At 43.4% G+C, this 576716-nt stretch overlaps 3 protein-coding genes and 2 long non-coding RNA genes across 9 annotated transcripts; 2 read left to right on the forward strand and 3 right to left on the reverse strand.

The window, feature by feature from the left end:
- Positions 1 to 70524: 70524 nt before the first annotated feature.
- Positions 70525 to 77416, reverse strand: LOC140908849 (uncharacterized). Its single transcript, XM_073336745.1, has 3 exons — positions 76705 to 77416; positions 76012 to 76117; positions 70525 to 70699 (listed from the first exon to the last, which is right to left on the reverse strand). Exons 1-3 carry the CDS (start codon positions 77285 to 77287, stop codon positions 70525 to 70527), a joined length of 864 nt encoding a protein of 287 aa, XP_073192846.1. The 5' UTR covers positions 77288 to 77416.
- Positions 77417 to 113403: 35987 nt separating this feature from the next.
- On the forward strand, positions 113404 to 146395 carry LOC140909641 (uncharacterized). Its single transcript, XR_012158307.1, has 3 exons — positions 113404 to 113478; positions 119995 to 120104; positions 145198 to 146395. It is a non-coding gene; the product is annotated as an uncharacterized lncRNA (long non-coding RNA).
- Positions 146396 to 187761: 41366 nt separating this feature from the next.
- On the reverse strand, positions 187762 to 200059 carry LOC140909640 (uncharacterized). 2 transcript variants are annotated; one of them, XR_012158306.1, is made up of 4 exons: positions 199883 to 200059; positions 190335 to 190506; positions 188318 to 188397; positions 187762 to 188231 (listed from the first exon to the last, which is right to left on the reverse strand). It is a non-coding gene; the product is annotated as an uncharacterized lncRNA (long non-coding RNA). The 2 variants fall into 2 exon arrangements; XR_012158305.1 differs by having other exon boundaries at positions 189327 to 190506.
- Positions 199267 to 402046, forward strand: PCSK2 (proprotein convertase subtilisin/kexin type 2). Of its 4 annotated transcripts, XM_073339426.1 has the most exons (14): positions 199267 to 200042; positions 235434 to 235538; positions 292797 to 292910; positions 296683 to 296791; positions 299680 to 299717; positions 341856 to 341932; positions 356299 to 356387; positions 360584 to 360759; positions 381223 to 381438; positions 383156 to 383256; positions 385063 to 385290; positions 391495 to 391702; positions 395012 to 395111; positions 396322 to 396373. In XM_073339426.1, the coding sequence occupies exons 1-13, from the start codon at positions 199863 to 199865 to the stop codon at positions 395105 to 395107; spliced, it is 1737 nt and encodes a 578-aa protein (XP_073195527.1). In that variant the 5' UTR covers positions 199267 to 199862; the 3' UTR covers positions 395108 to 395111; positions 396322 to 396373. The 4 variants fall into 4 exon arrangements, with proteins under 4 accessions (XP_073195527.1, XP_073195528.1, XP_073195529.1 ...); XM_073339427.1 differs by lacking the exon at positions 395012 to 395111 and having other exon boundaries at positions 396322 to 402046; XM_073339428.1 differs by lacking the exons at positions 395012 to 395111; positions 396322 to 396373 and adding an exon at positions 394933 to 394983 and having other exon boundaries at positions 199269 to 200042.
- BFSP1 (beaded filament structural protein 1) lies at positions 397926 to 443709 on the reverse strand. The gene is made up of 8 exons (XM_073339430.1): positions 443339 to 443709; positions 429663 to 429723; positions 412888 to 412983; positions 411507 to 411599; positions 410642 to 410749; positions 405648 to 405868; positions 400435 to 400520; positions 397926 to 398847 (listed from the first exon to the last, which is right to left on the reverse strand). Exons 1-8 carry the CDS (start codon positions 443707 to 443709, stop codon positions 397928 to 397930), a joined length of 1956 nt encoding a protein of 651 aa, XP_073195531.1. The 3' UTR covers positions 397926 to 397927.
- Between the last annotated feature and the right edge of the window lie 133007 nt (positions 443710 to 576716).

Here is a 576716-nt window from a genome sequence, read left to right on the forward strand (position 1 = left end):
ATAAGATGTAAAGTGGTGTTCAGATTCAATTTACAGCATAAGGTAAAGACCATTGTATGGTAGGATTTGCCTTTAAAATAGATATGTTACTAGTACGTGTGTTAATACGTAATACTTGACAGCCTGAGCATCTAACATCGGAACAGACTTGATGAATCCATTTAATAGGGGCTCTGCCTCTGGGCCGCCTCCACCCCTCGGTTGGTGGAATTTTATCCCAGCTGTTACAAGCCACCAGGAGAATGGTGTTCGCTGGAATGTCTTGTGGCATCCTTGCGACATGTCCGAAAAGCATAAGGCGTTGCTTGCGGCCCCACTAGTCTGTAGACCCAAATGACCATAAACATCTGCATTACAGATGAAGTCATTCCACTTTATACCCAATATACAACACTGACATTTTGCATGGAAAGCCTCCAACTTTATTTAGTCTGTATGGCATACTGTTCGTGTTTTGCAGCTGTACAACAATATGGGAAGTGTGCTTTGTCACACCTGTATACAAATGTCTAACCACATCTACTCTGAACTAGGTATTTCTAGAAGCCAAAAGAGGCTCAATATGAGCTGGGTGCTCTTGCAGGTTGTGTGTGTTTAAACTACCACCACAAAATGGCTGTTCTCTCTCTCCTGACAAAACTGACTCCTGACCACGTGCTAAAAAATTAAAGGCTAGATTGTCTGCTGCCTTGTGCCTAGAATAGTCAATTGCATCTCTGCATAGTGAGCATGCTGGACTGATTGTTAGTGTAAAATCCTGGCCCCATTAAAGTGAATGGCAAACTCCCATTGACTTCAATGGGGCCAGGATTTCACTCTCAGTCACTCTGTTCCTGAACTAAGGGCAAAGATGGGGTATGGAAGTAGGGGAAAGACATTGTTCGACTCTCCACATTCTGGGACTGCTCAGTGGTCTGCCTGTTCCCTGGTGCAAGTTATTGCAGCCCAGTTAACTTTTGCCCTTTCCCCACCCCCTTTCTCTTTTGCTGCACATTCTCTTTTGTGCTTCCTGGAGACCCAGCACAAAGCCAGACTATAGGTGCAATGCTAATGCTAGAGAAGATGTGAAGATGGCTTGTATTAAATCATCTTTATTCACCCTTAAAAAGTCTTGCTGTGATGCACCTATGAAAGTTCACACTTATTTCTAAGCATGCAACAGTTCATTATAAAAAATGAGCCACAGATGCTCAGCTGAGACTGCATTGCAGGAAAGTAGTTTTGACAAGGCTGTCCATAAAAGGAAAGGAAAGGTGATTGCCAGCCAGTTGAAATTCCAGCAGTGAAGGGAGACCCCAGAGTTTCCTGTTGCATGGCGTCCTCGATGTTTTCAGCTCACAGTAGCATGTGGCCTTGGCAGAAAAGTCACCGATACCCCACGAATCAGCAAAATGCTTGGGCTTTTGCACTCACACAGTAAGAAGCTACCTCACAAGCTCTGTGTTCAAGCTGTAGGGGAGTCTCTGTGGACATCTCTCTGTGAAATTTGTGTGTCATTCACTGAGCAGCAGCTGCATCCTCCTGGCTGAATGGGACAATTCTCCTTTCCTCTAAGGCCTTAAGAAACCCTTGCACAATTATGCAGAAAATGTACCAGCCCAGGCACAAAACCTACTTGCCTGCTCAGACCACGATGAATGTGGTTTTGAAGAAAATGGATATTTTACTGCCTTATCTAAAAATATGCGAGTTAAGTAGAATGTAACAAGACTGCATTAAAGGAGTATTAGACCATCTAGCAAGCTGCTGGGGGTTTTCTGATACAAGGATCCAGCAGAGCAGTTAAGCACATAATATTGCCAACCTCTAGCTGTTCAAAAATCAGGTCTGATCCCCAAAAATTATGAGAATAAAGAGCCCCTGAAAACTCTGTATTTCTGTTTTTGTTTTGTTTCTTTCACCTGTGGGGTGAATCTACCCACTGCCAGTTTGTGTGGGATCATCCAAATTCAGTCTTAAATATCCATACACACAAACCCTGGCCTCCTTATTCACTAACTACAGGGACACTTACCCTTTCCTGGACCTCCCTCTAAGATCCCCCCTTCCCCATAACCTCCTGTTCACCACCCACCCCTACATTCACTCAACCCTCCCACATTTCCTTCTCTCCTCCTCCTCCTCCTCTCAGTTTACTCTTGATCACATTCTCCCTCTTTGCAACACCTATTCCTTGCACAACCTCAATCTGCGTTCTGCACCCCTTGTCCCCTAACGCCTCATCTTTTCATGTCCTGTTCCCTAACATACTATCTGCCTGATGCACCTGGAGTCTCACTTCCAGAATCAGAATATTGTTAGAGGGCTTATTCCTTCACCCACTTACTTCCCTGGTCCTTCTCGCATGAACAGAGAGCAACAATACCCAAAGTCCAAAGGTGCAAACAATTCGATGTTTATTGGGGTGAACTTCCAGCAAGCATGATTCCAGTTTCCTTCCTTAGTATCCTCCTTCCCAGCTCTGACACCACAGAGCCTTACACCTGTGTCCCTGTTCCCATTCCTACCCTTAGCCAAACATGATTCCAACTTCCTTACTCCCATTCCCATTTCCCCCTTTAGCAAAACATGATTCCAATTTTCTTACCCCCATTCCCTGTTCCCATCTCCCCCTTTAGCAAAACATGATTCCAATTTTCTTACCCCCATTCCCTGTTCCCATCTCACACACCCACATGCCCACCCCCACCCATACCCACTCACTTCCTCATTGACTACAGATTATATAGTAAAACTTGAGTTCTGCTTAGCTATACCTTAACCAATCATTTTCCTGAAATTTAACTAACCAATCCTAACATATTGTAACATGATTATGTAACCAATTATATCCCACCACCTTAATTAGTTTACACCCAGCAAAATTAATTATACAGCAGACAGGAACAATCACAGAACCAGACAGAGATTATACAGACAAACAACAGCAAAGTGGGAACTATAATGACAAGACAATACAGAAGTGAGGATTTCACATCCCAGCTATTGATAAGTGAGTTCTTGCCAGACAGGATGCTATCAAACTAAGTTTCCTTTTACATTTTCTAGGCACTTCCCTTTCTCTGGAGGTGATAGGTACTATCAGGACAGGATTGTATTCCTAACAGCCGAATAGCACCTTATTTCAGTGTGACTAGTTTGGAATGTGAGGATGTGACTGTTCGCTTCCCAGCTTATGGCTGCCTCTGTCGCTTAGCCAAAGGCCTTAGCCTAAGAACAGGGCCTCAGACTGTCACAGTAAGAGAAGGACCTTACACCAGCAGACAGTGATTTTGATTCTTTCTTTTATACCTCTATCACTAGCCAAGTGATAAGAATACACCTAAATTCTTAGAGTATAGGCCTTTACAGACAGGCCTGAATATCTATATCCTAACAAATATTTTGAAAACACTTTTTTAAAAAACCCAAATATTGTGAGATTCATGATCAGATTAAGGTTGTGCCCCTTGTGTGTGTTCTCCATGAATGTTCAAATGATTGAGTTTCACCATACAAATGCTCATGGAGGATCAATTTTGCAAACCTGATTATTTACACACCTCTTGCCAGAAAAGATTCTCCTCCCACCAATACCACGTATGTCTAAGGAACATGCACTGAGGCGGCAACCAGGGTGCCAGGAATTTTAGTATCCCTTCCATTGACTGTTGTTCTGTCTGTGCATTTCACATCCTTTATTTCTGAATAGGGCCTCATACCTTATCCTGGAAGTCAGGTCTAGTGTCTTATTCCCCCCCCCCTCCCATTTTACAAATAAGTTAATTGAGAGGATGCACATCACAGCTGGCAGAGTGGGAATAGAACCCGGGCCCTTAGTATGGCAGTTATGATGTTGTTAAATATCCACAGGAATCTAAGACCTGGTCTACACTTAAAAGTTAGGTTGACATAGCTGTGACACTCACGGTATGAAAAATTCACATCCCAGAGCACCATAGCTACACCATCCTAATCCTCTGTGTAAGATAGGGCTAGCTTGATGGAAGAATTATTCCATCAGACAAGTACCTTCACTCAGATGTGGATCACCTACAGTGACGGGAAAAACCCTTCTCCTCATTGTAGGATGTGTCTACGCTATTGTGCTATAGTGGCATAGCTGCAATGCCAAAGCTCCGCCACTCTAGTGTAGACATGGCCTAAGATCAGCAAAATTTATATTCACTTGCAGACTAGGATTTCTATCTGTTCTGGAAAAGTGAGTGCAATAGTCCACTGCTCCACATGTTTGCCCCTTAGTTCTTCCATTTGATCTTGTTGCCATTTGCCATTGTGTTGAGACAGTCAGTGCCAAGGGAGCCGCATGCTCACTGAAACACTTTATTTCATCAATAGCTACTGAAAGAAAAGACGTGCATCTGTTTGTCTTTATAGGCATCTTTTTCTGTGCTGCAGTGAACATGCTGAACTGAGGCACATAGCTCTAAATGTGGTGTCAGAAACAGAAGTACCTGCACAGATCACTTTCATTGACCAAAACAAATAGATTGCAGAATAGTAGTGTCTGAAGACAGCATTTTACAACTGTAGGCCAATGTTGTTTACTGAGTGCTTAAAGTCATGCATTTAAAAATTGTTGAACGGTTAACATTTTACTTTTAATAGGTAGGGTAAATTAAGTGTGCAATGCTTGCTATTGGTTTGTTATCTAAGTGCTTAGCAGACAACTAAGACTGTCTGTTGTTGTAGAATGAAACGCTTTTCATTTGCTTTCAGGCTTTTATGAAAGCCCCTCAAGGTTGAGAATAGAGGATGAAGATTAATGATGCTGGTCACTGGTGCTTTATGAAAACCTCCCAAGAAAAGGGAATGCCTCTTAAGATTTTAGGATCTACAGACCAGAGCTGCCAGATGATAACCTGTTTGGCATGTTTTTTGATATGTCTGGCATTTTTTCCGTCACACCCTGGGTATGCTTCTAAAATAGGCTTCTCAACACTGCGCTGAGGAAAAGCTTACAGTGACCTGGCCAAGTATTAATTTAAATCTTCCTTTTATTAAAAGATAACAAGGGAGAGCAAATCAAATCAGTAAAAGTGACTGTGACAAAAGGTTCCTGGTGAATAATATCTTTTCCATAGCAGAACACACTCTAATCATACAACTTATTTAAAAGAGAAAGATAATGAGTCAGAAACTAAACATTTAGGAGGTGTGTTTGTTTGTGGAGTTGCAGGTGGAGATTTGAGAGCGGAGCCCTCTAAACCTCTTTGTTCTTTTTTACTCTTAACTATTATCATTACCCACCATCATGTCGATATACATTTAACAGCCATGTGAGAATGATGAGCTGCAGAAAGCAAGGCAGAAGGTTACTCTGCTGCTCTGACAGTCCAGTGCCAGGAGGTGTCAGTGCAGGGACTAATTATTCTAAGGACTCAAGGTCCTAGTCATGAGATTCCTATCTAGATTTGGGCTGCTGAAAATCTCCAGAGTAGTTCAGACCAAGTGCTCCAAAACTGACCCTTCTCTAGTAACCTTTCATCTGTTTATCTCTTTCTCCCCCTTCCCATGACGTTTGTGATGGTTCTATTCCAAGCAGCAGACATCCAACTTGCATCCCCTAATCATTCCCCAAATACGTTTGCTGATGACTGAATGGATTATTCTCTGTCTTGACTGACATCTCCCTCTTGTTACAGTATTTAACCCGCTAAAAAGAATTTGGCAGAAGGAAGGATTCTCTCTTGCCACGGATGCATCCTTGAAAAAGGGATGAAGACGATCAATAAGATACATGCCATCATGTGCCAGCAATGCCCCTCTGCCATGTACATTGGCCAAACCAGACAGTCTCTACGTAAAAGAATAAATGGACACAAATCTTACATCAGGAATCATAACATTCAAAAATCGGTAGGAGAACACTTCAGCCGCTCTGGCCACTCAGTAAAAGATTTGAGGGTGGCAATTTTGCAACAGAAAAGCTTCAAAAACAACTTCAAAACGACTCCAAAGAGAAACTGCTGAACTTGAATTAATATGCAAACTAGATACCATTAACCTGGGTTTGAATAGAGGCTGGGAGTGGCTGGGTCATTACACGTATTGACTCTATTTCCCTAAGTTAAGTGTCCTCACACCTTCTTGTCAACTGTCTAAATGGGCCATCCTGATTATCACTACAGAAGTTTTTTTCTTTTGCTGATAATAGCTCATCTTAACTATTAGCCTCTCACAGTTTGTATGGCAACTTCCAACTTATCTGTATGTATATATATATCTTCTTACTATATGTTCCATTCTATGCATCTGATGAAGTGGGCTGTAGCCCACAAAAGCTTATGCTCTAATAAATTTGTTAGTCTCTAAGGTGCCACAAGTACTCCTGTTCTTTTTAATAAGAAATTGGACTAGGATACTGCAAACCAGCATCTCCATCTCCAGCTTTCTGCTTACAACAACACAAAATCTTTATAAGATACTCTCAAATTCCAGCAAAACTCCATTCAGCTAAGTTGCTGAGGCCTGATTTCTCCACGGCCAGATATGTTGTATCTTCACTTCAAAGGCTTGCCATTTTGGGCTATTTTTTCTGACTTTTACATTGCTGCAAACCTAGTGTGGGATCTGAAAATCCAGCAAAGGGAGGAGGGGGTCTCTGATGGCCCCAACAAAGGATGAGGTTAGTCCCAGCAGATGCGGCAGGAGCTGAAACTGCCTGGAGATGATGTTTAGTAGATCATTGTAAATACATTACATAATGTCGGTGCCAGCACTGAGCCTTATGGGAGTCCATCCTTCTGGAATCTCCAGTTGCTCGTTTTGTGGCTCAGAGCCACCGGAAAAGTTGACCTCTGACAGCTCCAATTTTTTTCTTCTTTTGAAATTCATTCTCAGTATATGTAATAAGTGCTAACACTTGGACACACGTATTTTGATTTGATTGGAAACTGGCCTGATCACAACTCAAAAGTTGTTCTGTCATGGGTGTAATTCTCTGTAGGATCATTCACTCCAGGATTTTGTAGCTACAATTCAGGAGTGATATAAGGCAATAGGTAGCTGCTAAAGAGTGGTTTAATCTGGCTTTGGTAAAGCTATGGCAGAACGCTAAGGAGATATGTTTTGGTGAACACTGAATGTGTTTCATCTATTGAGATGTTATGAGGGCCATAGATTATATATAGGTCAGTGATCTTAGTGTAATTGTCCCCATTGCCTTTCTGTAGTTCCAATGTAGCCTGGGGGTAGTGGTCAGGCTAGGTATGGTAACCACTGTTTGGATGAGGATGGGGTAAAATTGGTTGGGGGGGGGATTTTCCAGGACCCTGCAGGTGGTTAATAGAGGGAAATTTCCAGCAGAAATGATCCAGCTGAGGTCAGGGGAGGATCCCTGGTTCCCGTAGGCAGACTGAAAAGTTACTGGTTGCTTATGGTCATGAAGAAGGTGGAGTTCCTTGAGGGAAACCCAGTTTGCAAGGTCTATCCCACTTTGATCAGCTTCTCTGTTGCCCCATGTGGTATGGTGGCTATTGACGTCTCCAGAATAGATGGCAGGATCCTGAAGTGATGGTAGAGCTGAAGCAGGCCATAATTAATTATGGATGTTGTAAACATTAGCCACTTTAAACTGACCAGTCCTTTCGATGCCACAGTAGTCAGATGTAGATGGTAGACTCTCCACATCAGCTATATTGGATATTACATATTTTTCATGAAGACTGTAATTTGAGGTTGAAACCAGAGATTATAAAACAACTGGTGATAAGGGCATTAACATGGGTTTCTTGAAGGCAGATAACATTGATGGTGTTAAAGAACAGAGCACTCTGTGGCTGTTTGGCCATCAACTTTCAACAGTAGCACCTTGAGGGAAAGGCCAGCATTTATTGCATTTTCTTGTCTTTGTCTATATCCACAGTAACTAGATTTAGTTTGCTGGTTTTAGTTTTGATTTCCCCCAAAGGGTAATCACAAGGTACACAATGAGAACATTGCCTCATTGTACCCTCTGTTTTGTGAAATGATGCGTAATAAACTGTTCCCATGTACACTACTATGCTAGCATTTGGGTTTTACTTCCAGAAGGTGTCTGGAAACTGTGCCCTTCATATACAGCTGCACAAACATAGGATGCATTTCAAACCTGAAAGTAAGCGACCCAGAACTGTGACCTTTGGCAGCTATCCTATGTTGTTGGCATGGGCCTGATCCAGTGCTCTTTGAAGTCAACAAACTCATTGACTTTGGTAGGCTTTCAATCAAGTCCTATGTTTCCAACTTAAGAGGGAAGCCACCTCTCCATTTCAGTGACTTGCATAAACAAACTGTAATTTAAATCTGCCTATCCTAAACTCTAGCCACATAAATTATTTTATTTATGAATATATTTCTCCAATGATTTTTCATTTTTCTATAACTCAGTCTAATCCGTGGTGATCCCTTGTGTGGGAGATTAGGGTTAGGACAGAAGGGAATATATAGATTGAAAGCGACTGGTTATAAATAATGCTGAAAGCTTTCTTCGTCATACAATCTACTGGAACATTATGGGCATCTGTTCTTCTGTAGCTCTCATATTTTTATTCTCCAAAGTGACTTGCAAGTTTTGATCATATGCAGTATGTTGTTTTTTCTTTCCTCAAATCTGAAGCACGTTATGATAATCAGATACTACTACAGAGGGGAAATTAGTTTTTCCATGTGGGTCATGGCAGCTGTTTCCTATATTTTTGTTTTCTGTACCCAAAATCTTTTCCCCGCTTACAGTGGTGTCAGACTGTGTCATTAACAATAAAAATAATATGAACATTTGCTTTTCTATTCTGAAATACAGATGCCTCTTACCTTTTTTTTCCAGTTCCAGATTGAATTTATTTAATAAGAGTTTCTGTTGTTCTCTAATGTTAAAATAAACTACCTTTGGCAAAGCAAACAGATACTGAACTGAGGTCTGTATGATTTGGTATTTCATCAAGTGTGGCTGCTAGGAGATAGCTGATGAATGTCTCATGTCCTGTTTTGAAAAATGTGTGTTTGCTCTCTTAATGGAGTGGGAGCGGAGATGGGTGCATATGGTAGAGAGCTGGGCTATTTTGTAGTTATTCAACTGTGGAGAAAATGTTCTTACGAAAAATGCTGATATGTGCATAACTATAATGAGTAATTGTGGCAGTTGACGAAAGAGGGAAAACAATCAAATATAATTGACAAGGCTGCAGATTTTTTCATAGGAAGTATTGCCTTGAAAGACCTCAGATAGTTATGATGAAGAGAACTGAAGTAATGGAAATGCAATGTAAGACAAATTCATGCAAGACCTATTGTTTTGTACCCAAAGTAGGTGTATTCTCCCTATTTTAATTACAGATAAAGACCCATGGCCTCAGCTGGTGTAAATCGGTGCAACGCCATTGATTTCAGGGGAACTACGCCAATTTGTGTCAGCTGAGGATCTGGCCTCAAATGAAGAGCACACGTGGTTTCAGAGCGATTTGGAACGTAGGAGCTCTCCTACCAGCGCCATTTGGGGGCCAACAAGGTATTCAAAATTTGGCTCTCTGTAAGTTTAAGAATAAATAATTGGTATTCATTTTGTACTTTGGAAGCTAGAAAGGTACTGTAAAGTTGTAAAGCATATTATAAAAACCAGTGGTGTTTTCATAAAATACAAGTTTGCTCATCACAAATTATTATTTTATAGTAAATCATATACCGGTCTGCTCTGTGCAATGACGGGAGATCCTCTAACTGAACTACTGAACAGGATGCTATGCATGTTGGTACCTTATATAAATGTATGTTGTTGTTACTGTTGCTTTCTTTCTTCCCCCTTCATTTCTATTTGCTATGCTCATGTCATGCCTGGTTTTAAATGAATCCCTCAGCCTGCAAACACATGCTCATGAATGAAACTTTACATGAGTAGTCTTCAGGGCAATGCTGCAGAATTCAGAAGCAAAGCATTATTGCAGCCCAGGGCTTCAATGGCACTAGTAACATGTACAGAGTTACTCCTGTGTGCAGAGGGTTGCAAGAGCAGGCCTTTAGATTGTAAACTTGCTCTCATTATCAGCATCATGTCAGGAAAACTTGCTCGAAGAAGGCTTCCCAAAAACATCTGAGCCCTGGCTACGCGAGCACTCACAACGTTGCAATGGCTTAGTACGTCCTGGTGCACAGGCAGATTTCTTTTTAAGCATAAACAAGGGCCCAAAGTGTCTTAAACAAGTCTGAGCCTGTATCCTGGCAGTATTGCTGATCTCCTCATTGCTATTTTCTTCCCAGTCACCCCAGACTGTATGTTTGCAGCTTTCAAGGCTCAGAAAAGAGTCCTCCACTGTTTTACCTTAACATCTAGCCCCCAGTCAGCCATCCACTAGCAGGATTTACTTGGAGTAAAACATTTCCGAATGTTCAGAGTCACTGGCAAAATCAATGGATCTCTCCCTGTCTTCCTCAGAAGCTTTAAACATTTCAGAAGCATGCAGCATGGATTGGTAGATTATATCACAGCTGCTCTCTCAAGGGCTTCTGTCCCTCTTCTGAATAGGAGGTCATCCGCCTGTGCTTTTCTCCGTTTTTATGTAGGGATGCTAGAGTTAATGCTAAAGTTAAAAATCCATTAAAAAGTGATTACTGTAGTAGTTCAGCACCCCCAGCACACCTGGAAAAAACACTGTTCCCAGTTCCACCCTCTCCCTAGCAGAATGCAATGAAATGCTGGAAGAAGCTGTATTAACTTGCACGCAGCCATGCCCTTAGAGAGCTGCCACTTCTGAAGGAGTATGCCTTGAGTTAGGGTTTCTTCCTAACATCTTTCTCACAGCCTTGACATTACCCTCTGACCATGAAGTCTCATGGACTCTCTGACTTATGGATTTTGGATGGAGGGCACTTGAGGCAGGGCAATAGCATTGGGACTGCTCCTTGCTCCCAAGCTAAGTGGAGCATAAAGCCCAATGTTAGCTCCCATCCCATTATGGGCTTTAAAAAACTGCTTTAGGCAGAAATTTTCAAAGGGCACATGGAGGCCTAATCCCAATCTGTACCTATGGAAACTTTCCCCATAGTGATGTTATGATCATGTGAACCACTGATGGATTTTCCTTAGATCCAAGGTGAGGTGCAGATAGTGTATGTGAAGAGAGAGAGACCTAATTAAATTATTTTCAGTTAACTTTCTAATTAGGGTTAGGTGATTCCTTTAGACTCAACCCTGTGCAAGGGGTGGTGCATGAGCCACAGATCTCCATAAGGAGCTCCAGGAGGCCTGGAACATACCCGTGCAACAATTCCTGCCTCTTATACCTAGGGGGAAAACCTATCCAGCTTGCCTATACCAGCAATAAATTATTATCTTCACCACCTGCACTCCCTCTTGTGTGGCCTCCCCTACTCAGGCTAGTGAGTAGGGGGTGCAGCTAACTCAGTCTGGGTACCCTGAGTAGGGGGATACTTGGGGTTCTTGAAGTCTATCACAATCCATCCATTAACAAGGAAGCCAATTAAACTAAAATATACAGAAATACGTCTAAGAATTTACACACATTTTACAAGCCTCATCTATGTGTATCCTGACAGCTAATTACACTAGAATTCACAGGAATGAGGATTTTCATAATAATTAGGGGATTAATTAAATTACAGACTGTCAGTGTAATGAAATGATCATGTCACTGCAACAGTAATGACCATCTTGTGGATTATTGCAATCATTTCAGCAGTACTGAATGTGATCTTTCTAACAGACGTTAAGGGAGTTCAATACATTCTGACTGGGTATCAAATTGTTCATTTACAACTAAATCCTGACTGTGAAAGGACAACCATGGGAGAGCAGAGGCTGATCCTGTGACATGCATGTCCTGCTAGTCTAGTGGGGTTACCTCACAGACAGCTAGCAATCATCAGAAAGTCAATGGCACCAAAGCTGTCCTTCAGCTCCTAATCAAGGTGAGTCACTTTGCCAAGCTTCTTCAGGATTATTGACAAGTGTGGTCAAGTGGAACCTTGGTTTGGATGGCCAAAGGAAGGCTCACTAAGAGCCTATCTAGCCTGCTTCATTATCTTTTGATAGTGTGAGATACAGAAACTATGGATTTATCAAGAGAATTGAGACTGTGTTGTTGCACAGGAAACTGATGAAAAACAGGGCAAATAGATCCAAGTGTAGAAATCCCCACTGGTGACATGACTGGAGGAATACATCCCAAAAAAAGGTGTTTTCCTCCCACACAGTTAGTAGGTACTAACACAGATGGATGTTTTGGTGTGTCTCAAGTTTTTAATAGATTCTCTCCAGTTTTGTCAAATCAGACACAGCTGTGTTGTTGTCTGACAGCACAGGAATACAGTGTAGTTGTAGCTGTGTCAATCCCAGGATATTTGAGACACAAGGTGGGTGAGGTAATATCTTTTATTGGACCAACTTCTGTTGGTGAGAGAGACAAGCTTTTGAGCCACATGGACTTCATGAATATGGCAGCTCCATGGAATGTGTAGTTTGTTTAGATTTCTCTTAATTGTGTGAGCAGCTCTTAGTTGTTCATAATGAGTGAGACTCAGACAGTCCTCACAGCTAATCCCCAGTTGTAACTTTGTCCCCTCCAGTTTGTTGAATTATATATGAAAAGTCAAAATAACCAATCAGAAAGAGATTTTCAAAGTCAATATGGACTCCCAAGGAAATGAATGTGTTGCTAAAGCTCCTGACCAGCTTTGAAAATCTCACTTTGATTATTTTTTTATGCAATGGATCCATTTCCAATATCCTGGAATAGTAACATACGTGACATCACATAATGTTAACTATCGTGTAATAGTGTGATTGAATTGTGTCTTCACAATTGTAGTGGGTCTGACATGTGGGAGCATATAGTCCAGAAGGCAGCAGAAAATCCACAATTGCTTGTCTTTGTTGTCAAACTAAAAACTTCCCTCCCCCAGTTCCAACCCCATACTTTTTCAACTTCATGTGGCTGTGGTTGGAATCAAGCTTGTGGGTTTAAATGTGATTTAGGAATTTTGTGTGTGCATTTGGGTTGGGTTGATGTTGAACATGAAAAGAGTTTGCTATGGTGATGAGGAGTCTGTGAGGGTGTTTGGCTGGGATGATGTTCGGCAACATGGATGAAGGCTGTCCTTCACTGGTGGTTACGTTGAATTTTGGCAATTATATTTGTGGAATTGGCACTTTAACAACTACAACTCTAAGCTAGCAAAGTTTTTGGTTTGTGGTTAGACAGTTTTTTTAAATTTCCCAGTTAATAAAATACAACAGACTTTTCTACAGTCTCACATGGCACAATACAACCAGAAAATTCAGGTTTCTTGGCAGGAATGTATATATAACAAAATTTAGACTCCTTCAGTTTCAAGAGACCTGATATCAACAGGATGGAGAAGCAAACTCTCTTAAGTCCCCTATCTTTGAGGATCAAGTTGAAGGGTGTTTAGCAGCTCTGTTTGCCTTTCTGATGAAGCCTTAATGTTGCTCCATTAACCTTTTTCCAAATGGTTGAACCTCCTTACTTAAAGAAACCAGAGTGCTTTGCTTGTCAAAGTATGTGAGAAGTGAGTCTTCTAAATCTGACAGTGTTGTTATGGCATCCTCAAAATTAGGACTGGTTTAAAAAGGAGTAAGGGAACTACAGGCCTCTAACCTCATCTGGAAGCAGACCCTGTCCCTGTCTCAATTTTCCCTTCTTGGGCTTCCTAATAATTTCACCCACATTGTCATGTGAAGCAAATACCCCTTTTTGGGGTCTGATTTATTAACTTTTAGCCCCATGGTTAGAGCACTTGCCTGGGATGTGGGAGGTTCGGTTGCCTGCTCTACTTGAGGTGCAGACAGAATTTGAACAGGTGGCTCTTACCCCTCAGCAGAGTGCTCTAACCACTAAGTTCTGGGATATTCTGGAGTGGGGTTCTCTTGTTGAAGTTGTTTCACTGTTCACAAATATTTAGTCACTGGACCAGAGAGAAGAGTGTGAAATGGTGGTTTATATTAAATATTTAATTATTTACACACAGTGGAACAGCTACACCAGGAGATACTCGTTGGCTCAGATGCTGCAGTCCTCAAGTTTATAAAACGCCTATGGCATTTCAACAAATGAGAATGGAAATTTTGTCTGTGAGAAGATTGCAGGACTCATGCAAAGGCAGAACTTGCTCCTAAAAATATCAGAACAATAGGATTATATGTAAAAGGTACAGTAATGCCTCACTTAATGTTGTAGTTATGTTCTTGAAAAATGCGACTTTAAGCGAAACGATGTTAAGCGAATCCAATTTCCCCATCAGAATTAACGTAAAGGGGGGGGGGGAGCATGGGTTCCAGGGAATTTTTTTTGCGCCAGACAAAAGACATTATATACATACACAGTTTTAAACAATTTTAAACAATTTTAAACTGCAGAAGACATTATATACACAGAGACCATGAAACAATACCTCCTCCCACCCCACTCTCCTGCTGGTAATAGCTTATCTAATGTGATAATCAAGTTGGGCCATTTCCAGCACAAATCCAGGTTTTCTCACCCTCCGCGCCCCCCCCCCCCCAAACTCACTCTCCTGCTGGTAATAGCCAATCCAAAGTGACCACTCTCTTTAAAATGTGTATGATAATCAAGGTGGGCCATTTCCAGCACAAATCCAGGTTTTCTCACCCCCCGACCCCCTTCCAAAAACCACACACACAAACTCACTCTCCTGCTGGTAATAGCTTATCCAAAGTGACCACTCTCCTCACAATGTGTATGAAAATCAAGGTGGGCCATTTCCAGCACAAATACAGGTCTTCTGCAGTTTCCACAGTATGCATCCGATGAAGTGAGCTGTAGCTCACGAAAGCTCATGCTCAAATAAATTGGTTAGTCTCTAAGGTGCCACAAGTCCTCCTTTTCTTTTTGCGAATACAGACTAACACAGCTGTTACTCTGAAAACAGTTTTAAGTGTTTTCTTGGGTAAGAATTGCATTTGTTTCAATTTGCCTGTACATTAATGTAGTTGCAGAGCAAGCATTTTGTTTTTTCAGCTCTTATTTGACTCTTCTTTCACTGGGCACTAGTTAGTCCACAACAAATTAACAGACAGGAAATAATTCCATTTACTTTTAAGAATTCCCTGCTAACCCTTAAAAGGAAAGCAAGCTAATTTTTCTCTTTTCTGGCTCTGTTTTCTTGTATGAATTTGGCGACAGGTCATTATGAGAGAGCGCATGTGTGCCCACACACACACAGACACACACAAAAGTATTATTCTGACTGACAGAATATGTTAAATGTTTGAAAGTCTCCAGATTATCTGCAGTTACACTGAACATAGGAACAATTCTTTATGGGAACTGCAATACCATAAGGTGAGTAGGAAGCAGCAAAATGGTGGAGATATTTTGACTGGAATATATTTTTATAGAAAGAGATTGTGTGTAATTTGTTTGATTCCATGAAAATCAATACATGCATTTTGGATTGGAACAGCTGATACTCCCCAAACAAGGAAATTTGACTTAGACTGCCAAATTGCTGAGCATTGTGGTCACAGTGGATCATTGTATACCAGTACTGCTAAATTTGGCAGTTTCACTTTATGCCAGCTCAGAGTTCCATCTACTAGCTGTGGAACCAGTATTTGGGAAGATGCCATAGATTCTTCTCACTGGCCTTTGGTGACTGTAGCTAGTTAACCCTATCTAATTCTCCTCTCTCTCCCAAGGGTAAAATACCCTTCATTCCCAGGGATGTGCAGGAAGCAGCTGTTAACTGCCACTCAAAAGGGAGATCCCAGTTAAGTGATCCATTTAAAGTGTATGGTTTATTTGAGAAATAGAGGAAGGAGAGAAAGTTTCCTTTTTTAAAAGCTTAATCATTATTAACATACATGAATCACCATACAAGTATTCGCAAAAAGAAAAGGAGTACTTGTGGCACCTTAGAGACTAACCAATTTATTTGAGCATAAGCTTTCGTGAGCTACAGCTCACTTCTCACGAAAGCTTATGCTCATATAAATTGGTTAGTCTCTAAGGTGCCACAAGTACTCCTTTTCTTTTTGCGAATACAGACTAACACGGCTGTTACTCTGAAACCATACAAGTATTGTCAAATCTTATTCATAACCTGTATTTGTTACCTTTAAAAGATTCAGTTGTGTTTGGTCAACCAATTTCATTAGTGGCATGAAAATTATTTATTCTTGTAAATGTGCCAATGGCAAACTGTGTTCCTATGGCTTTGGAAAGTTTAAATTAACAGAGGGCAGTAACTGATGGCTGTTTCCTTAAATGAGCAGTGCCTGTGTCTCCGTTCATAGTTGTTCCATGGAGCTATAAAACTTTCTCTTGTTTGCCTGAGTCAGTGTTCCTGCTCTTTCAGGCAAGGATTTCCTCTTATTATACAGTGAATTGAGCAAAGTTCTTTTCCTCCAGTCCACTCCCATCTGGGCATTTTGGTGTCCTATCTCCCCAGTTGTTAGTAAAGAAGTCAGATAGGCTGCTTTTTTTGCCCAGCCACACTGAGGAAGCCCAATCTCCTGAGTTTCCTATATCTGGGGATCCTAGCTAAGCTTCTGGAAGTTTTGTGTTTGTGAATTTTCCCATTTTTTGATTGAGCATCAACAATATAAGTCGTGATGGCAAATAGACTCTTACACAGATCATCACAGCAGGGCTTCCCCCTGTACTTTAGCAAGTCCATAGGAGATAGGAAGCTGCAGAATTATATCTGTCTGGCATATGGAAGTAGTTGACAATGGAGTGGGAGAGGGGAGGGATTTAAATCACACTGGAAAAATAAGGCGTTAAGGTTCTTTCTCAAAATATGAAATGTTTAAAATGTAATATGGCTAAAAGATCCAGCAGTTCCCTGTCCCCATTCATATAGCCATTCCCTTACCCCATCCAGCCCTGGGCATTCGTCTTCCAAGCATTGCCCTCGACCCATTCCTGTACTGTGGTCTCCAGCACCACCTTCAGTGCCTCTCTGTTCCCTGGCCATCGGCTGTCTCCCATGCATGCACCCCCCCTGCCACTGCTGTACAGCTTCCCTTCAGAGACAGGATATCACAGCTACTGGCCACGCCCTTTCCTAGCCATAGCCCATGTCCCTCCCATTTCACTCCTGCTATCTCCCCCTACCCTACACATTCCACACTCCTGCACCTTCTGATTTTCTCTCTTAGTGTTCCATCCATTCCTGAAGTCATTACAGAAGAGTTTATTTATAAATATAATCTTCAGTGTTGCTATGTATGTAGGCGACAGAGCTCTGTATGGACTTACCTGCTCTAGGGTTTAGTTGTACTGTGGCTCCAGCTGAGTGTTTGTCAGTTAATCAAGTTAAGTAGCACAACTGTTAATCTTTAGCGCAGACAGAACACGAACATTTGTTTCTGCTTGTGTTCACTTTGGTTGTATCAATTAAAATCTATGGGTCAGGCTACAGGGTCTCTATGTTAAGAGAACACATAGATGGTAATAAAGGTTACATGCCAAAAAAACCCCAAAAACAATCTTGCCTCCACAGAGTTTTAATATTCAGATTTCCACACCACAAGTCAGAAAATTTGGAGTCAATAGCAAGTCCCACCACACAGCTATAACTTTGCCCCCTGCACCAGATGTGTTACAATATGCTACATACAATTTGCCAAATCGTGCCATTTGTTCTGAACATACAGATCCCACTGAAGTTAAAAAATAAATGTCAGTGATAATTCCTTTGAATTACATTTTGCTGCATAATTGGCTGAATCCTATTTGGAATTGCTGTGTGTTGTAAGATCATGCAATGAAAGTGAATGCACACAGTGGAGCGGTCAGGGATATTAACCATAAGGCATTTTTTGGGAGTAAGGGAAGAACAAAATAACCCTTGCTGAAAGGACAAATGTTTCATATCTGTGAGAACATAATATTTTGTCTATATTTAACATGCATGGATACTGTTATACAAAAGGGGTCATGTTCATATTAGTAATAATACCTAGCTCTTTTCCTATGTCACTCTCAGTGCTTTTCAAAGGAGGACAGTATCCTTATCCCTATTTTACAGATGGGGAAACTGAGCCACAGAGAGGGGAAGTGACTTGCCTGAGGTCTCTGAGTCCCAGCCCAGGGTTCTAGCCACTAGGTCACACTAATAATTCTGATATAAAGTATATGCTATATGTGTTACACACATCACGGGCACCTTTGCTTCCCCCCATTTTGTGTCATCATTCCAGGCTGACCCGGCGGGCCCTCTTGCAGGCAGGTGAGCCCTTGCTTGATTTTTCTCTAAAGAGCAACCCCTTTTGGAGGTCCTCATTTATTATCAGAAAAACCAACAGAGAACATAAACAAAACTCTCACTCCAACATCTCAGTTAGGTGACTAGGTCATTTTTAGTCTATCTGTCCCCCATTTGAGTTCAGTGCTCACCACTGTCTAGGCTCTTCCCCACATGTTCTCTTGGTTCTGATCTCTGCCTCTGGTATTAAGCCTTTTGCCTCTACTGGAGTAAGATTCTTCTCTGGAGTCTGGGGAGGCCCATCCACCATGACTCTTCTCCAGGGACAGCAGATCTTTGCCAGGCTGGACACCGTCTGGAAGACTCTTGACTGAAACCAGGCCCTCTTGACTGCAGCCATCTCCCCTCTCTAGGAGCACCTCTTACAGGTTCCCAGAGAGCTCAGCACTCTAGGTCCCCTGGAGCAACTCTCCACTGGACCATCTTTCTCCCTCAGAAGTTTCCCTCTAATTGAGGTTGAATAACCTTTGTTAGGTCCAGTTGCTCATTTACTAATCAGTTACCTGGGGAAGCTAATTTCCCATAAGAACAGCCCTACAGGGTCAGACCAATGATCCATCTAGCCCACTATCCTGTCTTCCTACAGTGTCCAATGCCAGATGCTTCAAAGGGAATGAACAGAACAGGGCGATCATCAAGTGATCCATCCCCTGTCATCCAGTCCTAGCATTGTGCAGTCAGAGGCTTAGGGCCCAGAGTATGGGGTTGCATCCCTGACCATCTTGGCTAGTTGCCATTGATAACCAATCCTCCATGAATTTATCTAATTCTTTTTTTAATCCAGTTATAGTTGTGGATTGCACAACATCCCCTGGGAATAGGTTCCACAGGTTGATTGTGCAATGTGTGAAGCAGTACTTCTTTTTGTTTGTTTTAAGCCTGCGATCTATTAATTTCATTGGGTGATCCCTGGTTCTTGTGTTATGTGAAGGGGTAAATGACACTTCCTTATTCACTTTCTCTTCACCTTTCATGATTTTATAGACCCCTATAGACCCTCAGTCATCTCTTTTCTAAACTGAATAATCCCAGTCTTTTTAATCTCTACTAGTATGGAAAATCTTCCCTGGATGAAAACTGGGACAATTCGGCTTTCTTGTCATACAACCCATATCTGAAGTCTGAGCTGCCCCTGGATAAGTGATCAGAATTTCCACTGCCCCCTGGCCCCAGCCTGTCGAGTGTTCATCATCTCTTTAATGGCTCATTTTGTCTGAAAGATTCAATCATATCACTGGAGGCTCCATGCTGCCTTCCACCCACTTGTACAATCCCCACTGGTATGTGGTGGGGGGCACAGGGCAATGCGTGGCCTAAGTACTCATTTCACTGTGCTGTCAACATGCTCGGAACATTTTGGAGTGAAAGATACATGACAGGGACTATGGGGCAGCGGGAAGGAGGTAGCTTGTAGGGAAGAGTGAAATGAAAGCACTTTCATGAGGATTGTTGCCATGGTAACCACTTCCTTTTCTCTGTGTGTGCAGAATGTTGGACTCGACCTCTTATAAAGTGCAGCTCATCTCATAAATTTGTGTGTGTGAAGAGGGGGAAAGAAGTGCCTGGGAGACACTTAGGGCTAGATCCTCAGCCTCTGTAAGCTGGCATCACTGTAGTGGAACTATGCCAATTTACTCCAAGGGGTCTGCCCTGTAGTTTAATATTCTAAACAGCATTTTCATAACTTCTATAGGCCTTGAGGGGGAGCTGAGGACCATGGAGATTGGAAGGTTGTGCCTTTCATTTAACTTCTAAGATGATAGATAGTAAAACACTTCTGTCTCGTTACATTAGGAGGAAGGAAAGTGATGTTGGATTTAGGCCTGGGGGTCAGGGAATTGCGACTGTTAGGTTTCCAATCCTGACCCTACAACTGACATCCTCTTTCCTTGTCTCAGTTTACCCATCTGTAAAACAGGTACAATAACACAGGGTCAGTCATACCCCATGCTCTAAAGGAAGAGGAGACCTTCAGTCCACAGATCACACCCCTCCCAGCTGAAAGGAAATAGACCACCTCTGGGGCAGCTTCCAGCCACTTGCTCCTTACGTCTGGTCATCCTTTGGGAGTGAGCAGACCAGGGGAGGAATAGATGGACCAGGACACTTATTGCCCCTTCGGCATCCAGTGGACTTTCCAACTGAATGTTAATACAATCTCAGGCAAGGTTAGGTTTCAGAGTAACAGCCGTGTTAGTCTGTATTCGCAAAAAGAAAAGGAGTACTTGTGGCACCTTAGAGACTAACCAATTTATTTGAGCATGAGCTTTCGTGAGCTACAGCTCACTTCATCGGATGCATACCGTGGAAACTGCAGAAGACATTATATACACAAGGACCATGAAACAATACCTCCTCCCACCCCACTCTCCTGCTGGTAATAGCTTATCTAAAGTGATCATCAAGTTGGGCCATTTCCAGCACAAATCCAGGTTTTCTCACCCTCTGTCCCCCCAACACAAACTCACTCTCCTGCTGGTAATAGCCCATCCAAAGTGACCACTCTCTTTAAAATGTGTATGATAATCAAGGTGGGCCATTTCCAGCACAAATCCAGGTTTTCTCACCCCCCACCCCCCTCCAAAAACCACACACACAAACTCACTCTCCTGCTGGTAATAGCTTATCCAAAGTGACCTCTCCTCACAATGTGTATGACAACATAACTTCAAATCCAGACTCCAGTGAGAAACTGCTGAATTGGAATTCATTTGCAAATTGGATACTATTAATTTAGGCTTAAATAGAGACTGGGAGTGGCTAAGTCATTATGCAAGGTAGCCTATTTCCCCTTGTTTTTTTCTACCCCCTCTCCCCCCGACGTTCTGGTTAAACTTGGATTTATGCTGGAAATGGCCCACCTTGATTATCATTCACATTGTAAGGAGAATGGTCAGTTTGGATGAGCTATTGCCAGCAGGAGAGTGAGTTTGTGTGTGTGTGTGTGGGGGTGTGTGTGAGAAAACCTGGATTTATGCTGGAAATGGCCTGCCTTGATTGTCATGCACATTGTAGGGAGAGTGGTCACTTTGGATAAGCTATTACCAGCAGGAGAGTGAGTTTGTGTGTGTGGTTTTTGGAGGGGGGTGGGGGAGAGTGAGAAAACCTGGATTTGTGCTGGAAATGGCCCAACTTGATGATCACTTTAGATAAGCTATTGCCAGCAGGAGAGTGGGGTGGGAGGAGGTATTGTTTCATGGTCTCTGTGTATATAATGTCTTCTGCAGTTTCCACGGTATGCATCCGATGAAGTGAGCTGTAGCTCACGAAAGCTCATGCTCAAATAAATTGGTTAGTCTCTAAGGTGCCACAAGTACTCCTTTTCTTCAGGCAAGGTTAGTTTTCTATCGTGCTCCTTTCAGGTCAAGGAAATTCTGGGGCAGTTGCTACATAGGGAAGCCCTGATGGGGTTGTTGTGTGGAGCAGGCAGTGGGGGCACAGAGCCAACACAAAGGTACTTAGGCCTCTGTACAGATTGCCTCACCTCCTGCTGGTCTCAGAGATCTGCAAGGTTTGTGGCCCGCTCTGTGGGGGTGGCAAATTCCCACCCCCAGGCAGAACTGGTGGTAGGGGATAGATCTCTACACAAAGAACCCTTGTGTTCCATCTTGCTGCCTGCAGAAGGGGGTTATTGGGGCTACATTTCCTAGTTCAGGGGGTACTTGTTTGGTGTAACTAATTTATGCCTTTCAAGACCCTCAGTACAGTGTTGGTCATCAGATTTTCAGAAGAGCTCAGCTCACATTTAGATGACTAAATGGAAGTGGCCAGGTTTTGCCCTCAGTGGGAGCTGTGGAGTGCTCAGCACCTATGAACATCTGATCACTTGATTTAGGTGGTAAATGGGAGCTGAGCTCTTTTGAAACTCAGGTTCCCAAGGTGCAAAGTATTATTATATTACCCTTTGCAGCCCTGAAAGTGGAGAAAAAGCCCACAGATATTTATAATTGTCAATCACATTTTTTTAATCCTTGTTTTTGCTTTTTTTGGGTGGGATATCTCCCTTCATGTTAAATAAACAAGCATGCAGGGTGTATTTTTCTGCAAGCGCAGGACTTTGTATGCTATTTAAAGACTATCTTATTATTGTTACATAAACTTCTCCTGGTCAAGCACATCAGCGAGAAACTTGAAGTTGAACAACCCTAAGGGCTAAGAGGCCCGCTTGTGACAGCAACAGCTCTTCATTATTTTGCATTGCATGGTTGAAACTGACATTGTTGTGCCCAGAGACCATTTCTATTGGGTCCATTCCCTTATCCGTTTATTCCTTTTGCTCTCTCTCTCTCTCTCATGGTTTTAGCTTTGATGCCTTAGTGGTAGTACTGAACTGACCCCTGAAATTCCTGGCAAAGACTGATGAGCTTTTCCTGCTGCAGTTAATCTTTTCATTATCAATATACTTAAAAGCAGACTCAGTGTTTCAAAATGTCAGGTCCCTCTTCTCTCTCTCAGTTTCCCTAACACGCTACAAACTGTAACTGTAAATATTAATCAGACCACATAAATAATCCTGACATTTTGATCCACTCTCTGTCAGCCGCTCTGCCAAGCCCATTCCCTGGTGCCAAAACCAAGCCCTCTGCTGCTTTTATGGGGTTCTGAGCGGCTGGGGAATGGTAATTCTGATAAAAGTCATGGACTATGGTGCTGTGTGGAGTCATGCATATATCTTCCAACGTTCTGAAGCATAGTCTCTCTCATTTTTCTCTCATAACTCTTCTGTATGTAGCTATGATTATTCTGTTTGGGTGCTGCATGATTATATACAATGGGCCTGATTCTTTGCTCATTTACACCAGTGTAAATTAGGATTGGTATACAACTGGTTTAAGAAGCCAGTCAGGTCCCACTTGGCTGTCAGTCTGTGTGCTTAGGGGCAGTGCTGTGAGGAGATTCAAGATGGAGGATCTTACCAAATGTGAGCAAGACACTGCTTTCTCTTTCCTAGGACTATTGCATTTAGTTGTTCGTTGTTTGTGTGTTTTTCCTTACTCAAATATAAGTAAGAAAGACTAGAAAAAATATATGGAAAATAGAGAACTTTGTCCCACACAGCCCCCTTTTCTAACTCCCTTTCATTACTGCACCCTATTCATGTCAGAAATTGTCAGTCATAACTCACAGGGCCTGAGTTTTCTCTTTATTGCCAGCCCATGGCATCCACACAACACATATCAGGCCTCAAAAATCACAAGACTGTCTTAAAAATCATGAGATATAAAATAAGATAGGATTTTCTTTGCCTTCTATTTTTGAGCCTTTTGGGTGCACTCAGTTCACATTTTCAATCAGGAAGGCTAGAAACTTACATTTTTAAAAAGTGGAAGCTGAGATTCCAAGGTAACCACTTAACTCCAGTTGATGGGGCTTTACGAAAACCTGCAAACATTGCAAGATTTGTACATTGCAGAGCTAGCAATGCTGCTGGCATCTTGTGTCACCGTGTACACTTGTGAAAAGTAAGAGTAAAACACCGCTTGTCTGAATTAGTAGCATTTTACACTCCTTTTGGACTGGTGCAAGTAACTGTACAAGGTGCAAGCCAGTATCAGTTGGCCAGTAGGAGGTTTTGTATCTTTGAGCACCTATAGGAGAATTTAGAGGAAGGTGTCCCGTTACAGAAATTCTCTAAAACAATATACTTATCGCTAATATCCACTTTAGCCACAAACCTTTCAAAATAAAAGCCCACTTATGGTCAGAGACGTGCCTATGTAAAGATGACACTTTCTTCCTGACTAGAACTGCTTGCCATGAGTATTCCAAGTAGTATCTGCTGACTCTGCTACATTTTAGTCCTGTTGGCACTGTGGATCCAATAGAAGAGAGGGAGTAGGCACATGTCCTAGCTCATTCAGTATCAGAACTGTTATGTTCCAATTAAAAAAAAATCTTTATTACTGATAATGATGTTTGAGCCAAACCCAGATTGAATTACTGATCCCAGAGTGAGTTTGCAGAACTCTAAATAAGTAAAAAACCCTTAGCTCAGGAACTGAGCACACTGGAGCTGCAATCCATTGAGAAAAAACAGAGAGGCCCATCATACCCTTTTTACAGAATTATTTTTCAGAGCACAATATAATCACATTTTAAACCTATGCCTGCTTATAGGCGGAAAACAAAAGGCAAAACCTTCAGGGTAGTCAGTGCTCTACATAACAGAAAGAAAAACCCAGCTTTTTGAAACAAATATTGTTGTACTATAGTTTAAAAAATAAAGGTGCTCCCAAGGTGCTTAACTCAGGGAGAGAACTGACATGACAAGATACCTGGGAACTGCATGCTACCTAAAAAGGTAAGACAAAAAATAAAACAATATGGAGTAGTTTGAAATCCACTACTTGTCTCATAAAATGGTTTGTGAAAGAATAGCAAGAGGGAGCCAGTCATGCTTTGCAAAGCAATGCAGTAAAAGATCTATTTAAGAGCGTAGGGGAGTGTTAGTCTCTATAACCATTAAAAGACTTCACAGATATGTTACAGAGGAAAGGATTTTCTTTTAAAATGAGCCTAAATGCCAGATGAAGCATTTCCACTCAGGTGTTATAAAGGAAGAGACTCTATGGAAGCGTCTGCTCTTTGGTAGCTAAGATAGTTCGCAGCCTTGAGGTCAGATGGGACTTTCTAGTAGCATTGGACATTCAAATAGCCGCAGTCACCATAGGCGCCTTCCTCCAGCTCCAGATAGCAATAATATACCTTTCTTTTTTCTCTGATAATGACCTGGCTGTAATAATCTGTGCATTCATCACCTCAATGCATCGCTACTATAGTTCATTCAACCTTTGTCTAGTCAAAAAATACCAAAAACCCTACAGTTGGCACATAATACAGCAGCTGGTCTTCAGCGTGGGATGAAATGAAGAGAATATATTACATAGTGTTCTGCTACCTATCCTGAATCCTGATTCAGTGCTGGATCCAGTTCAAAGTTCAGGTATTGATCTGTAAATCCCTTAGTGGAATAGACCCATGGCAGCTAATGGCTCATCTCTACTTCTTTGACCTATGACTGCAACAACACAGCATGGTATGCTCCATCTGCCAGAATTCAGGTATAAGAGGGAGCTTCCAGAACAAGTCTCTGAACTGTAGACAAGGCTTTGTAACTGTAGACAAGGCTCTCTGGTTCAGGATATTAGGAAAAGTCCTGCTTACCCTCTCCATCTTCACAGCATGGTTGAAAACTCACTTCTTTAATAAAGCACTTCCCAAAGAATAAAGCAGAAGAGAACCTGGCAGCCTGCTCCAAAGAGTAAGCCACAATTCTAAATTCCTTCAAGCACAGTGGTAGATGGCACCAGGGTAGCTTCCCTGACAAGAGGGATATGGCAGAAGGGTGAAGTGGGGGACTCACAGTAATATCCCAGAATAAGACAAACACAAACAGGAAGTTGGTTTGCAGATTCACCATGGTTGTGTGTTCTTCTGACACAGTTTACTCAATCCCCTTGAAATCCAGACAAAGTGCGTTCCTAGTTCCAAGTGTTGTGCAACTCTTTGTCCAACACCTCACTGATGAGAGGAAAGGAGCTTCTATGCCCTACACACAGCAGTTGCAGTGTGTGTGGGCAGTGGGGACATGCAGGATCCAAAGAATCCTGCTTTTCTTCCCCACAACAGCAGTGGGAGTTCAGAAGAGGCACAAAGGACACTGCCTCCCTGCACCCTTCCTAGCAGCAGCTGGAGGTGAGTTAGGGGGTCCAAATGAACTAACCAACTGCACTCTCCCCGGTACAGCAGAAGTAGCAGTGAATGGGGAACACAGGTCTAGACTATCTGCTTCAGTATTCCTCTCCTGGGCCAACCCTGCTCTGTCCTTCCAGTGTTTCCTCTGAAGCTGCACCTCAGTCTCATTTAATAAAAGGTCTGAGAGATGCCTGTTGGTGGGAGACTGAGTCAGCTGGTGGTATAAGAACCTAGATGGAGTACCAAGCCCACCACTGTAGTCTCATAGCATTTTTCCTGTAGGCTGGGGCCAGGAAGAAAGGCAGCCTGCCTGTCTGTAGACCCAGCATCCCCTGGTGTGGAAGTATAACATTGTATAAGGGGACATGCTGGATACATTGTATATGAGAGGGCATGCCAAAACATGTTACAAAGTATCTGAGGGAGCACATGTAGGGACAGTTAGCTTTTGAATGGAGAAGCAATTAAGATAGAGCCAGCACGTCTAAGAAGCAGGCATCAGAATGGAAGGTGTGAAGGGCAATTAGTTAACTGGAAGCTGTTAAAGGAGATTGTTAAGGGTGGCAGGTAATTGAAGATACGTGACTGGTCTCAGGGATCTCGAAGGGTGGTGACTAAAATCTTTTTCTTCTTTTGTCTGTAACTTCTTTGTAACTTGTTCTCCAAAAACTGTATAAATTAAAAGACACAAGCCCCACTCGGGGGGCTCACTTCTAAATGTATTAGCAGAGCAGCTTTGCTAATAAAACAGAGTGGTCTGATAAATTGTGAGTCTGAGTCAAACTTTGACACTGGTGTCAGGGAAGACACTCTACAGAGAACTGGACTTGCAACCCCTCTGGCTGCATGAGATTCCAGCAGGGTCATGGGGAGTAATGAGGGTAAGCAAAGCAAGAGAGAGGGCAAATATGCAAGAGTTATGAAACTTGGCAGCTATGTACATTCAGACACAGATGAACCAGGACCAGCAACGTTGTTAAAGGGCTCTTGACCCTCATGCAGTGTTCGAGGTTCAGGTAGACCCCTGGCTTAGTAGGAACAGGTCCCACAGTACTTCCTACATCCTCTGGGAGCTAACATGGAGGGCAACATTTAAACCTTTGGGTTCCTTCTTATACGGAGGACTCTGCAACCAACCCATCAATTAAACGAGGCATGTGTATTTTGGCCCATTCACCATGGACACTTGGCAGCACTTGTGCAGATAACCTTTAAACATGTTTCTCACATGCAGCTCCACACTTCCTATTTGATCAGTGACCAAAAGCGAACAGATTGCTAAAAATCTAATCACCTCTTGGGTGTCTGACTGACATAACCCAACCCAGAAAATACTAGCATTCTTGTGAGGGGGAAACCCTAGTCTTATAAAATTTCCAGCCAGATTACTATCTGTCTAGGTACCTATCTGGCACCCATCATCATAGTATTGCAATCTTTGATATATTTATCCTCACAAACACCCCTGTGTGGAAGGACAGTAGCATTATCCCCATTTTACAGACCAGGAATTAAGGCACAGAGAGATTAAGTGCCTTACCCAAGATCACAAGGAAGCCTGTGGTGGAATAGCTAATTGAACCAAGGTTTCATAAGCTCCAGGTTAGCACCCTAACCACTCAACCATCCTTCCTCTTGTGAAGAACATGAATAGGTTTAGCTAGAAATACAGGGCTAGATCCTCAGATATGTTGATTTACACCAGCCAAGGATCTGGATCTTAGACTTTGTAGTGCTAATCTCAAGTATTCCAAACCATCAATCCTTTTGAGAGTTGTCTGTCACTAGTAAGTTCGCAAACATTTTGAAGCAAAGTGCTCATTTACATTTGCTTTAAAACCTTGCAAACTCCACTGACACTATGCACATTTAAAATTTTGTTTAAATGCACAAGTTTTACAGGAAAAATCTAGGTGTGTAGCAGACCTCCTACTACATACACATTATACATACTGCATAGCTCCCATGGGGCCCTATGTTTACCACCTCCTGACTAAGGAACCTGACTCCATTTAAATAAACAACCCTAGCCGCCCCCGCCTCCCAGATCACATCTCATTCTAGCCTTTATTCCTCATTGCTGTAGTAGGCCAGTCATTAGTAACCTCCTGGAGGGAGGGGAAGGACTATCTTTAATTACCATTCTGCTTCATATAGAGCATTTTTTTCAAGTGTTGTTAATGTTTCAGCAATAGTTTCCAACATTTCATTAGTTATTTGTGACCCTGTTCAGTTCCTTGCTGCTGGACCAAATTAATTAAACGCACATAAAGACATGAGGAAAATCTAATGACCAGAACAGGTTGATTAAAAAAAGATTTAGAGAATTCAGGGAATTGAGCAGAGCAGTTCTTAGCAACTGACATTTACAACAAGCCCCAATGCACAAAATGGAAGAGCTCTCCCAGCTCTTAGTTCAGTGTAGGTGTGAATGATGGAGGTGTGACAAATGTGAAATAATTTGGTCTGTTGGTATCACTACATGATTTATGTGAACTCATAAAATTTTCCTGGATTTAGGATTTAGATTAAAAAGCGGCAATGTGTATGTAAATGTAAAATGTAAAGCAGCATGTTCCTTTAATGGACATCATCTTATTTATGTGCTACCTATGGGAAGAATGTGAGATGGAATAATAATTGCCTAGTGCTTTTTATGACTAGATCAATAAGGAGATTGCTTATTTATTATGTATAGCATGTGTGCTGTTACTGTAGGAAATCAGTCAGAAAGCTAGTATTCTAAATGGATTCACAGCGGAGAGGATATGAAACTATAATCAGACTGTGAGAATTTAATTGTGGTGAAATGTGATAGGGGATCAGACAGGAACTTCAGTCACTGCTGCCGGAAGTTGGGTTAGATACTTTTGTTCTGGGAAAGAATAAAGCCTTGCAAGAGCTGCTATTAACATCAAGGTTTTCATTGTCTGGGCAGAGATAAGGATATTACATACAAGCGAAGCGGCAAAGGAGCAGAATAAGTTAGCTAGTGTGTTACTATTGTGCAGTACAGAGGGGTATATTTTAATAAAGGAAGTAGGAAGCGATCAAGGTGCTGTTTGTTGGTAATTGTGATGGATCGTGCAGTATTGGAAAACCAGTGCTGTAAAACACAATGTTGTAGAGGGGCTGGGAACTTGTTGATCAGGTGCTGGGGTCAGAACATGGGGCATTGTTTCCATTATTATTATTTGTATTACCGTAGCACCTAGAAGCCCTAGTCATGGACCAGGACCCCATTGTGCTAGTCATAGTAGAAACTCTGAACATTGTGAGTGATGCTGTGTCCAACCTTTGGTGAGCTGATTTAGGATGGACTTATCTGGCTGGAAAATCTTGTTGTGTGTAAGAGAAGCAGGGGGAAATAATTTTGTTCCTCAGAATTTGGTTCCTAGGGTGAGGGATTAAATGTTGATGGGCCAAAAAGGCTTCCAAGTTTGGGGACAAAAAAAGACAGCTGTATAGGCCAACCCCTTCCCCGAAGTCCCGAACCCAAATCTCCAGGGGGTGCAGGAGGGGTGCAGGGTGTGGCGGGGGCTCAGCACAGGGAATTGAGGTGCAGGAGGTGTGCAGGGTGTGGCAGGGAGCTCAGAGCAGGGAGTGCAGGAGGTGTGCAGGGTGCGGCAGGGGGCTCAGGGCAGGGAGTTGGGGTGTGGGGTGCAGGAGGGGTGAGGGGTGCGGCAGGGGGTCGGGGTGCAGGGTGTGGCAGGGAGCTCAGAGCAGGGAGTGCAGGAGGTGTGCAGGGTGCGGCAGGGGGCTCAGGGCAGGGAGTTGGGGTGTGGGGTGCAGGAGGGGTGAGGGGTGCGGCAGGGGGTCAGGGTGCAGGGTGTGGCAGGGGGCTCAGGGTAGGGAGTGCAGGAGGTGTGCAGGGTGCGGCAGGGGGCTCAGGGCAGGGGGTTGGAGTGTAGGAGAGGTGCGGGGTGCGGCAGGGGGCTCAGGGGAGGGGAGTTGGACTCCCTGCCTGCCTGCCTGCCCTGCCCCCTGGCCCTGTTCCACTCTGCTCCGGGAACCAGCGGGAACCACATCCCTGCTGCCCCTGGGAGAGGGGGGGCACAGGGCTCCATGTGCTGCTTTTGCCGATCCTCCAGGTACCTCCCCCAAAGCTTCCATTGGCCGTGGTTCCCCATTCCTGGCCAATGGGAGCTGCAGGGGGTGATGCCTGGAAGCAACGCCCCCCCCCCCAGGGATGTGGTGCCGGGAGCCCACCCCTGGCCTGGAGGTAGGTGTGTGTGTGTGGGGGGGGCATGGGGAGCTTGGCAGGATGCAGGAAATAGCCCGGCAGGATGCAGGAAATAGCCCTGCGGGCTGCGTGTTTGAGATCCCTGCATTAGGGTGTGCCTGGGCACACTTGGCACACTCCGTACGCACACCCTTGGCAGAGTGGCAAGCTGAAGGAGCCTGGGTGTAACTCCAGAGCTGTAACTGTGTGTATATAAAGTCTGCTGCAGTTTCCACGGTATGCATCCGATGAAGTGAGCTGTAGCTCACGAAAGCTCATGCTCAAATAAATTGGTTAGTCTCTAAGGTGCCACAAGTACTCCTTTTCTTTCTAGGCTTTTTAGTGACCTGGGTGACCAAGCCTATTTGTGCCCTCTGCTGGTTCTTTTTAGATGACATGAGTTAGGCTATTATAGAGTAATGACAATGCATTTATTTTTGCATATCGGTACGGTACGTAGACAATAAAAGCTACTGTAAGATTCTTTTAGGTGCCACATTAATTTTCACACAATCCTTTAACATCCCTATAGTATCCTCCTATATAACCTTTAAGCAAACTCATTGATAGGCACTGAAAAAAAACATGGATTGAAAATAATAGTAACATATATGGATCCTGCAATGACTTAATTCCATGAAAGATGTAAAATTGCATTTCTGTATATTAAAAAAGTGATACTGGTAGTTTTCCATCACCGCACAGTGAAACTGTGGCTAGAATAAACAGCCTCCTCTCTCAGTGACACATCAGAGAATAAAAGGGACTCAAGAGTAAACAAAGAATGAATTTATCACACAGGTGGATTATCTAGCAATTGAATTACCAACATAGCATCTGATTCTGTATCAGCAGAAGCCTGGTCTTTATATGAGGGAGACAGCCATTTTTTTGGAGGGTGTGGGAGGTCAGGAGAGATCATAAGATTTCTGTTTTTTACCTTTTGCATTGTAATTTTATTTTTCTTGATTATTATTTGCTTCCTGGTATAATATTATGATTGGTTTATACCTGATCATTTCTCCTGCTGAATCCTGCCAAGCAAATTATGATTATGTCCCTTTAAAGGTGAAGGATTGTAGCAGCATGGCTTGTTTGTTTAACGCCAGTGTGGGAAGTGTCATTCGGTTGGGGAAGCTATGTTGTGACAGCGGATTAAGAGGCATGATTCATCCTGCATCTTGGCAGGGATTAGACTAGGTGACCCTTGTGGTCCTGTTTAACCCGATGGTTTTATGACATATGGCTTCTGGCCAGGCGAGGCCCTCAGAGCTAAATGTGGAGACAGAAGAAAGTATGTGGCTGTGGTGATTGTGAAATCAGATGATGCTGTGCCTCAGTGTGAGATAGGGTGACCAGATGTCCTGATTTTTGTGTCTTTTTCTTATATAGGCTTCTATTACCCTCCCAATCCCCATCCTGATTTTTCACACTTGCTGTCTGGTCACCCTCGTGTGAGACAATGCCAGTACCATGGTTGTAGTGGCTACCTGGACATATCACCAAGGTGATGGCTTCAGTCTCATAGAGAAGGGTGTCAGGAACAGCCCAAAATGCTACAAGCACAGCTCACAGTGCACATGCTTCTTCACTAGTTCATATCTCACCAGCAGCACCAATCCTGATCTGCACCCAGTGCAGATTTCTCTATTGGTCTCCTCACCTGTACGGTAAATGGCCTGTATTTTTATCTATCTGGGCACAACTGAAAGTTGCCCCTAGCCCAGAATTAGAGGCCTTTTAACAGAAAAGCCAAGGTGTGTTCAGTAGATCTGACCGGACACTGTCAGGTCCCCTTTTCGACCAGACTTTCCAGTCGAAAACTGGCCACCTGGCCACCCTATGCCCAGTCCCCCTCCCCTTTGGCTTTCCAGGGGCTGAGGACTCTGCTTTTTGTGGGCTGTGTAAGCATACTGATGCTTTTTCAAACTACTTTAACTCCACCTCTACTCCTTAAGAAGGCCAGTGCTTGAACAACATAACCAGAGGGCGGTGCCCTGCACTCTGAGACAGGACCACTGTCCATTCCCTCCTCAAGAGGATGCTAGAGAGGGATAGCCTACTATGTTCACAAATACGTCTGTGGTATGGCATCCCTTGTTCTGGTACTTAAGTACTGCCATCTTAGTGCATCATAGATGCATTTAGGGATATCTGTACAGCCGTCATATTGTCTCGTGCAGCTGGAAGACATCAATGAAGATACTCAAGCCAAGGATCTGGTCGTATAAGTCGATGAACTTCTAGTGCACGGCTGTGGTGATTTACATCAGCTGAAGATCTATGCCTAGAATACGTGGTCACTATAACAAACGAAGAAACAAAAAACCACACGAAACCAAACCAAAACAAAAAATCACAGCAAAACAACACACACTTGGCTGTTTAAGTTTTGGACCACGTGAGAGAGAGAGAGGGAGAATTTGGCTGCATAAGTTAAAGGTTTTGCGATGACCCCATCATAGCTAGTGGACCTATTTTTTCCACTGGCTATTATTCCATTAACATGTTACCAAATGCTGCTCTGCAAACTGCAATGGGCCCATGTGCTCTAAAAATGATATCAAAGGACAATATATTATCTGTTGAAATATTTAAATTGGATTCTGCCAGTACAGCTAATTTAATACTGCTTTTTAATTTTTACATGTATTTATCTCAGCGGTGGATTTAGGCAGACAGCTTGCAGGGGTTTGAGCAAATTCAATTGTCTTTTCTTTCCTTCTACTGAGTGCCCTTTTGATTCAACAGAAAAGATGCCAGAAACTCCCCCTATATCAGTGGTCCCCAAACTGTGGGGCACACAGAGGAACATTTGGGGGTGTATGTGGCAGGGCCCGGGCCAGCTCTCCATGGGGGGGTGCGGAGGAGCATGACACTTCCAGCCCTGCTCTGTCCCCCAACTAGCTCCTTCCCCAACCTCACTCCTCCCCCAAAGACTCAAAAACTAACAGCAAAAAATTTAAGTACATCAGAATCAGGAAGGCTGCTAAACAATTGGTGGGGCCACTGGTCAGTCAAGGTGCTAAAGGAGTATTCAAGGAAGATAAGGCCATTGTGAAGAAACTAAATGAATTCTTTGCAGCTGTCTTCACTGCAGAGGATGGGAGGGAGATTCCCACACCTGACCCACTGTTTTCAGGTGACAAATGTGCAGAACTGTCCAGATTGAGGTGTCAGTAGAGGAGGTTTTGAAACAAATTGATAAATTAAACAGTAATAAGTCACCAGGACCAGATGGTATCCACCCAAGAATTCTGAAGGAACTCAAATAAGAAATTGCAGAACTAATAACTGTGGTATGTAACCTATCATTTAAATCAGCTTCTGTAGCAGATTATTGGAGGATAGCTAATTTGATGGCAATTTTTAGAAAGGCTCCAGAGGCAATCCTGGCAATTATAGGTCAATAAGTCTAAATTCAGGCAAATTGGTTGAAACTAAAGAACAGAATTATCAGACACATAGATGAACATGATTTGTTGCAAAGAGTTAACATGCCTTTTGTGAAGGGAAATCATGCCTCACCAATCTATTAGAATTCTTTTTTGGGGTCAACAAATATGTGGACTAGAGTGGTCCAGTGGATACAGATACAGTGTACTTAGACTTTCAGAAAGCCTGTCATAAATATAAAGGGAAGGGTAAACCCCTTGGAAATCCCTCCTGGCCAGGGGAAAGCTCCTCTCACCTGTAAAGGGTTAAGAAGCTAAAGGTAACCTTGCTGGCACCTGACCAAAATGACCGATGAGGAGACAAGATACTTTCAAAAGCTGGGAGGAGGGAGAGAAACAAAGGGTCTGTGTGTCTGTCTATATTCTGTCTTGGCCGGGGATAGACCAGGAATGGAGTCTTAGAACTTTTAGTAAGTAATCTAGCTAGGTACGTGTTAGATTATGATTTCTTTAAATGGCTGAGAAAAGAACTGTGCTGAATAGAATAACTATTTCTGTCTGTGTATCTTTTTTGTAACTTAAGGTTTTGCCTAGAGGGGTTCTCTGTGTTATGAATCTAATTACCCTGTCAGGTATCTACCACCCTGATTTCACAGGGGGGATTTCTTTATTTCTATTTACTTCTATTTTTATTAAAAGTCTTCTTGTAAGAAAACTGAATGCTTTTTCATTGTTCTCAGATCCAAGGGTTTGGGTCTGTGGTCACCTATGCAAATTGGTGAGGCTTTTTATCCAACATTTCCCAGGAAAGGGGGGTGCAAGTGTTGGGAGGATTGTTCATTGTTCTTAAGATCCAAGGGTCTGGGTCTGTAGTCACCGAGGCAAATTGGTGAGGCTTTTTACCAAACCTTGTCCAGGAAGTGCGGTGCAAGGTTTTGGGAAGTATTTTGGGGGGAAAGACGCGTCCAAACAGCTCTTCCCCAGTAACCAGTATTAGTTTGGTGGTGGTAGAGGCCAATCCAAGGACAAAGGGTGGAATATTTTGTACCTTGGGGAAGTTTTGACCTAAGCTGGTAAAGATAAGCTTAGGAGGTTTTTCATGCAGGTCCCCACATCTGTACCCTAGAGTTCAGAGTGGGGGAAGAACCTTGACAAAGCCTTTGACAAGGTCCCTCACCAAAGGCTCTTAAGCAAAATAAGCAGTCATGGGATAAGAGGGAAGGTCCTCTCATGGATCAGTAACTGTTTAAAAGATAGGAAACAAAGGCTAGAAATAAATGGTCAGTTTTCAGAATGGAGAGAGGTGAATAGTGGTGTCCCTCAGTGGTCTCTACTGGGCCCATTGCTGTTCAACATATGCATAAATGATCTGGAGAAAGAGGTAAACAGTGAGGTGGCAAAATTTGCAGACAATAAAAAAATTATTCAAGATAGTTAAGTCCAAATCAGACTGTGAAGAGTTACAAAGGGATCTCACAAAACTGGGTGATAAATGCAAAGTAATACACATTGGAAAACATAATCCCAACTTTACATACAAAATGATGGGTTCTAAATTCGCTGTTACCACTCAAGAAAGAGATCTTGGCATCATCATGGATAGTTTTCTGAAAACATCTGCTCAATGCAGCTGTCAAAAAAGCTAACAGAATGTTAGGAACCGTTAGGAAATGGATAGATAATAAGATGGAAAATATCATAATTCCACTATATAAATCCATGGTATGCTCACATCTTGAATACTGTATGCAGATTTGGTCACCCCATCTCAAAAAAGATATATTAAAATTGGAAAAGATGCAGAGAAGGGCAACAAAAATTATTAGGGGTATGGAACGGCTTCCATATGAGGAGAGATTAAAAGGACTGGGACTTTTCAGCTTGGAAAAGAGACGACTAAGAGGGGATATGAGAGAGGTCTATAAAATCTTGACAGGTGCGGATAAAGTGAAGAAGGAAATGTTATTTACTCCTTCACATAACATAATAACTAGGGGTCACCTAATGAAATTAATAGGCAGCAAGCTTAAAACAAACAAAAGGAAGTATTTCTTCACACAATGCATAGTCAACCTGTGGAACTAGTTGCCAAGGGATGTTGTGAAGGCCAAAAGTATAACAGGGTTCAAAAAAGAATTAGATACATTCATGGAGGATAGGTCCCTCAATGGCTATTAGCCAGGATGGACAGGGAAACAACACCATGCTCTGAGTGTCCCTAGCCTCTGATTGCCAGAAGCTGGGAGTGGACGACAGAGGATAGGTCACTTGATGATTGCCCCGTTCTGTTCATTCCCTCTGAAGCACCTGGCATTGGCCACTGTTGGAAGACAGGATGCTGGGCTACATGGACTAATGGTCCAACCCAGTATGGCCATTCTTATGTTCTTATAGGTGGGTGGCTGCCTACCTTCCCTGCTTCATGGACCATTCTGGGGTTTAGGTGGTAGACAACCACCCCCCCTCCCCGCCGCACATAGAGGGAGGCAGCAGTGTGCATGCCCAGAGGCAGAAACATAGGCACCTAGGGAACTTTTACTTAGAAAACTTAGATGCTGAGTGTGTTTAAGCACCTACAGGGTTAGGTGGCAGCAGAGCAGGGTTTTGTGGATCGCAGTGGTGCCTAAAATTGGGGATTTAGGCATCTAAATCTGGGGATTAGGTGCTCAAGTACCATCATGGATCTGGGCCCAGGTGCTTATAGGAGAGTTCTGTTTAATACTTCATAACAGTAACCCTTAAACCTGTAAAAGTGTTACAGTCCTAAGCCTCTAGGGTGTCAGAGAAAAATCTGGATTTTCTGTCATAATGAAACATACAATCAGGGAGACTGCAAACAGGACAAATATCTTCTTCATTTGTTCTCATTTTTCCTAATGCCAATCCTGGCTGCTTTAGCTAACGGGGATCTGAACCACCGTAGCAAAACTGAATTTTCCTGTGTATCTTCTATTTAACCTATAACATTTCCATTGATAGATCACAACAAATGACAGGTGTTCATCAAAAGGAAGTTTTGTGTATACACAATTAAACAATACATATATTTTAGACGGGTAAAAACAGCAATTGAGCCCACTTTAATTTATTTAATTATTCTTAAAGAAGGATTTCATCCCTCTCTTGCATCTTGTCGGTGCTAACATGAGAATCAGCACTACTCTGAGTGACTGATTGTCTTCAAGAAAGCACACAGCCAGTGCACTAAGGCTGAATCCCATTCCCACTGAAATCAATGGGCAGAAGACTCCTGCTGGCCTGGATTGAATCCTTATGGAACAACTTTACAAAAGAGAATACCAAGGTACTATTGAAGAACCAGGTTTCAGAGTAACAGCCGTGTTAGTCTGTATTCGCAAAAAGAAAAGGAGTACTTGTGGCACCTTAGAGACTAACCAATTTATTAGAGCATAAGCTTTCGTGAGCTACAGCTCACTTCATCAGATGCATATCGTGGAAACTGCAGCAGACTTTATATATACACAGAGAATATGAAACAATACCTCCTCCCACCCCACTGTCCTGCTGGTAATAGCTTATCTAAAGTGATCATCAGGTGGGCCATTTCCAGCACAAATCCAGGTTTTCTCACCCTCCACCCCCCCACACAAATTCACTCTCCTGCTGGTGATAGCCCATCCAAAGTGACAACTCTTTACACAATGTGCATGACAATCAAGTTGGGCTATTTCCTGCACAAATCCAGGTTTTCTCACATCCCCCCCACCCCCATACACACACAAACTCACTCTCCTGCTGGTAATAGCTCATCCAAACTGACCACTCTTCAAGTTTAAATCCAAGTTAAACCAGAACATCTGGGGGGGGGGGTAGGAAAAAACAAGAGGAAACAGGCTACCTTGCATAATGACTTAGCCACTCCAAGTCTCTATTTAAGCCTAAATTAATAGTATCCAATTTGCAAATGAATTCCAATTCAGCAGTTTCTCGCTGGAGTCTGGATTTGAAGTTTTTTTGTTTTAAGATAGCGACCTTCATGTCTGTGATTGCGTGACCAGAGAGATTGAAGTGTTCTCTGACTGGTTTATGAATGTTATAATTCTTTTCATCTGATTTGTGTCCATTTATTCTTTTACGTAGAGACTGTCCAGTTTGACCAATGTACATGGCAGAGGGGCATTGCTGGCACATGATGGCATATATCACATTGGTGGATGTGCAGGCGAACGAGCCTCTGATAGTGTGGCTGATGTTATTAGGCCCTGTGATGGTGTCCCCTGAATAGATATGTGGGCACAATTGGCAACGGGCTTTGTTGCAAGGATAAGTTCCTGGGTTAGTGGTTCTGTTGTGTGGTATGTGGTTGTTGGTGAGTATTTGCTTCAGGTTGCGGGGCTGTCTGTAGGCAAGGACTGGCCTGTCTCCCAAGATTTGTGAGAGTGTTGGGTCATCCTTTAGGATAGGTTGTAGATCCTTAATAATGCGTTGGAGGGGTTTTAGTTGGGGGCTGAAGGTGACGGCTAGTGGCGTTCTGTTATTTTCTTTGTTAGGCCTGTCCTGTAGTGGGTAACTTCTGGGAACTCTTCTGGCTCTATCAATCTGTTTCTTTACTTCTGCAGGTGGGTATTGTAGTTGTAAGAAAGCTTGACAGAGATCTTGTAGGTGTTTGTCTCTGTCTGAGGGGTTGGAGCAAATGCGGTTGTATCGCAGAGCTTGGCTGTAGACGATGGATCGTGTAGTGTGGTCAGGGTGAAAGCTGGAGGCATGCAGGTAGGAATAGCGGTCAGTAGGTTTCCGGCTCAGAACAGCTAAAAGTAGCAGTTCATATTCTATTCTCTCTCTTTTTAAGTGAATTTAGTCCCAGTGAAAGGTGCTGAATCGAAAATTCTGGAGAACAAAGTCCTCCATGTGTCCCCAGAACAGGCAGGGCAAAGTCAGTGAAAATCTCCCCATAGTGTCCTACCAATGTGCTTCAACTCTGACACAGAGGGACAACCTCTGAAGAGTGAGAGGGTGATTAAATCTCTTTGTCCAGTCAGACTTGGCTGTCTAATGGAGATTGCTAGCAAAAATGTCAATCGTGGTATTATTGTGGGTGAAGGTTGATTCTGAGCAGCAGCCACAACAAAGCGGACTGAGACAGACTAATTTTTCATCGCTCTCAGATAGCAGTAACTTTCAATCACTGGTGAAATAGGATGGATTCAAACCTGCAGCTTGAAGGTTTCACTGTTCTATTACAGCCTTCTGTGTCATTTAATCTACCCTGTATTTCTACAGCCTGGTTTTAATTGTTACCACAAATGGGATATCCTGATTAGTAATAGGAAGTAATTCCATGATCATGTAGTGAGGTGGTGTGGCCTCCCTCTGAGCCAGAATGGGAGGATCCACCCTTTGTGCCTAGGTGGGCGGACCCAGACTAACCTCACCCCTCCAACCAGAAGTGGATAGGCAGGACAGGAAGTATAAAAGGTGGAGCCTCTAGCTCAGTGGAGTTGGAGACAATGACGGAGACAGATATAGCCTGCTTGCTTCAGGCTGCTGAGCCCAGAGATGCCCTCCTCATGGAGGAACCTGTGTCTGCACGGGAGCTGCTGGGACTGCTGTTGGCCACCTAACCTGGGGAGATAGAAGGCATCCCTTTGATCCAGGTACCTCCCGAAGGGAGGGTAGGAAGTGCCCCGGGGAGCTCACTCCAGTCTGGGTCTTGTGCTGCCTGAAAAATGGTCAGTGTGTTGTGGCTGGATTCCCTGCTGACCCAGTGGTGGACCACTCTGCCACTGTTAGGGCCCTGGGCTGGGACCTGGTGGAGTTGGGTGGGCCCATGTCCCCCTAGCCTCTGCCACCCCCAGTGTAGGCCAGGAGTCTGGTGTTAGCCTACTGCCTGCCAGAGCTAGGATCACGGGCTACTTGCTAGCTCTGCCCTGCTTGAGGGCTGGAGTCCATAGACTGCTTGTTAGCTCTGCTGTGGCCTATGGGCCAGAGCCTAAGGACTCCTTGGTGGCCCTGCTACTGCCTAAGGGCCAGAGCTGGTAGGCTGTTTGCAGTTCAGCTGTTAGAACAGTTGGGATGCTAAGGCCTGGTCTGCTAATCCCCCCTGATACTAGTCAGTGATCCCGATGACTTAGTGAGGCGGTGTGGCCTCCCTCTGACCAAGAAGGGGAGGGTTGACCGCAACACCACTACAATCACAAGACAGAACTTCAAAAGTTCTGGCTTCTGTGGCCACAAGGAATATCCAGTAGAGGCCTAGTGAATTGCCTGTTCAGACCATTATGAACCATTAAGGCCATATGATTACAGAAGACAGGTTGAGTACACTGGGCCACAGCCATTCAGAGGCATTGAATGTACATAAAATCTTCAAAATCAACCGAAAACCCGAGAGGAAATCATTCGGTGTCAGGAATATGATATGGGAAGAATACGCTGAGACAGCCAAACACCTGTAAGTAGTTGAACTGAAGCACCCTGAGTCAGTGCATCTAAGGACTAATACTATTAGGAACTTCAGGGAAATAAAGAACTACAATAACTCAGCCTTGAAAGAACAATGGCACTTAGCAGCAATCTAAGTCCTTTATACTGAGCAGCATTTCTTCCAGTCAACATTGTGAATGGATAAAATTATGCTTTACAAGTTGTTCTATAGAGTGTTATCCATTTAAACAGATACCAACCTCCAGGTATTAGGTTGCTTTATTTCCACCTACATATAACTCATATAAATGAGGAAATCTTTTTTTTTTATCTCCTTCGAGGGAGAGCGCTGGTGCTTAATCAACTAGTTCTGTCCATGCTCTGGTACCGGCTCAACACCTTGGTCCCGGCCCCGGGTTTCCTGGCCAACCTCCGGACATCGATTCTGGAGTTCTTTTGGTCAGGACTGCACTGGGTCCCTCCAGGGGTTCTCCATCTACCCCTGGAGGAGGGAGGGCAGGGCCTGACGTGTCTGCACACTCAGGTCCATGTCTTCCGCCTGAAGGCCCTGCAGAGGCTCCTTTACGGTGCAGGTAGTCCGGCATGGAGCATACTGGTGCACGCCTTCCTGCACCGCTTCCGAGGGCTCCAATACGACCGGCAGCTCCTTTATCTCCATTCGAGAGGTCTTCCGTGAGACCTCTCTGGGCTGCCGGTCTTCTACCAGGACCTCCTCCGGACCTGGAAACTGTTTTCAACGACCAGGTCTGTGGCAGCCACCGAGGGGGCAGATCTCTTTGCGGAGTCTCTGCTTCACAATCCCCAGCTCCGTGTACAGGTGGCAGAGTCCCCCTCAGTGCGCCAGAGGTTGGTCCTGGCAGAAGTCACAAGAGTCGGAGACCTCCTGGACTACAACCGGGGAGACTGGCTGGATCCCCTGACGCTCGCTCAGTGCATGGGGCTCTCCAGACCTCGTACTCCCTGGTGCGTACTTAAGGAGGTGAAGGCCACTTTGCCGCCCACTGCTCAGGTTTACCTCGACCGGGTCCTGCACAAGGGCGCGCCCTGCCCACCCTCCACCCCAGGCCTACCGGACCTTTTCATTGGGCCCCTGCCCCGTGGACCCAACCGACCCCCTCACCCCTTCACCGTGAGCCGGCTGCAAGAGCTGCAGCCGGTCTGCTTCCAGACTGTGCCAAGGAAACATCTATACATGCTCATGCTCCGCACCCTTCATGCCCTCACCCTCATGTCCTGCCTCGATACAAAATGGCGGGACCTCCTGCCACCTTTGGAGGGTGAGGAGCCCTGGTGGGTCAGCCCATATTCCACCTTGGTCACGAGGCCCGCCGGGGATATCAGTTGGCAGCTCCTTCACAGAGCTGTGACCACGGGTGTGTACTTGGTGCAGTTCACCCCATCCCAGACACCTGCCCCTTTTGCGGCGTGAGGGAAACCCTGGCACACGCATATCTGGAGTGTGCCAGGCTGCAGCCCCTATTCCGGCTCCTCACAAATATTTTATTACGTTTTTGGTTGCACTTTCCCCCTCACCTTCTTATTTATGCACTCCCTATCCGTGGCCCCACAAAGTCATGGGATCTCCTGGTCAACCTTCTCCTTGCCCTAGCTAAAATGGCCATCTATAAAACCAGAGTGAGGAGGTTGGCCGATGGAGTCTGACTGTGGGGCCTATTTCCGATCCTTGGTCCGTTCACGTATCTGGGCAGAATTCCTCTGGGCAGCGTCCACTGACTCCCTTGACACCTTTGAGGAGCAGTGGGCACTGTCCGGGGTTCTCTGCTCAGTGTCCCCATCCAGTTCCCTTCGTTTGACCCTTTGACCACACTCCTGTCCCTGTTATTTCATTAGTTGTCCCCCGGATTTATTTGGTGTCCAGGTCCTGTGGATCCCTCTCTTAGGCTGGGGGGGGATCCTTTAGCAGCGGATGGGCTTTCCCCACCCACTTCCCGGATCCCAATAGGATTACTCTCCTATAGCCATCTGGCCCGACCCTGTCACAGTAGACATACCCTTAGGGTTAGATCCACAAAGGTGACTGAAGCTCTGCATTGCACTGCCAAAAGTGAGGCACCATGCTGTCCAATGGAGTCTTCAGCCCTGAGTTAAGTGCCCAGGCTCCCTATACAATGCATAGGGAGAGGTAGATGCCTAAGAATAGGATTCACAGGAGCCAGTGTGCTGAGGGTGAAGATACCCAAGCTAGCCAGTGGGAAGTGCTGCAGTTTCCACGGTATGCATCTGATGAAGTGAGCTGTAGCTCACGAAAGCTCATGCTCAGATAAATTGGTTAGTCTCTAAGGTGCCACAAGTCCCCCTTTTCTTTTTGAGGAGAGGGGTGTGACTTAGGTCCTGCCACTCAAATGGAGTTACCTGCCTAACTCCAGGCTGGAGAGAAGTCCCTCCCTCCAGTTGGGATTCATAGCCATGAATCCTCTCCTGGCATTAGGCACCTACATTGGGTCAGCCAGCCCTTTCTTATGAAAAACTGGAGGAGGAAGTGGTACCTCCCTAACAGCCCAAAGGTTAGAGCACTCACCTGTGAAATGGGAGACCTGGGTTCAAGTCTCTGCTCCAAAATCAGGCAGAGTTGGGATTTGAACCCATATTCAGGGGAGTGCTCTAGCCACAGGGATATTGCGGGCAGTGCCACCACAACAGTCATCTCTTGTGGGGGTAGGTGTGTTCTGAGAATACCCCCAGGCAAGAGAGGCAGAGGAAATGCCTGGTCGGTGAATCCTGTTGTGGCTTAAGAGTGAGTTAAGTGACAAGCTGCTCAGCAGTGTCAGGATTTAGGTGGCTTTGGACATGCCCACATGCAGAAATTAAGGTACATACAGGATTTGCTGGCAGAAATGTAGGTACCTATGGGATTTAGGCACATAAAAGATAGATGGCAACTGAGTGGTTGTGAATGCCAGTGGTGCCTAAATGTTGGATTTAGGCACCTAAAGGGGCAGTTAAATGCTGCAGTCCCCCTTGTGAGTCTAGTCCCTAGTGAACAGAACAGGCTGAAAAACAAAACAAAACTTCCACAAACATTTTGTGAAAATTTTGTTTAATTTTTGTTGTTGAAATTCAGAATTTTCATTGAAATTTCATTTTTTTTTGTTATCTTTGCTAGGGAATCATGTGTGAGCAGGACTTTCACAAGACAGTTAACTTTGTTAACCGAAAAGCATTTAAATATAAAAATTTAACATGATCATTTAATATTTAACAGCAAGGAATCTCTCTCACACACCCCTATCCCCACTCACCCCACCATCTGTACCTACTAGTAACTAAAAATCTGTGGAAGATGTTAAACAACAGTTACAAATAATAAACTGTGAAAGATCTTGTTTAATTGGACTTCTGCACATGTGGTTTACTAGCTCCTGCATCCCTCTAGCAAAAGCAAAAGCCTCTAGAGAAAATGAGAGGATTGCTCAAGCATTACCAAAGTGAACATGCAGGTATAATGATCTTAGCTCATTACTAGATTTCCAGTTTTGCTCAGAGTGAGTTCTCTGTATTCTATTATATGTAGTTTGAAAATCTTTTACTGAAAATTCCTAACAAAAAGATGTCAAAGAACATAATACAGAACGTTTGATTACATAGTCAGGGTCTTTCGGGGGCATAATAATGGTTTTTAAAGTCCTGACCCAAAGAACGTTGATGTCATGAGGCCTTAAACAACCAACCAAATTCTGCTTTTATTTATATCAGTGCAAGTTTCTTGTAACCAAGTGAATTTCATTGGTGCATCTTGGTACATAAACATAAATATGCAGGATGATAGAATATTATAAGCAAAAATAAAGAATAACTTAAGGTCAAAAAGGCTTGACTTTGCACTACTCAGGTGAATAAATGCTCCAGCATTGTGGTCCATGGTTCTAAATTTGATTCTGAACTTTCAGAGCATTTTTCTTCAAAAAGAGAGAATTTCTTATGTAGGATATAAAGAAAAATTTGGACAAAGCTAGTAAATCAGTTCCGTCTGGCCAATCAGTCTGAGCAAATTAATGACACAAGTGAGTAATGTAGATCTGTTTTATGTATAAAGAATATACAACCTCATCTAATTAGAAGCTAAATGTGAAATTACATTAAAAAAACCCCTCTGTTGAAAGATATTAAGGTTGTAAAATCATCCAACTCCTGCTTCTGTTCCCCCCCACCCCCCACTCCTATTCTCCTCCAACCAGCTGCTTCCCTTTCTTCCTCTACTCCCCACTCCCCCATTCCTATCCTCCCCCATTCCTGGCTCCTGGCCCTCTCTCTCCTTGTTCTTATTCCCCTTCCCTGTCTTTTGCCTCATCCCCCATACCCTGCATCTATTCCCTCTCCCTAGCCCTCCTTTCTCACCCCTATATATATATATATCAGGCAGCTGCCTCCTTTATCTCCATTCTGCCTGAGCACCAGCAGAAGGGGCTACTCCTGGGGGAATTCTGCATCAGAAAATTAAAAATTTTGCACACAGTATTTTAAAATTCTGCATATTTTCATTTGTGCATATAACAACAATATAATCACATCAGTTTCAATTATTTTGGTAATTTATTTCAAAATACCTGTCAGCAAGTATGTCTGTAACAATACAGACACCAGAAAAGATTTCCCCAGGCTTAGAGTGTTAAAGAAACCATGACAACCCAGTTCCTGTTTCTCTGTGATGCTTTTGTCGGGCACCTCAGTCTGGCTGTGTCACACGTGCCAGCTGTGTACATCTTGGGGGAAAACTCTGCCCCTCCTGTCTTTTAATTGATTCTCATTTTTTCACCCTGTCCCCAGAGGGTTATCATATAGAGGTCCCAAAAAAGCGGATACTGCCGGGAAAACTGGGAACTGGCAGAGCTATGGGGTGTGTGTGTGCTCAGTGGCAGATTTAGAGTTAGTGGGGCCCTGTGCTCAGCTTTATTTTTGGGGCCCCTCCTTGGGATCCAGCCAAGAAAAAGAACATTCTCTCTTATTTCCCCCCAACCCCCGTTTTTCATTCTTTTTTTCTTCTTCATCCTCCTCCTATAGGTAATAGGAAGTAAATGAAAATAAAGTGAGGTACCTTGATTGTTTTTGTAGTCTTATTTATTTTTCCACAGACCACTTGAAAATCACTGAGGGTCTCGGCAGAGCACTTTATGATCTTTCCAAATATTGTTTGTACTGTTAGCTAACTAACGTAAAGCACTTTGGATAAGAGCACTTTATAAAAAAAAATGTAAAAAAACATTGGGGTGCAGGGTCTGGCCAGGACTTAGGGTGCAGGAGAGGGCTCAGGGCTGGGGGTGCAGGGTCTAGAAGGAATTTAGGGTGCAGGAGCAGGCTGGGGGTTGGGGTGCAGGGTCTGGCCAGGAGTTAGGGTGCAGAAGGTGGCTCAAGGCTGGGGCAGGGGGTTAGGGTGTGGAGCACTTACCGGTGGCAGTTCCCGTTTGGTGTGAGGGGTGCAGGTGGGGATGTGGGGGTGGGTGGGTGCAGGAGTCAGGGTGGGCAGGGGGCTGGGGGTGTGGGATATTGCAGGAGTCAGGGAGGGCAGGGGGCTGGGGGTGTGTGAGGGGGTGCAGTAGTCATGGCTGGGAGTGTGTGAGGGGGTACAGGAGTCAGGGCTGGGGGTGTGGGCTGGGGTCATGGGGGTGCTCCCATCTCTCTGCCCCATCCCATCCCACCCCAGCCCTCTGCCTTGAGCAGCTCATGGCAGAGGATAGGGGAGGGTTATGTGTAGGGGGAGTGTGGGGTCCCCACATTTGCTCCGCCCTGCCCCGATTCCACCCCTTTACCCAAGGCCCTGCCCTCATCTCTTCTCTGCCACCTCCCCCAAGCGTGCTGCGGCCCAACTCCTCCACCTCTCTTCCAGAGCTACCTGAGTGCTGGCAAACAGCTGTTTGGCGGTGGGGAAGGGGTGGGAACATGGCATGCTCAGGGGAGGAGGTGGGGAAGAGGTGGGGGAGGGAAGAGCTTGGCTGCTGGTGGGAGTGGAGCCTGCAGCAGGAGCCACAGGAGCCAGCAGGACCAAGCTTCTGTCCCCACAGCTGCCCGGCCCTGGGGCCCCCTATCTTGGGGGGGCCCTTTGCTAGGGCACCCTGTGTTTTACTGTGCGCCTCTGGGGGTGCTGAAGGTGTGTGTGTTAGGAGGGGGTAATTGGGGGCTGCTTGAGGGGGCTGTGTGGGCCCCCTCAGCCCTAACACCTGCACCCTCTCTCCCACCAGAGCCCAGCCACAGGGCCAGACACCTGCACCTCTTCCCCCTCCAAGAGCTCAGCCATGAGACACCCCTTGTGGGGCCAGACCTGAACCCCCTCCCCTCCAGAGTCCAGAGATCCAGAGGGAGAAACGGCCTTATGCTGATGAGACCAGGCTTGTATGAAATTTCCTGTGGTGATTTCAGTGTTGGGCTGTGCAGGACTTACACAGCATAGGGTCTCCATCCCTATTGAGCTGCTCACTGTGGGACTGCAGTCCACACGCCACCTCCTTCCTTCAGGGCATGCTGGGAACTGCAGCTACTGGAAACCCTCCAGCTCCCCCTGCCCTCAGCAGTGTCCTCTCTTTGCAAGGTGGGAAGCTGGGCTCTGCTGGGTTCAGCAGCCTCTAGGGACAGCCAGCAGCTCTGCAGCCCCAATTCTGTGGGAAAAAATGAAATTCTGCACAGAACATTAATTCTGTGTAAATTCTGCATTGTGCAGTGCCTCCGAATTCCCTCAGGAGTAAGGGGCATTGAGAACATAGGCACCCACAATGGCCAAGACCAGCAACTGTAGGGGATGTCCTGCTGGAGCATACTCAGTACAGATGGACCCTTCCAAGAATTTAACTTGCCAAACTCTAACAAGTTTCTACTGAGCATGTATGAGCTGAAATTTTCAGAGACTCAAAGCTTGGTCAGTGTTTAGTGGATTTTCATGGGGATGGCAAAAGACAGAAAGGCCACTCTTCATAAATTGGTTAGTCTCTAAGGTGCCACAAGTACTCCTTTTCTTCAACGAAAGTGGTTCTAAATGAACAGTTGTATGAAAGATTTATATGGACAAAATGTATATTTCACTAAGCTCGTTCTTGGAAAGAGTTATTGTAGCTGAAAGTTTTTTTTTAAAACAAGAAATCAGTTCATGGCAGTTCATGTGACACCTGACACAGAAAATTTCAGCCTGAACCATTTAAGTTTGGAAAAGTGATAAGCAACCGAAAATAGGGTCCTATAATGAAAGTTGCCACACAACCTTTACTATAGGTTTCATTACTTAAAAGGAAAACAAAGGCAGTAAACAGCTCTCAGACAGAATAATGAAATAACAATGAGGAAATCTGAAATTTTAATAAATTAAACAGATGCCAGTAAAGGATTATCGGGACTTGGAAAGACTGATGTTTTGAATCCCTAGAATAGGTGACCATGGGAAAGGTAGAAGCTGCTATTATGTGTCATCATACCCATTGGGTTTCATCAGTCAATGAGAGTTTGTTGTGGTATGTGGTGTATTTCACTGGTTATGTGTATTGTCACTTGACACCCTTTTGGACTATTTGGTGGGTAGGATTCTGTGGAAGCTCAGGTAACTTTCTCTCTCCCGCATGTCCAGTTCAGTTAACCTCCTAACAGACTTGGTCATTATTTTTCTAATTTGTGTCTGGATTCTGAATTACTAATGCTGCAAATGTAACAGGCCTCATTACTTTCTTGGAAAAATGGTTACTGTACAACTTGTGATGCAGGCAAGACTTCAGAATTCAGAGGTAATACTTTCTACGAAGTTAAACTTATTGTCCATTTGTTTTGCATTCAGTCTTAGAACATTAATCATGAGGTTTAAATAGGAAGCCCTGACCAGAATTCACAGTGTTCCACCAGTCAGGCCCAGGAAAGCCCTCACTGATATAACTTCAGGTTTCATGATCTCTCCTGGTCATCTGGTAACAGCTAGGTGGGCACAGGGAGGTTACCGTTGACTAGGAACATTGTGGCTCCAGGGTCAAGTCCTGTGGGATCAGTTATGAAATTACTTCAAGACTAGATTTGGCCCCTTTACTGTTTGAAGAAAAATTAATTGCAGTGAACAGCTACATCCAATTATCTTTACCTGCCCTTATTTCTCCAGATCCGAATTCCTAGCTTGGGTATTTGCTAAAGCAAATAGCAGTGTGTTCTTAATATTGCACTCTCAGTAACCAGCTACAATGACCTTTAAATGTAATTTTATCATGTTAGAACCATTTTTAAAAAGTAAAATTATTTTACTTTGGCAGTTGACCTTATTGCTGAAATCCCTTTGAGCCATCTTATGGCTTCTTGTGCTGCACACATATGGTTAAACAAAAGAAATTTTAGCCCACCATCAGAAAAGTGCATGGCTGCTGTGTTTTTCTCCTTTGAAGTGTTGGCCTAGAGCAGTGGTGGGCAACCTGAGGCTCATGGGCCACACGTGGCCCATCAGGGTAATCCGCTGGTGGGTCGCCAGACTGTTTGTTTACATTTGCACAGCCGTCCACAGCTCCCAGTGGCTGCGGTTCGCTGTTCCTGGCCAAGGAGAGCTGTGGGAAGTGGCACAGGCCTGGCTGCAGAGAATGGTATCATAGGCCAATCTTTGGCAGGAGCTGATCTTTCTATACTGAAATGAGGAACAATAGATAGAATGGGGGTAAGTTATGATTTGGCTCATATGTTATGTTTTTCATCTGCCCTTTTTGTGTCTATGTCCTTTTGTTAAGATAATTATTTGTGGAAGAGGAAATGGAAAGACGATACTTGATCTGCTTTTCTCTCTCATATATTTTTTTCTTTACTAATTGCAGTGAAATCGGAGAAACTTTACAGAATCTGTAAGCTATCACCGCTGAATAGATCCCTGTATGTTTTTCAACAGCTAAATACTGCTCAGTCACTACCGATGCCTGTCATTCATTGGCTGTTCTTCAGTTATCCCAATTGGTCTGCATTGCGAATGATTGTGAAATTAATTTTAAAGCAAGCTACATTAGTCACATGCAAGTTATCTTTGGATAAATTCACCCTTACTTGCTAATGCCATAAAATGCTTTTTAATTAAAAAAATATATTTTTACACACACACACAAACTTATGGATTAAAATGTTCAGTTATGAAGCATTTTTTGTAAAGTGTTTTATTAAGGTAGCTAAACAACCTTTTTATTTTACACTCATTAAAAATGTAACCCAACATTTCCTGTGATTTTTAGTTAAGACTATCTTCCTTTATTTTATAGTCCACAGTCTATTTGATCAAAAATGTTGGTTTGTTGTTGGATTTTTTTTTAACATTAATTTGAACATGTAGAAAAAATGAAGCTCTTTAGAGCAGAGATAAAGTAAAAGCCTGAATGTACAAGAGGAGTTCATAGATTTCAAGGGTAGAAGGAACCATTATAATGATCTAGTCTGACCACACATATAACACAGGCCATTGAACTTTCCCAAAATAATTCCCCAGAACAGATCTTTTAGAAAAAACATCTAATCTTGATTTAAAAATTGTCAGGGATGGAGAATTCACCACAAACCTTGGTAAACCATTCTAATAGTTAATTACCCTCACTGTTAAACAGTTATGCCTTATTTCCAGTCTCAATTTGTCTAGCTTCCAGCCATCATGTTATACCTTTCTCTGCTAGACTGAAGAGCCAACTATTAAATGTTTGTTCCCCATGTAGATACTTATAGACTGTAATCAAGTCTTAATTTCTCTTTGTTAAACTGAGTAGATCAAGCTTGTTGAGGCTCACTTTTGTGGGGAGAGCTGACAGGTGTGTAGGAGCGCACAGTTCAGATGGAAACATCCCTTAGGGATGAATTTATTAAAGGGGGAACTAAATTTAATTAAATTTAACATCCTTGTTGGGGGAAAAAGGCCAAAGAAACTCACCATAGTACCATTTCAGTTAAAAAAAGGGGAACTACACACATACAAGAGGAAGTTAGTTCAATGGAAATTAAAACGAACAGTCACAAGGGTGAAGTGCTTGCAAACTGCATGGAGACTATTTAAAAACACCATAATAGGAGGTCAAACTAAATATATACCCTAAATAATAAAAACACAATAAGAGGACTAAACAAATGCCACCATGGCTAAACAGCAGAGTAAAAGAGGTGGTTAAAGGCAAAAAGGTATCCTTGAAAAATTGGAAGTCAAATCCTAGTGATGAAAATAGAAAGGAGCATAAATTCTGTAAAGTCATGTGTAAAAGTATAATAAGGATGGCCAAGAAAGAATTTGAAGAGCAGAAAAGAAAAAAAAAATGCTGTTTTTTTGTGTGTGTGTCAAGTACATCAGAAGCAGGAAGCCTGCCACTCAGTGGGGCCACAGGATAATCGAGGTGCTAAAGGAACACTCAAGGAAGATGAGGCTGTTGCAGAGAAACTAAATGAATTTTTTTTTTACATCTGTCTTCTCTGCAGAGGATATAGAGAAGATCCCCACACCCAAACCATTCTTTTTAGGTCACAAATCTGAGAGGTGTCCCAGATTGAGGTGTCATTAGAGGAGGTTTTGGAACAAACTGATAAATCAAATAGTAATAAGTCACCAGGACCAGATGGTATTCACCCAAGAATTCTGAAGGAACTCAAATGTAAAATTGCAGAACTACTAACTGTGGGATGTACCCTATTGTACGAGACAACTGGAGGGTAGCTAATGTAACAGCTATTTTTTCAAAAGATTACAGACCAGTAAGATTAACTTCAGGCAAATTAGTTGAAATTACAGTAAGGAGCAGAATGATCAAACAAATGGACAAAACATGATATGCTGGGAAAGAGTCAACACAGCTTTTGTAAAGGAAAATCATGCCTTACCAATCTATTAAAATTCTTTGATTGTGTCAACAAGCATGTGGACAAGGGTGATCCAGTCAATATAGTGTACTTGGACCTTCAGAAAGCAAAGTCTTACCAAAGGCTCTTAAGCAAACTAAGCAGTCAGGGATAAGAGGGAAGGGCCTTTCATGGATCAATAACTGGTTAAAAGATAGGAAACAAAGGGTAGGAATAAAATGGTCAGTTTTCACAATGGAGAGAAGTAGAACAGTTCCCCAAGTATCTGTACTGGGACCTGTGCTATTCAACATACTCATAAATGATCTAGAAAAGGGGGTGAACAGTTTGGAGGCAAAGTTTGCAGATAATATAAAATTACTCAAGAAAGTTAAGTCCAAAGCTGACTGTGAAAAGTTACAAAGTGATCTCATTAAACTGGGTGACTGGGCAAAAAAAAGGCAGATGAAATTCAGTGTAGATAAATGCAAAGTAATGTATATTGGAAAAAAATAATCCCAACTCTACATACAAAATGATAGGATCTAAATTAGCTGAGATAAGATCTTTGAGTCATCATGGATAGATCTTTGAAAACATCCGCTCAATATGTACTGGCAGTCAAAAAAGCTAACAGAATATTAGGAACCATTAGGAAAGGGTTAGATAATAAGACAGAAAATATCATAATGCCACTATATAAATCCATGGTACGCCCACATCTTGAATACTGCTGGCAGTTCTGGTTGCCTCATCTCAAAAAAGCTGTATTAGAATTGGAAAAGGTTCAGAGAAGAGCAATGAAAATCATTAGGGGAGATTAAAAAGAGTGGGACTGTTCAGTTTAGAAAAGAGCTGAGTAAGTGGGGCAAGATATGTTACAGGTCTATAAAATCATGAATGGTGTGGAGAAAAAGGTGATATTTGCCTCTTTACCTAACACAAGAATTTGGGGTCACTGATGATATTAATAGGCATCAGGTTCAAAACAAACAAAAGGAAGTACTTCTTCACACTGTGCACAGTCAGCCTGAGGAATTTGTTGCCAGGGGATATTGTGAAGGCCAAAAGTACAACCGGGTTAAAAAAAAAAGTTAGATAAGTTCATGGAGGACAGGTCCATCAGTGGCTGAGAGCGACAGAATCAAGAGCAAAATCCTAGACATGTCAACTGGTATCATTTGCACCCTTCTGGAATGTGTTTATGGGAATATCTAGTGTCTAGTACTTCTTAGGAATGTTTGTGTTTTTGCAACACTAGCCCTGTTCGTAACAAGTTCATGTTCCGGACAGTGAACTTGCAGACAGCTGTTTTGTAACAGGGTGTTGCAGGGCAGCTATACTCTGTCATCCCTGGAGGGGAGGAGAGGGTGGCATTATAGTCTGGCGGCTAAGTCCAAATAACCACTGTTTTCCTCAAGGTGGTATGACCTAATGGTCCGAGTCAATAGGATCACTCTTCAATACAGGACAGTAGAGTCCAGTGGCCAACATCCATGGACTTGTCCCTAGATTCAGGGCAGTATTGCCTAATGACCAGAGTCAATAGAACCACCTTTCAATGCAGGGAAGTATGGTTCAGTGGCTAGAGTCAGTAGGGTGCCCTTAGTTTCAGAGCAGTATGGCCTAGTGATCAGAGTCAATAGGGTTACCTATTGACCAGAGTCAATAGGGTCGGCTGCCACCTAGGGGTGGGTTGGCAGTTGGGTTAGGGGGACCCAGGCCCTCCCTACTTCACTGGGTCCCAGCCCAGGGCCCTATCAGCAGCAAGTGTGCCCACCACTGGGTCAGCGGGGATCCATCCAAAATACACTGACTTGGTTCCCAGTTCCACAACCGGATCAATGTCTGGTTCCCCTGGGCTACTTCCTACTGTTTTCCCACTCTGTAGTCCGCAGGTTCTCTGGGTCTCCAGGATAATTGGCAGATGAAGCTCCTGATGACTCCTCCTTGTTACTGTAGCATCTTGTTATGCTTGTTACTATAGCATCTGAAGGAAACTTTGTATTTAATATATTTGCATATTATATTAATGTTCTAGATTTCTAGCACAAGACAATATCCTGTCTTGATTTTTCTTTTCTTTTCTGGAATGTGTTCAGATGATTTGGAAAATATAGCAACCTTTACAGAACAAGCAGGTGGAAAATGTTTTTGTGCACTTTTAGTTAATGTCAAGTGTCGGGAGAATAAGAATCTGTCTAATTTTGCCAATTCCCCAAGTGACAAGAACATCTTGTTCTTCCTCTCAAAGTAATAGAGGTGGGGAATATCATACACTGGAGCATTTCTTTGCCAACCCAATGACCCCCACTGACAGTTCTTTTTTTCCAGAATAAGAGATGGGGCAAAACTACACTCTAATTCAAAACATGCTACAGCATCTTTAATATACACCATAAAATATTCTTACCCTGTTTTAAAACTGACGTTTTAGCTATGGGAACTATTTACCATATATCTAAAGAGAAGTCCCATAAATTTGACTGTTAAGAACATTTGTCCAAAATGCTCTTGGAGGTTGCTGACTCACTACAACTTCTGTTTCACATGTCACCTGTTAGGATAATGGGATTTTAAAAGTGGTATGGCACAGAATCATGTACCATTTGACTAGACGAGTTTGGACCACTCAAACCACTGACACTGATGGAGATAAACTACACAACCAAATAGCTTTAAATAGGCTTAATCTATATCCTCATTCCATCTGAAACAGCAGGTTCAAAGCTGTTGATGGCTTATTTTTTAAAGCTTGGTTTCAGAGTAGCAGCCGTGTTAGTCTGTATTTACAAAAAGAAAAGGAGTACTTGTGGCACCTTAGAGACTAACCAATTTATTTGAGCATAAGCTTTCATGAGCTACAGCTTACTTCATCAGATGCATTCAGTGGAAAATACAGTGAGGAGATTTATAAACACACAGAACATGAAAAAGTGGGTGTTATCATACACACTGTAAGGAGAGTGATCACTTAAAATGAGCTATTACCAGCAGGAGAATGGGGGGTGGAGGGGGCAAGAAAACCTTTTCTAGTGATAATCAAGGTGGGCCATTTCCAGCAATTAACAGGAACGTCTGAGGAACGGGGGGGGGGGGGAAATAAATGTGGGGAAATAGTTTTACTTTGTGAATGACACATCCACTACCAGTCTCTATTCAAGCCTAAGGGTATGTCTACACTACGAAATTAGGTCGAATTTATAGAAGTCGGTTTTTTTGAAATCGGTTTTATATATTCGAGTGTGTGTGTCCCCACAGAAAATGCTCTAAGTGCATTAAGTGCATTAACTCGGCGGAGCGCTTCCACAGTACCGAGGCAAGCGTCGACTTCTGGAGCGTTGCACTGTGGGTAGCTATCCCACAGTTCCCGCAGTCTCCGCTGCCCATTGGAATTCTGGGTTGATATCCCAATGCCTGATGGGGCTAAAACATTGTCGCGGGTGGTTCTGGGTACATATCGTCAGGACCCCGTTCCCACCCTCCCTCCCCCCGTGAAAGCAAGGGCAGACAATCATTTCGCGCCTTTTTTGTCTGCTGCCAGCCAAAGATGTAAAGGATCGATGGAGTGGGTCAGAACAAGAAATAGACCAGATTTGTTTTGGACTCATTTTCCTCCTCCCCTGTCTAGATCACACTGCAGTCAGTCACAGAGAAGGCGCAGCGAGGTTAATCTAGCCATGTATCAATCAGAGGCCAGGCTAACCTCCTTGTTCCAATAACAACGATAACTTTGGTGCACCATTTCTTATTGGAACCCTCCATGCAGTCCTGCCTGAAATACTCCTTGATGTACAGGCACACCCTTTGTTGATTTTAGCTCCCTGAAGCCAACCCTGTAAGCCGTGTCGTCAGTCGCCCCTCCCTCCGTCAGAGCAACGGCAGACAATCGTTCCGCGCCTTCTTTCTGTGCGGACGCCATACCAAGGCAAGCATGGAGGCCGCTGAGCTCATTTTGGCAATTAGGAGCACATCAACCACCACACGCATTATCCAGCAGTATATGCAGCACCAGAACATGGCAACGCGATACCGGGCGAGGAGGCGACGTCAGCGCGGTCCCGTGAGTGATCAGGACATGGACACAGATTTCTCTGAAAGCATGGGCCCTGCCAATGCATGCATCATGGTGCTAATGGGGCAGGTTCATGCTGTGGAACGCCGATTCTGGGCTCGGGAAACAAGCACAGACTGGTGGGACCGCATAGTGTTGCAGGTCTGGGACGATTCCCAGTGGCTGCGAAACTTTCGCATGCGTAAGGGCACTTTCATGGAACTTTGTGACTTGCTTTCCCCTGCCCTGAAGCGCATGAATACCAGGATGAGAGCAGCCCTCACAGTTGAGAAGCGAGTGGCGATAGCCCTGTGGAAGCTTGCAACGCCAGACAGCTACCGGTCAGTTGGGAATCAATTTGGAGTGGGCAAATCTACTGTGGGGGCTGCTGTGATGCAAGTAGCTCACGCAATCAAAGATCTGCTGATATCAAGGGTAGTGACCCTGGGAAATGTGCAGGTCATAGTGGATGGCTTTGCTGCAATGGGATTCCCTAACTGTGGTGGGGCTATAGACGGAACCCATATCCCTATCTTGGCACCAGAGCACCAAGCTGGCGAGTACATAAACCGCAAGGGGTACTTTTCGATAGTGCTGCAAGCTCTGGTGGATCACAAGGGACGTTTCACCAACATCAACGTGGGATGGCCGGGAAAGGTGCATGACGCTCGCATCTTCAGGAACTCTGGTCTGTTTCAAAAGCTGCAGGAAGGGACTTTCTTCCCAGACCAGAAAATAACTGTTGGGGATGTTGAAATGCCTATATGTATCCTTGGGGACCCAGCCTACCCCTTAATGCCATGGCTCATGAAGCCGTACACAGGCAGCCTGGACAGTAGTCAGGAGCTGTTCAACTACAGGCTGAGCAAGTGCAGAATGGTGGTAGAATGTGCATTTGGACGTTTAAAGGTGCGCTGGCACAGTTTACTGACTCGCTTAGACCTCAGCGAAACCAATATTCCCACTGTTATTACTGCTTGCTGTGTGCTCCACAATATCTGTGAGAGTAAGGGGGAGATGTTTATGGCGGGGTGGGAGATTGAGGCAAATCGCCTGGCTGCTGGTTACGCGCAGCCAGACACCAGGGCGGTTAGAAGAGCTCAGGAGGGCGCGGTACGCATCAGAGAAGCTTTGAAAACCAGTTTCATGACTGGCCAGGCTACAGTGTGAAAGTTCTGTTTGTTTCTCCTTGATGAAACCCCCCGCCCCTTGGTTCACTCTACTTCCCTGTAAGCTAACCACCCTCCTCTCCTCCCTTTAATCACCGCTTGCAGAGGCAATAAAGTCATTGTTGCTTCACAGTCATGCATTCGTTATTCATTCATCACACAAATAGGGGGATGACTACCAAGGTATCCCAGGAGGGGTGGTGGAGGAGGGAAGGAAAATGCCACACAGCACTTTAAGCACAGCACTTTAAAAGTTTACAACTTTAAAATTTATTGAATGACAGCCTTCTTTTTTTTGGGCAATCCTCTGTTGTGGAGTCGCTGGTTGGCCAGAGGCCCCCCCACCGCGTTCTTGGGCGTCTGGGTGTGGAGGCTATGGAACTTGGGGAGGAGGGCGGTTGGTTACAGAGGGGCAGCAGTGGCAGTCTGTGCTCCAGCTGCCTTTGCTGCAGCTCAACCATACACTGGAGCATTCTGGTTTGGTCCTGCAGCAGCCTCAGCATTGAATCCTGCCTCCTCTCATCACGCTGCCGCCACATTTGAGCTTCAGCCCTGTCTTCAGCCCGCCACTTACTCTCTTCAGCCCTCCACCTCTCCTCCCGGTCATTTTGTACTTTCCTGCACTCTGACATTATTTGCCTCCACGCATTCGTCTGTGCTCTGTCAGTGTGGGAGGACAGCATTAGCTCGGAGAACATTTCATCTCGAGTGCGTTTTTTTTTCTTTCTAAGCTTCACTAGCCTCTGGGAAGGAGAAGATCCTATGATCATTGAAACACATCCAGCTGGTGGAGAAAAAAAAAGGGACAGCGGTATTTAAAAAGACACATTTTATAAAACAGTTGCTACACTCTTTCAGGGTAAACCTTGCTGTTAACATTACATACATAGCACATGTGCTTTCGTTACAAGGTCGCATTTTGCCTCCTCCCACCGCGTGACTACCCCCTCAACCTTCCCCCCTCCCCGTGGCTAACAGCGGGGAACATTTCTGTTCAGCCACAGGCAAACAGCACAGCAGGAATGGGCTATACTGAGTGTCCCTGAAGAAAAGCACCGTATTTCAACCAGGTGACCATGAATTATATCTCACTTTCCTGAGGATAACACAGAGAGAGAAAGAACAGATTTTGGTTGAATGCCAGCAAACATACACTGCAATGCTTTGTTCTACAGTGATTCCCGAGTATGTGTTACTGGCCTGGAGTGATAAAAGTGTCCTACCATGAAGGACGAAATAAGGCTGCCCTCCCCAGAAACCTTTTGCAAAGGCTTTAGGACTACATCTAGGAGAACCGCAAATGCCAGGGCAAAGTAATCCTTTCACATGCTTGCTTTTAAACCATGTATAGCATTTTAAAAGGTACACTCACCAGAGGTCCCTTCTCCGCCTGCTGGGTCCAGGAGGCAGCCTTGGGTGGGTTCGGGGGGTACTGGCTCCAGGTCTAGGGTGAGAAACAGTTCCTGGCTGTCGGGAAAACCGGTTTCTCCGCTTGCTTGCTGTGAGCTATCTACAACCTCCTCCTCCTCATCATCTTCTTCGTCCCCAAAACCTGCTTCCGTATTGCCTCCATCTCCATTGAAGGAGTCAAACAACACGGCTGGGGTAGTGGTGGCTGAACCCCCTAAAATGGCATGCAGCTCATCATAGAAGCGGCATGTTTGGGGCTCTGACCCAGAGCGGCTGTTCGCCTCTCTGGTTTTCTGGTAGGCTTGCCTCAGCTCCTTCAGTTTCACGCGGCACTGCTTCGGGTCCCTGTTATGGCCTCTGTCCTTCATGCCCTGGGAGATTTTCACAAAGGTTTTGGCATTTCGAAAACTGGAACGGAGTTCTGATATCACAGATTCCTCTCCCCAAACAGCGATCAGATCCCGTACCTCCCGTTCGGTCCATGCTGGAGCTCTTTTGCGATTCTGGGACTCCATCATGGTCACCTGTGCTGATGAGCTCTGCATGGTCACCTGCAGCTTGCCACGCTGGCCAAACAGGAAATGAGATTCAAAAGTTCGCGGTTCTTTTCCTGTCTACCTGGCCAGTGCATCTGAGTTGAGAGTGCTGTCCAGAGCGGTCAGAATGGAGCACTCTGGGATAGCTCCCGGAGGCCAATACCATCGAATTGTGTCCACAGTACCCCAAATTCGAGCTGGGAACGTCGATTTAAGCGCTAATCCACTTGTCAGGGGTGGAGTAAGGAAATCGATTTTAAGAGCCCTTTAAGTCGAAATAAAGGGCTTCACTGTGTGGACGGGTGCAGGTTTAAATCGATTTAACGCTGCTAAATTCGACCTAAAGTCCTAGTGTAGACCAGGGCTAAGTTAATTGTATCCAGTTTGCAAATTAATTCCAATTCAGCAGTCTCTCGTTGGAGAAAGTCTTGAAGTCTTTTTGTTGTAATATTGCGACCTTTAGGTCTGTAATCAAGTGACCAGAGAGATTGAAGTGTTCTCCGACTGGTTTATGAAGGTTATAATTCTTGACATCTGATTTGTGTCCATTTATTCTTTTACGTAGAGACTGTCCAGTTTGACCAATGTACATGGCAGAGGGGCATTGCTGGCACATGATGGCATAAATCACATTGGTAGATGTGCAGGTGAACGAGCCTCTGATAGAGTAGCTGATGTGATTAGGCCCTATGATGGTGTCCCCTGAATAAATATGTGGACACAGTTGGCAATGGGCTTTGTTGCAAGGATAGATTCCTGGGTTAGTGGTTCTGTTGTGTGGTGTGTTGTTGCTGGTGAGTATTTGCTTCAGGGTGGGGGGGGGCTATCTGTAGGCAAGGACTGGCCTGTCTCCCAATATTTGTGAGAGTGATGGGTCGTCCTTCAGGATAGGTTGTAGATCCTTGATGATGCATTGGAGAGGGTTTAGTTGGGGGCTCAAGGTGATGGCTAGTGGCATTCTGTTATTATCTTTGTTGGGCCTGTCCTGTAGTAGGTGACTTCTGGGTACTCGTCTGGCTCTGTCAATCTGTTTCTTCACTTCAGCAGGTGGGTATTGTAGTCGTAAGAATGCTTGATAGAGATCTGGTAGGTGTTTGTCTCTCTCTGAGGGGTTGGAGCAAATGAGGTTGTATCGTAGAGCTTGGCTGTAGACGATGGATCGTGTGCCTAAAGCTTGTTTCTAAATAATTGGATTGTTTTTAATTCTGCTTTTGTGATTTGATGACTGTCATAGGAAAAAATACCAGTTATAAAGTAATTTCCATTTGATTTGCCCTCCACAAGTGTATTTGTGTGACTAGAGAATCATATACCTGGACATGTACTGGAGGACGCAGCAGGCTGCAGAACAGTGCTACTTACAAACACGGTACAGCAAATATAATGGTTGAATACTGCTAAGGGGCCTAGGAATCATGTTTTATTCCCGCCCTACCCCCTCAGATGTAATTCAACTGATAATTAGTCCCCCTGCTCTCATCCCCAAATTCTCTTTTAATGCTAAGGACAGATTGAAGTGCCAAACTTAAGGCTGGCCTTGATCACTGTGTCTGCTTTCCCCATAACTTGCTGGCCTTTGTGCTATTTAGCTAGATCCTCAGCTGGGATAAATCAGCATAACTCAGTGGAAGTAGCAACCCTAAGAGGCACAGCTCCAGAGGAGGTGGGGCAAAAAGACAGTTCTTAAGCCACCTTTGTGCTGGCCTGATCTGGGCTGCCTGCTGGCATGGGTCACACAGTCCAAAACCACTTTCAGGGTATAATGAACTCAAAATAGAAGTAGTTCCTTGCCCCTCTGAGCTAAATTCTTTCTCTAGAATTGAATCAGCAGGGCTCCTTCTGAACTCCTGTCACTGTCCCTGATTGTGGCCTGGCCCAGGCTCAGGCTGGTTCCTTTGGGGGTAGCCTAGGGAGCATCACACCTCTGGCTTCTGACAGGAACTATCTTTTTATTTTGGCCTGCTGGGCCTTGATTGGCTGTTGCTGGTTCCGAGCGCTTCTGGCTGCTGGAGGGCCAGATGTCACTGGCTCCCAAAATGGCTGCTCTTTTCCTCTCAGAGAGCTGTTTCCTGGGGTGTGGTGCGGCAGAGCAATAGGGGTTTCAGCTGAGGGCTGCGAAGGCCCGGCAGTTAGTACAGTGGTTTGTTTTTGATAAAACTTCTACTCGGAGATTAAATACAGGTGAAAGGATTGATTTTTCCCATTGCAGACTCTTGTGTAAATCAGAAGTATCTCCACTGAAGTCAGCTAAATTATTCCAGTGGGGAAGAATTGTGCTCAGACTTTGAACAATGTTTCTATTTCTTGTAAACCTTTCATTAATAGCACTTATCTAGAGGGAGAACAAGAAGTTTTTGCAGGATAAAGCACTGGTTTGTTTGTTTGTTTGTTTTTTTTAGATAGGAAATAGATTTTGATGTTGGTGGGACCATGATCTGATATTCTCTTTTGGGAATAAAAATTGGTTTTCCTGGGTATAACTCAGTCTGCTATGAGTCTTAGGAAACAATTTTTATCACTTGTGTCTGAAGTCAAGCTAATTAAAACAGATTTTAAATGGTTTTGTTCATGGAAATGCCAGAAAATGTATAATGTGGGAGTTGTTGTTGTTATTGTTATTATTATTATTATTATTATTTTTAAATCCTGATTAGGTGGCTGAATATTTGGACAGAAAAAGCAATAAGAAAGATACCTGTTTCAGTGATTCCTCTTTTACTGGTTTGAGATGTGAAAAACTGAATTGATGATTGATAATACTGGACAAGTTTTTTCATTTAGCGAATGGGGAACTTCTTATAATGCGATGTGTATTAGATTGATAGCTATATAGCACTTTATTCCTATTCTGATGACCCAGTTAGCTAAGAATAATTTTCTTTTTTATGCTTTCAGAATGTAGTGATTACTACTTTATCTATTTGTGTATTTTATATTTTATGGCCTTTGTTTGTCATACAAAATATTTCTAGGCGCTTCCAGTATTTCGGATGTATATGTAATAGGTATTTGGCTAATAATATAATACAAAATTAGGAGAGGCTGGCCGTACATTTGGAAAACTGCTCTTGGTTATCGAGCTTCCAGGGGATCTCTTTCACTTGCCAGGGCTAGGTGAATAATTGTGATTGCCACCTTCTTCCTCCCTGCACACCAGCCATGCAAGAACTAAAGGAAAGTGTTAAGTCAATATTATACATAAAAGTAGAGATAAAGATGGTAACAATGCCTATTATTACGGTTGCCTGATATTTCCCATCAAAATTGTTTTCAGCTGTTTATTACTTTGCCAAACATTAACTATTTGGGCTGAACATTTCCCATGCTGAGTATCTGCCTCAGGCTAAAGTCTTCTGGAAGAATTCAGCTAAAAAGGTTGTGCCATTTCCAAGAACAATGAAATCTTCCTAATGGAAAATAGCTGGTAGTTCCATGAGATCTCATTAAAAACTAGGAAATTAACTCCATGTCATCACTATGACTGCTTCTTCTAATTACTATAGTTCACAATTTATACTATCTCATTTAGTAGCATTTGTTGATAAAGGAAAAAAGTTACTTCACTTTTGACAAACTGGCTTAGGTGTTAGAATCTCAAATACACTCTTACCTTCTAAATTCCATATGGAATCACTAACACAAAATCTGCTTCACTTTCACAAGGTTATATGCACACATAGTTCCGGAGCAACACACAGCTCAGCATATGCAAATTGTACTTTTTAAAGTCTGTTTTGTTTAGAAGTTTAGCAATAAAGAGAACAAATAAAGAATGTAATGTTACTCATAATGGAGTCAGTCATTGATCAGAGCTTCATTAAGTGGGATTACTCACTATAATTTCTGCACCAGAGATCAGGGTGTCATGATTTGAATCTCTCTCTATTTTAGTTTAGCAAATTGAAAAAATAAATTGCTAGAGCAAAACATTAGAAAAAGTTTGATTCTAATGTTTTTTAAAGTGTTTACTTATAGGCAAAATTACTTTCCTCGCTTCGACTTTATTAACAATGGGAGACATACTGATTAAAATAATTTTTCAACAGAACACTTAAACAGAATTAAAGTAAATAAATACAAAGGATTCCAAGCTGCTTGTCAAAGGAAACCATTCCAATCCAGAATTTTGTGTTACAGTAATAAATAAAAAGAAACAGACTAGGTTCTCCTGTCATTTCCCAGCAATAGGTTTGCACATGTGTAACTGTGATAAGAAACGGACCCACTATCTATTTCATATATACTGAGGGTGAACAGATAGCAACTGTGGAAAAAATGGGACAGGGGGTGGGAGGTAATAGGCGCCTATATAAGAAAAAAGTCCCAAAAAACGAGACTGTCCCTATAAAAACATCTGGTCACCCTATGTATACCTGAGATTTTATCCCCCCCAGTAGTGCAGTCAACTCTGCAGTGAGCCCATACAGCGTACCACTGACTTTAGGGGACTCTGGGCTGCGTAGGGGTCTATTTGCACACAGCTGCTTGCAGAATCAAAACCTAAGATTACATCTGGGAGTGTTCTGCACAATGCAGAATTTGTGAAGAATTTCATGTTTCTCCTGCAGAATTGGGGCTGCGGAGTTGCTGGCTGCCAGTAGGGGCTGTTGGACTCTGCAGAGCCCAGCTCGCAGTCAGTGTCGTGCCCAGCCCAGTAGGGACAGAGGCTGCATGCTTTGGCTGCCGTCTTGATCCTCATTCTTCTGAATATGGGCGAGGGCATGGGAGACTCAGCTCTGGCAAAGTGTGAGGAAGGGCAGGGCCGCACCACATACCACATCCATGGTGGGACAATAAAGAAGCTGTGGGGGGAGTAAAGGTTGTGGGGTGGAGGTATGTGAGCTCAGAGGGAGAGGGTGTGGGTGTCTGGGCTCTGGGGGTGTCCTGTGGCTAGGCTCTGAGGGCATAGGCGCTGACTCTCTGGGTAAAAAATGAGTGGGTGCTTAGTACCCACCAGCAGCCAGCTTTCCCCTCCCACCCACTGCCTCCCATACTCTAGAGGCCCCGCCAATCAACTCCTCCCCATCCCTCCCAGTGCCTGCTGCAATCAGCTGGGAGAAGGGGTGGTGTGGGGGCGGGGCTTGGGGCAGAGTGGGTGCGGGAAGATGTGGGTAGGGACAGTGCCTGGGGTGGAGTTGGAGGTTGAGCACCCTCAAAGCCTGGAGGAAGCTGACGCCTGTGCTGGAGGAAGAGGGGTGTCGATGTCTGAGCTCTGGGGGTACCCTGCAGCTGGGTCTGGTGGGTGTGGGGTGAACCTGTCTGGGCTCGGAGGGTGTCCCACAGCTGGGCTCTGGGGGAGAGGGGTATGGGTGTCTGGGTTCTGGGGTGCCCTGTGGCTGGTATCTAGGCTCGGGAGGTACCCCGTGGCTGGGCTCTAGGGGGAGGGGTGCAGGTGTCTGGGCTCTGGGGGCCCCATGCAGTCCTTCCAGCACCTCCCAACAGGACCTGAGTTGTCACAGGGGTTTCTTTAACTCTGTATTATTGGAGGAATCTTTTTTTGTTGTTGTGTGTATTGCTGATATACTTGTTGATAGGTATTTTGAAACAAATTACCAAAATAATTGAAACTGGAGTGATTATATTGTGTTATTTTGACAAAATATGCAGGATTTTTAATTTTTTGGTGCAATATTTTTAATATTTTGGCGCAGAATTTCCCCCAAAATATAAGATGATAGAGCTCCTCCATGGATAATAAACACCCACCCCAATCCATGGGGTGGGTGTTTATTATCAAGAATAAAGAAGTCAAATTTACAAGCATGAGAATAGGAGTGAAGATTTTGGTTTAAAATACACTCCCTAATGTATGGAAACTTACCCAAGCCATCTAAAAGTCTTAGATCTGCAAAACTGTCTAGAAATGTTACAAAAAGTTGTTTTCAATTAGGCAAAGATTTGTAGAAGAAAACATAGTTGCTACGATTCTGTACCCATGCGAATTAGTGACCTGAAAGCTCTGTACAACTCAGTAGCATTGTACAGATGCAGGGTTTTCAGGAGTGAATTCGAAGGGTCGTATTCAACAACAGTCTTAATCATGGGCAGTGGGTATAATAGACCAGGGAGGCAGGCGCATGGCATTTTCCATTCTCTGGCCTGGGGCTAGTTCGGCGAGCCTGGTGGTGCGGCTGGGGCTGGGGTAGGCCGGCTGGGGCTGCTCGGGCCAGCCCAGGCATGGAGTTGGCTGGCTGGCCAGCATGGCTGGGGCTGGCATGGGGCTGAGGTTGGCCAGCTGGCTGGCATAGCTGGGGCTGCCTGGGCTGGCCTGGGGCTGCTCGAGGTGGCCCAAGGCTGGGGTTGGCCTGAGATGAGGCCTGGTCGGCTGGCGAGGCTGGGGCAGCTTGGGCCAGCACGGGGCTGGGATCAGCCAACTGGTGGGGCTGGGACTGTTCAGGCTGGCGTGGGGCTGGGGTCAGCCGGTCATTGTGGCTGGGGCTGCTCATGCTGGTCCGAGGCTGGGGCTGGCCTGAGGTGGGAGCTGGGTGGCCAGTGGGGCTGGGGCAGCTTGGGCCAGCATGGGGCTGGGATAGGCTGGCTGGCATGGCTGGGGCTACTCAGACTGACCTGGGGCTGGGGTCAGCCAGCTGGCATGGCTGGAGCTGCTGGGGCTGGGGTTGGTCGGCCAGCTGGCACAGCTGGGGCTTGGGTCAGCCAGCTGGAGCTGCTCGGACTGACCCAGGGCTGGGGCTGCTCAGGCTGGGGCTGGGGTCGGTTGGCTGCTCCTTGATATTAACATAGTGCTACTGAGTAAACTTGTAGACTTCGTTGTTCTGTACAAACCAAATGTTAACATCCCATGTATTACGTAATTCTATTAATATTTTTTAAATTATTAACAGGCCTCTCTGATTTAGGTATTTTGACATGAATCTAGAAAGTCTGTTATAATTATCTTTTCAATGATGTACTTATTTAATATGGTTATCATTAACTCCAGTGAAGAGCATTCAGAATTTATCTTTATTCATGGTTGGCTGGGGGACAGCTATATAATTGTATAACATTGTATGACTTTCTCTTTACTGTGAGGGGTTTTTTTAGGGTGATTAATCTCTCTCTGGTAGTGTTTCTCTATCCTTTTCCTCTAGCACTTTGGAACCAGTCCTGCAAATACTCACTCATCTTTCATTCTTCTTTCCTCAAAATGTGGCATATATTATAAATTTCTTAATATTTAAGCATGTAGATTTCTGGGTCTGAGCCCAGATAGTATTTTTGCTATAATGCAATATGTAGAATTCAGAGGTAAGTGAAATCTCCTACCTAATTTTTAGTGTTCTTTGGGTGGCACATTGGCCCAACTGGAGTGAGTGGCATATGGCCAGGATTTCAGGATTTGTAGTTTTCTTTGTATTACAGTAATGCTTAGAAACCCCAACCAAGATCAGAGCCCAGTGTGATTAGCACTGAGCATACACCTAAGATGCAATGTCTGCCCCAAAGAGTTTAAAACTGGATCCACAAAGGGACTTCAGTGCCCAAACCCCAGATATAGGTGCCTAAATCCCAATTTTAGGCACCACTGTGTTCCACAACCTCCCTCTGTAGGTGACTAAACTCATTCTCCACCTACATTTTTGTAGCAGAAGTTCCTTAGGCACCTAAGTTTCTGCCTCTGGACATGTACATTATTGCCTCAGGCAAGTGTCCAGATGCCTATCTCATGCCTAAGCCCCAGGGTGATCCTCAAATCAGGGGAAGATAGGCATTCTCTGCCTGTGCTTCCTGTGGGGCCTGATCCAGTAGGCATGCTCAGAGGCTGACACAAAACAGATGGGGGTGGAGGAAGACCTTTAGCCCAGTGGTTAGGGTACTCACCTGAGATGGGGGAGACCCTGATTTAATGCACCCCACACTTGATGAGGAGAAAGGATTTGAATAGAGGCCTCCCACCTCTCAGATGAATACCCTAGCCACTGGACTATGGAGCGAGTCTCACTCTTTCTCTGGCCCAATTAATATTTAATTAAAGTAGAACAGTTTCAACAAGAGGCATGGAGAAAGACCCACATCAGAATATGTCCTAGTTGCAACATCTAAGTCTGTTTATGAATCTGGGCCTTACAGTCTAAATAGACAAGACAGACAAAGTGGAGGGGAACCGGACTCTTTTCCTGTATGAGAAAACTGAAGCACAGAGAGATTGTTATCACTGGAGTCTATTGGGGGTCACAATTGTGAGTGCCAATATTAGGTCAGACTGTCCAAATTGGGCAAACACCCCCAAACTGGTGGTATAGTCTAGAGTTAGATTTAACCAAACCAGCAATGTATGTGTGCTCCTGAGTCACTTTACTAGCTCACTATAAAGCCACTGACAATCCCCTTAGCACTCCAGTCTCATTTACCACTGGACTGCTGTGATGAAAGATATTTAAACCAAAGATCACCACACATTTGGTTCTTCCAGCTCCACGGAGATAGTCACTTACCACTAGGTCAGGGTATACTCCAGGGCTCACCAAAGACAATGCTGTTAGCCAATTCTTTTAAGAAACTAACTCAAAGTTTATTATATGAGAAAAGAAATTAGAGTTATTCAGAGGTTTAAAGCAGGTAAATTACATTACAGACAAAGTTTGTAAATCCAAAATGTTAGCAGGGATGTTATATCTGCTTGTTTCTGTGAGTCTCTCTGGTTTTCCAGATTAGTCCAGGGGAACTCAGTCCTTTGTTCAAAATTTCCTTTGTTAGCGTTCATTGATCCAGAGATAGCATAGGAAAGAGGTAATCAGGAGCCTTTGTTTTTGCCTTTTATACTCTTCAACCCTTTTGCTGGAAAAATCCTGGCTGTGTTATGGAGTCAGGCCTCCATTGCTTACGTGCTGGGTTGCACAGCTCCAAAGTCTACATGCAAATCGCAAATCTTTGTCTGCCTCTTCTGTGTGGAATGTGATATACAAGGTGTCTATGGGACTGACAAGTAGCAGTGTTTGTTTATAGTTCTTTTATTATTCCTGAAGAGCTAACCTGTGGGCATTTCCCAGACTCACAACAGGTCTGAGTTACAACCACATACAAAATTCCGTAACTCCATGCACAATATTGATACACATATTATAAAAAGATAATAATACGCTGCAGTTATAACTTTTCCAATGGTACCGTGCAAGGCATACTTTGTACAAAATTTATCACACTTTTGGAAAAGTGGAGACCATAGTAGTATAGATGGCCACCTTCCCCATTATATAGTATTGCAAAAGTGATTTGCCCAAAGTCCCAAAGGGAGCCTCTGTGGCTAAGCCAGGAATTAAAACCGGGTTTCTAGAGTCCTAGTCCAGTGCTGTAGGCAGAAGACCATCCATCCTACTGGATAAATTCTATTATGTTTATTTATGTAAAGCTTAAGAGGTTGAGAAAGAAGAGGTGGAGCAAGCAATATCCAGAACTGCAATTTCCTATTTTCACTAATTAAAGACTTAGCTGGAAAGCACTTATAAATTTCGTATATTTTCATTGCCTTTAATTAAGCTTGCCTTCGCATTGACAGCCTGCACCAATTACTTTTCTCAAGAGTAGCTAGAAAAACTACCCTGTCACAACAAGTGTAGGTTTATAGCATCTATAGAACGCAACTAGCATGAACCACTTCAAATCAATCTGTTTATAGTGCCCTATCTACTTATCTAGTGCTTCAATTCTCCACATGTCAGCATGTAAATCTAAGTGCCTTATTAATAGAAAAATTATAGTAAAAAACTATGACAAATCTATAATCACCTCCACTTCCACCTCCACACAAATTACCCTCCTGTACTAATCATTTAGCTTTGTTTGAAACAATACCCTTAAATATGCCTGGAATGATCTTATTCTACCTTCAGCTTCTTAAAAATAGCCCCCTAAATAAGCATAACATAAGATGCAGCAAAGCAGGCATTCACTGCTAAATCCTTTGTAGTTTTCAGGTTTTTAACATTTACTGAACCTATATAACTTGGAGATATTCTAAGCAATACATCTTATAAATATACGCGTGTGTATTTATATACCCACATACACATATCTATATATGAAAGCTTTTCATTTATTCTGAGTTTACTATTTCTCCTTCTGCCTCTCTTGTGGGTAGCTATGGATTTTTTTGCAATGCTCAATGTCCAGTGATACAGTCCCGGTGCAAATGCATCCCCATAGACATAAACAGGCATGGTGCCTGCACAGGACTGGCAGAATTGAGCTGGTCAGCCTTAGATTTTGGAATTCTCCTGGGAATGGTGCAGCCCACTGAACCCAAGCAACCCCACAAACTGATGAGAAGAGGGGAGGACCAGGTCCTGCCCTTCAACCATTCCACTGGGGGCAATGTGTACTCCCAAGAGCATGGAGGAAGCAGTCTCAGAGCCCCCATATGTAAAGGGACTCAGACAATACATGATGCTGGAGGATAAAAGAAAGCTGCTTGTGCATCCCCCTCCCTGCGTTCTGTTACAGGGGCCAGCCGGAAACTGGCCTTTTGTCATACAATAGTGGTGCTACATCCATTTGGGCTAGGGCTGTAGGATACTTTAGTTTTCTCTTATGAAGAATAGACCCAGAGGGGAGGCACAGCACTAACAGCAATGGAGTCAGCATATTGCCAATCCCAAACCTTTAAAACTCGTGTGCCAGGCACCAAAATACCCCCATGAGACTGACTTAAAAATCATGAATATATATATATATATATAATTTTTTTTTGTTATTTGCCTTCTGTTTTTTGAGGCTTTAGGGTGCATTTGAGTAACATTTTCAAGCTTTTCTCCAGAACGACGAGGGCTAGAAACTCATTTGTTTTTTCTTTCCTTTTTTAAATGAAAGCTGAGATTCTCACCTAATTACATGTCTCCAAGAGCTGAGGCTTTAAGTAAAATATCAAATATCACAAGACTTGCAATAAAATCATGAAGAGTTGGCAATACTGATTCAGTAGCACATCCATAGTTTCATTTTACAGAACCTGCTGCATGTTGATTGTGGCCATCTCTCTCTCCCAATATTTTCTGTCTCTCATTATTAATCTTCTCTCCACCTCTGAAAATGGTATATGCTTCTCTGAGATTATCTGTTGCGTGGGAGGTTGGGGTCCCCTGCAGACCCTGCTTAAGATCCTTTATACTGTCTTTATTTCTCCCCCTCTGGCAGACACTTGAGGGTCCTTGGAGCCAACAAACAAACAAAAAGTCTTTCCCCGTATTTCTTCCCTTCTGGGAGAAGGGAGTCCATGGGAAAATAATGAGAAAAAGGGTGACCTGAAACTTAGGCAATCTTCCTGGGATCAGCCTGTTGGGTTTAGTCTAAATGGCGTCTACCGCCAGTCCCTCCTTGTGGGGTGTACTGCTCTGGGGCAGGGTCATGCAGATTCAGGAGCAGTGAGGCTTGTCACTGTCTCCCTCTCAGCAAGTCTGTCTTGGTTGTCTGAGGCAGGGCTGCCCTCTTCTTGGCAGGTTTTCTTAAATTCAGTAATGTGGATTTAGTTCTGGATTGATGGCTTGGAGATTAAAGACCTCTATTCTCACAACATGTTCAGCACAGGCCGTGGCAGCATGAACTTCCCAACACTCTCCTTCCACTTTGCCCTGCTATTTCAATCCTTGACTTCCCTTCTGAGACTGCCATAAATTTTTGGTTAGTGATTCTCGTGAAGTTGCTATATGCTCTCTGGGAATTGGTCTCAAACCACCAACTAACTTTACTCACCTAAGATCACTGAATAGCCACCAGGCTAATGACTTTTGATCACTACCAGCCTGACCTAGTTTTCAATTTAAAGGTTATCATTATTATTTATTAGTAGTATTATGCTAGTAGAATAATATAAGCCTCCAAATGAGTTGAGACCCCAAGTGCTAGGTGCTGTACATACTATTCAAAGCTGATGAAAAGAGCTGCAGAGAAGAAGCAATTTTGCAGCATTCGGCAACAAGTTTTTATGGTCCTGCAAAACCCAGGAGCTGTGCTCCATGCTTTTTGGTACTGTGTACTGGCACCATATCTATTTCCATATATACAGATATAGAATTGTCTTGTAATACATACACTATATTCACATAGTAAGAGACATTCCTTGCTCCAAAGAGCTTATTACTTAATTAGACAAAGGAAGTATTATTATCCTCATTTGACAAACGGGGAAATTAAGCACAGAGGTTAGTGACTTGCCCAAGATCCCACCATGATGTCTGTGGGCAGAGCTAGGAACTGAACTTTGTTTTCTTGAGTTCCAGTCCCGTATCTTAACTTCAGGACCACTCTTCCTCTTTAGCCCTGTAACTACTCCTTTGAACCTTCCAGCTGTCGTCTTGCACAATTTTTACTTCACGGTGCATTACTTAAGAGTCCTCATATTAAGAGAATGCAGATGCACTCCAGTAGAAACAAATTCTATGACAGATTGTTAACAAAGGGTTTGACATGAGTAAAAGATGATTTGTACCTAGTCAGAAGCTGTTTGGGGAATGCTACAAACCACCACTGTACCTTAAGAGATGACTTGTATTCTCTAATATCACCATAGGAGTTTCCTCTAAGAACTGAAATGATGCTCACGTTTCATTTACAAGCTAATCAGACCTGTAGCAGACAGTGTTTAAAAATGACATTTATTCAGATGTTTTGCTAAACAGCAGATGTGCTTTGCTCAAGCATGCAAATGTCAAGGAGCAGAGCACCTAGCAACCAGTTTGTAAGATATTTTCGGCACGCAGACAGGATTCTTGGCACATAATAACAGTGTCTCCTTATGCTCTAAAACAGAACCTTCCATCATTCCACTGAGTAGCTGGGTTGTGTTCATTAACCTTTTGTAAATTGTCCCATTAACAATGCACCTATGAAAAATTAATGATACAGCACATGATAAATTAGAAACCCTCCCATCAGTAATCATCCTAGTTAGCTCCTGTTCTCTGAAACATATGGCCAGTCCATAAGCTTTTTACATAGGGACACCTTATGTTTCATTAACCTTTAATAACAAATGCACCTTGTTTGTCCCTTAGATTTCTGTTCATTCCTCATATTTTGCCTTTATCAGGCCCTTTATCAATATGCTGAATTTTCTGGGAAGTCTGTCTGTTACAAATTTCCTTATCGAGATTTTTGTCCCTCATTCAACAGGGTCTGGGGGTTCCTTTGAAGGTATCATTAAAATAAAATCAGACTTGAAGGTGTTCAGTGCAGGACTGAGTTCCTTGGCACCTGATCATCTTCTCACTGAGGTCAGTGTGAACAAACCCAGACCACTGTGAAGTGGTGGCAGTGGGCTATTATTAAAGTTGCAAATAATTTCTTTATTAGGGCTGGGCAAATGGCTAGTCTTTGTCACCAGTCCAAACTGGCGTCAGTGCTGTAGTGATGTAAGAACCTAGATAGCAGGAAGAGCTCATGCTTCAGGACTCAGAGGCTGTTGCCAGTGAGTGGGTGGCAAGAGAAGGCTGACTGCATGGGTAAATGTTCTCCTCTGCTAACCACATTCCAAAGATGGACACCGGAGCACAGGTTGATCCGGGCTGGCATTGTCATGATATTTCTACACAAATGCCAGCACATGACAACACACTCCATACTTGCTAAATGCTAAGGCTAAAACACACATTTTGTGTCCATATCTATTACGTTTGTATAGTTTCCCTTTAGGAAAGTGGTTGTTTATCAGAAATTGTGATTTCTAGAAGTCACAAGTCCAGGATGGGCAGGAATGGTGTCCCTAGCCTCTGTTTGCCAGAAGCTGGGATTGGGTGACAGGACATGGATCACTTGATGATAACCTGTCTGTTCATTCCCTTTGGGGCACCTGCCATTGGCCACTGTCAGAGGACAGGATACTGGGCTTGATGGACCTTTGGTCTGACCCAGTATGGCTGTTCTTATGCTCTTACAACTGAGTACATGTTATGGACCTTTGGTAACTTGGCCCCAGATCCTTAAAGGTATTTAGGTTCCTAACTTCTGCTGAAATCAATTGGAATTAGGCAGTTAAATACCTTTGAGGGTCTGGGTCTTGCTGCTTAATAGAAAGTCTGTCTGATGCCAAGAACCCCCTTTATGCTGAGAACATGTTAGGCTAGAGTGGAGTGTCATACTCCAAGGACCTACTCATAGTATGACATAGTTCTGGTCTCCTTGTCTCAAAAAGGATATAACTAAATAGAAAAGGTTCAGAGAAAGGCATGAAAACACTTAAGATAGGGAAAGATAAAAAGATTAGGACTCTTTCATGAATGAGGGGATGAGCAAGGTACGTACAATGTGGAAGGGATATTAAACCTCCTATTTCAGGGTGTAAGTCAATCTCTAACTGTTTGAGACCATAGTGAGACCTAATGTGTATGGGGGGTGCAGGGGAGGCAGATTATCCCACATCTTCCTACTGTGGGGTTCTTATTCCTTCCTCTGAAGCATCTGGTGCTGACCAACACCAGAAACAAGACACTGGGCTAGATGGACCTTGGGTCTGATCCAGTCTGGCAATTCCTGTGTCCATAAACTAATTAAAGGTGTATCAAAGGTCATTTAGTAATCTCCCATTTGTCTCTCATAATTAAAGGAAGGGATATCCAATGGAGTTAAAAGGCAACACACAGCTGATAGAAGGAAATACTTTTTAACACAATGAACTATTAACAAAATAGAACTCATTAACAAAAGCTGTCTTTGAGAATCAGAGTTTAACTGGATTTTTTAAATGATTAGGCTTCTATATGAATAAAAAGAAGAGCAGCCACAGTGTCACCTACAAAGATATAAATTATTATTCTAAAAAATTAACTGGAGTGTTTCAAGCAAAAGGCAAGGAATACTAATACTTAGACTTCAGGGTCTAAGCCAATCAGTGACTAACAGGAAATTTCACACATTTGCATATTCTTGTATGAATACCAATTCCAGCTAATTCATGTGTAGTTGTACACCTTGGTCTGGAGCACCTGATACAGGCCTGTGATGGAGGCAAAATATTGGACTAGATGTTCCATCGGCAATTCCATGACCCAATAGGGAATTAATAACTATGTTCATAGAAATTTGTCATTGTAATGCTTAGTGAAAGATCATAAACAAAGATCCTTTCTCAACCCCAGTGCTAAGCACTGCTTCTCATTTATCTAGCTGATAAATGAATGTGAAAATCTTTGATTTTACCAAGCCGATATAAGAATAATATATGACAAGGCTTGTATCTTAGATGCCCTTTGAGAGGCTTGACGAGGATGTCCTGGGGTATTTATCAGGCTGTATCTTGCTTCAAATACATGTCCTAGTAACGTATATATGCCAAAGGAGAGGAAGAATGATTCAGTGGTTAGAGCACTAGTTTGAGATTTGATAGATTTTGGTTTAATTCCCTGCTCCAACACAGACATCCTGTGGCATGTTGGGCAAATCCACTTAGGGTATGTCTACACTACGAAATTAGGTCGAATTTATAGAAGTCGGTTTTTTTGAAATCGGTTTTATATATTCGAGTGTGTGTGTCCCCACAGAAAATGCTCTAAGTGCATTAAGTGCATTAACTCGGCGGAGCGCTTCCACAGTACCAAGGCAAGTGTCGACTTCCGGAGCGTTGCACTGTGGGTAGCTATCCCACAGTTCCCGCAGTCTCCGCTGCCCATTGGAATTCTGGGTTGATATTCCAATGCCTGATGGGGCTAAAACATTGTCGCGGGTGGTTCTGGGTACATATCGTCAGGACCCCGTTCCCACCCTCCCTCCCCCCGTGAAAACAAGGGCAGACAATCATTTCGCGCCTTTTTTGTCTGCTGCCAGCCAAAGATGTAAAGGATAGATGGAGTGGGTCAGAACAAGAAATAGACCAGATTTGTTTTGTACTCATTTTCCTCCTCCCCGTCTAGATCACACTGCAGTCAGTCACAGAGAAGGCGCAGCGAGGTTAATCTAGCCATGTATCAATCAGAGGCCAGGCTAACCTCCTTGTTCCAATAACAACGATAACTTTGGTGCACCATTTCTTATTGGAACCCTCCGTGCAGTCCTGCCTGAAATACTCCTTGATGTACAGGCACACCTTTTGTTGATTTTAGCTCCCTGAAGCCAACCCTGTAAGCCGTGTCGTCAGTCGCCCCTCCCTCCGTCAGAGCAACGGCAGACAATCGTTCCGCGCCTTTTTTCTGTGTGGACGCCATACCAAGGCAAGCATGGAGGCCGCTGAGCTCATTTTGGCAATTAGGAGCACATCAACCACCACACGCATTATCCAGCAGTATATGCAGCACCAGAACATGGCAACGCGATACCGGGCGAGGAGGCGACGTCAGCGCGGTCCCGTGAGTGATCAGGACATGGACACAGATTTCTCTGAAAGCATGGGCCCTGCCAATGCATGCATCATGGTGCTAATGGGGCAGGTTCATGCTGTGGAACGCCGATTCTGGGCTCGGGAAACAAGCACAGACTGGTGGGACCGCATAGTGTTGCAGGTCTGGGACGATTCCCAGTGGCTGCGAAACTTTCGCATGCGTAAGGGCACTTTCATGGAACTTTGTGACTTGCTTTCCCCTGCCCTGAAGCGCATGAATACCAGGATGAGAGCAGCCCTCACAGTTGAGAAGCGAGTGGCGATAGCCCTGTGGAAGCTTGCAACGCCAGACAGCTACCGGTCAGTTGGGAATCAATTTGGAGTGGGCAAATCTACTGTGGGGGCTGCTGTGATGCAAGTAGCTCACGCAATCAAAGATCTGCTGATATCAAGGGTAGTGACCCTGGGAAATGTGCAGGTCATAGTGGATGGCTTTGCTGCAATGGGATTCCCTAACTGTGGTGGGGCTATAGACGGAACCCATATCCCTATCTTGGCACCGGAGCACCAAGCCGGCGAGTACATAAACCGCAAGGGGTACTTTTCGATAGTGCTGCAAGCTCTGGTGGATCACAAGGGACGTTTCACCAACATCAACGTGGGATGGCCGGGAAAGGTGCATGATGCTCGCATCTTCAGGAACTCTGGTCTGTTTCAAAAGCTGCAGGAAGGGACTTTCTTCCCAAACCAGAAAATAACTGTTGGGGATGTTGAAATGCCTATATGTATCCTTGGGGACCCAGCCTACCCCTTAATGCCATGGCTCATGAAGCCGTACACAGGCAGCCTGGACAGTGGTCAGGAGCTGTTCAACTACAGGCTGAGCAAGTGCAGAATGGTGGTAGAATGTGCATTTGGACGTTTAAAGGCGCGCTGGCGCAGTTTACTGACTCGCTTAGACCTCAGCGAAACCAATATTCCCACTGTTATTACTGCTTGCTGTGTGCTCCACAATATCTGTGAGAGTAAGGGGGAGACGTTTATGGCGGGGTGGGAGGCTGAGGCAAATCGCCTAGCTGCTGGTTACGCGCAGCCAGACACCAGGGCGGTTAGAAGAGCTCAGGAGGGCGCGGTACGCATCAGAGAAGCTTTGAAAACCAGTTTCATGACTGGCCAGGCTACAGTGTGAAAGTTCTGTTTGTTTCTCCTTGATGAAACCCCCCGCCCCTTGGTTCACTCTACTTCCCTGTAAGCTAACCACCCTCCCCTCCTCCCTTTAATCACCGCTTGCAGAGGCAATAAAGTCATTGCTGCTTCACAGTCATGCATTCGTTATTCATTCATCACACAAATAGGGAGATGACTACCAAGGTATCCCAGGAGGGGTGGTGGAGGAGGGAAGGAAAATGCCACACAGCACTTTAAGCACAGCACTTTAAAAGTTTACAACTTTAAAATTTATTGAATGACAGCCTTCTTTTTTTTGGGCAATCCTCTGTTGTGGAGTGGCTGGTTGGCCGGAGGCCCCCCCACCGCGTTCTTGGGCGTCTGGGTGTGGAGGCTATGGAACTTGGGGAGGAGGGCGGTTGGTTACAGAGGGGCAGCAGTGGCAGTCTGTGCTCCAGCTGCCTTTGCTGCAGCTCAACCATACACTGGAGCATTCTGGTTTGGTCCTGCAGCAGCCTCAGCATTGAATCCTGCCTCCTCTCATCACGCTGCCGCCACATTTGAGCTTCAGCCCTGTCTTCAGCCCGCCACTTACTCTCTTCAGCCCGCCACTTACTCTCTTCAGCCCTCCACCTCTCCTCCCGGTCATTTTGTGCTTTCCTGCACTCTGACATTATTTGACTCCACGCATTCGTCTGTGCTCTGTCAGTGTGGGAGGACAGCATGAGCTCGGAGAACATGTCATCGTGAGTGCGTTTTTTTTTCTTTGTAAGCTTCACTAGCCTCTGGGAAGGAGAAGATCCTGTGATCATTGAAACACATGCAGCTGGTGGAGAAAAAAAAAGGGACAGCGGTATTTAAAAAGACACATTTTATAAAACAGTCGCTACACTCTTTCAGGGTAAACCTTGCTGTTAACATTACATACATAGCACATGTGCTTTCGTTACAAGGTCGCATTTTGCCTCCTCCCACCGCGTGACTACCCCCTCAACCTTCCCCCCTCCCTGTGGCTAACAGCGGCGAACATTTCTGTTCAGCCACAGGCAAACAGCCCAGCAGGAATGGGCTATACTGAGTGTCCCTGAAGAAAAGCACTCTATTTCAACCAGGTGACCATGAATGATATCTCACTCTCCTGAGGATAACACAGAGAGATAAAGAACGGATTTTGGTTGAATGCCAGGAAACATACACTGCAATGCTTTGTTCTACAGTGATTCCCGAGTATGTGTTACTGGCCTGGAGTGATAAAGTGTCCTACCATGAAGGACGAAATAAGGCTGCCCTCCCCAGAAACCTTTTGCAAAGGCTTTAGGACTACATCTAGGAGAACCGCAAATGCCAGGGCAAAGTAATCCTTTCACATGCTTGCTTTTAAACCATGTATAGCATTTTAAAAGGTACACTCACCAGAGGTCCCTTCTCCGCCTGCTGGGTCCAGGAGGCAGCCTTGGGTGGGTTCGGGGGGTACTGGCTCCAGGTCTAGGGTGAGAAACAGTTCCTGGCTGTCGGGAAAACCGGTTTCTCCGCTTGCTTGCTGTGAGCTATCTACAACCTCCTCCTCCTCCTCATCTTCTTCGTCCCCAAAACCTGCTTCCGTATTGCCTCCATCTCCATTGAAGGAGTCAAACAACACGGCTGGGGTAGTGGTGGCTGAACCCCCTAAAATGGCATGCAGCTCATCATAGAAGCGGCATGTTTGGGGCTCTGACCCAGAGCGGCTGTTCGCCTCTCTGGTTTTCTGGTAGGCTTGCCTCAGCTCCTTCAGTTTCACGCGGCACTGCTTCGGGTCCCTGTTATGGCCTCTGTCCTTCATGCCCTGGGAGATTTTCACAAAGGTTTTGGCATTTCGAAAACTGGAACGGAGTTCTGATAGCACGGATTCCTCTCCCCAAACAGCGATCAGATCCCGTACCTCCCGTTCGGTCCATGCTGGAGCTCTTTTGCGATTCTGGGACTCCATCATGGTCACCTGTGCTGATGAGCTCTGCATGGTCACCTGCAGCTTGCCACGCTGGCCAAACAGGAAATGAGATTCAAAAGTTCGCGGTTCTTTTCCTGTCTACCTGGCCAGTGCATCTGAGTTGAGAGTGCTGTCCAGAGCGGTCAGAATGGAGCACTCTGGGATAGCTCCTGGAGGCCAATACCATCGAATTGTGTCCACAGTACCCCGAATTCGAGCTGGGAACGTCGATTTAAGCGCTAATCCACTTGTCAGGGGTGGAGTAAGGAAATCGATTTTAAGAGCCCTTTAAGTCGAAATAAAGGGCTTCACTGTGTGGACGGGTGCAGGTTTAAATTGATTTAACGTTGCTAAATTCGACCTAAAGTCCTAGTGTAGACCAGGGCTTAGTCTCTCTGTGTCTCGCTTCCCCGTCTGTCAATCTGTTACGCTGCTGAGAGAACATATATTTAAAGGTCATAGGCTCTTGGATACTATGGTGATGGGGTCATATAAATACCATAGCTACATAATACCTTGTCTCACTTCATTGCACTTTATCCTGCAAGGTGTTGAGCACTGTGGCTCAGTTCAGGAGTGCGCTTCTTAAGCACCTGGGTAGCTTATTACTGGGCATGGCTTTAAGGATGTGAGCAGTTTCAGTGAAGTCAATGGGACTACTCATACTTAAGCGCTTTTCTACAGGATCGAGCTTTTAGTGAGTGTCAATGCAACGGAACAATCCTTTCCATTGAGTGAAATGCAATAATTTGAAAACTGTGAGAGCACGATACTTCTTACATCAGTTTAACTGGATGTGTAATGACTAAGTTGCATTGCTTGCCTGCTAAGAGTATAAAGTCCGTTGCTGCTTTCGTGAAGTCTTGCTATTTTAACTTAATCTTTTAGCAGGGGCTGTGAACAGATTGCAATTTCCTGCATCTTGGGAGAAGTAGGGAATTAGGTCTCTCTTTAAGGAAATCTGGCATTTAAAAAAATTTCTTTTTTCCAATTGAATCAACAGTTTGAAGGCTTTTACTCAGCATGAATTACGAAACACTGGAAGAGTTGTGAAATACTGACATTGCCACAAAAGAAAAAAGAAAGACTCACTTTCTGCTGTGCTGCAGTTACTTTTCTGCTTTTTCACAGATATATTGCTAGGAAGGAGGGTACATGTCTGGTAACATCAGACCTATTCAGTAATGCTGAAATATATATATATAGGGTCTGGTTCTCAGCTAGTGTAATTTAGCATAGCTCCTCTAAAACCAGCTATGTTGATTCCACCAGCTAAGGATGCTGGCCTATTGGTTACAACAATCTTCATCACTGCTCATTCAATTCAAACCTTGTTAGTTTTCATATGTATGGAGAGTACACCGGCCATGGCAAATGTCACGGGCTGCAGATCAGATTCATTTTTCAGATGATGTGTTTCATATCAGCTGAGTGTGTCTGAAGTATTTTTAATTTCCTTTTTGCATCAAGCCTGAGGGGACAAACAATGAGCAATTTCCTCAGACATAGTATCAGCAGAAAATTCATCTTGTTCTGAGCCAAATATGTGGTCTAGAGAGATGATGGTTTGATTCTCAGGCCTGCTACTCTGAAACAGAAATCAAAGTATGAAATAAGCTCCCAGTACTTAAAGATCCTTACTACCTTACAGTGCATATCATAGAAAACAGCTGCCTACCTATACCAAAATTTTCAAAGAATTCCCTTATCAGTTGTTTATCAAGAAATCTTTTACAAAGTACCTGATGTTCTGCAGTGATTGCCCAAATCTCTCTGTTTTTCTTATTAAACACAGATTTAAAAAGCAGGGAGAAGAATATTATTTTAAGAATTTTTGAGTCATTAGATTCAACTATTAATAGACCTACTTTATATCTAGTCCTAATTCCACCCCTTAATGTTTACAAAACCCCTTCTTTAACCGCTCTGGCTATCATTAACATACCCTGCTTTCTTGCAGTCCCTACTTCTCTTTTTCTGCAAGTCTTAACTGGTTGTGTATTCTTCCTGGCTGTGTCTCTGCCTCTCTTCCTTTCCGTTTTTTTAGTACAGTTCTTTGTAACCTCACATCTTTGAGCAGTCCCTCATGAAGACTCATTCACTGCCATGTATTCTTTGCCTTCCTCTTTTTCAGGAGATTGAAAGAGGTATGAGCCATAATTGTGGTATCTTGAACAGATACCCCAGGTTTCTCCTGGATTGCAGGATTTTATACAGCTGATCATGCTTTTCTTGCATGATTCTCAGTTCCACGGAATTTGCTTTTCTGAAGTTTCTTACCCTGTGCTGCTAGACTCTCAGAGCTTAATTCTGACCATGCTGAATGTAAGTAGCTTTTGGCAACTGGCACCACACTTACTTATTGTTCTCGCATTTTCAATCCATACTTTATTGAAGTGGGATCCTTGTGACAGATGCTCCCTGCCCTGCAGCTTGGATTGCACAGACAGGAATACTGCCAGGGAGCCAGAGTAGATCTTCAGAGGGGACACAGCCCATGCACTGGGTCAAGGATTCCATGCAGATGACCCCCAGGAGCTCTGAAAATGGGGTTTTGCAGGCCATGTGCCCACTATTTCTGGGGATGTGATGCGGGGGGCAGATTCAGTGAGAGAGGGACTGGCAGAGTTTCTTGACTTTACCAAGGATGGGAGTGATCTGGCCCTTCATTAATATTACTGTATTTATTATCTCTGCTTATTTGGAGACAATGCTATACAGGCTTTCATTGCTGGAGGCCTTCCACTGTTCTGTGGATCCAAAACCTGTACCGTGGCATCACTAATGCATCCACTTCTTGGTCTCCAGCATCAGCCTTCTCTCCTTGTTTGAACTTTGCACCAGAAGATCCTCTGTCTCCATCCCATCCTTATTTTCCCCCAGACCCCATAAGGTCCCTGAAGTGATTCTTGGTCATAGTGAATCTTCTTTTGCTGATCTCATTTTGCTTCATGTGGATTACAGTTAGTGACAGGCCTCCAGGTTTTTCTACGAGATCCATCACCCTTATTGTGATGTTATTTCCCTCGGCACCCATGAGATAGACTATGTACCACCCCAGTGTTATTGTCTGTTCCATAGATATCTTGGGCCAGGTCTCTTTCTATAGAATCACTGATCAGGATTACTTACCCCTTCCTTCTGGTGACTCCTCCTCAGTTCTTCTTTCTTTGTCACAGCTTGGGCTACTGTCCATCTTTGACTTGTTTTCAGTCTGCTTTTCATCTGCTTCCTCCATTAAGGGCAGAATATCTGTTGTTAGTTGACTAGGTTGAAAAACTCCATAGATGTCCTTTGCTTATCTTACTAGTCTGCCTACTTGCCAAATTCTTCTATTGTGCTCCTTCGTAACTATCCCACTGGGATCTCATCCTGTGACATTTCAGATGGTTCCTTGCTTTCTGTTTCATGCTCAGGTACATGGTGCGTAGATAGCATGATGAGGGACATGACATAAAAACCTACTTAGAAAGATATTTCCTTCAGAAAGGTGTAGGCCTAACTTGATGTGAGTAACTTGACATCAGTAAGACCTAATTTCTCAGTGGGCATGACTGGGAAGGTGAGTGGAAGTTTGAGTTGTAAATAGGCTGGAGGCAGTCTAGCTAAGATAAGCATGAACACCCTTGTAGGTACCAGAGACAGTTGACAAGATAATCCTGGAATGTAGAGATCAGGTTATACATGAAGAGCACATGAACAGAGCGTGCTGTGCAGGGATTTGTTCCTGAAAAGTAACCAAGCCAATCATGAAGCACACAGGGTCGTCCGTAGGCATACGCAGCTACACAGCTGCGTAGGGCATCTGAAAATTTGGGGCCCCACTGGGTCTTAGTGTCCACCCTTCTGGCTTTCCGATCCCTGTTCTGACCCTTCCTACAGGCTCCCACATCTGGCTGCTGCAGCCTGGTGAGTCTTCCTCGGGAGGGGATCTAGTAGTTAAAAGTGAGAAAATGTTCCAGCATGACAGACCTATTAGCACAACATTGAAACTGTTTAAAGAGCCATTCAAGGGGTAATGAAGCCATTTAACAGGCATTTGCCAAACCCTAGGTATATACGGTCAGTTTCTGAATTTACTGACAAAAACAGTTGTGCATTACTGTAATATTTACTCAGAACATGTGTCTACAGGACCTTAGTTTAAAATTTGCTTTATTAGCATTATTCATTATTCATTAGCGAGTTGGTGAAGATTATAAAATCACATCTCTAAAAAATCCTTACATAGATTTTTAGATGCACAATCATCTTTAGCCTTAAATGCTTGGATCTTCAGACATATAGTATTTTTAAATAAATCCTTCAGAAGACCACCTTTATCTAAAATACACATTTTAATTACTATAGCAAAAAAAAAACAAACTTGCTTGCAAAGTCTTCCTGTCCTTTCTGTCCATCCGTTTCTCCCTTCGCCCCACATTGAAGAGACTCCTTAAAGGGACAAAACCGCTTTCCTTCCAGATAGCTGGACAAAGAGTTTCCCTTTCATTACTTCTGACTATCTGATGAACAAGTTTTAAAGAGAACCCTCCAGCAAAATCAGTACCTTAGTAAGATATAAAATCCTTTGTTATGCCTAAAATCTTTGGAAACATATTTTTTAAAGATGGTGAAATTTCATAAACATGTCTATTGTTATGGAGATCACACAAAGTAAATTAGCGTTCCCTTTTTCTAAAAGCAATGGACATTGTTATGAACACACTAAACCTCTGTGACTGATTAATTTAAAATAATGTCTTTGTTTCAGTGAATTAAATATGTAGTCATCTGGAATGATTACTTTATGAAGGCTTAAGAGTACATTTAAAATGTAAAATCAGCTTAGAAATGCTGATTAAGAAAATGTAAAACAGAAAAGAGCTGCATCATGTATTCCATAATATTTAATGTTGTATTCAGCAGGACAGCTGACTCACTCTTACTACAAAGTTTTTGCAAATAAATGTCTGACAAACTTCAGGGCATATCAAAAAACCTGTGACTGACATTTTTTATTCCCAAGTTTAGTGCTTTTAATTAAGTTCCTTCTGCATGTCCATTCTGCGTGAGGGAGAGGGTACGGGGGTCCTGTGGGGAACTGTGACTCTCCGCCACCGTGAGGCGGACTAGGCATCTCATTATCCTTTGCTGTCTCGTCCCTCCCCACCCCCCGTCAGGCTGCGAGCTTGGACTGCCATCACAGAATTACATGGATTTAAACTTGCCTCCTTATTACCAGTGCTGGTCATAGGATCCCAGGTGTTCACCTAACACCTTTCCACAAAGTGTTCACGCAAAGAGAGAAACAGCCATACACACAGTTATTTTTAGTCACTCTGCAGTCTGTATTCTGAATGATCTGTTGTTTGTCACCCTATAAAAGTCATTCCCTTACGAACATAGGAACTGCCATATCAAATCACACCACTGGTCCATCTAATCATGTTTCCTATTGCTGACCGTGCCTGTATCAAGTGCTTTTGATGGATGGTGTAATGGACAATTATACAATGACAGATTCATGAGGAAGTTCCTTTCTAACCTGTCAGTAATGGTTGGCTTGTGTCTTAAACATTTTTTCCTAACTAGTGTAAATGTATATGATATTCTTACTGTTCCTATAGATGTTTAATCCACTTTTGAATCATATTACTTGGGCAAGAAGTTAACATCTTCTGGCAGCAAGTTCCATTGGCTAGTTATGCAATGTATAATATATATATTTCTTTGTAGCAGTTTTGCCTTTTAATTTTCAATGAGGGACCTTTGAGTTGTATTAAGAGGAGAGGTAAACAGGAGTATGTGATTGAATATTCAACTATTTTATATGCTATTCATGTCCCTTCTTAGTCATCTCCTTTCTAAACTAAATAGCCCTAATCTTTCTCAGCTCTCCACGTGTGGAGGTCTTTCCATGCCTCTAGTACTTTTTTCCCCCTTTTCTGAGTTTTTGTCGTATCCTTTTTGAGGTGGGATGTCCAAAGCTGACCACAGTTGTCAAAGCAAGAACATGCTATTGATTTTTGTAATGGTATTACAGTATTTGTAGTATTATTCTCTTTCTCCATCATAATACAGCCTAACATTTTGTTTGTTTTATTGTCTCTTCACTACGTTGTCCTCATTGATGCCTACAATAGGCTTTTTTCATGAATGGTTGCAGTTAATTTACAACCCATCAATATGTTCAAATTGCTCTTTCCAATCTGCAGCGGGGGTTAGAACTGAATGAGCATGGAGTCTGAACTAAAAGAACAGCAGTACTTGTGGCACCTTAGAGACTAACAAATTTATTAGAGCATAAGCTTTCGTGGGCTACAGCTCAATTCATCGGATGCATAGAATGGAACATATAGTATGAAGATATATATACATACAGAGAAGGTGGAAGTTGCCATACAAACTCTAAGAGGCTAATTAATTAAGATGAGCTATTATCAGCAGGGGAAAAAAACTTTTGTAGTGATAATCAAGATGGCCCATTTAGACAGCTGACAAGAAGGTGTGAGGATACTTAACATGGGGAAATAGATTCAATATGTGTAATGACCCAGCCACTCCCAGTCTCTATTCAAACCCAAGTTAATGGTATCTAGTTTGCATATTAATTCAAGCTCAGCAGTTTCTCATTGGAGTCTGTTTTTGAAGCTTTTCTGTTGCAAAATTGCCACCCTTAAGTCTTTTACTGAGTGGCCAGAGAGGTTGAAGTGTTCTCCTACTGGTTTTTGAATGTTATGAGTCCTGATGTCAGATTTGTGTCCATTTATTCTTTTGCGTAGACTGTCCGGTTTGGCCAATGTACAGCTATCGCCTTACTATTACAGGCGGTCCCTTCAGTTTATTACCAAGGAATACTTGTAGGGTAGGGTGGGACAAGCTTGTAATGCTACTGTGCCATGCTGTTCCTGTTCTGTGGTTAAATAGAGGAGTTCATTGGTCAGAGTGATGAATCTGGATCCTTTCATCAAGATTAAATTCACTTTAATAAAAAAAAAGAACTTGTTCTAAGTAGTGGTGCTTGGAATATTACCAAATTATTTAAGAATGTTGAATTATCACTTGTGAGCAATAATAGCCTCAATTTTCAAAGCCCCTATTGCAAGGGGCTTCTGACACTTAAAAAAATAAGCTATGTATTTTTTGGTTTCAGATCTATGCTTTTGTACCATCCCATTTCTCTCCAGAAAGAGAAGAGATTTTTTCCCCCCAGAAAGATTATTTTGCCTGGAAGAGGAGAAATTGGATGATTCTACGTTGGGTACCTAATTACTCAGGGATGTGTTCCAGATACCAAGTAGCTGACACACACCAGCTAGGGAGTAAAGTCAGCTAATGTCTCCATTCTACAGAGTTTCCTAGTTAATGGGAATGATCAATAGATTATAAGTAGCAGGCACAGAGATCAAAGTTGGTTACCTAGGAAATAAAAATAAATTCACAGTCTAAATTCTAACTTCAACAGCTAAGCAAGATCTGAATCAAACAGTCTCTCACCCTAGCAGATGGTACAAGCAGCTTACAGTTCCTCAATACACAGACTGGATCCCCTTCCAGCCTGGGACCAGTCTTCCTCAGTTCAAAGTTTTTGTCTTCCAGACATTCTTTCAGATGTTGAGATGTTGGGGGGGGGGAAAGGGGGGCCAAGTGATGATGTCACAGCCACTCTTTTATACTTTATTCCAGCTGCTAGACAGATCCTTGCTGTGACATGGGTTAATCCGCCCCCATGGCGTATGTGCCTTCTCCAAGAAGTCTCTGGGATAGTGGATTCCTTTCCTGATGGGCCATCACTGGCCAGACAGGCGTTGATGGGTGCGCCTTTGTCTCTACTGAACGGCCAGTTGTGGAGGTCTCCCAACCTCGTAACATGTTTCAGTAACACATAAAGCAATATTTCATATCTTCACAAACAATAGTAGTACATCCAATTCAACAGGATATTAATGTTCAATAGATCAAGACTTTTAAAATGATACCTCACAAGGTATGCTTTGTGCAAACCACATAATTATGTCAAAGTAGTGAATATGGGGGTTCCAGGGTGCTTACTTTGAGATGCAGAGTGTCACAGTACCCTATCGACATCCCATTATAAAGCAACATTTCATCTAAAAACCCATTACATAGTACAAAAATGTCTAACAAACTCTATTAGAACAAATGCAGAAAAGAAAGAAAAAAATCAAGGTGATTCAAAGGCAGGTGACAAAAATGATTTGAGGAATGAAAAAACTTCCATATAAAGAGAGTTTGAAAAGACCATTTAATTTAGAGAGGAAAAAGAAATCAGGGAGTTGTATAAAATAATGAATGGTATAGGGAAGGTAAATCAGGTGCTCCTATTTACCCTTTCTCATAATACAAGGACAAGAGAACTTTAAATGAACTTGAAAGGCAACAGATCTAAGATTGATAAACATTTTTTATGCAAGACATGCTTAGTTTGTGGCACTCATTGCCTTAGCAAGATTAAGAAGTGGACTGGAAGTGTATATAGATAATGAGACAGTTTACAATTATAGATTTTTTTTTATCTTTTTTTAAGTTTGGAAGGGATATACATCTTCATATCTCAGGGCACAGGTCATCCTCTGACTGAGGAGATTAGAAAGAAATTTCTCTTATGGAAAGATTATACCACAATCTCCCATTTTGGGGCTGTTTGTAAATCTTGTTATAAGGAAGTAGCAGCTTTTACAAATTTCACAAACAGAAAAATTTTACAGTGCTTCACCAGGAGGTTTATAGTTTAGTACTAAAACAAAACACTCTATGGATATTAAAATATAAACTGATCTCATGGATCAGTAACTGGTTAAAAGATAGGAAAAAAGGGTAGGAATAAATGGAGAGAGGTAAATAGTGGTGTCCCCCAGGGGTCTGTACTATTCAACATATTCATAAATGACATGGAAAAAGGAGTAAACAGTGAGGTGACAAAATTTGTAGACGATACAAAACCGCTCAAGGTAGTTGGGTCCAAAGCATACTATGAGGAGTTACAAAAGAATCTCCCAGAACTGCGTGACTGGGCAACAAAATGGCAGATGAAATTCAATGTTGATAAATGCAAAGTAAGGCAGATTGGAAAACATAATCCCAACTATATATATGTAACCCTTCTGCCCGTCAGAGTTGGCAGCAACAAAGGCCGTGTTCAATATCTAGGGGATCCATTCCAATAACACAATGCAAACCTGCTCGAGCCCCCACCCAGTGACCTGGGACAAATATATACCACCCCCGCTGGGCGCCTCCAAGAGGCAATACCTCCCCTCTCGCAAGCACATAGTCTGAGTGTAGCAAAAAGCCTTTTAATAACAGAGAGAAACAATGTGGCTTTATGTTGGGGAAACACCACCAACAGGATTCATAACACAACCCATGAGCAAAAAAACCCACCCCAAGCAAATTGGGGCATGCCCTTTTCCCTTTGGTTCTTGAGTCCAGCAACCCCAAATCACCCAAAGTCCCAAAAGTCCAATGACCCAAAAGTCTCTGTCCCTGGTCAGGGCAGCCCCAGAGTTCGAAAGTTTATCTGCGGAGCTTTACCTCCCAACCTGGGTGGAGATGGGACGGGGGTAAGAGGCACCTTACATGATCTGAAGCTGACCGCCCCACAGCTCCATAGGCCTTCGCTTCGCTCTGCTCCGCTAGCCGACCCACGAACTCCTTCGCTCAGTAGGGGAGCCTCAGTGCTGGTGCACCATTAGCCCAAAGTGAGCTCAGCAGCCTGTAACTAGACTCCTAATGGAATCAAAATTAGCTCTGATATTCCACAGTGGAGAGAGGAGGAAGTACAATTAGCATGTAAAGCCCTCACCAAGGGGCCCATGCCACCAAGTATTAATACTTGTTCCCAGCCTCTCTCCCATCACAGAGTTTTAAAACCCATGACCCTTGCCTAGCGAGTGCTACTTAGTTGATGGTGAATCCCTCCATTATAACAAAAGGCCTGTACAGTTCCAAGCACAGTTCCCATAATCAGGGTAAAAACAGTTTATTCTTCCTGCCCCAATAACAGAGACACTGGGGATCCCACAGCAGCCAAAGTGACCATTTGGGCAGCTATGGCCTCATTCTAGGCGGGGTGGGTGTGCCCATGGAAATGAGATCGGCCCCTGAAGTTCTTTTCCACAACTTGCCACACCTCACCACCAGATGTCAGGGTGGAGCTCATCCTGACACTGCTTACATATATAAAATGATGGGGTCTAAATTAGCTGTTACCACTCAAGAAAGATCTTGGAGTCATTGTGGATAGTTCTCTGAAAACATCCACTCAATGCACAGCGGCAGTTAAAAAAGCAAACAGAATGTTGGGAATCATTAAGAAAAGGATAGATAATAAGACAGAAAATATCATATTAGCTCTATATAAATCTATGGTATACCCACATCTTGAATACTGTATGCAGATGTGGTTGCACCATCTCAAAAAGAATATATTGGAATTGGAAAAGGTACAGAAAAGGGCAACAAAAAGAATTAGGGGCATGGAACAGCTTCCATATGAGGAGAGATTAATAAAACTGGGACTTTTCAGCTTGGAAAAGAGACGACTAAGGGGGGGATATGATAGAGGTCTATAAAATCATGACTGGTGTGGGGAAAGTAAATAAGGAAGTGTTATTTACTTCTTCTTATAGCACAAGAACTAGGGGCAACCAAACAAAATTAATAGGTAGCAGATTTAAAACAAACAAAAGGAAGTATTTTTTCATACAATGCACAGTCAACTTGTGGAACTCCTTGCTAGAGGATGTTGTGAAGGCCAAGACTATAACAGGGTTCAAAAAAGATCTAGATAAATTCATGGAGGATAGGTCTATGAGGATAGGTCAATGGCTATTAGCCAGCATAGGTGCCAACTTTCCCCTGTGGTGGTGGGTGCTCACACCCCCCGGCCCCGCCCTGCCTCCACTCCTGCCATGCCCCCATTCCAACCCCTTTCCCATAGTCCCTGTGCCACCTCCGCCCCCTCCCTGCCCCTATTGGACCCCTTCCCCAAATCTCCACCCTGGCTCTGCCTCTTCCCTGAGTGCTCCACGTTCCCCATCCTCCCCCTCCCTCCCAGCACTTGCTGCTGGGGAGCGCTGGGAGCTAGTGGGAGAAGCAGGACACGGCACGCTCAGGGGAGGAGGAGCAGAGGTGAGCTGGGGTGGGGGTGGGGGGGCGGGGAGCTGCCGGTGGGTGCAGAGCTTCAGGTCTAACCTGAAAAATAGCTCTGTGTGAGCTCAATAGCTCGTCTCTCTCACCAGCAGAAGTTGGTCCAATAAAAGATATTACCTCACCCACCTTGCCTCTCTAATATTCTGGGACCAGCATGGCTACAACAACACCATATATAAAAGAATTGGAAACTCATGGGACTCAGTTTTAATCAATGATTGGCTCAGTGAAGATCCATCTTGTAAATTTTGTCACACAAATGTCTTTTCTGCTCTTTGTTCTTTGTTTCTCATTGTTTTTGAATTCAGCTATTAGGCTTGCCAACCTCAGAGAACTCTTACAATCTTGTAACAATTCACTGCTGGAGGGCAGTGTTGCTTCAAGATCAAAACAGTTCAACCAAAGTCAGCTGCAAGACACATATCATTCTTTTGTATTAGCATCTTTTTGACTGGATTGCCTTTTTTTTTGTGTGCACAAATTCATCCTACCCAGAACTAATTATCCAAGCTTTTTGTGAAGTAGTCTAGCCAAGTTAAGAGAACAATTTGAAAAAAGGGTACATCTTTCAGCATATTACTGAGCTACAGTACACTGTAGCTGATAATCTAACACCCTTCATTAAAATATTTATAAATTCATACTTAACATTTATTTGTAACACTTAAAAAAGAACAATTCTTATCCATTTGCTGCTGCATCACAACTATAGACAGTTAAAAACATCTCATTGGAATATGGTTTTAAATTATTAAGAGGTGTTTCATTTTTATTTGAAATGCTAATAAGCTGTACTCACAAAGCAGAACACCACACAGTTGGAAACTATAGTAGGAATATCTTAATTTCTATTTCCAACAGAGTTTTAATAGAACAGCATTTTTCCTTGGCAATCAAGAGGCTGGGCCTAGGCCATAAAGAAAAAAATGACCAAAATCCTACCCATAAGTGATAGAGCAATGGAGAGGTGTAAACTTTGAATAGAACAGAGCTGGCCCTGCATTCAGACCAGAGCCATCCTGTGGATCCAGAGCACAGCAGGAAGTATGTGCAGAATATGCATAAGCGCACACTTCACAGCTGCTCCAGGAAAGAAAACAGTGTAGCTCTTGCAAGCACTTGCTGCACACAGCAGCGTACCTGCTGGGGCAGAAAGCATGACCGTATGCCTCATTTGGGTTTGGTAGACACAATAGCTTGACTCCCTCCTATTACACTCTGGAGTACAAGGTACCAGTAGCGCAGAGGTGCACTAAAGTCTCCTGGGACCCTGGGCCAGAGCAAGTGGGGGGATCCCCTGGTGCCAAAACCATGGCCCTACCCCACAGCTTCCACCCACAGCCCTGCCCCGTTCCATCCCTTCCGCCTATGGACCTGCCCACAGCCCTGACCCCGTTCCACCTGTGGCCCTTTTCCTCTCCTGTCCCATCCTTCCCCCCCACTGTTGCCCCGCCCCATTGTTTGCTTCTTTCTGCCCCCCCCCTGCAGCCCCAAGACCGGAGAAGCTATTCCCCCCCCCGGCCCTGGGACAAGAGGATAGGGGTGAGGTGAGAGATCCTCCAGTTCTGGGGCTGCAGCGGGGTCCAGGCGCTGGTGCTTCCTCCATCCCGCCTGCCCGGTGCTGCTGCCCGGGACCGTGGTTGGGGTGCTGCACCGCTGGGCCTGGGACTGGGGTTGGAGCACTGAGGCTTCCCCCGCCTCTCCCAGCACTGCTGTCGGGGACTGGGGTTGGGGCGCTGGGGCCTCCCTGATGCTGCCCCCCTGCCTGCCCAGTGCTGCTACCAGGGAGAAGGGTTGGGACGCTGGGCTGCCCCACTGTATACAGCAGGGCTCCAGGCTTCTGCTGCCCTGCGGCAGATTTCTGTTGGGGCTCCCATTTTTTCAGGGCCCCCCAACTGGCTGGAGCCCTGGGCATGGGCCCCGTGGGTCCATTGGATAATCCACCCCTTCCAGTAGTACTGGCCCTCCTGATGCTAGGGACTGGGAGGTGAGACATAGAAGTTACTTGTCCTCTTTCTTGTCTTTCCCATCTGGGCCAATCTCAGCATTTTCCCCAGGACAGCAAAACATTTTGCCACCAACCCCCTCCCTTCCTGACTCTTCTCCCATGATCACACCTCCCTCTGAATTAACATGAATGAGCAACAGAATCACCCTATGTAAAAATAGCCATTTGTCCCTGTTTACAGAGTCTGATGCTGTTGGGTCCAGAACACAGTGGTTTGCTCTGGGTTTTGTAATACCTGCAAACTGGCCAGCTGAAGAAAAGCTAATGTGCAGCTGAACTGGGGACATTGTGAGCAGACTAGGTGAATCCTCATGCACTGGAAGGAAGTACTCCTCATGTCTGTCATACGGTAATGTTGCCCTCCATGGAACCTTCCTGTGAGCTTGCCTGGAGCCAACCCTCCTCTGCACCTATATCCATGAAGAATCCAAGACTCTGGGCACTGCTGCATTGGTGCAATATACAGGCAGCTACTGACCCAGGCTGATAGCTGGTATCCATGCTACACTCCCCTTCCTGAGCCAGGGATGAGCATCACACTGTGTGAGGTGGGGAACAAGAGGTGGCAAGTGGATTGAGACTGGATGTAATGGAGAGGATGAGTGAGTGTGGCAGACAGAAAAACTATAGTGCTGCCAATTCGTTGCTGAATGAAAGCTGAGTGATTTACATTTCTAGATCTTCCCGGTTAGGTGTCAATGGCTGTAGGTTTGGAAACTCCACAAAAGCAGACTCAGCTTCTCTGTGTGCACATCCCCAGGGCAGGATCTGACCCTCCATGGGCTAAGTAATTATCCCTCTTCAAGAGTAGGACTGTGTTTCAGTGCTGGGAGTATTGAAAATGTCCACTATGACAGAATCATCTGAAGTTTGAGGTGCTCTTACCATACTTTCCATTAGGACTGATTAAAGGAGTAGGAAGTTACTGCCCAGTCTGGACAGTGTGAGCCATTGCAAATTAAACATGGAGGAGAGGCAGGAGAAAGGAGTGGAAGTCCAGGCAAGGCAGGTTCTAGTTCTTGTCCAGGTCCCTCCACACCTGTGATGAGGGCAGGGTGCTACTGAAACTGGTTGCTTAGATATGTGCATGTGGGGCTTCTGCATGAGCAGGGTGCTATTTAGTCTTCTGACTGACCCCAGTGGGCTTTTGATCAGGCTTGGAGGTAGAACAGGGAAATAGCTGCATCTCTTGTCATTGGAAATAATGTTAGTAGCATGGTCCAGTGTCAGTGACATTGGGAGGAGAATAGCATGGGTTAACAGTGGGTAGAAACAGTCAAGTAGTAGAACAGTGGCCCACCAGAGACAAAAGTCTAGAGGAAAGAAATATTTTATTTTTCGTGAGGAAAAAAGGATATATAATTTCTGTAACAAAGGAGCTATGCTTATTTACACCAGCTCAGGATCTAGCACTCAGTATCAAGAAACCTCTGAGTTTTTCTAACATGGATTATTTTTTCTCCATTGCACATTATCCACATAATCACATAATTTTCTCAGCCTTCATCCATCTCCTACCAACTCTCTTTATCTGGAATCTATAGGTTCTGCTGGAAATAACTAGCGATTCACAGATTCTAAGGCCAGAAGGGAGCACTATAATCACCTAGTCTGAGCGCCTGTATAAAACAGGCCATAGAACTTCCCTGAAATAATTTCTGTTTGAACTAGAGCATCTCTTTTAGAAAAACATCAAATCTTGATTTAAAAATTGCGATAACCTCTGACACTTCCTATATATTATTTCCCACAAATTTGGAAGTATTATAGTTGATTAGCTATTGTATATGAAGGAACAAAAGAGAATTTACTGTGTTATTAGTAGATGAAGGATTTGATTGTGTTTTTTATTTGTTTCTTGTTTGATTTCAAATATCTTTGAGCTTCAGTGCCACCATAATTTCAGAGCTGACACATTTAAGCAGCAAGAACTGTGGCAGGAAGTGTTGTTCATGCTGGTGACAACCAGATTAGACACTGCTAATTTGTTCAGTAATGACAGCACACTTCTGAGTCTGTCATACACAGTAGCACTTCTCTGATATCTGGAGCCCCTCATATTTCTTGCCTTTGTTTGATAACAAGAAGCTTTAATTTTCTCACTTCTACATATTCTACTTTGGTTTCTCGACTCTGGTGGCCTCATCTGAACCTTCGGAGGGACTCTTCTGACTGTGGAATTTGACTGGTTCTTCACATTTAATTTTCGTGTGGTATTTCTTCTACCACACTTCCTAGAGGAACCGTTCCAAATGTAAAGCCATTTACAGTTACAACTTAGAACTAGAAATTTGTTTGCATAACTGTGTTGCCTAATGTTTAAATTCTCCTAAATGTGTGTTTATATCACAAATTCCATACACCAATGCTTTTGGTGTAGGAGGTTGATTCCCCCCCCCCAATGGGATGCAATTATTTCTCTGATATCACTGGGTGATTTATTTTTCATTTACTTTTCTTTGCTACTGATTGTTTCTGTTTCCACTTGCCTCTGTTAATTTTCTAGTGACTTTAGCTGCATTGGAAAAGACCACATGCTCCTCTCCATGACACCAAAATGTCTCCAATGGAATTGCTCAGGTGAGACTACGGGGCCCTTACCTTTCAGTATGGTTCACTTCCCTTGAAGCCAGTGTAGTTTCATGGATCAAGTCAGGGATTATACATAATGGCAGAAACAGTCTTTGGTTAATACAGTACAGGGCATGAGATTCTTTCTTTATCATGTCCCTGAACTCAAATTTTCATCCTCCAGAGACATAAATGAACCTCTACCACATGACTAAGACTAGAAAAATAACTTAAAAAACATATCCCAGATAACTGAGATAGTTTTGCCTATATCTCTGTTGTAAATAAAAGATCCTTTTACTCAGATTTGTGTTTTATTGGCTTGAATTGTCTTGCTTAATTAAACATAATAAGACATTTGTTTTTCCTTTTTACTGCTGAAATCTTTTGAAGTGAAACTGCCAAAAGTTATTGAATTTGATCATTAACATGTTAAATGGCTCCAAAGAACCACTTAGAAAACAGCACTGAGTGTGGGTTCTGCTAGCTAGCAAGTCTTCAGCGTATTTCCTTTCCTGTGGATAATTAGCAGATGTGAATGTGTGGGGATGTCTGGCTGACACCTTTCTTGAGCAATACATTTTCACTCACAGATTTAAAAATGGGTCAGGGAGAAATATAAGGAAGGGCCTCAGTCAAACTTAGTATAATATATGATAATACTAAGGTACAGTAATTCAGTTCTCCATGCCTATTCATTCCTCTATTGCTCTGTTACTGTCAGTTAAGTTGCCATTTAGGAATTTTATATTGTCATGGTATATTTTTGTGATTTAGACAGGTATACACTGGAAACCAGACTCAGATCATTTTATGTAGACCCTCAGTTCCACACAGACCAATAAACTGGCACCATAATGTGGTGGATGGACTAAACCCAGACTGGGACAAGGTGGGAAAAGATTAATGAAGACAGGTGCTGAAGTATGCCCCATCCTCAACACCTGCCTATAATATCAATGGAATAAAAAGGGAAGAAACAGACTTCATACATGGCTGCCCTCACTCAGGGATCTTAGTCCTGAGGCAGAGAGGATCTAGGGCATGAGCAAAGCAGCTTTGGGTTAGGAACCCTAGGAGAAGAGACGCCAGAGGAAAAGGTTTGGATTGAATTTTATGATGTCTAATTGCTCATTATTTGATGATAAAATCAAACCCCAGGAACTGGCAATGAAATCTTTAAATGCATTTTGTACTAGCTAGATGTCAATAATGTTTTCGGGACTTGTGCAGCTCCTGATCAACCTGTTAATGTTTTCAGCAATTAAAAAGTGGAAGTCTGCACGGTAAAGGACAATATGATGCACAGGGTTTAATTCACACACCGGGTCAGTAACATATCACTTGATCAGAACTCAAATACATTAAAGCTAGATAACTTTTGACTGGAAATAAGGCACACATTTTTAACAGGTGAGTAGTTAACCACTGGAACAGTTTATTAAAGAATGTGGTAGATTCTTCATCACTTCAAGACTTTTTGAAACAAGGTTGAATGTTTCTAGATCAGCCTCAAGTTATTGGCCCTGATGCAGGAATTACTGAATGAAATTCTATGGTCTGTGCTATGCAGGAGGTCAGATTAGATGATCGTAATGCTCCTTTCTGGGCTGAAAACCTGTGGGTTTAAAGTCATAGAAGCAGACATAAATAAAATCTGAGAGTGATCTTTGTGACAGGATTCCCAGGGTACAACCTGGAACTGTGGGACCATTGAGCCCCCTTAACTCTCCAGCCTCGGCTGTCTCTCACAATGCTTTGCCAGTGACAAGCAGCACCCTCCAGGTGCTGTTATCACTCATCCACCAGCATGCAGAGGCACACCCAGCTAAGTTGCATGTATCCTCTCCAAGCTACTTATGAACTATATGTAGGGAAACACCAGCAAATCTCCCAAACCCCCAGTCTTGCACCCCAGAAATATACCATCTTGTACTGCTCAAGACCTTCTTTAGAACAGTGCAAATTTATTAATTAGTTCACCATGTCGTCAAAGGAAGGTGGACATGCACCAGCCTTTGTAACCTAAGCACATTTCCCAAGCACTGTAGACAAATTAACTGATAAGGATAAAACATTAAAATAAGTTTATTAACTACAGCGTGATAGATTTTAAGAGATTATAAGTGGTAGGCATAAAGGCTAGAGATAGTTACCATAAGAAAATAATGAATAAACATGCATTCTAAATTCTAAACTTTTAGACTAAGCAAGAGTTGGCTCAAACAGCTTTTCTCAACCCACTGAATGTTGCAGGTAGGTTACAGAGTTCTTAATACACAGGCTGACTTTCCTTCTCAGCCTGGGACCAGTGTCCTCAGTTCAAGTCTTTGTCTTCCCAGTGTTCTTGTTGCCTTCAGCTAGGCGGGGGAGGAGAGAGGTAATCACGTGATGCCACTGTCTATTATTTTGTATCTTTAGTCAATGTGCCTGGAAACTACTGGCCCAGACATGTCTTGGTGGGCCTTGCTGAGTCACAGAGTTGAGCAATGCCCACTTTGTGGTGCTTGCACAACTCTCTTACAGAATTGTAAATCTCTTGTTTACAACTCTCCTGCTGATCAATGGTCATTTAACAGCCGCCTAGGTGTGGGTCACCTCCTTTGTTGTCACTGGAGAACTAGCAGTGGGCAACTGCTAAACTTACAACATATTTCAATAGCAATCATACAGCAAAAATCTCATAACTTCATACTCACTAACAATATTCATATTTTCAATAGAACAATGGGATCATGATCTTTCATATGATATCTTATATGACATGCTTTGTATGAAATATCACAACTATATATGAATGATTAATATGGGGGTCACAGGGTGCTACTTTGAGGTACAGTGTGTCACAATGTTATTACAGGATTGTGGGGGATATACAGGGTTACGGTGCATTTTCCTTAACATTGTGATTGAAAGGTTACAAAGACAGGGTGAATTTTGCCCATTGTGCCATCATTATCACTGCTACTATTATTCAGGAGCACAATCAAACTGGCTGCAAGAGCAATCGGTTATGTTGTTCCTTATAATTTATATTTGCTGTGACTTCAGATCAGTCCTTTGTTTTCTTGCAATATTCCTTTCTGGTGGGGATTTTATTCTTTGCTTAACAATGCCAAACCTTTCTTTCCAGTATACATGTGGTGCCTATGTTACAATACTGTCACCACTTGTATAACAAGAGCGATTTTGGCTTTGTAACATGGCCTTGGGTTGTGTTTTTATTACTGCTGTGACAAAACTCTGTCCTTGCCTCTGTGGGTACCGCGTTTCCTGGTGGATTGAGATAGCCTCAGAGGCTCACTGTGACCCTCCACATAACCCTTCTCTCTCTAGAGACAAGGGTCACAGTCTACTGAGCGATTTTCATCATAAGCCAGTGAGGGAGGTGAGGAGAAGTTATCCTTCCTTGCACAGTCTCTGTTGTCTCTTGTCTCCCAGTCTCAGTGATTAATCAGGGGGCAAAGGTTGGGGGGGGGAGCCCGGGCCCTCCCTCTACTCCGGGTTCCAGACCAGGACCCTAATAGTATCAGCTATGGTAGCTGACCTTTTAGAAACATGACATTTACAATTCCCTGGGCTACTTCCCCCACAGCAACCCTCACTTTCTCAAGCTCCACTTCACCCTTACCTCAGGGCCTCCTTCCTTGTGCCTGATATGGTGTGTACTACTCAGTCTCTCCAACAGCACAACTTCCTCCCACAGCTCCTGACATGCACACCCACCTGACTAACTGGGAGGCTGTTAACTAGTTTCAGCCGGCCCCTGATTGGCTTCAGGTGTCCCAATCAACCTAGCATTCTCCCTGCCTTCTGGAAAGTTCTTAATTGGCCCCAGGTGTCTTAATTGACCTGGAGAGGCTGCCATTTCACTTAACCTGGTACCAGGGATTTGTTTAGTCTGGAGCTCATATATCTATCTCCCACTACTTTTCCATAGCCATCTGGTGTTGCCCCGTCACACTGCTCACTGGATTGTGGTACAATAAGTTATCGTCAACATGCTTACATTGTCTTCTGTCATCCTGTGTATTCACATCGGTAATGTTCTATCCAATATTATAGCTCAGTAACTGTCAAGGTTCCTTCCCCACTCTGAACTTTAGGGTACAGATGTGAGGGCCTGCATAAAAGACCCCCTAAACTTATTTTTACCAGCTGAGTTTAAAACTTCCCCAAGGCACAAAGTTTTTGCCCTTGGATTAGGTAAAATGCTGCCACCACCAACTGCTTTAACAAAGAACCAGGAAGAAGGACCACCTGGAGTTCCTATTTCCCCCAAATATCCCCCCAAACCATTACACCCCCTTTCCTGGGGAGGCTTGAGAATAAACAAGATGAGCACAAACCCTTTGGATTTTTAAGACCCAAAAAACCCAGTCTGATTTTTAAAAATCAGAACTTTATTAGAAGAACAAAAAAAGATAAGAGAACAACTTTGTAAGATCAGAATGGAAGATAATTTTACAGGCAGTCAGATTTAAAACATAGAGAATTCCTCTAGGCAAAACCTTAAGTTACAAAAAGACACAAAAACAGGAATACACATTTCCTCCAGCACAGCGAATTTACAAGCAAAAAACAAAAAAAACCTAATGCATTTTCTAGCTAGATTACTTACTAACTCTACAGGAGTTGGAGAGCTTGCATCCTTGATCTGTACCCGGCAAAGATATCACACAGACAGACAGACACAACCCCCGCCCCCCCCGCTCCAGATTTAAAAGTATCTTGTCCCCTCATTGGTCATTTTGGGTTAGGTGCCAGCGAGGTTACCTTAGCTTCTTAACCCTTTACAGGTGAAAGGATTTTGCCTCTGGCCAGGAGGCATTTTATAGCACTGTATACAAAAAGCTGGTGTGACACGGTTGGGCCAGATGGCTACAGGAGAGTAATAGAAGGCATTCCTGCACGTGGTGGGGTACTACCGACGATTTATTCCCCATTTTGCTATGAGAGCAAGTCCCCTGACAGACCTGATAAAAGCCTGGGGTCCAGACATGGTGAAGTGCACAGATGCCACAGAGAAAGTATTCATGGATCTACAGACAGCCCTCTGCAGTAACCCCTTGCTTATAGCCCCAGACTTGAACAAAGAATTCATTTTACCAACAGATGCATCTGAAGTAGGATTGGGAGCTGTGTTGTCGCAGGGGTCGGATGGTCGGAGATGAAGAACCCCCTAATCTTCTCCCTCAGCAGGAAACTCCTCCCGAGAGAGCAGAAGTATGCCGTGGTTGAAAGAGAGTGCCTAGCTGTGAAATGGGCCATGGAAACACTACGTTATTATCTTCTGGGACGACAGTTTACCCTTGTGACCGACCATGCACCCCTCCAGTGGATGCTGCGAAATAAAGAGAAGAATGCAAGGGTGACCAGATGGTTCCTGTCCCTAGAACCTTTCCAATTCACCATACAAAACCAGGCTGGAAGCCACCATGGCAATGCAGATGGCTTGTCACGAGTACATTGCTTGACATCCGAAGTTGCCCAACCCCATAGTGTTGAGCAAAGGGGGCAGGGATATGTGACAGGGTCAGGCCAGATGGCTACAGGAGAGTAATTTTTTTTTTGAAGCAGAAAAGAATTTTATTTGTGTAACACTTACAAAGAATCACCAAAAAGAATGAAGCAAAACTATTCAACAAAACAAAAGCAAACACAAGGTATAACACAGCAGCCTTCATGAGGGAGAAGTGTGCAGGCTAGCCTGGGCCTAGAGTGGGGGGGCTTCCTCAACACTCGTGGTCTTCCACCCTCCTGAGTTACCTGGTGGCCTAGAGCGGGGGGGCTTCCTCGACACTCATGGTCTTCCACCCCGTCGAGTTACCTAGTGCCATGCCCAGTGTCACCGATTATTCCTCTCCTGAGAATGCCCGACAAGATGGGCACGGCTGCGGGATGGGCGGTTTGGGGGTGGGGGGGACATACACCACGGGTGATAGGACCCCTACTAGGTGACAGTAATGATGGTATCCACAGCGGCAACAGCTGGGGCTGGGGTCTCTCGTTCTTCCCCTCAATCAAATGGTCAGATGGAGGGAACCGGATGGGGTCACAGAGAAGAGAACCTCCGACAGTGCCCACCGTTCCTCGAAGGCGTCAAGGGAGTCGGTGGACGCCGCCCAGAGGAACTCTGCCCGGATACATGAATGTACTGAGGATCGGAAAAAGGCCCCACAATCGCAGGACATTTCATGGGCCAACCTCCTCTCTCTGGTTTTATAAATGGCTGTTTTAGCCAAGGCTAGGAGGAGGTTGACCAGAAGATCCCACGACTTTGTGGGGCCACGGATGGGAAGTGTATAGATAAAAAGGTGAGGGGAGAAGTGAAGCCAGAAGCGTAATAGAATATTTGTGAGGAGCCGGAAAAGGGGCTGTAATCTGGCACACTCTAAATATACGTGCGCCAGGGTTTCCCTCACATTACAGAAAGGACAAGTGTCCGGGATGGGGGTAAACCGTGTCAGAAACACGCCCGTGCTCACAGCTCCGTGAAGGAGCCGCCAACTGATGTCCCCGACGGGCCTTGGGACCAAGGTGAAATACAGGCTGGCCCACCGAGGTTGCTCACCCTCCAAAGGTGGCAGGAGGTCCCGCCATTTTGTATCGGGGCGGGACACCAGGGTGTGGGCGTGAAGGGTGTGAAGTGTAAGTGTATATAAGTATTTCCGTGGTGCAATTTGAAAGCTAACCGGCTGCAGTTCGTGCAGCCGGCTTGCAGTGAAAGGGTGAGGGGTTTGTTTGGATCTACGGGGTAGGGGCCCAATTGAAAGATCCAGCGGGCCTGGGGTAGAGGGTGGGCGGGGTGCACCCTCGCTCAGGGCTCGGTTGAGATAAGCCCGAGCAGCGGGCGTCAAGGCGGCCTTCACCTGCTGAAATACACGCCGGGGGGTATGAGGTCTGGAGAGCCCCATGCGCTGAGCGAGCGTCAGGGGATCCAGCCAGTCTCCCCGGTCATAGTCCAGGAGGTCTCCGACTCTCGTGACTTCCGCCAGGACCAAACTTTGGCACACCGAGCAGGACTTCGCCACCTGCACACGGAGCTGGGGTTGTGTAGCAGGCGCTCCGCAAGGAGATCTGCTCCCACAGTGACCACCATGGACCTGGTTATTGAAAACCAGGTCCGGCGGAGGTCCTGGTAGAAGACCAGCAGCCCGGAGAGGTCTCGCGGAAAACCTCTCGGACAGAGATAAAAGAGCTGCCGGTCATATCAGAGCCCTTGGAAGCGGCGCAGGAAGGCGTGCGCCAGTATGCTGCACTGGAAACTACCTGCACTATAAAAGAGCCTCTGCAGGGCCTGGAGGTGGAAGACACGGACCTGAGTGTGCAGACACTTCAGGCACTGCCCTCCTTCCTTCACGGGTAGATGAAGAACCCCAACAGGGGCCCAATGCATTCCTGACCAAAAGAACTCTAGAATCAATGTCCAGAGGTGGGTCAGGAAATCCGGGGCCAGGACCAGGATGTTGAGCCGGTACCAGAGCGTGGACAGGACTAGTTGGTTAAGCACCAATGCTCTCCCTCGGAGGGAGAGACATCGGAGTAGCCTCATCCATTTCCGGAGCCGCTCTATCACCCCGCCTTCTAAATTTTGCCAGTTCTCCGGCGGAGAAGGGTGCGTGGCAGAAAAGTAAACGCCTAGGTAGAGAAGTGGACCCGCGCTCCACCGGATGGTCTGAAGCGTGGGTGGGAGGGAGCTCACCTGCCACCAGTCCCCCACCACCAAGCCAGAGCTCTTGACCCAGTTGACTCGGGCGGAGGAGGCTGCTGAATAGATGGCCTGGCAAGCCTCGACCCGCGCCAAGTCGCCCGGGTCCTGGACCACAAGGAGCATGTCATCGGCATACGCCAACAGGAGCAGCCGCAGCTCCAGCTCCTGCAGCACCAACCCTGTCAACCTCCTGTGGAGGAGACAGAGGAAGGGCTCAATCGCCAGAGCATACAGCTGGCCTGAGAGGGGGCACCCCTGCCGTACTCCTCGCCCGAAGCTGACCGGTTCGGTCAGGGTCCAGTTGAGCCTAACCAGACACTCCGCGAAAGCATACAGCACCTGGAGAAAACTCACAAACAGGTCTGAATCCAAATGCCTGCAGAGTGCCCAGGAGGTACCCATGGTCCACTCTATCGAACGCCTTCTCCTGATGAAGAGACAGGAGGGCGAACGACAGACCGTCTCTACGCCTGAGTTCCAAAAGGTCTCGGACTAGAAATAGGTTGTCAAAAATGCTGCGACACGGGACAGTATAGGTCTGGTCTGGGTGGATCATGTCTGCCATCACGGACCCTAGCTGCAGAGAGATTGCTTTCGCTATGATTTTGTAGTCCGAGCTAAGGAGCGAGATGGGACGCCAGTTTCGTAAATCGCGGAGGTCCCCCTTCAAGAACTCTGCCAGGGTGAGAGGCAGTTCTAGTCGGTCTCGGTCGCCCAAGCTGACCATGGGGAGTTCCTCCCAGAGCACCCTGCAAGCGCCAGGATCGGTCGGATCCGGGGAGAAAAGGCTTGTGTAGAAGTCACGGGCCCTCCCACACATCTCCACTGGATCCGTGAGGGGGATGCCGTCTTCTGCTAGAAGGCAGGTGACGTGTTTCTTGGCCCCCCTCATTTTCTCCAGGGCGTAGAAGAAACGGGAGCCGCAATCCATCTCCCGAAGGAGGCGGATGCGGGATTGAACAAAGGCACCTCGGGCCCGATGGTCCTCGAGGGCCCGGAGCTCCTCCCGCTTCTCCCGGCACGCTCCGCAGAGGGACGGGTCCTCGGGATCGGCGGCCAGGCGCCTCTCCATCTCTAAGACCTCCCGTTCCAACTGCTCTATCGCTACATTTCTCCATCGGCTGGTGCCCCAAGTGTAGTCACGGCAGAAGAGCTTGGCGCGCACCTTCCCGAGATCCCACCATCGTCGCGCCAAGGGAAAGGCATGCCGCTGCTCTCGCCAGGCCAGCCAAAACTCCCAGAAGGACATCACGAAGCCCTCATCCTCCAACAGGCTGTTATTAAAATGCCAATAGGCGGGCCCCGGCCTCTCTGCATGGAGGGAGGCTGTTATGATGGCTAGATGATGGTCAGAAAATGGGGCTGGCCGAATATTGGAGGAGTGGGCTTGTGAAAGATGGAAACGGGATAAATAAATACAGTCCAACCGAGAGTGGTGTGACCGATGGGCCTCCACCCGGACAAAGGTGAACGTGGAAGTGTCATCTGGGTGGTAGTCACGCCAGATGTCAACTAGGGAGTAATGTTCGACTATTCCTCGGAGAATGTTCGCAGCGGCCGGGCTCAGCTGGGCCCCTGAGTGGTCTTGTTCCTTGAGGGTGGTGTTAAAGTCCCCTCCCAGGACTAAGCACTCATGAGAATCTAGGGTGCTGAGGAAGTCGGACACCCGCTGATAGAATTGAGGCCGCTTTGGGCTCGTTGTCGGGGCATAGATGTTAATGAGGTTGACCACGAGCCCCTCCATACGGACTCGGAGATGCAGCAGGTGGCCCGGCACGGCCTCAGTGACCCCTAGCACCTCGGGCCATAGGTTGGGGGAGAACAGGGTCACCACTCCAGCTTGTCGAATCGTGAAGTGGCTAAAGTAGACCCCGTCCCCCCACTCCAGCCGCTAGCTGTCCTCGGCGGTCGGATCTGTATGGGTCTCCTGCAGGAAAACCACAGAGTACCCCCCTTCCTGAAGGTAAGAGAGCGCCTGGGACCTGCGGAGAGCCATCCTGCAGCCCCTGGTGTTCAAAGTTGCGATAATGAGAGGCGTCATGCAGAGGGCTGGGGGAGGTGGGGGTTCCTTGTTGGCGGGGGTGTTCGCGGCCCGGGTGGGTCACGCAACAATCCGTGACCCATCCCGTAAGTGAGTAAATCATCACAGAAGCTGCGGGCCCGCCTGTAGGCCACGGCACCGTGCCTTCCTTTCCCTCTACCCTTCTTTATAAGGGCCCTTGTGGCCTGGAGGAGTTGATCAAAGTCCCCCCATAGCTGGAGAGCCAGCTGTACCCTGTTGCGGGAGCCAAGGATGTCTTCTAAAAACTCCCACAATGCTTTTCGCATTTCATGGGGGGATGGGGTTGGGATTTCCTGGTTATTCCCTAGTGGGGCTCTTGGTGCAGCCTTGTGGTCCGCTGAGGCGGGCAGGCAGGGTGCGGACTACTGACGGGGTGTCTGACAGGCTAAAGTTATTAGGTCCATCTCAAGCCTTGGGGTAGAAGGGGACGGCGCAGGGAAAATTGCAGCTCCTAACGGGTCGCGGCAGGAAAATGCAAAGGCTGCTCCTTGGGGGGAATCTGCAAAAAACGGGAAAGAAATAACCCCAGGGTCAGCAATAGCATTGCAGGAAGAGGTGGATTGGGCAGGGACAGGGGTGGGGGCGGGGTCAGAGGCGAGGCTCTGGGCTTCGGGAGGCAAGCAGCTGAGAGGTGGTGCCTCCTGAACAGATTCGAGGGTTAAGGGGGTGGGGAGGGGGGGGGGGGCTCCCAGTGATGCTAGGCGTAGGCTCTGTAGTGGATTTGGCAGCCATGGCATCAGGTGGTGGACCACCTTCTGTAGGGTGCCTGCCCGGGAAGGCAGTTAGGGGGAGGGAGCATGGAGAAAGGGGGACTGGGGTAAGGTTGCCCAGATCGAGGCCAGCCGGCAGTAGGTCATTCTGTCCCTGGGTGACCGGGGTCAAACCTAGGGCCTCGATCTCCTCATACATGGAGGAGAGGTCGTCTTCTGCCACCCTGGGGGTCTCCCCTCTGGCGTCCGCCTCGACGGTCGCTTCGGGGTTCGCGGGGGGTTCGGGTGATATTCGGGCAGAAGGGGCTTCCTCAGGGGTCTCGGAACAGAGGGTCTCCTGTGGAGGGGAGATTCTACCTTCCAGTGCTATTTTGTCTTCCCCTCCCGACACCGGCGGATGGATCTCACTCGTGGGCACAGCAGAAGGCTCAGTGTCTGTGCCTCCCTTCCTGGTCTTCCGGGGGGGCCTCCGCATCGGATGGGTGCAGTGGAGCTCGAGCCTTCCACTTGCCTTGCTTTCCCTGGACTAGGGTCCAGCCCTCCATAGCATCGTCTGGGGGCTGGTTAGCAGGGGTCGTGTCGGGGGGCAGAGGCGATGGTTCAGGGGCTTGGGGGGGTAACGGTGAGGCAGCATGAGGGGGGGTGGTTCTCCTTGGGGCGGGCCCTCTCCTATACCCAGTAATATCTTTGCTGCACCCTTCTCCATAGGCTCTGCTGGATTGTTAACAGCAAGGGCGGGGCTCCCTCGCTCGTCTGGGCGTTGTAGGGGAGGTGTCTCTTGGGCCCGAGCAGGAGGAGAGGTGGTTTCAGGTACTGGGCAGCCAGGGGCGTCGGCAACGACGGAGCTGATGTCCTGCCGGGTCTCGGGTGCTCCTCCCTGCCGCGCCAAGGGGCAGTCTCTTTGGACATGCCCCGCTGATTGACAGAGGTAGCATGGGGCCTCTCCCATGGAGTAAAAGACCCGATAGCAGGCTCCCTGGTAGGGGACTAGGAAGGACTCCGGGAGGGCCTTTCCGTCACGCGCCACCGGTGGCGGTAGAAGCTGCACTTGCTGGCGGAACGAAAGGACATGACGGAGGGTGGGGTCCTTGCAGCCCAACGGGAGAGGGCTGATGACAGAAACGGGTTTCCCCAGGGTGGAGAGAGCGGGTAACAGGGTGGCATTGGGTAGAAAAGGAGGGACGGAGGTCAGGACTAGGCGGACGCCCAGGTCCTCTAGCGGTTCCAGGGGAACGAACACCCCCGCCACCACCAGGCCCTTCACCACCTCCTGGGTGGCAGCCTCCGATGCTAAGAAAAAGACGACCTTCCCGTACATTTTGGAGGCCGCCACAATAGCCGTGGGTCCTACCACCCTTGCCAACGCCTGCACATATGTGTCCACGTGGGGCGAGGTGGGCACCTGGAGGCAATGGACGCTGTGCTTCCTGGTCATGGTGGGGAAGGGGCCCCGGCTGCTATTGATGGTAGTGGAGGCGGTGGGTGGGCGAGATGACGAGGCGGCAGGTGGTGGGGGGGCTGCCACCGCCCGGGCATGCGCCCTGGGGGCCGGGGGAGGGACGCTCGCAGAGCTGGTGGAGGCAACAGCGGGGAGAGACGCCATGGTCGATGACGAGGCCACAGCGGTGGGGGTAGCTCCTGCCATGGAGGGCCTGGTGGTTGTAGCGGGGCCCTTTCCCTTCTTCACACCCTGGCCTTTCCGGCCAACTGGGGGGGCTCTCCTAGAATCTGGGGGGGCAGTAGGCGTAGCAGTGGCAGTAGTCGCCCTGGTGCCTCTGGCTGGCGATGCCCCAGCGGTGGCAGGTGTTTTGGCAGCAGTGGTGACGGGGGGAGGTTTGGGTGTTGGGCAGGGGGGTAGGTGGGAGGCAGCAGCTGAGGTTGTTAGAGGGGCCTCACCCCTCTCATTCACCGCCATTGTGAGCAGGGAGAGATGGGGAGGCACCTGAAGGAGGAGGTGGAAGCAGATTAACCACTTCTCCCTGTTGGGCTGCAGGCGGGGGGGGGGGGGGCAAATGGGTCGGACTGGACAGGGGGAGGAAACAGGAGTTGGGGTCAGGTAGTAGGGGCAAACTGTGGGGTGGGCAGTCCGGGGCCGGGACGGTTGTAATAGTGTTGGGGGGGGCACAGATGGATCGGGGGGCAGCTCCGTGCCACACCCCCTGTGCCCCTACAAACGCAGTTAAGACACAGTCAAACTCCCCCCACACAAGAGTACCGTTCAACAGTTACTCAGTCTTACGGCCCCCTCCACGATGATTTGTAGCTTCCCTGGGTGATGTCTCTGTCGGCTGTCTTCTCTCCCGGGCTTTGTGGAGCATTCCAAAAATGCCAAGCAGATAAGAAGAAAAAAAATAACTTGTCAGTTAATTATGGGTCCACAAACAAACAGCAAAACGGTTGGGTCTGGGGGCATCCACTCCCCTCCTCCGGAGGGCGGGTCGGCAGTCCTCCCCCCCTCCTCCGGGGGTTTCAGCTGAAGTAATAGCAGCGTCCGAGGGCAGGCGTGGTGGGGCTGGCAGCAAGCTGGCAGCCGACCAGCACTCGAACGGCAGGAAAAAAACAGCAAAAAACAAAACAAAACGAAGAAAAAGCATCTGGCCCGGTCGCCGGGGGCGGGGGGGGGGAACTGAAGCGGGGTCAAAAAGTAAGAAAAGCCCAGGCCAGAGGGCTTTAGGAGAGAATGGAAGCAGATAGCTGCCCAGGGAGTTGTAGCTGTCGCACAGCTGTTCCAGGAGGCACTCTAGACAGCTGCAATCCATAGGGCCCTGGGCTGGAACACGGAGTAGAGGGCAGGCCTGGTTCCCCCCCCCCCCAAAAATCTTCCCAACTCCTGGTCAGACATAGGAGGAGTCGACCTGGACTGTGGGTTCAGAAAAACAGCCAAGCTGAGGGCTGCCATGAAGCTCCAAGGTGAGCAAATCCGCCAAAAAGCGCAAGACCCACCAAGGTAGAGGAGGAACTTTGTCACAATGGTTACCTGTCCCTGTATATTTATGACAGTAACATACTCATCTTGTTCATAAGCAGGGAAAGGAGAGGAGAGGAGAGAGAGCTCAGTGGTTTGAGCATTGGCCTGCTAAATCCAGGGTTGTGAGTTCAATCCTTGAGAGGGCCATTTAGGGATCTGGGGCAAAAAAAATTGGGGATTGGTCCTGTTTTGAGCAGGGGGTTAGATTAGATGATCTCTTGAGGTCCCTTCCAACTCTGATATTCTATGATTCTATAAAATTGAATAATTCCTTTTAGGATTATTACACACAGTAGTTGCACTATTCTTAATATTTACTTTATTTATCCTGTTCCATCGTAAACTCAGACAGTATTTGCCTTGTGTGTCATTGCTTCTATTATTCACACTACTTTCCTTTTGTATTATTTGCTTTTCCTATTTCCAGTATTTGCCTTTTTAGTGTTTTTAGTATTATTTTTCACAATCTCTCTTTTCTTTACTGCTCCCCTGTGGCAGTCCATCTGCCTGCTTTTTAAGTCTGAAAATACCAGCCTGGCCTGAGAAGAGGAGAAAGCCTGTGCCATTCACTCAGCTGTGGAAAGGTACCAGCCCTTCTCCTGTGTCATTATTAAATTTTTTAAGTGAAAAATAGGGTTTTATTAGAACTGGGTGAATTTTTTCAGTCAGAACTATTTTGGGGAAAAAATGTAGATTTGGTGACATCAAAAGTTTTCACATAGATGTCAGGTTCACCAAATTCTTCCTGCCAACCCTCTCCCCCAAATAAAATTGTGAAAAAGTCAAAACATTCCATTTTGTCTTTCGGAAACAAAAAGTTGATTTTTTTTGTTCAAAATAATTTTTTGCTTGAAAATTTCCTTCACATTTATTGTTTTCAAAAATTGAAAAATGCTCAAAATCAAAACAAAAATTTTAGTTTGGGCCCAAATCATCTTTTGACTGTTTGCTATGCCAAAAATTTCAAAACTTTTCATTTGTGGTTCAACCTAAAATAAATCTTTCCCACATTTTTTGGAATTGCCAGGGAACCAAAAAAATCCATTTTTTTGCACTAGGTTTAATAAAAAAAAATTGTTTTCTGTCAAAAATATTAGGCTTTTTTTTAAAAAAAAAAACCCTGAAAGCCAAAATAAATACATAAACAAATAAATGAAATAAAAAATTGGGTTTCTGTTTGCAAAAAACTGAAAAATTTAATTTGATGAAATCCTGAAATGTTTTTGTGGAAATTCTTCTGTAAAAATGAAAACTTTTCTGTGGTGAGGAAAAACTCCCATTTCCCAAGGAGTTCTAGGCAATGCTGTGTTCACTTGGGGTGAAATTCCTCCTGCTGTGGATGGAGGGCATGTGCAGGCTCTCCACATCACCTAAGCCCCTCACCAATCCTGACCAGAGGGCTGGGAATGGAGTGGCCATAGTTTCTGGGGAAGTTTGCAGCACTTGTGTGCTGTGAAGGGGGATCCCTCAACAGCCCCAGATAGCCTGGGGTGATAGAGGTCTCCTGGATCCTCCCTTATGGGGCTTCAGTGACCAGCAATTCTCATATAGAGTTTGTGGAGGGACTGTGGCTGCTATAGAGGGGTTACACTGCAGCCCCACAGCCCATATGTGTACTGGAGAGTGAATGCCATCCCCCCAACCTGCTCAGCATTCACTGTAGAAAGCCTGTTTACTTGGGCTTTGAGCAGGGAGGAGTGACTTTCATAATCTGAGGAGGCCAGCACTGATCAATGAGCTGCCCTGCAAGGGCTCCAAGCATGCTTATTTTAGTGTGCAATTCTACTGCAAGCTGCTTCCAGTAACTCCAGTGTTGAGCTCCTGATGAGTCTGTGAGAGAACATCTTGTGAACTGCAGTAAACATCAGAGAACACCTGAGCCTCTTCCTGTCCATAGTGGGTCACATTCTGCTTCCTTTTAAGTCTAAGGGCCAATCCTCAACTGGTGTAAATCAGCACAAGTCCTTTGTCAATGGAGCTATATGTCTGTTCACATCAGCTGATGATCTGGCTGTAAGAGTTTTACCAGCATAATCAGGCACAGAGAGCAGCAAAGTACATGTTGAACCAACAGCCTCTCATACAAGACACTGGAGATGGGGAGGTATTGCAGTTCATAACCTAATATACATGCAAACCTTGGTTATACTGTTTGACTCTACACAATTTGATATAATTTTCACAAATACAACATTAGTAAAGCAACACTGCAGGGAATGACATTACTACAGCAGACGATCAGAATAGCTGGCACAATGCCAAACCTGGAAGGATTGTTAAAAACATGTTTATACCTTAGCTAGCAGATGAATGCAAAAGGTATAAAAACATCCATTGCTTGTAGGAGGCACTGTGCTCACCCCTTCATAGAAATCCTTACAACCTCTCTATGTGGCATTCATAAATATTCATCCCAGCAATATTTTTTCTAGGAATACTCTGCTGGTTTTTAATGTTTTGTTTACTTGGATATATTAATAGGAAAGATTGTTATGAAAGATGGGATGGTGATTTTTGCACTCCATATGAGCTTATGAAAGTATGCTAATGAGTGTGAATATAATGTAACTGGAATATGCTTCATGCAAAAGGTCTCTTGTAAGGTATCATTACAAAGCTTATAATCTACTGAGTGTTCATCCTATTTATATAATGTATCATTCTTGTATCTGAAACTAGAAATATGAAATATAACTCTGAGGTCCTATTGCAATTATGCAAAGTGTGGGCCATTAATGGTGGTTTGGAATCTTGATGGCTCCCATCAACTAGGACAATTGGTTGTAAATGGCTCTGTTTACTTGCAAGCCTTCCTGTGAGTCAGGCTGGGAAGAATGAAGGCTTGGGGTCTCACAGGACATATGGCCATGTCACCTGGTACTGGAATCCATCTTAAACCTGGGGCTTTTCCATTTAGAAGGAGGGATGGGAACTCAAAGAGACAAAAGATTCCCACCTTGTGCTAAAGCTATATAAGGGGGTGGAAAAGAACAAAGGGGGCTGCAGTCATGAGAAATCCCCTAGCTACCACCTGAGCTAGAACAAGGACTGTACCAGGGTATAGGATTGGGACCAGACTAGAAAGGAGTCTAGTCTGTCAAAGAAGCTTATTGGAACATCTCTGAGGGTGAGATTTACCTGCATTTAGTTTCTTACTGTACTAGGCTTAGACTTGCGTGTTTTTGTTTTATTTTGCTTGGTAATTTACTTTGTTCAGTCTGTTATTACTTGGAACCACTTAAATCCTACTTTTTATATTTAAAAAAATCACTTTTTATTTATTAATTAAACCAGAGCAAGTATTAATACCTGGAGGAGCAAACAGCTGTGCATACCTCTCTATCAGTGTTATAGAGGGCGAATAATTTGAGTTTACCCCGTATAAGCTTTATACAGAGTAAAATGGATTTATTTGGGGTTTGGATCTCATTGGGAACTGGGTATCTGGATGTTGGAGACAGGAGCACTTCTTAAGCTGTTTTCAGTTAAGCCTGCAGCTTTTGGGGGACATGGTTCAGCCCTAGGTCTGTATTTGTAGCAGGCTAGTGTGTCTGGCACAGCCAGGCAGGGTACTGAAGTCCCAAGCTGCCAGGGAAAACAGGCTTAGAGGTAGTCTCAGCACACCAGGTGGCAGTCCCAAGCAGGTTTCTGTGACCCAACCCGTCACAGGGACACATACATTATTTTGGCTTTTTGTTTGTTATAATACTATTGAAAAGCACCCGGGTACTTTCATGGTAGGCATGCAAAAGGATAAGCAATAATTAAATGTTATTGAATTCCGTATCACATGTTCTGCTCAAACTCTGCAAAAATAAAATCATTACTCTAAGACTAAGCTTGAGAAATTTAAGCCCCAAAGGAGAAATTTTGAGTTGCTGTATATATAATGTTCTAATTAGATGTGGGACAAAGATACTTGCCAAAGGAGACACAGGAAGTCTGTGGTAGAGCAGGAAATTGAACTCTGGTCCCAACTCTAAGATGAGCACCCTAACCATTGGACCATCCCTGCTTTCAGAACGCTGTCGTGGCACCTGTGGAATCCACATACCTGGGCTGTAAATCAGGATAATAGGCTTTTTTTGGGAGACTCTAGTATTTCTACTCCAAACAGATATTGAGCATACAGGTCAAATCTCTGCCTTGGTATTGTCACACTCCTGTTTTTGACTTCTGGCCAGATCCCCAAAGTGCAAAACTGCACACAATGGAAAATAATTGATGGGGAAGGGGAGTTCATACTAAGTTTCATCTTTCACTCAAGGTTTGGTGTGGGATCAAGTTCTGTTTGGGGTGGATCTTATTATAGTAGAAGCATTTTAATCACCCCAGTGGCTCATGAGCATATTGTGCTCCTCCCTATGGAGATACAATAGAATCATAGAATATCAGAGTTGGAAGGGACCTCTGGAGGTCATCTAGTCGAAACCCCCGCCCAGAGCAGGACCAATCCCAACTAAATCATCCCAGCCAGGGCTTTGTCAAGCCTGACCTTAAAAATTTCTAAGGAACAGGATTCCACCCCCCACCAGGTAACGTATTCCAGTGTTTCACCACCCTCCTAGTGAAAAAGTTTTTCCTAATATCCAACCTAAGTCTCCCCCACTGCAACTTGAGACCATTACTCCTTGTCCTGTCATCTGTTATCACTGAGAATAGTCTAGATCCATCCTCTTTGGATCCACCTTTCAGGTAGTTAAAAGCAGCTATCAAATCCCTCCTCATTCTTCTGTTCCGTAGACTAAACAATCCCAGTTCCCTCAGCCTCTCCTCATAAGTCATGTGTTCCAGACCCCTAATCATTTTTGTTGCCCTTCACTGGACTCTCTCCAATTTCTCCACATCCTTTTTGTAGTGTGGGGCCCAAAACTGGACACAGTACTCCAGACGAGGCCTCACCAATGTCGAATAGAGGGGAACGATCACGTCCCACGATCTGCTGGCAATGCCCCTACTTATACAGCCCAAAATGCCATTGGCCTTCTTGGCAACAAGGGCACACTGTTGACTCATATCCAGCTTCTCTTCCACTGTCATCCCTAGGTCCTTCTCTGCAGAACTGCTGCCTAGTCATTCGGTCCCTAGTCTGTAGCAGTCCAACAATAAAGTAGGCATACAAGGACAGAGCAGGGGAGAGGGCTTCTCCAGTCCTTGTGCCCCTGTGAGTGGGCCAGCCATGGCTCCGGTGCACAGGCACAGTGCATGGCTAGTAAAATTTAATTCTTACACTGACTCAGCTGCATACTTAATGTCGATGCTTCATATATGGGTTGAAGTGACTCTAACCCAGTTATTTTCAGAGCTCTGTGTGAAAAGACAAAAACCTGTATCTAAAAACCACATAAATGCTTTATACACTGTATTTGAATTTCCACTACTGTGCAACTTAACTTTATACTGTGCAAATACTCTATACACTATAACAGATGCTCCTCCTTTGTGGGAAAAAGAGAATAAACATTCCTCAGAACATCAGAGGAAGTCCTTGTGAAGCTGGCCATGTATTTTAAGATATTGTTTCGGTGTGGCAGAAAGCTGTTGGAGGTTTCTAACAATTTGCTGTTTTATTTTGTACTATTTCCTTCTGCCTATGTTGTCTGCCTTTATCAGAAGCATTTCCCCTGGTAAAGAGGTCAGATGTCATCTTACCATGGTGCCTGCCCAAGTGGTAATGAATGGGTGTTAACTACTAGGATGATACGAGCACATGGTGAAGAAACACAAGAGTGGATCCAAGGAAAACAGCAAACAGTAAATCAAGGTGATGTAGTCAGTGCCCAAGGCTGGTCATATCATTACAGTTGTTCCTCCAATAGTCTTATGAACGCTACAGAGAACCCAATCAAAAGTCCATCAGAAGTACACTGCATTTGCTAAATATTTTCCCTCTGTGGTCATCTGCGTTGTCTTTGTCCCTATATGAAGAAGGAGCAACATGGAGGAAAGAAGAACGCTGACTGAAGGTTGCTAACAGGGGAAGGGATACAGTTAATATTCAATTTACAATTGCATACAAATTTACTTTATAACTGGGGGGAGGTGAGGAGTTATACCTAAAATCCTAATGACTGTTAAAGGTGATTATGGCAACATCTCAGATATGTTCCTAATTAAGAAAAAGTTGCATATTTGCTTCAGATTACTCAATTCCAATTCCCACTGGCTTTTATTTGCAACCTTCATCAAGGGAGCAACCTTCATTAAGGAACAAACTTTTCTTTCCATCTTTGTGCCTATTTGAATTGTGGCTTGGTTCCCAGAGAGAGAGGTATCTAGAATACTGTGGAGGCAGACACTTAAAGAAAAGTTCAGTAAACATTTAGGACTGTGTTCGCAAAGCAAAACTTTCTGAAGGTTTTTTTTCCCTAAAATGACTTATTTTATTATAACTCAAGGCAGAGGGTCTGGTAGGGATTTGTCTTACTACCTCAGCAAGCCATTCTTCAAAGTTCCATGTACAGTTGCCCATATCCCAGGGTGACAGGGGCACTCCAGGGTAGAATGGAACTGTACTTGGAAAAAACTACAATATACAGTGATCATTTTGGGAATAAACGCAGAGCTGTATTCTTAAAGGTAGCACAGAGAGCAGTGTCACTGGGAAAACAATAGCCAGGGTCTAAGCTCAGCTAGGTATAAGAAGCAGCTCTCTGAACTCCATAGTAACCTGGTCCCAACATAGCCATAAATGTCATTCAATTCCTTCCTGAGGGCTCTGATCGAGCAATGCTTTGAGTAGCCCCATTGAAACCAGTGGGACTACTCAGATATTTAAAGTTAAGTATATGCTTAAAGTCTTGCTGAATCAAGGTGATGAAAAGAGCAGTAGTGAAATCAGCCATAGATCCAGATTGTGCACTGCTGGAGAAAGACTTTCACTAAGATTTGGCTCTGGACCACAGCTTCTGCTAAATATGCTTCATCTGTGTGGGCATTTAATTTAGAAGGAGAATCGGGAAGAGGATGGCAGAATCAGGGCTCTTACATTAGTAAGAGGCAGGAGAAATTGGACCATAAGCTATCTCAAGGTAGGGACTGTATCTTTCTACATGTTGCTACAGCACCCAGCACAATGGGGCTCTGAATTTGGTCTGGCATCTAAGCGTTACTGAAATTTAAATGATGCATTCAAATTAGCAATACATTTCAAGTGTGAATCCTAGGGGTGGATTGTGACTGGTGCTTGCCAGGGTATGCCAAGGACTGGGCGAGTGCAAGTAGTCTCATCCCATCACCTTGTATCCTGTACCCAAGATCTAGGTATTGGTGAAGTCCCTGTGCCTCGCAGAGCGCAGGGATTATTCACTCCTAGTGCCACCCCAAGCCAGCAAGGAGAGCCCAGAACACAGCCACTCTTTCCCAATGCCCTGACAAGGTACAGAGAAGGGAGTACACTGCACCATCCTAGGGTTGGTGATCTGTGCACATACCCTCCCTCCTTCCTAGAATTCCAGGGAGGGATTGTGCCCTTTTGGGCAGTGGTAAATTGAGCATCCTATTGACAGCACCATACCTGCTCTCTGGGGCCTGCACGGGTTACGTGTAGGAAATAGCAGAGAGGGGGCACCTGGCATAGCTTTCTCCAGAAAGGTCCCAGGGCAAATGCCTATAGTTTTAAACCCATAGGTTTAAATAGCCCAGACTTGTCAACTCTCAGAACATGCTGCAAGGGCCCACTTGCTTTGCGTGCCTTTGAGGAGAGATAAGGGATTGCAGCACAGGTCGATGTATTGGGGTGTTAATATTTCCTTTTGAGCTTCTGCCTGGAAGAATGGCTGAGCCAATTGAATTGTGGGGTAGGTTTGGTTTGGGTCTCAGAACCTGTGTAGGAGTGCTCTTTATTATTCTACATCTAAAGAAAATAATAAATAAATAAACTCTCCTGGAGCTTCCCTTGGGGCCCCTCTGCACTCTCCCAGTGCAGATCAGTGCCTTTGAAGTTGTTTTGTTTTGTTCCCCCCCAAATTTCAAATGCTAAAATTCAGCTTGATTTTGGATGCATGTTATATTCAAAGAATAATTAGGTGACTTGTAAAATTAGGGTTTTAATTTTCTTTTGTAAAAAAACCAAAACATATGTCTTTGTGTTTGTATGTCTTCCAAAATATTCCTTTATTGGACTAATATAGTAATTGAACATGACTATACACAGTATAAAACAGGGGTTCTCAAACTGGGGGTAGGGACCCCTGAGGGGGTCACGAGATTATTATGTGGGGGGTTGCGGGCTGTCAGCCTCCACCTCAAACCCGACTTTGGCACCAGCATTTATAATAGTGTTAAATATGTAAAGAAGTGTTTTTTAATTTAAAAGTGGGGTTGCACACAGAGGCTTGCTATGTGAATGGGGTCACCAGTATAAAAGTTTGAGAACCACTAGTATAGAACCTTAGCAGCAAGACAGCCTAGAAGGAAACAAACGGTGATCCCCTATTGCTAATGAAGTAACTGATAGCAGTGGTGGGTTGTCATCCTGTACTAGAAAGGGGATGGGACTCTTTCTCAGTGGATTTCACAGATATTTGCTGACAGCAGAGGAAAGGTGAGATTCAGGGATCTTGTAATCCATTCCAGGCTCTGGAGGGCAGTGTTCTCTAGAGGGCACAGACTCTTCTGCCTTTTCCCCTCTAGCATGGCCCTTTCTGACCCTTCCCCTCAAACCTGTCCCTCTCCCAGCCCTGTCTCTTTGCCACCCTGGCTCCACAACCCAGTCCCATTCTCCTCACGCATCCAGCCCCAGTCTCTACTCCTCAGGCTTCTCATTCCAGTTCTAGTCTCCCTGCACAACCAGTCTCTCCCAGCAAAACTTCTATTCTCCTTTGGTCCTTGCCCAGACCCAGTCTCTCTGCCCAATCAGTCTCAATCTCCCTTCTAAATTCCCAGTCCAAATTTCCATCTTCCCCTCCCTGGCAATCCCCAGTCCTTGTTTCTGTCACCCCCTGCCTTCCCCGACTCCTTGTTCCCATCGACTCTCCCACAGCTCCTGTCCCCTCTGTATTTGAATTGGGCAGCTTCCCCCTCCACTCTGCCTGGGCCAGTTTGGGTTTACTGTGAACACAGAAGAGAATGGCTCTATATTCTCAGTTCAGGTCTCTGGCTCTGGCCTGCAGCAGTCCAGAGATGTAATTGCCCTGGCAAGAGCATGCCCAATGTGGACAGAATCTTAGGGAGCTTAGCTGCTAAAATCTGAGAAGTCTGTACTGAGCATGTGCAATCTGTGATTTTTTTAAAGGCTTAGAACTTGATGGATTTTCACAAGGATGGCAAAAGGCACATCCCTGACACACGGGGCAGCCCCTGCCACATTTAAAGTCCCTGCTTGAAAGCATGGAGATGACACAGCTTTTCAAAGAAAAGGTCACCAGAATTTTTTAACATGGGCAAATCAGACTGAGTCAGACACCCAGAACGGATTAAAGTTTGGCAAAGTTATAAGCAACTGAAAACAGGGTCTTATAATGGGAAGTGTCAAATAACTTTTATAATAAGTGGTGCTACCAGCCCTATCTATAGAATTATATACATTTACTATATATAATAACACGGGAGAATAACAGCACTATTTCAGCTGTTGAAGCATTCTTGTGTTACCAAGTCAATTTATAACATTTTGTTAGTTTCGCTGTCGTATAAAAACTGTTGTTTTCATGGATTGTGTTTGGTACGTACAGTATGGTGCAAAGAATGCAGCACAAGAAATGGGAAGTTCATCTGTTATTTATTTTCTTGACTTGTTTCCTCTGGTCATAGGGGATTATTTCATACTGGTGCTTTCATGGTGTGTGGAGGTACAGGCTAGTGCACTAAGCTTTACTTTTGGAGGTTTCTATGTTATTTGCGTCAGCTTTCCAGTGGCAGGATTTCTTTTTCAAAATGAGTTTTCCCTTGTTGAGGTCATGAATTCTGACAGCAACTCAGGGATCTCAATGCGATTTGTTTGTTTGCTTTGGTTTTCTTGCATTATGTGACAAAGCTCTGTCCTTGTCTCCAGGGGTCCTGCGTTTCCTGGTGGATTTAGCTAGCCTCAAGGGCTCACTGTGACCCTCCACGTAGCCCTTCTCTCTCTAGAGGCAAGGGTCACAGCTTACTGAGCCATTTTCATCATAAGCCAAGAAGGGAGGTGAGGAGATGCAACCCTCCCTTGCACAGTCTCTGTTGTCTCCCAGTCTCAGTGATTAATCAGAGAAGGGAGCGGGGAGCCCGGGCCCAGCCTCTACTCCAGGCTCCAGCCCAGGGACCCTAATAGTAGCAGCTATGGTAGCTGACTTTTTGGAAATAGGGAGTGTACAATTCCCTGGGCCACTTCCCCACAGCAGCCCCCACTCAATATCTCCTTCACCATTACCTCAGGGCCTCCTTCCTTGCACCTGATATGGATTTGTACTGCTTAGTTCCTCCAACAACTCAGCTTCCTCCTACAGATCCTGACACATGCCTCACTGACTAACTGGGCGGCTTTTAACTAGTTCCAGCCAGCCCTTGATTGGTTTCAGGTGTCCCAATCAATCTAGCTATCTCCACTGCTTTCTAGAAGGGTCTTAATTGGCCCCAGGTGTCTTGATTAACCTGGAGCAACTGCCATTTGGTTACCATGGTACCAGGGATTTGTTTAGGCCGGGGCTAACATACCTGTTCCTCTCCACTTTACTATATCCATCTGGCCTTGCCCTGTCACAATTAGTAATTAAAAGTTGTACATTACTTTCTCATAGCAGTATACTGTTAGCAGCTGTATTGCAGGACTGGCATAGGGGACACCTGCCGTGCTGTTACTTGTTCTTTTAGAAAACCTTGGGCCAAATTCTGAAATCCCATTTTGCGCATACTAAGGCAAAACTCTTATTGTAGTCAATGGCAATTTTGCTTGAGTTTGGGAACGAAAAACTTGAGGTGAAGCCCTGTTAAAATTAATGGGAGTTTTGCTACAGGCTTCAATAGGTCCAGATTTCACCCTTCATGAATGGAACACTTATTTGTAGATTTAATTGTCATCAACATCGTAATTCAGGAACCATCTTTCTGTTATGTGTTTATACAGCGCTAAGCACAATGGGGTCTTTCTTCATCCATGACTTGGCTCCTAAGTGCTACTTAAATACAAATAAGAAATTATGTGACTCTTGTGGTAATGAATCATCCTGCATTTTCATAGTATGTTTTAAGTAAGTAACTCCTACACCACATTACAAACTTTACTGATTGCACAAAATGTTTTCGTATTCCTTTGCTCCCCACTGAAATGTATCCATCTCTGGGATACATGGACTACCCTTTAATGTCCCTCGCCAGCACTACCTGACACTCTAGGGCAGGAAGTGAGGAATTATGCTGTATCCAAATGAAATTATGGGGAAATTTAGGCAAGTAAGCATGTAATTATTCATGTTGAAATGTGGTTGGTGCATGTTATTAGAACCCCTACTCTGATGAGATGTACTCTGGGATTTTTGGAAGATAGTCGGGACCTTGGATTTGTGTCTCATCTGAAAGACAGCACTTCCAGATGTACAGATCCTCCCCACCCATTGGTTCAGTACTTATTGATGTAGGGTCCGATTCTGCAATCCTTACATACACACTGAATAGTGTTTACATCAGTAATCCCATTTAATTAAATCAACCTACTTGCAAGTACTTACTGTACTGACCAATGCGAATAAGGATGCTGAATCTAGCCCTTTGAGGGAAGAGTGTCACCTACTTAATTGCTAGCACTATGTCATGCAGCATCTTGTCCTTGCATTACATAATTTCATAGCACTGACTGTTTCACCAGAGACCTTTGTCCTTAATAGCAATGCACAATAGTGTGCAAACTGCTATTAATTTTAGCACTGCAACCTCCAGTTTTAAAGACAGAACCAGATCCTCAGCTGATTTCAGTTGAGCTATATCAGTTCATACCAGTTGAAATCCGGCTCCTAATAATTGATTCAGTAAGAAGGAATTTCAGGTATTGTTCCTGGGCAGTATTATTGTATGATTCTGCAGCTTAGAAGGCTTATTCCAAAGCATGTTACTTTGGATTGTTACCAAAAGGGTTGCCTTGGTAACAAAACCCAAAAACCTATACTTAATTTCAGAGGGCAGAAGAAGGTCATATGCCCAGTTGGTGGTGCTATACCTCAGGTACAAGCTGTGAAGGAAAGGTTAGTCTGGAGATTTTTTTTTTGGTTTATTTTTAAACGAAAAGAAAATTGAAGGCCATGTGAAAAGTAAATTACAGATTTCCCTGCTGAAAGTAACGGGTAAAACGAGGACACTGTCTTCCTCGGGAAATATAGGGAAACCAATTTGCCAAGGGATTAAATCTTTGTTGTCACAGGTGCAGTTATAAAATGGCTCACAATTAATTGTACAGGATTCTGGGCTATTAAGGCAAAGCATTGAGCACAGGGTACTGCAGAGTCACACTCCCCAGAGCTCAGTGTTGCGTGAAGCTCCAAAGAAGCTGTAGGCTGCACTCATCTCTGCAGCCAGCATGCTGTGCTGGGTGGTGTGGGCTGGTGGAGATGGATTCGTGAGTTTCTCAGGGGTATTCTTGACACTGATGAATGGGGTAAATGGGCATCACTCCAGTCACTTCAATGGAATCATGAGCTACAGACCAAGAGTTCAGTAGAAACAGGTTTGATTTTAAAAGCCTGCTCACAAATAGTTGCTCACGTGTGCACTAAGGTCCACAGAAGAATAAGTCACAGAAATTGGGCCAAACACTTAGCTGGTGTAATTAAAGTAGTCAACAGAGCTACACTGATGTGTAGCTGAGGATCTTGCATCAGTTCTGGTCATAGCCCATGTGTGAGCAGTTACCTGTGAGTATCCCATAGCAGGCTTTTACAATCAGACCTGTTTCTATTGACTGTAGAGGCTCAACAGAAAAACAGATTACAATACACAGCACACTAATGAGCTATTCCTAGGGGGGAGAGATGATTCTTGTTACAAGCCCAAACGTAGCAGGTAGCTTGGATCTAGTGGTGTGACTTAAGAGCAAGTAGTGGTGTTTATATTACAGCAGTGTAATGTTGTCTGCTGCCTGCTGCTGCTCTTAAACCAGCAAGAGAAGTGGCAGTGAAAAGTTTGGGGCAAGTATAACCAGGATGTGTTGCACAATGTAATCATATAGCATGCAGCCAGCGTGAACATGAGTGGGAGGGGAGTGCTGAGCCAAGCAACAGCAGCAAGAAAAGAAGCAGCTCTGCCAAGTTTCTGTCTGCACCAGCCAGCCATTTTCTTCAGCAAAATCACCCTATAGCTGCTGGCCTTTTATGTTCCATCCTGTATGCAGTGAAAAGGACTGGGTGAAGGAAGAGAAAGAGGTGCAGATGAACAATATGCTGAGCCCTCTGTATAGGACCCTGTCCTATATGTTCTGGCTAATACATTGACATTGCATTTGATATTGCCCTCTGGCTGTGGTGAATTACACTATGAATCATCTTTGCTTAACATGCTCTAAGTGACTTTCACGTAATATTTAGCCTGGATTTTTCATGTGGTTTTCTCATTTCTAGAGTTATCCTCCTCTTCCCTCCCTCCAGGGTATCCTCCCTCCCCAGTCCTTAGGATGTGCAGCTGAGAGGTGAACTCTTACAGAAAGAGAGAATCCAGAGGAGGACAACATAAACCAGGATGCATCAAAAACAGCTATGTAAGCAATAAATAAATAAATAATAATCTATGCTTAACAATGGCACCTAACTTTATAATGACCCCTAACCCCATCATCAGCAAGACCTTGGGCTAGCAGGATTTGATGCATCAGTGAAGAACATTTTTGTAAGCAGGAGTGTTTTGCTATGAAACTGACATTTTATGAGGGCGTTTTGTCCTCTGGGGCTGAAGAGTGAGATGAGAGATGTTTCTGATGAGGTATCATGCAAAGTCTACCCGGCTCCACTGCAGGTGGCTGTATATTCATTCTGCTAATGATGGCTCTTGGTTTTGCTTTCACATTTAAAATACGATACCCTGAACGAGCCATTTGGAAAATTCTGAGAGGTTCTGAGCTATAGTCAAAAGGGGGAGGGAGATGGTGATACAGTGTTGCTTTATCTTTCATCCATCATTTTGTAAGGAAGATGGAGATCAGCATCAGTGATAGCTCAAAGTAGGCCTATTTACAAAAAACATTTGGAGGGAGAAGCAGGGATCCCAAGAGAAGTTCTTGAGGTCCTGAATGTCAAGGGGAAAAGGGGGACCAGAATCCAGCCCTGTAGAGCCAGACATGAGTAGAGGGAGGATCAACTATTTCTAAGGCCATGTCCACACCACAAAGTTAAGTCGACTTAAGTTCCATTGACGTTCATCCAGCTCTAAAATTAAACCACCTCTAAAATTTCATGTCCACACAGTGCTCCTTGTGATGTCGCAGCATGTCCACAATAGGTGCTCTTGCATCAGTGGAGAGAACAGTGCACTGGGGAGAACAGTGCACTATTCCACTGTGCAACTCGCCACCATCTGGTGCTGGGCATTCTGGGAAGGATTCACAGTACCTCATGGGGGTGGACTCAGCATCCCATGATGCAGTTTTCTCTGTCCCATCATTCCATGGTGTTCCTAGTGCATTTCGCACTGCTTTTCAACAGACCCTGTAAACTGTGTGCCTACCATCTCTGTCAGAAAGCATGGATTCTGTACTGCTCTCCAGTATTGTGGTGAGCGTTATGAACACAACATGCCTGATCCCGCAGTATTTCATGAGCTGCAAATCTGATGATGACACCGTGGTGCCTGCCTTGCTGTGTGCCATTGACAGAAACAATTCAAGATTGCTATTGTCATTCATGGAGCAGCTGCACATGGTGGACCATTGGTTCTGGGCATGAGAAACAAGCACTGAGTAGTGGGATTGCATTGTTATGCAGGTCTGGGATGACGAGCAGCGGCTGCAGAACTTTTGGACGTGCAAAGCCACCTTCCTGGAACTGTGTGTGGAGCTTTCCCTGCCCTCCGGTGCAAGGACACCAAAATGAGAGCTGCCTTCTTGGTGGAGAAGTGAGTGGCGATCGCTGTTTGGAAGCCGGCAACACCAGACTGCTATTGATCAGTTGTGAATCATTTTGTAGTGGGGAAGTCCACCGTGGAGGTTGCAGTGATGCAAGGGACATTAATTGCCTCTTGCTACAAAAGACTGTGACTCTGGGCAATGTGCGTGAAATAGTGGATGGGTATGAGGCAATGGGAATCTCTAACTGCAGTGGGGCAATAGATAGCACGCATATCCCCATTTTGGTTCCAGACTATCTTGCGATGGAGTACATCAATAGAAATGGTTACTTTTCTATGGTATTGCAAGTGTTGGTGGATCATAGGGGTTGTTTCACTGACATCAACACATGCTGGTCAGGGAAAGTGCTACCACATGGATCTTCAGGAACACTGGTCTGTACAGAAAGCTGCAAGCAGGAACTTTCTTTCCAGACCAGAAGATTTCTGTTGGGGATGTTGAAATGCCAATAGTGATCCTGGGAGACCCAGCCTACCCCTTGCTCCATGGCTCATGAAGCCTTACACTGGCAACCTTGACTGCAGCAAGGAGCGCTTCAACAACAGGCTCAGCAGGTGCAGAATGACTGTTGAATGTACCTTTGGCCCCTTAAAGGGGCACTGGCATTGCCTCTTTGGCAGGTTAGACCTCAATGAGGAAAATATTCCCATGGTCATAGGAGATTGCTGTGCTCTGCATAACATTTGTGAAGTTAAGGGGGAAAAGCTCCTGCAGGGATGGAGCACTGAGGTCGATTTGGCTGCCTGCGGCTTTTGAGCAGCCAGATACCGGGGCTACTAGAGGGGCTCAACGGGGAACTATTCGAATCAGGGAGGCTTTAAAGGAGCATTTTGACATTGAGCCACAGTAAAGTGCCTTTCTGTAATGCATTGAGCCAGGTATTGTTTTCTTGCACCATAATATGAACTTTGTAATGATCGCTGTGTGTGCAGTAATTTAACAATGCAAATGCACCTATTGGGACCGTCTATGAATTTTAGCAGTAATCATTATATGTAAGAGACAAATAAAGACTCATTCACTTTCAAGAAGTACATTTTTATTCAATACCCATTGTGACAAAGCTCTGTCCTTGCCTCTGTGGGTCCCACGTTTCCTGGCGGATTTTGCTAGCCTCAGAGGCTCACTGTGACCCTCCACGTAACCCTTCTCTCTCTAGAGATAAGGGTCACAGTCTACTGAGCCATTTTCATCATAAGCCAGCAAGGGAGCTGAGGAGAAGTTATCCTTTCTTGCACAGTCTCTGTTGTCTCCCAGTCTCAATGATTAATCAGGGGGCAAAGGTTGGGAGGGGAGCCCGGGCCCACCCTCTGCTCCAGCCCAGGGACCCTAATAGTATCAGCTATGGTAACAGATCTTTTAGAAACATGACATGTACAATTCCCTGGGCTACTTCCCCCACAGCAGCCCTCACTTCCTCAAGCTCCACTTCACCCTTACCTCAGGGCCTCCTTCCTTGTGCCTGATATGATGTGTACTACTCAGTCTCTCCAACAGCACAACTTCGTCCCACAGCTCCTGACATGCACACCCACCTGACTGGCTGGGAGGCTTTTAACTAGTTTCAGCCGGCCCCTGATTGGCTTCAGGTGTCCCAATCAACCTAGCATTCTCCCTGCCTTCTGGAAAGTTCTTAATTGGCCCTCGGTGTCTGAATTGACCTGGAGCAGCTTCCATTTCACTTATCCTGGTACCAGGGATTTGTTTAGCCTGGAGCTAATACATCTATCTCCCACTACTTTTCTATAGCCACCTGGCCTTGCCCCGTCACACCATGCTAACATTTCTATCTTCTGGAAGAAATATGAAAATCGAGCACATTTGACAATGAGGCTCTCACAGCTGGGTGTATGCCCAGCTGTCATTGTGAAACATCTCCCTTGGGATGGAGTGCCTGGAGAACTGCGACAGCCCTGGAATATGTGAGGAATGTATTGGGAGAGCCTGGAAGGCAGTTCTGTATGGGCTGGAGGGGGAGGTGAGCACGGATGTGTTCCATCTGAAGTTCAGTCAGGGACCTCAACATGTCTGCTCCTTGAGCAGCTTTATCATCTGCTCCTGCCCATGTTTCCTATCCTGACTATCCATCCACAATTTTTTGGATAGCCTCTCTCCGTGCTCTCTACTTGCAATATGAAGCACCAGAGTATTGCTGCACCTCCCACAACACGTCTTCCTTACTGTTGTTTCGTTGTTTTATCAGCCTGAGCTGCTCAGCTGGTGTGCAGGAGGAGACCCTCAAGGGCACATTGGCAGATGCTAAACAAACAATAGACAGAGGCACTATTGTGATCCAAACAAGTTAGAAACACAACTTTCTCACTTTCCCTTGGCAGGCATACAGCACAGTGGGAGCCCCAGCCATGGTGAGTTTGGAGGGGTTTCAGTGGGGTATCACTGCACGCACATAGGGCTACTATTCTCAATACTGGCACTGTTTTCCACAGGTGGGGGTGATAGCAGCTGATATCTCGCTCCAGTGGGGAACCAAGGATGCAGCTTCTGCATGTGTGTGGCTGCAGATTGGGTCTGTATGCTGTTCACATATGTGTGGCTATGGTGCCTGCTGAAGTAATTGCTGATTGGCGCAGCAAAGTTTTCTACAGCGGCAGAAAAGAGAAGGCAGCCCTCCTGAGAAACCTTTGGCAGAAGATTGCAGATTACTTCCCGGAAAGTTTCCTAGGGATCTGTGTGAAGGATTCCTGGAACATGCCGGTGTGCATAAAAAAACCTTTTCCTCAGGGCCCCCTCTGCCTAACTGCACAGGGGAATGAGAAGCAGATACAAACTGTACCTATGTTGGTTATTTCAATCCCTTTTCTATGCTGATTTAAAAAAGCAGAGCATTACCACATGCATCCCTGTGGTATCGAAGCACAATGAGAACTTACCAGAGCTTCCCTTTCCTGCATCAGGCGTGCCCAACCCAGAGTGCTGGGACTGGCTAGACCCCTCCAGAGTCAAAAAGAGGTCCTGGCTCACCATGCCACCGGATGTCCCTGTTGCCTGTCCCCCATCATCCTCCAATTCCACTTCCTCATCCACCACATCGTCCTCGGGGTTCACTCCGCTAGCCACTGTCTCCAGCCCCCCCAAACTGTCCACAGGCTTGTGGAGGTGGGGGTCACTGCTGAGGATGGTGTGCAGCTCCTTGAAGAAGCAGCAAGTCCTTGGTGCCACACAAGAGTGACTGTTGGCCTCCCTTGCCTTCTGGTATACCTGCCTTAGCTCCTTGATTTTTTTGCACAGCACTGCTGCATGTCCCTATCGTATCCCTTCTCCTCCATGCCACAAGCAATCGGCCTGTAGATATCACAGTTCCGGCAGTTGGAGCGCAGCTGTGACTACACAGTCTCCTCTCCTCCACAGACCCAACAGATCCACCATCTCCGGTGTACTCCAGGCAGGAGTGCGTTTGCTGCAGGGAGCTGGCATGGTCAGCTGGGCAGATGATATGTGAGCTCTCCATGCCGAGCAAACAGGAAGAGCAATTTCAAAAATTCCCGGGACTTTAAAAGGGGAGGGATGCATGCCTTTATATCTGGCTGCAGGGCAGCGGAGTTCAAACCGGTGACCAGAGCGGTCATGATGGGCATTGTGGGACATCTTCTGGAAGCCACTTAGGGTGACATAAGCAACACAGTGTCTATACTGACACTGCATCACTCTAATTACGTCACCCTAAGAGCTATGTCTCTCATCAAGGTGGTTTTATTATGTCAGTGTAGTGGGAGAGTTAAACTGGCAGGAGGAGCATTGCCATGTGTACACCTCCATAGTTAGGTTGATGTGAGCTGTCTTACGTCAACTTAACTTTGTAGTGTAGACAGGTCCTAATACTTCAAAATCCTGGATCCCTGCTCTGAGGGCTGCTCTGCTTTGCACCATCTCCTCCCCTGATTGAGGAAGGCATGGGGGTGAGGGTAAGTAACAAGCAAAGGCTGTCTTCCAGAAAGAAAAGTCTCTAGAATTCTGGGTGTTTGTGGTGGTGAAACTGGACAAGGTGATCAGGAAAAGTTGTGGCTGGTTTCAATGCCACTGGGAATCTCCTACCTATGGCCAGATCTGAGCCTGGGTGGCTTGTTCTATCACACCATTATGCAGCGGTTCCATGCTCTGGCATGTGAGTCCAGGCTGCTGCTTGCTCTCCATCCAGCCTCTAAAAATTGGGCATGTAAAACTTTCCCTGCACAATTACTACATGCTTGGGCCCACAGCACATACATATGATTTGGAAGGATTAGCCTCTGACAACATGTACAAATACAAATTATACAGGGGAAAGCTAGTTGTTGGTATAAAATGAAGGATATGAAACTACTTTAAAAATTGGGTGTGTGGGGGGGTGGATATATTGGGGACTTGTGTACTGGTTCCTATTCTCAGTCCCTCTTTTCTGCACTTTAAGCCACCTTTGCACTCGTATTCTGGGGAGCTCTGAATTCCTTTTGCTTCACATGGCCTGTTATGTACCCTAGGAAGCAGAGAGTAGCCATAGAACAGGCTCCTTTCCCACACTACTTTATGACTTTCCCTCTCCAGAGTGCTCCCAACACCAGGGCTTGGTATCCCTTAAGCTTGCTCTTCTCCATCAGGGAAGAATGTTCTTCAGGGTGTATTCCAGTATTGCTGACCCTCATGTTCCAAAATCATGTGATTGGCTTAAGAATCATGAGATTTTAAAATATACTAAATGTGGGGTATTTTTATTTGGTTTCTGAACCTTTAAGATTCACTCTGTTTGCATTTTCAGGCATTTCATCACAAGCAGGAGGCTAGTAACTTACTTTTTTGAAAAATGAAAGATGAAATATTTGTTTCCAGATCACTTGATTCCAGGAGCTGGGGATTTAGGAAAAACAGCAGCTGTCACGAGACTCACAATCAGATTGAGTTGTCAACACTGATATTCCCAAAGGGACATTTCCTCCCACACTGCAAGCCCCTTGCACTGCCAGAGCAACATAAAGTGTAACTGGGAATCAGGACCATTTAATACCTATTGGGAGATGACAACTTGTTTTGGATAGATCAGTTTTTCAGATCACTGAGGTTTGCATAAATGAAGTTTCTCTGTAAACTGATACAGAAAAAGAGAGACCGAGAAGAAGGAAACAAGGTAAGAAGGAAATGTATCTGAAGAGCATTACTGTTTATAACTTTTTAGGCACTGTTGTCAAAACAGACCTAATGGGAAGCTGCTATTAGACACAAAGGAGCTGACAGATGCTAGGTCTTTGGGACCTTAAATTATAGGCAATACTGTTGTGTTTTGGGGATTCATTTTTCATACGAGACCGCCACAACAGCTGCTCAGGTACCTTATTTTTTCATGTAAGTTCCACTTTGGAAGTTCCAGATAAAATACAAAGACTTCTGATTAGAATATTCTTTCTTTTTTTTAAAGAGAGAGATTGCTGTAATTGTCTTTCTGGATCTCATAAGGCAAAACTGGCACTATTTTAACTTTAAGACTTTTTTACATTTTTTTAATTAGATAAATTTTGTATAGCACATTATTATACTTGAAAAGCATTTTAATTCAGCTTGATTGGAGTATCATGAAGATCTTAAGCTTATACATGTAAGCAGAACTAGAAGCAAGAATTATCCAGTAGCATTATCTTTTAATGGCTGTTTCTATTTTTGTCCCAAATTCAATAATAGCTAAAATCTTATGTGGTATATGGCAAAAGCATCACTGATGGTTCCATTAGCAGGCAAAAGGACACATGCAGACATCCAATTTCAACAATGCTTTTCTAGATGAATTTAGAATAATGCCAAATCAAATTTTTCTTTTTTTGTTCTGTTCTTTTCTTGAAATAATTAAGGAATAAGACAGTTAACAACAGATAATCAGTTACCACTGGACAAAGGTAAATCAAGTTAATTACTGTATACTTTAGATTCCCCAAGAGTGATCAGAGATACTCATCTCCTGAGGTATTCCCTGTGCTTTTGACAGATTAATATAGGGTATTTTGTTTTGTTTTTAAAGGGAGAGGTAGTATATTCATGCTGGTAAAGTGTAAGAGACTGAAATTGTCTTTTTATCTAAAGGCTACATAAAAAAATAAAAAATTGCATACCTTGCTCATAAAACATGCAGATGAATATGCAAAAATAAACAATTGCATGCAGTTTCCTAGTGTCTAATTTGCAGATGAATTTGCAATTGCCTGTTTTCAGCATGCAGCTGCTCATCTTTGCAGAGTTGTTGTAGTCATATTGATACCAGGGTATGAGAGAGACAAGGGGGTGAGGTAATATCTTTTCCTGGCCAACTTCTGTTGGTGAAAGGGACAAGCTTCCGAGCCACACAGAATTCTTTTATTCTTGTCTCTTTCACCAACAGAAGTTGATCCAATAAAAGATATTACCTTACCCACCTTGTCTCTCTCATCTTACACATGTAATTGGGGCATGCAGGTTATAAAAATATGGAGTCTTAAGGGCCAGATTTTCAAAACTTGGCACTTAGACTCATAGACTTTAAGGTCAGAAGGAACTATCATGATGATTTAGTCCGGTGGGTTCTCAAACTGGGGGGTTGTGACTCCTCAGAGGGTCCCAAGGTGGTTACATGGGGGTCATGAGCTGTCATCTTTGTGGGGCTGACAGCCCCAAGCCCCCATTAAATTAAATGACCCTCCATTTTTAATTTTTAAGGGGGGGTCACACTCAGAGGTTTGCTGTGTGAAAGGAGTCACCAATACAAAAAGTTTGAAAACCACTGATCTAGTCTGACCTCCTGCACATTGCAGGCCAGAGAACCTCACCCACCCATTCCTGTAATAGACCACTAACCTCAGGCAGAGTTACTGAAGTCCTTAAATCATGGTTTAAAGACCAAGTTATAGAGAATTCACCATTTATGCTAGTTTAAACCTGCAAGTGACCCCCACCCTATGCTGCAGAAGGAGGTGAAACTCCCCCATTCCCAAGGTCTTTGCCAGTCTGACCCGAGGGAAAATTCCTTCCCACACTCTCAAATATGGTGTTTCTTTTTTTCACTCAACCCTCCTTTGTTTGAGTAAAATGGGTCCTTGCATGTGCCCGAGGGTGCTTTTGAGCGCCCTTACCCATTTAGTGAATAGAAATGTAGGTTGCATGCACGCAACAGCTGCATGCACAATTTTTAAAGTATCAATTTGAGACAAGCTTTGAAAATATTGGGCCTTAAGGCTAGTTTTATAGTCTTCAGTGGCAGCTCCAGGGTTCTGAGTAGCTACATAGGTGCTTAAATATGTAGCCTGACTACAGGCATTCAGTTTTGAAAATCTTGGCCTAAATATTTCAAGTGAGATCCTTGCTCTTGCCTTGGCCTCTTTGTGCTATGTAAAAGGGCCAGAGCAGTGTAAAGAGGCTCTAAAAGTCCCAGATCTGACCAGAAAATTATCCTGGTGCAGGCAAGCACTGCAGAATACAGTAACAAGGCTGCCTTTTTGAGGACCCCTTTGTAAGCCCTGATATGGGTCTGAGGGTGGGAGGGGAGTGTTGACAGAGCCATAGCACAGTGCTGCAGCAATTCCAAGCAATGCTGCAGTTCACAGGGCTGCTCAGGTTTTAATTTCGACAGGCCCCCAAGGAAGTCTAAGTTTTATGCTCCAGTCACTGGAGCACCTCAGTACTGAGGGAAGCATAAAGGTGGCTTAAAGTCACCTTAGCCTTACCTCCCCCCTGGGCTCGGAGTTCTGTGTTGCCCCTCTTGTAGATTCATAAATTCCAAGGCTGGAAGGGACCATTGTGATCATCTACTCTGACCTCCTGTGGAACACAGGTCATAGAACTTCCCCAAAATAATTCCTAGAGCAGATATTTTAGAAAAACATCCATTCTTGATTTTAAAATGGTTAGTGATGGAGAATCCACCTTGATAAAGTGTTCCAGTGGTTTATTACCCTCACCATTAAAAAATTTACACCTTATTACCAGTCTCAATTTGTCTAGCTTTAACTTCCAGTCATTGGATCATGTTCTACCTTTCTCTGTTAGATTGAAGAGCTCTTTATTAAATATGTCTCCCATGTAGATACTTATAGACCGTAATCAAGTCACCCCTTAGCCATCTCTTTGTTATGCTAAATAGATTGAACTCCTTGAGTCTATCACTATAAGGTAGGTTTTCTAAATCTTTAATAATCCTTGTGCATCTTCTCTGAACCCTCTCCAATTTATCAACATTCTTCTTAAATTGTGGGCACCAAAACTGGACACAGTATTCAGCAGTGGTCACACCAGTGCCAAAGACCGAGGTCCCAATTATATGACCTCATCCATCTCGCACGAAAGTGGTTACGAACTGAGTCCCGGAGTCCGGAGGAGATACTAGAGGTTCTGGTCATCGACTGGTACATGAGAGGAATACCACCAGATCTTCGCGCCTGGGTAAGCCAGAACGAACCCTCCACCTATGATGAGGTTGTCGTGCTGGTAGAAAGGCCAAGGACGGCGAGGGAAGGAAGTTAAGGAAGAAGCACCCCAGGTTAAACTAGCAGCATCAAGCCCTAGAGCTCAGGTGACTGGGTCACCAGGAGAGCCCAGGTGGAAAAAGAGAGGGGCTGAAGGCCCACCAGAAGCCACAAAGAGTTGGAGCACTGAGGGGGAAGAGGATCGTGATATTAGACTGCCCAAACCAAGAGACCGGGGAATGCCTCGGGCTCCATACAGATGTTACGCCTGCGGGGAGTGGGGACACATAGCTGCACAGTGTCCCAATGCCAAGGAACCTATGCAATGTAACCTGGGGAACTGGGCAGACCCATGCTCCCTAATCTACCTTGTGGGGGTCTCACTAACCCCACATATGTATACCAGACCAGTGAAGCTAAATAGGGTAGAGACCACAGCACTGGTTGATTCGGGGAGTGCTATCACGCTTGTCTCAGGGAAGCTCATGAAGCGTAGTCAGCTGCTGTGGGCTAAGTGTACGGGGATAACATGCGTCCATGGGACAGTTAGTTATTACCCCACCATCGCAGTAAAAATCGAGATTCAGGGGAACACTACTGAGGTAGCAGCACTAAACTCCCATACCCAGGGCTCATAGGGAGGGACTTCCCAGGGTTTGGAGACTTACTCCCGGTAGGGGAATTGAGGAAAGGGGGAAGCCTTGAAAGTAGTGAGGCATCCACAGTAGACTGTCAACCCCCAACCTTCTCTGAAATATCCCCAGATTTGTTCTCCACTCGCTGACATCATAGAAAGACGAAAAGGGAAAGAAGGGCAGCTAAGGCCTTGGGAACCCGAATACTGGCCCAAAGCCGGAGGGTCGCTCTCGTAGGTAGGCGGACCCGAGCAGCTGAAAAGGAGGCCACCCAGAAGGGAGAAGCACCCGAATCTGACCCACACCCTAACGCCTCTGAACCAGTAGAGGCAACAGAGATTGGCCCCCTAGACCTTGGGCAGATTAGCCCTAGGAGAGGAAATTTTGGATGGGACGAGGCTGAAGACCGAAGGTATGACAACATTAGGAAGGAGGTGACCGAAATAGATGGGGTCCCCGTGGAAGGGAAAACCCAGGGACTAGGACCCTACTTCATAATGAAAAAGAATCTCTTATACCGGGTTGCACCAGTACAGGGGCAGAAGGTACAGCAGATCCTTGTACCTCAAAAACACCAGAATGCTGTATTAAGTGTGGCCCATAGTCATCTTTTGGGGGGCATTTGGGGGTAGAGAAGACCCTGGCATGGGTCCTGCGACGATTCTTCTGGCCCGGAGTATGTGAAGTGCGGAGGTACCTTGCGTCCTGCCTGGAGTGTCAGCTGCACAGTCCCTGTCCCCATTTGAGGGCCCCTTTAGTACCCCTTCCCATCATAGAGGTCCCCTTCGAGCGAATAGCCATGGATCTAGTGGGACCCCTGGAGAAGACAGCTCGGGGCCACCAATATATACTTGTCGTTCTGGATTATGCTACTCGCTACCCAGAAGCCGTCCCCCTGCGAAACACAGCCTCTAAAACGATAGGTAAAGAGTTGGTGGGGATCTTTGCCTGAGTGGGGCTACCAAAGGAGATATTAGCAGACCAAGGTACCCCATTTATGTCGAAACTAATGAAGGACCTCTGTACACTGCTCCATATACATACCCTGAGAACTTCAGTCTATTATCCGCAGACCGATGGGCTGGTAGAAAGGTTTAACCGAACCCTCAAGGCAATGATAAGGAAAGTGGTAAGTTGAGACAGGAAGGATTGGGATACCCTACTACCCTACCTTATGTTTGCAATCCAGGAGGTTCCTCAGGCCTCAACTGGGTTTTACCCCTTTGAATTATTATACGGACGCCACCCCCATGGCATACTAGATATTGCAAAAGAAATCTGGGAAGAGGAACCCAATGAGGGGAGAAATATAATTGACCATGTGTTGCAGATGCGAGAACAGATAGCCTGGGTCACCCGTATTGTACTGGAACATTTGGAAAAGGCGCAGGAGACCCAGCGAACCCATTACAATTGTCAGGCAAAAGTCCGACAGTTCCAACCAGGGGATTGGGTGATGGTGTTGATACCCACGGCAGAATGCAAGCTTTTGGCCCAATGGCGGGGCCCTATGAGGTGGTTGAACCCGTAGGTGAAGTAACCTACAAGGTGCGGCAGCCAGGACGCCGGAAACAAGAACAAACTTATCACATTAACCTCTTAAACCCTTGGCACCAACAAGAGGCGTGTGTAGTGGCCCAAGAGACCCCGATCCAGGGAAATAACATGCAGGAGCAGATCAGGATATCCACTGATCTGGCACGAAACCAGAAGAAGGAGGTAACTGAGATGATCAACCAATACCAGGACGTGTTTTCAACCAAACCAGGCCGGACCACCGAAGCATATCACCACATTATCACAGGCCCTGGGGCAAAAGTAACTTTAAGGCCCTATCCGGTTCCAGCAGGAAAAAGGGAGGAGATCAAGGCAGATCAAGGCAGAGGTAAAAAGGATGTTGGAGCTGGGAGTCATCGAAGAGTCCCACAGTCAGTGGTCAAGCCCGATTGTGTTGGTGCCCAAACCCGATGGCACCACTAGGTTTTGTAATGACTTTCGCCGGCTGAATGAGATATCCAAATTCGATGCATACCCCATACCCCGTATTGATGAGTTAGTTGACCGCCTGGGCAATGCCCAATTTTTGACCACCCTTGATTTAACAAAGGGATACCAGAAGATTCCCCTTGCCAAAGTAACGAAAGAAAAGATGGCATTCTCTACACCAGAGGGTCTGTTTCAATATACTGGTTTCAGAGTAGCAGCCGTGTTAGTCTGTATTTGCAAACAGAAGAAGGACTTGTGGCACCTTAGAGACTAACAAATTTATCTGAGCATAAGCTTTCGGAATGCATCTAATGAAGTGAGCTGTCGCTCACGAAAGCTTATGCTCAAATAAATTTGTTAGTCTCTAAGGTGCCACAAGTACTCCTTTTCTTTTTTCAATATACTGTTCTTCCTTTTGGACTGCATGGGGCACCTGCCACCTTCCAGTGTCATATGGACAAGCTCCTACAGCCCCATACCATACCATACAGCCCCATGCTGTGGCATACCTGGATGATGTGATTATTCACACCCCCAACTGGGAAACCCACTTAGGAAAGGTGGAAGCGGTTCTGGACATGCTAAGACAGGCTGGCCTCACAGCCAACCCAGCCAAGTGTGCTATAGGGCTAACCAAGGCTAAATACCTTGGCTACATTGTAGGAAGGGGCATGGTCAAGCCCCAACTAAATAAACTAGAGGCTATCCAAAATTGGCCCCGGCCGAATCGGAAAAAACAAATCCGGGCATTCCTGGGTGTGGTGGGGTACTACCGACAATTTAGTCCCCATTTTGCTACAAGAGCGAGTCCCCTGACAGACCTGATAAAAGCCTGGGGTCCAGACACGGTGAAGTGGACAGATGCCGCAGAGAAAGCATTCATGGATCTACAGACAGCCCTCTGCAGTAACCCCTTGCTTATAGCCCCAGACTTGAACAAAGAATTCATTTTACCAACAGATGCATCTGAAGTAGGATTGGGAGCTGTCCTATCGCAGATGGTCAGAGATGAAGAACACCCAATCCTCTACCTCAGCAGGAAACTCCTCGTGAGAAAGCAGGAGTATGCCATGGTTGAAAGAGAGTGCCTAGCTGTGAAATGGATCATGGAAACACTGTGTTATTACCTTCTGGGACGATGGTTTACCTTTGTGACCGACCATGCACCCCTCCAGTGGATGCTGCGAAATAAAGAGAAGAATGCAAGGGTGACCAGATGATTCCTGTCCCTAGAACCTTTCCAATTCACCATACAAAACCGGGCTGGAAGCCACCATGGCAATGCAGATGGCTTGTCACGAGTACATTGCCTGACCTCTGAAGTTGCCGAACCCCATAGTGTTGAGCAGAGGGGGTTGGGGGTAGATGGGATATGTGACAGGGTCAGGCCAAATGGCTACAGGAGAGTAATAGAAAGCAGATATATTAACCCCAGGCTAAGTAGGTCCCTTTTCCCTGGGTAAGGTAACAGGAAAGGTTCCAGAACAATTAAGACAGGTTGATTAGAACACCTGCAGCCAATCAAGAAGCTGTTAGAATCAATTAAGGCAGGCTAATCAGGGCACCTGGGTTTAAAAAGGAGCTCACTTCAGTTTGTGGTGCACGTGCGAGGAGCTGGGAGCAAGAGGCACTCGGAGCTGAGAGTGAGAACGCGGACTGTTGGAGGACTGAGGAGTACAAGCATTATCAGACACCAGGAGGAAGGTGCTATGGTGAGGATAAAGAAGCTGTTGGGAGGAGGCCATGGGGAAGTAGCCCAGGGAGTTGTAGCTGTCGCACAGCTGTTCCAGGAGGCACTCTAGACAGCTGCATTCCATAGGGCCCTGGGCTGGAACCCGGAGTAGAGGGCGGGCCCTGGTTCCCCCCAAATCCTCCCAACTCTTGGTCAGACACAGGAGGAGTCGACCTGGACTGTGGGTTCAGAAAAAACGGCCAAGCTGAGGGCTGCCGTGAAGCTCCCAAGTGAGCAAATCCACCAATAAGTGCAAGACCCATCAAGGTAGAGGAGGAACTTTGTCACAACACTTATAAAGTTTGTGGATGATACCAAGGTGGGAAAGGTTGCAAGTGCTTTGAAGGGTAGGATTGAAATTCAAAATGATCTGGACAAACTGGAGAAATCGTCTAAAGTAAATAGGACAAATGCAAATGTAAGCAAGACAGAAGAAGTAATTCTTCCTCTCCACTCTGCTCTGATTAGGCCTCAACTGGTGTATTGTGTCCAATTCTGGGCACCGTATTTTAGGAAAGATGTGGACAAATTGGCAAAATTCCAGAGAAGAGCACCAAAATGTTAAAGGTCTAGAAAACATGAGCTATGAAGGAAAATTGAAAAAAAAAAGGGTATGTGTGTTTAGTCTGGAGAAGAGAAAAGACTGAGAGGGAACATAACAGTTTTCAAGTATATAAAAGACTGTTAGAAGAAGGAAGGAGAAAAATTATTCTCCTTAACCTCTGAAGATAGGACAAGAAGCAATGGGCTTAAATTCCAGCAAGGCTGGTTTAGGTTGGACATTAGGAAAAACTTCCTTACTAGAGTGTGGAGTCTCTGTCACTGGAGATCTTTAAGAGCAGGTTAGACACACGCTTGTCAGGGATGGTCTAAATAACACTAAGTCCTGCCATGAGTGCAGGGGACTGGACTAGATGACCTCCAGGGTCCCTTCCAATCCTAGAATTCTATGATCCTATGTTTTCTTCCAACTCAGTGATAAAAATGTTATATAACTCAGGACCAAGAAGAGATCGCTGTGAAACCCCACTAGAAACAATACCACTCAATGATTCCGCATTTACAATTACACTTTGAGACCCACCAGTTAGTTAATTTTTAATCTGTTTAGGGTGTGTCATGTTAATTTTATATCATTCTAGCTTTTTAACCAAAATGTTTTGTGATACAAAGTCATATGCCTTACAGAAATCTAAATATATTTTATCAACACTATTACCTTTTCAAATGTTAACTTTTCAACCAAACTGTAATGTCATTTAAAAAAGTTATCAAGGTAGTTTGACAGGATCTATTTTCCATAACCTTAGGTTGATCAGAATTAATTATATTAACCTCCTTTACTTCTTCATTGAGTCCCATACCAGCTGCTCCATTATCTTCCCTGAGATTGATATCAGACTGACCGGCTTGTTATTAGCTAGGTTATCCCATTTACTTTTTTAATATTGGTACCACATGAGCTTTCTCTCAGCATTCTGCAACTTCCCCTGTGTTCCAAAACATTTTGAAAATCAGCATTATTGGCCCAGTGAGCTCCTCAGACAGCTCTTTTAAAATTCTTGGATACAAGTTATCTGGACCTGATAATTTACAAATCTGTAAAAATCTGTTTTAACATCCTCCTAAAGTACAAATGGAATGGAAAGTGTGTTATCCTCATATTATATGACTACATCATCCAGTTTTTTCTCCAGCTACAGAACAGAAATATTTATTCAAAGCTTCTATCTTTTCTGCATTACATAAGAACGGCTATACTGGGTCAGCCAATTGTCCATTAAGCCCAGTAGCCTGTCGTCTGACAGTGGCCAATCCCAGGTGCTGCAGAGGGAATGGACAGTACTGGGAAATTATTGGGTGATCTATCCTCTGTTGTCCAGTCACAGCATCTGGCAGTCAAAAGCTTAGGGACATCCAGAACATGGGGGTTGTGTCCCTGACCATTTTGGTTAATAGCCACTGATGGACCTATCCTCCATTAATTTATCTAATTCTTGTATTGAACCCAGTTATACTTCTGACCTTTACAACATTCCCTGGCAATAAGTACCATAGGGTGACAGTGCACTGTGTGAAGTATTTCCTTTTGTTTGTTTTAAATGTGCTGCCTGTTACTTTTATTGGGTGACCCTTGGTTCTTTAGTTATGTGAAGGGGTCAATAACACTTCCTTATTCACTTTCTGTGCACCATTCATGATTTTATAGACCTTTATCATATTCCCCCCTCAGTTGTGTCTCCTCTAACCTGAACAGTCCCAGTCCTTTTAGTCAGAGGTGCTGACCTTCTAATGATCCGTGGAGGGTGGGAGGTGCTGGGGGGGAAGGGGAGGAGCTTATGGGGGCTGCCGGTGGATGCTCAGTACCCACCATATTTTTTTTTCTGTGGGTGCTCCAGGACTGGAGAGTCAGTGCCTATATTTTTAATCTCTCCTCAGATGGAAGCTGTTCCATATGCTTGATTATTTTTGTTCCCCTTCACTGTACCTTTGCTAAGTCTAATAGATTTTTTTGAGGTGGGGCAACCAGAACCACATGGAGTATTCAAGGAATAGGTGCACCATGGATTTATATAGTGGCATTATGGTATTTTCTGTCTTATCTATCACTTTCCTAATGGTTCCTAAGTATGTTAGCTTTTTTGACTGCTGTAGCACATTGAGCAGATATTTTCAGAGAACTGTCCACAATGACTCCAAGATGTTCCTTGTGTGGTAACAGCTAATTTAGACCACATCATTTTATATGTATAGTTGGGATTATGTTTTCCAATGTGCATTACTTTGCATTTATCAACATTGAATTTCATCTGCCATTTTGTTCTCAATCACCCATTTTTGTGAGATCCCTTTGAAACTCTTCGGAGTCAGCTTTGGACTTAACTATCTTGAGTAGTTTTGTATCATCTGCAGATTTTGCCACCTCACTGTTTACTCCTTTTTCCAGATTATGAATATGTTGAATAGTACCAGTCCCAGTACAGACCCGTGGGGGACACCACTATTTACTTCTCTCCATTCTGAAAAGTGACCATTTATTCCTAGCCTTTGTTTCCTATCTTTTAACCAGTTACCGATTCATGAGAGGACCTTCCCTTTTATTCCATGACTACTTTCTTTGCTTAAGAGCCTTTGGTGAGAGACCTTGTAAAAGGCTTTCTGAAAGTCTAAGTACATTATTTCCACTGGATCTCTCTTGTCCACATATTTGTTGACCCTCCTCAAAAGAATTCTAATAGATTGGTGAGGCATGATTTCTCTTTACTCATTCCCAACACATCATGTTCACCTATGTGTCTTATAATTCTGTTCTTTACTATAGTTTCAACCAATTTGCCTGGTACTGAAGTTAGACTTACTGGCCTCTAATTGCCAGGATCACCTCTGGAGCCTTTTTTAAACATTAGACTCACATTAGCTATTCTCCAATCATCTAGTACAGAAACTGATTTAAGTGATAGATTACATACCATACTTAGTAGTTCTGCAGTTTCATATCAAGTTCCTTCAGAACTCTTAGGTGAATACCCTTTAGTCCTGATGACTTATTACTCTTTAATTTATCAATTGTTCCAAAAGGTCCTCTACCGACACCTCTATCTGGAACATTTCTTCAGATTTGTCACATAAAAAGAACGGCTTAGGTGTGGGAATCTCCCTTACATCCTCTTCAGTGAAGACCAGTGCAAACTACTCATTTAGCTTCTCCGCAATGGCCTTCTTTTCCTTGAGTGCTCCTTTAGTACCTCCATGGTTCAGTGGCCTCACTGATTGTTTGGCAGGCTTCCTGCTTCTCATGTACTTAATTTTTTTTTTGCTGTTAGTTTTTGAGTCTTTTGCTAGTTGTTCTTCAAATTCTTTCTTGGCCTGCCTAATTATACTTTTACACTTGACTTGCCAGAGTTTATGCTTCTTTTCATTTTCTCAGTAGGATTTAACATCCATTTTTCAAAGGATGCCTTTTTGCCTCCACTTCTTTTACTTTGTTGTTTAGCCATGGTGGCACTTTTTTGGTGCTCTTACTATGTTTTCTACTTTGCAGTACACAGTTAATTTGAGCCTCTATTATTATTTCTTTTAAAACATTTCCATGCAGCTTGCAGGCATTTCACTTTTGTGACTGTACCATTTCATTTTCATTTAACTGGCTGCCTCATTTTTGTGTAGTTGTCATTTCTGAAGTCAAATGCTACTGTGGTGGGCTCCTTTGGCATTCCCCTCCAAAGATGTTAAATTTAATCATGTTATGATCGCTATTACTGAGCAGTTCAGCTATATTCACCGCTTGGGATAGGTCCTGTGCTCCACTTTAGAACTAAACGAAGAATTGCCTCTCTCCTGATGGGTTCCAGGACTAAGTGCTCCAAGAAGCAGTCATTTATGTTACCTATGGTAATAATACCATTTCCATCTAGTAATGGACTAATTGTCCATTTTCAGGATTCTTTTTATTCCTGATATACTTAAAAAACCCTATTTCCTGTTGTCCTGAACTCTACTGACCATGGATTTCCCCTTTTACCCCTTTGCTTCCCTTATCAGTTTTCTAAAATCCTCGCTTCTGATTTATATTCATGATTATCCTCTTCCCCTTTCTTCCATTTGTTATGTATTATTTTTTATTTGTTATATCTGCATTGACTTCCCCTCTAATCCATGCCATTTTTTTAACCAATACAACCTTTTTCCTTCATTGTGGATTTTTGATCCCTTATATCTAAGTTACCATTGATTTTTAGATCTGTGATCAGTTCCTCTTTGGCTATCAAGACAAGGTCTAATATAGAATTCCCATGTTGGCTGCAACATTTTGAGTTAGGAAATTGTCACATATAATGCTTAGAAATTCAAAGGATGTTTTACTACTAGCAGCATGACTTCCAACACATCTCACTCAGATTGAAATCCCCCAAATGTTTTCCCTGCACATTATAGATAGGCGCGTAAGGAGCGGGTGGTCCTGTTCCCTCTTCTGATTTGCTGATCCGTAGCTGACAGCAGTTAATACTCTGTCTTATGCTTCTTTATCTGTGAGGACATTGATCCCTAAATATTCAAGATCATTTTCTTCCAAGTTATCAGAGACCTTGAAACAGGTAATGCCATTTTTTACTTAGAATGCTACTCCCCCTCCTTTTTCGTTTAACAGAGTGAACGTCACCTGTGCTACTTGCTTCAGATTTAGAGTCTCTAGGAACACATAAAGACCAAGGGTAGTGACCACACATACATTCACATGTGCAAGGTCTAGTCTGTTTTACAAGTTTTATTAAAGTTACAATTACAGTTATGATTATCCAAGCATATAGAAATTCTATACAGACCGAATCACTCATTAAAATATAGTTATACTCACATACTTAACAATAGTGTTAGGGTCTGATGGGCCTCTCATGGCTTCATCAGAGGAGGGATGGTTCGTGCTGGAATCACCCATAGGGAGCTCAATTTTCCTCATCTAGACACCCTCTTTTATAATGTAATTCTGACTATACCTCATTAGTATTTCTATACATCATGCACTATGCGGTTAGGGCATACGTTAGAAAAATGTGGTTACTGGGTATCTTGTAAGCAAAAAAAATTTCTTTTGCTTGTTAATCTTTTCCCATAATCTTAGGGTATCGGATTATTTCTTGGTCATTGATTTATGTCATCATTTCTTGTCTCCAAGGCCTAGTATGGCTAAGCTAAAATCGTACAGGCCTCAGCCTGTAGACCTTGCATTTCAGCTCTACTTTATTTGATACCCAATACATGATTATTCTTTTTACCAACTGATCAATCTTATACTTGTATACTCCTACAGTTTAACTCTATTTAACATACAATGAGTACGTATGACATGTTAGTTAATCATAACCACACAATAAACGAACAATAAACTAAAATCATTGGCTACACAATTGTGCAAGTCATCTTGGCAGGTTTCAGTAATACCAATGAGCAATTCCAGTTCCTCTTGTTTGTTACCCAGACTCCTAACGCTGGTATATAAGCAATGAAATTTCTTCTCTTCAAAGCCTTTGGTTCCTTGATTAATTTTGTTCTGAACATCTTGATTCTGTGTAAAATGACTGCTCATGTCTTTTACCCTCTCCTTTTGTTATTAGTTTAACACCCCCCTGACTCCTTTAGCCAGCCTGTCCCTGAGAAGTTTGGTTTCCAGTCTATTGCGATGGATGACGTCTAAACTATACAGCCACCCTACACCATTTACCTAGTCAGCAGTTCACTTCCAGAATCTTCTGTCTTCTTTCACTCATGGGACTGGAAGGATCTCAGAGAAGATTTCTTCTTCAACAAGCTTTCGAATTCCCTGAAGTCATCTACTGTCTGAGCTATCTCACAATGCTGTGTCATTAGTGCCGATATGAACATCACCAATGGATCCTTGCCTGTTGACTTCAGAAGCCTGGCCAAACTTAGAGTTAAATCTTGTGTCTTGGCACTGTCCTGTTATCTGCTTATCTCTTTAGATAATCTCATTCCTACTGTGTATACACAGCTCTAGTGTTAGCTTGTGATTGAACTCAACTTTGAGCTCAAGGGAACAACTCTTCTGCAGGAGTGGCAGAAGGTTCCTAAAAGTGGGGGAGGCACCAGTGCCCTAACTGTGCCCCTGCCACCCGGAGCTACACCTTCTCCCCAAGCCCCTGCCGAAAAGCCACCCCTTCTCCCTTAGCCCCCCCTTCTCCCTTAGCCCCCTCCCTCACGCTGCCCATTCTCCCGAGCCCCCACCCTTGCACTGTCCCTTCCCCTGAGGCCCCACTCCCGCACCGCCTCTTCCCCACAAGACACCGCCCTACACTTGCTCCTCTGTGCCCCCTCCCCCGTGTCGCTCATCCTTACTGCCAGTAAAAAGTGGGGGGATCATGGCCCCCTGGCACCCCACCCCCATTCCAGTGCCCCTCCTCTCCTGACAGGATTCCAGTGAACTTGGACCATGGATCCTTGTCAAGCACAAACTGCCAACCTGTGCAAATGGGGTTTGCTTTGAGCATTGCCTTAATAGCTCTGATAATTGGAGCTGATTGGAAATGGGTTATTTCCCCCAATGGAAAATTTTGATCAATGAAAAAATAATATTTTTGTTGAATTTTTCAACTTTTTGTCAAACAACAAATGGAAAATTTTCAGATGAAGACTAAAAACTTGCAGTTTTCAATTGAAAAAGCTTTTGTTTGCAGCCAGGAAGTTTTGGGTTTTTGGCCAAAACGTTTTCTACAAAAAGTCATAAATTTCTGTGGAAAGCAGAAACTTGTATGAAAATGTTTGTTTCATCAAAACCTCAATTTCCCATCAAAATAGTTTTGACAGAATATTTTTGACCAGCCTTAATAATAGGGCCTGCTGTACCTCTCATTTTTTATTTGATTAGGTTAAAAAGAATAAATCAATTTCAGGTAAGTAATCCAGAACAGCAGAACTTAAGGACCCTTCTTAACTTTAATCAACTATTAAGTATTTTGACAGTCCTATTTTGTTCAATATTTTTGGAATTTTAACACTTGTTAGTTTGATATCACTTCTTCCGAAGTCAAATTCCCCCCTCAGTTCCTAAACTGTTCCTACTTTTCTAATGCACAGTGTGATGGTGTATGTGACCCGCATGAAGCTTTTGGAAGCTACTAGAAACTGTCCTAATATGATTAGCTAACGAGAGTGATATGATAACTGTGAGGGGAAAGATGGGATGCTGATTAGAGCACTAGCCCAGGATTCAGGGTGCCTAGCTTCAATTACTGGCTCTGCCATAGACTTCCTATGTGCCCATGTGCAATTCACTTAATCTGTCTGTGCCCCGAGTTCCCATCTGTAAAATCAGATGATAATAGCATTTCCTTTTGCCTACGCTTGCGTATTTAGACTGTAAGCTCTATGCAGCAAGGACTATTTTTTACTCTGTGTGTGTGTGTGTGTGTGTGCGTGCGCTGATTTCAGATAGGGCCTTTAGGTGCTACTGTAATACAAATAATAAAAAGAATGACTCATCTAGTTTGGTGGTTCATTGGTTGAGTGTGTTATTTGATATCCTGCTGGAGAGTTCTGAGGAAAAAGATCTGAACTTTCTTTCTGTCCTGAGCAATTCACATGTTTTCATTCTGCTCACTTTTTACCTTTCCAATTTGTCTCCAGATTATTAGTCATTATAGAGTTGAATACAGCAAGTGTCATTTCCACTGCATTAATAACTACTCTCACCCATGAGAGTTGTCTGAGAGCTAAGCAGGGAGGCATTTCATGGAGGATAGGTCCATCAAGGGCTATTAGCCAGGATGGGCAGGGATTGTATCCCTAACCTCTGTTTGCCAGAAGCTGGGAATGACCGACAGGGGGTGGATCACTTGATGATTACCTGTTCTGTTCATTCTGCCTGGGGCACCTGGCATTGGCCATTGTTGGAAGACAGGATACAGGGCTAGATGGACCTTTGTTCTGACCTTGTATGGCTTTTCTTATGTGAATTTTTTTGGCCTCTCAAGAAATGTCTGCTGGACAGGGGAGAGCACAGCTTTCCAAACTTCATGAAATACTACAGTTGTATTGAAATTTGAAAAGCTATTCTATTAAAGTCCCACTGTTCTGTGCCTTCCTCAATTCCTGCTCTCTACTTGAAGAGCTCCAGTGAGAAGCAAGCGGGCATTTTACTTGGTAATCCTCCATTCAGCTCAGTGGGAGGCTGCAGTGCTGTATTCCTGTCACTACATGAGGCTATAAATCAGCTTCCTGCCCAAACCCACTCGAGTGATCAAAGATGGTCTCCACCAGCAAGCATTGCTGTGTTCTCCTGAACCCAGGGGTACCCTGGTAAGAGTGGTTGGTCTCTTTTACAGTCTCAGTGTAAAAGCAAGATGAAAGAGAAAACCATGTCTGTAGCGCATACCATGCCACTGGCTTCTCTATCTCCCTTGAGGCTAGATATTAGTTTTCTAGAAAGGATTTTAATGTAATTGGGATACGCTTCTGTATTAACTCCTTAATAGCTCTTCTCCTGGGACTCTTTCATCCTAAGTAAATTACTCCACCAGAGAGGGGAAAGAGTGCAAAACTGAAAGAACAGCATAAATCTAAAAGACTGACGCTCTCCTTATCTAATCTATGACCATTGCCACTGTGACGGGGCAAGGCCAGATGGCTATAGAAAAGTAGTGGGAGATAGATGTATTAGCTCCAGGCTAAACAAATCCCTGGTACCAGGTTAAGTGAAATGGAAGCTGCTCCAGGTCAAATAAGACACCCGGGGCCAATTAAGAACTTTCCAGAAGGCAGGGAGAATGCTAGGTTGATTGGGACACCTGAAGCCAATCAGGGGATGGCTGAAACTAGTTAAAAGCCTCCCAGCCAGTCAGGTGGGTGTGCATGTCAGGAGCTGTGGGATGAAGTTGTGCTGTTGGAGAGACTGAGTAGTACACACCATATCAGGCACAAGGAAGGAGGCCCTGAGGTAAGGGTGAAGTGGAGTTTGAGGAAGTGAGGGCTGCTGTGGGGGAAGTAGCCCAGGGAATTGTACATGTCATGTTTCTAAAAGGTCAGCTAAAAGGTCAGCTGATACTATTAGGATCCCTAGGCTGGAGCCCGGAGTAGAGGGTGGGCCTGGGTTCTCGCCCCCCCCCCCCCCAACCTTTTCCGCCTGATTAATCACTGAGACTGGGAGACAACAGAGACTATGCAAGGAAGGATAACTTCTCCTCAGCTCCCTTGCTGGCTTATGATGAAAATGGCTCAGTAGACTGTGACCCTTGTCTCTAGAGAAAGAAGGGTTACGTGGAGGGTCACAGTGAGCCTCTGATGCTAGCGAAATCTGCCAGGAAACGTGGGACCCATGGAGGCAAGGATAGAGCTTTGTCACACCACATGAGAATAGTCACAGCAAGAAGAGTGAAAGGAGGTAATGACTAAAACAAAAACACATTAAAAATCTTGGGTGGAAAAGAACAGCGAGGAAAGATGGGGAGCTCCCTTCTTTAACTTCAGCCAAGTTATTGTAAAACTGGCCTCCATTGCCAAGCATTTAGTTCTCAAGTAGGATAAGCAGAGGGTGGAAGTAGATAAAGGGAATTTGGATGCAGGCCTCTGAAATGAGCAGGAGTCAGGCTAACTCTAGCTTTAATAACGTGAGATTTGTAGAATCGCGGATTGTGCGAAGCGAGTGGGAAATAGGACAAAATTAAACATGGAAGGTTCACCCTGAGCAATCCAATATGAAATTTTCTGAAGGCTTCAATGCATTGTGTGTGCTCTCTGTTTGGAGGAGGTAAGTATATCCCCATAGCAAATCTGAGTTCTGAAAGAAATAGCTCACCATTTCATTTTCAGCCAAAGAAACAGGTACTGTATCGAAGCGAATCAACAGCTAACAGATTAGGCTTTTATTGAAAAGGCATGGTTATTAAATATAACTCTTCTAGCAACGGCCTCTCTCAATCCATAGTGGAAAATGCAATGTGTGAATGACGTAAAGTGAATTGTGAAAAAAGTCATACATGCTTTCTGGCAAATTTAGTGAGGGAAAGGTGTATATTATATATAATGCATACACATATGTATTCAGATCTGTGTGTACCTATATATACGTGTGTGTGTGTGTATGTAATTTTGCACAAGAGAAAAGAAAACTAAATAGATTCTATTCAAACTATTGAGGAATATTACAGAAAGGATACAGATGTTAGTACCTGTTAGTAAATATTTACCATTTTATTCCTTCTCTTTTTATATTTTTGATTCATTTATATCAACTATTGTTTAAAATCTTTGATATTAACAAAGAGTATTTTTGAATTCTAAGGCTGGTCGTTGACCTACAAGTTACCGTATTCAGGAATTTTATGCTTTAGGCTGTATCTTATAATCTATGGCACCTCCATGTCTATAAAACTCCAGCCATTCATGGAACTCATCCCCTTAACACGCACTCACTCTCTGTCTCTGTCTCTCTCTCTTCCCCTCCTCCCCACCAGGAGATGTTTCCTACTGGGGCATCAACAGGGAAGAATTATTATGGGGGAAGAAGGACTCCACGGAGAGAAATTATCTTGCAAAACTGTTGGTCCTCTCTGCAGTAAATAATTATGCCCTTGCACATAAATCAGGTAAACTTGAAAATATACAGATATTAAAGGAAAAGACATCAGAACATATGGTTCTGGGTGGGTATTTTAGCAGAGGGAGCTCTTTGTCTAAAACCCCTATATAATGACAGAAATTTTGTAACTTAGTTGGGGAATGAAACTGTGCATCTCACTGTTAGAGGGCTTTCCCTTTACTGCCTCCCCTGGTTCTTGTCATGCAGACAGAAAGCAGAAGACCAGAAGTCCGAAGTGCAGGCAGTGCAATGTTTATTGGGGTTAGTTCCAAACAAACATATCCATAGCTCTACATGCTGGTAGAGTGTGTTTCCCAGTGTTCCGTTCCCAGTTCTGATGCTGCAGAGCTGTAGCCTGTGCCCCCTTTCCCCATTTCCCCTTCTCCCCCTCTTTAGCAGGCCCAAATATACCTGTAGTGCATGCCCCTAGTCACACCCCTTACAGCTTATGGTCATGTTCCATTTTTGAGGGTTGTGAGTTGGGGTCTGTAGGGAGCCAGGGTGGCTCCCCTCTGAACCAGAGGGTAAAGAGCCACCCTCTGAGCCTGAGTGGGCGGGGCCAGGCCAAGCTTCCGCCAATCCCCAGAAGGGGAAGGGTGGGACAGGAAGTACAAAGGGCGGGGCCCTCTGCCCAGTGAGGAGAGCACCAGGGAGGGAGACAGACACAGGCTGCTCCCTTGTGATCCTGCTGCTGACCCAGGCGAAGCCCTGGGCAAGGAGGATCCTGACCGGGGGGAAGGCCTGTGGCAACCAGGGTTGCCGGCCACTGAATACCCAGAGGACCTGGAGGGGCCTGACTGCAGCCTGGGCCAGCGTGAGTCTGATACCGAGGGGGAGCAGGGGTGGCCTGCAGCGGAATACCTGGAGGATCCGGAGCTGCCCACAGCGGATTACCCGGAGGAGATGGAGGATCCGGAGCTGCCCGCAGCGGAATACCCAGAGGAGATGGAGGGATCGGAGCGACCCGCCTGAGAGAGACCGGGTAGGAAGTAGCCCATGGGCCCAACTACACTGTGGGGTGGGTGTGTTTGGTCAGCGGGTGCGGACGGCCCCGCTGACCCAGCGGCGGGACCTTCACCTCCCACCACTGTCAGGGCCCTGGGCTGGAACGCAGTGGAGTTGGGTGGGCCTGCGTTCCCCTACCCCGGCGCGCCCCTGCCTGAGGGGCGCGCTACTGGCTCTTGCCGGCGCGCCCCTGCCTGAGGGGCGCGCTACTGGCTCTTGCCGGCGCGCCCCTGCCTGAGGGGCGCGCTACTGGCTCTTGCCGGCGCGCCCCTGCCTGAGGGGCGCGCTACTGGCTCTTGCCGGCGCGCCCCTGCCTGAGGGGCGCGCTACTGGCTCTTGCCGGCGCGCCTTCCCGCTAATTCCCCAACGCCCGGGAGGTGGGGCCGAGGCCTGCCATGGAGACCATCGCCCCTAGGGGCTCGGAGGACCGACCGACGCCCTGTCACAGGGTCTTAGTCCCACCTGTTTTGTACCCCATGGGAGGGGTAAGGAGTGAGGTTGTGTGTTCTGGCCAAGGCCAGGCTTTTCTTTGGCTTTTAGTGTTTCTTATGCCTGCCTCCCCAGCTTCCCTTGCCCCTCCTAACTGGTTGCTTGACCTTGGCTTGAGAGAGGAGCTGAGCAGCCTTCCAGTGTATGCTCATATATTATGCTTCCACCATGCTCTGTAACACTTTAACTGCTCTGTTTCCATTGTACTAACAAATCCATCTGGGTTAGGCAAAAGCAACATTTACAGTGTCTGTCTTTGTTTTTAGTAAGAATCCCTTTGTTCACACATTAGTAAAATGTGTATATATATCCAAAACCAAGCAGGCAAGCAGAACTCAAAGTACTATCTCAGGCAAAACTATACTATACTATAACACTAATACTCCTAACTCCCACCAGTTACAGTGAAGAAGGGACACAGAGCCAGCTCTTTACCTTACTTCAAGGGTGGTAATGTATCTATTCTGCTGTGCTAATATCTTATTGAGAATCTTTAATTAAATAATTTCAATTGAGCCTGTTATTCAACAACCTTGAATTGTCATTGACTTCAAACCCGGTACACAGAACATTGTATCAAGCTAAGAGGAGAAGCTGCTTTTGTCTTTCCATCTCAGTGGATCCTGACTTTAATCTCACAGCTGTGAAAATGTGTCCTTCTCTTTCCTTGAGAGATTCCTTAAATTATTTTGAACACATTTGCTGCATTTACATTCCTTGCTCCAGAATGGACTTGCCACCTACACTCTCTTTTTGGTTATAGATCACTAGAGAATGTGTTGGGAATGTTTTGTTAATATAAAAGAGAAGGCTTTTTATGGTAATCATGGGAGCATTCCTACGCTAAGTGTATCATCAAAACAAGTCTGCTTTGCAGACACATGAGCCCAGGGATGTGTTCTAGTGATGTATTGCAGAGAAATATGGAAGGATTCAACTCTTCCCACCTCTAGTCTGTTGTAAATAGCTTCTATGATTAGGATGCTCTGTGGAAGCTGGAGATACATTGGGGCATCTGAAAACAAAAAGGAGACTTCCTTTTAATGAGTGAAGGAATGGGGGGGAGGGATAGCTCAGTGTTTTGAGCATTGGCCTGCTAAACTCAGGGTTGTGAGTTCAATCCTTGAGGGGGTCATTTAGGGATTGGGGGAAAAATTGGGGATTGGCCCTGCTTTGAGCAGGGGGTTGGACTAGATGACCTCCTGAAGTCCCTTCCAACCCTGATGTTCTATGGATCAGTTTGCTACAGCATAAAGGGGGAAGGTCCTTTCATGCATTGGTAACTGGTTAAAACACAGGAAATAAAGGGTAGGAATAAATGGTTAGTTTCTAGAATGGAGAGAGGTAAATTGTGGTGTCCCCTAAGGATCTGTATTAGGACCAGTGCTGTTCAACGTATTGATAAATGATCTGGAAAAAGGCATAAACAGTGAGGTGGCAAAGTTTGAAATGAAACAAAATTACTCAAGATAGTTAAGTGAAAAGCAGATTGTGAAGAGTTACAAAGGGATCTCACAAAGCTGGCTAACTGGCCAACAACATGGCAGATGAAATTCAATGATAAATGAAAAGTAATGTGCTTTGGAAAACATAATTTCAACCATACATACAAAACGATGGAGTCTAAATTAGCTGTTACCACTCAACTAAGATCTTGGAGTCATTATGGATAGTTCATAGAATCATAGAATATCAGGGTTGGAAGGGACCTCAGGAGGTCATCTAGTCCAACCCCCTGCTCAAAGCAGGACCAATCCCCAATTAAATCATCTCAGCCAGGGCTTTGTCAAGCCTGACCTTAAAAACTTCTAAGGAAGGAGATTCTACCACCTCCCTAGGTAACGCATTCCAGTGTTTCACCACCCTCCTAGTGAAAAAGTTTTTCCTAATATCCAACCTAAACCTCCCCCACTGCAACTTGAGACCAGTACTCCTTGTCCTGTCCTCTTCTACCACTGAGAATAGTCTAGAACCATCCTCTCTGGAACCACCTCTCGGGTAGTTGAAAGCAGCTATCAAATCCCCCCTCATTCTTCTCTTCTGCAGACTAAACAATCCCAGTTCCCTCAGCCTCTCCTCATAAGTCATGTGTTCCAGACCCCTAATCATTTTTGTTGCCCTGCGCTGGACTCTCCAATTTATCCACATCCTTCTTGTAGTGTGGGGCCCAAAACTGGACACAGTACTCCAGATGAGGTCTCACCAAGGTCGAATAGAGGGGAACGATCACGTCCCTCTATCTGCTCGCTGTGCCCCTACTTATACATCCCAAAATGCCATTGGCCTTCTTGGCAACAAGGGCACACTGCTGACTCATATCCAGCTTCTCGTCCACTGTCACCCCTAGGTCCTTTTCCGCAGAACTGCTGCCTAGCCATTCGGTCCCTAGTCTGTAGCTGTGCATTGGGTTCTTCCGTCCTAAGTGCAGGATCCTGCACTTATCCTTATTGAACCTCATCAGATTTCTTTTGGCCCAATCCTCCAATTTGTCTAGGTCCCTCTGTATCCTATCCCTGCCCTCCAGCGTATCTACCACTCCTCCCAGTTTAGTATCATCCGCAAATTTGCTGAGAGTGCAATCCACACCATCCTCCAGATCATTTATGAAGTTATTGAACAAAACCGGCCCCAGGACCAACCCCTGGGGCACTCCACTTGACACCGGCTGCCAACTAGACATGGAGTCATTGATCACTACCCGTTGAGCCTGACAATCTAGCCAACTTTCTACCCACCTTATAGTGCATTCATCCAGCCCATACTTCTTTAGCTTGCTGACAAGAATACTGTGGGAGACTGTGTCAAAAGCTTTGCTAAAGTCAAGAAACAATACATCCACTGCTTTCCCTTCATCCACAGAACCAGTAATCTCATCATAGAAGGCGATTAGATTAGTCAGGCATGACCTTCCCTTGGTGAATCCATCCAAGTTCTCTGAAAACATCCACTCAGAGTGCAGCTGCAGGTCAAAAAAGCTAACAGAATGTTAGCAACCATTAGGAAAATGATAGATAAGAGAGAAAATATAATGCCACTATATAAATCCATGGTATACCCACACCTTGAGTATTGTGTGCAGTTCTGGTCACCCCATCTCAAGAAAGATCTGTTACATTTGGAAAAGCTACAGTGAAGAGGAACTAAAATGATTAGGGGTATGGAACAACTTCCATTTGAGGAGAGATTAAAAAGACTGAGGCTGTTCAGATTAGAAAAGGGACAACCAGTGGTGGAAGTAGAAATCATTTCTTGCCGGTACTGGGAGGGACACAAGAGGGGGCACATGATGTCACCACATTTTCCTCCATTTGACTCCTCCCCACCTTGTCCCCAGCCCGGGGCCCTACACTCTCCCTGTCCCCTCTGACATCCCCTTTACCAGTCTAAAATTTTATAACTGCATCTGTTAAACACCTATACTTCTGGGTGTCATTGAGGATCCAGCAGCACCCCAAATTGAAAACTTCTTAAATGAAAGAAGGATAGGAAGGACAATCACCCCACTTTCTCTTAACACACCAAGCAACTCTGGGAACAAAACGGGCAATGAGCTCTGAAGATGTGAAGAATTCCTAGAAATTGAAAGATATAATACACACAACACATAAAACCATCACATCTACCACCCACAAGGATACCGAAAAGGGAAGGAGCAGAGAGGAAAGGAAGATATGAATGGAGAAAAGGATAGGAAATGTAAAGAGGAAAGATTTATAGTAGAATCTTCCTTGATCTTTGAGTTCTCTCTTTCAGCCAGGTATAGTGCATTGTTTCTAGATAGCGGCTTATATACAATAATAATTCCCCCAGTGTTTCAGTCCTATATTTGGTCTAACATGCTCTCAGTGTTACAAGGGGAAATTTATTTCTGTCTTTACTGGTTAGTTGAAGTTTTCTTGTTGCATAATTAGATTGAACTCCCTTGTATATTATTCTAGACAGAGACCTATATCTTTTCCCTGTTTTATTGTTTGGTATTAGATTCATCTTGTAATGCCAGGTTCATCATCAGACATTTTTCCAGAACATGAAGGTCACATCTGGAAACAATAGCAGCAGAGATGTCACACCCGGAATAGAAAACAATAAATCCCAAAGGCATATATGGAGGGACAGAGGCTGCTCAGCTTGCAAAACCACAAGAGCTGCTGCCCAAAAGTGCATCTTTCATTTATCCAATCAGCAAGGCCACTTAGGTCCTTTAGTTCTGTGCCCATACTGATTTCAGTCAGCTTCTTCATAGCATCATTTAGTCACCCTTAGAGCTTGGTTAGCTACTTATAGCAAATAGATCGTCCCTTTGACTCCTGTTTAAGAATTATTCATGAACAGATTTAGACTTTATTTATGGGCGTTGGGTACATAAATACCTTTGAAGATCTGGGCCCAGCTGTTATTCTTTCTGCTCCCTGACTTAATGTCAAGCATTCATAAACAGGAGGAAAAGGTGTTCAGAACCTGAGACAGACAGATGGTTCCAACGCAAAACCTCATGAAAAGGCATTTCCTCAAGTAGCTAAGAGAACTTCACTGTCTAGGAACATTCTTGCAGATTAAAATGTTACTTGTACAGATGTTCTGAGACATGAATTAAAAGAGATGTGAATATTGTCAAGATGAATCTGTGGTTTTCATTCAAATAAATGCTCATAAATACTTTTGCATATTCTCCCAGCTCTAGGAACCATTCTCAGTTACCGCTTAAGCCCCAGTGAAGTTAATTAAATAGAAACCACAGCTCACATAAGGCTAGATTTTAAGAGCTCCGAGCCTGATTTTTTCAAGTGGTCAGCACTCACCAGGGTAGAGTTTAGGCACCTAGATAAGGATTTTCAAAAGAAAATCTGGAAAATGTGGTCTCTAGTGTTTGATGTGTATCTTCTGCCATTGTAAAATCACACTGACAGGGATGTTCTGTTGTGGGTGGAGGACACTAGCAACCAACTCCTGTGCCTTTGGCTTAGTCCTGACCAATGTAAAACAGCAATATAGATGCTAACAAACTTAAACAAAGACTTTGTTTAAGTTTGTTAGCATATGTATTGTGCTGTTAAAAATGAATGCCCTAGCCACATTCTGCTCCTTTCTCTGCTGTGGCAGCAGGGAAAGGATCAGAGTGGGGAAAGGAGTTGAGCGTAGCCCCAACCTGCCCAGCTGTGTCCCCTAGTGAGGTGGAGCTGCCAGCATGGGGCCATTTAGTGGCCCCATATCTTTCCGGTACCTTGTACCGGTTAGTAATCTCTTGCCGATACGGGGTATCGGAGGGTATCGCCATACTTGTGCTCCTGGGGACAACTAAGGGGGATTATGGTAGAGGTCTCTAAAATTGTGAATGGTGTAGAGAAAGTAAATAAGGAAATATTATTTACTCCTTCACATAACACAATAACCAGGGGTCACCCAATGAAATTAATAGGCAGCACATTTAAAACAAACAAAAGGAAATACTTCTTCACACAATACACAGTCAACCTATTGCCAGGGGATGTTGTGAAAGCCAAAAGTATAACTGGGTTCAAAAAAGAAATTAGATAAGTTCATGGAGGATAGGTTCAACAATGGCTATTAGCCAGAATGGTCAGGGATGTCCCCGTGCTCTGGATGTCCCTAAGATTTTGACTGCCAGATGTTGAGACTGAACAACAGGGGATGGCTCATCCATTAATTGCCCTGTTCTTGTTGTTCCCTCTGAAGCCTCTGGCATCAGCCACTGATGGAAGACAGGATACTGGGCTAGATAGATCATTGGTTTGACCAAATATGGCCATTCTTATGTTCCTATGGGAGCATATGCAAGGACTAACCATTTCTTCCTCTTTTTCCTCCATGTCATCACTCAAATATTCCCTATGCCTGGAATTTCTTGACCCCATGTGCCAGGCTTTTACCAGCAGCTCCTCCATAATGCTCTTAAATCCTGATAATTTCCTCAAAAGCAAGAAGGATATGTGTGTGGGGAAATCTCCACACAGAATATTCAATCTCTCAATGGACTTTTGCTTTGTCTGTCTGCTCACTCTGGAAGTTCCTAGTATCCTCTCTGTTCTGAACAGGGCAGATTAGACTGTTGGCATTCAACAAATAATGGTAATAGCTTATGAACACAAGTCAGGAGTAATCCCCAGTAGTCTTTGTACACTGCTCTCTCATGCAACCATTTCAGTTATAATATGATCTACGGTTTTATGCTACACTTTGTCTTATGGCTGGTGTCTTATTATTCATGCTTTATACTCAGAACGCTTACTTTTATCTACACTGGGCCACCATTTGTATGATTTTCATGGTTGACACATGACTAAATTGTGTCCAGGCCTTGTGTGGATGCACTGGGAGGTAGGAGGGCATTGCACAAGCACCTTCTCACTCCTGCATGGGATTTGGCCACAATTGCAGCCCTTCGGTTGAGGAATACTACCAGGGCTATCCTCAGACACCAGTCACAAGTCTCTCCAAAGAGGGCAAGGCTGAGGTGGGCTCTTCTCTCACAGGAGGGGAATGCTGCACCCTCTTCTGGTTGAGGTTGCTTGAGGTGCCATGCCTGCATGAGGCATGATGCTTCCAGGAGTTCTTAGTGAGGCAGTGCCCATCCCGTTGACATCAATGCAAGGATGAGCGTTAAATTTAGACCATCAGGTAATAGGTGTAGTTCAGAAATAGCAAGTGGTGTTTGACCAGTAATGTGACCATTCTCCAGTATAGACTCTCATATGTGCAAAGAAAAACAAAAACCCAGCATTAAAAATCGTTATTAAGGTTGTAAAGTTAAGCATTCAAGAGTTATGAATTGCCAGAATTAAGGTTGCCTGTGTGTATGCAGTTTTTAATTATACAGTCACATACAATTTTTTTCACAGGACTGCTGGCTCATTCAGTGCACAGGATGTACCATACTCACTTAATGAGCAGCTATTCATTATTTTGTTTTCTCATCATTGTTCAATATGTGGCTCTAGGCCTTATTTACTGCATGCTATTCAAACTCCGCTCAGCAGGCTGAATTATTAATTTCCTCATGAGCTTTTCTTTATTTTTCTGTGGTGCTCCTCATTACAGGATCTGAGTGCTTCACAAATAATAATGAATTTATCTTTTAAGAGGTGAGAGGGTAGTAGTAACCCCCTATTCCAGGTGTGGAGCTGAATCACAGAGAGATTACGGTCAAAAGTATGCACTAATTTTGGGTGCCCAATATGAGATGCCTAATATGTGATTTTTTTTTTTTAGAGTCCTTAACACTTACAAGGTACTTTATATATTCAAAGCACAGCTCCCATTGAATTCAGCTGCAGTGAGTGCTGAGAAAATCAGGCCCCATACTTTCAAACTGGGCACACAATTAATGGCTACCTGTGAAAAGTTTAGTTTAAGTGACTTGTGTGGCATCACACAGGAACTCTGTGGCAGAGGCAAGGATAGAATACAAATCTCCAGGGCTGCATTCAGCTAACTATGAGACCCTTCTCTCTCTTCCTGCAATGCCCTACTTCATTCACTACATACTTTCCAGCTTCTGCATTAAATGAGGTTGGGGTTCTAAAGACAACAGCCTTTTCACAACCCAGTTCTGGTTAATTTCCAGAGCAGGTCCATGCAGTGCACTGAATGAGGCAGGAGTGCTGTGGAAAAAATAGTAGAGGATAATGCAATTAAAGACCATCATAATACATACACACACAAGGGCCAAATTAATATTGCACAGGCAGAACACGAGCAACACAACCAAACTGCCATTTTTTCTGAGACTCTGAAACCACTGAACTATTTTGGCTGAAATTTTCCCCAAAAATTCAGCCTGAAGCAGACACATGGTATGTAAACTACCAGCTCAACTGGTTAAAGTTTTACAAAGTTACCAGCGTATAAAGGGAAGACTCAGGCTGCCTTAATAATAGTTGGTACTACTAGTCCCACCTATAATACAGGAGCATCTCTAACATAGCTCTGAATCTCTCAGCCTGTGCCTATGCATTCAGATCAAATACAGTATCTGTATTTCCAGAACTGGTTCAATAACCATTCGCTAATATATTAAGAAAAATAAGACCTAGTAAAACTCAAGCCTCAAAAATATTCAAATATGTATTGGCTCAAATCACCAACAATCTTGCAAGATAGGAAATTGACCTTCAGAATCCGTACTCAGTTCCCATTTGGTTATGTATAAGGTTGGATATGCTAATATAGTAAAATATGGTAACTTGAAACTAACCTGACATAATTTGGATCTCTCTTTCTCTCTGTAGGCTACTACACATGTATAAAAATGTCACTTGGAAATTACAGCTAAATTACAAACTGTGTGTCTTTCAGCATACTCCATTTTTAAGCAATATCAGTAAATGAACACAGTCCCGGTGCTTCTCTAGAGCTTTGCCCGTATTTGATTTTGGCTCTTTGTGATTTCACAGTAGAGGAGTAATTCAGTTTATGAACTTGAGTATAAATGAATATTGAAGTGATAAAAACAGCCTGTGTGGGGATGTCTGGCACTCCTCCTGGAACAATGCAGCATTTGTCTGTTGTGCAAGTGTTAGATATATTGTATTGTGGACCCTGAGGTACTCTGTATTGGAGTAGTTGGTTAGGCATTCTTCTGTAGACGGCATTATATGCTGTTACTAATGCCAGGTCCATCAAGAACATCAAACTTGACATGCTGTCTTTTGTGTGTGAAAGTTAGGCACCTAAATCTGTATTTACCCTAACCATAAATAATGGCCTGATTTTTCAGAGGTGCTGAGCACCTGACTCAACTTACTTCTTTCCATACCCCTATGCTAAGGCCCCATCTTCCTGAGCTACAATCCACTGGTGTTGGGCAGCTTCGCACTGCCCTCAAGCTCAGGGCCTGCTCCATTCATGTCAATGGAAAGACTTCCATTCGTGTCAGTGGACTTTAGATCAGATCCTCCATGTTTTCTAGTGACCTATGGTAGCACAATTAAGCCCACACTATGTAACCTTTGGTGAAAATATGTTCCTCCTAACAAAGAGAGAAATTCCAACCGGTAGCCGATAGTCTATCTCTAGCATTGCATTGCCTAGCTTTTGCTAATCTGATGCTGATCTCTAACATTATTGAAACACTATTTTTTAATTTAAAAGCTGAACTGTAAGTCAGGGGATTTTATTTGATATTGTGGGGCTGAGGATCTAGTATAAACCAGCACAGCTCCATGTATGCCAGCGGAGCTATGCTGGCCTAGCCCCGCTGAGAACCCGGCCCATAGTGTTTTCAGTGAATGCTGTTCCGTAACAGAACACGTTCCTGTTGATGTTAATACAGTACTTTCATTACTGATGGGAGCTTCAGCAAAGCATTTGGATGCATTCGGATTATTGGATCATCTTTTCAATTAAAGATATTCTCCATCCAGAGCTATCATGCTGTCTAGTTACTAAATAAATGTGTTTACTTCTTTGCAGTTCATCTGGGTGATTCATAATACTAATCAAAGACCACTGAGCTGTGTCTTGAAGTTGTGCATTGGATTAAAGATGTTTTGAAAATGTAAGGATGTAGATTTCCTGGAGGGCGCTGTGACTCAATAGACAGAATGCCAAACTGGGAATCATGAGACCTGGGTTTTTTCCTGGCTCTAACACCTGCACGCTCTGTGAGCTTGGGTGAGTTGCTGGTCTCTGACTCCATTTGTCTATTTATAACATGGCAGATAAGGGTGTAAATTGCTAATTATTAAAATTTATTGCCATTATATTGTTAAAATATAATTATTGTTAGAAATACTTTAATACATTTAACACCTCATTGAACCCTTGTGCGATGGAAGTTGTTGTTATATAATGAAGACAATAAATAATACTAAAAGAGTCATGGAATATAAATAATATGGTATAAAGAATACCCTCCATAACAGCAGCCCAATCCTAGCCATTCAAATGAATAGAATAACTCCAATGAGATTTCCAAAGGGAGTTAAAGATGCAAGTGTAGCAAAATGCTCTGGTTCAGGCTATCAGAATCTGTCTGTGATGGGGCACCTGCCCCACACTGGCCCTGAGAGGGTTAAAACCAGCCTAGGGAGGCTGAGTGACAGGCAGACAAAGGAGTGGCTGCAGGGGAAACAGCCAGTTAGGGTGGCGGCTGCAGACAATGAGGGCAGTGGCTAGACCAGCCAATCAGGGCCCAGATGTCCCATATAAAAGGAAGCTTCAGACTCCAGTGAATTAGTCTGCTGCAGAAAACTCTAGGGAGAAGACTGGCTTCCTAGAGGGCTCCTGGTGGGCTGCCGGGACATACAGGCTCAAGGCCCTGGGAAGAGGGTAAAGGAGCTGGAACTAGAGACAGGAGCAGAAGGAACTGAGGCTGCTATGGGAGGAGATCCAGGGAGGCTGCAGATATAGAGAGGGAAGGCAGGACGCCAGGGCCAGGCACCTGGTAAGTGGTGAAGATGCCTTGTTATACCTGTGGGTGACTGGGACCTGGGAGGAATGAATGCCCCTATGAAGAAGAAAAGGGGAAGCCTAGGAGAGGCCCCACCTGTGAAGAGAACTGGATGGCAATGGGTGTGTTGGGCTTGGTGATAGGGGCACTTGAAGAGGCAGTGCCCACAGAGCAAGGCCTAGCCCAGAAGAGCCTGATGAAGAGAAGAGCATGGTAAGACCCATAACTAGGGAGAAGCAGAAGAGGTGCTCTTGTTGCCAAAAAGTGGGACACCAAAAGAGACACTAGTCTCTTAATGAGAAACAGGCTAAGAAAGGATCCAGGCCAAGTTGAGGACTGACCAGGGAGATGGGCCAGTGAGGACAGTGGGCCTGGCAGAGAGTGATCTCCCACACCCCGCAGGAGGTGGTGGGAAGAAGATAAAGAGGACCCAGTAGGAAACAGGGGCAAACCCAGGGCCACAGAAGACTGCTGTGGAGGCCCTGAATAAGGAAGAAATGGGACTGGGGGATCTCCTGGGGCAGGTACAGGAGCTGCAGGGGAGACTAGCAGCTGTAGAGGAGGCCCTGCAAGTATCGGAGGGGAGCTTGGAGTTCCAGAGAACCCAGGTCCAATATGCCAAAGAAGAGAGGGAGAATATCTGCTTCCTCTTAAAAGGAATAGAGGAAGAAAGGGACAAACTTTGGTCCCCACTATGGGGAATGCAGGGCCAGAGACGACAGAAAACCTGAGGGCTGTAGGCTTGAGGGGAGGGTGTGTGATGGGGCACCTGCCCCACACTGGCCCCCGAGAGAGTTAAAACCAGTCTAGGGAGGCTGAGCAGCAGGTGGCCAAACAAGTGGCTGCAGGGCAAACCACCAGTCAGGGCCTTGATGGCTCATATAAAAGGAAGCTGCAGACCAGAGCGAGTTAGTCTCCTCTAGGGAGAAGATTGGCTTCCTAGAGGGCTACATAGAGACCAGCATCTGGGGAAGGGCAGGTGCTAGCAGCGACTGGGAGAGATCCTGAAGGGCTGCCAGGACTTACAGGCTTGAAGACCTGGGAAGAGGGCAAAGGAGATGGAGCCAGAGGCAGGAGCAGAAGGAACTGAGGCTTCGGGGAAGTGGCCCAGGGAATAGAGGCAGCAGGAAGCTGCTGTTTACAGGGTCCTTGGGATGGGGTCCAGAGTAGTGGGTTGGCTTTCCCCCACTAGCTGCTGAAGGAGCAGCCTGGCTGTGAACTGCAAAGTTGCTGAGAGGAATGGCTGGTCTCTTAGTGGAGGAGTACCCCAGTGTGGGGGAACCGGATGGTGACATGGCCGGAGGGCTGTGCCACGAAGCAGATGCCGAGAGAAAGCAGCTGTAACGGGTCTGCTGGCGGAGGCAAGGAGCGGAGAGCTACCACCACCTGAGGGTGCACCTACTGGGACTGAGCTAATTCCTGAAACGCCCAGCAGGAGGTGCCAGTGTGGTGAGTGACAGTGTCCAGTGCTATGAGATGCACAGTGTGGGCTCCTTGTAGATTTCCTGTGTAGGGGGTGTTGTGGAGCTGTCCTGCCCTTGGAGGAGCATTATGAGAGATGCAAAATCTCTCCTAGGGCTATTTGGTATACACTTTGCTCCATACATTGGGCTGCACCTGCCTTGATGGCTCCACTCAGATAGTGTGGAGGATGTGGGACCTTGGTCCTCTTCTTCCTTGTTTTTCTCCACCCTTTCCTGGGTGATCCCCTGCCTGGAGGGAGCAAGGTCTGAGCAGCGCTGGCTCACAGGAACTGTTGTGATCTGCCCTTGTCTAGGCCATGCAAATTAGAGGAGATGATTGAAGGTGATGTTCCTTTACAAACTCCTGCCCAGTTGTCCCAAAGCTGGTCACAAGTCGCTCTTCCTCAGGGTGACTTTTCCCAACTGATATTTGGGTATACATATTTTAGTCAAATTAGACAAAATATGGTGTTTGGATTGTTTAGGCCTTGCATAGAAAGTACCATAGCTCGTGAGTGAGTGCCCAGTAGATCAAGAGGCATGTCTTCCAAGGAACTGAGCACAAGTGTCCCAAATCACAAAGTGTGAGCCTAGAAACCCACCCTACTCACTGTGGTGCTGCTGTGTGTGCAGGACAGCAGAACCTGAGAGCTACAAGAAATCTACATGGCACAGCAAAAGGGATTAGTGATCAGGAAAGGGACAAAGCGACCTGACATTGGCACTCAGCAGCCTTCATGGCATAGATTTGAGGGAAGCATGAGAAACATACCACCCACAACCCTGGTTTGGTAGAACTTATGCTTCAGTATGAAATACTCTCCACCCAGCCACCCTTACCAATAACCATTACTAGCAGAAGTACCTGTGTCTTCCCCAAACCTTCTAATACTCTGAATACCTTCAAGCATTGCATACCTCCCACTACCCTCTACATCAGTGATGGGCAACCTGCAGCCCACAGGCTGCACACAACCCATCAGGGTAATCTGCTGGCGGGCCACCAAACAGTTTGTTTACATTTTCATGGCTGCCCGCAGCTCCCAGTGGCCACGGTTCGCTGTTCCCAGCCAATGGGAGCTGCAGGAAGTGGGTCTCTTTAACTGTGCCCATTTACACCACCATTTTTAGCCCTGACTCCCCTTCTCCTTTCTCATTCTGCTGGCTGATCAGCGGACACTGCATGCAAACTCACTCAGCTCCCATAAGGGGGGGAACACCACAAAGTTCAGGTAAGATTCAGAAGTGTTCTGAATTTCAGACCTTCCCTAAGTTTACTCATCACTGTTCCAGAGTACCCCATGCCAAAAATATTGATCCCAGAGGTTTCTTCTCCAATGTTTCTTCAATAAGTATGTGTGGGTGGGAAAATGCCCATACTCCTATTTCATTTTTCTTTTGCCAGCCTTTGAGGCTGCAATTGGGATATTTGAAGTCAGACAGATCTTAAGTGTTTTGATGAGTCTGAAAGAGAACAAGACAAGCAATTAAGTGTAACAAACACATCTGTGACAGAAGCCCTTTTTAGATTCACCCGGCTATGAAGTGTAATTCAAGAAGCACAACAAATTAATATTTCATCTTTAGCTCCTCTGTCATGGGAGTGTATTGACAAAAAGCTGTTGTGCAAGCTTAAAGAAAACAAGTGTGTTTTCACTGAATGGCTGACAGCTTGCAGAGTTTGCCTGAGCCTCAAAAATGCATGTAATTTAAACCTAAATTCTGAAATAGTCATCCCACCTCCAGGAGATAAGTGAATAGCAAAACAAACTCTTATATAACCTTAAATTAAGCCAGGGCATTACATGCTGGATCACAGCCCTGCAATAAAACCTGTGTATAAGTTTTTTTTCCTGGAGGGAGGAATTGTGTGTGTACCTCACATGTGGTGAAAGTGTTCATGTGGCTCTGAGTCCAATTAACCCAACTGGCTGCACCTGAAGCATGGGCCAGCCCTAATTAGAGATACAGCCCAGCAATGGAGTGGCTATAAAAAGAGGACATTTGCAGTGGAAAGGGGCTGTAGGGACAGAGTGAGGTAAGAACTCTACAGTCATTCTTTTGATAGTGGGAAGACCTATTGGGGACAGGAAAGCTCTTGAGTGAGGTAGAAGCCTGGGGAGGGAAGATACCTGGGAGACACAGGACTGGAGCAAACTCCTGTGGCTGGTTCTGACAGAAGGGTAGGAACCAGACTTCCGGGGAGTAGGCCTAGGAAGTCTTGCTCATTACAAAGAGCCCAGGGAGGGGCTGGAGAATAGGCCAAGGGTCGGTCCTGGGGCCGGTTTTGTTCAATAACTTCATAAATGATCTGGAGGATGGTGTGGATTGCACCCTCAGCAAGTTTGCAGATGACACTAAACTGGGAGGGGAGGTAGATACGCTGGAGGGTAGGGATAGGCTACAGAGGGACCTAGACAAATTGGAGGATTGGGCCAAAAGAAATCTGATGATGATCAACAAGGACAAGTGCAGAGTCCTGCACTTAGGACAGAAGAATCCAATGCACCGCTACAGACTAGGGACCGAATGGCTAGGCAGCAGTTCTGCAGAAAAGGACCTAGGGGTTACAGTGGATAAGAAGCTGGATATGAGTCAACAGTGTGCCCTTGTTGCCAAGAAGGCCAATGGCATTTTGGGATGTATAAGTAAGGGTGTTTCCAACAGATGGAGGGACGTGATCGTTCCCCTCTATTTGACACTGGTGAGGCCTCATCTGGAGTACTGTGTCCAGTTTTGGGCCCCACACTACAAGAAGGATGTGGAAAAATTGGGAAGAGTCCAGCGGAGGGCAACAAAAATGATTAGGGTACTGGAACTCATGAGTTATGAGGAGAGGCTGAGAGAACTGGGGATGTTTAGTCTACAGAAGAGAAGAATGAGGGGGGATTTGATAGCTGCTTTCAACTACCTGAAAGGGGGTTCCAAAGAGGATGGCTCTAGACTGTTCTCAGTGGTAGCAGATGACAGAACAAGGAGTAATGGTCTCAAGTTGCAGTGGGGGAGACTTAGGTTGGATATTAGGAAAAACTTTTTCACTAGGAGGGTGGTGAAACACTGGAATGCGTTACCTAGGGAGATGGTGGAATCTCCTTCCCTAGAAGTTTTTAAGGTCAGGCTTGACAAAGCCCTGGCTGGGATGATTTAATTGGGGATCGGTCCTGTTTTGAGCAGGGAGTTGGACTAGATGACCTCCTGAGGTCCCTTCGAACCCTGATATTCTATGATTCTGTGAAAGGTTATGGTAGGAAGGAGGGCAGTGGCAGGATGTGAATTTGAAGAGGTGCAAGTGAACTGGTTTCCATTACTGTCCCTCCAGTGTCTGTTGCTGAACCTCAAATCTTGTCTGTGCCCTGTTGGGATGTAAATATTTCAGTCTTGCTTTAATAAATAAGCTGAGTATATAAATATTTACAGTGCTTCCATCCAAAGGGCACTTTGCCAACATTGCTATTGGCAGATGAGACCTTTTTTCTTGTTCACCCCCAGCAAAGCTGGCTGGCCACAGAAGAAGCATGTGCTGCACTCTGCTCAGAGTTTCTCCTTGGGCTCATGCTGCGACTGAAGCTTGTGCCTGAAGCCATGTCTACACCACATGCTTTTAGGTTGGTTCATGTTACGTTGACATAGAGCCGCCACAGTTAGTACATTGCTTGTGGGTGTGCATACTTGTCTCCTTGTGTTGGTGGTGCACGTATTCACCATTGTCATATTCATGGTGCTTCTATTGCTGTAGAGTGCAATGCTCCATAGGTAGCTATCCCACTGTAGAGCTTGCTGCCATCCAGGACCCTGTTTTGTGGGGAGTTTTGGCAATGCATGATGGGGCTGAAATGAGTAACTCAGAGCATGGGATCAACTTCTCAATTTGCAACTGTCCCCATCCCATAATGCTATCTAATTTTTGTGCTTTTTTTCCCAACATCTCATAAACTGTGCAGCCTTCCTCGCTGTCTGCCATCTCTGACTGAAGCATGGTGCCTGCACAGGTCTGCATTATTGTCATGAGCATTGCAAGCACAGGTTGCATGATCCCGCAATATTTGCGGAGCTGAGAGAAGAGACACGGGGAATGTGACCGTTCTTTGGAGGACAGATTGCTGTGAGCCATTGTGACAGTTTATACTATTATGTTCACCACTTTTACAAGACTGATAAATTCTTTACAAGTATGCCTTGTGAGATATTTGAAAACTCATAACCTGCTAAGCATTATTGTCACAGTAAAATGTGTGTCAACATTGTATCTAAAGTTATAAGTTTCTACTATATAACACTTCTGTAACATGTTCCAGAGTTAGAAATGCAGGCCTAAGCCAGTTTTTCAGAGACAGACACACTGGCACTCCCTGAAAGGTATCAACAAAGTCAAGTGGGCTGCCACTTACTTAAGCAGTCATTCTCCAGCAAAAGGAAGGTGTGAATGAGAAATTTACATTTCATCCCAGGGATGGTTCAACCATCAAGTACTCAAGAGATTACTTGTTGCCTGCACCGTAGCTCGGGGTAATCCTCACAGGTAGAGGGATATATGAATGAGAGACAATGGCCTCCAATTTGTGTGTCTGCTTATGAAATTAATGACTCTCAAAGAACTGAACTAAGGGGGAGGGGTTCCAGGCTAAAAGGAAACCCAGTCTGAAATTTACTGCAGTGTCTAGTGAGACAAAACCTTTTTGATTTTAAGTTCACTTAGCTTGTTAAGTTAGATATTAATATGCATTTTACTCTTTTGTAACCAGTCCTGACTTTTATGCATCAAAGCTTGTAATCACTTAAAAATCTATCTTTCTGTAGCTCATAAACTTACCTTATTGTTTTATCTTAACCAGTGTGTTTGGATGAAGTGTGTAGGGAAACTCCATTTGGGATAACAAGGCTGGTGCGTTATCATTTTCCTTTGATGAAATGACAGACTTTCTATGAGGTTGTACTGTTCAGAAGGGCACTGACCAGTACAAGATGTTCATTTCTGGGGGAACAAGGTTGGGACTAAAAATTTGCAGGTGTCACCCTCTGAGTGACTGGTCAGAGTGCTCACGAGTTTAGCCAGGAGTGGATGTTCTGACAGCAAAACAATGTAAAAGGCACCCCAGATTAGAGAATTAAGGGGACACAGCTGATCAGCAGTTCACATTGTACCCTGGATAATGTCACAGTACCAAGAACCAAGTCAGGGTTTTGTTGGTGTTCATGGAGCAGCTGCAGATGGTGGCATGCCAGTTCTGAAAAGCAGATAGCAGCTCCACTTCTCTTTACTTGTGCTGGAAGAGGTAGTGGCACAACAAAGTAATGTCAGAAGATGTCCTGCTACTTTAGGGGCCATCTTTTTAATTTAAAATTAAACTACACACTTACTCGAGGTTCCTGTTTTGTTGCACAGCCAGATCCTCTGCTTGCCTGTCCCCTATAGTCCTCTTCCTTGCTGGTCATGGCAGAGACCTGTGGTTTGGGCACCTGGGAGGTATCCATGCTGCCATTAGGGGCGGGGGTGAGGTCTCAGCTGAGTATAGCATGCTGCTCTTTGTAAAAGCAGCAGGTCTGCCTCACACATTGGATCGATTGTTGGCCTTTCTGGCCTTCTGGTATGCCTGCTGCAGCTCCTTGGCTTTTACATGGCAGTGCTGCTGGTCCCTGTCATAGCCCATCTCCTGCATTTTCCCCCAAGCAATCTGCTTATAGATATGCACGTTGCTTTGGCTAGTTCAGCACTATGCCAGCATAGCCTCTTCTTCCCACAGGCCCAGGAGATCCAATACCTACTCCAGGCAGGAACATGTCTGGAGCATGTAGCTGGCATGGTTAGCTTGGCAGTTACAGTTAACAATGGGGAGCTGCTAGGTGTGCTTACCAAGCTGGGCAATCAGGAAAAGGAATTTCAAAAATTCACCTGGCTTTAAAGGGGAAGGGGACTTCCAGAACCTTGGCCAACAGAGTTCACAGACGTGACCAGAGCAGTCAATTTAGGGCATTGGGAAATAGCTGCTGGAGGGCAGTTATGGTTAACATAAATAACACAGGGTCTACGCTCTCACTGCATTGACCAAAGTACATTGACCATGGCTCTATGCTGCTCCAAGTGGTGGTGGTAGTAAGTTGGCACTTACATCAGTGGGAGCCAGATTTAAAGGTAGACACATGCACAAGTCGGTCAGTATATAAACTGCCTTGTATTGACCTAACTTTGTAGTGTAGACCAGGCCTTAGAGACAGGATAGAGCCTTTGGTTCGGAAGTAGTCAGATATGACCAATTGAATACTGTGATACCCAAACATGCCCCTTATTCCTGTCCAAAGCATCTGAAGTGGGATTATATTTCAGGTATGCATTTGAAGATCACAGCTTATAACTCCAACTCAGAACTAGGCTTCTAATGCATGGCAGGTACTGTGAGCAGGCCAGGCATTCTTAACTGAGAAGTTGTTGATAAAGTTATTTTCCTAATCCGATGTCTGACTGATTAATATTGTTGCACTGGAGTAGAACCATTTTCAGAAAAGTGCCAGTTCCACACAAGGTTAGCCTCTGCAAACTTTCCCATCCTTTCAAAAGCATGAGAGACATTCATGAACTGGAAGCAATTATCTAGCATTATTAGAATCCCCTAGAATGTGTGGGGTGGCTGAAGCTTAGCGAGAAAGCAGCATAACATCAGCGTGGGAGAAGGGATTTGAGCATGACCGTGCAAGTCAGACCAGTGATGGGCTGTGTCACCACCTGCCCTGCATACTGGGGGACCTCACAATGCTCTATTCCTGTGGCTTCCAGCCTGGGATCCTCACAAACAGTCAAACAACATACAGGTCACACCCTGAGTGTGTGTATAGGTACTGCCCTGGTCCAGCAATTCGGCCGTAGCAGCCTGCCAGCAAACATCAACCACGCTCTGGCTTCCAGCAACCTTGATTACTACTTGCAGGGTGCCCCCAACACACTCCCAATCATGGACTCCTCCCTGCAAAAAATGTGTTCTATGTTACCCAGGAGAAGCCTGGACATCTCAGATATTAGGTCTGTTGTTCCTCTAAGGGCATCAAGAGACAACAGCTTGCCACCTTAAATGGAATTACCCACACATTTCACAACACTGGATTAGTTTTAATTAAAAGGATAAAACAAGTTTAACTACAGCGATGAGTTTTAAGTGAGACCAAAGATTAAGGCACTAAAGTCAGAAGCGGTTATAAGAAAATTAAAGATAAAACACTTCCTAATACTAAAATTCTTACCAGGTTTGCAGTAGCATTGCTGACCAAATTTCAGGTTAGGATGTGCTCCCAAGGCTGTTTCTTTTGACATTTTAGGGGGAAAGAGAGAGTTGAATAGGGAGAGAGAACTTGAGGTGTGTTTTTCCCCCTCACTTCTATAGTTCAATTGCTCTTTGAAAAACATTTTTGTGAGCATGACTGCTAATTAAAGTTCTTTCCATCTGAGAGCAAGGAGACATGGAGTCTGGTAGGGAAGAGATGTGATGTTGTTGTTTGCTGAGATGTCTGTTTCTTCCTGCCTTCTTTCCTTGCCAAAGAATGGCCACTTGATTAGATGATGGCCCATCAGCTTTGATGACACCTGGCTAAAGGCGTTAGCTTGTCCTTTGCCAGGTTTACCTGATTTCCAGACTTGTCCTCATGGTGGAACCTCTGATGTGGCCACATCATGTGGAGGCAAGGTAGGAATTATGGTTCTGCAGAGGGGCTTTGCCCTGGCTAGCCTAAAACTTGCACCTTCCTCTGTGTAGCAGGATCACTGCCAGGATAAACTTCAGAATTGGGTTTGTTGCAGATTGTCTAGGTGATATGAAAGCGACATATTTCACAATATAAACCCAAAAGGCATGGTCCAAAGTCCATTGAAGTCAATGAAAAGGCATACTGTAATATATAAAGGCAGACCTTTAACTACACAACTATTGCTCTAAAATACCATGTAGGAACAGTGTGGCTCGGTTAAAGCTTAAGTGGCTGTGGAAGCTAGAAGTTTTAATTTCCTGATTTTTTTTTTTTAATTCCCATCTATAATGATGCCTTACATTAGGTCTTTTTTTTGTACTTAATTAAATCCTTTTAGCAAGAGAGTAAAAACAGGGGTTCTTATAAGTATTATAAATCCTTGTCATTTACCTGGGATACTAGGAAGACTCTCAAAGGCACAGATAGTAGTTAGGTGCCTAAATAATTGAAATTGAGAGCTAGGCACCTATCTACCATTTGTACCTTCAGAAATCTCCCCCTTACTCTCATTTTATTATCTAACCTAAAGAGAAACAAATCAGGAATGCATGACACATGCATGTTCACAGGCATTAGTGGGTGGTGAATACGTTGTCAGGTGAGGCTGTTTACTCTGAAAGCAAAATGGAACTAGGTAATACTGGATAAGGGAAACAGTCCTACAGTAATTACAAGAGACATTTAGCCACTGAAAAGGTTAGCAGGAAGAAGCTAGCTGTACATTTGTCCTCTGTGAAAGAATATTTGCTGTGCATGAGACAAGTGTGATGGGGGGGCTTAAGTTTACTTTAGTGAATATAACATGGTACCAGCATCTCGTACCAGGGTAAAAATGTATAACAATCTATTTTTTTTCTTTGATTCCTCATCATTGATCATCTCTAGTATTTTTCTGCCTTGGGCAAATTTGTCTAGAGTTGATAATTCCTTGGATTGCAATTGCATCATATCCCACAAGCTAAGTGGGGCTGGGCTTTCACAACACTTGGATGAGTGACCTTTAATGAAATGTTGAATGTGCTGCAGCAGGAGGCTTAGTGATGCACTAGGAAGCATTCTTCCCTTGGAGCTGGCACGGCCGCCGTGTCCAGTGTGGCATTAGGGAGACAATGCAGCTGGAGATACTGTTTCTCATTTTGAGTAAAGAAGCTTTAGGATCACTGTAGCTCCAACCATGTGTTTTGTGAGTGCTGGGTTGTTAGCCATACTGTCTTTTCTGAAGTCCCACTTGGGAATCTAAATTCTGACTACTTTCAATAAAAAAAAAAAAAAGCCAAAAACCACATTTCCTGGAAAAGAAAACCCCCAACTCCTCCCTTTCCCCTCATCATCACTTGGGCCCTAGTTTCAATTGGGTGTGATAGGAAATAGCATTCTCTATCTTTAGATGGTTGTGTTTAATGTGCTATTAAAGAGCTACTGAGTTTCCCCAGAGCTCATTGTGTATCCATGATTGAAGTATGGCTAGTCCACTGACAGAGTAAAACTGCATTCTGCTTGGGTGGGTAGATGTCTGGGATCTGTCTTCCAGAATTATTCTCCTGATAATCTGGATAATTTACAAATACGTCTAAAAGAACTGTGATTAACCTTGGAAAGTAGCAGCTTTTCAGGGCATTAACATGCTGCCATCCCTTGGCTTGGTCCTATTTGGAGGCAAAACCAAATGTTATATCAAAGTCAGGCACTACCCTGTTATCATAGAGACCCCCAGCTTGATAGCATCTAGCTATGTATATGGGTCCTTTAGCAGAGAAATAAGAAAAGAAATATTGAGTTGCATCCTTAGCTGGTGTAGCTCGGCTGACTTCAATGGCTCTATGGTGCTTCAGAACAGCTGATGGGCTAGTCCATTGGTTACTTTCCTTAGCCAGTGTGCATGCCAGGATCACGCTTTCAAGAGTTTTCCATGTGTTACATGGACCTATTTCCCCTGATAGCACAGGTCCATCATTTCTGTAACACATTTGAGTTCCCTCGACTTCTTAGGGAGCAAGGTCCAGATCCAACAAAGCATTTCAGTTCATACTTAACATGAAGTAGCTTGGTTGTCCCATTGAAGTCAAAGGGATTAGTCATGTGCTTAAAGTTAAGATTGTGGTTCAGTGCTCTGCTGGCTCTAGGCCCAGGAGAGTCAGTGACGTTCTAAACTGAAGACCCTTTCACTGTATGTAGTGGTTTCTCAAAGCCACTGGTTCAGCCCCTTGACTTTGAGACTTTCAGAACAGATGTACTTTTATGTCTTTAGATCAGTGGTTCTCAACCAGGGGTATGCATACTCCTGGGGGGTACACAGAGGTCTTCCAGGGGGCACATTAACTCATCTAGATATTTGCCTAGTTTTACAACAGGCTATATAAAAAGCACTAGTGAAGTCAGTAAAATTTCATAGAGACAAAATGAGAAAGTAAGCAATTTTTCAGTAATAGTGTGGTTTGATGCTTTTGTATTTGTCTGATTTTTTGTAAGGAAGTAGTTTTTAAGTGAGGTGAAACTTGTGTACACAAGACAAATCAGACTCCCAAAGGGGGTACAATAGCCTGGAAAGGTTGAGAACCACTGCATTAGATGAATACTACAATCCTAAAAGGAAGTATGTACCATAAAAGTAATTTCAACAATTCAGCAAAATAATTTATTACTTATAGACACAACTGAGAGGAAGTATTGTATGGACAATTAGGTCTTACCTCATTGCAAGTCATGGGAATTGGCACATTCACTCCATTTGTGCTTTTAAAATATTCCTCCATGGGATTTGTGCTCCTAAGTCACTTTTCCATATCCCACCCACAATGTGGTTCTTCTCTAGTTGTTGTACTTTTAAACCCACTCATTTCAAGGGGTGAGGGGATGAGTAATTTTTTTGACAGTCTGAAGAATATCCAGCCTGTACGTTTTGACCGATGCAAGCATGGGGGACACTGGTGGGTTTTTTTGTTTTTTGTTTTGGTTTGTTTTTTTCAAATTAAAGATGCTTTGTTAGGAAGTTTCATTTGCTCTCAGATGATTCAAAGTGCATCCAGTGTAGCATGTCCCTAACATAGTCCTTATGGAAAATTCATGTTTTGCCTTGGTGGGAAAACAGAAATAACTAGGATTGGTAGAATTCAATTTTATTTTTTTAATAATTTCAACAGGTAACACTGATGTTTATTTTTAAGCATTTTTTTCTGATTTGTTATTGATTTAAATTTTCAGTTGCAGGAAATTATGAGGGGGCCAGACAATTATTGACAGCGGAGGTTGAAATTCAAAAAGTTAAATCTTTCTAATTGTTAAAACACATTGTCCTCAGCATATGTCAAGATATACAAAGTTAAATAGCCTTAAATGAAACTTTAAGTTCTCAAGCAGCATTTTTCTTACTTTGCCTGTCTAAAAATTTTGATTCTTATCGATGGAACTATTTTTTCATTGGGGTGTGTGGGTTAGTAAACATCAGTTTCACCATACTTATGGATAAAAATCAAATCCTTCCAAGCCTAGAAATAAGAAAGCTACATGCCATTTGTGAGGGCAGCAGCATGATCTAATTGTTAGAGCAGGTGACTGAGGAAGCTGGGTTCTATTCCTGGCTCTGGCACTGGCTGACTGTGGCTGTGATCTTGACCAAGTCATGTGACTTCTTTGTGGCTTGTAATTTCCTGACCTGTAGAATTGCCTGCTTTTACAAAGGTGTCTGGAGGCTTCTCACATGACTGTTTGTAAAGCACTTTGAGATCCAGAGATGAAAGGCGCTTTAGAAGGCACTTCTTTACTGATTTCAGCATGCTTCAAAGTATAGTGTTCCAAATACATGTGTGTATGGAGACCTGTATCAGATTGTAAGATCCTTGTTAGCTGCTAATGATTTCAATCAGGAGAGGAGAGAGGCACCAACAAGGAACTTGTTCTCTGTTTTCTCTCACCCAGAGAGAAAAAGAAAGGTTGGTCATAATGACTATGGGCCTGATCCTGCTTCAAATCAGTGGCAAAATGGGAGGGCAGATTCTGTCCCCAGCTTTACCTGTACAAGCTCAGAACTAAAGCTAAGAGCATGGATTTTTGTTGTTGTTAAGTGCTTTTGAGACTTAAGTTATTTAGGAGCATAAATTCACTTTTTCCCTATCCAATGTGACTTAGGCTCCTAAATCACTTTGGAGCCTTTGACGTGTTTTCCTGTTGTTCATAATGGGGTTGCACAGGTATAAGTAAGGACAACTGGTACATTATATGGTGTGACAAAGGTCACTTTGGATAAGCTATTACCAGCAGGAGAGTGAGTTTGTGTGTGTGGTTTTTTGAAAGGGTGGGGGTGAGAGAACCTGGATTTGTGCTGGAAATGGCCCACCTTGATTATCATACACATTGTAAGGAGAGTGATCACTTTAGATAAGCTATTACCAGCAGGAGAGTGGGGTGGGAGGAGGTATTGTTTCATGGTCTCTGTGTATATAATGTCTTCTGCAGTTTCCACAGTATGCATCCGATGAAGTGAGCTGTAGCTCACGAAAGCTTATGCTCAAATAAATTGGTTAGTCTCTAAGGTGCCACAAATACTCCTTTTCTTTTTGCGAATACAGACTAACACGGCTGTTACTCTGAATCCTCTACCTTAGTGGGTCTTAAGCTTATTGGCGGATTTGCTCGCCTTGGAACTTCACGGCAGCCCTCAGCTTGGCCGTTTTTCTGTACCCATGGTCCAGGTCGACTCCTCCTGTGTCTGACCAGGAGTTGGGAAGTTTGGGGGGAACCCAGGCCTGCCCTCTACTCTGGGTTCCAGCCCAGGGCCCTGTGGAATGCAGCTGTCTAGAGTGCCTCCTGGAACAGCTGTGCGACAGCTACAACTCCCTGGGCTACTTCCCCATGGCCTCCTCCCAACAGCTTCTTTAGCCTCACCATAGGACCTTCCTCCTGGTGTCTGATAATGCTTGTACTCCTCAGTCCTCCAACAGTTCACGTTCTCACTCTCAGCTCCGAGTGCCTCTTGCTCCCAGCTCCTCACACGTGCACCACAAACTGAAGTGAGCTCCTTTTTAAACCCAGATGCCCTGATTAGCCTGCCTTAATTGATTCTAACAGCTTCTTGATTGGCTGCAGGTGTTCTAATCAGCCTGTCTTAATTGTTCTGGAACCTTCCCTGTTACCTTACCCAGGGAAAAGGGACCTACTTAACCTGGGGCTAATATATCTGCCTTCTGTTTCTCTCCTGTAGCCATCTGGCCCGATCCTGTCACAATGGTTTACCATACCATGTTATTGGGTATAGGTAAAATGAAGTTTTAGAACATCAAACCTTTATGGAAAAATCCTATTGAACTTAATAGCAAATACTCTTTCCAATCTTTGAACCATCACATATAGTGTATTAAACTCTGTCCCTACTGATAAAATTCTATATGATGGTTCAAAAGACCTATAAGAAAGGATATAATTCCGTATTACATTCTATGGGCTTTTAGAGTATTTATTACAGAACCCTATCACATTTCTATGAAACAAGATCACTACAATGCCTATTAAATTCTATTGTACTTTCCAAGAGAGAAAATAGGAATAGACAGTAGTTATCTCTGAGACCCAGTGGCCCTTTCTGATGCTTTGAAAGCTTGGTCTTCACTGGGGCAAAATCTTTTTTTTAATGGTTTTTAAAGCAAATCCAATGAAGGTGTCTTAGAGTGATGTAGAGGTATTTGGAGGAAGGGAGAAGCAAAAACTGCAGGCCTACACGCTATTTATATATAAAACCCTACATAAACAAATAACATGAGTATGTAGGGACAAAATTAGAAACGCCAAGGCACAAAATGAGATTAAACTAGCTAGAGACATAAAGCGTAACAAGAAAGCATTCTGCAAATACATTAGAAGCAAGAAAAAGACCAATGACAGGGTAGACCCATTACTCAATAAGTAGGCAGGGGGAAAGGGGGTGGACAATAACAGAAAATGTGGAAATGGCAGAAGTGATAAATGACTCTTTTTTTGTTTGTTTTTTTCACCAAAAAGCTTAGTAGCAATTTGACGTCTAACTTAATGAATGCCAGTGAAAATGAGGTAGGATTAGAGGCTAAAATAGGGAAAGAACAAGCTAAAAATTACTTAGACAAGTTAGATTTTTCAAGTCACCAGGGCCTGATGAAATAAATCCTAGAATACCCAAGGAGCTGTCTGAGGAGGAATATGAGCCATTAGCAATTATCTTTCAAAAGTCATGGAAGATGGGAGAGATTACAGAGGACTGAAAATGGCACAATATTTACCCATCTATAAAAAGGGAAATAAGGACAACCCAGGGAATTACAGACCAGTCAGCTTAACTTCGGTACCTGGAAAGATAATGGAGCAAATAAGTAATCAATGTGCAGACACCTAGAAGATAATAAGGTGATAAGTAACAGTCAGCATGGATTTGTTGAGAACAAATTATGTGAAACTACCCTGGTAGCTTTCTTGGATAGGATAACAAGCCTTGTAGATATGGGGGAAGTGATAGATGTGATATATCTTGACTTTAGTAAGGCTTTTGATACTATCTCGCATAACATTCTCATAAATAAACTAGGGAAATACAACCTAGATGGAACTACTGAAAGGTGGGTACATAATTGATTGGAAAAATGTTCCCAGAGTAGTTATCAGTGGTTCACGGTCAAGCTGGAAGGGCATATCAAGTGGTGTCCTACAGAGATCATTTCTCGGTCAGGTTCTGTTCAATATCTTCATCAATGATTTAGATAATGGCAAACAGAGTACACTTATAAAGTTTGCGGACGATACCAAGCTGGGAGGGATTGCAAGTGTTTTGGAGGATAGGATTATAGTTCAAAATGATCTGGAGAAATGGTCTGAAGTAAATTGGATAAAATTCAATAAGGAGAAATGCAAAGAACTCCACTTAGGAAGGAACAATCAGTTGCAAACATACAAAATGGAAAATGACTGCCTAGGAAGGAGTACTGCAGAAAGGGAGCTGGGGGTCATAGTGGATCACAAACTAAATATGAGTCAACAGTGTAACACTGTTGCAAAAATAATAATTCTGGGATATATTAGCAGGACTGTTGTAAGCAAGACAGGAAAAGTAATTCTTTTGCTCTATTCCGTGCTGATTAGGCTTCAACTGGAGTACTGTGTCCAGTTCTGGTCACCACATTTTAGGAAAGATGTGGACAAATTGGAGAAAATCCAGAGAAGAGCAACAAAATGATTAAAGGTCTAGAAAGGGAAGATTTTTAAAAAATGGGTTTCGTCTGGAGAAGAGAAGACTGAGGGGGGACATGATAGTTTTCAATTACATAAAGGATTGTTAGGAGGAGGGTTTAAAAGCAGGTTAAGCAAACACCTGTCAGGGATACTCTAGATCAGTGGTTCTCAAACTTTTATGCTGGTGACCCCTTTCACATAGCAAGCCTCAGGGTGCGACTCCCCCTTATAAATTAAAAACACTTTTTAAAAATATATTTAACACCATTATAAATGCTGAAGGCAAAGTGGGATTTAGGGTAGAGGCTGACAGCTCGTGACCCCCCCCCACCCCATGTAATAACCTCGCGACCTCCTGAGCAGTCCCGACCCCCAGTTTGAGAACCCCTGGACTAGATAATGCTTATTCCTGCCCTGAGTGCTAGAAGACCTCTTGAGGTCCCTTCTAGTCTTATGATTTTATGATTCCTTACTCACGCATAACTCCCACAGAAGCCAACAGGAATTCTTAGTTACACATTTCCCTCCAGTGATTTTAATGTATTGGTTTAGCAAAGTATGCAGTGATCCTGTGAGATCATATGAGCAAAATGACGTTGTCATTGATTATCAGTCTAATTGACTTCTTGCTTTTTATCTGTAAAATACTAATATTTATACACACTGATAGGAGTGCAACTGTCTACGTTACTTATTCTTTGCAAGGTGCTGGGATGGGGCGCATACATTTGTTCATTGCGGAATACACAGTAAACTGGCATGCATTCAATTTTCAAGAAAATTATAATCCAGGCTAGGGAATACTGTTAAAAATGGCATAACAAATTGTGAACCCATTCTTTGTTTGAAACAGCTCTCTAATGTGCCCGGTCAGGGTGACAATTTTTGGTTTTTCTCAGACATAATGTTCATGTCCTGCTCCTTCGTGTGTGTGTGTGTGTGTGTGTGTTCACAGCCCAGCTGCAAATTTAAAATGAAAGCAGTTTGTAATTGATTAGAGTTGGTATGCTTTGCAATTTCTTGTTAATCTCTCTTATTGTGTGCTTCATAAAAATGACAGTCAGGGTATAAATCCTAGTTTAAATCAATACCTGCAAGTGCTAATCCTGGAAGATGAAAATGCCAAATACCTCTTGCTGTGCACCATCAAAAATTGAATCCTGACTAAATTGTTTGCCTTTACTTCTTCCTTCAGTGCTTTTCTTTTACCTTTTTTGCTATTCATTTCTCTTATTATGAAATACTCTCTAACCTACTCTCTTAACTGAAGGCAGCAGTTATGCAAATGGCTTGGAGTATAACTGAAGAACGACTAAGAGCTGTGCCATCCCTCCCTCCCTAAGCAATGTCTGACAATCCTCGTTTCGCACTCAGAACCCAGGTCTCAATTAACCCCCGAGCCCTAAAGTATAATCAAAATTCTTATTTATTCATTGTTTCTTCTGAAAAATGCATTTCAAAGCTCAGCAGCATTGTTTGGCTTTGCAATGTGCCAGGCATGTGTTTGTACAGTAAATTGGGAGACCTGAACTGGGTTTGCAGGGGCATTTTCCAGTGTTAATTTTTATCCTGGCTTTGGGGCCATAAGAAGCTGTGGAACGTGAATATCATATTCCAGAATTATGGGAAGGTATCTGATTGCACTATCCGATGCCCATCAGTGCCTTTTGGGTTAATTAACTGAGTAGCACTTAGTAATTTTGAAAGTGTATACTGGTCTTGCTTCAGGTGAGTTGCTGCTGTTCTGTTAGGTACCAGAAGGGGGAAAAGATAAAAAGAAAACTGTAAGATCAAAAGGTCACTTAGCAATGAGAGAGGAATCAGGCAAAGCAATTTCAGGGTAAAGAGACTTTACCTGCCTAACTTATATCAATTTAATTTCTACAGGAGTGTGTTTCTCATCTCTAAATTAAAATAGCTGGTCAAATAATATTGGTTTGTACAATTATTTAGTTTAAGTATATGGCAAAATTCTGCCTTTACTTACACCAAGTATAGCCGACTGAAATCAGTGGAAGCTGCTGTATGCTCAGCACTTATGAAAACCAGGCCACTTATTTACGTGCATAGATGTGGACTTAAGATCTGTACTGTAGGCATCCAAAAAATCTTGGCCTAATTATTTTTCCTGAATCAAATTAATAAACTGATCAGTATTAAAAACCAAAACCAAAAATCCTTTTGTAAGTAACTTGGCATTTTACAGATATACATATTCTGCTTTTGAACATTTAAATTCTGTTGCTAAAAACATAGGGCCAAATCCTGAACTGCTTGGTATTTACTTAGTTAGTACTTCAGTGAAATGGACACTGACATCAATGACAGCAATGCTAAAATAAGTTTTGAGGGTTAGAATATGCCCTTAATGTCTTCCTGTGCATCTAACCCTCTGTTTGCAGAAGGTGAGGGTCAGTCACTTTCATGGCACTAGCCTTCAGAGGCTCTTCACAGAGCTCAGAGGGTGGGTGTGTATGAAGTAATAGGGAATGGGTGCTGGGGTGGGCAGGCATGGGTTGGGCCAGGGCCTTCACATTGCCTGCTGCATCTGGTAGAAGGAGTTAGAGGCAAGTTAACACAGCTACAGCCTGTTAACTCTGTGGTGGAACACCTCCCACAATGAGGAACCCTCTTAGAAGGGCATCCCAGAGACAGGCACCTGCTGTAGAGCTCTGATGAGATCATTGTGCCGAGCAGCAGAAAGGTATAGGGTCCAGATCCAGCACAAAGGTGCAGTGAATTCACATGGATGGCCCTGGATACCCAAGGATCTGTGCTCTTTGTGGGCTGGACTCCTTGCTTCTCAGGAAGGATGTAGGAAGGGGTTGTACAGGAGGCAAGCTCTAAGACCCTGCCAGAAGAATTTTCTCCAACTGAATGGATCAACAGCATCCTCCACAATCCTCCAAGAGATGCCTCAGATCCTCCCCGAATTAATTTTTATATTAAAGAATGCATCAGACATAGAATAAATGTATTCACTGTCCATCTTCTCCCTCTGGCTCTGCACCTGAGGAGGCTGCTGCACCTCAGTTATTCCACACAAAACAGGGACTTCTCTCTATTTCTGGCAGCATTTGGACACCAAATTCAAATTAGTGTGGTGATTTGGTAGGTATTATTGTGGGCTCAATAGTGACTAGTTGGTTCCTTTATGACCAAAACAGGCAGTGCCAGCTTCTGCTGATAGGTACAGTCCCACTGGGGATGTCATAGGGGTACCTGAGAGCAGAATCAGGGCCACAATCTCTTTGGAGATATCTGTTTGCCATAGTGTGAAAGTGGTTCAGCTTTTCTGCCTTATTTACCCAGGTGAAACTTCCATTGCGCTCAGAAGGAGCTGTGAGGCAGAACTGGCCTCCTGGAATAAAACTCTGATGGAAGCATCCTGAACCTTGGCATTTACCTTTTTCAGCACAGTCTAAACATAATTCAAGTCACTTCTCTACAATTCATGTGGTGACTTTAACAGAAGGTTTTAGCCCTCATGTGGCTCTAGGAAAGTGCATGAATCAGCAAAAGTCCTACGACTTGCTTCAAAATGCTGAAAGTTGCTCCTTGTTTATTGAGTAGTGCTACCCGTCAGCCTTTACACATACACAGGGTGGTGTAGGTGGATATGGCAGCAAGCCCTTTTCCCTCTCTTTAATGGAGGCTAAAGAAATATGATTGTGCCAAATACTTGGGTTATGGGGCTAGCAATATGAATATTTAGGCTAGACAATGTACCGAGCGCTGGCCTCTTTGCTAGAGTTAGAATTTCTTGTGCAATAGATGTGAAATTCTGGCACCATTAGAATAATGGGAGTTGTGCTAGATACTACTTGCCTCCATCAAAGTTGGGAATAAGATGGGGTGGGGGAGAAAGCAGGCTTACACCTACATTCTCATATTTAGTTTTAAGTAACACCAAGATAAAAGTTGGTGTACTGGAGTCTTTGTCCTCCACTGCTCCAGAGACTCCTGGAAAAGGATCCCCCCCCGGGCCCCCACCCCGTATTTAGTACTCTGAAACACATTTTTTCTTTAAATAAATAAATTTAAATATATCGTCTAGACAGATCAGCACAGAAAACACTGGCAAATGCAACAGACATGCAAAATGGGAAAGGGAAACTGGGTAGCCCCATTAACTTCAGTAGGGTCTGCCTTGCTGCTACTAGGATTGGACCTGAACGCTTTGGGTTCTTCACCTACCCACTGTTCTCTAATGACATTGTTTTCTAATACCTTTGTTCTTTAATGGTTTATTTCTAGTGCTGATTCACCCTGGAGTTCTTTATTTTGCTGCAGTACTGTCTCCATCTGTATTCTTGGGGGTTATTGTATGTGTTTGTATTTACTCACAACTAGCAAGAGTAGAAACCGGGAGCAAGTTCCACTCACTCAAAATCCTTGGTCAGTACTTTCTCCACAAAGCGAGGCCCTGATTCTGCAGTGAGTTCTGTTGGGCAGATCCCTGTGCCCATGCATGTTGCAGGATCTGGACCTTACTCTGCAGCACCATTGCAGCTACCAATTAAGCCTCCATCTCCTGTGCTGGAAAACCTCTGTCATTAAAACAAATCGGATCAGAGCTTGCTTACCAGATGGTTTTATTTTCCTCCCAGTTGTCCTTGTTCTCACTTTGTTAAAATGGAACGATAAATCTTATTGCACATGGTGGTGGTGATTTCCTGTCCAAGAGCTGCATGCAGCAGAACATGACTGGTGGTAGTGGCATGGAAGGGAAGGGATAATAGATGAGATAGCTGAGGAAGCCCTCCAAATTTGGAAGGATTCTATAATTATTTTAATATCTGCTGCCAGCTCTGGCATTTATTCAGCTCACAGAACTTAGCTATTGCCAGCATGAGCTTGGGTGCTGTAATTTACTTGCTGGCTGTCATGCCATGCTGATAGACTTTTCAGAAAACTGTCACACTTTGAGAAAATGCTACTCTCAACCTCTACTTTTATCCACCAAGTAGTGACAACAAATATTTTAACAGTAATAAGAATGGTGTTCAACAAACTGTTTTGAAATTTACACAATAAAACTTAACTTCTAAGCAGTTCATTGAATGTATGTATCTGGTGAGAAAATTACTATGTATAAATTCCACCCTTGTTTTTACTACAGAAATAATGGCTTGTAATTTATTTAGCAAAAATACTCAGCTCATCAAATGCAAAGTAAAAGTGAAGTCCTACTTTTAATCCAAACTTTCAACTGGGCCAACTGAGGTACAAGAGGCGGATATGATTTGCCTAAGGCAAGAAGGTAGCAAGTAGGTGAACTGGTTTGAAATTCATACTCCTGGGGTCTCCATTCTTTGCTATAACCAGAGGAATATATGCTGGATGTCAGATACCAAATTCAGATATGCCTGGTGGTTCCCTTTGGTACTATAATTAGCATAGCTTCCTCCCCAGTGTTTGCTTCAGTTTGTGTGATTCCGCTCTCTAAATTTAATGGGCCAAATCTGATACTGACCAATGCTACTGAGGTCAAGAGATTTGCACAGTATATTAATCAGTGCAGAATCTAGTCTATGCTTTTAAACCTCAAACCATCCTTTTGCTCCTGGTAATGTGGGGGAGTTGGGAGACCTATGTCTGCTCCTGCTTCTGGCATTGACCTCTGCGTGATCTTGGGCAAATCATTTACCCTTTATATATAATCAAATCTCATGAAAGCTGCTACAGAAAATGAATGGAGTTGGGTGAGTCAGCCTTTGGATGGTGAAACATCTGGCTACATACAAACTGGTCAACATTAATGGCTTTCAGAATGGCTTGCTCTTGCAAAGAAGGTCCATTTTCCTGTGCACAGTGGTTCTACAAAAGCAATGGGGGCCAGCAGATTGACTTATGTAGCTAGGAAACTCTTGAAGGAATAATTATACAGTTTACCCTTTCACAGAATCACCCATCCAAGAATCCCACAGAACTCTAGAACTATTCAGAAATAAAGCTTTCACAACACCCCTCCTGGCTCCATTTCACAGGCAAGAACGCTGAGGTCTGGAGATCTTGTGTGGCTTGCCAAAGTCAGGCAGCATGTCATTGGCAGAGGCCCAGAAGAAAATTCAGATTTCCTGATTCACATGCATTAACTTCAAGATAATGCTGCTTTTTGCTGTTGAGTGGGTATGCTAATTGTCAGACTCATCTTCTATTTTATACCCTGTGGTCAGAGTAATTGTCTTGATTGTATTGTGAATAATTTTAATATGACATACTAATCTCAGTCAGTTTTAAAGACTATTTACAGATTACCTAATTATTCCTTAATAACGATATGCACATATGCAGCCTCTCCCTATATAACAGTACCAAGCTTTTGAAAATGCCTGTGAACCACAGTGGTTCTTAATATGGTTTAGCGTCCATAATATAGAATGATGCTAAAGCATCCACACTGAGCCTTGCTCACCAATAAATTCAGTGGGAATGATACGTATGCTTGATGTGCAAGGGTGGGGTTTGGACAGAGACCCCGCCCACCAAGATAGCTGGCACTCCTCAAACGAGGCAGGGAGAGGTCCATCCACCAACCAGAAGAAAATCATTCCCCCAGGAACTACATCCTTGAGAAGGGAACCCATTCCCTGAGTGGGAAGTAGGTGGAATGGGTGAGGCGCACGTGACAGAAACTGATGTAGTGAAATTAATTGTGTCCACATGAGTTGCGCCAATTTATCTACATTAGTTTCTAAATCTAGTTAGTGGAATGGGTGAAACATTTCTCTGTATCCAAGGTCTTAATTACCCCCATCTGACAAATGGTGCTAAGGAGAATGCTTTACACTTTCACAGAGCTGCTTCATTCTTGGAGCTCAAGTGTTTCACAAAGATGAGTGAGCACTGTCAGCCTGACTGTACAGTTGTAGTTACCTAATGACGGAGATTGGAAGCAATTTTCATGAGAGGCATTGTATCCGGGTGAGTGAAACAGGCTCTACTAGCTGAGAGATCAGCATTCAGTACTTGGGTTTGCCACAAACTGCCTTGATAAGCTTTGGTAAGTCAATTAAACTCTGTTCCCCACTTACCTTAGCTAGAAAATGGACCTGTGTACATTCCCCTCCTAGGCCAAGGGGGCATTTTAATGGGAGGGGTGGAGGAGAAGGAATTTACCTGATCTTGGAATAATCTTTCACTTTTGAACAATATCCCAGCCCAGTTTGGAGACAATGAAAATATTCTCCATTGCGGTGTTTACTATTATTATGGAAAAGCTCTGAATTTAGCTTTGACACTAGAAACTGCCTGAAATGGCCACAAACTGCTGCTGAACAGACAGCTTTGCCATTTGGGGCAGTTGAAAATCAACTCTTTCCAGAGACTAGAGTTGCTGGTTATGACACCAGTTATTAAGATTGATGTCCCGAGGGCTGGAGTTGGTTTTAGGCTGGTAAGTCTTGTGAAATTCTCCATTGCTGACCCTTTATCAGAGCACTGTTGTTTGAAGCAGAGGGCTGGTCAAATACAAAATGAAAGCGAAGAATCTTCATCCTGTCAATCAAAACAAAGGTGGGTGGATCCCTCAGTGTACATTGTACAAGAGACTGGGTCTCAAGGATGGAGTTAATCTGTAAATAGTTGGCGTAAAGGGAATTAAAGTGTGTGTGTATAATGAGTGGAAAGTAAACCCTATATATAAGATAATGGTCCCAACACTTTCTTGTGAAAATGCATAGTCTCTTTCTTGGATGTCCCTTTGAGAAGGCAGAATGAATAACCGTAAGCAATAAAAATAATATGGCCCTGTTTCTGACATGTTCTCTTAGTTTAGCAGGCAAGACATAGGCTCTAAGTCACTTTCGGAGACTTTACCCTAAGTCCCATTTTGAAATGTGTCTAAGGCACTGAGGTGTCTATGTCCTATTAACTTTCATTGAGAGTCAATCTCCTTACTCACTTTTCAAAATGGGGATTAGGGTAAAATTTCCAAGTGATTTAGAATCCTAGAAATATAGGACTGGAAGGGACCTTGAGAGGTCATCTAGTCCAGACCCCTGTGCTCATGGCAGGACTAAGTATTATCTAGACCATCCCTTACAGGTGTTTGTCTGACCTGCTCTTAAAAATCTGCAGTGATAGAGATTCCACAACCCCCCTAGGAAATTTATTCCAGTGCTTTAACCACCCTGACAGTTAAAGTTTTTCCTAATGTCCAACCTAAACTTCCTTTGCTGCAATTTAAGCCCATTGATTCTTGTCCTATTCTCAGAGGTTAAGAAGAACAATTTTTCTCCCTCCTTCTTGTAACAACCTTTTATGTATTTGAAAATCTGTTCTGTCCCCTCTGTCTTTTCTTTTCCAGACTAAACAAAACCAATTTTTTTCAATCTTCCCTCATAGGTTGTGTTCTAGACCTTTAATCATTTTTGTTGCTCTTCTCTGGACTTTCTCCAATTTGTCCACATCTTTCCTGAAATGTGGTGCCCAGAACTGGACAAAATACTCCAGTTGAGGCCTCATCAGCACAGAGTGGAAGAATTACTTATCGTGTCTTGCTTACAACGCTCCTTCTAATACACCCTAGAATAATGTTGGTGTTTTTTTTGCAACAGTGTAACACGGTAGACTCATATTTAGCTTATGGTCTACTATGACCCCTAGATCCCTTTCTGCATTACTCTTTCCCAGACAGTCATTTCCCATTTTGTATATGTGCAACTGATTGTTCCTTCCTAAGTGGAGTACTTTGCATTTTCCTTATTGAATTTCATCCTGTTTACTTCAGACCATTTCTCCAGTTTGTCCAGATCATTTTGAATTTTAATCCTATCCTCCAAAGCACTTGCAACCCCCTCCCCCCAGCTTGGTATTGTCCGCATACTTTATAAGTGTACTCTCTATGCCATTATCTATTTAGGAGTCTGTCTTGCCAAAGCACTTTTCAAAATGGGACTTAAGCTCCTAAATCACTTACATGCTATTGAAACTTCACTCATAGTTTAGTAGTAACACGAAAGGATATGCCTTCACCTTTTCTTGCTTCCAGGTTTTTCATTAGCAAATTTAACATACAACACACAGTTCAAGAGGGAAAAAATGAAAAGTTAGCTTTTTAACGTCTCTCTCCAAATTCCAAAGCCCAGCATTCAGTACAAAGTGCAGTGAATCAGGGAAAACAGCTTTTCAATCACCAGTCTGCAAAATGCAAATGTGGGCTGCAGGGCTCTTATTTTTTCCCCCTGGCTCACAAGGAGTGGAGTGAAGAGTGAGCATGTGTGGGGCGGCTGGGGGGTTGTTTGAAGGGTTTAAACTTTAATAAAATCCTCTGATATTGGGGTTATTTGGTTTTTGTTTTATTGTGTAGAAGGTCATGGCCGAAAGCTTGGGGTAGAAGCTCTTTCTGTATCTAGTGTTGATCGATTAAATAAATGCAGTATGTTCAGCTACCACTAATGAGAGTTCAGTTCTGTGTGTTTATTTTAGTACCCCCAGAGATGGCTGACACCAAAACAGTGAAACTTGAGGATTATACCAGCTGCTGGAGGACTTCCGGTAAAGAGGTGTATTCCAAAATTTAGAACAGTATTACATAATGATGAAATATATTTGTGTAAAATTATTGTTCAAGCAGTGCTACAGGTGATAGGATGCTTATTCCTTTTCAGTGGGTTTTTGCGCTTTTTTTTTTAAGTCAATCCCAAATTTGCTAAACTCTTGGCCTTGGCCTCATGAGATTACTGGTTACTAAGACTTTGGATTCAGGATTTAATGGACCCAACGTCTGATCCAGTATGACAAGCCCTTAAAATTTTGCTCACATTTGCTTCTTGCCTTCCTCCAAGTGCTTTTGAGTGGCACTGCCAATTTACTTTGACCTGGCCATAAATGGTATTTAAAACAACATTGGAGTCAGTTGGAGTTTTGCCATTGACTTCAGTGAGGCCAAGATTTTGCCCATTGCCTTTATTTAAGGGGGACTTTGCTTGCAGCTATTGCTACTCAGCCACTGTTGTACTAAATAATCTGCTTTTATGTCTCAGCTGATTCTGTTCCATTGTCCTGGTTACAGCTTGTACATCCTGCTTGGAGGGCAGTGTATCCAACACAGGGACACTGAATTAGTTTCACATTGAAAGTGTTTTAATTCAAGACCGCTACATCTCTTTACATGCTGCCTCTGTTCTCTACCTCTGGTCGTGTGTGTGTGTGTGTGGTGTATAAGTACAGAGGCTCTCTGCTTATAGCATATCAATACTTTAAAAGCTCTTAGCCTTTGGCTCCAGCCTTCATCCTCCACTTGCCAGTAGGGGCCCCTGTTCATCTAAACGTGGGGAGGCGAGTAAAAATTTGCTCAGAGCCAGTTTCTAGCAGTGGGTGAGGATCATACCACATCTGACTCAAAACAGGGTAGGCAGTACCTACCTCAAAGAGCTCCTTGTGCCATTTCTACCAGCTTGTGCTATAATACTTTTAAAGTCCAGAGTCTGATACTGTTACTCAATAGGCATAAGCGTATCCGAATCTGTTTCAGTATCTGGAGCCTGGTGGTAAATCATTGTTTTCTAAACTGCCTGAATAAGGTTGACCATCTGTCCCTTACTTTAAAAGACATCCTTTGTTTGTTGCTTAATGTTCAGGATGCACTTTATCCCATATCTCAGCAGTAATCATGCAAAGGATCATACATTGTGATACACATGCATGATTTTGTGATGTAAGATTTTGTACCACCAATACAACACTGCAGGAAGCTGTACCTTGAAAAATGAGCTTTGTCCTGTATCTTTCATGTAGTTCTCTTTTTGTTTCCTTGAATTGCCAGTGGTCAATCAATATCTAAGATGCATTGCAATGAAGTCATAATGGCCTTTATTATCATCATTTATCTGAACTACTCTATGTTCTGCTGTGAATTAGAAGACTGAATTGATGATTTTCCCATTCAGAAGCATCTCTATCTAGGTGGTGCTGGTTTGGGGGATGTGTGGACACCCCTGGCAAACTTGCCTACCTTGGGCAAGGTCTAGCTCCTCTTGCTCACATGAGTAGTTCCAGTGACTTTCAAGGTATGGCTCTTGAGTAAGGGGCGCTGGATTTGGCCTTAAGAACTGATCACATCAAACCATTGTACAAACCAACCATTTATGTCAAAGGAGCGAGTTTTTATTGTTTGTTACAGTAGTGCCCAGAGAGCCCAGCAAGCTGATGACCTGTTGTCTGTACGTTGCCTGGCACATAGCGAGAGACCACCCTGCCCTGATGAGCTCACCATCAAAACTGACAAAAGGTCAGAGGGGAAACATAGGCACAGGGAGGTGAAGTGACTTACCTATGATCATGCCAATTAGTGGCAGAGGTGGGAATAGCACTTAGGTTTCCTAACTAATGCCAGTGCCCTAAGCTACTAGAGCATGATGCTTGAAGACTTGGGTGTATCTAGAATGCAGGGTCAGGCTCCTTCCTTCTCATTGGTCCTGTTCTGTGCTTTTCTCTGAATAAAACCATAATCTGAGGACTGTTCAGATACCTTTACATATACTGGGCCCTGAACTGTTTTTAGCTCTGCTCTCACTTCACACTGAATGAAATAGAGAGTTATTGCAACCCTTTTAAATGACAAAGCACCGACAAACTATTCTGAAGGTTGCCCTCCATGCTAACCCTGCAGTTCTGACTGCTAAAATGCTTCTGCTTGCAAATCTAATTAGATAGCAGGGTATAAATATCTGTGACTTTCGGTTATTGCCAGATTTTTGAAGAATCCTCTTATCATTTTTCACTCATTAGCTTGGTAGTTTTCTGTCAAGAATGCCCAGCTTGTAGGTATGGTTAGAAACCTCTACCTGAGTTATTTCTAATGAATTAGAACTAACTCCACAAGTTATGCATTCCCAATTTTTGGGATGCGCCCATTGTAATTCTAAGGCAAAAAAAGCATTGTTCTCTTTATTAAAAAGGAACCCCCCCCAAATATTGATCAGATAAGAGTTGTCTGAAACAAGTGTTTTCCCTTCCCTTTGGTTTAATCATTCTTTCTGTTTATATAGCTCCAGATTTGACTACCCTTCCACGTGTTAAGTAGTACATTGCTCTGTGAATAGTTCCATTTCGCTTCAAGTCAATATGACCACTTCTGAAGCAAGGTGTTAATCACCATAAAAAGGCATAGACAAATGTAGGCCTACACATGCTGATGCACATTCCTCATACCTCAGGAATCCTATAATGATTTGAGCAGAGACATCACTGAAGACAAACCAACCCAAAATAACTTTCAGGAGATTAATTTGGATTTTGGCATAAAAACAAACAAGTCTCCAGACAAAATTATTGCTTTGGGGGAAGATTTTCAAAGGCACAAATAGGTGTTTAGCATCCAACTCCTGTTGGTCTTCAGTGGGACTTGAATATCTGTCTGGTCCTGGTACCTTTGAAAATCCTCCATATTTGTTTTCCAAGTTTCTATTGCAATAGCACTTATGAATCCTGTGCAGGAATTAGGGCCTATTGCACTGGATACCAAACAAACCGATAACACAGACACTCCCTCCCTGGATTACTTACAATTTATGATTTTACACTGGGGTGGGCAAACTTCTGCAGCTGGGGAGCAGGATCGGGGGCCACTCCACACAGCTCCCAGAAGCAGCAGCATGGCCCCCTCCGGCTCCTACGCATAGGGGCAGCCAGGGAGCTCTACTCTGCACGCTGCTGCTGCCCCCATCCCAAGCACTGCCCCCACAGCTTCCATTGACTGGGAACTACAGCCAGTGGGAGCTGTGGGGTGGTGCCTGTGGATGGGCAGCGCACAAAGCCATCTGGCCATGCTGCCATGTTGGAGCCATAGAGGGGACATGCTGCTGCTTCCGGGAGCTGCTTGAGGTAAGCGCTGCCCGGAGCCTACACCTCTAAGACACTCCACGTGCCCCAACCCCCTGCCCAAGCCCTGATTCCCCTTCTGTCCACCGAACCCCTTGGTCTCAGCCTGAAGCACCCTCCTACACCCCAAACTCATCATGCCCAGCCCCATCCCCATTCCAGAGCCCTTCCCACCCCCGCATCCCACTGCCCCCAGACCCCCCTCCTGCACCATGAACTCCTAATTAATGGAGCCTGCACCCCAACCCCAATTTTTGTGAGCATTCATGGCCCACCATACAATTTCTATTCCCAGATCTGGCCCTCAGGCCAAAATTTTGTCTATCCCTGTTTTGCACAATATGCAACAGGCAAATAAACAGATGGAGGGATGGAGAAAGTAACAGTACACCTATTTGCACAATGAGAAGTTCATTTGGCCTTCATAGTCCCAGGGTATCTCCATGTGTTCTTCTTTCTGACAATCTGAATCACTTTCAGTGAGAAGTGGTTCATGTTCTCCAGCTGGAGCTGCTACTCTAATGAAAAAGAAACTACTGAAATTTTTGCCTCAAAAATCAGCTAATAGATGGTGGAATGAATGAAATATGAAGCACTTTGCCTCTATCAGGTACAACAATGTGTCTGCTGCCTAGGAGATGATAAAGGCCCAGACAGCCACATCAAGGACCGTCTATAGTTCACAGGAATGAGCTGGAGAAGTTTTCCAGTTCCACCATTGTTAACTGCTAGTGGCATTGACATTCTGCTCTCACCAATTATATGTGAAATCAAGATAGAAGATAAGTACTGAACCATTCACAGCTGTTGAAATGATTGGATTGATCTTTGACAGCCCACAAACTCTCCTCATTGCTGCGTCACTTCCATAAATTCTCTGTATAGATTATGAAAAGCATTTGTCTCAACAGTGCACAAACAGAGAAACTGAACAACTTGTGCAACCAGTGACAAGGAAATGAGAGCCGAGAAGCTGGAACGATAACAGATGACACAGATCAGGGGTCTCAAAGTCCTGGCCCGTGGGCCATCTGCAGCCCGAGACCCTCCCCAGTGCAGCCCGTGGAGGAGAGACACATGCAGATGTGCTGCTGGCAATGTCTGCTGCAGGTGCCACCCCCTGCAGCTCCCATTGGCTGGGGGAGAGGGACAGAGATACCATCACTAGTTGCCAGGCAGAATCATTAGTTGCCAGGCAGTCAGGCATGGAGGCAGCCTCACTTTTTTCCACAATGAATATAAACAAGTCAAAATACCAAACACAACTATCTGATGCGCACCTTGCTGCAATCCTGAAGGTTTCAACTGCTCAGTTACTGAGGCCAAACTGACAGAACTGAAGCATTGCCAGGTGTCTGGCAAACGCTAAAAACTCTTTGGCAGGTGAAGAATTGTATAAAGTTGTATGACAGTTTAATTATTTCTAAGAAATTCAAAATAAAAAATACACTATAAACATTTTCTTTTCTGAACACCATCTTCAGTGACATTGCTGGCACATGATGGCATCTATCACATTAGTAGATGTGCAGGTGAATGAGCCCTTGATGGTGTGGCTGGTGTGGTTGGGTCCTATGATGGATAGGTTGTAGATCGTTGATGATGCGCTGGAGAGGTTTTAGCTGGGAGCTGTACGTGATGGCCAGTGGTGGTCTGTTATTTTCCTTGTTGGGCCTGTCCTGTAGTAGGTGACTTCTGATACCCGTCTCGCTCTGTCAATCTGTTTCCTCACTTCCCCAAGTGGGTATTGTAGTTTTAAGAATGCTTGATAGAGATCTTGTAGGTGTTTGTCTCTGTCTGAGGGATTAGAGCAAATGCAGTTGTATCTTAAGGCTTGGCTGTAGACATTGGAGCAAATGTGGTTGTATCTAGGGCTCATTTACCTGCACATCTACTAATGTGATATGCCCTCATGTGCCAGCAATGCTCCTCTGCCATGTACACTGGCCAAACTGGACAGTCTCTATGTAAAAGGATAAATGGACACAAATTGGACATTGGGAATGGTAACCCATAGAAGCTAGTAGGAGAATACTTCAATCTCCCTGGACATTCAATAACAGATTTTAAAGTAGCCATTCTTCAACAAAAAACCTTCAAAAACAGACTTCAAAGAGACACTGCAGAGCTACAATTCATTTGCAAATTTTACACCATCAATTTTTGGGCTTGAATATGGACTGGGAGTGGCTGGCTCACTATAAAAGCAATTTTCCCTCTCTTGGTATTGACACCTCCTCATCAGTTATTGGGAGTGGACTACATCCACCCTGACTGAATTGGCCCTGTCAGCACTGGTTCTCCACTTGTAAGGTAACTCCCTTCTCTTCATGTGCCAATATATATTTTATGCCTGTATCTGTAATTTTCACTCCATGCATCTGAAGAAGTGGGTTTCTTACCCACGAAAACTTATGCCCAAATAAATCAGTCTTTAAGGTGGCACCGAACTCCTTGTTGTTTTAATGGCTTCATGTAATTATATATACTTAAGTCATTTAAAAATGTAAACCACATTTAAATGACATATGCAACATCACTTTATGTAGTTATCACAATCTGGATTTATCATTGGGGCAGTCTAGTAAGTAGAATTTGTACAATTGCAGAAAAAAGAGAATTATCCCATGTCTAGTATTATAGCTGAGCAAATAATTCACAATTGATTTATCTGTTGAATTTAACCTCCTTTTCTGCCCCTAGAATGTTTGTGAATAGATCCATATTTTCTCAAATGTATTTGTTCAAAAGGATTCAGCACTATTTTGCTGCTTTTTCTTTAAACCCTAAGAATTCCTCTCTGAAAATTGCATCTGTGTGTTTGATATTTCCAACATTGTTTCTGTACACTCACTGGATGAGTGAATGAGCACTTTTGGTACAAATACTCACATGTCAGCTTAAACTTCAGTTTCCATAAATACTGTTGTGTGCAAACTTGACATTCACTATCCAGGAACATCCATGTGAGTAAAACTCAGTTGCGCAATTATTCATAGGAAACAAAGAGAAAGGGACTATTTCTGTACCTTCATTTGTAAGCACTGGTTTAATTCCTATTGGAGTCAATGGGACTTAAGCACATGCTTAAATGCTTTACTGAATAGGATCCTGAGGCGGTATTGTGCTTTTTGCACTTAGCCATGAGTAGTGGCAATGGGCAACAGCAGCTCCTGCAGTGGAAGGAAGGAAGGAAGGAAGCTCCTGCAGCAGCTGCAGTTCCATCCATGCTTCCCTCTTGAAAGCATGCAACTTACTTCTCTCTGTGCACCTACCCACCTCAGCTGGCTAGTGCATAGGGATGCCACCAAGGTTCCACCTTCTCCTCCATCTCTTTATCTCCTTGCTCACTTGCTGTCTAGAGGGAGCATCTGGCCTGCAGCATTCTGCACAGGACCTAGGCCCATGAGTAGCATGTACATAGGGGTTGGAAGGGAGGCTTTCCCCCCTCACCACACACTGCATGGCTGTCTTAGGACTCATTACAATCTAACCCGTACATATTTGAACAAATGTTTGTAGAAAATCTTCAGCATTTGCCCAGCTCAAACCCCACACACATCCCTCAGCTAAAAGCCCTAAAACCAACAGTTGCAAAAGCTGATTGATTAAAAGGGAGAAAGGATTTGGCCAAGTCCTTAGGTTGAGACAGCAGAATGCTACAAAGCGTAAAGACCACTCCAAAGGGAGGCTAATGGACATAGATGTTGATAGAAATAAATAAATTGATTTACTTACTGAAAACTGTTATTCTGGGACATTCTGCTTCAAGCAATGTTTTGGTTGTTTGAGATTTTTCACACACAACATGGGGAAACTAACAGCTGGTCAGCAGCATTCTCCTGGGGGATAAGCTGTGAATGTGTGAAATCAGTATGAAAAGAAAATGAACAAACTTACCCAAGACATGCCCCAACCCATTTTGGGGCTTCTTAATATTTTGTTCCTTCTGGCAGCAACTGACAGAAGAATGACCGGAACAAGAGTAATCAAAGAACCCCCAGCAGAGATGGAAGGATGTTCATTTTTCTTCCACTGGCCTTTCATTTTCACTGGGCTATGGAAATTTTATCTGAAGTAGAAAATATTGAGCTTTAAGGGCAAATCTCTGTTAAAATGCTATTCACCCAAACTGCTTTTTAATCTTTGTCACTGTGCCAACATGAATAAAGAAAGCAAGCAGACATCTTCATGGACACTTTAGAAAATGAGGAGAGTCAAAGTTAAGGATAAACTTGGAAAAAAACCCAAACTTTTCAACGTATGGAACTACTTCACTCAAACAACCTTAACTTTGCCCCATAGAGACCCTGGCTTCCTGTCCTTCCCATTTTTGAGTTCCCGTCTTGTCTGCTTTGTAACTTGTCATTTGATCAGATTGTCTTCTTAGCTTTTAATAAAAAAGGCTGTAACCTAAAAAAGGCATGTAGCAGACCCCTTAAATTTGAAAATGCCGGTAACTATATCACTGCCTTCCTCTATCTTCCCTGGGTCATCCTCTTCCATAAAGGCTTTAACATGTCTGAAGATAGTGATGATCCTGCACTAGTACCGCTGGTGGGGCAAGTACCAAAAAATGTGCACTACACAGCACTGGTTTGTGAAGTGGCTTGAGTTGCAAATGTCTCAGAGGGCACTCCCTATCTCTACCCTACGAGCTAGGGGTGTGAATCCCCTACTCGAGTACACGTACTTACGCTAGCTCTCCTCGAGCTAGCGTGAGCATAAGTAGCCATGTAACCACCGTGGAGGTACAGCTGAGCTGTGCTGAGTGCATACCCACCAGCGTCAGGTGAGTTTGTAGTTCGCATGACTCAGCCATGCCTTCACTGCTGATACCCATGCTACCATGCCTACACTGCTACTTATACTCATGCAAGCTCAATGAGAGCTAATACGAGTCCTTGTATGCGAGCAGGAGAACCACCTCACTAGCTCACAGTTTAGACATAATCTTAGTGCTCTCTCTAAGAGGCTCAGGATAGACTCCTTCCCTTGTAGGGACCCTGTATTACTGATGGCATGCAAATTTACCCAAGTGATGTGTATTCTCAACCTTGACACCAGTTCAGCAAAGCTTATGCCAGGGATTATGTAGAGTGACAGTATCTATTGTACATTTTATATCTTGCTGCACCTTTTAACTACAGGCAGCACAAAAATTAATTGGGCACAACTCCCTATAATTATTGAGTGGAAGAGGAATAAAAGGTACTTTAACCCCCCTATACCTGCTAAGTACTTGTACCAATAATATCCATCCTTTCTCCTGACCATGAATTACTGGTTGTCTTACCCTTCTCTACAGCTGGGAGAGTTTTATTTTGGCTGGACACAGACCAGTGTTTTAGTGCTTTATAGGTAACACCTGCAACAGGGTCTTGAATTCTTATCCTTTTTCAAACAGTTTTTTTAAACTTGTGTGGGGTTAAAAGATGTGGGGTAAAGAAACACCAGTGATGATATGAGTCCAATATATCCCTCCCACCACTCCATTTACTTTCATGGGCTTAACCTAATGATGAATTTCACTTCTTATTCCCCAGCCATAAGCAGACATGTTGTCTAACTAAAGCAACAATTTCTTAACAAGAGGATCTTGATTACACTAAGAGCCTCTTTCTTCCTCAGTGTTTTTATTCCATAGAATATCCTAGCTCCTGACTGATAAGTACTCAGCTCTTTCAGAATCAGCTCACCTCTTCTTTGTACAAAATTCAGCTTCTATCTTGTTTCCCTTCTTATGCTGACTCTGGTACTATGCAATCTATTCTACTCTTGGAACAAGGGGCTGATGATAAAATCAACATGTACAGAGCAGTAGCACTGAAAATCTGGAAAAAGGCATTTATATTTTCATTAGAAAATATATGAATTCCACTCTTAGTGTCTTTTCTGCTATGAAAAATCTGATGATCGCTAGGGAGGGGCCAAATACAACAGTAAGATTCTCTCATCCCTTCCCAAGCAAACAATAAGTATCTCCTAAATCATGGCAGCTAATGTGTATATTGAGGGAAGGTGGAATTTCAGTGTACTATGTTTCTCAAGGTTATTGATTGTGCGGGGGAGAAAAGAAAAATTCTGAAATTTTCTGTTTGTTCAAAATTGAAATAAAATGTTTATTATTTGTATGATCGTAATGCCTACTCATGGTACAGGTCACCAGTGAGCTAAGGTTGTACAAACACAGAACAAAAGCGACAGCACCTGCCCCCAGGAGCTTAAACAGAAATTTCAACATTTCTTGTGGAACAGAAATTCAGAATAAATTTGATTTGGAAACTCTGAGTTTTGTTTTTGATGATTTAAAACAACTATAAATTATATAAGAAACACTTTGACATTATTGAAATTAAATCAGTAAGTTGAAATGATTCATTTTCACTTTTTCCCATTGAAAATTTCATAGAAATTGAGATGTTTCTGCGAAACATTTTGATGGTGGGAAAAATGCAGTTTTCCCACCAAAAACTTTGTTAAACTTTTCAACTGGCTTTCTTCAGGTTAAATTCAAGTGATTCCAGTTTAGAGCCCTGATTGGGTTGAGAAGGTATTGGTGTATGCCTTATCTACATGCCACCTGCCCCCACTGACCAATGAGTAATTCGTTACTGTTTTGTCATCTGGTTAGCTGGATTTTCTCAGAAGCCCCTTCTTTGGGTCTCTCTAATTTCCCCTTCTGAGCTCCATGCTTAGTAAGGTTCAAAGTGACTAATATATGACCTGTACCTCTCTGAGCCAACCCTATATCTTTTACAATTTCCCCCTGGCCTCTTACCAGGTGTCCCCATTGTCTTGTAAACCTTTTGGGTTTCCTTTTTCCCTTGGCCCTCAACCAAGTTATTTTCCCTTAAATGTTTTCTGATCTTTCCCACAGCATTCTCCAGTCTCATATGAGTCCTCTTTTCATCCATTGTTATCTCCTAAAATGTCACCGAGAAGCCATCTGGTCCAAGCCTCACTGATTTCTCTGTGCAATTCTAGGTCTAAAATCACTCTCACAGACCTCCCCTGAAGACACTCTCTAACAAGTCATAAAAATGATACAAAATTGTTGAATCTGACAAGCTTATCTTTTTAATACAAATGCATCATACAAATACATTGATTTAAATATCAGAGGGGTAGCCGTGTTAGTCTGTATCCACAAAAATGAGGAGTCTGGTGGCACTTTAAAGACTAACAGATTTATTTGGGCATAAGCTTTCGTGGGTTTGGAGTGTGGGATGGGGTCCAGGACATCTGAAGAAGTGGGGTTTTTTTACCCACAATGATTTCAATTCACCACTTTAAGGGAACTTTCTGCATTGGCTATTTAGGGCCTGATTCAGAAAAGCACTTACACCTATGACTAATCACATCTATTTTTGTGTGTGCTCTATTTAGTAAAATACTTAATTATGTTAATTAAATCTCATTGAAGTCAGCCAGGCTTAAGCTCCTGCTTAAAGTGAAATGTACTTTGCTGAATCAAGGCTTAAGCACACAGCCCCTGTGAATTTATTGCATAAATTATAGTTTAACAATATTTCACATTCTTCTCTTCATCCTTCCAAATGTAGCAGGCACATAGGCTGAAATGTATCTTTAAACCCACCTTTCATCTTTCTGGATCATGTGCATGTGAAAGTAAATATAATATGAAGTATGGGAAACTGCTTTCACTGATTACATTAATCATTTTCCACTATGTACTTTGCCATATTGTTCTGTTGGTACTTATAATTCCATGCTACTCCGATAACTGACACCATGGCTCATGTATGCACAGGTACAATAAATATCCTATGTTTTGCTGGTTCCTGCTCTGAAGAATGTAGGATTATGAAATCCAGAAACTGTAGACTGGAAGATTGTTAGTGTGCATCTGAACTTCAAGTGTTCTAAGTTTTGAAGGATCATACAATACTTAAAAGGGATGGTAGGGGACTTATTTTAGTTGTAGAACCAGCTAAATGCCAACCTCTTAGATTCACACACCTTAAATGCAAAGCAGTATATGTTTTAATCCTCTCTTTCTCCATTAACAGCAGCTTATTTTAAGGCAAAATATGCAGACGATCAGGAGCCAGTTACCTTTAAATGCTGTTGCCAGCATTAATAAATCTATAATCAAAAAGCCCAACAACCTCAAACAGCAGAGGTCTGTTCAAATTGTTATACCACCAACTAGTCCAGACTGAGGTTTTTCAAATGCCACAGGACACTCTAGAAACCCTCCAGAGTAAGTACACCAAGCACATAGAGGACTGATCCTTGGTCTAGAGAAGCACTTGTTGGTTTGATTAGTTGATTTGCTATGATTGTTCAGATTACTATTCTCTCTTTTGTTGAATGTCCCCGAACCCATTTTACAACAGTTTTAGTATCAGTGCTTATTTTGACAAATCTTCTCACCCCAAGCAGGGCTCTATTAACATAACATACATAAATCTACATTTTCCAAGGCTGTGCTCCCTTCTGTATGCACTAAATTATGTACATGCATATAAACAACTGCCCCTTGTTGATACAGACACCTGTGGACCTACTAACACCTGCACACACAGTTTAAATAGTATAATAATTGCATGTATGTACATATTTAAAAACATGCACCAGCAAAATCAATTGGCCTCTGTGACCTTCACAGGTGCCAGTATGAACATGTGTACAAATATTAGACTATTTAATGTGAGCATTCAAGTATTTTGCATCTGCAGTTGCAGGTGCAAGCATGTGACTATTTCTTTACTATCAAAAATAGTTGCCAGCTGTAAATCTTTGCTAACTGAGGAATGTTACTGCTGTATTCATAGTATTCTCTCGGCATTTCCTATATAAGTACTGCAAGTACCATGTTGGTGGTGGTTAGTTATTAAAAGCAAAGTACTGAAGATTTGAGAGATCACCTCTGTACCTGGAATTGTACAGGCATCTTTCGATTCACTACTACTGCACTTAGCACAATGGAGCCTTGACCCTTGTAGGCTTCCAGAAATTACTGCAATGTAAATGCCTGATAGCAGAATTTGTTGGACCCGTATCAGTCTATGCTTCAGTCAATACACAGCTCTGAAACAGTATTTAAGGGGCTTGCATGAACCTTAAGATATTGGCTGTTTCTGGGTCAAATTCTCTTTTTTAAAATTTGTTCTTTTAGGATAAGCACAAAAGAGAAAGATGGGGGAGGGGGACAATGGCTGTCATTTTTTAATGAACCCATCTGGTGGATGTGATGAGTAGCACTGATAGAAGCCAGAGAGAACCTGCCCCCACTAAGTGAAGGCAGATAGAATGAAGAGTCTCTGGCCCAAGAGTGGAAGAGACTAGTAGATACTTACTGGTCTTTCTCTTTGAGGAAAATAACCTTGGCTAAGATGTGGTACTTAGGGTATAATAGGGGCATTCGTTGGAAACCTAGCCTGTTTGTTATGGCATTGCTTTGAAGTGATGTTTGATCCTATCATTACTTGAAGTAGTCACAGCATAAGTTTTCCTCCATGGTCTCCCACTCCCTAGGTATTTTCCAAAGCCCTATTTTATTTTATTTTATTTTATTTTATTTACATGTTCTGGCTCTGGGGAAACCTTTTCCCAGGAACCCGCTCCAGTGTCCCTGTGTACATAGTAGGGTCATGGCTATATGTCCTAGCGCTTAGCCTTTGAAGAGAGACTATTTTTCTCACTACCTTCCTTTATAACTTCTAACATGAATGTCCAACTTTCTAAAATGAAGCAATGCCATCTCATGCCATTAATTGCTAAAATGCACTTGACTCCTTCATTTCAAATCTCCCCATAACCCCTTGTTTTTCCCTATATCTGTTGCTACAAATCCAGGTATTATCTTTGATGCTGCTTCAGATTCCAGTGAGAAATACGGTTATATTCTCATTTGGCAACTTCAAAAAAAAATTTCCAAGGGAGACCCAAGCTTATTCAAAATGATGCTCGGATGATGATTCATTCTTTCATAACCATGCAATTGGATTATTGTAATGTTCTGTTTTCAGCTTTTCAAAATGCCACTGCTCACATGCTTACTAGCACTATTAGAGATTTAAGCAATTTAAATCTTGTTCTCAGAGAACTCCACTGGCTTCCATGCAGAGGAAAAGCATTTACAATTCACCTTGACATATTGGGACTTCTTTGGCATAGTACCATCCAATTGTATTGCCCCCAATCCCTAAACTAATGTTTGCATTTTGTTGGCCATGTACTAATTCCAGATTCTTTTTGTAAGAAAAATGAAGAGAATTTAATTGTTGGGGTAGGAAATGGATTGGCTATCCTGGGTTTGTCTGTAGAGGAAGTATAGGAGGACAATGGCAGTACACATTTATCAGAGTGCCTCACCAATTTGCCCTGCCAATGGAGTAGTTCAGTTGCCATGTCCATTCATTTATAGCATCTTAACTTGAACTGCCAGTTATGGTAGTTTTAAGCTATAGAAACTGATCCACTGGGTTCTAGACTGAAATCACAGACTCATAACTACTATTTTTCTTTAACTGGACCTATTTAATGGAATTTTCCCTGCCTGAGGTTACACAGCAAGCCCCAGATCCACAACCTAAATATCTTTTGAGGATCTGGGCCCAGGTCAGTCCTAGAGCTGGGAATTGAACCGAGGTATCCTGAGTCTAAGTCCAGTGCCTTAATCACAAAGCTCGCTACCTCCTTGCTCTTTTCCTTCATCCCCTTTTCTGTCTAATGTCCCTCCCTTTTTGTTCTCCCTCACCTCAAACAGTTGGCAAACTCTCTAAGGCAACCAGAAATGGCAGGAAGCCCTGTTCCCTTGCTCCTGACTATAGACCTGAACAGTTTTTTTGTTACTGATGCTCCACCTTATATATGGCAGCAGCAAAGTGGAAAGCATTGATCAGAGGGATGGTTTTAGAGGGCAGGGACTCTTCTAAACACTTTTATAGGGAAGTTAGGCTTCTTTGAGGCAGGTAGATCCTAGAAATCTCCCCTTCTGTCCCTGAGAAACTTTGTGCAGAAGTCACTACAGTCCTTGCTTCCTCTCTGGCAAGCTCTAATTAGTGCTGTTCATCCTGTAATTTCATGAGCACCAAAATTCCCCAGGAACACGTCAAATGCTTTAGTAGTGTGTTTAAAAAAAAAAAAAGGCATTTTGCAATGGGAGTGTCAGCAGATCAATTAAAAAAAAAACTTGGATTTTTTTAATAGTGTATATTATTTTCAGTAAATACTTGCTCTTTGAACAGGCATCTAAAAACCTGCAATCCATTGACATAATCTCTTTAATAGGTTGAGAGACTGCTTTTCTCCCCGATATTCCATTTGTAATGCATACCTTTTTTAGCATTAGTAATTCATTTTAAAGCTTTCAGTTTGGTTTTAATGTGTTTTGGATCAGGCCCCAAGTTTCATTTTTCTTCTGCCTGCGTAGGGGATTTTCATGCAGAGGAAGGAAATCAATAATTTGTCACAATACATCAGCTCCCATTTGGTTTTGGAGTGTCTATTCTATCACTGTGGTTATCTGTTCCTTCCTTCTTTTGAGAGTATTTTAGGATAATGAAAATAAGACAACCCATATACCTTTTAATCTTTACTGTTTTACAACTTCTTTTATGCAAATTGTTTTAATCTTTTCTCTATTTTAACCATTTGTAAAATGGATTACCACAAGTCTACTGCTCTATTTATTTCAAAATTAATAACCACTTGGCACACACTCTCTAACAACACAATTGTTACATCTCAAAGGAGTGTATTTTTGTCTGTTGCTTCCTTTTTAAAATAGGATGGGGCAACTGAAGGAGTTTCTTTCTGAGTGACACATTAATAAATACATTTGTGTAAACCTGCAGAAATCTAACTACCCTAGGATCCAGTCTCCTGTGTTATTTATTCCCATTGGAGTTTTGCAAATTGACTCTTTGGGGGCTTTTAAGGCTTATTGTCTAAAAAACTGAGTTTCCACCCCCTTTTAAAGCTATATCCCTTGTATGAAGCCCTGCTAGTGCATTGTCTGTCCCCCACCCTCATCCATGATTGCCTTATTTAAATGACAATATACATTCTTATAAATGTTTTGTCCATAAATTTAGCTCGGAATATCTTATTACCTGCTTACCACACTCAGAGGCTGCATGGATTGCTGCTTTGTTTCTCTTCCTCTCAGTGTGCTTTAAGAGTTTATTGGACGGAATGTACATCCACGTAGGTCTCACACACACACAGTGTGATGAAACTTGGGTCACAAGAATACTTCTCATGACCCCACATGTATTTGCTTCCTCATGCAGCCACCCCTAGAGGAAGCCGTATAAGTCCTTACTACTTTAACTGCCACTACAGCATTCATTTCTTTAAAAGATCTGAATTGGTTTAGCGTCGTTTTCCTCCCCCCTGGCTCAGGAGCCAAGGTTTTGTTTGTACGTTTCCCTGACACGGATTTATATTTCCCTCTGCACAGGGAACAACGTGGTCGGCTCTTGCATTTTCTGGGCTGCTCAGCTGCCCTCACCTAATGACTAAACGACACAAGCTCGAGTTCAGGCTGCGCAGTGGTGGACCTGGACCTCCTCCCTGGACCCAAGACACGGTCCTTGTAAACATAAACAATCCCTCTCTCATCATGGCAGGGGCGAGGGAAGCCAGGCTAGAGTCCTCTGGAGGGTCGCCAAATGCCCGTTCCCGGCGGGTCCCGGAGCCTTCTTTACCTACTTGATTTGTGCACTGTATCACAAAGCCTGGGGGACACATTGGGACCAGAGCGGTTATGGGCGGGGGAAAGCCCGTGCCAGGAAGGCGGCAGCCCCGGTGCACTGATGCCAGCATTTGGGACTGAAGCATGGGGTAAGGAGCATCTCCTGCCCGCCTGGCTCAGCACCGTCCCCGCAGGGAAACACGCCTTTCGCCCCCTGTGTAACGCACCACAGGGGTAGCGCTGCTGCTGGTCCCAGCGCGTGCGTCTCCCCGGGCTTCTCCCCGCCTTGCCCCGGGAGATGGAGGAATTCTCCAGGGTGCTGAACCAGGCAGCCGCGGGAACCGCTCGCCCCGGGTTAGCGAGCCCTAGGCTGCGGGCGTGCGCGGAGGGGAGGGAGGGAGCGAGGGGGGGAGAGGAAAGCTCCCCCCCCCGCAGCCTCCCGCGCACCTCCTCCCCGCACGTGATTGGCAGCGCTGCAATCTCACCTCAGCCCGGTTGGCGCTTTCCTGGAGCCGCCGCCGATACGAGCGGCGAGGAGGCGCTGACAGTGCAGATCTGCCCGCGAGCCCCCCGCGCACAGACCCGCCCGCGGCCGCTCACCAGCCGCCCCGCCGACTTCCCGCGCCGCGCCAGCTGCCGAGGGAGCGCACCGGCTGAGGCGGCGCCTTCAGCAGCGCCCTGCTTAGCCTCCCTCCAAGCCCGGGCCCCCCGCGGCGGCGGGCTGGTGGGTGTCCGCTCCCGCTCCCGCGGAGAGAGCCATGAAGGGGGGGCGCCTTACCCCGTGGACGATCGCTGGGCTCTTTTGGCTGGGTCTCCTTCTGTTGGCATCCGCTGAAATAGCCGTCTACACGAATCATTTCTGGGTGGAGCTGCACCGAGGGGGCGAGCCAGAAGCGAAGCAAGTCGCGGCCGAATACGGCTTTAGTGGGGTCCGAAAGGTAAGAGCCGCGCTCTGTTTAATTGCTTCGGCAGCTAAGGCCGTGGCGTGGTGCATTGTTTTGATAACAGCCGTTGATGAGATCTCTGCACGCAGTTTATAACACAGCAGGATACATCTGCAGACAGAGCCCCAAGGGCTGTGCGTGTCCCCCCTCCCGCAAATGTTGTCTAATTAAAATGCCCTTCAATTTGGGCTAAGGTCATGCTTGAACGTTGTGGGTCTATGCACCTGATAACTGATAGTTTTCAGAAAGAGAGCAGGAAATCATTTGTTTGAGCACACCCCTCCATCAGCCCAGCTAGCAAGTTAATGTAAAGGAATGAAAACAAATAAGAGCTGTTTTAAAATTGCTCCTTACTTCCTGTGGTGTAACATATTGAAATAGTGGATGTGCAAAGATCCACTACAAGCTACTCATCAGTGGTGACACGATATGATTCAGATCAGTGCTTCTTGGACTAAAAACAAGGAGTTTCCCCGCATGGTTAGTTCAGTACCTACTACATTGCTGTGTAAACATCCTCCAATTTAACTCTCATCCTGAAATAGTACTAAGCAATTTCTGGGACTGAACAAAAGAATGCATGGTGCACACCCATGCGCTTCCTAAAACCTGCATATAGTGATCACTAATTGAAATTGCTTAGAAACTGCACCTCTATAAAAGATTTAAAGGTAACTAACCGAAGGAGCTTACATAATTTACATGTGAGGTTTCACATTTGCTTTGACACTCAGAGCCAGGCTGACAGAGGCATCGATAGTCATGGTCTTCTCTAAGAGCAATGTGAGATTTTAGGACAAGAGAACTTGATAAAAGGTAATGCAGGATCGTACACAGTTATTTGACCTGGAGAACTTGAAGCACCTTTTGACATTGTTTTGTTTCTGGTTGCTGAGAAGTCAACCCAGGCAAACCCCAAACTGGCAATCTCTCCAGATCAAATATTAATTAAACCTAGATGTGGGTCCCTTAATCCAGGTTCACTGAATAATTAATAATAATTAATAATATCATTAATAAATAGATTAAACTAGGGAACAGGTTTGATTAAATGCTTGAGGTCAATACAACGGGAGCAGTCAGGGTAAGGATAAACTCCCAGATGTACACAGGGAGAGGAATTGAGTTAGCATTGCTGCTGCTACTCTGAAACCTGCTCTTTGGTGTTTTTGTTTTCCCAGTAGTTATGCAATAAGAGCCTGATCCAACTTCCATTGTAATGAATGGGAGTCTGGTCATTAACGTCAGGGAGCGTTGGATCGGGCCCTTCCATTTAGATCAAAACCCATGTGTAGTTAGACTGCCTTCTCCAGAGCCACGTACTGCATCTGGGCAGTATTATGGCAGCTCCACTGAGGTTTCATTAGAGAAATGAAGGCAAAATAAATTACCACTTTGGCCTCATTCCAGCTCTGACCGATACTGCGTTGGTTGGTAGTACTGAAATCCTTGTTCTGTTAGGAACAGGAATTCATTGCTGGTGCCTTTTGGAAGTGATCTTATACCTGAGCTTCTGTATACTGCTCGGGTTTGTTGGATGGGACACTTTGGCATCAGTCTCCCCTGTTCTTCCCAGCCTGCTCCTTTGCCACCATGTCCTGGGACCTGTCACTGCTGGTGCTGACTAGTGAGGTTGGGGGTCCCTGGCAGTGTTTATTTTCACCTTTGCTTTTTTAATGTGTATATTCTTATGATCCGGGTGGGGGAAAATTCAGAGGAGAGAGAGAGAAGGAAGTGGGGAAGGGCCACTCTCCAGCAGCCTTGGGGTGAGAGTCCTGATCCTGTCTGAAATCCACAGCTGGGGTTGTGCAATTTCACACATCTCCTTTGCATGTAAAATGACAAAAGCGGTGCCAGGCCACCAGACTAGCCCACAGCAATGTGTGTGCACTTCCAGGAATGACACTCATAAACTATTCTGCTGTGGCTCACACGCTGCTCGGAGAGACTTCCAGGTTATATGATGTTATTCCCAACCAACCTGTGCCTTCTTCCACCCCCTCCATCCCCAACACACTCTCTCTCTCTCTCCCTCTCTCAGCAGAGGAAATATCATTGCATTCTTTAAAACATGTTGCATTTATCAAGTTCTGCAGCAGAGGATAATACAAAGGAGGCTGATTACTATCTTCACTTAGACGGGGGAATCCTCACTATGTCTGGCACAGAGTTTGATAGCTCTGATTCAGTGCTCTGATCTCTGCTTCCTTTTGGCATGTGTCAGCTGCTCTGGTGCTTTTTCAGTATTTGTGAACTCAGAGGACTCTTATCCTTCATGTCTTCACTGGTCTTAGTGTCCTTTCAGACCTTGATTCTTCAAAGGCAACTTTAATGGGACTAAATCAGTGCAAAAAGTTAAAAGAGGGCATATGTAGTGTATGTTTATGCAGAATCAGGGCCTTCGGTTCTAAACTCTTCAGGGTAGGTACCTACAACTGTGGGTACTATATGAATAATAAACAGCCAATTATTTTAAATAGATCTTTTTATTGCAAACTTCTAAATTGTACAATGAAACATACAGAAAATACTAAAAATATTAAACCACAGATAGCACTGATCATGGTTACATCCTTCAACCACAAAGGTTGTTTTTGACAGTCTGATAAATTATTCACTCAAGCCAAATCCTGCCCTCTGTGCTGATGTTGAGTAGCACCTCACTCTGAAAGTAATCACATTTATTTTAATGGTGTTTCTTGCAGAGGAGGTGCTTCTCACTGGGAGTAAAGCTGGTAGAGTGTAACCCTCATTTGGTAATATACTTACTTGGTCTTATATCTGTCTCTTCACGGGCACAGAATACCATATATGTAAATATAGGAGAAATGTGGGAGAGGCTGTTTACCTTTTACATAATTCAGACAACAATTTTTTAAATAATTCAAGGTATTAGTTTCATAGAAGATTTTTAAAAATATCTGATTCAATGTATGCAGGGTTCTTTCATAACTGACACATGAGTTAATATAGCAGGTTGTTTAGCAGCAGATTTCCAGTAAAATGTAACTGAGAAATTTGTAATGAGGGCTAATATTACACATTTTAGCTGTTCTTTGATAGGCCAGACCCCCTTTGGGTAGGTCTTCAATGCAAAAAAAATAAGTGTGTTCTTACCTTTGGTTAGCTAACCCTAGTTAACTAACTCAGGCTGAAATGGCAGTGAAGATGCAGCAACTTGGCTCTTAACTCTAGTCAGAAGTTTAAGTTCAAGCTTTGGATCCCTTGTGGGCTTTAACTCCAGCTCTGAATCTGAGTTAGTTATAGTCCATATTTGGGCACCTAAATAAGTTGCTTGATTTTTTTTCTCGTGCGCAGTGCCCAAGGACTTCAGTGGGAGATGCTTGGTGCTCAGCCCTCCTGAAATCAGGTGCCTAAATATAGATCTGGGACTGTGGCATTAGGCATGGATTCTTGAAAATCTTAACTTGAATTTATCTTATTTCAAATAATCCTAAACTCCCTTCTTTGCTTTAATTACATTTTAATGATGTATTTTGATTTGTAAGGTTGAGAGCTTTCCAGTTTATCTGCACCTTCCTAAAACAACTCTAAAATTCCTCATAAAATGGTCACTCTTATAAACCACATTCATTTCTTCACATTCCCACTCCTTCTAACCCTAAAACATGACATTTAAAAGTGAAAATGTTAAGATGGCTCTTTATTTGCTTTCGAACCCTTGAAGCACTCTTGCATCATGTTTTCACGCTTTTGTCCACAAATGAAAGCTGAGCATCCAGAATCTGGGACTTGAAGAATAATACCAAATATTGTTAGACTCACGATAAAATTGTAAGACTTGGCAACTCTGCATTACGATACTTTGCACAGAAAAGACAGTTACATTATATCATACCCCTGACTAGTCCATTATACAATCAATAAATTGTAGTTGAAAAAAAAGATTGTCACCAAATCTCTATCCACAATGAAGCAGGATTGTTCTATATTTCACATTTCCTAGTGTTCATATTCTCTATTCAAGAAAATTAAACTTTGGCTTATTAAATGAAGCAATATTCACAAAATATCAATGTTTCCACAATAGAGCTTTTCTCAGTACAGATTACAGAAACAAAGGTCACCTAATCATTACAGATTTGTGTGCAGGTTTTTAAGTAAGATCAACTTAGTTTCACATTTTGTTTTCATTAGCTACATATCTCATAGTCATGACAAAATGCCACCATGTCTATATACTCCACCTTCACTCATCTTGCAGTGGTGAAATGCTTTGAACAATCAGTGGTCAGTGTCCTAAAAATCTCAAAACATTTTGTGTTTGCTGCTTCCAAACTGTGGGCCAAATCCTGCATTGGCTGAAAAGATGTAGAAGAGCTGTGCCAATGCAGAAAGCAAAGATACATACCTGAGCAGGCGATTGCTTTGCTCCCCATTTTGCTTAAGACCAGCTGGCTTAGGTGCATGTCTTCATTTATTCCAACAAGTGCTCCACACAGTTTGGGGATTTGCTCTGAGTGCAAGGGTTCAAAAAAGAACTAGATAAGTTCATGGAGGATAGACCTTTCAATGGCTATTTGCCAGGATGGGCTGGGATGGTGTCCCTAGCCTTTGTTTGCCAGAAGCTGGGAATGGATGACAGGATGGATCACTTGATGATTACCTGTTCTGTTCATTTCTTCTGATGCACCTGAAATTGGGCACTGTCAGAAGACAAGATACTGGGCTAGATGGACCTGTGGTCTAACCCAGGATAGCTGTTCTTATGTTCTTATATTCAAGCAGTCCTGTCAATGACTACACTGCACTGCTTGTGGTACATCCCCTTTTCCCTCTTATGAGCTGCCGCACAAACTTGGGAAGCACGGCGTGTGGGCAGGAGTTTGTATGGTGTAGAAATCTAGATGAGTGGCAGACTGACAGATTTGCAGCTTTGGAAGCTCTTTACAACGGGCAAAATCCCCTCCGCTCCCTGTTCCAAAGTGGTCAGGCTCCTTCTTCCTTCTCATTGGTACTGTTCTGTGTTTTTCTTTGAATAAAACCGTAATCCGAGGATTGTTCAGATACCTTTGTGTATACAGGCTTTGAATTGTTTTTAGCTCTGCTCCCACTTCACACCGAATGCTATAAAGATAGTTATCACAGTGGGCAGATCTGGATCAGCCCCTAAATCTTGAGAGAGGCTTTTCTGTGGATACATGCATCAATTATAATGCCAGAAAGGAACATTGGGATCATTTAGTCTGACCTCCTATACAGCACAGGCCACAGATCTTCTAGTAACTCCTGTTTAAACTAGCACATATCTGTTAGAAAAAACATCCAGTCTTGATTTAAAAATTGCCAGTGCTGGATAATCCACCACAACCATTTTAAAATGGTACTGCTGGCTCATTACCTTCACTATTTAAAGTGTGCCTTATTTCTACATTTAAGGTTCAGTCCTGTGTTTTTGTGCACCGAAAACACTCAGTGATTGAAATGGGGAATTTTGCGTGAGTAAGGAATGCAGGATTTGGCTCTTGAGAATTTCTTATCGATTTTACTCAAACATTTAGTGGCCTTTTTGGAGGTCAGCATTCAGCCAGACTTTTACCTGAGCCTCTGTGCATGTACCTTCCCAATTTTTTGTGCACATACCTGTGTCTGCACTTTGCGGGTCAGCGCACCAGTGCTGAGTTTGCACACATTTAGAAAGTGTTGGTTTTGCCTAGGCAAAGTACAGACGTTAGAATGTTTACTATCATGGGAGCAGAGCTTTACTTCTATAAAATGCAGGTGAAAATATATGCAGTGCAAAAGGGGAGACCAGTCTTTGGAAATGTAGGCCTTTGTGTGTGCACCATAGATATGCATTGTTTTAAAATATAGGATCTGTTTCTGCTCGCATGGAAATCAGTGGGCTGAAAATCAGGCCTCAGACTTAAGCACACCCTATTACGAGTTCAATAATCAATTTTAATGGCATCCTATAAGATTCATTCACACAAACATTCCTTCATTATGAAAATAGGAAAACCTCTCATTAAACTATAAACAGCTGCAATCCTCTTTTACACAACCTTTTAAAATCCTGCTGTGCTTCTGGATCAAAATGATCCCACCACTCTGCCACCATGTCAAGGTTCTTTCCCCACTCTGAACTCTAGGGTACAGATGTGGGGACCTGCATGAAAGACCCCCTAAGCTTATTCTTACCAGCTTAGGTTAAAACTTCCCCAAGGTACAAACTTTGCCTTGTCCTTGAACCCTATGCTGCCACCACCAAGCGTCTTACACAAAGACCATGGAAAGAGCCCACTTGGAGAGGTCTTCCCCCAAAATATCCCCCCAAGCCCTGCACCCCCTTTCCTGGGGAAGGCTTGATAAGAATCCTCACCAATTTGTGCAGGTGAACACAGACGCAAACCCATGGATCTTGAGAACAATGAAAAATCAATCAGGTTCTTAAAAAAAGAATTTTAATTAAAGGAAAGGTAAAAGAATCACCTCTGTAAAATCAGAATGGTAAATACCTTACAGGGTAATCAGATTCAAAACATAGAGAATCCCTCTAGGCAAAACCTTAAGTTACAAAGAGACACAAAAACAGGAATATACATTCCATCCAGCACAGTTTATTTTACCAGCCATTAAACGAAAGGAAATCTAATGCATTTCTAGCTAGATTACTTACTAACTAACAGTTGTAAGGCTGCATTCCTGATATATTCCCAGCAAAAGCATTACACAAAAAGCAACTGCTGCAACACTAGGTCCCAATCATTAGAATGCTCATTTACATATCATGGCCCCCAAAATTCCATTAAACTTCTCCACCAGGCCATTTGTTTGATGATGGTAAGGGGTGGCAACCAAGTGATTCACCCCATGAGCTTCCCAAAGGCTTTCCATAGTTCCTGCCAGGAAATTAGTTCCTGCATCTGTGAGGATGTCGGAGGGCCAACCTACCCTGTCAAAAATGTCCAATAGTTCCTGACACCCCTCGTTAGCCCTAGTGTTGCTTAGAGCTACTGCTTCCAGCCATTGGGTGGCAAAATCCATGAAAGTCAGTGTGTACTGCTTTCCTCTGGGTGTCTTTTTTGGAAAAGGACCAAGAATATCCACAGCTACTCGCTGAAATGGAACCTCAATGATGGGGAGTGGCTGGAGAGGGGCTTTGACCTGGTCTTGGGGTTTTCCCACTCTTTGGCACACCTCACAAGACCGGACATAGGTAGAAACATCCTTGCCCATTCCCTCCCAGTGGAACGACTTTCCCAAATGGTCTTTTGTTCTGTTCACCCCAGCATGGCCACTAGGATGATCGTGGGCTAAGCTTAATAGCTTTACCCGGTACTTAGTTGGAACTACCAACTATCTCTGAGGATGCCAGTCTTCCTGATGTCCATCAGAAAGAGTTTCCTTGTATAAAAGTCCTCTTCCTACAACAAACCTGGATTGATTGGAAGAGCTGAGAGGCAGTGGGTTGCTCTGTGCTGCCGTCCGAGCTCTCTGGAGGCTTTCATCTGCTTCCTGTTCAGTCTGGAAGTGTTCCCTTGATGCTGGAGACATCAGTTACTCATTGGATTGTGGACCTAGGCTTGGTCCCTCTGGAAGTGATGCAGGTGATGGGGCTGTTTCTGTTGATGGTGAACCGCTCTCTGCTGGTGCACTATGTTGGGGTTCAGGCTCTGGCTGAGCCTCTTGTGTAGGGTTATCTGCTGCTGCCGGTGCAGGTTTGGTGGAGCCCTCTGGTGTTGGGGTTGCAAGTACTGGATTTGGTACTGGCAATGGTTCTGGTGCTGGTTGTTCCACTGGTTCTGGTTCTGGGACTGGCTCTGTCTGGGTCTCTGGGACTGGATCCACTACTGCTGTTGCAGATGTGGGGTGGGGTCCGGTTCCATCACCCCTGACGGGGTCCTGGTTGAAGTTTCCGGAACAGAGCTAGGTGTGACAGCTTGCTTAGCCTGGCTGCAGGTGACCATTCCCACCCTCTTGGCTAGCTTCACATGATTGGCCAAGTCTTCCCCCAACAGCATGGGGATGGGATAATCATCATAGACTGCAAAAGTTCATGTTCCTGACTAGCCTTTGTACTGGACTGCCAACTTGGCTGTAGGCAAGTCAAAAGAGTTTGACTTGAAGGGTTGAATCGTCACTTGGACCTCTGGGTCGATTAAATTGGGGTCTACTAAGGAAGCATGGATAGCCGACACTTGTGCTCCAGTGTCCCTCCACGCGGTGACCTTCTTCCTGCCCACACTCACAGTTTCCCTCCGCTCTGAGGTTATCTGGGAGGTATCTGGGCCTGAGGACCTCTGGTGTGATTCTGGTGCAATGAACTGTAATCTGTTGGGGTTCTTGGGCAGTTGGCTTTTACATGCCCCGGCTCATTACATTTAAAGCATCATCCAGCTGGTGGGTCACTGGGGTGGGGTGGGTTGCTGGAGAACAGTGTGGCAGGACGATAAGGTGTCTAGAGTGTTCCTTGGGGTGTAGTTAGGGCCTTGGGCTGCCCCCCGTAGTAGGGTGTGGTCTGAGGTTGTCCCTTCTGGTATCCGCTCCAACTACGACCAGGGTTGTTCCTCTCTCCTCCCTCCACCCGTTTTGTTCTGGTTTGTCCCGCCTCTCTGGCGGTCTGGGACTGTTCGTATTGATCAGCATAAGAAGCAAGACTTCCTGCTGAGTCCATTTTCTTATCCCATAAACACTGTTTTATATCATCCTTGGTCATATTTAGGAATTGCTCCTGTATCATCAAATCCCGCATTCCTCCAAAGCTAGTTACAGCCCATCTGTTGAGCCATTTATGAAACAGATCTGTCATCTGGTTTACATAAGCCACATTACTTAGTCCAGGTCCTCTCTTAAGGGCTCTAAATTTTACTCTGTAAGTTTCAGGTGTAACATGAAATTGCTTTAAAACGAAATCCTTGAATTTATTATCATCAGAAGTGTCATCAATAGGCATCTTATTGAATATGTCCAGAGCTCTTTCAGTCAATTTTGTGACCAATATGGTCATCTTGTGAGCTTCAGGAATTTTATGGAGTGTGCACAGTCTCTCAAAGGTGAGAAAATATTCAGCAATATCACTGGATTCATCATACTGTGGACATAGTCACTCCCATTTGTGGATTGTTGGGTAAGAATGGTTAGGGTTATCTGGTATATTCTGCTGAACCTTTGCCTTCCCTATCTCCAGTGCATTCTTTGTCTCTTTTCCCCTCTCCTCCATTTCTTTTTCCCTTGCCTCCATAGCTCTCCTGTGGGCAGCCTCCTGGGCTTTTTCTGCCTCTTTTTCTGCCTCCATAGCTCTCTGGTGTTCCTTTTCTTTCCCTTTTGCTTCCAGTCTGGTTAACTCCAGTTTGTGTTGTGCCTTGCTTTCTGTCATCCTAGCCTCTCTGTTTTTAACTAACTTTACACCCGAGAGTTAGAAAGAAAACAACAAAACAAACAAAAAAAACCTGGCTTGTAAAATTTTGCTGTGCTGTAACCTGATACCTATGTTTTTTTTCCTGATAGTTCTTCTCAGCCTACAGAAAAATCCATTTGTTATGCCTGCTGCTCTGTCCCCCAGCCAGAGAGACAGAATCTACAGCTGCAATCCTCTTTTACACAATTTTTAAAATCCTGCTGTGCTTCTGGTTCAAAATGATCCCAAAATGATCTCAAAATGATCCCACCGCTCTGTCACTATGTCAAGGTTCCTTCCCCACTCTGAACTCTAGGGTACAAATGTGGGAACCTGGATGAAAGACCCCCTAAGCTTATTTTTACCAGCTTAGGTTAAAAACTTCCCCAAGGTACAAACTTTGCCTTGTCCTTGAACCCTATGCTGCCACCACCAAGCGTCTTACACAAAGACCATGGAAAGAGCCCACTTGGAGATGTCTTCCCCCAAAATATCCCCCCAAGCCCTACACCCCCTTTTCTGGAGAGGGCTTGATAAGAATCCTCACCAATTTGTACAGGTGAACACAGACGCAAACCCGTGGATCTTAAGAACAATGAAAAATCAAATCAGGTTCTTAAAAGAAGAATTTTAATTAAAGGAAATGTAAAAGAATCACCTCTGTAAAATCAGGATGGTAAATACCTTACAGGGTAATCAGATTCAAAACATAGAGAATCCCTCTAGGCAAAACCTTAAGTTACAAAGAGACACAAAAACAGGAATATACATTCCATCCAGCACAGTTTATTTTACCAGCCATTAAACAAAAGGAAATCTAATGCATTTCTAGCTAGATTGCTTACTAACTAACAATTGTAAGGCTGCATTCCTTTTCTTTTCCCGGCAAAAGCATCACACAGACTGACAAACCCTTTGTTCCCTCCCCCTCCAGATTTGAAAGTATCTTGTCTCCTCACTGGTTATTTTGGTCAGGTGCCAGCGAGGTTATTTTAGCTTCTTAACCCTTTACACGTGAAAGGGTTTTGCCTCTGCCCAGGAGGGATTTTATAGCACTGAATGCAGAAAGGTGGTTACCCTTCCCTTTATATTTATGACACATGTGAATAACTCTTCCAATAAATGGAGGATTTAAAAACAATGGGTCAGACCCTCAACTGGCATATATTGGTCTAGCTCTATTTACTTTAGGTGAAGAGCAGGCCCAATGAATGTTGCCTAAGACATGCTATAGTTTGGTATGTAACCACAGAGCCTTCCCCAAGTGCACGGTCAGCCCAGCTAACTGGGCAGTGCCCTGGGGAATTCTGTGGAGATGAGGAATGTGACCTCACAGGCAAAGCTGATCAGTGTTCACCACTACTGATTTGAGGCTACATTAGCTCTGCCAGCTCTTGGGATTTGTAGATTGCCTTTGAAAGGTGGCTCTATTAGAACTTCTCCCACTGATGTGACCCCCTTGTTTCAGAGGTTTCATGTCCTCCTATGAAGGAGCATCTTGAGAAAGGTAAGCACCTAGGCCTGGATGCATACATTTTTAGGTGCCTAGAACATTACTGGGATTCACAAAGCCTGAGGTAAGCACCTGGGCTCCCTATGTAACAAATGGGGGGAAATATGTACCTTAGACTGTGATTCACAAAAGTTAGTATGGCTAGGTACTGAGCTGCCTAAGTTACCAGTGGGAGATGCTGGCCAGAGGGGTGTGTGCTCTCACCAACAGCTAGGGGACAGCCACTCATCAACATACTCATTCCCCACCCACCTATCCCACCAGTGAAGGGGGGCTGACCAGCCGCCAGATGCCTCAGGATGACCAGCCTATAATCACAGCTGTCTGTGGAGACCAAAAGCCACCTGCCTGCCCCCTGGAGCTGCTACTGTGAGGAACAACTGCCACCTAAAGAAGCCTCCATGATAAGGTGATGGGTTGAGGAGCCCTGGGCGAGGAGTGGAGATGAAGGATTGGTGTATTGAATTGAGGTTGGTGAGAGCCTGGAATAAATAGACTGTAAGGGGGAGTAAGTGTGGAATTTTTGGGAAGGGAAGAAAGAAGAAGACATTAGTGGATATTCTGTGGGCAGGAGGGTGCAGGGAGACTATTTTAACCAGGGAGCACCATGTGTTATGCCATCAGAGGCTGAATTTTTTGACGGAGTTCCTTAACATTTTGTGATACAGCATAGCCCACTGCTCTTTGGCCTGACCAACCCTCACACCTCCCCTTCCTTACCAGAGCTCAACCAAACCCACTGCAGAGCTTTGATTTATAGCATGCAGTGAGCTCAACCCCCGTCCCAAATCTTTGCTCTCCCCTTCCTGCCTCTAGGTGACATAACCATTACAGGTCTGCTATGGCTGGAGACTTCTGTGCTCACATGGGTTGTGTCAGGATGCGCTACCTGAGGTGATAGGGTTGATACAGATGAAATAGCTCTTTCTATTTCCTTTATTTTTACCCTACCTATTCCAGTACTGGAGTTTCTTTAGATTATTTCCTTCTTGGGTCTAGGCCACAAAGTCAAGATTTCAATACCAGAACTGGATAAACCCAGATCAAATTGATGATCCTCGACATCAGTGGAGTTACACGGGGGCTGAATGTGTCCCAAAGTGCTGACACTGCAGTGCTGTACAGAAGAGGGATTGTTGCACTTTTAAAAATGCTGTCTTTTGAGAGAAGCATTGAACTCTGGCAGCAGGCCAGGTGGAAGTTAAAAATCCCACTGCAGTATGGAGAAAAATAAACACCAAGGGGACAGGATGGTGTAGATGAAATAGAGCCTTTAGGGCAAAGGTTCAAATCCAGCATAATTAAATAATGATGGGTGTAAACTGACAGTCACAGTCCAGATCCTAAGGATAAGTGATTCTATCACAGGACCAACAGCATGTTTGGTATTAATTTGTAGGCAGACTTAACTGAGAAGCTGTGACACTTTGGGGTTGAACCCAGACCAGTAAGGAGTTGTCACTGCCTACCCTGTAGGTCTCTGTGCTGTGCAGCTTTGGTTCAGATCCCTGTTTTCAGCACAGTGATCTCACCGTGGCTTCCACCAGCCTGGTTACTTCTTGCAGGGTGACCCCAACAACCCTTTCAGCCCTGAGTGTCCCCCCCAAACCATCTCCTCTGCAGAGCTCAGCCCCTCTCACTGTAGCAGTCACAAAACCGTATCCAGGTCACTGCTCCTTTACAGACATTGTCCACAGCACCAGCCAGTTAGTTTGGTGGAGGATTTTACCCGTCAGTTTGAAACACTGCACTGAGATGGTTGTGTAATCAAACAAGATTAAGTTTATTAACAGAGAACAACTATTTAAGTAATACCAAGTAAAAGGCATTGGGATAGAAATGGCTACAAACCAGCAAAAGTCAAAATATGCTTCTGAGACTAAAATCTAACTTAACAAGCTAAAATCCTTTGTTCAAAGTCATTTCTCACCACAGTTCTTTCAGCATAGCTGGTCAGTACTTATCCAGGATCCAACACACAAAGCCCAAAGCGCTTGCTTTCTTTGATGCTTCAGGTGAAGGATGCTAAAATAGTTCTCTGTTTCCACTTGTATCTCCCAAAGTGCATTGACCTGGTTACAAGGAGCAGGAAGGCTTCCTGTTGTTCTTCCATTTCTGTGGGTTTCCCATCCCCCAGCTAATTTGTATGTAAATGGGGCTTCCATTGTTTTGATTCCATAACGCTTGATTTACATTGGAGACAGGTAGATAGCTGCCTTCTCTCCTGTCTGTTTCTCCCAGCAGTCCCAGAGTCTAAAGCATAATATCAGTGAGTATCCATAATTCCCTTACATTTCACAATGATCTTAATCACCAGTGTCCCACAGGCTATCAGAAAAGACCGTACTCAGGGCTGGCCTTATCAGAGGTGGCCACCTCAGGTGCCAGACTGTGGGGGTGGGGGTGCGCCACTAGGAACCAGAGTGTAGAAAATTGTGTCTGCTGCTGGTGCATATGTATTCTCTCTGCTGTAGATGCACAGAGATGGTGGAGTGCTGTGCTGGAGGAAGGAGGGCTCAAGAGACATAACAGGCAGGCAGGAGAAAAAGTGAGAGGGAATAACAGAAAGCATCAGGAGCTGCAGGGAGAGAGAGGAGGAGGAGCCTCTTATGTACCTCTCTAGCACCCCCAGGAGCCTGGACTGATTAACACCAGCTTCTCAGGGAGCTTCCTGTTTCCTGCTGCTTCCCTGAACCCAGTTGAGGAGAGTTTAGTTCTTTAAGTCTAGATGATCCATGACCCACTTGAGCAGTAGCCTGAGGGACTTCCTTGTACTGCATGGGCCACAGCAAATTAAAAACTTCATGTTCCCCAAAGACAATGAAAATAGAAGTTTCCATCCAACACATTACTAGCGTGAAATCCCAAATGGTGACAAAGTGGAGAGGCCATGGCTTATATACTCAAAAACCCAAAATGCTGCATACTGTTTTTATTGCAAACTCTTCCAGTCTAATGTTCTAGCCACCTTGGGTTCTACAGGAACAAAGGACTGGACGAATCTGGCTAGAAATCTGGCATGCCGTGAGAAGGCAGCACATCACCAGAGAGCATTCCATGTGTAGAAAAAGCTTGAGATGAGACAAAGGTTAAAGGTCACCATAGATGATAAGCATCAAGAGAAGATTGCATCAGAGTCTCTTTACTGGCAAAATGTTCTGAAAAGGCTCACTGCCATTGTGAGAATGCGTGCTACCCAAAACCTAGCACTGTGTGGCACTTCAGATCAGCTGTATGTGCCAAACAATGGAAACTTCCTTAAAATTGTGGAGCTGACAGCTGAGTTTGATGCCGTACTCCAGGAGCATCTAAGAAGAGTCACCACCCAAGAAATGTACACACACCACTACCTTGGAAAAACAATTCAAAATGAGATGATACAGTTACTGGCAACAAAAGTCAAACAGAAGATTGTGGCAGATCGGAAGTCAGCAAGATATTACTCTGTTATTCTGGACTGCACACCTGACATCAGCAATACGGAACAAATGACTTTAATGGTGCATTTTGTAACAACAACAACAGAACCTAGTGAAAATGTCCCTGCAATGGTGACTGTCAGAGAGCATTTTCTAGAAATTTATTGATACTGATGATACTACAGAAGCTGGTAAGACAAATGTGCTTCTTAAAAAGCTGGAAGATATGGGAATTGCGATAGCTGACACGAGAGGTCAGGGCTACGATAATGGTGCCAACATGAGACGAAAGAACAGAGGAGTGCAGACACAGATCTGAGAGTTAAACCCTTGACCTTTCTTTGTCCCATGCAGTTCTCATTCATTGAACTTGGTGGTCAGTGATGCAGCATCAGCTTCTAGTGAGGCTGCTGAATTTTAATGTAATTCAAAGCATCTATGTATTTTTCTCTGCATCAACTCATCAATGGCAAATTTTGAAGCAACATCTGGGAACATCCTCTCTGACACTGAAACCACTGAGTGCCAAATGATGGGAAAGTCGTGCGGAGGTGATAAAGCCTGTCAAACACCACATTGGGAAGATAGATGATGCCATAGTTGCCGTTATGGAGGATAATGCTATGACAGGAAGTTTGAGGGAGAACAGTGGCAGAGGGAAATGGAATAACCAGATACATACATAACTTCAAACTTCTGTGTGGCTTAGTGTTGTGGCATGACATACTGTTTGAAATAAATGTTGTAAGCAAGAGACTCCAAGGTGTTGACCTTGCTATATCTGGAGCAATGGAACAACTGGACAAAGCAAAGTCATACCTCCAATCTTACCAGTCAGATGAAGGATTTCAAAATGTTCTGAAGAGTGCACAGAAGTTGGCAGAGGAACTTCACACAGAAGCTATTTTTCCACCCATTCAAGAATACAAGAGTCACCAAAGAAGAAGATATGTTGATTACGAGGCACGGGATAATCCCATAAGAGACCCCAAACAAAATTCAACCAGGTGCTGGATTGTGCAATACAGTCAGTTGAAGAACGTTTCATGCAGCTCAAGGAACACAGCAGTATATTTGGGATGTTGTATGATATTCCAAATCTCCTCACTATACCTGTACACCAGCAGTGCAGGGCACTAGAGACAGTGTTGAGACATGATATGTGTGATATTGATGCGAGTGATTTAGGTGATGAACTGAAAGCCCTTTCAAGATACATTTCAGCAGGGTCAACTCCAAAGGCTCTTCTGGAATATATGTGCACAAATAAGATGACCACCCTCTTTCCAAATGCTTTTGTTGCTCTGCGCATATTCCTAACACTTCCTGGAACAGTTGCCAGTGGAGAACGCAGCTTCTCCAAGCTGAAGTTAATAAAAACACATCTATGCTCCACAATGACACAGGAGAGGCTGGTCGGCCTTGCAACCATCTCAATAGAGCATGAGCTGGCCCAGGTTGTGGACCTTCAGCAGGAAGCAGTTCAAAACTTTGCAACCAAGAAGGCACGGAAAGCACCACTTTGATTATTCAAACAGATAAAAATGCCAGTGTTTACTATGCAGACAAGAAAAGTTACGTTTGCTACTCAGGCGTTTGAAAGTTAAGTGTTACTTAAAATTTTTGAACAAGGCATTTTAAGTTGTTAGTTCTCCTTTATTGGGGTAGGTAGCAGAGCAGTACCATGAGAGGAGTAGAACAGGAAGAAGGCAGAATTGAGACCTTTCAAAGTTTTGGCCCAAGCGAGGGGGCATGCGGGGCATTATTTGAGCTCCCTACCTCAGGTGCCAAAATGTTGTGGGCTGGCCCTGACCTTACTTGATACACTTTTATAGTGCAGTAAAATTACAGTCAGTTGATTCAATTGCTTATTTTTGGGTTTCAGACCCTCTCTTCTTCCTCTGGGGTGTCTGGACCCCAAGTGTCAGAGGCCAAGGACTGAATGGACTTGGACACTGACCTACTGTCCCAGTGCTAGACTTGATCCTTCCAAACCAGGACTGAGGCATTGTGGAGATGCTTGAATTTCTGTTGCGCCTCAGAGATCTCCAGAGCTGCCAATCTGCCACCTTTCAGGAGAATCAACTTCTTTTTAAGTGTAGGCGATAACCTGGTGTCCTGTACAGTTTTTTCCTCACTCAAACAAATTGTAAGGTATAAGGCCTTGCCTATATGTAAAACATTTGCTGCTTTAACTATGCTAGCATTGTTTAAGTGGCAACAAAACAAAACAAAACCAAAAAACCGTAGTGTTTGTTGCTATATCAGTGTAATAAAAGGACTTATTCTGGTATAGCAAAATGAAATGAGCTATTTGGGTGTAAAGCACCTTTTACCTGTATAACTGTGTCTGCACTAAGGCTTTTACCAGCATAACTATCTCTAAATAAAAAAAATCACACCCTTTACTGACATAGTTATACTAGCAAAACTTTTTAAGCATAGACCAGGTATAGATTTACTATTTTACAGGAGCTTATAGTGAAAGCTATTTCTGCTCAAGCATTTACAGGATTATTCTAAAAATCCCTAATCATTGCAGCTCAAATTTCAAATAGTTACAATGAAGTACTTGCAAAGTAGTTGCTGCATTATATCTGGAAATTTCTTTGGTGGATTGTTTCAAGTAACAAATCCTGAGAAACTTGTCAGCTGCTCAGAGACAATTTCACTGACCCAAAAATAAGCTAAATTAATCAAATTATTGGGTATGATTCAGTCAGCTGTAATTAAAAATATCAAACATCAGAAACCCATTTGTGAAGTTTCTATTTGTAAAATAATATCTTGGTAATTGCTGAAAGAATCTCAATTGCAAAAATGCTGTGCAATGTGTTATCGGTATAATTGATCTTTTTCCTGTACTATCCTCCTAGTCATTTCTAAAGTATATTATGAATTGTGTCAGGTCCCCAGAGGGCTTGGATACACGGTGATTTTATAAAGGCTGTAGTGATCTGGCTGAGGGGTATGTATATCTTTCTCTCTACTGGCAGGAATAAGAACTCAACTCTTCGTCAGTCTCTCTACACGGGATTTTCACAAGTTGCTAAGGAAGTTTGGAGTTCAGCTCTTAATGTAAATCAATGAAAACTGGGTGTTTAACTACCTTGGCTGCTTTTGAAAAAAACCATTCATAGAATATCAGGCTTGGAAGGGACCTCAGGAGGTCATCTAGTCTAACCCCCCTGCTCAAAGCAGGACCAATCCCCAATTTTTGTCCCAGATCACTAAATGGCCCCAGCAAGGATTGAACTCACAACCCTGTGTTTAGCAGGCCAATGCTCAAACCACTGAGCTATCCTCCTGTAGTGCTAAAGTTGTAGCTCAAGTGGGGAGGGTTTGTACTTTGGATTAGGAGTATCTGAATTCTATCCCTGTTGTTGCAAGAAGTTCTACATGGCTGTCATGTGCAGTTTAGCAGCAAGCATGAAATCCTTGTTGACCATAGATTTGTTACATGGTTATGAAGCTGAGTCCATCCAGCTGAACTCCTGTTGTCTTCAGTCAGTATTGGAGGCTTAGTGATAATTGAATAAGGAAACTGGGACCTGGCCCATTATTCTCACATTTCATTTATTTATCCATTTGTATTTTGTGTGTCTACAGTAAGTGGGGATATTTCTCATTTTTACACCCAGAACAGGAATAACTAGGACACAAAGAGATTTGTCATGTATTATCAACCTTCCCCAGTAAATTTCCATGTAGAGGTTATGTTCTTAACTTACTTCATTGCCCACCTAAAACAAATGAAAAGAATGACCTAAATGCCCATATATAACCTGTTTTCAGGCAGCAAATGAGTGTTCCAGCTACCCATGACTGAACTAGAGCATTTACTCACCTGTTCAGTAGAAGGTAACTATGCAAGACCACACTCTATTATGGCCAAAATTATATAATCATGATTTAAAAACCTGAAACAAAATAACATTTAAAGTTGTAAAAAAAATTCTTAATGAAAAAAAAAAACGGAGAGAGAAATGGACAATATTATTTGGCCTTGTTTGGATATTAAGCTAGAGCCAGATGGTAGAGTCTCCGATTCTTCCAGGTACCTAAGAAAAGAGAGTATGTATTATGCGGCCTACTCTACATGTGCATTCTGTAGCCATTCTCTTATCTTCTCATACAATCTTTGTGGAAGTGCATGTGTGAAATTAATGAGTCTCTTCACAGTTATGATTCCTAGACCATGAGCTCTCTGGGGCAGAGACTGCCTTTGTTTTACTTGTTTGTACAATGCCTAGCATGATAAAAATCCCTGACTAGGACTTCTACATGTAACTGCAACATAAGTAATTAATCATACATTTCTGTATTATGCACATATCATACTTTTCTTGATCACTAAATGTCTAGTTATGGGCCTGAGCCAACCCCCACTCAGTCTGAACCTCTAAATTTGGGTTGGAGGTATTCAGAATCAGAACCCAGATCTAAACTCAGTTTTGTTAAGGCCTCTGTTATTACAATGGTGGATCCAAAACCCCTGATCCAAACAGGCCTGAAATTTTGGGTGTTTGAGATCCAGATCCACATTTTTGCATTGAGAGCCAATCTCAAAAATCCCACAAACAGCTGTTTTCTTTCTCTCAGACACATATAAAGTCAAATTCTTTCATACATTTACAAAACACAGTCTGTCTGTCTTTCTTGAATGTGTCTTACATCCAAAGCGCATGGTACCCCAGTAGAGTTTTCCAGGATCTAAAGGCTGAATCATGCTGCGTAGCTAATTAAAAGCCTACATTTGCCTCACTTGATTGATGTAATTTAAGAAAGATAACGTATCAGCACATACTAGATTAACCTCAGTTTATGATGGCAATAAACTGCTAACATTTATTAATTGGTATTAACAAACAATAAAGTCTTATTCTGCAGCTGCCTGAAAAATCAGTAAGCAAGGACTTTTGATGGTGGGGTGCCATTTCCCCCCCTTTAACCTACAGCAGCCGTGAGTTTAGTTCATCTTCTTTGTTTCTTCCAAGAAGAAGCTCTTAAATCTACTGTGATTCCTGACAGAGGGCTAGATGCTCTGTTATACTGGTGCAAATCTGGAGTAACTCCCTTGGGTTCTAATGAATTACTTCAGACTCATGCCGGTGTAAATGAGAGCAGAATTTGGCCAGGAGTTATAATGTGACAATGCTAAAGAATCTCAGTAAATCACTTTCTTCTAACACTAAACAAGAAACTTTAATAGAATGAAGAAAACAGCCTTATCTCTGAAGCCACCTCTATATGAATTCTGGGGCAAATATGGTCCCAGCTTTCACCAGATCTAGTCTCTTTATTATGCAAACAACAAGGTCACCTGCATCAACAAAGAAAAGGGAGGAAAGGTCATCTAGCCAAATTAGCCTTTGCTAGGAGTGGGCTGTTGTTTTCGGTGATACCATTCCTGCTTCGATAGGAATATATTATGTACCCCTAAATTCTGAGGAGATAAATTGCTAGGAGAATTGCTTAAGCTTAGTAACATGGCTTTTCCTTTAGGCAGATGTGGCTGTTATGATGAGGAAATTGCTGTCATGTATTATTTAAATTTTAAAAAATATTTATGAATATCTATTACCAGACAAGCACCGGAATATGTGTATATTATGATTATACTTTGCACTTAATATTTTCAAAGCATTGTACAAACATTTGTGAATGCTAACAACAGGTGACGTAGATAAATAAGTATTATTACCTCCGTATTACAGGCAAGACAACTGAAATGTAACGAGGTAAATTATTTGATTTGTAGAGGCTCTAAGCACCTGCAACTGTCATTGAAGTCCGCAGGCATGGTGGTTGCTTGGCACATCTGAAAATGAGGCATATGTACCATGGCCAAGTTACAAGTGAGTATCAGAGCCATGATTACAAACTCAGGTGCTACAGCGCAGGTTCAGTCCAGTGGCGAGAACACTGTCTCTCTCAAGCAATGATTCATTATAATGGTGCAGCAGCACTGCTGTAGTTATAGGTTGGGTCTTGACTTCTGTTTAAAGGCTGACCTTGCTAAATTCCGAAGTACAAATCCTTAGTCAAATTTCTTGATTCTTAGTGTGCCTCAGAAGGGTGCAGGACAGGGTTAGTGACCCAAATGTGGGATCATTTGAGCTAGTGGTTGTGGTGATATAAGCCAGGAAAAATAGCCATTTTGCAAAAAATGCTTTTTTTTTTTTGCACAGAGCTAGAGATCAAACTATTGATGTAAAGCAGGCCAAAAGGGCCTCAATCTGTTGAATTTTATCCAAGGTAGTCCATGATACACACTAAATCAGTGAACGTGATCTATCTTGACTTTAACAAAGCTTTTGATACGGTCTCCCACAGTATTCTTGCCGGCAAGTCAAAAAAGTATGGATTGCATGAATGGACTATTAAGTGGATAGAAAGCTGGCTAGATTGTCGGGCTCAACAGGTAGCGATAAACGGCTTGATGTCTAGTTGGCTGCCGGTATCAAACCGAGTACCCCAGGGGTCGGTCCTGGGGCCCGTTTTGTTCAACATCTTTATTAATGATCTGGATGATGGGATGGATTGTACCCTCAGCAAGTTCGCAGATGACACTAAGCTGGGAGGAGAGTTAGATAGGGTAGAGATAGGGAAGGTAGGGATAAGGTCCAGAGTGACCTAGACAAATTGGAGGATTGGGCCAAAAGAAATCTGATGAGGTTCAACAAGGACAAGTGCAGAGTCCTGCACTTAGGAAGGAAGAATCTCATGCACTGCTACAGGCTGGGGACCGACTGGCTAAGCAGCAGTTCTGCAGAAAAGGACCTGGGGATTAGAATGGATGAGAAGTTGGATATGAGTTAGCAGTGTGCCCTATTTGCCCAGTAGGCTAACAGCTTACTGGGCTGCATTTGTAGGAACATTGCCAGCAGATCGAGGGAAGTGATTATTCCCCTCTATTCAGCACTGGTGAGGCCACATCTGGAGTTTTGGGCCCCCCACTACAGAGATGATGTGGCCAAATTGGAGAGAGTCCAGCAGAGAGCAATGAAAATTATTAGGAAGCTGGGGCACATGACTTATGAGGAGAGGTTGAGGGAAGTGGGCTTGTTTAGTCTGCAGAAGAGAAGAGTGAGGCGGGATTTGATAGCAGCCCTCAACTACCTGAAGGGGGGTTCCGAAGAGGATGGAGCTCGGCTGTTCTTAGTGGTGGCAGATGACAGAACAAGGAGCAATGGTCTCAAGTTGCAGTGGGGGAGGTCTGGGTTGGATGTTAAGAAACACTATTTCACCAGGAAGGTGGTGAAGCTCTGGAATGGGTTATCTAGGGAGGTGGTGGAATCTCCATCCTTAGAGGTTTTTAAGGCCCAGCTTGACAAAGCCTTGGCTGGGATGGTTTAGTTGATGTTGGTCCTGCTTTGAGCAGGGGGTTGGACTAGGTGACCTAATGAGATCTCTTCCAACCCTAATCTTCTATGATTCTATGAAATCTTTGGGGAACCCAAAGGAAGGATTATAAGAAAATTTGCACTTTTTTTACAATGTGCCCGCCAATACAGAAAAACAGGTTTCCATTTCCACAGTTCTATATGCTTCTGTAAGTGCTCTAAAATCAGAACAGTTTCTTGGATTGCTTTGTATGTGGGCATGGGGCAATGTTAGGGTCCAAATATGGGGTCATTTTCACTGACAGGTTCCTGAGTTACAGTCCCCCGCCCAGATAAACTGTTTCCTTCTGCTGTCTTGTAGTGTTAAACTGGGAGGTACTATAATGACTGGATGAATCACAGACCTCCTTGAGGCTGATGGCTGTGAACTCTCCCTTCAATTAACATAACTAAGGATAAATTAATCACAAACCTCCCACCTAAGATAAAAGTAGTTTTATTCTGGGGGGGATGCAATCAAAGTATCTGGAGGAAAAATAGGCATGTGAATGCTTCCTGGAGGGGAGGGGTCTTGCAGGGGAGCAGTGGAGGAACAGGAAAAGAGGGGTTTGGTGCTGCCTTGGGGGAGGGGAGTTATAGGAAGTGGATACATCATGATAAGGGGAAGGGAGAGAGGCTGCGGGATCAGATGAGGGAGGTGTGGCATCCCACAACTCTGCCAGTACACCTCAACCCCCTGCACCCCAAACTTCCTGCACACCATAGCTCTACCAGTACACCCCAATTCTGAGCTCTAACCTTCTGTACTCGCTAGCTCTGCCTGTGCACCCCAACCCAGGTACACGTCTTGTGCACACCCGCCAGTCACTTACACTGTGTCTTGGTTGTTACTAAAGTGGTGCAGCAGTGCCACTATAGTTAAGGTAACATCAACCTTTCCAAGTCCTTCAAAACCAACATGCTTGGTCAGAATCCTTTGAAATTTGGTGTGCCTCAGAAGGGGGCAGGATAGGGTAAATGAGCCATATTTGGAGTTGTTTGAACTTGGTTGTAGAGATATAAGCCCCTCCCCGCATAGCCATTTTCCAAAACATTTGTAGGTGAGGTTTTATTGGCACAGAGCTAGAGCTCAAACTAGGATGCATGTCCAGATGGCTCAGTTGGACTGATTTTACCCAGGTTAGTGCCTGGCACCCACTAGAGTCTTTGCAGGACTCAACTTCTGAATGGCATTTAAGAACATGATCGCTTCTTCCCTTGCGCAGATGTGCAGCCTGAAAGGAGTACAGTGCACATGTACCAACAAAGGAAAAAAAAACCCAAACCATGACAGGGTTTCTGTGCAGCCACTTCTGTTTGCCTGGGGTAGTTTCTGGCAACATGCCGATGCCATTCCCCATCAGTGAATGCCTTGCCAGTGGTGTTTCCATCTGTGCAATAAAGATTTAATGACTCATGGTGTCTGTTATAATATAACATGTTTATCTTATGGGGAGGTTTACTGTGAGCACAGCAGAATAGTCAGGAGCTGGTCTAGCGACATCTTTATTAGAGTGGGTTGGGAGAAGCCAGAGACAGAGGACTTTGTGTTTGTGTGTGTGTGTGAGAGAGAGAGAGAGTGGGGCTCGGGGTGTGTGGAATGGAGGTTTAGGGACAGGGAGCGGGGTTGTGGCTGCAGAGGGGGCAGGAAATGAGGATGGGTGGTAGGGCATGGCTTGGATTGGTTATTTGAGAAAATGTGTATTTTACTAGCCCCTGGTGGGTGGTGGGGTGCGGGAGAAAGGGGATGGTAAGTGGCTACTTCCTGATCTTGGGGCAGATTAATGTGATGTTTCCCAAAATGCACTGCACAGAGATTTGGAACTGACAGCACAGCTACCTTGGCCACTGAGGGGAGATAAATATATGTGCTGCCAGGGTTGCCAACATATGGATTCTGGGCAATTCATGGATCTCAAGGTTGTAGAAGTTTGCGAGAGAGCAAGGAGTACACCATGACATAGGGATTGCTGACTACAGGCTGGTTTGGGTGGAGAGAGATGGCCTGCATTGGAATCACATTTTGCCCACTCTGCAGCATCTAGGACCACTGACTCAAGAGTTTGTGATCAACCGTTTGTGGCAAATCCCTCAGGTGGAGATGATCTGGGCCTTATTCCCGGTGTACATCTCATACAACCTATGAGACCAGATTTGGACCTCATCAGAAATTTGTGTCCAAGAGCTGTGATAGCTTTCTCTGATTTGGCTGAGCATTGGAATAATCACTACAGTGACAATATGAAAGCTAGTAATAAGTACTGGAAGAACAGTCATCAAGAAATTGGAGGCTTCATGGCTGACCGGACTGTATGGCATAGAAATATTAGCAGCTCTGACACCTTGTTTCTTGGAGATGGTGTACATCTATTGGACAGAGGTCAGAAACATCTTTCTCTCAAACATAAAACTCAAAGCTTTCTCTCAAACACAAAACCGTGTCTGTAATTTCTCTCGCTGGCCCTAATCTCAGCACTGTAGCATCTGAGAGCATGTCTGCACTATAAACTTAACTTGACCTATGCTAGGTCGACTTATAGCCACTGCAGTAATTACTGCAGTGGTTCACACAATCATAGAATTGTAGGCCTGGAAGAGACCTCAAGCAGTTATCTGGTCCAGTCCCCTGAATTCATGGCAGGACTAAATATTATTTAGACCATCCCTGACAGGTATTTGTCTAACCTGCTCTTAAAATCTCCAATGATAGAGATTTCACAACCTTCCTAGGCAATTTATTCCAGTGCTTAACCACCCTGACCGTTAGGAAGGTTTTCCCACTGTCCAACCTAAACCTCCCTTGCTGCAATTTAAGCCCATTGCTTCTTGTTCTATCCTCAGAAGTTTAAGGAGAGCAATTTTTCTCCCTCCTCCTTATAACAACTTTTACGCACTTGAAAACTGTTATCATGTCCCCTCTCAGTCTTCTCTTCTGCAGACTAAACAAACCCAATATTTTTAGTCTTCCCTCATAGGTCATGTCTTCTAAACCTTTCATAATTTTTGTTGCTTTTCTCTGGACTTTCTCCATATCTTTCCAGAAATGCGGTGCCCAGAACTGGACACAATACTCCAGTTGAGGCCTAATCAGCAGGGAGTAGAGAAGAAGAATTACTTCTCATGTCTTGCTTTCAACACTTCTGCTAATACATCCCAGAATGATGGTTGCTTTTTTTGCAACAGTGTTACAGTGTTGACTCATATTTAGCTTGTGGCCCACTATGACCCCCCAGATCCCTTTCTGCAGTACTCCTTCCTAGGCAGTCATTTCCCACTTGTAACACTGACAGATTCCGGTCATCAGCAGGTGGGATTGAACCTGGGGCCTCTGGAGCTTAGTGCATGAGCCTCTACTGCATGAGCTAAAAGCCAACTGGCTCTTAGCTAAGGCTGTAGAGCAGACTCATTTAACTCTCTCTAAGTGGTCTCGGTACCACTAAATGGGACAGAACACCACACCCAGGAGGTGTCCAGGTTACATATGCACTGAGTCTCAGTACAGAATGAACCTTGAGATAGTGAGTAAGGATAATCCAACTGATCTTTAACTGTCCTGGTGGGACAGGAATGTGACAGAAAGTCATGTGGGTACTTTGCTGCTAGGTCCTTAAGAGTTCTCTATCGTTAAGAGTATGAAGTTCTCCATTTACTTACAGCCATGGAATATTGCATAGGGCAGGTTTTACTCACTCCCATGCATCTGTATTAAGGAGCAAGTGAACAGCATGATGTGTCAAAAGCTTCTGCATCAACTTCAAAGGAAGCCTAAGAAGGAGACTACTTTAATATTCTCTGATGGAGGTGACAAAGGGATGTATGTCTATGGTGAGTTTCATATTTGTGAGGAGTGGGGTGACTTTTGCAAATGACTTGGAGATGTCAATAATCACTTTGGGCCATTAGTGAAGAATGGGTTAGCATTTCCAGGGTGACCCTAAAGTTCTGTAATGGTCCGACTAGTGGTGGCCTCACTAATGAAAGTTCTATGTTATAGATTTTTAAGTACTGGGATCTATCAAGTGGAAGTGTTGAGCAGAGAATCCAGAAATACAAAAGAGTAAAAGGCCTGTTTACAGATATGGGTCAAGGGGAAAAAATCTAATTAGCTTAGCACAATGTAAATCACATAAGAACAGAGGTGGTGTGGGTAATGTATTGTGCAGATTTCTGGTTCTGATGTCATTTACAGTGCACTAATTGAGGAGTAACTCCACTGACACCACCATCAGCATAAGCGAAATCAGAAAGCATGCCCCTGGCATCTAAAGAAAAACATTTTCTTTTCTTTTTTCAGTTCACATAATGACCAAAATTGACCAAAATTATCAGTCTTAAATTTTGAACCATTAACATATGTTTGAGATAACTGTGTTGATTTCAGCTTCTGGTGGAATCATATTTACTTTATTGTTCTAAATAATGTAGCATGTTTGCCTGCTGTATATGCAGCAGTTATGGAACCAATTAGCTGAATGATTTTATGAGGCTGTTTTTCTTATTCCCAGTGGTTATATGTTGCTGCTAAAAATGGAAGAATCTCCTGTCAGACACCCACAACGACCGTACCCTTTTCTGTGTTCTATCTAGCTCTTGTTTCTTGGCATAGTCGAAGAATTCTCTTTCTCCTGTAACATTGTTGGTGTCAGTGCCCAGAGAAGTAACCATTGTTGCTAAGCCTCCAGTTCAGGTTTTTGACTGAATGATAATGGTCATCAGCTTCAGGCAATGATTTGCTGGATCAACAGACAGTGCAAAACTAGTGCAAAATGTGTCAACCTCTTATGTACATGTTCTCCAAACCTAGAAACTATTGACTCGCTTTGGTTTGATTTGAGATTGTAGGTCATGGTGACAGTACCAGGTTTCAGAGTTGTTGGAATGTAATAGAAAAATCTGTCTAAGCTGTGCAGATTCTTTTATGCAAGTTACACAAACACTTATCACAGGCTGAGATGTTTCTTCCTACAGCAATAAACTAATAACAAAGATCACTAATCTACTACCTTTATACTAATTCTTTATACCAGTGCTCAGTATATTGCGGAATTGAACACTCAAATGATCAAGTAAACTGCAGTGTAAATGCACTGGAACCTACATGATTCACAGCACTGAAATCTAAATTTTTAACCATTTTAATTCAGAACCCATGTCAGCCTTTGGATCAAGCCTGTAAGTCAGGCCAACATGCATTTTTAGGATAATCATGATGTACAATAACAAACCTTCACATTACAGTATATGTTACACAATTTCCATTGACGACTTATGCAAAAACAAACAAACAAATAAACCAACCAGATCAAATAGGACTAAACCAAGTGGTTCATAATGTATATTTATTGCTGTCTGAAACTCTTTTGTTTAAAAGAAGAGGGTTGGATAGGAAACATCAAATAAGACTATAAATACAGATGAATAACTAGCCCCACGTTTATGAATTATCTTGTGGGAGATAATTGGCTTTAATTGGCTTTGAAAGTATTTTGCAAGAACAATCTTATGTCAAATACTAATGAGATTAATGTTGGCTTTGCTATAGCCTATCCCCTCAACATATCAGATTTCCCAAGATAAACAAAGCCAGGCCTCATTAGTACTTGGATCCTGTAGCCTTTATAATACTGACAGGTTGGTATTACCAATGGTATCTTAAACCACAGTGGCCTGTGCCAAAGTTTCACACTCCCTAATGGCTACAGTATCAGAATTAGCATGGTGAGAACCACTATTAGAAATATCATTAGGTTTGAAGACTTGGAGCACACGAGGAAGAATGGCCAAAAGTATTACCTTCACAAGTTATCAAAGTCCTTTTATTAACAATTTAATTAAGCAGATGACCAATGCCACAACTACTAAAACATATGCAGAGACAAACCATAAGACGTCCAGCATCAGTGATTTCATACTTACATCCCCTGGGGAAACATGAAGATGAGTAGGGTGACCATCAGGTGACCATCCCCTTGGATGTTTCCTGTTGTGCTTCCCTGTCCTCTTGGGCTAGGCAACATCTTTTATTCTGAATTTCTTTTGACACCAACCATGCATATGCATGAGCGTGTCAATCCCTTTCTCCCTTTTTGCACTTCCACAACCCATGAATTTTAGGGTGCCCAATTTCTCATAGGCTACTCCTGTTGTTCTCCTTATTCTCATTAACATCTACATCAATGAGTTACCATAGCAATTTGAAGTTATTACAGAATCCCCTGAAATGTTATGGGACATTGCAATATTAACTGGCGGATTGCGGCATATTTTCTAGCCTATTGCTGCATTGTTTCCAGAATATCAGGATGTAAGACATCTTTTATTATAATCTTACACTTTACTGGTACAGGGTTATCTCTTGGCCATCTAGTCGTGCCAACCTATTTGCGGCCTGAGACTTTCGGTGGCCAAGCTGCATATCTTACAGACCTAAAGCCTGTAGGCCTTGTGTTATAGCTTTATCTTACTTATATACCTAACATTCTCTCACCAATAATAAAAAGAACAGGAGTACAACAGGAGTAGCCTATGAGAAATTGGGCACCCTAAAATTAATGGGTTGTGGAAGTATATATATATCTTCTTACTATATGTTCCATTATGCTCTAATTAATTTGTTAGTCTCTAAGGTGCCAGAAGTACTCCTGTTCTTTTTGTGGATACAGACTAACACAGCTGCTACTCTGAAATCTGTCACCAATAATACATGCTTATCAATCCCATATCCCTATAACGCTATCCTACATATTCCTATACTTATACCTACCACTTAAATCTATTCATCACTCGTTGATTACATATGGGTTAACTTGGCTTTCATCTGTGCATTTAGAAGTAAAGCAATTGCTAATGCTAACTGGAGTGAGAGAGAGCTTTAAAATGCATATTGAATATTTATAAGCCTCCTCAGAGCATTTGGTAAGTGGGATGAAAAGGTTTCTAATTTCTGCTGCAAGGCAGTTCCTAGTTCTCTGACTAACTGTAACAGAGCCAGTCAGTTCATTGGGGAAATGTGAATCTTCTGAATGCATTTACTACTGGAAGATATAGATTTTCTTTTCCTTTGGGTGGAACTGTTGCACAAGTAATAAGAAGAAAGAAACTATCTCACCATATTTATGACCCACTCAGAAAATGAGTTTGAGATGTAGATCAACACCTAAAATATTTGAAGTTTGGATTGTATTGGGCTCTAGCAAAACAACTATTAAGTGCTATGTGATTTTGATGTTATTCCTGTCTTAATCCTCCATGCACAGAGAGAATTCCTTTCAAACAGGGATCTTTAATGGTTGCATAGCACAAGTGTTTGCTTAAATGCTAATTCAGTTAAACAGTTAAGCACATGCTTAACGTTATATGTGCAAGTTGTTCTGTGAAGCTCCTATTCAGTTTAAGTGCTCTGTTGCATCCGGGCATGTTATGAACTTGATTCACCACTCAGGCAGAGTTGCACCTGTCAGAGCACATCAGACACAACCTTTCTAAGGAACAGTGGCAATAGGTGATGCGGGACTATATTTTAGATTGATAGTGCATTTTCTGGCAGATACAGTTCAAATCTGTGTCCTCTAGTCACTCTGGATCAACTCTTGCATGACCTGTAGAACAAGCATATGAACCAAAAGATGCTGCTTTGTTACAACAGAATACATTGTAGGAATGTAGTTATTTCCTGCCCTGAAACTAAGACATTTTGGAAAGCTGTTGGAGACTCCATAAGGGACATAACAGAATCAGGTGTCAGATAATTCCTTAGAATTTTTATTAAATTGTCCTGAAAACGCTGAGTCTCATAAAAGCCATAAAAAATACTCATCTCCTAGATCCTGCTAGGATTACCACAGCAAAGTGATGGAAGAGGAGTGACTCCCCTAAAACTATTGACACATATAAAAAATGTGGGATATTCTGGTTCTAGAAAAACTAACTCCTCATGTTAGAGTTCTACAGGGGAGAAGGAAAAAAGATAGCTTCTTAGTAATATGGTGGAACTTCTTGCAGTTTTCTGGAAGAAGGTCCTTGCCTGCCACCAAACCTGATCATTTGAGAACTTTTTTTAAATACTAAGAAAGGGAGAAACCACTTCAACAATATTCCAAATTAATATCAATATTAAGATATTAAAATAAGGAAAATAGGAGGAAAAAGGAGAAGCTTAATATCGCATAGAGTTTTGACTGGACAACTAATAAACAGGTTATACATCTAAATATAAGAACACCAGAAGTTTGAACCTAAACATGAGATAATGACAGACTTTAACTGACATTATCAACCGACAAGATGGGAGAGGAAGATGAACAGTAGAAATACATCAACTACAATATGTGATCAATACCACAAAGTTGAAGAGCGACTGGTAGTTTATCTCGTCAATATCCCTTCTTTAGGCCAATTTATAATCGTGTATTTGTCTCCATATTAAGTTTATCTGTGACAGGGTGGACTAGGCCCTGAGACCCCCTGCTGGAGGCCTCATGGTCCTGCCACACCCAACCCAGGAAAGGGCAGTAGAGAGATCCTATAGGCTGCCTAGAGAAGATGCATGGGAAGCAACCAATCAGGGCCCAGCAGGCTAATATGAAAAGAGCTGCAGGGCCAGACTGAGATCCTTGCTAGAGCTGGAGGATTGTGGATGGTGCTCCAGGCTGGCTTCTGGGACTCCACCAGGACAGGGCCCTGAGGTAAGAGTGAAGAATATGCTGGAGTCATGGGGAAGTGGCCCAGGGAATTGTAGCTGCAATGCAGTTTATATAAAGGGACGTGGCGGATGGCTGCTATCAGTAGGATCCCAGAGTAGAGGGCGTGCCTGGGTCCCCTGGGAAAGTAGCCTGGACTTTGAGCCACCCCAGAAGGGGAACTGAACTGTAGTGGCCCTGCTGGAGAGCTGTGGCCAAAAAGGCCCTGAGAGGGCGAAGACAGGGAGGGAGCCCTGGAGCACCACTCTATACCGGAGCAGGGACAACTTGAGAGAGAGAGATGTTACAGAGGGCAATGAGAGAGGCCCCTGTTGGCCTTGTACTCTGGAAGGGGTTTGCTTTGCTTTTATCTCACTGACAGACTCGTATGACTAGGCCAGAGGGCTGAGTCACTGAAGACCCACCACAAACAGGTAGAGAGTGTATGCAGGCACATGCACTCAGCCAGGGGCCGCTCGTGAGAGGTGCGTGCACCCCATCACAACTGGCAACATACAATGGAAACGTTGTGATATATAATACAGTGGGATAGGCTGACTGATTGGCAATGAATCATTACAATTCAATGTTAAGGATATTATAAGTCTGAGACCCTTTGTTTGTTAATTACTTCATGTATGTCGCTTCTTAAAACTGGTTACAGCCTTTGAATGCTGCATCTCTCACTGACCCTCAAGCAATACTGATTCCCCTGTGAGCTTTAACTGTTTTTAGCTATTGCATCATAATATGCTTGTTATGCATATACTTCCATTCTGATTATATTAAATTCTTTTGCAGTTCTGTTGGCTAATGTTCCCTTTGCTGGTTAAGGAATGAATTCTACTGCTGTAGAATAAGGAAGTTACCATCTATGCCAGGGTTGGGCCAAATGGCTACAGGAGAGTGATAGAAGGCAGATATATTAGCCCCAGGTTAAGTAGGTCCCTTTCCCCTGGGTAAGGTAACAGGGAAGGTTTCAGAACAATCAGGAACCCTCTGGAGTCAATTAAGACAGACAGGCTGATTAGAACACCTGCAGCCAATCAAGAAGCTGTTAGAATCAATTAAGGCAGGCTATTCAGGGCACCTGGGTTTAAAAAGGAGCTCACTTCAGTTTGTGGTGCACGTGTGAGGAGCTGGGACCAAGAAGCGCTAGGAGCTGAGAGTGAGAACGCGGACTGTTGGAGTACTGAGGAGTACAAGCATTATCAGACACCAGGAGGAAGGTCCTGTGGTGAGGATAAAGAAGGTGTTGGGAGGAGGCCAGGGGGAAGTAGCCCAGGGAGTTGTAGCTGTCGCACAGCTGTTCCAGGAGGCACTCTAGACAGCTGCATTCCACAGGGCCCTGGGCTGGAACACGGAGTAGAGGGCGGGCCCGGGTTCCCCCCAAACCTCCCAACTCCTGGTCAGACACAGGAGAAGCTGACCTGGACTGTGGGTTCATGAAAATAGCCAAACTGAGGGCTGCCGTGAATCTCCGAGGCGAGCAAATCTGTCAATAAGCGCAAGACCCACTAAGGTAGAGGAGGAGCTTTTTCACACATCAAAGACAGGGTCAGTTTCTAATCTTGCATGCACCATGACAGAACTGTGTGTGTATCTCAAAATATGCTGTTGCACATCTAAAATCTGAATTTGACCCTTTATATGGTTCCTTTTCATTAACATCTGTGCCAAGTCTTTATCTCTTATCCAAGAAACCCCCCTTTTGATATCAAAAAATCTTTTGTCCAAGTAAAGACTGAAAAAGGGTTAAAGGCAGGATTGTAACTTGTACTTTACACATGTGCCGGGGAACAAAAAGGAAGAAGAGCACCCCCCTACCTTCTGACAGTCCTATGTGGGACACCCACATGTTGGATCCAGGTGGAGATGAGGACATGCGAGCAGTACATCTGTTTATTCCCTCCTCAGAGGAGGGGGGCCATTGAGTGAACAGCGAATGGGTGGAGACTTGGCTCCACCTCACACTTTTTTAGACTGTGCAGCTGCTGAACCAACACTGGGGATGCAGAGGGGGTATTTGCTGATGGGATAGGCCAACAGCAAATTACTCTCCTTGAGTGATGGGGCAGCAGCAGGAGAATTGGGGCTGAGTAGGTTACAGTCCCTTTCCGGGATACTCCTGTAGCAGCACAGCTAAGCGTCAGCTTTCTCTACGGGCTGCGTGGTTGTGACTGAGTCTCTCTTGGCAAATTCCTCACCCTCTTTTCTGCATCTGGGAAGGAAGAATCACAAAACAGGTGCAAAGTTCATGAGCAAATTAAAAAAGTCATTTAAAACCAAGATAATTTCAACCCCCAAGAGTGTGGGTTTCAGGAGGAAGGTACAGCTAGGGGTTGAAGTACTTGTCTCCTACACAGACTTTAATTATGTAATTGTTCTCTGGCTTATCAGTTGGAACAGTAGCCTGAGAAGCAACAAAGACATCCCAGAGTCACACGCAAGCCGTGACAGCACCCAGTGGAATACTTTTCACTTCTGTAAAATGTAATCTTGCTGCTGTAGTTAAAAATATGTTCTAGTAATTCCTGTCATTAGCAAAGCCTCTTCCCTTTCAATAGTCTTTGTTTCCCCCTTCTGTTTTGTAACAAGATTTTTGAAATTTATTTTTACAGGATTACCAGCAGTTTGGGGCAGGGACTTTCTTTTAGTTCTGTATTTGTACAACCCCTAGCACAATGCAGGACCCTGGCCATGATTGGGTCTGGCAGGTGTGACTGCAATTGTAATAATAAAGGAAGAAGCCAAAAATGATTTCATTTTTACCATGTTGTTGATATTATTAACTGGAGAATAAAGCATTTGGAGAGCGTTATCTTGAAAGAAGAGTCGGGATAAGCAGGATATAGAGAGGCTTTTTCATGATTTTGCAGGATCTTAGAGCTTTTTTTTTTAAAATTTACTATAGTCGTTGCATCAAAAGAGTTGATTGTAAGGAAGTGTTGAACATGATCAATATAAAATATGCCTGAAATCCTTTGAGGCTTATTCTCACCTTGGTACACACTGGGAGCACTCAGTGCTATGTTATATTTGTACATCAAGTGGAGATTAATTGGTTTGCTGTTGTGTTCTATGTAGGTACTTACATGGTCCTCATCACCTTAGTATTTGAGACCCTCAGAATGGTTAATACTCTACTTAATCATCCTTACAACTCTCTCTGAGGTCCCATTTTATACATGAGGAGCTGAGTCACAGGGCAGAGTAAGAGACTTGCCAAAGGACATATGGGAAGTCTGTGGCTGGCATTAGGGGGTAGTAAGCAGGGCAATTGCCCATGGCCCCACACCAGAGGCCCCGTGAAGCTAAAGGGATTGTATGCATCCGATGAAGTGAGCTGTAGCTCACGAAAGCTCATGCTCAAATAAATTGGTTAGTCTCTAAGGTGCCACAAGTACTCCTTTACTTTTTCAGGGTGGGTTATAGAGAGGAGATCCACATAATGGAGGAAGACTTCAGAGCCTCCTAGCAATGCTGGGAGAGTGCAGCTCTTTTTACACCACTTTATAGAGAATAGCCTACTCGCCCTGCAGGCTGATGTCAGTGCAGAGATGGGTCCAGGACTTCACTTCCTCCTGCACCTTTTGGGAGCTATGCACTTCCGGCCCATATATACTGTAGCTGTAGGGGATGCAGACATGGCAGTCAAGTGAAGCCCTTGTGTAGTTTGCACAAGGAGAAAAAAGCTTTGTTGTGGCTTTCCGCTCTGCCCCTGCATATACAGTGTAGCTATGAAAGGGTAGGCACGATCTGGCCCCAGTTTAGCATTAAAGTAGATCTAGCCAGTGTATTTCAAATGGTAACTAATCCAGCTATGTTGTTTATCCTCTATATTCACTGTACATCTTTGTGGTATACACAAATATATCCTGTGCGATCTGTCTAAGGGCTTTCATCCGGAAGGCCAGGATTTAACATCGTATGCTGGATTCTGGGAATTACCATGAGAAATGGCTACCCTTTTTGTGGAGGTGCCTCTTTTAGACCATTTTTACTTCACTTGAATCACTGTAAAACTAATTTACAAAAAAGTCTCAGACAGGCAGAGTCCCCTGTGAGCTGCTGTTTGATGTTACCTATCAAGTGTAGTAGACTCCTGGATAGGAGTAGACCCTTTGGAATCTGGCTCTTGATCTCAATTTTCAATCAGAAAAGTTGAATCACTATTAATAATTTCCATGTTTATATTTTCATAAGTACTGCAGACTCATTGATAAAATGTTTTGATTTAAAATATTTTTAAAACCCCTATGAGTGTTTGTAATTTCTCTTAATTATTCCCTTGATAATGCAGCTAAATTAAGTCCCTGACATTGAAATGTTAGCGACATGAAAATACAGCTTGTTTTGAGAAGTAAAAATTTTAGGTTGCTAAAAAGAGAATTAAAAAAAACTTTTGGTAGATTTAAGTAATTTATCGGAACTTGAGACACAAATGGAGCTTTCTGATAGACTATCAGAAATGTTGGACCATGCTAATAATGCATGGGACCATCTGTTTTTTTTCCCCTTTTTTTTTCTTTATCAATTTCATTCCACAGTATTGAGAAGAAACTCCAGACACTGCATTTATCCGGTAGAGAAAATCACTCTGCTTTCTGCCCTAAATCTTATAGCTTCATTTTAGGTGCAATATAATGGCTCAGAAAAGCATTTCTGTCTTGCCTTATTGCTGAAATACAATTTGTGGTAATTTTAAAGTCCTTTTGTCCTTTTATTTTGGAGGTTTCAGGGAAATAAGAAATAATTCTGATGTAATTTGGAAGCCCTGCAGAAATACTGGTGCTGCAGACCTTGAATGCAGAGTGACATTGATACCAATGTTTACGAGTGAAACAATACATTGCATATTCATAGCATATAACCTTAACGTTATAGGGTAAAAGTGCCTGAGTGACTTAGGAGCCTGTGTCTTTACAAAGTGAATAGGACTTAAGCTCCTTTAAAAAAAATCCCCATAGTTTTTAAGTGTATTTGTTCTGGCTTTGTTTTTTTTTTAATTTGCTCTTTCTCTCCCCAGCTTCCCTTTATTGATGATGGGTATCATTTTTATCATAATGGCATCTCCAGGGCCAGGAGAAGACGCAGTCTTCAGCACAAGCTTCATTTGGAAAAAGACCCGAGGGTAAGCTTTTCCTATTGATTTGCCATCCAGCAGTCATGATTTTCCATGATTTTCCAAAATCCCCATATCCCCAACCAACTGTGCAATATGGGATCAGATAACTGTGAAGTCTTAACACAGGTAATTCCATGCCTGACCCAAGCTCTGTGGCTGCTGTACAGAAGTTAAAACAACCTAAGCCTTGATTTTAACATGACAACAACAGTCACAGCTTCGAGCTTGAGTCTTCCACCCTTGCTCACTCTTAGTAATACTGCACTCTCTGCTAGTAGCCTCACTTGCAGTCAATGAGTCCCAAAAGGCATGTTTCAAACATAAGCAAGACCAGTTGCACATTCAGCCCATCAGACTTTAACTTTTAGTCTAGAAACTCCAGGTCCCACTTGCAAATGAAACTTTTAGTTTTAAGAAGCAACTCCCACCCCCCAGCATTCATCTCACTGGTGGAAAGAAAAGGTCCTTCACCATAATGCAGTGCTCTAGCAGCAGTTTCTTCTCTCTCTCTTCTTCAGAGTTTTTGCTGTTACACAAGATAAATACTAGGACATGGTCAGGACCAGCTAGCACAGAAAAGTGTTTCTACTGCCCAAAGAAAATAGTCACTTTTGGCATTCATCTTATGAAAGCAAATAGATGACCAAGTTAGTCCCCTGCATACCCAACTCCATTTCTCTTGGTGTGGGAGAGTTGTGCTGTTCCATTCTACCTAGGTTTTTATTGCACTGCCAATCATCATGGTATCTGAGCACCTTTCAAAATTAAATAAACAAGAAGAAAGTTATTTTAACTAAAACAGAGAAGCTGCCTGTTGCTATGTCGGGAAGCAGGGTTGAAGAATTTCTAGCTCACTCTCTCTGCCTTTGCAGGAGACGGTTAAAGTATTTTGGGCACAGATCCACCAACAATATGGCACCCCTCCAAATTGTAGTCAGCCCATCTGACAGCTGTTAATGTGTGGTGCACCAGCCATTTTAGCTGAAACCAAGCAACTGCCAGCTGCTGGTCACCCCCACTTCCTTTAGGTCACATTGTGTTATGATACTGAGAGTTCAGTGAGGCATCATGAGTCCTGTATCAGTCAGGTGTGTAGTATGTTTCTTGATACTCTGAACTACCATCTTCAGGAGTTAAAGGATTTCCATGGCCATTCACTCCTGGGTTTAAGACTGCCAACAAGGGCACCAGCTAGAGTTTGAGTGTGTGTGTAATGCAGACTCCTGCCCCCTTAGCATTAAACTGGGATTCCCAAACTCGTTTCATATAATCTACGAAACAAAGATTGGACAGTAACAACTTTCAGACAATACTGCCCATTGCAGGATACTAATGAGTGGACCAAGAAGTAAAAGTCTCCATTTTCCCTTAACCATCCAGTCCTTAAATTGTCAGTTTATTAAGAACTATTTAATAAAGAACAGGAGTAGGCAAATATTATTCAAGCCAATGGCTTTGTAGCTCTATGTACTTGAAACAAATATTTCTACTTATCTGTAGAGGTCTGTGTAAATCAGAAGTGTCCCTTAAGTTGTCAGTGTGGCCCTCAATATTGCAAAGGTGAGCCTCCCCGTATTAGTTAATACCAGAATTGCTGTTGCACTGACTACGCTTGAACTGTTTGACTGCGTAATGTGAATATGGGTCAATATGGAGGTTGTTTGATTACATGTAGCCTACATTTCAGAGCTGCTCTATTTTGTATCCATTCTATGGAAGTAAAGAGGACTTCAGTCTCCAGGGTTCTCAGTCTGGGACCTTTCATAACCAATACATTCACTTGAATTTTTGGTTTTAATTTCCACTGCCTTCTGATTGTCCTGCTGATTCCTGCACTGCTCACATAGTGTAATGATGACTTAGCTTTACAAACTGCTGACCTGCTCTCCCTTACTGAATAAACCCATACCATAAAATAATTGGGAATATCCCCAAAATGTGGCAAAGCATGGCCATGGATAAGCCCTGATATTTTGGTACACTGTTCAGCTTCAAACAGAACTGCTGATTTGCTTTAATTTCCAAATTGGAAGCATACTCGACCTCTCTGATTCTTTCCTATCTTTCTGTGTTGCTCAGTAGGCTCTTTGAGGTTTTCTCTATGGCCTTCCTAGCAACTTCATGTATAGCCTCCCAGCAATCCTAATACTCCCCCGGTGCTTTTAGGACACTCTCTTCCAATGAACTCCTGGCCTTTCAAGCTTGCCCTTAGAGTGCTTGATGTTTCTCACCACCATCCTAGTATCTCCTCTCCATTCATGCTGGAAGGTCATCCAAGAGAACTTGGATTTTTTACTCTAAAGAGGTGACTTTTGGTTAAAGCACTCTGACTTAGAGAACTCTAATTATTAACATTCCAAAGTGTGATTTCAGTGCCATAATAATTCACCCCTCATTATCTCACCGTTTATGAGGGGATCCTCAAAGCTCCTGTGGGACTTCAAAATAAGAATATCGCTGTACAGGTTAGTCACTTTTTATTACACGTGTTATGAGCGCAAATAAAGCAAGCTCTGATCAGTGTGGGAGCAGTCATTAAAGCTCTAGCCATGTGCCCGGAAAAGAGCAAATGTGAAATAAAGACACAGCACTCTGTTTTTGAACTCCAAAAATAATTTCTGCAGCCACCCGGGCACCTAAGTATAATGACTTCTTTCTAAATCATTTCCTTCCATGTTTGCTAAGGAATAAACATCAGCACTGGCATGGTTAATAAATTCAGCACATGAAACGAAGAATAAAATGCTATTAAAATTGTCAGCATAGCCAGAAAGCAAACTGACTGTCTCCAAAACACAGGGTCCACTGAATCTCTGATGAGCCAGTAAGATTAATTGTGTATTTGTTATCTATTTCTACCCAATTTTTTTGAGAAAGTGAGAAATAAAATCTGTGAGTATGAGCTGAAGTGGTAGGCTGGATGTTTTTCAGTTTGAAGGGACTACAATTCCTAGCTAATTTTAATTATTAGTTGAAAACAGTGCAGATGTTCGTTCAATTAATTAATGTTCTTTAATCAAGTAAGTCCCTTGAGGAAACCATGTCAATTCTGCAAGAGTCCTGGGAGACAGGCAGCAGAATGCTACTGCAAAGAAGTTACTATATAATCTCCATACACTGCACATGAAGCAAGAGGTCTTTAAACTTCTTGAAAAGGGTCAGTTGGGCAAAATGTTATCTATGTTTGGTGCCAAAATAATACTGAGATATGACAAATGTAGTCAGAATTTATATGGCAAATATCAGTACTGTTGCGGGAGCCGGGTTCAAATGTATGTTAAGATGCCTTCATAGAGTTCCAGCAGGAGCTGAAGCACTGTTTGGAGGAACAACCTTACTGCCATTTGTTTGGCAACAGCTATCTCAATATTAACGAAGTTTGAAGCCGTATTAACAGCAGAGGGTGGTATATGCAATAGTGTCATAGAACGCAATACTGCCGGGGACTGGTGAAGATTCAGAAGTGGGCACATGAAGCTCATAAACCTCCTCACAGTATTTTCAATATTCCTTTCTCTCAGAATGGCAAGTACCATAATAAATTGCACTACTTTGAATGGCGGCTATCCACGCTTGATCTTGTTTTAAAAGATGATTTCTTAAAGTAGGCATATCACAAAAGGATTACAAGACCTAAAATCTAGTTATAATGACTTAAAATACTTTTCTGCATAAAATATTTATCAGATAAAATTCTGACTTGGATTCAAGTGTGTGTTGCTGAATATCCTGTATACTTTCAGTATACACTGAAAGAAGATTATGTAGAAAAGAAGTGCCAAGTATAATCTGAGAGTGTCCATGGACTATTCTAGAAATTTATTCATGATTCATATATGGTATCATGAAAAGACCACTGAGGCTGAGAGGGGAAACAAACAGAGGAAGGAAATGCACACTATCACATTCTTACAGTAGCCAAAAGCGATAATTTGGACTAAGCAGCTCCATCATGCTGCGCACAAGGTCAGCTCCTGAACTCTTCACCCCCAGTTCCCCACGAGATGTCAGGGGAGAGCTCATTCAGACCCTGCTTACATCTTGAAAGCCATCATTTAAAATGAAGAGCTATGTATTAGCGAGTGTTTCTAGGGTGGGTTATTTTGTTTGTCTGTTTCTGCAGGAGAGGAGAAAAGAGGTTGTTATACGTGTGGAAACATGCTTCTACAGAAATGTCTTAACAAGGGTGTATGTTTTCCCTCTTCTCAATCATTTGACACACTTTCAGTCAAATCCTGATTGCTTTGCTCCCTGCCCCCTCTGTTATCTCTCGAAAGGGAAGGGAGTGTATAGCAAGGACATTCTGCAATGTGAACTTTGCCATGTGTCCTGAATTTGTAGAGCTTTCCCCTATGAGGATTTTTTTGCAGAGGGACAACATGTCCTTGGGGAAGGTCTCATACTGCAACTACACATCCCGCTCCCCCCACCCCCAAAAGCAAGCTGGGCATCACAAATGGTGAAGCACAGCAAAGCTGTCTCAGTCTGTTCTGCCATGTTCATGCGTGATGGACCCAAGTAGTTGCACAGCAGTTAAGTAGAACCCATTCAACAAGCAATCATTTCTTAATCTCTTGCTGTCTCTTCTAACCCATCAGGACACTGAAGCTAATGGGTTAGGGAGGGATCACCTCATGGAAAGACAATAACTCTGTGTACTCCTGTGATGGGGTGTTCACCCCACACCAGCCTAGAAGGGGTTCATGAGAGTGAGGAGAGACCAATTAACCAGATAGGCCACAGCTGAGGGGAATTAGCTGGCCTTAATAACCTCTGAATAATGATAGAACTCAGCTGGAACTAAATAGGGAGAGCTAGGATAAAGCCAGGAAGCTGGCAGTAGCATGGGACTGTAGTGAGGGAGCCTGTACCCATTCTCTGGACAGTAGATAGGGAAGGAAGGGAAACCAGGTGGAAAGGGTGTAGGAAAAGGATTAGGGAAAAGGCAGCAAGGTTTAAGGTGGTAAAGACCTTGGCCGTTGATTAGCGGGTCCCTGAGCTAGAACCCATAGTAGAGGGTGGGTCCGGGTTCCCCTCCCAGGCACTGGGGAAGTGGCACTGGTTTGGGCAGAGAAGGAAAGGCTTCATCTTGGAGGAAGAGACTTTGATACCCTAGAAGAGGAAAACACAGTCATCTGGCTGGAGGGCCAAGCCGCAAAGATGGAGCACCCTGAGTAGATGTCCCGATTTTATAGGGACAGTCCCGATTTTGGGGTCCTTTTCTTATATAGGCTCCTATTACCCCCCACCCCTGTCCTGATGTTTCACGCTTGCTGTCTGGTCACCCTAACCCTGAGTTGCAGACAGACAGAGAGAGAGAGAGGCAGCAGCAGTAGGGCATGCAGCAAGCAGCAGAAGCAGGTGTTGGACCTGGAAAGAGCTAATCCCCAGCGTGGCCATGAGGAGGTGCCCCTAGCAATGAGTGCACTCCAAGACAACTCCCCATGCCAAATCCTTTCATCTATGCTAAAAGAACAGTGGTGGACTTATCGGTAGCTATAGGTTATACCAAAAGCCATGTCATTCATATGGTTCAACCCTGTGTCCTGAACGCTCAATCTTGATGACCACAGAATCCACTTTTGCTTGTGAAGGTTTCAACAGCTCTGGCTGATTCTAAGTCTTCCTCATTACTGTCCACAATGATGTCTGCTGGGTGAAGAAGCTGTGGATGTTTGCCACTGCAGCCATTTCCTGGCAGCTTGGGTGCCAGAATCCAAGAGACTTACCCCAAAGGTGAAAAAGCTGGGATTACAGGGCAGATGAAGGATGGCTGGGAGTAACAGCAGGAGTGGCAGAAGGTTTGTGTGAACGGACAGGCCCTTCAAGAGCACATCAGCCTGCTGGTGCAAGAACTGGAGCTCACCCATGGCGGTTGCTAAAATCCCAGTAGTGTTCAGGATGGCAATATGAGTAGGAGGCAAACAATGAGGACTGGGGTATTTACCAACCAATGTGAGAATACAACAATTATAGTTGTGTAACCATTTCAGTGAAACTAAAACTGCATCTCTCCCCATTGTTTTATTTATATGGGGTACCTGATTCTCTGACGTTGACTGAAGGAGGTTACACAAAGAGAATGCGAGTTGATTGCAGAGTAGAGACTGTGCCAAGAGCAGAGGCCTTCCCAACCTAGTAGTTGCAAGCAAACAATGGCTTTTCTTTCCTTCACGCACATTGTAACATCTTAAAAGAGAACTCAGAATCCAGCCTCCTGCTAGGAGGCTTCATGGTATTGTTAGCAAATGTTTTGAAAATGAACATGAATGTTAAGAATACACAACTCTTATTTCACTTTTTAGGTGAATTAATTTTTTTTTAGTTTTTTTGCTTTTGCTGGTGGTATGTAGTGCCTCTCTTATAAGGACAAGGAGTTGAAACTCAATTTGTAAAACCTATTTGTTCTATACAAGATTTCTTTTAAAAATTGAAAGAAAACAATGCAGACATTTTCCTCCCACACAGTCTCTTCTTTCAGGGAGCTGCCTACATTAAGTCCACTCAAGAAAGAGACTTTAATATAGGGAGGCAATCTGGTTCTATCTTCACATAGATACATATGTTCAATTCTGAGCATGGTGTCTTGATGCATTAGAAACACACATCCAGATGAATAGCCATCTACTAGTGGTTACTGTAAATGTAATGGTTTAGAAAGTAAGACTTAAAGAGTAAATGCGTAAGGGCTGTGTCAGTGGTAGAAGGAGAACACCATGTAGGGTTTCTGGGGCTCTGTGACCAATGGACACAGTTTGGAGGAGCCCTTAAACTGCTCAAAATGCTGCCAGGGCTGAGGCCAGGACAGAAAATCAGGGAGCCATAAATGTAGAGTATCTGACCTTTAATCTTAAAAAAAATTCCTTGTTCCATGCACCTTTACTATATTTTAGATATACCCTCATTGGTATGACCGCTTGTTCAGAGATGCCCAACGATTCTGCTGGAGCCCTATTTGAGTGGATTGACATTTGGGTGTCCCCACATACTAACATGCATGCCACCTTGTGCTAGGCTACAGGGAAATTGTCACGTTCTTCTTCTCTCCATGTTCTCTCTTCTGTCCTTATTTTCACATCTTTGTGCTTTGATATGTGATTGTGACCCTCATTCCCCCCAAAGCTGCATGATGCCTAAGGGCACCTGTGGTACCCAAGCTAGCTTGAATCAAGCTAACTTGTGTATGTCTGCATAAGCTGCAGACACACCCTGAGTGTAGACTGACTTATTTCAGTGTAGACTTATCCGGAGTCTGAGACCCTGGATGTCTTAGGTATTTCTGTGGCCAGCTGCATTTGGGGAAGGAAGGCAGACAGCAGTCCAGGAATCACCTGCCACTTGGCCTGCAGCAGCACTTTTGCACTGGGAAATCAGGGTGGATCTTGGTTCTCATATTGCTTTTTAAGTCCCTGTGGCTCCTCTCCTGCTCTGAACACATGTGCACATGTGGACTAGTCTGCCCTTTCTCCCAAGAGGCCAGGTCCCCAGATCAGAAAGGACAGGATTAAGGGCCTGATCCAAAGCCAATTGAAATGAATGGAAAGACTCCCACTAACTTCAGTGGGCTTTGAACAAGGCCCTCAGTGCACTGTACAAACTGAAAGGAGCTAACAGTGGGCACAATGCACTGCAAATGCAGCTACCCAAAAGCCACACTGGGCTTACTGCTCTCCTTCCGAACAATTGTATATAGGAATGGGAAGAGATGTCTGACTGTAATTAGCCAAGGGAGATTTTTTGTATATCTAATATTCAAAAAGAACAGCTGCATTGAAATAACATTAAAGTACTGTCCTGGGGTATATATATATTTAACTGACCATATCCCATTATCAGAACTCAAAGTGTATTATTGTGCGTTGCATTTATTTGTGTATGCACCTAAAATAGTTAAGAGAAATGATTGTTTTAATGGATGTTTTATTCTTGGAGCCTGAGATTAAACCACCTGTTCCTATCCCATGACAGGAATCATTTAATTGATCATGCTTAGTAAAAACACATCTCAGAAGCAGAAAGACATTGACCAATTTGATGGCAAAGTGATAAATGTTGGAAGGATAATGGGAAATCACTTAATTTTTCTGTGTAAAAAATGGTGTAGAATGTGAACTTAAGTCAAAATTATCAAACTTGGATGTCCAGTGTTCAGGCATCTTAAAAAAGTAGCTTTATTTCCACAGGTGGGGAGCATTTTCAGCATCATTCAAGTCTGTTAGAAATTGGTGTGACAAATACACATGAACCACACATTCTTTGCATTGTTTGTATTTCTTGCACCACTCTGTCAGCAGTGTCTTGTATAGGACAGCTTCCTATGGAGCATCACATATATTTTAAATTCAGAACGGTTCAACACAATCTTTCTTCACATGAAAATATCACAAGAGGTGGACTATGCCTTGTGTCTATGAATGAAAGATCTGCTGGTTGTCTTCGGTTAAGAAAGCAAACAGTCATAAAATACTCCATAACTGCTAGTACATTTGAAAATGAATAACTGTAATATATAAAGTGTATTGTCCCTGTTATAAGACTTTTTCTATTACAAAGCTGTCTTCACTATAAGTGCTCTGATTGAAACTTCATGGTTCACAACTCAGATCCAAAACATCCCCAGTTTTGCAAAAAATCAAAACCTTAACCAGTCTTTAACTCAAAAGCTGGCGTACTTAGTACACTTCTAAAGCATTTCATTAGAAATTAAAAATAAATGAATGTGAGTGTAAAATCTTGCCTTTTTTTAACCAGTACAGTGGCTGTATTTTGCACCTACATTCCTCCCTTTGCCTCCTTATCCCCATACATGTGCTGAAAACAATACACTTGAAAGTACAAAAAGAAGTTTATTCATTGTTTAATCATCCTTAGCCCACATCCTGCTTTGGCCTTTATCAAGGACACAATTGCATTAGGACGCCGTGTGGTCATTGAATCTTCCTGGCAGTGATGGAGTTCTAATCCATCTTTCAGGAGTCCCAGTACTATCTGCAGCCCCATAAAACTAAAATGTAATACAGCTGGGGTCCGAGATACCTAAAACTACATGTAGCAATTTTAAATAAAAGCTTTTTAAAAGTCTAGTGAGGTTGCAGGGAAAAGGTATTAGCTTCATCCTGGGCTGACCACATGCACAGACAATGCCATGTGGAACCTCACATTTTGTCTAGAGTGACTGACAATGTATAAGGGAAAAGGCAAGCACAAAAGCCTATGCACACTTGAATAGGTTGGGGCTTCAGGGGGTGAAGAAAGTTTTATTTCATTTTCTTTATTTGTGGTCCCAAGAAAGTTGCCATATCTTATGTACTACTTGAAGATGAGTGGGTTGGAAAACAGGTTTCATTAAGGAAAAAGGGCCTTTTGCATAGTCATTAAATATAGTGGTATGCAAATACCAATATATTTACTTCCAGCAACTCTGTCTACATTTTTTTTTTTGCCAGTTTTTTTTGGCACCAGTTATTTCCTCTCACTTCATGAGCTGCCGTGTGATGGTGCACCTGATGAGGTATTTCACCAACCCCTACAGTCCATCTCAAATACTGGAACCAAGAGGGTCACATGTTGGAGAAAGGAGGTGTATCCATTACTTTGTTGCTCAGTGTGCTGTGCCTGTCTGAGGGTCAGATCACACCACAGCCTTCTCCTGTCTCTGTGTGTGTTCTGTTTGTCGCTTATGTAATTTCCTTTGGACTTGGCAGGTGCAGAAAAGTGCTTTACCATGGACGTGACCATTGGTTATGCAAAATGAATCTTGATGATGATCCAAGATGTTGTCTGTCACTGAGATGAAAATGATTGGGTTCCTAAAACTGACTGATTGCAGTGTTGTAGCCATTTTGGTTCCAGGATATTAGCGAGACAAGGCAGGTGAATCACTGGGTCAACTCTGTTGGTGAAGGACACAAAGCTTTTGAGTTACACAGAGCTCTTCTTGAGGCTCAGAATATGGAAGAAGAGTGCTGCGTAGCTTGGAAGCTTGTCTCTTTCACCAACCAAAGTTGGTCCAATAAAAGATACCACCTCACCCACCTTGTCTCCCTAAAATCAATGAGGCATTCCTTGTGAAATTCACCCCTTTTTACTCAGATTTACTCAGATTCTGATGAAATATTTAATTTCTATATTTAGGAGTTGTGATAAAGCAGTGAAAGTGCCATCACAGCACAGCAGGGTTTAAATAAACCTTTGGGGGGTTTCGCTAGCTCTGCCCAGCTATACTTGCAGCCAATACCAGACCTGGAAGCAGGATAAAAGGAGGGAACCTGGCTCAGTTCAGGGCTGGCTGGCAAACAGGCAGGAGCTAGTTGTCCCCCTGTCTGAAGGGACAGAGCGCTGGCCTGCCAGTCAGGTCAACCATCTGGAAGTAAGCACTGGTTTTCCAGCCAAGGGAGATTGTGGAGGAACCCCCAGCAAAGGAGGTAACTGAGTGTGTGAACCCCAGAGACATTGGGGGACTTGCCCTCACCAGCTTGAGGCTACCCCCCCCCCCGAAGTAGCCTGGGACCACAGCAAGGCACTATCCGGACCCCAGAGAGAATCCTGCGGGGAAGCAAGCCACCCAGTAGATTGGACTAGAAGGTCCATGTCCCAAACTGAATGAACTGTAGGAAGTAGCCCAGGGCAGCAGATTCTGACTCCCTGCTGGGAGGGACTCCAATCCCCTTGTTTCAACCCCCAGGACCCTGGGCCAGGATCCAGTGGAGAGGGAGGGCCCGGGTCCCCCTCTCCTTCCTGCAGCCTTAAAAACTGAGTCCACTCAGCCTGCAGGGGTCTGAGAAGCAGACAATCTAACCACTAGGCCACCTGGCCCCAAGAGCCCTGCTACGGGAGTTTTATCTTAAGTATTAGTCCCAGAAGTTAGCTATTCTTTTTTGAAACTTGGGTGCAATGTTTGGCATTGAGTCACTAGCCAATTTTCCAGAAGCATGGACTTAATGTCTCTATATTAACAAACAGTTCAAAAGTCCTTTCCCATTTTCTGGTTTTTTGTGTGTAATTATGAAGTAAACTCATGTTCCAAGTTGTGAAGTTGACAGACTTCCCTAATTAAGACTATTTAATGTAGAGTATGAAGAATGATTTAATTGTGGTGGCAGACCAATACAATCATGGATAGGCAAAGGTTTGTTGTGCCCATAAATTTTATAGCACTGTATGACAGCTTTGAGAGAGCACTGGCATAATCTGTTAAAAAGGAAATGAAATATTAACTAATAAGGGGCTTTGTTTAAGTAGTTTTAATAAATAATGAACAAGCAAAGCAACCAGATTAGTGGGTATGTCTTGTTTCCTATATTTATAAAAACCCGCACAATATTGGATAAAATATATTGCTATCTTTTTTCATCAAACAAGAATCATAGAATCATAGAATATCAGGGTTGGAAGGGACCCCTGAAGGTCATCTAGTCCAACCCCCTGCTCGAAGCAGGACCAATTCCCAGTTAAATCATCCCAGCCAGAGCTTTGTCAAGCCTGACCTTAAAAACCTCTAAGGAAGGAGATTCTACCACCTCCCTAGGTAATGCATTCCAGTGTTTCACCACCCTCTTAGTGAAAAAGTTTTTCCTAATATCCAATCTAAACCTCCCCCACTGCAACTTGAGACCATTACTCCTCGTTCTGTCATCTGCTACCATTGAGAACAGTCTAGAGCCATCCTCTTTGGAACCCCCTTTCAGGTAGTTGAAAGCAGCTATCAAATCCCCCCTCATTCTTCTCTTCTGCAGACTAAACAATCCCAGCTCCCTCAGCCTCTCCTCATAAGTCATGTGTTCCAGACCCCTAATCATTTTAGTTTCCCTTCGCTGGACTCTCTCCAATTTATCCACATCCTTCTTGTAGTGTGGGGCTCAAAACTGGACACAGTACTCCAGATGAGGCCTCACCAATGTCGAATAGAGGGGAATGATCATGTCCCTCGATCTGCTCGCTATGCCCCTACTTATACATCCCAAAATGCCATTGGCCTTCTTGGCAACAAGGGCACACTGCTGACTCATATCCAGCTTCTCGTCCACTGTCACCCCTAGGTCCTTTTCCGCAGAACTGCTGCCTAGCCATTCGGTCCCTAGTCTGTAGCGGTGCATTGGATTCTTCCATCCTAAGTGCAGGACCCTGCACTTATCCTTATTGAACCTCATCAGATTTCTTTTGGCCCAATCCTCCAAAAAAGAACTGAAGTATTTTTCTCATCTGTCACATTTTAGAGTACACTGTATTCTGCAGGAAACAAGTAATATTTCCATTATGAGTGGAGCGCTGTTCCATCTATAATGTCTTCCTGGGGCCAGTTCTCTTGTGCTTTATGTGCTCTATGTGAGGGTTGGCTTTTAGGAGAGTGTTCCAGCTAGGCCTGAGTGTTGAGTTTAGAGCTTTATCAAGTTTACTTCATTTTGGACATCATTTATTTCCTTTTATAGCTCAGTTCAGAGCCTCCTTACAAGACTTTTTATGCCAGGTGCGCTACATAGTGATAGAAAACAGAATCTGTTAGATTCTGTAACTAGCAGGGGACACACAGTAAACACTTTGCTTTCACAATGTTTGAACCGTTTGTAAATTTTGGTGTGGTTATGAGCATGATAGACATTTAATTATCCAAGTTCAGAACTGATATTCTGTGAAGGGATGAAGAAGCAGTAGTCACAGTTTTAAGTACAGAATGTAAATACTGTGATCTAATCAGAATTAATATGTGGAGGGACAAAATATAACCTTGACATCAAATGTGAAGGAAGAAAGGTCACGGTTGACAGGACAAAAATGTAACTGTTATACAGTATGTCTGCTTGAGTCATCTGATACATATCATTCCAAATAAAGGAAATGAAGTGGAGGAAAAATCAAGGCTGAATGGAGTGCTTTGGATGACTGAGCCATGAAAAGAAAGTTCTCTCACTAGGTTTGGCATCTTGATTCTGCTGGCAGTGATCAGTGAGACTAGAAATATTGTCACATATCAGGGAGATAAAGCAGAAACCAAACCCTGGACAGTGAGATTTTACATGTTTGGGATCATGACTAAAGAAAGGAGGACAAACAAAAGAGGAGGAAAATCCCGTAGATGTTGAAGTTAAAATAATGAAGTTATAGACACATAGGGTGAAGTGCTGATGTACATTGCGCAGAAGAACCATCCTTTGTCACTACCACATCCTCACTCTCTCTCCCACCACTAGGATTATCACATTATAGGAATCTTTTTCACAGCATGCCTTTCTGGGGCAGGCCCTTTAAATTTGCCAGGGCCAAGTGGCTGCAGCCCTGAGAACAAGTCAATAGGAGTCTTTCCATTGATTTCCATTTCCTTAAGCGGCCATTTTGCAATTGATTAGCTGTATCTCAGTCTCTTTCATCTAGTAAGTATTCTAGTATGTATTTTGCCTCTCTTGCCACTTTGAGGCTTTGCACATGCAAATAGGATGTCACTGAAAATGAACTGCTTTCAGAAGTTTCTGTTCAGCTAGATTTGTAAATCTATTGTACAAGTGCCAATTTTTACGTTAAGTGTCAAAGTGAAAGCGTTTTAAAAAAGAATGAGGCTTTGATTCACCGAAACACTTAAACTCCTGCTTAGCTTGAGGCACATGAATAATTCCACTAATTCCAATGGGATAAAGCACATGCTTAAAGTTAAGCACATAAGTATTTTCCTGGATTGGGCTTGAATCGCCTATGTTAACCACAGTAGAGCTCCTAATACTACTTGCATTGATTGGATTGACTGGGAATTGGTCCTGCTTTGAGCAGGGGGTTGGACTAGATGACCTTCTGGGGTCCCTTCCAACCCTGATATTCTATGATTCTATGATTCTATGATACTTACAATGTGCTCATCATGTACAAGAGCAGTCTAATGTAGAGTATCACACCACCTTATTAAATATAGAAAATTAAATAATTTAAACAATTCCTGATAGAAGGTGCTAAAACATGTCCATTCTGAATGATCTAATTGCTAAATTGAAATCTATTGATTTGCGATTAAAAAAACTGCTACAGAAAAGAATAACCATGATATTGGACACGGTATGGCTATGTTTTATGAAAAAATGAACATAATGTATTGCAAAGAAACACTACATAGGATTACTGGGACAAAGAAAGTTAATCTGTATCATCAAAAAGAAAAGGAGGACTTGTGGCACCTTAGAGACTAACCAATTTATTTGAGCATGAGCTTTAGCTCACTTCATCGGATGCATACCGTGGAAACTGCAGAAGACATTATATACACACAGAGACCATGAAACAATACATCCTCCCACGAAAGCTCATGCTCAAATAAATTGGTTAGTCTCTAAGGTGCCACAAGTACTCCTTTTCTTTTTGCGGATACAGACTAACACGGCTGCTACTCTGAGACCAATCTGTATCATGTGTAAAATGTAGAAATAGCTATATAGATAAATGAGTAAAATATAAATCGTATAAAAGAAACTAAAACTACAGTATAAACTACAGTTGGTTTATACTGTGGCGACATATGTAAACCATGACAAGCCATTGCTGAAGATGATATTTAAACAGCAGGATAAGGCTAGGAAATTGCTTAAGTTTAACCAATGTCTAAAATGAACAAGATCAAAAACAACTGACCACAAACCAGTGTGGGAGTCATTGTACTTTATCTGTATCACTTACATCATGAGTTCACGAGTCTTCTCCATCTCTACTTGTAGTTGAAATATGTAGAATATTAAAATACTTTATTTGAGCTTTGCTTCTTAAGAATATACATTTCAACCCAGACACTCAGTAGGTATCTAGAAAAGGTAGAATTAATTGGTTTAAAAAACCCTCTGCTGCTGCTGTGATGCCTACAAGCTGTTATTTTCTGCCATTGGTCAGTCAAGTGGTGAGTGCAGACCTCTGCTTTTCCGTTAAACTGTGTTTTATTGTAACCTCAGCCTCCAGTCAGCCTCCCACTCTGTTTCGTTTACCTGGTGTGCCCCGTCTCACATGTTGATTGTAAACCTTGTGGCCCAGGGATTGTCTTTTTTGTTGTTTGTCTGTGCAGTTCCCAGCCCTGATCCTTGATTGGGGTTGCTGGACTCTTTTGCAATACAAATGATAATGGTGAGACTAATGGAATGAGGAGCAACAGTCATGGGATTTACATAGGGGGCTTGATGGTAAAAAGGTGCAAATGATTGTTAGCAGAGAGCGGTGCTGAGGTAGTCGTAGGATGCTGAGTTTTGAATGATTCAGTCGGGTGAAGTAAGCTGAGTGGAGCAGATTCTCTAGGTTGCTGAACCATCAGGAACATAGCACCCGCATATGACATGAAACATGGAACGACTCTTTTCCAAAGGCCTGACTCCATGCCCATTGAAGTAAATGAGTGCCTTTCCATTGATTCCAGGGGTTTTTGGATCAAGCTGATAAAGCCTGTAGGCACATTTCTGTAGCCGTGGCAGCGCCTATTAGTTCCTTTTAGTGCAGCTCTTAAGCACGCTCAGGCCTGGTCTACGCTACAGATTTAGGTCGATGTAAGACAGTTTATGTTGACCTAACTCTGTAAATGTCTACACTAAAATGTTGCTCCTGTCAAAGTAACTCACCCACTATGCCAACTTAACTCCTCCTCTGCAAGAGGCGTAGTGCTTAGATTGACGTAGTTAGGTTGATGCAGTGTCAGTGTAGACACTATTATTTATGTCAACTTTAGTGGCCTCCAGGAACTGACTACCGGTGGTCTGACCATGCTGGTCACTGTTTTGAACTCCACTGCCTGGCAGCTAGGTACACAGGTATATGCCCCTCTGCTCTAAAGACATGCAAATTTTTGAAATTCCATTTCCTGTTTGCTCCACATGGAGAGCTCACCTAGCAACGGACCGTGTGGGCTATATGCTGCAGATGTTCTCCTGCCTGGAGTACACAGGAGGTCGTGCATTTCCTGGGTCTGTGGGGAAAAGAGGCTGTGCATACACAGCTCAAATCCATCTGCAGAAATGTCAGTATTTATAAGCCGATTACTTGGGGCATGGAGGAGAAGGGCTACAAGAGGGATCCATAGCAGTGAAATCCAAGGAGCTGTGGTAGGCATACCAGAAGGCAAGGTGGCTGATAGTTGCTGTGGTGCGGAGCTGCAAATATGCTGCTTTTATGAAGAGCTGCATGCCATCCTTGGTGGAGGACCCACCCCAAGAACCTGATGGATACTTCAAAGGGCCCCAAAGTGAACAGTGAGGAGCAGGTGTTGAATGAGGAGGAGTATGGGGGGCAGGTGACTGGGGGATCCAATGGTGCAGCGAGCCAGGACCTGTTTTTGACTCCAGAGCAGTTGAACCAGTCCCTACAGTCCAGCACGGGTGACCAGATGCAGGGCAAGGAACCTCTGGTAAGTATGTCCTTTGCGTTGATATTGCAGGGACACATCTGTTGCTTTACTCTTTTTTTTAAATCGTGCTAGAAAAGATAATGAAATAACCAAATAGAGGTAGAGTTGCTATCTGCTTCTCATTCCCCTTCACAGTTAGGCAGAACAGTTTATGGGCACCAGGATATCCCATGAATCCTTCATAGAGATCTCTAGGAAACTTTTCTGGAAGTAGTCTACAATCCTCTGCTGAAGGTTTCTGGGGAGGGCTGCCTTATTTCTTCCACTGCAGTAGGACACTATTCCACATCACTCAGTGATTACCAACAGGCACCACTGAGGCACACAGACTAGCAGCATATGGACCCAGTCTGCAGCCGGATGCGTGCAGGAGCTGTTCCTTTTCTGATGCCGTTACCCTCGGGAGTGAGAGAGCAGCTAAAATCACCACTGCCTGTGGAAAATGGTCCAGTATTCAGTTCAATTGCCCTATCCACAGATACTCATGCCCGTGAGCTATTCCACCCACCCCTTATTGTCCTAACTCGCTCCTTCCCCACCTGGCCATACTCACCATGGCTGGGTCGGCTGCCCTGATCTCTGAATCCCAAGGAAAAATGAGAATGTAGTGCTTGTAACTTGTGTGAATCAAGGGGAATGAGTACAGTATATCAAGCTTCCATTTATCTCGTGAATACTCTCACAATAGTACCTCTGGGTATTGTATCTTTTGCATCTGCAAATGGGGCCTGGACAGTTGCTCCATCCACACCAGTGGAGCAGCTCAGCCAGATAAAGAAGAGAAGGAAGAGGTTGTGGGATGACATGTTCCAAGAGATCCTGCAATCCTCCGGTGCTTTAGATACCGAGCATAGGGATTGAAGGATCACCCTTGCGGACAAAATGGACAGGGACAGAGCAGAGAGGAGAAAAGCACAGGAAAAGGAAAGACATGCAGCAGGAGATGCTAGCGCTTCTCAAGTGGCAAACAGACGTGCTGGAGACTCTTGTTGACCTTCAGATTCAACAGGCCCTGCTTGCCTCCCTCTAGAACCCATGGAGAATAGCATTCTGGGACATCTCTACATGACGACCACCCACATTTCATGTGGCGTCCAGGGCTGCTGCACTACCATTCCACCTTGGGGGAGAGTGCAGATATTCACAGCCACACATACCTTGAGCTGTGAGAGACGGGGTCGGTGTATGTGTTTGTTAAATGGAAATGACTGTTCTTTCCCCTACAAAAGTTCTTTCCCCTGTATTTATAAAGTTTCATTCAGTTATAAATCTGTCTGCCTGGGTTTGGACTAAAAGTCTATTTCTGGAAACTTAATTCATCTTTATTAGTTCACAGCATATGCTGGCTGAAGCTGACATATTTCACAGAGAACAGCAATAGGTACAGTTGCAATGTTATATTACTACACACACAGCACTTCTTACAAGGTTCATACCAGCGTGCAAAAAACAAATGCAGGCAGAACACATTACCATAACATGCATTACTGCAGCTCTCTATTAAACTGGTCTTTCAAAGCCTCCCTGAGCCATATAGCTCCCTGTTGAGCTCTTCTTATAGCCCTGGTACCTGACTGCTCAAAATCAGCAGACAGCTGCTCTACCTCCACCGGGGTGAAAACTTTCCCCCCTTTGCCTCACAGATATTATGAAACTCACAGCAGGCAGCTATAACCATTGGCATATTTTTTTCCATTGAGCTCTAATCTCATGAGTAGACAGCACCAGTGTTCTGCAGCCACAGCTTGTCATCCCATACCTGCATAACGATGTGATCCTACCACTCAGTGATAGTTTCTTGGGCCCAGACCCAGCACTCCACCCTCTGCAGCTGCTCTGTGAATACCAACAATAACTTTGAATGGTTCCTTTCTATGTCCCACAGCAAGCTAGCCTCCAAGGAATCCTCATGTTCCCCATGGCTCCTCTGGCGGCTCTGCAAATACTGCAGGATCTGGTGCACCATGCTTGGAACACTCATCACTGTAATGCAGAGCTGTTCAGGATCCATGCTTCTCACACAGATGCCAATGCATGGGTTGTAGGACTTTTGAAAAAAGGCATGAATTATTATGGGATGCAGATAAGATTATGGGATGGAGAAAACTGCATCATGGGACATTGAAACCATGTTCCCAGTCACCCCTGCATGACTCATTTGTCCCCATAAGGCATTGCAAACCCTTCCCAAAACACCCTCTGTTAGATGATGGCAAGTTACACAGTGGGATAGCTACCCATGGTGCACTGCTAGTGACGGCGCGCATTGCCGACACAAGGAGCATAGTGTGGACATGCAACAGTGATTTAATCACTGTGGTGGCTGTATGTCGACGTAACTTAGGTCCAGCTAAATTTGTAGTGTAGACTTGCCCTGAGATAAGCTACTGTCACTGTTCAGAGAGAAGAAAAACTAAAAATCCTAAAAAGGGCATCTGTGCGCAGTATTTGCATTCACTGGATTGTAATTTAACACTTATTCCCTGATCACACTCCTATCTACTCACCCCCATCGTGCATACTTACCTCTGCACTCACCAGTGCTCGGTTTAGTTCAGCTCATGCTGCTGAAATTGGCTCAGTAATTCTTTACGTACACTCTGACTGCACTTGCATATCGTAATGGCAGGATCCATATTGTTTCAAATTCAAGTGAATATGTGGGATGAATCATATTTGCATGCACAGATTGGCCAGGGCTATTCTTTGGCAGAACCTAGAATTGTGTGTCTCATAGAATTCCTTTCTTAAGTGCTCATGTCCACCTTTCAAGTTTTACCTTACACTGAGGTTAGCCAATTAATATCTAGCACATAGGAAAAGAAGTTACAGAGACACCTTTTGAGAATGTCTCCCAGTTTGGAAAGGTTCATATTATGAATAGGTGAAACAAAAGGTTGCACAAGCACACACATAATTTTCTTTGCATGCAAAAATTACTCCTACAAAAGCTCACAGAAAGTAAATGGAAGGCCTTGGAATGCCATCCAAATGAATTCAAGGTTCTATTCTAGCAAATGTTTTCAAATATTTTTCTGAGTTCTACATTCTTTATAGCAAGATGGCTGCCTCTAACAGTAGGCTCAGAATGGCCATTAGTAGTTACAAATTTGAATAGATAACCAGTGAAATATATCTAAGATGACAAATGCTTCTTACTTTGTGAACTTTTGTACTGTTTACAGATCAGGTCAGGAAAGAGCAGAGCAGGAAAATCAGTATGACATGATGCTCTAATGGATACCCTAAAAACTCTGTGGGAAAGGGTTTTGTTCTAGTCAGGAGCTCCATGCACTCCTTGCTATCCTAAATAGATCCTGATTGATATTGCAGTATAATCTACTTGCATGAAGTGGAAACAAAATAGGCACATTGCTTCAAGTGATTGCTTTGTTTTATATTGGCACCAAACTACAGACTGAATGCTGAAAATAAATAAATAATCACATGCACAGTTAATTTAATCTGTCTCCATTCATTCTGTCTCCATTTCTCTTGAGTATTTTTCCTCGGTCAAGAAAGATATGCCATAGCGTGTGCTTCAGCTGTGGCAAACCTGAAATCTCCACCGAATAAACCATTGCCAGACTTAGTTAGGTCTTTTATATTACAGGTCTCAGAACAAAATTGCTAAGATGATTACTGTTTGTCTTTAGCTTCATGTAATCCTGCAGTGTTCTTCTGACTATTAACTGGTTCTCCTCCTCCCATCTCGCCTCAGTTCTGCTTGCTTTAGTTGGAAGAATCCCCAAACTTTATTTTTCTCGTTTCTTTTTTCTGCTACCACTCCACAATGATGGGTTGTGTAGATGTTTCTCAAGAACGTCAGAAACAAAACCAACTGATGTGTTCAGTAGATGTCAGGCATTTGGTTCAGAAGTGATTTTCTGAAGTTCAGTGATTTGTTAAAGTTGGTATCTATCCACCTGGACTTCACCATCTAGCAGATGTAATGGGCCAAATCCTCCAATCATTCCACGTTACTTTGTTGACTTCCGTGGAGCTATGTTAGTTTTCACCAGCTGAGAGTCTGGCCCAGTGGATCAAACTCATTCCTGTTGTAACTCCACTGAAGTCAGCATAGTTACATATGGGATGAAATTATTCCTATGTAATGGGCCATCATCAGTTCTAGCTGTGACTGCATATATTCCCTTTTGGAGAACTTGCACATATTTCCTGACAATGTCTGCAAAATGTCTTTTAGATATAAAATGCTATAAATGTTACATTATTATTATATTTTCTGGCACAGAGCAAGTGAATCCCTTTCCTTTCCTTTCTTTAGCAGCCAGCCTTTCATATTTTTATGATCCTGATACTGCAGGACAACAAGCAATCTCTGACAGAGGTTTGGACAAGAGATCTGTTTCTCTAAACCCAGAGATGATGATATAATTGAACACAGCTTTTTCATTTCTGAGCAATAACTCTCTCCTGGGAAAACATCTCCTGGAATCAATTTTATTTTTTTGTGAACCAGAGCTTTTATTAGAAGAATTTTCTTGTTCGCTATAGCAAAGTGCCTTTTGTTTTGAGGCTTCTCATCTCCTGAAGGAGGGATTCTCTTTGATGGCTAAATCATTAACTGTCTAGATTTCAGACCTAGTCCCATAAATATATGACATTATCCAGGGTACAATCTGGACTGTTAACTGCTGTGTCCCCTCAGTTCTCCAAACTAGAGTCCTTTTTACACTGCTTTGCTCTGAGAATAACTACTTCTCGCCTGCTCACACACAGCCTCTGGCATGTAAATTACTCCAAGCTGTGTTATAGGAATCCTCTTAGCCACCCACTCCTGAATTATATTGCAGAGTGACATCAGCACATTCCCAGTCCCAGACTCTCCCCCAGAAATGTGCATCTTGTACTGCCCTCCTGGACAACACAAGGTCATAGAAAGTCTGTCATTTCATTAATAGAAAATGATATGCACAAAGCTTATCTCAAATGGAGCTTCCCAGACACTTCAATCCAAACACACACTGGTTTAGATAAAATAATAAAAACAAGTTCATTAACTCAGAAAGAAAGATTTTAAGTGATTACAAGTAACGAGGCATAAAAGTCAGAATTGGTTACAAATAAATAAAAGCTAAAAGGCAAACTAATACCTAACTTAACATGCTAAGAATTTAAAGCAAAAAGGTTTCTCTCACCACATGCTTACAGCAGTCTGGTTGGATTCCTTCAGCCAGGACCTCGCCCACAGTTCAATTATGTTTTCTTTGTTTTTTAAACATTGCTGATACCATGAGAGACCAGAGGAGAGAGGTGATTTGGGGCCTCTGTTCCTCATTTTTTCCTCCTCTTTGAGAATCATCTCCAGCTGGTGCTCAGGTGACAGCCAGTCTGTTTACCTGGGAAGCTCCAGCTGCTCCATTGCCAAGGTGTAAATTTCTTGCTCACTCCCGTCTTCCTGCCAAAGAATGGGCACTTAAACGGGTGATAGTCCATTTGATTTTGCTGACACCTGGCTGAGGCGCCAGTTTGTCTTTTGTCTCTGGGGAACTGGTTTGGACCAGCTTCCCCAGACTTGGAACATGTCTTCTATGGTAAAATTTGATAACTTTACATACAATGTTGCCACACATATTTTACCAGAACAATATGGTCTGCAGATTGTTACCAAATGATACCTCACAAGGCATATTTTGTACAAACTTCATCATAGTCTTGCAAAAATGGTGAACATAAGAGTACAGACTGTCACGATATATATAATCTATATCTATCACCCCTGGAGATCTTTCTCCATATCTGAGGGACATGTTCTGAGAACAGCTGATCAAAATTTTTCAATAGGATGTTGAAAAAATTAATAAAAAATTGACATTTTAATAAGGAAAGTTTTGATTTTGATGAAACCACATTTTTCTCATCAAGAGAATCAAAGAAAAATTTCATTTAGAAACAATTTTTAAACATTCAGAAATGTTGATTTAAAACAAAGAGTGATGTTTAGTCATGTCAAATCATTTCACTTAGCTTGAAACTGTAAATTTTCTGTTTCAACATTTCCAGTTTGAGACTTTTTGGAATTTGTTGTTTCATTAAAATTATCAATATTTTGACTTTATTTTGATTTGGAATGGAAAGTAATGTAAAAATGTCAAAGTTTTCTGCAAAAGGAAAATTCCATTTTACAAACATTTTTAGTTGTAAGTCTCTTCTCTATCCCACCTCAAATGCATAGCTAGTGCAAAAAAAGTGACAAATGAGAGAAACTTTTTGGAAGAATGCCACTTTATGTTGAGGATCTTCCGAAGAAAGTGCTCATGCTGGTGTTCCAGGTTTTTCAAGTGTTTTCTATAGGTCACCCAAGTCTCACAGCCATAGAGGAGAGTTGGGATTACCACTACTTTATAAACTAAAAGTCTAGTATGTGTTCTGATATTGTGAGTGTTGAACACCCAGCGAGACCCAGCAAATTCTGTGCTGAATCTCGATATTTGTCTGCCCTCTCTGACAGATGGCTGCCAAGACAGGAAAAGTATTCTACATTTCCAGTGCTTCTACTCCTTTTCTTTTTGCAAATACAGACTAACACGGCTGTTACTCTGAAATTAGTCGATGTAGATCTTCCTTGCTGGGTCTGATGATTGACCGAGGACTGGCTAGTGGAGAACTTTTGTTTTCCCTATGTTCAGAGCTAGCCCAAGGCTTTTGTAAGCTTCAGAGAAGCAATTAAGGGCTGTTTGTAGATCCTCCTTTGAATGTGTAACTACAGCACAGTCATCTGCATACTGGAGTTCAGTTATTGTTACTGATATTACTTTAGTTCCGGCATGGAGATGAGAAAGGTTGAAGAGGTTGCTATCAGTCTGATATTGGATGCCAATGCTGTGGTAGACAGTCTTGGGGTAACATTTTCATAGCTGCGAAGAAAATGGAGAATAGGGTGGGTGCCAGTACACAGCCTTGTTTTATGCCAGTTCAGATGACACAGGGCTCAGAGGTAGAGCCACTGCACAGGATGGAGGCAGTCATATGATCACAAAGGAGTCTTACAATGGTGATAAATTAGCTTGGAGAGCCAAACTTTGACATGATTTTCCACAGAGCCTCATGGTTGAGAGAGTCAAAATCTTTGGTCAGATAGACAAAGGCCATATACAACTCCTGGTGGTGTTCTTGACATTTTTCCTGGATCTGCCTGGCTGCAGAAATCATGTCAGTTGTGCCTCATGATGGTCTGAAGCCACACTGGGACTCTGGAAGTACTTTCTCTGCAAGAGGGAGTAGGCAATTCAATAAGACTCTAGCAAAAATCTTCCCAGCGATTGAGAGGAGGGCAATGCCTTGATAGTTGCCACAGTCGGCCCTGTCTTCCTTTTTGAAAATGGTGATGATGTTAGCATTACGTAAATCAGCAGGGATTTCTTCGGTGTGCCAGATTTTGAGTAGTAAGTGAGGCTTGTTAGTCAGTGTTTCTCCCCCCACTTTCAGTACTTCAGCTGGTATGCCATCAGGACCTGGTGCTTTATTGTTCTTCATTTGTTTAATTGCTTTGAAGACCTCCTCAGGTGCTGGTGGGTTGGCAAGAGTTTCCCAGGTTGGGTACTGAGGGTTGGAGTCAATGGTATCATCAGTCACAACTGATTCTTGATTTAGAAGCTTTTGGTAGTGTTCCTTCCAGCACCCTTTGATGGATTTGTTATCTTTAAGAAGGGCACTACCATCTTCGGATCTCAGAGGCATGAGGACACATGAGCTTGGTCTGTACAGGGTCTTTGTCTCACGAAAAAAGCTCCACATATCATGTCCATCAGCGAAGGTTTGGATTTCGTTTGCGGTGTACTCCCACCATTTGGTTTTGATTTCTCAGATCCAACTTTGAACATCAGCTTTGAGCTGATGGAAAGAGCTCTGCTTCTGACTGGAAAGTGGTTGGTTTTGCCAGTAGCAGAAAGCTTTTCTCTTCTGGTCCAAAAGGGCTGTAATCTCAATGTTATTGTCAAACCAGTACTGATGGTGGCAGGTAGCAAGGCCAATGGATTCCTCGCAGACCTCATGGATGGTCTGTTTTAGGGTTTCCCAGTCTTCTTCAACTCTTGTGTTGTCATTTCCAGGTGTGCATATGGTCAGTTTTTCACTGAGGAGTGTTTGCAAGTTCTCTTGGTGTGCATATGGTCAGTTTTTCACTGAGGAGTGTTTGCAAGTTCTCTTGGTGAAATGAGGATTGAAGTCTTTGGATGTTGTATTGCCGTCTGTATGATTTGGATTGCTTTCTCTGTTTCAGTGCAATCTTGATGGACATGACTGACCTCACTAGGCTATGGTCAGTCCAGCAATAATTGGCTCCTCTCATGACATGGGTGTTTTGGACATCTTAGATCCTGTGTTCTTCCACTGTTTTGAGTGGGGGTGTTGCTAAGTTGTTTTGTACTTGTTGCTTTCTCTGAAGATTGTGCTTGTGATCACAAGGTCATGCTCCGCACATTTGCTGAGTAGAAGGATGCCATCGCCACTCCTTCCTTCCCAGTGGTGCTACTCCATGCATTAGAATCACGGTCAACTCTTGCGTTCAAGTCCCCTAAGAGGATTATCTTATCCGTTTTTGGAATGGATGACAAAATTTTATCCAGGTCAGTGTAGAAGGATTCTTTCTGTTCTTCTTCAGCATCAAGAGTTGGGGCTTATGCACTGATGATTGTGGCAAATGACTTATTGACCAATTGAATGCAAAGGGTCATAAGGTGCTCGTTGATGCTGATGCAGAGCTCAGGCGGTTCACTGGAAGGTTTTTGATTGTAAAGCCAACACCGTGTATTTGCCTGTCACTTGCTGGTTTTCCTTTCCAGAAGAAAGTGTAACCACTGTCCTTTTCCTTCAAGTGACCTTCATCTGCATGTCTTGTTTCGCTGAAAGCAAGATGTTGATGTTGTTCCTCAAGAGTTCTTGGGCAACAGTTGCTGTTCTGTGTTTAGGTCTTGAACTTTTTGATCCATCGAGCAGGGTACGGACATTCCAAGTTGCAAGAAACATTTTTGTTTTTCGACCCCATTGGGAGTGATCCCTCTGGACACAGTTCTCCAGTCAGATATGGTGGGATAGCCTGTGTTTGGGGCACCTTTTATAGCCCTTTCCCCATATGGGGTGAGCAGAGGGGTTCCTAAAAAAGCCCATTCAGTTATCACTGCTGCTGCCGAAAATGTCCCCCTAACACAGTCCAGAGGCACATGACGACCATCTTGTGGTTACCGCCTGCATGTGGGTCTGTGACTAGGGACTCCTGGTGATCACTTCACCTGTCCTCGTCACCACTTGCCCATCACCCCACAGGACTTTTATGGGTAGGGGTGGGGAAAAAGTTCTTCCTGTGAAAGAAACCTGCACACAAGTAATTTAATGTGTGGCAGCTGTTGCACACCAGCAGCCACACACATCTTGGCGGACGAGGCACCTGTGGCTGGTGGCAAGGAGATCCAAGACAACCAGGGGTTTCTCCTCCGATGCAGCCTTTGTCCGCCTTCACAACTGTTGAGAGATGATCCTGCTTCATCCACCTGTTCTACCATTGAGGTCTTGAACTGGGTTGTGTTGTGCTGGGCTGCACTTTGTCTGGTACCTCACCTTTGACCTTACTGCCATGGGTGACTCTACCAGGCATACAGGACTCCAGATGGCATCGTTCTTAGGGTTTAAGTATACACAAGCTTCTCCACCACGTCAAGGTGGCAGCCCAAGGAGAAGTATGGCTATAGAAGCCTGTGATCTTAAGAAAAGTAGATAAACATGTTTACTTTGAGTTAGATTTGTCAGCATGGGACCCATGTATTAGACTGCAAGAATCCTAGAAATAGGAACTTACCGGTTTAGTTAGACTGTATCCCTGCTGTATGGGCTCGTTTTTCACAGTCACACAAATGGCTAAGTTACATTGCTCCTGTATGTTGTAGGAACAATCAGAGTTTATCAGGGCTATATCCATGAACCTTATCTGAGAATTTGAAACAAAGGAGGCTTGGTACAGGCAAAACATTTTCTACTAATAATTCGCTCAGCAATGACATATGAATGGAAAACTTGTTACACCTCATTACATATCAGTCTAGGAGGCAATTTCTATCTGTAACTGCCTGAAGACTTTACCACAAACAAAGCCTTTGTATGAGCCCATACTGCCTTTGTTCAATGCCCAAGGACAAAGAGTGAAATTTACCTCATGCAGAGTTTACCACTTACGTCCCCCAAATAGGGCTTACAAGAGGCAGCCCTTCGCACAAGAGTGAATTTTATTCAGAGGCTATGACTTCACAGCAAAAACAAGTTTTATTTACATGGAGATAGATAACTGGTGATAGGTATCTTAGTGTAAAATCCTAGGGGTAACAAGGCATGGGTAATTTTTACCTGGACATAGCTAGTTGAGGTAAACCCCAGGTCGGGAGCATACTATTTTTCAAAAAAATCCAATATTGATCTAAAAATTGTCAGTGATGAAGAATGCACTGCAACCCTTGGTAAGTTGTTCCAATGGTATTACCCGTACCATAAATAATATTGTGCCTCACGGCTAATCTGGATTTGTGTAGCTTCAACTTCCAGCCATTGGATCTTGTTAGACCTCTGTCCGCTAGCCTGAAGAGCCCATTATTGAATTTTAGTTCCCCAAGTGTGGGTACTTATAAACTATTATGAAGTCACCCCGAACCTTCTTTTTGATTGGCTGAATAGACTGAGCTCCTTGAGTTTATCACTACAAGGCATATTTTCCAATCCTTTAATCATTCTTGTGACTCTTCTCTGTACCCTTTCCAATTTATTAACACCATTCTTGAATTGTTGATACCAAAACTGGACACAGTATTCCTGCCAAATACAGAGGTAATATAATTTCCTATTACTACTAATTTCTCATTAGCTCTTTTGGCCACAGCATTGCACTGGGAGATCATGTGTTCAGCTGATTACCATAACCTTAAAGAGTTTTTCAGTTTCACTGCTTCCCAGGATAGAGTTCCTCATCCTGTAAGTATAGCCTACATTCTTTCTTCCTAGACAAATACATTGATATTTGGCTATATTAAAATGCATATTGTTTGCTTACAGTAGGCTTGCCAAGCAATCCAAATTGCTCTGTCAATTACCTGTCCTCTTCATTATTTATCACTCCCACAATCTTTGTCTCATCTGCAGACTTTATCAATGTTGATTTTAAGTTTTTCTTCCAAGGTCAGTGATAAAAATGTTTAATAGCACAGGGCCAAGAACTGCTCCCTGCAGGACCCCACTAGACACACATCAGCTTGATGTGGATTCTCTGTTTACAATTACATTTTGACACCTGTCAGCTATCCACTTTTAATCCATTTAATGTATGCCATCTTAATTTTGTATCATTGTAGTTTTTTTTAATTAATGTCATGTGGTACCAAGTCAAAATGCCTTACAGAAGTCTAAGTATATTACATCAACACCTTTCTCAACCAAACTTTTGTAATATATACAAAAAATCAAGTTAGTTTCACAGGATCTATTTTCCATAAACCCATGTTGATTGGCATTAATTATATTACCCTTCTGCCTTTTGTCTGTTATTATTGACTGCAGTACCACTTCATTGTAGTAATGCAAATGTGTCACTCTGTTATGAAGCATCTGGTCCAAGGGGAATGTAAGGAAGTTGGAGTGTCTGAAAGAAATGTAGACTCCAAATGCAGATAAGTGGCATGCAGAGGACCTGGAGCTTAGGTATCAGGCATTTTTAAGTCTAAAAGTTTCATACCATTAATTCTAGAATGCTGAATTTTTTGACATGGAGTGGAGCCTTTTTCAAAAAAGATGGTAGTTTTTTCTGTGAATAATGTTTATGTCTGAAGGGTCCACTAATAGCATACTTGTACTGTCCTTGAGACTCAGTTGCAAGGTAAATGGCCTACCTGCTTTGGAAACAATGAATAATTCAGATAGAAACCAGTAAGTAAATGAGATCTTGGCAAAATGCTTCCTTACCAAACAGGAGAGGTTGAGATAGAAACTGCCATCTGATTTTAATACCCACAAAATTCCCAATAAAATGATCAGCCAGTCTATTTTAGGTATTTTTTAGAGTGCCAGTCTAGCAACTAATAATATAATACTGTTCATACATAGATCTCATAGCAATTTCTCCAGGTGGATTATCCCCATTTTAAAGATAGGAAGGCTAAGCAACTTACCAAAGGTCATGCAGTGAATCACTGGCAAAGATTCAGGTCTCTTGACTCCAGTTCTGTGCCATGGCAGAATCTAGGAGTCTCTGTAGTATTTGGGCAATGTTATGATAACTGGGCCTACATATTTATCCTAATTGTGAGCTCAACTGTAAAAAGTATGTAAAAGTTCATAAGATGTCACAGTAACCTCAGATAACAAATGTTGATGGGAAAAAGATATGAAAGGGAAACAGAAAATCTGAATTATTCCAAATACAAAGGCCTACTATATAATACAAGGAGTGTGATAAGATCATGCCTGGTAAACAAGAAAATGTGGGCTTGGAAATTAATGAACCAAAACTGATGTGTTGGATATTAGGCCTAATGGGTGGACAACATAATGAAGGGATGAGCAGTGCTGCCCATTACTCCCTTTTGGGGTCCTTAAAGAAAGAGACTTCTGGGAAAAAATATGGAAGAACAGACAGAGACTTCTGGAGTGAGCTTTACCATCATGGCTGCCTCCCCCACCATCTCCTGGGACCATGGACCTTCTTCCTCTTAATCCTTAGAGATGTTCAGATCGGACTAGGCCAGAGAGAGGGACCCAGATGACATGGCCACCTCTACTGGCTCCAGCTGAATCCCAAGCACCACCTGGGATGAAACAGGATCGGACTTTAACAACAGCCACAACAACGGCCCCAGCCCATCTCAATGAATTTCTTCCCTTTTCCCCCAAAGGATGGTTGTTACAATCTTTGATACCATCTAAGGGACTGTCAGACAAGGGGGCTTTTCCCTAGAAAACTCTCTCATACTAAAGGGAAAGGGAATAAGGGTTGCTGTTAAAATGAAAGCCTTACTGAATGCTTTAACTGTTTTCCCTTTTCTTTGCCTGTAATAAAAGGCTAAACGGATGCCATGGTACTAAGCAGGCTGAGGTCTCTGTATACCAAACCCTGAACCCTGTTTAATGTTGGACAGTAATTGGGTTACGTTAACACCTTTGGCTCATATATTCCATCTAAATTAGTACAACAGCAACCAGATACATAATAAGAAAGCAGTGAGGGAGAAAAAGGTGTACAAGTCAGTCTAGATCCTATAAAGCCCAAATATGCTAGTTTTATTGTTTGTTTATATTATGGGAACACCTATAGGCCTCAACTGAAATCACTGTGCTTGGCACTGTACAAACAAAGTAAGAGACACTCATTCCCCCCCCCCCCCAAACCCTAATTATCTAATGCATAATTTCCTTATTTCTTTGTGTTTTCTTTTATTGTCCAATAGATTTTATCCCCCAAGCAATCAGATAACTTAACATATATTCTGTGAGTTAAAAATGTGGTTTGATCAAATGTGGTCCAGTTTACTCATGCACACCTCAAGTGTATAATCTTTTCTGCAGAAAACATGATTTATAGAGTAACAAATGGCTGCTTTCTTAGCAATTGATGCTGTGTTTTTAGAGTCAGATTTATATATTATTGTTTATATTAAGAAGTACAGTGAAATAGTAAAGCTATTTACATACATTGTACAAACTGATTTGAAACCTCATTAATACAGCAGGCACAAATGTATATGTAACTACTAGTTTTGCTCAGAAAAAGAAAGGGAGTAATGATTTTTCTTTTGTTTCTGGTGTGTTTTTATCTAGTTAGGAGCTAGACAGCAGGGAAAGAAGGGAGGACTTATCTCAAGTCTTTATTTGTTCTGTGTTGTGTGGGTGAGAAATGGGAAACTGTACTTTGTTTTCCAACTGTGTTCTGTGTCAGAGGCTCCGATAATCTTGAATAGAAATTATTTTATTTGGAGTTATTCACACAGAACATTTCCTTGTAGTTATTTATGTACACAGAACATTTCCAGAATTCAAAATCTGCATTCTTGCTTGTGCAAATTTATGAAATCTTGGAAAAGCCCTTTTTCTTAATTCTCTGTGAGCAACTCCTTTTGCTTGTTTAGCCACAAACACCAGTGTGCAGCTATTTATGGAGAATGTTCGTATAATCAGAAGAATTAGGTTTGAAGCTAACTCAACAAAGAAAGCCAAGCTGTAGTCAGAGGAAGTTATACAAAGGACACTTTCAAGATCTCAGTAAAGCAGGCCTCCTGTTCCTGAGTGCATGTTTTGTTGGCAGTGCTTCCAGTATAGCATTAATTTGTTCCATGAGTCGGAGCTCCTTTCTCATCCTTGGCCAAATTGTGACGTGAGTTATATGGCTATGTAGGGGATTAAGAGCATGTAAGTTGCCCCCTGCCTCTCCAGTGTCAGCTACCTGTATTGTGGGTCACAACGCAGACAGGAGAGTGTCCTCTCCTGAGGTTGCACAGCTGCATGAGGAGTGGCCTGCCAATCTTGTCACCCCACTGCATCAACCAGCACTGCTGACCTGGCATGCAGCGGGAAGTAGTAAGGGGCTAGCAGTGATGACTTCTCCCTTGGTGCAAAGGAAAACCAGGGAGCAAACTATGACTCTGAGTCACAGTTTAGTTCCTACTCTGCTCCTGGCGCAGCACAACTGTGCAGTGCCCCTTACTTGATGCACTGGTAACTCCATGATCTAGACCTCTGCGTATGCTGGTTCCGTTGGCTCCACTGGACATGGAAATGCTAGTTTTCTCTGTAACTGAAGGAAATGGCTTATAGGCAATCACCATAAGAGACTGAATTTTGCCTCACATGCACCAATATAAATCTGGAGATGCTCCAATGAAGTCAAAAGAATTACTCTGTATTGACACATGTACATGAGGGCAGAGCTTGACCCATTGCACTTACCTTTCTGGCTGAACAATTTAATTCCAAGTGACAACCAACCTATAAAAGGGGCCTCTACTGGCACTTTGTAATTGCCACTTTATCCACTTCATGGTGCCTCAGCCATCTTTCTCTTTCATTGCTCCTCAGTTACTTTTGCACCATGCTATTGGTGCCCATAATCCTGCAAAACTGTATTTAGACCCAGGACTTTGGCAATACAGTGGGCAAGTTTCATCCCTGATGTAATCCATTGTATCTCTAGCACCGGACCTGGTTGTCACCACTCTTCTTCTGTGATAGCCTTCCAAGGATATAACAACTGGCCTGCACCTAAAAGAGTGGGACACAGAACAAAAGACTTGAGAACTGACACCATTATAATGCTGACAGGGACTGATTTTGAACTAGACTATTTAGCATTGTCCAAAGACTCACTGAAATAAGGAAGATATGGTTTAGTGTCATTTCTTAGACTGAGATATTCGGTTCAGATCATCATAAAGATGATCCTACCTTTATTGTTTGTTTCCTTACAGCCACATTACATTATTCTATACAGTAGTAGTAGTCTCAATCACTGTTTCCCATGACACAGATTAATATTGGGCATTTTGAGATTATTAAATTCCCCATTATCATTAGGGGTAGCAGACACCTGGTAGAGTTGACCATGGATTCATCTATTTGCGGGGGGGGGAGGGCAGGGGGGTAACAAAAAAAAAGAAAAAAAAAAGGAAGAAACTTTCCCTTGATATTTCCCTTCTGTGCAAGGCACCAGCCCTGCCTATTGTAAGTAGAAAATCTGAAATTTTGGCCATCATTAACTGATGCTAACAAAAAAATGTTTGAGAATTCTGTGAACCAAGTTATCTACTGTGTGAAGCTGGGGCAGATAATTGTTGTGCATGGTATGCTAAACATTCTGTCTCAATGGAAGTGAGCCATGAAAGGCGAGAAGTGTGTAATGAGAATGGTAATTTAGAGTGTATGGAAATCTTCAACAGTAAGCAAAAGCACACTTCAGACTGAGTTTCTCTCAGCACCTTGGGGTATATCTTTCGTTCAGTGCATGTGAATAAAGCAACTCCACTAATATTAATAGGAATTATGCATGTGCACTGAGAGAAAAATATACTCCACAGTCCAATTATTTTATGCTAATTGCTGAGTTGAAAATGTGTTTCTTCATTCCAGGCCAAAAGTACAATAATAAAGCAGCAATAGTTCAAACCTTTCCTAGCATGATGACCATTTTATTACTTTTAAGTTGAACATAAAGCAGTCCATATACCTAGTAAGCATGAGGGACACATGCAGCATCAAACTACATGGTAGTTTTAGGGGTATCCCTTCTTCATGTATGCATGCAGCTCTTATTAATATGAATTCACAGGGAGTGACTACAACCTTTAGGGGAACATTTTCAAAGTCCTATGCAATGGGAGAACTGCACAGATTTGCATGCACCTGTTATGTATGTAAACCAGGGGTGAAATTCTGGCCCCACTGATGTTTGGAAAATTATGGCCTTGGACTATGCTTTATGCTGCTCCACTAGGGCTTTGCATCCTTATACTTGGGAGTTCTGGACCATGGAGAACAACCTTATGTGTAGGGGAAAGTTTGGGTTGCAGCCTCCTTTCTGGCTGCTGTTGTAGGGGACATGTCCACGTCTCCTCATGATCCAGAGATCCTTGACTGCTGGAATAGTCCCCTGGCAGAAGGTGCAACTGAGAGCATGCAAGTGTTCTAGGTTGCACCAGGTACTAGAAAAGCCCAGGATCAAGAGAGCACAAAAGTAGCTGACAAACACGTGTGCATTCCCTCTCCTGAGTGGCTCTGTACATGCCTAGGCCATTGTTCAGGATCTGAGTCAGGTTATCTTATTTTGAGCCAAATATAATCTGTTTTGCCATGGAAATTCTCAGCAATCTAGAAATCAAGGTCGCTGTCCCATAGCCCTCCACACTGGACATATAGAGATCCAAACGTGTAAGAGATGGAGCAGACTTGCTCAAGAACAGGCTCGACGGAGGGCCAAAGAACATGCGTAGGTATGAAAAAGCCCCAAAAGTCAAGGGTTATGTCAAGAAAGCCATGCCTGTGGCAAGCATAAAGCCTTGATTTTTGTTGTCTGTGGCACTATGTTGATAAAGGGTGAACCCAGAAACAGTTAAGTTTGGAGAAACTCTGAAATTTTAATTCTCATCTGAACCTTCTGAGGTTTCATTTTCCCCTCCTTATTATTCTAAGTACCAGCTTGTTCAAAACTCTGCTCGCAGGCCAGCCCAATCATTCTTCCTTCCCTTCTGCTGACCCCACACTTCTCGTTGCCACCCTTCTTCATATTTTTTATCAATAGTTCTAAAGCCTGCAATCTCTCTGTTAGGTCAGCTACTCTCTTCCAATCTCAGGCATTTCTGGAGGCCAGCTTGTCAAATAATAAATTGTGGGTCTCTGACTCAGGGAAAGGCACAAAGTTTATGGCAGATTCTGAGCAGCGTCCAAGCTGTGCTCAGCACAATTCAGAGTGTTAGAGGAGTAAAAGTGGATTTATGCTACCTTTACAGCCTCTGGATTCTGGGACCAGCTGAAAACATCCTCTGTGGTCCAGCCAGATCTCTTGCCTTTACTCATGCCCCCTATTCATTAGGGTGGGGGACACAGTTGCCAACTTTCACACAGTAAATAAGCACCCGACTTTCACAATAAGCCAAAAATCAAGCTAATCCCATTTCAAAACAAGGCCAAAACAAGCCAATCCCTAAGAACCCCAACACTCTGTGACTATATCCCCTCCCCACCCCCGTTGTGCAGTCTGGGACTGTGGTGGGCCTGCTGTGCATCCCTGACTCTCTTCCCCCCCCTTGCCCCTTACCCCTGCTTGCCAGGAGCCGACCAACAAAAAAGAAGCAACAAGCTACAAGCCAAAAATTAGCCAACAAGCAACTCACAAGCTAATTAAGCCAAAAACAAGCCTAATTTCTTTGTTTTTCCTCAGGTTTGGCATGTCTGGTGGGAGAGTGTTAAACTGAAGCTGGCTGTATACCACCCTGGAATTCCTCCCATGCAGAGGCAAGTCCAAGGTGGCTGGTTCAGCGTTGTAGAAGTCTATCTGAGGGTTAAGAGAAGAGTTCTGTGTGCTGGGGGTAGCCTGTCGAGAGCTAAGGTTAAGGAAGAGAGAAACTATCAATACTGTTAAACTGGAATTTGGTTTGGTGGAAAGGACTGAGATGTGGGCTAGATCTTGTCTTTTTCAAACCAACTTTCCATCCCTATGCACTCCCAACTCTTTCCTTGGATAAGGAAATTGTTCCAGAAGAAATGTTCCTTTTTGGCACTTCATAGCGGGGTGGGGGGCTGGGCTGTTATGGTGGTAGCTATAAACAGTGCTAATATGATGCTGTATAAAAATCACAGCTCCTATCCACCTCTTTTATTAGTGTGTTTCATGATAGCTTTACATAAATCTCTGCGTCTTTGTGTTGATGGGACAACAGCCTTCCTAGCGTGCAGCTAGATCAATTCAGATGATCAGTATCTTCCTATTATACTGTGAAAGAAATGGATACGAGTGGGCTCCCTTGTATTCTACCATGCAATGCATTTATGTTAATAGAATAAGGAAGTGGCTTTGCTGTAAACAATTCTGCTGCTGTCTGCTGATGCATGAGCAGAGATTCTAATGCAAGCAGCACTGTCTTGTGATTTCCCTTTATCATGAGATCAGCTTTTGTTTTGTGGCTGCTTCTAGTTATGAAGGTCCTTGGGAAGCCTCTGCAATACCCAAAGGCCATCCTTCTGTGATTGCATCTTTCATTTGCATTGAGTGAGATAGCAACAGCAAGGCCTGAAGGTATTAGAAAGCCAATAATAAATCCTGCTTCCCATACATTCATTATTGTTAAAATTAAACATGTGGGGAGATGCAGCTTTAAGTGTTAAAAAGGATGGGCTTTTTTTAAATAAAGATGGTGAATGTCAGGGTATCCTTCAAGCAGGAAGGATTATGAAAATAAGGATTTTTTTTTTATTAAAGCAAAGTTCATTCAATCATTCATTCACTCACTCTGTCAGAGAAGTAGATGAGATGAAGATTTTTGATGGCAAATAAACAATAGTTAATGATTCCTATATGCTTGAATGGTGAAGTGGAGAGCCAAACCTGCAGACAGGCTGCAAGAGTTCCATGAGGAAGAGAAAGCAGCCATGTGCAATGGTTCACTCCTCCACAGAGGGGCCTGCCCTCTGTTACATCAAATTGGAGCAGATGACCCTCAGAACAGGGTGTTCATAATATACAAAACCAGTGTCTTGTTCAGGTTTTGTAGTCTCCTGCAGATTAGCCACTCTGCTCCCTACACCTGCCTTCCTCCTCTTCCCCCCACCTAAACATCATCTTTGGGAAAGTTTGGATTCAGATCAAAGTCCAAACGTTATAGGTTGGTCTGGTATCTGCTCATAACCTAGACAAAACAAGGAAAGGGGAAAAAAATGGCCAGTGCTTTGGTAGGAAAACAAATGAAAATGTGTGTCCTGACTTGTAATAGGCCAGATTGTGAACCCATCCTTATACTGATGAGCAGTTACATGATCACTCCTCTTGACTTCGAGGACAATCATTCATGTGACTAACAGCTCACTGATGGAAAATATCAGATTCTAAAGCCATTTGTGGCTTTCCCTCCTTTCACTGCTATAGGACCTCCCACCCAGAAAGCATCATCTGCTCAGGAGAGCTATAAATGTCAAAGTGCAGCTGAAATAAGCTTTTACTCTTAGCCATACTGAATGAATGGAGCCTCCACCACCACAATGTAATGTTGCTGCTGTTTCTTAGGGTAGCTACACAAAAGTATATTTGTCTCCTCTAATGGGAAGTCATTTAGGCAAGGAATAAGCATTCAAAGCAAAATCAAGACCCTACAATGAAGGGCTATTGTGCAGTTCTTAAATGAATGAGAGAATACAGCAGGGTCCTCTGCTTATTTCTGATTGTTGAGTGGAGCAATGGGGGGGACAAGTCCATGTTTTATGGGAAAAGAAGATATAATTTTTTCAAAGAACATGTTTCAAGGCAAATGATGGGCTCTTGGAGTATAGTCAAGTGGGAAGAATTGTGTACAGAGTTAAGTGGAAACACTGAGAGTCATGATAGTGACTTGAAGCCAGGTTTAAAGCACAGGATTGGGAATCAGTTTGGGGTTCTTTTCTCTGAACTTTCTACAGGTTCCATTTAAGATCTTGACCGCTGTGTGCCTCATTTTTACCAGCTGTAAAATGGGATAATAATGCTTCTGTAACAGGGTTTGTGCAGGGCCCTCTTGGCTCCTTCCCCTGCTAGGCTGAGAAAGTCACACACAGACCTTGGTGCAGTGCTTATCTGGTGCTTTTATTTACAGGCTGTGTTCCTACCACCTTTCCACCATACATATAGTCCCCTTCTTACAGTCCACCAGCCAGAGAGAGGGGTAAGCTCTTTCCTCCACTGCAGCTTTCCTCTTTCCAGCTCCCTTCCCCTGGGGCTTTTATCCAGCCCCAGCCTGATGAGGCAGCAGCTGTTCCAGCTTTCCCAATCAGGGCCAGGTGATCTACCCAGCTCCAATTCACATCCCTTAATTGGAGCTGAAGTGACAGAGAGTTGGCTAAGCAGTTTTCCGATTAGCACCCTGTCACACGCCTCTCGCCCTTTTTCCAAACCACCCGGTTTGACCATACGGGTCCCTTCTTCCCCTTCTAACAGGTGGGGTCCTACTTGGGAGGCCTTCATCTTTTGGGTGATCTGCTGGGCCTTCCTTGCAGGGTTCAGCCATCCCCCATTCACAGCAAGTACATTGCAAGGGGTGGGCCACCCCCTAACGCTGCTTCCGTCCAGAGGTCATCACCAGTCCCACCCCTTGGTGCGCTCCTTCACCTCCACCAGGGATTCAGGATTGGCCCTAGCTTCCTCCTGGGCACCCAGGACCCCCGATTCCCAAGAACCCTCAAGCAGGATTCAGGCCTTGTCTCCCAGGGCTCTGCCTACAGAGAGTTCTGTTGGGCCCACTGGCTCTGCTGAGAGCTCTGGGGTGGATACTCCTTCCCTATCTTCTTTCTACCTTTTCCCTCCCCCATCCTTCCTGACTTGGGCTCTGTTGTCTAGGGTTTTCTATCTCCAAGACCTCTTTTCCCTTCCTCAATGGGTCTCTTCCTTCTCTCACCTTGGGCTTCCTCGCCCAATCTCCTTTCCCTCTGGGCCAGGGGTCCCACTCTGTGCCCACCCTGACCTGTTTCCAATGGAACTGGCCCTGAACCTCAAGGGGTACCTGGGCCATTGGGCACTACCTTTCATCCCCATGGATGCATCCCAGATTTATTTTGGTCCCAGGGATTATCCACTGCAGCTTCACCAGCCCCCTCCTTACTAGAGGGCAGGCCAAGTCCGAGTCCACCAGATCCCGCTGGGGTCTCCTCCCCACCTTCACAGGAATGGTGGACAGTTTTTGCCCCTTCCTCCACCCTCCAGAGGTGGTCCACCCACAAAATTCCACAAAGCCACAGTCCATATCCTGGCAGTCCTGCTTTTTATGTCCCACTCACCTGCACTGCCAGTGGACGAGTTACCTGGCCCCAATGGGAGCTCCCCGGTGGGTCTCCTGCTTTTTCTCTGGACCTGTCCCGTTCAGGATATCCCTGGATTTTCTCCCACGGTCTTCATCCCTACAGGAGTGCCCCTCCTTCCTGGGGGAGTCTGTCTCCACATACTCCTCTGTCAGCTTTACTGCAGCCTCCACCGTGCCCAGTTGATGACGTCTCACCCATACCCTTGTCCTCTCAGGGAGGCTTTGTAAAAACTGTTCCAGGACGAGCGTATCCATAATCTCCTCTACAGTTTGGGCACCAGCTCTCAACCATCGGGTGGCCCAGTCCATTAATTTCTGGGCCTCAAGCCCCCTATCCAGTTCACTGCCTGGAAGCGCTGGTGATATTTTTCAGTCGACAGCCCTACCTGGTCTAGGACAGCTGCCTTTACCATGTCGTATCTCCTGGCCTGTTCCTAACTCAGGGCCAGATAGGCTGCTTGGGCTTCGCCAGCCAGGTAGGGAGCCACCTGCAGGGCCCAGGTTGTCCTGTCCCATCCTACCCCCATAGCTACCTGCTCAAAAGTGCTTAGGAAGGCATCAGGGTCATCTGCCAGGCCCATATTACATAGTCCCAAGCCTGGAGCCCATATGCCATCCCCCACCAGGGGACTCACCACCCTCTGGAGTAGCTACATTGAGCGGTCATCTGCTCCCAAATAAAGTCTCATAGGCTCCTCTGCTGCTCAGCTTGGCAGCTGAGCAGGGCCTGCTTCTCCAGCTGCTGGGACTACTGAGAGGTTTATAGTGCCTTCTGCAGCTCTTCCTGCTGCTTGATCAGCCACTTCAAGGTCTCTTCTGTCTCAGGCTGCCAAACTCTTGCTCTGGCACAAATCCCAGACAAGGCCCCACATGTAATGGGGTCCCTGCAGGGCCCGCCTGGCTCCTGCCGGGCTGAGAAAGTCACCCAGAGACCTTGGTGCAGTGCTCACCTGGGGCTTTTATGTACAGGTTGTGTTCCCACCACCTTTCCACCATACATATAATCCCCTTCTTACAGCCCCACAGCAGGAGAGAGGGGGCAAGCGCGCGTGCGTGCGTGCGTGCGTGCGTGCGCCCTCCCTGCCTTGCCTCTAGTGCAGCTTACAGCCTGACCAGCTCCTCCCCTGGCTTCGTTCCCCTGGGGCTTTTATCCAGCCTCAGCCTGATGAGGCAGCAGCTGTTCCAGCTTCCAGCTGGTCTACCCAGCTCCAATTCACCTCCCTTAATTGGAGCTGCAGTGACAGAGGGTCGGCTAAGCAGTTTTCTGCTTAGCATCCTGTCACAGCTTCCTACACATGAGTACTGTGAGGCTAAAGTCAAAGGTCTCATGCATGCCCTCTGCATGGAGGAAATTTCACCCTAATGCTTGTAAAGTGTTTTGACATCCTTAGGTGGAAAATGCAAGAAATGCAGTGTATCATTACTATTATTACTGTTGTTACAGGACTGAGCATGAACTTGATAAATCCTGTGGCTTGGATCATGAGCTTTGTGTCCTGAAATAACCTAGGAGGCAGCTTGCAATCACAGTCTTCCTCCCACTGTCCCTGCTGCTTGGGGAGGGAGTTTATCCACACTAGGGCAGCATATACTCCCCAGTGTGCTCATGCAGCTATGCCACCAGGTGCATTAAGGGCCAATTTCCTGATATTTCCTACCAGCCAGCACTAGGGATTAATAACATAACCACTTTGCTGCACCAGTTCCCTCTCCCACACTGCTAGCTGTTATACAGGTAACTGGCACAGGGGCATGAGAAGGCGATTTGCACCCCCTTGTGCTCCTGGGCTCTCACACTAGGAGGGCCACATTTTTCTGCTAATAATAAATATAACAAAAAGGACCAAGAGCCTGAGGAAAAAATTAAAAAATGTGTGTTAGCAACTCAAGTCCCCATATAATCCTGTTACTGTTCACCATATTCTTCCATCTCTTTTTCCCCGTCTAGTCTTGCTTGGATTGTAAGCGTAGGGATGTTGGGGCAGATCCAGGGCTCCACTAGGGCGGCTTTATGTCATTCCCCCAGTGCAATAGTGCTACAATCCAGATAGCCCTGGGATTTCCCCACTATAGTTGGATCCTCGGGCAGCCATAGCAGCTTCTACATGACCTGCTCTTCCCCTGCTGCCAGTGCAGAAAGCTGGGCTGGGATTTCCTTGTGCCTCAATGATCCCTGGTTGATGTAATAGCTCTTTGGAGATTCTGGCATCTTTAGAGCAGCCTTCAGGGTGCATGAGATGGCTCAGCGCATTCAGGCTGCTATGAGTTGTGCTGAGTGTCTAGACTGGCAGAGAACAGATCATGGTTTGGGAAGTGGAAAGGTGGGACAGTAGACTCACTGCTGTTACCCCCTCCTGGCTGAGCATGGCATAGCAGATCTCTCTAGTCTAGCACTTCCTGATGAGGGTCACTCCAGTTCTGTGGTGGACCACCTCTTTTTGCACTTGGCCATCCTTCCAGGTCACAATTCAGTTCCACTCCCCCTTCCAAGGTACTACAGTTCCAAGTCCACATAGAACAGTACCAGCATTCCAGTCTCTTCAGCTCCTCTTCCTAGGGGTTACTAAGATCCAGTGTCCTCCCCTGGGATCTTCAATGTAGACCACTCAAAGAAAATTCAACTCAGGCAGCTCCCAGTACTTTACTGAGCCTTGTCTCAAGCACGTCATGGTGAGAACCCTTTGTATCCCACCATCTTAGTACTCCCTCTGTCTCAGCTCCATATTGAACTCTCTTTTGGGCCCACTGTGGTGAGAATCATTATCTCCTGTAGCCTTTGCCTTTTTACTGTCCATACCCAGGGTTTCTGCTACCTCTAGCAGCCTTTCCTGGCACGCTCAGCTTCTCAGGCTTCATCTCCAGGTCCCACACACGCCTTCCTCAAGACTTCTTGCTGGGTTCAGCCTCATGCCCACAAAGTTCTTTTTGCTCTAATTTCAGAGCCTGGCATCCCAGGCTTTCTCTTGGCTCCAGAGCTCTGGGTCTAGCTCCACGATTTACACCTCCCAGCCTTTTCTCAGCCTTTAGCCCAGAAGAGGAAACACCCAGGTACCTCTTACCTGAGGCTCTTCCCTGGCCTTCCTTCTACTGAGCCTATCCTTCTTCCTTTATGAAGATCCAACATTTCCCTATAGGGGTTATTTGTCTAACACCCTGGCAAGTGTCACCCAGTGGCCTAATTGGACTCAGACTCCTGTTAACCCTTTCATTGCCTGTGTGGGGTACACACCCTATCACACCTCCTTTTACTGCCGCCACCGCCTTCAGCTGTACTGAGCCGCCCTTGGGTGCAGTTCAGGATCTGGCCTGTGTCTTTGGTTTGTAGAGCCCCAAGCATAATTTAGGCACTGTAGAGATAACACTAGGGAGTCTGGGTATTGTCTCAGCCACTGGAACTTCAGTCTGTTTCGGAACATCCTTAGTATAAAAGTACATACAAAATCACACCATGGTGTGTGGTGAAATGCATAGCTAAATTATAAGAACTATATTGTCTTATTTTAAACTGAAGGTGAATAGTTACTGAAGATCAAGAATGAACAGCAGGGGCCAGTTTCTCTGCCCTTTCAATCTTTTGTGTTCCTACTCCATCTTGTGACAAGTGCTCCCATTACTACACATTGTATTAGCTGATTTTCTGATATAGTTGCTTATTCACTAAGAACTGGATAGAGAACACTGAAGTCATTTAAGATAATCGTCGTATTATGCGGTCAATGGTTAGCTGCTGCCATCCTGAGCTGATGATCTAGAGCAGGGTTTCTCAAACTGGGGGTCCCGACCCAAAAGAGGATCCCAAGGCTGTAGGGGGTGGGGGGTTGCAAGATCACAAAAAATATTGCGATAACCTTTAGATCCTTTGTATTTCATTACGGTACTTAGTTAACCCTTAACATAGGGTTACCATATGCCCAGGTTTTCCTGGACATGACCTCTTTTTGGTCCTGCAATCTCCGTCCAGACAGATTTTTGAAATATGAGCTAATGTTAGTGATTTGGTATTGTCACCCTTCCTTGTGTGAAGCTCTGAAGCAGCACTGCCACCAGCAGCAGGGCAGAAGTAAGCGTGGCATGGTATGGATTGGTACGGTACTGTATCCCAACCTGAGCCCAAACGTCTAAACAGCTCTTTTTAGCTTTGCAGTGCACGCCCAAGTCTGAAGACCTGGGCTCTGAAATTCTTTGCCACAGGCTGCCACCTTCTGTGTAGATGCACCTGAGAGACCATACTTTGACTTCGAGATTCGGTTTCTATTGTATTCATGGAAAAAGGAGAGCCCTCTGGTGACTAAAGTAATATCTCTAAATTGTTGTAGATGTTAATTAAATTCTTCATTGTCTAATAGAGTGTATCTATCGTATTTCAAAGGCACTGAGCTTGACTCTCTTGTCTTGTACCTTGTGAAGTCACTTGCAGTAGGAGGATGTAGAATGCTGCCACTGATGTGAGAGGAGAATTCTGTTGTGGTAGCCTGTATACTATTTCTCACACACACACAAATTCTTTCACAAGATTCAAGACCACATGCTTGGACTCTCTATGCTGAAATACTTGATGTCAGTGCCTTGACAACTGTCCTTATGCAAGGGGGGAACCTCCAGGTAGCTGGCAGCTTTGCACTACTCGAATGGACCAAAGCAGCTGCAGCCAGGGCCAGAAGTTATCACAGAGACTCCAAAGGAAGCTCACTCATTTACACTGAAGGCCTACGGCTATTCCTCTTTCCCCACCATTCTCAGAAACATCCTGCATATTAGAAAGGAGGCTGGAGTCCCAAAACAGCTGATAGTATTTCCTATCAAGGACTATTATCCATGCAAGAGAGTGCCCAGACACTAAGTAAAAGGGACACAGATAACAGCTAATCCAGTCCAGCAGGACCTTTGAGCAGAGAGCAGGTATCCCTTCTCTTTCTTTCACACACCAGCTTCCAAGGCCTATTGAACTCTGCTCTGTCCCAAGAAAAGAGGAAGTGCCACATCTTAGCAAACTCTCCTCTGATTCCCTTAGCCCAAGGACGCTCCAGGAGACAATGGTTTGAGGTCTCCAGCACCCCAGGGTAAAGCCCAGTGCATGTGAATGGGCCATTTCATACAGGCAATTGATCAACTTGTGCATGTGATGTTTTGTTACGGTCTGGAGTGCATTCCCCAAAACACTCCCCTCCATTATCTTACCCTGCCTTGGAATAAAAAATCTCTCCCAATATCACAACCATTAATCATAGAATCATAGGACTGGAAGGGACCTCGAGAGGTCATCTAGTCCAGTCCCCTGCACTCATGGCAGGACTGAGTATTATCTAGAGCATCCCTGACAGGTGTTTGTCTAACCTGCTTTTAAAAATTTCCAGTGATGGAGATTCCACAACCTTCCTAGATAATCTGTTCCAGTGCTTAACCATCCTGACAGTTAGGAAGTTTTTCCTAATGTCCAACCTAAATCTCCCTTACTGCAATTTAAGCCCATTGCTTCTTGTTCTATCCTCAGAGGTTAAGAAAACAATTTTTCTCCCTTCTCCTTGTAACAACCTTTTATGTACTTGAAAACAGTTTATCATGTCCCCTTTCAGTCTTCTCTTTTTCCAGACTAAACAAACCCAATTTTTTCAGTCTTCCCTCATAGGTTGTGTTTTCTAGACCTTTAATAATTTTTGTTGCTCTTCTCTAGACTTTCTCAAGTTTGTCCACATGTTTCCTGAAATGTGGCGCCCAGAACTGGACACAATACTCCAGTTGAGGCCTAATCAGCACAGAGTAGAGCTGAAGAATTACTTCTCGTGTCTTGCTTATAACACTACTGCTAATACAGCCCAGAATGTTTGCTTTTTTTGCAACAGTGTTACATTGTTGACTCATTTTTATCTTGTGATCCATTATGACCCCCAGATCTCTTTCTGCAGTACTCTTTCCTAGGCAGTCATTTCCTATTTTGTACGTGTGCAACTGATTGTTCCTTCCTAAGTGTCCTTATTGAAATTCATCTTATTTACTTCAGACCATTTCTCCAGTTTGTCCAGATCATTTTGAGTTTTAATCCTATCCTCCAAAGCACTTGCAACCTCTCCCAGTTTGGTAGAGTCCGCAAACTTTATAAGTGTACTTTCTATGCCATCATCTAAATCACTGATGAAGATATTGAACAGAACCAGATTCAGAACAGATCTCTGCGGGACCCCACTTGATATGCCCTTCCAGTATGACTGTGAACCACTGATGATTACTCTCTGGGAATGATTTTCCAACCCAGTTATGCACCCACCTTATAGTAGCTCCATCTGCATTGTATTTTCCTAGTTTGTTTATGAGAAGGTCATGCAAGACAGTATTAAAAGCCTTACTGAAGTCAAGATATACCACATCTACTGCTTCCCCCCATCCACAAGGCTTGTTACCCTATCAAAGAAAGCTATTAGGTTGGTTTGGCATGATTTGTTCTTCACAAATCCATGTTAACTGTTACTTATCACCTTATTATCTTCTAGGTGTTTGCAAATTGATTGCTTAATTATTTGCTCTATTATCTTTCCAGGACTGAAGTTAAGCTGACTGGTCTGTAATTCCCTGGCTTTTCCTTATTTCCCATTTTATAGATTTGCTCTATATTTGCCCTTTTCCAGTCCTCTGGAATCTCTCCCGTTTTCCATGACTTTTTGAAGATAATGGCTTATGCCTCAGATAGCTTCTCAGTCAACTCCTTGAGTATTCTAGGATGTATTTCATCAGGCCCTGGTGACTTGAAGACATCTAACTTGTCTAAGTAATTTTTAACTTGTTCTTTCCCTATTTTTGCCTCTGATTCTACCTCATTTTCTCTGGCATTCATTAAGTTAGATGTCCAATTGCTACTAAACTTTTTGGTAAAAACTGAAATAAAGTCATTTAGCACTTTTGCCATTTCCACATTTCCTGTTATTGTTCCTCCCCCCCCCCATTGAGTAACGGACCTACCCTCTCCTTGGTCATCTTCTTGCTTCTAATGTATTTGTAGAATATGTTCTTGTTACCCTTTATGTCTCTGGCTAGTTTAATCTTGTTTTTTGCCTTGGCCTTTCTAATTTTGCCCTTAGATACTTGTGTCATTTGTTTATATTCACCCTTTTTTATTTGACCTAGTTTCCACTGCCAGAATAGTGTTAAGTGGTCTTAGTGTAAATGAGAATCAGGCCCAATATGAGACAAACGGGGTGAGGTAAGGGCACAAGGTAGCAAAAAAGAGTAGGATGTTTTAGCACAGAGTTGCTGTGTGCACAATTCTGGTCCAACCAGTAGTAGCAACGGATGAAAGAGGAATGGAAATCTACTATTTGTAATAATGCATTTCACAAAATAAATAGTGAGGTCATGAAGCTTACAGAAAAAATCTCTGCTCATTGAGCCTAATTCTCTGTTACCTGGCAATGTCTGTAGTCATTTACATCTATGCAAATTGAATGTAAAATGCTGCCCTTCTGCTTTGGCAATGAAGAATTTTTATACCAGGAGCCTGGCATAATAGAAGAAACAGTGTAATGGAAATCTTATCTACAAGCTCTTAACTAGGTGTCCTTGGAATGTAGGTGTTTACTGTTGTACAGTTATATTCCATTCCTGTGAAATTCCATTCTCATTGATAGCTTTTATTTCCTGATCAAATTAAATTGGTTTGCTGTCTTGCAATGGGGCATTGTTGGAACTACCGAATTGCTCTTAGACTCCTATCATTGCAAATGCAGAAGTACAGTATCAATCTCTTCATTCTTCTTGCTATTACAGCCTAGCCAATTCACTTGAATTTCGAAGTAGAGGCTAGTTGAGCACTATCGATTCCTCAGCGGAATTGACTGAATGAGATCTGCAGCCTCCTTGTACACATTGATTCCTTTTCTCTTTACTCAGCGCTGCCTGAATATCACTGAACTGTGAGTCTGTGCTAAATAGACAAAATATTGATTTTTTTGCCCGCCCCTTTTGGTGAAAGCTTCTCATTTCCCAGGCTCTGAACTAATATCGGGCAAATGAAAGTTCACAAAGTGAGGTGCCGCCAAGTCAGTAATTTCATTTTTCTTAACCTGAACTTGGTTAAATGAGGAGGTGTTTAAATCATGCAATTAACATTGCTGATGGAGACAACAGTGAAATCTTTGAGCTCAGAAAGTGCACTTCTTTGGTATTTTATTACTGACTGAATAATGAAACTTTTTACAGTATTTCCCAGAATGGCCTGTGTTGATATTTGTATTACAGTAGCATAGAAAGATCTCAAATAGGTCAGGTCCCATTGTACTAGACAACATAAAGACACGCCCTTTGGGGTGGGGACTAACTTAAGCACTTCATCAAAGCTTTCCTCCCAGCTTTCAGCATCCTGGGGGTATGAGATACGTGTAGTGAAATGGAAAACTACTTGATAATCGAGGATTTTTTTTTCCTTTTGATACTAATTTTAAAATGGACCTCCCCCATTTTCACAAGATAACTGCACCTCTGCCCTCTCTGCTGAAGAGTGCCCCTTTAGGTCTTAGGCCTCCAGCTGTCACCTCCCACCAGGCAGCAGGGGAGGCACAACAGGAAGATCAGGGGGGCTCCTGCCCCCACAATGGAAGTACTGGGGGGCCACCCCAGTGGAAATTCACACACACAGGGAGGGGAAGGGCAGAGGCAAGAGCAGGGCTCAGAAGGGCTGGAGTGACTGTTGCAGGGATGGGGGCAGGCACCCCTTCTTCCCAACCCCTTCTGAACCTCTTCTCCCCTGACCCCTGCACTCTCCTTCTGCACCCCTACTCCCCTAGCCCCTCCTGTACCCCCTTCTCTCCTAACCCCTACACTCCCTCGTGTGACCCCTGCACTCTCCTTCTGCACCCCTACTCCCCTAGCCCCTCCTGTACCCCCTCCCTTTCCTAACGCCCTACCCCCCTGCACCCCCTCCCTGTGCCCCTCACTCACCAGGCGCTCACTGAAGCCAATCTCCTACCTCCAGCAGCTGCACATAGCTCGCCGGGAAACAGCCGCACAGCCCATCTTCCTTCTGCCGTTTCCACCAGCTGCCGTCCAGCATCTGCAGCACCGTGATCCGCTCCCACCCTGCGAAGTACAGCCCCTTCCTGTGCGCTCCCTGGAGAAGGGGTACAAGCTCTGGCAGCGGGATCCTGACATGCTGTGCATTGGAGCTAACCTACAGGGGTGCCATTTAGGGAAGGTAGGGGGATACCCCTACCAAAATCTGCTCTACTCTGGTACAAAATTGGGGGGGGGGAGTGCCCTTCCTGCTCTACCTAAATGGTGCCCCTGTCTCTGAGTTAGTTGCTGCTGACCCTCAGTAATGACCCTCAATAATGTCTCCTTGGCCTCTTGAATCCAGTCTGAACCAGTATATTCCTCCTGGGGTACCTCTCTAGGGTTGTTTCTCTGTCCCGCTATCTGCCAGAACAGCCCTCACTGACTTTAGTTCCTGTGGGAAGCTTGGTAACCCTCCGTAATGGCAGGTGTGATAGTTAGCCCACACAGTGCCATCTGTTGCATGTTTGGATTTAATAGTGATTCAAGATTGTAAAATTCAAATGGAATTAATTAATCAAAGATTATCAGTCAGAGATCAGTACAGCCCTATACAGAATACACAGATACATTGCCACTCTTGGGATAAGGTAAAGCTGTGGCCTCTGTGTCTCTCTGCTCTGTAACTGGTAGGATGCCAGCAGTTTGCACACCCCACATCTAATTTCCAAAACCTCTGTCTTTCTATAGGGTGTAAGACAAAAATAGTTCCCCGGTTAAATTCACATGTATTCTGTTTTCCTTATTAGTGATGGAATTTCTTTTATGGTCCTCCATTTATCTGATTAATGAGTAAAAAGGAACCTCTAATCCAGTCATTATTATTAACAGCCATGAAAACCAAATGAGTTAAAAACATCTTTCTTTGGGTCATTATTTCACCCATTACAGAATCCATCTGTAATAACAATTATTCCTTATCAGTCACCCTGCCCATTCCAGAAAACATCTGCCATAACAAGTATCCTGTATCAATCACACAGTTTTGTTTATAACATACTTCTGGAAACATATTTATTAGTTTGAGGAGTCTTTTCCCTGGACACCTGGATTCCCACAACCCTGGAGATGCTCAGGATAATTAGATACAGCCATTAACAGTATTTAAGCAAATAAAATTCCTGAATACAGGTCACTCTGAGGTTAAGAACCAATGCTCTTGGCTTAGAATTCAAACACACTCTGTTAATAACGTAAAGATTCGGAGAGAATAGTTAATACAGAAATGAATTTTAAAAAAGAGAAAAAAAAGGTTAATATCTACTAACGTGATAAAAGATGCACCCTGAATATTGTGAATCAAGGCTGGATTGTCAATTTGAATTATTTCCAGATGAAGTAGCTTGCTGATCTGACCATACTTTACTCTCTGCTACAATGTACCTTTCTCAAGGGAACTCCTGATTTCTACAGACTCAGTCTGACAGCACTCCTAAGAGAAGCCTTATAAATTATAGCAAGAATCATCTTAAGATTCCTCTCATATCTCTTGGGATTCATTTGATAAGATGAGTGGTTGGTATTAAAGGAAAAACAATAACACTGGAAATACTTAGAACAGTTATCAAACCAGTTCATACCTCTATAATTAAAAACAAATTATTTTTTTCATAGCCAGCTATTTATTCCTTAACACAGGCTCTGAGTGGATAGTTTCCAGACGAGGCTTGAATTTTTCAGAATGTGATGAAATTATTTTTCAGCAGGTATAGGAGAATCCAATAAAATTTCTAGACCGGCAATCCTACAGACACTTAGGATCAGTGTCTTAGTTACAATGCTCTTTAATTTTAGATTTATTGTTAGTTAACTTGCATCTCTGCACACTTTTTACATTCTCCTGAGTCTGCAGACCTAGACTATGGGCTACTTTAGTCTTTTCTTTTATAATAGATAATTTGCTGATAATGACATTACCAAGAATTATGGAATATTTTCTTAAATATGTTAAGATATTTACTTTACTGGATGAGCTGAATTTAAGGCACAAAAAAATGCCTGCTCTGTTTCTGGAGCCCTGCTGTGCCAAGCTGCTATTCTCTAGTTATGAAAGGCTAAAATTTCAGCACAGCTCACCTCCCACAACTAGGACCAGACATTCAAAAGAGCTGAGATTATTTTAAAGATCTTCCATGAAGCGTCACAATGGAATAGCTACAATAAAGTGCCTTGGAACTCTACAAAAGATCTGGCCCCAATTGTGAGTGCTGAGCACTTGCAAATCTGGTTTGTAGGGATGGATTGTGCAATGTAGGTAAAGCCATATGCTGGGTGCAGTACACAGCAACACCACTTCAGAGGGAGCATCGAGAGGCCCCTTAGTTTGCTTCAATTTGGCTAAACTGTTCCACTCCCACTCACTGGAGTGGGAGCTGTATGGCTTAAATCTTGTGTGCTTGTTATTCTCTAAGGCTCTTTTGCCTTGGCGAAGTGTTATACAGTGGAGCTGGTTGGAAAATTTTTGTAAAAACTGTTTTCTGTTGGAAAATATTGTTCAACAAAACTGATTTTTTGTGTGTGCAGCCATATCAATTTTGATGAAATTTTGTTCAGAAAAAATCTGGAAATGTTTTGAAAATGTCAGAATGTCCTATTTAGTTTAGATTTTTCATTTCAAAATGAGTTTTTTGTTTTGAAATTTACATTGTTATATTTAAAAAAAAAAACAACAAAAATAAACAAGGGTCAAAATCTAAATGAAACATTTCTAACTTATTGAAACAAAATGTTTTGACTTGACATTTTTCAGAATTTTGTTTCACAAGAAATTTAAAATTTTTGGCTTTTTGGCCTGATTTCAGATGATTTTTTTCCCCAAAACCCTTGAAAATTTTTGCAGGGTGGAAAATCTGCTTTTGTATCAGCATTATTAAACAGTACCCTCTCCTTGAAGCAGATGCTACTGAGTTCCTGTTGTTTGCTGGTCTACACTCTGCTTCCAGACTTTGTTGCTGTTCTCTATCTGCCAAGTTCTTTGTTCCCCTGCAGGCCTAGGTTTCAAATACTATATTGTGGTCCTCCCGCTGACCCCAGTGTTTGAAAAATATGAGTCAGCCAAAAAAATACATGAGATTGCTTTAAAAATTATGAGATTTTAAAATAATGGTGGGTTCTTTTTATTTGCCTTCTGGATTTGCAGCCTTTAGTTACACTTGGGTTATATTTTTATGCTTTTCTCCACAATGAGGAGGCCTACACATTTACTTCTTGTTTTTAATGAAAGTTGAGATTCTCACATAACCTGACTACTGCTTAGCTGGGGCTTTAAAAGAAACATCAGACAACTTGAGATTTGGATTAATTTCCATCCATTACATCTCTAAGTTTTTAACAGCCTTCTTTCAATTCTACTGATGAGGTTGCTATAAAATAGCCAACCTCTAAGGTATGAGTGGGTTTAAAATATTTCTCTAGCAAAGATCTTTTAGCTCTGTTACCCATAAATGTGACAAAAGAAATGGTTAAGAGATGTGAACATCTGTGTTTGTGGTCACTAAGGCCTTGTATACACTACCGGGGTAAGTCGACATAAGTTACGCTACTCCAGCTATGTGAATAACGTAACTGGAGATGATGTAACGTAGGTCGACTTACTGCGGTGTCTTCACTGCGCTTCATTGATGACGCTCTCCCATTGACTTACCTTATTCTTCTTGAGGATCTGGAGTATTGGAGTTGACCAGAGAGCGCTGTGCCATTGATCTAGCGGGTCGTCACTAGACCCGCTAAATCGACACCCACTGCATCGATTGCAGGAGCATCAATCTCCCCAGTAGTGAAGAAATGTCCTAAGAAGTGGATAGAAATTAGAGATGGAAAAGATCATCATTTATATCAGTTTGGGACAGGGACCTTTCTTCTATGGCTGAGATTTTCAAAAGATTTGGATTCCCAATTTCTATTAATTTTAATGTCCAAATCTCTTTGACTGCTTTGAAAATCTCAAGCCACATGTTTTATGTGAAGCACCTCCCACAATCTGTTGTGTCCTATAAAATAACAATAATAGTCATAGTCAGGAGCATCTCCCAGCCAATTCAGGATTGTTCCCACCAACACATTTTCTAGCATTTTGTCCACTCTAATCTGTAAAATTTCAGATGCTGTGAATTCAACCACTTCTCTTGGGAGATTTTAAGGCCAGCAGGGGCCATTAGACCATCTCGTCTGACCTCCTGTATAACACAGCCATAGCATTCCATCAATTTTCTCCTGTATGGAACCCAGTAACTGGTGTTATCATACTAAAAGGCATCCAGTCTTGATCTGAAGACTTCAAAAGATGGAGAATCCACCACTTCCCATAGTAGTTTTTTCCCAATGGTTAATCACCCTCATGGTTAACAATAAGCACCTAATAGATATTTCTGTCTGGAATTTTATTCCTGGGATTCAGTCTGAACTTTCCTTCATTTAAATTCAAGAACAGAGACTTCTCTTGATTCTTGAGATGAACCCTCCCCCTCCCGGGGGTGGGGGGTTGTGTGTGCTGTTCTGCTGTTGTTGATTTTGTGATAGATGTGTCCACTGGAATAATTTTAGTATATGTAACACGTGGTCATTTAACTGCAGGAGCTCAGCAGTACAATTTACCCTGTTCCTTCAAAATGAGCTGATTTTCTTGGCATTTTTCTGTTAACTGTATCTCAGTTACAGTGCAGTGGTTCTTGGCTCTCCTGGAGCAGTAGTGCAGTCAATTGATTATTTTATTAATTTGTCCTGTATCAAAGTCCTGCTGGTTTATTACCATCCAAGTTACTTTATGTGCCATGCATAAATGGAAATATATTAAAAATCAATACTTTAATCTTTTTTCTTCCTTGTAGGTATTTTATCATCAGTGAGCTACCTTCTTTGTTAATGACCCTTTTTTTCTCTAATTGGAACCCAGCTAGTAACTCGTAAATGATTTAGTCACATACTAATAAAAATCTAAATGCTTAGATTGTGTTCACCATTTAATCCAGGCGCTTAATGAAATACTATAGAATGAATGAAAGAAACAAGAGGCCATTAGTGTTGACAAATGAGCCAGACTTTAAGAGAATGAAAATAACATGCCATTTTAGGAAGCAAATCTTGTTTCTCCATTAGTTTTTACAAAGCCAGTCTTTCATGATGCCATTTTCAAAAGTTTAAAGCCCTGATCTTGCAAACAGTCTTACCTACTTAAGTTTATGCATGTTTGCAAGACAATTGGACCTCATCTACAAGCATTTTCAGGATTGGGCCCGTCCTGAAGTTAATGGAGTAACATTGGCTTTACTCCAGCAAGAAAGGAGATCAGAATGGCTCTGTATATTCTCTAGTTTTGCCTATGTGTTGATGCAACCCAAAGATATCTGCTGTGAGAAGGGTCCTATCTACACAAGAAAAAATGTGTATATTTAGAACATAATAGCTAACATGTTTAAATATGGGCACTGACGAAGACAGAGGAACAGCAACTGTCACGGAGAGGGCAATGGAAAGAAGAATTCCAGAAATTTCAATCCGTGACCGAGTCCCCAATGAACTGATCAGACAGCAGAGTGGAGTGCAGGAAATCATTGTTGAGAGCTGGCATAGTAAAATGCGATGGGCCAGGCATGTGGCGAGGTTCACTGACAATCAGTGGACTGCAGCTGTCGCTGAGTGGTACTCATGGGAACTGAAACAACCACTTGGCTGACTTCGAAAGAGATGGGAAGATTTTATCGTGAAAAGACATGGCCACACATGGAGAAGGAAGGCCTGGATATGAGAAGAATGGAAGATGTGTTGTGGTCGGCGCAATCTATATGAGGGCTGAAAGACTGATCAATCAAGGTGATCAAGATGATGTTTAAAATCCTAGCGTAGAAAGGGCAACTTTATCTATTTCAGTATGTTGGCTGGTCAAAGTAAACCATAGACCCCTTCCCCCTCTCTCCCTCCTCCCATCTACACTAGGATTTTAAAACATATTAGCTATCAGGGTCTAAAAAAATACATCTCTTTTAGACGCACCCTCGGAAAGGGGATAAAACGCTCTAAACTAACTCTCTGCTGCTATGAAGGTGCATGACTCCAGTGAAGTCAACAGAGTTGTGCATTCTTATGCCAATGGCGCATTTGGCCTTATGGGGAACTTTTGGTTGTTTTCCGAGACCTATATGAATTTGAAGTCATCATATGAACTTGACATTGTTATACCTTCTGTGTGTGTGTTCAGTGGGATGAAGGTGCGCTTTGGCCTTGGGCTAGCTAACATGAGATAAAATCCTGGTAAAGACAAAGCAGCTTGGAACTTTCACACATATTAGCAGGTTAAGGTAAAGACCATGGGAGATATTAGGGTTCACTTAGGCCTGCTAATTCATACAAAACTTCAGCTACGTTCTCTCCACTGTGAGTTTACCTTGTGTTAGGTACCACATGTCAGCTAGCATGAGGTAAGAACTAGAGCTGGACATAATTTTTCAGAGGAATAGTTTATTCAACAAAAATGCAGTTTCAGTCAATCCGAAACTATTCATGAATTTGACCCAAATAGTTTTGGCTGTTTGCAAAGCAACTGGTGGAGGAGGCCTAGTTAGTGGTGCTGCTGTTGTTTAGAGGTTAGGGCACCAACCTTGGCTGTAGAAACCCCACGTCCAGATCCCCACTTTGGAACAGACCCACAACACACTTCTTCAATCCACCAAAAATTCCAAAAAGTTTCTGATTTGGTTTGATGGTTGAACCATTTCCCTGCTTTTTTTAGTGGTGGTGGTGGGAGGGAGGGGGTTGAAACTATCACCAAAGCAAAAAAAATCAGTTATTCACCCAGCTCTAGTAAGAACACAGCTTTTTTCTCAGTGAACACAAACCTTAGAGGAAAAATATTGCATTTTTCGGTTTTGACATACTCCATCCATCATCTTTATGTAAAACATTCATAAAACCTCCTGTAGCATGATTTTTGTTGGGGGAGGGTGCATGTTCCTTTCTGATACATCTCCTCTTCTGACTGTAATAAAGATGTAACAATTCACTGCCAAACAGACGGGGCAACACTGAATAATGAAAGCATTCAGGGCCAATTTTGGGGTGTCCTGAACCATTTTTTTCAAGTCATCTTGAAGAAAAGACATGGAAATGAAGAATTGCTGTTTAAGGAGTTGCGCTCCAACAGTATCAGATCTTTGCTTCTTCCCTTGTTGCAGTGGGTCATGTAGAGCCAGTGGGCTTGTGTGGGAGTACAAACGCTTGAGTTCTTTTTTTCTGGCATTCTCCTGTAATGCAGTTTGATTTCTGTTCTCTAATTATTTTATGTGATGACAGCTTGGGGTTTGGAATAGCAAGCAGAGGTGGTAGCTGACAAAGACATAATCATGGATCATCTCTCTGTTATCTCCATGGAACCCCAAACCTTATTTTAGAGATCTCCGACAATCTGCTCATCCCTTTCTCTAACTCAGTACAGATATCTGGCAAAGTTCAGTAAGCTCAGTGTGGTTCCTGCTTAATCACTACCCTCTTTTCAACTTTCGTTAAGATTTTTTTTTAAACAACATTCTCCATCACTTTTAATGAACCTTTACAAATAAAACTAGCAAAAAAAAAAATAGAAGTCCCTTTTTGTTGAATTAGTTCTTTCCCCTCACCTCTTCTGTTTAGTTAAAAGCAATATAACTAATGTAAGTGGGTTTTAGAAATGAAGGAATTGCCATATCATTGTCATGTCATTGACTATTACCTGTAGTCCATGCTTTCTGGTCTCTGAGAGCAGCCAGTCCCAGATGCTTCAGAGGAAGGTGTATGAAAAGGTATAATGGATAACAATGAAGTAATATGCTCAGAGACCAAATTTTACCCGTCAGTTAGTGGCTGGCCTATGCATACTGCAGCAGGGCTTATGTCCTGTAGACATTATTTTTTTAATCGTAACAGTAACCCCAAGCCTTCAAAAATCATGAGGCAGACCCCCCAAAATAATGAAATTGGCTTAATGGCCAGATGTTTTAAAAATAATAAATTTCAGATTACTTTGTCTTTGGGTTCTTTGCCTTAGGCAGAGGTGAAAGTAAACTGGTACACCCCGGTACGGTGTCCTGGCAAGAGCCAGTGCACCGTATCGGGGTGGATTGGCTTCCCCAGGCACAATTTAAAGGGCCTGCGGCTCCCAGCAGCAGCTGGAGCCCCCGGCCTTTTAAATTGCTGCCAGAGCCCTGCTGCCGGAGCCCTGGGGTAGCGTCAGTGGGGCTGGGGCGGCGATTTCAAGGGCCTGGGGCGGTAGCAGCAGCCAAGCCCTGGGCCCTTTAAATCGTCCCTGGAGCCCCGCCGCCACTTCCCCAGGGCTCCGACAGACTCTGGAGACGATTTAAAGGGCCCGGCGCGGTAGTGACGGCCGGAGCCCCGTCCCCAGAGCCCTGGGGAAGCGGTGGTGGGGCTCTGGGGATGATTTAAAGGGCCCAGGGCTCCGGCCGCTGCTACCGCCCAGGGCCCTTTAAACCACTGCCAGAACCTGCGGCTGCCGCTGTTACCCCAAGGAGGGGGAAGGAGGTACTTGCTGGTACAGAGGGCTGGGGCTGACCTCCTCCAGTCCCGCCTCTTCCGCCTGAGGCCCCGTCCCTTCTGGGGGCCAGAGACAACCCCAGCCCAGCCCCATACCGGTAAGTCCCTAGACTTACTTTCACCCGTGGCCTTAGGTCACACATGCCTCACATTTTCAAGCTTTTCTCTGTAACCAGGAGGGCTAGAAACTGAATTTTTTTAAAAAATGGAAGCTGAGATTTTCATGCAGTTTCTTGATTCCAGGAGCAGGGGCTTTAAGAAATATGCCAAAAAATCAGAGTTGGCAAACTGCTTGTTCTGCAAGGCCAAAAAATGGATTAAATGTGTAATTGCCAGATTCAGTATAAATATAGAAGTTCTTGGTAAGTTTCCTTTTTGGAATTCTGCTAAGCTCTCCATCTCACTAATATCCTGTGGCAAACAGTACGAGTTTAATTGTGTTGTGTGGGTTTTTTTTAAAGTGCTTTGTGAGCTTTAAAATATAACACAGGGGGATATCCCTGCACTTTCTGGTCCTGTGTGGTGTATGGGCTACACTACCTTTGGGATGGTGCATGCTTTTCCTGGTCTTCTCTCTCTGCTCTGCCTTGGCCTTTCCTCCCTCTCATTCTTGTGGCTGACGTGTGTTCCCATGTGTACACAGAGGGAGCACAAGGGCCAGATTCTCAGCTGAAATAATTTGCTGGAACTCTATTGATTTTGATTATTTAAACCAGCTGAGAATCTAGCACAGGGAGTACAACTTTGACTGAGCCCTACACAGTGTGGGCAAGTAGAGGTGGACTCCTTTAGTAGTCTCTACCCATATACTCGCACTCAAGCTGGTCACGATCTGCCACTTGGTGCATACACTTGTACTTTTAAAAAATGCTTTTACTGTGTCTCTAGTATCTGTGGTTTGATCTGTTCTGTGTAATAAGCAAAACTTTCATTTCTTCCAATCTCTGTGTAACCATCGAAGCTGACTCTTTCCATTGAATCTTTCTGGGCAATATATTTGGTTCACTGTCAGGCTTTTTGTGACAAGGTGGTGTTAGCCAGCTTCCTGGTGGCTTAGAGAGCACCAAGGGTACTGGGTATGGTTGGAGTAGGAGGGATTTAGGTAGTTTGAGTGGGTTTGGAAGGTTAGAAGGGATCACTTGGACCTGTAGAGAACCTGATGAGCTGATGAGGTAATTAGCTCATGAATGGGACAGCTGGGAAAAGAAGGCAAGCAGTATAACAGGCTGAGCCAGGGAGCAGAAAGGGGGACTTCTAGTTGCTACTATATCTGTGATCTATCTGGTGCACAGGGGAGAAACAGTGACAATAAAGACACTTGGTGCAGGTACACTGGTAGATCATGTATGCTGTTTAATTCACCCAGAGGGCTTACCAGTCTACAGTGTTTCTAGGTGCTGAAGGGGAAATTCATTTACAGCCAGGCATTTATAGTAAAGAAGTTCATAAAAACTGGCAACACACAAAAAATATTTTAGAACCTCAAATGCACAGATGAAATCTCCTACACCAGATATATTTTTCATAGCACAACCTTTTGGTAGAAATGAAATGTTATTAAACTATTCTGTGTATCCAGTGTGCTATTTTTGATACAGGAAAGCAGGGCTGGCTTTGGAAATGCATATGATGAAAGCCTGAAAAAAACAAAAGTCAGTACTGGTTCAGATCCATGTCATTATTTTAACCAAAACCTGACTCCTGGAGTGGGTTTTCTTAAATAGCTTTGACTTCTATTGATTAGGAATTTTTGACTTTTCTGAGAAAAAACAAGCAGAAAAAAAATGTTAAACAAATACGGATGTTGTGTTAATAATATAAACATTACTGTTCCAGATAAAGAAGGCTGTGCAGCAGGAAGGCTTTGGCAGAAAAAAGCGAGGCTATAGAGAGATCAATGAAATTGACATAAACATGAATGATCCTTTATTTACAAAGCAGTGGTACCTGGTAAGCAAATCAGTCATTTTTAATAAAGATCTTCAGTAACCAAAAAAACCCAGTTTACTTACACATTATTCCTTCTTGTTCATCATAGAATATCAGGGTTGAAAGGGACCTCATCTAGTCCAACCCCCCTCCTCAAAGCAGGACCAATCTGCAATTTTTGCCCCAGATCCCTAAATGGCCCCTTTAAGGATTAAAGTCACAACCCTGCATTTAACAGGCTAATGCTCAAACCACTGAGCTATCTCTCCCCTACAACTTGTTGCACTAGTCTGGGAACATGCCCTCCAGACTTTTCACCAGAACTTTGAACTTATTCCAAGATAATTTTTCCTAGCATATATAGGGAGCCTGCTGCATGCTGGGACTGGAGTTAGGAGCATGACCCAAAGTTAAATGATTTGAACCTGAGTTTCTTACAGACTGGCTGAGTGCTCTAAGTACTGGGCTATTGAGTATGAGAGAGAGTAGCACCACCTTCTGCTCCTGCTCTTTGGGTTTGTCCCTAAGCCCTGGTCTACACTGGGTGGGGAGGGAGGGGGATTGATCTAAATTATGCAACTTCAGCTACGTGAATAAGGTAGCTGAAGTCAACATACTTAGATCAACTTACCATGGTGTCTTCATCCTAGTGAGTTGACCGCTGCCGCTCTCCCATTGACTCTGCCTGCGCCTCTCACGACGTTGGAGTACAGGAGTCCACGGGAGAGTGCTCGGGGGTCGATTTATCGCATCTAGACTAGATGCAATAAATCAAACCCTGCTGGATCAATCACTGCCTGCTGATGCGGCAGGTAGTGAAGACATACCCATAGTTTCCTTATGAATCTAACCCTTTGCTTCCAGATTTCCCTTTTTTAAATATACAGATAAAAACAGAGTTAAAAAGGCTTGAAATCAAAACAATTTTTTCTTGACTCCTTGATTCACTGAATTTTTTTTTTAAATTGGTTTGGGGTTGACCTGAATTGATTTTTTTAAAAAAGTTTTTGGACCTGCCAGTGAACCAAAAAATTAGTTGTTTGCACAGCTATAGTTGAAGGTGGAGGTGTCACACATAGGAAAGAAACCAAAATGGGAATAGGAAGGACCTCAGGAGCTAGAGGAAAGTTGTTGATTAAAGTTGGTCAGAACATTTTTGTTGAAACTTTGCTTTCCAAAGGAAAATGCGGGGTGTTTTTTTTTTTCAAAATTGAAACATTTTAAAAAAAATGTTGACTTTGACAACAATTCCAGGAAAAAATCAAAACAAAAAAAATTGTTTCAGAAAATTTTCATTTAGGAAAATTATGGATTTAAATTTCAGAATTTCAGTGTTTTGTTTCAGAATTTTAAAATTGTTTTGAATTTTATTTTTTTCATTTTACATTTATTTTTACATCATTTCTTGACATGTCAGTGGTAGAAGAGCATAACATGCAGTACAGATGTGTCAAAATATGACAATATAATAGTTATTTGTATTTTATTTTACTTTTTAAAATTGTTAAGAGTAGATGCTACTTCGTACTGATTTGAAACTTATTATATTCTTTTCTAGATCAAAGTGTCTCCTATTTGTGTTGCAATGAAACAATCTATTAAACTAATTTCAAATATTGTTTGCATGTTGTTCCCAAATTATGAGAGAGACAAGGTGAGTGAGGTAATATCTTTTACTGGATCAACTCCAGTTGGTGAATTAGACAAGCTTTTGAGCTATGTGGAGCTCTTCTTCAGGTCAATTCAACTATCTGTTTCATTACAACACAAACAGGAGACACTTTGAACTAGAATGAAACATCTTATATTCTAATCAGCACTAAGTAGCAGCTGCCATTAATGATTTCAAAATTTCAGAACGAAAATTAGAAATTCCAAAAGAAAATTAAAAGGAGGACGTGTGGCACCTTAGAGACTAACCAATTTATTTGAGCATAAGCTTTCGTGAGCTACAGGATGCATCCGATGAAGTGAGCTGTAGCTCACGAAAGCTTATGCTCAAATAAATTGGTTAGTCTCTAAGGTGCCACAAGTCCTCCTTTTCTTTTTGCGAATACAGACTAACACGGCTGCTACTCTGAAATCTGAAAAGAAAATTAGAAATTCAGAATAAAATTTTGATATGAAAATGTTCCTCAACAATTTCTTTTGAAATTTCCAGATTGTGGGAAATTTCACAAATATTTGTTTTGAGTCCAATTTGGAACAAAAGACACTTAGAAATATTGACCGTTCCCTCAAACCAGAAACTGAGAGTGTCAACCAGTTCTACTGTTGTTGATGATGGAAGGGAAATAAGGGATATGGTGGGAGTGCAGAACATGTCTAAGCAATTCAACTATCTATAGTTCAATACAGTCCTTGAAAAAATGTTTATCACAAATAGAGGTTATTGTGTATATTCTTTTATGTCCTTAGTGAGAATATATTTGAGGTGATATTGAGCAGATACCCTCAAACATCTGACCAACCGGTTGGTACAGAAGCACCCTATCTAAGGCCCCAGTCCAACAAAGGCATTAAGTGTGTTTAATTTTAAGCGTATGAATAATCCCATTTGATTTCAGTGGGACTACTTACATCAGGGGTTGGCAAAACTTTTGGCCCAAGGGACACATCGGGGTGGGGAATTTGCTTGCAGGGCCGTCAATGTAGGGCTGGAGCAGGGGGTTGAGGTGCGGGAGGGAGTGCGGGGTGTGGGAGGAGGTGTGGTATGCAGGAAGGGGCTCAGGGCAAGGGGTTGGGGTGCAGGAGGGGTGCAGGGTGTATGAGGGGGCTCAGGGGAAGGGGTTTGGGGTGCAGGAGGGAGTGCACAGTATGGGAGGGGACTCAGGGCAGTGATACAGGGAGGGGTGCAGAGTGCAGGAGGGGGTTGGGGTACAAGGTGCAGCAGGGGGCTCAGGGCAGGGGGTTGGGGTGCAGGAGAGATCGAGGTGCAGCAGGGGACTTAGGGCAGGGGGTTGGGGTGCAGGAGAGATCGAGGTGCAGCAGGGGACTTAGGGCAGGGGGTTGGGGTGCAGGCTTCAGCCTGGTGCAGCTTACCTGGAGCAGCTCCGGGGTGGCAGCGGCATGCACCGGGGCCAGGGCAGGTTCCCTGTCTTCCTGCGCTGGCCCAGCGCCGCTCCAGGAAGTGGCTGGCACCACGTCCCTGTGGCCCCTGGAGGGCTCTGCTCGCCTGTGGGTACCTCCCCCAAAGCTCCCATTGGCCGCAGTTCCCCGTTCGCAGCCAATGGGAGCTTCAGGGGAGGTATCCAAAGGCAAGAGCAGCACACGGAGCCCTCTGCCCCCCCTTCCCCAGGGGCCGCAGGGATGTGGTGCTGGCCACTTCCTGGAGTGGCGCAGGGCCCATGACACCATGGGAGTGGCAAATCCGCGGGCCGGATCCAAAGCCCTGAGGGGCCGGATCTGGCCCGTGGGCCGTAGTTTGCTCACCGCTGACTTACTTGCTTACATGCTTCTCTGGACTGGAATCTAAGGGCCTGACCCTGAATTCACTGGGAGTTCTACACATGGGTGCCTTGTGAGATCAGGCCCTAAGAGGGGTCAAACCTTATGCTGTCTCAGAATTCTCTTGCTGTTGCAGGTTTATTTTTCCATCTTCCATATTATATAAATATGTGCTCCAGGGTAAATGAGACATACCTGACATAGAATATGTGCAGTATGTACTAGGCAGAAACTCAATGACTGTAGAAAATGGACTATCCGTGCACACACACACGTGCATGCATGCACACGCACACAAAAGAAGAAGAAATAATAATACTCTTTTGCTTTTCAATTGATGTATTAGATCAACACTGGTCAAGCAGATGGGACCCCTGGACTTGATCTAAATGTGGCTGAAGCCTGGGAGCTGGGATATACAGGGAAAGGTGTTACCATAGGAATTATGGATGATGGTAAGTGAGGATTCCAATCCACCCTAACTAAATTAGCCTTCAACATTGGTTCTCCACTTGTAAGGTAACTCCCTTCTCTCCATACATCTGAAGAAGTGGGTTTTTTACCCACAAAAGCTTATGCCCAAATAAATCTGTTAGTCTTTAAGGTGCCACTGGACTTCTCGTTATTTTTGAAGATACGTACGACAGTTTTAGAGGTTTAAATAGCTTACTCAGTATAATCTTATGCAAAAACTTTTTTTTAAAATTTGAAATAAAGTATAACCTAGATTAATGATAATGCCAATGTTGCTCTCCAGATTCTGTAAAGACTTTGAGAGCAGCAGGGGAAAGGCACCATAAGCATATGTGTTATAATTGGGCCATTGAAGTGTAAACAGCCAAACCTTACACAACTTTAAGTAACCCCTAATTATTATAAATCACACACAGAGCTCTTTTATGGCCATTAGGTGAACGTGAGGACTCACATTGACTTCAGTGGGCTTTCAGTGGGGATTTCAATTGCCTTGCACACAGTAGATATAAGAGCATTTTCCCATGTTAAAATATTGACATTGTAGAGCAGAACCAAAATAATTAATACTTTCTCACTGGATGTCCATACTGACCCGCATATTATATACATTAATAGTTTAGGGTAAAATGGAAGTAGGAGAGAAGATACAGCATGTTGAAAAAACAGCTGTACTTTGCATGGATTCATCAGACTGTCAAAATACAAGAAAGACAAGGTAGGTATGGCAACATCTTTTATTGGATCAACTTCTGCTGGTGGAAGGTACAAGCTTTCGAGCTCCAGAGCTCTTCTTCTTCTCTCATGACCTGGGCCAACAAACACTGCACACAAAATACAGGAGTCTCTTAAAATTTCTCAGCACTTTTGAGCTAGTTGAATTTTGCAGTGGCTGTGTACACTCGCCATGGTGACTGAACAATACTAAAAATAAGTGAAAGGACTGAAACCACCAGGATCTTCAGTGATCCACTGGGATCTGTCCTTGTTCTATTCTGGTATTCCCCCCCCAACCTGTTCCATACTCAAGTGAGACAGCTGGGTAAATAGCGAGGCAGATTGGCCTGTGGTTACATCAGTATGGGGACATCTCACCGCTCTCTTCCTCGTTTTCACGGGTCCCATTTAGCAAGGCCTGCCTCTTCAGCGACTGGGCACAATTGCCACCTGAGTGACAGCGAGCTGGTTGAGGCTCAGTCTAAATTAGGCTGCTGAGGCCATGCTAGTTAGCTGGAGGGCGCATTTAGAGAGTGGAACACAGAAGGAGGTCCCCCCCCCATTAACTGATACCCTGTGACTATTCTAGCAAACCAGCTACTTACAGGAATGTTCACCAACCCAGCACATTTTAAGTAAATGTTTGCAGACAGCCCTTTCTGAATTTGTAAATGTGAATATTTGCACTTCTCAGAGTTATGCTCATCCAATCAAAGAACAGAAACATTGTGTGTGACCTGTGAAGGCCAGCCAACCCAGCTCAAGTTACCAGGAGCCCATGGTCCCTCGTCATTTCCATCAAAATTGCTGAATTGTTTTGGTGGGGTGGGTAGGTGGAATCTGAAAAAAAAAAGTCAAATTTTGTTTTGACATTTTTTGAATGACATTTTGATTTTTTATATGATTTTTCATTTTGATTTTTTTTAAACGGAGGGGGGGGGCCCTGAAAATAAAATATGCTGTTTTGGATGTAAACAAAATTTTCTCAATCTCTGGTTCAGGCATTGAACCAAAAAAATCAATTAATCAATCAATTCACGGATCTAGATTAAATCCATGGACTATACTGTTTTGTTTTGCAGAATTTATTCATTATGAGCGTCTCTTGGTTTCTGGACAGAATCACAGAGAAGTCACAAATTTTTCATAGTTTTTGTGCAAAACTATAAATAGGCCCAGTTTGCTCAAAATATCAATGGATGTGAGTGAATCTTTGGGGGATTTTCTAATTTGTAACCAAATTCAAAAGCAGTTAACTGAATGTCACATGTCTTAAACATCACACACATCTAGTTTTAAGCTCAGTAAGCGCTGTGAAATACCTTAGTAAGCTGAATGCTCAGTCTGTAATGATATTCAGAAGTTTGCAAATCAATCTGTTCCACCATTAAGAATTCTCTGGCACTATTTGCGGAAACAGACATGTTTGCCCCAGTGAACTATCCATTTTTAATTTAGGTAATATTCTGCCTACTTAATTTTTCTGTGCCATTTCCAATGGCTATGATAGTTTCCTTTCCTCTCCTACACTTTTGTGTATTAAAACTGTATGCTATTAGGGTCTGAATCCAATCTGAATCCAATCTGAGCCCACTGAAGTCAGTAGGTTTTTGATCGAGCCTTTAAAAATTTGATGTTTCCTTAACCAGAGGTGGCTGCATCTTAGAGGTGGGTGAAGTAATCTGTGTGTCAATATATTCAATAATAGAATATAGATATATATGTTTGTAAAGCGTATTGGGATCCTTTCAGATGAAAGGTACTATATAAATGCAAAATATTACTAGAACTACCATTACTAACCATATATGATCCAATTTAGATACTTGTCCCATAAATTTGGTGGCTCATTTCACACTTTTAGGTGCAAATTGGCACTTAAGAATTGATTTACTGGATTAAAAGATCCCAACTAAGATCACAGCAGAATTGGTACCCTAATTTAAAAGTCCACATTTGAATATTGGGCTCTCAGTCCAAACAAGTTTTGAGACCAGCATTATTCCTTATTATGGTTTTTCCTATAGTAGCAATCGACTCTTATTGCACTTTAGGGTTATTATAAAGTGTTTGTTGTAGGGGTTTTGGTTTGGTCTCTTTTTTTTTTGGAATGTTAACCTGTGGTTTGTGTGCTGTCTTCGTCTTATTGCAGGAATTGATTATCTTCATCCTGATCTTGCCTCAAATTATGTAAGTACACATGGACCTTTCCTGTAAAATGTGAGACTCTTTATTGTTTTGGTCTGTCTTTCATACAAAATGTTTACACACTGAATGGAGGAACTGCGCAGCTGAGCTACTGATCTTGCAGATGATAAATTTTACATAGAAAGCAAGTGGTCTAAAAATGGGACCTGGCAAATTGCCAGACATGAGCTTCCTGGGTAAGGAATGAAACAGTGAGGAGGAATGATGCTGTTACCTACCTTTAAATAAGCTGCAGTCTGCAATATTGGATTTAGGACAGAAATGAGTAACCCGGGAATTGGCTCTGAATCTTGCTGTTAAAATGCAGAATTCACCTATTACATGGAGAACAACAGAGATGCTACTTCTGTGGGCTATGGCAGGGCTGCTGTTTGTTCACAATGGCTATAGTGTGTATGAGAGTTTCAAAACTATGGTAACCATGTACTTCATTTACAACATGTGATTAAATTCAACTTTTCAGAGCATTCCCTGATCCTGCACATGGACTGTGTGTCTGTCGCACAATCAGACACTGTGTACAGTGTAAAATGATTGTTTCTTCAAACTCACCTCTGCTTTACCTCTGTTGTCATGGGCTCTTATCTCTTAGTATTTTAGACGCTGTTCTCATTGTCCTGTCATCTTTGACATTACTGCTCTCTGTCTACCTGCTTCTGCTGGTGCCCTCAGTTGCCACTCTCTGCGTGTTATGCTTTTTTTACATTGAAACTGATTGCTATGGTTGGGCCATTTGTTATGCAACGGGGCTCAAAGAAGCGTAACACTTTGGGGCTTTTGAAGCACTTAGGTAGCCAGTATTGCCTCTTTCTTAAAACCACATGCACAATAGGTGGGGCTCTCATTGCATATCAAGGTGAGAGGGTGTACCACTTTCTGGAACATTTTTTGAAACATCTTTTTGCCATGCATACTTCCCCCCCCCCTCCATTCCACATAAGGGATTGATTCCATGGTCTTTGTTATAGGACTATGTAACAAGAGGTGGTGGTGGAGCCTGGAGGGCCAGTTGGCCTAGTGGCTAGAGTACCTGGCTTCCTGCCCCTGCTTCTGTGGTTGAGGTGCCTCAGTCTTTAAGGCAGGGGGAGTAGGGGGACCTGTTCCCTCCCACTCCATCAGGTCATAGCCCAGGGCCCTGTGTATGTCACCCCTGAGTAGGGGACCTCCCAGCAGGGAGTCTATGTTCAATGCCCTGGGCTACTTCCTACTATTGCCCCTTTAGGTTGAGGCAAGGCCCCTACAGTCCAAGCTCCTGTGGTGGCTTGTCTCTTAGTAGTGCCCCCTTGTGGGCCCTGGATAACATCTTGATGTGGTCCCAGATTCCTCGGGGCAGGGCAGCTGTAAGTTTGGCGGGATCAGAACCCCCACAAGGTCTCCATGCTTCAGTCACCGAGGTTCCTCTCAGGCCAGGTGCTCCTAGGTCTCATTCTCCATCTCCTTTGGCCAAAAAGACACTACTTGGGTCCCTGGTGGCTGTCTTGGCCAGCAGGCTAGCGATCCTTTCCTTAGGTAGGGCGGCAGCTAGCTCCTGCCTCTTCGCCTGTAATCCCTGAACTGAGCCAGGCTCCCTCCTTTTCTCTCCTCTCCAAACCTGGCATGGGCTGTAGGTATAATGGGGCAGAGCTAGCTGAAACCAAATGCTCTCCTTAACCCCTTCTATGCTGGTGGGTGGTTCCTCTGCTTCACCACAGGATGTCTCCGGTATTTTCTCAATCCATTGGACAGGACAACTACTGCCATTATAATGTACGCCAATTTTTATGTATGGAATATGTGAGACAGTTCAGTATCACAGTTTTCTTTTGATACTAAGGGTGAAATTCATCACAGTGCAGAGGCCGGGCACCAAGGCTCATGCATTGCTTAAGTCTCATTTAAACTATATTTTGTAGGTTTAAACAGGATTTAAGTGGTGCATAGACCTTGTGCAGGCTCTCTACACCGGGATGCAATTCACAATAAAGGAATATACAAAACCATGCAATGCACTGTGCCTATCACATGGTCCTGGGTAATCTTTAGCTATACAATAGGCTCATTGATGTCATCTCTGTTTCATATTAATGAAAGATTGCTGTGAAAGATAAGCACAGCTTATAACCTTGTCATGTCTAGCTCTATGGCTGACCACAGATATAATGTGGAGAAGGGTAATTCAGTTTCACGGAGGATATTGGTATTTCAGAATCTAGTTCCATTCTGATTTGGGACAAAACCCAAAGATTTCAGTCCCCTGTGAAAGGGAATGGAGCCCTGACTCAGGCCTGGCAGGTTGAAGAGCATCTGGGAGCCTAAAAGCCTCAGCTAAGCTGGGGGCCAGATGGGCTGCTGAGGAGCCAGGTTGATGAGCTGCCACGTAGGATTCCATCAGACCCTGGTCTCTGTTCTGTGAGAACTTTGATAAAATTGAACCATCTTTGTGCAATGTTTTGATTTGGATTAGTTGGCGGTCTCCAATGTAAAATCGACCAGCTCTTATCAGCTGTTCTAAATCATCCAGCGTATAGCTTTGCTGAACAATCTCAACATGTCCTTGGCATTTTCTCCATCCATTGGACAGGACAACTACTGCCATTCTTTTCAATTGACTTGTGGTTTAATGTTGGAAGGTGTGGTTACAAATTTTATGAATTTGGGAATCCTGAAAGCAAAATTGCAAATAGATTTGATTTCCAAGTGTGATTAAAAAGAACAAGGAAAGCCAGGCTTGATGGTTAAAGAGATGTTACACAGATACACTGGCACAAAAATGATAGGGGAGATGATGATACATTTATTCTTACATGGGATTCTTTTCAGCCAGCTATTTTTAAAACCGTTTCAAAATCCTCTAGTGCAATTTAAGAGAACAACAAGCACACAGAAAGGGTGAAATTCTGGATCCACTGAAGTCAATAGCAAAGTTCCCACTGACTTCAATGGAGCCAGGATTTCACCCAGACTGTGTAGAAGAGGGAGGCATCCATGAATGACAATGCACTTGGAAAATAGCCAAAGAATGTAAAGTGCAGGGGTGGTCAGTTTCACACCTTATTAATCTACTTAATGACTTGATTGCAGTTATTAAATCCTGTGTTTTAACTACAATATGCTTATCCCAAATGAGTGACTAAGCCAGAAGTTTATTTAAATTGAAACAAATAAAGTACACTACACAAAGATGACCTTTATATGTGTGTCTTTTTACATCTAGAGCCAAGAGAATAGCATATGTTATTACTACTATTAACATATCATTTATCCAGCAGTAATAGTGTGGGCAAAACATGAAAGATGACTCGGTCTCTAAAAAGCTTATGCTTTGAATAGAGACACAAGGTGGTTGAGGTAGTATCTTTTATTGGACCAACTTCTGTTGGTGCAAGAGACAAGCTTTTGAGCTTCCACAGAGCTCTTCTTCAGGTCTGGGAAACATGCAGAGCGTCACAGCTAAATACAAGGTGGAAGATTGTTTAGCATAAGTAGTTAACACATATTTCAAGGGACCTTCCACCTTGAACTGGTAAATGAATATTGTCAGGCTTTGGAGCAGTGTGTTTTAAGACTGTATTTGAAATGCAGAGAGGATTCTCGATTCATCTGGTAAAGGAGGGAGTCCCAGGAGTGAGGAGCAACATGAGAGCAGGCGCAAGCATAAGAATGTGAGAAGGGACCAAGTGGAAGTGTTAAAAAGGGAACATGGTCAGAAGAAAGGAAGCATGGGGGAGCAGGGGAGACGTGAGAGCTAGGGGAAATGGAACCAGAATAGTAGGCAACAGCGGAGCTGTGCAGCGCCTTCAAACTGGCTGCTCTTGATGTGGAATGTGAGCAGCAGCCAGTAAGGTCAGCAGGAGAGTGACATTGTCCAAGCAGAAGGTGAGGAAGATGATTTTGGCAGTGACATCTTTGATGGACTGCAGGGAACAAGCTGGGAAGCCAGAGAGAGAGAGAAAATAGGTCAGCGTAAGATAACGGATTTGTTTATAGGGATGGAGAGGAAAGGGTGGCATTTAGAAATGCTATAGAGGAAAAAAGAAAAGGAGTATTTGTGGCACCTTAGAGACTAACCAATTTATTTGAGCATAAGCTTTCGTGAGCTACAGCTCACTTCATCGGATGTAGAAGAAAAACAATACTAAGTGACAGGCTCAATAAGGGAGAGGAAAGGAGGAGATGAAAGTGACATTGACATGAGTAACAGAGAGAAGAGGACTTTCCAGCAGTGATGGAGAAAGGAACAAGAGGGGAGCAGAGGGCAGGAAGGACAAACAGGAAAGGTCATGGTCCCTGTCTGACAAGATCACCCTCTAAAACACCAACACAAACTTGATCTACTTAATATAAGAGCCTAAAAACATGAGGAATAAATTGAAATAAGCCATTGTGTTTCAAATATTGCAGTGCTTCCACAGAAAATGCTATCCATACAATCAAGGCAAGGACAGTCTATATAGCTGGTCCTAGATTCAGTATGAATTAGCTGGAAATATAGGACGGGGCACAGTAATATCCTGATCCACACTAATCATATTTGAGCCAACAAAAAGCCATTTTAAAATGTCATCATCTGGGGCAAACATGTTACTTATGCAGAGAATTGTTTTTGCTTGAGTGAGCTGTAATTTGAAGCAGGTATCAAAGATTTGGTTTCAGCTGGATCTAAGACCAGACCTAGATCTAAAAATGAGATTAAATCACAGTGCTGGGACTGGATCCCTCACATCACCAAGCTCACACAAGACCTGTAGTCACCTGTTTGAGAGATGTGAGAGTTCTCGCAAACAGGACCTCAGAGTTTTGTGACATTTGCAGAGTAGGGAGGCTCTTTATTCATCCAAAGCATCTATGACTCACCAGGATACATAGCCTGACATCTAGTGTTTTATTCTACTGCCCATCAGCATAGCACGTGAGCACCTCCTACCTAAAATTGACAGCAATAGTTTCCACTGGATTTTATGGAGTCTCTGGCATGTCTCCTTTTTCAGGGTAAATTGTGCTGCTTCTTTTTTAAAACGGTTTTGTTAATTTCCTTTGTTGTATGCTTGATTGGGATTTATGGGGTAGAAGGGAGTGTCATTCTTATGGTGGAAAGACCTTTTAGAAGAGGTAGGTTTAGCATTGTTCCTAAAGACAGTCAGACTCTGAATTCACCTGATTTGCTCCAGAAGTGGAAATCCCCTCCCTTGTTCCCCTCTCCCCCAACCCACTGTAATCATCTATAAACTTTCAATATTGAGTGGCAAGGAAATTCAGTGAAAAGACAACTGAGCTGTTAAATATTGGAGAGTAATGCTGATGCCATGTTGTATAAAGTAAAGAATGATCTCATCCTCTTATCCTAAACTATATTGGGCCAGATCTTCAGCTGGTGTAAATTGACCTTGCTCCATTGCCTTCCCTGAAATTCAATAGAGGTATGACAATTTACACCAGTTAAAGATTTTCCCTTAGTTTGTGTGACAGACAGAGTAATTAGCCCAAGGCTGGGTACAGTGCTTCTGTCATACTGACAGAGAGTGGGAGTGAGGTTTGCCCAATTAAAAATTCACATCATAACCCTTCAAGACAAGTAATTGAATGTTTTTGACATCTCTCCATGTTATGGGCATTGTAAGAAAAGCCTTTGAGAACTGCTTTAAAAAGTGAACTCTCTCAGCTGTTTCCAAGCCACTTGAGGTCGGAGTATTGTCAAAGGAGAATTAGGACAGAAATCTTTTTCTCCTATGGAGACCATACAGCAATACATTTCTTATTAACATGTCACCTAGCCTGTTACATCACGGGCTTTATTTTAGCCTTATAAAGTATGGGCTCTTGAGTAAGCCATCCCATGATCGGAGTGCTGCTAGCCTGACATTTACAAGAGCAGCAGAATGACATGAGTGAGAATTAGCTTCTAGCAAAACATTACTATTGAACATTTTTACTAATGATATTGGTTGACATTTTAAAACTTGGGTGCCTAAAGTTGGGGGGGTCTATATTTAGGCCCCTAAATAAAAGTAGCCTGGTTTCCAAAGGCTCTAAAATACCTGCAGCTTCTATTTTCATGAATAAGAATCATGGGGTTTCAGCACAGTGCAAAGGGACATTAAAGATGCCCTTAATAGGCAGCTGGGGATGCCCTTGACATGGGAGAATCCTGAGGTGGCATAGAACTAGTTGTCATAGTATTGTGCCACCCCCTCATTGCTACATGTGGTGTCCTGGAAGCATGATGGGGTTTACACAGAACCCATGGGGTCTCTACAAGCTGGTGTTCTGAGTTATGCTTGGGGCCAAGCTGACCTCAGCTGGCCTAGGGATCAGAGGATTGCAGGGGTGTCTTAAAACCACCTCCTCAGCTGTGCTGAATGAGCTCTGGTGCAGATGAGGATGCGGCCCAAGTGCAACTAAGTGTAGCCATTCCGGATGGGATACTCTGCCTAATTCTGGACTTGCACACAAGTTTTACTTTAGTTTAACTCCCTGATTTTATAGGAGTTACTCCTGATTTATACTGGTGTAATTAAGTTCAGAATTTCATGCCTATAGTGAAAAGGCTACGGTTATGGATATTATAACTAGATGGCCCACACAATGGCCCAGATGCTATAAAGAATTCATAACCTCTATTTCTATGGCGGCAGGATTATAAATATTTAAATCAGTCCATGCATATTTTATGTGAACTTTAAGTTTAAATAACCTTTGTGTCTATCCTCCATAATATTTTGGTTTTATATTTAACTGAATTCATAACGTTTAGCTTGACATTAAGGGGCACAATTACAATTGTGTTCCCAATGTTACTGGGTGCTTCATCATTCCACAAAAGGGAATTTCACAGGTTTAAAATGAAGGTGAAATAAGACATTTAGCAGCTTTGAAGTCTGACATGTTATGAAAATATTCCCTATGGCAAAAGGAGCATCCAACATTCTACAGTGGAAATCCTGTCTTACAAAAGGAGCAAATTTGGGCTTCTGTTAGATTTTAAATAATATTTGTCTGCAACAACTCCCCCTAAAAAGCAGAATTCACAGTGAATATTTGTTCATATTAAGTGCCCCCAACCCACATGGTTCCTCAGCTGTGCTGTCCCTATCATTATTATGCTTTCTGTTTCTAGTCAGTTTCACAACAGGGTAGCACGCGCGAGAGAGAAGTGAGAGCTGGGGTTGATCATAGTAGGAACTGTGAGAATGTGCCATGATATTACCAGAAAAAAAAATGTATGGTTCATCTCTGAGCAAGCACTGTCAACAACCGGAAGTTTTTTTAAATATCAATTTATTCTAATAAAAAAATCAAGTACATCTGTAAAAGATATCAAGTACACAATAAAAAATGACAGGTTTCAGAGTAACAGCCGTGTTAGTCTGTCTTCGCAAAAAGAAAAGGAGTACTTGTGGCACCTTAGAGACTAACCAATTTATTTGAGCATGAGCTTTCGTGAGCATCCGATGAAGTGAGCTGTAGCTCACGAAAGCTCATGCTCAAATAAATTGGTTAGTCTCTAAGGTGCCACAAATAAAAAAATGACAAATACAGTTTAAAATAAAAATTATGGTGAATGTTCCAAATAGGGTAGGAAAAAAGACTTAATGGCAGTAAGTTGTCCAATCCATTCCCTTGGAAATGGGCTTATGAATGAAAAAGCAACATTTATTAAATCCTAACTCTAATGCAGAAGGTTCTATATATTTGATGGAAATGTGGAAAGATAGTGGGGACACAGTGATGTGATACCTTTAGGAATCTCCTTGAGAGAATTTTGTTTTTCCATGAGTTTCAAGAGTTGCTGTAAAAATGCTCATTCAGAACTGGCTGCTTATGGTTGACAAGCTGGTGTAAATGGGTTTTGGGTTCCCAATCCACAGTTTGAGAACCACTGGCTAAACAAGCCAAGCTCTTTGAGTTTCCTCTCAAAAGGAGAATTTTCCATTCCTCTGATCATCCTAGTAGCCCTTCTGTGCATATGTTCCAGTTTGAATTAATCTTTCTTAAACATGGGAGGCTAGAGTTGCCCGCAGTAGTCCATATGAGGTCTCACCAGTGCCTTGTATAATGGTACTACCACTTCCTTATCTCTACTGGAAATACTTTGCCTGATTCAATTTAGGATTGTATTAGCCTTTTTCACTGCCACGTCACATTGGTGGCTCATAGTCCTTTGATCAACACCCAGGTCTCTCTCTTCCTCTATTGCTTCCAATTGATAAGTCTCCAGTTTGTTGTTGGTGGTGGTTCCTAAATGCATGTTCACTTTGCACTATTAAATTTCATACAGTTTCTATTATTCTAGTTTACAAGTTTGTCCAGATCTTTTTGTAGGATATGCTGGTCTTCCTCCCTATTGGGAGTACCTCCCAACTTTGTGTCATCCACAGATTTTATTAGCACACACCCCTTTTTGTGCCAAGATCATTAATTAAAAAGTTAAATAAGATTGCTCCCAAAACTGATCCCTGAGGAACTCCACTAGTAACCTCCTTGCAGCCTGACCGTTCTCCTTTCAGTATTACCCATTGTAATGTCCTCTTCTCATGTGGAACTGGATCAAGTGCCTTACTGAAAGCTAGGTAGATTAGATTGACTGCATTTCCTTTTGTCTAAAAAAAAAAAAAAGTTATCTTCTCAAAGAAAGTTCAGGTTGATCTGGCACAATCTACCTCTTGTAAAACCATGTTATATTTTATCCCAGTTTCCCCTATGTCCTTAGCTACTTTCTCTTTCAAAATTCATTATAAGATCAAACTAGATCAAAGGTCAGTAATTTCCCAGATCACTTTATTTCTTTTTTAAAAATAGGTACTATATTAGCAGTTCTCCGGTCATATGTATGACCCCTGAGTTAACAGATTCATTAAAATCTTTGCTATTAGGCTTCCAAGTTCATGTGCCAGTTTCTTTAATAATCTTGGATGGCAATTATCCAGGCCGCCCAATTTAGTCCCATTAAGCTATTTGAGTTTGCCTTCCACCTTGCATGTGGTAATTTCTACTTCCATATCCTTATTTCCATTAGCCACCCTGAAACAACCCCTAAGCTCCTCATTGCTCTTATTAAGAACTGAGGCAAAGTATTCATTTAGATGTTGGGCCAAATCTCTTCCCCATCCTCAGTACTTAGTGGTCCCACTTCTTCTTCCCTTATTTATGTATGGTTATAGAACCTCTCACTATTGGTTTTAATTTCCTTCGCAAGATCCAACTCTGCTTGGCTTTTGGCAGTTCTCACTTTTTCCCCACACTTTCTGATCTCTAAGAGGTAACTTTCCTTGCTGATTCATCTTCTGTTTCTTTTGGTTAATAACCTGTTCAAGATGCTTGCTCATCCAGTCTGGTTTGCAACCCTTCCCTACAAATTTCTCCCCCTTCTTTGTGATGAAGGCTTCAGGTACCTCCTGCAACTTGGATTCAAAATAATTCCAAGCCTCCTCCACATTCAGATTCTTGAGTTCCTCAGTCCAGTCCACTTGCCTAACTAATTGCATTAATTTTTTAAAGTTTTGAAGTCAGGGACTCGAGTTCCAGAGCTATTTTTGTTTATCCTTACATTTTAAACTGAATTAGCTCATGATCACTCGAACCAAGTCTGTCCTCCACAACCAGTTCTCCTATGAGGTCCTCACTATTCACCAAATCTAAAATGGCATCACTTTGTGTTGGTTTGGTGACTATTTGATGAAGAAATCAGTCAGGTATCACATCCAGGAATATCTGAGCCTTACCATTATTTGTAGCACTTGTCCTCCAGGCTATATCTGAGAAATTAAAGTTTCCTATAATCACACAATTCCCAGTAGTATTTATTTCATTTAAAATATTAGAGAAGTCTCTATCCATATCCAAATGGGATCCTGGGGGTCTGTAGCATACCCCAAGCACTATTCCCATTCTTTGCTCTAAGCCAGGCTACATGTCCCATAATGCACTACATAATGTAACTCCCAGGAATGATCTCACAGCTCAGTCCAAGGCAAATCCACATTCCCTTATGTGACTTCAGGGAGTCCAGCCCATAGGAGAGAATGTCTTATAGGAGTTGTAGTTCTGATTCACAATGTGCTGATAGGAAACTGCATCTTAATATGATGTTGAACTAATTTTAAATAAAATGTTCTGGGTTGCTTCAAAAAAAAAAATGAAATATTCCAATTCAGGTCAAACTGACGCAAACTATTTCATTCTGATTTTCCCCAAAGGAAAAATCAAACATTCGTAGGGAAAAATCCAAAATTTCTATTTACCAGAAACTGCATTTTCTATTGGAAAATCATTCCAAGGGAAATCTCCTGACCAATGCTAGTCTGGATAAAAGCATAAATGCACAACGTCCAGAGTGGGAGAAAGATAGGAAGAGGCCCTGGGCTGGATAGAAGAGAGTGAAGTGAGAGTGAAAGATGAAGATGGGAGCAGAGAGGTGAGCAAGCAGTAAGTTGTATGGGGCCTTGCAAGCTAAGCCATGGAGGTGAAGTGTGATGTGTGATGAAGAAAAGCCAGTGAAAGGAGTTGGACATGGTCAGAGGAGAGACCCAGAAAGATGATTTTTACAGCTGCATTTTGAACTCCATGAAAAGGAGGAGATGTGAGAGTCATTTAGGCCCAGACCTTATAATAGCTGAGAAGAGAAACAATCAGGGCCTAGGTTTCAGAGTAACAGCCGTGTTAGTCTGTATTCGCAAAAAGAAAAGGAGTACTTGTGGCACCTTAGAGACTAACCAATTTATTAGAGCATAAGCTTTTGTGAGCTACAGCTCACTTCATCAGATGCATATCGTGGAAACTGCAGCAGACTTTATATATACACAGAGAATATGAAACAATACCTCCTCCCACCCCACTGTCCTGCTGGTAATAGCTTATCTAAAGTGATCATCAGGTGGGCCATTTCCAGCACAAATCCAGGTTTTCTCACCCTCCACCCCCCCCCCCCCACACACACACAAATGCACTCTCCTGCTGGTGATAGCCCATCCAAAGTGACAACTCTTTACACAATGTGCATGACAATCAAGTTGGGCTATTTCCTGCACAAATCCAGGTTTTCTCACATCCCCCCCACCCCCATACACACACAAACTCACTCTCCTGCTGGTAATAGCTCATCCAAACTGACCACTCTTCAAGTTAAAATCCAAGTTAAACCAGAACATCTGGGGGGGGGGGGGGGGTAGGAAAAAACAAGAGGAAACAGGCTACCTTGCATAATGACTTAGCCTCAGGGCCTAGACAATGGGTTTGACTGTGGGGATAGGGAGGAATGGTGGGGGCTTTAAAGATACCTTATGCAGCATCCTTTTCTTTCAGATACACAATGCTTTTAAATATCCAGGCAGAAAATGCTCAAGCAACAATGTACGAAACACGCAGTGTCTTTGTGTATTACTAAAGCACCTGCCCCAGTTCTGTCCTGTGCAGAGGGCTGCTCCTCTGCCAGGAGCAAACACTTCTGAGACAGGATTGCTTCAAGTGCTTCCCTATAAGGTTGATTACTGCAATGGTATTCTCCATTAGAGTTTGAAAGCCCTTACATACTCATGGAGGGCAGCGTCCTGCTGTTCCTATACTGTACAGGCTACCTTTCCGGTGCAGCTGGATATAATGGGTATAGCTACTTGCTCTCTAGAAGTCAGGGAGTTACAGCAAAGCTGGAATTTTCCATTCTGCAGAGACTATCGATGATGTAGTATCCATCTTTTCTTCCAAGTCTTGGAAACCCTGCAGAGGCTCTGCCTTCAGGGAATTATTTTTGCCACTACGAGAACCCTTAATTATGAACTGACCATTAAAATATGAAGCATAAGGTATTCCATGGTTTACCTTTAGTTCAGACCATATACACAGAGCTAGTGATTTTCAGGCACAAGATAAATGATCTCCTTGGAAGAATGAAGATAAACAGCTCTCACACATGGCAGTGTATTAAAAGAGAAAAACAAAGGAGAATAGCAGCTGTTGGTTTTGTGTTCACAAATTTCAGTAAATTCTTTGAGAGAAAAGGCCTGTGTGAGAGCAGAGGAATTTGGAGATAAGAGGACAGGAAGATTGAGAGAAACCGGTTATCATTTATCACACTGGTTTTGGTTCTAGTGCAAGTATTCCAGGCCCAGATCCTCAACTGGTATATATTGGCACAGATTCATTACCCAATTTACACTAGCTACGGAACTGACCACTCACTAAGAGTGGTGTAAATGACATCAGAATCTGGCCAAGAGAGTTTGACCTGCTCCTGCTTTGGCACTGTCAAGGTTCCTCCCCCACTCTGAACTCTAGGGTACAGATGTGGGGACCTGCATGAAAACCTCCTAAGCTTACTTTTACCAGCTTAGGTTAAAACTTCCCCAGGATACAAATTAATTTTATCCTTTGTCCTTGGAATATCCACTGCCGCCACCAAACTCTAACTGGGTTTACTGGGAAACGTAGTTTGGACACGTCTTTCCCCCCCAAAATCCTCCCAACCTTGCACCCCACTTCCTGGGAAAGGTTTGGTAAAAACCCTCACCAATTTGCATAGGTGACCACAGACCCAAACCCTTGGATCTGAGAACAATGAAAAAGCATTCAGTTTTCTTACAAGACAACTTTTAATAGAAATAGAAGTAAATAGAAGTAAAGGAATCACCCCTGTAAAATCAGGATGGTAGATACCTTACAGGGTAATTAGATACAAAACATAGAGAATCCCTCTAGGCAAAACCTTAAGTTACAAAAAAAGACACACAGATAGAAATAGGTTTCAGAGTAACAGCCGTGTTAGTCTGTATTCGCAAAAAGAAAAGGAGTACTTGTGGCACCTTAGAGACTAACCAATTTATTTGAGCATGAGCTTTCGTGAGCTACAGCTCACTTCATCAGATGCATGCCGTGGAAACTGCAGCAGACTTTATATATACACAGAGAATATGAAAAAATACCTCCTCCCACCCCATTGTCCAGCTGGTAATAGCTTATCTAAAGTGATCATCAGGTGGGCCATTTCCAGCACAAATCCAGGTCACTTGTCACTTTGGATGGGCTATCACCAGCAGGAGAGTGAATTTGTGTGGGGGGGTGGAGGGTGAGAAAACCTGGATTTGTGCTGGAAATGGCCCACCTGATGATCACTTTAGATAAGCTATTACCAGCTGGACAATGGGGTGGGAGGAGGTATTTTTTCATATTCTCTGTGTATATATAAAGTCTGCTGCAGTTTCCACGGCATGCATCTGATGAAGTGAGCTGTAGCTCACGAAAGCTCATGCTCAAATAAATTGGTTAGTCTCTAAGGTGCCACAAGTACTCCTTTTCTTTTTACAGATAGAAATAGTCATTCTATTCAGCACAGTTCTTTTCTCAGCCATTTAAGGAAATCATAATCTAACACATACCTAGCTAGATTACTTACTAAAAGTTCTAAGACTCCATTCCTGTTCTATCCCCAGCAAAAGCAGCATACTGACAGACACAGACCCTTTGTTTCTCTCCCTCCTCCCAGCTTTTGAAAGTGTCTTGTCTCCTCATTGGTCATTTTGGTCAGGTGCCAGCGAGGTTACTTTTAGCTTCTTAACCCTTTACAGGTGAGAGGATTTTTCCTCTGGCCAGGAGGGATTTTAAAAGGGTTTACCCTTCCCTTTATATTTATGACAGGCACAATCCAGCAAGATTCCAAAAAATCATCAGATACTTGGTGGTAAAGGTTAGGAGGCAGTAGACTATAGACATGAAGCAGTCGCCTAGCTCAGGTCTGCGAGAGACCAGTTTGCTCTGCCCGAACCTGAACGCATGTGTAGTGGCTGAGTGATTCCTCCCAGTCAGCCTTTGAGGGAGGCCACTCCGTCTCACTATGTCACCTAGTTTTCAATAATCAATTGGCAGGGGATTAGCAAGGTATAGTAACAGTTAATGGTCTAGGGCTCTGACCCCTTGGGGCAGAGGTGGGAAACCAGCAATCTGTCACCCAAGCTCCCTTGCTTGGGCAGACAGCAACCACCATCAGGCGCTAGTTCTGTGGGGGGCAGCGCAGTTAGCAGTCTTTAGCCCAGACTCCCTGGCTGGGGCAGACAGCACACACAACCAGGCTCTGGCTCTCTGGGCAGGGCAGAGCAGTTAGTTGTCTTTAGCCCAGCTTCCTGGTTTGGGCAGACCACAAACAAACACAGGCCTTTCAGCCTCCGGTGGGTAGGCTGCCTCCAGAGGTGGGGTCGGCAGCAGGGTGTAGGGGGACTACAGCTCAACCTACTCCACCGGGTCCCTTACCAGGACTCTAGCAGTGGCAAGTGATCCAGCCACTGGGTTAGTGGGGATCCCATCACACCATGCTGACTCAGCTACCAGTACCACAATCGGACTAATATCTGGTTTCCCTGGGCTACTTCCTACCCCAGTCTGTTCGTAGGGCTACATTGTTCGCGAGTTCCTCGGTGGCCGACAATCCAAGCAGCTCCTCGGGGTATTTGGTGGATGGCAGCAAGGCAGGAGTGTCTGCCTCTTTCACTGGCTCCAGCCCAACTAAGCTGGAGGCCCTGCTTCTTATGCTTGCTGCCCTGCTCTCTGCTTCCGGTGCAGGGGAGCAGGCCTGGCCTCACTCTGCCCACCTGGTGGCAGGGAGTGGTTCCTCCTGGTCAGCCTTGGAGGGAGGCAACTCCACCTCACTACAGCATGATAAAGAAAGGAAGCTTATACTGTAGCAAAAGCTGGAGTGACTAGATTTAGAAACATTTACTTATTCCCTTTCTTCCCAAAGCTATATCATGACTCACCACCAGACCGTGATTTCACATATACTGGTGTGTAAAACAGAAGTAACTCTTGAAGTCCATGGAATTACACTGGTATACAAGTGATACAAGTGAGCACCCCCCCAACCCCACATTAAGGTCTCCTCATGAGCCTCCATCTTTATGTAATCCCTCTAACACAATTTTTCGTGCTATAATCCTGCGGTCCGCTTTCTGAGGTCCTTAGTTTTTTTACTCTCTATTCAGGAAAATGCCCATTGACTTCAGTGAGTGTTTGCCTACAGAAGTAGTGAGTCAGAGCCCTCAGGATTTAGCCCTGTGTTAATTACAGTTTTGAGTGATCTAACATTTCTTATTCAGATGTAGATGCCATTTCAGTTTTCCCCCGTCTTGTTGCTTGCCTTTGAAATATAACCTCAGTGTTCCTTTAAGAGTCATTCCAGTTGGGTATGACCCCCATACAAAGCAGCCAAGCGATCTTACTCTCTCAAATATTGCTTACTCACTACCAGCTAACACAATATCAATCCCCTCCTTGCTGGGGGGGGGCAAATATGAGCACAGTGTTGAAGTAATTATCCTATCACGTAAGCCATGAAGCCAAGAATGTTCTTCCACTGCTATGACCTGCAATTTCCATTGTTTGCTCTTGGGGAAAAAAACAAAACAAAAACAAAACACAACCCACCATTGAGTAGTTTAAGACAATGAAAGAAAAGAAAATTACTGGTAATAAATTATACACAGCAATATGTGAAATGAGGCTTGACAAAAAAGATAAATGACAGCGATATGGTATAAGGAATTTGTTTTTACAAAGTCAAAACATTTAGAAAGAATAAAGCCAAGTTATTTTCTCTTGAAAGCACTGCTGACCAGTTTTGGAGACTTTTCTGTGTGAAAATAGTAAATTGCCCCCCCAAAAAAAAGTGTTTTGGGAGTGACCAAAACCATTCACAAATTTGGGTCAAATTCAGCAAATAGTTTTGACAGAATAAAACAAATGAAAATAAGTTGAAATTGTTCACTTCAACATTTTTTAAACACAATTTCTGATTTTGCTTCAAAATGTTTCACTTCAAAATTTAGCTTTAAAGCATAAAAACACCATTAAACATATTTTGTTTGACCCAAACCATTTTTTTGTTTTTCCATTTTGGCCAGAAAAAAAAAAACAGAAAAAATTCAGTTTCAGTTTGAAACTAGCCAGTTTTTTTTTTTTTTAAAGAAATCTACTCAATCACTGAACTGAAAAATCAATTATTTGCTCAGCTTAAGACTATGGACCTGATTCTGCAGAAATATCAGTGTAAATCACTAACTCCATTAACTATCCTGAACTTGTGTAAATTGTTATAGCTCCATTGAAGTCAAGAGGGCTTTGCTGCTTTACATCAGCTGAGGATTTGGCCCAAAGGGGTTGCACCAAGTAAAACTGATATGTGATCACTATCAGGCCATACAGTTTACTATAATGGCCCTAGCCAGTCATTCAGTAATTCAAATAAAAAGGCCCACTCATTTTACCCCCATGATTCTGTCTCTTATAATTTCCTTAAAACAAAAGCCTTCCAACATTTTTGGTAGTAAGTAAGGTGATATCTGGTGGGAGGTATTCCAGTGTTCACTGTTTGTCATTGTGACAGGGTTGGGACTCACCACCACAGCGCCTCCCACTGACAACTCTGGGAATTAGCTCAGTCCATGTGGAGCACCCTCTGGTGGTGGTGTCCCATCTGTCTCTTGGTGTCCAGACCCAAGTTACTCCCTTCTCACATCATCCTCTAGTCCATGCTCACCCCCTTCTGGGGGGGGGCATACCAGGTTAGCAGCAATCTTTTCACTTCACCCCAGCCACAGTGGCCAACCACATCCCCAAAGTCTAACCCCATCTATCAGGGGTCAGTTGCAGTCTGCTATGGCCACTTCTAACAGCCGGGAGTAGTACAAGACAGGACCCAGGCCCACCCTCTGGGTCCTAATCCAAGGACTCTCTGGCAACAGCCTCCCTGCCCTCCTTCATTCTCCTTGTCCGCCTCTCCTCCCTGGGCTGCTTCCCCTTCGGCCCCCTTACACCTTGTGGGCCCTTCTATCAGGGCCTACAGCCTAGCAAGTATTGGAGCAGCACGGCCACCCCCTTCACTTAGGAGACAGCCCTTCTCCCTTGAAGGTCTGAGAGAGACTACCTGTGTCTTGCCTGGGTAGCCTTTATATAGGGCCTAGCCTGGCCCTGATTGGCTGCCTCTTGTCAGCCCTGACTGGCTCCCCACAGGGCCTCTCTGATTGGCTGCCTGTCTGCTCAGCCGCTCTGGCCTGCTGTAGCCCAATTTGGCCTGGAGGTGGGGCACCACCCCACCACAGTCATATATGATGTTACACATGCATTAAAGCTGCCCTATAAGTCTGAGCAATGTTTAGAACATTGCTTTCTGGAACACTTATGCATGGGGTGCCTCCTGGCTGCGGAACACCTAACCCCCTCCCTGGAATGGATTCAATGGTAGAACCTAGTGAGAAGTTCCAAGGCAGAGGCCAGTGTTGAGGTCATTGAGCTGTGGTTACATAGCCGGAGGGTTGGGCATGGGATCCAGGAGCTGCACTCAATGACCTGGGTCTCTAGTGGATCATGAGAGATTTCTGGAGTTTGGGTGGCAAGCCCCCAAGTCATTTTATGGTGAGCAAACACTAGCCCTCCTGAGAAAGCAATCTGTTGGAAACCCATGAACTCCTTAAAGGATTTCTATACTTCAGTCTCCTTGCAATGTTTCCCACAGAGGACCATGAGGCAGGGCCAATGGCAGCTTAAAACAAAGCCACAGTAGGGTGCGAGTTAGAGTCTCCTCCTTCCAAGGCAATGAAAAAAACTCCCATTGACTTCAATAGGGGCTGAATCTTGGGCTGGAATTTTCCAAGTAGCCTAAGGGACTTAGGCACCCATCTCCCAATGAATTTCAAAGTGTGTTGGGCGCCCTGCCCAAGGTAGCTTCCACAACTACTTTTTTATTGCAATGCTGAAATCACATTTCCATAATAAAAAAATAAAGTACAGGATAAAACCATTCTGGATGGCTTGAAGCCTGGCAAATTGGATTTTAGATTTTTTGACTTCCCCTAGGGTTGTTGTTGTTTTTTTGCTCATAGGCATGCTCAGATAAACAGTGGCACAGCGAGTAAAAATAAGTAACAAAAAAATTAGGGTGAAATGACTGCACCTAGGGTGAAATGCTAGGACTCATTTAAATAAGCACCCAATGCATGCACTTTTTGTTTCTTTAGCCTGATAAAAGCCCACTGGAATAACTCCCATTGACTTCAGTTTGGATGAGGCCCTTTGTTAGTTAGATCCACAAAGAGATTTTGGCTCCTAAATGCCATGTTAGGCAGCTACATCCAATATTTAGGCGCCACTGGCATTCGTAAAACCACCCCTCAGCTGCCGCCTAACCTTGTACTTGCCTAAATTCCCTTGGTTCCTAAGTTTCTGCTGGCAAAGTCTCCTAGGCACCTAAGTTATTACCAGTGGGCATGCACAGAGCTGCCTAAATCCTGATGCCACTGAGCGGTTCCGTGCCCTGGCGCTCACCTGAGCCCTGGCAGGATTCTCAAATGAGGCATCCCCCTCTCCCCATTCTCACCTGTGGGGCTGTAGATGGTAGGCTTTCTCAAGCATACCCGGCCGATCGGGCCTCACACAAAAGAGGGCCAGGAGATCTAGATCAGGAATGTTGTGAGCTAGGGCCCCAGAATACCCAATAGCCCATTGGTTATAGCACTCACCTGTGAGGGGCAGAGCTGTTTTCAAATACACCCCTCACTCCCCTGCCTGATTTGAAGCAGGGATTTAAACTTGGGTCTCTCATATCCCAGGTGAGTGTTCTAGCCCCCCAGGCAGTAGGGTATTTTGGGGGTGGAGCTCTCTGGTTGAAGCTGTTCCACTTTGTATCAGTAATAAAATATTCAGTATGCGAGAAAGAAAAAGAGAAAGGATGATTAGGCTACTTGCCTGGGATGTGCAGCCGTCAGTTCAAGTCTCTGCTCCAAATCAGGCAAAGTAGGGATTTGAAAATAGATCTCCCACATGTCGTGTGAGTGCCCAGATGGCTATGATGTGGTGGGGGTCTCTCTATTTCTGGATTCTTTCATGAGAAAGAGCTGATGTGGCTTAGGCACCTAACTCCATGAGTGGGTTCATGGCCTTGAATCGCAAGCAGATCTAAGGCCCTAAGTCAGGCACTTATCTAATTGAGGGGCAGAGCTTAGACCCCTCTCCTTGGCATTTCCTACTGACTTGTTTAGGTGGCTCCCCACGCAGCTTGCTGGGTTTTGTGAATCCCATTTTTAGGTGCCTAACTCTCTCCATGCATTGTATTGGGAGCATGGGCACCTAACTTAGGGCCCAGGATCCTATTGGGCAATAGGGTTCCTTAAGAGTTAAATGTTGCAAGGCTGAGTGTTGCAATACCTAAGTCCTTTTATGGATTTAACCCTTCTTGTACAGTGTTGTCTACTGAAGTATGGCAAACTGTTGTGAATGTGTGGGTATTTACATCATGTACTCTGAAAATCACCTAAGTCCTTCTGCATAAAAGCCACCCCATCCTGCTATACCTTGCACTACCCTACAAACTGTACAGGATGGGGGAAAACTTGTTTTAGGATGACATGGGCAGGCAAATTTCTGACAGTGTCTATGCTAGATTCTGTTGTAGTAGAACACAGTAGATATGGAAGCAGCTGAAAATTCTTTAGTGGAAGAAGTTGAGATGGCAGAAAGTGACCACAAACTCTTTTTTCCACCAGGGTGGTGGAATATATCAGATTGTTAGATGGCTTAAAAATAGAATCAGAGAGAATGATATAGATATAGATGTTGGACATCTAGCCCTCTGTCCTCAGCCAGTTCCTCAGCCCTTTGTCTAGCTAGTTTGTGTTGCTCAGGCAACTCTTAGCAGCTGGATAGCTGCCCTTGGCATTCTGAGGGTGGGCTAAATAATTATTTTGGATTTTGAACCTGATCCTGTACTCAATTATGTTGAAGGCAATGAAGTTTCATGAGTATAAAACTGATGTAAGTCAGAGAAGAATCAGGCCTTTTGTTTTGGCTTAGACAAATGTCTGGCAAAGACGAAGTACATTTGAGATTGTGCTAGATTTGTTTCCAAGGTTCATCCCACCAATAGATTCGATTCTCTTCATACCACTTAGCCTTTTTGTTTGGGTGAGGATGTGTAGGAAATAGGTAGCCCATCTTACCAGGGGCAAAATGCTAAGCAGGGATGTCCACCTGCTTTGGAGTGGGAAAATGCTGATTTCAAGAGTGCCCTTGAGCCTGTCCTAAATTTACTGTACATAAACAAGTGTTTTCTACAGCAGTGGAAGTGTGTGCACATGCCAGTTACAATATTCCTTGAATATTATATATTAATTATGACTGTTAAGTTCCTCTCTTCTGTCTCTCTAGCAACTTAATATGCGCGCAGCTAATGAGATAGCAAAGGGAAGCTGTAATGCTATGAAGAATACAGCAGCGTCTTCTTGTTTTATGAACTATGAAGCTACATTATAATCATAGGTTTCAGAGTAGCAGCCGTGTTAGCCTGTATTCGCAAAAAGAAAAGGAGGACTTGTGGCACCTTAGACTCTAAGTACTCCATTATAATCATAAATACTACCAAAGCTTTTTAGCTTTAAAAGCAATTACAAAGATGAATAGTTGAAAATGGCCGGAGGGTCACAGTTTAAATCTTCTCAAAAACAGATGAAGACAGGTGCTTATCAGTCCCATCTCATATTGTCTGAGATGATAAAACTAGCCTTGTTCAGCAGAAGAACCTGCAACTTGCAAGGAAGGAGGGATTGCTTCAGATAGTGTATTTTGGGTCACACTCACAGCTGTGCTTGGAGCCAAACCAAAATTATTTCTTGCTGCAGAAATATTATTCTAGCTGCTTTGGTAAAGCATAAATGTTAGCACAACATGAGAGAAACCAAAACCACTTGGCATCTTTCAGGATTTGGAGCCACTGGCCAGATGTTCCACTTGTACTAATCAGCATTGGTCCATTGACAACCATGGCTGCAATGGAGCTACATTGATTTATATCAGCAAGGATCTGGCTATAAAATATTCTCAGTGTACAATTCAAGCCACTCAGGAGGAAAATGGCACCTGGATATCACAGTTGCTAAAGACTAAGATTATCCTGAAAGCATTGCAGAGATCTCAGAGTTGTCAGATCTCTTCCCTATTACATCCACCTGAGAGGAAAGTCTGAGTTAAATGTATTCCTGTTGTGTAAGCCACCAAACAAAAAAGAGAGAGAGAGAGAGAGAAAAGCTCAGTGCCAAGCATGCTCATTGATAAACTAAAGACTACAGTTTTGTCCTCAATACTTAGTTCTCCACATAATTAAAGTAATTAATCAACTGCCTCCTGAGGAGGTGCAAGATTGTTCACCAGTTTAATAGTTACCTACTACTATTCTTTTTCACTCGAAGTGTCTTCCGTGGATAGTAAGTTAACTATAGTTTGCTGAAATGAGGAGCACACACGTATAGGAGTGGGCCTGCACTGAAGCAGTGCGTAGGCAACAGACACTGAATGTGCAACTAGCACAGGTATAAATAGTGGTGTAGATGGTGAGGCACTGCTTAGGTGTGTGGAGGAGAGTGCCATACACACTGGAACTTTTAAGGTATGTACCCTAAGTGGCTCTCTGCATGCTCAAGCAGTGCCTCTCACATCTACATTGCTGTTTTGAGCAGTGCATTCACTCGCTTCCTCCTTGCTTCTGGATCCTTTCTCTGCTGCAGTGAAAGATTCTAGCATTGGGGAAAGGGTCTGGCAGAGGGGAGGCAGCAGGGAAAGGAGCTGCTCCCCACTACCAGAGTCTTTCACTGTGGCAGGGAAAGGTTCTGGCAGCTCTCCCAGTCCCATCAAAGCCTTTTCCCCACAACTGTGAAAGTCTTCAGCACCAGAAAAATGCTTTGGCAGTGAGGAGACAGTGGGGAAAGGCTCCCAATGCCTCCCCCATGCCAGAGCTTTTCACTGCAGCACGTAGCTACATTCCATAGTGAGTGTGGACAGAGCCTTACTTTCACTGTGGTGTGTAGCTACACATCTCCTACACACTACCACGAGTGTACAGAAGGTCTAGGAGTGCAGGAAATGACACTCCTGCATCAATTCTGGGCTGATGCGTTTGAATTTAGCTTGTTACTACTTCCTGGGCTTGTTCAGGTGAGTGTTGTGGACTCCATTTTTGAAAATTCCCCTCCCCCACTTCATTATTTGGCATAGAGGAAAAATGCACAGATGCTCTATTTGCTGTGCTCATGGAGAGACGTAGTATTGGGTTGTTTGGGGTTTTTTTTTGTTTGCATTTCAATCCGTTGATTAATTTGAGTCAGTCTTTGACAGAGCTGATCAGGAATTTTCTATCACGGTGGTTTTATGATGGAAAGGGTATTTCTGGAAAATTGACATTTTCCACCAAAAGATTTTGATTTTCCAGAAAATGTTTGATTTTTCTTTTGGGAAAATTAAATTTAAAATATTTTATTTTGGATCAATTTGATCCAAATCAGAATATTTTGGTTTTTTTAACTGACAAGTAAGTGGGAGTCTTTCAAGCCCACTGAGGAGTTTAGTGAGGAAAATTCAGTTCTCAAAACCAAAAGTAATTGAATGGGCAACAAAATAAAGGGAGGGGGAGGCAGTAAGGGATGGATTGTGACCAAGCCCTGTGTGAATATGCAAGCTTGTGGAAGAGACTTCCTGCTCTTTAGGGCTAGTCACAATCAGAGTCCTGAGTGAAAGAACTGCTTCTGGTTAGTGTCCCTAGCTACCACTTGAGGGGCGTGGGGTAGGTGAGACCGTGACCACACCACACTCAGCCCAAGCCAGTAGAACTGGCCAGCTGTGGAGAGAATCATACCCTTGTTGTGCACTACCTATGCCCAAACTTCTCACAGCCGGTATAGGGGCAGTGCATCTCCATGCCACTACCAATCTGTGCCTGTGCCTTACAAGTTCCTGAACGCCTTATATAGTTCCCAGCACTTCCATCTAGTACCAGCTGGGGTTCAGACTAGAGGGAATGGTTTCTGGATCCACAAGCTGCACCATTCTCCTCTTGATTAAGGAAAGTGAAAGCCAGAAATCTTTATTTACTATTCTATTGGACCGTTCTTTGGTGCATGACAACACACTGATCCTGAGAGTGGTGAGAGAAACATTTACATGCCTTTGGCTTTATTGACTATCATCCCTTGCAAATCTGACATGAGCTTATGTCGTTCACTGCCCCTGAGAACAGTGTATGATTAGTGGAATGCATTGCAACAGGTGCCAATATATGTAGTGAGCAGGTAATGCATGGAAGATGGGAACTAACGAAGGGATCTAAGGGCTTGATTCTCCTCTCAAGTTTACACAAGTTTGATACAGTGAAGTTACTCCTGCTTTACCCTAATGTAATTGGGTAATAATTTGTCTTTTGTTGTTACAACTAGATAAAGATGACTTCTCATACTTCACTGCTTGTCCTTCGCTATTATTATCTATAAATTATTCTTGCTCACTTGAAATGGCTTACAGTTTTTCTGTTCCACTGTTTCTCCCTGACCCTACAGATCTTTTATTTGCATTGATTGTTCTTAATCCACAGCATTTATATTCTCCATATTATCCTAGTGCTCACTAGGATTTCTGATGTGCAGTTGTTGTATATATTTTCAAAATATGAAAAAAATGTATAAAAATAGAAATTTCTTTTGTTCTCAGCTAAACAACTTTATAATTATGTTTTTGTTTGGTTGCCTGGCCCAAATCAATTTGTTTTTAAAATAGTTTTAAGTTTGTATAATTTTCCTGGTGGATGCAATACACATTATAAAATTAATAGCAGAGTAGAACAGAACATACAATATATAGAGTAAAATCTTGGTTCCACTGAAGTCAGTAGGAGTTTTACCATTGGCTTTAATGGAGCCCACTATTTCACCCATAATCTTCATAGCATTCGTGGATCCCTTTAATGGCAGGATCTTAATATTTGACATACTGTGTACTCTATGTCTGAGTTTTTGTTTAGAAACTCTGTGCCTGTATTTTGTTCTAGACTTTACAAGTGTTTCTTTGTTTAAGTAAGACTGTAGGAGAGCACAAAGACTATAGAGCTTTCAGAGATTGTATACTTTGTACTTTGAATGCTAGATAATGTTTCAGTCTTACATCCTGTTGGAAGCTAAGTCATCTTAACCTCCATGGCACTTGAGTCAGCTGTAAAATCAGTCAACAGTGATACCATGTCTGATTAATGTAATTCTGAAGCTCTTGTTCAGTCAACTAATGGTAACTAAAATACCCCATTTGCATTTCCAGTAAGTTACTGTTAAAATGTTGGCTATGGTCAAACCTATAAATCTTTCAGAGAACAGCCTTTTGATGACATGTAAATGGTAATGTGCTCTTGACAAGAACATAAGCAACTGGAAAATGAGTAGCTCTTGCATGTGAATATCTGTTCCAGACGTCTCAGCCCCACTTCCTAGAATTTTATGTTTTGATTTTTCCATTGGTTTCATAGGCTTCCATACAAAAGAAACCATTAAAACATTTTTTTATCAATGAAAATAGTTTATAAATAGGAACATTGAAGATCTTGAGAAAGCACATGGCAGATATTAGTCATGTCACTTAATGCACTACTAGAAGGCGCTCAGGGCTGAAGATGGAGAGTTAAGAACTTGTGTAGAATAAAATAGAGTATACAGTGTGGCTCCTCAGGAACTTTTAATCCTAAAGCATGAAAATCAACATGCATCTCCTCTCCTTGACAAAAGAAATCTAGTTAGTAGCTTGAATAGTATTTTCTGATTTACTTTTGGAAATTTGGAATTGGTTTACAATACTATTATAATATGGCCTTACATCTTGTTTCACCTTTTGTACAATTTAAGTGAAACTCTGCTTGAATTGCCTGTAGGCTTGTTCCTTCCATTTCAATCTGTAAAACTTTCAGAATGCACTATCTTAACCAGTTTACTGCCTTCAGTCTCTTCGCTGCCTTTCAGATCTATATCTTTATCTATATCAGATCTATAACATCTTTTCTTTCTCCTTTTTATTTAAAAAAAGCAATATTGGCCAAGTCAAGCTGCTATAACTAATACTTGCAACAAACCGAATCATACTGGCTTCCCTCTTCTGCAGAGTTTTAATTTCTACCTTTCAGAGTAACAGCCGTGTTAGTCTGTATTCGCAAAAAGAAAAGGAGTACTTGTGGCACCTTAGAGACTAACCAATTTATTTGAGCATAAGCTTTAGCTCACAAAAGCTTATGCTCAAATAAATTGGTTAGTCTCTAAGGTGCCACAAGTACTCCTTTTCTTTTTGCGAATTTCTACCTTGTTTTTCTTGTGATAATATGACCAGAGTTTCACATGATGCAGCCTTAAAATATTGCCAGTATTACCTTAGAGAAACAAATGAGATTACAGCAGCATTTGCATTATCCCCTGCACTTTGTTATAATCAATCTTGTAATTGCTAGGTTTTTTAAGGTGATGACCACATTTCACCAACACCAGGTATAATGCCAGAATGACCTTTTCTGGTTTAGAGTACACCTCTAGAAACATACCCCTAAAGTCTTGTTTTGTCTTTCTTACAGATAGATCTAGAGCCTAATCTAGCACCCATTGAAATCAAAAGGAATTTTGCCTTTGACATCAGTGTGAATGAGACTGATCCCTAACTATGTTAGCCACAATAAATCCCTCAAACTCTTCTATCCCATGTTGTGTTCCTGATTAAGTAGTCCCTATAACCATGTGTGGTCTCCTCACATCCTGGCCACATAACCATGTCATTCTGCTACAGTTATGACTGTAGTTATCTTCTTATTATACGCCTTTAATTTGTGGGTTTTTCTAGTGCTCATGAAAAAAAATCCCTTAGCTACCGTTTGGCATTTGACAAAGAGATCTTCACACTGGGCATGATACAAAACTCACTGAAATCAATGGGAATCTTTCCACTGATTTCAGTTGGCTTTGTATCAGGCCTACTGAGATTAGCTAATGCATACAAGAGACAAGTGTCCTCTCTTCCTCCCATTTCATCTCTCTGTAGATGGTGTAGGTATGCAATGGCTGCCATTCAAACTCAGCATTCATTATTGGTTACCACAGTTCAGTGTTTATAGACAGCACTGTTATTTTTTTATTCTAAGTGTAGGAATATAATTAAGGATAACGGACCTGAATTTCCACTCTTTTGCACCAGCTTTATACCTGTGTAACTCCATTGACTTCAAAGGGATTACACTAATGGAAAAGCCACGTAACAGATGGGAGAATCAGGCCCTGTTTCTTACAATCTCTAATTCCACGGTGTAATAACAGTTGATTTTTTTTTTAATGCCAGCCACTGTGTAGGTCCTTAACATTTTTTCAGTAAAACTTACTGAGATTTGTCCAACTGCTAATAAAATACAATATATGAATATGAATCCATGAATCTTACATTTCTAATCTTCTAGATGCTTTTTTCTCTTCACTTTAAAGAAATCAGCAAAGAGCACAGCCCATAATAAGAACTTGAAAAAGTGTTGGTTGCTCTGACAGTGCTTAACAATAAATCCTTTAACTTTCAAAGCAACATGCGGTGCTAGAGCCGTCCAATTCCCCCCCCCCCTTTTTATGATGGGCAAACCTCAGAGACTATTGTGCACCACTTTGAAAGTTAAAGGGTAGCTAGCTAAGCAAACTGATAGTTATCAGCTTTTGTACTTTAGGTTCTTTTTCCATTTGTAAATAGAACCTGGCTAGGTAATCAGCTGTTCAAATCCTGTTAACAATGGGAGTAGTACTTCTGATTTCCTACACATCACAGTGAAAATTACAGAGCCATGTAGTAAGGTAAGTTGTCAGGTAGCCTTTATTTAGTAGTATAATCGGGGTAGGGTAAACTGAGTTTACCCACTTCTCATTTGGGGAATACGGAGCATAGTTTAGGTTAGTTTACCCATTTCTTTTTTTACCACTGCCTTTATTAAAAACCCCATTTTGATACTTTTTCATTCCCAAATCATTGTGTGTGTGTGTTTCGATAAAACCTGATTTCTGCCAAAAATTCTCATGCTTTTGCTTAAGCCAAAGAAATATTGGTGAGAGGGAAGCTTTGAGGGTAATTAGATAAGCCATTTAAAAAAATTAAGGCAGTTACAATAGAATGTGAGCATACTACATTGTACATTACTTGTTCAAGATCAGGTTAATATTCAAAGAATGTGAACAAAGAGTCTGGTTTGCTAACTGGGAAACCTATCTCCTCTAAGTATGCTAGAAACCATAACCAGATTTCTAAATACCGAGGGCTTCTTTCTGGCTCTTCTCGTGTGCACAACTTGGTGTGAAAGCTTTTCCCTTACAAGAACACTCCATATTTTCTAATTCCACTAGAGGAGGGGCTCACATTGTTTCAGTAAGGTGCAATACAGAGACTAGTTGTAACAATAATAATGAAATGTCATTCTGTTTAAAATGTAGCACCTTTACTGCAGCATTAAGTAAGGAGGCCAGGGGGTTTCTTGAATCTCATTAATAGTTTCCTTGTTTTAAGGAACTTTGGTAGGTTTTCTCTTTCTGAAAAGTCTTCCCATTCTTGCTGTTGTAAAAGCAGACTGTAGTTCAAAAATGTCTCGATACTGAAACTCCAAATGTGTTTTATTAATTGTAACTCATTTTGGAGTTGTTCAGCTTCAATATTTGAACATCCAAAAATTCCATGAAGGCGCTATAGGATTTATAGACTTCTGATAGATCTTGCAGGGTTTGTAAACTCAGTAAGCCAAATAGTTTTTAGTAGAAGAAGATTACAAACTTGGCAAGCTATGCCTAGGTAGTTTATAAACTGCAAACAAAGTAGCTCTGATCCAAGCTTATTATCACTATTGCTGCCCTTCTGCCATTTTGGAAAATTTGTAGGCTTGCCAATTTCAGTTGGACATATTCCTGGAGGTTTCATCTCCTGACATGATCTTTAATTAAAGATTACTCTTTAATTCCTGGAGATTCCAGGACAATCCTGGTGGGTAGGCAACCCTAAAACTTTGTCTCGCTTGTGACACTTCTTCCAACACCAGTGTCCTGTTCTGACACCGGCATTGTGCTTCTGCTGAGTGGTGGTAATTGGTGATGCAGAGTGTAGGTATACACTAAGTGTAACTTTGTTTTATTTACACATAAACAGTCCACAAGGTGGTCAAACAGCTTGCAAGGCAATCCCTTCTTTCAGCAATCGGAGCCCAGCACCAGTGCCCAATTCCCAAGGAACTCCTCTGCCTCAATTATTGAGTCTCAAATTGGAGGTGCAGGCAGAGAGCAAAATTTCCTGTTGTCCACTCAACTCCTTCTACCCACAACTTTGCATAAACAAAACTAACAACTCAGCATATCTTCCCAAGACTATTCATGCGCAAAGAAAAAGAACCTGTAAGACTATGTTTAACAGTGTCACCTAATTTCTACTCTAACACATTATTATTATTAATTTTATTTTAGACATTAAGGCTAAATTCTGCCACCTTTATCTAAGGAGCAAAATGCTACTCTGAATGTACAGTGACTGTAGAAAGAAAAGGAGGACTCGTGGCACCTTAGAGACTAACACATTTATTTGAGCATAGGCTTTCGTGAGCTACCGCTCACTTCATCGGATGCATGAAAGCTTATGCTCTCTAAGGTGCCGCAAGTCCTCCTTTTCTTTGTTGCGGATACAGACTAACACGGCTGCTACTCCGAAACCAGTGATTGTAGAGTTTAGCCCCCATTTAGCAAACTTTCGGTTTTTTGCTTGTTTGTTTGCTTGCTTGCTTTTAACTATAGAATTCTGTTAAAATCCTTTTTTCTGAAGTTTGGAAATATGTAGGCCTAAATTTTCAAAAGTGACTATTGATTTTAGGTGCTTCAGTTTTGGGTACCCAAGCTGAGACCCCTTAAAAGTGCCCACTTTTCACTGAGTTGGAGTCTCTAGTTAGGCAGCCAAAATCAATAGTCACTTTTTAAAAATTAGACCGGATACTTTCATTCTATCTTAGCAAAGTTTTATTTATCTGGGCATGTATTCACAAGTGTGAATGAAACATTGCCAAGAAAATCCAGCCTTCCCAGTTTAAAAACACAGCCAGTGCAGAGGAAAATTACTGAAATGGGAAACTGCGAAGCAATCAAAAGAAAATTGCAATTATTACTAATGCTTATGCTTTTAAAAAATAAGATTTTGAGTTACGACATGAGAAAACCGTGGCTTATAAGAAGAAAATAAATTAAATAAACAGTCACTTTCTTGCAAGTGTTTCCTAAGCAGAATTAAATAGGAAGTATCTTGTTAAAAGGTTTTTATTGTTCCAATATAACAGATTATTCAAGTTTATCAAGTACTATAAATTCAGGACTGTTCTGCTGGCATGAAAGATATATGTGAAAGCAACATTTTTCTCTGCACTTGGCCAAAACATAAGTAATAATACAATGGGGTATTTATAAGTACTGAGCACTGAGAGTTTGGGAAAACAACTCTTCTATATACACACCTTGCATTTAAAGAAACTAAAGTGAGAACCTATCCAACTCTTAACAACAAATCATATATACTGATGATTTTTGCACATTAGGAGCAGGAAATTTGATGTCCAGAGAAGTGAAATACACTGTCATTGTTAATGATGGGAATATATAGAGAAAACCAAATTCTGCTCTCAGTTACTGTAGTCACAATAGAGACGTATCCGTCAGTAAGGTTGAATCTAGCAGAATTTAGCTCGGAATCTACAAGAATAAAAGATCTAGGTTTTGATTCCCATTTCCCCATTCACACTAATATTATGGGCCTTATTCTGAGTCAATTTATATTTATGAATGATTCCATTATGTTAATGGAGTTTCACTGGTGTAAATGAGGTCAAAATGAAGCACCATTACTTTAGTGCTCATGGCTGCCATCCAGACAAATCCATCCATTGATTAGACACAGCATTAGCAGGGGCAGTGTATGCTTCCTTCATGCTGCTGTACCAATGTGGCTCAGCCCTGTTCCAGAGGAACCACCGTGGGAGGTCATATGATAGCTGTCTCCCTGCCCATTCCAACCTTAGCCTCTACTGAAATTGCGAAGAAGGGCAACCAAGGGGACAGCTGCAGTTGTGCTTTTGTGATGTGGACAGTTTTCTTCTGCAATTGGACTCAGGCTGTCATCTCATTCCAGAGAGGCCTAATTTTTAAGAGAGTGAAGCTGGGATTTTCAAAGGAGTCTGAGGGAGTTATGTGCCAACTCTTGTTGCCTCTCAGTGATTTCTATGGAGAAGGCTGCTAGCTCTTTGCAGGTTGAACTGCTGGGTTCTGAAGTTAAGGGCAAGCATTCTGTGCTCACGTGGTTTGGAGTACTGCAGTGGGGAAATCTTAGCAGTTTGTGTGGCAGAGAAGTAGGGAGTTCATGATTATTTTCTCATGGCTGAGGGTTATAAGAATTTCTTGTTCCTGACACTATCTGCAAAGAATGTCATATAAATTATGGGCCAGACTCTCAGCTGGGAATTGGTGAAACTTCATAGAAATCAATGGGGTTATGCTGATCTACACCAGCTGAGAATCTGGCCCCATGTATTTCTGTGAAATAATTAGAGTTTGGAAGGTTATCTGGGGATACAGGTCTTGTTTGTGAGGATGCACCCAGGTTGAAGAGCTTCATCTGATAACGTTGCTTGTGTAGGTTTACTGGCCATGCCTTCCGGGAAAGTAGGAAAGAAATGAGTGAAAAGGAGATATAATAAGAAACTACATGACATTCTAGTGCTGAGTAGAAATGAAGAGAAGAGCTTGCACTTCACAAATTGATCTAAAGAGCAGAAGAAAATAATCTATGATTCTCTAAATGAAGCAGTTCTCCTTTAAAACAGTTGCCTTTAAAATATTATTTTAACGAAGATAAACAAATGTTGACAGTACAAGTTGTTTTCTTAACTATACAAGACAAAAAAAATACAGAAGAGTCAAAGCACTATAAGACATAGACCAGAGCAAATAAGATCAGCATCCTAATATAAAATCATACAAGAGTCAGTGATTTGTTTTTAAACAGTTTATCCCACTTGCTACCTAATTCCTCAAATAGTTAGGTTTCTAACCTAATACAGACTTGTTTGATTTTGAGGAAATTTAATGCAAGAACTGTCTTGAGGGCTATGTCCCAAATTCCTATTACTATGATATTATCCAGAATGTTATCTGCTCCAATTAAACTAAGCTGTCCTTGTGACTGCGGACTAGAACTCTGTGCAGAAAGGGAATTCCATTTCATGGAGAATTTTGATATTTTGAAATTCAGTTTTATTCCTGTTTGGGAATGAAACCCCCAAATTTCTGTTCTGGAACTGGGAGCCCTGGAAACTCTAAGAGCCCAGGCTGCTGAGAAGCTGGGAGCCTGGGAGCCCTGGCTAAATTGGGACCCTTGGAGCTTGGTTCTCAGGGCTTCTAGGCTCCCAGCTCTTTGACAGCAAGTTTGGTGAGTTGTGGAGAAGCTATGAGCTTGGGGAGCCCTCACCGAGCAGGGAGTCTCAGAGCTTGTGAGGCACAGCTCCCACAGCTTTCAGGCTCCTGTTTCCCCATCGGCCAGCCAGGAAGCCTGGGGAGCCCCGTTCCACAGTAGCCACGTAAGCTGCAAAGGAACCAAGGAGCTGGGAGCTTAGGTGCTTGGAATCCAGGGCTTCCAGGCTCTTGGCTCCCCATCAGACTGCCAAGTGGGTGTTGAAAAACCAGTCCGGCGAGCCAAGGAACCAGGCAGGTTCAAACTATCTCCACTCAATGTTCCAATTTCAATTAACTGGTGTTCCGAATGGAAAAACATTCCAACAGAGAACTTCTGACCAGCTCTGCTGCAGACAACAAATGCATTTCCTAACTAAGGAAATCCATGTCTCCACTCCAGATTTGGTTGGCAAGAATACAAGAATGAACAGAAATGTGATATTGTTTGTGTAACCCTTCTGCCAAGTGCAGTTGGCAGCGACAAGGGCCGAGTTCAATATCTAAGAGTTCTTTTAACAATACAGCACAGACACAGCTCAAGCCCCCACCCAGTAACCTGGGAAAATTACACAACACTCCAGGTACCTCTAAGAGACAATACTTCCCCTCTCATAAGCACTGAGTCTGAGTATAGAGAAGAAAACTTTTAATAAAAAACGGGGAAAGAACCTGGCATTAATTTGGGGGAAATGCCACAAGCATGATTCGCAAGCATGTCCCACATGCCGGTCTAAGACTTAACACTTAGACCGGGCTTTCAGTTGTTTCAGCTCTGGTGGATCCATAACAAAACAAAAGACTCCCAGTTGAGTCTAATCAGCTCTTTATTAAACAGTGGCGAGGGAAAGGGTCAAATGATGTCTAGGACTGTTTGGGCAGAGACCACACCACCAGGTACAAGCACCTGTCCCGACCCACTCTTCTCTCCACTTACCTCTTGCTTAGAGAGTGCAGTTCAGTTGAGAGTGACCATCCTCAATCAGGGCATGCCAGGCATAGTTCTGCTGCCCCCACTCACACAACAAGGACAAACAATCTTTCATCACCCTGGCACCCAACATCAAAGTGACTTGCAATCCGACACCAGCCAAAAAATGATCATTTGGGCAAAAAAACTCCATCATGCTGTGCACCTAGGCAGAGTAAGTGTGTCTGTGCAAACAAAGTCAGTTCCTGAAGTCTTTTCCCCAGCTCATCACCAGATGTCAAGGAAGAGCTCATTCAGCTCCTGCTTACATCTGCAGATGTCTGTGCAAAACACAACATCTGGTAAGCCAGAGTCCTACTCCACTAATCTTGTCCAATGTTTTATTTTATTTTAAACTGCTTAATTCTTGGAGTAGCTGTTCCAGTTGGAAGCTTTGTGGACCATTGCTTTGCATTCTGAAATCAGGGTTGCACCTTGTACTGTACTGTCAGTAATTAGTGAGGTCTGAGAACAGGCAGTATGCAATATATCGTTGCCCTGGGAGGAGAAGTAGAATCCCTGAGGCAACACTGAATAGCTGGATCAGCAGTGGAGAAGAATCAGTAGGTCTGTGCTTGGGTGCTAACCAAGGGCCGGCATATCCCATCCTTTTCAAATGCCTTTCCAACCTATTATAATCTGGTTCTTTTCAAAGAGAGAAGGATTGGATAAATTGTGCTGCCCTTTTAGTATTAGAAGTCTGCTTGGTTTTACCTAATTGAGAATCTTCTCCTTTTATGATGTACTTATAACTAATAAGTACAGGGGCTTATTATATTGCTAGAAGCAAACTATTGTATTTACAGGCAAGGAATTTTTGAAGATGACTTGTCACTTTATTGATGTGTTCTGGCTGTCGGTAGCACTATTCCATCACAGTCACATTTCAGCCCAAACTAAATCACTTGTATGTATAAACCTGTAGAATGCTGCAAATAGTTAGGGTTTGTTTGTTTCTTAATGTGCTGGAGATGAACACAGGGAACTTTCATTAACTGTAATGGGAATTTTGTATCCAAGTTATTGGGCTCCATACATGAATAAATGAATAATTCTATAGCCTGGGATAAACAGGGGGTCAGACTAGAAGATCTAGTGAGTCTCTTCTGGGCTTAAAACCTATGAAACTAGGTGCCCGACACCACAAGGAGCCTGTTAGTGAGTGAACAGACTTTTTTTTCTTGTGTTCACAGGATTTCACCTTTCCCCTCTTGCTTTCTGGAGTTGGTGCAGGGAATACCCTTTCTTTCTGAATGTTGTGTTAGTAAATGTTGTTCTCATGGAAGATACCAAATAGAACTGAAGAGCAAAGTCCTTATTTTATCCACAGAATGGTGCCGTATGAACCATGAAAGATTGGCATCTTCCTGCCAGGATACCTCCCATTTATCTGGGGGGTCATCCCTAGCGAGAAGAAGGGGATTTACTCCCCTGGCTTACTCAGCCCTAGACCTTATTCATTGAGGCTGCTGGTGAGGGTGCCAATTAGTATCAATTGTGATGGTGCTTTCTGTAATTGGGGGTGGGGGAGAGAAAGAGATTTATGTAGGTGAGGCGGATGGGCGAGTGCATAGAGCACTGTACTGCAGGAGACCTGGGTTCTAAATTCCTGGCTCTGCCACTCGCCTGCCAGGGGACCTGGCACAAGTGACTTCCCCCTCTGTGTCCGTTTCCCCATCTGTAAAATGAAGATAATGATACCCACTGAAGAAAAGCACTATACAATAGCTAGGTATAATTGTTACTTCATTTAAATGAGTTCTGGCAGCCCATCTATTATCCTGTTGGGGATAGGATTTGCCACCTTCATCCCTCTCTGGGGAGAAGGGAGACCACACACTCTTACCACTCTTAGACTATCTCTCTGGTCTGCAGTCCCCGTTTCCCAACCATGTTAACCCAACAGATCCAACTGGGTTTGACACCTGTAAGACCTTTACCTCCATGAGCCTGTGACAGCAGCTGATTAAAATGATTCAAAACCATCTTCTTCAAAACAAAGCATGATTTGTTCACACAGATGTATGTAACACACAGAGCAAAGGCCTGTACGCATGGGACTTACCTACACCAAAATCTTTCCTTGCATGTTTTTGTATGTTCTCTTGACCCCAATTATCTCCATGCTTGCTACAGTTTGTGTCTCTCACTGTCACTGTGTCTTTGTCAATCTCGTCCCACCAAGGCAGCTGCTGACAACCCACTACAGCCTTCTTTTTCTTCCCTAAGCCGGCATCTCTAAGGCTTTAGTATCCCCTTTGATCTTAGGCTGATGTCTGGGAAAAGTAAACTTGGCCAGCCTGGTTGAAGCCTAGCAGAGACATTCTCCAGTTCATAGCTTGCCCTACTGTTCCCTAAGGAGACTTATCTGTCATTGTTTCATTTCATGTTTGCTTCCCCCGCATCAGCCTCCTCTGATTTAATACTGTTCTATCATATCATCTATCAGGCAGGCAAGTATCATACAGGTAAAATAACGTTATAAAAAATACACAGAACTCCCTCATTCTCCACACTAGAAAACACCAACAAAATGAGATAAAATATCCCCAGTCCTCTGTGGGTGACAGAGGGGATAACTCAGTTTCTACACATGTCCAGGCCTGCCCAGGGGTCCATGCTATATATCTAGCTAGGTCTCTATAAAGCCACCCATCCCTGTAGCATCTGACTGCCTTCTGTTACATATACAAGAAAACAAAGAGCTAGGCTTGTTCCAAAGAGAAAGAGTCTTTTAAAAGAAATTGTGTTGCGCACATCAGAAAGTCATATGATCATGTTCTGACAGAAGAAAACACAAGAAATTAAAGCTATGGCACAATCCTAGCCTGAGTTTTGACAGTCTCAATAAAGGATCACTGGGTTCTAGTCAATACTCTATACCCACAGAACAAGGATAAAGAGCAATGGCCCAGAGCTAACACCAAATTGCAGGCTGACAACCTGGTGTCCATTTGCTGATACCTGAACACCTAATTGCAAATAACAATGCTGGACCAAAAGAAATGGTGTTTATAATGTTCACCAGTACCTCTATCTGTACAAACTTATCTACCTCTGCATGTACACATAAAATGAACTGAAAATCTAATTAGCATATTTCCTATGCATCTATTTATAGATGCCTTTTAAAATGTAAATAAAAGGTTACCAGGGCTCTGAGAAATTTTCATGCCAGAACTGTTTGCAGCAAGAACCCTGTGGGATTTTTTGAATAGTCTTGAAACAAACACAAGGCAAATGCTTCAGCTTGCAAATAGGGGAAGCCTTCCCCCATATCAATATTGTTTTGGTGCCATTGTTTGTGTGTTTTTCAGTGAGGCATTTTGCCCTCAGTTATATTCCTCTAGGCAAAGAATACACTGTTTGCTTTTCCATCTCATGAAGAATTTATCCTCTGTACTTAAGATCTTATGTACAACAACTGAATTATTTATTTCCACTGTACAGCTTTGAACAGTACTCACGAGCAATTTGTCAAAGACATTACTCACCATCATTTAGGCTTAGTGTTTCTTTGTCTTTTGGTCAGTATAGGAGTCAAGAGAGAAAAGCGGAAGTTAGGACCAGTTCCACAGGGGATTGCACCCATACAAGAGAGCAAAGAACTGAACACTATGTTAAGAATCTTTATATATATTTTTAAAGCCCAAAAACCAGTGGGCCAAAGTCATCCTTATTCTAATACCATAGATGAATTTAGGCTACTAGTAGTGAGAGGCATATCTTTTAATGTATGCCTCCTGGACTGTCATCTAAGTGTAGGAAAAATTCTTGAATTAAATAGGAAAACATAGCTGCTTATGCATTGCTCCTTAGAGGCCTATAAAACCATGTAAAATATCAGGAAGTGTTCATTATTATTCAAGATACACAATCATTGCTAAACATCATATGAAACAATTGGTTTAGTATTTTCCATCCATTACAGAATAACTGTTATACAATAGAAGGGTTTGCCACAAGAAAATACAGGGCAATGGTATGAAAAATGCAAGCCAAAGCTTTTATTTATTTTTTTTGTTTTTATTCATGGGCCAAAATCATATCTTTATATCACAGTATATAAATTATGTGTGATTTATTGCTTGATAGCATGTTACTTTCTGATCAAATGCTACTTGGTAGTATCTTATTAGGGTAAGGGTTGCAGGACGTTAGGAACCAAGTTAGAGATGGCCTTTAAAATACAGGATGAGATAGTCTCTCCATGCAGTAACAATGGATATATTTTCGAGTCCACTGTTTATAATAATATCAAGTTGGGCTCATCAAATATTTTCTGCCAAAACAGTTTTTTGACAGGAAGATTGGGTTTTTGATTAAATGAACTTTTAGGGGGAAAGTGTCTGCTTTCTCTGACTTGTTTTTTAATGAAAAAACTGTACTCCACTAAAAGGAAGTTTTCAGTTCTTGGCTGAAAACTGAAGTACTTAGCTGAAACCGAAAAGCATGCAAACTGCAGCTCCCGTGAGGCTCTGAAGCAGCATAGCTTTTTTGACAAAATATTTTGATTTGAGTTTTTATCAAAAAGTCAAAGTATCCCATGAAAATAAATCCCATTTTCTGACCAGCTCTAATATAAAGTACTTTGTACAGTGTCCGAAAGATTTTCTTTTTTAAAGGCTGCAGAAGGCTTGCTGTCTTCAAGAAAGGGCCTGAAGAAAAGGAAGAGGGAAATAAATGAATCTGCAGTTATTTTCTTAGTCTTCCTAATTCGGCTCTTTCTGGACTGTACTGACTGTTTCTTAGAAAAAAATACTCTGCTTCCGTGAATGCAGTACTCTAGTGGGTAGCCCAAAATTAGGTAGATCAGAGAGAGGGAATTTTGAAAGGTGTCTTTTCTTAAAAGGAATTTTTTTCTGAAATTGATGCTTTGTTTAATTGAACATACAGGAGAGCTACAGTCTGTAGGGTGGGTTGGATTGTTTTCTGAAGCAATTTGCCCATCCTTACTTTGAATATATGGTGATATATTTATATATCTTGAAGGACCTTCCATCCTTTTTCTTTGGACAAACTGTCTGATAACAACACCAAGAGCAGCTGATGAGCGTACACAGGGTGTCTGCATGTCTAATTCCTTCCTGACAAATTAGCCACTTGTAATTTCCTTTGGGTTTAGCAGGTGGGGATTCAATTGAATCTACCCATACCAAGATTGAAATTGTAATTTTCACTAAAGTGAGAATTTTATGGGAAAAAGGTCAGAAATACTGCACCAAATGAACAGGCAAAGCCCAGAACTCATCAAATTAGGTTTTGAGTGTGAACATGCTCACATTACTGGCTAGGAGAATGAGATTTGAATTAAAATTAGTTACTTCCAGTTTGCCTAAAATCCATGCCATGCATAATCCATGGCAATAGCATTAGAAACTTCTTTAATTCCTCATTCAAGTACATTTCTCTCTAGAGGAAACAAACCTAGAAATTGGTGTACTTCAGCTCCTAATTAAATTACCCACAGAGGCAGGATTTTCATTCTGACTTTACCATGCCCAGATAGTTGTCCAGCTGGTCTTACTATAAGTGGACACAGTACGTGTTAATACATGAAAGGACTTGATCTTTTTCTGTTGACTCATTCACTTCTCTTCGGTGTGTTATACAGCACCAGGGAGGGTCAATGGCAAAGCTCCCACTGACTTCAACAGAGCCAGGATTTCATCCTGATACTTTAAGATGGGATGTTTGAACTGGCAATACATTTTCTCTCTGTCATTTAGACACTTCACCTATGTACTGTTTTGAATTCCTATGGTCTGGCTTTTGGTGCAAAATTGCTGGCAGTAGCCCATGTAGTTCTCACAGTCATGAAAAGCGTCTTTCACAATTAAATAAAAAAACATAGAGAACCAAAAAAGTGCCACCGTGGCTAAACAACAAAGTAAAAGAAGCAGTGAGAGACAAAAAGGCATCCTTTAAAAAATGGAAGTTAAATCCTAGTGAGGAAAATAGAAAGGAGCATAAACTCTGGCAAATGAGCTGTAAAAATATAATTAGGAAGGGCAAAAAAGAATTTGAAGAACAGCTAGCCAAAGACTCAAAATGTAATAGCAAAAAATTGTTTAAGTACATCAGAGGCAGGAAGCCTGCTAAACAACTAGTGGGGCCACTGGACGATCGAGATGCTAAAGGAGCACTCAAGGATGATAAGGCCATTGCAGAGACACTAAATGAATTCTTTGCATTGTCTTCCCAGCTGAGGATGTGAGGGAAATTCCCACACCTGAGCCATTCTTTTGGGGTGACAAATCTGAGGAACTGTCCCAGATTGAGGTGTCATTAGAGGAGGTTTTGGAAAAAAATTGATAAACTAAATGGTAATAAGTCACCAGGACCAGATGGTATTCACCCAAGAGTTCTGAAGGAACTCAAATGTGAAATTGCAGTGTATTGTGTAAATCCGCTTCTGTACCCAGTGACAGGAGGATAGATAATGTGATGCCAATTTTAAAAAGGGCTCTGGAGGTGATCCCGGCAATTACAGCTCTGTAAGCTTGACTTCAGTACCGGGCAAACTGGTTGAAACTATAGTAAAGAACAAAATTGTCAGACACATAGATGAACATAATTTGTTGGGGAAGTGTCAACATGGTTTTTGTAAGGGCAAATCATGCCTCACCAATCTATTAGAATTCTTTGAGGGGGTCAACAAGCATGTGGACAAGGGAGATGCAGTGGATATAGTGTACTTAGATTTTCAGAAAGCCTTTGACAAGGTCCCTCACCAAAGGCTCTTAAGCAAAGTAAGTGGTCATGGGATAAGAGGGAAGGTCCTCTCATGGATTGGTAACTGGTTAAAAGATAGGAAACAAAGGGTAGGAATAAATGGTCAGCTTTCAGAATGGAGAGAGGTAAATAGTGGTGTCCCTCAGGGGTTTGTACGGGGACCAGTGCTATTCAACATATTCATAAATGATCTAGAAAAAGTGGCAAACAGTGAGGTGGCAAAATTTTCAGAGGTTACAAAACTACTGAAGATAGTAAAGTCCCAAGCAGACTGTGAAGAGCTACAAAAGGATCTCACAAACCTCCTGGGTGAGTGGGTAACAAAATGGCAGATGAAATTCAATGATAAATGCAAAGTAATGCACAGTGGAAAGCATAATCCCAACTATACATATAAAATGATGGGGTCTAAATTAGCCGCCACAACTCAAGAAAGAGATTTTGGAGTCATTGTGGATAGTTCTCTGAAAACATCCACTCAACGTGCAGCGGCAGTTCAAAAAGCGAACAAAATGTTGGGAATCATTAAGAAAGATAGATAATAGGACAGAAAATATCATATTGCCTCTATATAAATCCATGGTACGCCCACATCTTGAATACTGCATGTAGATGCAGTCACCCCATCTAAAAAAAGATGTATTGAAATTGGAAAAGGTTCAGAAAAGGGCAACAAAAATGATTAGGCGTATGGAACGGGTGCCATCTGAGGAGAGATTAATAAGACTGGGACTTTTCAGCTTGGAAAAGAGATGACTAAGGGGGGTTATGATAGGTCTATAAAATCATGACTGGTGTGGAGAAAGTAAATAAAGAAGTGTTATTTACTCCTTTTCATAACACAAGAATTAGGGGTCACAAAATGAAATTAATAGGAAACAGGTTTAAACCAAATAAAAGGAAGTATTTCTTCACACAACGCACAGTCAACCTGTGGAACTCCTTGCCAGAGCATTTTGTGAAGACCAAGACTATAACAGGGTTCAAAAAAGAACTAGATAAATTCATGAAGGATAGGTCCATCAATGGCTATTAGCCAGGATGGGCAGGGATGGTGTCCTTAGCCTCTGTTTGCCAGAAGCTGGGAATGGACAACAGTGGATGGATCATTTGATGATTACCTGTTCTGTTCATTCCCTCTGAGGCACCTGGCTTTGGCCACTGTCAGAAGACAGGATACTGGGCTAGACCCAGTGTGGCCATTCTTATCTTCTTATGTAAAAATTAGGTTGAATTTTTAGCTTGAATCTACCTCTCCTCTTAAAGAAAAACTCCCCTTATGGACATTTCCTGGTTCTGCCACTGATGTGCTGTGTGACTTTGAGCACTTTACCGATCTAGACCTCTGTTTCCCCTCCCACCTTTTGTCTTCCTTGTCTATTTAGATGTAAATTCTTCAGACTTGGGTCTGTCTCTTACTGTCTCTTACTCTTACTTTTTGTACACTGCTTAGCACAATGAGCTCTCCCTCTCAGGTGGGGCTTCTGGGCACCACTCTAATACAAACAACAATAATAATAATGCCCAACAGTTGTAATACAAATATCTCAAAGCACTGTAAAAGGTGGGTAAATGTCCTTGTCCCCATTTGGGGGGAACTGAGGCACAAAGACATGGCATGACTTGCCCATGGTGACCCAGAGACTGAAGTAGGTGTAACCCTTCTGCTAGGCTGAGTTGATAGCAGCAAGAGCCAGGTTCAGTACACAGGGGTTCCCTCTCAACAAAGCAAATGCAAAACTGGCTCGAGCCCTCACCCAGTGACCTGGGAAAATCTTACACACACCCCTGGGCGCCTCAAAGAGGCAATACTTCCCCTCTCGCAGGCACAGAGTCTCAGTGTAGCAGAAAATCTTTAATAACATGAGGTAAACGACATGAGCATTAAATTGGGAAAACACCACAATTAGGGTTCACCAACCAAACCATGAGCAAAGAGCCACCCCAGCAGATTGGGCCATATCCTTTCCCTCTGGTTCTTGAGTCCAACAACCAAAACATCCCGAGTCCAGCAACCCAAAGATCACCGAAAGTCCCAAAAGTCCAACAACCCAAAAGCCTAGCCCCGGAGTTCAAAAGTTCATCTGCAGAGTGTTACTCCCCAGTCTGGGTGAAAGTAAGTAAGTGTGTGTGTGTAAGAGGTAAGGGGCACCTTACGTGATCCAAAGTGGACTGCCCCGCCGCTCCATAGGGCTTCGCTCCGCTCCACTCTACCACACCAGCTGTCCCGCAAGCCGCTCCACCCCACCCGCCATCCCACAAACTGCTCCACCCCACTCACTGCCCAGCAATATATCTTCAGGCTCCCCACTACTTAACACAGTGCTCAGTAATTTTAGCTCTTTCAGCTTGTAGTAGTGGGAGCCTCAGTGCTGGTACACCATAAGCCCAAAACGAATTCAGCTCAGTACCTGTAGCTAGACTCCTAATAGACCCAAAATTAGCTCTGATATTCCACAGGGAGGGAAATAGAGAGATGCAGTTGATGTTTCAAGCCCTCACAAAAGACCCACACCACCACGTACTAATACCTGTCCCCAGCCTCTCTTAATTCACTGTGTTTTGGAACCCATGTCCCCTGCCTAGTAAGCGCTACTGCATTGCTGGCGAGTCCCTCCATCATAACAAAAGGCCAAGGACAGTTCCACTGTCCTTGATTCACATAATCAGGATAATAACAATTTATTCTTCCTGTCCCAATAACAGAGACACTGGGGCTCCCACAGCAGCCAAAGTGACCATTTGGGCAGCTATGGGCTCATGCTAGGCAGGGTGGGTGTGCCTCTGCAAATGAGATCAGCCCCTGAAGTTCTTTTCCACAACTTGACACAACTCACCACCAGATGTCAGGGTGGAGCTCATCCTGACTCTGCTTACATAGGAATAGTACCAAGCACCAGCCCATGCTGCTTACATACTATTTTGAGGAAAGTTCATCTCAGACATTTCATGTGGTAACTAATAATAGCTGAGGTGTGTTATGTCCAGCGTACCAGGTATATTAGACGACATTCCGATGGATAAAATAGAAAAAGGGGAGTTTATTAACATTTTACAAGTTGCCTCATTCTGCATTCTGTTTTGCTTTGTTGACCTGTTTTCATGCTGACTCATTAAAATATTTGTGTTTTCCAGAATGCCAAAGCCAGCTACGACTTCAGCAGTAACGATCCCTACCCATATCCCCGCTACACAGATGACTGGTTTAACAGGTAATAGAGCTCAGTCAGCTGTCACTTCAGGTATTAGGAAATCATAAGGCTCTGCTGATAGTTTCAGTGTCTGTCTCACCACTAAACTATGTGGTTTTCAGCACAGAAGCTGCTGTGTTGCTATCGTCTGAAGATTAGATATTGCAGTTTTCACACTGATTTTTTTATCTAGTGTGTTCTACTGGGAACCTCTTCTATCACTCTGATCAGCCGAGTTATGGTATTTAAAGTGTTTGCTACTCCAGAAAGACGAAGGCATGCCTGAAATGTTTGTGTAGGTGATAACTGTATATAATTTTCTGACTGCTAACTGAAGAAGTCATGATACCTAGGTTTGAATTTATGCTTCATAGCAATTTTGTATTGTTCTCCTTCCTCCATCATCATGTCTCACCCACAGCCTTCATGTTATTTTAAAGGGAGCAATATGGAGGCTGGGATCCTATGAGCAGCGGGGAATCTGTCAGGAAAGGAATTTGAGGAAAAACCTGAAAACACATGTAAAGTTCCCACAGTTTGCCATGGTGCCCCATGACCACAGTCCCTAACCTCAGGCTACTCCCGCCATCAAATGATGAATATCTCACTGAACACAGCAGGGAATCAATTAGGGTGACCAGAAAGTAAGTGTGAAAAATCAGGACAGGGTGTGTGGGGTAATTGGCACCTATATAAGAAAAAGCCCCAAATATTGGGACCGTCCCTATAAAATCAGGACATCTGGTCACCCTAGGGACAATATGGTCATTTACCGATGAGCCTCAGGGGTAGGACAGCTGATGGAGCAGCCTGTATTCCCTCTTCGCCTTCTTTGGTGTCACATCCAGGGGAGATATGCGCAAATCTGGCACTGGAATGAATCAGAAGAGGCCTACCACTCTCCCTGCTGCTACCTCCAAGGTGAGCTTTGCCCTTACTATAGCCTCAAAACCTTTAATGGACTTCAAGTTCTCTGCCTAGCAGTGTCACCTCCTGCCTTCGTAAGGGATTTGAAAACCAGCTGAAAATGCATTCCATAAGTAAGCAGCGTCTGTTTTCTTAGGGTAGTCCAATAAAAGTTCCATAACACCTGTATCTTACCTGGAGAAGTGGACAGTGGATCTCACATAAGCTCAAGGATCATCAGCTGTCATGTCTCCTAACTTTGTGCATGAGGAATGATGCCACCTGGAAACAGGGGGGGGTCCCTTTCTAATTGCTCCATATTCCTTTGTGGGGTACCAGTCCCCCCAAACCTGTGACAGTCCTACCCCCTACCCCGCTCTCATCAGGCAGGCTGCCAACCTATGGGCCACCAATGCCAATGATTTTGCCAGGTCAGCCCACATCCCTGGGCTGGATGTCTGAGGGAGGAGGGACCTGAGTCACCGTTTTGCCCCACTGCACTGAGATTGGCAATTCCTTCCTTCAGTGCCTGAAGGCTGCTGACAAACTCCACTGCTGCATCCTGAGGATGTCTGAAGGGCTCTTGGCAGATTATGGGTGTGAGGCGCAGGCCGAGGGCCACTCACCCACTCCTCATCATCTCTGTCCACCTCTGAGGCTTGGACCCTCACTATTTTCAACCTCAGACCACAAATCCATCCCTTCCACCTCCTATAGGAGGGGTTCTGGATCCTAACCAGGAAGGACACACTCTTTTGACTCACCACTATCTGCAAAATGAACTATCCCTGCTGAGGTCCCAGCTCCTGCCCAGCTGCTCCTCTCGACCTGGGACTCTCCTCCTGCGCCTTCGGCAGGCACATTGGTCTTCGACTGATCTCCAGTCCCACGAAAACTGAGTACATCCTGGCCCCTGCTCTGCCTCTACCCCCAAAGGCCCCGCCTCTTCCCTCGAGGTCCTGCACCTGCTCTGCCTCTTTCCTCAAGGCCCCACCCCTGGCTCACTGTTCTCCCTCAACCCCTTTCCTCATTGCTTAATCCTCTCCACCTCCCCTCCCCCCTCAGCTGGGCTCCCTCTGCTCCAGGGCTGGGACAGGAGCTGCAGCCCCTGACATGGAGCCTACCCACCCATGAGATGCAGGTAGGAGGCAGTGAGTAACCCTTTCCCTGCTGTAACAGAGTCAAATAGGCTCCATGTGACCTCTTCTGGGAACTGGGGAATGCTGGCCAATGAGCACCCCTGTCTCCCAACTGGCCAATGGGTGCCAGAGACTCCCAGGGGGAGGAGCTATGTATTGTGCTTTGGTGAGTTTGTCCCTCCCTTGCCGCTGGGACAGTCCCCCTTTCACCACTGGCCCCATCAATTTCTCCCACCCAGTGTTGTGGATGGGTGGCATTTGGTAATATTTAGGAGCAGATCCTTAGCTGGTGTAAGAGTCGTACATGGCTAGCTTTTCAAAGAATGGACTATAAGGGTCCAATTTTGCTCCACTTGCAGTCAATGATAAAGTAAATGACTTCAATGCATGCAAGAAGGAACTGCAAAGTGAAATATTTTTACATAAAGAAAATATTTCTCTGTGAACAATTTAAGTGATTTGTGTAACAGGAAGTGGAGAACTTTTAAAAAACAGGAACCAGGGGGCTTTTGTTATCAGGCAGCTGCATGTGCAAAATGTCATTAGATTTTTCAAAGACTCAGGGAGAGGTGTTCATGCTCAGAGTATTACATTCACCACAGCTGCTTTGCTTGTAAATGCAGATACCTCTTCTAACTCATGCTATTTAAGACAGCAAAAAAATCTCTGTCACCTTAATTCTAATAGACAGTGGTCTCTGAAACCATGGCATAGTGAGGAATAGGAATTTGGGAGGGCCCCAGCTTATGGTAGATGAGCAATGACCAGATAGCTTGGCTGGGCCCCTTTTTGGCTCCAGCTTCCTGGGCCCCTTTTCCTATCCCAGCTACCCATTCCCCATCACCTCTTGTGTCATGGTCTGTACCCCACACCACAGAAGCAGCAGCCTCTGCTTCTCTCTGTCACATAGTTGCAGCTGCCTGGCTCTGACTGCTGCCTCCCAGGGTGTACGGTTCCACCGATACAGGCTCTTGCAGGGAATCTGTGTTTCCCAAGTTGTGTGCCTCTTCCCTCCCCATTGGGTAGTGGCAGGAGCAGTTACTGACTGAGTTGGAACAGCTGGGGGAGAGGGAGATGCTCCCAGGGTCAGAGGCTTTCTGTCTCTTTGCCCAGCCCCTGGAGCAATCTGCTGCTGCTCTTACAGGAAAGGGTGTATGTGGGGGGGTGTCACACAAGCTCATATTTGGGTGGGCCTGGGTGTTGATTGGGAGGGTCATGGCCTACCCATGTTACACCCCTGCACTAAGGCCCAGAGGGATGGTGTCTGCGGTGCTGTGTGGCCCAGTGTGTAGGGCACTTGCCAGGGAATTAGGAGGACTTGGGTTCTGCTCCCAGTTCTGTCCCTAACCTACTGCTTGATGCTGATCAAGTCACCTCTCTATTTCCCTTCCTACTCTTTCTTTCCCTATTCAGAAGGTGAGCGCTTCAGGGTCTCTTGCTATGTGTATTATAGAGAGGACCTGTGAAAATATTAGCTTTTTCAATTTGCTGGCACTTCCAGAAAAGTGGATGGGGGAGATTCATTTCACGTCAAACCAAAAATGAAAAGCTTCAAAAAATTTGGTGGCTTGAAAAGTAAAAAAATCATTTTAGGTTGAAATAAATTTTGTGTTTGACCAAAAGAAATTCCATTTTGATTTTGAGTCTTTTTCAGCACTTTCAAACAAATTAAATAGATTTGAAGGACATTTTGAAACAAAAGATTGTTGCAAACCAAAAAATCAAAATGTTGAATTTCAAAAATGTTGAGACAAAACATTTCAGTTTTTTTGGGTTGGTTTTTTTTTAACATGAACCATTCAGCAAAACTGACATGAATTTGCAAAATGTTTTGGGTTGCCAAATGTGCATTTTTCACCCCAGAAAAGTTTTGACCAAATTTTTTTGTCCAACTCTACTATATAGTGCCCAATATAATGGGGCTATTTCTAAGCTGGGGCCTTTAAGTCCTACTGTAATATAAATAAATAGTTAGAGACAGCTTATTCCAACTATACGGCCCTATAAATATTAACACTTTATATTCTCCATGTTCCTTCCCCCTCTGCCGGATATTAGTTTGTGAAACATATTAAGTACTTCTGAAGTACTTGTTGGTCAGAGTTACTGTCATAAATATAAAGGGAAGGGTAACCACCTTTCTGTCCACAGTGCTATAAAATCCCTCTTAGCCAGAGGCAAAACCCTTTCACCAGTAAAGGGTTAGGAAGCTAAGATAACCTCACTGGCACCTGATCAAAATGACCAATGAGGAGACAAGATACTTTCAAAGCTGGAGTGGGGTGGGGGGCAAAGGGTCTGTCTGTCTGTGTGATGCTTTTGCCGGAAACAGATCAGGAATGCAGCTCAGAACTCCTGTAAAAAGTTAGTAAGTAATCTAGCTAGAAACGCGTTAGAGTTCCTTTTGTTTAATGGCTGGTAAAATAGCTGTGCTGGATGGAATGTATATTCCTGTTTTTGTTTCTTTTTGTAACTTAAGGTTTTGCCTAGAGGGATTCTCTATGTTTTGACTCTGATTACCCTGTAAGGTATTTACCTTCCTGATTTTACAGAGGTGATTCTTTTACCTTTTCTTTAATTAAAATTTTTCTTTTAAGAACCTGATTGTTTTTCCATTGTTCTTAAAATCCAAGGGTTTGGGTCTGTGTTCACCTGCACAAATTGGTGAGGATTTTTATCAAGCCTTCCCCAGGAAAGGGGGTGTAGGGCTTGGAGGGATATTTTGTGGGACAACGTCTCCAAGTGGGCTCTTTCCCTGTTCTTTGTTTAACACGCTTGATGGTGGCAGCATAGGGTTCAAGGACAAGGCAAAGTTTGTACCTTGAGGAAGTTTTTAACCTAAGCTGGTAAGAATAAGCTTCGGGGGTCTTTCATGCAGGTCCCCACATCTGTACCCTAGAGTTCATAGTGGGGAAGGAACCTTGACATGGTGGCAAAGCGGTGGAATCATTTTGAGATCATTTTTAGATCATTTTGAGATTTTTTTAGATCATTTTGAGATCATTTTGAACCAGAAGCAGCAGGATTTTAAAAGGTTTTGTAAAAGAGGATTGCAGCTGTAAATTCTATGTCTCTGCCTGGGGGGACAGAGCAGCAGGCATAACAAAGGGATCTTTCTTTTTTGAGCTGGAGTTTTCTCGACCTAAAGGCAGGGTAGTTAACCTTCTGCAGGGAAATTCATAAGTTTTTCACAGACCTGAAGAGGTTTCTTTTAAAGCTAAGAGCAGCTAGAGGGGTTATCTGTCTATTTGCCTGGAGACAAAGGATTTAGTTTTTTTTTTTTAAAGGATTTTTCTGTAGGCTGAGAATAGCTATCAGAGAACATAGGTATCACATTACAGCACAGCAAAATTTTAGAAGCCAGTTTTTTTGTGGTTTTCTTTCTAACTCTCTGGTGTAAAGTTAGTTAAAAACAGAGAGGCTATGATGACAGAAACCAAGGCAAAACACAAACTGCAGTTAACCAGAATGGAGGCAGAAAAAGAGGCAGAAAAAGCCCTAGAGGCTGCCCACAGGAGAGCTAGGGAGGCAAAGGACAAAGAAATGGAGGCTGCAAAAGAGGCAGAAAAAATCAAAGAGGCTGTCCACAGGAGAGCTATGGAGGCAAGGGAAAAAGAACTGGAGGAGAAGGAAAAAGAGAGGAAGCATGCACTGGAGATGGAGAAGGCAAAGGCTCAGCAGAATATACCAACAAACCCTAGCAATCCTTCTCCAGGTATCACTTCCCATCCCAGAAAGTTCCCCACCTACAAGGCAGGCGATGATACCGAGGCCTTCTTAGAAAACTTCAAAAGAGCCTGCCTTGGATACAGCATCTCTACAGACCAGTACATGGTAGAGCTGAGGCTGCAGCTCAGTGGACCCTTAGCTGAGGTGGCGGCTGAAATGCCTAAGGAACACATGAACAAGTATGAACTGTTTAAAACCCAGGTGAGAGTCGGAATGGGGCTAACACCCAAGCATTCCCGTTGGCGGTTCAGAGCCCTAAGGTGGAAACCAGACATGTCATTTACCCGACATGCCTACCACATTTGTGAAACATTGGGATGCCTGGATATCAGGAGCAAGTCTTAAATCTCCAGAAGATTTGCCCTTCCTAATGCAAATGGAGCAGTTTTTAGAGGGTGTTCCTGAGGAAATAGAAAGATACATCCTAGATGGGAAGCCCAAAACTGTAATCAAGGCGGGGGAGATTGGAGCAAATGGGTGGAGGTGGCAGAAAAAAAAAACTGGTCGCAGTTGGAGCGGATACCAGAAAGGACAACCTCAGACCAAACTCTACTACCGGGGCAGCCCAAGGCCCCAACTACCCCACAAGGAACCCTCCAGACACCTTATCGTCCCGCCACACCATTCTCCAGCAACCCACCTTGCCCCAATGACCCGTCAGCTGGACGATGTTTTAAATGTAACGAGCTGGGGCATGTAAAGCTCGAACCCCAAGAACCCCAACAGATTACAGTTCATTGCACCAGAATCACACCAGAGGTCCTCAGGCCCAGATACCTCCCAGATACCCTCGGAGCGGAGGGAAACTGTGAGTGTGGGTGGGAAGAAGGTCACTGCGTGGAGGGACACTGGAGCACAAGTGTCAGCTATCCATGCTTCCTTAGTGAACCCCAATTTAATCGATGTGGCCAGAGATCCAAGTGACGATTCAATCCTTCAAGTCAAACGCTTTTGACTTGCCTACAGCCAAGTTGCCTGTCCGGTACAAGGGCTGGTTAGGAATGTGGACTTTTGCAGTCTATGATGATTATCCCATCCCCATGCTGTTGGGGGAAGACTTGGCCAATCATGTGAAGCGGGCGAAGAGGGTGGGAATGGTCACCCGCAGCCAGGCTAAGCAAGCTGTCACACCTAGCTCTATTCTGGAAACTTCTACCAGGACCCGGTCAGAGGTGATGGAACCGGACCCCATGCCAACGTCAGCAGCAGCAGCAGTGGATCCAGTCCCAGAGACCCAGACAGAGCCAGTCCCAGAACCGGAACCGGCGGAACAACCAGCACCAGAACCAGTGCCAGCACTGAATCCAGTGTTTGCAACCCCAACACCAGAGGGCCCCACCGAACCTACACCAGCAGCAGCAGATAACCCTACACAAGAGGCTCAGCCAGAGCCTGAACCCCAACATAGTGCACCAGCAGAGAGCGGTTCACCATCAACGGAAACAGCCCCATCACCTGCATCACTTCCAGAGGGACCAAGCCTAGGTCCACAATCCAGTAAGGAACTGATGTCTCCAGCATCAAGGGAACAGTTCCAGACCGAACATGAAGCATATAAAAGCCTCCAGAGAGCTTGGACGGCGGCACGGAGCAATCCACCACCTCTCAGCTCTTCTAGTCGATCCAGGTTTGTTGTAGAAAGAGGACTTTTATACAAGGAAACTCTTTCTGGTGGACACCAGGAAGACTGGCATCCTCAGAGACAGTTGGTAGTTCCAACTAAGTACCGGGTAAAGCTATTAAGCTTAGCTCACAATCATCCTAGTGGCCATGCTGGGGTGAACAGAACCAAAGACCTTTTGGGAAAGTCGTTCCACTGGGAGGGAATGGGCAAGGATGTTTCTACCTATGTCCGGTCTTGTGAGGTGTGCCAAAGAGTGGGAAAACCCCAAGACCAGGTCAAAGCCCCTCTCCAGCCACTCCCCGTCATTGAGGTTCCATTTCAGCGAGTAGCTGTGGATATTCTGGGTCCTTTTCCAAAAAAGACACTCAGAGGAAAGCAATTCATACTGACTTTCATAGATTTTGCCACCCGATGGCCGGAAGCAGTAGCTCTAAGCAACACCAGGGCTAAAAGTGTGTGCCAGGCACTAACAGACATTTTTGCCAGGGTAGGTTGGCCCTCTGACATCCTCCCCGATGCAGGAACTAATTTCCTGGCAAGAACTATGGAAATCCTTTGGGAAGCTCATGGGGTGAATCACTTAGTTTCCACCTCTTACCATCATCAAACAAATGGCCTGGTGGAGAAGTTTAATGGAACTTTGGGGGCCATGATACGTAAATTCGTAAATGAGCACTCCAATGATTGGGACCTAGTGTTGCAGCAGTTGCTCTTTGCCTGCAGAGCTGTACCACATCCCAGTTTAGGGTTTTCACCATTTGAACTTGTACATGGCTGCAAGGTTAAGGGGCCATTACAGTTGGTGAAGCAGCAGTGGGAGGGGTTTACACCTTCTCCAGGAACTAACATTCTGGACTCTGTAACCAACCTACAAAACACCCTCCGAACCTCTTTAGCCCTTGCTAAAGAAAACCTACAAGATGCTCAAAGAGAGCAAAAAGCCTGGTATGATAAACATGCCAGAGACCGTTCCTTCAAAGTAGGGGACCAGGTCATGGTCTTAAAGGCGCTCCAGGCCCATAAAATGGAAGCACTGTGGGAAGGGCCATTCACGGTCCAAGAGTGCCTGGGAGCTGTTAATTATCTCATAGCATTCCCCACCTCCAACCAAAAGCCTAAGGTGTACCATATTAATTCTCTAAAGCCCTTTTATTCCAGAGAATTAAAAGTTTGTCAGTTTACAGCCCAGGGAGGAGACAACGCTGAGTGGCCTGAAGGTGTCTACTACGAAGGGAAAACTGATGGTGGCATGGAAGAGGTGAGCCTCTCCATGACCCTTGGGCGTATGCAGCGACAGCAGCTCAAGGAGCTGTGCACTAGCTACGCGCCAATATTCTCAGCCACCCCAGGACTTACTGAACTGGCATACCACTCCATTGACACAGGTAATGCTCACCCAATTAAAGTCCAACCTTATCGGGTGTCTCCTCAAGCTATAACTGCTATAGAACGGGAGATGCAGGGTATGCTACAGATGGGTGTAATCTGCCCCTCTGGCAGTGCATGGGCATCTCCAGTGGTTCTAGTTCCCAAACCAGATGGGAGATATGTTTTTGCGTGGACTACCGTAAGATAAATGCTGTAACTCACCCGACAACTATGCAATGCCATGCAAAGATGAACTATTGGAGAAACTGGGACAGGCCCAGTTCATCTCTACCTTGGACTTAACCAAGGGGTACTGGCAGGTTCCGCTAGATGAATCCGCCAAGGAAAGGTCAGCCTTCACCACACATGTCGGGCTGTATGAATTAAATATGCTCCCTTTTGGGCTGCAGAATGCATCCGCCACCTTCCAAAGACTAGTAGATGTCTCCTAGTGGGATTAGGAGAATATGCAGTCACCTACCTTGACGATATGGCCATATTTTCGGATTCCTGGGCAGAACACCTGGAACATCTACAAAACGTCTTTGAGCGCATAAGGGAGGCAGGACTAACTGTTAAGGCTAAGAAGTGTCAAATAGGCCTAAACAGAGTGACTTACCTTGGACACCAGGTGGGTCAAGGAACTATCAACCCCCTACAGGCCAAAGTGGATGCTATCCAAAAGTGGCATGTCCCAAAGTCAAAGAAACAGGTTCAATCCTTCTTAGGCTTGGCTGGATATTACAGGCAATTTGTACAGCAATACAGCCAAATCGCCACCCCACTGACAGACCTACCAAAAAGAAACAGCCAAATGCCGTTCAGTGGACCGGAAAGTGTCAGAAGGCCTTTAACCAGCTCAAAGCGACACTCATGTCTGACCCTGTACTAAGGGCCCCAGACTTTGACAAACAGTTCCTAGTAACCACAGATACGTCCAAGCATGGTATAGGAGCAGTCTTAATGCAGGAAGGACCAAATCAAGAGTTCCATCATGTCATGTTTCTCAGCAAGAAGCTGTCTGAGGGGGAAAGCCATTGGTCAGTCAGTGAAAAAGAATGTTACGCCATTGTCTATGCTCTGGAAAAGCTACACCAATACGTTTGGGGACGACGTTTCCACCTGCAAACCGACCATGCTGCGCTACAGTGGCTTCATACCACCATGGGAAATAACAAAAAACTTATTTGGTGGAGTTTAGCTCTCCGAGATTTTGATTTCGACATCCAACACATCTCAGGAGCTTCTAACAAAGTGACTGATGCACTCTCCCGTGAAAGTTTCCCAGAATCAACTGGTTAAAATCGTCCTTGAGATGTGGAAAATATTGTTGTTCTTTATACACTTGGTAGTATATTTAGAGGTGCATATGTCTTATTAACTCTGTTTTCTCCTAGAGCTCCAGGAAGAAATCACAGCCAGTGTTTCACCCTATCTGTGATTTGGGGGGGGCGTGTCATAAATATAAAGGGAAGGGTAACCACCTTTCTGTCCACAGTGCTATAAAATCCCTCCTGGTCAGAGGCAAAACGCTTTCACCAGTAAAGGGTTAAGAAGCTAAGATAACCTCACTGGCACCTGATCAAAATGACCAATGAGGAGACAAGATACTTTCAAAGCTGGAGGGGGGCGAAACAAAGGGTCTGTCTGTCTGTGTGATGCTTTTGCTGGGAACAGATCAGGAATGCAGCTCAGAACTCCTGTAAAAAGTTAGTAAGTAATCTAGTTAGAAACGTGTTAGATTTCTTTTGTTTAATGGCTGGTAAAATAGCTGTGCTGGATGGAATGTATATTCCTGTATTTGTTTCTTTTTGTAACTTAAGGTTTTGCCTAGAGGGATTCTCTATGTTTTGACTCTGATTACCCTGTAAGGTATTTACCTTCCTGATTTTACAGAGGTGATTCTTTTACCTTTTCTTTAATTAAAATTCTTCTTTTAAGAACCTGATTGTTTTTCCATTGTTCTTAAAATCCGAGGGTTTGGGTCTGTGTTCACCTGTACAAATCGGTGAGGATTTTTATCAAGCCTTCCCCAGGAAAGGGGGTGTAGGGCTTGTGGGGGATATTTTGTGGGAAGACGTCTCCAAGTGGGCTCTTTCCCTAGTCTTTGTGTAAGACGCTTGGTGGTGGCAGCGTAGGCAAGTTTGTACCTTGGGGAAGTTTTTAACCTAAGCTGGTAAGAATATGCTTAGGGGGTCTTTCATGCAGGTCCCCACATCTGTACCCTAGAGTTCAGAGTGGGGAAGGAACCTTGACAGTTACAATTACCCTTCACCTCTATTTATTAAAGGCCATACCTGCACTTTTCCCTCTCATAGTTTTCAGTCAATATAATGAGAACAACATAATGGATGATTGGGTATTTGTATAAACAGATACAGCAGCTTTTTCTGTTGCATTGACTACTCCTGAGGGCATTCTGCTCCAAAAAATTAAAAATTCTGCCCCCAAAATTAATTTTTTGTACACAATATTTTAAAATTCTGCAAAATTTTGCAATTTTTATTTGTCAAATAAATGTGGAGGCTCCAGCATGGCATTGGAGAGCACAGGTCACTGACTGCTCAGAGGTGAGAGATCACTGTGCAGCTCCCCCATCCCAAGACACAGACTCAGCGGTGAGGCTGCACCCAAACCTGACACTGCGCAAGGACTGGGCCTGCCCCAGAAACACCACAGAGCTCTGGCCCTCCGTGCCAGGTGCACCAGGTGTGGGCAGGCAGGCTCAGCAGGGCAGGATCCAAGTATGGAGGGGCTGGAGGGGCTTAGTGTGGGGGGAATCCAGGTGTGGGTTGAGAGGGCTATAGTGTGGGGCAATCTGGGTGCAGATGGCTCAGTGTGGGATCTGGGCGCAGGGGGAATCTGGATGCAGAGGGGCTTGTTGGGGGGTTCTGGGTGCAATGGGACTCTGCAGGGGGGTCCAGGTGAAGGTGGTTGGGGCTCAGCATGGGGGTCTGAGTGGGAGGGCTCAGTGAGGAGGGTCCAGATGCTGGGGGAGTGCGGATCAGTGGAGTTGAGATCCAGGTGCAGCTGGTTGGGGCTCGGTAGGGTTGGGATCTGGGTGTGGGTGGCTCGTTGGGGTGATCCAGGTGCAGTGGGAGTGGGGTCATCAGGAGGGTCTGGGTATGGATGCATGGGGGTTGGACGGATGGGAGAGCAGCTCCCTGTACAGTGATCCCTCCCCCTGCAGCTGAGCAGTGATGGGTGCAGGAAGCGCGGGGGTGGGGGTGGGAGTCTGTAGAGCTTCCTTCAGCCAGGGGAGAAATCTGGGGTTGGGTATGACCTGGCATTTTTAGAAAGTTTTTGAACATCGCAGCTTCCCCGTGTGATGGGTTGTCACTCCCCAGGGTACAGTCTGGGAGCAGTGTCACACCCTATATCCTACAAGTGACTAGATAACGAATGCCCAGCCACGCTGTAGCCTTTTCAGTTATTTTAACAAGGATAGTCAAGGAAAACCTTCTGAGTTAGTGACAGAAGTTTATCCAGCAGATGTACAAGAAACGTATTTCAATCTTTTCCCTGCCCAAAGAGCCTTCAGAAAAGGGTCCTGAAACAGGCGTAAGATTTTCATGGTGGTGGGATATTTGGAAACCAGTCATTTTCCTACAATAGATGTATCTCTAAACAAATAAGCTAGGAAATATTACAGGAAGAAGAATACATGATCCCAAGATTTCTCACACCTCTGTTGTACCAGCCTTTTCAACCTGCACTTTGAGGGAGAGGGAAAGAAGATAGAGGCTGAATTTTAAAAAAGAAATAAAACAAAATAATCCAGCTGCCTCAGGGTATAGAGCATATGAGTGTATGTGGCCTTTATAATATGGTAACACTAATGTTGTGAGCCACAAGGATACTATAGAGATAACCACAATATACATGCATAGAGGGTAATATAATTTAGATGTAGAAAATATCCCATCTGCTAAAACATGGTAAACTTAAAAAAAATCACTCAAAATATATATTTATTTTATTGGAGAGAAAAACCAGACGCCGTCCCTCCCTCCCCCCATTAGGCCTACAAGCCTAACTTGCGTGACAGGGTCGGTCCAGACGGCTATAGGAGAGTAATAGAAAGCAGATATATTAGCCCCAGGCTAAGTAGGTCCCTTTTGCCTGGGTAAGGTAACAGGTAAGGTTCCAGAACAATCAGGAACGTTCTGGAGACAATTAAGAAAGGCTGATTAGAACACCTGCAGCCAATCAAGAGGCTGCTAAAGTCAATTAAGGCAGGCTAATCAGGGCACCTGGGTTTTAAAAAGGAGCTCACTTCAGTTTGTGGTATGCGTGTGAGGAGCTGGGAGCAAGAGGCACTAGGAGCTGAGAGTGAGAACGCGGACTGTTGAAGGACTGAGGTGTACACACATTATCAGACACCAGGAGGAAGGTCCTGTGGTGAGGCTAAAGAAGGTGTTGGGAGGAGGCCATGGGGAAGTAGCCCAGGGAGTTGTAGCTGTCGCACAGCTGTTCCAGGAGGCACTCTAGACAGCTGCATTCCACAGGGCCCTGGGCTGGAACCCGGAGTAGAGGGTGGGCCTGGGTTCCCCCCAAATCTGGTCAGACACAGGAGGAGTCGACCTGGACTGTGGGTTCAGAAAAACGGCCAAGCTGAGGGCTGCCGTGAAGCTCCAAGGTGAGCAAATCCGCCAATAAGCCTAAGACCCACCAAGGTAGCACAGGAACTTTGTCACACTCGGTACGTATTTTCAGCATTAATTTGTTAATGATTTGAAAACACTTTGAAGATGAAAAATATGAATGAAGCACAATGGGATGATTTTGAACCTGGGACCTTCTGTGCCAAAGCACAGACCTGTCCTACATGAGTGTAAAGAAATCACTTTATTAGCTAGCGGCAGTAGTGGCTGGTATCTTCTCTGTGGACTACCCGCTAAAGGAGGATGAGACACATACAGCACCCTGCTTAAGTTGGCAGTGCTTTTGCAGCTGGTGTGTCGTGACTGCTGCTTCACATGCTGACCCGCATTGTCACATTATTTTCCTGTGCTCCCCCGTCTGTGTGTTGCATCCATCTGCTGCCTCTTTAGATTGTGAGCTCTTCAGGGCAGGGGCAGTCAGTTTGCTTTGTGTTTGTACAGCGCTTAGCACAATGGGGCCCTGATCCGTGGAGGGCCTTTAGGTGTTACCATAACATGCAAAATAAATAATAAATGTGCTAAGTACTATTATTATACGCTGTTGACGTGCTAAGTATTAGTATTATCATTAGACTACTCTTTCCAGTGCTATTTTTACTGTCCACCAAGATAGAGCCTGCTTGAAAAACTGGATTCTAAAAAGGGCTGAACAACTTTACAACTAAATTGAGCATAATTATGCAGGTTTATATTAGAATAAACATCCGTCAGGCTTTAGAGGGTAAACTGGTTTCTTCACATACAGCACTGTGCAGTTTGCTAAGTGCCGCAATGGAGTTTTGCTTTCTTCTGGAGCATCTGGTGTTAACTGGGACAAGAAGCAAGCTACCAATCTTGATTAACCAATGGCCTGATCCAGCATGCTCCTAATGGTGTGTGATACTATATGTGCAAACTGGGTAATAATGTTGATCAGGTGCAGTGGTTTACATGGTCTCTCTCTATTCATCTTTGCAGTCATGGAACCAGGTGTGCAGGGGAAGTGTCAGCTGCAGCAAACAATAACATCTGTGGAGTTGGCGTGGCATACAACTCGAAGGTGGCAGGTATGATACCAATACAGTGAAAAACCCCAATCCTGTTCTCCTCGCTCAGATTTTCCTTTGGGTAAGGCTCCCACTGTAGATCACGGGAGCTTTGCCCAGGTAAGGACTGCAGGATTTGGTCCAGACTTTGTACTTCTGTCACAGAAGTTTTAAGTGCTAAACATTTAACAAGGGGCATCTCCCCTTCTCTTTTTCCACTCTCCTATATTGTTAATATATATACCAGTAATTATTTTACAAGGGGAATGGCATTCCTTCTGCTCATTCTCATTTCAAGTCCTGTTTTCATACTGATTTCAATATGAGCTAACTTATTTCTGCTTTTGTGTACTGTTGTAGGTCTTATCTGAATCAAATCTAAATGTGCAACCGAAGAAATATACTGGTAGTTGTACTTAATATGATGCAGAGATCATAGAATCATAGAATATCAGGGTTGGAAGGGACCTCAGGAGATCATCTAGTCCAACCCCCTGCTCAAAGCAGGACCAATCCCCAATGAGCTGCCTCAGATTTTTTTCCTATCAGTTGTGCATCTCAGTAAAAGCAAAATCCACTCCATTACCCTGAACTTATTCTAGGTTTGCATGGGGCCAGATACTCCGCTGGTATAAATCAGTGTAGCTAATGTTGATGGTTGTTGACCCCGGTTGACAGTTTGGCTCCTGGAGTACATGCACAGTGATTTCTGTTCTGACCGTTTGGCTGGCCTCCCTTTTTGCTGTTATATCTGAATGATCACCACATCCAGATCCATAAAATAATAAGCTTCCCAAATTGGGCACGTGCCCAGATGCAAAATCTCCGTGATGCAATGGCAAAGCAATTTCTACTAGGCAATTAAGCTAAGACAGTTATATCATTTTATAATTGGCCCCAAGTCGCACTCTCACAAGGAGTATCGTTTTTTATCTGTCACTCAAAATGGTACAAAACTCTATCCTGACTGAAAACCCAAGGAAAATCATAGAAATCATCGAATTTTAGGGCTGGAAGGAACTTCAAGAGGACATGTAGTTCATCCCCCCAGCACTGAGGCAGGATTAAGTAAACCTAGACCATCCTAGACCAAAGTTATACCTAGATCACAGACTTTCTACTTTGCGCTTTACTAAATAAGCCATGACTAGGCTTATAACAGTAAAAAATAAAAGCAAACAAATGAACAAAAAAAAACCTTCCAACAAATAAAAAGCCAGGAGTTATGGAAAGGATATAAACACTCATGTTTCAGGAAGTGTTTTAATCACTTCTGACTAGTGAGACTTAAAAAGGAACTTTCTGTGGGCAAGCCATCCCATAGTTGTCTAATGTAGGATTTTTTTTTGCAAGGATTTGTGAAGCAATGGTCATCAGTCACTCTTGGTGACAACATACAGGACTTGGTGCTTGTCTACATGGTGGGGTAATGCACTCTCTGGGGGTGTGATTTCTAAAGTGCTCTAACATATTATGTATTCATTGGTCTGTGTATACCCTGCTGGTTCACTTTCATGTAGTGCTGTTTGAAACAGGACCACATTAAAGAGCTCTAGGGAATCTTTAGTGTACAGCCGCAGAGTCTACACAGACCAATTAATGCACAACACATTAATGTGCTTTAGAAATCTCACACTATAGAGGGTGTTATCCCACTGTGGCCCTAGATGGACCACTGACCTGAACCCAGTCTGGCAGTTCCTGTGTTCCTATGCTAAGCAAATTATCACTACAAATCATGATCAACAAAACTAATTGAAATGGTATTTGTTCAGGAAACCTACCCTCAAAAACCAAAAATCAACGAGCATGTACAAAGTGCTATTTCAACTTCTGACACTTTACTTGCAATGAATGAACTTTAAAGGGTTTGGATGATGAGTCTGGTCTAGATATGCACCCCAGAAAGGGGTGGGGGTGGCTATGGTATGGATGCAGATGTGTGCATATGCATGGGAAAATACACAATAGCAGCCAGACTTCTTGGATGTGCATGAATTGAGTTGAAAATCTTGTAAGAACAGGGTTTCTTATGAGATATCTGTTACTTCCTGCTTCCTTTCGGCCAGTTACTTATTAAAGTGTACAGGTCTTCATGACTGCAGGTTGTTCTAGCCTCTCTCCACTGCAATGCTAGACCTTCTCTTCAAAATATGAAGGGAAGGAGTGGTGTTTTTGTTTTAGTTGAGGCAGTCAGTGAGACATGAAGTTCAAATTTATATGTAGCATTGCATTGAGAAGGGACCTAATGCATGTCACCATTGTTCAGTAATTACACACATTGATCAGAGAAGGGCACAAAACACAGTATTTATATTCTGATATTGAACACCCACATTTGCATGCATTCGGTTCTGGGGGTTTGGTTCAGGGCTATCTCTACTATTAATGCAACTCTGTAACCTTAAGCCAGTTATTTAGAAGCTACACAGCAAAGCCCTTGGGCTGTACTGATGTCCTACAGAAGCTGTAACAAGTTACCATACTTGTCAATTTCCTAACCAAATTCCATTTTGAGGTACATTTATTTTAAGGCAAACAACATCCCATGTTTCTAAACTGAGAAAAGCTCTGGATTATTACTGAGGTCTGTAGCACCACCAAGGGGCCAGTGGAAATCAGTAAATCCATCAAACCTCTGGAGGAAGCTGCTATGTTTATGACATGTCTCTGGGTCCCATCCTCAACAGGTGTAAAGTGGCGTAGGATGTCACAGCCAGCTGGGGCTCTGGCCCCTAACTTTTTCACCTTTGATCCCACTTTTCTGTATTGAAGTCAAATCTGATGATTTGGCTCACATTTTAGCTCTGTTTGGGTACGCTCTTGTCATCGTCTGTGAAATTCAGCAGTTTCAAGTCATAGACATTCATGCCAGCCTTTGTTTCTTTGAGTTTATGCGGGATCTCACACCCTGAGTTTCAGAAAATGACGATTTGTTGAAAACAAAATTGTTCAACTTGAAACATTTTTGAGGAAATAAGTTTTCAAATTGTCAAAATGGTCATGTCAGCATTTAAAACATGAAAGATTCCAGTTTTCCAATTCAAAACAACTATTTGTTTAAAAAATGAAGCTCATTATATTTAAAAAAAATAAAAACTGGTCAAAATCAAAATGAAACATTTCAAAATTATGGAAATAAAAAGTTTTGATTGACCTCAACCATTTTTTCTCCAGGTTTTTAAGATTTCAACTTTTCTGCCCTGTTCAGAATATTTTGAGGGATAGGAAATTTGTTTCCCACCCAGCTGTATGTTGTTGTTTGTTGTTGTTCCAGTCCATTCCTAGTTTAAAACATTGAAAACTACTGAGTTCCCTCCCAAAGCCATACATGGAATGAGTTTACTTTAAGCCATTCCAGGTTACTCTAGTCTCAGGCAAGACTCAATGAAAGGTCTCTAACCCTCAGCCTGGCCTGTGTTTGGGTTTGTAATGAATCATGATTTAGTGTTGTCCCAGAAAAGGCTTGTGTTGCCCCAATCATCATACTCTTTGGCTTGATTGGAGCTGGAATTCAGAGACAAAATTAAATCAGCCGATACTGGAAGTTATCCAAAAAACTTTTTCAGAACAATAGCCATGTTTCCCTACTGCACATGCATACAAATGTGCAGGTGTCATTATTTCCATATAAGACATTAGTGGGTTTCCCTCTTCTTTCTGATCATAAACACCATCCCATATTGTGGAGAAAGAGAAGGGAAAACCTGTTGGGAGATGAATGAAGTATATAACATGTGAGTGAATGTGATTTAGTGGTTAGGGTAGAGTACTGTGTCAGAGATTTGTCCTCTAGTCCTTAATTTTTCCACTGACTTTCTGTGTGATCTTGGTCAGATCACATAATTTCTGTCTCAGCTTCCCCATCTGTAAAACATGTGTAATGACTCTTTCCTTACAGAGCGTGTGAAGTTTGTTTCTTCATGTGTTTGGAAACACTTGGATGAAAGGAGCTGTAGAATTGCAAAGTTCAATGGTAGAACCAGTAATAAACCACTTGCTCCTTTCTGTGCCCCCACTTCGTTGCTAGAACTGTATGTTTTGACGATAACGCTCTGTTGTACAGACTGGAATCTGCACTTTTAATACAAAATTATCGTGGGACTGAAATAACCAGTGAGCTATAATGCCTGAAACAGCAGGTATAAATCAGACCCTGAGCCGAGACCCTGTCTTTGGCAATTCATAATTCATGTTTCTGTTGATTACATTGACAGGTATCCGAATGCTGGACCAGCCTTTTATGACAGATATTATTGAGGCTTCCTCTATCAGTCACATGCCCCAAGTCATAGATATATATAGTGCCAGCTGGGGGCCAACTGATAACGGAAAGACTGTGGATGGACCTAGAGAGCTAACTTTGCAAGCCATGGCAGATGGTGTGAACAAGGTAATGTTTTTGTTAAAGAAGCTGGGGAAGATGACTGTAATGCTTACACGCACTGGGCATTGAAAGTACTGCATATGGGTAGGTCAAAACTCTTCAAATCGCTTCTGAACATTGCAGAACACAATCTGATTATGTCAGGCTGTCCCAATTATTGATTTATTGCTCACAAATCTTTGCCATGGTCTGCACTGCAGGTTGTTCCTCCTGCAGTACCAATGTTTGCTTATATTTGTTCACTGGTCTCAGGACACAGTTTGACTACACTAAAATCTCTCTCTCTCTAAATCAACTTGCATGTATTTGTTCTGTTCTATCATATGGGATCACAGTCAAAATGTAAAGACCTATCAGATCATTGTCTCTAAATGTCCTCCAACACAAGACATGTGATTTGTAAAGCTGGCACAACTCTGGCTCTTTCTGTGTGTCACCAGTTTCATTATCACATTTTGAAGTTGTGCTGTCTTTCAGTCATATATAGATAACCCTCATTGCAAAGGTGATGCACAGTAATTGCATTGTGGCCATTGGGGTTTTCATCTATTAGAAGCTCTCTGATCCCCTGTACATAAGCTCACCTCCTCCATGCTAGAATCCCTCTTTAATCCCCCTTCTATCTCGTGATCTGCCTCTCGGATGTTGTCTCTTTCTTCCCACCATTGGGCCAGATATAAGCAGGAAAGTGAGCATTAGCTATGAGCATGCATCAGTACTGGTTACGGAAAGAACTGACTGGAGAGACAGAGCAAGGAGGTAAGACAATCTACAGAGAGGTGGGTAGGGAGCAAAAGTGAATTGACTTTAAGATTCTTCTTCAGAGGGATCAAATGCTGAGGGGAAATCAGAGCTACTGTTTATACTAACAGAACAGTATGTACTTCTCATTAATTATTATTATTATTATTATTATTACTTATTATTAAACTAGAATCAGCTCACCATCTATTTTCAGTTCTGGTCTGTAAACTGTTCTCCATTTCTTTTCCTGACCAAAAAATGCTATTTTCATTTAAATTGAAATGTTCTGAAAAATGGTAGATTTTGACTAAAGTTCCTGGGGGGATGGAATTTGAAAGAATGTTGTCAGAAATTTTGTTTTGGAAAGTTTTGAAATTTCATTTTTAATTTTATTTATTTTTATGTTTATTGTGTGTGTTATTTTACATTATTTCATAACATGTCAGTAGTAGTACATAACGTACTGCTGAGATGTCTTAATAAGGCATAATATAACAGCTGAAATATGCTATTTTATTTATTTTAAAAAATTAGAGATGGTTGCTACTTAGTACTGAATGAAACATCTTATCTGTTTCTAGATCAAAGTGTAGCAGCAACTGCCCTTAATAGTTTAAAAAATAATAATAATAAATTGTATGTACTACTGCTGCTGATGTATCATAAAATAATAAAAAGAATATAAACATTCAAATAATAAAATTCAAAACAACATTTTGAAATTCCAAAATTGATTTTTTTTTTGTAAATTCAATTCCAGGAGAAATTTCAAAAATATTTTTGTTCTGAATCAGAATGAAAACAAATTCCAAAATTTATCATAGAATAGGAATTTGGAGCTTGAACCAGCTCTGCCTGTCTTGTCTGTACCTTTTCATTTCTCTTTCTTTATTATTAAGAGCTGATCCAAAGCCCATTGAAGTAACTGGAAAGACTCCCAGTGACCCTCTAATGCTGAGGAGGAGAGGTGGTTTGGAACCATTGGACAGAGTAGTGAGTCCCCCTCATGTAACCCCCTGCTCCTGGAAACCCTTCCTGACCCCTCAATCACATGATGAGGTTTCGTACACCCAGTTCTACTGGGCTGGGAGCCACCAGGGGGTGAAGCTTGTTATCTGGAGAGAGGTCAGAGAAGGAACAAACACAAGGTGTACGGCACAAAGGAGGTGAACTGGTGGCAGAAAGAAGGTGGGCAGAGCATGGAAGGAATTTGATCCCGAGAGAGTTTTGGGTAGGTTTGTTTTCTGGGAGGAAGTGCTGTGGTAGATAAGGGGCAAAAGTGGAAGAATAGGAGGGAAAGATTACAAGGAAGAGGAAATGGAGAGGAAGAGGGAAGGATGGATGGAATGGGGAGAAAAAGATCCAGATCTAGAGGAAAAGAGGGACGTCAGGAAGTGGTAGAAGGTTCAAAATGTGTTTAGGGTAGAAGAACAGAAGGAGTGAAATGTGTTTACCTGTCTCCATCTCCTTAGCACAGCCCAGCTAGTTTGAACAATCTTGCCCTCAATGCTGTATGTAGTGACTCCTCTCCCTTGAGCTGATTGTACACAGTGTATTTATGGTAAATCTCTTTGAACTTCCCCAGTAAATCTTGGGAGATTGTGTGGGAGCTCTGCAATTACTCATTTTCCACCTGAATGATTTCCTTCTCTTGGTTGTGCCAATCTCCCCTCTCCTCCACTACCTTCCTCAGAACAGTACATTCAGTGTACCATGTTTTGTGACATGGTAATTAAAATGAACTGTTGTAGGTAGTAAAGCTTTCTTGAATCCACAGTTTACGGTGATTTGCCCTTAGCAGAAGAATTATAGGCACTGTCTCACTCTTGTCTGTAAATTCAGCAACATGCTCAAATAACTCAAGCAAACTTGTTAGAGATTTTCTTTGACTCCAATCAGTCTATAGTACAAACATTATAAAACTCTGTGGGCCTGATCCTTGGTGACTATAAGCTCCATTGAATCCAGCTTACACCAGCTGAAGATCTGGTCCTATGCTGTTAATGTGTTTTAAAAACTGTGACTGCTTACATGTATTTGCAGTATCTAAAATCTGGCTCACTAGGATGGCATTTAAGAAAAAAGAATGAAAGGCAGATTCTTTTCTATGTATGAATATTTTAGAAAGTGAATAAAGAGATGAAATGCACAGTGATAAAATGAATACTAATTCACAAATGGTTGACACTGTCATGGGCATAACAATCCTTCATTAACAGTAAGAACTGCACCAGCCTGCTACATTCTTTCACCTTAGCAAGCTACTCAAACTTTCACCAAAGGCTTTCCTGATCTTCTACCATCCCCTTGTTTTGGGATGGTAACTTTTATTTGTGGTATGCAGACTATTATTTAAATAACACGCTAATACCTGTGATATAGGAGGTCAGGGAGCAGTGGGAGAGTGGTGGAGGGGAGATATGTAAACCCTAGGCTAATTAAGGTGTGGCTCCCTGTAGACTAGGGAGGGTTACTACAGGTTAATTGGAGCACCTGTAGTCAATGAAGGCCCTGGAAGGAATCTAATGAAACCTTCAGGCAGACAGGATGTGCGAGGAAGGAGAGAGGATTGGAGCTTGGAAGTGTGTTGTGAGACTTGAAAGACCAGATGACTGAAGTAAGGGAGACTCCCTCCCCCAGCATCTAAGGACTGAGGATAACTCCATCCAAGGGGGAAGAAGGTAACTAACCCATAGGGGTTAAGGCTCAGAGTGAGGAGCAAGCCCAGACCTCTCCCCTGCTTCCCTCCTCTACCACCTTCCCGGGCCACTAGTGGGGCCCTTGGTGCCCCAAGAGCAGGGGCAAGGGGTGGCATTTTAGCCCCCTGCCAAGAAAAGTGCAGGACCCACCATACCAACATTGCCATCTTATCACATAGCTTCAGGGATCCAGTTCAGTATATCAGAGTCCACTGGGAAAATATTAATTGTCTTCATGTCTGATTGTACTCCCACTGAAGTCAGTGGGAGCAGAATCAGGCCCTTAGAAAAGTTCCAGACCTGTACTTGTCTCCTATTATAACATTCACATGCAGAACGAATCTAAAAGTGACAGAAAAGGCACTAATAATCTTGGCAAGGGAATGTGAGCTAGTCTCAATAGAGGTATTTTATGTTTTCAAAAGAAACAGATTCTAACATGTAGTCTCTGTGCAGTTTTGTGGTATTTAAAGAGCTTTTAATTAATTTGCTATCCTATCACAATATGCCCTGGTTTGTTTTGTAGAATTATACTGGCATCACACCTGCTTTATGGCTGTTGAGCATTCAAGAACAGATTTTCTTCCCCTCTGGTTCATTATCTCAACACAGCCCAAGCATCTGAGCTTTGGGCATATCAGATTCTTTTATTTGTTTCCCTCTGAAGCAGGACTGCAGCTCCCTTTTAAAAACATAATTGCTGTGGAGGGACATGGTGCACTGCCACTTTCAAATTGCGTGCCTTCCCATGTCATTGCAAATTTCAAAATCAGTGCAAAAGCAACCAGGACAAGTCCAGCTGATGTTCATAGAATTTACACGGCGGCAGGAATAAACTGAGACGCTAGATAAAAACAATCCTGTTGCCTAACGCTATTGAATTATATTGTTGTTGCACTCAAAATAGACTTGTTGCTGCATGCTACAAAGGAAGACCCAGCCGCTGTCCTGAAGAGCTTATGGTCCGGAATGAATATTTATGTTTCTATTAAGTGGTACATTGAAAATAATAACAGGACACATCTACCTTATCAGCCTATTGAATTTGTAAGTAAACTAAGCTCCCCAGTCTTCCTGGAATATTTAGCTACAAATGCTTCTAGTGTCGAGTTCAACAGCTACCGTACTATCAAAATGTTCAGATCCAAGGTGTGCTGATCATAGCGTATGGGGGAATCTGGTCTCTGTTTTTCTCAACATCCAGTGCATACAAACTGCAGCTGCTAACACCATCTTCCTTGCTTGCCATGCCGATCATGTTGCTTCTCTTTTTGAAGGCCCAGTTCAGCAATGCATTTATGCACTTTGCTAGGTCATAAGTCCAGCTGCATTCAGGGCATAGGCAGCCATGACCATAGTGTGCTGTGCCAGCTCTTCTCCTACTAAGCCATAGAATTTGGTGGTTCCCTTGTGCTCTCCCCGGTCTATAGCCACCTGCTGTCTCTGGTCTTATACTGAGATTGTGAGCTCTTTGGGAGAGGGACCATCTTTTTGTTACAGTTGTTACGTCTGCACTGCACCTAGTACAATAGTACTGGACTGGGGTGTCTATGCACAACCACAGTCTGAATAAAACTAAAATGCTTATGTTTTGCTGAATCAAGACCTGACTCCCTCCACTGGCCATCTCTTCTCCATTTCATCAAATTCAAGCTTCTTGTTCTGCTTAACCTGCCAAGTCTTACTTAACTCTGCCTCTCTAACTACTTATCTGTTCTTCTTTCATTTCACATCGTCCTCGCCCCCTCCTCTTTGCCAGCTTGTTCCTCCCATTTGCTTCTCACCAGTATCTCTGTGGGTACGTCTACGCAGCGATGTAAGCCAGGGATCAAGCCTATCCCCTCTTGCATCGACACATCAATTGCGTTAACCTAGGGCTCGGACCTAGGTTCCAAGGACCCTGCAGGGCTGGAGGGTCTGAGCCCATGTTAAGCTGGGACCTAGGGTCAGAACCCTATTGCTTTCCTGCATGCACACAGCCTTGGCTTCACTCAGGTCCCAGAAGTCTTCTGGATGCATCCCAGAGTTCCTGGGGGCAACTTTCTTCGTTCTCTCTATGCCAACAATCTGTGGTGCAGTCTGTTGCAAATGGATGCCACGCCTCCCTTTGCAAATGGACATGGGTGCTGGAACTAGGAGTGCTGGGGGTGCTGTTGCACCCCCGGCAAGAAGTAGTTTCCATCACATACAGGGTTTACAGTTTAGCTAAATGGCTCTCAGCACCCCCACTATACAGATTGTTCCAGCGCCCCTGCAAATGGCAGCAGCTCAGATCAGAGTTAACCCATTGTCTGCTGAACACTGGTTTGCAAACACACTATCTGAGAGTCTGCAGGGTTCTCAATGGAGATGGATCAGAAGAAGCTTTTTGCAAAGAGATCTGCTTCCTGCTCACAAGAGCATGGCCAGTTTTTGGTGAATCTGTGGAGCGAGGCCAGTAAAACAGTGGACTTCAGCAAAATCACAAGGAGTGACCACGCATACCAGCAGATAGCTAAAAAGCTGGCAGCTCTGCAGATTTTCCAGACTGGTGATCAGTGTGGGGAACAAATTATGATGCTGAAAAGCAAATACAGGAGACCCAGGATAAAAATTGCACCAAAGGCAACTCGCCAGCAACATGCCCATTTTAGGATGACTTTGACCAGGTCCTGGGCACTGTGCCCAGCACAGAGCCTACTGTGCTTCATAATGACCTGGTGAGCTGGGATTGAATGCTGCTGGCCCCCGAATCCAGCATGGGGACTGACTGCAGCCAGCAGCAGGCTCCCAGCCAGGATCATAAAGTGAGTCTTGTAATGATACCAGTCCCAGGGCAGGCTGTGGATCAGGCTCAACAGCACGTCCCTGCGGCTTCCTGCAGTTCCCATTGGCTAGGAATGGCGAACCGAAGGCACTGGGAGCTGCGGGTGGCCATGCCTGCAGATGGTCAATGTAAACAAACTGTCTCACAGCCGACCAGCAGATTACCCTGCCAGGCCACGTGTGGCCTGCAGGCCGCAGGTGGCCCTCCACTGCTCTAAGCTCTTGTGCTGGGGAGTCTGTGATACTGAACGGGCAGGCAAGGAGAATGCTTTTGTGAATGCAAAAGTTTATTGTTTGACCCTTGGCACTGTCTCTCTGCTGTGGTACATACATTCCATTTTCACCTTTTTAAATACAGTTGGTGCGGATTGATGTTTGGGAAGGGTGCTGGGGAAGGTGAAAAGCAGAACTCTATATTTCTTTGGTGAAAGCTACTTCATTAAGTGCATTAACACCCTCAGTTTCTTTCTGTCCTATTACAGTGCAAAAGGTAAACCCCTCCATGGCAAGACAGTATTCCTGTGTATTGCAAATGCTTTCCTGGCAAGAAAACACTTGGATGGCTAGGGCTTGGGGTGGGACATTCTATAGTAACCAGCTATTTGCTGTGCACTGACATGACATTTAAAACACATTTTGCTGAGTTAAGTGTGCAAAGCTGGGCTTCAGTTACCTTTTCCTATTCCAGTGCTTGTGCTCCCAGGTTACTCTGGTAGCGTCCTCACTGTGTCGGAGTCATATCTGTCAGAGAACTGCACTTGCGCCCGGCTGCTTCGCTGTGAAGTATGACAGTCCTCAAGACTAGACAAATGCAGAGACAATAATTATTCTGGGGGTGAATTAAAGCTATTCTCCAACAAGGCAAATAAAATGTCAGTAAATTCCACAGCACCAAAAGCGATCACCGCTGAGCTCAAAGAAGCATGCGGCATTTCAGCCCAAAGGGTAAGTAAACACTGTGGCACTGGGCCTTTACAGAAAGGGGAGGCATACAGCTGTATTTTCCAATCTGCTTCACTTTGTGCTGCTTATACAGCTTTGCTTGATCGTCTTGGAGAACGGAGTCCTAAGGCATTCACGTGATATTAGAAGGAACCCAACATGGTTGCTGCTGCTGGGCATCCTATCAGCAAATTTCAAGTTCATATGCTCTATGAAGCTGCTTTTTAAAAATCCCAGCTCCCTAAGTGCATAGGGCATTATTCAAAGCCCACAGCAGAATGATTCAGGGGCTAGGGTGCTAGCCTGGGAACTGGGAGCTTTAACATCAATTCCCTGCACTGCCACAGGTTCTCTTTGTGATGCTGGGTAAGTCCCTTAGCCCCTGAGGGTATGTCTACACTGCAAAGTAAGCCCAGGGTTACTAGAACTCGAGGTAGTTTTTAACCTAGGACTCGAGCATCTACACTCCTTTGTAACCTCCGGTTAGGAATTGTTGAACTCTGGGTCCCAACCTGGGGCAGCAACATCTACTCTGCATTATGTGGGCCTCAGTGCAACTGCCCATATCCCAAACGTCCTAACGCCCTCCCAAAATGTGGCCTCTCTAGCCCTTTGTTCATGGTGCAGTATGGGAAAACTTGATTTCCACCAAACTTGACTGTCTAGAGGAGAAAGAAAGTCGGCCTGTGGGATAGTGGGATGCTTTTTGTGGACTTCCAGAGCACGAGTCCAGTGGGGCTGTGTCTGCACTGCACAGCAATAGAGCTTGAACCCCGAGTCCTGTCTTGACTCGGGCTTGGATCCTCCACTCCATGGAATCCTGGGACCCTGGGTTAGCATGATTTATGTGTAGACGGAAGGGAGGTTAGGCTTGAGCCTGAGTTCCAACACTGGCTTACTTTGCAGTGTAGACATACCCTCTGTGTCTCAGGTCCCAATCTGTAAGTGAGGATAATTATACTTCCTACCTCACAGGGGTACTCTGAGGATAAATACATTATAGTCTGTGAGGCACATGGATACTGCAGTGACAGGAGCCAGATAAGTACTTTAGATTGAAGTAATTGGGACCATTCTTGTGGCATTAGTGGTCTTTGGATCAGGCCCAGAGAAATTCAGTTTGAAATCCGAATGATAGGCATTAGCAAACTGTCCACCCTGCATGTCTGATGTGTGATTGTCCACTCAGTGCTCTGAGGTGCACAGCTCCAGATAAGTGCTATTGGATCAATGTGTGAGCAAAGTATTAGGGAAATTCATTGTAAAAAGGTACAGTACAGCAACAATAAGGCTGAGCGTATAAATGCACCCAAGTTAGGACATTTGAAGTTCCTGTTTCCGTGGGTGTAATACAGACCATCATGTGTAATCATATTCGCGCTCAAAGGAGCAAATTATAACCCTGATCCTCAACTGTTTTCAAGCACTGCTCTGGGAAGATCATCCCAGTGTAGGCTGGATCATCTGATGTCATTTTTTTTGCAGCATAGAGACCATGACTGTGGAAAGGGGGATATAGTCAGGACTTCTCTGTGCTTCAGTGGTCTCCAGTTGCCATATTGGCCCTAGGGGCGATTTGGAGGCTGGCATCAATTAAAGCAGCCTGACGGCTGAGATCCTTCTTGCTCTGGAGCAGCAGTATAGCACACTGCCAGCAGTCTGATCAGTAGAGCACAAAGGAAGTTTAAAGCCACTTATGCACACACCTCTCAACTGTGCTCTGCTCTCCTTGACGGCTTCTGAGGACTGGGCCCCATATTTGCGCTGAGAGCCATAGCTTTGCATAGCCTGACTTTTGGGCCATCCAATTCTGAGCTGTAATGTTGCATTAATGTAGGGAGTTTTGGTTTGTTTTGGCTTGGGCTTTTTTTTTTTTCTCTCTGAGGGCCAGATTTTCAAAGGTATTTAGGCATCTTTACATGATTTCAATGGGTGTTAAGGGCCTAACTTGCTTAGATGTTTTGAAAATCTCTCTAGGTGCCTTACTGGATTCTAAATGCTTAAATACATTTCAATATCAGGCCTGACGATCTTCCTTTCTTTTTTCTTTCTGTAACATACAATCTGAAAACTATATTGACTCTAAATACAAATCTAATTTATGACCATTTTCAGAATGGTACAATACTGATCAAAAAGCAAACTCATGTCTTTTTATATACTCAAAGATGAATAAACATGTGGGATTCTTTTTTGCAGTCCAGAGCATGATTCTCAGACACTAGCGTAGTAACTCATAAATAAATTATGAGACCTGAAATGCTGGCAGTGAATCAGGGACATGTCAAGAATTTAAATGCGCTATTAAGCTGAAAATGATCCTTGCAATGTGCTGGAAGGAAACTTAAGATAATAAAACCCCTGCGCACAGCAAGTTTGATATCCTTGTCTCTGATGCAATACATGAAAATAAATAATTGGGAGCGATATGGAGTGTAACTTTTTTTTTCATTAGGAATATGCAATTAAATAAATTGACAAGCACAAGTAATATTCATCCTGTTACCACTGCAACTTGGAAATAAATTCAAGGAGAAAAGACATTCATGAGAATTCCCCAGCACAAGCTGCTATATCCTCCTTAAAATCCTTCCTCCAGACCTCCTCCTGCTGTGATCTCTGCAATAAAATGTCACCAGATAATGGTTAGATTGGGATAATGGCAGAGATCTCTCAGACTTCTTTTTTTTTTTTTGTTACTCTTATCTGATGGTTAGAAAAGAAGCAACTCAAAACTGCTGTGATAACATGTGAACACACACACTTGTTGTTTCTCTTGGCCTTCCCCCTTCTGATTGTTTGATACTCATTCTTGCATCCTGTTGTAATCAAGGGACAGATACCTTACTTGTGGAGTATAGTGCTGCTTGGTGTGAGTAAAGTTATAGGAATTATTCCACATAAGAAAGGGTGGCAGAATCTGTCTCAGATTGTAAGCACTTTGGGGCAGGACAGCCTTTCATTATTTGTTTTGCCTACCACAATGAGACCATGATCCTGAGTGGATTTCTTAGTTGCTATTGTATTGCAAACATCAAAGAATAATAACAATAATGCTAGTTTCAGAGTAACAGCCGTGTTAGTCTGTATTCGCAAAAAGAAAAGGAGGACTTGTGGCACCTTAGAGACTAACCAATTTATTAGAGCATAAGCTTTCGTGAGCTACAGCTCACTTCCTCAGATGCATCTGAGGAAGTGAGCTGTAGCTCACGAAAGCTTATGCTCTAATAAATTGGTTAGTCTCTAAGGTGCCACAAGTCCTCCTTTTCTTTTTAATAATGCTAGTGTAAATGGACTTGGGCTGTTGTATAGAATAAATCTGTGACCTCTCTGTTCTTTATTGCACTCTGGTAGGCTGCTCTTCATGGGAGTTAGGTGCACTTAGTAGAAATCAGTGGCTTTGTAAGACAAGTTCACTGACTGTCATTACTATCAGCAGAAAGGTAAATAATGTAATAAATACTAAATATACTAATTCTTGAGTTAGCAGAATAAAATTTGATTAAGTTTCATACATGTAAACCTCAGGAATTTCTGACAATTAGTACAAGCATGCATTTTACACAAATAAACAGCATAATTTACATCATGCTCTGTTCTCACCTATCTAGGAAACACCATTTTGCAAAACAGGTTCAGCATGATTGGAGGGTAAGCAAGATTTCAGGGTCTAAGTCATCTTTAACCATGAGAAACCAGGATGAACTCTGTGGTGTTTGGGGGGTACGTGGACAGATTATCACACAGCTGCCTACTGTGGGGTTCTTTCACTTTCCTCTGAAGCATCTTGTGCTGGCGAACTGTCTGCAATGGGACACTGGACTAGTTGGACCATAGGTCTGATCCAGTATGGCAATTCCTATGTGCCTAAATAAAAAAACACAGTAAAAAAACAGTAAAATAAAAAAAAAAACAGTAGAGAAAGGGCAAAATTCTGTCCTGTCGTGCACAAGTGCTTTGGGCCGGAGGGAAAAAATGCACAGGGAGCTTTGTCTCCCCAAACACCCCTGCTAGGAGCAAGGCAGGTTATACTCCTTGGCACTTGCTTGAGCACTAAAAAAGGGGCCAGGCTAATACACTTTCTCTCCCAATGCTCCAAGTGGCATTGCCATCTGGCTTGCGGTGCAGGCCTCTAGCCTTCCTGTCCACATCTGTGGTCAGCAGCAGAAGCTGGGGCTTAATGAGAGAGGACACATGCTCCTTCACTTTGGATGCACAGTAAGGTGCATAGCTGAGCATGTTGCCTACTGAGCTTTCTTAACCTGCACCAGCGAAAGGGGTCCTCAGCTCTACTGCTACTGTGCTCAGACTCTCCCACACATAGACATGTAGGCATGAGCACATCCCTCTCTTTGGTGAGTTAGGGCAGGATTTCATCCCAAACTGACACAAATATGGAGCACAGAAAAAGAAAAGGGACTGATCTTTAATTCCATCCCCAATAGATTCAAGATGGATCAGCTGACTATTAGGAGCTCATATGGAAGGAGGAGTGGTCAGCACAAGCCACCACACCTAGACACAGCATTGAGTGGCACCCTGCAGATATCATGGATGGATAGATGGGTATATAAAGGTCATGGTTGACTAGATGTCTTGCAAGAGGAGATGCTCCCTTTTTGGCCAGTTCTTGCTTACGTTTGGGGCTGCACTGGCTGGAGGTGGGCCAGATGGGCATAGCGCTTTGCGTAGCAGAGGAGTTAAACCAGGTGAAGTCATCTGAACTAGGGCTGATTCTAGCCCAAAATATAGGCCATAGTTGCAATCTGGAAGTTTTATGATATGTCCCCATTTTATGAGTGCATCCAATAGGCTGCTTTCTTTTTTTTTTTTCATGCTGCTTCAGTCTTCCAGCTTCAGCTGTTTACTTTTTCAATCTCTTAAATTCAATCACAATAGCTGGTCTCTGCCTATTGCATTTTTATCATGTAGGCTTTTTATATTACTGTGTGCTAAAGGATAGTTCATGGCTTAAAATAATTTTATTTAGCTTTGGCCTGCTTAACCAGACTACACAATATGTTATCTATTCTTCCACTGCTGATGAATATTATATTGCCCCCATAATATGGTTTTTACCTAAGAAAATGCTGTGATGATAGAAATTGCCAGGGGAGAAATAATAATTTATAAGCTGATCATGTCATTGTAATTGTGTTCTCCGATGAAAGAAGCTGTGAGAATATTAAAAATGCAAGAAAATTATTTCTCATTTTCCCCTATCTAGTGCTATGGAAATTGCACTTCTTTTGTTGGAAGGTGAAGGTCGAGAGCAATACATTCTCAAATTTAGCTATTCCTACTACCACCTACTCAACTCAGTAGTTTAGTGGGCATCAAAAAATGAGTTTGAGATATGGCAATCTTGTGTATTAGCTCTTTTTTTTTTTTCTCAAAGGAAGTCTTGCTAATTCTCTTTTAAATTTAGGAGCAATGTACTACTACAGTTTTTACAGTGTCCAAGCTACAGGTTGTAATCGTGGGTTTTGTCTTGTTTGTGTGAATTAAGATTAAAACTTTATTGTAACCTTACAGAACTGGGCTGCATCTCTGAGGCCAAATTCCATGCTCTGTTGTAAATCTGATGTTACTCAACTGATTTAATTACCACTGGTAAAGCTGACATCCGTGTTTGGGCAGTTGAACTCTTGTCTTTGTAGAGAAGAAAAAAAAAAAAAGAGGCAGCTACTGCTAAAAGAGAGAATGTTACCATGTTGCAAGACAGTCCCCCAGCGTAGTAACTTCTGTAATGCAGATAGGTCCTTGATTTACATGTTTCACCTTTTGGATTTAAATTATTGGTTTAAAGGCACAGGCCCAACTCAATTTTGATTCTATTCAGTTTATAATGAAAAATATTTTCATTAATTTTGTGCACTTTTTTTTAAGTGAAAACAGTGGAGTGGAGCCATTTCTCTTCAATGCCTGAAACAAAAAAAACAGCACTCAACTAATGCATGAGAATGCAAAAATGAAACTGACTGGCCTATATTCATAGCATAATCTGACTGGGAAAAAATTTTATACTTTTAGTGGTGAAAATTAAATGAGATGTTTAAAATCCTTTCTCCATTAATAGTCTAAGGTGTTTCAAAAACCACTGAGGGATTACTTTTGAAATGTGATCAATACTAGAACTGTGCAAACTTCCTGCAAAAATGTAAGGTCAGACTCAAATATCCTAACTCACATTAAACACCACCAGAGCCCACAAGGGGTCCCACTGAAGTAAGGGTGATTATGTGAAGAATACACATAATCAGTGTGGTTTAATGTAGCTATGCCAATTTACAACAGCTGAGCAGAGCACTGGCCTATGGAGATGAACAAATATTGGGAGCAAACAGTATCTGAACTCTTCTGAACCTCGGAGGCTTGATTCAAGCTTTGGACTAAAGTTCAGTTCCATTCATACATTTTTGTATTACAAATGACCTACCTGATTGAAGATAACTCCTGAAAGATCTGTTTGTGTTTTGTTTACGTATGACCTAAATGGAGCTTTTGTTTTCCTCTATATTAATGCCTTTTTTAGATATGGAAAATGGCTTGACCATTAAGTTCATTATTTATTAGTTTAGTTAAAGAAAATATCAATTATTAAATAGTAATCATTACATTAACATTTCCAATAAGAGCTTTCAGTGGGCAGGGAAGTCTGAGCCACCTGTTGTGATTCAATAAGATATGGCCTATGCCTTCGAACTCCATAGGCAGGACACCCTTTCAGGTCAAAGAGCATTGCATATAAGAGATACTTGCAGGAATGTGCCTGGAGGAAGGATAAATCCTGTTAATGGAATTAATGTATAAATAATTCAAGAGACCACTCAAAGTAAGGGCTATAGGTGAGTCCTTTCTAAAGGATGCAGTAATGGATTTCCTTGAATATAGCACTAAGTACATAACTCTAGGCTATAATGGGAAACCATACTCACATATGCCTTACATTAGGCTGTGTAATTCTTGATAAAAATGTTGTCTATATTCTGGATTCTAATCCAATCTAGAAACTGATCACTCAAGAGACAAAAGCTCTTGTTAAGGGAGGCATGATCCAAATCTGAAGCTCTAGTGAAAAGGTTTCAATACAGGGATAAATATGGAGATGGGGATTAGGGCTAACCTACAACCTGGCAATCCAGGCCATTCAGCTAGCCAGCACCCAAACAGGTACTGATATATAAAGACATGTTGCTATTGCAGATGGATGCAGGATTCTAGATTACACTTCGCATGTGGGACAGGAGGAGTCAGACCTTGGCCTGAGGAGTGACAGGAAGATGTTTGATGTGTGACTTGCACAGACCAATCTGCTAAAAAGCATTCAGGCCCAGCAACATGTTCCAGTCACGTTGTCTCATGAGTAACAATACACCCCTGTTGAATGTAGTTAGCAGTTCTTATTTAAAGACATGGTTAGTATTTATTCTTATTTAAATGTTTATAGGATTCAATATAAAAGCATTAACCTTAACTACAACACTAGAAGAGAAAGAAATATACTTTCTCTTATGGGAAAGCAGTGTAGAATTTAACAGGAATGAAACCAATATAGTCCTATGGAAGTGTCATAAGGGCCTATAGAAAGGACCCCAAAAGCTACAGAGTTAGAGAATATCGTTCATTATCTTTTTTTAAAAAAAAAAAAAAAAAAACCATCCTACCTAACTCTATGGCAGGGACAAAAATTGCTATTAAATTATACAGGAGATTCCAAAACATTTCCTCTCTCTCAAAGGGAAGAAAGAGAGAATGAAAAATATAACAAAAACATGATGCATTTGGGAACACTCTTTTTTTTGTCAAGAAACAGAATTTGTCGTTGGGTTTTCTTTTTCCTTGTCATATTATAACTGTTAGAAAAAAAATCTGTACTAAGACACACTTTCACGTTTCCCGCCCCCCCAGTGCTGCCCCTCACACATGGGAGAAATTACCTGTAAACATGTTATCCTTCAAGTCCCTTCTTAAAACTGTGTTTTGCCATGGATTCTAAAAAAATACTTGACGTGAGTCAGTTGGTATGCTGAAATGAGTATTGTCACATTGTTTCCTTGTACATCCCCCATCTGTCTGTATCAACCAGTTGTCTCTTAGGGCAGATCTACACTTAAAACGCAGCAGTGGCATAGTTAGTCTGCCCTTCTCCCATCAATATAGCGATCTACACTGGGAGCGAGGTTGATATAACTGTGTTGCTCAGGGGTGGGGATTTTTCACACCCCTGACAGACACAGTTATACCAGTGTACGTTTACAGCGGGGTGGCCAAACTGTGGCTCGCAAGCCACATGTGGCTCTTTTACCATGAAAGTCCGGCTTGCAAGCCCCCTCCACCCCGCAGTCTCTGCCTACCAGACCTGAGGAGGGAGGGAAGAGCTCAGGTAGTTGGGTAGGGACTTCTCTCCAGTAGGGAGGAGGGTCTCCGGGGCTTCAGCCCTGCAAGGCACACCTGCCGGAGCTCGGGGCTTCAGGAGGAGTGAGGCTGAAGCCCCAGCTCCCAGCAGGTGTGCTCCGGCTCTCAAACTTCTGAAGATTGTCCTATGTGGCTTGGAGGGCTAGTAAGTTTGGCCACCCCTGGTTTATAGTGTAGACCTGGCCTTATACTTGGATTGTAAGCTGTTGGGAGGAAGGGCCATTCTTTTGTTCTGTGTTTCTACAGCACTTAGCACAATGGATTCCTACTCCCTGACTGGGGCCCCAGACATGACTGCAGTACGCATATTTTTAATACTAATAAAGAGACATCTAGAGTTTTATTTAAGGAGATATTTCAATAATTAGCCTGCAGTGTTACCCAATAGTCTAGCTGGCTAGACAACAGTAATGGGAGTTTTCTAAAAGTCTGAGCTCTACAAAGCAACAGTTAAAATGGAAAACGTAGTTACCTAATGGGCAAGTCATGCCTATTTTAACTGGTAGTGTATACAGAAGATTACAAATAGGCAACTTCTTGGTTTCTTCAGCTAGATATTGTGTTAAAATAGTGTAACAGCTGTCGACAACATTCCATGTTTTGTACGTGCCCCTGTATTGCAATTCAGTACACTGAAGTTGGAATGAACAGTGTCTTTTAGACTTCTGTTATACCTGTGCCAAATCCACACTACTTCACCCTAAACTCCCAATTCGAGTTTTGGATTCAAAAGAACCACAAATCTCAGTTGTATCTTCTGGGAAAACCAGCAGGAATCTGGATGAAACAAACTTGTAAAAATGTAACAGGTCCACTGTCTCCTTGTTCTTTTCTCTTCTCCTCCATGTGTCTTTCTCCAAGCTCCCTCTGGTGTCTCGGTTATGTTCAGCATTTACTTACTCCTACTCTGTTCATGGCCTGATTCTGCAATGTTTCCTCATGTTGAGTAACACTTACCATTGGTGTCAGTGGGATTAGTCTGAGTATATTCATGTGTGACATGTGAGTGTCCGGACTTCAGAAGGAGGTCCTCAGCATTAGACACAACACTAAGTTGAAAACACTGAGTTTTTTCTCCTTCAGGCTAATACCATTGAAATAAGAGTTTCATGTGATTACTGAAAACAGTTGAAATTGCCTGAAACCATAAATCCCTTCCTGGCACCTGAAACAGCTCGGGTTTACTCAAAACTTGGCACAATATGACCATTAAGTAATACTGGCCCAAGTTCCAGATTTGTAATTAAGCCCCAGACTGGATAAACTCCTCCCCCCCCCGTGTTTCCAGGTTTTATTATGCAAGTTTTGATCCACTTTAGTATTTTCACTAATAAGGGGAGAACTTGAAATGTTCAAATAATCAGCCAAAAGTTTCCCTTGGCAAACTGTCTGAACCTCTGAAATCTACCACATTGGGGTGGAAATCTCAAAAGAACAGGATTTCTGAGGAGATTTCCAGTCCTTCATTTGGGTTATTAAAGCCTTTCCCGTGGTGTTTCCAGTCCTGGCTAGAATAGAGAAGTGAGGAAAAACGTAAGAGAATTGGGGAGAATGTGACAAGGGAGTTAAACTTTTTTTGAATTCTAAAAATTGTTTACTTGTTTCTAGAGGATGATAATTCAGGGCATTTAATATTTTATATGAATGAATTTAGTTTTAGGAACCTGTCCCAACCAGCACTCTATAGCCTTAGACTCTGCTGCTTGCACTTATCACCTTGTGTATTTTATTTGTGATTTATTCTTCTACACTGTATTAACATTTCACAAGATTTTGCTAACGTGATTCAAGAGTCCATTGTTAACTATCCCAGTGAAGGATGTATTTAAATGCAGGAAAGTTAACAAGGAGATTAGTAAAAAGAAAAGGAGTACTTGTGGCACCTTAGAGACTAACCAATTTATTTGAGCATGAGCTTTCGTGAGCTACAGCTCACTTCATCGGATGCATACTGTGGAAACTGCAGAAGACATTATATATACACAGAGACCATGAAACAATACCTCCTCCCACCCCACTGTCCTGCTGGTAATAGCTTATGCTATCTTCTATTCCTAGAACAAAAACGCCACTTAGCCTGTCTTACTCTTCCATCTCCAGAGTTAGCAAATTGGCTAAAGTATAACATCACTATTCTTATCCAATTAAAGGTGCAGTCCTGCAAATTAAGGAGGGAGGTGTTCTTTATGCTAATACTGCTAAGACTCAAAGGCCTCATCTCAATGCCATCATTGGGAATAGTTTTGTGGTATTAACAAATATAATCTCACCATAGAGGGGAAGCATTGCCTTCTGGCAAGCAGTTACTTTAGGATACTGGGTCCCTGTTTCCCCTTTTCCCCAAACCTACAGCTACCTTAACATCAGCTGGGGGTTTCAAGTCAAATGGGGTATTTAAAAATGGAAGAAAAATGCATTATTTTTCTCTGATGCTTTGCTTTTTAAGAATCACTTGTTGGACAGATACAACAAGTAGCTTTAGCTTACCCCTTAGCTTTTGTTCTTACAACATAAATTTTTCAAACGATATATCTAATCACCTATATCTAAAATGACTGACCTCAAGTCTATATGGGTACCCTTAGGCTGATTTCAATAAGCTATCTATTGTCATCACCTTTATTACAAGGGTCCTTCTCCAGAGAACAAATACATCCTAACGGCAGAAATCCCACTGTGATATCAGCACATTGTAGTGCTATTTGCTAACTCATTTAAAAATAATGAAGTTGCATCGTCTACTGTGTTATGATAAAAGGTATGAGGCACTGCTGTGAAATGGGATTTGGTTTAAAGTACAGTCTGGTAACATACCCTATTAAAATGACATTGTAGGGTGCTATATTTATGTGCTCCGTGACTTCCAGATCACATTTGCTCATTAACTAGCCAGAAGGTAGTTTTCCTAACCTTCAGCACTGCAGACATATCCGAGAGTTAGATATTAAGCTGTGCTCTGACTCTCTTTTATATTATCAGAAATAAACGGGGGTGGGGGATTAAGATTTAAACTCAAAGGGTAAAATCTTCAGTGAAGATGATGGAAATTTTGCCATTGACTTCAGCGTAGCCAGGATTTCATCCAAGGTTTCAAGACTTGCAATCAAAACATTTCTCTATCCACCCCTCACTCCTCTTTTCTCTGGGGTAAGGTGCCAAAATAACCCCTCCCTCTTCCTGGTTGCATGGAGTTGTTGGGAGGATACTACTCTTTCCCTTTGGCGACTGAGAGGGTTCTATCATCATGTCTCCTTTTGACTTAGATCTCTCCATCCAACTCCAGCTTCATAAGGGGAGTTCTTTTTTGTTGCTAATTCAGTTGCTCTCATAGAGGTATTGGTTCTCCAGCACTAACAATAATTCAAGCTAGTTTGGTCAGTAAAACAAATAGATATGAGTAAAAAATACCCAGGGAGCCAATCTATTGAGCAAAGAAAGTGATGACAGTTTTACATGGTTTTCTAGCCACTCAAACCTTAAGTGTACCTTTATAATCCTGGTCAGTTAGATGAACAATAGATCCATTTTAATGGAGCACTTATTCCAGATCATTTATGATCTGGAATAAGTGGTAAACAGTGAGGTGGCAAAATTTGCAGATGATACAAACTACTCAAGATAGTTAAGTCCCAAGCAGACTGCGAAGAGCTACAAAAGGATCTCACAAAACTGGATGACTGGGCAACAAAATTGCAAATGAAATTCAATTTGATAAATGCAAAGTAATGCACATTGGAAAACATAATCCCAACTCTACATCTAAAATGATGAGGTCTAAATTAGTTGTTACCACTCAAGAAAGAGATCTTGGAGTCCTTGTGGATAGTTCTCTGAAATCATCCACTCAACGTTCAGCAGCAGTCAAAGTGAACAGAATGTTGGGAATCATTAAGAAAGGGATAGATAAGACAGAAAATATCATATTGCCTCTATATAAATCCATGGTACGCCCACATCTTGAATACTGTGTGTAGATGTGGTCACCCCATCTCAAAAAAGATATATTGGAATTGGAAAAGGGAAACAAAAATGATTAGGGTATGGAACGGCTGCCATATGAGGAAAGATTAATGAGATTGGGACTTTTCAGCTTGGAAAAGAGACAACTAAGAGGTCTATAAACTCATGACTGGTGTGGAGAAAGTAACTAAGGAAGTGTTATTTATACCTTCTCATAACACAAGAACTAGGGGTCACCTAATGAAATTAATAGGCAGCAGGATTAAAACAAAAGGAAGTATTTCTTCACAAAATGCACAGTCAACTTGTGGAACTCCTTGCCAGAGGATGTTGTGAAGGCCAAGACTATAATAGGATTCAAAAAAAGAACTAGATAAATTCATGGAGGATTAGCCAGGATGGGCAGGGATGGTGTCCTTAGCCTCTGTTTGCCAGAAGCTGGGAATGGGCGACAGGGGATGGATCACTTGATGATTACTTGTTCTGTTCATTCCCTCTGGTGCACCTGGCATTGGCCACTGTCAGAAGACAGGATACTGGGGACTAGGTGGACCTTTTGGTCTCACCCAGTATGGCCGTTCTTGTATTCTTATGTCCCCATAGTGCTTAGTGCCTGATATCAACTCCAGGTTCTAATGAATCCATAAAATGTCTTAGCACAGAAGCCTTTGGTGTGCCAAGCAAACAAAATGATAAATGAGAACACTCTGCACATAAAAGATTGCAGAACAGGCTGTGATTAATAGTTAACTGGATTTTTAAAGTCTGCAGAAGTCCATGAACTTTCAGCTTGCTACTGATGTACATTTATCTAAGGCCTGTTTTCTCCTTGACAGATGGATGCTTTGCTTCATGTTTGAATGCATAATTTAACCTGACAGATTCAATTTCTTTTCCACAGGGCCGTGGCGGCAAGGGAAGCATCTACGTCTGGGCCTCTGGAGATGGAGGCAGCTATGATGATTGTAACTGTGACGGCTATGCATCAAGCATGTGGACTATCTCCATCAATTCTGCTATTAATGACGGCCGGACAGCTCTGTACGATGAAAGCTGCTCTTCGACCTTGGCCTCCACGTTCAGCAATGGGAGGAAGAGAAATCCTGAAGCTGGTGTGGTGAGTGCAGATATTATTGTGCTGTAGTCCTGCTCCCTACACTCACACACGTCTGTATGCATCATTTTCTGCTTAGGAGCAGCAGATGTTCCTTTGTTAAAACTAATATTTTTCTCATTCACAATACCTGACAATGCCCAAACTGTCATCTGATGAGAAGGGAGGTCGATATTGAAAACAGCAATGAGCTTCTATGCTTTATGGCTGCATGTAGGTGGTGTTCCCTAGTTATCAGAATGCAACTTGGAAAGTGAAGCTGGGGCTTATTTATTCATATGTCCTCAGAATTTTTAATTCCCAGGCAGACATTCTTTGTGTAATTGCATGAGAATGAAAAGTTGAAAGACCCAGCGTAACACATTACCTCCAATTGGAGCATATTTTAGGCTAATACAGTCATTGCCAATTTGTCTGTAATCCTATGTATGCTTGGCAGAATAAAGATGATAAGAAAACAAGGTCAGGGCAAAGTAGTAGTGAAATATGGAATATTGTCAAGCTTCTTGGGTGGTTTCTGCATATTCTCGCTCCTTGCCAGACTGCTTAGTGTTTTTCTTGAGAGGTTCGGCTAGGAGTGTGGTTACAGAAATGGTGGTTTATTTAATAGCTTAAGAAGCCTCTAGAGCAAAGCATTAAAGATCCTTTTTAATGTGTGTAAAACTCTAAATAAACAACCTTGACACTTGCATCACAAATTCCCATTGTTTAATTCAACAGTGATCTATTTATTATTAATTATTATTATTATTGTTAGCATTATAGTAACACCTAGAAGCCCCAGGCATGGGTACTGTACAAAACAGAACTCCAAACTCCAGACCTGCTCCAAAGATGAAGCATTAGGTGTCAGATTATACCCGATAGGTGCAGGCCTGTCTTGAGGGCAGAGTGGAGCTTCACACCCTAGGGGTACAATCCCTCACGGTTCCAGGTGTACACTGGGAATGTTTCCACTATGCCACCTCTTGGAAGGGTACAGCATGCTCCTCCCAATATGCTAGTGTGTGGTGGGGATTCTCTTACTTTAATAGTCTTCAGATCATTCAGGGTGGGTTATGATACTTAAAAAGGGCCAGGCAGGTGTCTTAATAAAAAGGTCAGTGTTTGTCAACAGATACTACCCATTTTCCAGTTATTTCATGTTCTGAGTATAGGGACAAAGTGGACTGTCCTAGATCTGTTGTATGAGTTTGAAAACACTGACTTATTTCATTGGGTCAGTTGTATGCATGAAGCAATCTACATTATGTACGTGACTATCACTGTGCAATTTGCTAGCAGACTGTCATATTTGCCTTTAGTGGCTAGTCCTCATAGATGATAGCACACTACTACTGCTGCCTGCTATTGGAGCTACTCCTGTAACTCAAGCAGTAGAAGACTATTAGGGTGCTAAAAGTCTTGGGTGCAAATCCTATTGATGACCAAAGGGGATGGAGAGCCTTTGTGACATTTATAGAAATATAATATCTCTCTGAATTTTAGATGTTAATGAATATTTACTACTTACTGTCATTGTCCAATCATGTGTTCCCACCTTCACTGTGTATCTATCCGTTCTATTTTAAAGGTGATCTTAGTTTGAAATGGCAGTAATTTATTCTGTTCCTAGTGACAAGTATAACATTACTCTAATCAACAAGTATTGCCTTCCATATCTGTAGCACAAGGGAGAACGAAATAGCTATTCTTACACATTTTTTCAATATTTTTGCAGGCTACTACGGACTTATATGGCAACTGTACCTTACGTCATTCTGGAACATCTGCAGCTGCACCTGAGGCAGCTGGCGTGTTCGCATTGGCACTGGAGGCTAAGTAGGTTTAGAAGAAGAGGGATTTTTTTTGTTTTTTGAATTACTTGTCTGTAATGCTGAAGTTAAGGGCTATTAAAGCTAGAACAGCCAGATCCAAAGCCCACTGAAATGAATAGACTCCTGTTGACTTCAAGGGCTTTGAATCAAGCCCTGGGTGTAGGAACTTAGATGAGTTTATGTAAATAATGCAATGCCCTAATTTGCATAGTGTGTGTATATATAATGTGCACTGCTTTATTTGCATATATTGATTCCTTTTTACAGATATTTCCTCCCCACCCCACCTGCTTGGTCTCTGGCTGCCTGCTGACATGCTCTCCATAGTCTCTCTCTGGCCCCACCGTCTATCTCCCCGATGCCCCCTCCCCAAGCTGACTCACCTGTTTCCCTCCTCCATTTTCCTCTGTCCCCACTTCTGGCTGTGTCCCCATGGGCTTCCCCCACCTTTTTTGAGTTTTCCTGTGCTCTACCATCAGTTGCTCCCTGACCATATAAACCCTGGGTAGCACACAGTTCCCCACCCATCCCTGGACATAGAAGTCTGGCTAGAATGACTGCCTACACAGCACCACTTTCTCCATCACACTGCCCTGTGCACTTGCCATATTTCTATAGCTGTGAGCAGGCTGGGGTCTGTGCTCCAGACAGGGTCTCTTTTCTTTGAGTTCTGGAGGATTAATAGGTGTGTCTACGATTAAAATCCTAGAACAGTCTGTGGGACTCTGACCGTAGAGAGTATGTCTACACTGCAGTTGGGAGCAAGCCTCCCAGTCTCATAGGCTTTACAGTCAGAAGGGACCATCGTGATCATCTAATCTGACCTCCTGCACGTTTCAGGCCACAGAACCTCACCCATCCACTCCTGTAATAGACCCTTAACCTCTGGCTGAGTTACTGAAGTCCTCAAATCATGGTTTAAAGACTTCATGTTACTGAGAATCCACCATTTACACTAGTTTAAACCTGCAAGTGACCCGTGTGCCATACTGCACAGAAAGGTGGAAAACCCCCAGGATCTCTGCCAGTCTGACCCAGTGGAAAATTCCCAAATATGGCGATCAGTTAACCCTGAGCATGTGGACAAGACCTGCCAGGCAGATACCTGGGAAAGAATTCTCACTAGTAACTCAGAGCCCTCCCAGCTAGTGTCCTATCTCCTGCATATTTTTGCTACTGGCAGTGGCTGATGGGCCACATGCCATTGTAGGCAGTCTCAGTAGATAGACTTGGTCTTGCATACTAAAAGTAGCTAAAATGTGAGCCACGATATCTACACTGCTATTTTTAGTGCATTTACCTTACTGAGTGTTCAAATACACCAGTCCTTTCAAACGTATTGTGGAAAGAGAAAACCATCATCATCATGTTCCTATTACGCCTCTGGCATTTAGGGCAGTGATGAAGCTCCTCCACTCCTGTCTGTTTCTGGCAAGTCTTTCAATGGTTCCCCAGCTGTGCCCCAGGTTTTTCAGCTCGACTTCCACAGCTTTTCGCCATGTTGTTTTCGGGCAGCCTCATTTTCGCTTGCCTTCAGGCGTCCATATTATTGCTACTCTGGTGATGGAATCAGTTTCCATCCGAAGCACACGGCCGATCCATCTCCAGCGCCTCCTGGCAATGATGGTGCTCAGATCCTCTTAGCTGCACTGTGTCAATAGATCTTGGTTTGAAATTGTTCTGGGCCAAAAGATATGGAGGATTTTTCTGAGGCAGGTTGTATGGAATGAAGAGTTTGGACATGTCATACTTTGTCATTCCTCTTCTAAACCCCACAACATAACAACCTTTTTATGTTATTCTTCCATAGCCTGGAACTGACGTGGAGAGACCTGCAGCATCTGACAGTGCTCACCTCCAAAAGGAACCAACTTCATGATGAAGTCCATCAATGGCGTAGAAATGGTGTTGGTCTGGAATTTAACCATTTGTTTGGCTATGGAGTCCTCGATGCTGGGGCAATGGTTAAAATGGCAAAAGATTGGAAGACTGTTCCAGAGAGATTCCACTGTGTTGGAGGATCAATACAAGAACCTGAGTAAGTGAGGACAATGCTCTTTTCCCGCTCTATGGAGTTTGTTCCCTTTTCAGGCACTTAAGTGACCACAGACACACACAGAAACAGTGACCTCAACACACCCTCAGTATCTGATTTTTTTCCCCCAGAAATTTATGTCCCGTACTGCTCAGGCCTCTCCTCGACAGCACAAATATTTTAAGTCCATTATTCCTTAAAAGGAATAATATGCCATCTTATTATCTCAAATAGTTATTCAGACACTTACATTTAAACACACTGGTTTAGATAAAACAGTAAAACAAGTTTATTAACTACAAAGAGATTTTTAAGTGAGTACAAGTAATGAGGCATAAAAGTCAGAAATGGTTACGAGAAAAATAAAGATAAGATGTTTGCTAAAGCCTAATTTAACAAACTAAATTAGAATCAAGCAAAATTTCTCATATGTTCCACAGATTATTGACCAAACTCTCAGGTCAGGACCCCTCCCCAGAGTATAACACCTGCTTTCTTTGTCTCTTTGAGTCCAGTGAATGCAGTTGGTAGGGAGAGATGGGTGCCTTGGAGTATTTGTCCCTCTGTGTTTTTTTTTTTTGTAGTTTCAGTCTCCCTCTTGAAAAATATTTCCAGCTAGGCACAGGACACAAAGGCTATGTGGGAGGATGTTCCCTGCTGGCTTTTTCTCACATGTTTGAACTCCCTTTGTCATCCCTTCCTGCTTGATGACTCTGTTTACTGCTTAAATGCAAATTAAGTAGAGCACATATACCTTTGTTTGGGATAGGCCTGTTTGCCAATTTCTGTTTGGGCAGAGCTGTGGGGTTTAAACAAGTGTTAATAACACCATAGATGGGAATCTTATAGCTTCACATAGAATGTTAATACACATTTTACCAGGACAATACTGACCATAAAATCATGAGTTTTCTAATGATACCTTACAAAGCATACTTTGTAAAAAGTTTATTACAGTAGTGTGTGGGTGTGAACACATGGGTATATTCTGTTACAATGTGATATTTAAACTTGGCAATTTCCTATTTTAATGGATAATTTTAACTCCAGAAAACTAAAACAGTCATGCACAGGTATCAAAGATTCAGTTTGAACATTACAGCATTTAATTGTTTGTTTTATGTTCTCCACATCTCTAATTGCCAGCTAGGTAGGCAAATTTATTTTCTGATTACTTTCATGTGCAAAGCAGAATGAGTCAACAAGTGAATCAATTAATACTAATTGACTACAACAACTAAAGTTAATTTAATTATTTGAAATACTAACCTAATGATGGCCAGTTTATGCCTATGACATTTGCAATTTGGCTTTTCAGTGCCATTGTTAAAGGCATTATTATTTTATAGGAAAAGGATAAGAAAGCAATATACCACCATGGCACAGATCTAAGATAGGCTGGGAAGGCTGTGAGCTGCTTTTGCAAAACCTCATCCATTAAATTTTGTTTCTGCAAAACCAAAGCCAAGGGGTGATTCAGATTTGACTGCATAACTAAAATGCAGAATGATTGTTTATAAAGACAAATTGGGCCAAAATCTCCTCTCAAGTAGAGCTGGGCAGGATGAAAAGTCAAAACATCAAAAATATTTGCATACTGAAAACCCTTTTATTTTCCATTTTGGGTCAATTGAAATGTGTTTTGATTTCATCATTCTTTTTGTTAACTTTTTTCAGTTGTATTAGCTTAAATTTCTAAACAAGTTGTTTCACAGTGAAAAATTGGAAATTTTCCATTGAATAACTTTTTTTTCAACTTTTTTTTTTTTGAGTGGGGAAAATCTGTCAACTCCAACCCTATTTCATGAAAAGTTTTTTGGTTTTGATAACTCAGTATTTTTTAATTAAAAAAAGTGTTGAAAAATTTTTGACCGTCACAGCCTCTATCACTTTAATGCAGCACCCTTAAAGTAAACTGGGATTATACTGGGGTAAATGAAAGAGGTTAGTCCATTATGTCGGGCTGTGTTCAAAAGTTAAAATTGTAGCAAGGTCTTGTGAGCATATTCATCAAAAAGTAGCTCCGTACTGTACCTCATAAGTCTCCCACTGAAATGTATTAGAAGTATGCAGTCGTTCTGCAATGATTAATGTCATCACATCAAAAAAGATCCCCAACTGAAAGACATGGTGGGATGGCAAAATAAATGAAAGTTGGTGCTCTTTACTGTTAAAGTATTTTTAAAGAGGTGCTTTGTCCCGGTGGAGGTATCCAGGGAACAAGGGATATGGCTGGAATGTATTTGCTCTCCAGGGTTTCCCAGGAACAAGAAAGCCTTTTTGGAGACATCTATGCTGTGATTTTAAAAAAAACCCATTGCACCTCAAAGCCCAGGGCAGATGACTTGGGCTGGGGCTGCAGAATTAAAAACTGCTGTGGAGACATTTGGGCTTGGGCTCTGAGACCCTCCCCTCCATAGGGTCTCAGAACCCGGGCATCTACATTGTAATAGTATAGCTCCACAGCTGATCCCGGACTATCTGAGTCAGCTGACCTGGGCCAAGCGTGGCCATGCCATGGGTCTTTTATTGCACGTTCCTTTTGTGGCTGCTCCACTTGCCAAACAGGGCAGTAAAAAGTGGCTTGAAGCCACCTTTTCACATCCTCCTGAGCTACACCTAGCACAGGTTGGACAAATTCCAAGATCTGGGAGGTTTCAAAGGCACAAATGATAGGCCATTTCAATGAGAGTCAGGCACCTTACTGGTAACTGTGTGCTTGAAAATCTCTCCCTAATCTGTTACAGACTCAAGCCAGAAAATGCTAGCATACATTTGATTCACAGTATGCACCTAACATATTTGATTGTGACAGGTTTCAGAGTAGCAGCCGTGTTAGTCTGTATCCGCAATAAGAAAAGGAGGACTTGTGGCACCTTGGAGACTAACCAATTTATCTGAGCATAAGCTTCCATGAGCTACAGCTCACCTCATCGGATGCATTCAGTGGAAAATACAGTGGGGAGATTTTATATACACAGAGAACATGAAACAATGGGTGTTACCATACCCTCACTCTCGTTACAGTGTGTATGGTAACACCCATTGTTTCATGTTCTCTGTGTATATAAAATCTCCCCACTGTATTTTCCACTGAATGCATCCGATGAAGTGAGCTGTAGCTCACGAAAGCTTATGCTCAAATAAATTTGTTAGTTTCTAAGGTGCCACAAGTCCTCCTCTCCTTATATTTGTTTGTGTTTTTTTATAACTGTCAAATATTACGGTGTTGATGCCGCACATCTGACATGCCTCTTATGTGGATAATAAAATTCATGATCTGCAACATCTTTATACTTTGGGTTTTAAAATAAAATCAAAACTCGTATGAGGAGGATCCAGCCCATCTCCAGAGATTGTTTGGATGATGACTGTAACTGACATTTTGCTTCGGCCATGGATAATTGTTTTATTTTTGTAGCTGGGCATTGCTGCAGCAATCTTTTCTATATTTAGGTTGGTGAGCACAGGATACACCATAGTGTGCCATAGCAACACTGCTGATCAGCAGAAACAGGCTGGGGAAGAATCTACAGCCTATTTTGTGTAATGTGACAAAAAGACCTCTGTATTTAAAGTTTCAGATTCTCTAGGCTTCAAAATGGAGGAAATATGGATGCCAACAAGACCTCAATAATGACACCACACTGTTAGAGGTTGTGTAGACTTCTAGCCAGGTGTCCTGAGCTTGATTAATTTGATCTGCATCATTGCTGATTTTTATAACTGTTCAAAGAAAGTTTTTTACTGGCAGAATAACATATTTCACATCTAAGTGACTTTTAAATCAACTTCCCTCCCCATCTACAGCTGGTGCATGCTGTGTGGAAAATCAGATTTGGAAGATAAAATCTTTATAGCATTATACCTTTTATTTTGAACATTTTATATTGTTGATATGTATATGTACAATGGTCAAGATTCTGCTCCCTTTATGCACACTGAGTATTTACTTATTCCTCAAGTAATGCTGGTAAGGTACTACTCCATGTGTGTAAGGGGAACAGAATGTGGCCCAAAGCCATTAGTAATGCTGTATGAAAGGTAGGGTAGCCTAGTGGATAGTGCAATTGCCAGGGGCTCAGGAAAGCTGGGTTTTAGTCCCAGCTCTACAACTGGTCTGCTAGATTACCTGAGACAAATTACTTTGCCGCTTTGTGCCTCAGTTTCCCTATCTATAAAATGGGGGGTAATGATCCTGAATTTCTTTGTAGAGCACTTTGAGATCTACTGATAAGAAGAGCTATGTAATATCATCATTATAACATAAGATTTCATGATCAACACTGTTACTTGTAAGAGGAGACAGGCTTATGGGCACACCTTTTGTAAAATGCTTTCTGTACTGCTCTTAGAAGAATTGTGCTATGTTGTTGTTGGAAAAGGGTGGGATTTATATGTGTAGCAGTTTGTACCTATTTCTCATAAAAATAAAGCATTAAAAATAAAAACATCAGTAAACAGCATGACTGTGATCTTTACTAAAAAACCCAGGCTGGAACAGAGCCTATTTCACTTAATAATAATATTAATAATTGATAATAATAAAATAAATAATAATTTGGATACCCTTCTGGCTTTTAAGATGTTTCAATAAACTTTATTCTAAATTATTAAAATAAAGAAAAGGTCACATTTTCATATACATTTCAGAAAGCTTTAACACAAATAACCTTAGGTTTGGAAAGTGCACGGTAGTTGAAGGGAGAACAGTGAATGATGCTTCTTCCCAGGTTGCCCCCTCTTAATCTGAATTTGGTTAATCATCAGTAATTAATACCTTAGATGTACAACAGTGCCTTTCCTCTCAAAGAATCGCAAAGCACTTTACAAACTTCACATACTCTTAAAACAGTTAATCTCACTCCTACCACCCCCCCCCCCCCCAAAAAAAATGCCATGGGACTTTAATCACTGCAGGTAGTGTTAAATCCTAGGTCCTCTAAAGTCAATGTCAAAAACTCCCATTGACTTAAGTGGGGCTAAGATTTCACCCAAAAAGTATAAATTGCTCTCATGCAGAGGATGGCCATAAATGTTGTCCCTAGTTTTTATTTCAACCGTATTCAGGCAAATTTTGTTGAGTTCACTGAAGTTTCTCTGCATAAGAACTGGGTTATAATAACTAAGGAATGAAGGCCTCAGGATTTGACATATTGAGAATGTAGAAAAATTGTGTGTGTGTGTTTAAAATGTCAAATATAGCAATTTTTTGGTTTCAATGAGCAAATAAAAGTGTAGGAAGACTTGTGGCACCTTAGAGACTAACAAATTTATTAGAGCATGAGCTTTCGTGGGCTACAGCCTGCTTCATCGGATGCATAGAATGGAACATATAATAAGAAGATAGACACAGACAGACAAAAGGTGGAAGTTGCCATACAAACCTTAAGAGGCTAATTAATTAAGATGAGCTATTATCAGCAGGAGAAAAAAACTTTTGTAGTGATAATCAAGATGGCCCATTTAGACAATTGACAAGAAAGTGTGAGGATACTTAACATAGGGAAATAGATTCAATATGTGTAATGACCCAGCCACTCCCAGTCTCTATTCAAACCCAAGTTAATGGTATCTAGTTTGCATATTAATTCAAGCTCAGCAGTTTCTCCTTGGAGTCTGTTTTTGAAGCTTTTCAGTTGCAAAATTGCCACCCTTAAGTCTTTTACTGAGTAGCCCAAGAGGTTGAAGTGCTCTCCTACCGGCTTTTGAATGTTATGATGCCTGATGTCAGATTTGTGTCCATTTAGTCTTTTGCGTAGAGACTGTCTGGTTTGGCCAATGTACATGGCAGAGGGGCATTGCTGGCACATGATGGCATATATCACATTGGTAGATGTGCAGGTGAACGAGCCCCTGATGGAGTGGCTAATGTGATTAGGTCCTATGATGGTGTCACCTCACAACTATTTTATGGTGATGAGTAGATATGAAGATGACAATGGTGAGCCATATGAAGTGATAGTTAACTTGGTGAGGCAATAGGTCATCCTTGAGCACTTACTGTATTCTTCAAATTATGTATGGCACAACCTCCAACTCCTACCTGTCTAAGGAGTTCCGTTCTCACTGCTCATTCATGCTCTTCAAATTCTATTACAGTATTTTTGTATGTTTGTATAAACACATGTAGATGTTTAATGAAAAATAAGGTGTGCCTCACCGTATGTATCATTTTAACTTATTTTATTGTTATTTAACCCTCAGAAAAATACCATCAAGTGGCAAGCTGGTTCTAACACTTACAACTGATGCTTGTGAGGGGAAAGAAAACTTTGTCCGCTACCTAGAACACGTGCAAGCAGTTATAACCGTGAACTCTACTAGGCGAGGGGACCTCAACATCAACATGACATCACCTATGGGGACTAAATCCATTTTACTGAGCCGACGTCCAAGAGATGATGACTCCAAGGTGGGTTTTGACAAATGGCCTTTCATGACAACACACACTTGGGGAGAAGACCCCAGAGGCACTTGGGTTCTGGAAGTTGGATTTGTTGATAGCATGCCACAGAGGGGAGTACTGAAGGAATGGACACTGATGCTACATGGGACACAAAGCGCACCATATATAGACCAAATAGTAAGAGATTACCAGTCCAAACTGGCTATGTCCAAGAAGGAAGAGCTGGAAGAAGAATTAGACGAAGCGGTAGAGAGAAGTCTGAAGAGTATACTAAGCAAGAACTAGCACTGTTCTGCATGTTGGCCTCTTTCCTTTCCTAGATCATTCTACTCACCTTTCTACTATCCAGACCTCTGTGTTAGACATATTACAATGTCTCCATAGCCAAATTATCATACTTTATTGATTTTAAAGTCTTATATCCTGTCAATGATTATTTTAATTACAACCGAAGCAATCTTTTTTTTTACTCTAAGCCACAAATATGTTGTTCCCTATCAACTACTCTCTACAGTTTGTGACTGTAAATGATTTTGTGTCCTACAAATAGGTAATAGCTTTTCCCTTCATATTTTTGTCGTAAATGTTGTTTGTATTTAAAAATTTTAAAAATGCCAGTTAGTGGTAATGAACCCATTTGGTCAGCTTTCATGACAGATGTTAACAGTATCATGTTGGCTAGAGATGCCTTTGAATGACCAACAGCCTGATTCTGCGCCATTGACTTCAATGGGAGTTATCCCATTGGCTTCAGTAAGAGTAGGAATAGGCCCAAGAAGGAAAAAATAATCCAGAGATTAAGAAAGATGGTAACCTCCTCTCAGAAATCAATGCCTTTTGCCGTTTCCTTTTTACACTTACACCCCCTCCCCCCCCCACACACACACTCCAGAACATTTTTTGACTTAGAGATGATTCATTTGTATGTAATAAGTGAGACAAAATGTCTGATAAAGGACGTGCATTAGGAAACAGGGTCCAAATGTTCTAAAAGCACAAGTATTTTTTGTTAATTTGGTAATTCAGATCCAATTTATGCCAAATCATCACATTCGGAATGAAATTTAAAATAGAGGGCTACTCTTTTTGCGATGTGCATCTGCTCTCCTTTATACTGAAATGTAGTATAGCAACATAAGATAAGGCTGTGTCAGCATTTCCATTACAGACCCCTATATTCTAGGGTTGGTAATTTGCTATGGGAGAAACTTGGCATATGAACTTTCAGTCCAAAAGCAATTTTTCGTTCAAATTTCCTTTTATTTTAAAAAGTAGAGCTTAGGTCAGTTTTGAGTTATACAAGCTTATTTAAGAAAAAAAGCTGCTTGGATTGTTTTATATGTGCACAATGCAAAGTTAGTTTTGATGAGCAATAAAGAATAAAAAATTTGGGAAAATTTATCCCATAAATCATTGTTGCTGTTTAAAGGACCTGGTCCTGCAATCTCTTACACATGAGTGTTTTTAGCATCTGATCCAAAAAAGTAAATTAAACTCTCAGAGCCTGATCGATCTACTGCCATTGACTTCAATGGAGATTACACAGTGGCAAACACAACACCCACAAGTGTTTGCAAGACTGGGATCTCAGTTAGTAATCTGTGAATAGTAACTATGGGCCCAATCCTGCAAACATACTTGCTTAGCTTTAAGTACATGAGTAGTTACATTGGCTTCAGTAGAACTACTCCATGCTTACAGTTATGTGCATAAGTGTTTGCAGGGCTGGGGCCTAGGATGTTGGCAGTAACTAGTTTCAGAATTTGATTAATTTCTATTTTTTGCTATGCATCTAAAATGTGTGTTATCAAGAGCTGTTTGGGTTAATCAGTTGCAAACTACAATTAAAATGAATACGTATTTACCTAATGATTAAAAATGACACCAACAGGTTATGAAATGCATAGTTTTACCCCAGAATATATATTTCTTCTATTATCTCAAGTGAATATTAATCTCTTAACCTTCCATAACAGGATTTTTTTCTTTTCCTTTCAAATCCCAAACAAATTATCTACTTAAACTATGTTTACATTATGTATACTATAAGCCAAGTTAAGCACCTAAGTGTTCATAGGATCTCCATTCCCTTACACCAGTGTAACTGAGGGGTTACTCCATTGCAGACAATGGAGTCACACTTAGGTGTAAGTGAGAGGAGAAAGAAGCCCTCAAGCTTTTAGTTGTAAAATACCACCTAATAGGAGTGACTTTTAAAATCATGTTGTTGTTCATTTGTTCCAATAGATGGACAGCATCAACTATATTTCATCTGGTGGCCTTAAAATAAACCAAAGGACACCATGGGCCCAATTCTAACCTCAGAGCCACACAAGTAGCCAATGAGCCAATTCTTAAAGTAGTATGTGGGCGTCTTTGGAACTGGGAAGACGCCCATTGTCTTCAATGGGTTTTGAGGGATAGCTCAGTGGTTTGAGTATTGGCCTGCTAAACCCAGGGTTGTGAGTTCAATCCTTGAGGGGGCCATTTAGGGATCGGGGCAAAAAAAAATTGGGGATTGGCCCTGCTTTGAGCAGGGGGTTGGACTAGATCTCCTGAGGTCCCTTCCAACCCTGATAGTCTATGATTCTATCTGAGGGAAGAATTTTCCCCTATTATGTGTACATATGCGTTTGATAACACACAAACACACATGATATATATATATATATAGTATGTAATATATATACATATGCAAGCATACCTAATATATATTACATATAGTATTGAACATAATAAATACATATACATTCATGCATCATGTTTGTGTGTATGTATTTACTAAAGAAACAGCTCATTTAAATATATTAAAGAGTATTCTAAAATATGGGGAAAGTTCTTGGATTAAGAAATGTCCTTGTGGCGATTTTAAATGAAAGTGTACGTTAATTCCTAGTGCATTCATGTAATTTTGCAATTCTCTGTTTAAGCATTAAATGTCTTATATAGCAGCAAAATAACTAAATGGGTGTTCATATTTTCATAATGTTGACTTAAATTATTAAGTGCAAGATGACTGTAAGGGACGATTAACAGAAATTACGAGTTTTGATATGCGTGTATATACAATATATATATATATAGCTAGACTTCAAACTCTTCAGAATTTTTGCATCAGGGTAAGCACTGAAAAATGTCCAGTTAGAATAAGTTTTTATGGTATTGCAGATGCAAAATAAAATTAATTTATTAGCATTTATAACAGAGGAACTAATTCAGTTCTCAATTTAAAACAGGTGAATGTTGTTAACATATAAAGCCCTGTGATGATGTTTTATAATCTGAGTAAAATAAAGAGATGTTGTAAACTGGCAGGTCCTATCATCATTGCCTATCAGAAGTCATGGGGGATGTGACATGTATTCAGTGAAACCACTTCAAAATGCTCTACTTTTAATAATGCAGGCCTGATAAGGTAAATAACATCTCAGGTAAGTTTAATACACAGGAGATAAAGGCATACCCGCATAAAGGCAGTAAAATGAATGCTTTTCAGCAATGTTGTAGCTGTTAGGCGTGTTATACAATGGAGCACGGTCGATTGAGGCCCCGATTCAGGAAAGAGCTTAACCACATAGTCAAAGGTAAGCATGTGTTTGAGTCCCATTGACTTCAGGTGCTTAACTTTAAGACTTTACTTATGTGCTTTCCTGAGTCAGTGCCTGAATGATCAACAGTGCTGTGAGACACAGTACATCTTGTCCTGCGAACAATCAGCCTTCATTAGATCCAGCTTCATTGAAAGTGGAAGGGGCATTCAGCTTTTCCGAATGCAGAACAGAAGCTGAAATGGGAGTTTTGTTTGAAAAATACTTAAAAAACCCCCTCAGATAGCCATTTTGAGCCACAAAATGATTAACTAGTAAAATGCATCATCAAGCTCCAAAGGAAAAAAGTATACAGATGGTTCTTCTTGCCCCGCAGCATGTAATAAGGATGAACAGATTAGGAGTGTGAGCCTGATTCTCTTCACCTCATAGTCAATAGGTGTTTTATCACGCTTGCGGGGAGGAAAGGATCAAGCCCTATGTAATATAGAACATTCTGATATGCTGTAGTAGGAGTTTTGTCAGAGGTTCTTGTTAATTTAGATCCCAATGGCCCTATAAATCCTGAAGACCTTACACAGTTTTTATTCAGCCCTTTCAATATGTTTTGTCTGAGTAAAAACTGAGTTAAGGCCTTCACAGTTTAGGCCCGACACCTGCAAAACATTTAAGTACATGCTTAACTTTCATGGGACTACTCGCATGCTTAAACTGAAGTACTTGTTTAAGTCCTCAGCAGAGCCACAGCCTTTGCCCTGAAGTAATACCCAAATTATGCACACATTTTTATGGTTCTAGACGTGGAAGATTTTATTCTCATTGAAATTGCTGGGACTACTCACATGAATAAAGTGAGCAGGATTTGGCCTATATGGATGTGAAAAAGAGATAGTAGGAAAGCAATCTACAGTAGTAGGGGAGCATCATTAACATTTCATGATAAATTTTTAGTTCTGGGTAATTATTAGAGTTGGTTGGGAATTTTCTATTGATTTGATTTTGAGAAAACTTCCTTTTCCATTTTAAAAAAAAAAGTTTCCTGTGGGAAAATTTTGATTTTTTTTTTTTTTTAATCAGGAGCCTCATGCCGCCATTAGCCTCTATAGCATCCGTGGCTGGACTATATTTCCCATGATTTACAATGGTCTCCTCTCTGGTTGAATTGCTGCTGCTGTGCATCATGGGAGTCCCAAGACCGCAGTACATCAAGGAAGCTGTAGTCGAACCAGCAATCCTGACCCATAGAGGAGAATGGGAGACCTAAGGCACCCAAGCTACTCCTCACAGGAGGCACTGTGGCAGCTCAGGTGGATGCAGGTGAATGTCTAAATGAGTTGAAATAAAGTGTTTCGACAATTTTTTTTTGGAACTGTCCCTTCTGTGAAAAATTTCCATATTTTGGCTCATCTGTACATGAAAATGAATATCAAAATCTCAGCATTTCCCACAGGACAGAATTCCAATTTTTGACAAGCTGTGTAATACTGTAACTATATTTTCTCTTGTGTCAAAAACAGGATACAGTCCTGCAAACCTTCACTCCCTATGTGCTTGAGCAATCCCATTGAGTTTAATAGGACTGATCACATAAGTAAGATGGTGCAGGATCATATATAGGGTTTCTAGGTCTGGATCACTAAAATGCAAGAAACTTGAGGGGAAAAAATTATACACTGAATACTCCAACCGGACAATCTTTGAAGTGTCTGCAATCCTCTGAAGATATTCCAATGTGCACTAAAGACCTTAACCTCAGTAACATAAGATTTTGCAGTGGGCACAATTTTTTTAATAGAGTTCAAGGAAGCTATTTTTTAAAATCAGACAGTAACAGACATTTAAGCATAAAAATTAGATGCAAGCTGCTTAAAAATAAACACAATTGAAAACCCTAGTGAAATCCTGGCCCCCTTGAAGTCAATGAGAGGTTTGTGTGTAAAGGCTGAAGACTGTTAATACATTCTTTTTTAAAGATGTCCCTTTTTCTCTTTTAGCATCATTGCATATTTTATTCTCAGCTGCCTAGATGATATGTAGTAAGATCTTAATGACAAATTCAGCCACATTTTTGTTTGGTAACATAGCTAAAAATAAATGATTGCTAAGCTCTCCTATACCTACAGAGTATAAACAAGGGATGGTTGAAATACGTTACTGAATTAAAGTGCTTAGTCCTTCATCTTGAAAACATCATGCCAGTCAGTTGGTTAATTGGTTAATACTAGCTTCGTTAATGCTACTGTTTGATGTTAAAGGTAACACACACCCACTGTGACTATGTTCTTTAGGATGCAAAGCTTTTATTCAATGAACCAGATGTCACAAGCTAACATTTGCAGCTGTCTGAAAATTGGAAACTAATGGCAGCTAAAGCATCATTAGAGGAATATAAACTGTAAGGGGCCAATTTGTAGTGGGCACAGATTACGTAGGTGTGGTTTAGACAGGCAACTTCTTAATAATAATTTTTTACTTGTCCTAATCACAAAAAGTGTTGCGTAAATGAACCTACTATTTTAGTGATTATTACATTAAAGATAAACCTACACCAGGCAGAATGGCCATTCATGTATCAATGTTTTATATCAAACAGCAAAAGTCTCACTATGTTAGCATTGGGTCAGGGGAAAAATATGGTCATTTAATAACTATGCCAGACAAGTTGCTTATCAAATGATGTAACTTAAGAGCCTTTGTCTCCTAGCTTCTTCTTGCTTGTCTTCTCAATTGTTGTCTCCACAATCATAGCTGTCTCTTCGTAAGTCTGAATTCTGGCATCTGAAAACTTCTCAATAGATTCCACTACTTCCACTTTCTCATAGCTCATGGAACTGGGTAAGCTTGGTTCTCTGAATGCTTGGCCTCCTCGTTGGTCTTCTCTGTCATGCTCTGTCTCTTCAAATACGTCTGGCTCAGAAGGGCCGGCTACACCAGCTGGAGGTGCTGCCTCAGGCCCAGTGATGTCAGGCTGCTTTGAGGGCTCTTCAGCTTTTTCTTCTGACTTTCTGCCCTGTTCATTTATTTCTTCTCTCTCTTCAAGCTCATATTGCATTTCATGGACTTCCCCTTTCTCATTTGCTGATGGTTCAGAGGGTTCAGGCAGCTCTGGAATTGGCTCCACCTCCCCACCATTTGGCATCTTTCCATTGCTAGTGGAAACAATGATCCCACCTCCAGCCGGGGTGGAGGAAGAATAGAAACAAGGATGGTCATAGTTTGCTTCCCCTGTGACAAGTACATAGCTCTCTTTGGTAGACAAGTCAGTCTTAGGCTCGGGTCTCTTGAAGCATCTTATTTTCTCTCTCACAGTGTTACACAATTCATCAAAAGCTTTACTTATCCGAGCTCCATCAGGCACATCCTCTGGGACTGTTTCTTGCTCAACTAGTTCTAATTCTTCCTGCTTAGGTTCACATACTGTGCTTTCATGTTTAAATTGCAGCTGATCCTGATGAAAGTCTTCCAGAGTTCTTTCATAGCTGTTTTCAGGTGAAAACCCATCTATGTCTTTGGAAGTGATCTCCTTTCTCCTAGAAATTTTCTTTGCCAGACCTTTTTGTCTTGGTTTTGCACTTGCAATCTCTTGCATAACCAGGGTGATATCTAAAGAAAATCCAAAACAAAGGCAACAGCACACAACATTGAAAGGTGTTGCCCAAGACAGTTTAGCAATCTATCTCCAAACCAAAGGGCCTCATTGTCAGTACAGTGTGTGCAGAACAGAATGCAGATGCAAAGGTGGGCATGTATTCATTTTATGTATGAAAATGGCTATTCTGAGTGTGCAATACTGGGCATGTGTCCATTTTGCATGTACAAACACCACTTTTATACATAAAATGTATAAATACTAACTTTTGCATGTACAAAACTGTGTACAAAATCAGCATCTATGAAGATGAGACTAATGCTCTGAAAGTACATTTAGGGCTCACTGCTGCTTTTCAATATAGTGTGCAACACCACTATCTTGAATCAGTAGCAGGCTTAAGGGCCATAGCCACATGGAAGTAGCTCCTGTGGCTGCTTCACAGGACGCCTGGGCTTTCCAGCTGCAGAAGCGTCTCCCAGATGTGATGGGGAAAAACATCCCCATGTTCAAAACATTCCCCCTGCTCCATTCCTTGTGGAAGAATTGCAGACTCCACCCAGAGCTATCGCCATAAATGCGGATCACGTGAATGGTGACAGGAGACTCGCTCATGTCCTAACACAGAGGCAAGTTCTTCCCTTACTCTCTAGATACCCTCAAGTCAAGTCCTGTAGGTAATAATCCAAAGTACAGTTAGATGCATGGGCCAAATGCTCAGCTGGTGTAAATGATCATAGCTTGATAGACTTCAATGGAGATACATCTATGTACACCAGTTGAGGATCTGGTCCCCATGTATTAGTAGCTAATTTGTTCACTAACAAACTTAATTGAAGCCTGCTGTATTTGGCACAATGCTGGGGAAACACCCTATTTGGTCTCCAAAAATTTGAACATGCGACAGTTTATCTTCATCTTTTAACATGCCTTGTTTTCAGTGAAACATCCAATTACCTATCTATTTATGAAACTTCTGAGACATCTATCAACTTGGTATGTAAAGCACCTAGGTATCAAACCATCCATCTCCATTGTTAGAAAATCATTTCTACTTTAGCCCCGGATATTTGCCTTCACTAGTTCCTGCTCTTACGAACATCTTAATTCTAAATGTATTAATCATACAGTTCTGGGGAGCAATCATACAGCACTGACTGTGACTTCATTCAGCTCAAACTGGGTCGTGGCAGATAAACAAGGCTAAATTGCCTATTTGTATTTACAGGGCTACTCAAGTGTTCCTATCTTGTTTTGTGATAATGAAAGAATGATCAGACTTGGGATATAACCTCAATCCTATGTGATTTCTTTGCATTATTTTTAAAAAGGCTGCCTGTTCTATTAGTTCTCTTTGTGCATCTCATTAATTCAGTGCAAGCTACTTCGGTTGCATTAAGTCATGCTACCAGTATAGCAAAGGAACCGATTGGTTAGGGGATCCAGCCTTCAAGGGCCAGATCTGAAGCCAACTGATGTAAACCGATTTCAATAGGATCTGATTTAGGCCCCAATAATGGGGTCCATGCTGAAGACAAATGAAAATGGTTTAAAATGCAAATTGTATTTACTCAAACAAGAAAAGAATATCAGATACTTACCTCGCCTTCTCCAGGTTGTAGTTTGGCAGGGTCTGTAGCTCTGTGTGAAGAGTGCAACTGGGGTTCCAATTATGGCAGAATTTAACCTGGCAAAGAGAATTTGCATGTGTCAAATTTCCCCCAGAATACCTTAAACAAGTAGAACAATTCACTTCACATCAAAATGGGAACATAAAATATCATTTAAATCAATATAATGTATAGGCTCTGTACTATTGGTCACATTCCCTGCTGGTGTAAACCAGCAGTGGCTCTACTGTCTTCAATGGAACTATGCTGATTTACACCACCAGAGGATCTGGCCTACTCTACTTACATATAGACTGTAGAGCAAAGCACATAGTTTTAAAAAGCAACCCTAGTGTTGCTAGGGAATGATTTCATAATGGAAGAGGAGATTTTGAAAGGCACAAAGGGCAGTTAGCCATCACGTGCCCCCTGGATGGCAGCAGGATCTGGGTATCTAAGTCTTTTGGCGATCTGCCCCATAGACCTAAGGGCCATATACAGCCTTCAAACCATATGCATATGCCGTTTAATGCAAATAAAGAATCTAGTTTACTTTTATTGACTGCTTTCTTATTTAACTTAGCTCAGTGCAACAGCTCTTGCCATCTGCTCATTTTTCTTCATGCAAGCTCCCTCTAGTGTTCCCAGCCAGGCACTGGACCTACTTGTTCCTGCTCTGTTCAATTAACCTTGCATATCATCTGCAACTCTGAATGAACCAGTGGGAGCTCAAAGGCATATGAAATAAGAGGAGAAAAGGCCCCTTCGCTTCACAAGCACACACACAAAATGTAGTTTAAGGATAAGGCTTATGGTGACAAGTATCAGGTCAAAAAAAGCCCAAATCAGGTCACTTCTCAGTTTCCCCCACTAAAGGTTCTGCAGCACTGGAGACCGGCCAGCGGAGTCAGAAAACATAATATAACTGTCACACACTGTACCTCAAAATAACCACCTGTATCCCCATATGCACCACTTGTGTATGGTTATGCTATTTTGTAAAAAAAAAAAAAAAAAAAAATGCCTTGTGAAGTATCATTGGAAAAATCATAATCTATTGAACATTACGATCCTGTTGAAATGTAGGTATCATTACTGTACATGAAGTTACGAGATTTTTGCTCTATGTTTATCACTGAAACGTTGCGATCTGGAAAACACGCACAGACTAGCTCGTCTCTGGGAACAAAGGAGTGACCAACACCCAATCAGGTGTCAAGCAACCATCATCGGCCATTCACCAGGAAAGGCCTTGTAAACAAGAGATTTACAATTCACATGAGAGTCAGTTGCTCAAGCATGTACACCATGCGGCTGCCTAACCCCCATGACACAGCAAGGATTTTTCCAGCACCTGGAGGAGAGTATAAAATAAGGGACAGTGACATAACCACCTCACCTCTTACCCTCCACCCCTACACTGAAGGCAACAAGATCGTTTGGAAGAAAAAGAAACATTTGAACTGCTTTGGGTTTTGGGGTAAGAGAAAACTTATGACTTCAAATTGTACCTCGCTTGATAAAGTTTAGGAATTAGACTGCAATTTTATCTTTTATTTCTTTTTGCAACCAATTCTGAACTCCTATGCCTGTACCACTTATAAATCACTTAAAATCTATCTTCCTGTAGTTAATAGATCTCTTTTATGTTTAATCTAAACCAGTGTGTTTTTGGCTGAAGTGTTTAGGGAATCTATTCAGGTTACAAAGGCTGATGCATATCCACCACCCTCTGACACAGTGGCAAGCTAATTAATGAGCTTGCATTGATCAAGAAGGTCTTGAGCAGTGTAAGACCCACATTTCTGGGGTGCAGTGCTGGAGCTGGGGGGGATTTGCTGGTGTCTCCTTGTATACAGTTCATGAGTGGCTGGAGAGAGCATTCATGTACTTCGCTTGGTGTGCCCCTGCATGCTGATGGCTGAGTGAACAGAGCCTGGTGGCGTTTGCTGTTCACTAGCACAGCAGCGTAGGAGACCGGCCTGGGCAGGGGAGTTAAAGGGGTCACGGTGGTTCCACAATCCAGACTGCACTCGGGGGGGATGTCACAGGAACCTTCAGTGGAAATAAAACTTTGCCTGTTTCTAGAGCCAAGTGCTAGCTCCAAAGACACCAGTGTGATCTTCAGTTACCCTGCTCAGCTGCCTTCTAATCTTGGAGGTGTCTCATGTCCCTAGGCAGCGAAGGGCGTGGCTACGCTTGCAGCTGTAGAGCGCCGTGAGTTAAACCAGCCTTTGGAGACCGCAGCAGGGAAAACGCTGCCGTGTGTTCACACTGTCAGCTGGAAGCGCACTGGCGTGGCCACATTAGCAGCTCTTGGAACGCCACAAAGAGCAGTGCATTGTGGTAGCTAGCCCAGGGTGTAAGTGGCTGCAATGTGCTTTTCAAATGGGGGGGGGGGTGGAGTGTGACAGGGGGTGTGTTGTGTGCAGGTGTTTTGAGTGTGTCAGCATGCTGTCCTGTAAGTGCAGACAGCAGCAGCAGTGCAGCTATCTCACACCTAAACCCCAGCGAGATCTTCGAACCGGGTGTTGTCCCACCTAGCTCACCTGCGGGGTCTGTTCTGGTAGGCATGCTCAGAGCACACCTAACCCCACATCAAATGGCCGTGGGGTTGGGGAGGGAAGAGGGCAGATGAGGAGGTAGACCTAGACTTCCAACACCTTAGTCTCATGGTTAAGGATATGAGAAACCCAGGTTCACTTCCCCTCTCTGCTTGAGGCGGAGACTGAATGTGACGTTGAGTCTCCCATCTCTTAGGTGAGTGCGCTAGCTATGGGATACTTTGCTGTGGAAGTCTCTTAATCTCTCCTGTTGAACCTGGTCCACAGTTTATAAAGGCTGGAGAATCATTCTCTCTCTGCCCCAATGAATGTTTCAGTGTTTTATACAAAGTGAAGCCACTCTAACAGTCAAGATTGAGAAAGCCTGACCCCACGGTACCTCCTGCCCAGGGTTCATGCACTCACCTGCAAGGTAGGAGACCTGGGTTCCAGTCACTGTTTCACATCAGGCAGAGGGGGCATTGAACTCTGGCCTCCTATATGTGGATGCTATCTCCTTGGCTTTTGGTTTTGGAAAGAAAGGGCTGCCCTGACTGACATACCTAACTCCAGCATAACGTTCACAGTGGTCAATCCCAAATGGAGGGAGATGCCTCCCATTGGGCACCTATCTCCCTTTGCGGGGTGGGACCTAAACTGCACACCTCTCCTGGGACTTTCCTATTGGTTAGCGTGGGTAGCTCCCTGCTCAGCATGTTGGCTTTTGTGAATCGCATTCTGAGGTATCTCACCCTTCCCAGGCATGGATAGGGAGCCGGGGCACCCAGCTCAGGACTGTGGATTCCACGAGGCAGCTGGACACCTAAAAGTTAAGCACTACAATGGTGAGTCCCTTTTTAGGATCTAGCCCCAAACTGCTAGCAAGATTTTAAACAGCTAGCCCCCAGTTTGTAACTGACAGGTTATTAGAGCTCTGCAGAGGGGCAGTCAGTTCACAGAATCATAGAAAGGCTTTCGTTTGCACCTGTCCTTTGTGTACTGAAACTAAAAGACAGCAGGCAAATGGTGACTAGACTGACAGGCTGGATGAGAACCTCATACTCTCCTCGCACTGGCCCGGAGCTGTCTCTCTCTAGTGGCTTCAGTGGGCTTTGGATGAGGACCACTGTCCTCAAGTTCCTGCTTTGAGAACCCCGTGGGTACTAAAGTTCACATAGGCTTTAGTGGGATCAAACAAATTCCCCGTTATCAAATACTAGGCTCCTGCACTGTCACTCACAACCCCCAGGGACACATCATTAGGGTTGCCAGGTGTCAGGGTTTTGTTTTGTTTTTTAACCGGAAAGTCTGGTTGAAAAGGGAACCTGGCAGTGTCCTGTCAGCACTGCTGACTGGACACTAAAAATCTGGTTACCTGCAGTAACCGCCTCTGCCACCAGGGAGTGAGAAGAGCAGTAGCTGCTGCTGGAGCCTGGAGGAGCACTCAGGAACAGCTCCAGCGGAGAGAGGTACCGGTGGCTCTCCCGACCATGGCTCTCCTTTCTCCAACCTGCCCCACTCACCCTCCAGCCCCGGAGTGCAGCTCTCCCTTCCCCTTCCCTGCCACAGTCACCCTTTCACCCCCGGAGCGTGGCTCTCCCTTCCCCTTCCCTGCCACAGTCACCCTTTCACCCCCGGAGCGTGGCTCTCCCTTCCCTGGCCTGCCCCAGTCACCCCTTCAGCCCCTGAGCGCGGCTCTCCCTTCCCCTTCCCTGCCCCAGTCACCCTTTCACCCCCGGAGCGTGGCTCTCCCTTCCCTGGCCTGCCCCAGTCACCCCTTCAGCCCCTGAGCGCGGCTCTCCCTTCCCTGGCCTGCCCCAGTCACCCCTTCAGCCCCTGAGCGCGGCTCTCCCTTCCCTGGCCTGCCCTAGTCACCTCTTCACCCCCAGAGCACAGTTCTCCCTTCCCCGCCCCGCCCCAGTCACCCCTTCATCCCCAGAGTGCAGCTCTCCCTTCCCCGCCCTGCCCCAGTCACCCCTTCATCCCCAGAGTGCAGCTCTCCCTTCCCTGGCCTGCCCCAGTCACCTCTTCACCCCCAGAGCGTAGCTCTCCCTTTCCCGCCCTGCCCCAGTCACCCCTTCATCCCCAGAGTGCAGCTCTCCCTTCCCTGGCCTGCCCCAGTCACCTCTTCACCCCCAGAGCATAGCTCTCCCTTCCCCACCCCGCCCCAGTCACCTCTTCACCCCCAGAGCGTAGCTCTCCCCTCCCCACCCCGCCCCAGTCACCCCTTCACCCCCAGAGTGCAGTTCTCCCTTCCCCGCCCCGCCCCAGTCACCCCTTCACCCCCAGAGTGCAGTTCTCCCTTCCCTTCCCTTCCCCACCCCAGTCACCCCTTCATCCCCAGAGTGCAGCTCTCCCTTCCGTCACCTGCCCCAGTCACCCCTTCACCCCCCAGAGTGTGGCTCTCCCTTCCCCATCCTGCCCAGTCACCCTTCCACCCCTAGAGCCCTGCTTAGTTGGCAGGGGGAGGATGGTGAAGAGAGCGCGAGCAACAGGACGGGAGACGAGCAGGGGGCGGAACCTTGAAGAAAAGAGGTGGAGCAAGGGGTGGAGCCTCGGGGGAAGAGGCACAGCAAGTGGGAGAGGTTCCAGCACTCAGTGTCAGGTTTTCACAAATTAGAAAGTTGGCCACCCTACACACCATACATGAAATAGCCCTACCGGTTGTCTTCATTCTCAATGATACGTTTGTACCGCTCCAGCTCATTCTCCAGGGACTGCTGATATATCACCAGCTGGTGACAGTCACTCGTGTACTTCTCCAAGGTCCTCTCAGCATCCTCTATCTCCTTCCTAAGAGTTTCAATCTGCTCGTTGTATAGCTGAACCTCATCATCATAACTCTCTTGAGTGCTCTTAATAGCTTGTTCCAGCACGGTTGTCTGAAATAAAGGAAATTGGAAGCAATGATATACAGCATTTCCTATGTGGGGACTGACAGACATTTTCAGAGGAATCATTAAATGGTGAGAAGTACTTTTCTATGTCAGCAAACTAATGACTGAAAAAAAGTCGTATGCTTTGGATAATTATTGAAGAGGAAACTGACTACAATACTATGCATGGCTAGTGAGAGGGGCTAGTGAAGATGGATGGATGGGAGATGGTTTTCCAATCCCATGAGAGTTTGAGATTTCAATTTTTTTCCCATACTGAAGTAAGATGAAAAGTTGCAACAGCAAACATTTTCATGGACCAATAATCTGAAAAAAATAAAATTCAGATTGGGTAAATCAGAATGTTTTGTTTTAATAATGCTGAAGCCTTTTGGTTTGCTTTTGATCTTTTAAAACCCCCTTTGAAGTCTAAGTTAAATAAAGTCCCAAAACGTTTCCACAGAAATGTTTGGAATTGGGAGCTTTGTCGAAACGGACTCTTTTCTGCGCACAGTTTGGGGGTTCTACAAATCTGCATTTTCCGATGAAAAAGTATTTAGGTCAGAAAATTCCCCACCAGCTCTCACTATGAAGATGTTTCCCAGAGAGCATCTAAGTGGGCCAGATGAGTAGCTTCTACAAAGGTCTTGGATTCCTTTGCACAAGCTCTGAAAACTGGATCCGATGCTGCACCATTAAAGCCAATTGGCACGTTCATTACATTCATTTCATTATTAATTCATATTTAAAAAATACATCTATTGCTCCCCCCCGTGCCATGGTCTATTCCATAAATTAAAACATAGACCAAGGCGCTTCTATAAATATACCCGTCAGCGCTAGGGTGACCAGATAGCAAGTGTGAAAAATCGGGACAGGGGGTGGGGAGTAATAGGCACCTATATAAAAAAAGGCCCCAATTATTGGGACTGTCCCTATAAAATCGGGCCATCTGGTCACCCTAATCATAGCCCACACCACCCTAAGCAGCCTTAATATAGACAGTAAGAAGATGGGCTTTGCAAAGCTGGTTTCTGGCAGACTAAAGGGAGGAGGGGGAGCAGGTTTGAAAATTGGCAGAAGAAGGATGGTTTTGGGCTGCAGCATAGCCAGGAGATCTGTGCTCGATTCCTGACTCCACTGCAGATGTTATGTATGTTTCCAGGCAAGTCAATCAGAGTTTCAGTGGTGGTTTAGTGACCACAGTGCTGCATTTGCGGGTGGGGAAGACACATTACTGCACTATGCTAACAGCAATGGCCAGAGTCGTTCTGCCCATGGAAGACCCAGGCAGCCAGAATTCCTCTGGCAGGAGCAGGCTCATGGCTGCTTCTTACTGCTCCTTTTTGGAGGTTCAGCCTATATTCTTCTTGCACCGCCTCTTCTTTAGAGGAAGTTTAGGTCTAGCCACTTTACATCCCACCCAGCCCCAGGAGGTTGTCTAGCACCAATGAAGTTGCTAAACACCCCCTGTACTTGGCACTCTAAAGGCTCCAGCACAAGGATTACAGGGGCTGACTGGACAGGAGCACAGAGGGAAGAGAGCTGTCTGTTCTGCCCAATCGGGAGGTGACTAAAATCTGGCCCATAATCTCTTTCTACCTCAGTTTCTCCAGCTGTCAGCTGGGGAGTATAATACTTACATAGCTCATTATTGACTGTAAAGCTCACCTTAGATGGAAAGGTGCCACATGAGACTGAAAGTGATTAATTCTGAGACTACCAGTTGTACAGCCATGTTACTAAATGTGACATCACTGGTGCCACGGGCACTATGGGAGCCCAGTGTGCAGTGCTGCAGACCAAGTTACAGCTAGCTGCAGCACAGGTGTAGCAATCGAAAGACAAACTTTAACGTTACAAGCTGCATCCTCCCACTGACCCTCACAAAACACTTGGGGAGAGTCACATACAGCGAGCGAGCAGCATCTAATCCTCAGGGGATTTGCACTCCACCAGCAAGTGAAATGATGACCAAGGAAGTACTACATGGGACTTGCCTTTAAATGTTACTATCAGAACATTCTGGCTTGTAGAATAACTTAACCGCCTGTGCAGTGACTCCTGCAGAGAACTGGGATTTTATTAATGCATCACTGGAACGTAAGTTGGCCACAAGATGGTGCTGAGTCACTTTAAAAAAAAAAAAAAAAGCAAGCTAGGGAATTGCAGCAAAGTGTTACTTCTGCTGTTATTTCTCTGTTTTATTATGTAATTCCTATAGCACCTTCTCTGTTTTCTTTTACAAACAATCACACTTTATAAGAAGGGTTCATTCATAACTAGTCTACAGAGCAGTCGTTCTCAATCAGCACACAGCTGTGGGCCATGTGACATCCTCAGGGCCATAACTTGGGAGGGGCAGGAGGGGCACCTGCCCCAGATGCAGAACCGGTGGGGGTGTAAAAATGGGGTGGTGCAGGATTGGGCCATAGGTAATGGAACTAGGGGTGCTGGAGGTGCTGCTGCACCCCCAGGCTTGAAGTGGTTTCCATCATAGTCAGGGTTTACCATTTGGTTCAAAGGCTCTCAGCTCTGGGTGCTGGGGGCAGTTGCTGAGGAGTTCTCGGGGGCAGTTACTAGGTGGGGGGGCTGGGTGCATGGGTGGCAGTCCCTGGGTGGGGGACTGTATGATGGAGGGGGCAGTTCCAGTGGGGTTGGCTGATGGAGGGCATTCCCTGGCTGTGGGGGGGGGGCAAGCTTGGGGGGCTGGGATATAGTCCCTGACTGGAGGGGCTGGATACACGGGGGGCAGTGTCTGGCTTGGGGGGCACCCTGCACCGGGCAGGGGTCCCCATCTTTGCCAGCAGGCTCGGCAGCCGTGCTCTCTGGGCACTCAGCCCAGCTGCAATGCAGTGCAGCCTTGCCACCCTTACAGTAAATTAATTTTAACAGTTAGTGTTTTGACTTATTTACTCATTTAAAATGCTCTTGGCAGACATGTGCCAGTGTTGAAATGAAAGGTGCTGTAGCAATCTGAATTGTATTGCTGTCATATAACAAATACTAAACTTCTTTTTTGTGTAGCTGTTCAGGTAGTGAATATATTGTGTGCACGCTGCCCACAAGACACAGAGCTCTGCAGATGTGGCCCACAATGGTAAACAGGTTGAGACGCACTGCTGTAGAGGGTTAATAAATCATTAATATATTGCTTTAATAATTCATTACTCAATTGTTATAGACCATGGGGAGGGGGGGAGAGGAGAAGGGGCAGGAGGGGGGGAGAGCCATTTCCAAAGAACCTGAGTGATTTGTTTTATTTGGGAAAATTCCACCCTGAGATTCCAAAAGCTCAATAGGTTGATTATAACCATGGCTTATAACCACCTCTTACCCCTTTTACTGATATTCTCAATATGAGTATAACTGCTATATTTGTCATTTATTAACCCTTTATAAATGGAATCTTAATAGAAAGTGTCACCTTGAAAATGAAGGTTTCATTCTGAAATTAGGACTAGTAAAGGCCAGATTATGCTAATCTTTTCTTGGGTTAACCATCTGAAGGCAGGTTCCTCCAGCTACTTGTACATCTGAGCAGAACTCAGGCACCGTCACAGTCCGTGCTCTCCCCTGAGTGCAAGGTGAATTCCTGACTAGGGTGTCAGACACCCCAAGGAGGCTGAGGTAGAGGTGTGGCCTTAGTCCAACCCCTCTGTGTGCTGGCCAGAAGAGCCGGCGAGACTCAGCAAGCCACTGCAGTGGCTGCACTTCCCAAGATCTCTGGGAGGTGCTGTGTATCAGCACACCATCCCCGGAACAGGCACAAAGGAGCCCTTACTTGCCGCGTTAAGGTAATAATTTTCCACAACTCCCCATTAATTAGGCCCTTCCTAGGGGTGGGCATATAGGTCCTGACCTTCATGGCTTAGGTTGCTGTTCAGTTTTCAGCTTAGCCTGACAGGATCACAGAGCCCAGTGGATTGCTGCAGAAGACACAAGCTGCACGATGACGTACTTGGCTGGGGACAGGCAGGAGCTGCAGGAAAAGTCCTGGTAACTCATGCCCTGTGAATCAGCACTGCACAGACACACAGACCATTGTTGCTGTTGGTCCCTGGGTGTGGCTGAAGGTGCTAATTCATTGTTATTGTAATCAGAGATATGTGTAGGCTGCTGTGTGAAACCTGACATGCACTTTTTGAGGAAATACATAGATTTTAAGGTCAGAAGGGACTATTGTGATCATTGAGTGTGACCTGCCTCATGGCACAGACCATAGAATGTCACCTAGTTATTCCCACATCAACCCCAGAGCTTGTGGAGTGAATTTAGTGCTCAGGGAAAGTGCTGAACTGACATCTCTGAAGACCTCTGATTTTATCCCACAGTGCCAGTGCCTTTCATACTGGATTGAGCGAGGGGGAGACTCAGTCCCTGGACCTTTTCAGTCGTTGGCCTGTCTGCTGAGACTGTCCATCAGCAACCCAGTTGTGATCTGGGCATCTTGTTCCACCATGTACTGGACTAAGGCCTCCAACCACTTCTACTCAACCTACTAAGCAGCCATCACACAGTCATGACTGACCTTCTGAACCAACTACATAAATCTTCATCCCATGGTTAGACAGAAGGCAGAAGCTGAGATAGGTAAAGTTTGAATAAAAAAAAAATCCTTTTCAGGCATTCATCTTATTTGTAGGTAGAATACATATGCTCAAAACCCCATTAAATACCATCCATGCTGCGTTGTTCAGTGTTACGTGTTGATTTGTTGCAATTACACTAGTCTGAATCAATGAGGGTCACTAGACTTTCCAGTTAGTTGTATGGTACCTCAGTCTGCAGTTTCAATTTCTGAGTCTGCAGCTGACAAAGAATGCTCTTGTACTCTTCCAGCTGACTCTGCAGGATAGGAATTCTCCTTTCTGCCATCAGCCTTTCCTGAGAGAAAAGAAGAAAGAATGTCTGATCGTGTAAACATGCCACCAGAGATTTCATTACCTACAGTCAATCTGAAAAGACAACATGAATGATGATGAGATGACGCCTCCGCCTCTTGCTACATAACTTCAATGGTCTCAAGTTCCCAATGGAGGCACTGTAGAAGCACTGCTTATGGTTTAAAATAGTTCATTTCATTTGAAAGGAAAAGGTTTGCCATTCACACCCAAACAACAACTGTTTCCTGGGGTACTGTCCTACACTGGTGCGAAAGTGAAACCCATCACCTTTGTCTCACCTGGTTTCATTCAATCAGTTTGATTCACAAGGGTCCATCCCTCTTGCTCTTGCCCCATCTTGACTCTTTGGAGAGGGAGCAGGCAAAGTAGGCTCACATCCCCATCTCCAAATCTTGGAATCTCTTTACTCTGATGGGACACATCCCTACTTCTGCTGCTGCTGGACTAGCCTTTTAACATGTCCCAGAATACACCTGGCTAGCAGAAATCCCTGTTCAAGACTTCTGACATCTCTTTTGATCCTAAAGCTCCTAAAGCTCACTTAAGTTTTTCAAAGCTGCAACTCTGATCTTCTGTTGTCATCATTAGCAATTCCACATTTACTCACAGACATCACAGCACCTCCGTCTACTTAGAATAGGAAATAGATGGACTATCTCAGGAACTTAGGGTAAATATTGACTATCACATTGTGAGTGCTCACTACATAGCATTTATTTACTCAGTGAAACACTTACCTCGCTCACTCCAACTGTAATGGTGGTCACACTAGGGGTCATTTGGATGATCTGTTGTAAAATGCTGACATAGGTCTGTATTTCCATGATATTCTGTGGTGGAGTAAAATCATTTTAATTAGTAACTAGTAGAGCAAGATTTCAGTTCAGCTGTCTGAATGTCTGTGATTTATTTCTTGATGATAACTTCTTTCACTGGTAAAAGTATGGGTCAAATTCAGATCTGCCATACATACATGCCACCCTGACTCTAGTGGACGTCTACTCATCTGAACTGGGCTCTATATGTGTTCGCAGTTTAGTAACCCAATCACCACATTCAGATAGTACTTTGCTAAAGCTGTTCAGTTACTGATGAGATGCAGCATAGTCTTAATTCAGTACTATGTTACTCATGTTTTAAAGGAACAAATGGGAATATAATCTGATCTAGTCACTGGTGGAGGAGAGGTGGAAGGGGTAAGGGTGGTTAATGGTGTAATAAAGACAGATGGAAGGAGGTATTTTCATTTGTATGGCCGATGTGTAAGACTGTGACTCCTTTCAGATGACACTTTGTAAATGTGCTTAGAAAAGGTTGACCAAGTCCAGCATCTGGTTTGAGTCACTGACCATTGACCCTGTTCTAGTTTTTGCCTCTAGACCTGATCTAGCTTCCATAGCTCTCAATGGCAAAAATTCCAAAGAAATGTGGAAAAGGATTAACGTTAGTCTCGCTCCTTTTACCAAATCTATTCCCAGTTTATATATGGCTCCTAAAGCTATTTAATGATGGATCTTTTCCTGGGAATGCCAGACTACAATCCTCCCAGTCACACCCTTTACAGAACTTGAATCAGGCAACATTTTATAGTGTTCATGCTACAAAACAAATTGTTGTACCTCTGTGTAAAACAGTAAGGCCTATATCAACAAGCCTATTCAGACCTGTGATTCCCACTGATTCCAGTGGGAGCTAGGTGCCTAAATACATTTGAGGCTCTTGGTCTGATTGCTTATCATGGTACTCAGGATGGCTCAAACAGGACTGGCCCCTCTATAGATTAAATGATGATAAAGGATTCAAGCAGATCCTGTTAATCATGTTAATGATTCTAGACTGCTGACCTTGAGTGAGTGAGCTTTGATAAAATACAACAGCCTACTTGTTGGTCTAGAGAATACCAAACTGAATGTATTTTGTTCGCTAACATATCCAGTCTTACCTGGGGTCACTGGGTTTCTTTGAACCTTTTCAAAATGCCTTTTTACAATAAAATAAAACAACAAACCTTTACCCTGTAGGTGTCTGAAGTGGCCACTGAAAGAGATCAAAGGTTAGCGTGACACTTTTCAACCTTCCAGACTCCTCTCTGAGAGGTGGGGAATTCAGTGCAATTACCTTCTTGTACCTGTCCTTTGTGGCATTAATGTCATCCTGCAGGAACTGTGATTCAATCTGAAGTTCCAGATTACATAACAAAGCTTCATCTGCTTCCTGCAGTGCAGATAAACATGACATTTTTAGTACTGGCTTCAGGTTCACTAAGAATAGAGGAGCCACTTATCCAACAAGTGAATATTTTAAAATTTGTAGCCACCTATGTTGAGAATTAAAGACTAATGGGAGAAACAAAGGTATGATGAAACCGACAAAAAATATGCACTTTTATCCATTCGGCTCTCCCGTGGTATACACTATTTTTCTGAACAAAGCTGATAAAGACAAGCAGTTAAATACATTTCAGCACTGTGGTGCTGTCACAGCTCATTCACCATATGCTTTATGATGGCTGGGAGCCAAGGAATAGACACTTTATGAAATACCAATCACTGAAGCTTGCAATGGTGTCTGATTCTAAGCAGGAGGAATCAACAGTATAAGGCACTGATTTCTCCAATGTTTGTGACCGTGTTTGATATATTTTGACACTTTTTAAAATATCACACTAAAGAACATACCATATTTCTGTGTCAACCTGAAATTTTTCATCCCTTCACTTTGCGACACCTCACACGTCATAAAATTGGATTTTTCAGTGACATTTCTGGGACTATTAATTATTAACATGGTGGCCCACAAAAACTAGAAAAGCAAGTTTGGGGGCAAAAAATTGCAATTAATTGTAAATTCAGGAGGCAGAAGATTCTCAGAGTCCAGATGGTCTAGAGAAATGAGCATGGAACTCACAATAATTATCGTGATTTACACCTGCATAACAGAGAGCAGAAATCTGGCCCAGTATCTAACTCCTGTTTCAATTCTAAGAGGTCACTTGGCTCATTACTGAGTTATACTACTTTAAACAAGCTCCTGAATATAAAATAATTCTCAGTAACTTTAAATCATACAATACAAAATAACAAGTTCTATGGGGATAAGTTTCAGACTGCTATCTAATACATCAGCATCTCATTAAATATATTGTGCACCAACAGAGTGAAAATTTAGTTTCTGGTAGGACTCCTGAACATGACCAGTTGAATCCTTCTTGCCTAACACTCAATGGTTCCTATGACATTTTATAATTTACTTAAGTGGAGGCGTTTTCATGCAGCTATAAATGCAATATGAACCTGATCCAAAGCCCATTGATATCAAGGGAAAGAAACTCACTGCTTTCAATGGACTTCGGATGTGATACCTGAGCTGGCTGAATTGCACCAATACAATTGAATTGACATTTACAGAAGACAAAAGTATTCCTTGCAGTGATAAAAAAGGCGTTAAAATATATCAACAGATGCAGGCTTGGCATCTATAGTTTATATAATCTCAGGGTAATCTGGACCTTGAGTAAAATCCTAGCCCCCAGTGAAGTCAATGGCAAAAAAGCCCACTAACTTCAACGGAGCTAAGATTACACTCCTAGTACGTTGGAGGATTGTTTACACGTAACTCTTTGTCAGGAAATCAATGCATTTTGGCAACTTCTGTGACCAAATGTTTGTGGGTAAGACCTTCAATAACACAAGCTCTCTGAAAACCCTGGAGACATTTTTTTCCACCATGTACACTCAGCCCTTTGCAGCCTCTCTCTATCAATGGTTTTGTTATGATATTACAAAATCCCATAGATTTTCAGTAGATCTTATTCTTCTAGAGAACAAAGTACATACAACCTGAGACCATGGCAGGGGGGTAGGGGAGGAGAGTCCTTTTCTCAATTGTTTTTGCAATTTGTTTACTTTCTGCATTTGACAGCACTTTAAGTATAGTTTCACAAGTTCCCACTACAAGCAGCTATTCAGGTCATTCCACCTGCGTTATTAGTGTGTCTCTGACCCAGCAAGAGCAAAAAGAAATTGCAAAACACAGGAATATCTGACTGTAAAATCAAAAATTTGAAGGTGAGTCTCCAGGACAGCTATACATCTGAAAGTGCATTTAATTCATATTTTTACATTAACTAGTTTCAAGGTGATGGTGTCTCTTTAGTTCTGTCACACCAGGTTTTGAGTGGTAAGTTGTGCTCAACAGCAATAATCATCAGCTTTGTAGCAACTTTGGGGTAGCCATGGATGCTAAAATCACTAATATTTCATGGGCCTGATTCGGATCTCATCTAGACTAGAGTAACACCACTGGCTTCAATGGAGATCCTTCTTTTTTAGGCCTCAACTAACCAATGCATTTAAGCACATGCTTCATTTTAAGCATATGCGAAGTCCCACCCCTATTCAACAAAGCACTTAAACAAGTTCTTAACTTTAAGCACCCACTTAATTCCTGTTGAAATCAATGTGACTTACGCATATACTGATTTGCTGAATCTGGGCTTTGCACCAGAGACTAGAATCAGGTCCCATGTGTGTGAGTTTATGAGATAGTTACATTCAAAATGCATATGCTTTTATTTCTTGACTCATTTCTTTCTTCATAATTCCAACCACACTGCTCATGCCAGCTCCGCAAGGTAAGAGTATGCTAGTGAAAAGGTCTGATTCAGTACTTTCCAGGATTTGGGATAGAAAAGTGAGCATGTGCACTGTGAACCTACCTGTATCATAGTTGCCAGCACATGGGGGATTCTGATCTCTGTTGTAAATCACGGATATCTCCATTGAAATCAGTAGAGTTACATTGGTGTCCATGAGATCAGAACCAGGCCCATTCAATATAATTGATTTTGTCATATATGATAATCCCAATGTTGATACAAAGGCTGATGATTAGTTCTCAGGAAAGTGTGTTCTACTTCACACAGAGCCTAACCTGACACAATTAAAAAGTCATCAAGGGAAACTAAGACCTGATCTACACTTAAATGTTAGGTCCACATAACTATGTGCTAAGGGGGTGTCAAGGTTCCTTCCCCACTCTGAACTCTAGGGTACAGATGTGGGGACCTTCATGAAAGACCCCCTAAGCTTATTCTTATCAGTTTAGGTTAAACGCTGCCACCACTAAAGTGTTACACGAAAAACAGGGGAAGTGCCCACTTGGAAATGTCTCCCCTCCAAAATATCCCCCCAAGCACTACACCCCCTTTCCTGGGGAAGGCTTGATAAAAATCCTCACCAATTTGCATAGGTGAACACAGACCCAAACCCTTGGATCTTAAGAACAATGAAAAAGCAATTAGGTTCTTAAAAGAGAATTTTAATTAAAGAAAAAGTAAAAGAAAAACCTCTGTAAAATCGGGAAGGGAAATACCTTACAGGGTAATCAGATTCAAAACATAGAGAATCCCTCTAGGCAAAATCTTAAGTTACAAAAAGACACAAAAACAGGAATCTACATTCCATTCAGCACAACTTATTTTATCAGCCATTTAAACAAAACAGAATCTAACGCATATCTAGCTAGATTGCTTATTAACCCTTTTACGGGAGTTCTGACCTGCATTCCTGCTCTGGTCCCGGCAAAAGCATCACACAGACAGAGAGAACCCTTTGTTTTCCCCCCTCCAGCTTTGAAAGTATCTTGTCTCCTCATTGGTCATTTTGGTCAGGTGCCAGCGAGGTTATCGTAGCTTCTTAACCCTTTACAGGTGAAAGGGTTTTTCCTCTGGCCAGGAGGGATGTAAAGGTGGGTACCCTTCCCTTCATAGTTATGACAGGGGATGTGAAAAATTCAGACCCCGGAGTGCCATAGCTATGCCAACTGAACCCTCAGCATAGATGCAGCGAGGTCAATGGAAGAATGCTTCCTTTGACCTCGCTACCATCACTTGGGGAGCTGAAGCTCCTACAGCAATGGAAAAAAAAACCCTTTCCATCCCTGTGAGAAGTGTCTGTGTTATAGCACTACAGCAACATAGTCACAGCATTGTACCTAAACCGCAGTGGCATCTGTAGCATAGCTATGGTTTGAATAAATAACTGACTACACAGAGGAACATGCACAAAGTACTGTCAAATGCACAAAGGAAACAGAAAATATGGGAACAAATATTTTCCCCTAATCGACTTCAGTCAGAGTAACACTAGACGTTGCTTGTCACAATAGGATCTTAAGGGGGCTGAAGGGAGACAGATTTTTAAACATATGGCATCCCTTTAAAACTCACCACTTTCAATTATCAGAGGTATATATCTGGTACAATGATCAGATCATGTGCAGTGAATTAAACTGGGCAGGGCATGTGACTGTGGTGAAAGAGGAATTTCCTTTTTCACATGCACAGCAAAGCAATCACCCGGGTTGATATGCTATTCAGAAATGTGTTGATGCTTGTGATTTTCATCATGCTATTGACTCGTCCAGCCAGGTTTGCTGATGCACCAATAAAACCACCATGAACTTTTTTTACTCTAGAGCTAGTTAACTGCACTGTGAGCAAATGCCACTAATTAAAACCGACCATGACCAGAATATTCTAAGCCAGTCATCAGGAATTTGTGGAGCATTTATGCAGCTTTAATGATTTCCTATTGAGAGAAAGATCAGCACAACAATGATAGTGTTAGGAGCCTTATGGGGGAAGCAGACATCCCCAATTAGCAAATATTTTTGTATGTAATGAGCAAATCTAGTCTTCAGCTTTTCAAATGTTTGCCCAAGGGAGAAAATGCATTCGCAGTTTTTCTTTCTAAATAAGCTAGATTTAGCTATGTATTCACTGAACCCTCACGCTGTATCAAAACAACACATCATCCAGTTATTTTCTCCTCAACTTTGTATCATTCTTTCATTATTCTTTATGTGCATTTAAAAAAAAAAAACTTTAGATACTGACTCCAGCAGTGATCAAGGGCCCAGATCTTCAATGGTATTTACAGCCTAACTCCCATTGATAAATACCTTTGAGGATCAGGGCTATTTTCAAGCAATAGCAATGAGATAGGACAAGTCCAGTGCTCTGCAGAATTGTTGTTTAATGCTTCTGTATGTTGAAGTGTTCTTCCCTATTTGTAAAGATTCCTGCATGTATATAAATTTATTCTGAGTACTATGCACAGAAAATGAACTGCAAAGCAGAATGGACTTATCTGTCTGAGTAAAAGCCACTGCATTCCTACATCTATAAATTGACCTGAATGTACCCAAATACTAGTTTAAGTGTAAGGTGATGGATATGGGGATATGAATTCTGTGTCACTGATAAATATGGACAATGCAATCATGTCAAATGCCAGAACTTTGCTCTCAGCATAATATGCATCTCATATCTGCTGTCTGCCCTGCTGCAGAGAATACTGCTGTCAAAAACCTGCTAAGATGTATAACATCCTCCATTTCATTTGATATAATGTGAAATGTATCAGTGGCATAGAATTTTACCACATGCACATACATGTATGGAGTAAACGGTTTGCAAAATGGCCTTCATGGCAGGGCTTGGATCCCTGTTTGTTGTTAATGGAGAGAGGTACAAAATTTACAAACAACAAATCATTCACTAAACTGAGCCCCTTTTCCTATTCAGCAGTAGTCTGCAAACACGCAGTAAGCCTCTTCATTATTCAGATGGAACAGTGAATGTTGTGTATGAACAAATTTCTTCCCAAAGATTGCTCACAAACTGGTTGCCTCAGTGAGCGTTCCATTGCTCATTTGATAGTTTGCTCTATGCGGTTTGTAATCTTTGTCACCTGATATTGTTTTTGTTTCCTGATTGCGTTACCTAATATTTATAATCACTTCTGTCTGTGTGAAAGATGCCATCTGACTTCATCTTCTGACCTAGGGACCTCCAGAGCGAAGTGCATAGCTTGAGCTGAAGCTCTTAACCTACAGCTCCAACAGACTCAGCCAGAGAGAGACCTCTAACCAGGGCTGAAAGTAAGTCGAGTGACTTACCGGTATGCTGGGGCCAGCTCTGGCCCCTGGAAGGGGAGGGGTTGAGGGGGTCAGAGCCAGCCCCAGCCCACCCTGAAATGTAAGTGCCCCCCCGCACCTGGGTAGCAGCAGCAGCAGCAGCACGGGGCTCTGGGGCTATTTAAAGGGCCTGGGGCTCCCCTCTTCTACCGCCCTGGCCCTTTAAATAGACCCCGGAGCCCTGGGGTAGTGGGGGCTCCAGCTGCCTCTGCAGTCCCAGTCCTTTAAATAGCCGCTGGAGCCCCACCACTTCTCCAGGTAGAAGCAGGGGAGCCGCGGGCCCTTTAAATAGCTCCCGGAGCCCTGCAGCTGCTACCCCAGGGATCCAGCAGCGGGGCTCTGGAGGCAATTTAAAGAGCCTGGGGCTCCAGCCACTGCTGGGAGCCCCAGGCCCTTTAAATTGCCCCCTTGGGAAGCCGGGCTGCCCCAGTACGGCACACCGGCTCTTGCCGGTACGCTGTACCGGGGCATACTGGCTTACTTTCACCTCTGCCTCTAACACATATTCACATTTTGATAATGAGAAGGGATTTAGTACAAGTTGTATTCATTAGTGTGGTACCCTAGCCTGCTACATTTTACTTTCTCTTTTTATGTTCCTCTTCATCGATAAGGCACAAGAGAAAAACATCAGAGATGGCCACCAGACCCCTGCCACGTCTGCTCACACACCTTCAAAGGCATCATGTTTCCCAGCAACAAATTTGTTTTTCAGGTTTTCATATGTTTTAAGTGACGAACAAATATCTCAATTTTTCGCAGAAAAGCCAAGTCTCCAAACTCTAAAACAAAATCTTTGAGTGAACCTTTGGGAAAATGTGTCCTCACTTTCACCCATCTCTGATCACTATGAGCCAGACCCTGTTCGGACTAGGGGATCACAATTGTCCCTTCTGAATCTGTGGCACTGGATTCAAACCAGTCGTTGGTAATCTCCACGAAGGGTCTAGGGAGCGGGAACCTTTCTCCTCAGCTGGCAGAATGGCTGCAGAGATGCTCAGAGCAGGCTACTTCTGCGCAATGGCTGAACTACCACCCCATGACCTGTGTGAAAGGGGAGGACTGAGGAGCCATGCAGCACATACTTCATGCTCTACCTTGCCCCCATCCAACCTTGCATTGTCACAGGTAGGCCAATGGAGCTGGGCTCCGAACCACATGTTGGGGTTCATGCTGTGTCACTTTTCAAAATGCCCTCCCTGTGCAGTGGAACCATACTGGTTCTGATGCCGGAGAGACCTCTATACCTCCAGAGATGGCTCTGGATTTGCCTTTCCATTTGGTGAGCTTATAAAATACCCATAAAATGTGTTCTAAATGAGCTCCAATATACTGGCAAATTCTAAGCACATGATCTCTCTGAAATATGGAGGAGAAGAGATGTTCTGGACATTAAAATGTAGATAAAAAAAGTACAAGTCATTCAAATGATCCCATCAAGGTTCCTTCCTCGCTCTGAACTCTAGGGTACAGATGTGGGGACCTGCATGAAAGACCCCCTAAGCTTATTCTTACCAGCTTAGGTTAAAACTTCCCCAAGGTACAAACTTTTACCTTTTGTCCTTGAACCTTTATGCTGCCACCACCAAAGTGTATAACAAAAATAACAGAGGAAGTACCCACTTGGAAACATCTCCCCCCCAAAATATCCCCCCCAAGCACTACATCCCCTTTCCTGGGGAAGTCTTGATAAAAATCCTCACCAATTTGCATAGGTGAACACAGACCCAAACCCTTGGATCTTAAGAACAATGAAAAAGCAATCAGGTTCTTAAAAGAAGAATTTTAATTAAAGAAAAAGTAAAAGAAAAACCTCTGTAAAATCAGGAAGGGAAAGACCTTAAAGAGTAGTCAGATTCAAAACATCCCTCTAGGCAAAAACCTTAAGTGACAAAAAGACACAAAAACAGGAATATACATCCCATTCAGCACAACTTATTTTATCAGCCATTTAAACAAAACAGAATCTAAGACATATCTAACTAGATTGCTTACGAACTCTTTACAGGAGTTCTGACCTGCATTCCTGCTCTGGTCCCAACAAAAGCATCACACAGACAGAGAGAAACCTTTGTTTCCCCTCCTCCAGCTTTGAAAGTATCTTATCTCCTCATTGGTCATTTTGGTCAGGTGCCAGCGAGGTTATCTTAGCTTCTTAACCCCTGTTCGCACAAAGCCACTTCTGCTAGAGGTTACTCAATCTTTTGCCACTTCTGATACCTTAATTATTTCTGCCTTTACATCCTCCGCTAACAAAACCATTTCTTATTCCTAGGTGTTGGGTCTACAGAGCACAGATTCACTAAAATCAGACGAATAAAGATCCATATGGTAAAAGAAAAGGAGTACTTGTGGCACCTTAGAGACTAACCAATTTATTTGTTAGTCTCTAAGGTGCCACAAGTACTCCTTTTCTTTTTGCGAATACAGACTAACACGGCTGCTACTCTGAAACCTGTCATATGGTAAAAGAGATTGTGAGGAAGGTAGCTGATTGTTACTGATTGCTTTGTAGCATTGTTCTCCATGAATACATTCCTATTTAGAAAGCACATAGATTTCTCAGAGGATTCTTTGCTACCTTAGTGCCCGGGATACCTTAAAATGGACTCAAGGAAAGCCAATAAACAATAAAAATATATTTGCTAAATGGAAAAGAGCCAGAACAAATTAATAAAGAATTCACTAATACATCAGTCTTTACATATAGATTCTCATCCACTCCCTCAATGGTATCAACGTTGGTTTAACCTTGGTTTGTTGCCAGTAGTATGGCGAAACTCCTATTGATCTCAAGTAGAAAAGAATTCCAGAAGTTGGCCCAATGTCTGCTCCCATTTCTTGGTTCTCTTGTCCCTTTCACATTCCTGTGGTTGCCTGCCCAGGAAGGTACCATTTACCATGAGGAAGGGGAGCAGAATCGAACGCTAAGTAACATGGCTAGGAGAATACACATTGATACCCACCCTTCTTGAGTCATTAGAAAACACGGAATATGAATAGAGTGGATGATTTAATTTAGAAATACTGGGCCAGATTTTTTCTCTCTCTCTCTTTCTCTCTCTCCTCCATTCCCCCTCATTAGGACTGAATGTAACTCTTTAAAACAGTGCAAATTCAGTGAGTTGCAACCAAATTGACACAATGTGGCAAACAATGTGAAGAGAAGAATTTTTTCATTTGCTTATATACCAGTATTAGGAGACTGGGTTACAAGTAAGAGAAATTGGAAACTCTCATTGATGAAAAGAAATTGGATATAATTGATATGACTAAAACCTACTGGGACAATTACCATGACTGGAATGTTCACAACACTGTTACAACCCTTTGAGGACAGTCAGAATGGGTTAATTTCCCAAAGCTAAGAAGAATTATGAGTGAAATTGATTGGGAAGGAAAATTTGGACAGAAAAATGTGAAGGAAAATTGGGAGTTATTTAAAAAGAGTTTATAGATAACCCACTTTGACTAAAAAACCCATCATGTTTAGTGATGAAGTGAAGGCAGTAATTAGAAATATAAAAACAATTTATAACAAATGGCAAAAAGGGAAAATATATAACAATCAATATACAGTAAATGTTATGAAATATAGAAAATTGACAAGGAAGCTAAAGACTTCAGGGAAAAATCCATGGCTAGCAGGGTCATGGCCAATAAAAAATTTCTTAAAATATATTTGAAACAAAGGAAATTCTAGTAATGGTAGAGTTATAGGTCTGTTATTAGATGGAGATGGTAAAATTGTTAATAATGATGCAGAAAAGGCAGAAGTGTTCAATAAATAGTTGGAAACAAGAAGGATGATGTACTTGTACCACGTGAGAATGAAGAAGTACTACCTAGTTCATTAATAACTAAGGATGATGTTAAACAATATTTAATTGGGGAAAACATTTTTATAACAGCAAATCCAAATAATGTGCACCCAAGGGTCCTAAAAGAGTTGGCTGAGGAGATCTCTGGCCTCCTAATGTTAAAATTTAATCTATTTTGGAATACCAGGGAAATTCCAGAAGACTGAAAGAGTGCTAATGTGGTGCCAATATTCACAAAGGGCAAGTGGAATGTCTTTCGTAACTATAGGCTGGTTAGCCTGTTATCGTCATGGATAAAATAATGGAAAAGCTGATACAGGATTCAGCTGACAAAGACTGAAAGAATATGAATGTAATTAATGCCAGTCAACATGGTTTTTATTGAAAATAGGTCTTGTCAAACAAACCTGATTTCATTTTTTGATAGCTGTAGTATACTTAGACTTTTATAAGTCATTTGATTTAGTGCCACACACATTCTGACTGAAACATTAGCATTATACAATATCAGTAAAACACAAGTGAAATAGATTAGGAACTTGCTAACTGACAGATGTGAAAAAGTAGCTGCCAGTGGAGAATTATCATGGAAAGAGGGTATTTTTAGTGAGGTCCCTCAGGGATCGGTACTAAGTCAATGCTATTCAACGTTTTCATCAAAGTCACTGATGGTAAAATCTGCAAATGACACAAAGGTTAGCAGAGAAGTAAATGATGATGATGGCAGGGCAGTAACATAGAGTGATCTGGATCTCCTGATAAAACTGGGCCCCTTTAAACTAAACATATTTTAAATAGAGCCTACTGCAAGGTCATGCATCTAGGAACAAGGAAGGCAGGCCATACCTACAGAATGAGGGATGTATCCTGGAAAAGAGTGACTGAAAAGGATACAGGGGATATTGTAGACAAGCAATGCAACGTGGGCTCCCAGTACAGTATTGTGGCAAAAACTGAATGCAATCCTTGGATATGTAAACAAGCGAGTAGCAAATAGGAGGAGGGAGGTGATTTTACCTCTGTATATGGTATTGATGAGACCGATACTGGAATACTACATGCAATTCCAGTGCATGCATTTTCAAAAGCACGTTGAAAAATTGGGAAAGTTGAAGAAAAGAGACAGAAATTATTTGAAGGCTGGAGAAAATGCCTTATAGAGAGAGATGTAAACAGCTCAATCTGTTTAATTTATCAAATGATTGAGAGGTGACTTCATTAAAGTGTAGAAGTACCTTCACCAGGAGCAAATACTGAGTGCTAAACGACTCTTCATTCTAGCAGAGCGAGGCATAACAAGAGCTAATGGTTGGAAGCCGAAGCCAGACAAATTCAAATTAGACATAAGGCTCAAAATTTTAACAGTCCGGCTGACTAACCATTGGAACCAACAACCAAGGGAAGGGGTGGATTCTCCATCTCTTGATGTCTTCAGATCAAGACTGAATGCCTTTCTGGAAGATGTGCTTTAGCCAAACACAAGGGCTCAATAAAGGGGTAACTGGGTGAAATTTAATGGCCTGTGACATACAGGAGACCAAAGCAGATGATACAATGGTCCCTTCTGGCCTTAAACATTATGAACTTATGCAATCCATTTTTTATATGATTAGAGCAGAGTTTAAGATTTCAGGGGCATCCATAAACAGTGGCTCAGTCTGTCAGAGTTATAGTCTGGGTAGATGTTTAATCTCCTTAGGCCTTCTCTACACTGCAGAGTTTTGTTGCTAAAGGCAGCTTTTGGCAACAAAACAGTGGAGTGTATGCATAGCAATGCCACTTTTGGTGACAAAACTCTTCCATTTCAATGACAAAATAAAACCACCTCGACGAGAGGCATAGAGCTTTTTGCAGCAAAGTTAAAATGACAAAATGTCACTGTAGACACTGCCGTTCATTATATCCCCGGAAGTGGCCTCTCCCAGTATCCCACAATGCCTGCCAGGACCGTTCTGCTCACTGTTTGAACTCAGCAGCCCTACAGGCATGAGCCCCTCCCCTTTCAAAGCTCCCTTCTGACAGCTGAGCCTGCTGCTCTACACTGGGCAACAAAGCAAATCATGAAGGTGGACTGCTCCTGCTCTCTGCCACACTAGGAACACAGACGCAGGCAGGCCGGGACAGATGTGTGTGCGCCTGTGAGAGAGAGGCTGCTGTGCTGAGCCAGGGAGGGAGGTGGGGGCTGATGTCAGGGGTGTTCCCCTTCCCCTGGCCCAGGATTGGTTGCTTCTGGCGGCTGTCTGAACTGACGGAGACAGCATGCAGGGGCACACACTCTCCCCCAACACACACTCTGTCTCTGTCTTCCCACCACGCTCCCTGTCACACACTCTTCCCCTCCCCCCCACCCACTTCAGTTGAAAAGCGGCTGGAAATCTACTAGGATGCCCATGGAATAATGGGATTGGGAAACCTGCATCATGTGACGCTGTACCTGCCCCATGAGGCATTGCAAACCTTTCCCAAAGCACCCTGCAGCCAGGTGCACAGTGGGATAGCTACCCACAGTGCACTGCTCTCTGTGTCGATACAAGAGCTGCTAGTGTGGATGTGCTGTGCCGACACAAGGAGCATACTGTGGACATGCAACTGCAGTTTAATTAAAGTGCTTTAATTACAATGGCATAACTTTTGGTGACAAAACTGCAGTGTAGACATAAGATCACAGCTTTGAAAGAGGAAGAGCAGTGGGGGCAAAAGACCTATCTGGCTTCAAGACTAAGCTTGATAAGTTTATGGAGGGGATGGTATGATGGGATAGCCTAATTTTGGCAATTAATTGATCTTTGACTATTAGCGGTAAATATGCCCGATGGGATGTTAGATGAGGTGGGATCTGAGTTACTACAGAGAATTCTTTCCTGGGTGTCTGGCTGGTGAGTCTTGCCCACATGGTCAGGGTTTAGCTGATTGCCATATTTGGGTCGGGAAGGAATTTTCCTCCAGGGCAGATTAGCAGAGGCCCTGGGGGGTTTTCACCTTCCTCTGCAGTGCGGGGCACAGGTCACTTTCTGGAGGATTCTCTGAACCTTTTTTCAGAGTAGCAGCCGTGTTAGTCTGTATTCGCAAAAAGAAAAGGAGTACTTGTGGCACCTTAGAGACGAACCCATTTATTTGAGCATGAGCTTTCGTGATCTACAGCTAGATGAAGTGCTACAGATGAAGTGAGCTGTAGCTCATGAAAGCTCATGCTCAAATAAATGGGTTAGTCTCTAAGGTGCCACAAGTCCTCCTTTGCTTTCTCTGAACCTTGAAGTCTTTAAACCACGATTTGAGGACTTCAATAGCTTAGACATAGGTTAGGGGTTTATTACAGGAGTGGGTGGGTGAGATTCTGTGACCTGCGTGGTGCAGGAGGTCAGACTAGACCATCATAATGGTCCCTTCTGACCTTAAAGTCTATGGACCTTAAAGTCTATGACCTTAAAGTCTAATCCCAATGGAGAAAAGGGGCTGCTAATTGACTGCCTTTTGATAAGTGGCTACTCAGGCTCAGCTTAAACATTATTATCTTGAGTAGCTTATAGAAGAAATAAATTCAGGCAGGATAGCAGAACCTCCCCTCCTCTCCAATAGAGTCTAAGTAGCTGTAGTACTATAAGTATAGTACAGTTGAGTCATAACGTCATAAGCCACCAAATTCGTGTGAGTGGCCTAACTGGCACTGCATACGATGTCCCTTGTGAGCAAGTTCCCATCTAATCATGTCTACTGTTTCCAGGGGCAAGTCTGGGAATGGGGAAAACACAGTCACTAATTTCTTCTCTAAGGGATAAAGGATATAGAAGAAACTGGTTAGAGCAAGAAACTTCAGAACTTTTTTTATCTATCTGTTGCCCGTGGTTGGCCCCCCATTACTGGAATATCTGAGTAGTCTATAACCTTTAATGTATTTATCCTTACAACACCCTTGTGAGGTACAGAGGTGCTATTATATCTTGTTAGCTGTTTCCAGTAAGAAATGTTTAAATGTTGCACGGTAGTTGAAGACACAAGAATCCAGGAAACAAAGCTGCCAGGAAATGTTTCATTTTAACCTCTTTAGAAACAGCACTAGTAATTCAAGGCTCAGTTGTGCCTGAGAGGCACAGTCCGAGCTGGACTTGGTGCAGAATCACACCGTCCCAGAGGGAGCGTGGGGAAGCATTCTCACTACTACAGCTCCTGCAGCTGCTGAGCTGCATGCGCTCTGCTATACCCCCTGTTTAGGGTGCATTTCACTGCCTGCTGTGCAGTCAGATGGATCCACGGGCAGCTCCACGGACAGCCAGAGGCCATCTTCTCCCTGTCCCTAGGGCAGTAAGTTGGGAGTCCCTGTGCTTGCTTAAATGCAGGAACTGGAATTTTGCATGTCTCAAGTCAGGATCAGACAAGCGGCAACAAAGCTGCTTATGGCCTCCCCCTGCAAAAGAGTCAGGCTGACTGTGGCCCTTTGCCAGGCATGAAATACCAGGCATGAAATCCTGGCTCCACCTCAGTCAATGGGAAAACTCCCGCTGGCTTCAATGGAGCCAGGATTTCACTGCGGCCCTGGGTTTAGGCACCTAACTCCCACTGATTTCAATTGGTACTTTATAAGCCCAGCTCAAGTCATTATGCTGTTTAGCACTCACATATTTTTGAGGCACTGGAAAGAACTGCTCTACAAATGACAGACATTTGTTCTCTCCGCGATAAGAATTGGGGAGCTTGGCACTAACTCTTTTTAAGATTCATCTGCTATTTTCTGTGTTTTCCCTTAATAGTCTTAGGTTCATTTGATCACCGTTTGGCTTCACTGTATGACTTACAGAATAGCTTCAGCACTCTGCCTACATTTGGGTCCCTCATCTTGGGCTCATGATTGTCTAGCACAGTTTGAGGACCGGGTATTATTCTTTGTCATGGAAACAGGACAACACTGGTACAGGGCCAAGCTAGGGAACTGTGTTATGGCCTTCCGTAGGTATTGACCCATCTGCACTCCAAAACCAAAATCAAGCTTCCATCAGTGGGTTGTTTGCCTCCTTAAAGGTAAGCCTCTGCTCAAGGGTTCTGATTACAACAGCATTCAAGGTATGCCAGAGATCAGGCCCTTCAAAATCCTCTTAATCTGCAGGAATTGAGGAATAAAATGTCTATTTTTTTGGTTAATGGGAACTTGGTGTTATTTAATGGACTTGACCTTTTCCTGCAGGATAGAATACAGTTTTAGTCCTCAAAGCCAGATAATCTCCTTGAAGCTCCCAGACTGTCATAACAGGACTGACAAAAAACTGACAAACCTGTGCGTGGAGAGACTCATGCAGTTTCTCTGACCAGGAACTCAATAAGTACAATACATCAGATTAAAGGGATTTCTTTAAAAAACAGGACACTACACATAAAGACGGGATCTTTGTTAAGTGAGATCCCTTCCACAGTGAGAAGAACTGCTAATCTATATAATAAAATTCCAGGATTCTCTGTGTCACTCTGAAGCCTAGAAGGTTTGTTGAGTCAGTGTGAAGTGATGGAAAAAGCTACAAGCATGGCTGAGAGCTCTTTCTGTTTAGAATATCACCAGGTTCGATCATCACTGGGATCCATGGTCTGTTATCATCCAATTTTTAAGTTCTCAGCGATTTTTGGTCCCCCCTTTTTTTTAACACACCTGACTTTATAGATTACAACAGTGTGACAACATTGGCTTTCAGCTATTAGTGGTCAATAAATGCAAAAAGAACAAAACAATGATTAGGGAAAACTGCCTTTTTTCTAGGATCACTTTGCTTGCCTCTGGCCCAGAGCTCTTTTCTTAAGGAGCTCATTGGTATGGTGCTTTCAACCATGCAGACAGTGGCAGTTTACAGCAACCAGAACAGTCATTTTTATTTCTCTCCACCTTATAGCCAAAACGATACATATTCATATTTAGATGTAACTATCTTTGCTCCACTTTTCCACATCATTATCATCATATCAGTAGACTTCTCCCACAGGTGGCCAGAGCCACACAACAGCAAGAGATATACAGTAGGAATGCTTTGCAGGGCAAAGCTTAGTGAAGGATGCTTACGAGATATGTAGGTTGCCATAAAGGCCTGTCAAGGGCTTAAAAAAATCCCAGGCAAATGAGGCACTGTATGGGAAAACACACAAGACACATCTGTAGAGGAAATGAGTTTAAAATCTGTTCTCTTGGGCTTTCATTTCTCTTATTGATTGGTTTGCGACTATATTTGTCTAGATATTAAGGAACCCTACTGACAACTGTAAATCAAGCCATCGTCTGTTCTATCGACCTGGTCCTGAACTCCATTCTCAGGAAAAACTCTCATTTAATTCAGTAAACTCAAACTCATGCCTAATAGCCCAAATCCAGCTAAACACTTACTAATGCACATAACTGTAACTTAAAGGGGCCCCATATTATTGGATCAGTTACAAAGTTTATATTCCATGGGTCTAGGGACATGCAAGATAACAAAGGAGACAATAAGTCCAGTTAGTGATCAGATAGGTCTCTCGCTAAGGGCCTACTCCAAAACCTATTCCCACAGACCGCAGCATGTTTAGAATCAGGCTCTAAGGGCCAGATTTTCAAAGGTATTTAAGTGCCTAAAGATGCAGATAGTCACCTAACGGCCTTCTCATAAGGGCCTAAGCAGGTTAGGTGCCTAATTCACATTGAAATCAACCTTTGAAAATCTGTGCCTAAGGGCTCCCCTTCAAAGTTTACAGGATGAAAAAAAATCACCCAGCACTGGAGAATGAGGAAAGGTCCCAAATTCTCTCACTATCCTAGATTCTGATTTCTTAATGCTATTGACAGAAAAGTTACCTGCACACACTAATAGCTTATGGCCAGAAATAGGAGAGAGGATGGGAACACTACACATAAAGTAGTGATTTCATGATTTGTGGGGGCACCTGTAAGTGTGACTATGGCGGGGGGTGAGAGGGGAAGTGATATTACATAATATTACCAAAATAAATTCCATCAGAACTAAAATAACTGCTTAAAAGTTAATCGAACCAAACTGAATGGACATCAAAGCAATTTTGTCTAGTAAATTAAATGAAAGGAAGCAGCTGATGCAAACAGCACACTTCCTACTATAACAGGCTCACCTTATTAAGGCGTTCAAGGGTCTCTTTTAGCATCTGCTGATATTCACGTTCATTTCTGTACCTGCAAATAGGACAAAGTGAAGATGAAGTCGAGTGGCTTATCTCTTCACATACTGTGCTCCATCTACAATATCTTGCAGTACAGAAGCGTCACATTTAAGTTGACTCTGAATCTCGACCGGGCCCACAAGGTTTATTCATAACTTAACCATAGATCTTTGGCTTCAGATGGTGAGTGTAATTCTTGTTTTGATTAAGTCCCTCAAGTCTTTTCATCAAGCAACAAGCACAATGAAGTGGATGGACATTTGCAATGACTTCTCCAAAGAAAGTCTGAGCATAGATCATTTCCAATAAAATGTCAGTGATTTACATTATATAAAACTATATCAGACAACAGTGCTCACCATTTAAAAGTCACTATTTACCAATAGTTACCAGACTTGATAGCTGAGATATCACAATATTTCATTCTGCTGTTAGAGGAGATAACTGTGACAGTGTATCTGGGATAATCTGGTGTGGTACAGAAATCAATGATAAATGTTGACATTTGAGTTATGCGCACTGTAAATAATGTTGCAATTTGTGGTGTACAGTTGATTTCAATGGGAGTTTCATCTGAGAAAGAAGTGCAGAATGAGGATACATTTTGATTTTCTTGGGGTTTAGGTCTTCTTTTTTAATATTACCCACCGTTTAATACTGTTCATAAACTCCAGGGCAGATTTTAATGAGCACATTATTAACATTGCCTGCTGAAACTAGAAAACACATGAACTTTTCTATACCATTATAATATAATCCTATGTATATGTACAGAAACACACACAAATGTATATGTGAAATTTCCTATATTAGAGAAAAATTGGAAATAATTTGTAGTTTACGCTGTTTCTCTGTGAATTAAGATAAACATGGCATAAAAGGTTATAATTTAAGAATGTCAGCTTTGTATTGTAACATACAAAGAATTCTCTTGTAAGGAGATTTTTCTCATGGAAAGAAACAAGCACCATCACCCCTAAAGGGTGATTGATTGATTGTAGTTCTTTCTTTGGAGATGGCACCAAAGAATCCTGTTGTGGATTCTTTTCCTTTAAGAAAAGCAAGACTGTAAATAAACTGCTACACCAGAGAAGCAATTTAATGAGAGAATGCAATTAAAAAAACAATTAGAAACGTATTACAATACTGAGCAACAAGATTTTATCATCAAACTCTGAACAAATTGCTCATCAAAGTCAAGCTGTTGCTGGTGGCTGAAGAGTGAGAAAGACACAGCCTGTCTGTTTATTCCTCACTCCCTGAAGTAATTTCTACTACAGAAGTACAGAAAACAAAATTGCCATCTTTTCATCTTCTCCTTTAAACATTTTAAAATATGGTTTGTTAGCCCAGGGAATGGAAATCTGTTTATCTATAGAGTAGGTGTAACATAGGCTATGGTACTGAACACTGCTTGAGGCTTAACCTAGGAGGAAAGCATCAAAGAGTTAGAAGAAAGTTCTCTTGTCCTAATAATTTAATCCTTCAGCTCTCTCCCGAAATCATCAGTTCCTTCCAGGTGAATTCATGGTTTCCAAGGCACCTGTCCAGCCACTAGAAAACTCCTTTCATTTAACACTAGATTCATTCTCTCCTGTAGACGCTGTCCCACTTCGTATAAAATACTTAAATATTCATTGGAGCAGAGACTGGAACATGGGTCTCCCAGGAGAGTGCACTAACCACTAGTTCTCACCCTCTTTCTGACCCAATGACTATTGAGAGGTAGAAAGAGACCCACTCCCAGAAAACCCTATAGCTCTGTGGTTAGGGCACTCACCTGGGAGGAGGAAGAGTCTGCTCCCAATGAGGCAGCATGGGTACTTGAACCCTGATCGCCCACATCTTGCGTGAGTGCACTAACCACTGGGCTATTGAGTATAAAGGGACTTCTCCTTCTCAATGTTTCTTGAGAAAGGACTGATCTAGCTTAGGCACCTCATTCCAGGAAAGGTTTCACAGCTATGAATCCTGAGCAGAGGAAGGCAGCTCCTCCAGCCCAAGGGGTGGGGGTGGGGCATAGGTCACACTCCTCTCCTTGGCATTTATCACCGTCTAACTTAGGCAGCTCCCTGCTCAGCATGCTGGCTTCCGTGCATCCCCTTGTTAAGGCTCCTAATTCTCCCCATGCATCTCAACAGGAGCATCTGGGTGCCGAACTCAAGGCTCAGGATTCCAGGAGGTGGCAGGGTGCCTGAAGTTAAGTATCACATTGATGAGCCTAACTACCTTTTGTGGGTCTAGCCCCAAGTGACTTGGCCCAGGTCACACAGGAAGTTTGTAGCAGAGCTGGGAGTTGAAAGCGGGTTACCCCATGTCCTAAGCTAGCACCCAACAACTGGGCCATCCTGTCTCTCTCTGCAGCCCCCCACTTCCACACAGTGCAGACAGTCTACAAAAGTGAAAGGGAGGGGGTGGGGCTAAATAAGCTTCCTTACTCCCCTACACAGTGTTGTAAGGGCAGGACAGAATGCTATTATTCAGTGCCAGTAGGGAACTGGGAACTGCTAGCAAACTGGTAAAAAAAATTAAAAGGTTGCTTAGTTTCACCCTCGCTTCCATACGTTCATGACTTTCTTCTGCTGAAATGCTGTTCTATAGCTTCCTAAAGCAGAGCTTGTCATTAAATCACAACAGCTGTCCAAATGTTTCCCAGTGCACCAGCAAAACCATTCATCCTCTGAGTTAAGACCATATTCAGTATGGAGCTTTATTAAATTGCTGACCTAAAACAAATTTTGTTGGACCTTGTAAATCTCTTCAATGTGCAGTTGAAAACAAACAGTTCATTAATTTGCATAGATGTATTCTGGCAACTGGGAAAGAATGAAGAAGATCACAACACATCATGAAAATCATATAGCCATGATAAAATGCTGCTCTCCCCGTAATATAACCATCTGAATTCAATAGAGATGAGGCTGACAGAGTCTGAATCCAGATCTCAACCCCACCACAATTCAGGGCTGCTCTGATCTGGGAGGGGAGGAGATGTCTGATTCTGGTCTATTGCTTGAATTTCCATATAGCCCCATTAACTGAAATATATTTAGCAGCTATTTCCATCATTATCCTTTAGCCCAAAAGCTAATGGCATAAGAAGGCTGTTATAATACACACACATTACTCCACTCCACACTCCCTTGTGAGTTCACGTATCCTATGGGGATAGAGCTTTACACTCAATATACTGTGATGTTAGCGTGACCATCTCTTGGAAGAGATTTAAATCAATCCCCATTCTGTTCTGCTCTTCTCTGTACACTAAGAGATCTATAAGACATCTGAAAAAGTCTTTCACTCATACACACGGATATCACATGTTTAAATGCATGGTTACTGCACTGGCTTTATACACTCACTATATTGCCAGGATCTTACGGTATTTGTTGCCTTATAAAGCTCATTAGTACATTTCCCATAAGAAAGGCGCAATATAAAACAAAATTCTATTCTATTCTCTTTCTCTCTAGCTGTTTCTTCTACCCTGGAGCCCAATCATGCAAAAAAAAAAGTGCATCAATATAAAAATACATGGGAAACTGTGCTGAAGAAGTGCAATGACCAGTTGACCATCCCCAAAGGTGAACAAATCACATGCTAGCCAAGACTTTCAAAGTGACTAGTATTTTCTGTGCCATTTTTTAGTGCCCAACTGGAGACCGCCTTAAAGGGATCTGATTTTCAGAGGTTGGGAAATCAGTGTTTTCTGAAAACAGGTCCCTTTAAGTTGCTTCCAGTTGGGCACTCGGAAATTGTGACACCCAAAATCTCGTCACTTTTGAAAATCTTGAAAAGCAAAAGGACAAGCCAGTCAGGGGACAGACTAACTGATGTACCTGTGCTGATATGGTAGGTATGTGAGGGGCTGAAACTGACGAGATGAAGGCCAAGGTCTGCAAAGTCATTTTTTGACCCTCATGAAGCGGATAAAGGTACTGAGATCCTTAGTCCTGATATAAATGTGATCCTTAGCTGGCAGTGTGGATCCAGGGCTGGACAGTGGTGTCCCTGTTCTTCGTGCCTCGTCCACTGCCAAGCAGCAAGCAGAAGTCAGCATTGTGTTGCTGCATAGAGGGTATTAGTTGCCATAGGAGTAGGGAAAAGCTAGTAGATGTCCTTTGAAGAAGCTGCCTGATTCAAGTAAGCTAGAGCAGACCTTTAAAAGATCCACCACCACACTGCTTTCCTCTTTCAGCTGTCAGAGAGCTACCAATGTGGGAATTCTGCCACTGCACCCCAGAGTTCAGATATTTAGCAGAATCCATGAGCACTCCCGTTAGCTGAGGGGGTCTGCCTATTGAATGTGAGGGACATGCACAGTCTAGAAGTTATACTGGACTCATCTCCACTTCTGAAATGCCTGGCTTCAGCAGTGGCTAGAAATATCTATTCCCTTCTCCAGTGGACAAGTAGAGTGAACCTGTTCCTCACAGATGTAGACCTAGTCACAATGATCCATATCTTTATTATTCAAAGCTGGACTACGGCCATGTTTTTTCCCTGGGTCTGACACTGGGAGGCTTCCAGGAGTTGAGTGTGGCTCAAAATGTTGCATCTTGTCTCCTAAGCAGAACAGTAGACAAGAAAACACCACAGCATTACTCAGCATTCAGTCACTCAGTGCTGGATTCAGTTCATGGTCTTGGTCCTGGCCTTCAACGTGCCCAGCTGCCTAAAAGCTGCCTCTCTCTTGACCCACTCCAAGAATATTAAAATCAGCAAGGAAGATGAAGATGAAGGTATCTGGGATGAAGATTGCCAGAGCTGGAGATAAAACATTTTCAGTAAAGCGTGCCCAGCAGAGGAACTCTGAGGTACAGGAGGTTAGGATGACCCCATGTCTTGCCTCCTTATGGCACAATGAAGGAGACATGTACTTTCACTAACCTTTTCTCAATAGAAACAGCAATGCTTTGGCTGGTAAGTCCTTCTTCCCCATAGATACCTCTGCCAAAGAAAAGACAAACTATGGAATGCAAGTCCTACCAAGATGATGCACAAGTCTAAAATACTTGCATTTCATCTCTCAGTACCTGTGATTGGCAGACTAAGAATATACATGACATGGCTTATACTGCTTATCTCTGAGCTACAGACTACTGCATGTATTAACAAGAACAATGAGCCCAATCCCAAAATCTTCCTTATTTAGTTCTTACCATACACCACTCTCCGTGAAGTAGTGTCACTGCTATGCTGCCCCTTTGGATAGTGCAGTTCACCAGGGCACAGCTGTGCCCTTCCACTATGTGTAGGGCCTGACCAAACTCACGGTCCACTTGGGTCAATGTCATGGTCATAGGATTTTAAAAATAGTAAATTTCATGATTTCAGCTATTGAAATCTGAAATTTCACTATGTTGTAATTGTAGGGGTCCTGACCTAAAAAGGAGTTGGGGGCGGGGGTCGCAAGGTTATTGCACGGGGGAGGTTGCGGTACTGCTACCCTTACGTCTGCACTGCTGCTGACGGCGATGCTGTCTTCAGATCTGGGAAGCTGGAGAGCAGTGGCGGCTGGCTGGGAGAGGCAGTGGCCACTGCCAGCAGCAGTGCAGAAGGAAGGGTGGCATGGTATGGTATTGCCACCCTTCCTTCTGCATTGCTGCCTGCAGAGCGGGGCCCTCAGTCAGCAGCCGCCACTCTCTGGCCACCCAGCTCTGAAGATGGCAACACAGAAGGAAGAGTGGCATGGGATGGTATTGCCACCCTGGCTTCTGTGCTGCTGCTGGTGGGGTGCTGCATTCAGAGCTGGGCACCTGGCCAACAGTCGCCACTTTCCGGCCACCCAGCTCTAAAGGCAGTGCAGAAGTATGGGTGGAAATATTGTAAACCCCCCTAAAATAACCTTGCGACCCCCCTGCAACTCCCTTTTGGGTCAGGACCCCCAGTTTGAGAAATGCTGGTCTCCCCTGTGAAATCTGTATAGCATAGGGTAAAAGTACACAAAAGACCAGATTTCATGGGAGGAGACCAGATTTCATGATCTGCGATGCGTTTTTCATGGCCGTGAATTTGGTAGGGCCCTAATTATGTGTTTTATGTGTAAAGGCATCCCTCTTCTAGGTGGTATCACATTTTGGGGTGCAATCCAGACCCCTGAGGGGTGGTGTCACCGCCTCCCCTGCTTTGCTGTTGTGGTTCTGTCTAGATGCTTCCAGTCAACATACAACCATGCACTTGAATGTCTTTAAGCAGCTCTGACTCAACAATTCTGATTCCAGCAGCCTGCTTGTTATACCCTGTCCATCTCTGGACTCCAGCAGCCTTGGTTACACCTGGCAAAATGACCCATCACCCCCCAGTCCCAAATTTTCCCCAAACCCATGTGTTCTGCAATGTCCAGCTCTCCCCTAGACCATTCAGACAGATATTAAGGTTCATTTGTTCCTTTAAAGACACAATACCTAACAGTTTGCCACATTAACCAGAGCTAACATTCGCTTTAAACAAAACAAAGCACTGCCTGGTTTAGATTAAAAGTAAAACAAGTTTATTAACAAAAGGAGATCAGATTATAAATGAGTTCACATATAAAGGACAAAGTTAGCAAACAAACAAAAGAGAAAAATGCTTTCTGGAAGTGAAGACTTAACAAAACAGGCTACAGCCTTTGTCCATGATAGATTCGTAAGAAAACTATCTCCAGCAAGATGGCTGACTAACCCCTCTAGTCAGGATCTCCCACAAAGTCCAAAGTGCTCAGTTCCTTTGTCTTCATAGGTGAAAGATAACTTGGGGTTCTCTGTTCATTCCTTTGTAGTCTAGTGAATCTTTAAATGAATTCTTCTGAAGGTCCCCCACACCCTCAAAGTAACATTCATTCAAGCTGTGAGGAAAGTGATATAGAGTCTCTTGGTGTAGGGAGTTTCATGCTGGCTTCTTCCCACTCTAGAGTTTCCTAAAATGCAAATTGATCTGTTTCCTGCAATCTCCTCCCCCTGCTGTCTTGATGGTCCTACTGACCGTTTATGGAATTTGCATGCCCATTGTCTCTTAATGTACCTTGGAAATATCTTCCAGGTGGCGGAACTACATTCCTTTGTCTAGCGCTGCCTGTCAGACGTACTTTGATAACATTATTTCTAATATGTTTATAATTTTAAAGTTGTCCTCCATACGTATACCACACACTAATATTAATGATCAGTATGTCATTAGCTTTCTGTTGATATCTTACATAACACTGTTAGATACAGCTTATGAAATTAGTGTGTTGGGGTACACTGAACTGGCCAGGCCAGCTGAAACGTACTACCAAAAAATCTGTGAGCCCCTTGCTCTCTTGCATTGGGAGGCATTAAGGTTACCATGGGCCAGTGGATGTTGAGGGCAGCAGAATGTGTACAGTATGGTCTGGGACTGTTTAGCTGGATGGCATTTTGAAGGCATGTACAGCCACCTCCTCCAACCTCTTACTAAGGCTCACTGCTGTCCAGTGCCTGATGTGCCAGTCATGGTGCACTTTATGGGTCCAGTCACCATGTATGTAAATCAAACAAGTCATAGGTAACAGGGGAGTAAGAAGACTGGAGCTAGGACATGTCTACTCTTCTATTCTAGTCTATTCTATTCTGTTCAAGTTCTTATACTGAGCACATCACCAAAGTATCTGAGCACCTTCCCGCAGAGCATTAAACAATACCATATGCCCTGGCCACTTCTCACTCTGAGCAAGCCAAAAGCACTTGCTTCTGCAGATGCGGTTTGGAAAGTGGCTTCACAGATGGTTACTGACTATGGAGCTCTTCTTATCTCACACATTCCAGCTGTTGTGCTACTAGAGTTGTGGCCCGTACCTCTGATTACCAGTTACACGGTCACCCTGGCTTCACAAAAGGGTTCCAATTTGGGAGGAATATCAATTAGATTTGATCATAAAAAAAAGTTATGAAGAATTATTGAAGAATCCAGTGCCCAGCTTTATATCTAGCAATTTCCAGGGAGTTACACTACACACAAACCCCATGAGTTCTATTTTTCAATATCTTTTAAATGAAACACTCTGTTTTAATGAGTAAACTTTTAATTTTTTTTCACTTAAAAATTACTTATGCTTAGACTTTGACATTAAAATAATCTAGTTTGTAATAACTTTCTGGATACCACAGAGAGAGAGAGAAATATACGCTGTATTTTCAGCCTTCCTACACACAAAATATAATGCTGCTATGATAATTATGCTTAATACAACTAAGATAATTAGCAAAATGATATTGCAAGCTGTGGTAGGCAGTCCCCAGGAATACTTAAGTGAGTTCTAGAGAAAGAAGTCATTATCCATTGACACAGAATCTGAATTATTCATGCTAATAGAAAGAGATGTGAATCCCTTTAAAGATGAGCAAAAAATGAATTTGAATGTAAGATCTGTTTGTAAGTGGTTCATCAGGATTTAATTCTGCAAATAGTGTAGCAGCCCTAGTGCATTTAAAATGTAACTTCAGAAGTACATGTGATTTAGCTCAGTGGTTTTTCAACTTGAGGTCCACAGACCCTTGGAGGTCCTCAGACTGTCTAAGGGGTCCGCAAAGGGTTGTGGTTTCCATAGAACAGTGGTTTTCAATTTGTGATCCACGGATCATGTGGTCCACAGACTATGTCTAAGATTTCCAAAGGGGTCTGCACCTCTATTCAAAATTTTTTAAGGGTCCACAATGAAAAAAAAGTTGAAAACCACTGGTCTAGCTAATGATGCAAGTCAATAGGATACATTCTGTGTGTGTGTGCGTGTGTGTGCGTGTGTGCCCTCATGCTAAAATCTTTGTATTTGTAAGATGCAGGGGAGGGAGAGGTGGTATATTTGAAAATAAGTAATAAAATGTGCCAGGTTATTTTTGCTTTTTGGTCACAGAAAGAAGTAAGTATTCTGTACTGCAAAAAAGTGATATAAAACATTTGTAAGTTGTGGGTACCATGAGTGGGTGGGGTAGAAAAACATCAGTGAGTGGCCAGTCCAGCCAGTAGAAACCAAACATAGAGCAGCTAGGACAGTACACAATTCAGCTCAGTGAGACTCTATTAGCATGAAAAGCTATACAAGAGTAAAAACCAAACCAAAACCAGACAGACCCCTTAAATATCTGTCAGAGGTAGGCACAATTCACTCATGCTAGCTCCATGCTCCCATTTGTTAGCAATGTCTATTCCAGGGGGCTACATGAGCATGATGCCATCTCTATCATTTCTCTCCTTTCTCCCAGGGTTAGGTACCGATTTTCTTTATTGCTTTTTGATGAGAGATTTTTCATGATTCCTGACAGTTTAGGAAGTGTCTTCCTCATACACCTTCATCCTTTGCACATTGGAGCAGAGTGCCTTTCTGTCTCATATTCGTTCAATGTGCAGCAAAAGTCCAAAAAGCTATCATAAAGCTAGGAACCATTAGGAAAGGGATAGATTAGTAAGACAGAAAATATGGTGTTACTATATAAATTCATGGTATTACAACACCTTGAATACTACATGCAATTTTGGTCATTCCATCTTTAAAAATATATGTTCAAATTGGAAACGGTACAGAGAAGGGTAACAAAAATGTTTAGGGGTATGGAACAGCTTCCTTATGAGGAGAGATTAAAAAGACTGAGACTCCTCATCTTATAAAAGAGACGACCAATGGGGTATGATAGAGGCCTACAAAAGTCTGAATGGTATGGAGAAAGTGAATACGTAAGTGTTATTTACCCCTTCACATAGCACAATTAATAGGCAGAAGGTTTAAAACTAACATAAGGAAGTACTTCTTCACACAATGCACAGTCAACCTGTGGGATTCATTCCCAGGGGATGTTTTGAAAGCCAACTGAATAATTGGATTAAAAAAAGAATTAGAGAAGTTCAGGGAGGATAAGTCAATCCATGGCTATTAGCCAAGATGGTCAGGGACACAACTCCATGCTCCGGGGTGTCCCTAAACCTCTGACTGCCAGAAGCTGGGACCGGATGGCAGGGGATGGATCACTTGATCATTGCCCTGTATTGTTCCTTCCCTCTGAAATGCCTGGCACTGACCACTGCTGGAAGACAGGATACTGGGCTAGATGGACCATTGGTCTGACCCAGTATGATCATTTTTATGTTGTCACTGTGTCACAATGGTTGCATAGTTACTCCTCTCTGGGTTTGGACTGCTTTGTGCCTCCCTATTTTGATCTCTAGTCTATAATCACATTCTGTATTCAAGGAGAGGCTGTTTCCATTTTGCACATTTCACTGTAGTGAGGTAGTCTGATGGCCTGACAGTTCTGTAGCCGTCTAGCTTGCTGCTTTTTTTGATTGGTTCTTCCCAGTGACCTGTATATTGGTATTCTAGATATTGGATTAAAATCTGGAGTACTTTGTGGCTTTGGGCAAATTTATTTGCTCTGATGATCAGGAAGTTAAAGATGTTGATCTTGGGGAGTGATTATATTCTTTAGAGTGTAAATGCGCTACAGAAGTTTTTCCTGTAATGCAACCCAATCTGAGTCTGTTACTCTATTTGGGCTACATAGGTATGAGTTTCTGAAAGGATTCTTCTTGTTCCTGTATTGTTAAAGGAGGACCAGGAGGGATGGTAGTTTCTAATGATGTCTTCAGGTGCAACTGTTTTTCTCTAGTGATGCTGTTTTATTCTTGTGTCAACTATCCAGGTTGAATTCCTTTATATAAATCACAGAAGCATTATGCCTTGATTTTTGCAAATCTATATTGTTGGGATTTCTTTTTGCTTATTTGGCTTAAACTCTTTCCTGGTTTGCCAGAAGGAATTAGTGCCTATCATGTCCTTAATCTGTGCTAATTTTTTCTTTCCTGGGCTCTAGTATTTTCTACTGGAGCATTGATTTGTAGTTCTCTAGTGGGTCATGGTGAGTACTCACAACAAGCAGGTAGCAGCTAAATCCAGAGGATCCAACCCAGAAGGACAAAAAGCAATCAGTGTAGTTACTCTAGGATCTCTATCCCAGAAAGAGAGACACAAAAAGGAGGGCGCACTGCCGCATGCCTTACAATGGGCAGCATGTGCTCATGTGAATATTTCTAGGGATCTCAACAAGACTACTCCTAAGACTAAGTGCTACTCAATGTGAATAGGGATTGCAGAACCAAGCCCAGATGGTCCAAGACCCCCATAGAACCTACTAAGAACTTTATGAATCTGAAAATATAATTAACTTATATGTTAAAAAATACACTCTACTATATGGATAATAAAGAAAACATACTTTTCACAGTAATTCTTTCATATCACTAATAGATAAGAATAGATTCGATCTACCTCCCAATGTATTTAAAAACTAGGAGAGAGGACTAGGAAGAAGCATTAGACACTTTTGGGGGGGAAATCAAAAAGGAGACATTTAACATTATTTCAGTTTCAAAAGTTCTTACTTGATTTACATCATTTTTTTTTAGTAACAATAACAATGATACCTGGCTTGTCTTTAGTGCCTTCCATCAGGAGCTTTCAAAGCACTTTACAGAGGGATCAGTAACATTATCCCTATTTTTGACTTAACCCTAAACACTTGAGAGCACAAGGATTTTCTATTCTCTTTCTTCTTCTATATATGAGATCAAAATCAGTCTCATAAATTGTCCTGTAGAGCAGTGCTTCTCAAACTATCTGATGTGGGGGACCGGCAATTTTTTCCCCCAATGTGCACGCAGACTGGCAGCCGATGGCTCGCGGACCGGCACCGGTCCAAGGACCACCACTTTGAGTAGCACGGCTGTAGAGTAATTGTAATCTTAGCGATGAGAGGCCACCATCTCTCCTTAATAAACACGTCTGCAGAGCTTGGTCTAGGACTCTGCTTCTACAGATCCTAACTCACCTAACTAGTGCCTGAGTTCAGAGATGTTCTTGGCTAACCATCCCATATAGAAGAAGCTTTATGTCCATTCAAGATGCTATCTGCCTTTGAGGACAACCATCTCACACACATTTAATGCCTTAATGGGTAAAATTTACTGTTATGCAGAAGGTCAAAGGACTAGGCATCATTTCCCTACCTTTTGAGGGCTTACATAGTAATTATAGCCTTAGCATAGGAGTAAATTTGCATTATTGGCTGCATGACTGGGCCTCGGAAAAAATCTTTGATAATTATTATTCCTCACAATCTCAGTCTTCACATAGAGCTCATTAATGAGTTTTCAGATAGACTTAAAACATCTAAGAATAACCAGCAAATTGGTTTTGTGCTAGAGAGATCTGAAAATACATCAGACAAAAGTCATCTTTGTCCCTCATCCTCTCAACTGGGTTGTGCCTTTTTTACTGTGCTTCTTGCAGGCATAAGCACAATGCTCGTAAAGCTAACAGGGTGCTCACCGATGCATTCCCTGCAAAGACCATTCTACTGCTAACAGGCAGGAGTAACCGGGGCCCACAGAGCAGTACTCTCATGAAATGCAGCCTAAGGGTTCCCTGGTGTGCCTAGTCATGTTCATCACTTTTCTTCTTCTCCTTATATTCTGCCCACGTGCTGTGCAGGGCTGGGTGTGAAGGGACGCCACATGCAATAGCAAAAGCAAAGCAAAAACCACCAATTTGAACCTGTAGATCAGTGCAAGTAATAACTGTATCCTTAGCTTAGAGTAATTGAAATGCACTGGCCTAGATATGGCAATCTCTCAAGAAGACACTCAGGTATATTCTTCTGGGTTTCATGGAATTAAGAAATAAAAGCAATTTGTGGTGCTGTAACTCTTTTCATGCAGTGAATATGGACAGTCCTAAACAAATACAGTTAGGGTCAAGATCTTCCCTCAGATGCTCCCATGTGGCTCCCTCTGACATCAACTCCTAGTTCTTAGGCAGGGGCGTGCACAGGAATTAAAATTTTGACCCCTTTTGGAGGGGAATATTCTGTGCCCTCCCCCTAGGAGCTTGCTCTACCTTCTCCCTGCCCCAGAAGGAGCTCACTGCCTCCACCACCCCAGCCCCAGCAAGAGCTCACTCTTTCCCCCCATCCTGGCAGAAGCTTGCTCTTTCCTCCCTCACCCTGCCCTGTCCCCGACAGGAGCTAGTTCTTCCCCACCAGGAACTCACTTTACCCTTCCCCCCCACTCCGGCCCTGGGAAGAGTTCACTCTTCCCTGCACCCCGGCAGGAGCTCACTCTTCCATGCCTCCGTGGCCCCAGGGCCAGAGAAGTTCTGTGCCCTGACAATTATTGGGAGGGCCCGTGCCCCAGCTTGCCCCCCCTTGAGAATGCCCCTGCTCTTGGGCACACTGAAGTCAATATAGGAGCCATGCACCAACATCCAGGGCAGATCCTGGCCCCGTGTACTACGTCTTATGGCTTTTGGACTTATTAGGCAATTAGAGTATGCTGCTGTCAGCCAGGCCTTCTCTTGGTATAGGAGTGCTAGCAAATAACAGAATTTGAAAGCAGAGACTGTGAAGATGAGAAATGGGACTCATTCCCCTTCCCTAAAGAAATGCATCTAACTAAGAGAGCTTTCCGGAGCCAGCGCAAGGCAAAATTAACATGTTGTTTCAGAGTAAAGTGCTTCTAGAGATGAAAGAGGGTATGTACCCCTAACAGTGATAAACACCCCTAGAGAGTGGTAACATGTAGTGGTAATAGACACCCAGAGCGAGGAGCTGGGCAGCACCCCTTGACTCTGGCTGGCTTACTTGTTACGGTATTCATCGAGCATGCGCTGTGAATCCTTGTCCTCTCGCTCCAGTTTGGCCCGGTCGGCAGACAGCTCACGGATGCGCAGACGATTCAGCTCAATCTGCTCAGCAAAGGCCTCCTCCAAGCCGGCCAGCACATCCATGCGCTGGAAGGTCTCCAGCTGCTTACGGAAGATAGTGTTGCGCTGCTCCAGCATCCGGGCCCGATTGATGTAGTTGGCAAACCTCTCATTGAGCTCCTGCAGGTTCTCCAGGCCCTGGGCTTGGGCCAGGCTGCTGAAGTCTGAGGTGCCCTGCAGCTCATCATAGGCATCAGATCGCTCATACTTCTCCTTGCGCACTTCTCGCAGGTAGCTACTTCTATACATGGCTTGGGGGAGGCCGTGCAGGCCCAAGATCCCCTCTTCTGTGTGTCTCTGTCTCTCCAGTTTGGATCGGAAATGTGTTTGGGGGACTTAGGGGGGAGAAATAGAAGCGAGGCCACCCATCTCCCAATGCCTATGACTTCTCTCCACTGCAATTTGTGGCACTAAATGCCAGCGACCAGCAGCAAATTAAATAAAATCAAATAGCCCCGCCTCATTCCTCTCTCCCTTTCCAGAGGCTGTCAGCAGTTTGGGGGACTGTTTTCTTTCTTTCTTTCCATGAGCTGCAATTGTGTGTGGCCAGTATGAAAGAGAGAGTGGCGTCCAGCTTTTGTCGGTGGATTAGAATGCTATAAAGCGACCACAGAACAAAGACTTTGCAGTTTTAGAGGCTTGAGTTCAAAGCATTTGGTGGCTGGGGTTTTTTGGGCTTGGGGTTGTTTGTACGAGGACTGTGTATGGAATCCTTTTGCTGAATCAGAGGTTTTGCATGAGGGGATGAGCAAGAGTCATGTTTACCTTTTGCCTGGTCTAATGTTTTTTGTGATTGTTCCAGAACAAAAGGGGAGCTGCATACAGAAAGTGCAAGTGAGCCCTGCCTCAACTCGCTGCCCTGTGAGCAGTGGAGACATTGACTCCAATGCTTTTCTCTCTTTCCAGTGGCAAAATAGGACTTGTCCTATGCTCTGTCCTCCAGAACCACACCCAGCACCACAGCCAGGGATTCAGAGACTACGATGGCGTCTCATCAGGCCTCTGTCAATAATCCTTTTATCAGAGGCTGCTTTTCAAACAGGGGCACATCTACGTTAGAGGCCCAGCTTGTACACTTTAGAACCTTCATCAACACTGAGATACCCCAAGAGACGCTTCAGGCAACTAAGTGCAAATCTAGCTGCCCGCATGTGGAAGTAACTGAGGGGGATACGTCTTGAAATTGGGTTCTAAATCATACAAAGAAACAAAATTAGGTTTTGCAATTATAAGCCTCAGCTCCTGACCATTTCCCTGGTGTTTACATGCGCAGCACTCCACACTTACGCTGCACGGGATCAACCCCTTGGGGCTGCCCTCACTTCCTCCCGCTAACGTACCCCATCTGGGCCCTGGATTGTCAAGAGTTCAGCTCCCTTTTAGGCACCTAAATAAGAGCCAGATTTTCAAACCTGCTCAGAACCCACCACACAGCCAGTGTGCTGAGTTCTCCTGAAAGTCTGGCCAAATACTGTGATGCCAATTTAGAAGCTGGGCTCTTGATAATCTGATCCCAATTTTGAGTGCTGAGCTCTTTTGAAAATTTGGTCCTTGGTTTGTATGCTCATTGGGAGAAGGATGCTATTTGTTTGACACAGCACGTAAAGCACCATTCGTTCTTTTGGCACCATATTAACAATGATACAATGCCTGATTTTTAGACGTGTTGAACAAAAAAAATCCATCTTTGAAAATCAGACCCACAGTTAATACTGAGCAGAGACCACTGAATTCCATACAGCTGTGGCTGCAAGGGTTGGCTATTATCTACATTCTCTCTAAGTTGGACAAGGATACCTAGTGGAGCAACATAGTCCTCTGTGAGCTGCTGTGGAAGTGGGCCTTTGACAGAGATCAGATGAGTGAGGACTCGAGAGAAAGAAGTTGGGTGTTACGTGGATCATCTAATTTTGATTTCATAATTTTATTGCGTGGCGCATAGAGCCTTAGATAGATGTCCCCTCTTTCTTTTTGTAGAATAATGCCCATAATTACATGTGTACAGTACTGACTCACAACTAGCATCATGGACATGGATTTCATTGCACGGCACATCCGAAGTAGCACTGATTCTGCACTGAAGATAAACTTCCTTTTCTCATGTGTTCACAAATAAAATAGGAATTCTGGGATTTTTGTGAAGTTCTCTTGGCTACATCCAACAGAGGTGAATTTATTTTTTGGCTGCATCTCTTTATTGACTCAGTAAAGAGGGCTCAAGGAGGCATCCTAACAGGACCAATTTTTCAGTGCAATTTTTGTGTGGTAAATCTCAGCAAAATTTAACTCAGCAGTTCTCAAGCTGTGGGTCAGGCCCACAAAGTGGGTTGCGACCCCATTTTAATGGGATTGCCAAGCCCAGCCTTATACCAGGACTGAAGCTGAAGCCTGAGCTCCACCCCCACCTGGGGTGGCAGGGCTCGGGCTGTGGCCTCCTATCCCCCCACCCAAGGCAGCCGGGCCCGGTCTCTGCCCCCCTCCCAGGGTCATGTAGTAACTTTGTTGTCAGAAGGGGGTCACGGTACAATGACGTTTGAGAACCCCTGCTTTAACCTATAAACTTCAGTGCACATGTGTGTTAACTGAATGGATTTGCTTTCAAATTAGTTTCCCAAATAGAAAGGATCACAGCTCATACCTGATGAAAAGGGCCAGATACTCAGCTAGTGTAGACTGGAATAGTTCCACTGAAGCCAGAACCAGTTCGCATGAGTGAGGATCTGGCCCTGTAGATCCACTTTTCACATTTGTGTGCCTAAGATAGGGGACTTGGTTCTGCACAAGAGTGCAGAAGGAACACTTAAGCGTGCAGATACCTAATACAGGTACCTAAACGCCTATATGAATGGTCAAAAGCAGCACCGCAGAAGGTACAATTAAAAGAAAAGTCAACATTTAGGGCCAGATCCTCCACTGATATAAATCAGCGTAGCCTCACTGAAGTCAAAGCAACTATACCAATTTGTACCAGCTGAGGATTTAGCCCATTCAGTGCCACAGTATTTCACTGTGCCATACTTCTAGAATTCCCTCTACTTCAAATGGGGAACATCACAAATATTATGGGAAATTAAACTACCACATTAAATGCTGGATTGTTTTTAATTGCACTCCTGGTAGTTCCCTAACAAAGACATCATCCACCTCTGGGCTCTGTATGGGTTCGCTTTTCAGACAAAGTTCTAAATCTCTGAAAGGTCATTGTTCTCTGTGTGTTCATTGATGAAATGTATGGAAAATTGTTACCTGGAAGTTTGTGAGACCCGTGTCTCTCTTTGGAAATAGTGTGCTGCGCATATATATCCTTTTGATCTATGACCTGCAATATCAAAAAGGGAAATTATTTAAAAGAAGACACTTGTATCTTTCCTTCATCATCCCAAATTATTTCTCACTAATCCTCCTGAGAATAACTGAGTACCAAGGTATTCAGACCAGTGCTTTGTATTTTAAATGTACTTTACGAGTTTATCAGAATGCCCCCCAAAATGGGTATTTTCCATTTCCCGCCTCTTCTGGATTTTATCCAGTCCTGTAGATCATTAGAGCAAATACCTATTAAACTGGTTTGTTAGCTAATTTGTTTTTCGGCTGGATGGATAACTGAGCTCCGGGACCATTCCAGTGAAATGTGGCATTAGCCTTCTCTTGACAGCACCATCAATCTGCTTGCAGTCCTTCGTACTCAGTTAAGCCAACACAAGACAGGTTTCTCTTTCATCCCTTTCCACTTTCTCCTAAGAACAAGCACCAGCTTGGTCAAAGTCTGTCAAGCTGACAATCGAGATTCACTTCTGAACTTGTTCCAGTGAAGCTGTGGTCAGGTCTCAAGCTCTGAGAATGAAAACCTCTAGGTACCAGTGTGAAGCGTTATGGGCTCCAGTCCTAAAGTCCTTGCTCAGGGCTCTGCTGTGCCTTGAAGGCACAATTCCATGCTTAGGATGCGCCAGCCCAGGTGCTTGGAACTGTCTGGATCCCAGAGACTGGGTCACCTGCTACACCCCTCATTCATGAAACACAGTCTCCTATCAAAATGACCAGCTTTGCTGGCCATTGCCAGGGGATGGGGCAGGAATAGGTCCCTGGCCCTACCTCTCTCCCTGTCTCTTTAGAGGGTTTTATGCACAAGAGGACATAGAGGAAACAGCATGTGCACTCTGGGGAATGCCACGACTACAGATGCCCCCTGTTGCTGAACAGCACTGCAAAAGGGTGGAGCTCTTTGCGCTCTTCGTGTTTCCCCATGCACCATCATTCACCATAGGGCAGCAGGTCAAAGACCACAGTGATCACTCTGTCCTCATTCAGGCAAAATCTCTCTTGCTACATCAGGACTGAATAACAATTGAATCAGGACTTGAAGAGATGGCCTCTTTATTTTTGTTTTCCCAAATGAACATTTCCCTCTAATACATAAAGACGCATGTATGCATGTATATTTTTTGTATGGGGCCTGATGCAGTACCGTAGAGCTGAATATCCCTAAATCCTGGATCCAAACTTCATACTAGACTACTCTACTATAGCTCATCATGCCAATAAAGTCTCGCTGAATGGAAACTGAGAGCATAACAAAGACTCCATGAACTTTTTTTATTTTTTCATTTAGGGACCTGATCTCACAAGCTATTCTGTAGCTGATTAAGTCTTGTTCGTGCAAGGTGTCCCATCAATTTCAACAGATTCAGATTTTCATCAGCACTATGTATCACATGGGGCTTGTGGCAAAGCCACAGCTGCACCCGTACTATTTCATTTCGTGAACAATTTTCATTGTGCATTAGATCGCTTTGAAATTTACTCACTTGTAGCTGAGGGAGCCTAAGTTGCAACACACTGGGTTTGTGCCATGTGACAAAAAACAGCAGGACAAACTGTACGCAGACTTAGAAAAGATGCATTCCCAGTGGAGTCCAGTAAATGTAATCAACACAGAACTGGCCCAGCAATAAGTGTTATTGCTCTTAAATGACTCAACTGGGCCTGGGAGGGGCTGTCCTTTATTTAGGGCTATGCAGATTAGCACTGATGCCAGAGGAGCTCAGGAGGGGATTGTGCAATGTTTCTGGACCTTGTACAACATGTGCTATGGGAGAAGAGCATAAGATGTAAACTTCCATCCTCCCAGGCCCAACAAAAGGGCCAGGGACAATGTGGCCCAAAGACAGCAGTGACGACAGAGCCATCCCTTGGGAAGGGCAAATTGGAGTGACCACTCTGGGCCCCGCGCTTTGGGGGCCCCACGGGCCGGTGCGGTTGGTCGCAGAAGACAAATCCGTCATTTCCGCAGGATCCGCCATCTTGTTGGCAGTTAGCAGAGACAGCAGCCAGCTTGGCCGCCCGTGTTTCAGTGCAGTGAGTCCCCCGCCCTGGCTGGAGCCCTGAGCTGCCGTGGTGCTATGGCCAACAATAGCCCCGCGGTAGGTGCTGGCAATTGCCAGCAATAGCAGGCAGCCGAGCACCAGGCTGGATCTATCCTGCCGGCCCAGCCGCCAATGCAGAGTGAGGCCCCCAAGCCGGCGAGGGCTGATTTCCCGGGCCCCGCACCCCACTAGGGACAGCCCTGTGTAACTATACAAGTGCATTAGTTAGCGCTGATACATAACTAGACTCAAAAAATGTCTTCTAGCCAACATCACAGAGCTATAGTACTACAGCAAGAGTATGCTGTAACAGTGTCTTAGGTTAAGAACTAGAGGTCTCCTATTTACACTCATTTTATACAATGGAGTGACTCCTGGCTTATGCATAATGAGAGGGGAAGCCAGCCCGTTCACTTATAATCTGCACAACTACAGCATGCATTCAGCACAGTGTAAAGGATACAGAAAGAGACTTATTGCATTCTCCTTTATATTTATATGCCCTGTAAATAAACCAGGTGCATCAGATCGTATTCCTGATGCCTCGGGGGCACTGCTTACCCCACAGTCTGGTGGTCAAGGCACTGGACTAAGACTCATGAAGAGTTCTACAATCAATTCCATGTTCTGCTGCAGAATTCCGGTGTAACCTTGGGCAAGTCACCTAATCCATCCATGCCTCAGTTTCCCACCTATAAAACTGAGATAAGACTTCCTGTCTCTCACCCTTTGTCTTGGGGCAGGGACTTCTCTTATTATGTGTTTATACAGTGCCTAGCACGATGAGGCCCCAGTCTTGGTAGTACAAATAAATATCATAAACTGTGCACATTGCCAGATATCCAACAGGAGTTACAGAGGATTCATCAGCAGTCTATGGCCAAACCCAACAATGGAAATTTTAGAGGCAATGGAAGGACTTTGCTTCAGGCTCTCTTAGAAAATTGGAACTGAGTTTTATTTTCTATACAGATCAATGAAGTATGATACATAAGTGATGGTCTAATTTAGTGGCGGGCAAACTTTTTGGCCTGAAGGCCACATTGGGTTTCCAGAATTGTATGGATGGCCAGTGCCTCCCCAACCAGTCAGGCGTGGCCCGGCACCCACCCCCTATCTGACCCCCCCTGCTTCTCATCTCCTGACAGCCCCCCCAGGACTTCTGACCCATCCAACCCCCCCCGCCCAAACACACACAGTTCCATGTCCCCTTACGGCTCCCCCAGACAGGGCCGACGCAAGGATGTTTTGCGCGCTAGGCGAAACTTCCACCTTACACCCCCCCTCCACCCTGAGGTGCCCCCCCGCAGTAGCTTCCCGCCGCCCCCCCGCCCTGACGCGCCCCCCAGTGAAACGTTAGAAAAACGTTTAAGGGAACGTGGCGAGAGGAAATTAGCCCACGGCTGTCCGATTAAGAGACAGTACCGGGGATGGACCACAACTTCCCACTGGGTGGTAAGCGCGCCTCACTAAATTTATATTAGTAAGAGAATTTTCAGCAATCACGTGACAACAGGTGAAGATAACAATAGATGACTTTTATTACGATCGTCACAAGGACTATGAACAAATACAGAAATAAAAAGAGCATGCAAAAAGCAAAGATTATACCGACTTACATGACTTTAAATGACTGTATCCATATATGACTTAAATGACTATATATATTTTTGAGGCAAGCCTATGACGTGAATACTTTACGACGGTTTTGTCTAGACAGACACAGGGCGACACATACTCAAGCACTCTGCTATATACTGTACCCTCTGGCGCTCTGGCTCACGGACGTTGATCAGGCGTCGGCCACAAGGCAGCTGAACGGCAGCCGAAGAGTTCGGGAGGGGAGCCCTGCTGTGTCTGCAGGCCGCCTACAGGATCCTAAGACCCGCTTAGGACACCGTCCTACTCCACAAATGTTGGGAGTTTCAAGCTGCTATTTATTTGGTTTTTACTGCTGCTAAGATCTTGCTGAGGCTTTTAAGGCCCGACCCCGTCTACCATACCAGGGCCAATCAGAGCCAACCAGGTGTTTAGACCTTCACACTTACATATGTTTAGCTCTCGCCCACAGGGAGATCTTACCCAGCTGACGCTGTGGTTAGCGCATCCCACTCCGCTAAGACATTACCATGGTTATGAGCATATGAGCTCTTATCTCGGTTACAATGTTTTTGCAGTTACAGCTGTTAATGTGACTTACATTTAATAGCAAGCAGGGTTTTTTAATACAATTAATATAGCCAGCCACTTGCACACGTTCACTCCCCCCAGTGGCAGCTCCCCGCCACCCCCTCTCCCCTCGGGGAGCCCTGCGGCAACTCCCCACCCCGGCTCACCTCTGCTCCGCCTCCTCCCCGAGCACCCAGCTGCTGCCGCTTCTCTGCCTCCCGGGCTTGCGGCGCCAATCAGCTGTTTGGCGCGCAAGCCTGGGAGGGAGAGAAGCCGATCCGGGCGGCGGGCTCAGAGGAGGAGGCGGGGCAGAGGTGAGCTGGGGCGGGGAGCGGTTCCCCTGTGCGCCACCCCCGCCCGGTGACTTGCTGCAGGTGGCCCTCCCCGCGCCCCTCTGTCCCAGCTCACCTCCACTCCACCGCCTCCCCCGAGCGTGCTTTTGGCCGCCCCCCAGCCACTTGGCACCCTAGGCGACTGCCTAGTTCACCTAGTGGTTGCACCGGCCCTGCCCCATCCACCCCTCCCTGTCCCTTGATCACCCCCAGACCACCCGCCCCGACTGCCCCTCGCCACCCCATGTAACCCCTCCTCTCACTCCTGACTGCCCCCTCGGACCCCTGCCCCATTCAATCACCTCTTCACCCTGTCCCTTGACTGCCCCGGAACCCCTGCCCCTGACTGCCCCCTGCCACCCCAGCCAACCCCCCCTCCTTCCTGACTGCCCCCCCGGGACCCCTGCCCCCATTCAACGCCCCTGTTCCCCGCCCTCTGACCGCCCCAACCCCTATCCACACCCCCGAACCCTGACCACCACCCCAAACTCCCCTGCCCTCTATCCAGCCCCCCCCTGCTCCCTGCCCTCTGACCGCGCTGCCTGGAACACTGGTGGCTGATGGCGCTACAGCTGGGCCACCCAGAGCACCAGGCCAGGCAGCCGTGCCACCCGGCTGGAGCCAACCACGCCACCGCACAGCACAGAGCACCGGGTCAGGCCATGGCTCTGCGGCTGCTCTGCCCGGCAAGAGCTCGCAGCCCCCCGACCCAGAGCATTATGCCAGCGGTGCAGTGAGCTGAAGCTGTGGGGGAGGGAGAACAGCAGGAGGGGCTGGGGGCGAGCCTCCCAGGCTGGGGGCGAGCCTCCTGGGCCAGGAGCTCAGTGGATGGGCAGGAGGGTCCCATGGGCCAGATGTGGCCTACGGGCCATAGTTTGCCCACCTCTGGTCTAGTTTTTCTAATGCTCTATAGTGCTTTGAAAGGAAGAGGATCCTATAATGATTTTACTATCACCTGGCTATGTAGTGAAGCAAATTTTGTAACGTTCTCAAAGAGGTATTTTAGAGATAGGAACCTATTATAAAGGTAAATTTAAGGGAGCAGAGAATTAACACTAGGATCAGTCAGAACATACTTTATCTGATGTCTACACTACAAAATTAGGTCGAATTTATAGAAGTTGGTTTTTTAGAAATCATTTTTATATAGTCGATTGTGTGTGTCCCCACACAAAATGCTCTAAGTGCATTAAGTGCATTAACTCGGCGGAGTGCTTCCACAGTACCGAGGCTAGCGTCGACTTCCGGAGTGTTGCACTGTGGGTAGCTATCCCACAGTTCCCGCAGTCTCCGCCGCCCATTGGAATTCTGAGTTGAGATCCCAATGCCTAATGGGTCAAAAACATTGTCGCAGATGGTTCTGGGTACATTTAATCAGGCCGTCCCTCCCCCCCTCTCTCCATGAAAGCAACAGCAGACAATCGTTTCATGCCTTTTTTCCTGAGTTACCTGTGCAGACGCCATACCACGGCAAGCATGGAGCCGGCTCAGCTCACCATCACCGTACATCTCCTGGGTGCTGGCAGATGCTGGACTGCATTGCTACACAGCAGCAGCAACCCATTGCCTTGTGGCAGCAGATAATGCAATAGGCCTGATAACCATCATCATCATGTCCGAGGTGCTCCTGGCCGCCTCAGTGAGGTCAGTCAGGAGTGCCTGGGCTGACATGGGTGCAGGGACTAAAATAGGAGTGACTCAACCAGGTCATTCTCTTTAGTCCTGCAGGCAGCCCTATTGTACCATCTTCTGCCAAGCTGCCAGGAGATGTGGATGGCTTGCAGTCCTACTGCACTGTCTGCTGCCAGCCAAAGATGTAAAAGATAGATGGAATGGATCAAAACAAGAAATAGACCAGATTTGTTTTGTATTCATTTGCTGCCCCCTCTCTCCCTCCGTGAAATCAACGGCCGGCAATCATTTCGGTGAGGTCCGTCGGGGCACCTTGAAGAGTTTAATGGAGATTCAGTCCTGCCTGAAATACCAGGGGGAGGGATAGCTCAGTGGGTTGAGCATTGGGTTGCGCATTGGCCTGCTAAACCTAGGGTTTTGAGTTCAATCCTTTAGGGGGCCATTCTGTGTGACAGTTGTTTTTGTTTTTCCTTGATGTAAAGCCACCCTCTTTGTGCTTTTAATTCCCAGTAAGACAACCCTGTAAGCCATGTCGTCAGTCGCCTCTCCCTCCATCAGAGCAACGGCAGACAATCATTCCGCGCCTTTTTTCTGTGCAGACGCCATACCACGGCAAGCATGGAGCCAGTTCAGATCACTTTGGCAATTAGGAGCACATTAAACACCACGCGCATTATCCAGCAGTATATGAAGCACCAGAACCTGGCAAAGCGAAACCAGGCAAGTAGGCGACGTCAGCACGGTGACGAGAGTGATGAGGACATGGACACAGACTTCTCTCGAAGCACAGGCCCTGGCAATTTGGGCATCATGGTGCTAATGAGGCAAGTTCATGCAGGGGAACGCCGATTCAGGGCCCGGGAAACAAGCACAGACTGGTGGGACTGCAGTATTGCAGGTCTGGGACGATTCCCAGTGGCTGCGAAACTTTCGCATGCGTAAGGGCACTTTCATGGAACTTTGTGACTTGCTTTTCCCTGCCCTGAGGTGCAAGAATACCAAGATGAGAGCAGCGCTCACAGTTGAGAATCATAGAATCATAGAATATCAGGGTTGGAAGGGACCCCAGAAGGTCATCTAGTCCAACCCCCTGCTCGAAGCAGGACCAATTCCCAGTTAAATCATCCCAGCCAGGGCTTTGTCAAGCCTGACCTTAAAAACCTCTAAGGAAGGAGATTCTACCACCTCCCTAGGTAACGCATTCCAGTACTTCACCACCCTCTTAGTGAAAAAGTTTTTCCTAATATCCAATCTAAACCTCCCGCACTGCAACTTGAGACCATTACTCCTCGTTCTGTCATCTGCTACCATTGAGAACAGTCTAGAGCCATCCTCTTTGGAACCCCCTTTCAGGTAGTTGAAAGCAGCTATCAAATCCCCCCTCATTCTTCTCTTCTGCAGGCTAAACAATCCCAGCTCCCTCAGCCTCTCCTCATAACTCATGTGTTCCAGACCCCTAATCATTTTTGTTGCCCTTCGCTGGACTCTCTCCAATTTATCCACATCCTTCTTGTAGTGTGGGGCCCAAAACTGGACACAGTACTCCAGATGAGGCCTCACCAATGTCGAATAGAGGGGAACGATCACGTCCCTCGATCTGCTCGCTATGCCCCTACTTATACATCCCAAAATGCCATTGGCCTTCTTGGCAACAAGGGCACACTGCTGACTCATATCCAGTTTCTCGTCCACTGTCACCCCTAGGTCCTTTTCCGCAGAACTGCTGCCTAGCCATTCGGTCCCTAGTCTGTAGCTGTGCATTGGGTTCTTCCGTCCTAAGTGCAGGACCCTGCACTTATCTTTATTGAACCTCATCAGATTTCTTTTGGCCCAATCCTCCAATTTGTCTAGGTCCTTCTGTATCCTATCCCTCCCCTCCAGCGTATCTACCACTCCTCCCAGTTTAGTATCATCCGCAAGTGGCAATAGCCCTGTGGAAGCTTGCAATACTAGACAGCTACCGGTCAGTTGGGAATCAATTTGGAGTGGGCAAATCTACTGTGGGGGCTGCTGTGATGCAAGTAGCCAACGCAATCAAAGATCTGCTGATATCAAGGGTAGTGACCCTGGGAAATGTGCAGGTCATAGTGGATGGCTTTCCTGCAATGGGATTCCCTAACTGTGGTGGGGCCATAGACAGAACCCATATCCCTATCTTGGCACCGGAGCACCAAGCAGGTGAGTACATAACCTGCAAGGGATACTTTTCAATAGTGCTGCAAGCACTGGTGGATCACAAGGGACGTTTCACCAACATCAATGTGGGAAGACCGGGAAAGGCCCATGACGCTCGCATCTTCAGGAACTCTGGTCTGTTTCAAAAGCTGCAGTAAGAGACTTTATTCCCAGACCAGAAAATAATCATTGGGGATGTTGAAATGTCTATAGTTATCCTTGGGGACCCAGCCTACCCCTTAATGCCATGGCTCATGAAGCCATACACAGGCAGCCTGGACAGTAGTCAGGAGCTGTTCAACTACAGGCTGAGCAAGTGCAGAATGGTGGTAGAATGTGCATTTGGACATTTAAAAGCACGCTGGCGCAGTTTACTGACTTGGTTAGACCTCAGCAAAACCAATATTCCCACTGTTATTACTGCTTGCTGCGTGGTCCACAATATCTGTGAGAGTAAGGGGGAGACGTTTATGGTGGGGTGGGAGGTTGAGGCAAATCGCCTGGCCGCTGGTTATGTGCTGCCAGACACCAGGGCGGTTAGAAGAGCACAGGAGGGTGCGGTGCATATCAGAGAAGCTTTGAAAACCAGTTTCATAACTGGCCGGGCTACAGTGTGAAAGTTCTATTTGTTTCTCCTTGATGAAACGCCCCCCCCACTCCCTTGTTTCACTCTACTTCCCTGTAAGCTAACTACCCTCCCCTCCTCCCTTTGATCACCACTGGCAGAGGCAATAAAGTCATTGTTGCTTCACATTCATGCATTCTTTATTAATTCATCACACAAATAGGGGGATAACTGCCAAGGTAGCCCGGTAGGGGTGGTGGAGGAGGGAAGGACAAGGCCACACAGCACTTTAAAAGTTTAAAACTTTAAAACTTATTGAATGCCAGCCTTTTGTTGCTTGAGTAACCCTCTGGGGTGGAGTGGCTGGTTGGCTGGAGGCTCCCCCACTGCGTTCTTGGGCGTCTGGGTGAGGAGGCTATGGAACTTGGGGAGGAGGGTGGTTGGTTTCACAGGAGCTGTAGCAGTGGTCTGTGCTCCTGCTTCGTTTCCTGCAGCTCAACCATATGCTGGAGCATATTAGTTGATCCTCCAGCAGCCTCAGCCTCCCCATGGCTAACAGTGGGGAACATTTCTGTTCAACCACAGGAAAACAGCCTAGCAGGAAAGGGCACCTCTCAATGTCCCCTTAAGAAAAGCACCCTATTTCAACCAGGTGACCATGAATGATATCACTTTCCTGAGGATAACACAGAGAGATAAAGAACAGATGTTGTTTGAATGCCAGCAAACATGCACTGCAATGCTTTCCGACTACACGCTACTGACCTGGCATGGTAAAGTGTCCTACCATGGTGGACGGAATAAGGCTGCCCTCCCCAGAAACCTTTTGCAAAGGCTTTGGGAGTACATCCAGGAGAGCTTTATGGAAATGTCCCTGGAGGATTTCCGCTCCATCCCCAGACACGTTAACAGACTTTTCCAGTAGCTGTACTGGCCACGAATGCCAGGGCAAATTAATCATTAAACACGCTTGCTTTTAAATCATGTATACTATTTAAAAAGGTACACTCACCAGAGGTCCCTTCTCTGCCTGGTGGGTCTGGGAGGCAACCTTGGGTGGGTTTGGGGGGTACTGGCTCAAGGTCCAGGGTGAGAAACAGTTCCTGGCTGTCGGGAAACCGGTTTTTCCGCTTGCTTGCTGTGAGCTATCTTCCTCGTCCCCAAATCCTGCTTCCATGTTGCCTCCATCTCCATTGAAGGAGTCAAACAACACAATTGGGGTAGTGGTGGCTGAACCCCCTAAAATGGCATGCAGCTCATCATAGAAGCGGCATGTTTGGGGCTCTGACCTGGAGCGGCCGTTTGCCTCTCTGGTTTTCTGGTAAGCTTGCCTCAGCTCCTTAAGTTTCACGCGGCACTGCTTCGGGTCCCTGTTATGGCCTCTGTCCATCATGCCCTAGGAGATTTTGACAAATGTTTTGGCATTTTGAAAACTGGAACAGAGTTCTGATAGCATACAGCGATCAGATCCCGTACCTCCTGTTCAGTCCATGCTGGAGCTCTTTTGCAATTCTGGGACTCCATCATGATCACCTCTGCTGATGAGCTCTGCACTCACCTGCAGCTTGTCATGCTGGCCAAACAGGAAATGAAATTCAAAAGTTCACGGGCCTTTTCCTGTCTACCTGGCCAGTGCATCTGAGTTGAGAGTGCTGTCCAGAGCGGTCACAATGGAGCACTCTGGGATAGCTCCCGGAGGCCAATACCATCTAATTACGTCCACAGTACCCCAAATTCGACCTGGCAAGGCCGATTTCAGCGCTAATCCCCTTGGCGGGGGTGGAGTAAAGAAATCGATTTTAAAAGCTCTTTAAGTCGAAAAAAAGGGCTTTGTTGTGTGGACGGGTGCAGGGTTAAATCGCTTTAATGCTGCTGAATTTGACCTCTAGTCCTAGTGTAGACCAGGGCTGAGACAAAATGAAATGAGTTTAATTATTGCTTCACATAACCGAAGGGGACAACATTAAGTCTCAGATACTTTGGGAGAGCTCATCACCTGGTGTAAATCAAAGGTGCACTGAAATCAATGTAGCTGTATCAATTAGCACCAGCTGAGAAGCTACCCTCTTATCCCTGGAGGCAAACTACCATTTTATAAAAGGAAGCTGTTTATAACAAGAATGATAAAACCACACAATTGAAAAAATATATATAATGTAATTGGTCATGAGAACTGCAAACAAACCCAACCCAGCACTGCACAGCATGAAGTGAAGGGATGTATACAATAGCTACCTTGAATTGGCAACCTATGTTGGTAAGACAAGTTTACTTACTGGAATAATGGTCCATCTTTGTGGAATGTCTAGTAGCAAATGAGATGAATCTGAAGTGCCGGCAGTGGTAACTTTCATGGATGCCAATACTTACTCACTAATGAATGTGTCACTTCAGCAGAGAAGCCTACAATAAACTCCGTGAAAGGATATCGTCACCAGTTTGCAGCAACATACCTTACAAGAACTACTAACGGCTGGATCGTTCTTATTCCAAGTGAGCGATTAAGCTGAAGGTGAGTTTGTAACACAATTCACAACCTTCTTATGTAAAAGCCATCAGAGCATTGTGACTTTCGGATGAAACTAGATGGTTCCTTGAGAAATTGATTTTTCTGACAGTCATACAGATGGCTATTCAGAAATGCTTGGTTTCATAGGTGACGTTTTCATGACCCGCACGCAGAGGAAATTGGAACAAAGGACTCTGCTGAATTCCATGGTACTGAGAACGAGCAAAACATTGCATAAGCCAAAGTAACGGCATGTGGTTTTTGATGCAGGAAGGCATCACTTGTAACATGAGAATGTGAATGAAATAAACAGAACGGGAAATGCCACATTCAGGCAGACTGCTATTTGTGCCCAGAATATAATATTGGATATAGGGTTAAAACAAGCTTCTAACAACAGCCAAGAGCAAAGGTCCTGAAATGTGTTAGAACAATGACGATGATAAGAATAGGTTTCAGAGTAACAGCCGTGTTAGTCTGTCTTCACAAAAAGAAAAGGAGTACTTGTGGCACCTTAGAGACTAACCAATTTATTTGACCATGAGCATACGCATCCGATGAAGTGAGCTGTAGCTCACGAAAGCTCATGGTCAAATAAATTGATTAGTCTCTAAGGTGCCACAAGTATTCCTTTTCTTTTTGCGATGATAAGAATGGTGGAAATCTCGTGGTATGTGTGTTGTTTCTGAATAAGAGCACCAGAACAAGAAGGTAGTTCCAGAGACAGAAGGAAATACATCGGGATGGATCTTGATGCTGGCTTTGCTGTCTCAGTCATTTCACTACAGCAGCACAAGCAGACCCTAAACCCCCATCCTCCCCATATTCCAGAGTGGCAACATTAGCATTATCTCCTCTTACCTTTATGCCCTACATTAAATTTTATTGATTCTCCCAGGAAAACATCAAAGTTTGTCCCTTCCACTGCATGTCTACTGTCAAAGCCCATGTCTGTGTCTTGGTGATTTCCTGCTTGGACTGGATTCATAGAGATTTAAGACCAGACAGGACCAATATGATTGTCTAGTCTGATCTCCAGTATAACACAGGCCAAAGAATTTCTCCCAAAATTCCTGCAGTGGAGGGAATTATTTTTCTCAGTGAAAGGACTTGTCTACACTGGGACATTAAGGCCTTGGCTACACTTGTGAGTCACAGCACAATAAAGCCGCCCAGAGCGCTGTACCTCACTCCCCATCCCATGTGGTAAGGCACATAGAGCGCTCTGACTCCACAGCTACAGCGCTGCTGGTACTCCACCTTGGCGAGTGGAATAACGTTTGCTGCACCCCCGCTGGAGCGCTGCAGCACCAGTGTGGACGCGTTGGCCCTATATTGCACTGTGATTGGCCTCCAGAGGTGTCCCACAATGCCTGTTCTAGCCACTCTTGTCATCACTTTGAAATCTACTGCCCTGCCCTCGGGTGACCAACTGTCAGACCCACCCTTTAAATTCTCTGGGAATTTTGAAAATCCCCTTCCTGTTTGCTCAGCCAGGCGTGGAGTGCTCTCAGTGAATCTTTCCAGGTGACCATGCCTCCACGCGCCAGGTGAGCCCCAGTATAAAGCAATGGCGAGTTGCTGGACCTCATCAGTGTTTGGGTGGAGGAAGCTGTCCAGTCCCAGCTGCGCTCCAGCGATAGGAATTATGATACCTTTGGGCAGATATCAAGGGACATGGAAAGGGGCCTTGAGCGGGATGCACTGCAGTGCAGGATTAAAGTGAAGGAGCTGCGGAGTGCCTACCACAAAGCCTACAAGGCAAACTGTGCTCCGGTGGTGCCCCTGCGACCTGTCATTTTTACAAAAAGCTGGATGCGATACTTGGGGGCGACCCCACCTCCACTCTGGGGACCACCATGGGCACCTCAGAGGCCAGTGCAACAAGGCAGGAGGAGGAGGAGGAGCAAAGCGAGAGCGAGGGTGCTGAGGCGGAGGAAGACACCCCAGAAACCCTACATGCATGCAGCCAGGAGCTGTTCTTAAGCCAGGAGGAAGGTAGCCAGTTGCAGCGGCCAGTGCTTGGGGAAGGACAAACACCAGAGGAGTTTCCCAGTAAGCAGCTCTTATTTTGGGAAGGAAGTTATTCGGTGTGGGCTCTTGGGGCGAGGAGGGTTCGGGCTGCATGCATGCCTAGATGCAGAATAGGGCGTTGATGTGCTCTCTCACATCACGGTAATCGGCCTCAGTGATCTCTTCAAAGGTCTCAGCCAGAACTTGGGCAATGCGCTTGCGTAGGTTTCTTGGGACAACCACTGTGGTCCTTGTCCCAGTAAGGCTAACGTGTCTGTGCCACTGTGCCATGAGGGGCGGGCGGACCATTGCTACACACAGGCAAGCTGCATATGGGCCAGGGCAGATGCCTCATTGCAGTAGAAGACCCTCTCTTGCTTCCCAGGTCACCCTCAGCAGTGAGATATCTTCCAGGACAAACTCCTTTGGAAAATGTGGGGACTGTGTTCAGTATGGGGCCCCCTGCCACTGTTGGCTCTCCCCAAGGCGCAGAAAACCAGAGGACAGTACAGCCGTGAAACGATCAGTCACACTTGACTCTGTGCTTACTCACCATTTTGGGGTTCCTGTGGGTTATGTGCACTCGCTTTGGGACAGCCAAATTATGCTATTGTGTAGATTGCTTGCCCTTGAGTATGGGGGAATCATTGCTCTGTCTGGTGTGAACAATGCTGCCTCTGTTAAGTGTTGCATTTTGCCTTTACAGATGCAACCTTGAGATCTCAGCCGTCTGTGTTATCACCGGCCGAAAGACTCCAAAGAATCAGAAAGAGGCCACGTAAAAGCAAGGAAGACATGTTGCAAGAAGTAATGCAGCATTCAAGTAATGAAAATTGAAAAGTGCAGGAGTGGCGGGACAGTGAAAGGAGGATCGGCCAGCAGAATGCGGATCGCCGGCACCAAAGCACGAAGCAGCTGATAAGCATAATCTATCCACCTAACTCCTCCTCCCCAAACCACCACTGGCCACTTGTGGGGAGCAGGACCACCTAGCTGGGGCAGCTGCTTGGAAGAGCAAGAGAGTGCTTGGGGTTGGGGATATGAGACGGTATTAGGGGTGCAGGAGCAGGGTGTGGGCTGGGGATTGGAGTGTGGGGGGGATACAGGCTCCAGGTTCAGGCATGGGGCCAGAAATGAGGGGTTCAGAGAACAGGAGGGGGCAGGGGGTTGGGGTGCAATGGGTGGATGAGGGTTCTGGGGTGGGCCAGGGATGATGGATTTGGAGTGCAGGAGGGGGCTCTGGGCTGGGGCCAAGGGGTTCAGCGTGCAGGAGGGGGCTCCAGGTGGCTCTGGTTGGTGCAGTTTGCGGGGGCTCTGGAAGGCGTTGACCTCAGGTGGCCCCTTAGCAGCCACACCAGTGCTGCCTCAGCATTTCCCAGGGACGGAGGAAGTTGGCATGGCTCCCGAGGAGCGGCAGCATGTTTCTTCAGCTCCTAGGCGGAGGGGCAGCCAGGGGGTCTTTGCACGCTACTCGATTGGCTGCGGCCAGAGTGCCCAGGATTCATGCCAGCTGCAGATTCCCAGCCAATGGGAGCTGCAGAGCTGGCACTCGGGACAGCGCCTGTGAGTGGGAGTAGTGCGCAGAGACCCCCCTGGCCGCCCTTCTGCCTAGGAGCCAGACTTGCTGACGCTTCTCAGGATCCACACGGAGCTGGGCACGGAGGTGCCTTAGCCCCTCAGCAGCCAATCAGACTTTTAACGTCCCTGTCAGCTGTGCCCACCGGAGCTTCCAGAGTCCCTTTTCGAAGAGGCATTCCGGTCGAGAACCGGACACCTGGCAACCCTACATCAGCACCCTGCAGGGTTGGGGCTGAAATCAAATAAAGCAGCACCAATCCAACTCTGTGACCGAAGGCTAGATTGTGGCTTTGCCATAAGTCCCCTGTAGGGGGCATTGCCTAGCTGGGCTATCTCAGGAGCAGCACAGAAAGTAATTAATGCCTTTGAGAGTTTCAGTTCCCACAATGCCGCTCCCTTGCTCTTTGGGAGGGTAGTAGTTTTATTGCTAGTTCATAGCATCAGCAAATCTTCTTGAGGGCTAGCTTCGCTCAGCTGTTTTTTGCATTGTGCCCACTCCCCACCCCTTCCTACCCACCTGCTGGATGGGGGTAGCAACACACATACAGTGCCCACATATACATGAGCACATCTCAGGTCCAGGTAGCTCACACAAGGACGTAATGGGGAATCTTTTGCCCTGACACCCCTGCACTTTGGGTAAGCCAAGTCATAATCAAGCTCATAGAGGGCAACATATATTTTCCAGCCACTGTAGAAGATTTCATGGCCAGTGATTTGAAGGTGAAGATAAATGCCAGTGATTTCCCAAAGCCTGAATACAGTAAAAGCTATTTTTTGTCAGTGACAGTGCCGTGTTGAGATCTAAACCTTGGCAATAATGTTGAACAACACATAATAGTAACAATCAAGCGTGCACAGATGGGACTCCACCAGCTCTAGCAATCTGTGCCAAAAAATTATATGGAAGAAGCTCACAGTATGATGTACATTGTGTCTGTTCCTCATGAAGGAAACAAACTTGAATATATTTATTATATCACACACTGAAGAAATATTGGTTTTCCTCTCAACTTCTTCCAGCTCAAAGAACTCTGTATCCCTCGCACATGTTGTATATGGATTATAACAGGTGTAAATAGCAGTGTAAGAAGCAAACCATGGGATCACTATAAATTCTTATTCCAAAAAACCTGTTAAAATATTTATGGAAGGCACAGCCAGCTGTGTCAAGATGCTGTGCAGATAACATCTTCTGTTATCACTAAATATGATATACAGCAGAATACTGAGGTTTCTTAGCACGTTAAGTGTTACTAAGGAAAATGGAAAAAGAGCTACCACTTTAATTTGCAGATATGAAAATGAGAGATGAGACATAACTTTTGGATACACATGGGATGTAAGAAAAATAAAGCCTAAGTCTGAACTGAGCTCCTCCAAGGAATTTAGTCTGCTCATAAATATTTATTCTGGGGGAAACAGTCTGTGGAACACTTTTCTGATAAAAGTCCAAACCAAATGAAGTTGACTGCAGCATAAAGAGAAAAATTCTGTTCTCCAGTCCATTTCAGTTCTTAACTAAAATATTCTGCAACCCATATGTGCGTGGAACATGGTGGGAATTTAGTGCCTTCTAAAAGAGCCTATCAAGAGAACAGAACACTGATGTCAAGAGATGCTTATCAGAACTTTCAATAAATCTTGGGAAATTCCAGAGGGCTAAAAGAAATTAAATATTGTTCCAGTATTTTAAAAGGGTAAACAAGATGATTCCAGATAATTACAGGCTGGTTAGCCCAGGCAAAATAATGGAACGGGCAATACAGGACTTTGTCAGTAAAGAATTAGAGGACAGAAGTATAATGAAGGCCAATAAACATGGCTTCCAGGCAAAAAGGTTTCTTGAGCATCTTTGATATCACTCTTTGACAAACTTGCAAATGTGTTTGATAAAGGTAACCGTGTTGACATAATATAATTGGGTCCTTAGATGTATAAAGAAGAATATGAAGTCAGATTCAGGCATTGGTAGTACTACATATGGCATTGATGAGACCATCCCGGGAATACTGTGACAAGTTCTGACCTCCACACATTAAGAAGGATGTTGAAAATTACATGGGGCTTGGGAAGAGCTACAAAGTTGAGACACTGAAGAAGCAGCAACTATTTATCTTATCAAAAAGAAGATTAAGATGCAACTTGTTCACAGTCTATAAGAACCTACAGAGTTGGTCAAATTATAATTGTAATGCCTAGGGATACTCATTGAGGGCTACCCTGTGAGTAGGCCCAGCTCAGAGCAAGGGGTGATTGTGACACTTTGAGGTTCAACCTAGACAGAGAGGGGCTGTCTCACTGCCTGCTCTGCTATTCTGGGTGCCTTAAATGCTATCCTGCTGTGGCTCACAGCCCGGACACCAACAACCAGCCTACAAGCATGCAGGTCACACCCTGGCTTCCATTGCCCAATTACTTTTTTCAGGGTGATCCGAACACCCCTCCAGTCCTGAATTTCCCCCCAAACTGTCACAGTGAGGCACAAACTGCACCACCACAGGAGTAGCCCCACTGGGCACTGAGCCTCAGACATAGACTGCTGAATCACAAGTCCTCTCCTGCTTCTTTTTTGTTCTGGGGGGTAAAAACTTACGGATAGTCTAGACAATGAATTATGATGTCCCCTCACACTGGCTCAGCTGTGCTGGCCAGGGAGTAGTGGGGATGGAGCTAAGGGTCCACCCAATCCCCATCCACCTGCTCCACAGTGCATTCACCATCTGCTTACTCCCACATGCCTAGACCAAGGGTCTGGGTAGCTCAGGCAGGGCTATAAAGGGGATTTCTTACTCCCTTGTGTGGTCATGTGTCCTGAGTTGCAGGGCTTGTCTATATGGAGAAGTTAGTGCTCAATAAGCTAGGATGTGAATTTAAAGAGGACTAGCTACTTCACACTAACTCCCCTTATGGGCACTCTTACTGTGCGGTTTAGCTTAGTATACTTCCAAAGCATATTAAGCTAATGCACTGTAAGAGTGCCTGGGGAATTAGTGCAGAGTACCTACTATGCAGCAGCTACTGCAGCTTCCCCCCGCCCCCCAACATAGACAAGCCCACAGTAAATTCAGCCCTTTTCATTAATCTTTCTTTAGCGGATCCTAATTTCTACAATTGTGCTTGTTATTTCTTACTAAGCAGGGGGATCTGCCAGTAACCTCTAGTTAAATCGGAAGTACGGAGGTAGTTGGCTTGGCTTGGCACATCCAGCATATCATTAGTTCTCGGCATAGGGTATGTGTCTGTTACAGTAGCAGCATTACGTTTTCTATAGTCCACACAAAAGTTTACAGTGTCATCCAAAACCTCAGGGGATGCCCAAGAGCTGTCAGATTCCTTAATTACTCCCAGGTCCAACATGTTGTGTATCTCCATATGAATTTGCTCTTTCACCTTGCTAGTGGCCCCGTAAGGCCTGGAAGGGGGAGGTAGTGTCCATTTGGTGAGGATTTTATGGTTTTAGCAAGTGTGTTCTTCCTGGCTTGTTGGAAAACACCCCACTGTATCCTTGCAGCACTGTTAACACCTCCCTCCTTTCAACTAGTGTTAATTCTCCACAGATTTCAATGCTTTCCAGAGTTGAACCACCTTGGTATTCAGTCATGAAATCAATGAGTGGGTGTACCTCAGTTTCCTCTTCCACACAACAGATCCCGTTTACTATGGTCTCCCTGCTGTGATAGGCTTTGAGCTGGTTCACGTGTACCAGCTGGTGAACAATATCATCATGGGCTTTCTAAACTTGATACATGTCCACGTTTGTCATTTCCACCACCTCGAAGGTCCCATCCCAGGAGTTTTGCATTTTGGACTTTTTTGCGGGGCTGAGTACCATCACCAAATCTCCAATGTCAAAAGTGTGTTTACAAGTATTTTTGTCATACAATGCCTTTTGTTTGTCCTGACTGTCTTGGAGGTTGGTTTGGACAACTTCCATTGTGTCCTTTAACTCCTTCCTGAACCTTTGAACATACTCAGTTACTGGTTCTTCCCTCACCTCACCTCATTGCATCCTTCCCATAAGTCTTTAATGGGATTGAGGGATCCCCTTACTTTTTTCCCATATAAAAGGTCAAATGGAGAAAACCCCGTGGACTCTTCGGTTACCTTCCTGTAAGCATACAACAGAAAGGGCAACAACTCATCCCAATTTTGGCCCCTTTTCTTGGCATATATTCCCAGCCTGGATTTTAGGGTTCCATTGAATCTTTCCACCAAACCACGGGCCTGGGGATAATAGGGGGCAGTCTTAAGTTGTTTCACGCCACACACCTTCCATAGCTCACTGAATATCTGAATAAATTTGCCCCCCTACTACTGGCTTCAGCATAAGGTGGATCAAACCATCAAATACGAACATAAATCCCTGGACCAAATTAAGGTTGTTTGAAGGTGGTAAGTGAATAGTTTTCTGCTGAATAATTATTCTGTAGGAACTGAGGATCAGGGATGTCAGAATTGCTTATGTGCAATAACAATACCTTCACCCATGATCAACTGTATGAAATATATATATATTTACTCAAATTACAGCACCAAACAATCAAGGAACATATTTGTACAGTAGCACAGCAGTATTAAAACCCCTTGCCAAACTGGAGTTGCTTTTTTCAAAACAGCAATGCTGTCAGTGAAAATATACAGCTTATTACCTTCTAAGCAAAAATGGTTTAACTGTGTTCACACAGAAGCCTGCTAAAGTGATATTAATATTTGTAAACCTAATAAGTTTTGACCACTAATGCATGAAAAAATGTCTCTCTGTGTTTACCATATCCTATATTGTCCCTGCCTTATCCACAAGTAGATTATATAGAACGTGGTTTTGTACTTAGTGATTTCTGTGGTAAGCAATCTGGCTCCATGATCCATATATCAAGGAACTGCCCCAAAATCAAAAGATTCTGGTTTCTGGTAGAAAAAAGTGGTTGTAATTTAATCTGAAAGTGTTGTATTATCTCCTTTGTTAGCAGTCCTAGTTGTGAACTACTTCTCCAGATCTGGTCATGATACCTTACTTCATTGTTTGCTGCTAGATTTTTCTAACATTGACTTTATTGTTTACTTGTGAGCATAATATAAATATATTTAGCAAATATAATACTAAGTGTTTTTGCAACTTTAGCATACTTCTGCATGGTTGGGATTTTAAAGGATCTGTTTGATGTACATCACATTTAGCTGAGCTGGATCCTCAGGTGGTGTAAACTGGCATAGCTCTATTGAAGGCAATGGAGCCATGCCAATTTACATCAGGCAAAGTTATAGTGGTAATTTAACTGCTGTTTGCTGTTTAGTATACATAGATGTGTTTGTTTGACCCCAGTGACACTCTGTGTACAGGACACCATCTCTTTGTAGTCACATTTGTATCATTGTCCTTGAGGGAGAACATTTTTCTGTCACCCATTATCAGCTTTCCTTTCATCTTGTAGCTTCTCTTTTACCTTTGAATATTCTGCATTTCAGTGACATGATGCCAGACACCTTTCAGTCCCTTCCACTTAGTTATCTTGTTACATTCATATTCATTCTTTGGTTTAAATACAGCAGTAAATCTATACAATTTCCTGTTCTTTTTTTTTAACTTCTCAGAATATTTCCTTCAGTTCAAGACTTAATTGTTTTTTCCAAATTGATTTTTGCCATTTCTGTGCACATCAGTCTTATTAACTTCATTTCTGTACTTAGTTGCATCTTACTGCTCAGCGGCCTGCAGCCATTCAATGCTGTATACATTAATCTATGCAATGATTTAAATAGAGCTGGTCAACGATTTAAAATTGGAATTTTGGCATTGGTAGTTCTGTCAACATTTTGATGAAAATGGAAGCTAATTATTCATTAACAGTGTTGCAAAAATCACATTCTGCTTTTCCCCAGCTCTAGTATTAAACAAGCTATATAACCTGCAAGTCACACTGCAAGAATCTCATTCTTTGCAAATACAGTTTGAGTTACGACTTCCTAATTCTATTATCCTCTTTCTTTTTCACCTGGAATACTACTGTGGCTTTTTCTTTTTACACAACAAATGTAATACAAAGGAGCCATGTGGGGTCCAAATACCATGTTTACAAATTACATACAACATACAAAGCCTAGCTACAAATGTCCACTGCTGTTCTGGCAGGGTTCTGGTGGCTTCTGGAATACAGAACACAGTGATGGCTACCAGAGGGCTCACAAACTATTTAAAGAGATGCTACCTAATTCCTACAAATTATAACCATGAATAGAAGTTTTTCCTTCTAGGGTTCGAGCAGGAGAGCAATATTCCTTTCTATGGTCTGTCGCCTACCAGACTGTCCCACCTTCCTCTTTTTATATCAATTAGGTAGTGATCTCAGCTGCCTGTGTTTTTTTAAATGTCTTTCTTCTTCCACAGCCCTGCAGGAAAATAGCAATTTAGGGCCATTCAGATGTATCCCAGCCCCAACCACTTGAGGTTCTCAGGGGACCTAGAGTGGTTGTACACACCATAATACTCACTCTCCCTACATGAACATACACACTCACAGCCTTAATGTTATTCAAACATCCTACTCCTACCTACTGGGAAGGCAATGAGGGAGACTATTACCTTATTTTCTAGGCGGCATATGAAGCAATACCTACAGTTAAGGTTGCCCGATACTGTCCCTGATAAGACTTTGTTTTCAGTTGCTTATTACTTTGCCAGATCTTATTCATTTGAGCTAAAAATTTCCATGCCAGAGTTCTGCCTCTGGATGAATTATTATTTATTTATTATTACTAATATTTATTATTATTTCAACAAAAACAGTGCAGCCATTTCTCAGAGCTATGTAAGGGAAAATATGTTCTTTGGCCCATGAATTGAAAAATGCGTACAACTGTTCAGTTGAGAAGCTCGAGCACCTCTGTGCTTTCAAGCAAGGACTTGAAAATTGGCATGAAGCCTGGTATCAGGGTGGTACATTTTTCTGTCCCTGTGAAAAATCAACCTACATTTGGTCAAGTTATGAGCCAGACTTGTTAGAGTTTCCCAGATAAACTCTCCAAAGATTCCACCTGCATTGAGCATGCTCCAGCTGCCAGGCCTGAGCTGGATTTTCCCTGGAATTGCTGCTCCCAGCTGCTGAAGGCTGAGGAACAGGAACTGAGAGCAAGGCGACTGTCTCTCCTGTGCTCTCAGTTCTCTCCCTTCTGTGGCTCAGGCCAAGGGAAGGAGAAGGAGGAAGCTGTCCCATTGGAGGGGTGAGGACCCAGGCCTGGTGAGAGAGAAGGGGGGGGAGGGATAGCTCAGTGGTTTGAGCATTGGCCTGCTAAACCCAGGGTTGTGAGTTCAATCCTTGAGGGGGCCATTTAGGGATCTGGGGCAAAAATTGGGGATTGGTCCTGCTTTGAGCAGGGGGTTGGACTAGATGACCTCCTGAGGTCCCTTCCAACCCTGATATTCTATGAGTCTATGAGAAGACCCTGGAACCTGATTTACAGAACTGTTGACCACTCTCAGCTGCAACTTAAATCAATGGGAGCTGTGCTTTGAACATATAATATGGTATATAATGCTAAGTTCTCTGAAAAATCAGGTTCTAGTCATCTCAAACTGGGCATTCAAAATTAGTGGACTCTTTTGACCTTTATCTCCCTGCATCAATTCTCTATCTGTAGAATAGGGATAATAATCCTCCCAAATCTCACAGGAGTGTTGTGAAAATAAATTCATTAATGTTTGTGAAGTCCTCAGATACTATAATGATATGAGTAAGTCCACAAAGCCCATAATTCTGTGTCTGAGCAGAGTTTGAAAAGTGTGTCATAAATAAGACCTGAGGCCACATATTCAGTGACACAGGCAACTTTAATTCTGGCATTTCCTACTTTTGAGTGCTTGAATTTGTAATCTTAATAATCTTTTAATGTAGTTTTATTGTATGTAATATCTATATTGGGGTCCCTCAGTGATGGTGTGACAGGTTTCAATCGGTCCTCTGAGCCCCTAAGGGGGCGATGGAGAGCTATGGTCCCACTGGCAGGCCTTAGTCACACCTTTCGGGCACTGGGGAATTAGTGGGAAAGGTGTACTGTCTGGAGCCTGCGGTGCGCCCCTCAGGCAGGGGAGCGCCGGCCCGAGCCTGCGGCGCACCCCTCAGGCAGGGGAGCGCCGGTATGAGTCTGTAGCGCACAGTTCTGCTACCCAAGGCAGGTTGGCTGGGGTAGGGGAACACAGGCCCACCCAACTCCACTGCGTTCCAGCCCACGGCCCTGACAGCGGCAGGAGGCGAAGGTCCCGCCGCTCGGTCAGCGGGGGGCCATCTGCGCCCGCTGACCAAATACACCCACCCCACAGTGCAGTTCTGCCCCTGGGCTACTTCCTACCCGGTCTCTCAAGCGGGTCTCTCCGGTCCCTCCAGCTCGTCCGGGTATTCCGCTGCGGGCAGCTCCAGCTCCCCCTCTGTGTCGGACTCACGCTGGCCCGGGCTACAGCAGGGCCCCTCCCAGTCCTCCGGGTACTTAGCGGCTGGCAGTCCTGGTCGCCACAGGCCTTCCTCCCGGTCAAGTTCCTCCTGGCCCAGGACCTCCCCTGGGTCGGCAGCAGGATCGCGAGGGAGCAGCCTGTGTCTGTCTCCCTCCCTGGTGCTCTCCTCACTGGGCAAGGGGCCCCGCCCTTTTTACATCCTGTCCAACCCCTCCCTTTCCAGGGATTGGCGTGAGCTTGGTCTGGCCCCGCCCACTCAGGCTGAGAGGGTGGCTCTTTACCCTCTGGTTCGGAGGGAAGCCACCCTGGCTCCCTACAGATGGGTACCACTATAAAATAGATTACATAACTGGACTAAATTCCTTTCTGGTATAATTCCACTGATGTCCATAAAGGTTCACCAAGTATGATTGTGGTTCTCTGTATTTTACAGGCATCTGAGACTGACTTATAGGTATCTGGTTCAAAATTATCTGTGACTGGAAAGTAAGCCCTGAGATACTAATAGGGATGTCTAAGTATTGATGTGAGAGAAATTTAGCCTCAGTGTCATCTTTAAAGGCACAAGTGATAACACAATAGTAGAAAAGTTTTTTTCCCTTTATTTGCTTCAAACAAAATGAGTGACAGACCTACCAAGAGTTTCTCAGTGAAGATAAAAAGGGAAAAGAACAGTAGTAATGTTATGGTGGGGATCTATTATTGATCACCAAATCAGGAAGAGGAAGTGGATAAGTCATTCTACCATAAGGTAGCAAGATTAGCTAACACACATGACCTAATATGAACGGGGGATTTTAACTTCCCTGATATCTGTTGGAAGACTATTACAGCAAAACATAATATATCCTGTAAGTTTTTTAGCATGTGTAGGGGACAACTTTCTGAATCAGGAAACAACTAGATTTTGGGTCTAGTTTTGACCAACAGAAATGAATTAGTTGCAAACATGAAGGTGGTTGAGAACTTTGGAGGAAGGGATCATGATCTGATAGAATTCAATCCTATGGAAAGAAGGACATTAGAACAGCAAAACAAGGACACTGGATTTCAGAAAGGCAGATTTCAACCAACTCAGAGAAATAGTAGGCTATTCCAGCACAAAGAAAAGATAAGAAGAGCCACAGGAGGCCAATATGGCTGCACAAGGAGTTTTTTTAGCTACCTAAATCCAAAAGAAAATGGACGAAGGGGCATGTCACCAAGGAATTATACATGGTGTGTAGGGACAAATTCAGGAAAGCCAAGGCAAAGAATGAGTTACAGCTGGCAAGGAATGTTAGAGACAACAAGAAGGGGTTCTTCAAATAGGTCTGACAAAAAAGAAAGATCAAGGATGGTGTGGGTCTGCTGCTCAATGGAGAAGGTGAGCTGCTCAATGCCTACTTTGCATCAGTCTTCTCACAAAAAATAACATGTGACCGGATGTCTAACAAAGTTAGCATAGACAATAAAGGGAAGGGATGCAGATAGGGATAAATAAAGAACACATCAGAGATCATCTGACCAATCTGGAGTAATTCAAATCAGTGGGGCCTGGTACTATTCACCTGAGGGTAATAAAGCTGAAGAAATCTCGGAGCCACTGGCAGGAATATTTGCAAACTCATGGATGAGAGGAGAGGGTCCAGAGGAAAGCAACAAAGATGATCAAAAAGATGGAACACAAGCCATACAAGCAAAGGCTTCAGTAACTCGGTATGTTTAGTCTGGAAAAGAGGAGACTGAGGGCTGAAATGACAGTGGTTTTCAAATGCTTGAAAGGCTGCCATAAAAAAGATGGAGAAAAGTTGTTCTTTCTTTCCACAGAGGGCAGGAGAAGAAGCAATGGGTTCAAACTACAGCATAGCAGATTTAGATTAAATCTCAGGAAAAACTTGCTAATTGTAAGAACAGTAGGACAATGGAACAGACTGCCTAGGCAGATCATGGAAGCTCCTTCACTGGAGTTTTTCGAAATGAGGCTGGATAGACTTCTGTCTTGGATGGTTTAGATACAACAAATCCTGCATCTTGGCAGGGGACTAGACTTGATGATGCTTGCGGTCCCTTCTAACTCTATGATTCTATGAAAAGTAGTGTGTTTTTAATTTTACCATTCTGGAGGTCAGCGATCTGTCGCACACACTGGTAGTGTCTCCACATCTCATACACACAGATGTGAATCAGGTAATTAAGTATATTACCTTTTTAATATTTTTAATATTTCATACTGTGACAGAGACATTTAAATATTTATTTCTAGCAAATGGCAATTTTAAGTAATTTTCAAAAGAAAAATCTGAAAGATGGAAGTTACTGCTTTGGTAACCATCTTTATCAGATTTCTGGATTTTAAATTCATGGATATATTGTAATAAGACAGAATGTTTTGAAGTGTGCTACACAGACACCTTTTTGGTAAGTGGATGCTTTCTTTCTCTGAACATGATTGTGTAGAACAGAGAAAGGTAATTGTTATCTAAAGATGATCAATGGCAGAATAGTGGGGGAAACTTTCAAGGGTAAATAATATAGTTTTTCTTTTGTAAGTAGATTATATGAAGATTGACACAAACTGATCCAAATAAAGAAATAGAGTCAAGGGTCATTTTTGCTGTTTTAATCACAGAGCCTCTGAATTTGCTTGTATTACTAAGAACTCACTGTCTGACAGATTTAACTAAACTGGTGTTCCAGCTTCTGTCTTTGGTTCACATGAGCCTAGGAAAAGTCAGGGAGGGAATGTTGCATTTTGGTGATTTGCAGACTTTCTTGCTATCTTCCTTGCTATCTTGCTATCTTCTCCATACTTACATTTTTAACTCACTATCTCACACTAGAGTGATCTGTGAATCAAATCCTGTTTCCCTTACACCCACAAGTAGTCTCAATGAAGACAAAAAGAAAAGGAGTACTTGTGGCACCTTAGAGACTAACCAATTTGTACTCCTTTTCTTTTTGTGAATACAGACTAACACGGCTGCTACTCTGAAACCTGTCAATGAAGACAGTTAGGTTGAAAATATATCCTTAGATTTACATCCAATGCACCTTACCATATGGCTTAAAAGACTACTGATTGAAACACTTATTCAGAGTGGTTTTAATTTTATTTTTTAAGTTCTATAATTTTGAAAATGAATGTTGGATTTTGGATATTTTTAATTTAAAAAAAGAGTCGAAAAAGTATCCAATTGCTGTATTTGATTGTTGATTTGGTAATATGTTGAATATAATAGGGACTATTTTCAGTACAGTAAGTGCCTGTACTAATCAAAGAATGAAGTAAAGGAATTTGGAGGTTACTTATTTCCAGGACATTTTTTGATAGTGAAGCATTTATTTTATAACAAGCATCATATGCATCTTATTAAGAAATTAACTTTAATTTTCATATATAATAGCCAGCTTGTTTGTTTTTCCCCATTCACTCCTCTTGAGTACAATATCCAATGTTAAAACCAAATTAAGGCAAAATTATGCTGGAGGTTAACTCGGTGAATCTGAAAACAGGGAATTTATGCAAAGCAATTGCTACATAGTTTCCTGCATCCATTTAATGGAGACTTTAGCTTTAGATGTTTTCTTTTCTAACACAGTGTATTGATCTCCGCATCAAAGAAAAAAGGCTTATATGGGATTAGAACATCACATTTATTCTAAATTGCATCTGGAGGCATGTTTATAATGAAATCCTTTAAATTTCATCTATTTTTTAAACTGTTTAAAAATGTTAAAACAGGATTTACATAGTTAACAGTTAGCAAATTGATGAAAGAAATGATGTAGATAAATTACTGGCCATGTGTAAGTACAAAAAGAAGACTGCCCAAAGCTATGTTTAACTGTCAGCTTATATTTAGCTCATTGCAACATAACGTCTTAAAATGTAGCAGTTCAAAATGAATTAAGCCCCAGGACAGCAAAATTTGCTTAAATAAATGTAGAGATTTTATGCATGTGGTACTGATTCCTTTCTTTTCTCATGTGACATTAGATTGTGAGCTACCACTCACCTTCTATAAGGGGCAGTGTGCAGAAGCAGACCAGGGACCAAATTATGACTGAGAGAGTCCTTGCTTCCCCCTGTCTCTGGGAGCAAGTATTCTGTGCCAGAACTTTACCAGGCACATATGATTTTCCCCTCTGTGCCATCTCAGCTGCTCTCACCAGTATGGTGTGGGGGGAAGAGTCAAGACCTCACTCGACTATTTGAAAATGTGCACCCTATTTCTAGTCTGAATTTGTCTAGCTTCAACTTCCAGCCACTGGATCCTGTTTGATCTTTGTCTGCTAGACTGAAGGTCCATTATCAAATTTCTGCTCCTCACACAGGTACTTATAGACTGTGATCAAATAACTTCTTAGCATTCTCTTTGATAAAATTTAGAGTGAGCTTCTTAAGTCTTTCATTATAAGGCATATTTCAAATCCTTTAATATTCTTGTTGCTCTTCTCTGATCCCTCTCCAATTTTTCAACATCCTTCTTGAGGTGTAGACACCAGAACTGGACACAGTATTCCAGTACTGGTTGCACTAGTGCCAAATACAGAAGTAATACAACCTCCCTTATCCTACTCAGTACTCCCTGTTTATACATCCAAGAATTGAATTAGCCCTTTTGACCACAGCATTAGACTCAGAGCTCATGTTCAGCTGATTATCCACCTTGACCACCAAGTCTTTTTCAGACTCATTACTTGCCTGGACAGAGTCTCAGGATAGAGAACTGGACTAGCTGGACCTGGGGTCTGATCCATTATTGGAATTCGATTGTTCCTGTGTTCTGCCTCTGTTAGAGGCAGAATGACTCTATATCGGGGCACTGCATGAATTGTGTTACTCCCTATAATCTGCACTTGCTGTGCACTGCCTTGCCTATGGCATTATCTAATTAAATATCTTAATGACAAATGAGTTTAGCAGTTTCACATAAACAGGCGAAAATGGCAAACTAAAGTGTAGGCTCGACAGAACTATCAGTGCATTTTAATATACTTGAATATGGAAGTTGCTGCCAGGGTATGGGGAAGTCAGTGGTGTTATATACTACCTTAAAGCTTGTTTTTCAGAGGGAAGAATCAGGATCATTATATATGCTCGGACTTTAAGAAAACAAATTGTATGTTTATATGCCTACATAAACATATCAATCCATCCCCATTTTGGGAGGACAAAATAGTTGTTTTCAGTATTCATTTATAAATATATAAAATCATCAAGGTCCACTTCTGACCTGGGTTTAATGAGTGCAACTCCCATCAACTTGGTTTTCCAGTATATGCCATGGAATAAATCAAAATGAAATGCTTTAACAGTCTAATTTAACATCGTTCAAGCATTTACAATCTCCTTTCTATGTTCCATATCATTCAGTCCACAGCCTGGAATGAGCTTTACACAGATTAGAACATCTTATTTACCTTACTTCTAAATTCTTAGCAATTACCTGAAGTGTTGCTGTTAGTCAATCATAGCAAAAGATTGGGCCAAGTCTGCACTCCTGGTGTAAATGTTAACAAAATCACATGAGTGAACAATATGGCCCAATCCGACTCATTAAAGAGGCCAAGATGGGCAGATTACAAACACACACTCTGAGAGACAGAGTTGTACATTGTAAAATATGCAAATAATAAAAAAAACAAATAAGGAAACCTGGTTATTTTAAATCAGAAATTTTTATGAGTCATCATTTGATAACAAAGCACTGTATGAAAAGGATCAAAAAGACTGTCTTGCTAAATAAAAGCGAAGTGGAGTGCCTTTGCGGGGAGAAAAATTAACTCTTTTTACTTTTATAATGCAAGTCACAATATTAAACGTTCTCATTTAATATCAACATTCGAGAATCTCTTCAAATCCTGAGGCCGTATGAACTAAGGTCAGAGTAATCTTTTTGGATTCTCCCATCCCTAACTGAATCCCAACTCTATCAGCTGTTGAATTCTGACATGCGTTTACTGACATGCATTTATGTATATATCAATTGTAAGACTGCAACTGGGGTTCCATTTAAGGCTTTGAGGATGAATGACCTGTATTTTTATTATAGAGGATTTTTTTTTCCCTTTCAGAACTGATGAAGAAAAAATTCAGTCAGTATTAACCTTTTCCCTTTTGACAGTCTCTCTTTTCACATCACATTCCATCCTTCTCTATTTTAGAAACAAAAAGAAAAGGAGTACTTGTGGCACCTTAGCGACTAACCAATTTATTTGAGCATAAGCTTTCGTGAGCTACAGCTCACTTCATCGGATGCATCGGAGCTGTAGCTCACGAAAGCTTATGCTCAAATAAATTGGTTAGTATCTAAGGTGCCACAAGTACTCCTTTTCTTTTTGCGAATACAGACTAACATGGCTGTTACTCTGAAACCTATTTTAGAAACAGTATCATTCTGGTCCTTTGCTGTATCAACTGAAAGGAGGGTACTGCAAGTGAGGAAGTTGTCGGAGGCATGACTTCTGAGTGTCTGGGAAAGTTTGAATTCCACCAGTGGGATGGGAGGGAGAGAATATGAAAGCTGACAGAGTATATTGTATCCTTGTCTACTTTGTTGTGTAACCTTAGGTAAATAGTTTCATTTCTTTGTGCCTCAATTTCCCCATCTCTAAAATGGGGATAACGATACTGACTTCCTCTGTAAAAGGCTTTGAGATCTACTGATGAAAAGTGCTGAAGAAGAGCTCGGCATTATTATTGTTATATTATTGATAGATTCTTGTAATACTCCACAAAATAGTGTTAAACAGGCATATTACCAAAAGTACAGTGCAGCTCAGAACTCCAAAATCTCCAGCAAGAGAATGTGTCTTTCCATTACTGCTCCATAATACCATAGGCCATATTAAAAAAAAAAGTTGTGCAGTCTTCATAAAAAATATGCATGTCCATGTAGTGTAACTGCATATTGAAATGGTCACTTTACAACTTTGCTTATGAAATTATGGTAAGTGCCTATGCAGCTGTATGCATTATTTTGTGAGTACCCGCCTTTTGTAAATTTGGCCTACTTTGTATTTTTACCTTATTTCCAACACTTTAACTCTTTTTGTATCGTCACCATGTTCTAAAGCTCTCAGTGATAATCACTTTCACTAGGGTGGCACAGGTGTCAATAAAACCCATCCCAAAAGCTACTGCTTAAGTGTCTCCTTTGGCCTAACGAGAGAAAAATGAACGTTTCATAAGGAACATATTCCCATTCTAACTTATAGACTCATAGGCTTTAAGGCCAGAAGGGACCATCACAATCATCTAGTCCAGTAGTTCTCAAACTTTAGCAACCTGAGGACCTGCATTTCGATTTCAAAATGTTCAGGGACCCGTAAGCCTCTTCCCTGGTCCCACCCCCTTCCCCGAGGCCATGCCCTGCCCCACCCCTTCTCTGAGGCCAGGCCCCCCACTCAATTCATCCCCCCTCTCTCTCTGCTGCTCTCTCTTCCCCACCCTCATTCACTTTCACTAGGCTGGGCCAGGGGGTTGGGGTAGGGGGGGAGGGGTGCAGGCTCTGGGAGGGAGTTTGGGTGTGGGGTGCTGGCTCCGGCCGGCGCTTACCTCGGGTGGCTCTCGAAAGCAACCGGCACATCTCTCTGGCAGTGGCTCCTAGGTGGGGGAGGAGGGTCGGGGTCTCCGCACACTGCCCCTGCCTCCAGACACCATCCCCGCAGCGCCCATTGGCCACAGTTCCTGGCCAATGGGAGCTGCAGAGTCAGCGCTTGGGGTGGGGGCAGCGTGCAGAGATACCACCCCAGGGGCCACAGGGACATGCTGCCCACTTCTGGGCAGGTAGGAAGCCTCCTGTGCCACTGGACTTTTGGCTTCAGCAGGAGGCACTGGGTGGGACGGGGGAGTTGTTGAATGAGGGAAGGGGAGGAGTTGATCAGCATGGCCTGTGGACACCCTGGAGTGCCCTCGGGGATCCCCAGGGGTCCACGGACCCCAGTTTCAGAAACTCTGATCTAGTCTGACCTCCTACACATTGCAGACCCCCTGCTGTAAGAGACCCAAACCTCTGGCTGCGTTACTGGAGTCCTCCAATCATGGTTTAAAGACAAAGTTACAGAAAATTCACCATTTACACTAGTTTAAACCTGTCAGTGACCTGTGCCTCATGCTGCAGAGGAAAGTGAAAAACCCCAGGGGTCTCTGCCAATCTGAACCCTAGGGAAATCCCCTCCTATGGCTAGAGTACAAGTATTGATGGTTGTGTGCTGTTCAGGAAAGAGAGAACTAAAGATAAAGGTGGTGGAGTAGGTACTATATTTTATTTTATATTTTAAAAAAACATCTCTTCCTCAGATACCATAAAGACCAATATCCAAATATCAATTCACCCCAAACTGCTGCATACTAGGACTAGCAAGTGAAACAATGCCTGAACTATAGTATTATTTGCCTCAGTTAAGGGTCTGTTAATGGTACAGATCTGTGAGAATCTTCATTTTTCTCGTGGAGATTTCTGATCCTCTCAAGTATAACTTAAAGGCCCTGATCCTTAAGTGCAGCCAAGCTTCACTTCATGCAAGACCCAAGATGGGCAAGGGACTCCTTTTCACCCCCTGGGGTAGCTGAGGTCCAGTTCAGTCCTTGGCATAAATCAGAGAAGCCTTGGTCCATACTGAGTTGTACCAATTTGTAATAGAAGACCCCTACGGGCCATTACGCCAGCTGGAGATCAATCCCCTGGTACCCTGGCAGTCCCCTAGCATGCTCTCTATGCTGGAGTTTCCAAGTGAGGGTGATGAGTTCTCCAAGCACATTGACTAAGGGTATAAAACAGAACACAGGAGCCCCATGCTTGGCCTTTATCCTGCCCCCACCTATGCTGCAAGCCACAAGGACACTCAGAAGACTGAAGACTCCAACAGAGGAGACTGGTCCATGTTTAAGGGACAAACCTATATATTAAGGACTGCAATATACAGTGGGGTGAGAAAAACTGCTTAATCTAGATGTTGCCCAGTCTAATAGGGATAAGAGTTTAGACTGCATGCTTATATTTTCTTTTCTTTTGGTAACTAACTCTGACTTTTTGCTTATCACTTATAATCAATAACTTTGTTTTAGTGTTTATCTTTACCAGTGAGATTGCCTGAATGTGTGGTAAATCTGCTCAGGTTTGCAAAGTCTGGTGTATATCCACTTTTCATTGATGAAGTGGTGAACCAATTAATAAATTTGCACTGCTCATCTTGAGCAGTGCAAAATGGTATATTCCTGAGGTACAGTGCTGGGAGCTGCGGGGATTTAGCTGATGCCTTTCTCCATGTGATTCATGAGTGGCTCTGGGAGCATTCATGCAATATAGCTGGGTATGGGGCTCCACAAGCTGTTGTGCTGAGTAATAACAGCACCTGGAGGGGCTTGCTGCTTGTCACTAGCAAGGCATTGTGAGCAACAGCCCAGACTGGAGAGCTAAGGGGGCACAGCGGTCCCACAGTCCCAAGCTGCACCCCAGGGATCCCATCACAGTCATATATTGTATTTAGATTTTAAACTAAGGCATTTTGGGCCAAGTATGTAAGAGATGGCTGGAAACCATTCCATACTGATGAAAGGATATTAATATAGTGAGCTGGAACAGTTTACATATATTTCCAAATAAGTAATCTTTACGCTCCATGAAAATCAATGGAGCATAAATCCAAAGTAGCAATGTCCTAAACTGGTGATACAAGGTGGTATTGCAGCAAAGGAATGCTATAAATAATGAGTCAAATTCAGAAGGTTTAATCTAGATAAAGATTTGTTTTGATTATCTCCAAAGAACAGTGTATGATGACATTTCGTTGTTTCCCATGTTCTATCCAGGTGGTAAATATTGCAAAAATTCAGAAAGTGGAGAGAGATGCTAAAGGAGAAAAATCATTAATCAGACTTTTTTTTTTGAACTGCTAAAAAAGTACATTTTGAATTTTGAGTGAAAACAGGTCTTTTTTTTAACTCTATATGAATTTGCTTATTCATCCTTCTTATCTAGCAACCTCTTTTCCATCTCCATCAAGAAGAACCAAGTTATTACAACAATCAATGAAAATATATGAAGCTTAGTATATTTACAATCATTCTCTTGGCTGGAATCAGTAGATCCTGATGAGGTAAAAAAGAAAGTTATAAATGATATATGAATGACAACTGTATATGGAATATATAACAATAATATTTTCCCTGTGTATTTTCTGGGATAGTTGTAGTAGATGGTGGGAGAGTTTTAATTTGGGATAGTCCTTTTATTTTAAACCTTGGTCCCAATCTTTGTGTGTATTATTTAATTCTTGGACATACCACCAGAACTCTGCATGGGTAAATCAAAATATAAATAAAGTATTGCATCTTTCTGTGGAAACAATAGGGCTAAAGGAACCAGATGTTAGTCAAGCACAACTTGCATTGACTTCAATGGGAGTTCTACCTGAACAAGGCATGAATAATTATTAAGGATCTGGTCCACGTTGTCAACTATCTTCCGAAGCCCACTGAAGTTCCACTGACTCCAATCATTTTGGATGAAGCCTATGGGGAGTCCATTATTTAAGAAATACATTTCAAGTTCTAAGCCATACTCAAATAAGGAGAAATAAAAAGGGAAATTAGTGAGAAAAATCTTAACACATTTCAGATTTCAGTCCTACAAAGACTTTCTACTATCTTTTCTCAGGTCAAGTGTTCAAAATCTGGCTTCAGATTTTGCACTTGAAATTCTGAGCATGCAGTATTCCAAAATGCAATTATTAGTGGGCATGGTTAAGGTCAGGTGGATGTCTAAGTACTATGTCTGATGTCAGGAGCCATTAAAGGGATTAGAACTTTAGCAGAATCAGCAACAACTTTGAATGGAACAATAAACACTGTGTATACAACCTGTAAGAGGCAGCCACTTATACCAGCCTAGTTGTTAGAGGTCATACTATCTTAAAACATGAAAACAACTGGGGTTCAGATTACAAGAAAAAAAGCATTCACAAACCCAAGCTAGTTTTACAAACCACCCCGCAAAACAGTTTGGGTAGTTTGCAAAAAACCTTTGACTGCACAAGATTCTCCCAACCGAAGAAAACTATTCAAAACAAATCAGCAATTTACATTTAACCAGCCAAATCTGCAAGACCTTCAATTTAACACAGGATGGCGGTCAGTAGCTGCAAAATGTTTCCCTTACGCTTTTCCCAGACACTAATGTTCATTTATCTCATTCTGTGTGTTGAGAGCCACCTGTATAGGTCCAGTACCGCTCATGCCTGCCCAGCCGGCCCCTTTCCTCCTTAGCAGTGTGACTCCTTTTGAATGTATACTACCAGTGGCTGCCTCCTCCCCCAGCTGCACAGTGGCAGTCATGGCAGGGGATCCCGCATGAGCTCCAGTTGGACATTTATGAAGTTAGCAGGGAAACAAACTGCATCAGCATTCCTAGTACCATACTGCTTTCCTTGGAGCATACTGAGACAGAGGTCCCTAGCTCCACCATACCAAATGCTGGGAGCACCCATGGTGGGATGTTGATGCCTAAATAGTATATACCAAACTCTTTGTTCACTAACCAGGTCAAAGTTTTGAAGTAACAATTTTTTTTAAAATATCCCCTCCAGCGGCATCAGCGACATAAAGCCAAATCAAATTAGTTATTGGCAAGGAGAAATAATTTACAAGCACCAAAATTGTTGTCTATGTTGTTGATAACTGCACAATTTTCTGCAGAATGATGTGAATGGTTCACATCAGCAAAACATTGGCTACACAGAGTGCAAATCTTTATGAGCTGCCATCCAATCTAGCAGCAACAATCAGAACGAACGGTTTGTTCTGAGGTGAGGCAACATGAATAATGCATTTAACCACCTAAACCAAGTCTACATTTGATACTCTTCCCGGATTATTCTGCAGACACCTCAGGCTGTAAGCTTTCTTTTTCTCTGACATGTGGGAGATGTTTTGGATTTTTAATGATGAGAAGCTGTTTGAACTGAGATTTAAAAGAAGAGACCTATTTTGCTCCTACAGAGCTAATGATCACCTAGGAAGACAACCCTGCAGATATTCCTTGGAGCTATTCTCCCTAATACAATAAGTCTTGTTACTAAAGCAGCCAAAACAAATGAAACTTTGCACTGTAGTTTAGCAGATCTCGCGGCAGCTAAGACTGTTTGGTAATTCAAATGCAATCTGTGCTTCATATTAAATATATTTTTCTCAATCCAAATTAGGTGGACCGTCCAGCAAACACCATAAAACATACCTTACCTTCCTTAGTCAAGGTTTGAGACTTAGACTGCTTAAACAGTTAATAGGAAAATGGAAATTACATTTGCTACTCAGCTGGGTGGCTCTTCAGGTCAAAAAGGGAAAAAAAACATTGGGCCAGATTCTCAGCTGAGATATGCCAATTTACACCAGCTGAGGAGCTTTCCCATCTTTGGGAAGTTGCACTATTGTACTCTTAAGTAGAGCTAGGCAGGAAATGGCTTTCCCATCCTCTGAAAACTTTGGGACAGAGCTTATCTGGCTCAGTTTCTCACTGTCCTTTTTCCACATTATGTTAGCACCAGCCTCACATTGCAGCAGCTTGCTCCTTGCCACTTGTAAGGCTCAGTCCACTTGCATTTTTCCAGCAGTTAGGGTGACCAGTACAATAATGCACCCTACCCAAACAGGAAACATAGCCCAAATCAGAACAAAATAATAGCCTGCTTACCATGTTTAGAATGCAAATTAATAATGCTGCCATCAATAAACAGTAGCCAGTGCAGTGACTTATGCATGCAAATCAGCAAACACCTCAATCAGTTCCTTCGTTTTTCTTCTGTAGCAGAATGGGTTCCTGTACCCCTACAACTGTGTAATAGTGAGTCCTGGTAGTGAACACTATAGTCAAGGTTGAAAAGGTGTTTTTGAAACCAGAAGAGTTTGTCCCATTGTCTAGGAAGGGTGGAGATTTGCTTATTGAAGCTTTTGGTTGTAAAAAGGAAAGAAATGTTAAATTACAAACACTCAGGGTCGCATACCTTGTGCTGTAAAGTCCCATTAATGTCAGTGGTGCTGTAGACACCATTTGCAGGCATAATATGGACTTTTGTGAGCAAACACATAAATAAATCCCTTATTTACTGGACAAGAACAGTGTGTACTAAGGCTTAACAGAATAAAGGCCTGATTCTCAATCAGAAGTCACTCCATTGCAGACAATGAAAATACACCAGTGTATTTTCAGTTCTCTAAAGCCAGTTTACTAGAAATGGTAGAACCTTTGAAAATTAAAACAAGCCACTGAAGGCAAACTCTTGTGTAGGGATCACATAAGTGATTGGATTGTTACTATGACTTCAAACTTCATGGACAAAGCAGTTGCAGCTCTTTCTGCATTCTGGCTCGTTAGTGATGTAATTCCTCTCTGTATTATTTTAATAAATTTCTCATTATAACAAGTATGTGTTTGATCAGCAACTGAGTCAGCGTTTAGCTATCATTTCCTTGAAAAACACCATGAACATCATTCAGAAATGCTGGTTGACTGCAGTATCACTCATACATCTAATAATGCATCCTGCTATTTCTGTCCTTGTCTTTATTATTACTTATTATTATTATTATTTACATTGCAATACAACTTAGGAGCCCATCATGGACCAGGACCCAAACTGAGCTAGGTGCTTTGCTCAGATTACATTAATTTTCTTTAGGCCCTTCATTTTCACTTCAGAATGGCTTCTCTGGATTTAATTATGGTGATGGTTTTCTGAGAAATTCTGATTTCAAATGCTTTGTGCTTAATTTTCCATTTAAGACTTTTCATCTGCTTTGATCTCCTCAATCACTGTACAATTTATCACTTCCATCTTAATCAATAATGGATTGAATTTTACCTATCTGATCACATTCATATTGTCTGCATTATATCAAAGGCTCTGGAGATGTGGAAGCAGGTGCTGATTGTGGGTAGATGCCTTTTAATTAAATTTTATTTTTTTTTGCTTCATATATGTGATATTAAACCACCTTGAATATTTCTCATTATTGTCATGCCTTTTTGTTTCCTTCACTAATCAATATCTTTTGATAGACCTCTCGGAGGGGAAACCACAGTTTCAGCAGGTTTTGGACTAAGCCTTTGGGTGAGGGTCTATGGCTGTGTTACATAGGAGATCAGACTAGATGATCATTGTGGTGCTTTCTGGCCTTAATATCTAAAAATGTAGGAATACTGGGAGAACTGATTATTAATTATTATTATTATTAATAATACTAATAATATCATAATCATCACCATCAACAATTTTCTCTTTGATAGCACTCTCCAATTTAGAATCTCAAACTGCTTTACAAACAGCAGTGCATCAAAGGCTATAAACTGCACACACTGAAGTCAATAGCAATTGATTAAGCCCCAGGTCTAACAACATCTGAGTGTCCCCCCCCACATTTTATCAATAGGGATACTGAAGTGACTAAAGGTTAAATGACTTGACTAAGGTGCCAGAGGAAGCATGTGACAAACCCATATTGCCTGACTCCCAGTTCTGTGCTAAAACAGTAAGACCATCCTTCCATGCTTCTAGGAAGAATTTGGTTCCTCCCAGTGAAAAATGAGGCACATTGGTGACATCAGTAAACCTGCACGACTGCTGCCTGTATTGCAGCCATCCTGTAGATCACAGAGGACATTTATCCATACTTTAAGCCCTCTTCTAGGAGAAAAACAAACATTCACCTCGATATTAAATACAAACATTTTCAAACAAATGGAGAAGGCCAATTTAGATGGAAATGGACATCTGGAATTTTGGCCAAGGGGCCATAACATTATTTACCAAACAAACACAAAGTACATAGGATATTCCCCATTTTCCACTCACTCACAGTGGTTTTACACCAAAGTAAACACTGGTTGACTTCAGTGGAGTTATTCTGGATTTACACCGATGTGAGAGAAGAATCAGGTCCAACTCCTGAAAAGGGACCTGATCTAGCAACAGCAAAGAGAGCAGAAGGTAACACAAGACCAAGAAAGGAAATGCCTGCTTCTGCCCAACTGCTTATGAGAGATGAGCCCCCCCACCGCTGAACCAATTCTAATGCCTGTAACAGGCACCAAGAATTGTCCAATAAGGTCCTTCTGAACTAGAAAGCATGCCCCCACCCCTAGCCAATGGATGCCGCAGTGCTGCCCATGAGGTGTAGCCTCCATCTCCCATCTTGCACTCTCCCACAAATGCATGCTGGCTGTAAGGGCCAGCACACAGTAAAAGGCACAAAAGCCTCAAGCATACATGAGTGCCCAGATGGGAAACCGGATGCTTCCCTCACAGAATCTCAGTAATCTCATAATGAATCCTCTTTTCTCATGGCACAGTACATGTTACTGCAATGGGACACTCTCCAAGCCACTTTCCTTTGCTTCTGAAACGGTAGATGGAATTTACCGGATATCCAGTTTTGTCCTCATTTTATGCCGACAATAATTTAACAACATGATGAATGACAGTTGTGACGGTGCCCCCATAAGGCTTTATGGAAATATGCTTATGAATATATATGACATAACTGGAATATGTTCAATGTTACATATGCCATGTAAGATATCTATGCAAAGGTTATGATCTACTGAATCTATTAATCATATCTGTATGCATATATCATTTTTTTATTCAAAGGTTATGAATATTGGCTGTGTACTGGCTTGATTTCTAAATAACCTTAGTAGAGCATTTGGTCAGTTCCTGGAGAAAGGAATTCACAAAGTTAAGTACCCAATCAAGAAGCACTTAAGGAACAATGCATCTTCGAATGTTCCAATCCACATAAGAAGTCTTCCTGGAGATATTCAAGATACCATGTGAGCAATGGCTTCTGCCTGTAAAAACCATGAGTCATGCATGGACATGTGACTTGCCCAGGTGACTCCTGAACTCCATCTTGGAGCTGGACTTTGCATAGGAGAGAGGAGGGGGTCTCCACCCACAAGAGAAAGTCTATTTAAGCACGTGTGAGACCCCTCCATTTTGTCTTCAGCTGGCTAAGGATATTAGCCTCTCCACCCCCAAGGATACATGAAAGAAACTGGAACAAAGGACAGTAACTACAGGGGGTGTGAGTGCTTGCTGGATCCGGACTAGAAGGAGGCTAGTCTGTAAAAGAGAGCTTACTGGAACTGATGAGGTTTTTATCTGTATTCAGTTTGATTAGACATAGACTTGCGTGTTTTATTTTATTTTGATTGGTAATTCACTTTGTTCTGTCTGTTACTACTTAGAACCACTTAAATCCTACTTTCTGTATTTAATAAAATCACTTTTTATTTATTAATTAACCCAGAGTATGTATTAATACTTGGGCGGGCAAACAGCTGTGCATATCTCTCTATCAGTGCTACAGAGGGTGAACAATTTATGAGTAAAATGGATTTATTTGGGGTTTGGACCCCATTGGGAGTTGGGCATCTGAGTGTTAAAGACAGGCACACTTCTGCAAGCTGCTTTCAGTTAAGCCTACAGCTGTTAGGGGACATGGTTCAGACCTGGGTCTGGGTTTGCAGCAGGCTAGCGGGTCTGGCTCAAACCAGGCAGGGCACTGAATTCCTAATCTGACTGGGCAGGAAAGCAGGGGCAGAAGTAGTCTTGGCACATCAGGTGGCAGCTCCCAGGGGGTTTCTGTGATCCAACCCGTCACAACAGTATTCTTACTTTTAATCAAGCAAAGATTAAGAGAACAGATAACCATCAAACTCCCCAAAGCTCAGTGACTGGTGGTGCAAAAGAAGGGATGCCTCTGCACCCAAGTTTGAAGATTTTGGGGACAACTGATGTATTTTATGTGGAGCTGGTTGAAAATTTCTCCACGAGACTTTTTTCATATAAAAATGGCCATCTGAAGTTCATTCAGTGTCAGAAATTAATCCCAGAAGGGGTGGCTGTACATCACTGATTTTCCATATCTCTGTCTTTTTTCAGTGTTTATGTAAAAGTTACATTTTCAGCTCTCTTAATCCTGCCTCATAAACTCCAACGTCCCCCCATCTCCAAACATATTTATTTCTCTCCTCAGAACATCCTCCAGTTTGTTAATATCTTTCTGCTAATTAGCTGTCCAGAAATTAATGCAATATTTCAAGTGCACGTTCACTGAAGGAAGGTAGGTAGATATTATCATCACTCCTTCATCTATGGCATGAAGCCGCTGTGAAATCAATCTAACATTCCACTGGCCTTTTTTGCTGCCATATGCCATTTACTTATTTTGCTTTATACACACTTGCAGAAAAATAAAAGGAACACCTGTCCTTTGCTTTATACAGACAGACTGCTCCCCAGGAACCCACAACCCACTTTGACCAATAATTAATGCTAGAAACTTGTACCCACATTTGATGCCCCCTACCACCTTTATGGTAGGGCCCTTTCAGGTTGTCTGCTTTTTCTCTCCCACTGAATACCTCTGTCTGACATTATTTTTCCTCAGATGCAGTATCTTGCACCTTTCCAAATTCAATCTCATTTTATTTTCTGTCTAACTTTATGTACCTTTGGGTTATTTTCTGTCCTCACTGGTATTCTCACTCCCCCGTTTGACTTCTGCCAATTTCATCAACGTGCTGTTTACTCCCTCTGCAAGATAAGTGAGGGAGATGTTAAATAAGGCCAAAGCTAGTATCAATTCCTGTACCATCCCCCTACAGACCCCTCAGATCAGTATTTTGCCATTTATCATTCCTTGTTAACAAGCTTTCAGGCAGTTGTCCATACATATGACATTGTTCTCATAAGACAATGTGAAAAATCTATTATTTATATTACAGTAGCACAACATGGCATCAGATGATTTATTAAAATTCAATTATATGCAGTGCAGGTAGCAAAGCCTTTAGTTCAGGTTACCTAAAACTTCCTGTGATAACATCCTGATTCCAGTTGCTTATAACTTTGCCAAACTTTAACAGTTTGAACTGAAATTTTCCATGCTGGGTATTTACCTCAGGCTGAAGTTTTGGGCGGCAGTGTCAGCTAAAATGGTTCATTATGAGATTAGGGAAAATACATTTTTTACCAATGTAAAAATATTTCTGGCGACCCCTTTTCTCTGGGAAGCTCTAGCTTTGGAGAAGTGACTTGAAATTAGGCTGGGAGGAGTTGAATGGGGAATGTGCTGGTGTCATGGACATACCTTTTGCTGTCGCTATGAAAATCCACCCAAATCTGGCCAAATTGGTAAGCCTTTAAAAAAAATCACCACTCACATGTGGTCAGCAGAGACTTGTTACAGTTTGGCAGTTAAATTCCCCAAAGATTCCACCTGCACTGAATATGCTCCAGCCCTTACAGCACCTACATGTGGCTGGATGCACCTGTGCACATGCCAGCCCAGGGCTTACAGGGGCTGCAAAAGACAGCTGCTGTGGTCAGGCATCAGATCTGAGGGCAGGAAGGCTGTCTCTCCTCTGCTTTAAATGACCCCTCTGCTGGTGCCCAGGCAGCCTGAAGAAGGAAGCGTGTGACTCAGATTTAGAAGGGACATGTGCCAGGGGTCGGGGAGAAGACTTGGACTGGCTGGACAAGTAGACTGGGGGTGGCTATGCAAGGAGACTGTGACTGAAAACCAGGGGTGGCAGGACTGACACTAGCTAAGCAAGGAGGTTGGGAAAAAGTCAGGGGAAAGGGAGTAGAGAAGGGACAGACATCTGACAAGGAAGCAGGGTGTGGGGAGGACTGGGACTGGGTGGGCAAAGAGACTGTGAGAGGAGCCACAGAGGAGGGAGACTGACACAAGGAGACAAGGGCGGGGAATAGTATGTGATCATGTAATTAGACTATTATGATGCATACACACAAGCAAGGCAAATTAAGGTTGCACAGACAACTTTAATTCTGGCATTTCCTAACATTTGACTACTTGACTTTGCAACCTTAATTCTTTTTAATGTATTTTGTTTTGTATGTAATATACAAACTATACTTATCTCCTCTACTAAAATTCTGCTGTGATGTTCTCCATCTGAACTATATCTTTAGGCATATTATGAAGAAAAATTCCAGCATCCTTACTTTGTACAACTGAGGAGCAGTGATGAGGACAGTGGATTTAGAGGCTATTAACAGAGATTAAAAGATTTTTTTAAAGCACTTGATGACAACCTGGCTCAAACTGATGTAATTGATTCTAATGTCAGGGATTTCTCTGAGATACTTTGAGGATACTACATCTTTCAACATAACATATGTGAAAAATTGACTCAAATCAGTTAAAAGAGCTTACTTTGAATGCTGTTTCAATAACTGATAGTATGGTCTTTAGAGTCTTATTCTGAGAAATCTTTTCGCTTTCCAGTGAGAAACTTACAAGTGGTGTTCACATCACAGTACGGACACCTGCCAAACATAAAATGGCAGTCATTAATAATGTACTTTTTAAACCCAATCATAGTGCCTTATTAGTATGCAGTTCTACGATGAGACGTGACAATGTAAAAGTGGTACCTACTTACTCAACAGAACTGTGCCTAGTATACTTGCAAGATTATATCTGCTGATTTTAGGCTAGGATTTTTAAAGGAAACCAAGGGAGTTAGGCACTCAACTCCCATTGAAATTCAATGGGAGTTGGGTGCCTAACTAATTTCAGGTCCTTTGAAAATTCCCAACCTAAAATAAGTACTCCTATTTGGTCCTGTCATGCTACGAAGTCAAAACAACTATAGGCATGTGAGCTAGATTCTGTTTTGGTTTACAGATTGTAATGAGCTACGTTTTATCTGCAGAATCTTAAATACTTGTGATGGTACACCAGACTGGAAAACACATCTTTGCTTTGCCATCTTAACATCAGTAGCAACGAGATTACACAGATATAATCAAAGACATAATTGAAGACAATGGGGATCTAACCAGTCATATAATTGTACCTGCAGAACCTCTAGTACTGGTGACAATGCCAAAAATAATTGTTAACCACTAAATTAAGCATATGCAATCAAGCTTGACTATTCCTGTCTCACTATTTTGTTATTGGCTAATGTCAAACCAATAATAATAAAATTTTAATCTATCTAGCTAAGGTAACATTTTTGAGTTCACATCTCAGGCCTGGCCTGCACTAGCTCTTTAAGTCAATCCAAGGTACGCTAGTTAAGTTACGTAATTTAAGTTGGCGTAATTTACCTCGACTTAAAGTGGTGTCTACCCTGCGCTATGTCGACGGGAGATGCTCTCCCACTGACATAGCTTCCACCTCTCATTGAGGTTGATTACAGATGTCAATGGGAGAGTGCTTTCCCATCAACTTAGGCTGTCTTCACCAGACCTGCTAAATTAATGCTGTTGCATCGATGGCAGTCGCACCAACTGAGTGCTGTGGTGAAGACATGTCCCGTAATAGGGCCACATTCCACACTAGTCACTGAAAGAGATGTAGCTATCACAGAGGTGCTAGAAGTTTAACAGCTTCCATGTATGTCTGTGATGTTTGACAAATTCACTTTGGTTGTAGGAGCTCAGTACCTGTGAAAAATCAGGCCCAAGTTGTCTTTAGTTGAGTGCCCAGAAGCTGAGGCACCCAAAATCAGTGTCCATTTTGAACATTTTGCCTGGAGAGCAAACCTTTCATGCAGAATAATATTCCACTATTTTATTTCCACAGGTTCAGACTAAAGTTGGTTTTGAGGAGTTTCTGGGACTGAAAGGAAAGCTATTATTATATTATATTATTTTTGTTCTTCATAGGTGTACATATGCATGCAGTAATGAGAAACATACTTGACCCAAGAAAACACACTGTTTTCCTTTCATGCAATCATGAATGGAAAATTTCCTGTGTCTGATGTAGCTAGAAAAAACACAACAAATAAGGATATATTTTAGTTTCAAAGTCTTTAATCTACTGGAACCAGACAGATTTAGTAGCCATAAACGTTGACATTTTTTAAAAAGGTGATTTGATGATAGAAGTAGTAAGAATTATAACTTAAAGGGTGGCTTTTGTCACCATCACAATTAATGAGGCTTCATCTACTCTCTTAATATGCTGCTGTATCATCCCTCTTTTAAAAAAATTGCATCCTAATTTAGCAAGTTCATCGAAGTAAGATGAACCCAGGAAAGAATTTTCTGTAGTATCTGGCTGGTGAATCTTGCCCATATTCTCAGGGTTTAGCTGATCGCCATATTTGGGGTCGGGAAGGAATTTTCCTCCAGGGCAGATTGGAAGAGGCCCTGGAGGTTTCTCGCCTTCCTCTGTAGCATGGGGCACAGGTCACTTGCTGGAGGATTCTCTGCTCCTTGAAGTCTTTAAACCACAATTTGAGGAGTTCAATAGTTCAGACATAGGTGAGGTTTTTCAGGAGTGGATGGATGAGATTCTGTGGCTGCATTGTGCAGGAGGTCAGACGAGATGATCATAATGGTTCCTTCTGACCTTAGGATCTATGAATCTATGAATCATATAATTTCAATGCTGAATTATCTATTCAGAAAAATATCTTATTTTATATACAGTTCTTTAAAGGTATTTTGATATGATATTCTGTTATGATTGAATTCTTTACTTTATTATTTTAAAAAACTCCTTGTAGAGTTTTATTATCTTTAAAAAGGGAAGAATGTCTATAAATACTTAGCAGGGATAATCTGTCATGAATTCTTTGATCCTGGAGATGCTATTGCATCAGTTGACTGACCACAACCAGATGAAAATCAGATGTGTCATAATACAACAAAAAATAATTTCTAGGCACAATACGTTAACACACAGACAAAATGTAACACAGCCACATTTAAAAAAAACAACTCCATAATTAAAATGGCAGAGTCACATATTTTTACATTTTTTCCCTCTGACATACTGCACAATGAAAAAGTTGATGGAGTGAGTTTATGGAATGAACGGTTTTAAAGGATTGGTAATACGGCAATGTAAGATGCCCATCCAATTCATGTTTGGGTGTCATGTGACTAACACTATTTATCAGCTGGTGCTTGTTTGGTGGCCAAACAAAATGCATGGTGGTGTCTATCCAATTCTTTGTGGACTTGTATCCACATCACAAAAACAACAACAAAACACCACAACCAGAATTGGCTCCTGTTTTTGGCATCCTCAGTAATAAATAACTAATACCTAGCTCTTTAAGCACTTTTCATCACTAGATAGCAAAGCACTCTGATACAAAGGGCATCAATAGATCTCAAAGGTCAAGGATTCATTTGGCATAGAAATGGACATTTCAGCTTGAAGATGAGGCATGCTGGCAAGGCAGTGTTTGGATCCTTAAACTGCCATTGCATCTGCTATGCCTGTTCTGTTCAATTTCCCAGGATGACATTCTTGCATGTTTTGTGACCATTAAGTTGAAGAAACCAGGTGTGAAACAGCAAAGAGGGTTTATGTGGAATGTCTTCCCCACCTCAGTCACCATTTGTGAAATAAATACAAGCCAAGCATATCAAATATACAATATTAATTAGAATTGCTCTAAAAGGGTAGAATATGCTTTCACTATGTTAGGATAGATTTTTCACTTGTGTCTTCACCAATCTGCAAAATTGCATAGGCATATTCTATTAAACAGTCTCACTAAAAATCTTGCCAGTGTTGCCTTTGATAGATAGGGTTATCTCAGTATTTTCCTATGCTTAGAAGAGGGAATGCCTCTGAGGTGAAGTCATGTAATTCCCTAAGCATTATCTAAGATGCTCTGTGCAGTTCAAAAGATGTAAGTTTTTAACAGTAACTATTGAATGTGCGCCCTTCTCTTTGCAGGTTTAAACATCTTCCTAAGCACTGGAAAGATATTAACATCTGCATGCACTATACACGATCTAACACCTGCATTTATGCAAGGGTTCTAGGCAAGCACAAATAGAAGCAAACAGAAATGAGATGGCAACTCAGTTGTTGACTACTTCCCAAGGCAAAATTACTCAGCAAGGAAGGAAAAGTAGCTGGTAAACACTTCAGATATAAGTCCCTAAGAGAAACAATCCTTTACATTTTCCATATCTATCAGCAAAGAGAACTACCCTCCCTTTTAATTTTTGCATTGCTCCAGATGGATATGATGCTGGGTAAAACCAGAACAATCTATGTAATTTTACCCAAATATGGAGTAACCATCTTCTCTATTGGCGCAGTTAGGAAGGACTGCGTTGCAAAAGGGGCTATTTTATTGAACTTCTCGAAGGCAATAATTCAGTAGATCCAAGAGAAGAGCCCATTATGAAAGTCCAGTGGCGACATAGTGGTTTGGTCCTTATGCAGGTGTGCAGAGCAACAGAGGGTGGAAGGAACCATCTTCCTAGTTACAAGGCTCTTAAAAGAGTCAGGCACAAGAGCTGAAGGAAGCACAAGAACTACTCCCTCCATATTACCCTAAGGACATATAGTGCCCCAGATGATATATGAAGAGGTGGTAAAAAGTGGTGCCATGGTTCTACCTCTACACTGTACTGTTCTCGGGTGTATGCTGCATCCCTGCAGCAGTGGGTGCACTGGAAAGCAGTGGGAACAATGCTGCTTTAGTACTGGGTGGGAAAGGTTTTTCCTGTCCTGGGGAAATTTTCAAAAGATTTCAAACATTTTTCCCATCTAGAATTGGAACAAAAATCTTGAGAATTTTTGAAAACTGACAATAAAAAAAAAATGGTTTGGGTCAACTGAAATATGTTGTTTGACATTTTGTTTCTATTCTGATTTTTAATTTTTTTCCACCATAATTAGCTTACATTTTGAAACAAAAACTCATTGTGAATAGTAAAACTGGAGTTTTCTGCTTCCAAAATTTTGAATCAAGAAATTTGCCAAAACTAACCCTTTCTCACCAACAGTTTCAGTTCTGACAAATTGGTGTTTTCTGACAAAAAAATGTTTCATCTAAAAATTTGTGACCAGCTCTAATCTTCCTATAAGAAGTGATAAATAACTATAATAATACAACTTTATGTGCTGCTAACCCATCTGGTTGGACTGTCAGTCTTTTCCCTTCATGCTGGAAGGTTGTTCTGATTTGCTATCCTGACTACATCACAAAAATTCACAGGTCATGCTTTGAGCTTCTCATCCCCTTACACTAAAATGTGACGGGTGTTCTTTCAAGAAGAGATTCTATCTGGATGATACTTGAATCCAGCAGCAGCTGATAAGGGCAAAGTCTCTCTTCATAATTGTTTCTCTGGATTTTAAGCCAATGCATCATTCTACCTGTCTGTCTGCCTGTCTATTTATACAGCCCCCATCACTACAGGATCTGAGTATGAAAGCTTCAGAGGGATCATCTCAAAAGAACTGCTACTTGTCCATAAAGAAAGTTGACTATAATATCCATGGCTAAAATGGAAATGTGACCCCATTAGATTAATCGTTTCATCTGTCTTAAATCACAACAAGCCTCTATTACAAATCCTGTAGCTATATCACCTTTTGTTGCGATGCCCTATAAGCCAATGAGGGTACAGCTGGGACTGAACTGGGATGAAAGGTCTGTACCAGGGGATATAATCTAGTATTGAAATAAATGGAGTAAACAAGCTATTAAGATATGGAATAGGCTCCTAAGGGAAGTGGTTAATGCCAAAAATTAGACTTAACAAAAATATTAGAAAATGTTCCATAGGGAAGAGTACTGTATTGACTAAACCCTGTAGGACTAAGTGTCCGAACAGGTCTTTTTCCATAGGTGTGTGTCTATCCATATGTTAATACCACCCTTGCCCCAGCTCTAGCTTCCGCAGTTCTATTGTGTTTCTGAGTTGGACTGAGTTCCTCCAGTAGGGACACTGACTAAGTTTTTGGAACACTGCTGCCTACAATTAGGCTTCTAGATCCATATTTAGGCACCTATATATAAATGGCCCGTTCTTCAAAGTGCTCAGTACTCATCAGCTCTTACAGAAGCCAACTGGAGCTGCTGGATGCTCAGCACTTTTGAAAAGAAGAGGTGCCTGATTATGGATTTAGAAGCCTAATGTTAGGCAATTGTTGAAACTCTTGGCCTTTGTGTTTCTAAAGTACCATGTACATAATGCTCTATAAACAAAAAATACATTATAATAAGCACCTCAATAGTCAGCAATTATTTATTCTATTATAAGCTTTCTTTAATATTGAGTGAAAATTGTATGCAGGCTATTGTTTTGACTTTTCCTTGGTTTTGCACCTTCCCCTCCTTGGATATTTGTCTCAGTCCATCATTCCCCACTTTAAAAGAACTCTGAATGCCTTTTTTTTAACCCCGCCCCCCTTCAAAAAAAAGTCTCATCTAGTTTAGTCACTGCTTGCTATTTTATTATTTGATATGAATGGCCCACATTTTCAAAAGTGACTAGTGATTTCGGATGCCTCTGTTTTTAGGATGCTCAACCTGAGACACCTTAAATGGGCCTGATTTTCAGAGGCTTTGTGCTCAGCACTACAGGAAGACCTCATCCCTCTGAATGGGACTGGAAGGTGAGTGGGAGCATAGCTGAAGCCAATAGGAAAGGCTCTGTGATCCATACTAATCTTATTTCAAAACTCAAGCCCATTATCTTCAAGTTGAATACACCATGGACTCAGGAGATGATCCTACTACTATTCAAGTCAAGAGCTAAACTCAGATTAGCTTCACTGAGAGAAGAAACAGGTCCAAAGTGTCTAATCCAAAACCCACAGAAGTCACTTGAAAGAATCTAACTTCAATGGACTTTGGGTCTGGCCCACTGTGTATTCAACTTGAAGGTAGTGGACTTGAGTTTTGAAATAATAATAAAGACTCCTGTTGACTTTAGCAGACTGTGGGTCTGGTCAGGAATTTATTGACAAAATGTTTCTTTGTTGGAAAATTCCTATTTGTCAAAACTGAAACTTTGCAGGGGAACATATTGGTACTGACCATACGTTCTTTGAGAAGGTTTCTCAGATCCAGGGTAGACTTTTTGGACATGCCCCGAGAAAATGTTCATGTCCCTGTTCCGCCTAATTTAGAGCAGGGATTTCAATCTGGGTCTCCCACATCCCAAGAGAATGCCCTACCATCCTATTGGCTAATTTCAGATGGGGCATGCTCCCTCTCTCAAATTACTTAAAAGAGACAAGGTGGGTGAGGTAATGTCTTTTTGTGAACCAGCTTCTGTTGGTGAGAGAGCCAAGCTTTCAAGCCACCCAGTGCTTTTCTTCAAGTCTGGGAAAGGTACCTGAAGAAGAACTCTGTGTGTCTTGAAAGCTTGTCTCTCTCTCACCAACAGAAGCTGGTCCAATAAAAGATTTTACTGCACCTACCGTGGCTCTCTAGTATCCTGGGACCAACATGGCTACAGCTACACTGCAAATTATTTAAAAGTCATATACATATGGCTGTATAGAAAATTGTATTAGCATTTGTCATTGTTTTGGCTGTCACGCATCTGATTAAAGCACTGTATGCAAGCAAACATACAGAGGGAGTTTTTATGCACCCCTAGACCTAACATACCTTAAGCTTAGTATTCTTATCGAAGGTACTTAAATAAAAACTCTTTTCTCGACAGTTAATAACAATCTTTATGAGGCATTTCAGGGTTTTCACACCACTGATACACATTGCCTTACTTCTGATTTGTAATGGTTCACTAAAGTGAACTTAGCTTGTTTTCTTTTGTTTAATTCTCCTGGATATCAGCCCTGCCTTTGATACAGCAGATCATAGCACCTTCCTGAGCTAATGCTCAAATTGTGTGGGTGGCTGGCACCAGCAAAAATGGTTTTGCTCTTCATTTAGCAGATGTCACTTTGCATTAGAAGGAGATTATCTTTTCTTAGGCTGTGCTGTGCCTGTTACTGTTTGTGTGGGCTCTCTAGGGGAATGTATTCTGATCCATTGTTGTTTGTAGTGTCTACATTATATAAATGTTGTTGCAAGGCATTTGTAAGCATGGCGTTTGCTTTATCTGATATACTTCTGAGACTCATATTTCCATATCACACATAAACGTCAGCACAGCTTTCTCTCTCATCTGCTAAATATAGCAGTATGGATGTAAGATAATTTCTTTTGAGTAAGTGCAAATAAAATCAAATCCTTTCTACTTAGATTTCCAATGCAATTATTATTATAATTATAATCCTGTTGAGTGACACATAAATGGCTATCAGACCAATACAAGATAATGTTAGAAACCTGAATGTCAGCTTTGATTCTGACAGGCTTTTAAAAGCTGATCTTAGATATAGTAAGGATTCCTTCCACCACCAAATTTCATGATGTTGCAATGATTATTCACAAAGCTGCGAGAATATCAAGATTAGTGCAGTGTCGATTCACGCTGAGAACTGTATTGCTGCTCTGGGGTGCAGAGCATAACAGGGTACTTCCTAATATTCAGAGGATGTCTGGAAATATTCCAAATCAGAAAAACATTTAGAAATAGTAGCAGTAAAATATTAGCTAAGATGGGCAGGAAAGAGGGCAGCAATGGACACTGATTTTCTATCACAGAAAGGTAAAATGAGTATCCCAAGATGCATAACTGCTATTTAATCACATTACAGCATCCTCCATCCAGCTAGGAAGCTGCAACCTTTCCTTTCAGATGCAGAACTTGCCACTGCTATCCATGCTTTAGTCACCTTAGACAGTTGAAATGCACCCTATATGGGGCTACACCTTAAAACCCTTCAGATATTGAAGTTGGTGAAGAATCCAGCAGCTTGTTTACTGAGTGAAACATTTTGCTGGGAGCACATGTCTCCAGTGCTCCAGATCTGCACTGTTCATTGGTTTCCAGATGGAGTTTAAGTTACTATTTATGACCTATAAAGGCTTAAATGGCCTGGGAACAAATTACCTCAGGGATCACTTCTCTCCCTGTGATATTCTGCCACAACTACAGTTTGCAGGGCCACTCAAACTGGATCTTCTTCTTCCCCTTGTCCCATCGTCTGGTGTCAGGTCATCATGCAAGTGTCAGCCATATTCATCTGTCCAAGGTGGCATTAAGGTCCACCTGCTTACTATCTTCTTTGGTGCAATCCATCCATTGCTTCCTCAGCTTTCCTTGGGTCTCTTTCCTACCACCCTCCCCTGCCATGGTAACTTCACCAGGTCCTTTTCATTCATCCTCTGTATGTATCTGAATCAGCAAAGTCTCACTTCCTTGATTTTGTCAGCCACATCATCAACTTTGCCTTCCATCCTAATGCTTTCATTTAAAAATCTGTCTCTTTGTGTAACTCTTCTGATTGTGTGAAGACATCTCATCTTGAACACCTGTAGGTATTGAACCTGCTGTTTCTCTACCACCCATGGTTCTGCGCCATACAAAATTGCAGGGTGTACTTTAGTTCTATATATAAGCAGAGTCTGAATGAGCTCTCCCCTGACATCTAGTGGTGAGCTGTGGAAAAAGACTTCAGGAGCTGATCTTGTTTGCATGGACACACCTACCCTGCCTAGGTGCTCGGCATGATGGGATTGCTTGCCCAAATGATCACTTGTGGCTGGTGTTGGATCCTCAGTCTCCTTGCTTTTGGACAGGAGTAATAAAGGGTTGTTATCCTTGTTGAGTGAACCAAGGGCAGCTGAACTGTATCTAGCATACCCCAATGGAGGGACTCACCCTCAACAGAATGGCACTCGCTAAGCAGGGGACATGTGTTCCAAAGCCCAATGAGTTAAGAGAGGGTGCTGTAGGCTTTGTTTAAGAGTTTTACAGAAAGAAAAGGAGTACTAGTGGTACCTTAGAGGCTAACCAATTTATTTGTGTATAAGCTTTCATGAGCTAAAGCTCACTTCATTGGATGTAGCTCACGAAAGCTTATGCTCAAATAAATTGGTTAGTCTCTAAGGTGCTACTAGTACTTCTTTTCTTTTTGTGAATACAGACTAACATGGCTGCTACTCTGAAACCTGTCATTAAGAGTTTTAGATGCCATTTGACAGCTTCTATTGGTGAAAGAGACAAGCTTTTGAGCTGTGCTAGAATAGCTCTGTGTAACTCAAAATCTTGTCTCTCACCAACAGCAATTGGTCCAGTAAAAGACATTACCTTAACCACTATGTCTCTCTAATCTTGATTGCTGTTATTTTAAATAACACATTAAGGGTCAGATTTTCAAAGGCTCAGCACCTAACTGCTCCTAATTAGGCACCTAAATGAACTCCCCACATTTTCATGAAGTTGCTCAGAACTCAGAAGTTCCTACTGAGAGCAAAGAAATGAACAATGGGAGCTAGTGGCTGTTGAACTCTTTTGAAAATCGTGCCACTGTATTTAGATGCTTGAATGGGAACTGAGCAGTTTTGAAAATCAGATTCCAATTGTGGGTGCCAAGCACTTTGGAAAATTTGGCCTAATAAAATTAGTGGATGAAAGAAGTGGGAGTAGATATATTTGGATTTCAGTAAAAAGTGTTTGGAATCTATTCAAAACCAATTGAAACTCCAAGAAATAATCTTATTGATTTCAAAGTCCTTTTGATCAGCCCATGATATATTGTCTCATGAAATCTTTATCTTATAATTAAGAATATAAGAACGGCCATTCTGGGTCAGACCAAAGGTCCATCTAGCCCAGTATCCTGTCTTCTGACAGTGGCCAATGTCAGGTGCTTTGGTGGGAATGATCAGAACAGGTAATCATCAAGTGATCCATCCCCTGTTGCCCAATCCCAGCTTCTGGCAAACAGAGGCTAGGGACACGATCCCTGCCCATCCTGGCTAATAGCCATTGGTGGACCTATCCTCCATGATTACTCCAAAGGAGCTTGGATAGGAAATCTGTGGATGAAGAACGGAAAATGGACTGAGGAATGGGAAAAAGTGTATGATAACAGGAAAAATATCAGGATGTGGGAAGTGTCTCCTTGCACATTCTGCAAGGATCAATATTATTTACAATGTTATTTAACATCTTAAATGATATTGAACAGAATGGGCCAAATCCTCATTCTGCATTCCACTGATTGTCAATGAAACTAGGCTGATTTCCACCAGCTAGGGATCTGGCCCATACCTTTGCACAGTACTAGGGGTAAGATTCTTCACTCTCTATAAAGGCACATCTGTACTGCACGCACGTAGTGTACCCACTACCCAATACAGCTTAGGTGAGTAGAGTAAAGAAAGGCTTGAAGGGCGTGGGTATGTAGACAAATACATACCTTACACAGTGCTCTACTCACCCAAGCCTTGCCTCCCCATCTACACTGCTATTTTTAGCAGTGTGGTGTCTCGCTGCCTCCCTGCTGCAGGAGCCTTCCCCTGCCACAGGGAAAGATGCAAGAATCAGGTAAAGGCTCTGGCAGGAGGGAAATCTCAGCTTTTCCTCCCCTGCCTCCCCTCTGCTGGAGCCTTTCACTGAGAGGGATAGCTAGCTACACACTACAGCATGGATGCAACCTGCTTTTCACTGCGGCACGCAGCTACACATACTCTACCCAATGGTGCCAATGATGTGCAATGTACATGTAGCCTAAGATATCCCACACAGAACTTGCAGCCTGGAGTGGAGAGGCTAAGACTGCTTTAAACCACGCTTGGACCTTCCCAATCCTGTGCACTTCTAGGGACTAGAAATGATTGGCATAACATGGGACAGCAGTTGGGCCCGTGTAAATTCAGGCAACCTCCCCAAGCTGCCTGTGGGCCACAGCAGTGCCCGGAATCTCTGTAACCCTGTGAGTTGCAACCTCTTTACTGACACACCCTCCTGCCCCCAACATGCTCCCTTTGATGGGGCTTGCAAGGGGGTCCTCAAGAGGCAGGCTTATGGCTGTCTCCACTGCACCTGTGCCAAGGAAACCACCATCCAACCCACCCCTGGCCAGATACAGAATTTCAGATCCCTTTTATGCCACTCTGGATCTTCTACCTGGCATAGAGGGGCTGGAGTGGGCATGAGGATCTCATGGTAAACATAGGAGTTCAAACCTCAATTATGACAGGTTTGCCCTTTGTGCTGTATCTTCTATTGCCTCTTAATCGGGCTGCTGATTGTGTGTTCTTACTAAACACAATCATTTTCACAGTGCTGAAGTTAGCCAAGTGATTGCCTGTATTAAGGGAAAGTTCAGCTTCAATGGGATGTGCAGACATTGCTTAGAATTAGAAGTGCTAGTAAAGAATTGAAAGGATTTAGGAGAGGTCATAGAGATTAAAGTCTAGTGCAATTAAATTTGATGTTACATAAGTTAAACATCATTTTCATATACCATCAAAGAGAGCAGCTAAACAGGCTGCCTAAATAGAAAGATCTTTTCATTTAAATGACAGCTTGGCCTCAAGAGTGGAACTGCCACCTGGGATTTTGTATTCCTGGCATGTTTGTCACTAACATTTTCTTTGAAGTCTTCAGTTCTATACCAGCCACACAATTGCTGTCACCCGTTTCAATGTATGTCATGTAGCTTTTGTCACTCATGTTCTGAATGGCAGCATTTATCTCACCTCAGGGAGGTAACATGGCAAGTTTGTTTTTTTTAAAATATTCAAAAAGTAACATTTAAAACACGGAAAACATACAGCAGAATAATCACCAATGGCAAACAGTAGAATCGTGTTTTTTTGAATGATTAGGAAATCCAGCCTTTCATATTTTAATAAGCAGGTGCAAAAATAAAAGAGTAAACTTTGAAATCCCATTGGGAGATATTAGCATTTCTGTTGCAGATGAGTCAGCAGAGCAGTACTGGTAAGGCTTCGGATTACACCATGTAGCATAAACTATTTATTTAGAAGATAGGTGAGAAGGGGCTGTAAGGGGATGGCCAACGTGTCTTAAGTTAAGGGTTACTAGCTGTTTCAATTATATAAGCCACATCTGAGAATATGAAAGATGGGGGCAAGAGAATAGTATAGTATCTTAGCTTTTTCTTTCCAACATGAATCAGGCCAAAGCTTATTAAACTACAGGCCCTTTTGCAAAAATTATCAGAATCCATTGAACGATTTTTATTGTTGGGTAGATGGTGTTTGTTGCGGTTGGCTAGAGTCTTTCCTGGGCCTCTCTCTCACTAGATGACAATAATTTATAAAAGAATGACTTCTGAAAACAATCCTTAATTAGAACAAATTCTCTTTGTCATTGTAAGAAGCAAAAGGGTTTGGAAACTTTGATGTATATTCAACTTACAAATCAGTTGCTGAGGAAATACGTAACAGCAATTAGAATTTTTCTGAGGAGGGCTACATGGCTTAGGGGAAGAGTTGAGTGAAATTTTTCAACTGAAACTTTTTTCCTAGTTTGGCTCAAATATAAATCTCATTTAACAATTGTATGAATGGGAGCCAAATGTGAACATTTACTGTACTCTACCATACAGGCAGTTCAGCTCTGTCTTTATTTCTGACTGAAGGTTAGGGCCGGTTGAAAGATTTCTATCAAAACTATTTTTCAGTTTTGCCTAAATAAAATATTTTACAAGAAGAGTCTGCTTTCAACTTTTAGTCAAAAAGCTGGACACCTGAAAACCAAAATAAAATAAATAATCTATTTCAGACAGAAACTGAAAAATTGTGCCTGAAATCCCCTAAAAATCCTATTTGGAAATGTTGCTGTAGTCTCTCATGGGAGTTGTAGTTTGGGTGCTTCACGCCTCTGTTCTCTGCTATGGGTCAGCTTCCCCAATCAGACTACATCTTCCATGATGCACGGTGACCAGGGGCTCCCATAATACACTGTGATGATTTAGCAAGAGGGGAGACCGGGTGCCTCCTGGGAGATGTCAACTGGGCTGGGAACCTTCAAGTTTTTTAATTCATTTTTATCAAAAGTTTCCATCCCCCCCCCCCCCCCACCACCACCACCACACACTTCACAGAGTATCCAACCAGAGATACTGAAAAATCCATTTACCTGCAGGCTCATACTGTCAATAAACTGGGAAAATACTGGGTTTGATTCTTTACTGACCTGCACTTTGTGTATTTATTTAAACCACAGCATAGTGAGTGTAACATGGATGTCAACTATTTTATATCTACTCTAGAGCTCACTTTGTGCAGGCACAAATGATGCATAAGCTGTACAGCAGTTAAGAATCAGGACCAATGTATCTCTCTCTCTATGGGTCAATTCCTATGAGCTTTTCGGCAAAAACATTATGGATAATGACTCTACGGATGCATTTTGTAGTATTTTCTCTAGCTCTATTTCTGTTATCTGCACAGTCAAGGAGGGATAGATGCTACATTTGCCACAGTATGAAATTCTTTTGCTTTCCCCCTTCCATCCCCTCAGTAAGGGCTCATCCGTCCTCATCTATGTAAATGAAATATACAAAGATTTTAGTTTTCCTTTGGAAAAAGAGCTCTACTCTAGCTCTATAAATGTAGACCCCTCAAATCTTTTAAAGTATTTTGGGCCAAGTTTTCATTAACCCACACAACAGGTGATGTGCACAAAACGTGTTCACATCCATTGTGCTTACAAATCCAAAATTTGCATATGAATATTGTTGATTTAAAATAAGCAACTGCAAGTACAATTGCCTATTTTGCATTTGCAAACACTTCTTCCCATGCACAAATAGCAAATAGCTACCCCCTGCCTGAGCACACTGAGCTACACCCCTTATTGCACACAACCCCTAGCTACCCCCTGCCTGTACCCTGAGCTACACCCCTCACTGCACACAGCCCCTAGCTACCCCCTGCCTGTACCCTAAGCTACACCCCTCACTGCACACAGCCCCTAGCTATCCCCTGCCTGCGCACCCTGAGCTACACCCCTCACTGCACACAGCTCCTAGCTACCCCCTGCCTGCACCCTGAGTGGTTTTCAAACGTTTTGAACTGAGTCCCCTCTTTGAGTTAAATTTTTTGGTTGCAACCCTCCACAACCCAGACAGGCTGGGTGGCCTGCTAAGTTGAGTCAGGGGGTGGAGGTGGCACTTCCTCCCTGGACCCCGCAGTGCGGAGCTGACTCAAGCCCTGTTGGCCTTTGCCCCCTGTGTCCCCACCCACCCTGAAATAGAAGTCAAATTAGGCCTATGCCCAAGGATCCCACTTCTGGCCTGGAGCCCTGATTCTCCCCCTCCCCTGGCGGGGCCCTGGAGGTTTTATAGCATGTTGGGGGGGGGCGAGGGGCTCAGAAATAAAAGGTTGATAAACTCCTGGCCTAGCACACATTGACATAGTCCTGTTTCAACTGTTAACGTATGCCAACAGGGTCCACATGAGCCAGTTAGTACGCGATTCAGGCACTGTGTAGACAAGCCCTTAAAAATGCACTTGGTTTTATTGTTGGTGTTTTTCAAGGAAAGCTGAGATTACCAGAAAATTACCTGACTCCAGGAGTCAAGTTGACTCCAGTTGTTCAGCCACTTCCTATTGAGTGGATAGGTGTTTTGGCAAAATAGCCAGGATTTATTCTCCCTACAGCCTGTTCTTATTCCTTCAGCTTTCCCTGTTCAGTCTGGCTTTGCTCATGGCTATCTGACTTCTTTTGTGATAATGCATGCCCTGTTCCTGCAATCCATCATACATCACCAGTGGGTTGACCATTGACCCCTGATCTGATCTTGGAGGGTTTAGCGTTTTGGGTAACATATAATTCCTTTGTTAAGCATGTTTAATGGAAGTTATAAAATCTATAACAGAAAGTAGGATAAAAAATAACAGTTATTATTAGGCTTGCTATGATTAAGGGCCTGTCGTATTAACATGAGGCCTTGTGGAAGCAATTATGCTAAGGGCTGTGATTTAGCTGAAATAGTCTTTGCCGATAGAGAGAACTCTAGGTCAAATTCTGCACTCTTATTCTGAGAAGACAGACAAGTGCTCACGAAGGATACAGTACACCACAGAATTCTAGTTTTGGGCAGGCTCTGGAAATCAGGTTCCTGTGCCATATCAAGACAGTTAAATCTCATCTATGCATATAAATTATTAAACAATGACTGGTGTAAATCATGCATATTAATGCTAGATGCTTAATTATGGACACCCCAAAGGTCACATATGGATAAGGGCAGGTAATGCCTGTATAATAACCAGGGTGAAGGATCAAATATGGGTATATATCCAAACTTCTCATAAAGAAGGGTATAAAATACCACACCTATACCCATTTTGGGGGGTTGTGCAGGTCCCCAGAACAGAGTAAAATGAATCAGGAACTCCGCTCTGATAGCCTCCACTTACTTTGCCTTCTATCTTGGTTTTGAATGGTCTGCATAAGTTGTAAGTATGTATAAGGCAAGATTGTAAGTATCAACAATACAGGAAACCACATTATTGCACTTATCTTATTCTTATATTTCTGTATTTTGATCTTTTTGTTGATTTCAATTATAGTTGTCTGTATTGAATAAAGATTCTCTGTATGTTTCACCAAATTCCATTTTCTCCACTAACTCAGCGTGTATGGTAACATCCATTGTTTCATGTTCTCTGTGTATATAAATCTCCTCACTGTATTTTCCACTGAATGCATCTGATGAGGTGAGCTGTAGCTCACGAAAGCTTATGGTCAAATAAATTTGTTAGTCTCTAAGGTGCCACAAGTACTCCTTTTCTTTCTGCGGATACAGACTAACACGGCTGCTACTCTGAAACCTGCCTGGAGAAAGAACCTGTCATCTGTGGCAAATGCGTCCTGCACCCCAACAAATAATCTTATACGTGTAGTAATTGATGAGGCTACCCTTAAACCCGTGTACCCCTCTATTCAGAAACACAGTAACAAACACAGTAGTAAATGCAGAAGAAAGTAAGTAGAGGTAACAATGGAAAACAGTGTAAGCATCCTCCTTATGAGAGAGACATGATAAAGCTAATCACACCCAGCCCTCTTTGCATTACATTTTAAAAGCAAACGTATTGCTTGTGTAAGCTGCACAATTAACAACCCCATGTACTGAAATTCTCTCTATTTTCAAAGAACAGATACACACAGGCAGCAACAGTGCCACCATTGACCTAGAAGGACAAGATCTAGGGGCAGGAGGGTAGTTCAGCATGATGGAACAGCACACAGTTAGCAATGACTTTTGGTCACTTCCACATAGGACTAAATTCAAAGCAGTGACCTAGAGGTGGAAGGCTCCACATATTCCCAATCTCCTGAATGATCACATTCTTCAAATGTGCGCAGATATCTTTTATATAGCTACAATGGCCATCTGACACACGTCTACCAAAGTAACCTGAATACAGACCTGTGTCTGTGCAAAAAAAGATATGTCTGCTGACTTTCTACACCACTTAAGTCCCATTCATGACCTGTTTCAAGGACTTACCTGGGGTTTAAAATGGTACACAGACCTTGGGTCAGCCCTCTGCACAAGTGTGAATATCCCCCATTGTGCATTGGGTACTACATAGAAAAATAGGGACTCCTTTTATATGGCTTAAAACCCAGCAATGTTAGATGTCCAAGTCTAGACTGATGATCCAATGTCATAATAGGACAGTCATATATAGGATTGTGTCTCATTCCCCATTTATGGAGAAAGTAGGAGCATCTGCCATGTGATGTACAGATGTGATTCAAAGTGGACCATATTTTCCATAGGAGTGAAAAGACCCTGTTTTCTTTGGTTGGGTTTTTGATGAGGTGTTTATTTGGAATGCTATGCAAATGTCCTTCCACCTTGCTCACCATTGGTCTTCGAGCTCGTCTCCTGCAAGCAAAAAAGGTTTTCTGGATTTGAGCAAGAATCTTGATAGATTATTTAGGTCTTCATGTATTGGAAGATCCTTGTTTCCTTGAATACAATGGAACTCCTGAAGAATTCTCATAGATCATAGAATATCAGGGTTGGAAGGGACCTTAAAAGGTCATCTAGTCCAGCCCCCTGCTCAAAGCAGGACCAATGCCCAGCTAAATCATCCCAGTCAGGGCTTTGTCAAGCCTGACCTTAAAAACCTCAAAGGAAGGAGATTCCACCACCTCCCTAGGTAACCCATTCCAGTGCTTCACCACCCTCTTAGTGAAAAAGTTTTTCCTAATATCCAACCTAAACCTCCCCCACTGCAACTTGAGACCATTGCTCCTTGTTCTGTCATCTGCTACCACTGAGAACAGTCTAGAGCCATCCTCTTTGGAACCCCCGTTTCAGGTAGTTGAAAGCCGCTATCAAATCCCCCTCATTCTTCTCTTCTACAGACTAAACAATCCCAGTTCCCTCAGCCTCTCCTCATAAGTCATGTGTTCCAGTCCCCTAATCATTTTTGTTGCCCTCCGCTGGACATTTTCCATTTTTTTCACATCCTTCTTGTAGTGTTGGGCCCAAAGCTGGACACAGTACTCCAGATGAGGCCTCAACAATGTCGAATAGAGGGGAACGATCACATCCCTCGATCTGCTGGCAATGCCCCTACTTATACATCCCAAAATGCTGTTAGCCTTCTTGGCAACAAGGGCACACTGTTGACTCATATCCAGCTTCTCATCCACTGTAACCCCTAGGTCCTTTTCTGTAGAACTGCTGCCTAGCCATTCGGTCCCTAGTCTATAGCGGTACATGGGATTCTTCCGTCCGAAGTGCAGGACTCTGCACTTGTCCTTGTTGAACCTCATCAGATTTCTTTTGGCTCAATCCTCTAATTTGTCTAGGTTCCTCTGTATCCTATCCCTACCCTCCAGTGTATCTACCTCTCCTCCCAGTTTAGTGTCATCTGCAGACTTGCTGAGGGTGCAGTCTACGCCATCCTCTAGATCATTAATGAAGATATTGAACAAAACCGCCCCCAGAGCGACCCTTGGGGCACTCCGCTTGATACCAGCTGCCAACTAGACATGCAGCCATTGATCACTACCTGTTAAGCCTGACGATCTAGACAGCTTTCTATCCATCTTATAGTCCATTCATCCAGTCCATACTTCTTTAACTTGCTGGCAAGAATACTGTGGGAGACCATATCAAAAGCTTTGCTAAAGTCAAGGAATAACATGTCCACTGCTTTCCCCTCATCCACAGAGCCAGTTATCTCATCATAGAAACCAATTAGATTAGTCAGGCATGACTTGCCCTTGGTGAATCCATGCTGACTGTTCCTGATCACTTTCCTCTCCTTTAAGTGCTTCAGAACTGATTCCTTGAGGACCTGCTCCATGATTTTTCCAGGGACTGAGGTGAGGCTGACTGGCCTGTAGTTTCCTGGATCCTCCTCCTTCCATTTTTTAAAGATGGGCACTACATTAGTCTTTTTCCAGTCATCCAGGACCTCCCCTGATCGCCATGAGTTTTCAAAGATAAAGGCCAATGGCTCTGCAATCACATCTGCCAACTCCTTTAGCACTCTCGGATGTAGAGCATCTGGACCCATGGACTTGTGCTCGTCCAGCTTTCCTAAATAGTCCCGAACTACTTCTTTCTCCACAGAGGGCTGGTCACCTCCTCCCCATGCTGTGCTGCCCAGTGCAGTAGTCTGGAAGCTGACCTTGTTCATGAAGACAGAGGCAAAAAAAGCATTAAGTACATTAGCTTTTTCCATATCCTCTGTCACTAGGTTGCCTCCCTCATTCAGTAAGGGGCCCACACTTTCCTTGAGTTTCTTCTTGTTGCTAACATACCTGAAGAAACCTTTCTTGTTACTCTTAACATCTCTTGCTAGCTGCAACTCCAAGTGTGATTTGGCTTTCCTGATTTCACTCCTGAATGCCTGAGCAATATTTTTATACTCATCCCTGGTCATTTGTCCAGTCTTTCACTTCTTGTAAGCTTCTTTTTTGTGTTTAAGATCAGCAAGGATTTCACTGTTAAGCCAAGCTGGTCGCCTGCCATATTTACTATTCTTTCTACACATCAGCATGGTTTGTTCCTGTAACCTCAATAAGGATTCTTTAAAGTACAGCCAGCTCTCCTGGACTCCTTTCCCCCTCATGTTATTCTCCCAGGGGATCCTGCCCATCAGTTCCCTGAGGGAGTCAAAGTCTGCTTTTCTGAAGTCCAGGGTCCGTATTCTGCTGCTCTCCTTTCTTGCTTGTGTCAGGATCCTGAACTCGACCATCTCATGGTCACTGCCTCCCAGGTTCCTATCCACTTTTGCTTCCCCTACTAATTCTTCCCAGTTTGTGAGCAGCAGCTCTGCCCCTAGTTGGTTCCTCCAGCACTTGCATCAGGAAATTGTCCCCTACACTTTCCAAAAACTTCTTGGATTGTGTGTGCACTGCTCTATTGTTCTCCCAGCAGATATCAGGGTGATTGAAGTCTCCCATGAGAACCAGGGTCTGCGATCTAGTAACTTCCGTTAGTTGCCGGAAGAAAGCCTTGTCCACCTCATCCTCCTGGTCTGGTGGTCTATAGAAGACTCCCACCATGACATCACCCTTGTTGCTCACACTTCTCAACTTAATCCAGAGACTCTCAGGTTTTTCTGCAGTTTCATACCGGAGCTCTGAGCAGTCATACTGCTCTCTTACATACAATACAACTCCCCCACCTTTTCTGCCCTGCCTGTCCTTCCTGAACAGTTTATATCCATCTATGACAGTACTCCAGTCATGTGAATTATCCCACCAAGTCTTTGTTATTCCAATCACATCATAATTCCTTGACTGTGCCAGGACTTCCAGTTCTCCCTGCTTGTTTCCCAGGCTTCTGGAATTTGTGTATAGGCACTTAAGGTAACTTGCTGATCATCCTGCTTTCTCAGTATGAGACAGGAGCCCTCCCCTCTTGCACTCTCCTGCTCGTGCTTCCTCCCAGTATCCTACTTCCCCATTTACCTTAGGGCTTTGGTCTTCTTCCCCCGGTGAACCTAGTTTAAAGCCCTCCTCAATTGATTAGCCAGCCTGCTTGATGCTCTTTCCTCTCTTCGTTAAGTGGAGCCCGTCTCTGCCTAGCACTCCTCCTTCTTGGAACACCATCCCATGGTCAAAGAATCTAAAGCTTTCTCTCCGACACCACCTGCATAGCCATTCGTTGACTTCCATGACTCAACGGTCTCTACCCGGGCCTTTTCCTTCCACAGGGAGGATGGACGAGAACACCATTTGGGCCTCAAACTCCTTTATCCTTCTTCCCAGAGCCACTGTAGACTGCAGTGATCCGCTCAAGGTCATTCTTGGCAGTATCATTGGTGCCCACGCGGAGAAGCAGGAAGGAGTAGCAATCCGAGGGCTTGATGAGTCTCTGCAATCTCTCCATCACATTGTGAATCCTGGCTCCTGGCAAGCAGCTGTCTTCTCGGTTTTCCCGGTCGGGGCAGCAGATAGATGACTCAGTCCCCCTGAGGAGGGAGTCCCTGACCACCACCACCCGCCTCCTTCTCTTGGGAGCAGTGGTCGTAGAACCGAATCCCTAGGACAATGCATCTCATGCCTTCCAATCGGCGGAGTCTCCTTCTGCTTCCTTCCCTCAGATGTATCATCTAGTCCACTCTCCGCATTAGTACCTGTGGAGAGACCATGAAAATGGTTGCTTACCTGTATCTGCATTGTTGGTACATGGACGCTCCCTTTTCTTCTTCTGGAGGTCACATGCTGCCAAATTTCTTCACCATCCTTCTGTCCCCACTGTGCAGCCTGCTCTGAATCTTCATGTTGCTACAAATTTGACATGGTGGATATGGACCAGTATAAGAAGCCATGGTTGTGTCATTGATTTTACTGTGCCCATAACAACCTGCATGACAGTGTGAAGACTCAACAAGTGATGTGTGGGAACTATGTGTCTAGATGGGCATGCAATATTCCGCGGTACAGTAGACAAGGGTATGTGAAGAGGTCCATACGTTTTTTCATCAGCTCCGCAGGTTGTTCCTGCCGGTTTCTGGATGAGATTTATGTGCATTTTTATTTTATCATAAATATTTTTCAGGTACTGGTGGTTTATGAGGCTTCAAACAGGTACTAGCAGAAGGTTAAAAAAACCTGCCCTCGGAATTGGTGTTCTACAGGCTCCGTAACTGAATGATCATCACAGTGAATAATTAACCCTTGTTATTAGTCCATAGAGTCACCTTGAAATTATTTCTGAATAATAAGGAGTTAAAAAGAATCATTTTGAAAGATTTAAATTCATTCTAATCTATGAATTCTGTTTGTGGAAACATAGGTCTAACGGTTAAATTTCAGCAGACCGTCTTGATTATCTCCTTAACCCCCGCCCCCCCCACCATGAACAGAGATAATCTTGGTTATTTCTATACAAGTAACTAAAAACCTCCAGAGGAATCTTCAACAGAGGAAAAGATGAAATGGGCAGAAAGAAATGACAGACTCAAGGCCAGTGGCATTTAAAGAGAACTGAAACATCTTCAGTTACAAAGAAAATGCAGACGTGTTCTGAAAAACGGTCTGATGGATACAGAAAACAATTAATACCTTTAACATTAGCAAATCTTTCATTCTGCCCAGAATGCTAATATCTATTACACATACATTAAGTAATCAGTGAAACGTAATCATGTGACTGAGGCTCAGAGGAAGTCTGTGCTGGCACAGTGTCCCCATCAAGTAAGACAAGGGATACTGTATTGATTGCATTATTCAGTGTCACATTTAAATTCAAATTTTAAAATCCCTCAGTTTTTAATTTACCTGATGCTGCTGCAGAATTTCCAGCCCCCTGCCCTGGAGTTGGGTCAAAATACACAGCAACACTGTTGGGAAGTAACTACAATTGTGGCCACTCTCTGCTAGCACTCTGGAAAACTGCACATGCCCATGAGGAGTGCTGCTCATCTTGGCTGGCCTGTGCACACCCTCATCCCCACACCCTCTAACACTGCCTCCCCTCCATCAATGACCTGTGGAGGGGTGCAATTACTAGCCAGCACTCTGACACTGGGCACTCGAATGCTGCCATAGTGACCATGTCACCTCTCTTTGCATCCCTCCACTGGCTCCCCATTCTCCATCGCATGAAATATAAGCTACTTTTCTTCCTTTTCATGGCTTACACCCATCCCACCTATCATCTCACGTTCACTATTGAGACATTGACTCCTGGCACTACTCTACCAGGGATGCCTTCAGCATGCCTTGTTGCATTTTCAAACAAACACCTTTGTGCTTTCTCCCCTACTGCCCCTCATGTTTGGCAGGAGCTTCCTATAAACATCGGCAACACTCACTATCCTCCTTTACATCCCTCCTTTCCAATGATGCCTACACTTAACCTGATAACAATTAGATAGCTGGAGTGGTGAGGCCACTGTCTAACCTGTGGACCAGTTGTTTTCATTGTTTCCTTGTACTCCCCCATCAAAAAGTCTACATTCACTTGTTGTCTCTTGTCTTATGCTTAGATTGCAAGCTCTTTGGGGCAGGGACCATCTTTTGTTCTGTGTTTGTACAGCACCTTGCACAACGGTGTCCTGGTCTAGCATCTAGGACAGAGCTAGGCAAACTACGGCCTGCGGGTCACATCCGGCCCGCCGAACCGTTCTGCCCAGTCCTTGAGCTCCTGGCCAGGGAGGCTAGCCCCTGGCCCCTCCCCAGCTGTTCCACCTCCCCCGCAGCCACGCGGACAGTGCTTTGGATGGTGGGCTGCGAGTTCCTGCAGGGCAGCGTGGCAGCATGTCTGGTTCCGGCCAAGTGGCGTGGCTGCCAGACATGCTGCTCTGAGCAGCATGGTAAGGGGGCCAGAGGGTCCCGGGGGGCAGTCAGGGGACAGGGAGCAGAGAGCGGTTGGGTAGGTGTGGGAGTCCCGGGGGTCCTGTCAGGAGCTGGGGGTGTGGATAGGGGTCGGGGCAGTGAGGGGACAGGGGCCAGTTGGATGGGGCAGGGGTTCTGGCGGTGGTGGTCAGGGGATGGGGAATGGGGGGTCGGTTGGATAGGTGTGGGAGTCCTGGGCAGCCTGTTAGGGGTCATGGATAGGGGTCAGAGAAGTCAGAGGACAGGGGGGTTGGATGGGGTGGTCAACAGGGGACAAGGAGCGGGGGGGGTTGGATGGGTCGGGAGTTCTGAGGGGGGCAGTCAGGGGGCGGGGCGGATAGGGGGAGGTGCCAGGCTGTTCGGGGAGTCACAGCCTTCCCTACTTGGCCCTCCATACAGTTTTGCCACCCCAACGTGGCCCTTGGTCCAAAAAGTTTGCCCACCCCTGATCTAGGAGACCTAGTGATATTACAATGTTCATAATAAATAGTAACAACAACATAGTGGCAATGGGAACTGTAAAGTCTAATCCCTTTGGAGATGGAGGTTGTGTTAATATCTGGGACACTGACATTTTTGCCTAACGTTTTTACCCAGCACATCCCTTGGCCCACAGCCGCTTCCCGCAGACCCCATTGGCCTGGAGCGGTGAACTATGGCCAATGGGAACCGTGATCGGCCGAACCTGCGGACATGGCAGGTAAACAAACCAGCCCGGCCTGCCAGGGGCTTTCCCTGAACAAGCAGTGGACCAGCTCTGAGAACCACTGCTATAAAGGGATGACAAGCTTCTTCTCTCTGCCCCCATGCATAGAGAATAACTGCCAGCCAACGGTAAGTATTGGCTGGGTACACAGTCTGTGTCTAGGTGGGCGATCATGCCAGGAGCAATGCAGGCTAGCCATTGTAGCAGGAGCCAGGTTTCTAGGATAGTAGCAGGCAGGACAGCTGGCATGAAATTGCCAAGCTAAGGCATACCACATGCCTGCCTCTCTTATCAATACTGACAGCAAGATTTTGCAGTGTTTCATGTCAGATGGAATTCCTCTTTGTGATGCAAAAAGCATTCCGCAAGCTGGTTTTTAAACCATGACCTGCCATCTACCTAGTGGCGTCCCTCAGTTTATAAACCACACAGTGACCTGCCTGTGTCTTGACTGAGAGCCACATCATAAAACGCTGCAGCCTGCTCTTGATTTCAGAGCTATTTCTTTTCAGGGTGTTCTCTCATGTGTGATGATATGAACCCACTAAATAAAATGAAGAGTATTTCCAATCCACAGTGAGTTGCACTGCGTTATATGTAGGTCTCATTAAATCAAAGGTTATAGATATTTGCCACAGTTAAATAAAATACATTATCTTTGAGGGTTAATACATTATTTTATTCTTTAATACTGCAGTACCACCCTGGTAATCAATTGCCTTGAGAGGCTGCCAGAGTTTTGTCTCCCTTTTCTTCCCTAAGTGCTTAGTTAGAGGTTTGGGAGATTGAGGGCAAATGACCTGGGTCTGTTATCTGACTCTACGAGAGGGTTCACAACGCAGATCCTGAGCAGAAGGAGTTGCCTGCATCTGGCATGTCAGCCAACTGCACCAGCTCACTCACTGAGGCACTTTAAACCTTCCCCCTCCCCGCTTAGCATTTCACTCCTGGCTATCTTAGGTGGTATGCATTGTATGAAGAGCCTGGGCACCTAACTTGGGGCTGAAAATTCCACTGGCCAGCAGGCCATGTAAGGCCTGAGCAATGCTGAGCAGAGCAACACCTAAATAGCTTTAAGGAACTGGGCCTATTTGACTGTCTGGACCCCTGATATAAGAGGTTTCTGGTGTTACTGTAACACATCCAGAAGCTCCCATCAGAATTAGGGGCCATTGTGCTGGGTGCTGGTCTAACACGTGGCAGGGCCCTAGATGGAGCCAAATAAAGAATCGAAATAAATCTTGTCCGCAGCACAGATATCTTGAGCTGGACTCCAGAAATTAGATTTAATGTTTGTTTGGGGGGGTTGGTATGGACTTTTTAAAATAGATTCAGAGTCAGATTCCAGACTGATGTAAATTGATGTAGCTTCACTGACATTAATGGAACTATGCTGATTTATACAGGCTGAGGATCCAGCCCTATGTCTCTGCTGTGGGGAATGTCCTTAGGAGCCAACCTAGGGAGCTGTAAAGTGCTTTTACTTGTCAATTAATTCCCTGCTGGAGCTGGTTCTGAGCTAGTGGTTGTTTAGGCTAATAGCTAAAAATAAAGTCAGTGATATTTGGTGTTTTTTTTTTTTAACGCCCAGTTCCTGGAATTATTGAATATATGAGAACCTCAGCTTTTGTTTAAAAAAAAAAGTAAATTTCTATCATAGACTCCCAGTGCTGGAAGGGACCACAGGAGGTCAATCTAGTCCAACCCCCTGCTCAAAGCAGGACCCAATTTTTGCCCCAGATCCCAAATGGCACCCTCAAGGATTAAACTCACAACCCTGAGTTTAGCAGGCCAATGCTCAAACCACTGAGCTATCCGTCACGTTTGTGGCAAAAAGCCTGAAAACATGACCCTACTGAGCCCTTAAAGTTCAGAAGGCAAAGAACCAGAACCTGATTTTTTAATGTAATGTTTCTATATCAATCTCATGATTTTGGGGGGATCGATGCTTGCCTTTTGAGTGCTCAAGGTTGATAATGATGAAGTCATGTTTCCTCTTTACTCCTCTGTCACTTAAATAAGGATCAACACCTTTTTGTCTCAGTCATGCAAAGCTGCCTTTGGTTTCAGTAAGAGTTCTGTATGAGTATGGTACATGTTTAACATTTCTCTTCTGGCTTGAGAGCTTCAACTTTTCACCTTTATTCATTCTCCCTTCCTCATTTCAGTGTTTCATTGCTGCAAGCGCCCTTCCTTTTTCTCCTTGCTCTGTCACCGCTGTCGATAGTCCATTTCCTTCCACCTCCACCCCAACCCCCATCCCTTCATCTAAAATAAAAGTAAAAAAAAAAAAATCAGTTTAGATTCGTGTTGCAGGTTTGTTTATGATGCTTCTAGTAATCCCATTGGAGCTTTGGCTTTCAGAAACCCCAGATGTTCACATTTCAGTGGTTTCCTCAGGCTTGTTCTTTATAACAGACATAATTATTGTAGGTTTCAGAGTAACAGCCGTGTTAGTCTGTATTCGCAAAAAGAAAAGCAGTACTTGTGGCACCTTAGAGACTAACCAATTTATTTGAGCATAAGCTTTTGTGAGCTACAGCTCACTTCATCGGATGCATACTGTGGAAAATACAGAAGATGTTTGTTTTTATACACACAAATCATGAAAAAATGGGTGTTTATCACTACAAAAGGTTTTCTCTCCCCCCACCCCACTCTCCTGCTGGTAATAGCTTATGTAAAGTGATCACTCTCCTTACAATGTGTATGATAATCAAGGTGGGCCATTTCCGGCACAAATCTAGGTTCTCTCCCCTCCCCCAAAACAAACCCACTCTCCTGTTGGTAATAGCAATTAATAACAATTAACTTAGGCTTGAATAGAGACTGGGAGTGGCTAAGTCATTATGCAAGGTAACCTATTTCCCCTTGTTTTCCTACCCCCCCCCCCCCCCCCCGCCTTCCTCAGATGTTCTTGTTAAACCCTGGATTTGTGCTGGAAATGGCCCACCTTGATTATCATACCCACTGTAAGGAGGGTGATCACTTTACATAAGCTATTACCAGCAGGAGAGTGGGGTGGGGAGAGAGAAAACCTTTTGTAGTGATAAACACCCATTTTTTCATGATTTGTGTGTATAAAAACAAACATCTTCTGTATTTTCCACAGTATGCATCCGATGAAGTAAGCTGTAGCTCACGAAAGCTTATGCTCAAATAAATTGGTTAGTAGCTAAGGTGCCACAAGTACTCCTTTTCTTTTTGCATAATTATTGTATTCAGGGTCAGCACAAATAGCAGGCATACCATAGGCCCAGCAGAATATTTTGACCGGGATGATCACCTAAACCACTTTAAATAAGTTGTTTAAAATGTACATTTTCATTTGTCTTTAGGAATTTTTCAAAGAAATTTTTTTAGTTTGCTTGTCCAGTACACAGAAATCTCAGAGAATAACAGCAACCATAAATAACATGCCTTGGAAAATATGGCCTGTGCATACCTGCTCCCACAGAGATTTAAAGATTATCTTAATTACTTTAACTGATGTTTGTTTTGATTGTTTCCTTGTTTTGTATAATGACATTTCAATAAACACTGATTAACTTAATGGTATCAGTCTATGTCAGCTGATACTTTATAAAAGAGGTAGCCCCTGATCCTGCTGCAGTTAAAGGCAACAGCAATACATCCAATAATGTAAGCATTTCCAATATCTAGCCCTGTGGGCTGATCTCACACAATTTAAACATGTGGGTAGCTTTACCCATTGAACTTAAAGAGACCATTTACATAATCAAAAAACCCTTTGATGGATTATTTAGTTACAGGGATATACACAATGTAAATGTTTACTATAGCATTATAATGAGATACAAATAAGTGAAAACAATGCAAGTAATATCCCACTAGTTTTCATGAAGTTTATGCACCAAATACACTCTCACACATTTAACAATCACTTTGATCTATACTAATTCACAAAGGAATTGACCAGATGCCAGCTCATGGCAAAGCCCAAGGTCTGCCACCATCACAAATGCCAATTTCTAATTAAATATGTGGAAGAGAAATGCCTCTCTGTAATCCTAGATCACTGGTGAACAACAAACCAACACATCCTTTCACATAGGCAAGCAGTTCTTCAAGGAAGAAACAGGCCAGATGAAGCTATTTCTTTGTATTATAATGAATCAGGTGGCTCAAACTGGGGGTGTCAGGAAAGAGTCAGGGATACGAGGCCAAATTCTGGTCACTCTTTATACCACTGTAAAAATAGACTAATTTCCTGGAACTGTGCAGGGAGCTAGATCAGAAAATCTCAACACCCTGGGATAAGACTATTCCATCAGAAACAGTAATTGATATAATGAATTATATTGTATTTAGCTAAAAAAAGCCTCTCTGAAATTCAAATGTGACTGTCAAAATCCAGGGCCTGTTGTGCTGACAAGATGAATGGGACCCTGAATTTTTCTTACCTCACAGTCTTTAACAGGAGGCTTTAAACAAAAACAAACAAATACAGAAAATTACATCTACAGGCAAACAGGCTTCCACAGCAGTTGAGTTCCAGCTTGCTCTTTGTTGTTTACCAGGACCTCAGCTCTGTCTGGAACTCTATATAGCACAGAAACACCTAGTGGCTAAATAATCTACTGCAAATAAACATGTTCAGGTAGGCTCAGATATTTGTCCATGGTATCCAAAAATTTTGAGTCTGTAAAATTAGACTGTGATTCTCAGGAGAACAAGCTCTAGTTAGATTTTCCAGCATTTCCACTGACATGGTTGTCCAGAACCAGGTGGTAGAAAAGAGAGCAAAAATGAAAAAGAATAGGGAAAAATAAAACCTGAACTTTTTCAGACCCAAAAAGTTCAATTTGATTCTAGTTTTGGCCTGAGATTCAGGTCAGCTCTTATGCTAACCAAACAGGTATGCCATTCCTAATTTTTTAACCACTTGATCTATTACAAAATCCTGCTTTATTGCAATGAATTATTTTCCTCTACCTGTTCCTCCTTTTCTTTGGTTTGGATTCTTAAACCACTTTCACATGGGTCTTATTCACCCATTGCTGTAAGGGCAAATCAGACTGCTTAAGTGACTTCTGTTTCAAAAATTGCATGTACTGTTGCATTCATGTAGAAAGAGAAAAATGTCCTCTGAAGCTCTCATGAAAGCCCCAATGTTCAGTTTAGTATTCATCTGTTTCCTATGCAATAACTCTAGGGGTGATCTTTGCGTTGTGGCATGGGCATGTCATGTAGCCCGGTATACTTGCAAGAAATCAGTAGTGAAGGTTATCCACAATCACCCTTCCAGTTTAGCCATTTGCAAACTCTTTCAAACTTCTGTTAAACCATTCGATTTCCCCATTGGCTTGAGGATAGTATAGGGATGACCTGTGTAAAATGTTCCTCTCTGCTAGAAAAGTTTAAAACTCCAGGGAAGTAAATTGACAACCATTATCTGAAACCAGTTCTTGGGGTTACCTTCCCTGCTAAAAACTGAAGAGAGGAACTTAATTACTGTAGCAGAAGAGATTTGAGATGTAAACGCTACCTCAGGCCATTTACTGAAAGAGTCTATTAAGGTGATGGCATAACCACAGTCAACTAGAGCAGTATCAAAGGGTCCTACAATGTCAATCGCCACTTTTTCCCATGAAGATTCAGGAAGAGGAACAGGTTATAATGGAGGGGTACATGTCACTGCTGTCTTATGTATTTGGCAACTGACACAAGATTTTATGAGTGCTTCAGTTTGAGAGTCCATCCCTGGCCACCAATACAGATCCCATAGTCGTTTGGTTCTGACAATTCCTTGATGAGTATTGTGTGCCAGGTGTATGAGTTTTGACTGTAATTCTTCTGGCACAAGTAGCCGGTGTGTACCTTGTAGCACACAGCCATCGAGCAAGGAGAGTTCATCCCAAACTCTAAAATAAGGCAGCAAAACTGGGTCAAGGTTTTTAGGGTAACTGGGCCATCTCTTTGTCAGAAATTCCCGTAGTTTTTGTTGAATTGGACACGCTGAACAAGCAGCTTGAAGTTGTTCTTTTGTAACTGTAGTGAGAGTGCTTGTAATAACTGCAACTACTATGTCCTCATCCTCCAGTGGACCATCTGGTGAAAGCAAAGGCAGGCGAGAAAGGCAATCAGCTACCACATTTTGGTTTCCAGGCTTATATTCCAGTTCATAATTGAAAGAGAGTAGTCTTGCAGACCATCTAGCAATACGATATCCTGCTCTTCCCAGTCCTTTTGTGGTGAGCAACGTCATCAAAGGGCTGTGGTCTGTGCACAACTTGAACGCGCAGCCCCACAGGTAAGTTCTCCATTTTTCAGTAGCCCCGACACAAGCAAGTGCTTCTTTTTTGTCTGTAGAATATTTTCTCTCAGCATGACTCAGTGTCCTTGAAGCAAATGCAACAGTCCTCTCTGTGTTGTCCTCATGCAGTTGTGTGAGGACAGCCCCACGTCCATAATTCGAAGCCTCAGCAGTTACAATTGTGGGCAATGCAGGAGTGAATAGTGCAAGTATTGGACTATGTACAATCAAGTCTTTCACCATTTCGAAACTAGCTTGTGCATCCGTTTTCCACACTAAGGTTGAACTTCTCTGTAGTAATTCTTGTAACGGTTCAATGACAGAAGCATAATTGGGAATGAATTTTGCATACCAGGAGGTAAGACCCAAGAAGGAACGTAAGGTTTGCAAATCTGTTGGAAGAGGAGCGTTTGAAAGTGCCAGGATATGAGCTGGATCAGATTTTAGTCCAGCCTGTGAAATTGTATGCCCCAGAAAGGAGAGTTCAGTTTGTCTAAATTTGCATTTGGACCTATTGAGCTAGAGGCCTGCTTTGCTGATGCAGTTTAGTACAGACTGCAGGTTATTGTCATGCTCCTCAGAAGTATTTCCAAACACGATAATATCATCCAGACAGCACTGAACGCCATGTTGATTCTTCAAAATCAATTACATCATTTTTTGGAAGGTACTTGGGGCTGATGTGAGACCATATGGAACATGTTTAAAACGGAATAGTCCCTCAGGTGTAATAAATGCTGTGAGGCCTCTGCTATCTTCATGCAACATAACCTGGTGGTATGTGCTCTGCAAATCAAGAGTAGAAAACATCTTTGCTCCACAGAGTTCTGCAAATACTTCTTCTCTGTGAGGAAGAGGATGGCTGTCAATCACAATAGCTTTATTTGGCTCCCTTAAGTCCACACAAAGGCAAATGCCTCCACCCTTCTTCTGCGTCACTACTGTAGGTGAAACCCATTCCGAGGAGTTAATCTCTTCAATAATGTCCTTTTGAACAAGTTTTCTAAGTTCCTCTGAAAAAGCTTCCCTGACTGCAAATGGTAAGCGCCGAAATTTCTGCCGTACAGGCATCACAATATTCCGCATTTTAACTTTATGCAGAAACCCATAAGCACAGCCGAGTTTCTCCTCAACCTGGTGTTGGGTCCAGCTGAAACTGGTGTGTGACAGGGCAGGACTCACCACCTCAGCACCTCCTGCTGGCTGTGCTGGGAATTAGCTCTTGGTTGCCAGTGCACCTTCCTGTAGTGGTGTCTCACCACCGTCACTTCCGCTCCACCTCCAAGATGCATGTCGCTCCCTGGCATCCTCTTCTGGGCACAGCCCCACTCCACTTTCTCCCTCCTTCCGGGGGAACTGGCTGTTTCTAGTCCATTCACTTGCCGCTCTGGCCTACTGTAGCCTTTGGTCTAGCCCCTCACGTCAAGGGGTGAACTGCAGTCTGAGTACTGGCCACCACCCCATGGCAAGTGGGAGGATGGGGGGGGTCTGGGCCTGCCCGCTACTCCAGGTCCCAACCCAGGGACCCTATAGCCAGCAGCCCCATGCTGCCACTCCTCCAACTCCCACTGCCTATTTTCCTGGGCAACTTCCCCATAGCCCTAGCACCTTTCCAGCCCTTTGTATCAGGGGCCTCAGTCTGGCAGTCCTCAGGCTAGAGCTCACTATTGGTCCCCGAACCCTGCCTAGCACTACTTTATATATGGTACTCCTTTAAGACGGCCAGTCCTGCTCCTTTGTATTCCAGGGAGAGACAGCCCCTGTTCTATTGAGTAGCCCTTCTTATACGGCCCTCCCTAGCCTTGATTGGCTTCTCCAACAAACCTTCTCCTGATTGGCTCTCTACACACCCTCCTCCCATTGGTTGGGTTTTGCACAGCCTCCCTGAGGACTGCTTTAACCCTGCATATACCTATATGGGGAAGCTGCCCCACCACAGTATGTCATAGGAATGAGAGCCAAACAGATTCTTTCTGCATCTGCTGTGACATCAGGCATTGTGGCTGCAAAACAACACAGCCCTTCTTGCATTCTGACAACAGGCAGGACTGTGGTGTAGTTATACACCAAAGAAGTTCTAACAGGCTGTCCATTTGTTCTTAGAATAGACAAACAGGAGTGTCCTTCTATGGATGTTGTTTTCTCTGCACATTCTGGGCACTCCATGGCTGAACATTTTGCTAGTACTGAGACAGCCCTGCTCCTGCCCTACCTCTTTAGGGGTGGTTTATATCCCAGGGGAATTAGCAGGGCGTAGTCCGTGACCCAGGATGTGTATAGACTGCAAGTAAGGCTAGCCATTGGATAGGAGATGAAGGCTACTGGCTCCCCCTTCCCTAGCACCCCAGCCCTGTTTAATTAACCATAATTACAGTCTTAAATGCGTGCTTTCTTTGCCCTCATGTCTTTGCAACAGAGTTCGCACCACCAAACAGGCCATCAAAATGTTGTGTGAGGGGACAGCATTTTCCAGTTTGCCCAGAGACATAAACCCTTAGGTTGGAAGGGCAGAGGCAGGAACCTAGGGAACTTTGCAAAAATTTAGGCACCAAGTGAGTTTAGGCACGTACCGCGCTCAGCAAGAGTTTTGTGAAACACAATGGAGCCTAAAACTTGGACACCTAAATCCTTTTGCAAATCTAGGCCTAGGAGTCTAACTCCCAAAATCAATGGGAGTTAGGTATTTTTGGACTAGATTGTTAAGGGTATTTAGATGCCGAAAGATGCTGACAGATGCCTACCCAATAGATGCCTAGTGGGAAATCAATTACTTAGGCATCTAGGTACTTTTGAAAATTCCACTAGGAATTTCCCATCTGCATCTTTCAATACCTGCATCTGGCCCTTAAGAGCCCATGTCAATTGGAAAGTCAAAAGGACTTCGGTGCCTAAGGATAAGATTTTCAAAGACATTTAGGCAGATAGACTCTTTTGAAAACCTCATGAAGTTCATAAGTGAGTTAGATGCCTAATTTGTTTAGGTGCTATACAAAAACTCATTCGCTGCTTATCTTCATCTTTAGGTGCCTAAATTCCTTTGACAATCCGGCCCTTAGTTGCATTTAAAAATTGGACTTAGGCATCTAAGCCACTTAGGCATTTCTATATATTTTACCCTTAAATCTCTCTGGGCCTCAGTCTGTAGCTGTAAAATGTGGATAATAATATTTCCTTTCCTGCCCTTTGTCTATTGTGTCTCTTTGGACTGTAAGCTTGTCATGGAGGGGCTGACTCTCACTATGTGTTAGTATGGAGCCCAGTTTCTAATACCTGCTCAGGCTTCTGATGCTACAGTAATACCCATAATAATCATATATGCCATGCAACTTAAAGGATGAGGACCTGTCTTTAAAGACTGGGGTTTAACTCCAGCCATTGAAATGAATGTTTTTTTTACCAAGAAAAGAGGGGAAAATAGCCAGTGGCCCAAGTGCACTCTTCCACAGAAAAGTCATTGAGACGGTTTCATTTTCCTTTTAAAAAATGTAAGAGATATAAAAGCCATCTTTCCTCAAACTGTTTTTGTTATTGTTATTTTGCACTGCCTTATCCTGAGCATGATTTCCAGCTAGGGGCATGATTTCCAGCTATGTTAAATAAACTGATAGCAAGAGGCATGGCATTTAATTTTAGTACCATGTCAAGCCTGGGAAACTGAGAAAGGATTTAGTTAGTTGCTTTTGGATGCTTTTATTCCATTGAAACAAGGAGAAAATGCCTTTCCTTTGTTTTCTATGCCCCTTCAATCACTAAATCAGGTAATGTCAAAGGTAATTGCTACCACCAGATGCTGCAGAGTTTTTGCAGCTGAAAATCTAACAGAATTTTTACCAGCACTTACAATATTTTAAAGTGAAGTCAAGTTCAGCAGAGCTACATGCTTTACTGTATGAAAAGAGTTAATTAAAAGGAATTTGAAAAGACACTGAGGCCAGGTGCTCAGCCGATGTAAACTGCTGTAGCTCCATGGAAGTCAAGGAAGCTATGCCAATTTATACCGGCTGAGGATCCGGCCTCCCATGTTCAGTCTCTTTACATAGCTGAATAGTTGATTGAAATAGTGTACCCTCAAACAGAGACTCAAAATCCAAAAGCACCATTTTATTTAAACATTTAAATATTAAAAGGAAAAATTGGATGATGAGGCTGTACCTTGAATTCACTCTAATGACTAGGACTAATCGCTTTTGGGATTGCACAAGCACCCTTCATAATGACTGACAACACACATGAGATGAAGGCACTTTGGACTCATTTTGACAAGCACAGAATAAACAACTCATTAAACAACAGGATAGCACCGTGTTTTCATTTTCCAGCTTTAATTTGTTGCACCATTCCTGTCAGTTTCTTCACAGGTCTGGGGTAACAAATGCAACACAATTCACAGATGACGCATAATTGCCAAATTTCCCAAGGATGTGCATAACTCCTACTTTTGGTGAACACTCTGCAGCTCTCGTGGTGCTCTGCTGGATTCTAATAGCCCCCTTTTGAGCATCCTGATATTATGTTGAAGCAGGAAGCCTTCCAACAGACCACCCAAGTTCTACCACTGCTTCACTGGAGGGAATTAACTGCTCATGACTCGCTAATTCTCCAGCAGGTCCAGATTGGATATAGCACCATTTCCAGCAGTCTCCACTAGCTTTTCCTCCTACCCTGTTTATGGGGTTATGTGACTACTGAAAGCCACTGAAAGTTCTCACTGGAATTCCACTCTGGAAAAAAGAGTTCATAGCCCCTGCACTTGTACTTGTTATATGGGGCTCAGCTGGTCAATTGGTCAATTGACTGTGCAAACATTGGCCAAATGGTGTCAAAAATGGTAAAATATTTTAAAGCATTAATTTACTTTGTATTTTGCAAATTGGATGCAATTTATGAAAAAGTTCTAACATAAAAGTTTTCATCTATATGAAATGGTACACTGCTGGCATAAATACTGCTAGCAAACATACCCTCAAGTTTATTATTCAGGTCATGAGGCGTTCTGTCTAAAAACCTCTTAACACCAATTTGCTGAACATCTGAAGGTTTTCCAGGAGTAGGAGTTTTTGATGCTGAAGCAGACAAAGTAGCTAAATGCTTATTAGAAGATAAAGGAATTAACTTCACCTTCAGAGATGAAAGAGTGGTAGCTTATTTCCATGGGCATTTAACAGAGGTTGTTTTCTTTGTTGAGGGTGAGGGAGGTGGGGTTAATAACTGTGAAACTGTGAGGCTTAAGAACTGCATCTTTTCTCTTTGTGTTGAGGGTAGGAGGTTTAATAACTGTGAATCCTCTTCTCCCTGCTTTCTGAGTTAATTTCTTTTGTCTAGTCATTTTAGATTGTAAGCTTTCAATTTGTTTAATGTACTTTGTAAACCACCATGTACATTGATGGCCTGGTATATATCTAAAGATATACGTTCACACAATGTTTGTTCCAAAAGATTCCAGCCAATCAAGAGCTTGGTTGGCAAAGAGTTCACCTTTTCCCCAACAGGTGGTATAAGCATGTAATAAAATGAGCGATCAAGATATTTAAATAGGCTTGCTAACAGATGGCATCATGATGCAACCAAAAATGTCCGGGCATTCTTGCTAGAATATTTGCTAATACTTGACCATGATCAAATAATAAGTGGTTAACTGACATTATTTCACCAGTCAGTTGACCAGCTTGCCAAACGTAGGCTGAACAGAACTCCAGTCCCTCTCTGCTGGGCCATTTTCTCCCCTTAAAATCTTGTGAGATTTGGCCCTTTCTATCAGTGCACATAAAATACATAATATATGAAACAAAGTCAGCATTGGTCCCAACAGAGAGACTGAACTGCAAGATGGACTCAGTCAAGTCAGATCCTATGTGCAGCTCTTGTTTGAGCGTGTGAGAGAGAGCAGGGAAGGCATGTGGAGGAGGGTTGGGACTGTACTGGGCAATTCACCCTTTTTCCTATAACTCTTCCTGCCTGCCAAATCACTCATTGCTAATGAAATGGGGACCTCCAAAGACTTCGAAGCTTGAGCAACCTACGTCAATCTTCAGACTGATTTAATAATCAGACATGGGGGGATGGATGCTTGCAACACAAATCCATTGCAAAACAAGCCCCTCAGAACTGCTGAGCTGCTTTTGTGGTGAAAGTGAAATTGGTCGGTTTCAAATTCACTGGGCTCCTTGAAGCAATCTGCTCCCCTGTAACTACTGCAGAGTATCACAAACTAATATCAAACACATAACTACAGCACCCAGGAATTTTCTTTCCTAGTCAGTTGTTAAGATTTCTCCCCACCGTGTTTGGAGGTGGGAACGAATATTCCCCCAGGCCAGATTTGAAGGGACCTTGTGGGGGTTGGAGGGTCGCCTTCCTCTCCAGCACAGAGTGCAGGGTACTTGCTGGGTCTATCTGGGTACTGGGGCACTGTAGCAATTTGTATAGTGAGGGTGCTGAGACCAAACTGAGAACCGAACTGTAAACCCTGTATACAATGGAAACCAATTCATGCCAGGGGGTGCGGCATCACGCCCAGCACTCCTAGTTCCAGCACCTATGTCTGGGTACATCTCAAATCAATTTCCTGACATTGCAGATCCTTAGGGCTGGGTGCACCGCGATCACTCCTGTTTTCTGCTTGTGACACACAATAGTTTAATGTACTATAATGGACTGTAATGTTTGAGTCTAATTCTGGTTGTTGGGATTAGTGTGCTGGTGCTGGGTGGTGTTGGTTGCCTGTGATATACAGGAGGTCAGGCTAGATCAGGGGTTCTCACAATTTTTTTGGTGGCCCCAGAGTGCGACCACCAGCTCTCACTGGTGGCCACACTGACAATTTTTTCCTAAAATACTTAATTAATTTTAGAAAAAACAATTAAAATATGCACAGATTCACATCCAAATCCTTGTAATGTATATTTGTAGGGTTTTTTGGCAGACCCAGTAACAAAACTAATGCTGCCTTCACCTTCCAGCCCCCCATCCAGGGCTTAGTGGGTCCTGGGGCTTCCTGTGAAAAATGATATTTGTATATTTGTTAATATCACATCACACTTACTAGATACCTGGGAGGCTATGAAAAGTGATATGAACTATGATAAGTGATATGAACAAACATACAAGTATCACTTTTCACAGATAGCTAGTAAGGCTGCTGTGAAAAGTGATACTTGCTGAGAAAAGTGATATTAACAAACATGCAAGTCCCAGGCTCCATTAAGCCCCGGGTGGGGTAAGGGGGGTGAAGGGGGAGGCAGCAGGGGCCAGAGGCAATGGTGGGATGGATGCGGGGTTTGGGGGAGGCAGGGCAATGTGCGGGATGGATGTGAGGCCAGAAAGGCAGCAGGGTCCTGGGAGAGGGGAATGGATACAGGGCTAGTGCCTGCCGCCCAGAGCTGGATGCCGGAGCCCAGGAGTGCGTGGCTGGAGCCAGGAGTCAGCGCCCGCCGCTGCATGGCTGGAACCAGCGCTCGCTGCTGTGCGGCCAAGGCCAGGGGTCGGCACCACATGGCCAGAGTCTGGGAACAGAGCTGTGGGTCGGCGCCTGCTGCTGCAGCCGGGGCTAGGGCCGCATGGCTGGAGACTGGGGCCAGCACCCACCACTACCTGGCCGGAACTGAAGCTCCTCAGCCAGGAGTCAGCACCTGCTGCCTTGCAGCCAGAGCCAGGGGTTGGCGCCCAAAGCCTCGTGCTTGGAGCCCATGGCCGTGCGGCTTGGTTGGGGGTCAGCACCTGTGGCCAGTGCCTGCCACTGTCTGGCTGGAGCCTGGGACTAGAGCTGGGAGCCAGCACCTTCTGTCACGCAGCTGGAACCAGGGGCTGGAGCCCCGCAGCTGGAGGCCAGGGCCGCATGGCCAGGTTCCTCAAGTCCCGCCACTGGAGCCTGCCGCTCAACCCCCCTCCCCCCAAGGTGGGTCAAGAACTCGCCTTGCTCCTGCAGCATTGTGTACAGTACAGGGCAGCGCATCCAGGAGCAACAAAGAGGGAGGGAGAGGGGCTGATGCTTTTCTGCCCCCCATCACTGCCCAGGAGGCTGTTGTGGCCACGCAAAAAGCCCCTGGTGGCCGCATTGAGAAACGTTGGGCCAGATGATCTGGCAGTAGGGACAGTTCTGATTCTGGGGGCTTTTTACCCCCGCCCCGAGTTTTTACACTTGCTATCTGGTCACACTATCTGGCAGTCCCTTCTGGCCTTAAACCCTATGACTCACCAAGCAAATAACACTGCAGAAAGGAGAAGCCTTAATTGAAGGCCAGATTGTTCCTGCTCCTTATGAGGGTGTGCAAGCAAGGAGCCTCTCTTCCTTGCGTGACTCACATAAAAGCTGGGCAGAATTCCAGTTCTTACACTCAAGGGAGATGAAAGGTTGCACTCTCCCTGCTCTTCTTTAGCACCCCAAAGGGAGACAGAAAAAATAGGGAGAAGGCACAGCCATGTCCTGGGTGGCATTCAGCACCATCCTTTATTATGGGACATGAGCAGTTTTCACAATCAACCCTTGTACATTCCACTTAATGTTATTAACCTATTGCTATAAATATTCATTAGCAATCTAGACAAGTGAGCAGTAAGGTGGCCAGATTTGCTTTGGAACAGATAAAGCCTCAAGCTTTGAGGTATAAGCCAACATCTTGCTATTGACTGTTAGGAAGGAACTCTCTCTGGGGATAGCCTTTCCCTTAGCTGCCAGCTGCAGCGTGTTTTCCTCTGGTCACTTCTAGAGACAGGATCCTAGCCTAACTGGACTATTTGTCTGATGCAGTATGGCAATGCCTATGTTCCTATAATGTCAAGGCCTCCATCTAAGCACTAGTTGGAGTATTGCAAAAGTTTAACTTTTCCTAATGTGTGGTTTGGATGGTAAGTCCCTCTCTTTACAAAAAATCTACAGCTACAATCAATCAGGGTAATTTGACACATCAAGTGCTGCAGGAAAATTTGCTAGCGCAAAGGAGCAATGAGAACGGTAGACACAGATAAAGAGATCCTGTGTATACTCTAAAGCCCACTGTAGGCAATAAACCAAGCATATGCACTGAACGTAAACCAGAACCTCTATCTATAATGGATGCCTTCTAGAATTGTTCAGACGTACTATATGAATATTTCAGTTAGAAATATATAAAATAATAAGCACAATTTAGGGATGCAATATACCTGTAGCTGTCTATTAAGCAGACAGCCAACGGGCATGGTGTATAAACCCACAATGAAACTGCATTTTTATGAAAAATGGCTAATTATATTTTATAGCTGTGAATGAACGAAACGAGGTTGTAATACAGTGGCTTGTCCTTGGGCTGCAGAGCATGGGGCCAAGCCAACCCTGACTACAGAACGAGCCCCACCTGAGGGGAATCGGGCAATTTCTTATAAAGAGCAGGTGGCTGCAGTAAGGAGGCAGCTCAGGAGACTGTAGTGAGACTGCAGAGTGAGAGAGGCTCCTGCAGGGAAGACCCTGAGACCAGGGGAATTGCTCCACCCAGGAAAGGCTGCGAATAGCCTGGTAAGGCAGGAAGGAAGGACTCTGACCCATCCAGGGCAGTTTGGGCTGTACCCGGCTGGAAGAAAGACTTTAGTGTTTAGTTCTGAATAAATCAGACCCTCAGGAGGGCTGTTATAATTGGATTGGAAAAACTCTCTGTGGAGTTTATTTGGAGATCCAAGAGGGGAAACTGGGTGAGGAGCTATGTGGAGCACTGCCCAGAGGCCACTTCATCAACAAGGCTAACAACTGAAATATTAATTAGAAGAGAATGTTCCTCTACAGAAAATTAATAAATTAAAATAAATCAGCTTTCATCTTAATCAAAATGAAAGTTGTAAGAGAATTTGAAAGAAAGTTTTAGGCTTTTTCCAAGGAGAGTTTATGAAGGAAACCAAAGCATAAATTAGGGTATTCAGCTAGAGTTCAATGGGAACTGTGGGTACTCGGCACCTGTGAACATCAAGCCACTCTTTTAGGTGCTAAGTATGGATTTAGGGCCCACAGCAACACATTTAAGCACATGCTTAAGTTAGCAATGGGAGTTAAGCACATTAATGTTAAGCATGTGGTTATATGCTTTGCTGACTAGGGATAGACTTAAGCAGGTGCTTAAATGCTTTTGCTGAACTATGGCTCAAATGATCTAACTATGGTGCCTAAAGTTAGGCAACTAAATCCACACCTATTCACTTCAATAAAAACAAGCTGACTTTCAAAGGTGCTGTGCTCCTGCACCTCCCATTGGGAATTTCACTGCGATTTGTGGGTGGCTCAGCATTTCTGAAAATCTAGACTAAATTTAGGCTTCCAAGTTGAAAACCATTGGCCAAGGATTCCAGCAATATTGTTCTAACAGGGTGGGTATCTCATAGACTCATAGACCTTAAACTCAGAAGAGACCTATCATGATCATCTGACCTCCTGCACATTGCAGACCACAGAACCTCACCCACTCACTCCTGTAATAGACCTCTAATCTCTGACTGAGGTATTGAAGTCCTCAAATCATGATTTAAGGACTTAAAGTTACAGAGAATCTACCATTTACACTAGTTTAAACCTGCAAGTGATCCATGCCCCATGCTGTAGAGGAAGGCAAAAAAACTCCAGGGTCTCTGCCAATCTGACGTGGGGAACATTTTTTCCCAACCCCAAATATGTCAATTAGTTAGACCCTGAGCATGTGGGCAAGACTCACCAGCCAAACACCTCTGAAAGAGTTCTCTGTAGTAACTCAGAGCCCACCCCATCTAGTGTTTCATCATCAGTCATTGTAAATATTTGCTGCTAGCAGTGGCAGATTGGCTACATGCCATTGTAGGCAGACTCGTCACACCATCCCCTCCATAAATTTATCAAGATGAGTCTTGAAGACAGTTAGGTTTTTGCCCATACTGCTCCCCTTGAAAGGCTGTTCCAGAACTTTACTCCTCTGATGGTTAGAAACTTTAATCTAATTTCAAGCTTAAACTTGTTGAATGCCGGTTTATATCCATTTGTTCTTGTGTCCACACTGATGCTCAACTTAAATAATGACAGGTTTCAGAGTAACAGCCATGTTAGTCTGTATTCGCAAAAAGAAAAGGAGTACTTGTGGCACCTTAGAGACTAACCAATTTATTTGAGCATGAGCTTTCGTGAACTACAGCTCACTTCATCGGATGCATACTGTGGAAAGTGTAGAAGATCTTTTGAGGATGAGGATGGATCCCTATGAAGACAGACCCTAAAGACTGAAGACTCTGGGTCTGGTTCTGCAACCAACTTCCAGGAGCATCGGATGCGCATCTGACAAGGCCCAGCTCCATCCTCCTGTCTAGGCCACCTGGCCAGTGACATGGCATGAGCAATTCCTAGGCTGGTAATTATAATAACAACCTTGCAGAACTTGTGTGTGTGTGTATGAATGTGTGAGTGAATGGAATGTTATAGATATAACTGATTGCTTACTCTGATTCTTTCTGTATTCACAATAAATGCGGCATATTGCCTTATCCCCTGAATAAGATCCTGCTCGTTTTCGTTTTCTAAGTATAACATGTGTATGCATTGTGATACGGTTTTTTTTCCACAGGACAGCTGTCCCATTCCCCATTCTCCTCCTCATTTAATGTGGGGCCCCAGGCCTTATTTAACACACACCATCCAAACCCTGCACTGAATACAAAATTATTAATTTCCTCATCGGCATTGCTCACCACTAAGTTTGGGTGCCTCATTTTTCAGAGTACTTTGCACTTTTCTAGAACTTTATATGGACAAAGCTGAGCTTCAAAGCACTACAATTGCAGTTGGTGCAATTGTGCTCAACACTTTTGCAAATTTTGTTCCAGGTTTCTCACGTTGGGCATCCAGAAAATGAGGAACTGACTCAGCTAGAGGCTACCTGGGCAAATTTTGGTTGAAGTGACTTGCCTAAGCACTGACAGATCTCCAGGGACGCACTTAACTGCTTTAACCATGAGACTGTTCTTTCTCTGCCTGCAGATTCCTGCCTCATTTGCCACACACTTTGCAACTTCTTCAAACAAATGAATCAGGGGCCCTAGAGAAAACAGTCTCATTCTCTACTGTGACAAAGTTCCTCCTCTACTTTGGTGGGTCCTGTGCTTATTGGTGGATTTTGCTCGCCTCAGAGATTCATGGCAGCCCTCAGTTTGGCCACTTTCATGGCTCAAATCTGCCGTTCACTCAGATAACCTCATCACTGGCCAGCATGGGGAAAAAAGAGTAGGAACAATCCCTGCAGTTTCTGCTGATCCACCATGTGGGTCAGGGACCAGCTCAGAGACCTTCACCTCTGGTGGAAGCTCCTGTGTTGGGTCAGGAGTTGGGAGGTTTTGGGGGGGACCTGGGCCCGCCCTCAACCCTGGGTTCCAGTCCAGGGCCCTGTGGACTGCAGCTGTTTAGAATGCCTTCTGGAACAGTTGCATGACAGCTACAATTCCCTGGGCTACTTCCTCTTAGCCTCCTCCCAACACCTTCTTTGTCCTCACCACAGGACCTTCCTCCTGATACTTGTTAACACTTGTACTCCTCAGTCCTCCAACAGCACATCCTCTCACTCCTAGCTCCTTACACGCACACCTCACTAACTGGAGTGACAGTCTTTTTAAAACACGTGTCCTGATGAGCCTTAATTAATTCTAGCAGCTTCCCATTTGGCACCAGGTGTCCTAATTAGCTTGCCTGCCTTAATTAGTTCTAGAAAGTTCCTGAGTGTTCTGGAATAGTCCCTGTTATCTTACCCAGGGAAAAGGACCTGCTTAACCTGGAACTAATGTATCTACCTTCGACCACTCTCTTGTAGCCATCTGGCCTGACCCTGTCACACTACAAAACCCTCACTCTTCCCCAGAAGACAGTCTATACAGTGCACTGAATGGAGCATGGGTCTTCTGGAAAATCTAGTCTGAGATCATGTAATTAAAGACTGCATCATAATGCATACACACAAGGGGAACAAATTATGATTGCATGGCCAAACTTAAGCCTGGCATTTCCTAACTTTTGAGAGCTTGACTTTGCAACCTTAATGTTCTTTAAAGGTAGTGGTTTTTATGTCTTTTTCTATTGTGCGTCAAAGGGTTTGGTAACATTTCTTTCAGCCCTTCCCCCTTTGGGTTTTGTTGCCCTGTTTTCTTTGCTTTATGGCTTTCTTTTCTTTTCTCTCAGATAAAGAGTGTGAGAAGCCTCAATGTCGCCTGCAAATGACTTGAAAAATCTGATTAGAAGCCAATCAGAGCAGAGGGATTATAGCAGTCAATCAGAGGAGATTGGTTTGAGTATACACAATACAGTTACTGAGAAAGAACAGCACAGCAGTCATGGTCCACAACCAGAAAGCAAATAAATTAATAGTGGGGAAAAGAAGTGAACAATTGCACCTCTGCATACATCACACTCCTGATTCTGATTGGCTAGGATAACTCCATTTCAGCATAATAAATCATCACACATAACTGGGAGTGCTTATTGCTTAATTACAAACCGTTTAGCTGTTTGTAAAATTGTGCTGTTTCTTCTCAGTGGAAGTTTAAAAATGTTTCCTCTTTAATGTCAGGCATGCGTGACAGCGAACAATGGCATGACTGAACTTCTGAGTTCAGGTGGATGTATCTCCTACCTACTTCAATAACCTAAGGACTTTTAGAAGTCCTGGCAGGCTGTTTCCTCATTGTCAACTATTACAGAACTATTTTGGCAGAGTCCAAAGCACATTGCCAGCCTGAGCTCATCATCTAGGACCTAGGGGTGACAGTGGACGAGAAGCTGGATATGAGTCAACAGTGTGCCCTTGTTGCCAAGAAGGCCAATGGCATTTTGGGATGTATAAGTAGGGGCATAGCAAGCAGATCGAGGGACGTGATCATTCCCCTCTATTCGACATTGGTGAGGCCTCATCTGGAGTACTGTGTCCAGTTTTGGGCCCCACACTTCAAGAAGGATGTGGATAAATTGGAGAGAGTCCAGCGAAGGGCAACAAAAATCATTAGGGGACTGGAACACATGAGTTATGAGGAGAGGCTGAGGGAGCTGGGATTGTTTAGCCTGCAGAAGAGAAGAATGAGGGGGGATTTGATAGCTGCTTTCAACTACCTGAAAGGGGGTTCCAAAGAGGATGGCTCTAGACTGTTCTCAATGGTAGCAGATGACAGAACGAGGAGTAATGGTCTCAAGTTGCAGTGGGGGAGGTTTAGGTTGGATATTAGGAAAAACTTTTTCACTAAGAGGGTGGTGAAACACTGGAATGCGTTACCTAGGGAGGTGGTAGAATCTCCTTCCTTAGAGGTTTTTAAGGTCAGGCTTGACAAAGCCCTGACTGGGATGATTTAACTGGGAATTGGTCCTGCTTTGAGCAGGGGGTTGGACTAGATGACCTTCTGGGGTCCCTTCCAACCCTGATATTCTATGATTCTATGATCTCACCTGTATCGACAACTTTTAACTTTTCTTTAATATGCAGCTAGTTGTACCTCCAGTTCTGCCACAAGGTGAAATGGTGTTGCTTTAGAAGGTGATTTCATCGGGCTATATTACCTGCCGTACACCATACAATGCTCAGCGCGGAGTGAGCAAGGTTAACGTCATTTATTCTTTCCTTGCTACAAACTATGACAACATGATGTCTATGCACTGTGCACATGAGTCTCTCGAGCACAGTAAAGAGGGGAGGCTATGAGGAAACTGGTGCAGTTCCCTGTTTCTCAGATGTCCAGCGCTGGTGTAACTTAAAGCTACAGGGAGGCACCTTTAACTGACACCACTGATGTCCCCATGGCCTTGTTCCTCTACACCCCTTCCTGATACACCACCTCTCTCCTCTATGATTAGGGAGTGTTTCCAGTGTAGGAAGTTGGCCATGGCATCTCTGACAGCTCTCCAATGGAGGAGGTGCCCCCTAAACAGAGGAGATTCTCCAAGCTTAGTGTCCAGTCTCTTTAGATTCTCTTTGTGCTGTGGTGCATAATCCCAGGCCAACACTCAACCAGCTAAATTGAGCTAAAGGGTGTTACACCGTATCCATACTAAGGAAGATTTTGAGTTTATGTTAGACTTAAGTTAGCCTATGTTAGGCGAAGCACAACCTAAACTGGACCACTTTATCCTAGCCAAGACAAAACCCAAGAGGAGAAGTAGAAGAAAAGAACTAATGCAAAATGTATGTATATGGGGAAGCAATAAAAATACAGAGTATGGGAACTAACACATGGCCATTTCAATGACTGGAAAGAACCTTGTTATAGAAACAACCATCCAAATAAAATAGTAGATCCTACTGACTGAAATAAATTAATGGTAGTTGAAGACTCGGTAGTCTGCTTGTTTGTAATTTTTTCCAAAAGAACAACCTTTGAGGATCTGGGCCTTATTCTCTGTGCTTCAGTTCACCATCTGAAAAATACAGTAATAGCACTTTGCTACCTCACAGGGTTGCTGTGATGATAAACACATTAAGCACTGTGAAGGGCTTAGATACTTCAGAATTGGGGGGCATATAGACACTGTAGATAGAAAGCAGTGCTTTGAGAGGACAACGGTTTAATGGCAAACCATTAACAAAGAAGAGAATCACACTACATTTAACATGATCATATTCTTCATTTTCAACTACCTGCTTAAATTCAATTCTTTGAGTAATCCTTCCACCTTGTTTTCCTCCCAAACAATCTTCACACCTTCTTTCACCTGAACTATTGGTCAATATTTTCCATCTTACTCTGTGTTTGGAGAGTGCAGTGTAAACTTACAATATTACATAACTGAATTAATAATAATAATAAATTAGTCCAACTATGACTAGAGGAAAGAATCACATAACCCTCATGTCATATAAGAGTAGAAAGCAGAGGAAATCTGAGATACAAAACAATATTCAATCATCTCAATTGGGATCAGAAGAAACTGCATTAAATATGTGTTTCTGTTATAATATCTGAGGAAAGATGTGCAATCCAGACTGTATGGGAGACAGCCGAATATGAAGGTGCTAGACCTCAAGACTGGTTGTATTGGCAGATGGCATAGAATATCATGTAGATTTCTGCAAAAGAAAATAACATGATACAGAGGAATAACAACAATAATGAAAATTGATAGGGGAGCAGCTGGCAAATATAGTGAAACAGAAATATACAGTAAAAGATCAAAATATGGGGATGAAAGGTTACTTACTGAAGAAAATAACTCAAAATCTAATAGAAAAGAAAACAACTTCTTGTGAAGGCAAAGAGCAAGAAATAAAGTGAGGAACAGGCAACTTACGTGAAGTAAGGGAAGTAGGTGACAGCTGTCTGCTTTAGGAAATTGACTGCAATATTAAAATACCAAGTGATAATTACTTTTCTTGCTGAACTTTAAAATATGGCTCTAATGCTCAGGGAAGCAAGGAAGCAAGGGGGGATGCAGTGGACATAATGTACTGGACTTCAGCAAGGCTTTTGACACAGTCCCACATCACATTTTGATAAGTAAGCAGGTGAAATGCAGGTTTGACAGTACTACCATTAAGTGGATACATAATTGGTTAAACAACCGCAAACAAAGAGTAACTATTATGGAATGATGTCAGCTTGGAAGGAGGTCTCAAGAAGAGTTACACAGGGATCTGTTCTGGGTTCTGGTGTTGTTTAACATCTTTATTAATGACCTGGATGTAAATATAGAGAGCATAGTGGTCAAATCTGCAGATGAGACAAAGCTGGGGGATGGGGATCTGCAAATACTTTGAAGGATAGAGATAAAATTCAAAGGAATCTTGATAAATTGGAGAACGGAGCTATAGACAACAAAATAAAATTCAACAAAGACAAATGTAAGGTGCTACACTTAGGGAAGAAAAATCAAATGCACAAATACAGAATGGGGGGAACTGACTTGGCAGCAGCACTGCTGAGAAGGATCTGGGAGCTGTGGTGGATCACAGCCTCAACATGAGTCAGCAATGCGATGCTGTTCCAAAAAAAAGCAAATGCAATTTTTGGTTGCATTAACAGAGGTATAGCATGCAAGTCATGAGAGGTGACAGTACCGCTCTACTTAGCATGGGTTAGGCATCAGATAGAGTATTGTGTCCAAATTTGGTCACCAATGCATAGAAAGGATGTAGAGAAACTGGAAGGATCCAAAGTTGAGTGACAAAGATGATGAAAGGGATGGAATGCAAGCCATATGAGTAAAGGCTGAAGGAACTGTGTATGTTTATGTTAGAATAGAGGAGATTAAGGGGGGATCTGAAACTTAAAAGGCTGCCATTAAAAAGATGAGGAAAAGTTGTTCTCTTTTGCAGGACAAGAGGGCAGGACAAGAGGCAATGATTTCTAATTTCAGCACAGCAGATTTAGATTAAATCTCAGGAAAAACTTCCTAATTGTAAGAACAGTAGGCCAATGGAACAGACTGCCTATGGAGGTCATGGAAGCTCCTTCACTGGAGGTTTTTAAAGGGAGACTGGATAGCCATCTGTCTTGGTTTAGACGCAACAAATCCTGTATCTTGGCAAGGAGTTAGACTAGATGACCGTCACGGTCCCTTCTAACCCTATGATTCTATGACTCTATGAAGAGAAACCCCAATAAATACCCAAACCTGTTTGTTAATTTTGCTAGGTGATCATGCCCAACAGTGATGGGAGCATAAATACACTATGCAGAAAGTTAGAGATATAGCAGATGGTTACCACTAATTGTTTAATCAATGTTGCCTTTTGCCTAATTAACGTTACTGCCTCAAATGCTGAAGTAAAGTTAAGGCTTGCAATCACAATAGTAAAGGTTTCAAAGATACCGAGTGACAAGCCTGATTAATGTTGTTCCTTTAAATGCCATGGTAAAGTTAATTACTTGCAAAGAGCAATAATAAAACTATTAAAGTAGGAGCGAGATCTTAGTGATTATCATCATTACTCTGACCTGCTCGCCCTGTTGACCACATATAGCAATTCTGAGCATACTTTTCACTAGAATAAAGAGTAGCTATAAATAAGATGACACTTAATACACAGAGATCCTTCTCAAAATAACCTAGAGCAAGGGAAAAGCCAGGATGGGATGAAATGCTACATTACCTTGCATTAAATCTGAAACAGAGAGGACCATAAAAATGCAACACCAAATATTCCCCAGGAGGACACCCCACAGGCATATTACCTTCTAGAGGGAGAAGGGATTGTGGCACACTGAGAACTGTGTTGGAACTGCCAGCTATCATTTGAAGAGTGGGGGAGGGGTTCCCTCATCCTGCTTGAGGGCTAGAGACTCTGCAGTGAAGTGTCTGGGAGCAGCAGCCATTCTGCAGCCAGCCACCCTATAGTGCAGCAGGGTGAGTTGTGCATCTCTGGTTTTCGAAGTAGCCTGCTTTGTCTCCCTTTGGTTTTGGCTCTTGTGTCTTATTGTTCTGAAATCTATGAAATGCAGTAGTGTTGCAATGCACTATTTAGGTTTTTATGTCACTTTTCTGGATGCATGCTGTGAACGTATCAGGGATCACAATGAACATCTAGTCTGACCTCTTGTATAACTACAAGCCATAAAACTTCACATAGTAACTTCATATTAGTTATATTTGTCTGAATCCAGATGACTTTCGACAGCCATTCACTAATCTCCATCAGACTCTGCCTGCATGATCCCTGCCAAACATGCAAGCATTTTGCCTCTCCTGTTTATTGAGGATTATCATCTCTTATTTATGATTTCTGTCCATGATTCAGCTTCTGTGGCACCCACACTAGATTTTGTGTTAAAGCTGTCTGAGGAAAAAAGATCTCTGACACAAATACCCTGGAGAAGAAATACATAATACACAGTGTTTTCATCTCAAGATGAAAGCGGTGTTGGGGAGGTGAGAACTGCTGCCGGCAACATAAATTCAGATATTTCAATTAATACTGATAAGAAGACACAGGGAACTTGAGTGATACTTCCCCAGTTCATTCATTCAAAGGATGACTAGTGGATAGCTCAGGGTGGGTGTGTGGGTGCGGGAGGGGGCAGAGGTGGGCTTTGTAAAAACTACATTGCTTTCCTTCTTTGGTTGAGGGCAAATCCAGGACAGATCGCTGTTGCCATCTTACAGCTGGTCAGAGGCCTGAGTGGTATGAGCTGGACAGAGGCCCACATTATAAAAACCACCATCACAAATGGACCTTTGCTGAAAGTGCCAGAGTAAAGGGCAAGAATTAAATCATAGAATAATAGAAGATTAGGGTTGGAAGAGACCTCAGGAGGTCATCTAGTCCAACCGCCTGCTCAAAGCAGGACCAACACCCAACTAAATCGTCCCAGCCAGGGCTTTGTCAGGCAGGGCCTTAAAATCCTCTAAGGATGGAGATTCCACCACCTCCCTAGGTAACCCATTCCTGTGCTTCACCACCCTCCTAGTGAAATAGTTTTTCCTAATATCCAACCTAGACCGCCCCCACTGCAACTTGAGACTATTGCTTCTTGTTCTGTCATCTGCCACCACTGAAAACAGCCGAGCTCCTCTTTGGAACGCCCCTTCAGGTAGTTGCTATCAAATCCCCCCTTTCTCTTCTCTTCTGCAGACTAAATAAGCCCAGTTCCCTCAGCTCTCCTCATAAGTCATGTGCCCCAGCCCCCTAATCATTTTAATTGCCCTCTGCTGGACTCTCTCCAATTTGTTCACATCCTTTCTGTAGTGGGGGCCCAAAACTGGATGCAATACTCCAGATGTGGCCTCACCAGTGCTGAATAGAGGGGAATAATCACTTCCCTTGATCTGCTGGCAATGCTCCTACTAATGCAGCCCAATATGCTGTTAGCCTTCTTGGCAACAAGGGCACATATCCAGCTTCTCATTCATTGTAATTCCCAGGTCCTTTTCTGTAGAACTGCCACTTAGCCAGTCGGTCTCCAGCCTGTAGCAATGCATGGGATTGTTCCATCCTAAGTGCAGGATCTCTGCACTTGTCCTTGTTGAACCTCATCAGATTTCTTTTAGCGCAATCCACCAATATGTCTAGGTCACTCTGGACCTTATATGTACCCTCCAGCATATCTATCTCTCCCCCAGAGCTTAGTGTTATCCACGAACTTGTGGAGGGTGCAATCCATCTCATCATCCAGATCATTAATGAAGATGTTGAACAAAACTGGCCCCAGGACTGACCCCTGAGGCACTTTGCTTGATACTGGTGGCCAACTAGACATCGAGCCGTTGATCACTATCCATTGAGCCCAATGATCTAGCCAGCTTTCTATCCACCTTATAGTCCATTCATCCAATCCATACTTTCTTAACTTGCTGGCAAGAATACCGTGGGAGACCATATCAGAAGCTTTGCTAAAATCAAGATATATCATGGCCACCGCTTTCCCCATATCCACAGAGCCAGTTATCTCATCATAGAAGGCAAGCAGGTTGGTCAGGCATGACTTACCCTTGGAGAATCCATGTTGACTGTTCCTGATCACCTTCCTCTCCTCCAGGTGCTTCAATATGGATTCCTTGAGGACCTGCTCCATGATTTTTCCAGGGACTGAGGTGAGGCTGACTGGTCTGTAGTTCCCCAGATTCTCCTTCTTTCCTTTTTAAAAGATGGGCACTATATTTTTCTTTTTCCAATTGTCCAGGACCTCCCCCATTGCCAGGAGTTTTAAAAGATAATGGCCAATGGCTCTCCAACCACATCAGCCAACTCCCTCAGCACCGTTGGATGCATTAAATCAGGCCCCATGGACTTGTGCATATCCAGCTTTTCTAAATAGTCCTTAACCTGTTCTTTCACCACTTAGGGCTGCTCACCTCCTCCCCATACGGTGCTGCCCAGTGCAGCAGTGTGGGAGCTGACCTTGTCTGTGAAGACTGAGGCAAAAAAAGCATTGAGTACTTCAGCTTTTTCCACAACATCTGTCACTAGGGTGCCTCACCCATTCAGTAAGGGTCCGACACTTTCCCTGACCTTCTTCTTGTTGCTAACATATCTGTAGAAACCCTTCTTGTTACCCTTCACATCCCTTGCTAGCTGCAACTCCAATTGTGTTTTGGCCTTCCTGATTACACCCCTGCATGCTTGAGCAATATTTTTATACTCCTCCCTAGTCATCTGTCCAAATTTCCACTTCTTGTAAGCTTCCCTTTTGTGTTTAAGAGAAGATTTCTCTGTTAAGTCAAGCTGGTCACCTGCCATATTTGCTCTTCTTTCTGCTCTTCCTGAACCCTCGATAAGGCTTTTTTGAAAATCAGCCAGCTCTGCTGGACTCCTTTCCCCCTCATATTAGCCTCCCAGGAGATTCTGCCCATTGGGTCCCTGAGGGAGTCAAAGTCTGCTTTTCTGAAGTCCACGGTCCATATTTTGCTGCTCTCCTTTCTTCCTTTTGTCAGGATCCTGAACTCAACCATTTCATGGTCACTGCTGCCCAGGTTGCCAACCGCTTCTACTTCCCTTACCAATTCTTCCCTGTTTGTGAGCAGCAGGTCAAGAGGAGCACAGCCCCTAGCTGGCACACAGTAACTCTTAAGGCTCCAGAATAGGACTGAGGCATGTTGGCAGTGTACTGTGGGGAAAACTTAGCCCTGCTGCAGTGCCCATTTTGTGGATCAAAAGAGCTCTGTCTCTCATACTGTCAAACCTGGTACCTGCCCTAAGCACTACAAACAAGAGTTAAAGGATGAACAGCGAGAAGCTGATTTTACATTATTTGCATCAGTGCACAGTTGTGCCCATGTATATAACAGCAGGAACGAGCCCAAAGATAGTTCGTACATTTCCTTTATTCTGATTCATAACTAGACATTGTTTCTTAACTGTCAAATGAAAAGGCACACAAGTAGGGAATCTATATACTTCAGATAAATGTGAAGTTGTACCATATTCTGCTGTTTAAAGAACTTTCTCAATTGATAGCATTATAGAACTTGAATTTATCTCCTTTGTTTCCTGGTGGAAAAGAATGAGTATTTTAAATGAACACTTTATTATCTATATAACTTTAGTATAGACCATAAAATTCAAAGGCAATCCAAGTTACTTAGATTTGATTCACTCAGCACTATGTCAGCATCAATTCTAATGCAAGCAAAGAGTCCACACACTTACAGAAGGGGACAGGCAGCACGCGCAAGACACTAGCAACACCTGCTCTGTTTGGAGGCCATTGTCTTACTGATGCCACTTTGAATGTCAGGAACTAGCCAGGATGAGCTAAAGAACATGCTGATTTAGCCTAGTCATCTTCCATGCAGCTTGAACATGCTATAGATTCCCCCAAAGCGACTTAAAGTTGCCTAACCCATGCAGAACTCCAGGGAGTGAGGTGGGGCCAATACCATTTGCCCTTTCCCACGGTTGAATCCCTCCTGGGCTGCAGTCCTATGTGTGTAGCTGTATCACTAAGAATGGATCAGAATAAATTAGAGCCACCCAGAAACCTTCCAAACTTCCAGTCCTGAACTCAGCAGCTTTCTGATATTTCTGAAGCAATTACACACTCTGTGTGTGCGTGTGTGTGTGCACGCACACACACGTGCATGTGCACACATCTGTGTCTGAGGGTGGAATTCCCTATTATTATTCATTTGGGGCACCTCTGCTCTTCTCCTGGTCTCCAGAAGGCCAGAGAAAACCTGACCACACAGGATTTTAGACCAAAATTTAACAGTCTCAGCCTGTTCTTCTGAGATTTCCAACCAAATTTTGCAGTCGCAAGTGGGCTGAGTAAGCTTCAGACAAACATCCCACTCAGTTGGTTCTTAAACACGTAAGCAGGGTCTGAATGAGTTCTCCCCTGACATCTAGTGATGAAGTGGGAGAAAAGGACTTCGAGAGCAGACCATATCTGAAGGGACACACCTACTCTGCCTCAGAGTTCAGCAAGTAGAGCTGCTTTTCCCAAGTGATCAGTTGTGGCTGTTTTGAGTTAAAGTACACATTGAACTGAATGCAGGGATAATGATGGTGCTACCCTTATTGTCTGAGAAAAGGGCAGCAGAACGGTCCTTAGCATGCCCTGTTTGAGGGGGTCACCCTAAGCTGAACCTCGCTAGCTAAGCAAGGGGTGCAGATGCCAAATCCCAGGGAAAGTCAGAGTGCGGGGATACAGGAGTTCCTACCTGGTGATGTGGACTCTGCTTAAAGAGTCCTAGACACCATTTGACACCTCCAATCCTGACCTTCCGGCTCTCTTCCTCTCCTCTCCCCTCCCTTCCAGTGTTTAAAGCTGAGCGGTCTCAATGGAGAAAGTAATCACTACAGCTGAAATCAGTGATGAGCAGGTCTCGGGGCTAAGCCTCAGACCTGGGGTGGGGACAGGGTTGCAGTGACAGACAGCAAAGAGGCAGCAGCAGCAGTGAGGTTTCCCACGACCCAGTGAAATCACTAGCAGCTGGGCTAAGTGGTGGAACCTCAGGCCGCGGCATTGCGCAGCGAGCAGCAGAGCTGAGCAGCGGCAAAGTGGCAGCAAGCAGCCAGCAGTGGCGGAGATGGCAGCAGCAGCAGCGAGCCAGTTGTGGAGGCGGTGGCAGCAGTAGAGACATTGCTTGACACCCGCCCCCCCCTTTTCCAGGGATGGGAGGTGAACCCATGTGAATGCATCTCTGAACGCTGGGTCTTCACTGACCAAGGACAGCCAGCTGCGGATGGGGTGCAATGGCGGGAAAGGTGAGTGGCGTGTTAAAGGGATGTGCGTTCACTGGACTTTCACTCCGTAAGGTGGGAAACTGAGGCAGATGGCACTGTCCAGTATACTGTGGGGTGGGTGTTTGCTTATGGTTACATGCTTTTGAATCCTGGTTGCGGTGTTTTCCCAAATTAATGCTGGGTTCCCTTTCCCTTTTAATAAACGTTTTCTTTTGTTTTACCCAGACTTAGTCCTTGCAAGAGGGGACTCTTAAGAGGCACCCCAGGGGGGGAGGGTGATCTTTCCCAGATTACGGGGTGAGGGCTTGAGCCGGTTCTGGTTTGTACGGTTAAAAGGAACCCTTAGATACTGAACCCAGCGGAAGGGTTACAAACGAACTATATCTGAACTGCTCCAGAGTCCCTCTGCACGAATTGCTTTTCTATGCTTCGTTTCAAGGAGGTTTCTTTCTCAGTAACTCTGAGGAGAAAGACTGGACCTGAAGCTTTCCTCAGACCATTGGAAGTTTTTATGAAAGTTAAATGGCCAGTGTGGGGGAGGATGGAGAGCACTGTTAGGCTGGTGTAGATGAGATTAAATCTGGGGCTGCCCTGAATGCTAATGCATTGTCCACCAACAGCTGACCCTTGCTGCCCAGCCAAATGCTGAGTCGTGATTACATTAATCCATCTGGATCTCCTGCTGGCAGTAAGCAGAGCAGCATGACACCAGCGATCAATGATGCGAGCAGTTTAAGCACCAATGGCTGATTTAGGCAGTAGAGATTTTCTTCTATATTGGGACACTAAGGGCCAGATCCTCAACTGGTATAAATCAGCATAGTTCCATTGAAGTTACTGTCATTAACATCCACGGAGCTATGCTGACTTACACCAGCTGAACACCTCTCCCTAACTATCCTGAGCAGCCCAGACTAAAGGCATTTTCAAAAATCTGAAACTTGAAACCAGCGCATAAATTAATCACAAGGTTACACCCTAATCACACCATGGGCTAGATTGTGCCTATAGCCCTGGCCTAAGGGAGGTGATTCAGTCACGGTCTCCCAGAGCACCCCAGTGTGTACAGGATGCACCATCACCAGGCTGCCCTGACCCACTCCATTGGCCACTGCAAAGGGTTTCAGGACCCACTGCCAGTGAAGGATGTAGGGCTGATCTAATGTATGAAGACTGTGTTTGAGCTGGTTATTGGGATAGTTACTGTGTGGCTAGAGTGGCTTATTAGGATGTTTACCATACGCATATGTTGGATTAGCTGAATAGAAGAGCTGCTGGGAAACAAGCAGGAAGACAATACAATAGCTTCATAATCAACCTTCTGTAACACAGGAAGGATCCTTGGGTGACACTGCCTGAGCTATTTGCTGGGAAGATGCAACTTCTAGGCTCCAGCCAAAGTTCCAGAGTTGGTTTGCCAAGACTGGGGACAGATCAAAAGAACTGTAACAGGTAGAAATTCAGCCAAAGGATGTGGGCATCTGTCAGCGAGTTGTTCGCAGGGGAACAGACTGGCTCTTGCAGACAGGGTTTGAAAAGCTGGGCCTTTCTAAGCTTCCAGTGGAGTGGTAAACCTTAGGTAAGACAGACATCCACATAAACTTTGTATTGTTTAAAAAAAGGTTTTCTCTTATGTTATACTTTATTCTTGCTGTTAAGATTAAGATTGGTCTAAGAAAGCTGTCCAGTCACCTTGAGAATTAGTCTGAAATCAAGAAAATGAAATAATTAAAGACCAGTGCAAAGTACTACACTTAGGAAGGAAAAAATCAAATGCACAACTACAGAATGGGGAGTAGCTGGTAGTACTGCTGAAAAAGATACTGGGGTTATAGTGGATCACAAATTGAATATGAGTCATCAGTGTGATGCAGTTGCTAAAAAGGTTAATATTCTGGGGTGTATTAACAGGAGTGTTGTGTGTAAGGCACAGGATGTAGCTGTCCCACTCTACTTGGCACTGGTGAGGCCTCAGCTGCAATACTGAGTCAAGTTCTCAGCACCACCCTTTAGGAAAGATGTGGACAAAGTGGAGAGAGTCCAGAAAAGAGCAACAAAAATGATTAAAGGTTTAAAAAACCTGACCTATGAGGGAAGGTTACAAAAATTGGGCATGTTTAGTCTTGAAAGAAGAAGACTGAGGGGGACAAGCTATCAGTCTTCAAATATGTTAAGGGCTGTTATAAAGAGGGCTGCGATCAATTGTTCTCCATGTCCACTGGAGGTTGGACAAGAAGTAATGGGCTTCATCTGCAATAAGGGAGATTTTAAGTTAGATACTAGGAAAATCTTTCCACCTATACAAGTAGTTAAGTTCTGAAACAGGCTTCCAAGGGAGGTTGTGGAATCCCTATCACTGGTGTTTTTTTTAAGAACAGGTTGGACAAACACCTGTCAGGAATGGTCTAGGTTTACTTGGTCCTGCCTCAGCACAGGGGGCTGGACTTGATGACTTCTCAAGGTCAATTCCAGCCCTACATTTCTATGATTCTATAATTAACCATTGGTCACAAGCTTCTGAAGGGAAAAACTGCAGCTATGTGATGGACCTGTGTAGCAATCATGATTAGTACACAAGGTATTGTAGTCCTGGACCCAGTCAGAGCAGGAGAATTGCATGATTCCAACCAAGAGAGTAGAAAGCACGAGGCTTTCATTTGCGTAGGGTGTACTCAGGAAGATCAGAGGAGGAGTCAGAGGTGTAGCTAGCCCTGTAACAGTGAGATTCCTTTTGGGGGTAACTAGCATGCAGGGCTGATTTATATTATGGTCGCGCTCAAAAGGCCCAATCAGTCTTGCCACCCCCCTATGCTGGGTGCTGTACAAACACAGAAAGAGGCAATCCCTGCCCTGGAGGGTCCATTCTCTGAAGAATGGGAGTACTAGTAGAACCTTAGAGACTAACCAATTTATTTGAGCATAAGTTTTCGTGAGCTACAGCTCACTTCATCGGATGCATTCAGTGGAAAATACAGTGAGGAGATTTCTGTGTGTATATAAATCTAAATAAATATAAACTGTATTTTCCACTGAATGCATCCAATGAAGTGAGCTGTAGCTCACGAAAGCTTATGCTCAAATAAATTGGTTAGTCTCTAAGGTGCCACTAGTCCTCCTTTTCTTTTTGCGGATACAGACTAACACGGCTGCTACTCTGAAACCTGTCTGAAGAATGTGGCCCTACTGTGGGGAGAGAGATGTTAAGGCCAACACTGTGCCCTACCCCTACACAGGTGTACAAAATAGCCTCCCCCCCTTGCACACCTATGCAGGGGCTGAGCACAACTGCAGTTGTTGGCACAAGAGGGAGACTAGTGCTCCTAAAGATTAGTTATCCCAAGAGAATGGGGAGGAGGCAGGCATGACTCCATCCATCCTCTTCTGCACTAGCCAGCACTACTCTCCAGCCATGGTGGAGAATGCAAACTGCCCCCTCTTAAGGGGCAACACACTCATAGCCACACTCAGCCATTTTGCACAGCTCTGTGAAACAGTTTGAACTCACTCCCAACATGACTAACTCCTGTCACTATGATTGCCTCACTCTGCAGGATCAGCCAAGGGATTAGCAGGAAGGTTGGTGACACTGATTTTTGGGACACTACCTACATTTAACAGCCTTATTTTACAGAGAAAGTAGGTAAGTGTGAGGGGAGAGGAATGGCCAGTGACAGTGTCAAGGCTGATTCCCCACTCTGGCACTTGGAGTGCAGAAGGTGGGGGCCGCAAGGACTCTAAAAATTAATACTTACCACTCCAGGCTTGTATTAAACTCCCAAGGTTACAGCTTCTCTCTGACCTTGGATCGGTAGATGCTGCCACCACCCAAATGCAGAACCCCTTTGAGAGACCAGGAACGCACACTTGGGAATTCCTTCCTGTGGGGTACCCTCAAGTCCTTCCACTCCCACCTCCCGGGAAGAGCTGAGAAAGAAAAAAAAGGAAATCAGCTGTTGACACCAGCTAATTAAACAACATGCGCACAAACCTCTTAAGACACAAAAATCCAATTCTGTTCTTAAAAAAGGTAAAATTTTTTAATTAAAAAAAAAGAAAATACATCTGGGAACTCAAGCTATTGCTAGATTTTTTTAAAAAAAGAGCAACTACAAGGATTAAGCAGCAAGAATAACTTTCTTGAGGTCCAGCTTAAAGGTTACAAGCAAAACAAAAGCGTTTGGGGTTAGCACAGAGGAGTCCACAAGCCATAAAGAAATAAAAGAGATAAACCTAATCACGTTTTCCTAGATATTTCCTGATCTAATTACATATCTGGGTTTTAGATGAGTAGTTTCAAGGTATGATACTGATGACTTTTCATACCTGGCCCAAGCTTCTTACAACATAACTTTGTCATTTCCGTCTCTCCCGGAGAACAACCACACACAGACAAAAGGGGAGTTGTTTTTCAATTTTAAAAAGTTCTAGCCTTCCCGTTGGCTCTTTTGACCAGGTGTCCACTCACTTCCTTTTAGCTATGCATAGCAGTGAGACTTTTTAATCCTCTACAGGTAGAGCAATTAGAGAACAGCCACTAAGAGGGATTGTATAGCTACTGGCCGACTGGGTGTCCATAAAAGGGAGCTACCCCCCACCCTCCTTCATTTATCACAGACAGGAAAATACCTATCAAATCGAAAAGTAAGATGGTAGTTAGGCCTGCACTTTTCTCTGGCTTCAATTGCTGGTCCCTGAGGAAGAGACAGGAGCAGATCTTGAATGAAATAGAAATGAAATGTTAGGAAGGACGCTTGAAATCAATGGCAAAACTCCTATTGACTTCAGTGGGAACAGGATCTCATCCCTGGTGTCTTCCTAAGAATCAAGTGAGTGGTATTCCTAGTTTCTATGGTCCTGAAAGGCCTGCCCATTAATGGCCTGAAGCAATGACCATTGGAAATAATGGAAAGACTCCCAGTGATTTCAGTAAGATTTGGATAAGCTCCCCCTCAGAATCTTGTCTGAAAGTCACCAGTGCTGTGTTAGGATACGATTATATTGAAATGCCTAGAACATCTTCACTGTAAATTAACAGCATCCAAAGCAAATGTGTGTGCAATCAAACTGTCAGCTCCCTACAGACCTATTTGGTTCCTTTGTTTCATGAAAGAATGATAACAAATTTAATAGAATCAAAAGCTACTGTACACTTGTTTGTTGCTTTATGCACACGAGATTTGTGGCAGCTATTTATCTAGACAGCTAATTGCTAATGATGACAAATCAAACCAAAAATCAATACAAATTAATTTAGCAGGAAGAATTTGCCTCGCCACACTTTCCTGTATGGATAAATAACCAACCATGCGCGAGCTGAAGGGTCCTATTATATAATGAAACTGCAAGGCAGTCAAGACTGGCTTTCAATAAATTATACCAGGTTTGCTTCAAATGTTGTAAATGTAATTTTACCCTTTATTCCTCCCTGCCAGTATAATATCATTTATTCACATTGATCACTGGAGATCAGGAGGTGACATTACAATGTGCCTCTGACATTTCATCTCAGGCTTATTAACTTTCGCTTCCTTCATTTTACCCAACATTCTTTGGGTGGAAACTGATTTATCACCCTGGCTTATTTTGATAAATTGGTTCTTTATTTCCAGGCATTTCTTTCTCACACATCTTCAAATGCCATAATTGCTTCCTAGACATCACTAGACCATTCGTTTCTGTTTCCTACCGATACAAAACTGAAGGGGCAATTACAACTTATATTTATATACTCAATTTTGATAATTTATGAGAGAAATTATTAGGCAATTTGCAGTTTTTTTCTTAGACACAAGAGACTGAAACACAGAGGTGTTGGAAATGAAATAAACAAGAAAGCCCAGAGATTTAAAAGCATTTATTTTTTCTCTCCTATAGTCATCAGATTCTGGATCTCTTTGGATGATTGTTCACTCCTGTGACAACATATTGCCACTGGCCTCAGAGAAAATTGCATATTAAATTAAAGAAATGGGTGCCACTCTAACCTGCCATTTTCCAGTGTAAATCAGAGGCACACTACAATTCTCTGGCCATAAAATCCTAAACATACAGTGTAGTAATTCCCAAATCTTCACAACAAGCCTCAGAGCAGGGTGAATTTCTGAACCCATTAAACTCATGTCAAAATTCCCATTGACCTTAATGGGACTGGAAATTCCCTCCACATGTAAAGTCAGCCCACAGGGAGTGTTTTCATCTGATTTCATTTTACTCATATGGACAAGTAGGGGTGGCAGGTTTGTAGAAATTTTGGTGGTGCCCAGAACCTGCCCCCCCAACTCCACCCCCCAAACTCCACCCCCCACCTGCCTAAGGCTCTGGGAGGGAGTTTGGGTGGGGGGAGGACATCTGGGGTGCAGGCCCTGGGCTTGGGCAGGGGATTGGGGTGCAGGAGGGGTGCAGGCTCTGGGAGGGAGTTTGGGTGCAAAAGGGGTGAGAGATCGGGCTCTGGGAGGGAGTTTGGGTGGGGGAGGGGGTCTGGGGTGCAGGCTCTGGGTTGGAGTTTGGGCTCTGGGCTGGAGCAAGGGATGGGGGTGCAGGAGGGAGTGAGGGGTGCAGGCTCTGGGATGGAGTTTGGGTGCAGGCTCTCGGGTGGGGGTGTAGGAGGGGGTGAGGGATGCAGGTTCTGGGAGGGAGTTTGGAGATTGGAGGGGGTGCAGGCTCTGGGAGGGAGTTTGGGGGTGGGAGGGTGTGTGTGTGTGGGGAGGGGGAGGGGTGCAAGCTCTGGGAGGGAGTTGGGGTGGGAGGAGGTGTGGAGGAAGGGGGTGCAGGGGTGAGGGCTGTGGGGTGGGGCTGGGGATGAGGGGTTCGAGGTATGGGAGGGGGATCAGGCTAGGGGAGAGGGTTGGGGTGAGGGCTGTGGGGTGGGGCTGTGGGGGTTCATGATGCAGGAGGGGGCTCAGGGCTAGAGCAGAGGGTACGGGTGCAGGGGGGTGAGGGCTCTGTCTGGGGTTGGGGATGAGGGGTTTGGGGTGTTGGAGAAGCTCAGGACTAGGGCAGAGGGTTGGGGTACAGGGGGTGAGGGCTCTGGCTGGGGATGAGGAGTTTGGGGTTAAGGCAGGCTGCCCCGGGGCTAGGGCCAGAGAGGAGGACTCCCCCCAGCCCTCTCCCCATGAGCAGCAGTAAGCTCTGGGGGAGGGGCCCCTCTTTCTTCCTCACCACACTCACCCTGCACCACTGTCACTGCACGTGCTCCTAGGGTTCTTCTCAGGTTCAAGAAGGCCCCACACTCCCCCTGTGGTGGGTGCTGGGGGGGAGGAGGGGCTGCCATCACATGTGCACCTCCTCCCCTGCTGCTGCCCCTCACTGTAGCCTCACTGGCAGTGAGGGATAGGGCTGCCCCTTGCCCAGCATGGGGCAGGAGCGGTGACTTCGGGTTTCCCCTCAAAGCAGAGAGGTCTACATAAGACCAATACTTGCTTTCCTCTTTCTGGTTATGTGACTTACACTGTTGATGAAAGAAGTTCCCCCCAAGCTAGGAAGGACAGGAACAGAAGTTGCTATGTAGGAAGATATACTGTTTTCCTAATAAATAATTGCAGTAGCTTGAGAGACAACTTGGGGAGTAACAGTATGTTTATTTCACACAGCAAATGCATTCCCCTTGATACAGACTGTATTGTTTGTTTGCCTGCTGTTGTGGCTTTCAGCACATTATAAATAAGACTGCTTGTGACATTCTCTCTTCATACCCAAAACCCCCTAGAAGAGAAACACTTTCATTGGGCCAAAGCCTGAGAGCTGGTGAGCCCTTGCAAAGAATTCAATGGGAATTGTGGATACTCACCAGAAGGAAAAATCCTGACCCTCCCTCACTGAAGTCAGTGGGAGCTTTGTCATTGACTTCAAAGGAGGCTGGAATTTTAGGCATTTGACAAGGCCATAAAAGTGCAGGTGTTGGTATGGAAATGTTGTAATGCTCCAGGAATTTGTTATATGATTATTATTAGTAGCACTTAGAGGCTCCTATTGAGTTTGAAGCTCCATTGTACTGGGCACTGAACATATACACAGTAAGAGCCAGTCCCTGTCCAAAAGAACCTACAATCTAAATAGACAAGCATAAGAACATAAGAATGGCCACAATGGGTCAGACCAATGGACAATCTAGCCCAGTATCCTGTCTTCTGACAGTGGCCAATGCCAGGTGCTTCAGAGGAATGAACAGAACAGGTAATCATCAAATGAGCCATCCCCAGGCCAGACACAGAGTACGAGAAAGGAACGATTGTTATTTTTATTCCACAAACAGGATGCCTAATGGATGTAGGCACTTATATCTTGTTTTCAAAAGAGATTTAGGCACTTAGGAGCCAAAATCCTAGTGACTGTCAATAGGATTTAGCCTCTGAAGTGCCTAAATCTCTTTTGAAAATCAGGCTCCTAAATCAGTTAGGCATTTTAACACTGAGCAGAGCAACACCTAAATACCTTTAAGAATATGGCCCCAAATGACTTGCCCAGGGTCACAGAGGAAGATTGGCAGAGCCAGGAACTGAAACCACTTTCTCTTGAGTCCCAGTCACTAAGGTTGCTGCACAAAACTGGGGTCTGCAACCTCTGTTGCATTGCACTGGTTCTGCCAGAGGCAACACAGAGAGGTCCATGAAATACATAGGCACTTAAAAGGTGTTTAATTACACTCGACAAGTCTGAGACTGGTACCAGATGCAGCTGTATTGCCAAAAAGTTATACCACTTGCATTACTGATTGTGCAGGAGCTAAGATTTGCTTTGATCTAGAAAACTAGTGTTGGGTCAGTCACTTCTATAGCTTCTCTTCATGCTGGTACAGAAACTGGTGAGCCTGCCACCCGAGCCTAACAAGCACTTCCCCTGTTATATTACACTCTGTCATATGAACGTCTGACAGTGATCACTTTGCAGCTATAACATTCCTCAGGCCTTGTCTAAATGGGGCACTCAGGGAAGTTAAGACAAATCAGCAAAAGGTGTGAAGTTAATGAATGTAAGTTAAAGTGCATTAAAGCCCTGTGTGGGTGCTCTCCTTCAGATGTAACGTGGCCTTTGTAAAGCTACATTCTCCATGTGGACAAACTCTTATTTACAGTAAGATTAGCAGCTGCCTGGTAATTACAATGGAGTGGAGACGACAGTAGTGGCTGGAGTACAGACATGGGACCTGGAAAGTCCTGAGCTCTAATCCAGCACTGATGGTGCTCAAACCAAATCACTCGCTTTCTCTGTAGGCTAATGATGGATGAGTTTATTTAGTCTGGCATTTTAACCAGCAGGAGACTCATTGTCAGTGACTAGCTCCTAAAGTCACTTAGGTGCTTCTGAAAATTTTACCCCTTGTACATGAATATGAGAGATTTACCATGGGACCCTATAGATCAATAGGCATTAGCTAAAACTTTTCACAGCTGACATGAGATGATCCAAGCAGCTTCTGAAGTACTCCCCACATTCCTGGGAATGTTCATCAATCAACAAACACTCCTTTCGGCTATGTTGAAAAAGGGCATTCAGCTACTCTTCATCCCTGAACAAATCTATGATGATGAGCATACACTTCACATGCTAATACTTAGTAACACAACAGAAAGAGATGCCTCTTTCTCAGATTAATATTTATTTGTATTTGGAAGACCATGGTAATAGTATTTGCACACACTTCTGTAAGGTCAGTGCCCTTGATATTATGGCCCTTTGGTACTTGGGTTCACAGGGATAGATTCAGCTTTCAGAGCAAGAGATGAAAGCAAATTGCTTCATGCAACAGTGCCCTCTGCTGCCTGGTTAACAAAGAGCAGGCCAGTGAGCACTCAGGTCCATACTGAATTGCTGATGTGTTCTCCCAAAAAAATAGGCAGTATTTTTTTGTATAAAGGAGACTAGAAAAAAACTACAAAAGTAATAACTTTTGTCAAGTTTCCCCTGGCAAATAAAAAAAAAATCTTTCTATTGATTGGACAGTCTTTTCAGAATTTAAATCAGAGTTAGGAGGGAAGAAATCCAGCTTCCAAAATGTTACCTGCTTTGTGGCAGGGGAAAATTCAGAGGTGATGTGAATGATGGTGTCAGTTAAAATAGACTAGATTCTCAGCTGGTGTAAACTGGCATGGATCCATTGAAGTTAATGAAGTGGAATATCTGCCCCAGAGTTGGTAAATTGGCATGAGGGTAAGTGCGTGTGTCAACTGGTTTAAGAGTAGCAGCCGTGTTAGTCTGTATCCGCAAAAAGAAAAAGAGTACTTGTGACACCTTAGAGACTAACAAATTTATTTGAGCATAAGCTTTTGTGAGCTACAGCTCACTTCATCGGATGCATGCAGTGGAAAATACAGTGAGGAGATTTATATACACAGAGAACGTGAAACAATCGGTGTTACCATACACACTGTAACGAGAGTGATCAGGTAAGGTGAGCTGTTACCAGCAGGAGAGAAAAAAAATCTTTTGTAGTGATAATCTGATAATATTTATGTAGAGACTGTCCAGTTTGGCCAATGTACATGGCAGAAGGGCATTGCTGGCACATGAGCCAATAAAAATAAAAAATTCAGTATTAATGAAGGATTTCAACTATCCTCAAATTGACTGGGTACATGTCACCTCAGGATGGGATGAAGAGAGAAAGTTTCTGGACACCTTAAATGACCACTTCTTGGAGCAGCTAGCCCTGGAACCCACAAGAGGAGAGGCAATTCTTGATTCAGTCCTAAGTGGAGCACAGGATCTGGTCCAAGAGGTGAATATAGCTGGACCACTTAATAATAGTGACCATAATATAATTAAATTTAACATCTCTGTGGTGGGGAAAACACTACAGCTGCCCAAACGGTAACATTTAATTTCAGAAAGGGGAACTACACAAAAATGAGGAGGTTAGTTAAACAGAAATTAAAAGGCACTGTGCCAACAATGAAATCCCTGCAAGCTGCATGGAAACTTTTTAAAGACACCATAATAGAGGCTCAGCTTAAATGTATACCCCAAATTAAAAAACATAGTAGAAGAACAAAAAAAGTACCACTGAGGTTAAACAACAAAGTAAAAGAAGCAGTGAGATGCAAAAAGGCATCCTTTAAAAAATGGAAGTTAAATTCCAGTGAGGAAAATAGAAAGGAGCATAAACTCTGGAAAATGAAGTGTAAAAATATAATTAGGAAGCTCAAAAGAGAATTTGAAGAACAACTAGCCAAAGACTCAAAAAGTAATAGTAAAAAAATGTTTAAGTACATCAGAAGCAGGAAGCTTGCTTCTGGGGCCACTGGATGATCGAGATGCTAAAGGAGCACTCAAAGATGATAAGGCCATTGCAGAGAAACTAAATGAATTCTTTGCATAGGTCTTCATGGCTGAGGATGTAAGGGAGATTCCCAAACCTGAGCCATTCTTTTTAGGTGACAAATTTGAGGAACTGTCCCAGATTGAGGTATCATTAGAGGAGGTTTGATGCAAATTGATAAACTAAACTGTAATAAATCACCAGGATCAGATGGTATTTACCCGAGAGTTCTGAAGGAACTCAAATGTGAAATTGCAGTATAGTTTGTAACCTATCATTTAAATCAGCTTCTGTACCAAATGACTGGAGGATAGCTAATGTGACAGCAATTTTTGAAAAGGGCTCCAGAAGTGATCCCAGCAATTACAGGCCGGTAAGCCTGACTTCAGTACCAGGAAAACTGATTGAAACTATAATAAACAACAACATTGTCAGACACATAGATGAACATAATTTGTTGGGGAAGAGTCAATATGGATTTTGTAAAGGGAAATCATACCTCACTAATCTACTATAATTCTTTGAGGGGGTCAAGAAGCATGTGGACAAGGGGGATCCAATGGATATAGTGTACTTTGATTTTCAGAAAACCTTTGACAAGGTCCCTCACCAAGGGCTCTTAAGCAAAGTAAGCACTCATGGGATAAGAGGGAAGGTCCTGTCCTGGATCAGTAACTGGTTAAAAGATAGGAAACAAAGGGTAGGAATAAATGGTCTTTTTTCAGAAAGGAAACAGGTAAATAGTGTTGTCTCCCAGGGGTCTGTACTGGGACAAATGCTGTAGAACATATTCATAAATGATCTGAAAAAGGGGGTAAACAGCGACGTGGCAAAATTTGCAGATGATACAAAACTACTTGAGATAGTTAAGTCACAGGCAGACTGCAAAGAGTTAAAAAGGGATTTCACAAAACTGAGTGACTGGGCAACAAAATGGCACATGAAATTCAATATTGATAAATGCAAAGTAATGCAGATTGGTGTTAGGATATAGATATTCAGGCCTGTCTGTAAAGGCCTGTACTTTAAGAATTTAGGCGTATTTTTATCACTTGGCTAGTTAGAGGTATAAAAGAAAGAATCAAAATCACTGTCTGCCAATGTAAGGTCCTTCTCTTACTGTGACAGTCTGGGGCCCTGTTCTTAGGCTAAGGCCTTTGGCTAAGCGACAGAGGCAGCCATAAGCTGGAAAGCGACCGGTCACATCCTCACATTCCAAAGTAGTCACATGGAAAGGAGGTGCTATTGGGCTGTTAGGAATACAATCCTGTCCTGATAGTGCCTATCAGCTCCAGAGAAAGGGAAGTGCCTAGAAAATGTAAAAGAAAACTTAGTTTGATAGCATCCTGTCTGGCAAGAACTCACTTATCAATACTGGGATGTGAAATCCTCACTTCTGTATTGTCTTGCCATTATAGTTCCCACTTTGCTATTGTTTGTCTGTATAATCTCTGTCTGGTTCTGTGATTGTTCCTGTCTGCTGTATAATTAATTTTGCTGGGTGTAAACTAATTAAGGTGGTGGGATATAATTGGTTACATAATCATGTTACAATATGTTAGGATTGGTTAGTTAAATTTTAGTAGAATGATTGGTTAAGGTATAGCTAAGAATATTACTATATAAATTAGGGGCAAACAGGAAGTAAGTTGGGATTTGGAAATAAGGAAAAGGAACTTGTATTTAAGCTTGCTGGAAGTTCACCCCAATAAACATCGAATTGTTTGCACCTTCGGACTTCGGGTATTGTTGCTCTCTGTTCATGTGAGAAGGACCAGGGAAGTGGGAGAGTGAAGGAATAAGCTCTCTAACAATTGGAAAACATAATCCCAACTATACATATAAAATGATGGGGTCTAAATTAGCCATTACCACTCAAGAAAGAGATCTTGATGTCATTGTGGATAATTCTCTGAAAACATCCACTCAATGTGCAGCAGCAGTCAAAAAAATGAAAAGAATGTTGGGAATCATTAAGAAAGGGATTGATAATAAGACAGAAAATATCGTATTGCCTCTATATAAATCCATAGTACACCCACATCCTGAATACTGCATGCAGATGTGGTCGCCCCATCTCAAAAAAGATACACCCCTACTCCAATATAACGGTGTCCTCGGGAGCCAAAAAATCTTACCGCATTATAGGTGAAACCGCGTTATATCGAACTTGCTTTGATCCACTGGTGCGCGCAACAAAAATTATTAGGGGTATGGAATGGCTGCCATCTGAGGAGAGATTAATAAAATCAGGATGTTTCAGCTTGGAAAAGAGATGACTAAGGGGGGATATGATAGAAGTCTATAAAATCATGACTGGTGTGGAGAAAGTAAATAAGCAAGTTATTTTACTCTTTCTCATAACACAAGAATTAAGGATCACCAAATTAAATTAATATGCAGCAGGTTTAAAACAAACAAACAGGGAGTATATCTTCACACAACGCACAGTCAACTGGTGGAACTCTTTGCCAGAGGATGTTGTGAAGGACAAGACTATAACAGGGTTCAAAAAAGAACTAGATACATTCATGGAGGATAGATCCATCAATGGCGTCCCTAGCCTCTGTTTGCCAGAAGCTAGGAATGAGTGACAGGGCATGGATCATTTGATGATTTCCTATTCTGTTCATTCCCTCTGGGGCACCTGGCATTGGCCACTGTCGGAAGACAGGATACTTGTTGCGGTTCAGTGATGAGACAGAACACAGCTTTATGCAAGCAAACAGGCTGGTCAGCGGAGATGGGCTGTTCTGCCCCCCCTGCCTTCCACCTTCTCCTTTTATTATATTTCTCCCCCTAAGCATTACACACTGCTACACAAAGGAATGTATGACGTTGATTCATATGCTTAGTTACCATCCTCTATCTACTACAATCCTGGTTCTCAGGCCTTGAGCCCAGGCTAAAGAAACCTCCCACAGTTGCTGTCCAAACAATCAAGTTCTCAGGGTTCATATCTAGCCCTTGTCCTTGGATAGAGCAATGTGTGCATTGCTCCTAGGAAACAGTCAGGGTGTGCCCCGCCTGCTTCCAGGTGGAATAGCTAGACATTAACCCTTCAGATACTGGGCTAGATGGACCTTTGGTCTGACCCCATATGGCCATTCTTACGTTCTTATGCCAGCCTCCTGGCCCCTCCATGACTTCAGCAGTGCTGGAAAGATTCTAGGAAGGGAGGGAGGAAGGTGATAACTGATGGGCTGTGAGAAGCATAACTACCAGCTGGAGGAAGCAAGGGACAGTGGAAAGGGAGTCCCAGACTTCATCTTCCACTTTGTGACTAGTGTACGGGGGAGGAGCTCTGCACACCCTTTGCAGCACTGGAAAATTGCAAAGGTGTGAAGTGGTCCATTCATTGAAATTTGATGTTCTCAGGTGAATCAGAACACCCAATGAAGATGAATGCAGCCTGACACAATAGCTCAAAGAGGTGTGAACCACCCATTCATCTCAGTGGGGCTTCTTCTCCCTCTATCTGAACTCCTGTTACAGCATACCAGTTTTCAAGACAATCTCACATGGGTTTTAGAACAATGTGAATATTAAAACCAGCTCCTCATTTGGAGAGTTGTACCTAAGGAACCTCTTGATCAAATGACCCCAAATTTGCACCAAGAAGTATGCCCCTGTTCCTGTTGTTGCACAACAATATTCAAGAAATCTCAGAACCCATGAAAATTTTACAACATTTTGAAAATTAAAAGAAACTCAGACACCATAGCCAGGACGGACCATTGTGATCATCAAATCAGAGTCATAAGGGGGGAGAGATGCAAAAAAGTAATCTGTTAATAAAATGACCCTAAATTTGCACCACAAACTCTATCTCTGATCCTACTGCAGCATGCAAGTGTGACACTCTATATGATTTTACAAAAATATGCTAATGAGTGTGAATATAATGTGACTGGAATATGCTTCATGCAAAAGGTCTGTTGTAAGGTAGCATTACAAAGCTTATAATCTACTGAGTGTGGTCATCCTATTTGTATAAATGTATCACTCTTGTATCTGAAACTAGAAATATAAAATATAACTCTGAGGGCCTCTTGTAATTATGCAAAGTGGGGGCCATTAATGGTGGTTTGGAATCTTGATGGCTCCCATTAACCAATTGTCTGTAGATGGCTCTGTTTCACTTGTAAGTCTTCCTGTATACGAGTGTGCTGGCAAGTAATGAAGTCTTACAGTGAAATGTGATCATGTCACCTGAACTGGAATCCATCTTTCATCTGGTGCTTTTCCATTGAGAAGAAGGGGGTGGGAACACAGAGAGGGACAAAGGATTCCCGCCTTATGCAAAAGATATGTAAGTGTGTGGAACAGAACAAACAGGAGGCAGCCATCATGAGAAATCCCCTAGCTACCACCTGAGCTGGAACAAGGGCTGTACCAGGGGAAAGGACTGTGCCCAGACTAGGAAAGCATCCGATCTGTAAAAGAAACTTATTGAAACATCTCTGAGGGTGAGATTTTATCTGTATTCAGTTTTGTTACTGTATTAGGCTTAGATGTGCATGTTTTATTTTATTTTGCTTGGTAATTCACTTTGTTCTGTCTGTTACTACTTGGAACCACTTAAATCCTACTTTCTGTATTTAATAAAATCACTTGCTACTTATTAATTAGCCCAGAGTATGTATTAATACCAGGGGTGGGGGGCCAAAACAGCTGTGCATATCTGTGCAAACAGCTGTGCATAGCCGACTACACCACTGCGATGGGCTGGATCACAGAAACCCCCTGGGAGTTGCCACCTGATGTGCCAAGACTACTTCTGCCCCTGCTTTCCTGCCCTGTCAGCTTAGGACTTCAGTGCCCTGCCTGGTTTGAGCCAGACCCGCTAGCCTGCTGCAGACCCAGACCCAGACCCAGACTCTGAATCACATCCCACAAACTGCAAGCTTAACTGAGAGCAGCTTACAGAAGTGTGCCTGTCTTTAACACTCAGATGCCCAATTCCCAATGGGGTCCAAACCCTAAATAAATCCGTTTTACGCTGTATAAGGCTTATACAAGGTAAACTCATAAATTGTTTACCCTCTATAACACTGATAGAGAGATATGCACAGCTGCCCCCCCCCCCCCCGCCCGCCCGGGTATTAATACATACTCTGGGCTAATGAATAACTAAAAAGTGCTGCTGTGCATGCGTAAATGACTTTCTGTGGCTCATCAGCTTGGCCACATTGTAGTTTCAAACTTACCCTGAATAGCATGTGAAATATTGCTTCCCAATAGGAGTAGGTAGGATATTAGCTGAGATCATTCCCAAGCAGGTGATATTCATTTGGGGAGGATCAGTGCCATAGTCTTAGCCCGCTCCCCACCCCCTCCAAAAAAGTTGTAAGAACAGTAAAATGTATGTCACATGATTTTTAGGGGTGCTGTATCTTAGGAACCCCTTATTCAAACATCCTCAAACTTTGGATCACTAAATCTAGTCCAGATTCCATGAGACAAAGCGATTTTCAAGACAATCTGAGTAAGCATGTAGCTTTTAGAGCACTCGGAAAAATCAGCTGTTAAACAGTAAACTAATCTCAGCCTTAATTATAGTGGTGCTACTGCTCCACTGTAATAACTCTTCTCTGAATTGATACCTCCAGGATTTGGGGTGGGGTTTTCTAAAGCACCCAGCATTGGCCTAACACTGATCCCATTGAAGTCAGTGGTAAAACCCTACGCTGCGTTGGTAAAGCCTTGTTATACTTATAATCACTTTCCATTCAATCCAGTTTGAGATAGCAGTTGTCTCTTGGTAAGAAGTGAATTTACATATTGACAGTGAAAAATTATATTGCAATTGGCTAAGATAAAGTTGGGACGGTTACTTTAGTGGCAGACGCTCAGAGGTCCTAGGGATGTACAGACCTTTTCATTCGAAGCTGTCAATTGTTTCATTTTGCACAATCTGTCCTAACTGACTGATATTACAGCACTCTCATAGGTTCCACCATTGGATGACTGGGAAATTAGAGAACGTAGATGGCTTCTTTAGAGTCCATTTGCCACGCCATGTGCTGAGTAAGTGTAGAGAACAGTTTACTACTGAAAGCCAAATACACCATGCCTCCACAAGCACGTCCACAGCTACCTCTCCAAAGTACTGGAAATATTTTATAAGTCAATGTACCCTTGGCATTAGAACTGCTCAATCAAAACACCACTATCTATAAGAGAGACATCTATTTACTATAGATACATTTAGAAATGGGGTAAATAATTTGGAGCAAACACAAGAGCCTGTGTCTGTGAAGAGTGTTAATAATGTATCATATGCTATCTGATTCTTTTCACCTACCAAAGTTGTTTAATGTATTTTTGAGGCAGCACTTGCATATTTTAATGCTGGAGCTGGGTAAATTAAAAATAATCAGTGTCAATAATAATAATAATGTTATTTTAAAGGTAAGTATCTCCCATAGTCTAGGTACCTGCACAGAATCTGTTGATACAGATTAAAATCATAAAGAAAATTAAAACCATTCATGTGCCATGCAAAAGGTCCTTTGAAATTAAATGATTTTAAATCTATATTTAGAAGAGATAAACTTAGTGTTCCTACTGAAGTTAGACAAAACACAGGACCACAGAATTCAATATAGGAATGATATTTTCTTATCCTAAAAAAAGTCCAGCCATTCCATACTTGGGGTGCTAGAGAAGGTAGAGAGATAGATGGATTTGGGGATCTGGGGAAAGAGTATGGAAATGACTGAGTTTTATTTTTGATGGTGGAGGGAGAATAGAGTTCTTTACCTAAGGAATGTTACATTCATTGCCAGCTGAGGTGCAATATCTCTAAGGTGCTCCTTATTAAAGTGTTTGCAGCACACATGACTGAATACATTCAGGGGTAAAAAGCAGAGAAGTAAATGCACATCTTCCCATCACTGTACTGATTAAAACAGGTCTGTCTCAAAGGAGGGTCTGAGTGTACTGGGAGAATAGCAGTCACACAGTTCATGACTACACCATTATATCTCCATGATTTTACTGCTCACTACAATAGGCTCTAGATTAAGTGACATGCTCTCAAGTTTTCAATTTTGTATGTAAACTGTGCATCACAATTGACAGTTTTTCCTTTCCCTTTCTTGATTAACATCCCTGTCAAGTTCTTTGCAGCCACACTGACAGTAACAAACCCCAGCAGATGCAAGACATTGATTTGAAAATTGTTATTTTGCCCGCCAGCCTGTGAAGAGAAGCCAGAGGTGCTTTTCATGTTAAGGATGTTAAAGGCTGGCTATTCTCCACTACAGATGAGAACTGGAATTTTGATACTACACTTCACTGAATTCCTGTCAGATTATTCTTTAGACCCCTAATTATACTTCCTAAATCATAAATGTAATGGGGATAATTATTCTGATTTAGTGCACTTGGTATTCTGGAAAAACAAAATTGCTCGACACATTTGAAAATGCTCTCACTATAGTTAAACTAAAAGGTTCTAAGACACATAATGACAAACATTGTCAAAGGCAACTAAATGCAGTTTTGGGGTCATACTTCTCAATAGCCAGATGAAAGCCATTTGGGTTCATCAAAATTTCCTTGAGAAGGTATGTTCTAGAGAAGGCGCATGCTATCCATTTCCAGTGGAGATTAGCATTAAACTTTTACTTCAAGTCACAAATAAAAATGAATCTGGTGGCTTCACCCTAATCTACTAAGTAAAAGTGTCCCATGACTCAGTACAACTGGCAGGCTTTGCTCAAGTGAGGCCAGGATGGGGGAGTTGCTGCAGGTTAAAACCAAGTTGCATTGGCATAGTCAGACAGGAGAAGCTTTCACGTGCTCAGTCTCAGGATCAAGCCAATGCTATTAACAACTCCCTGACGTATACTAAATTCACTCAGTCAGAAACTTTTAATTAACAAAATGGCACAACAAAATAAGCGTTACTAACTGTAAGTGTGCTGCAAGCATTAATAAAATGAGCCCATCACATTTTGTGTTCTGCTGTTCTGTCCATCCATGCTGCAAGTCCAGTCAAGCCTATTAAAATAAAAACAGTTGGGATTAAGAACAGCTGTTCTGGGGCTAGACCATCCAGTCATTTGGAGTTATTCAGATCCAGGGTTCATCCTTGTGCCCAGATCTCAACATTTAGACCACAATCCGGGTTTTGATTTCATTTTTCCTGGATGACCAAGCACAACAGAGCTCATGACAGTTCTCCATCATTGCCTGTCTTTTACTGAATTCTTGAGACAGAGGAAAGTTACCTCTTGGAGGTCAGAAAGTGTAGGGATAAAGTGAGAACTGTCAAAAGCCAAGCAGACTTGGACGTTGCAAAGGAAATTAAAACCAGTAGTGAAAGGTTCTATAGACATAAAAAGAAAGAGTAAACAAGGAACGAAGTGGGACCACTAAGCTTAGAGGATGGGGTGGAGATTAAAGGTAACCCAGGCATGTCCCAATACCTAAACAAATATTTTGCCTCAGTTTTTAATAAGGCAAATGAAGAGTTTAGGGGTACTGGCAGAGTGGCTAATGGGAACGAGGATATAGAAGTAGAAATTACCACATCTGAGGTTGAAGTCTTAATGGGACTAAATCAGAGGGCCCGGATAATCTCGAGCCAAGAATATTAAAGGAATTGGCACATGAAATTACAAGCTTAATAGCAAGGATTTTTAATGAATCTGTAAATTCAGGGGCCATACCCTATGACTGGAGAATTGGTAAAATAGTACCTGTTTTTAAGAAAGTGAAAAAAGCTGATCTGGGAACTAGAGGCCTGTATGCAGGATGTTGGAACTAATTTTGAAAGAGAAAGTAGTTAAGGACATAGAGGTAAATGCTAATTGGGATAAAATATAAAATGGTTTTACAAAAGGTAGATTATGTCAGACCAACTTGATCTCTTTTTAGGCAAAGAAAATGCAGTAGATCTAATCTACCTGGATTTCAGTAAGTCATTTGATACAGTTCCGCATGAGAAATTATTAGTTAATTGGAGAATATAGGGATTAATATGAGAATTGAAAGGTGGATAAGGAACTGGTTAAAGGGGAGACTACAATGGGTCATACTGAAAGGGGGGTGAACTGTCAGGCTGGAGGGAGGTTACTAATGGAATTCCTCAGAGATCAGTCTTGGGTCCAATCTTATTTAACATTTTTGGCACAAAAAGTGGGAGTGCGCTAATAAAATTTGTGGATGACACAAAGTTGGGAGGTATTGCCAATATGGAGGAGGACCGGAATATCATGCAGGAAGATCTGGATGACCTTGAAAACTGGAGTGATAGAAATTGGATGAAATTTAATAGTGCAAAGTGCAAAGTCATGCACTTAGGGACTAACAACAAGATTTTTTTGCTATTAGCTGTGGACTTATCAGTTGGAAGTGACAGAGGAGGAGAAAGACCTATGCGTATTGGTTGATCACAGGACGACTATGAGCTGCCAATGTGATGCAGCCATGAAAAAGGCTAGGTGAGGTATTTCCAGTGGAGACAGGGAAGTGTTAGTTATACAAGGCATTGGTTTAACTGGCATTATACAAGGCACTGGTAAGACCTTCTCTGGAATACTGCAGAGAAGGGCTCCTAGGATGATCAGAGGAATGGAAAACCTGCTGTATGAGAGGAGACTCAAAAGAGTTTGGCTTATTTAGAGTAACCAAAAGAAGGGGAGATATGATTGCTCTCTATAAATACATCAGAGGGATAAATACCAGGGAGGGAGAGGCGTTATTTAAGTTAAGTGCCAATGGGGACATAAGAACAAATGGATATAAACTGGCCATCAACAAGTTTGGGCTTGAAATTACATGAAGGTTCCTAACCATCAAAGGAGTGAAGTTCTGGAACAGCCTTCCAAGGGCAGTAGTGGAGGCAAAAAACCTAACTGACTTCAAGATTGAGCTTAATAAATTTATAGCAGGGATGGTATGATGAGATTGCAGACAATGGCATGTAGCTGATCTGCGACTGCTAGCAGCAAATATTTCCAATGGCCAGAGCTTGGACACTAGACTGGGGACAAGGGGGACATTCTGAGTTACTACAGAGAATTCTTTCAGAGATGTCTGGCTGGTGGGTCTTGCCCACATGCTCAGGTTCTACCGGATACCCAGGGTCTAATTGGAGTTGGGAAGAAATTTTCCCTCAGGTCAGATTGGCAGAGACCCTGGGGTTTTTTCGCCTTCCTCTGCAACATGGGGCACAGGTCACTTGCAGGTTTAAACTAGTGAAAATGGTGGATTCTCTGTAACTTGAAGTCCTTAAATCATGATTTGAGGATTTCAGTACCCCAGCCAGAGATTAGGAGTCTATTACAGGAGTGGGTGGGTGAGGTTCTGCGGCCTGCAGTGTGCAGCAGGTCAGACTTTCTCACTGCAGAGATTCCAATGGCCATTTCTCTCACATGACAGCTTCTTGACTCATCCATTCTCAGCACCATAGTACTTTTCTACCCCATCATTGTAAGGCTTGATACACTGACCATTGAAGTCAATGGAAAGAGTCCCACTGACATCAGTGAGCTTTGGATCAGGCTCACAATCCTAAAGGTGTGTCTTCCCACTACACTTCCTCACTCTTCGCCTTCCCTTCGCCTCCATTTTGGATCTCCTGGAGCCTCTTATTCCAAATGTCACATTCCTTCCCTTTGTAGTCCCCAATGAATGGCTTCCCAGTCACTCCAGAGATCCCCAATGGAATTTGCTTCCTCCTTTTCTGCTCCCACTATCACATCCCTCCTCAAGAGCTCTCCATGGCACTTTCCTAAAGACAGTTTTCGACAGAATCTTAGCTCATCCCTCATGTTGCCTGTCCCACACAGGCTCCCCAGCAGCTCACATATTTCTAGTAGGGAATCTGAAACCATATGAAACTGAGATTTTTTTCTGATGTTAGTTAAAATAACCTACCAATAATATTGGACATGATGATTGTGAAAAATGTACTATACTTTGCTTCTGTGTTCTATGTCTGATGAATCTTAATAGTTACCGATCTATTATTTATGTGCACTATTTATTTGTTTGGAAAGGCTGCTTTTCTTTAGAGGCCGGGGCAGTACACCAGTACTAGGTAGAACTAAAGTCACAATAACAGTAGCCAAAACCAAAGTGGCTCATGTTTTGCTATTGCATAGGAAAGCCAACCATTTAAGTAGCATCCCAGCCTGATTCACCACCCCAGATACTTTGCTAAGCAACAACAAATAATTAAGCCTTCTGATGCAAATGACCTAATGAGGGAATATTGTACACTACAGTATAAAGCCAGAAAAGCTACATAAAATGATATTTGTTCCACTGTCAGGAAAAAGAGCTGCCTCAACTAATTCAGAAGAGCTACTGAAAGACTACGTTCTACAATATAACAGCAAACAGCTCAATATTTGCCAACCTCACAAACCCTGTCAAGCTTTTATTTGCTCCTGACTGTGTTTCTGCCAGGTGCATTACACAGTTGAACACACACACACACACACACATAATATTCAGAAATGCTTTGCTTACTTCTCCCGTCCTCTTTCGGTATAGAAATGTGCTAAGAATGCCAACAGCAGGGCACTGCAATCTCACCACATTCCCATTTCTTCTAGAAGCTCTCTCTTGTTTTATTCCCCCGGGAGGTACATTTCTGGGTGGTTGGTATGCTAGATTTTCACAGAACTTGCCATGTGGCTTTTATAGTCAGCAGGATGACTTTACAGCTGCTTCCCTGTTACTACAACAAACCTGCTCCCTGTTTTTCATTCAAATTTTATCTGTTTAGGATTTGACAAAAATGTGTATTGTTGTCCCCACCACAGAGCCAATTTTGCCACAGTAGAGCAAGTTGTTCTCTATTCAGAGGCCACTCACAACAATCTGCCACCCTATGCAAAACATCAGTGTGCCCTTCCTCATAGGCATAGAGCAGCAGATTTGGCCTGGCCACCAGGCCAAATCTGAGTGAATGGTGGTACAACCTGATGCACAGGGTCAGAATGCCACTCAGTTTGACCCAGCCACCCCTCTGTCATGACGGAGGGGTGTCAGGCTAGATCTGCCACCCTACCCTGGTGCACAGAAATCTATCGCCCTAGGCAGTTGCCTAGTTTGCCTATAGGTAAAGCAGCTCCTTCATAAGCAAAATTGTTAGCTCAGGGCCAAATCCCCACCCCTCCAGCACAAAGTGTGGTATATTGAAAACTGTGTTAAAATTATAAGCTATCACTTTAACTTATAAGTCCTGATTGCAGGCTAAGGGGCTCCATAGGGAACCATGCAGTCTGGGTCTTTCAGCAATCAGCAGACAGTCTGCAAAAAGCCAGCCTAGAGCAAGGTGGATGAGTTGAGCCTCTCTGCCTTAGGAAGCAGCCTGCTTTCTTCCTCTCTGCTTGTGGTTCTCGTTTGCTAAGGTGTTGGATTTTAAGAAATGAAGTAGTGTTACACTGCAACCTTCCAACAAGAGTATTTACATTATCTATTTTATCTGTTTGTATATGATAAACATAACAAAAGTTTGTGGACACACCGTGCTAACCTCTTCTAAAACAGTTTGGATGGGACAGGAATCCTCACCTCATTCTGGTGGATTGGGATGGAGAGGTTGTCCCATTGCTCCTCCAACAATGCATGGGCTGAGCAGCAACTGGGATCTCCCTCCCTGTGGATTCACCAATCGCACCTCTTCCACTGTTTCCTCCTTCCCATCTCATCCTCACCCGCAACGCAGAGACTTCACCACTGTGAAGCAAATCTGTTCCCTTGTCAACCAAAGAGTGCCTTCCCCAGCCTCAGCACCTCTCATCTCCTCCAAGGGAGTTAGGAGAGGAGCCAAGGGAAGGAAGAAGGAGAGTGCTGTGGAGAAGCAGCGCAGTCTGTGTGAGCCTGAGGTACTGGGATAGGGAGAGGACTACTAATGGAATAGGGGTGGACTGATAGAACAGGGATCATGGACTGTTGGAAGGGCAGAATTGCAAGGGGAGATAATTAATCAACTGGGATGGGGGAGATGAAGCGATTAGAGTTGGAGAGAGAATGTACAGTGGGGACAATTGGTGTAACATGCACAGATGATTGATGTACATATGGGGGATCATCTTGTCATGTCCTCATACTGCTTCCCACCACATCTGTGCACATGTGATTACCCAATCATTGCACTCCACCAGGTCACTGGAAGAGCATTTGTGCTCAAACTGCTGGCATTACAGGAGATGCTTCATATTTTGAGGATCTCTGTTGCAGTCACAGGTATTGGGGCCAGCAATGAAGCACCACTTGGTCGTCACATCTCTAGACTAGCCAAGTCCAGTGTGGAGTCAATGAAGGTCATGCCATACAGTCCAGGGCTGCTCTGCAGTGGATGGCAGATGCTCGACTGTTGGGAGCCAGAGCGCACAGGCTACAGGGTTATTCTCTACTCTTGTTTGCCATAAATGAACACTTGTCTGTGTGACCATGTTAGAGGTTTAACAATGGCAAGAAAACTGTGTCATGACTTCAGTGTGCGAGATTAATTGATGAAATTGGGGGATTAATGTATTTGTAGGACCTATGTAATGAGGCACCTACATTTGGTCTTTAAAATCTGCGGGAAATTTGCATTAAAAGTTTGCAAAGTCATCTCATCAACAATGTGGAGTCTCCCAGCAAAGAGCATGGCCACTCTGCATTTAAACCCTACAGCTCACTGCAGGATTCACAGACTGTCGATGAAGCCAAGAATGAGCTTCCTATCAAAAGATCCCAGCACGGCATGATACAAGGTTCTAGTTGTACTAAAAGCTTTACAGTGGCTATCAACAAATCGTATTGTTGGTAGACTGGCTGATGTAGAAGAAAATGATCCAAGTGGTCACTCTTGTGAAGAAATTCTAACCGGTGAACCAGCACCTCAGGTGGGGCCTGAACTAGCAAATGTAGGGAAGGTAGGAAAAGAAAGAAATAAAATAAAGACAAAGAGAGACGAAAAGGCTAAAGCAAGAGGCAAAGAGAAAGGAAGCCAAGATGACCATTAAGGAGGAGGAAAGAGGCCAGGGCTTTATTCCTTGTAAAGGGCAAGATTAAGGTCAAGGAGGAGGAGGAAGGAAAGGCCAAGCTGGAGTCAAAGACAAGACAAAAATGAAGTTCCAGAGCAGAGCAAAGCACAGAATATTAAGAGAAACAGGATGGATCAGAGATAGAATATTCATTTCAGCAGGCTCCAAGGTTCAGGCAGCTATCCTGTTTTCTTAGTTGGAATTAAAAGTGTAGATCTCATTGGGCTTTTTTAATATCAATGTACATCAGCAATTGTGATTATAAACAGTCTCAGGCTCTGGCAGTATAAAGGGAATATAGAGTGTGTGTAAATGTAATTTATGCCCACTTTAAGGTCACTTTACAGGACCAGAGCTGCATAAAGGGCCTTAGTATCAACTAAACTAGGCCCAGGTGTTTCTCAGGCTACAAGAGGGATGATGTGCTGGAAAGCACTTAAACAGCTAATGCAGGTCTCCCTACACCCAGCAATAATGCGGCTTACTTGTGCTGCTTCCAGGTTATGACTCATAAAGCATTCACCTCTGCTGCAGCCACATATGTCCCTGTCCATGCTCCTAGCTCCTGCCTGAACCACCATGTGAAGCAGATGGCCCAAAATAGCCTCTGGTGTGCTCCACACTACTGCAAGGCAAACAAGAGACCATTTGATGCTTTCCCCAGCACCAAGCACCATGCTTTCCCCAACACCTGGAGTCAAATATTCAGGGTGCAAAATATTTTTAGAACCCATGTGGGAGATGTCATTATGTCCAACTTTGAGGACTAATTCCATTCATGTACATCCTTTGAGCATTTTGTGCCAGTATCATTCAGCTGAGGTAATAGGCCATTAAAGCACTTTATTTGGTACAGCTTTGCACTGAGATCACCAGGTGGGATATCTTGTCTATGAAATGTGAAAAAAATGACCAGGCCATTAGCAGGAATGTGCTAAAGAAATAAAGGATCTGTATGAGTGGTTTGTTAGCAGCAAACTTGCCACTAAATTTTAACAATCAGTCCTGCCTTTAAGCTTCAGTGGGAATGGCTGTAAAAGCTTTCCCATCCTACTATATAAGAGGTGGCTTGTGTGGGGTTTGGTTTTGCTGTGGGTGGTGGTGTTTTGGTGTGGTTTGTGTTTCCCAGATTAACAGGATTTAGGTGGGAAGGCTATGACAGATTCAGAGGTGGCAGTAGGAGTGACCCATGTAGCAGATGACACAATGAAGATGACTGGATGTGGAAGCTGTGGTATGTACATGATCCTGGAGGGGGCACCTGGTAAGAGTTTTGTCTGCATGAAATGCTGTCTGATAGAGCTGATGGAGGAAAAGATCAGAGGTTTGGAGATGCAGGTGGAAAGTCTGGTAGAGTTTAGGAAGGGGTTTGAGCAGATTATGGAGCAAAGACATGAGGTATCTGAAGGGAAAAGCTCAGACTTGCAGATGGAAGCAGGACTAGGGAATTCTGAGGGGAGACTGGGTGAGGAAAGTGGTCAGTGGAAGCATGTGACTAAAAGAACTAGGCAGAGGAAAAGACGGGCTAGTGAAGGAGAAATAGAGCTTCAGAATAGGTTTGCAGAGTTGGAAAATGAAGAAGGGGCTCAGCAGGTAGTCACTGAAGGTGACAGGGCAAGGAAGAAGAGAAGAGCGGTTAGTCCTATAGGAAAAGGGGAAGAGTTAATGGAGATTACACCAAATATGAGCCCCAGGAGGATACAGGATGGGTTAAAAAGGATTACAAGGGAGAATGGGAATGGAAAGAACTTGCAGCCAGAGGGAACAGGGGATAGACTGGAGAATAGCACCGTCACTAGGAAAAGGCAGGTCTATGTGATTGGGGACTCTTTACTGAGAAGAATAGATAGGCCTGTAACCAGAGCTGATCCAGAAAATAGGAGGGTGTGCTGTCTTCCAGGTGCTAAGATACGGGATGTAGACCTGAGGTTGAAAAGGATTTTAAAGGGAGCGGGAAAGAATCCCCTAATTATCCTTCATGTGGGAACAAATGATACGGCTAGATTCTCGCTGGAAAGTATTAAGGGAGACTATGCTAGGCTGGGGAGGACGCTTAAGGAAATTGAGGCTCAGGTGATCTTTAGTGGGATTCTGCCTGTTCCTAGAGAAGGGCAACAAAGGTGTGACAAAATTATGACTATCAATAGATGGCTTAGGCAGTGGTGCTATAAGGAGGGCTTTGGGATGTATGGCCATTGGGAGGCATTCATGGATAGAGGACAGTTCTCTCGGGATGGACTTCATCTGAGTAGGGAAGGAAATAGACTTCTAGGATGGAGGCTGGCACAACTGATTAAGAGAGCTTTAAACTAGGAAATTGGGGGAGATGGTTGGGAGATGTCCAGGTAATCTCCACGCCAGAATTTAGCATAGAGTGGAAAGAAAATGAAGTAAGAGTGGATACAGCTGTAGGTAGGAGGAAGGGCAGTGTAGATACAAGTCTAATAGGTTATACTGGTAGTAAAATAACCGTGCCTAATAGGGTACAGAATGTGAGTGAGGCCAAACAGCAAAAATTAAGATGTTTGTACACTAATGCAAGGAGCCTAGGTAACAAAATGGAGGAACTAGAGTTACTGGTGCAGGAAGTGAAACCAGATATTATAGGTATAACAGAGACCTGGTGGAATAGTAGTCATGACTGGGCTACAGGTATTGAAGGGTATGTGCTGTTTAGGAAAGACCGAAATAAAGGTAAAGGTGGTGGAGTAGCACTGTATATCAATGATGAGATAGAATGTAAAGAAATAAGAAGCGATGAAATGGATATGACTGAGTCTGTCTGGGCAACAATTAAATTGGGGAAGAAAACTATTAGAGCCTCCCCTGGGATAGTGCTTGGGGTGTGCTATAGACCGCCGGGATCTAATTTGGATATGGATAGAGCCCTTTTTAATGTTTTTAATAAAGTAAATACTAATGGAAACTGTGTGATCATGGGAGACTTTAACTTCCCAGATATAGACTGGAGGACGAGTGCTAGTAATAATAATAGGGCTCAGATTTTCCTAGATGCGATAGCTGATGGATTCCTTCAGCAAGTAGTTGCTGAACCGACTAGAGGGGATGCCATTTTAGATTTGGTCTTGGTGAGTAATGAGGACCTCATAGAGGAAATGGTTGTAGGGGATAATCTTGGCTCAAGTGATCATGAGCTAATTCAGTTCAAACTGAATGGAAGGATTAACAAAAATAAATCTGCAACTAGGGTTTTTGATTTCAAAAGGGCTGACTTTCAAAAATTAAGGAAATTAGTTAGGGAAGTGGATTGGACTGAAGAATTTATGGGTTTAAAGGTAGAGGAGGCCTGGGATTATTTTAAATTAAAGCTGCAGAAGCTATCGGAAGCCTGCATCCCAAGAAAGGGGAAAAAATTCATAGGCAGGAGTTGTAGACCAAGCTGGATGAGCAAGCATCTTAGAGAGGTAATGAAGAAAAAGCAGAAAGCATATAGGGAGTGGAAGAAGGGAGGGATCAGTAAGGAAAGCTACCTTATTGAGGTCAGAATATGTAGGGATAAAGTGAGACAGGCTAAAAGTCAAGTAGAGTTGGACCTTGCAAAGGGAATTAAAACCAATAGTAAAAGGTTCTATAGTCATATAAATAGGAAGAAAACAAAGAAAGAAGAAGTGGGACCGCTAAAAACTGAGGATGGAGTGGAGGTCAAGGATAATCTAGGCATGGCCCAATATCTAAACAAATACTTTGCCTCAGTCTTTAATAAGACTAAAGAGGATCTTAGGGATAATGGTAGCATGATAAATGGGAATGAGGATATGGAGGTAGACATCACCATATCTGCGGTAGAAGCGAAACTCAAACAGCTTAATGGGACTAAATCGGGGGGCCCAGATAATCTTCATCCAAGAATATTAAAAGAATTGGCACAAGAAATTGCAAGCCCATTAGCAAGAATTTTTAATGAATCTGTAAACTCAGGGGTTGTACCATATGATTGGAGAATTGCTAACATAGTTCCTATTTTTAAGAAAGGGAAAAAAAGTGATCCAAGTAATTATAGGCCTGTTAGTTTGACATCTGTAGTATGCAAGGTCTTGGAAAAAATTTTGAAGGAGAAGGTAGTTAAGGACATTGAAGTCAATGGTAAATGGGACAAAATACAACATGGTTTTACAAAAGGTAGATCGTGCCAAACCAACCTGATCTCCTTCTTTGAGAGAGTAACAGATTTTTTAGATAAAGGAAACGCAGTGGATCTAATTTACTTAGATTTTAGTAAGGCGTTTGATACTGTGCCACATGGGGAATTATTAGTTAAATTGGATAAGATGGGCATCAATAGGAAAATTGAAAGGTGGATAGGGAATTGGTTAAAGGGGAGACTACAACGGGTCCTACTGAAAGGTGAACTGTCAAGTTGGAGGAAGGTTACCAGTGGAGTTCCTCAAGGATCAGTTTTGGGACCAATCTTATTTAATCTTTTTATTACTGACCTGGGCACAAAAAGTGGGAGTGTGCTAATAAAGTTTGCAGATGATACAAAGCTGGGAGGTATTGCTAATTTAGAGAAGGACAGGGATACCCTACAGGAGGATCTGGATGACCTTGTAAACTGGAGTAATAGGAATAGGATGAAATTTAATAGTGAGAAGTGTAAGGTCATGCATTTAGGGATTAATAACAAGAATTTTAGTTATAAGCTAGGGACGCATCAACTAGAAGTAACGGAGGAGGAAAAGGACCTTGGAGTATTGGTTGATCATAGGATGACTATGAGCTGCCAATGTGATATGGCTGTGAAAAAAGCTAATGTCGTCTTGGGATGCATCAGGAGAGGTATTTCCAGTAGGGATAAGGAGGTTTTAGTACCGTTATATAAGGCACTGGTGAGACCTCACCTGGAATAGTGTGTGCAGTTCTGGTCTCCCATGTTTAAGAAGGATGAATTCAAACTGGAACAGGTACAGAGAAGGGCTACTAGGATGATCCGAGGAATGGAAAACTTGTCTTATGAAAGGAGACTCAGGGAGCTTGGCTTGTTTAGCCTAACTAAAAGAAGGTTGAGGGGAGATATGATTGCTCTCTATAAATATATCAGAGGGATAAATACCAGAGAGGGAGAGGAATTATTTAAACTCAGTACCAATGTGGACACAAGAACAAATGGATATAACCTGGCCACTAGGAAATTTAGATTAGAAATTAGACGAAGGTTTCTAACCATCAGAGGAGTGAAGTTTTGGAATAGCCTTCCGAGGGAAGTAGTGGGGGCAAAAGATCTATCTTGCTTTAAGATTAAACTTGATAAGTTTATGGAGAAGATGGCATGATGGGATAACATGGTTTTGGTAATTAAATATTCATGGTAAATAGGCCCAATGGCCTGTGATGGGTTTTTAGATGGGGTAAGATCCAAGTTACCCGGGAAAGAATTTTCTGTAGTATCTGGCTGATGAATCTTGCCCATATGCTCAGGGTTTAGCTGATCGCCATATTTGGGGTCAGGAAGGAATTTTCCTCCAGGGCAGATTGGAAGGCCCTGGAGGTTTTTCGCCTTCCTCTGTAGCATGGGGCACGGGTCACTTGCTGGAGGATTCTCTGCTCCTTGAGGTCTTCAAACTACAATTTGAGGACTTCAATAGCACAGATATAGGTGTGAGGTCTTTTTTAGGAGTGGTGGGTGAAATTCTGTGGCCTGCATTGTGCAGGAGGTCAGACTAGATGATCATAATGGTCCCTTCTGGCCTAAATATCTATGAATAAGAGGTGGCAACTGAAAGCAATTGCCATTACAGTGGTTGGCCTTTTTGCAGTGGTAGATGCTGTTTACAATTGAAGAGCCTTTGGCTGCTGAACAAACAAGCAGGATTTATATGCCAGACGTTGCTGGATATGGCTCTTTCTGGTTTCTGCATTTTAGGGTATTTAGTAAAAGGTTGAAGATGAAAACAATTTCAATTAAAAATAAGCCACTTCAGACTGTATGGTAGCATACAAAAAAGTCATCATCGCTCATAGAAATGAGAGCTAAATATCATATACCTAATGGAAAGGAAAATTTACCATGTGCTCTTAAACATGAAATATAGTTTACACATGCAATAAACCCACTTCATATGTTGTTTACTGTCAGCCTGCAATTGCTGAGAACTACACAAAGAAATATTTATTTATGTTTTGCCAAGGAAGCGTCTCTTTAATGGTTCAATTGCTGTGTAGTGGGAAGATGCCTGGCTGAGAATTTTAAACTAAGTGAAATGAACTTTTGATTAGCTGCTAATTACAGTACCAGATTCACCTACACCTCATTACTGCTGTTCTGTGCACTGGGACAGCCTGGTTTTGTTTTGTTTTTTGTTTTGTTTTGTTTTGGGGTTGGGGCAGGTTTCATGGCCTGGAAATAAATTATATCACTGCAAATGGCCTGGCAGATTTCTCTGAAATCTCAGATATTACAGTAGTAGTGAACCTACCATACCAGAGTTAATTCTATCCAGTATATATATGTGTATTGAAGGTACACACAGAATAACTACAATGCAACAAGATAGGAGAGTGGGATGAAACTGAAAAGCAGTTTGGCTTCTCCAGGCTGGTCCAGTGGTTAGAGCACTGGTCATGGGCTTGGACGGGAGGAGTGTTGTGAGGATACATATGTTAAAGACTATGAGGTATTCAGATACTACAGTGATGGGGCCAGTAAGTATCATAGGTAGAAAAGAGCATTGTAGTGAGGGGGGAAAGGGTGCAAAACCTTTTACATGGAAAGAAAGTCACACGGGCCTCTATTTTTTCTATTTAGCGTAAGCAAATGCAGCTATGCCATGGAACAGGAGATATGACTACTTGTATGTGAGTTACCAAAGCTTCAGGAATGAGAATACAAATTATACAGTTATAAGGCTATACAGTTAAGGCTTGTTGCTCCAGTCCCTGTGGTTTTGCGTACATGGAAAATGCTAGGCTTGTGGCTGCAGAAATAGGTGATGACATTTCAGACATAGCGAGGAGAGACATAAATGTTCAGAGGAAACAGCTATCGAATGTGCCTTGATTAGAGACAGATTCGAGCTGCCAGTGACACCTGCAGCCATACACGTTACATACCATTGGCAGGGCTGCCAAGTCATCAGCATTGGGCCCTCCCAGCCAAAGCCCAATTCGTGGGGGTGGGGAGCCACAAGCTGAGCTCTGGCCGCAACTGGTCAAGTTCAGGTATTGGTGCAGGAACCAGCCCCAAGGCAGCAGCAAGGAGGGGGAGTGCTGGATGCCCCACTGCCTGATCAGGTTTGGCCCCATTACCCCTGTCATGACGGAGAGGCTGCAGGGCCAAACCTGAGGGACACTGCGACCCATGTACACCAAGTCGCAACGCCACACACTCAGTTTTGGCTTTGTTACCGCTGCCCCCCATGATGGAGAGGCTGCTGGGCCAAACCTGAGTGAGTAGTGGGGCAGCCAGCACTTCTCTTTCTTGCCGCCGCTGTGGGGAAAGCTCCTGCACTAGGGCTCCCAACTGGGGGCCTGCCCAGCCTCACCCTGCTTCCAGCAGTCCATGTCCCCTCTGCTCTGCCTGCAGGACTCACTCAGCAATAGCCTCAAGACCAGCTACCAATACAGTGAGGGGAGCCTCAGTGAGTGCCCGCACAGGGGAGCTGGTTGGGAGAGGGCTGGTGGGATTTGTGCATTCCGGGTGACAAATTTCCAGGGGCACCTCTACTAGCTGCCAAATTAGGACCTGGATGTTGAGATTAGATCTTGTGTATTCTAGATCTTATAGTTAATAATAATGATAGAGTAACATCTTGATTTATATGCTTCTCACATGGTGAATTTTATCCATCTGGATAAAGACTTGGATGGTCTTTTTTATCTGAATCAGAGATTACATGTAGATTTTCCAGAGACATTTGGTCTCAAAATGTAGGTCTCCTTAAAGCACTGGCAACATGTAGGTTTTAGGTATTTATATTTTTTAACTGATGGCTTACCATTGGGCAAGGGAAGTAGGTGAAATGGGATTCTCTCAATACTGGGGCTGTTTGCAGATCACATTGTCCTGAAAGAATTTCTCTAGGCTGCTATAATTACATACCAGGTGTTTCATTAAAATCTTTGTTTTCAGAGGGTTTAAAGCATATTAATTCATTTTAAAGTTTCTCCCCAAAGTGAAGCTTGGCACATACGGCCCTATCCTGTTTGATTCTTAATTATTTCCAAAGTGTCTCTTTGCTCCCCCGC

Source organism: Lepidochelys kempii, chromosome 3 (genome assembly GCF_965140265.1).
Source record: "Lepidochelys kempii isolate rLepKem1 chromosome 3, rLepKem1.hap2, whole genome shotgun sequence".
NCBI lineage: Eukaryota > Metazoa > Chordata > Testudines > Cheloniidae > Lepidochelys > Lepidochelys kempii.

What these genes read in the sequence shown, in the direction of transcription:
- PCSK2 (XM_073339425.1), top strand. Translation starts at nt 199,863, where the DNA reads ATGAAGGGGGGGCGCCTTACCCCGTGGACGATCGCTGGGCTCTTTTGG. An exon ending in TTACAAAGCAGTGGTACCTG is followed by an intron (nt 292,911 to 296,682) that starts GTAAGCAAATCA and finishes TTGATGTATTAG; the next exon opens with ATCAACACTGGTCAAGCAGA. An exon ending in CTGATCTTGCCTCAAATTAT is followed by an intron (nt 299,718 to 341,855) that starts GTAAGTACACAT and finishes TGTGTTTTCCAG; the next exon opens with AATGCCAAAGCCAGCTACGA.
- LOC140908849 (XM_073336745.1), bottom strand. Translation starts at nt 77,287, where the DNA reads ATGCAGAGCTCATCAGCACAGGTGACCATGATGGAGTCCCAGAATCGC. An exon ending in AGGCGGAGAAGGGACCTCTG is followed by an intron (nt 76,118 to 76,704) that starts GTGAGTGTACCT and finishes TTTCTCCACCAG; the next exon opens with CTGCATGTGTTTCAATGATC. An exon ending in ATGTTCTCCGAGCTCATGCT is followed by an intron (nt 70,700 to 76,011) that starts GTCCTCCCACAC and finishes AATTTTTCATAG; the next exon opens with GTGCATTGTTAATGGGACAA.
- BFSP1 (XM_073339430.1), bottom strand. Translation starts at nt 443,709, where the DNA reads ATGTATAGAAGTAGCTACCTGCGAGAAGTGCGCAAGGAGAAGTATGAG. An exon ending in TTACAGTTGGAGTGAGCGAG is followed by an intron (nt 410,750 to 411,506) that starts GTAAGTGTTTCA and finishes CTTTTCTCTCAG; the next exon opens with GAAAGGCTGATGGCAGAAAG. An exon ending in TACAACCTGGAGAAGGCGAG is followed by an intron (nt 398,848 to 400,434) that starts GTAAGTATCTGA and finishes GATTTTCTTTAG; the next exon opens with ATATCACCCTGGTTATGCAA.